General features: G+C 38.9%; 4 protein-coding genes and 7 long non-coding RNA genes across 30 annotated transcripts; 8 read left to right on the forward strand and 3 right to left on the reverse strand.

Annotated features, from left to right (window-relative positions):
• The first annotated feature begins 16,614 nt into the window (after nt 1-16,614).
• Nucleotides 16,615-21,359, forward strand: LOC149917448 (uncharacterized). The gene is made up of 3 exons (XR_016467716.1): nt 16,615-16,657; nt 17,216-17,287; nt 20,134-21,359. It is a non-coding gene; the product is annotated as an uncharacterized LOC149917448 (long non-coding RNA).
• A 13,075-nt stretch (nt 21,360-34,434) lies between these two features.
• EOMES (eomesodermin) lies at nt 34,435-38,952 on the forward strand. 2 transcript variants are annotated; one of them, XM_031590245.2, is made up of 6 exons: nt 34,435-35,251; nt 35,361-35,515; nt 35,690-35,811; nt 36,212-36,370; nt 36,460-36,521; nt 37,173-38,952. In XM_031590245.2, exons 1-6 carry the CDS (start codon nt 34,500-34,502, stop codon nt 37,906-37,908), a joined length of 1,986 nt encoding a protein of 661 aa, XP_031446105.1. In that variant the 5' UTR covers nt 34,435-34,499; the 3' UTR covers nt 37,909-38,952. The 2 variants fall into 2 exon arrangements, with proteins under 2 accessions (XP_031446105.1, XP_031446106.1); XM_031590246.2 differs by having other exon boundaries at nt 37,230-38,952.
• Nucleotides 38,953-40,247: 1,295 nt separating this feature from the next.
• LOC149917449 (uncharacterized) lies at nt 40,248-104,806 on the forward strand. 2 transcript variants are annotated; one of them, XR_016467447.1, is made up of 4 exons: nt 40,248-41,057; nt 93,208-93,400; nt 98,097-98,177; nt 104,615-104,806. It is a non-coding gene; the product is annotated as an uncharacterized LOC149917449 (long non-coding RNA). The 2 variants fall into 2 exon arrangements; XR_016467446.1 differs by lacking the exon at nt 40,248-41,057 and adding an exon at nt 63,493-63,598.
• Nucleotides 104,807-109,949: 5,143 nt separating this feature from the next.
• SLC4A7 (solute carrier family 4 member 7) lies at nt 109,950-192,166 on the forward strand. Of its 5 annotated transcripts, XM_031590242.2 has the most exons (26): nt 129,554-133,989; nt 142,536-142,617; nt 153,473-153,616; nt 154,367-154,502; nt 155,466-155,626; nt 156,985-157,173; nt 159,690-160,031; nt 164,199-164,314; nt 165,656-165,813; nt 167,118-167,205; nt 168,713-168,859; nt 170,105-170,208; nt 171,708-171,882; nt 174,330-174,463; nt 175,016-175,261; nt 177,076-177,181; nt 178,979-179,140; nt 180,141-180,254; nt 180,693-180,854; nt 181,114-181,365; nt 183,522-183,590; nt 184,005-184,178; nt 184,499-184,630; nt 185,291-185,391; nt 187,134-187,241; nt 187,817-192,166. In XM_031590242.2, the coding sequence occupies exons 1-26, from the start codon at nt 133,801-133,803 to the stop codon at nt 187,896-187,898; spliced, it is 3,873 nt and encodes a 1,290-aa protein (XP_031446102.1). In that variant the 5' UTR covers nt 129,554-133,800; the 3' UTR covers nt 187,899-192,166. The 5 variants fall into 5 exon arrangements, with proteins under 5 accessions (XP_031446101.1, XP_089998655.1, XP_031446102.1 ...); XM_031590241.2 differs by lacking the exons at nt 129,554-133,989; nt 159,690-160,031 and adding an exon at nt 109,950-110,148; XM_090142529.1 differs by lacking the exons at nt 129,554-133,989; nt 159,690-160,031 and adding an exon at nt 110,533-118,347.
• Nucleotides 192,167-192,257: 91 nt separating this feature from the next.
• Nucleotides 192,258-281,026, forward strand: NEK10 (NIMA related kinase 10). 12 transcript variants are annotated; one of them, XR_016467717.1, is made up of 38 exons: nt 192,258-192,415; nt 198,669-198,784; nt 199,099-199,159; nt 200,348-200,478; nt 200,972-201,070; nt 203,093-203,177; nt 203,965-204,006; nt 205,675-205,753; nt 206,130-206,197; nt 207,709-207,788; nt 208,934-209,020; nt 210,188-210,412; nt 210,678-210,817; nt 211,661-211,722; nt 212,929-213,006; nt 213,956-214,020; nt 215,381-215,483; nt 215,595-215,723; nt 216,720-216,857; nt 217,581-217,626; nt 218,497-218,618; nt 218,818-218,920; nt 222,481-222,556; nt 237,277-237,406; nt 238,015-238,085; nt 242,307-242,520; nt 250,474-250,657; nt 250,749-250,835; nt 257,586-257,634; nt 259,701-259,738; nt 261,307-261,357; nt 262,770-262,870; nt 265,440-265,550; nt 267,375-267,483; nt 268,901-268,953; nt 269,037-269,092; nt 277,212-277,499; nt 278,724-281,026. XR_016467717.1 is itself a non-coding variant. In XM_090142533.1 (37 exons), exons 2-37 carry the CDS (start codon nt 198,711-198,713, stop codon nt 277,261-277,263), a joined length of 3,399 nt encoding a protein of 1,132 aa, XP_089998659.1. In that variant the 5' UTR covers nt 192,258-192,415; nt 198,669-198,710; the 3' UTR covers nt 277,264-278,046. The 12 variants fall into 12 exon arrangements, 11 of the variants coding, with proteins under 11 accessions (XP_089998659.1, XP_089998656.1, XP_089998660.1 ...); XM_090142533.1 differs by lacking the exon at nt 278,724-281,026 and having other exon boundaries at nt 277,212-278,046; XM_090142530.1 differs by lacking the exons at nt 277,212-277,499; nt 278,724-281,026 and adding an exon at nt 271,310-272,123.
• Nucleotides 281,027-289,955: 8,929 nt separating this feature from the next.
• Nucleotides 289,956-291,833, forward strand: LOC149917450 (uncharacterized). The gene is made up of 4 exons (XR_016467448.1): nt 289,956-290,132; nt 290,304-290,429; nt 290,962-290,988; nt 291,762-291,833. It is a non-coding gene; the product is annotated as an uncharacterized LOC149917450 (long non-coding RNA).
• A 29,131-nt stretch (nt 291,834-320,964) lies between these two features.
• LOC149917451 (uncharacterized) lies at nt 320,965-326,825 on the forward strand. Its single transcript, XR_016467449.1, has 3 exons — nt 320,965-321,204; nt 325,145-325,335; nt 325,868-326,825. It is a non-coding gene; the product is annotated as an uncharacterized LOC149917451 (long non-coding RNA).
• An 8,583-nt stretch (nt 326,826-335,408) lies between these two features.
• Nucleotides 335,409-358,694, forward strand: LOC116226972 (uncharacterized). Of its 2 annotated transcripts, XR_016467450.1 has the most exons (5): nt 335,409-335,491; nt 345,918-346,024; nt 346,671-346,778; nt 356,695-356,854; nt 357,324-358,694. It is a non-coding gene; the product is annotated as an uncharacterized LOC116226972 (long non-coding RNA). The 2 variants fall into 2 exon arrangements; XR_004166449.2 differs by lacking the exons at nt 356,695-356,854; nt 357,324-358,694 and adding an exon at nt 347,612-350,040.
• Nucleotides 358,695-404,352: 45,658 nt separating this feature from the next.
• On the reverse strand, nt 404,353-449,087 carry LRRC3B (leucine rich repeat containing 3B). 2 transcript variants are annotated; one of them, XM_031590023.2, is made up of 2 exons: nt 448,939-449,087; nt 404,353-406,096 (listed from the first exon to the last, which is right to left on the reverse strand). In XM_031590023.2, exon 2 carries the CDS (start codon nt 405,931-405,933, stop codon nt 405,154-405,156), a length of 780 nt encoding a protein of 259 aa, XP_031445883.1. In that variant the 5' UTR covers nt 405,934-406,096; nt 448,939-449,087; the 3' UTR covers nt 404,353-405,153. The 2 variants fall into 2 exon arrangements, with proteins under 2 accessions (XP_031445883.1, XP_089998666.1); XM_090142540.1 differs by lacking the exon at nt 448,939-449,087 and adding an exon at nt 448,403-448,537.
• A 3,624-nt stretch (nt 449,088-452,711) lies between these two features.
• Nucleotides 452,712-467,767, reverse strand: LOC149917452 (uncharacterized). Its single transcript, XR_016467718.1, has 3 exons — nt 467,737-467,767; nt 462,423-462,572; nt 452,712-452,788 (listed from the first exon to the last, which is right to left on the reverse strand). It is a non-coding gene; the product is annotated as an uncharacterized LOC149917452 (long non-coding RNA).
• An 8,884-nt stretch (nt 467,768-476,651) lies between these two features.
• Nucleotides 476,652-561,068, reverse strand: LOC149917453 (uncharacterized). The gene is made up of 5 exons (XR_016467451.1): nt 561,023-561,068; nt 522,992-523,036; nt 480,386-480,495; nt 477,143-477,232; nt 476,652-477,053 (listed from the first exon to the last, which is right to left on the reverse strand). It is a non-coding gene; the product is annotated as an uncharacterized LOC149917453 (long non-coding RNA).
• Between the last annotated feature and the right edge of the window lie 15,648 nt (nt 561,069-576,716).

A 576,716-nucleotide genomic window follows, 5' to 3' on the forward strand; every position in this document is an offset into this window, starting at 1 on the left:
TTTCTCCTTCCTTATGTGATTGAGTGATGATACAATCTGCCACATTCACTTCAGTAAAAATGTTGAAGGAAAGCTATGAACAGTAAAACTAATGAAGCAGAAGGAAACCCAAGAATACCTTACATTGGGCTCTTCTATAATTAGCTCAAACTGAATATTCTTTGCACACAAATGTGCACTTGCCTTTCAAACTCAGTTAAATCTGTGGTCACAACTGTGGCTTTCACAATTTCATCGCAGATTGAGATCATTGGTAGAAAGTGTATACCCTCCTTCATTTGTTAGGAGACACCCATCCATTTCATATTTCCACCCTGGAATTCAAAATGCCGGAGAATTGTATTGTTAATTTGTTCTATATTTCTAAGCAAGAGAAACATCTTGTACCCTGCAGTTAACTCAGCAAACAGAAAAACAGAGAGGTGCCCCCCAAAGGAAGAGAAGCCTTGGCATCAGCATGGCCTAATTCTTTGGATTCCTATTAAGACCTCTGTAAAAAAGAGAAATAGTATTTAGGAAGCTGATTGGATCTGACCTGCCTTTAGGATAAGCCTGGGGCTGCTCTTGACTTGATTAAGCGGCTCCATCACTGCACATCAGTGTAGTCTGGAGAACTGATTTGGCTTTATCCTCCCAGCTCATGCCTAAACTGAATTTTGGATCCTCTCTCAGCATGATGAGAGGGGGGAGCCTGAGAACTTCAGGACATCTTCCAGCCCTCCCTTTCATTCTCCTTTTCTCTGTGCACTTAAAAGAGCCACTTTCTTGATACAAACAATAGCAAGCAGATCAACCTTAAAGCCATGCTTTATTTAATTTTAGGAAAAAATTAGAGAGACAAGAAGATGGGACAACAGAAGAATTAAGCTATCATATATAAATTTATATATATATATGGCAATTAAAATTTTCCAGTTGTGTAAGGATGGGAAAAAATAGGGCAGGAGGAGGCTGAGGAATCCTGTTATCAAATGAATAAGACCTCAGCACTTAGTCTTCACAATGCTAAACATAGAATAAGTTCAATGTTATTCAGTGCTGCATTTGGACTTTTAGGATATGCAAAAATGTTGTCTAACAACTTTCAGAACAGAAGCCTAGCAGCTATTTTGGGTTAGGAACATTCTGCTGCTGTTGGTTTTGTGTGGTGCGAACAGGTAACCGTATCCTGAGACAGGAATCATGATATTCAGAACATATTTATTTTGTACTGTGAGGATCTTTAAACATGCAGTGTTTATTTATCCCTTAAACTGCTAGTGCATCTCTCCTTCCCAGCTAAAAATTGTCCATGTGACATTGTCGTTTAGCACTTCCAACAGAGTTGGTAATACAGTACATCTGTCACGAGCAGGATTACAATTTGCTTTCTCACCTCGGTCTCTTCTTAAATCTTTAACAATAACAAAATGACAAATTGTGGGCAGAATAGAAAAGTATTTCTGTTTTCTAACCATTTAGGATGTTTTGGTGCTTCCTGAAATCTCAGCATGAGAGCAAGTGCCCTGTCAAGAGATAATAAGGCACCCATATTGAATTAATTATGATCTAATCAAATCTGATTTCATCTGATCTAATCTAATCTCATCTCTGTCCAGGCAGTGGGACTTCATTATGCTATCTACAGGCATGATGCTCACACAATGGCTTGGGAAGTTACTCCTAGCTTTAGCCATGTGTCTTTTGATAGCTGTGCTGATTTGTCCTCGGTTTCTGGCTTCAGGGATTATGCCATGAAAGAGGAGGCAGATTGCTCTGATACTTGTATGAAGAAGTTGCATCATGCTTACATCACCTTTAGGTGATCCCTTCCTTGACAGAGAGCTGATGCAAAATTAATTTTAACAGCAACAGCTAGCTAGTCTAAGGCAGATATCAAAAAGAAGGCAATACCTGTTGCTAGCTCCAAATGCCATTCAAAAAAAGAGATATGTTTCTGGGCACATCATTTTTTTTCCTTTTTGTTTTTGAATCTGTTGTTGCCAGTTGTCTTAACTGGTTTCTACCTTCAGAGCTTCTCTTGTTGTAGCAGCTGTGGCATTCTACATTGGCATTTCTCTGAAGGACTGCGAAACTACTGGGCAGTTATGTCAAGTCCCTGGGGGCAATGGTTGAACTGTGAGGCAGTGGTCTTCATGGTCCAAGTGAAGCACATTCTGGTTATGTGCTGAATGGATGCTCTGACATGCACCACACAAATGCTGCAGGGCTGTTGGTGGCGTCTGGGGACTGCCTACCTTTCCAATGGATCTTCCATTTAGCCATGGCAAAGCACAGAGGTAGGGCTTATTTCTCACAGGTTTTTGCTGATCAGTAGTTAAGTGTATGTGTGAATGCCAAGCTGAGCCGATCTTTGTAAAGACTGTTTGCTGAACTGAACCTACAAACTCCTAATACTTATGTGCAATAACCTAAGTGAAGATCTGTGCGTGTTATACTCTAGGCAGGCACCTTGTCCTCATCCATCTGAGTCAATAAAACAGCCGCAGGGAAAATCCCCGGTACAGGAACTCAGTCATCTGTGCCAGTTCCCATTCCAAGCCGGCAGCAGTACTCCCAGCAGGATGTGGGCAGTGCCTGAGAGCCAGCAGAAGCCATTCCCAGGGATCAGGCTGGAGGCAGCCACAAGGTTTTGGAATAGAAAAGCATGTGGTAATGTAGACAGCAGCCATTCTCTGCTGGATGGCCTTAGTGGTGGAGAGCAGTCCCCAGCATATTTAACTTTAAATTGTATAGGTAGGGCTTTAAGGCTGAAATGTCTCTGTGTCACAGTGGGATGGCAAACAGTTCCTTCTGCCAAATATTGGTGGGTATTTAATATGTACCTTAGGGCACATGCTGTGATCAAGGAAGGTCGTGCTGATGTTGCGTGAGGACTCCTGACTCCAGCAGTGCCACGCTGCGGTAGAACGCAGAGGAGAATCATAAGTGCAAAGTGCTTTAAGATCACACTCCAGCAACTTTTACCAGAGAAATACTCTTGATTAGAAGTGTGATCTTTTTCAACAGCATTTCTATATTACCAAAAGCCCTTTGTGGATGCAGTTACGCTAAGGGAAAAGTAAAAGCTTTGGTCAGTATAGTTTATTTTGTTCAGAGAACCTGCATGAACTGCACTACAAATGCATGGTTCTGTATGTGGAAGCAGCTCTTCACAAGGAAGATGCAGGTACACCAACTAATGTCTCCTGCCCTCCTTCTTCCAGCACAGAAGAAGGGCAGGCAGCTTAGAAGTCTCAGACAGTTGCTTAATATCTAGTAGATGTGTAGATGAATCCTCCCTTTCCAAGGAAATTGCTTGTGCAGTGGAAGAATTCTTTCTCAAAGTAGACTGTATGTAGCATAAGAATGGAAAACGACAAACCAAGGAACCCAAGGTCTGACATCATAATCTGTTATGGATTATGTTTCCTTTGCAAGTCCTCTAAGTCTGTGTACACATGTACACTCACTCATGCCTCTGGTATTAACAATAGAAGCTAACAGTCTTTGGTACAAAACACACAGGGCATAAGAGGAAAACTCTCCTGTAAGCAGATTTGCCAGCGTTTGGATCCTGCATTAGCAGTGCTTTAGGACTGCTGTCTACTGCGCATGCAGGAGATAGGGCACAGCAGGGAACCGCAGGGCTGGCACTTAGCAGATTACATGCTAGCCTCTTCTCAGTGGGCTTTGCAAGACCATCAAGTACAGAGATAGAAGAGAAGGGATTTTGCCTCCTACCGAGAGGCTGTCAGAGCAAAATGAAACCACACGAATGTTTTTCTCCTTCGCAGTAGACATGTTACATGTGAAAAAAGAGTCTCATAAGCAAAGGGTAATGGGATCAGTTACCTGCCCTATGTGAAATGCCCCCCCTGTTGAGCAGTGGAACAAAACACTTCAATGAGTATTAGTTGAAAGAATTTGGGCAGAATTATTTTTTTACATCCTGTCAATATAAGTGATAAAAGATGTGTCTGTGTCCTGCTCACAGGTCGGGACTTCACTATAGATAGCAGATAACTGACAGATTCAGAACAGACAGTTTTTCCTCATCTCAGAGAACTTATGATCTGACAGCCAGGCCAGAGGCTCTGAATAGAGACCCAGGTGCTGGTCAGAAACAGTGAGACATTCCTTCTCAGTGTTCTGGTTGCCCAGCTAATGAAGAGTAGTGAATTGAAAACAAAATTGTTCATGTTTGAAGCACTTTTTTGGAAATGCATCCCTTCAAAGTTCAGAGTCAAGAAAGGGATGGTAAGGGTGAGCGAGTACAGGAAAGTTCATCAACCAGGTCACACACATGCAGGTCATAAAGCACAAACTGCAGCAGCAAAAGGTTTGTAGGCCCCAGTGGGGGATGGCCACACCTCTGTTGTGTAGTTATCTCAAATCCCATTTGAACATGTCTTTGGCATTCGATGTAGCTTAAGTGTACCTTCATGCTGGGTATGGGCAGGGAAGAGACTCTTGAATAAGCGCCATTAACTTTGGCATGAAAACTTGGACACAAAACCCATCAGTGCACAATGGAGAAGAGACAGCTGATACTCATGTCTGAAGAAGGCTGCTCATCTGTGAGGCTGCAAGCTGATACTGTCAAGCACAAAATGAGCTGCATGGCACGGCTGCAGCACTACAAATCTTACAAGATGCCCTTGCTCTCCCCTCCCTTGACAATATAAACCTCTGATGTCTCATCTTTTTGGTTTTGCACTTTGTGTAATCATTAACATGAATGCCAAGGGTTTGGTTAGTGAGTGTAAATGCTACCAGTTAGTAAGGCAACATTTTACCACCACTTCACACCACTGTAAAGGAGGAGTGTGGGCTACAGAGCAGTAAAAAGTCAGGCTGGATATTCACTTCATTAGAAAACCATCTGCTGTATGAATGGGAAATAAGAAGGGCAAGTCCTTGTGTGCTGGAATTGACCGGACTTGGAGCTTGAGCTGGAAAGGTTAATGGAAAAGAAGAGAAATAGAACTGAAAAAAATAACTGAATGTGCATTTGAATATTAGGAGAAGATAGCAGATTTTATTTCATATTTTCCTGCTCCTAGGCAAAGCTTCAAGCTTCAGCATGTTTTTTAATGCATTTAAAATAATTTATATAAATGTATAATCTATGCTCATACAAGTGTTTGTAGGTATGTATATATGCATATTTGGAAATAATTTCATTTGCAGTATGTTTTCAAGGATAATTCTCCATGAAAGAAAGTTCCTTTGACCTTTCACAAGGGTCCTCTAGCACTTTGCACACGTTTTGCATGTGGAAGGTATGTACTTATTTTTTTTTCCTTATTTTGTTTGGCTTTGGGTACTCCTTTTGTTGTTTTGGGGTTTTTTTTTAGATCTACTTTGCCGTAGGCCCTGGAAACAATAATAAAAAAATACTCTGGCAGTTGCTTCCATGTGGCTTGCCAAAGGGGTGTTAAGAAATTTTCCTAGTTGTTCTGTATGTGTGAGATGCAAAGAGGTGATAAATTGCTGAAGGAAATTAAAGCCGGGGGTTGAAGCTGAAGTTTTGTGGTATTCTGATTTGGGCAGCCTTAGATTACAAGCTGCCGGTTCTGTTGGAATCAAAAGGTTAGTTGCTCACTCTGATTTACCCAGGAGTGCTGCAAGGGCAGATTAATGGATAAAAACATCACACAGCCTCTGGTGCTCTCTGTGCTTGGTCTACTCAGGTGCTGGAAAAGGAAACCCCGGTATGCTGGAAAGGAGCAGCTGAAGTGGTAACTGTAGTGCTTTGGACAAGCAGTCATCTCTCATTGTGGAGACTGCCGTGGTTTGGCACTGAAAGGAAGGAAGGTCTTGTTGGCTCCAGGTGGGGACATCGAGACATGGGCTGCACTGTGATTAGCCCCATGTTTTTCAACAAAGCAGGAGGATGTCTGGCAGGACACCATGTGCTGCACCAATAGTGAAGGCCTTCCAGTCTTTGCTTTGCCACCATCCTGCAACCCTGCCCAAAGCGTGCTGCAGGCCCAGCTCCAATGCTTTGCCAAGATCTAGGCATTCTCAGAGCTGCCCATGGTCATGTCCCACAGGCTTTCCTGGCCTTGCTGCAATCAACAGGACTGAAGTGGAGAGTGGGATGTGGTTATCTGGATGCAGTGACGTGAAGGGGCAGTGGTTTTCCAGGCTGATATTCAGACTGAAGCTGTAGCATTGATGCTCCAAGACTGTCACTTCTTTGTGAAACTATCACTGCTAAAATAAAAAAATTATTTTCTTCATTTGCAAGGCTGTGAAAACACACTCACCTTCCTGCGGACATATGTGGAGTGGAGGTGTTAACTCACCCCGTGCAGCCTGACGCGGGCTACGTCAGTGTGGTCACTTGGCCCCTGGATGAGGTAGTCCTGGCTCCTTTGGGTCAGGTCACGCAGTACAAAGGCTGCAGAGCTGCAGAGAGGGAGGAGGAAGGCAAAAAGGATTGTGCCTGGCCTTTGTCTCTTGCATGCTTTGGCCCCAGGAAGAACCCCACAGCATTTCTGCCTGCTGAACAACGGGTTGAATGCCTGGTGATTTCCAGTGAGTCAGTAGCAGCCCACACTGATGTTACACACAAACACAGAGCAAGACACCTTCTCCAGCTCTCCAAGAACCAGGAATTGAGTTGGGGGAATCACTTTTTCACCTGTCTGCCAAAATCCCCTTGTTAAAATAAGAATCATCCTACATCAAATATGTCAAATAAAAGCTCACCTACTAAGGCAAGCTTGCAGTTCAAGCTATTCAAAACAGCAGTAGCAAAGCATTAAAACTGAAAGTAACAGCATGCTCCCCTCAAATCAGCATTGTTGGCTGTTTGCTCCTGAGGCATGGGCCCCTGTGCAACACCAGCTGCCTGGATTATCCAGGCAGGAACAGGTGGGAGTGTGAGTGCAACAGGGCCATGTGTGCTATGCTAGCACTTGTTACAGTCATGGGCTGTCTTGAAGGGTTTGGGAAGACATGTCCACCTAGTCACCGAGCATGGAAAAAGAAGAGTGAGAAAACGTGGGGTTCCTTCAGGTGAGGCCAGTCAGCCAGCTTGAGCTGTGAGTACATGCGGTAACTGGTCTGCTGGCAAGCCACAGATCACATTTTGCTTACAGCATGATTATCCAGCAATTGCAAGTAGCAAACCAGCATAGCCAATATTTAGTTGCTCCTTCACAGACAGAAGGAAGGGAAGCTTAAATTTCTTAATAATTTATCATAAATATTGCACTCTGCCTTTGCATAGTGCAGAATAAACTTGCTTGTAATTCATGCTGGTGTCAGTTCTGTGTCTCTGCTTCATTGTAAACATACATTAGAAATCCTTTCCTTGAACCAATTCCAGGTTTGTTATGCATTAGTAACAGACATCTACACTAATACTGAGTGAGCTTATAGTGATTTGTTATACCAGATTCTAGAAACCTGTCATGAGACCACAATTTGCTAGTGTTATCTCAACACCTTGTGCAGAGATGCAAGGAGGGTTTGGTGACATATCATCCTTGACACATGACACATAGAGTGCATGCTTCAATCAACACGCCGTGCCTCTGGGCAGCGTGGTGCTGCAGCCTCTGCAGGGGAATGCCACTGCTTGTGAAACCTCCTCCTTTGCAACTAGTGGTGATGGCAGTGCTGTGGGGACTGCAGGAAGCAAGGAACCTAACCTGATATTCAGAAATTAAATACACCAAAATACAGCAAGTTTTCTGCAAGATTGTAGAAGCTTTATTGTTTGCAGAAATGTCTAAGCAAATCAGAACATGCTGTTGTTTTAATTATTCAGCAAGTGGCTTGAGGAATACTAATCGTAGTAGCTCTACTGGGACAAGGACCAGAATAAGCTCATTATAATTGGCTTCATTTCATCTTATTCTGCAGTAACTCACCCTGTTTACTTGAATTCTGGTTGTCCTGATTAACTTGAGCATGGTATGCCCAAGTCATAATTCAAAATAAGTGGTGGTGATGAGCAAATACCAACACAGTGATGTTGTAATCCATAAAATTATGCAAGATGTGAAAAAAAAAAAATTATTATTATCTGTCTCTAAGTAGTGGGGCCAGAATGTGTTTTCATAAGCAGTAGCTCAATCTGGCTTTGCTGCAAGCAGAATCTGGCATTAGCTGTCCATTTGCAAAGAAGCAGCATTTTTCATCTCTGCCCCACACTGACATCTCTCTTGCAGGAAGAAGGAGAGATTGGCATTCTGGTCATCCGCTGAGCAGAAGATGCTGATAGAGGTGCTTCTTCATGCAACCAAGCTCTTGCTCCCTTCCATTCTGATGTGAAGATAATATATCGCATGATAGCGATAAGAATGTGTTGCTGTCATGAGCTGAGTGCTGACTTTTGGCCATACCAATGGTAACGAAAGGTTACAGAAATGCTGAAACTCAAAAATATAAACACAAATATTAGACCTCCAGCTCTCCCATAGGGCATTTCTAATTGTCAAGTGAAGGGATGGGAATTGCTGTGATAAATGTCATGTATCTTATGGGTTGTTACACAACAGTTGTGGGGGAAAAGGGAAGGTGCAGAAAGGAGAAAGCTGGAACTACTCATATCTAGTTGGTAAAAATAACATGCCTTTTGATTAGAAGTGTGTTTTAAACATATCATTTGAATGTGTAAGGGGTTATGTTGGTCCTGAAAATACCTGATGACTATCATGTTGCTACAAAGGCATTGTGCCCACCACATTTGGCCACTATGACACTGCCATTGGATTCAACAACAAGCAGGGCAAAACCGGGCAGGAAGGATGGGACTAACCATGCTCAGGGAGCTATACCTCCACAGGATGATCATGCAGCATTTTTACATATGATGGATGTGGTAAATGACCGCTGTTATACTAACACTGCACTCTACTGTATACCTGGCACAAGAGTTAACATGGGCTAGCGCCAAGATTTGCAGTGTCACGGGTGGTGGGTATGCACCCTTCAAAGCCTCCTGTACTGTGGGAACTTTCAATGGTTTAGCCTAAAACAAGTTTCATGCTGAGAAAAATGCTGTGCAAGCACTTGGTTTCAGTTTAAATACTATTTATTTTAAAGTCACCTCTGGGGGTGGAAGGGTGCTTTTTGTTGTGTTTTTTTTTTTTTTAACCAAAATGAGTGAAACCAAATGAAAGGTGTCTGCCTACAAGCAATGCACTGGAGTAATTATGGTCCCTGCAGTGAGACTCAAGCAAATATTTTTGAGGCAGTTTCTGAATTTTGCAGAGCATTTGTCTGCCTTTACCCCTGCCAGCACCACAGAGATGGGGAACTTCAGCCTAAGAGCTGTCAGGGCAGCTATGGGTGCTGCTGCACCAAACCCCTGCAATCAGTCATTGGGCCACTTGTGATTGTGGAAACAGCATTTTTTGTCCATCTAGCAATGCGGTCAGAGGTGAGTCCCAGACATACTGTGACATAACAGCACGTTCTTCCTCTAGGGCAAGAGCTGCAGCTGAATTCATCAGTAGGAATGGGATGTGAGGGACTTCCTCAGGTGGACTGGGCTGGGGATTCACTTCCAAGTGGGATACCACATTGGGTGCTAACGATGCCATTGACACCTACTCCCGCTCTAACCTGATCACCTCTTCAAGGATCCAGCTGGCCCTTTGAAGATATCTCCTCACCCAGTGTTAACCCCAGCTTGTTTTTCTCCCTGCTTCTTGGTTCATGGTGGCACAAGCCAGAGCTCCTGGTTGGGTCTGTGCAGGGAACATTGGTCTGAGGAGGGACAGAAGAGAGTTCTGGGGCAGCTGGTACTTAAGGCTGAGGAAGAGCACTCATTTGGATGGTTTGGTGCTATAAAGCAGGTGTAGTGGCTAAGCTTCTTCTGGGAGGTGCCAGGCTGCCAGGAGCTCCCCTGGGCAGGGGTAAGAAAGATGTCCCTCAGCGGGTACTGGGGTATCATGAAAATAGCTGGTTAGGTAGAAAGATATTTCATCTCTCTTCTATTTCTCACTGGAAGCAGAAAGCGCAGAAGCCAAGTCTGTAATGTCCCAGATGGACATGTTTTCTACAGGGCCTCTTTCTTCCATGAAAAGGAGGAGATGCCTCCAGACCTATCCTCTGATGCCTATAACTACTTTGCACCAGACAAAGTAAGCAGCTGGAGTGAACCTGGGCCCTCAGTAAAACAAGTGTGGTTTCAGGAAGTCAAAAGAGTGTGATCTCCTGCCTCTGTCCCATGGCATTACTGTGGGCAGGAGAGTGGAACACAGCCATCCTGCTGCTTTCTGAAGGCATCTGGCAGGTCGTGCAGGCATAGCCAGGTCACCAGACATTCCTGTCTCAGCTTCTAGGTGTCAGTTTCTATCAGACACCTGGAAATCCTGGACACATTTCCAAGAAGACGGGCATAGTCATTAGATCAATCATTGTTTCTTCTGGTTCTTGCTCACAGTTTTAAAACCTGCCTGAATTCGTATCTCCTCTTCACCCTGCAAATAGCAAAGCAGAGATGGTGACTAAAGGAGCCACTAAAGGAGAAAGGGCCACGTACAAAGATGTTCACTTAACTCCGAAGGTCTTTACTCTCTCAGTTAAAGGCCCTGACTGCCTATCTTCAGTTTGGGTATCTTTAAATTTAATCTGTCCATATTGCTTTTGCATAGCTCTTGGACAAAAAGGTTTGGCTCTGTAAAACAATATTGCCAAGCTGCTGCATGAGGAATGAGCCACACATAGAAAGTATGCAAGTACATGCTCGTGAAAAAATCAACAAACTCTTCCCTCATATGTGATGATGACTTTTCCGTGTCTAGTGTTGTCTTAGCTTCATTTTCATTACTTCACACATAAAAACATAAGTTAAAGGATGTGCAAAATGTCACACAGTGAAGTAAAATTATTGGCTGATCTAAGAAGACTTACCTTCTAGACTTTGACTCTGTGTCAGAACCAATTGTTTTAAAGTAGATTTTTTAAAATATATATGGTAGCATCTGAAGGTTTTGTCAATATATTTAAGCTTGTTCTGCAGTATATACAGTAATTGTTTTTCAGTGAGGTCCAAGATACATGAAAGACTCTAAAGATAGAGGACTTTTCATTGATGGCAACTTTTAAAAAATAAAAGCTGGATTATTACATGAAGAAGATAAAAGGCCATGAAATAGATATTAAGGCCGTGAAGTAGATATTTTTACTCTAGCATAAGAGAAGATTTTTAGCTTCTAAATATGCAGAGACACTACATCAACTATCACAAATGTGTGCCGGTGATGCATCCAACAACACTTAATTATCAGTTCTACAGGAAAATTAGGTGAGAAAATTACTTGTCTTTTTATATTTATTTTATTTATAAAAACCCAAAGATGATGACAATTCACTCACTACAGCATGTTAGACATAGATGGCTTGCCTGTCTTATTTTTCTCCCTTGGTGATGCAGATTGATAAATTCCTGCAGTGTGCTCAGTTTAATTTGTTACTCTTTTACAAATTCATATTGTGCAATTTTAAAGACAGCTGTCTTCAAAATTAGTAGACATTAAGCAGTTTCATTTTTTATGGTGTCTTAGATCAGAAATGTTTGGGATGGAAGTAAAGAAACTAATCTGGTCCACTACCTTGACCTTCTTTGCAATGTGAGGTTCATAGTCATGTGTTGATATTTGTATGTCCTTCTTGCTTTCCTCCTCTGTAAATTAATTGTGCATTAAACAAAATCAAAACATTAAAATTTTTGCAGATGGACAGATATCAACTAAAAGATATTGAAAGCTCTTGTGATGCCAAATGTGGCTTGTTCCTAAAGGAATTTCAGAGGAGAAGGCTTGTTCTATTTGTTTTGTGTTTACAAAGGTAACTTCATGGCAATAGAAGAAGTGTCTCAGCCTGGAAAAATACCAAAACAGGCAGGGGTGATTCCACAGGCAGTTTCTTTTTGTACTGAACTTGGTTTCTCTGTGCAGAGGGTCACACATAAACAGGGAGTGGGGATGGCATAGGGAACAACTGAAGTAGCCATTGCTGATGAAAGAAATGTTTGCCAAATACTGTCCTATGCTCAAATAAGGTATCTGAGAGAGCAACAACAGCTACCATGGTGTGTGTCTCATTTCCCTCACCCTGGGGCATCCCCAGGCATAACAATGCTGCATGGAGAAGAAAAGAAAAAAAAAGAAAGAGAGAGAAGGAAGGCTGAAAAGTAAGAAGAGAAATCAGTCTTTGAATGTGAAGATAAAAAAAAAAAAAACTATCAGGAACTAAACTTGTTTTAATTTTGTCAGTGGTACCGTAGGGTTTTGGCATGCATCTGTCAACATGGCTGACATAGCTACACAGGAATATCATGACGGGAAAAGACTTGGGTAGAAAAATCTTACTGCATACATATGATGAAAGAGAAGGGAAAGCCAATGTTGGAAGAGGACAACCTGTTCCCAGCAGTCAGCAAAATTTCCAATCATTTTACAGCAGTGGCAGCTGCCTCTTTCTCAGTGGTAAGGTGGGAGTGCCCCTGGGAGCATGGCATCTCAAGGAGAACAGATCGCAGGTGATGTCTTTTTGAGGGCAGATTTGGCTGTCCCTCATGTAAAATACAAACAGTAATGGATAAGCAGGAGTATGGCATTCACAGGGAGGAAGCTGAAGTAGTTGGTACATCAATTAGAAGGAACACGTTAATTTGTGCTTGATTTCCATCAGGTGCCAACCCATTAAGAGAATATGTGGTGAATTAAGACTGGAAAAGGTGAGAAAGAGGGAGAGGGGAAAATCTGGCTGGGGAGGAAGCAGAAGGAAACCAAGCATAGCCTGCCACAGTTGCCTCCTTCCTATCAGCCTTCCAGGCAGTTGGGCAGGCTCTCATGTGCTAGGCTGCTGTTCCTTGTGGGGACATCTGGTATCCCATCCAACAGTAGGGTCCTTTCCAGCTAGATTCCTTCCTCTGGCTCAGGGACATACCAGGCAACACACTGAGATTTTAATAAGTGCTCTGTGTAGCACTGGTGCAGGTGGGCAAGGCAATGGCATGGGAACACCAGTGCACACATCTGCTTCTGCTATAGCAGTAAGCTGCTGCTTCACATGCCACATTCCAGTATGTGGAGAAGACCATGGATGGAAAGGCGTTGGTGCATAGTGAGCAGCCAAGAAAGGCAGGCGTGAGACAGATAATTCCAGGTGCAGGTAGGTCCATTTTCTTCATTTTTTTTCTTGATAATCTGGTAATAAACATGCAAGCAGGGATGTAGGTAGCTGCTGGATTTGGTAGTGGCACTAGGGCTGGCATGTCCATCTGATTTCTCTATAGTCTAGGAGTGTGCATGCCATTACAGCCAAGGAAATCATGTTTTCCTGGGACTCAGTTTGAACAGCGTCTAATAAAAGGCCTGATGAAGAGAAACTTTTACAAGATTTATTTTCCCCTGGGAAATTAACCATTGTATACCACAGCACACATGGCATATGGCTGCCTGTCCATGGGAGCACTGCATCCAACTTCCGATTCAGCAAAATACTGGAAGTGATATTGTGATAAATTGGTCTTAAACAGAGGTATAAAGTTTGATATGGGCTTAACCAGTCATTTCTGCATAGATAAATGTAAAACACAAAGATTTATATTGCGACTCAGAGCTAGATTTTTCTCATACAAGAAATGGATTAAAAGTGAACAGCTATTGAGTCTGATTGCCAGACTAATTCAGTTTATTTTCTGTGTGTATTACGCTGTCTCTTCACCTTCTGAATATTATATGAAAATAAGAAAAGGTAGGCATAGTATAGAATCATAGAATGGCTTGGGGACCTTGAAGTCCATCTGGTTCCAATCTCCTTGTTATGGACAGGATTGCCTCCCACTACATCATGCTCAAGGCTCCATCCAGCCTGGCCTTGAACTCATCCAGGGATAGAGTGTCCATAGCTTCTTAGAGCAACCTGCTCCAGTACCTCACCACCCTTAAACGATTTCTCTCTAACGTCTAACCCAAATCTCCCTCTTTCATTATAAACCCATTTCCCCTTGTCCTATCATTATCAGATGATGTAAAAATTTAGTCCCCCTCCTGATTATAAGCTCCCCTCGAGTAATAGAAGGCCACAATGAGGTCTCCCCAAAGTCTTCTCTTCTCCAGTTTGAATAAGTCCAACTCCCTCAGCCTGTCTTCACAGGAGAGGCGCTCCAGCTCTCTGATCATCTCAGTGGGCATCTGGACCTGCTCCAACAGCTCCTCGCCTTTCTGTGCTGAGGGCCCCAGGTCTGGATGCAGTGCTGCAGATGGGACATCATAAGGGCAGAACAGAGGGGGACAGTCACCTCCCTCACCCTGCTGGCCACCCTCTGTTGATGCACCCCAGGATACTGTTGGCCTTCTGGGCTAAAAGCACACACTGCTCATCCCCAGCTTTTCATCACCAGGAGACCAAGGTCCTTCTCAGCAGGGTTGCTCTCAAGGAGTTCTTCTCCCAGTCTGCATTCATATCTGAGATTGCCATGATCCAAGTGCAACACCATGCACTTGGCCTTGTAGTGCATCATAAAGTAGCATACAATCCACATAGTGCAGAGTATTCTGTCTATTTTATTATTGCTGTTATTATTATATTCTTCTCTGTCCACTGGAGACAATAGCCATATACTTTGCAATGGACAGTTAAGGGTTGTCAAATAATTGGATGGACTTCTTTTTATGTCTGATCATTTACAGATTTGTTTATGCTCTAATGTTCGAGTCTTCCTGTCCTCATATACCTTCTCTAGGAAAAAAAGCACTCACACCAGCAACCACCACATTAGTATAAGTTCTTTTCTCAAGTTAATGATATGTTGTAACAGAAAACCTACTAAACTTCTACTAAACTTGGTGGTTTTACATGATTTGCAAAAATCATTTAAAACTGGACAAAACAAACCTGAAGTGATTTGTCATTTTTCTAAATAATGGTGCTTCTAGATGTTTTGTTGGGTGTCATTCTCAGACACTGTGTTTCTTTTGGAGGTTCAGAAATTGGTATGCAAATACCCAATCCCTTTTTGTATTAACCTTATTAAGATCAGTAAGCATTTCACTTTAAGCAGTAATGCTCCAAGATGGGAGAGTTGAAAGTCTGGTTTGTTTATTTCTTTCAGAACTTGAGGATCCCTATTACCTTGTGAAAAAAACAGAATGTAAATCCATCTTATCAGTAGCTATTGTACTCTGTGAAGTAGTGCAGTTAGTGTTCATTTATATTCTCTCTTAATTTTTCACCAAATTCAAATGCAGTCTCCTAAATTCACATACTCATGCTAGTTTCCAGTATTTACAATAATTTTCTTTTTCTTTTAAGGACTTCTTTTTTCTTCTGCACAGAAAACTTTGCAGAGCCACCTCAGTGAACATGAGGGACAAAGTGCTGAGGTCTCGCTCACTGTGGGGGGGGCCATCACCAACTTCTTTTTCGGTGCTGAACAAAAAGGAGGAATCACAGGATGAGAATTTTGGCAAGATGGAGCAGATCTCTGGAAGGGTTTGTTCTGGTCTTACTCATAAGTGGACCCTTCCTGTCACCCATTTATAAGTGGTTTGAGTCATTAATGCTATATTTTGTTGCTGTAATGATAGTCTAGGAATTGGTGGAAACCCTTCAAATACCGAGATCATCTTGCTGCAAGAAAGACCAAGGGATTGTAATGCCAGAATTGAAACGGAAAATTGAGGTTTGTGCAAGGTTTGAAAATTGGAAATATATTTCTGCATCCAAGGAAGAAGCGTGGCCAGTTAGGTAGAGCAGAAACAAAGCTGTGGCAGATTTCTGGATTTTATTGCTGGCTTCGTTATTGGCTGCAGTGAGACTTTATTTGTGCTTCCACTTCCTGTTTTTAAGATGAGGGCTATACTTGATAAAAAGGGTGAAAACCAGTGGCTCTGCAAGAGCTTTGTCTGATATGCAGAAAAATACAGGGATGTCTTTTGTCACTCAGCAAACTGTAACTAGCCTTTGAAGTAACTCAGATGAAGTATTAAATGCCCATATTAAAGAAATAAACAGGTTTTAAGCAAATTTTTAACAACAGCCTTTAAATATATCCTACCACTCATTCTTAATCCAGAATTCTTTTTCTTGCTGTTTGAGAAATAATTTAACCATCAAAACTTGGGAGAAAAAGCTTCAATATGTTTGTTAACTTTTCTAAAGTATCAACTTTTTACCTTTACCTGGCATATGATATGTTTTTGCTTCTCCATTGCAAGGAAAGGTGGCTAAGGAGAATTATTTGTGCAGACAGAACTTTTTTCCATATTTGTGACAAAATCTGAACATGAATTATGTGACAGGAAAATTGAGTTTAAATTTTGGGGGCTTCTTCTTAAATTTAGGGGGCATCTACAGAAGGAATAATCTTCCAAAGAACAGGGGAATGTTGTCTAGGACATTAACGAACTAGCAAAAAGAAAAACATGGTTTTGCATATGATGTTTCAGAAAATAATTCGTTGTATGGGACTTTCTCCAATTTGTAATCACTGGGAAAACTTTCTCTGGAGTCAACTGACAATTGACTAGCACCATGGAACGGACTTTTCTGACAGGAAATAAGTGTCAAATGCTGGCATTTTGCAATTGTTCACTTTCCCAGGTGCAAATGACACTGCAAGACTAGAAGATCTAAGTCTTATGAGGCTGAGCAAGTGTAACCACAATGTCTCACTGGGGCTGTTTGGCTCTGGCCTAAGGTAAGGATTGCACAGACATGGTGCAGGGGATTTAAACCTCAGATAAAAATAAGCTGTGCATGCACATTACTGGATCAATTCAAAGGTCCTGGAAGTGGCATACATGCCATACGGCACACAAGGGCCCCCTGCATTACAGGAATATGCTCGACAGCCCCATCAGATGGATTTTACCTGAGATGTTCCAGGCCGTCTTTCATGTCCCCAGCTTTTTCTCACAGTGCATTATCACCATTTCCACAGTTATCACAGTTATTGTCCTTCTGCAAGTGAACAGTGAGGCAGTTGAGTTTGTGAGACAATGTTAAATATAACCATATTTTTTTCTTGCACTGTCTAATCTTGTACCTGCTTCTTTTCCATTTTCTGACACACCCTTACTGATGCAGCTCTAGCACCATGGTGATCACAAATTTCAGGAGAGTCAGAGAGAAATTTTCATGTGCAATTACATACACTCCTTTTATTTCCACATATTCGCAGGAAAAAAAATGTATGTTCCTATTACTAGCAGCTGATTACAGTTTGCTTTTTCTTTTACTGCTAAAATAATTGCAGGGTTGGAAGAGCTGTATCTCTGTCTTGAAGAGAAAAAACAAGCTTTGGAAATGATGCTTTATGCCTCCGCAGGTGAGTTTGCTCTTTTGCAAGGTTTATTTTTCAGATCACAGGAAAGGTATTTGAGTGCTAGAATTGTCTGATTCCATGAGAACATCTTCATTTAAAAGGATATCAAGGGCTGCCTGTTAATCCACAGGCTAAAACTTAAGTAAGCAGAGGCTAATGTCTCTTTACTGGTTTAATTAACAACAATTACTTGTCTAAAGATAAGGTATTTCCAGTTAAAAGCCATTCCCTTCAACTCCAGATCAGCTGAGAATAGTTCAAATTAGTTTTAGGGTAGGGTCAAAGACCAGAATTTTAGGGGTTTGAAGTTTTTTAACTGAGAGGATCAACACATATCTGCTAAGGCAGAATCCACATCTCCTTGCAAAGAGGCAGGCCGGCATTTCCATCTGCATGAGAGGGGATTGTTTGGGGGTTTTAAACAAACGACTTAATGAAGTGCCACTGACACGCACATCTGTCCGCTGAGTATCTGGAGTCTGATCAGCCCGTGTAGTTCATTTCAGTGTCATCGGCAGGGGCATGGAGCTGGAGAAAACCAAATTTAGCACGTTACGGACCTGTATGAGATTTAGAAAACAAGTGGAAATGTGTAGGAAAAAGAACAAAAAACAGAATGAAACCAAGAGCATTTTTGTGCTCTTCTGCTGTGAGCTTTCTGCTAAGCAGTAGCACAGTCCTTCAGCTGAGGCTGGAGCTGGCAGTGCTTATGGGTCTGCCTTGCACAGCTTCTGGATATCACCGATGGGTAGCAGGGGAAGGACTCACTTCATAAAAGTGAACATATTCCATCTGGTTGGAATTTTCTTTGTTGCAACCACGAGACAGATCCCACAGAGAGTAGGCAGTCCCCCTGGCTGATCTGTGGGGTGATCTGGTGATACATGGCCAGAGAGGGATTGAAGAGACCAAGATTATGTAGCTCTGTGCTTCAGCTGCACCAGAGAGCTTCCCTCCTTCCCAAGGTCTGCAGGATCTAAGCCCTGTGGCTGCATCTACAACCATATATGTTAGGGAGATGGGAACATAACCACCTCCCTACCCTGCTCTGCTGGGCCATGTTTCTAAAGGTTTGTGCCTGCTGCAGCAGGTGTTTCTGGAGACATTTCTCCAAGAAATAATGTCAAAACCTGGAGTAAAGCTCCTGCTGTCCAGAATAGCCATGGACCAAGCAGAGCAATGATGAGGGCTATGGCTCTTTCACACTGAGCTTGTGCTAACTCTGGACTACTGGCTCGCCAAGAGCCCAAAGTAAAGGCTCACCCCACTTTTTGCTAGAGACTTGGGCCCAGAGCTTGGAAAGTCCTTAGACATTTAGTTACCATCACCTTAGTGTTTGGATGAAATGGTTTTGAAGTCTGATGTGTGTGCTGCCTAGGAGGTGAGGAAAGAGGTTCTACCATGGCACTTCATGACAACAAGGTCAGGGCTCGCAGGGCTACAAGGCACTTTTCCATATCTTACAGAGGTGAGAGGAATGCATATGTTGATGCTGGTAAGATGGAGTCTTTAATATCATATCCATCATTCAGCTAGCCAGCCACTGCTCTCTGAAGTTCTGTTTGTTCGAAGGAGAAAAAAGGGGTGTTCCTATTGCATTTGTAGTCATGCTTCCATCCTGTGTCTTGGCCACTGAAGTCCATCAGATGAGCACGTGAGGACATGGGTTCTGTTTCATGGATGCTTCACTTTAGTGTCTTTGTCTGGACCAAAATCTGCTCAGAGCACAGCAAACTATGCACTCTGTACTCCCAGTGCCAGGGAAACTCATTCCAGGTTGGCAGCACTGCCTATTCCCAGTGCACATGGTCCCAGGGAAATCTGGGGAGTCAAGGGCCTGAAGGCTTTTGACTTGTGCCCTTGTACACTTTCGTGAACACATTTTTTTTACAGTGTGGAAGCTTAAAAAAAAGGCACAGCAGAAGTTTCTTTGTCGTTTTCTACCTCAGGCTGGAAAAACACTTAAATGTTTGTACCTCTTTTTTCCCAGCTACATTGGGCAAAGCCACCAACACACGCCCACAAGTGAAAAGGGCACAATGCAGTTCTGTGACCACCTTCTCCTATCACCACTGGCCCAGAATTACCTCTGGTTGAATTCAGTCCCTGAGTGCAAATTGCAGGGTTGTGCCAGGGGTGCTGGTAGGGCTGTGACCCAGATTTTTGCACAGACATGAGTTTGCAACATGAGTGGGCAGGGGGAGTCCAACACGTGAGTGGTAGAAGAAGAGCAGCCTCTTTCCCTTCTTATTTGTGTTGAGCTTGACCACGGTCTAATGCTGTTCAGCAAAGGCCAGGCACTGGGCAGGGAAGCAGCGGCTGAATACTCTAACAAGTGGCTTGTTAGTGAGGAATGTCCTGCAGTAAGTATGGAGCAGCCTTGTCACTTCTCAGCCAACTCTCTGAGGACAATAAGGAAGGAGGACAAAATGAGTGCAGCCCTCCTGGGCCTCCCCTTAAGAGTTTAAAAGCAAAATATTGATTTTGAGTTACCCTGCTTCAACTCAGCTTCGCTCTCCTGATATTTTTATTCCCTTGTAGATTTCTGACTCCATTTGTTTTTTCAAGAAATCGCTGGTGAAGTCGTGGTGTGTCCATGTAACATTCCTGCGCCTAAAAATATGGTCAATTGACACCTTGAAGGTTTCCAGGCAACTCTAACCATTTGTGACATCTTTAGCTGCATCTCCAGTATGTTCAAAACAGATGAAGTGAATGAATTGATTTTAGCTGTATAAAACCCTTGACAAAAATCTCTTTGTAGCCATCGAGTAAGTCTCCTGATGATTTGTAGAGTATATGCTTATGCCATGAATTTGATCCTTCCCACCTCTCCACTTGTTTTTCAGCAAGCTTTGCTGTGGGCTCCCTGCTCCTGAAAAACACTGCAGCCTCCTTCCCCTGGGTTAGGGCACGAACCAGAGAGAAATGATGCTGTGCCTACCACTATAACTTCACCAGCTCAGACCTGAAACTGTGCATATAACATAAGGTACCACCCCAACAGCAGAAAGTAAGCAACTTCACTAGGTGTTTTTAATCACTGCAAGACCCAGTTTGCTGCATAAAATCAGAATTGCAGAAGTCGAAGTCAAAATGATTCTTTGATGGGCTTAAGGAGACAGCTAAAACAACAAAACCTTTCCCTCTCTCCCCAGAAAATATTTGGACATTTGCATGTGGTGAGATATGAAATAGGCTAGGAATAAATTAAGTGCAGAATCTCAGCTCCTTTAATGAAATAATCTGCTAAACTGATGTTTGTATGTAGTTCAAAGAAAATCCTTTTGAAGACATACGGCCTTTTCATTGTGTTCCATTTTGGCTCGAGTTTTGTTCTAGTAACAAAATAGATAGACAGTTGATGAACCCAATTACTTTGTTTTTTTTAAGGTTCCTCTGAGTATTTCTAACCTTAGAGATTCAGGCTTGTCCAAGCACAGAACTTGGTGTCTCGCTTTCTTCCCCTTGACAAAAAATGGAGGACTGAAGCAGAGATGGGATTATGCTGGATGCACCACTGGCAGGGCTGAAGTGCTGATCGTATCATATTGCAGAAATGTAAGATGTTCTTGGTTAATCTGGGAAAGACTCACTGAACCCAAGCAAAACAGCAAATGATTTTGCTGGAAGCAAGGGAAGAGTAAGCAAAGTGTCCGGTTTAGCTAAGTCTTTGACATACAGTGAAGAGCTGTGCCCTCACCTGGTACCCTAGGCTGACTAAACTGGTAACAACCACCCAATACCTGTAATCTGGCTTGTCTGCATGCATGTCATGAGATTTTTTCAGACACTACAGTGTCAAGCCCAGTGTTTCTCATTGAACAAGAACATTTTTTGGAAAAAAAAAATCAAATCTGAAGATAAAGTGACAAAAAGACAAGTAAGCTGATCTTCTAATAAGCTGCATGGATGGATTGCTACTTTAGGCAGAAACTGGTCAGCATCACCTTCTTTGGGGACTTTGTTTTTGTGGGAAAAGCAAACAGAACAGCCAAACTCCTCTCCAACTCTAATTTCCTTATTGAAGAGCATGAAGTTGGTTCTTATTTAGCAAATTAAATATGGGTCCCATTTCTTTCAGTGCTGCCTCATTTATTTGCCATGTGCAAGCATACTGGTAATATATATGTAGAAACCTTCTGCTCAATTGCAAATCACTGCAGAAGCTGAGGGAGGTAAATACTCAGCCCCTCCAAGACTTCTGTTGTCTAAAAACAGCAGTACAGAATAGTAAGGTGCATAGGGTACTACTTTTCCCTAGAAGTCCTTCTTCTTTTACATCTTTTGAATGATGTGACTGTAAGGCTAAGAGCATAATCTATAGAAACACTGGAACACACATATTATATAGGTAGTGATGCCAACATAAAAAAGCCACCTTCTTTTCCCTGCATATGTTGTTGACACTGCTGTTTCCAAATGGCACACCAGTAGGCAGGACCTTGCACTTTGCATACCATGGGTGTTAAGCTGCCTCTGAGACCCTGCATGGAGCAAGAGTTGCTGCCAGGAGGATCTTTCTTCTCATGGTAAGATCATACTGTCCTCCTAACTTAACACGAGCCTCCTAACTTAATTTAACTGAAAGGCCAACTGTATCCTGGGCTACATCAAAAGAGAGGTGGCCAGCAGGGCAAGGGAAGTAATGGTCCCCCTCTAGTCTACCATCATGAGGTCCCATCTGGAATACTATGTCCAGACCTGGGGGCCTGAGCAGAAGAAAGATTTGGAGCTGCTCCAGGAGAAGGCCACAAAGATGATCAGAGAGCTGAAGCACCTTTTCTACGGAGAAGGACTGAGTGAGCTGGGCTTGTTCAGACTAGAGAAGAGAAGGCCCTGGGGAGACCTCAATTATGGCTTTCCTGTACTTGAAGGAAGTTTATAGTCAAGAGGGAAATGGACTTTTTACACAGACTGGTAGTGGTAGAACAAAGGCAAATGGTTTTAAACCAAAAGAGGGGAGATTTAGATTAGATATTAGAAATAAGTTTTTTTGCTCAGCGGGTGGTGTGGTTCTGGCACAGGCTGCCCAGAGCTGTGGATACCCCATCCCTACAGTCATTTAAGGCCAGATTGGATGGAGACTGGGAAGCGTGGTACAGTGGGTAACAGCAGCCCTTGACAGTGGGTTGGAACGAGATGGTTTTTATAGATACTCCCAACTCCAAGCCATTGTATGTTTTTATGATCCTGAGTGCGTGGACATGGCTGCATGACCTTGGTGCACAACAGCCCACTGCTGAGGGACAGACAGCTGAAGGAACCTTCTTTGGTGCATTGGGAACAGGAAGACCAGCAGCCTCACGTGGATGCAGCATCTGATTTATCCTGCATTGCAGATGGGAGACCTGATTCCCACAGAGTGGTGGCACTGTGTCAGGACAGGCACTGATTTCAGTCAGAGGGAGAGCAAAACGTGACATGGTGGCAATGGGGTGTAGCTGCAGCTGTGGCACGGAGTACAGCAGCATCCCTGAAGGCCAGTGGGCTCCTCCTGCCCTTTTGCCCACAGGACCAAGAGATGCAGCAGTCTGCCCTACCTTCCTGTCTGTTTCCTGCAGGGCTGCTTCAGCTAGCAGAAAAAATCATCATCTGCATTGCCTCAGCTTATACAGCACAAGCTTGTTTTAAAAAAGCTGTGATCACGTAAGCAAGCACGGCCTGTCACGTTCCCACCAGCCTCCTGCCAAAACCAAAGCACACCCCGTGCTGACTGCCCACAGAGCTGGCCAGAGGAGGTGTAACTGGGGGGTCTGGCCTGCCCAGCTCCATCACAGCCTGAGCGGGCAGGTCTGGGACTGCTATGGGGATGTGGCCAAGGGACTGCCACCTCAGCCTAACACAATGGGCCTGGCAGGGTTTGGGAGCAAATCTGGAGGGCTGCTCGAGAGTTGGGGGGCTGGGAGAGCCCCCCAGAGTTGGGGGGCTGCTTGCAAACTGTGACAACTGACTTTTGAAGCTTTTCTCTCTTTGAGCAAGCTGAAGACAGCCCAGGCAGATTTGCTACTTTCTGCCCCTTGAGCAGAAAGGTACCAGGAAAGGGGGAAGAGGGATGTGATCAGGGAACACATGTCCACGGGAGATTTCCTCCCTGCATTCCTCCATGAGGAGCAACTGAGGCTCCCGTGAGGGTGAGGGGGAGGACAAAGAGCGGCTGCTTCTCCTCCTCATCTGTTGGGGCATTCTCAGCACAGCTTTTTATCCCTGACTCCCTCCCCAGTGAGAGCAAATGATGAGGCCACAAACCCTCCTGCACAGTGCTTCAGTGGTCTGCCAGTGTTTTCCATCCTGTGGGCAGGCTCCTGGGACATCTCTCCCACCAGAGTGGCTTTCCCCCAGCCCTGATCCAGCCATCCCTGCCCTTATGCCCTACTCAGCCTCAGCAGCCCACAGACCTGCCCAAACTAGGACAAAAGCAGGCCGAGGAGGGCACACCCGTGCTAAGAATCAGGTTTAATGAAGTCACAGCAAAACACCTCTCAGCTAACTCGCCCTGCCTATGAAGATACCCATTTCCGCAGGCTGTGAAATGTGTAATGTGAAAAAATGGTTGACAAAGTAATTTCAGCTCTGGCTGTGGTTTTCCTAGTCAGACACGAACATGGTCAGCAGCCCAACCCTTTGTTCCCCAAACATGACAGCTGCTCAAAAGCTTTCTTTATTCTGAAAAGAAAAAAATTATTTCAAGCCTCCAATTTAAAAACATAGAAATCCAGATGGGAGAAGTGTTAATTTGAATTTACACATAAGATATCATAACCTGTAGGGGATAAGGAGAAGACCAGAAAATAAAACCTGTATTTGTTTTTCCTGAGTAAATTATATGATCAAGTTAAAAAAAAAAAAAAGCTCTATTCCAACTTTTTAATCACTTTTACTCTGTCTGAAAACATAGCCCACATAGCCATGAATGAGGTGTTTAGTAAGCTCTGTCCATACTCTAGTGCTAAGAAGGAAAAAATCACTTTGGTAGCTGAGCCAAGTGAGGTAGCCAAACTCAACCTGAGAACAATTTTGCAGATATCCACTGGGATGTAACACACCCAGTTTTCAGTATGATGCATGTTCAACTGCAGAGCACCAGCATCTGCAACAGAAGCCTCTTGGTAGAGCTGGTGAAAGCAGAGCAGAGCTATAACAGGAAATGGCAGACGAGTGGCTGCTTGGGTCCTGCAGCACAGCTCGCGGCCTTCAGCCAGGCTGTTTCTGCTGAGGATGCCAACAAAGATGGGCTGCTCCAGTCCAGAACCATTTCAGTAGACCCCACCTGAATCTGAACTTACAAGTGGAAGACCTGCCACATCTCTGCTGGCTTCACGTGAGCTGTGGCAAGGAGAGCTGCTCCCATGGCTGCTGAGAGATGTGATGGGGGTGGGGAGAAGCCCTGTCATCATTTTTTTTGTGCAGTCACTAGTTTATTTTCTTGTGAATGATAGTAACAGTTCAGCCTACAAAGCTGATGTAGTTGTGAAACTTTTTTTCAGCTGTCACTGTTCAAATGCCCCTGCATGGCTGTTTTAAAGCAGACTGCTTTAACAGCGGTGTGACTATACCTAATGCCCTTACATATTACTTTTCTTTAACTTGTTTTTTTCAATATACAGTGCTATTACTCAGAAGGTTCTTTTAAAGCTTGTTGTTGCAATCATTGTTTCCACTTTTCATTTTGTAACTGTTCTCAAGATTTATAAAGTTAGAATTTCCCAAAGCAAGATGCTTCTGCAAGTCATCTATTCAGTCAGGATGTAACAGATGCATCCTGTCACTAGCTGAATGAATAGACAGGGCAAACTTCAGCTGAATGTCAATGTCCAGATTCCACATATTTTCAGAGGAATAAGAAGCTTCTGGCAGATTCATATCCAGTTGGGATGAGAGGATGGGTAGTAGGGGTGCAATATAAGGACTATTCTGGCACAGCCATCACTCAGTGTTCAGGCACACAAGCCTACTACTGCCATTTGCAAGACTGTGACCTTAGAAAGGCTTTAGCAGACTGTGAGTTCGTGAGTTACCTTGCTCTTGCATGTCTTGGCCTCTGCAGTACAGATAAGGGAACCTGGGATCTGGGCTGAGGGCGTGCATTTTAAGAAGATTCTGACTATTAGAAAGATCTCATCAATAGCTGGGGTGGACCAATTGGAGTTTCACTGGCCACCACTGGGAACAGGAGTGAAGAAAAAGGCATGGCCCGAGGCAAAACCTGCTAACGCGCAAACGAGCCCATCATTCTAGCTCTTAGCCCTATCAAATCCACAAGGAATCACTTCGGTGAGAGAGGCAGAAAAGGCAACTGGGCTCAACCTGCCACTGCCTGTTGGGATTCTGAATTGGAAAATTTCAAACTCTTGTTTTATGCAAGTAAGCATAGAGGAAGGAAGGCAGCACAGAGTTGGTTGAGAGGTGTAACTGCTTCTGCCCTAGGTGTTTGAGGTCAGATCTGCAGAGGGGACCGGCCTGAGCTGCATGAAGTCCCTGCTTGCTGCCCTGCTCAGCACACCACTGCTGCCCCAGCCTCTGCCATGCAGACAGCCACGTGCAGCCAGTGTCAAGGTGCAGAGCTCTGGGGAAAATTGCCACCTGATGAGCTTACAAAGTCCCTTCCAACCTGGGCTGCTCTGCGGTACCCATGAGCTGTAGACTTCACGGCCTGGTTTCATCAATGTCTGGTAGAAATACAGCTGAGACCTTTTGCTGCTTCATGCAGTGGCTTTCTGTACCTGGCACACTGTACTTGGACCTCTCTCCTTTATGTGCTTTGTATTCTTCATCCAAGCTAGGCATATCACTTTGACTCCTTCCTCCCATGGGACAGGATTTTATTGGCTTGCAGATTGCATTTGCTCTTACACAGATTTCTTGCATACAAATCAAGAAGTTGAGAGGAAGACAATGTAATGAATATGCAAAGCATGAAAAAGTGGTATATTGTTACAGTTACACTACAGTGTATTTAAGGCAGAAAAGTGAATATAAATACTCAAAAAAACAGCAGTTCTGCATCAAAACATAGGAAGAAGAATGTGAGGTTGGAGAATTGAAAATTCTACTTTTTGCCTGACTAGGAATTTTGGCCACTGTGTGTGTGTGCATGCTGTGTATTTGTGTGCATGTGAGTGTGTGTGCACGCATTGTAAACATATATATCTACATGTCAATCTGTGAAAATGCGTAATTTCTTGGCTCTCATCCTAACCTTTGTGCAACTGGGTGCCGGGATCTGGATATTCAGTGTGCTTAGCAGCACTTTTTAATGAAGAGGTGTTTTCTCCCTTGGAGCTGTCATTCTCTGCCACATCACAGACTCTTTCAGACAGAAAAATAATTGGCCACTTTCTTAGAGCGTGGAATCGGAGAGCCCCAGGGACTGACCGAGTGCTCAGCGAACCGGGACGGTGCCTCGCTGTGGCGCCCACTAGTGTCTCCCTGCCCGCTGTGGATGCTCCCTGTGGAGGACCTGCACTCTGGGGCTTGCCATCCGCCTAGCACCTGAATCGGGGCTGGTAGATGGTGCCATGAAATGTGACAGGCGAGACTCAAATCCCCGGAAGGAGAAAGATGAAAAGAAACGGACAATTATTTCCAGAACTGATCAGCTACTAAATGGAAATTTAGGACGTCTTATCCTTTTTTTTTTTTTTTTCTCTCTCTCTAAAATGCACATACTTCTTGCCCTAGTGGGATAGTCTTCTGTGTTTGCAGAAGGCTTTTTGTATTATTTTGCAGTAAAGATGGGATTTTAGCAGTGCTTATTCTACTCAGAGGCTCATAACATCCACTCTTCTTCTTCATCAACTACTTCCCAGAGTTGTTAATGTGAGTAAATAGGCAATGCGGTAAAATTTACCTTTAGCACCTCCCACCTACTGCACCACAGGCAGATAAGTGGTGAAATGAATGGGCTGCCTGGCTGCCTGTATGCCTGTATGCCATCCTTGAGCTCCAGGTGGACTTTTAGAGTACTTTCCTGACAAAAGCATGCCCCTGTCTAACAGCAACCAAATGCTTGAATAAAACAAAGCTTACCCTGCCTAGCAAAGTCCAGCTTTGCTACTTGAGCATCAGTTCTTGCTGCACCGAGCATTCTTGGTATGACAGTGGTGTCCCACTCCTGCTCCCAAGGGCTGGCAGATGAAGGAAGGGCATCTGTCTGAGGCATTGAAGGCTCCTTCTCTTGTAACCATATGGATTGAAGGAAAAGCACAACCTTCACTTCAACACCCGGTCCAGGTCACCAGGAGTACGTGTGTAGAAAGTCAGCAGCCACCACCTCCTGGGATGGAGTGATTGCAGCCCTCAGACCTCTAATATCATGCCAGGACACTGTTTTACTTGCCTGGTCCATGCACAGCTTACCAGCCCTGTTTCAGGATGCATGTAAGGGTAACTGGAAGGTGGGATTTTATCTTGAGTAGGCTCGATAAGGTGTAAAGTAGGCAGAAATGTTGCCATGATAGTATTATGTCACTGTGACCCCGCCACCCTGTGACATCAGGGTCTGACTACTCCTATCAGGCCACCAGCTGCTTTCTAATGGGTCTTACTAAAGGAGGCTGTATTTTAATTCAGGCCAACACCTACCACAAAAGATCAGAAGACTTCTTTTTTTTCGACGTCCTTTTCATATTCATTACATCCATTCCTTTTCTGTCCCTTAATCCATAATAGCTCTGGACTGCAAGAGAACCAGTAACTGCCTGAAACGTGACTGGTGGAGAAAGGAAAGCGTACAGACCAAAGAAAAAAAAAAAAGAAAAAAAAAAAAAGGAAGGAAGGAAGGAAGAATATGCATTTGTGCATGGTTCAAAGTTCTGCCATGATGTTGCCCATTTATCTGTCCTCATCTGCATAACTCAGCCTCTTCAAGCTAAAATTTCCCCTCAGTAATGTGCTAGGATCAACACAATCATCCATGCTAAGAGGAAAGAGTGGTGCTCATACTTCCTGGAGTTAATTGGAGAAAAAATGGTGTGCAGATGCTTTCACGGGGCCGGTGGCAAATTAGAGATTGGTTTTGCAGTGAGGGGTGAGTTCGGTATTTTCTTGGTGTGGGGTTGGTGGTGGTGGTGGATGGCATCCCTTTGGATTTCATAGAACTATGGAATCAATCATTAAGTTCGGAAAAGATCATCCATTCCAACCGTGGACCCACCCCTACCATGCCCACCGACCACGTCCCTCAGTGCCACATCCACACGGTTCTTCAACACCTCCAGGGACGGTGACTGCACCACCTCCCTGGGCAGCCTGTGCCACTGCCTCACCGCTCTTCTGGAGAAGAAATATTTCCTAATATCCAATTTGAACAGAAAGTTAGTTACGCTTCCTCTTCGTGATGTAACTTCTTTCTTCTGTGTACGTACTCTGCTGTCCACAGCAGCTCTTTCACGGGTTTCTGACGGGCGCTGACTGCCCAGCCCACGCTGCGCAGGGCTCACGTCTTCCAGAGCGGCTTTCCGAGCCGGAATTCAGCCGGGGAAGAAAGTGCCCATTGACCCCCCTTTATCTCCTAACGACCCCGCTCCGCTCCGCCTTTGGTCTCGCTGCCCGCAGATGGGCCTTTTCGGAGCGCTACCTGCGGGCATCAGCTCGTTGTAAAGGCGCATAGCCTTGCGAGCCCGGTACTTAGAAACGCTTAGGGGCACTTGAGGCCTCAATGCCGAGCGCAGCCCCCCGCCGCGGGGGCTTCAAAGCGCCGGCTGACACCCGGCCGGGCCGGAGCTCCCCCAGGCATGCCCGGGGCGGGTGCAGCCCGCGGAGCCCGCGGCACGCTGCTGCTTCCGACCGGCGTTCTGTCGCCACCCACACGTCGGGGAGGCTGTTTAACGGCGGATCCACGCTAGGCCCGGCTGCGTCGGGGCTTTGGCGTTGTGTAATTGTACCTTTTTAAAGTGCTGGAACAAAAAGCACTGGGATTTTAATGGGATTTGGGGTACTGCTTCCAATTACTGCTGTTTAAGCAGGTTAGTTGAGTCCACGCTCTTTGAGTACCATTCTGATTCTACGTTTCTGATCCAAAACAGACCAGCAAACCAAAGTTAGCTGCTCAGTACTCTCTTTGATAGACGTGTAAATACAAATAAGCTCAGAGCAGATCTACAGCCATTACAGCCACGTCGGGGATCCTGGCGTGTTCTCATACTTCCATCACATGCTGTCAGGCCGACAATTGGCACTGATCTATGAGCCAGTAAGCGACCGTGCTTTAAAATCAGGGGAAGGTGCTAGGCATCCCTCATTAGGCTTATCGGAGGGTGAAATACACGTGTTTAAGGAGAGCTGTTTGGAGATCTCTGTGCGTGAATAATACAAAATATGAAGTGTTGCTCGTGGTTATGTTTGGCTCTGTGATCCTAATTTCAGTCTCTTCTTCTCCCTCGGTTTCCACAGTTCCATTTCGAGAAAGAAATGTCACCTCAAAACTAAATCCAACTGAATACTTTTCCCATCTCCTTTCTGTAGCTTTCTCAAATATTTGTGAAAATGATGAAAGCACCTCCTTTGCAAAGCCTTACACTTTCTGAAACATGTCTTGTTTTGTTTCTGTAGCCAGCAGGGTGCCTTAGGCCCAGCAACAAAGAACAGTTACATGATCTTAAGTAGCAAAATTATCCATTGCCAAGAATGTGATTCAAGCTCAGAGTCTGTTCAACTTTGTCTGTGTTATACTGCCATACTTCACTGCTTAGGATCAGATCTGGATTAACTTTTACTAATGATTGCTGTTCTCTTTATTACAATATTGCTGCTGAAGATACAAGGTTTTTTAGCTATCATTTCTCCTATAAATTAGAGAAAGGACATGACTGCTAAGACTACTTGGAATGCTGCTTTATTTTCAAATAGGGAGTTGTTTCTTTTATCTCCTGATTCAGTAACTCATGCCTGTTCTTCCTTTCCAAAGACCTTGTCTGGAAAAGGGTGCCCTTCTTCTCACTTTCATTAATTAACCCCATGATAAGTATGGGGCTTATACTTTTGTACACCAGTGTACAAATTTTTAATGTCTACGTCTATTTTCTGCCTTTTTGACTTGGTTATGATACATAATAAATTGGCAGCTACATGTAATTGGTTACCAAAGAGTAAAATTGCTAATAATTTGGTACCATCCCCACTTAATATTAAACATAATAGTTCTTTGGTTTTGTACAGCTATTGATTTCCCCTATTTAAGGTATGCACATATATATTTCAACAACAGATCTCTGGGTTTTTACCCTTTGGGGTTTGATTTTTTACACCTCATAGTATATTTGAAGCTGTACTTCTTGTAGCTTCAGTACTGCATACTCCCACATCATAAACTAAAATGGATTGGTGAGCTTTGCAGCTATAGGGCAACACTTCTCAACAGAAAAATAAAGGGGAGGGGTTGGGGGATGAGGAGGCATTTTCAATTAATTTAGTCTCCTAACATTCCCATGAAGGAGATGTCTCTTGTCTGCGTGTGAGAGATTGAAACAGCCTGAGCAGTGGAAGGATGGAGCTGGTTTCTTCATAAAAATACTCACCGAGGTTCAGCATCAGGCTGAAATGCCCTGAGCCTTTCCCGAGCATACTGATATACCTCTAATTATTCTGCATGCTGTAAGCTCTCTGCAGCCTTGAAAAGAAAGGTATGAAGATTAAAAAATGAAAAAGAAAGAAAGAAAGAAAGAAAAGAAAGAAAAGAAAAGGATGAAGAAGCATTCGTGTGTGAGTGACTGCATCTGAAAAGTCTCCGATTTAGTGATTTCAAAAAGGGCTCTGAAGGACCGTGGTGGACGCATGGCAAGCCTCATGATGGCATCTCAAAGTATCCTTCCTTTGCCCAGCCCCTTACTCAGTGTGTAGTTGGATCAATAGAATCAATAGAGGGGGAGGTGGAGTGGAGTAAGGGGGGGCAGGTTGGGTGGCTGGAGAAAAAGAAAATCTGTGAAATCCCATCCCAAAATTGCTGTAAAGGTGAAAGTATTGCAGCCCCTCGGGAGTTGGATGCTAGCAGATTGAGGAGGGCATCCAGAAACAGCAAGCTATTTTTTTTTCCCCACCAAAATGAAAGCAAGGAAAATCAAGTAAGGAAAATAAATACTTCACAGAAACAGTTCAAATGTAGCACTCAGAAAATGACCCCAGGACCTGGATATCCTGCAGAGACAAGAGCACGGGGACAGGAGCACAGCATAGCAGTGCATTCTGCTAACCAGGATTCTTAAGGTGTCTGTGTAGAACTGTTGTGTGTGTACCCATACTTACATAGGTAAGGATAATGGATATATATGGCTAAATGGGGTGATATGTGAAGGTATATATATGTGCACAGTAGCCTAATGGAATAAGTTATATGGATTTTAACTTCTTTTCTCCTCCTAGGCCCTTCCATACAGGGTGCTTCGGTTTAACAGTGTTAGTCCCCATGAATTTAAACGATTTGCTGAAGGTCTTTTCTGATCGCTGACCTCCAAGAAACAGGAAAGGACTCAATCCTATCCCGAAGGCAAAGGGGAAAATATTTCAGCACCGCATCATTCTGCCTTAATTGAGGCTGCATTCTGGAACAGCTCCTTTAGAGTCGGATGTGCTCCTCATTTAAATAAACCCAGGGAGTATATTTGAATAAAGTGCAACAAAACAAGATAATCTGTAACCCTTCAAGGACCTACACTTTCTTTCAACGTTCTTTTTGTGGTTTGGGGGTTATTCTGATAGTTTTACGAACCTAACTCTCCGTCTCACCAGCCTGCTGCTTCTGCAGCTCTAGCTATCAGATAACACCTGCAGGGCTCCGGGACCCATTCGGAAATCTGTCCCACGCACGACCGAAACACCCCGCAGCTCTACACGGCGGCGTTCCTCGGCGCGGCCCCGGAGGGGCAGCGGGAACCGAACCGAATCGTAGTTGGGCGGGGGACGATGCCCGACCCTCCGGGAGGGGAGATTTGAAGCAGGGGCGATGACAGGGACTGCGTCCCGAGAGTTTGGTTGGCGGCTGGGACGGCAGCTTTAATTTGCGGGTGGAATCGCTGATTTTGCGCGCCGTGCGGGCTGCGTGACACAGCGCCCAAATGGTGGTCCGCGCTCTCCAAACCCGGCCAGGCGAAATGCAGTGAAACCCGGCCCCGGGTTCTGCCCCGACAGCCACCGGGCCGGTTAGGAGCTGCGGGACCCCAGGCTGGGGTTGAGGCGAGGCGGGTCCGAGCTGAGCTTGAGGTACTTCGTTCCCTGCAGAGAACCGCAGGGAAACCGTAATTCGTTAGGAAAACTTAATGCCGAGTGCCTTTCGATCCGAACCGTAAAGCTCTCAGTTTTGCAGGACGGCCACGGGTTTCCGATCCCTCCCCCGTCCCGGTTCCCTGCTCGAGGGAAATCCGAGCGGCGTCGGGAGGTGTCTGCCCGGCTCTGCCTAACGCGAGGTCAGGGAAATTCTGGAGGAAAAAAATGCAGCGGCCTCGAACTGAACGGCACCTGCCCTACAAGGCTGCTTCAAATCGTGGCAGTTCTGTTGTAAAATTGATTCCCTCAAACCCTACCCAGCAGCCTTGCAAAACCTCCTCCACCTCTGCCCCAGCCCCGGAGATGGGCAGCCTGACGGAGCGGCCACGGGCAGGAGAGCGGCAGCTGAGCTTCAGCGGAGCTTCGGCGGGTCGCTCCCCATCCCACCTTTCCGTTCAGCCTCGGAGCGGGGCTGCCTGGCGGGCGCTGCCCCCCTGCCGGAGCTGCACGGGGAAGGGGCAGCAGCGCCGAGCGGCCGCGCTGCTCCATGCAGAAGCTCCGATGAGCGCAGGACACTTTTTTGTCGTGTCCCTCGTTCGGACGCAAAAATTGGGAATACCGTTATCCCGGAGAGAATAGGTGGGTAGGTGCCACTCGGTGCCACCAGCCCTCCCCTGGCTCCTCACATACGTATCTGCGTGCCCGCAGCCGGAGGCGGGCACAGCGGGAGCTGCTTCCCCCGGTCCCTCGCTCCGCTCCGGGGCACGCAGCGAGCCCCCCCGACCGCCCAACTGCTCCTCGGCTCCGGGTCCCGCGGCTTGGTTAATTATAGGCTATTAATCGCGGCGGCCCCGGTGAGGCTCCTCGGAGCTCAGCGCGGGGAGAGCCGCGGAGCTCCGTCCCTACCCCGCGCCTTTCCACCCGGCAACGAAATCCCGGCTGCGCCGTGGGTCTCCTTTACGTTGTGCCGCGGTGAGGGGGCAGGGATTCCGCAGAGCTCCCCGCGAAGCGCCGGGCTGCGGGGAGAGGGCGAGGGGCTGCGCTTTGGGAGCTGCGAAGTCGTTCGTGCCGAACCGCACGGGCGCGTCAGTATTCCTAAATATCCGCTCCCCTGCGCTTCGGAGCAAAAGGTTCCCCTTCGAGAAATGCGCTGAACTGATTGGTTCCACGGCTCGGGATCTGGCACCCAACCGAACCCGCCCTGCCTTCCCGGACGGGGATGCTGAATGGGAAAGCGCATTGCGAGAATCCTCCACCGAGTTCCCGAACACTGAACTTGCAGCCCGGCTTCCAAGGAGACTCCCACATTAACGTGCCACTTCCCCGGGACTGATGCCGCCCGGGGAGCGAACAGAGGCCGGCGGCCGCTCGGCGGGGCTGAGGCGCAGCCCCAATTTTTCGAACGGCGGCACGGCCCCAGGGGGTCTGGGGGGTGGCCCGCCCCGTCGCAGCGGTCCGCCGGGTGGCCGTCCTCCATCCCTCCCTCCCTGCTGAGCTCTGGTGTTAGCTTCCATCCCGATTTCCCTCTGGACCCCCAATTCCTGCTGTGCCCGAGCCTCGTGCGCCCGTTGTCACCCAGATCAGAGATGGTGGTTCGTTTTTTTATGTGTTTTTCCTTTTTTTTCGGGGGTGGGAGGGTGGGATGGGAGGGGGGAGCCGGGCTTGCCGCGGGCTCAGCCCTCCCCCGGAGCGGTACGGGCGCTGGGCAGACCCGCCGGCTGCGGACGGGGGGGTCGAGGAGCGGGGGGACACGCGCACCAGAGTCACAGGTGACTTGTTCCAATTAGTAGCTGTCTAATTAAATTAGTGTCACCCGGCCCAGCCAATGGGCCGGCGGGGGTGGAGGGCGGTGAGGAGGCAGCTCGGCACAAGCCCCTCCCCGGCGGCCCGAGCGGCCCGGCGTGCCGGTATAAATGGGCTCGGCGGAGCCTCAGCGCAGCGCTGCGCGGCCGCGGGTCGGGGCCGGCATCGGGTACTGCGGGGGTTGTGCAGAGCTGCCGCCGCCCGCCCGCAGAGGATGCAGCTGGGAGAGCCGCTGCTGGCGGCGGCGGGGGGGGCCCTACCGGGAGCCCCCTTTTATCCGCTGGAAGGCGGCGGGCGCGGCGGAGGGACCGGAGCCGGAGGAGGCGGCGGAGCCGGGTCCCGAGGGCCGCCCCGCCCGGGCTCTCCGGCGCATCTCGACCTGGACAAGGCGGCTAAGAAGTTCGCGGCGGCTCCGGCCATGCTGGGCGAGCCCGACGGGGGGGAGCCGCCCTTCTCCGCTCCGAAGCCGGACGGCCGCAAGACCACCCCTTGCGGGGAGGAAGAGCTGCCCCCGGCCGCCGCCGCCCGCTACTCCATGGACAGCCTGAGCCCCGAGCGCTACTACCTGCAGTCCCCCGGGCCGCCGGTCACCGAGTTGGGGGGGCCCTGCGCTCTCTTCCCGTACCCGCCCGCCGCGCAGCACGGCGCCGTGTACCAGGCGCCCGGCGGGCCGCGCTACCCCTACGGCTCCGTGCTGTCCTCGGGCGGCTTCGCGGGCGCCGTGTGCCCGCCCGGCGGCAGGGCGCAGTTCGGCGGAGGCGGCGGGTACCAGTACGGGCAGGCGGCGGCCGGCGGAGCCCTCTACGGTCCCTACCCGCCGGCCTCGGGTTCCTGCGGAGGGCTCGGGGCGCTGGGTGTGCCGGCGGCCGGGCCCGGGCTGCGGGCACAAGTCTTCCTCTGCAACCGGCCGCTCTGGCTCAAGTTCCACCGGCACCAGACGGAGATGATCATCACCAAGCAGGGCCGGTAAGCGGATGGGGGAGACTGCGGAGGGAAAGGGAGGGAGAAGGGGCCGCTCGGGAAATACTACGGCCCGGGCCGTCCCGAATGCCTTACGTTTTTCTCCTCTCCCCAGGCGGATGTTTCCGTTCCTGAGCTTTAATATTACCGGCCTCAACCCCACCGCCCACTACAACGTCTTCGTGGAGGTGGTGCTGGCGGACCCCAACCACTGGCGCTTCCAGGGGGGAAAATGGGTGACGTGCGGCAAAGCCGACAACAACATGCAGGGTAAGTGTGGGCTTCCCTCCTGTTCTGCTTCCTAAGAAGGCTCCCGATGCGGGAGGAGCTGCGCTCTTAAGGCCGCTTTGAGACTCTCGTACGGGACGGGGACACCTGGGGGTCGCGGTGAAACAAAGCCCCGTGTTGTGCCCGGCTGCTCACCGCCGCGGTGCTCTCCCCCAGGCAACAAGGTGTACGTGCACCCCGAGTCGCCCAACACCGGAGCGCACTGGATGCGGCAGGAGATCTCTTTCGGCAAGCTGAAGCTGACCAACAACAAGGGAGCCAACAACAACAACGCGCAGGTGAGTGACTGTGCTCCCGGGAGCCGTGTCGGTGGTGCCGTGTGGCAAACAGAGCTGCTGCATCACTGCTCTGCCTTGTTCCTTTCTTAGTGGATTGTTAGTCCCTTACGCCTGTAGTTGTCTTTAAAAGGAGAAGCAATGTCAGAAGTAAAAGTGTAAATTTCTATCTTTGGCCAATATTTTCTTCAACTCAGCGTTGCTCAAAATGTAGCAGTGTAGCTGATGGCTCTCGATTTCCTGCATTTACAGGACCTGGCATATTAGCAACCTACACAGGCTGTAGCCCTTTGTTTCATTTGATAGCAGTAAAAAACCTCCATTCCCAAGATGAGGTCAATCTTGCAGCCTGTGAATGGTGATGCGGGGTGTAGTTTCTTAACGTTATCTCCTACTCTTTCAGATGATAGTCCTGCAGTCTCTACACAAGTACCAGCCTCGGCTTCATATAGTGGAAGTGACTGAAGATGGTGTTGAAGATCTGAATGATTCTTCAAAGACTCAAACGTTTATTTTCCCCGAAACGCAGTTCATAGCAGTTACAGCCTATCAAAACACCGATGTAAGAATGGGTTGTACAAAATGACAAGAATATAATGAAGTGTCGAGAGTTCAGCATGTCAACTCACTGTGCTCTGCTTTCATTTTTAGATTACTCAGCTCAAAATTGATCATAATCCTTTTGCAAAGGGCTTCAGAGACAACTATGACTCGTAAGTATGCCTCTCTTTTGTAGCTTTCTGGGTTGGCACGGTTCTGCCCTCAAATGCTTTTATATGAAGAGGAAAGCAGGAACTTGGAGATGCTGCTTAAGTTATTTAGGAGTAGAAATACTATGATTTCGCTAGTTCATGCACATTTAGAAGTTAAATATGTCTAGAGATATAAATGGCCATTTAACTATTTAATATACTGTCTCAATCACGTTTGCTAGCAGGATTCTGTGCTCTGGTTAAATAGCCCAGCAGAACTTTGCTGGCCTTCAGGCTGGCAGTAAAGCATCTGCTGTTGGTATGACAAAATAGCCATCTTCCAACTGTAAGGAAGACTTTTGCCTAGCGAGCAATTTCTGACATCAAATGGCCTTTGAAAAACCATGGTGCATATATGCAAATCTGGCTTCTAAAAGCACTGCCTTTCATTTAAGGTGGCTTGGCTGGCAGAGAACAGTGGGTATGTGTAACAGCAGCATTCTGCATTTTCTACTGCTCTAGGAAAAGCAGCATCAACTCCGAAGGCTGATAGAATGTCCAGATAAACGCGGTTGTGACTCTTGTTAAGAACAGCTGCTTTCTTCCTGTTTGTTTTCTAATACCATATTTGGAATTGTAAAGAACTCTCAGTGTTTCTCTTTTATGTTGTAGCATGTACACAGCTTCAGAAAATGACAGATTAACTCCATCTCCCACGGATTCTCCTAGATCCCACCAGATTGTCCCTGGTGCCCGATACAGCGTGCAGCCTTTCTTCCAAGAACAGTTTGTCAACAACCTGCCCCCCACCAGATTTTACAACGGTGAGAGAACCGTCCCGCAGACCAACGGCTTGCTGTCCCCGCAGCAGAGTGAAGAGGTGGCCAGCCCTCCCCAGCGGTGGTTTGTTACTCCCATGCAGCAGCCCAGTGCCAACAAACTGGACATGAACTCCTATGAGACGGAGTATTCTCCTAGCACCTTGCTCCCCTACGGCATTAAATCCCTTCCTCTTCAGACATCCCATGCCTTGGGGTACTACCCTGACCCAACGTTTCCGTCTATGGCAGGCTGGGGGAGTAGGGGCTCCTACCAGAGAAAAATGACCACAGGATTACCTTGGAGCTCCAGAACAAGTCCTCCGGGCTTCTCTGAAGACCAGCTTTCCAAGGAGAAGGTGAAAGAAGAAATTGGCTCATCCTGGATAGAGACTCCACCCTCCATCAAGTCTCTAGATTCCAATGATTCTGGAGTCTACACAGGTGCTTGTAAGAGAAGGCGGCTCTCCCCCAGCACTTCGAGCAATGAAAATTCCCCATCCATGAAATGTGAGGACATTAATGCTGAGGACTATAGCAAAGACACTTCAAAAGGCATGGGCTACTATGCATTCTATACCAGTTCATAAAGCATCCTTTTGTTCCAATTGGCTATTTTTTTTTTTCAGGGTGGCCTTTGTTTTCTTTCTTTTGCATTACGATTGCCAAAAAGACTCTTGCCTTCCACCTTAAATTGTCATGTGCAATTCTAAAGAAGGTGCCAAAGCTTTTAGACTGTTGCAGGTAATTAAGTAGGAAAAGCAAATCACAGTATGATTTTTCTCTTAGAAAAAACAGCATGTGGAAAAGCTGTAAGCAGGAGCCTAGATTTCTACAAGGTGGTTTATTTATTGAAGACACTGAAGTGTACAGTTTGGCTTGGCTCAGAGGCCTGATCAAATCCATACACTGAGTGAGGAAGTAGCAGTCGGATTCCAAATTTTACTTTCTTCCCTGCCTTGCCCCTCTGATAAAGGGCACTGGGATGGGGGACTGCACATGCTGTTTTAAACAGAACTGTTTTCTTCAACTCTTGTTTGTGGATTAGTTGGCTGAGTTGGGCAATGCTCAGCTAAGGCTTTCTTTAGCAGAAGGTGGTTAAAATAAGGCCTGCTCCAGGCAGGGGTTTAACTTGAAGGTCTTGCTGCTAGCAATGCTTCTACAATGGCCAAATCTGACTTTTAAGGAAAACATGCCTCTATCCCGGAAGCCTAACCTTTACTGAGGTGGCAAAAAAAATCCAAGTGTACAGTTGTGTTTTGTCTAGGTACACTGTAGAATATTGTGGAATAATATATAAATAGTTGACCTATAGCTGTTCAGTCAGAAGGACCTCCGGTGGTGCTTTGAAGTTCAAAATGCATTTTATTTTTTTTGTTAATCAAACTTAGCATATGGAGCATTGCAAAGAGCATTAGCAGATTTCTATTTGTGTATGTAAAGTGACTTTCAGCTGCCCTGTATCAAACTGGAAGTGATGTAACCTGCCCACTCTTCTTGCCTATAGTTTCAGCCATTTTAAACGGATCAACCCCAGAGCACTGGCACACAAAATTCTCTGGTGAAACTTGGTTCTGCTTTTATATGTACATAGTAGTAATTTTTAATAAACGTGGTGGTGCCAGGGACGAGAGTGTGGGTGGCATCTGCTTCTTTGCCTCTACCAGGCTGGGGGGGAAGAGGGAGTACAAAGCTGTGCGTGCTGCATGGCTGAGGACTGGTGGGTTGTGATGGCTCTTAACTCCAACCACATTTTGCAAAGTTTCTCCTTGCTGTTTTGTCTTGCAGCGTGCAGACGAGGACGGTGCTAGTGATATTAGTGTTACTTCTTTCAGTTGGGGATTTTTCTCGTTTCTCTTGTCTTTCTGGATAAAGGAAAGGACTCTGATCCCGTCCTTGTTTGCTGCCAGCCCTGAGGCTCTTTTCCCCTACGGGGGGCCAAGTACGAGCCCAGCCCGTCCCGAGGAGCTGCGTACGGCTCTGGCTCTGCCCCCGCCTCTTCCCGGAACGCGTTAAAGCCTCCCCCGAGCCCTTATCTGGGGAGAAAGCTCCTCCTGGCAAGGTGATTGAAAGCCGGCTCCCGCGGCAGCATCACCTTTCCTGAGGAAATGCAGGCGGTAATGGGATTAAGCTGTTAGCGATGTCTGCCGCAAACAAAACAATGCGAAGACTCGGGCTGGAGGAGTTAGCGCAATCGAGGAGGGTTTTCGCAGCGGGCTCCTCCTCGCTGGGGGAGAGGAGCGTCTTCCCGAAGAGATTTCTGACGGCGAGTTCGGTGCACTTCCAGCGAGCCGTATTACCTATTCGGGACGGGAAGAGTCTTGCCGAATTACTTTCAGCGACGGCGGGAAGAGCTTTTTCTTTTCAATTTATTTTTTTTCACCCCCTCTCCTTTCAGTGGGGATAAACCCGTTCCTCATGCCCTGCTTTCAGCCCCGTGCACAGCGCACCGCAGTCGGGGAGAGTGGTTCCTTCGCTGTGTGGCACTGGCTGAGGGCTGTATGTATAAGTTGCAACTCGCGATTAAAAAAAAAAAAAAAGCAAGAAAAGAAAAAAAAAAAAAGAAAAAAACTTGTGAAAAGTCCTCACACTATTTAATAGAAACATAAGTGCCTGGCTGGCCCCAATTAACACCTTGTGATTATAATGCATTCCTAAAACGGGGTGTCAGACGCCAAATTGTGAATAAAGGCAGCTAATTAATCTTCATAGGATGACACCGATAAACAACTCAATATTTAAATAAAGATCAAGGAGCCGGACGCCTATTTGTTTATATTAGCGGAAGATAAAGTTAACTACCTTTGCGCTTTGCTTCGTAACGCCATTTAATGCGGCAAACAGCAGAGAGCCTCGACCCTGGGCTGCCGGCTCCTTATCGCGGGGGGAGGAGGACGGGGGGGGGCCAGGATTGTCCCCCGATGCGGACGGGCAGCGCTGCGAGGACGCCCGGCCACCGGGAGCAGGGCTGGGGGGGATGAGCGCGGCGCCGGGGGTCCCGGGGTCCCCTCCTCCGCTTTCCCCACCCCTGCAGCACGCTGCTAACGATTTGAGGCCGTTTGTTGCGATTTAACGATTATCTCACGTATTTGTCCGTTATTCGAGGGGAGATGCTTCAGCTCGGTGTTTATATTTATTTTAACAGCGTGAGCGAGCAACGGTAGATCAGAGGGGTTCTTCCCAGGGCTGAGCAGGATGGAGACCTCTCGTCGGTGAAGAATTTGGGGATTTTTCGTTAAAGCAACCCCGCTCCTCCTCTTGGCTCGCTTTCCCAACGAAACTTTGCCTCTCGCTGCTCACCCCACACTTCACCGCCGACATTTCGCACCCTTCGGGGAAAACAAAACGACCCCAAGCCCTATCCCTTCCGACGGCTCTTCCCCTTGTCGGGAGAAGGGCCGCCCTCCCCAGGAAGAAGGAGCAAGATTATCGTTGTTCTTGTTGTTTTCTTTTCGAGTACGTGACAAAGGTTTTACTTTCAGTCTGAATTTCTGCCACCCTGCCTCATCCCCAACGCCGGGTTTTCACAGCCCGCTCGCTGCTTTTCGCCTCCCCTTTGCTGCTTTACGAAGCTCCCTCAGCCGCTGCCGCCCTCTCCTCAGGGCCGTCTCAGGGCGGCCAAGCCGCACTAAGAGGGACATGAGAAGAGGGCGGCGTTGGAGGCCGAGGAGGGGATTCACCCTCTGTGGTATTCCGCGGAAATGCCCCATTCCGGCCCGGGGTGCAGGGAAAGCCGGCGGTGAGTGGTAGGGGCAGCCCCACTCTACGGAGAAAATGGCACTGAAGTGATGGAGCAGGGCTTGGCGGCACCTCCTCTGTGCCATCCATCCCACGGAGCTGGGGTTTGCCACCATCGATGCTGGTTTTCTTTCTTTCTTTCTTTTCTCTTTTTTCGTTCATTTGTTTGTTTCCTCTTCATCTTCCCCTCTTTTTTCTTTTTTTTCTTTTTGGACCTTTTCCCCTCTGCTGAAGTATCCAAAGCTCGTTCCCCACCTTCCAAAACAGCCGCAGCCTTCTTTGTAATAATAATATCTCTAATATAAATGTTGATCTAATCCTTATTGGAAGGATTTTAGTGCTTGCTGGGTATGGCAAATAAGTAATCCGGGGGCGAATGCCATTAGGCTGAAAGTGTGGAGTGCAAAATATGATTTGAATAAAGTGATAGGGTGGTATCTAATATTTCCTTTAGGGAGTACTATACTCCGAGCTGTCACAACCAATTGTGTGAATAGACGAGACTGAGGGATGTGATCCTAATCATATTGATGAAACATTCATCTGAAAGACTGAGCGCAACCAGAAGGGACTCACTTGGAATACAATTAAATCCTAATCTGGGGAGGAGGAATCCTCTGCAGGCTTCCCTCTAACCTGCCACCTTCTCCCTCCTTTTCATTTTGGAGTTAAATAAGAGACAGAGAGAGAGAGGAAATAAAGATGCAGAGTGCTGGACCATTTGCCTGCCCGAATGACTGAACTGATGCAGGGAGTGCTGGTTGGGAAGGAGGTCAGTCTGCAGACCTGACCCTATGGGGAACAGTAAATAAAGGCCTGATTTTGCTCACATGAGTAGCTACCTACCTGCTGAGGGTTCCCACATGTGAGTGGTGTTATTTGGCTGCAGAAGGCATGTGTGCTAGGAGAAGTCCCTCTCTGACCACCAGTTCAGCCACAGGCTTGTAAGTAAAGTTGTTGTATGCTGTTTAGTTTTCATCCACAGCAAGTAGATGATTTATTGCTGATTGACAGTATTTAGTAGCAAAGAGGTAGTTTTTCTGTCTCGACTATTTTGTTTCTGTTGGGGCCTTCTTGTCACGGTCTCAGACTGCCTTCCAGGGTTGTACAGCACACAGGGTGAAATGACAATAGTCTCCCAGTCCTCCTCCTACTTGGTGATATCCCCTTGGATCGTGATAGAGACAGCTGAAGTTAATGCTATAAGAAGAGTGACCTATTTTGATCATTACTTTCTCAGATCTTACTCTGAGAAAGTGGATGGTATCTGTAACAATCCAAAAGCCAGACTGGCTGCTTTTTATCACCTATTGCTCTTGGGGAAGGTGCTGAACAGGTGCACTTTCCTAATGCATACCACCTTTTGGCTTAGGCCATTAAAACTGTGAATGCCTGAATTCACATAGTGATATTTTAAACTGGAAAAGCAGTCCTTGTTCTTCCTCCTGCTACTTCATGAAGTCAGGCTTCCTTTGAGTTTTTAAAATCTGAATCTGTTCTGATGTTTTTAGAGCTTTTTCAAAACCAGATGCTCTTTTATCAGCAAGACTACGGTGAGTTCTTTCAGTGTGGAGTGTTCTCTGTGCAAGGACAATTTATAGCTCTCTTTTAATGGGGTGTGATAACTGCAGACGAGGAAAGGATGCATATGTGGAGTAGGAAGACAGCTAACAAATCTGCAGCAGGAGCTCTGAACTTGCCATGTCAGTCCACGTTCTTTTCCACAGAGGTATGAGCTCTGCAGGCTTATGGTTTATGGAAAGATGTTTACTGTTGAAGTAGGCTTTACTACTTCAGTGTAGTGTTTGTAATGTAAAGAAGTATCATTTTAGCAGGTTTGTGAATGCACTTCATGTTAGAGCTCATTTACACTTTGTCTATATATATTGAGCACAAGGGATCCAGTTCCGTTATGATTTATTCTAGTTTTCTTACTTTGGGGTAAGGATTTTATAGTCCGCATTGGGCATTAATTGTTAAACTTCATGGAACTGTTATGATCACTTTTGTTTATAGAGCAACACAATATGTGAAAATTCCTTGACATAACTGCAAATTTCTTTTGGGGATGAAAACAACCCACTTTTATTTTTAACTTGGACTGTTTGTTTGTATGCTCAAGAATAGCAAGCAGACTGATTTTAGGGGCTTATCTTTGTGTTCACAAAATTGTTTATAATAGTCTCCTATTCTTCTGGGGAGAAAAACTCTTCAGAAATTGACCTACTTGTAATGTGCTAGTACTTCTTTCTTTTGATAAATTCCCAATGGCAGAAATATTATTACTTTAAATACTCTCTCCTATTAAATCTTCTCTTAGCTTCCTATAACGAGTAGGAATATGTGACAATGATATTCTTATTATGACTGAAGTCAAAATTTAGGCAAGCAGAGCTCTTAAACTGTTTCTTCAGAGGATGTGTCAACACACAAGATGAATTCTCAGCAGCTCTTCGCAGTAGCAGGGAATCCTCTCATACTCCAAATAAGACAAAGCCTTACCTATGTAGTCTCGTTTCCACTGATACATAAAAAGTGTCTTATTTTTCAGTAGCTTTGTTTTTTTAAGTCTCAAGATTATTGTGCAGCAAAATATTTTTTACTAATATCTCTTGTTATTTTTTTCTGTGAAGGAAGGATTTTGCCTTGCTGCTTTTATATTGAAGTTCCTTCTTAGGATCATTTGAGGGTAACAATCAGATGATTTTTATTTTTGTCAGATTTGTTGTTGTTTTCTATTTCTTTGGGGGGGGAATATCTTTGATCCAGAAGAAGAATTATGGCTGAGTCTATTTTTTTTTTTTTTTTACTTGCAATGTTCCTAAATTTTGTGCCAGCAGCGATCTGAAAAGCAGACAAATCCACCCTATAAAGGTCAGTTTGAAATCTGCAATTAATTTCTTTATCCAATCTACTTAAATTATATGTTCCTAACACATTTCTTGGAATGCCTGTTGGCATTGGCCACCTTTATGTATTGGCCTGAATGGGCCAATATGTAAGGGTGACGGCTTGGAAACTAAGAATGTGGTTATTTTTCAGACAAACCAATTCCATAATACAGTTCCCAGTGCAGCAGCAGAAGTGTTTGTGTTGGCACTGAGCAGAAAGAAGAAACAGCAGAAAATAGAAACAGCAGAAAGTTAGAATGAAAACCAATTATCCTTATTCCTGCAAAGGGATGCTGGTGGCATCTTTCCTCTGTTTAAACAGCAGCGCTTGTGAGAATTATTTTTTATTTCTTTCCCCTCACAATAACAGTGCATGACAGGTAATGCTGGAATGGTGAAGTCAGTACGCAAAGTCATCAGTGAGCTGTCAGTCCTTGAAAACTTTTGAGGAGCTTTGTACAAGTTCCCTGTCTGAAAGACAGTGTGAGAGGACTTTCTGTCCAATAGAGAATCCACAGAGGTACAATCAGAGTAATTCTGTAGCTGTGAGAGTATCATAGAATCATAGACTAACCTGGGTTGAGAAGGACTTTAAAGATCATCTAGTTTCAACACCCCTGCTGTGGGCAGGGTTGCCAACCATTAGACCAGGCTGCCCAGAGTGCAGTGAAGCACAGATTTACAGCACTTCTCAATACTCCACAGTGCACTTAGTCCTCTTTCATCAGGAGGACAGCTGGCTCCTCAGAAGATGTGCTGTGAGTTCTCTCTTTTCTGTTGCTTTTCTTATGTGTTTACATCTTGAAATACTGTGTGAGGCACAACTGTGCAAGTACTTCAGGTGGATACAGAAATAGTTTTCTACTTCTACCAAGAGGCAGGTAGATCTTGTGGTTTCCTGTTTTCAACTATGGGAAAAGAAAGCCACTCTCATAGGTATGAGAGAGCACACTTTTGTTGTTGTTATTGTTTAGTTGTTATTTTTGTGCTTTGTTTTGTCTGTGCTACAAAATGCATTAATCAACATCTAGATCAACTGTGAGCAATAATCTGAATGTGGTTTTAGTTCATAAGAAATATGATGATGATGTGGGTTCAATTTGTGCTTCTGATATTTCTGTTCAGTCAGAGAGTCATTAGGGAACTATGATCCTCCCTGGAAACGATATGAAATTCTGGGGGTTTCAGGGCAGTCTTTGATCAGCAGCTGCAGGAGGGATGCTCTCTTAAAAAACACTCTTTCACATTTGGAATGAAGAGTTTGTTTGACTCTTAATACATTATAATACACAATAAATGAAAAAACAAAAAACACTGGGGTATTTCACCGGAGAGTTTAAACAAACCCCCACAAAATCATTGATGAGATTGCTCTGATTAGCATGATGACTGATTTCTGCTAGACCAGACTGTGAGGCTTTTGTTTGCTTGGTTGTTTGTTTTGTTTTGTTTTTCGTGGTAGGTAGCTGAGGTAATGGGCCTCGTGTCCTCCTGCATAGAGTTGCACTCAGTCTCTTTAGGGATTCATAGGGAATTTAACATGAGAGGCAATGCCCTTCTGGTTTTTATCAATATTCCCAGGAAATGGAGACTGAAAATATAAGAAAACAACTTGGATCTCTTATCTCGGTGGGGGATTCACCAAAACATGTAGCTCAGGGAGAGCCAAAGCAGGGGCAAACATGGCATCTTACATTCCTCCACTCTATTCACTTTCATTAGATTTGATCTGCGTAATTCTCCAACCTGCTATTAATATTGTTATGCTGAGAAGTGCTAATGGTCACCCATAATACTTAAAGGTCATTGAAATATATAATGAAAACACACTATAGAAGGACTTGAAGACTGGCCATAACCACACCTAAAAATAATCCTGATGGAGACTGAGTGGATTAACTCTCTTTTGTCTAACAGCTAAAGCTTTCAGTCTCGTCTATGATAACAGCTACAGAAGTCAATAGCTAGGCCAAAAAATCTCGAGTCTTACGGTGCCTCTTTTCTGAAGGGGAAGAGTGAAGCATTTGGAAGGCGTTTGAGCTGACTAAAGTTCCACCAGCTACCGAGAAAAGAGAGATTTTTACTGGTCCTCAGTCTTTCGTTTTTAGGCTTGGTTTGTGGCTTCACTCCTTATGATGTACCAAAGTCTGGAGGTCTTGTCAGTAACTTCTATCAAGAAATCAACAGAGGCCAGAAATTTGGGTACCAGAGCCAAAGATCATGAAGCTTGTTTCAGCTTTTGAGTGAAGTCGTCTTCTACTTCCCCCTTTTGATCAGGAAGCCTGCAGCAGGCACCTAGCATGACATGACCCATTTCAGACTTCTCTGATTCTTACCCATAAGATCTTGACTGCTTTGTCACTTTTTCCAAGCAAAGCTGTGTGCTGCAGACAGCTCTTCACATAGGTTGAAGCCCATGTTCTCCTGCTTCCCAGCCTGGCTTTCCTCAAGAGCCTGCATCCATCCATTGCAGCACTCCAGCCACATGACCTGTCCCACTGTGAAGCTGTAAATCCCTTTGAGATGCCATCAAACATTTTCTGTTCAATGGTTGGTTTCAGACCCCAGATACTTGCTTTAGGTTTTGAAGAGTGCAGAGTGAGTGATGCTTGTTGAAGCTGTGCCTTCTCATTCTTTCTTTACCTCTCTGAATGCTCACTCTTTTTTTCAGAGGTCTATTCCTTTTTCTTGTCTCCTTCATCGTGTAAAAGGTAGCACCAAATGCACTTCAGTTTCTCATTACACTAGTTATGTTGTGACATAGGAGTGGGACACTCTAGCAGCTCCTGGGTATCTTACAGCCTCGAGCCTTCCAGAAGACCTGCCTCAGTGGTTCTAAGGCTGGAGTGGTGCTAAGGCACAGCAGCACTTCAAGAGCTTGTGCTGAGATGCTTACTTTGTGAATGCAGTGGTAGATGTTGCTGGCTCTCTCATTGCTTGGCAGCAGGGTCTTGCATGGATGCTCTCTAACCCTGGGGGTTGATATTCCCAAGGATATTTCTGCAGTCATGGCTGAATCTGATAAGCAAGTATAGTGCAGCTTCTCTGAGCATAAGATTGCACAAGGACATGGGCAGAATTGAAAGGTTTTATATCACTGGAATGCTTCAGGAGCAGAAAACTAAGTCCTGACTACTATTGATGTGCAAAGGAAAGAGAAAACTTAGATGCCTGTAACAGCATTGACACATTCTCCTGGGTCATCAGACATTGTGATTATTGAGCAGTGGCAAGAGAAAGGGCATCAGAAAGGTACTGAGTAAAGAATCATTGTAGAATAATAGAATGCCCTGAGTTGAAAAGGACCACAAAGATCATGTAGTTTCAACCCTTCTGCTATGTGCAGAGTCGCCAGCCACTAGGCCAGGCTGCCCACAGCCACATCCAGTCTGGCCTTGAATGCCTTCAGGGATGGGGCATCCACAACCTCCTTGGGCAACCTGTTCCAGTGTGTCACCACCCTCTGAGTATAGACCAATCCACTGAGGAAGGTCAGCTGCAGAGCAGTGTGAAGATGATACCCATCAAACAAAACCTGCTGAAAGAATGTTAATTTTCATGACATACTGAAGAGCTTTGGTCAAGTAAAATAACTTAATGGAAACTTGATGTTTAATGCCAGGTGCTTCCAGCACCATTTTTTAATCCAATGTCCAGTTCTATAAAACCAGGCTTTTCATTTTATGAAACTATGGCTATGAGCACCATATTTCCATTTTAGAGGAGGGGTGTTGGTAATTGCCAGGAAGTCATGTTCAATCCCCAGTCTCAGAATTATCAGTGTCACGATGTGTGTTTGATATACCATGAATTTTGAGTGCTATTATTATTTTGAATACACAAATACACCTTGAATTTATAATTCTCCACTGCACAGATAGTTTATGGAATGCTGTAAAATTTATAAATCATTGTGCTCACACAATCCATGTATTATGCTATATTATATAGAAAACTAATACAAAGAAAACTTTATTCAAACCACTACTTTACATTTCTGTGGGGGAAAAAGTTAAAGCCGGAATGAAAGATGCCAGTCTGGTAAATGAGCATTAGGTTTTATTTGTTTATTTATTTCCTCTAACCTATTACTTTTTCTGAAAAGGCCACTGAAGTTCCTACAGAAATGTAGTAGCCTCCTTTAGGATTTGCTACAAAATTATGAATTGTAGAATGAAACATCCTGATATCATGTCTGAGTAGAATGACTGTGCTGTTGCTATTAAATGGGCTGGGTCCCAGATAATAGGTCTTCACTCTGTGCTTTTTCCAAAAGTACCAAAAATGTTTGAGACCAAATGAATGTTTTGTACAACTTTATTTATTTATTTATTTATTATGGCTAAGATTTGGATTTTATCACCTCAGCCTATAATGTTAAAAGCATATTTAACTTACTGCTGTACGGTTGTGCTCATGAACAAATAGTATCCAGGGTTCTTTGCTAGTGATTGGGAGGGTCTTTAAGTCAAAAGTTCCACTGAAATAGGTCAATAGGAGCAGACTCTGGTTCTCGTGTCAGCTTTCCACCATGCTTTCTGTGTAATATTAAGACACTTCTGTACATTTTTATTCCAAATGAGAAATGTCCTCTTCATTTCTAGCACAGTCCTGGAGGTCTGCTGCCTTTTCCTGCCTTTTCATTGACCTGCTCTACTCTGAAGGCCATTCATGACTTTCTCAACAGTGGTTCTGAGTAGGTCAGGTAGCTTCTCTGCCTGTGTTTCTGATAAAAATATTTGACATCAGTCCCTAAGGCAGAGCCCAGGTCTGCAGAGGGTGCTGGGTACAGGGTGTTGAAAAAAAGAACTGACTGCAGCAAAAATCAAGTGGTCAGCACTTCCTGAAGACAGGCCCTCAAGCTCTAGTATTTAAATACCAAATCAAAGCTTTTCTCTTTTTTTTTTTCCACAAAAAGGGTCCAATTCTGAAGAACAAAGCACAACATAGAGCTACATCAGGAGGAAGCATGAGGGTTTTGCATATGGATCCTCTTTGCTAGAGCAGGGTCTTGGTTCCAGTTAAGTACTATTTGTGTATGTTTGTTCTGAACACATTTCTTTCAATGCTTGAGCTTCCAGATCCATCAGGAGCCACTACATCTGTATACAGCATTTCTTTCTGCTGAGGATGATCTTGCTTGCATCACGATAAATTCTGCTCTGTAACCTGTTGATACCAATTTCTCAATTGTGTAGCATTTTTAAACTTGTGGTAAGATCTACAGTGTCACTTAACATGGGACATCCCTATGAAAAATTCTAGCTGATGTAGAAGGTTTCAGGTCTTTTATAAGCAGATTGCCTCATCTTCCAGCTTCTCTATAGAATCATATCATAGAATCATAGAATGGCCTGGGCTGAAAAGGACCACAATGATCATTTAGTTTCAATCCCCCTGCTGTGTGCAGAGTCGCCAACCAGCAGGCCAGGCTGCCCAGAGCCACATCCAGCCTGGCCTTGAACGCCTCCAAGGTTGGGGGCATCCACAGCCTCCTTGGGAAACCTGTTCCAGTGCGTCACCACCCTCTGTGTGAAAAACTTCTTCCTAATATGTAACCTAAACCTCCCCTGACTCAATTTAAAACCATTTCCTCTTGTCCTATCACTATCCACCCTTCTAAACAGTTGAATTCTCTCCTGTTTATATGCTCCCTTCAAATACTGTAAGGCCACAATGAGGTCTCCCTGGAACCTTCTCTTCTCCAAGCTAAACAAGCCCAGTTCCCTCAGCCTTTCTCATAGCAGAGGTGCTCCAGCCCTCTGATCATCTTAATGGTCCTCCTCTGGACCCGCTCTAAGAGCTCCATGTCCTTCCTGTACTGGGGACCCCAGGCCTGGACACAGCACTGCAGCCTCACAAGAGCTGAGTAGAGGGGGACAATCACTTCCTTCTCCCTGCTGGCCACTCCTTTTTTAATGCAACCCAGAACACAGTTGGCTTCTGGGCTGCAAGCGCACACTGCTGGCTCAGGTCCAGCTTCTTGTCCACCAGGACCCCCAAGTCCTTCTCTGCAGGGCTGCTCTAAGGGGTTCTTCTAGTTTGTACAAATACCTGGGATATATATACTGTATATATATATAGTATATATAGTGTGTATATATATAGTATATATAGTGTACATAGTGTGTATATATATATAGTATGTATATATATATATACTATATATATATATATTATAGCTTCTCTGTTTTCTGGGCTTGCAATTTGAGCACTTCTGATTGCAAATGTAGCACTTCAGGTATACCTCAATCCCTGTAGTAATGGTTAGGGACCACCTATCGCTTTCCCAAGCAAGCAAAAACGCGTGGCCCACAGTCTTTCCTATTCAATCTGGAAAAGGCAAAAAGAGGAGGGTTTGGGTAGAAGAAGGATATAAATACTATGAAGACACAGGTTGGGGAACTTTCCCTGTAGAAGTAGGATACGGGTTAGAACTGGAGATTTTCCAAAGCCAGGGTGCCTTCTGGTTAGGCAAAATAGACACTGTCACAAAGGGCCAGGTGTTGCCATCTGCACACTGAATAGCATTGGGTATTATAAGGAATCTCACTGAATGCCATTTGCTCATATGTCCCTATTGAAATTAGTCACTGAAATTAATGTGAGTAGAATATGTTGGATTAGGCCCTAGGATTAGTCACATAAAATTGTTCCTCTTTAAAATGGATTGAAACAGAGACATATAGACCAATGCAGTGCTGGTCCTGAGACCTCATTGTTTTGAGGGAACTTGGGATTTTTGTGTTTGCTGGCTTTTGTTGTTGTTGGTTTTTTTTTGTTTGTTTGTTTTTTGTTTCAGGAGGTGTGGGTGAATGAGAGAGGAATTATCAGAGGAAAAACAAGATGATTATTTTTCTTTCAGTTCTAATGAGAAAAGAATTGGCATAGAAAAGGAGAAGGTTTTCCTCCCTTAGATGTTATCTAAGATGCTGCCTTATTCCTCTAAGAAACAGAGATTTCATGTGTTATGTTACGTAGTGCCCCCCAAAAAGATGCATATCTTTTGCCTGGGGTGAGCAACTCTTGAGATTTCTGAAGTCAGGTTAGTACATTAACACCTTAGATTTAGGTAGCACACGGCTACAAGCAAATGTCTTTGGATGATAGAAGCAAATCAGACACTGCTTTTGTATGTCACAGGAGATTATTCTATTTTAGTGCTATGCCCTTTGGCTTTTCAAATGCACCTGTAGTGCTCTTGTTGTTTTTGCAAAGAATCTTGGTAGAATTAATTTACTGTAGTTGTTTTGTCTTTATGAATAGCAAATATTAGACCAGATTGTACTCAAAAAGCTCTTCACACCTTACTTGTACTGTTGCAGCAGCAGTTTATGGATAGGAAAGGCTTCTGTTCTTTAATGCCAGCACTGAATTCACCACTGTGCTTTTTCATTCACAACAGACAATTTATGGAACTGATGTCTGTATCTGGCCATATGGAAGATGAATTGTAGAAAGTCTGAAGATTGATCAAATTTCAGCTACGTGAATCTGAAAAACAAACAAACAAAACAAAAACCAAGCAGCTGATCTGATTGCATGTCTCTGATGTATTATTTAGAATGTTAGAATAAACATCTCAGAAAGCTCATGGTGCTTCCATGGCATTGCTATCACACTGTGGCAAGCTATTAACCATTATCTGGTGTTTCAGGAAGAGAGACATTGGTCTATCAAGCACTGTGGCAAATAATTGTCACTTGGAGTCTTTTGAAGGGAAGAGGGAGATGCAAATATTTGCGCTCTTAAAAAAAAGTTTCAATTTTACAAATAACTCATATCTCCTTTTTATTATCTATAGAACAGATTTCTAAGCAATGTTTTCCTCAGTTTTGACAGTTTTTAATTATAATTTTTTTATGTGGCATTAAAGATGGTATCATGCAGCCTCATTATAGCAGTGTGCTGTAACCCTCACTGTGCCTGTTGTAGTCCAATTCTGCTTCACAGGAACAACAGGAAACAAGATAACTTAACTGCAAATTAAGAAAGAATAGAAAATAGGCTGAGACCTATGATTAGAGTAGGTGGCCTTTAATAATCTTACCATTACCAGAAAATTCAAAATCATATGAATTTATTAGATGTTCTGTGATTTGGCAAACTTCAATCTATGTCAGCTGCTTAGGTTGTAGGTTTTTGGCTTTCTTTCTTATTTATTTATTTATTTTTTAATCTTAGTCTTCTTGGAGCACTGCAGAGAATAGCATTATTTAAGCCAGATTTCTTCAATGGTGTAGTTAGTGGAAAGAGTGAGGTAGAGAAATAAAAAGTGGAAATAAAAGAAAGGTGTTCAGAGCAGGAAAATACTAGGAAGTTTTGTGCTGTAATGGTGCTAGTATTTGGATACAGCTGGTAGGGAAGCAGCCTGAAGACCTGGTTTGGTTTGTCCCATCATCTCTCAGGATTGGTAATGTTATTGGTTCTGTTGTGTCAAGGTAGATCATAGGAATGTGGCATTAGGCCAAGAATCCATCTTGTCCAGCACGTTATCTCTCAAGCAGCTAATGGCAGAGTATAGGCTAGTTTATAGATTGATATTTCTCCCAAGAGCTTCCAGCAATCAGCTTTAAGGATTTCTCCAGCTGTTACTGAACTGTTGTGCTTAACGCTTCCTTGATGTGGTTTAATCCCATAAGTGAAACTCATTTCCCATAGGAGCCCCTTTAAGTTCTGCAGCACATTGTTGCACTAGTTTGGTTGCAGATGGTCCACCAGGGATGGGCTGGAACTGTGTTCTTGAGATTTATTGTTTTCAAGCCATTTTTATTAACCATCAGTGACAAATGAAAAGTGCAAGAAGGGATTTGCTTATTGTCTTATTACTTGTTTTTACCAGGAATGGCTTCATACTGATAAATATGATTTTGATATACAGATTTTTTTCCCCCACATTCCATACTCTTTGCTAAATAGTCTTCCTGTGCACCATGTACTTGAGTCATATCAGAACACATTTGCAGGTAACAGGCATCTCTCACTTTGTTCCTTGAGCTGCATACCTCAGGTACTTTGGTGCACTGGGACAGGACATAGCATTTCACATTTTTATATTTTATACCCATTATTATAAATACAATTGAAAATTTTAAGTGGGGAGCCTAAAGTCAGGTAAATGAGGCAGGTATCTGGTATTAGTGATGGCCTGTGGTATATGGCTATACTATGGATACAGTACCATGATTTCTACTCCTGTCTGAATTAATGGAAATTGCAAATGCTGTGATTCTGAAGACAAGGCATTCATGAGGAAAGCATAAACGCTCCTGAAGGCTGACAAGTGGACAGACACATAGATAAGGTTTTAATGCCCTTCAGATTAAAATCAGTAGTCTTATGAATAGCCAGGAGTTTTTGTTTGCCACTATAATCAAAATATTCACATTCCTACAAGCACTGACTATTTTTTTTTTTTTCCTTTAATCAACATGAACTCCAGAGGATTTATCTATTTGTTTATTTATTTAAAAGGTTGTGATAGCCTCCCTGATTTCAGCTCCCTGGGCAAGCACACAGGTAAACCACAACTGTCAAATTTTATCCAAGTTTCTAACAGGAATGAACTCTGCAATGCATATTTTACCTCGGAGCAATTCAGCTGTGCAAGGTGTACCAGCACAACGCCTCAGCACAGTCTGCTGCGCTCGCTGCCAGCCTGGATGAGAAGATGAGGGCTCTCAAAGCCCGGCTCCGCAAGAGAGAAGCGCTGAGACGCTTCCCTGATGCGCGTGGCTGCAGTGCCCTCTTGTGCGAGTGAGAGCTGACGAGCAGAGGCTGATTGGAAAGGTCTCCAAAGCTCCGCACCTGGCTGCCAACGAAGGAGGGAAACCGCAGACAAAATCCTCTTCCTGCTGTGGCTATTTGCGGCTGTGTTTTAGTCACCGATCTGTTGGGTTGCAGAATTGTTTTGTTCGGTTTCTGTGATGTGATATGATATGATATAAGGAGAACCCTCGGGCTTTTACAGCTTAAGATGTGCTTTGCATTCTGCGAGTATTTTGGCATCAGCTGGGAAATGAACACTTACTATTTCTGTTGCGGTGGTGCCCATGAGAACTGCTGTGGACAGGTGCTCCCGGCTGTGGTCAGTGCTGTCTCTGAGGTATGGCCCTTGCTGTGCTGTGAAGTTCTAATTGTGCAGCAAAAGATAAATAGCCAAATCAGTTTGATATTTTGCAGGAATGAGAAGGCAGATTTCCTCCTCTTTCTACCCCCATTTGTCAGCTGCACTTCATCCGTCTCTGAAATTAAATTAGTTAAATTAATATGTCTTGATTGGTCAAAAAGAAGAAAACTTCCAGGGGAAAAAAAAAAGGGCACAGTGATCAGAACTAAGTGAGCAGGACAGACCCAGGAGGGTTTTGACACATTATCATTTGAAAATGGCAAAGCAAAAATCTGCTGTGACTGCAGTGTTTCCAGATTGCTATAAGCCAAGAAAAATACCTGCTTGTGCAAATAAGTTCAACCGTGACACAGAAAATTCAGGGGGATCTGTGCCAGTCCTTTGATCAAATCAATGCTGATTATCTAAAATTATATCCATCCTTTTGTGGATATAATTCATGACAAAACTGTTGGGAGTGTTGGTGGCAGGGAAGCCAATTGTTACTTTATGACCAAGACTTAAAACATGAAAGCAAGAATGTCATAACATTAACAAAAAGAAAAATCCAAACTTAGTTCCTTGATACAGACCATTTAACTGTATAAACCTAAAAAGAGAAAATCAAAATAGATTAGGAGAAGAAAAAGTGTGGTACTCAAAGGACTTGGCATGGGTTTTTTAGCCTTAAGTACTTCAATTTACATTGAAATCCAGACAAAAAATGCAGCATCTCTGCAGTCAATGAAAAGGCAAACTGTTTTTTTTTTTTTTTTTTCCCTACCATGCTTTTCTGTAATCAACATGAAGATTCAGAAGCCTATTTTGCCTCATTTTAAACATTATATTCTAAACATTTTCTTAAGATGTTATAAACTGTGCTGCTCCGCCCTGGCTCTGCTTGCCTGCCAGTCTGCAGAGGGGAGGTTGGAGAGAGAGAGATGCAGAAATGAGGAAAGAGTTGCTAAGTTGAAATGCAAACTAGGCTGAGCTGTGCAGAAAGGAAGAGCTAAACAGGGCAAAGGAGGAAAGGAATAGTATCCTGACTAGAAAATAGATGTGGTGTGCCAGAAGATGTGCGTGAAAGTACCTGGAAGTAGTGCTTGATCATCACTATGCTGTCACCCTGCTCCCATTCTTCAGATCTGTTGGCTTGCCCTAACGCATTCTCCAGTCTGTCCTTCCTGTTTCTTGTTGGTCCTTACATGGCATAAGGCTTCCACCTGCAAAAGCCATCACCAGCCCATAAGTGAGGGCAATTTGAGATCCAGCTGGATTGGTGTCTTCTCAACTTCTTGAGGCAAACGGTGCTCATAAGCTAGGGCCCCATCTGAAAGAACTGTGTGTACCATAAAGGTAGTTTACTTCCTGCTTTATTTGGGCTTAACAAAAATTGGCTTTGCTTATGAGTCAAACTCATGGCATTAACCCAGTCAAAGCAAATTTGTGTTATTTAAGATAATTAACTTAGACTTTTTTTATCTGAGGATCCTATTAATTAATTGTCTGTTTCATTGCTCAAGAATACGAGAATGTAAAAATGCATTTGTTACACTCTGCACTCACTGGATTCTATTTCTTCCACCCTAAGTACACTGATTACATATACACAAGATATTGGCAAAGCCTCTGCCTGCTGGGCAAAGGCTCCCATCAACCTGCAGAACTGGGACCTGAGAGATGGAGGCTGTCCAGCAGAACCCTTCCCTTTGGTTCCCTCCTTGTGCTAGCATTCTGCCAGCAAAGGCAGCCCAGTGGGAGGCAGAAGCCAACACACTCTGACTTCCCCCACCACCTGCCCTTGCTCAGCCAGATGTCAGAAGTGGAGCAGGATATAAAATTAGGGTCATGAGCTGCAAATGGCCAAGCTGTAACACACCAAAGCTGCCTTCCTCTGAGCTTCAAGAAGGCTACTAAGATGGGGAAGGTTCTAGAGGGAAATATACATGAAGAGCAGCTGAGGTCCCTTGGTTTGCTCAGCCCAGAGCAGAGGAGCTGAGGGGAGGCCTCATGGCTGCTGCAACTCCTCAGGAGGGGAGCGGAGGGGCAGCACTGAGCTCTGCTCTGTGTGACAGCGACAGGGCCTGAGGGAATGGCAGGGAGCTGTGACAGGGGAGAGTCAGGCTGGGTGTTAGGGAAAGGTTCTTCACCAGAAGGTGTTGGGCATGGCTCCCCAGGGCAGTGCCCATGGCCCCGAATTGCTGGAATCCAAGAAGCATTTGGATGCTGCTCTCAGATGTATGGTCTGGTTTTTGGGGGTCCTATATAGAGCCAGAGGTTGGACTCGGTGATCCTTATAGATCCCTTCTAACTCAGGACATTCTGTGATTCTATGATTCAGGCCATTCCGTCCTCTGTCTCCACGTGGGGGTGCCCTGGTCCTGGCACTCTCTCTTGTGGTGGAGAGGATGGGGTGGCTGCCTGGGCCCCCCAGAGCATCTCCCTACAGCCAGGAGCATGGGTTGGAGCTGTCTGCCTGCCAACAAACGGAAGAGCAGAAGTATGGCACCTGCAGCACTGCAGGGCTTGCTAAAGATGAACGAGGGCCTGGAGAGGAATGCTACTAGGACAGCTGACCCAAATTGATCAGATGGATATTCCATACCAAGTAACATCTTACTCCACAATATAACCTGCAAGGGAAGTGTGGGTGTAAAATTTTGCCAAGGCTGCTGTTGTTTCATGACTAGCTGGACCATGGCCTGCTTGTGGTAAGCAAGTGCTTGTTCTATCACTAGTTTCTCTTTGTTTTGTTTTAACTTTTCCCACCTCTTTTATGTATTAAGCTGTCTTAATCTCAACATGTCATTTTTCTCACTTTTGCCTTTCCACTCCTCTCCCTAACCCTGCTTGTGGAGAGTTAGCAAGCATCTGTATTGTGCTCAGCTGCTTACTAGAGTCAAACTACAACACCTTTCAAGAAAGAAGGCTAACAGTATCCTGGGGTCATCAGTGCTTACATGAACATTGATTCTCAGCTGCTACTGAAATCAGAGCACAGCTGAGCACAGCAGCTGGAAGGCTTTGATTTTCACAAGGGCGAAATGATCAGCTAGGTTGTTCATTTTGTTCTTCGTGATAGACATCAGCTCCAGTTGGCACAGGAAGGAGATCAGCAGCATCCAGGGCCCCCTGGCTCATGAAGGAGTAAAATATGGCTTGTTACTCCCAGCAAGGTGATGGCTCTGTACTTTATTGAGCTGCCAGGGGTGCTGTGGACTGAACTGTCTTGCAGCTCTATGCAGCCTGTAGAGCTCCAGAGGAGGCCAGCCTCTGTCTATGAGGAAGGCTGGTGCCAGAATGTGTAAAAACATGGCTAAATAATGGCACAGCTGCAAGTGCTTCCTGGAGAAGAGAGCTAGCTGTGCTGAGAGAGTTTGCAGAGGCTAAATATTCTGTGAAATTGTGGAGGTGACTAAAGGTTTGCTTGATCTCCTTAGTCTCACTTACCCTATAGGAATACCATGTTGGGGGAACAAATTTACGAGAAAATATCTCCATACATTGTTGAAGACATATTTGCAGATTCTGAGAAATGCACAGTGATAACCTTACGTTTTGCTGCTAAATTCTTTCAACTCTACCTTTTGAAGGAGCACCTGGAAACAATTATTTACTGGCAAAAAGTCCCAGAAGGATCAGGAGCCACAATGGAAGTTAGCCTAGAGTTCATCTCTTGGCACAAATGTCTTTTTGAGTTCATGCCATTAATAACTTCAGCTAGCAACACGCCCAGGTTGAAATCTTTCATGAGACAAGTTGCAATACCTATACTTATAAATTTTTATTATTATTTTATTATTATTAATTATAAGAAAGAGCTGTATGTTAGCTCTAAGGTGAAGGCAGATGGCTTCTGGAAGAAGAGGGTTGTTTTTTTTTTTCATAGTAAGTAAGAAGTACCTGCAAATATTATATATACAGAATGGTCACCATTTGTAACATTGCTTAATTTCAAAATGTCACAGGGCAAAGACTGGTCACTCTCTTCTATTTGGACTTTTATTTGAAGAAAACTGAGTTTCAGCAAGGTTATTCTATTCACATGACAAGTGAGAGTTTCATGACAGACTTAAGGGCATTTAGTTAATACGTATTGATGTCTGTTTATGTGAATACAGGACACATGCATCCAGCTAGTGGTGACATTCGTGGGGAAAGGAAGGCAGAGATAGTTTTATCAGGTCAGTGCTTCCTGCAGATTCTCGACTGTACCAGCATTTGCATTTTTACATTTTAGGCTTGAGTCTACGCAGGATCAATAATGTTCTTTTGGTAAATATTTGGCATTATTTATTGAGTTATTCAGAATATGAAAAAGGAGCTCATTGATATTAAAGGAAAGAGAACGTATGAAGTCAAGAAGCAGTGCTTGTGTATAGCGAAGCCAAAAAAATATCAAAGACAACTTTTTCAAAACGGGATTCTTGATCTACTATTTTTCTTGTTTTGCCAGCAGAGGGCAGGTTTGTGTCATGAAATCTCTGTGCTCATTTTGTCACGTATGAACATAGTAAAAAAGGCTCTTCTGGTGGTAGATCCCCTTGAAAATTTTGTCATATGTATGCTTATTAGTACAGAATAATAAAAACCAGATGTAATCCTACAGGTAACCTTGAAGCTTGCTAAAAATCTAGCCCCAAAATATGTTCTTGTTTTCTAAAATTATGAAATCATCACTGATTCATTTATCCTAATGCATTTTTTTCCTGCTTCCATCATATTACAATATCTAAGATGTTTTCAGCATCAGATTCTTGTGAAGGCAACCAAGTAATACACTCACTGTTTCTGTGACCTGAAAGATGGTGTTCTATTAATGTTATTGTATCTATTAACATTCTACATATTCTATTAAATTAAGTTTTACCAGTAAAAAGCAAATATAATAAAGACCCTTAGGCTAAAGATGTTTTAAAAATCATATACGTATAATCCTGGCATGCAAAACACTAAGGAAAAAAACAAGTTGTTACATCATGGTAACAAGTCCCAGCAGGGTTAACCGCATGCCAATGTTTGTATAATTCTTCTCAATGCCATTTTGGTTTCAAAGTGACATGTTGTGGCATTACCAGAACGGGACGTTCTGAAGCAAAGCAAGGCAATTGCTTTTCTAACTCATGTGTCATCCCCAGGAGTCATGATCTTTCTGCTGCAACTATTTCATGTTGTGTTGCTTATGCATGCATCAACAGGACAGTTTAAACTCAGCAGAGGATGCAGTAGTTTGTGTGTCTGATTTTTGCATCCCATCTCTTCTGCATTTGTCAAACATGTGGTTTTCAGCCTTGGATTTTATGTTTGTTTCAGTTGTGATTTTGCATCTGGTGCCCTCAAATGACATAGTGCTGAAAACACATTTTTGCAGGCATTTATACCTACTGGCTGCCATTACTGTTCTTTACACTTCACACACTAGCACTCTTGCTGATTTAGATTTGCATTGCTTTCTATGCAGTATGTTTTAGTTTTCCATAATTTTTGACAAGTAAGGACTAACACAGTAGTACAGTGCTTAAATCAGTGTAATCTAACATTTGAACAGGCCCCATGGAATATGACAAGTATAGACCACTGCCAACAGGCCATGCAGCACTGTGTAAGGAGCTTTTACCTAGCAGCATTATCCTGGATAAGATAGTTATCAAACTGGCTCTGTAGTTTCACATCATCTCTTCCTAAGGGAATGACAGAACTTGGCTTTGCATTTGGACATTAGCTCTCACTCCCTCCAAGTCAGTCTTATTATGAAGTTTACTGTCTGGATGATTCAGTAATATCTAAGGAGAGAGCGAACTTCATCAAGTCAGGATGTATAGCCCCCAGTTAGCTGATGACATGTTAACGAAGACTATAAATAGCTTCCAGCATATAACTGGCGTGGCCAATATTGAACCCAGGTCTCCAGAGGTGGAAGACTAAAAAACCAGCCCTGGGGACATATACCTTTTCTAACTCCCATCACATTTCTAATAGTTACTAGGGCAGAATAATGTTTCGTGACCTTTGGGTTGTCCCATTACCACAACGTAATCTAGCTTTGCAAGCTTTGCAAAGGTCACTGTAAAAATAAAAATATTTCCTGCTGTGATCCATACCCTCAAACTCAAAGAAAAGGAAATATCTTAATAAATGTAGTGACATTTGCACTATAGGGCACAGTGCAAAGATCATGAACCATTATTCTGCACTAGTAATAATGTCACAATTTTATTCTTGCCCAGTGGTTACTGTATGACATTTGTGCTCACAGGGAAACTCCTGTGAATATCAGTAACTTAAAATATATTGCCTCAGGGTCCCGTTGATCTGCCATTGAAGTCGATGGAAGCTTTGCCATTTGTTTACAAGTAAGCAGGAAAAGGATTGACCTAGCATATCTCACAATCAAGATTGATATTATTTTTAACAATTCTTTTTCTTTTACTTCACTAAAAAGTGGGTAGTTGTCAATGGTTTTACATCCAGATGGAAGCCAGTCATGAGTGATGTCCCTCAGGACTCTGTCTTGGGACCAGTGCCCTTCAACTTTATGAACAACGCAGACAGTGGCACTGAAAGTACCCTTAGTAAGTTTGCTGATGACACCAAGCTGAGTAGTGCAGTTGACATAATAGAAGGAAGGGATGCAATGCAAAGGGGTCTGGACAGGCTTGAAAAGTGGGTGCATGAGAAACTAATGAGGTTTAACAAGGTCAAGTGCATAGAGTTGCACTTGGGTTGGGACAATCCCAAATATGAGTACAGACTGGGAGAAGAACCCCTAAGAGCAGTCCTGTGGAGATGGATTTGGGGGTTCTGGTAGATGAAGGGCTGAGCATGAGCCAGCAGCATGTGCTTTGCAGCCCAAAAGGCCAACTGTATCTTGGGCCAGCAGGGAGTGGGGGGTGATTGTCCCCCTCTACTCTGCCCTCATGAGGCCCCATCTGAAGTATGGCCTCCAGGCCTGGGGCCTCCAGTACAGGAAGGATGTGGAGCTGTTGGTGTGGGACCAGAAGCTGATCAGAGGGCTGGAGCTCCTCTCCTATGGAGAAAGATTGATCACAAGTGAGAAAGTGGAGTTTGTTTAGCTTAAAAAAGAGAAATCTCAGGGGAGACCTCATTGCAGCCTTCCAGTACTTGAAGGGAGCATATAAGCAGAAAGAAATTATTTAATCAGAGGGTGATGAGGTGTTGGAACATGTTGCCCAGAGAAACAGTGGGTACCCCGTCCCTGTAAGTGTCCTCTGGATGGGATCCTGGTAGCCTGATCTAGTGAGTGGCAGCCCTGCCCATGGCAGTGGGGTTGGAACTCAGTCTTCAAGGTCCCTTCCAACCCATGCCATCCTATGGCTCTGTGACTGATTCTATGAAAAAGCACCTGTTTATTAGATCCTCTATGAAATACGTATTTTAAAAGAACACAACTCGTTCTTATTATGCCCACGAGAGCTGCTGTGGTTATATTTGCTAAGGACAGATTATATGATGAGACTTTCTGAAAAAAAAAAAAAAAAAGTAAGTCATAAAACTTTTTGGTAGTTATGCAATTATTTGTGACTTGGGAGATAGATGTTACCTAATATTTCTTCACTATGTTCTTATGTGATGGGTAAATAACTGTTCCCTCTATTTCTCAAACAACAAAATAGACTAATTCAGAAATTTCTGGTCGAGATGGGGTGATACAACAGAATCTATAGAATTTTTAATGATAGTAGTAACAATACACACTTGAGCTTCAGAAAGTGTGGAAGTTCTTGGCTTTGTTTGACAGACTCTGTTCTTATGCTAGTTATTTGCAAATGTCCTCGAGCAGATATTTTTTAAGCTAAATTATGTCAGCCTTGGTCAATCTCCGTGAGATTATCACTGAATTCTTGGAAGGGTAGGTGGAGGGTTTGTATGCAATTGCAATCCATGTTGGTATTGGCCCCCATCTAGAAACACACCTTAGGCGTAATGTAACTCTGACAATATTTACCAATCTGAGAAGAACCCCACCCCTCCTACTATGTTAAAGAGAAGCCTATCTGAAGTAAAGGAAGTATTTCCAAGCTCAGTTAATAGTAGGATCATTTTATTAATTGTTTTGGATTACACAGTGCCTGCCTCTGCTCTGGCGTCACTGTGTGGGAGATAAATGTTTTTTTCCTTCCATGGCCTCAGAATTTGTCTGCAGCAGAACAAAATGCAATGCCAGTTCTCAGGGAAGTACATGACTGTTATTTCTTAACAGATTCTGGTGGCTAAAATTATCCTCAGCTGCAGGGGATGGTTCATGTTTACAATTTGAGGAAGAAGGCAGCAGTTGTATCGTTCTACATGCCTCCCGCTAATCTCTCCCCTGCTACAGCTGGGTTTGTGGTGTGAGAAGTTTTCTGGTGCAGTGAGATGTGGGTAGGAGTGTCCCATGGAGATCAGCTGCACCTATGAATCGAGCTTCGGTGAACTCAGTAGGTGGGATCTGATGTCAAAATTGCTGCAGCCTCTTTGAGACCCATCGAGCCATCCTCAGCTGTCATGTCAGCCTGGTGTACTCTGTTTGAAAGTGAAGTTCAGCCCCATCTTTGAACAAACAAAAGCTGGGAACCACTCCTATGAGTCAATGCATCCAGTGCATGAGACTGAGCAAGTTCAATAGCTCAAGGAAAGATACGCTCTAGTTCTCAAAAGGGCTAGAGCTAAACAGCACAGCCTGACCCTGTATTTGTTTTTCTTCTCCTTGTCCCAGCCAGGAGCACAGACAGGCTTGCACAGTCTGTAAGCAGCTGAGTACAATTTTTCCTGTGGGTGGTAGTATTTAGAAAGTGTCCCGCCTTGCCTGCTTTTTTCAGATTGCTATCACCCTCCCCTGATGGGATTATGAGCTTGGCTTCTCAGAGGCACTGCCTGCTCCAGCTGGCTCAAACAGGGAGCAGTGGTGAGAAAACAGGATGGGGGGTGACTATAGCTGTGCTCACAGTCTTCATCTGGGGGAGGGGAGTGAGGGTAAAACATGAGCATAGCATAAAAAAGTCAAAAATTCTCACCCCCAGTGAAATTCCTTTAAATACGTGAAGGAAATGACCAGGGAGCAGACAACAGTCATGCTTTTGTGACTCACTGTCTTGTTTTCAGCCAGTACCCTTTCAGTTTCCTCACTACCTGCTGTCCCTATCTATTTCTGCAGAAAACTATCACAAGAATTGGCCTCTTTAAAAGTGTCATTAAGGAATTAGCATTGCAACACGTGAAGTTTGAAAATACACTAAAAACACGCAGAGAATTATCTTTCTTTTTGAGAAATAAAAACATCACTGAAGTTAATTAGGACTTGGATGATTGAGGAGCTTTCATGAGTGCTTTGGTTCTTTAAGATTTTGCCCCCCTCCCTCGAATGGTTCTTATCACAGGATGCCTATAGAGGGGGGTAAAGTACAGTCTGATCCCACAGTGTATGGCTATCTGGCTTGCTTCTCTTCCCAGCTCCTAAAGAAGGAAGACTTACAGAAGAGAAATGTTCTGAATGTCAGTGGGATCCTTAGAAGAGCAAGTACATCTGGAGAAGTGGCCTCTGAGGTACTATGCTGTCTTCATTTTGGTGTGTTTTCTTCAGAACCTCCTAACTAACTTTGTTAGTAGCATGCTGTTAGGGAGTTCTGAGGATACTGGCTTCAAAATTTATTGCAGACAGCAGAGCCTGAGGTGAAAGGCTGTGTAACTTTGTAGCATCCTCATGAAAAATGCTGTTACAACTGATTCTGCCATGGGTACTTTTGAAAGCTTGACTTAGCATGTCTTCAGTTACAGCCATGAATACCTTCAGCTCTGGGGCCAGAGTTTTAGGGATCAGCTTAGTCAGCAAGGGAAAGTCAGTCTTCTAATTTGATAGCCTTTAATTATATACGTATACATATACAAACACGTAGATTATCTGCTACCTCCTACTGCAGAAGTCTCACTGAAATTAATGGGTTATTCAAAGAGTAAACTATGAGTAATAATGAATAAAGTTAATACTCAGCATGACTAATGGTGGTAGGAGGGAGAGTCTTAATGGCTTAGACAGGAGGGTCTGCTGGAAGCCAGCATCTGATTTGCACGAACGATGACTTTTCAGAGTGGTGTTGTTCACTTGTTACTAATCATTAAGTTGCGGCACCCATTTTATCAAAGACTTCTTGATCTCTGCCTTTGTGCCTTTCACAAGGCGTCATTTACATGTGTGGCAGAAAATGAGTCATGTACAGGCAGTTGGTCTCCTGATCCCTTTTCTGTTTAGTTTTAGCATGGTCTGCATCTTTACAGCAACGTTTTATTTAGACGTAATGTTTCAAAAAGTCTGTGGCAAAGCCCCTCACAAGAGGCTTTTTTCATTCGGTGTAGAGGAAAGCATGAGATGAGGAACTGATTAAGCAATAAGAAAAAAGCAGAATGAGATCATGTTTCAAAACTGCTAACGGTTCCTTATACAGTGCTGTACAGTCAATCTGAGTCTAAGCCATGTTGTAACATATTGGTGTGCATAGAGGACTTAAAAAAACTGATGTACAATTATCAACATCCAAGAAGAACAGAAGTTTTAGAAGAAGAATAAGACATGGATTTATTCACCCTGATGTGAGCTGTTGGACAGCCAGCTCTGCATAGATGTGGCTGAGTTTAAGTCACTGAAACAAACTGGTAATGGAGTGGGGAGTGCTACTACTGAGTGATTTACAGTAAAATGAAATCTGCTGACCTTCTGTGTTTCTGTAAGTGCGGTTTTTTTGGAGAGACCTGAAGTGTAAATTCTGTTGGGATGAGGAATGAGGGAATCAATATTCCTTTTACAATACAAAGAGACCTTAACTCTTTTAAAACAAATTCTAAAGAGATGTGTCCCCAAATTCAATTCAGTTCCTTTCTAGACCTTATTTCTAGTTCTTGTCACTACCTCTCCATCTATGGCAGCCTTTAGTTTTCTCCTGATGGATTTTTCAGTAGAGTGTTATGCTGCTAATACAAAAATGTAGGAAACATTAAAAATTTAATACTCTATAGAGGTCCTTTGGTAGATGGACCTTAGGAAAATGAGGTCAGGAGGTCTGGGAAAGAGGCAAGGGTGTATATTTCAAGGATTTGTCCTGATGTACCATTTAGATTCTAACATGCCACCTAGTATTGACAGCAATAATAAGTCAAACCAAACAGGTGTGTTAGATTGTGGATATTGATGAACAGGTCATCTCAGGCTATCTAAATTGCAAGCATTGTCTCAATGATTTATGATGAGACAGAGCGATGTTTAATACTCTAATCTATTAAATGTCCCTGCTGGGTAAGAAAAATTATATGGGTCAAGGTATGAAAAGAACTAACTCCATCAGAGAATCTCTGTTGGATTCTACTACTGTGTAATTAAAGCTCACATCAGAGTAGATTCTCTGTTATGGCCACATCAAAAGCTAAGGTCAACATTTTCTCAGCAGTTTTGCAATGTGAACATACACTTACCAGTCTTTCTTGCAATCACTCAATCCATTCTCATTCTGCTTTTATATTTTATGTGAATTCAAGTTTTCAGATGCTGTAGGCTAATATAAAGTAATACTTGTGCTGTTCATCCAAAAGGAGATGGAAGCTAGAAACTGGATGATAAGTAGCTTCTCAGGGATGTAATTTTCAAATAATTCTTGCTTGTTCTCTTCTTATTGTGGCCTAAAGTGGATCAGGTTAAATTTGGTTGTCAGAGACCTGTCTGTCTGGTGACCACAATATCGTCTGCTGTCTGGAGGGTAGCTAGAGGATAACTGTTAAGGTGGTGTGAATTGCAGTATTGAGTTGGTTACCTTAACATGCTTGTTGCATGAATTTGACAAGCGTGGCTACTCCTTTTCTGTTTGACAGATTGGATGAATAGGCTACCAAGCAAGATACATTCTTCTCAGAAGAAAACGGAGCAGGTTGCCTGTTATGGCAGCAAATGTCAGGCAGAGGGACATTACAAAACTGATGAATAATCTGGATTGATGGAACATTTATTCCTAGGCATGCAAGAATGGAAACCTTTTTTTTTTTTTTTTTTTTTTTCTTTCCTAAGAGCTAGCTAGCAGCAGGCTTGCTAGAACAACAAGAATGTTCTTGTTGACTTAACTGGAAATTGCATTGTGTCTCTGGTATTAATAATGCATGATATAAATATGTAACATCTCAAAAAAGTCAGCAGCTCTCTTGAGCATTTGCATGTGTGAGCAAGGTCAATAGTGCATCGAAACTGCATCCAGATCTCCGGAATCCAAACTCTACATAGGCAGTGTCTTTTCTTGTATGGTAGAGATTCACTATGAACACTCACTGCTATTACCATTGATGCAGTGAATGAATACTAAATACACTGTGATGTTCAAGAACAGTTTAGTTAACTTATGGCAAGTTACAGTTTGGTGTTTATTCTGGAATCTTCTCTGAGCTTTAGAGCAAAGCCTGTGTGTGTGGTTATTTATATACCATCTACTTGTCAGTCAGTGGCAAATTAAATTATCTTCTAAACAAAGTTGAAACATCAATATGTTGAGGGGAGGGAAGATATTCATTTTTTATCTTACATTGTTTACCTTGTTTTATCTCGCTAAACAGTTGAAATGGAATCAGGAATCTCCACTGCAAAAGAAAAATGCACAATTAACTTTCATATATGTAAGCTGTTAACTGTATCCTTCCCCCTTGTGATGGGGATCCCTCTGTGTGATACAGATATGTTGATATTTGCTAGCTTGTCTCTTCATTGTATCCTCTAAATAAAGCAGAGAAGAGCAATACTGCAAGTAAGAAAGACTATTAGTACCTTTGGAATTATACATCCACTGCACTGGGAACTGTGAAGAAATCTTTCTCACAGTGTACCCTTCTTCATCCTTTGGAAGGAACAAGCTGCTTTCAGCCTGCTTGAATCACCACCAAAGTCTTGAATAAGCAGCTGCTAGAAATTTGACTTAGAATTGAGAAAGAGACAAGAAGAGGAAAATATCCCCTCACTGTGAGTGAGGAGAAGAGAGACCTCTCAGGAGGTAAAATTGATTTTTTTTTTTCTCTTTGTAAGTACATTATAAAGAAAAAAAAAAAGCTCTATTTTTTATGAGGAAAATGCAGCTAGTGAAGTGGTTATGAATGAGTCATTCCGCCAAGGTATCTTTTTAGGGCCTGGACATGTGTTTCAGATCTGCTCTCATTCGATGCTGGTACTGATTCCTATGCCAATTAAGTTTTGCTGTTGACTTAATTGTGAACAGGCAGTGTTCTGTCTCCATAATTCTTTGTGCGATAACTAAGATCTTCCAGTTTATCTCTATGGAATTTTGCTCTTCATACAAGGCTTCCATCTGATCCTGTGGTATTCAGTCTAATTTTTGACTTTCTAATGGAGTTAAATGAACATTTTGCAGATCTAGTGTTCTGTAGTTCTGGTAGTCTGGACAGCTGTTTATAGTCTACCGACTGAATAAATACATTTTGGAGAAATTGATGTGTTTACTCAGAACAGTTTTCTAATCATTCCAGTGCTTGCACAACACTAACTATCGTACAGCTTTCTTGCTCTGCCTGTCATCATGCTCTTCATACAACAGAGAAAAACAAATCATTCTAAATAACTTGAGCTGCTGGCTGCAAAAAACCTGGAATGTACAGCATGACTCAAAAGAAGACTATTAACGTGTTTGCTGACTACAGTTGTTCATTGACAATGGACAGATTGGTTCAGGCAAGTACATCTTCTAGGACTATGGCTAGGCAAGAACTGGAATTAAAGCTTTTTTCAGTTTAGGCTTCAAACATGTCTATTATTTGTCCATTTTCTTTTTCATTTTTTGTCCACTTGTCTATTCCTGTTGTCAGTTTTTGAGTCTTGTTCGAGACAGGAGTAGAAGTACCAAAATAATCTGGCAGGATATAGTGTTTCAGACGTGAATCAATCACCCCATCCAGTGAGGAGAATTCCAGTCTGCCTGGTGTGGTTATACTGGGCTGCTTGTGCTTGAGAAAGACAATAAGAGGGTGGGATCTTCTTAATCATTGCTGTGCGTGAGACAAAAGTTTTCAGAATATGGCTTAAGGAAAAGCTCAGGACTGTGGGTTTTCTGGAAGCAGTAGTGGTTGGAGGAGAGGGTATGAAACACAGAGTGAACTGTGGCAGTCAGATATGTTAGATCTTGTTTTTGAGACTTTTGTTTTTAATGACTTTCTTTGTCAGTGGGGTCAATAGCTCCTGTTTCCAGTCTTTCCTCATGAGTCTGTCTGAAAAACAATGAGACTGAAAATAGCTGTGTAGTGTGGCCCAGCGTGGTTTGCTGTGTAGCTGCCACCAAACTTCTGTGCTACTGTGTCCAGAAAGCCATGACCGCAAGGTAGGTGGCTGACAGAAGTATATTGCTTAAGGCTTTGCAGCAGTCAGCCCATGTGAAGTACAGGAGCCTTGTAAAGAGGCAGAGAATTGCGTGTGTTTTTTCAGCACCTACCTGCACAATGGCAGTCTCTGTCTCATCAGTTCTGAATTCACCTGACAAAGAGAAGGGAAGCACCTCCAACTTGTAGCCACTTGGCAGGGACAAAGGTATGTTGCTGTTGTCCTGTTTTTATCTTTGACCATCTGGATCAGGAATGATTCCATTTGACTCCCAAACTGGGCATGTGCTGGTGTAGATACAAGGGCATTAATGGAGCAACAGCTCTCTGTAGCAGAGGCAGTTCATTCTTAAGATAGTTGCTGTAGTCTTTTTAAGGTAAAATTTTTCTGGACATTGTGACTAAGAGAAATGAAAACAGTCATTACCTGTGGCTTGAGAGAAATACTTTTCTGGGTTCCTCGCAATCCCTCAATCCAATTTTCAGTAGAACTTGAAACTTGCAAAACATTTCCTTTGCTAAAAGTAGACTGTTTTCCACCTTTCACTGTTTTTTAATTTTCAGAACTCTAAAAAGGAAAAACAACAAACATATTTTTCTCCTTCCCTACTTCCCCAACTTTTTATTCATTTCTGTTCTTTCAAGAACGAGGATGGTTTGAAAGGGGGGTTTTAAGAACCTGACTTTTTTTTTTTTTTTTTTTTTTTTTTTTTCCCCCCAGGCATGGAAACTTTCTCTGAGATGTCAGAAAAAATATCCAAGGGGATTGTCTATAATAGCATGGGACTGGATTGATGAGTACCATTAGATATATAGTTAAATAATCCCATATATATAGTTACAGAATCCCACTTATAGATATATAGTTACATACAATAATAATATAGTACATATATATTACATCTGAATTTGTTTAGCTTTTTTTTTTTCCTACCAAATTAGATAACCTATGCACTGAGTATGAATAAATAGCAAACTGTTTCCATAGTGATGAACAACAAACTGGAATCTGACTTTCTGGAGTGGAAGGCAATGTGTATTTAATGATTGTCTATACAATTCATTTTGCTTACTGTAAAACTGATATTAAGGACAAAAAATGAAGAAAAAAAAAAGCCTCTGACAATACACAATCTCAACTGATAATGTGAGGAAAGACAAAACAGCAGGCTATGCCCAAGCCTTTTGGCCTTTAGGCAACAGTGTTGATCTTTCTAGAAGGATCACTATTTTAGAAGATAGGCATTCAGTGACAGTCATCTGCCTACTTGCTCATTTTGCCTTTTGCTTGTGGAAACTTGCTGTTCAGAATCATCTGCATTACAATTACACTTGCAGTAATTATGCCTCTGTAGGTCAGATGAGCCACTACCATTTTAGTATTCCATAAAAAATTTTTTTAAAGTCTCTGCACCAATATGATTAGTGAAAGTAAAGTGGATAATCACAGAAGGTGAAATTTTTGTTTCCATCAAAGTAACAGCTGGATTTGCTATAGCAAGTCAGATAACACTTACTTCATTCTGGCTTTGCTGATGCTCTAAATACAGGAACGACTATGAACACTGTGCAACTGACTAATGGCTTCACTAGAGTGATTAATGCCCATTATCTACTTTACTTCAGAGTTTGATATTTACTAAACTGATTTTAATACCTTGAAATATGCTGAAACCACCTCAATTTCTTGTAAAATTACATATTGTGAGCAGGGTGGTGATGAATGCAGGCTGGAGCATGCACTAGGTGATAGTTTGCAATAGGGAGTGGGCCTGCAGATTGAAAAATAACGTCTTTGGAAGCGTGTGTGTAAGACATAAGATAATTTTGGAGCTAGCATCTCCCACATATAGAGCGATGCTGTCTTTTTTTTTCTCCCAGTACTTCACATGCTCTTCTGGACAGAAAAACTACGCAACCAATGGTCTCATCTGTTCCTCAGTAGAGGCTCATGCAAAGAGGTAGAAAGTTGCCAAATCTTAGATGTGTAAATGCTATTAAAGCTGATGGGAATGAAGTGCCTGAATGTACTGGATTTTCAGAAGGTCTACATAGCCTGGTTCTACTCTGCTTCAAGATCTGTGCTGCTGTAGGTGTTTTTTCAGTTCCGAACTTGTGCTGTATTAAAGGTTATTATAGATAGTATGTTTGCCCTTGATGTTGTGCTCCTGTGTTACTGTTCTCCTTGTTTCCTTATCCCATCTGACATGTTTCTTTCTTCAGTTTGAGCTACTTGCACAACCTCTCCTGCTCCAAGAGCTCCACATCCTTCCTGTACAAGGGAGTCCAGGCCTGGACACAGTACTCCAGATGGGGTCTCACAACAGCTGAGTAGAGGGGGACAATCACCTCCCTCTCCCTGCTGACCACCCCTTTTTTAATGCAGCCCAGAACCCAGTTGGCTTTCTGGACTTCAGGCACACACCGCTGGCTCATGTCCAGCCTCTCGTCCACCAGGACCCCCAAGTCCTTCTCCATAGGGCTGCTCTCAAGGAGGTCTTTCTTCAGTATATTTAAATACCTGGGATTGCCCCAACCCGAGTGTAGTACCCTGCACTTGGCCTTTTACAGAGACAGATAGTTATGGAACAAGGAAAAATGGCTTTGAACTAAAAGAGGAGAAATTTAGGCTACATGTTAGGAAGAAATTCTTTATTCAGACGGTGATGAGGCACTGAAACAGGTTGTATGGGACCCTGGGCAGCGTGATTTAATGGTTGGTAACCCTGCCTATGGGAGGGAAGCAGAAACTACATAATCTTTAGGGTTCCTTTCAACCCAAGCCATTCTATGATCTCCACCTGAGATCCTACATGTTAGATCCTGTTTCTAATCAGTCCTCAGTGGCACAGGACAACACTTAATGTGGCTAACTTCCACCCTCTTTATCTCTTTATCAGCCAGTTTATCTCAAAGCTGGTACAGTTATTTTGAAGCCCTTCTAAATTCTGCTGTGTATGTGCCTAGCTTTGCATACCAGTAGGGATGCTTTTGGTAGAAAGATAGTACTATTTCCGTGTCATACATTGGTAGCTGAGGCACAGAATGCACCTTCTTTAGATCACAGAGGAAAATCTGTTGGTGAGCTGTGAATTTGACTGAATCTGAGTCCTGCATCTGCCAAAGTATCCTTACAGACTGTTGTTTTCAACAGGGTGGTTTTCATAGAAGTAATAGGGATTTTGCTGCAGGTGTTCATCAAGCTCATTCTTCAAGCCTCAGCAGTTGGTATGGATGGCTTAGCCAGCTTCATTTAGAAGAAAAGTGACTGTAAGCATTGATTGGTAAAGTCAAACTTTGTGGGCAGCCTGTCCAGACAGTACTATGCAATCTTTTCATGCCCTTGAGGCTACAGGATTGGGTGTTAGCCTTTTTTCCTGTGAAAAAAGAATTCCTTTTCAAAATCCAATAGATTTCTAATGTGTGCTTTGGTAATGTGGAGAACTAGCATGTGCTTTTTTCCCCCTTCACATCAGAGGAAGGCAAGCCTGCAGTGAGGCTGCGCTGCTCCAGAGATTCATAGCCAGTGAAATGTGGGATGTATGCGGCAAAATGCTCTTGATATCAAGCCTTAAGATGTGGCCTGAATTACCTGTATATGTAGCTTATGTGCTTGACAGCTATCTATATGAATGTGGTGACCTTGAGTCCTGTGGTCTTTGCTAGGAATCTGAGAGCCAAGTACAGTTTAAGCAACATGAAGAATGTGTCTCTGCAAATTCTGGCATGTCTAGGCCTTTCTTCTTGTGCCAAACTGAGACTCCAATCATCTGCATGATGCTTCCAGCACAAATTCACCCTTTTAACCTCTTAACACACCTTGTATATGTGCGTGCATATCCTCACGCTCCAGGGTGAAGGGAGCCAAGGATAGCAAGCACTTTTGGAGAGGATGAGTAGATACAAGTCAAGTGGATCTCCAAGACTGCTAGGTCTCTAGTTCTTAAGCAGGCAAATGGAGAAAATGGAGGAGGAACGATACTTTAATACTCAATGAGTACTATAGAAGGGTGAGGAATCTTCCTGTAACCTGCAGAAGTTAAAATCAGCACACTAAACTTTGTCTTTGTCAGGTTTCTAACTAACAAATAACAGTGCTTATATAAGCTTTGGCTTTATTTCTGAGGGAAATGGGAAGAAAAAACTTGGTATGGTCAAGAAACTCTTAATTTTGACTCTGACATTAACCTGCTATGATTATCAGCAAGTTTTTTTTTTCTTCTTCTTTCTTTTTTCTCACCTTTTCTTTCTCTTTACCCTGCTGTTTTTTTCCATTGAAAACTCAAACCTTCTCTGGGTCTCCTGGAAGGATTTAGGTTAGATTAACCTGCACTGACTTGTGTATTTTTACCAGGGATCACCTGTTGGGAATCTCATCCATTTGGATGCAGCAATAATGTGAACTCTGCTACTGCCAGTTTATGCTTGTGGAGTGTGAGGCTGGGCTTATTTTGTGAGAGCAATGCAGAGATACCTTTGGCCACTAGATGACTGAGGCATCTCCTTATATAATATGTAAAAGCAGATTGATGGATTTACTTAGTGCATACCCACTGCAGACCTGATTCAGTGTTAGACCCTAGGTTGCTTTCTCTCACTTCCTGGCTCACAGTTTGTATACTTGTCTCATGTTCAGCCCATTTTACAATCTGACATCTTTCTTGGTTGCCAGGTGCATCAGAAGAGATCCTAGCACAGAGTATAGGAGAGGGGTATTGCACTGGTAGTCATCGCCTCATACTACATGTTAGGTGGATGGCTTATTTAATAATTATAGCAGCTTAGAGGCTGCCTGCATGTTTGGAATTGGCAAGGTGCTGTTCTTTCACGTACTCATGCAGAACTGAAAGCAGTGAAGTTTGGTTGTAGAAGTCAGTCTAGTGGAGGCTGTGATAATTGCTGGCCCTTGAGTGGCAACAGAAATGTAGCGGGGCTGGGAGCAAATAATTTTATAAGGTGCTCTATAAAAAATGAATAATTTCCTTTGAAAATGACACTTATCTTTTGGCTTTAGGAGTTCCATAGAGTGGACTACACAATGGAAACCTCTCTAAGGACTTCCACAAAGAGGGAATTAGCCAAGTCCTGCTCAGAGGACCTTATGTCTGTTCTGAAAATGTAGCAAGCATCTACTGTGCAGTGAGCTCTCCCTCAGCAGCCAGCAGTTACTAAGCCTTTGAAAAGCAATAATGCTTTCAGGCTTTGTGCACCTCCCATCTCCATCAAAAACCCTGTAATTTTCTGGGGTATTTAGAAGAAAATGTTTGAAATAGCTCTTGATCTACCAGAGTGCTAATGGTTTCTTTGACGACTTGACTATATCATTAACTCCTGCATTATTCTATGCCAATTTCACAAAGAGTAGTAGTTTCAGCTAATTCCCTCTTGGGAATGTAAGAGTTGGATATCATGTTTGTTTCCCCGTGGTGAATTCTGCATGAATGGTTCTCCAGGCACACAGAATGCAGGGAAGGGAAACTTAGAAAAAGCTCATCAAACAGAGAAAGGAGGGAAATAAAAGTGGAAGAATTAAAAAGGTTTTCAAATGCAGAATGGTGAAAACTATGTAATTCTCTTACTATGGAATAACTTGAAATTTTCAGTTATTTGCTTTACAAAGGGCATTACAAGTAATTCACCAGTTATTTTACCAGTTACCAGTTTACCAGTTACTGGCATTACCAGTAATTCACAAAAGGTGAATTACAATAGAAAGCCATTTTCAGAGTGAAGAACTGAGATGCAGTGAAACCTCAGTGGCTTACCACGGGGCTCAGATTTTACTGGAGAGGTCACCATTATGTTCTTAGTTTTCAGAATCACATAAGCAACACTGCTAGAGCAGATGTTGTTCTGCAAACAGCTGTCCTCTTTAATCCTGGGTTCTTGAGGGCTGCTCCAATGTCTGCTCTCTTTCCGAAGAATTTCACTGAGGACTTTATCACCAGGGAACAGTTCCAGGTGAATTAATCACAGAATCACAGAATTGCCAGGGTTGGAAGGGACCTCAAGGATCATGAAGCTCCAACCCCCCTGCCACATGCAGGGCCACCAACCTTCCCACCTAATGCTAGACCAGGCTGCCCAGGGCCCCATCTCTTCCTAGTTGCTCCATCAAACAAATCTTCTCTGCTTTCACGTCATGGAGAGAGATTTACAAACGTGTGGAAGAACAAGAGGATGGACCTAAACTCGGGATTCTTACTTCATAGGAAGCTTTTATGCACGGGAATTGAAGTATTCCAACGGTTTTGGGCCAGTAGAGGGAGGTGTTACACATGTGTAAGCCCTCTGCAGCAGGGAGCAGTGCCTCTCTGAAGGGGGATGCCAAGCCCAGTTCAGCGCACATAAACTGAGGGGTTTCTCTTCCTTCCTTCATGCCATGTCCCCGGTTGTTTTAGAGTGCCTTCCGAAGCTGCTTTCTTCTAGAAGCTGAAAATTCAATGCGGAAAATTCTGTAAAAAAAAAATACTGCATGCTAAACATACACTGAAAGAAAAAGCAGTAATTCATTTATTCAACCAAATAAATGGTCAGGCAAAATAGGCATTTGAATGTTTTCAGGCACATGTTATACGACTATTAAGAACTGTTCTGATAGCACTGGAATTAGTTTTATGAGCTAATGATCAATAGCGGCAGCAGTGAACAGCAGGGAGTGTACAGAACAGCTCCTAAGTGTTATAGTATCAGTGCCTTAGAATGACGTCAGAGTTGGGTCTGCAACACTCCAGCAGTCTGGCTCCCTGCACAGGTGTCCAGCTGGGCAAACAGAAAATCAAAGGGTTCATTATGTGATGATTAGCCATTGTAGAAGAGAAAAAGGCTAGTGAGAGGACAGTGGAAGAATACTGTAGGTCTAATAGTTCTTATCTTTATCAAGCTGAGACAGTGTGGAAAGAGAGCTGGCAAGGATGACAGCTGCTTTCCTCAGACATCCGTATGTAGGGACAGGGTGATACTGAACATACACTATTTGTGGAAGAGGGAGCTGCTCTCCCTCTTCCTCAAAATTTTGGGAAATTTTCTTCTATCTGAGCTTGTGTTGGGCAACAGGACTCCAGCTTAGAGGGATGAGTTGGGTATATTTCATCTGATACAAAGATTACACCCTTCTTCTTCCTTTATAATGATATAATGAATAAGATTTCTTGGGAAGTGGGTGGGCAGGGATTGCTTCAATGTGTATTATGTGTTAGTCCACTTTTAGCCACAAAATGAATTTGATAGGTTGGGAAGCCATCAGATCTGAATGGGAATGGCTGTGTTCATTTTAAATATGGCTGATGTAATGTCTGATTGATTAAACTCCCTTTGGCCCATTTAGAGCAAGATTAGATTATATACTATAGATCCAAGGATCTTTTGTCTCTGTTAGTGAAATTCATAGAGCTTCTTTGGGGCTGTATTTTGAAACATAGATGCTATTCAGTTGCAGATGTGTTTGAGTATGGCATGTCCTATAGCTCTGTTCTTGGACAGCATCTTATCTAAAGGAAGAAGAAAAAAAAAAAGGAAAAAAGGTCAGATACTGCCTCAGGCTTACTTTAACAACCCCCTTCTATTGATGTGCCTGAAAAAAAAGCTGCAGGATATGACCTTGATATCTTCTACTTTAAATGCCTGTATTGAAAGTATGAAGTGTTCTTTGTGTATAATTTTTTTTTTTCCTTGCTATTTTAAAGGCTTTCTTTTTGTTCTTTAGATTACATTGGTTGCTAACTTAGTACTGTAACATTCTCGTGGCAGGAAATGTCTGTATAAGGAAAACTTGCAGCCTGACTTTGGTTATTCCCACAGACTGTCAATTCTATGCAGTGGCTATGTATATTCTGGCCTCATGTTGGCAAGAGAATTCAATTGTGTTCCTACAATGGGATAGGATTTAAAGCTTTTAGCTGCTTTTGTTTCTTGTGGAAAAGATGGCTTCTGGCCATTCAAGCAGAGAGTGGCATGGCTTTCTACACAGGACTTGGAACAACTAAGCTTGCTTCTAAACAAAAATTCCAACTTGATATGAAAGGCTCTAGAACATGATCTCTTCCCCTCCTTTTCCTTTCATCAGCTCCAACTCTAATGTATGATTACAGAAATTAAGGGCATTTGTGGACACTGAATACAATTCCAGTACAGCCAGACTGATCAAATCGCTCTCTAACAGTCTCCCTGCCCCTCCCTGGCAGACAGTGACCAAATATCCATGCAAGCCAATCCCCTAATATCCTGATAGCGCACTTCCAATGACAAGTGTTACTTCCAGCAATTTATGAAGTTTCAAGTCAGTACTGGGGGGAAACGAAGTTTAGACTTTCAGGAGTGGAATAGTCATTGCTGTTTCACATTACTCATGATTTGATTTAAAGGAAAGTTATAAAGATAACCAGGAAACTGCATAGCCTGGTACGGCCAAAAGATCATTACCCATTACTGATTTTCCACGTGAAGGGTGACGAAGCAGCTGCACGTAGTTCAAGGGCCACCAAAAGGGACTTCAGAGCCTTAAGACATCTGCTGAAGGAATTGAGGGCACATGTCATCTTTTTCTTCTCTGCTTCCTGTACTGGGTAAAGGCACTAAAGGAATGGACTCTTATCTATTAATACTTGGCTTCACAGTTAGTGCCCCTGCCAAAACTTTTGGTGGCCTATATGGCAGCAGGCCTGCAGTCCAGATGGGTTTTGACTCTCTCAGAGGGTGAAGAGGGTCTTTGGAGAAAAATCTAGCAGAGCTCATTGTCCAGGCTTTAAAGGGGGGGGGGGGGAGGGTGGAAGGGGGAGGGGAGAAGGAGGCAATAGCAAGCTTGCCCATGATAAGCCGTGGGGTGGCATAGCTATGTCAGAGGGAGAAGGTGCTAGTGGGGGGCCTTGAACCTGCTGCCCAACACTGCAGCACGCTTGAAATCTTATGACAATGAGCTAGGGACCACTTAGGCAATAGGAGAAGGCAACTGGTTTAGGGATGTGCTTCAGAGGAATTAAGGAGTTATCCACCAAAAAGGCAACAAATCCAGCTACCCAGCTGAAGTACCTGTAGACCTACACAGGCAGCATGGAAAACAAACAGGAGTTGGAAGCTGCTGTGCTGCTAGAAAGCCATTACATAGTTGCCATCACTGAAACATTGTCTGATGATTCCCAGGACTGGAATTTGGCTGTTGATGGCTACAAGCTGTTTTGAGAGACAGGCAACGAAGGAAGTGGGGAGGCATTGCCCTCTACATCCAGAAAAGAATAATGTATGGAGAGCTATCCTTGAAAAATGGCCAAGAGCCAATTGAAAGTCTATGAGTGAGAGTTAGAGATTGAGACAAGAAAAGGAGCCTTGTGGTTGGTGTCTGCTACAGACCACCTGATGAAGCAGAGCCATTTGATGAAGCCTTTTTTTCTACAGCTACAGGAGGTGTGACAGTCATGGGTTCATGTGTTGCTGGGGGACTCCAACCACCATGACATTTGCTAGAAAAGTAGTATGGTGAGCTGTAGGCTCCTGGAATTCATCAAGAATAATTTCTTGAGCCAAATGATAGACAGCCCCACTAGGGAATGAAGTACTGAACTTGCTGTTTATTAATGCAAGTAAACTGATTGCTGACATCGGGATTGGAGGCTACCTGGGCTGTAGTAATAATGCAATGGTGGAATTCACACTCCTGGGGGATATAGGACAGACAAAGACTGTGATCAGGAAGCTGAATTTTAGAAAAGCCAACTTCAAGCTCTTTGGGGAGTTAGCCATACAAACCTGCTGAGAAACTAGCCTTAAGGACAAAGGAGTGGAGCAGAGCTGTCAGACCTTCTGGAAAACTTTCCTTAGTGCACAGAACATTTCCATTTCCAAGTGTAGGAAGTCAGGAAAGGAAGCTATGGCTGAACTGGAACCTACTGGTCAAAATGGAGAATAAGAAGAAAATGCACAAGCAGTGAAAGCTGGAATGAGTGTGGAGATGCTGCTAGGCTGTGTAATGTTGGGATCTGGAAGGCCAGGGGCACAAAGAACAAGAAAAACTTCTACAGATACTTCAACCAGAAGTCCAAGAAGGCGTACTCACCTGAGGTACCTAGCAACATTTTGCCTCAGTCTTAACTAATAATTACTCTTCAGACACTCCTTGATTGGGCTGGAAGGTGGGAACTGTGGCTTCCGCTTTAAGTAAAGATCAGTTTGGCAACTGAGGAATCTGAATGTCAGTAAGACTGTGGGTCCTGATGAGATGCATCCAAGAGTTCTGAGGGTACTAGCTGATGTAGTTGCCAAGACACTCTTAATGATATTTGAAAAGTCATGGCAGCCAAGTGAAGTCCCTGATGACTGGAAAAAAGGCAAGGTTGCACTCATTTTTAAGAAGAGTGGAAAGGATGACTTAGGGAACTACCAATCTGTCAGCCTCACCTTTGTGCCAAGGAAGATAATTGAGCAGATTGCTCTGGAAGCTATGCTGTCACAGGGAAGAGAAGGAGATTATCTGGGATAAGCAGCAAGGCTTCACCAAGGGCAGGTCCTGTTTGACCAATCTAGTGGCCTTCTATGGTGGTATAACTGCAGTGCACAAGGGAAGAGCCACTGATGTCATATATCTGGACTTCAATAAGACCTTTAACATGGTCCCTCACAACATCCTTCTCTGCAAACTGGAAAGATATGGATTTGATGGGTGGATTGTCTAATAGATGGGGAACTGGTTGTAATATCGTACCTAGAGAGTGCTGGTTCTTGACTCAATATCCTGATGGAGATCAGTGGCAAGTGGCGTCCCCAAGGGATCAGTACTGAGGACTGATGCCCTTTAATATCTTCTTCAGTGACATCAATAGTGGAATTGAGTGTGCTCTCAGCAAGTTTGTGGATGATATCAAGCTATGCAGTGTGGTCAACCTGCCCGAGGGGCAGGATGCCATCCAGACAGACCTAGACAGTCTCGGGCAGTTGGTCTAGGAGAACCTTATGAGGTTCAACAAAGCCTAGTGCAAGGTCTTGCACCTGGGTCACGGCAACCCCTGCTATCAATACAAGCCCAGTTGAAAAGGACCTGGGGGTATGGCAAGCTGAACATGAGCCAGCAATGTACTCTTGCAGCCCAGAAACCCAAACATATCCTGGGCTACATCAAAAGAAGTGTGGTCAATAGGTGAAGGGAGGTGATCTTGCCCCTCTACTCTGCGCTGGTGAGACCTCGCCTGTAGTACTGCATCCAGATGTGAAGTCCTCAGTACAGGAGCAACATAGATCTGTTGGAGTGCATCCAGAGAAGGCCCACAAATGTGATCCAAAGGATGAAACACCTCCCCTACGATGTCAGGCTGAGAGAGCTGGGGATGTTGAGCCTGGAGAAGAGAAGGCTCTAGGAAGACCTGAGAGCAGCCTTCCAGTATCTAAAGGGGGGCTGTAAGGAAGAAGGGGACAGACTCTTTAGCAGAGTCTGATGTGACAGGACAGGGAGGAATGGTTTCAAACTGAAAGAGAGGATCTGAATATAAGGAAAGTTTTTCAATGATAAGGGTAGAGAAGCCCTGGAACAAGTTGCTTAGAGAGGTGGTGGATGCCCCATCCCTGGAGACATTCAAGAAGTCTGGGCTCTGAGCAACCTGATCTAGCTGTACATGTTCCTGCTAATTGCATGGGAGTTGGATTAGATTTTAAAGCTCTCTTCCAACTCTAACGATTCTATGATTCTGGAAAGGATATGATCACCTTTTTGGCTGTGACATATTCAACCCTCCTGCCATCCATTCACTACTGTATTAGTGAAGTTCAAATTTATCCTGCTATCATATTTCCAGGCTAATATCTTCTCACTCTTCATATGCTTCATCCACTGCTTACTCTTTCAGGGCCTTTTTGTTAATGGTTGTGTTTGGTCATGTTTGCCCTGGGGATTCAATGGAAAGACTTACTAACATCAGTGAAAACAGAAGCCAGTTTAGACCCTTTCTATTTTCCTACTCATTTCTTTTTTTTTTTTTTTTCCCCCTTCACACTATGTGTCTGTGAGGAACACTCTGATAATTTTCATGCTGAGGTGAGGCACTTTTGTGTTTCTTCAGATTTCACTTCCCCTTTCTCTTTTTTCTATTTAATCTATAGTGAATAAAATCAATGATTTATTCAGAAAAACTGTCTCTCTGTAAGTATCCCATCAGCTACTGATGCCAGCAATGCTTCAACTTTGTTTCCCTAGCTTTTCATTGTGCTTAATGTTTCAGTGTGTCTGATTACAAGATTATTGAAGCAGTGACCAGTTTGTTCTTATGACCCGTGTAGAACTTATGATAATCTATAATTAATGCATCAAAAATCAGCAGAGCTGATATTTTCTTTGTTTACCTCTTAAGTCCAAAGATAACAGCACAGAGTATGTGGGAGGATATCACTGTGCTAAATTGCTGAGTTGCCTCATTTAAAAAAAACCAGCAAAACAACCTATTGTGTACTTTGACCACCTCACTGCATTTTCGTTTTTAATCTTGCTCTGGTTCAGTGTACTGCTTGCACAGATTCAGTTTTAGATACACTTGACATTGGCCTTAACAATAGTATCTAGATAAGCTATTGTACATAATCTGACAGGGGTAGGAACGCACTGGGGGAATAGTAATTTGGACATTTGGTAACTAATTGAGTCTGGATATGATTTAGTTGCAAAACATAGTATATATTAAAACCAAACAAAACAGCCCTCAGAACCCCAATTCTTTAGATCTCAAACTGCCTGGCACAGAATAACTTCTGGCCCTGTGTGATACCTCATGCTTATAGCCATGGTCCATTTCATTGTCCCCCACTGAAAGTCGATAAAGCCGGGGTAAGTGACCTACTCCATGAATGTTATTAGCAGGACCAGAAGCAGGAGTAGAATCTGTCTTGTGTCACCTTGACACAAATCACAGGACTTGATGTGTTTTTGGATTTGTTTCAGCAAGGCAGTTCCTCTTCCATGGCAGCGGTCGGTACAGGATGCTTCAGGGAGAGGCACGTTTAGTACATGTGAGGTAGTCTCCTCAATGGAGTCTCCTCCTTGTCTATCTATGTACTGTGTCCTGGAACATGTAGTTAGCTATCCTTCCCATCTGAAAAAATGCAGCTATTGTAACTCACCTCCTTCAGCCTGGCCTACATTGTCACCTGGACCTTCTTGATGCATGACCCTCATTGCTCTCCTGCAGTGTAAGCTGTTGCCAGCTGTCTTCTGAGCTGCAGCAACTGACCGTGTCACGCACTTGTCCAAATTTCAAAGAAAACCTGTTGGATTAAACCCGTGAAAACAGATTTTAGCAGCATAATGTCCAGTCCTTGCTTTCTTAAATAAGCATATAATTTTCTAGGGTTAACATTTCTTGGTATTTGATTTAGTTCGTTTAAAAACAATGAATCTGACCCTTCACACACCTTGTGGAGTTGTGAGCACACTGGTAAAGGATGTGGGCGCTGCCAGATAGCTGCAGTACTGGCTGCTACCAAAAGGAGCTGAAGGTTATGGATGAAGATGATTCCTCAGGGAAGAGCTGGGCCTGGTGGTTAAAACTCTCTATTGGTAGTTTCAGGGGTGCTGTTGCACACAAGTGATAATAATGCCTTCCAATGAATTGTGCTGCTACCCCTCTGTTGTACACAAAGTAAACAAGAATCAAATACCACTCCTTCCTATTGTTGCAGCTGGAGCTGTTCTTTGCCTATCTTTAATGCTAATGCATTTTTCCATTCCTTAGATCTCTTTGTTTTCCAGTTTCCTTTTCTATACTCTGTATTTTTCTTTCCTTCTTTCTTTCCTTCTTTCTTTCCTTCTTTCTTTCCTTCTTTCTTTCCTTCTTTCTTTCCTTCTTTCTTTCCTTCTTTCTTTCCTTCTTTCTTTCCTTCTTTCTTTCCTTCTTTCTTTCCTTCTTTCTTTCCTTCTTTCTTTCCTTCTTTCTTTCCTTCTTTCTTTCCTTCTTTCTTTCCTTCTTTCTTTAAATTTCATTTTTTATTTGTGTCCCTGGGCCTGACACTCCAGGACCTCCAGATAAACATGTGAGGGGATTGCTACCTGGGCAGGGCAAAACTTTTGAGGCCAGGAAAAACATTTCTGCTGTATGAAACTGTTGTGGCTGAAACCTTAGAACTAACAGGTGACATGGCAGTGAAGAAACCACATGAATATTCCGCACAAATACTAGACACCAGGAAATACATGTGAATTATTTTTACTGCAAGGTTAGCTTGTGTTCCTGCTTATGTTGCACCTCTGTTCTGCACTGGTGGACTACAGACTTTCTGTACAGCTCCAGGACTTCAGACTGCTGCGTGTGGTCATTTTGGAGTTTCAGTTTCTTATCCTCAGCTTTCTTGGTAATGCAGTCCCTGTCACTTTGAACTGGGAGTCCAGTTCAGAGGTTGTTTCACCAACCAACCCCTGGCAATGCCTTTGCCCAGTGAAGCAACCAGTCCTATTCTGAAGGTAACAAGCCACTGCCATTACAAACTCTGTTGCTTTGGGCAGCCTCTGCTCTCTACTGCTTCCTGTTCTGGGATCTGTTGATCTCAGCAACTGAAACAAGGCTGCTTGAGTAGTGCAAATGTCTTGGCACTGACTGGAAGAAAATCCACAGCTAGAAATACGTGTCATGCCAGACACAGTTTGTTTTGGTGAGCTTGTGGTCTAAGAACACTGCTACCTGTGGCCAGAAAGTTCAGGCAAGTTCTCTGATTATATTTTTCAGATTGATTTAGCTCGGTGTAGAAGTACTAAGAATCAGAAGATAGAACCAACTTTCTTCTTCAATAGCACAGGGATGTGGTGACTTCCATTTGCCTTAAACCAACTGGAAGTGATCTGTGGAATGAAAACAAAGAATCTGTGAGAGTAGATATCCTTATATCTACTCTTACCTCGGTACTATTTCACAGCTTCTATCCATCCACCTGCTTAAATAGCCTCACCAGTATATTCTCTCTGAAATGCTCCCACCCATCAAATATTTAGAAATTCAAATCACTGAAACATGTTCAGTTCAAACGAGACTTGTGATGCAAATAGGACTGTTGTCTAAACTTAGCGAACTGGCAGGATATAACAGGGATACGTACGTGCCTTTTCGTGTAAGATTTCTTACTGTTTGTTTACTAAGGAAGAAGGGAATAAAACTAATCCCTTTTTTTGTTCAGAATAATTCTGATGAAAGATTATTTACCATTGGTCCTGTGAATAGAGCTTGTCATCCCTCTGCAAAAATAAAAAATAATAAGTATTATAATACTTAAATAAGTAAAATACAAATTTTGTGAATATTTCCAAGCATTTTTTTCATCAAAATAAAATCATGGAACATTTTGAAGGCTTTTACTACAGGCAAAACCACCGGTAAAAAAAAGAATTCACTGGTTCTATAATGACTAACACTTCTGAATTTCCTTAGGTGGAAAGAGCAGCAGGAAGTGAGGACCAGGTAGCACAATGATAGCTTGTCTCTTTGTCAGGTTCTGTCTCTGGAGGTGGTATCCATGTCACTGTGTCATTGGGTTTCTTCAGCACATTGTCCACTCTGGCCACTGTTCACGGCAGCAAAGCTGTGCTGTAGCTCATGCAGCTTACTCCAGCCCTTGTCAGCACTGTGAGCTCTAGATGCAAACCTGAACTTCTGCCAGTGACGTCTGAACAGTGTATGGCTATGCCAGGAGGGATTAATGTAAATACATCATACATCATTTCAGGTTGTGCCACTGCCTTTGCAGTCAGCCCTGCACTGGTGCGCTGCTGCTCTCAGAGAAGGGAGTGGCAGCGGCAGAAAGTGCTGCTGCCGTCATCGCAGCCTCACCTGCTGTGTTCTGCTGCCTTGCTGTGCAGAGTGGAGGGCAAACCTGGGTAACAGCCTCTTGGCCCATGCCTCCTGCTCTGCTGTGCCTCTTATTTGGAGGAACCGATGTGGTAGAGAGCATCATGAGAACAGTGTGTACCACTTCCTTCTATGCAGTGCAGAAGTATCAATCTGAAAGTTGTGGTTGATATTATTTTCCCATAACAAAGTCAACGGTGTTCTGCTATGAAGCAGTTTGCTGGTGGGGTTAGTTACATAGTACAAAGCCTTTAGGTTAACCCTGAAGGGGGTGGTATGCAGACTTGGCTTTTGGAGGAAGGAAGCTCCAGAGAGGAAGGTTAAAGGAATAATGCACCATGTCCAGAACACCTTCCTCAATTTTCATGGAAGAATTCAGTCTTAGGACTTGAATTAAAAGTCCAGTTTTCAACTTGAAGCCTACGATTTCTAAAGGTTTACTTTCTTCCACTTCCTTCTGAAAATGTTGGTTACTGAGTAGGCAGTGCACGATGTATTCAGAAAGAAATCTGCTAGATCTCCAGAATGCAGAGCAAGCGTCTGTAAGTGAAGTCTTTTTGGTTAGATATTGGTAATGTGAATCACTGATGAAAATTCAGCCAAAGAATTTGAATAACATGCTGAGAATCATAGAACGGATTCATAGCAGCCTGAAAAAGGCCACATCTCCTAAGTGTCAATCCTGCGATTTGACCGTAGGATCATCCCTTCTCTGTCTCAGTGGTTAAATAATAAAATGTTACAACACACAGAATTAAGGCCTACTTTAAATCCACAGTAGATAATTCTTCTGTTGTTGTTGCTGCTGGCTTTAGTTACCTTATAGTATCCAGTGAATGGCATTATTCCTTAAAAAATCATTAAAAACCATTAAGCAAACCAAAAGTGGATCTGAATGACTTTTAGCAGAGACAGCAAAGAGGAGAGGCTTTGCAGTACAGGGGTTGGTCCTTTCAGGGCTGTGGACGTATGTATTCACTTGGCTGGCAGCTTGGAAAATACCAGTGTGGTGAGGGCGAGGACAGTCTGTAAAAGCCTGTGTGATTTTATTCTTGGCTTGCATGCTTTCACTGTCAATGAAAATGCTGTGTGGGATTCAGTTCCTCTGAACTAAGTGAAAAGGCCACAGGTGCCAAATCTGATTGCTTTCAATGGCCATCTTAGACACAGAAGCACTACAGAGAGACTGTGTAGGAGGTGGGGTAGAAGCAGCAGTGCCTATGATTTGGGGAGCTCCCCTCATCTGCTTGCCAGGAAGACCTACGAGTGGTGTCTGTGGAGAAGAGAGCTGCATGCTTGGGCAACAGGTCTGAGCAGATCTGCTGGACTGAAACTGCTCTGCAGCACAGGAAATGGCTGTCTTCCTCTTTTTGCTTTCACCCAGTGCTAAGCCCCCAAATCTGTGAGTGCTTATGCACGTACTTAACTTTACTACTGTAAATAATTCTGTTCAACTCAATAGGGCTATTCATAGTCAAGCTGAGCATGTGTGTTCAATGTTTGCAGGATCAGACACAGCAGAAGCTGGCTGCTGTGCCATTTAGGGCTGGTAATTCCATCCCGTAGGCCCTGCTCTCCTTGTATGGAATGATTTCATTTTACACAGACTTTGCTTCATTTTCCACGTGTCAGCCCTCAGTACGTGTGCTATTACTGCATACCAGTGCTGAATACTCTTGCCTTAGGTATCTCATGAAAAGGGAGCAACTGAAAAGTGAATGTAAATTTGAACTAAATTCCTGTCCAGTATGCTGCCCTGTTTTAAAATATTCAGAATGCTTTAAAATTGGCAAGAGCAATCTACTGTTTTATGTTGATTTTTTCCTTTCTTTTAATCCACTTGTAACACGTACATTTCTAGAATCCACAGCAAAAGGTTGGGAATCATTGTACAGGATAACACACAAGTAGGATAAAATGCAGCTCTCTGCTACCAAAGAGCTCGCAATCAAGCAACAAGTTGTGAGAGCCTGAGAGGAGGCACAGTTCTCTGGAATTGGCTGAAATGAATTGAATAAAAGCACAATATGGGTAAGGAGAGGCTCTAAAGAATGTCACATTAGTGGATTACAGCTTACGATTTGCATAAGGGTTAAATGTGAAGAAAAATACAGTCATAAGGAATACAGCTGGAAGGAACCCAGAGCAGTTACTCACTGCTGCCCCAATTGCTTTCAACTGTAATTTTCCAGAGCGCTCAGAGCTCCCTTCAGTTTGTCCATGCTTACAGCTATAGTGTCTTCCTGTATCCCACTCACAAATACAAATATTGAATAGTTGGGCCCTAAAGCAGTGCCCTATGTCTCACACGTTGACATACTTTCCAGTTTGACAATTTCTCATTGATAACTCGTCATTCTGGATATGATTTTTGCATGTTGCTTTGCATCTGCTTCCTGATGCTGCCCCAGCTTGCCTGTGGGAATGTTCCGTGTTGCAGTGTGAAAGCCTTAGCAAAGCAGCAGTGGAGAACACCTCCACTGGGCTTTAGGCTTGTTTCTTGCCTTAAAGGAAACAATCTCAGTCTGAAGGGACTTGTTAATGGCAAATCCCCACTGACGTGTCCTTATCGTCAAGGTGCTTACATAAGGGCTGACTGATTTGTTCTGGTGTCTTTCCAAGAACTGAAGTGTTAGGTTCAGTGCCGTGTCATTTCTAGGATCCTCCTTTCTCTCTAGTTTTACAGATTGCTGCATTCACCATTTGCTGTTTATGAAAAGCCTCATCTTTCCTTCACAAGTTGTCACAGATAATTACTAATGACTCTGAAATAGCATCAGCACGGTCCTAGAATGTTCAAGGACAAACTTTGCCAGGCTGTTCTCTTTTTTTCCTCCTGTCCATCTGCTCTGCAGGTTATATTCCGTCTGAGCACAGGTGATTTAAGAGTGTCTGCTAAACAGGTTAGTGGCCTACTGTGTCACTGTGAAGGGCTTATCTTGTTGCATAGTACAGGTAGAAAAACAGCCACGTGTTTCATTGCTAGTAAGGCTGAGGAACTGTGGGAGAGCTTTGAGCCCAGAACAAGAAGAAACAGTGTCATGAGTAAGAAAGAAGAGAGAGTGGAAGAGTTAAAAAGTGGGGGGTGTCACAGAGGAAGCATTTTGTTGAGGAAGTTATTCTGACAGTAGGGCAAAGACCACAGAATGGAAGATGACAGTGTCTGTATCTGTGCATATTAAAATGTTGATGTCTCTAAACACAGCGGTGTCTTAGAGAGTTTATTTGCTTTGAAAACAGAGGTAGTGTCTTCAGTGTAGCCTGGTTATAAGGACCTATGAAAAGGCAGTGCTACTAATGCTTGTTGTGGACCTGGGGTTCTAGGGCCAGTTCACAAGAGAAATTGGCTCCTACCTGTGTTCTGTATGGTGTAAGATAGTAAGATAGCTCTGACCAGCTCAGCGTTTTGAGAGCTGTTAAGCTCTGGCTATGCTGATATTTCAGTTTATTTTTTGTGAAAATGTACTGTCTGTCCCAGCCTGAGTGAGAATGACAATGTATACAACTATGTACAGAATTGTTCTGCTTCCATCTTCTATCCACCATTTTCCTTGGGTGAAGCTCAGTCCTATAACTTTTTTTTTGTGAATATTCAGACCTGAATGGGAACCACTGAGAGACAAGACCTGGATGGATGAGGTCTCTGACTCAAAGGCGCTTATTTTTGTACATTTTTGCTTAGTTACAGAATCTGCTTAGCTATGTGAAGCCTCTTTTATTCTGCTTTTCTCCTTGTCAGATGAACCGCAAAAAGTAACATCTTTATCTTCCTCTAGTTCTTTGTCTTCCTAAAAAGATCTAGCTACACCTTAATTAAAATATCTGTATCTGACAAACTAAAAAGAATATTTATTCTATGTTCTGTAGTCAGTTCTTGTGAAGATAGCTCAGAAAGCCAACACCCTTCAACAAAAATTGTCAGATACAACATGCTGCTTTCAGTTGTCTTGGATTATTTATTTCATCAGCTTTCTAAGAGGTAATTACAGTGCATGATCTTGTTACTGAGGACAATGAAACTGATTTGTCTATCTGCTAAACAAAGAGTTTTGTAGTTTCTTCTTGCTACTTATACAGCATTGCTTTTCATGGTTAGTGTGTGACTTGTTTTGATTTATTCCATTATCTCTTGCTATGCAGGCTGCACTGCAGTGGTCATTTCCAACCAGAGGCACCTGAAAAACTCCACACTGCACCTCTGAGTAACCATAAACATCACGGATACTAAGTAATTTGCGAAGCAGATATACTTTTATTCTTGAAAAATCAGAAATCACTAATGTGAATAAGTAATGACTACAGTAATTTTCTTGTCTGTGGTCACTTCCTGCACAGTTGCAGTTTTCCATTCTAACTGTGGCAGTTTATCAGTTGTTGGTATGGAGAGCTGTTTAATCAAAACATTGTTAAATGCCAGATACTGGAAAAAATGAAAAATGTATTTGTGAAAAGGGAGGGGCAATCATTTCTTTTTTCTTCACTTTGCTACTAGACCAGCTATCTTGACTATAGCTGCTGTCACTGGGTGAAAGGGTACTTGATTAGAGGAATGGCATATTCTTCTCACATGTTATTTAAAAAACAAACAAACAAACAACAAGCCCAAGTACCTCTCACTGCTATGTGGTTTCTGTAGTCAGCTGAGCTGCAGAATTTGGGTTTAATAAAAATTCTGTGCATTTATAAATTTAATAGCACGCTGCTCCTGAATACATTTGCCACTGAGAAAATGCCTGTTAGTAAAAGGTGTAAACATAATTGCTTCTGAAATCACAGAATCTTAGAATCTGTAGAGTTAGAAGGGACCCTTGCAGGTCATCTAGTCCAGCTCCCCTGCAATGAACAGGGACAGCCACAGCTAGATCAGGTTGTTCAGAGCCCTGTACAGCATGATCTTGAATATCTCCGGGGATGGGGCATCCACTTCTTTGGACAATCCATTCCTGTACCTCACCACTCTCACTGTAAAATACTTTTTTCTTATATCCAGCCTAAATCTCTCTTCTTTGAATTTGAAACCATTTCTCCTTGTCCTATCACATCAGACTCTGCTAAAGAGTCTGTCCCTTCTTCCTCACAGTCCCCTTTAGATACTGAAAGGCTGCTCTCAGGTCTCCCCAGAGCCTTCTGGATCATTTTTGTGGCCCTCCTCTGGATGCACTCCAACAGGTCTGTGTCTCTCCTGTACTGAGAACTTCACATTTGGATACATTATTTCAGGTTAGGCTTCACCACCGCAGAGCAAAGTGGTAGGATCGCTTTCCTTGCCCTGCAGCTCAGAAGCAGCTGGCTTTCTGGGCTATGAGAGCACATTGCTGGCTCATGTCCAGCCTGCCATCCACCTCCTGATAATTGAATATATTTTTCAAAAGATTGGTACAGTTCTTCAGACAGACAAAATAAGGAAAAAAATGCCTAATCATTGTGTCAGTCATCAGTTGGGTAGAAATGGTCTTGACTCAAGGCTCAGAGGCTCGCAGACATATGGTTTGAATTTTGAATGGTCCTGTGTGGAGCCTGTAGTTGGATTCCATGATCTTTGTCTCTTTCAACTCAGTGTATTCTGTGATTCAAGATGAGGCTCCTTCTAGAGTTGTGTTCTACAACTGTGCCCAACAAACCGGAGTTCCTTCTGCCAATTAAAACAGCAAGGGCTTGCTGAAATGCAGCTAGACACTGTGTCTCTGAGCAAGGCCTCATCATGTCCAGGAGCTCCAATTAGGTGGTTGTCAGTCTGCTTGTCTTGGGTCTCAGGAACACAGATTACAAGCCAGGATCTTGTCTCAGTGAATGAGGAAATATATGTCCTATGAGGATCTTTATGATCCTAGGAAAAGGAAAAACAAATTAAAATTCCTGATTGCCATTTCTCAGATCAGTGTATATTTAGGATTCCTGCTGAAATCTCAATGCATTTTGAAGCCACAATCATCTAACCTGATACACATGGTTATCACATGGGATACACATGGGTGGTGTGACAGGAGATGCCTATAGTTTTCAATACTCATCATTTTGGTACCTGGTTTCTGCTTCCTTCTCTGCTACTGAGTCTCTTCCAGGCAGGGTAATTGCCAGCTGAACTGCTTGCTGTCTGAACTTGTGTCCTGTGGTCTGGGCTCACAACTTGAATGCAGTAAATTGTGTCCACTCAGAGAAGCCCCAGACATCTCCCATTAGCTTACCAGCTCCCAGAGAGGAGTCACTTGATTATAAATTGCCACCTGCAAGCTGTTTGGAAGTGTTTGAACTGACTAATGCAGTTTTTGGCTACAGGAAATTTTGGGATGTGGATAGCAATCAGGTATTGTGACTTGGTAAAGATGTATTTCTGGTACGTTTCTTCCCATCCTCTATGTATATATGTTTAATGAATCAGGCTGAATCATTTGACATTCAGTGAAGCTTAGGCTCAAATCCTCAGTTCAGGAATTGGGCACCTTAAAAGATATGGAGTAAAGATAACAATACATTTCTGAGCAGTTCTGCCTGGCTGGCAGACATGCAGGTGGAAGCTCACCAGGAGACTGGAATAGGAGTGGATACCACATATACTTGTGTGAGCTATTTCTGGCACTGCTGTAAGTGGATCATGTTTTCACCTGCTCTCACTTATTTTAAAAGTATCGCTGGACTAAGCTATTCTTTATTATTATTTGGCTTTGTTTTTCTGTGGGATCATAAATACGTGACATGGTGAAAGCATCCACTCTGAGTGCAGCTGGATGTAGAGGGATTCTGCTGAACACAACACAAGATAGCTCTGTTTATGCAAACAGTGATACCCTGTACCAGATTTTTGACAAAGAATTGCATCTTTTTTCTTTCCTAAAGAGGAGAATTGGGACAGAAAAGCATTCTGGCAGTACCCGTGTGTGCATGTTGGAGGAAGGAAGAGTTTTTAAATCAAATATGTTTAAAGGGAAGGACCAAACCGTTCTTTCTGCAAGTAGGACTAACTGTGAGAAAACTTTGCTAAGTGCAGTTTCCAGTTTTGATTTCGTTTATTTGTCTTATGTAAATCTGAAATATGTGTACTGAAGTAACTGAAGCTTCACTGACTTAAACAACTGCAGCATTTACATCAAATGGCCTCCCTAACTCTTTGTGCTGCTGCAAGCAAATACAATTCATAATGGTACATGAGCTAATATGTGCATGGGGCATTCTTTTGTGGGTAGCGTGGGATACAGAGACTGTCAATCTAATTCTCACAAATGGAATTTTCTACAGCACATTGAAGTTAGCTAATTTCCCTTTAGTGGTACTGAAGAAAATTAGAGATGTCAGAAACTTATAATGAAAAAAACAAACCTTTTTGTTCCTATGTATTTAGGTGATATTCCTGTGATCTTTTTACAGTTCTCAGTTGAGGCATAAAGCTGACAATTCTTTAAGCCATTTCTATCTGCTCAAAAAGGCCAAATGCTAAGAGGCTCTGTTACTACAAAATTAGCCTTTCTCTTTCTGGTCCAAGGAACAGAAACAATATTTTATTTGGATTGTTGTTTCTCTAGGGAAATAATAACTTGTGCTTCCACCCTTTGAACCAGCTAGGGTTTTGATGTAACTTTCTGTTAAACTAACAGTGTTCAACAAAAAGCATTGGATTTACTATGTCTAACATTAGATGTGTTTACTGCATCTAACAGTAATGTGATGTGTTCGATCAGAGAGCTTTCCTTAGGCAACAGCTAGACGCAAAGCTAAATCAAATCAAAGCAGGAATCGAAGTATTTGATGGAAAGCCCTCAGCCTCTTTTCTCCCTCTCTTTCTGTAATTAATAGATTTTATTATTGTTCTAGTGAGTCTTCACTTGCTGAAAATAGCATTACCACATTGCCAAATGTATACTTCCTAGAAAAAAAAGCTGAAGTCCAAGCCTTCTATTTATTAATCTTTCTCCTTCATTAAAATATGTAATTTGTATCCAATACTGATTCTTTAAGAGTGCTAAGTTCATGTGTAGTAGTTTCTCGCACTTACGAGATTAAAATGTGCAATGCTTAGCATATCCAACAGGCCTGTTGTAGATGTCAGATAAATAATCTGTTGTATAAAAACAGTTACACTTTTTTAAATTGACACTTAATATGATTACATTTAATCATGAGGTAGGAGGAGGTATATTTTCCCAGTTACAAACATATTTACTGATTAAGTTGGCAAATAGTTAAACTTGACTGACTACTTGCAGGAAAAGAAATTCACTGTAAATGCTTTCATGGGTGTAGAAATAAACAGAAAGAAATCTGTGGTTAGTCAGATTCATATTTTGAAAATAATATCCTTTGCAAGAACAGCAGAAAGATAAAACCTGACTTGAAGCTTTGACAAGGGGTGGTTAAATGACTTTTATTTCTACAAAGCTGTTCCAATAAGATAACGTAAGAAGTAAACATACACACAGTAGTCAATAAACAGTAAGTTGGCTTCAGTGTGGCACAAGGGGTTTTTATGACACAGGCTCACGTTGGCAACTCCAAGCCAAGAACTTTGGTGTAACACAGAACAGTGAACGCAAGTCGACCTCTGCTAATGTAACTACAGAGAGATGCTATAGCACTTAGAATAATCCTGAATAGAGAAACTCAGGCCAACTGTTCAATTTCTTTATGCTTGTCACTAGTCTTGGCCAAAGCTAGGCTGAAGCCAGGTCTGACATAGAAGCTAGAAGTGCTAATGACATTTGGCTGCTTGACTATTCTGTTTGTGCTTGGAATTTTAATGACACGTCATAGATATGAGGAACTACATACACAACATACACAAGACACTGTAAAGAGAATCCTAGCAGCATGCTTTATTGGTTTGTAGGACCCTTTTACTGTGCTCATTGTCCGACAGACACTACACTCAAGGTCAAGTTTCTGGTTTTTTTTTCATTCCAATATTTTTATATTCCAGAAATGTATTGGTATATAAAAATAACCCATCACTGCTTCTCAATTTTGTTACCTTGTCGCCTTTCCATTTAAGGTGCTGTTGCATTTTTGTTTTAGGACAGCCTTTATTGGAGGAACAGTTAAGGACAGATGCTTTTGGATCCATGTGAAAGCAGCACACTGCTGGGAAGAAGACCAGGCACATCAAGTGCAGCATCAGAACACAAGACTTGGAAGAGATAGTTCTCTGATACAATAAAAACTACATTGCAGTCAAGCCCTGGAAGCCTGAAATTCTGGAAAGCTCTTGGTTAGTCACTGACATTCTGTGAATATCTGAAGAAGAAAGGGCTTTGCCCAGCTGGAAGGCATACCCTTCCATTGAAAGAGGTGATTCTAGATCTTGTTCCAGAAATAAGAAGGGTTTGAGGGCTTTCAGAACCAATTCTCAGTGGGCTGGCAGAACTCAGTGATGCCTTTCTTTGCAGCATGTGACTTTGCCCCAGAGCGCAAAGAGGGAGAGAACTTCACTGGTGTTGGATGGCTTTCTGAAGCTTTTTTTCTGATCACCGAAGGAGAAAGAAAAGTATATTCACACATTTTTAGAAGTGCATATGTCCTAAGACTGATATGCCTGTACTGCTACCATTACAGTGTCAGTAATAACTGCTAGAGCTTTGTCCTTTCAGCCTTCCTTGGCTCCCAGAACCATGTGTTGAATAGGAGCAAGGACAGATTTAACTGCTATCTGAACAGGCACAGGATGTTAATTTGGCAGCTTGACAGGCCTCCAATAGAACGGGATTTTTTATTCCTGTTGTACGTGATCTTACTATACTTTGCACATATACAGGGAAATGTAGCAATGGGTGGAAGGGACAGAAGGTCAGGATATTAACTGGTAATGCTTAAACAGCTTTTGTAGTTGCAAGAATGCATTCAACACTGTAAAACTGGGTGAGGCTGGGAAAGATAATTTAAACTATGTGGAATGGTATTATAATATGCTGATGTCTGTGAACCAGCTCAAATATTTGTCGAAGTCCATGTAGATATGGTGAAAAGATGCTAATTTGGCCTGTGACATTTTGATTTACTTGAACATATATTGAGTTAATAACAAAGAAGTTTGATAGTAACAAGTAAAAAAGAGACTAATAATAATAAATTTCAAAAGCTATAAATTCTTCCATATTAATTTATCTTAAAAATATGTGTATAAAATTAAAGAATATTTTCAGATATTGACTACATCTGTATCAGTAAGTTTGGTTTATGCACAGTACAGACAGATAAGGAGGGCAGTTACATGGTTCCATGAGTGCTGAGTTATCCATGGGCTGAGCAGCCACTGTTTTTGCAAGATGTCTGAATGCTGTCCAGTGAGTGCCTTGTCAAAACTCACTGATTGAGAAATTTGCTGGGGTGTGGGCACATGCCAAGCTGCATTACCAGAGCCAGTTGGCTGGACTATGGCAACTGGTGGTGTGTGTGGTCTGTGCTTACCCCAGCTGGGAATGGGAGGTGTTAGCTGAAGCTGCTTGCTGCGGGGCACCCTGCAGATGGGCTGACAGGCTGTCGGGTGCTATGGCACAGTGTCAGGTCACTTTCAGTGATCTTCTTGCCTCCTGATGTGCTTCTCACTGCAACTACTTGGCCCATTGCTACAGTCTGCTCTGCTGGGACTACCTTTGGATGAGATTGGTCTTTAAACTTCCTATTATTTCATAGAATCATAGCATGGCTTAGGGTGGAAAGGATCTTGAAGATCATCAAACTCCAACCCCCTGCCATGGGCAAGGTTGCCCCCCACCAGCACAGGCTGCCCAGGGCTCCATCCAACCCGGCCTTAACTTTTCCAGGAATGGGGCATCCACAGCTTCTCTGGACAGCCTATGCTGGGGCCCCACCACCATTTATTCCCTAGCCATCTGTATATACCAGATGCCTTCAAAAGAACAGAAACGTAGATTTCAGACGTAGTGAGAAATACATGTGCCATATAGTCACTTGAAACCTTTTCCTGCGTCCCTATCAGTGTCTGGGTTTAAGGTAAGAACACTGTTTGTTCTGTTGTTCATGAAGTCTATATCCCCTTTGCAGTGTGTGTTTGCAACTCCTTAATCTCCCTCAATGGGCACTGCTGACATGCCTCCTCCTTGGCCCTACGAAGCACGAGTGTCAACAGTGGAGGAGTATTACCACCTTGTTGAGCCCCTCTCTGCTTCAGACAGGAGTGCAGGCAGCATGATAGTCAGGAACTTGCTGTGTACTTGCTTAGCATGTTTCCCAGCAAAGCCTGGCTTTGCTCTCCATGCTGCAGAGACTACGTAGATGTTTCCTGTGGTGGGCTGTAAGAGGCAGTACAGGACAACAGGACTAAGAAATCCAAGAGTCCTTTCCCAGGCAGCAGTACGATGTTGAACTGGAGCTTTTGCATGGCAAGGCAGGCAGGAAATGGGTGCTGTAGGACAGAGTCAAGGCTCTGGTGGCTGGGATTTGCTCTTAGCAGCTTGGGTTCTGTAGTACGTGTGCAATCCGCTGTCAGAGTATCTCCAGAGAGTACTTGGTTTCTGCTGTCTTATTTTACTGTCTTATTTTAGTAACACAGTCTAGACTTTGTTACCAGGAATCATGCTGGGGCCTGTTAACAAAGGTAATTTGGGTTGGCAAAGATTTATAGTATGCATCTTGCTTGAGGACTGGAGCAAGGATAGAAAGAACGGCCTTTGACTTGCCCCAGCCTTACTGCTTGAAAAAACCATGCTGCTAGTGCTGAGTCACCTCCTTTCCATTCTGAGAGCTTGGAGTTCATGAGGAATCTCCTGGGTTAGTTCTAAATTCATGTAGAAACAGAAATGCATGGAAGGCACCAAGGCTCATGCCAGTACCATGTGCAGGGCTGCCATCAAGTCTGGAAAGCATGGACTGATTTTGTTAGGACCAGAGTTAAAGTGAGCTCAAGTTCAGAAGCTGTGTCTGGGATAAGGAGAGTGGAAGAGCAGCTCAGGCAGCGTGACAGACAAAGCACAACACATCTCTTGTATAGCAAGGCCTGCTGGCTTGGGACACGATGCTGCTGCTGAAAGCACTGGCAGCTGCAGTGGCTAGAGTGCCTTTTCATCATGTAGCCCTTTTTCTCTTTGCTGAGCATCATGACAATCCATATGTTTCCCTCCTTCAGGCTAGACAGTGAAAATCCAGACACAGTGAGCATATATAATGGCTAGTTTATGTAGCAGTGTCCAGGCCAGCAGTAACACAACTGTTCTGTACTTCACAATTTTTTATATTTTTTATTATTATTTTTTTTTTTTGCTATGAATCACTACAAGTATTGGCAATAGCAACAGGTATGGTCACTGAGGGTATTGTTATTGATATGCACAGCTCACTGTCTGAGAATGACTGCTTTTGCCCTTTACTGGATCTAGGATATGTCATTTTTATTACATCACGTCTCCAGCTTTGTTCTGTAGTTGTACAATATCTAGCACAGACACAGTTTGTGCTTCAGAGAGAACAGTCACATAAACAAGTCTTGCAAATGGGCAGGATAAGTAAACCCAAGGGATGCTTTTGATCCATGTTTATAGAAAATTGTCATGGCAGGTCAACAGTTTCACCCATGTTAATTGCAGGGAGACTGGAGGAAGAATATGATAGCTAAGGGAATGCTGATGGAAAGCTTCTGCTAAATGTGAGAAGCTGCAAGGGGAGAGCACAAGGTTCTTGTTTGAAGATTTAATAGTGGGTCAGAAGAGTCTGATGTGATGGTTGAACTGGAGATGAGACTAAAGGTTTATTTCTGCAACAGCTGATATACTGGGGGTGTGAGGTCCTCTCTATGAGGGACCAAGCCTGTGAAAACTTGACTTGGACTAATTTTCAACTGCCTTAACTCCCTGAGCTAGCTCACTCTACAACCACAGAAGCAGCTGTGCTAGCACAAGAGAGGAAAATGATAGCATGCAGAGGGGAGCAGGATTGCAGCAGCCAGATTCAGAGAAAACTACCCAACCAGGAGACCACAGAACAGCCTTCAGAGGCTAGGTGAGAAGTAATAGGTGCAAGGCAAGGAGTCTCACTACTTATGAGCATATTGCTATGAGCTCTGCAAACAGTTGACATGATCTTGTTTTCTGGGACTAGTTTTGGACAGAGTACTTCAGTGGTGGAAATAAATTGTTGTGCATACTCCCATATACAGCACAACTCAAAACCTGATAGTAGAAATAAGCTGCAGGACTGCAACTTGTCCCTGGCCTCAACATTTTGAGAGGGCAGTGATATAATAAGATACTTGAGATATCTTGGGTGTAGCTTTTTAGAAGGAAAAATCTTTTCTCTCTAGTTATGTAGCAGCCAGAAGTGTTTGATCACTGTTGTTCCTGCTCTGAGACACTGATGGAATTTATCATCACTGTCACAAAGCTGTCTTTTCACAGAGTACTCTTCATTCACACTATGGGACTTCTCCAGAAATACTATTGGCAAAATAATTTTATTTCAGCTAAAAACCGAAAAGAGAAGAAAGCCAGATATGTTTTCCAAAGCTAATCATTCTGGCTCTGGAAGGAATTGTTTTCTAAATAACATAAGTCCTTGCAGTCGGCTCTGAGCAGTGCCAGAGTTCTTCAGGGAGTTATTCTAAACTCTAGTCCTCAGCAAAGTAAGCTTTCCTACAGCCAAGTATTAGAGTTAACCTCCAAGCTTTATTTTTATCTACAGTTTTCTTGGCAAATCATGAAGATTATGTTTGGCATTTTATTTCTAGCTACAACCTTCTATCTTTGGTTTGTGTTACACTTTGCAGAGCTTAGAATTTATACAGGGTTTTGGGTGTGTGATATAGAATCTAATAAGTTTCTGTATGACCTACTTTAGAAGCTTAAACAAAGAAAGCCATATCCTGTGCTGGAAGATTTGAGCAGAGCTCTGCTGAACTGATGTTAGTATTGAATAAATGATGATTTTTAATATTGTTTTGTTTTTCTTTCAAATAGAACTGTAATAGAGAAGAAGGTGGAGAGCAAATTTATTATTGAAATGCGACACACCAGTAACACTGAAATATCTTGGAGAATGTAAGTACTAGGGGCCCTAACATTGTCATTATTGTATACACTTTGAGAAATCAAATCCTAGAAACTTTGTTTATACAGAGTTTTAGTATGCTAGAGTTCTGGGATGTGTTTCTCTGTAGCTATCATAATAATTTTATATTACAAAAAACAGTAAGTTTGCATAATGATAACAAGACTTTATGTTCTTATTGTACCTTGCAATGAGGGAACATAAAGTATGTTACAACTACTAGATTTCAAAACTAAATGTGCAAACCTGATTTCTGCATCTGCTGATGTAAATGGATATTTTACTCACAACTTTAGCAGCTCTCATTATGAGTGAAATTACCAAAAGCACTCAAATTCACATCATAGAGCTGAAGATAAAAATAGTTGTCTCTGTGTGCTTTTGCTTTGCCAGAACAATATAAATGAAAGGTTAAGACAAAAGCTAGCGGGGAGATAAAGTGGAATGTTAAACCAGTGATGGTGCCTGCTGCCTTCGAAATTCAGCAAGGTAGTGGCAGTTCTAAACTGGGAAGAGTCTCTGAAAGTTTGCTAAATAGTTCTATTTTAACTCCAGAAACTGGGAAGGAATAAAATAAGAACTATTTCTTGGCTGTGAATGGCCATTTCCTTAAAATACAAAGAAGAGAGAGAAAACTGGTAATTGTCTATATGGACAGTTTCTCTGAGAAGAAGCTATCAGAGTGCCACGCTAGCACACCAACATGGTTCTCAGTTCAGAAAGGCCTCACACACAGATCAGCTCAGATTGAAGGCAGAATACACTGTTATCTGTCTGAATTTGTCTATGTGAAGATATCTATTTTGTTTGTTTGGTTGTTTTTCCTACTCTGTTCATGTAGGATTTGCGAGGATATACTACTATTGCTTAGGGTATAACATAGACACACTGATACAGATGTGCTGAAGCCATGGTAGCCAAAATGACTTGTAAAGCTGCAAATCTTTAGTAAGGAAGACTTTTGCTCAGAGTATTTCTTGTCTGGGGAAGAATAAGAGAATGGTACACACGGTATTTGCCTTTTTCTATGCCTTCTACTTCCAGACCAAGGTATTCTTCTCTTAGACATATTAAGTATGTCTTTATTTTCAAGTATCTTTGAGTATTAGAATTATGAATATGAAAATTAAAAAGAAATACTTTCCAAGTTCAAATAAAACAGATGAAAGGCTGTGCAATAGTTAAGTGCTGTAAATAGGACCTTGAAAATGGATATACATTAAGTACAAGTGTAAATATGCATTTGAATAATGGGTAGAAATCATCAAAATCAACACTGTAAAAGTCACCTTAGCTTAGGGTGTTTTAGGTAATACTGCTGACATTTTGTATTTGTGGCAACATTCTTCTTTAAGTACCATAGAAACTTCCATTGTCCTAAAGATGACAATATCATTTGTTTCAAAAACTCTCTTATATCCATTCATGAAATGCTTAAACAAGGATAGTAGCGAACATTTATTACATTCTATTAGAGAAGACAGAATCTGAAAATTTGTATCAAAATCAGAGGGACTGGAAATTCACCTCTACCAGTGAGTCTGCTGACTTGAGACACTGCTTGCAGTTAGTATCACTGATAGGGAAATAGTGACCATGTCACTTTGGGTAATCCTATGAAAAAATGACTCAGTGTTTAGTGGTGGACAGAACAACTGGTGGAACGTTAGAAATTATTGGGAAAAGAATAGCAAGCAAAAAGAAGATACGGCTGTGTAAGTATTAGAAACCCACAGTTTCAACACTGTGCACAGCTGTGCCTCAGAGTACAGCGCAGCTGGAGGTATAGGAATTGGTTCAGTGCTACAGACTGAATTCTGTGCAGAGGAGAGTTTGTAGTGGCCAAGTTCCATCCGTCACCCCTGTCCTCAGGAAAAGCTAGTCACTTCATTGGAGGAATGAAATGACAGAGGTTTACAAGGTGAGGTGTGATATGTGGAAAGTTAACAAGAAATGGATACTGGCTGTTTCTTACAACTTAACTGGGAGCTCGTACTTTTTCAGTTACAAGGCAGTGAATTTAAAAACAAAAGGCAGTTGGCTCAGCAAAAATATAAATCAATTCAAATACAAGTCATGGTCGATTTGTATATTGGCGTTTCTTGAGCAGGGTGGTCTGGAGACAGCCTTCAGGGTAAGAAATCCCTGCACTGGCTACTGAGAACTGGAAGGATGTGTCAGGGAATGATTATACTAGAACTGTTTTATTTCCTACGTACATGTGTCTTCAGCCTCTGCTTTGGGCTGTTATCCGAAGCAGAATATGGAACGTAAAGAACCATGATTTGATCCAGCAGTTGTTACCATGGTAATTTTCTTCTTGGAGGTACCCTGAACAATGAACCCAAACCAGGCATGTGTCCTACATGATATCATGGGTACCTGATGGAGGAGCACTGGTTTAGTACTTCAAGTTGGGAATACTTTAGGGAACACAGCTGTGAACAACGTAAGCGTGAGTTCGGTAAGAAAGCTGACTTGAAATGAGGTCTTGAGGTAGTTTCAAGAGAGGTTCCTATTTTTGTTCAAGTTTGACTGTTTGAAGTCTAAATTCTTACATATGAGCAAAGAACCTAGATTTTCTTAATTTTTTTTGTATGTGCAGTAACTCATTTGGCATACCTGTCAATCTGTTCACTAATGTATGATAGAGTTATAAAGTATTTCAGGACAGGTAGTCCAGTTTAAAAGACGTAAGTAATTACTGATGCCTTGTAAATCTCTTCCTAATAATCCACTTCTCTATTCTTCTTGCTTCCAAGTATTTTTTCTTTCCTTATTTATTTCATAAGTTATCTAATATCTGATTTTAAAAAGTCACATGGAATGAATTCCCGACTTAATATTTTGTATGAAGCCTTCTTCTATGGAACGTGAACAGAACCATCACAAACATTTTTTGTCTTTCAACAAATCTTTTTTTGTATCAGATAGGAATTTGAGATTGTCTAGCTGTACCATACCATATACCAACAGACCATAGTAAAGAAACAGTATCATAAAAGTATAAAAGAGCATTTCAGCAGCACAAAGATAGTTTGGTATCTCCCATGTACTTGTTGAACTGTACAGAACAACTTTTTGCAATAAGAAACAAACAAAAAATGAAACACAAACAGTACAAATAAAGGAATTTTGACAGCATCTGCCTGGAAGCCTACTGTGTCAATACAGCCAGATTTGATTACAGAAGAAGGGGACATCAGATAAAATTTTAGCTTTGCCAATTCAAAGGAAGAAAATTCAAGAAACGTTTTATCTTTTCTGTCTAAGTTTTCATATGGTTAGACTCCAACTTGCCTTGTCACTTCTTCCCCCACTAATATCAATTGATCAATGAAAAAAAAAAAAAAAAAAGCACATCTGAGATAAAATAGCCGCATTTTACCAATGCTGAAAATCCATGTGGTCACACTCAACAGTTTTAATTCTTTGCTAGACAAGGGCATGCAAAATAGCAAACTATTGCTGGACTTCTACGCACTATTTTTTTCCAGATCCGCCTGTAACTTGACAGGCAAATTGTTTTGCAATAGCTGCTGAATTAAGGTGAAGTCCATAATTCAGATTTGAAAGTCTTAAACGCAACTTCTCCATAATTGGAAATTCAGTGCCTAGATGTCTGTCAGGGACACAGCTATTTGTATCTTGCCAAAAACAACTTGGTTCACAATCACAAGGGAAAACTTAGCTTCCCAGCTGGCTGATGTGATGTAATCTGACTCCTGCTCAGTTACCAGAGTGCTGCAGGAACATGTGTTCCATTTGTTGACAGAACAATTGTCCTGGATAGCATTTACTTACAGTTCAGTACTTTCATGAATATTACAAGAACTTAAGTCACATAGCACAGAAAGTGCAGGTAGCACTTTCCATTTTCAGTGTGCTTCTAAGCACACTGCCAGCTCAGTCAGTAAATCTTCTAGATTTACTAGAGATTTACTAATTGCACAGAGTACAGGCAATTTAGGACTTGGACAGATCATGCTGTACCTCGCTTTCCTGAGCTGGCCACTCTCATTTCTTCTCACTCTAGCCCACATAACTTCTTTGTCCAAAGTTGCCTATGGTGGGATTTGTGCCATGGTGATTTCCTTAGTGAAAACAGAAGAAAGCGTGGAAGAGGCCTTAGTGACAAGAAGAACAGTGAGTTGGACGATGGTTCAGGGAATTGCACACTTGTGATCTAACATCCATAGACTTTTTTGCACACATCCCACCTTTTTGAACAATCTGATGAATGTTTTTCTCATTAAGAAAAAGATAAAAGAACAGATCACAAGGATCTGGAAAGTAGTAATTTGTTTGTGTTACCTGTTGGCGATCTGTGAGGAATTGTCTTTGCTCAGACAGTAATCTCTGGATTTGTATTGTAATCCCTTCATTTCCTGAATAACACAGTCAAATTTGCCATCAATTCTTTTTCTTTTTACTTGAAAGTCTTACTGTAAGAAGTTGTTATGATATTTGCTATGTTCTTTAGAAACCTCAGATAAGAGTCTTGAACTTTATAGAAGTAGCATTTACATGAGGAACTTCGACAGCCGTCCCCTCATGAGGAGGTTATAGCATCTGTAAATCCTAATCTGATTTGCACTAGGGAATGCAGCTCATTAGCAACAGTGTCATCTTAAGGTTAATTACAACAAAACGAAATATGAGACATGAATTTGCCTTGTAAATAAATGTTCCCTTATATCCACGCTCCTCTATCAGAGCCGGAAAACCAGAGATAGTGGGGATGATAATAAATGCAGTTAGTCTATTTCTTTAAGTGAAGGAGGAAGCAAAGTAGGCCACCCACTTCCTCCTCCAAAATATCACAGAGCTGTGTCTAGTGGGATGTGTAACACATTTGCATCAGTCACATCCTTCGGCAACAAACACCTTTTTCATGATCCTTCCTATGCTCTGCAAGAAACAACATTCAAATCTGCTCTCTCTTGGGAGGACGGAAGTGAAAGAGTTGCCTCCCTGTCTTACTGAAATCTTCTTGCTAACTCTTTGATCTTCTTGCTTAATTCCTTGTCTATAATAAATGTTTCCCAACTCTTAGGGAGAAAATAGAAACAGATAGTGTTATTCCTGTATGTATCCCTGTATGAGTTGGAAAGGGCAAGCTATAACAGATGCAATAATATTCAGTATAACACTTAATTTTCAAGCTATAATTAGATAATATTTTATAATTTGATTTACTACAATAATTTATTTAAATATTGAAGGATTGTGACTTCAATGTGTAGCTATTATCTGTCCTTATGTATCCAACTTCTCAAAAGCTGAGATACCTCAAATCTAGAAATATCTTCAGTTAGATATGTATTCTGGCCTATTTGCTGGTCTGAAAGCAAAAACCATAACAGTGGTTTGAAAACTCTGTACACAGCCAAGATACTTCAGGATGGTTGTGATTACAGAAATATAGAGTCTATTAATATTCTTTTCTAGCCCAGTTATACAGTATTCTGGAAACAAAAAATAACATATTGATAGTATGCTGAGTAAAGAATAGATCTACTGATAAAATGTTAAAAAAAATCTTCCATATTTACATTTATTATTGAAAGAAAGGAAAATGATGCTAATGGGTTTTTAAAGGTATATTTACCAAATCTCGGATGAAGTCCTCATAATATGATGTTGTAAGGCAGAAGTGACAACTCTGAAGACATTTCGTATTTAAATAATTGGCATGTAGTTAATTGGGCGTTTTGGAACTGAGTCCAGAGGGTGTCCAAACTCATTTAGAATTTGGCTTTTCATAACAACAGCTATGATTAAACTCCCTGGGGTGATGGAAGAGAAATTGTGTGGGAAGAGCAGGATCATCCAAAGAGCCTTATGGGAAACGAGATTTAGTGTCCCATATTGCACAATTTACCTCAACAGCCTGGAACCTAGGATATATAAATATCTTCTTTATTTATTTTTTATCATTCTTCTGTGCATGTGGGAAAAAAAAGATATACATATATGCATATATATAAAAGCTGATTAACCTTTAATTTTCTTCTTGGGCTGATGAAAAGGTTAGAAGTTCAACTTGGAACCGTAGGGTAGCTACTGCTGTAATAAAGGGTGCTAATTTTTTTGATGATTTGAAGGCCTGCATACATGAGGTTAAAATATTACACAGTGAACCTATACAGACAACAGATGTAAAATGTGTTATACCATGGGATTTGAAAGAGCTTCTTGGAAGAGTTCCCTCCTACTGCAGGCATTTAGATGTTAACATTATTAAGGACTACTTTGAGATCTGGCCTAAAAGGAGTAATTTCTTTCTTTCTCAAGATTGCCCCAGAGCTGTCTCAAAAGGGTTCCCTAGTCCTTCATACTACCGGTGTCTACAAACTTCATCTAGCCTAAGCTGTGCAAATGCTGTCTTTTAAGTTAAACATCCATTCTTTTCTGTGTCCCACAGACAGATGAAAGATGATGGCTGCTGCAGAGCAAAACAACGTGAAGGTGGAATGTCATGAAGGCCTCTTCTGCTGGTAAGCTGGACATGGTGATGCTGAGCTGATCACCTAAAACCAAGAACAGCTAAACATATGATTAAGTTAAGGGGGGATGTATTTCACTGCTGTTCTATATAAGAGGCTGAAATGTCTTACATTTAGATATTGTACACAAGAAGGATAAAAGAAGAAATATAATTTTTTTTTTGTTAAAAATCAGTTGCATATTTTTTCCACATGTATTGAAATATAACTGAAAACTTTCTGTAAAGCTTTCTGTTGCTCTTGTTGATGGACAAAATCCTTATTTGTGTTAACATCAGATATTTATGAGAAAAGCCAATACTAAAGAGGAATTAAAAAAAAAAAAGGTGGACACACAGCGAGGATGTTTGGTAGTTTATTGGAGACCTTCCATATACTATGTGGACATGCATTCTAAAATGTTTCACCAAAGCAAGTAAAACTCCCATTGTCAGAACTCTGTAATGATTTCAGTATTGTGACATACCTGAAAATGATTAAGCAGTAGGATTTTTTTTCCTTTTCTCTTCTGTTCTTTTTTTTTTTTTTTTAAGATATACTGAAACTGAAACAAATTTCCCTACACTTAAAGTAGTTATTGAAAGGTATAACTCCTCAAACATAACAGTTTTAAAATGTGTATTCATCTTTATGTGGGAGAACGAAGAAACATAAGGATAATTGATCTTTTAAAGACAAGAAAGAGGAGGAGAGAAGATGAAGGGGAAGTGATTTTATTTCCTAAGAAACCTGTCTTGACATGCTGTAAGCCTTTCAAATCTACTTTACTCATCTAAACCTGTACTGATTGAAGTTAGTGACTGTAATAATGGTGACATCACTGTTTTGTTTACACTGAAATGTCTTTTGAGGGCATCACAACAGAGATGGTTTAAGGACAGGTATTGATTATGCCTCATCTTTGGAATTTGGTAATTATGATGGTGCACCTCAAACATGCTGCACTTGTCCTCTAGTCTGTTTTTTTCCTGAGCTTTAGATTATAATCTCCTCAAGCCTGTGATTATTTCTTCATGAGCATTTAAAAACCACGTAGAACAATAAATCTCCGGCAAAGATACAAGAATAACTCTGCTCCTTGACCATACTAATATACAATAAATATTTAGTCACCATTTTTGCAGGTTGCTATTGGTTTTTATTTGATCCTGTTGTTCATATGTCTTCTAAGATGGTATGGTATTCATTTACACAGTTGCCTAAGTTTTTGTTTGTTTTGTTTAGTTACAACACCACTCTTACTGCATTCAACACATGCACAAGAGAGTTTTAATGAGAGCGTTGAGAGCTTCAATTAATTTTCCATACCATATACAGTTTTAGACACTTTGAACTCATAATTTTTTTGAGTGTTTAGTTCTTTATGACACAGATATTCAAAATGCAACATCCACTAGCTTTATTTGTAAGTGTATTTGCCTTTCCACAGTTCGGATCAGATAAACAGGCACCGGGAATGTAAAGAATGCACAACTTAGTTTGCTATGTAAGAGAAAATTTCATTTTTGAAATTGTGATATAGGAAGTACATTGGCAGGTGTCAATCTCAGTTTAAATGATCTTCCTTTTAACTTTCAGTCCTGAGACTCTTCAGTTTTTCAGCACCTCTCTTCTTATTTCCCATTATCCTCAGTCTAAGACATTGTTCTAGCCATGGAAATGATTTCTCCTTTCTAGATGGAAAGAGTGGCAGGAACTAGGGAATACTGACTCCTACAGCATTTTCTTTTTCATCAACCTTAGGGCTCTTCTTAGGGGCACTACTTCTTCCAAAACAATGTCTTGCAATTATCTGCAACAGGTACTTCCCACCACTGTCAATGTTTTCATTAATGATATTTTGTTAGCCTGTGGAAACAGCCCTGACTAACAGACAAAAGCCCTGAGAAGGAGCCTGTGTTGGCAGTGGTCACGGCTGTTGTAATGGCCTATCAGACATGGTCTTGTCATCCGGTTCATGAAGTCTGTGGTAAATTCCAGACGTCATACTTGCCAGAGCAGCTGGTGATGGCAGTGAATAGGATGCTAATGTCAGAATGGGAGGAAGGTGCTTGTACCAGCATCTAACTTCCTTTCAGCCCTGCAGGTGCATGATGGTTGGCAAGAAATGCAAAAGCAGGAGTATAAGGTGTGAAGCTAATGCTGATTGCTCTGCTCTATGGAGACAGGTGGCTTCCTAATCAGAGATCTGGCTTATCCAACAACTTCTGCCTCTTCCATGCACATCCAAGAATGTTTGTGGGGGTGGTAGGAGAGAAAGGAGGAAGAGGAGTGGAGGAAAAGCATCACTGTGGCACTTCTGGGGGACAGGGTATGTCATATTAAAATACTGAGGATTCTCTTCTAATGGCCTAATAGCCCTGTGCAGCTCCTTTTGGACATCATCCATGTATCAGTAACAGTTGCACATACGTGCACAAAGCTGGTTTCTTTCTATTTCAATAGTGGGTTTTCTTGTTATTGTTTTTTGTTTGTTTGTTTGTTTTTGGAAAATGCAGGTTTGGGGCATTACAAAGTTCTGGTCAACTTCATGTGAACAGAGGCATCACTTTCTTCTCACTCGGGACAGCATGGTGTGGGGATAACAGGTTGGTCTTTTCTGCTATAGTTATACATACTGTGACCTGATGGAATGCAGTGAGCAAACAAGTTTTTCAGCTCAGGAAATGATTGAAGAGGGTGTTCACCTGGAGATGGTGTTCTCAGTACTGAGTGCCAAAGGAAGTATGGTGAACGAACGCTGGGTTTATTTTGTTCTGCAAATTGATCTGTTTACTGGGTACTCTGATGCCACGGAGAAGAGTGTTAGATCAGCTGTTGTTTGCCAGAGGAAAAAACCCTCTTAACAAATCAACAGAAAAGGAACATCCTCTAATGCCTAAACCTAACTAACATCCATGCTAGTAGACTCCTTTTTGATGGACTAAACATTCTTCTGACTCTGGCTGAATTTTTCAGAAACTCTGTTTCTGTGCCCTGAGGAGACTCATCAAATACTGAAGTTTGCTGCACACTATGGAAGTCCTTACTTTATTACTGTCCTCCGGGCTCATCCCTCAGAGAACCAAGTAATTCTGTGCTTGTGAAGATGGCTTGTACCAAAGAAAGACCTGTGTGATCTCTCTTTCAAGACACTGATGATGGGGCTGACTTATGGGGTTACAGTTTATCCTCATTACACCCATGGTTTCTAGTGCAGGATCATTTTCAACAGTCTGAGCTGGAACTCTGCCAGCCCACCTGTAACTGGAAGACAAAAAGACAGAATGGGTCACAGAATAGGTCACATACTGAAGGTGTGTCATGGCACTTCACAGCATGGTCAGTATTTTTGTGGTGGTTGAACAAAGTGCTTTACTTTTCTCTCGTGCTATCTGAACTCTGTGAGTTCAAACTCAGCTGACGCATGAACCAGGCTACAATCTTGAGAAGACTGAAGAGTGTGCTAAGATTGCTGCCTGTTTAATCAGCTCTACACAGCTTGCCTTCTTTTATCTCGTCTGCACAACTGGGCAGGTATAGCTGCCAGTAATTATATGTTTCTCAAACTACAGGTTATGGTGACCTGGTATAGACCTATGCCAAATCATTCATCTGAAAACTTCCTCCAAGTTGTCTGTGTTGGGAGTTCCATCCTCATGCCAGGAGTCCCCCTGTGCCATCCAGTAGCACGGGCCTGCTTCTCCTTCCAGGCCATCCAGAGGAACCGCCAGCTCTTTTAGCTCAGGCTGATCCCTACCGGCACCTTTCTGAGAATCTCTGAGGAGTGCTGCTGGTGTTCACGCTCAGGGCCACGTGCTCAACTGTGGCTGCCCTCCAAAGTGTGTGGCCCGTGAGGTTATGTGGTGCCTTGTGCTAGTGGCCAGCAGGGGCTTGGTGTGCCTCCACAGCCAGGAATACATTTCTATCTGCAGGCCCTGTGGGGCCTCCTTTTATAGTGCTCCCAGCCTGGCATGGTGTTTGCTGATGTGGGCATTCTATCCATTTGCTGTTTCTGAAGCTCCTGCTAAGACTAGCAGCTCTCTCAGCTCAATCTGAGAGGGACTGTCTGAGACACAGGCTGAGTCTTCCTCTTGCTGTGATCTGCCTTGACCATAAGACACCAGTGTCAGCCTGCTGTCTTTCATGCTGCACCCCCCTGATGACAGTGTGATCTCCGTGCCTCTCAGCGATCCACTCAGCCTTCAGTGCTTTCAGAAGACAAGCTGGGACCAGGCCTGCAGTGAAAGTCACTGTTTTGTTCCTGAGATTCCACGTCATACAGAGTTCACGTGCTGTAACAAATTAATGGTAGGCCTACAGCATCCCTTGGGTGCTGCAGTATATGGGCTGCACTGTTCTGTGGCTATGTAACACCTCTGCCCTCTTGGTGCACGCCAGCTTCTTGTGTTTATGGCAGTAGAGATCTATTCACACCTCAGTTCCAAAAGTCCTGTACCAACAGAAGCTGCCTCCTGCTCGGCAGGGCTTCAGGGTGGGAAAAGGGGCTCTATCTTACATCTGCTGTAAAAACTGTGCTAGTTGTAGTTATAGGGAGAAGGCCACGGTGATGTGAACACATTAACAAACACAGCAAGCACAAAAGGATGGTTCTTCTCCCGTGTGTGCTCAGTTCCACCAGCACCAGCTGCTTTAGAACTGAGAGAATTCGAGGAGGATGTAATCTTACTGAGGCAGCAATGTGGAAGTTGTCCCTCTGAGGCAAGTGTAACCAGCCCTTCTTTAAGGAATTATACCAGAGTCAGTCCCTACAGAGACAGCCACAAGAACATCCCTGGCACTAACACCGATATCAAGCCTTCAGAATGAAAGACTGCTGGAATATTTAAACAAGGGCAAGCAGTACTGTTTTTGGAAATGACTAAATGATCTTGGCTACATTAAAAAAAAAAAAAATGAAAAGAAGAAGAAAAGAAATGAAAGATTCAGCCCGAGGCAAACACGTGGGATGGAAAACGTCAGCTCTACCGGCAAAACGCCCCAAGGCGCGCCGGACAACCCCGAGGCGGCACTGCTGCGGCCACGCGGCTGCTGGCAGCGCGCCGCACCGCGCCGCTCCGCTCCGCACCGCCCCCTCGCCCCGCCGCGCCCCGCTCCGCCCGGCCTCGCCCGGGCCGCAGAGCGCAGCCAGCCCCCGGGGGGCCGCGGCGGGCGGGGGCGCCTTCGCGCGAGGCGCTGCTCTCCCTGCCATTGGCTGACGGCGCCGCCGGCCGCGCGGGGGGAGGGGGCGCGGCGAGGCGGCCTGGGCTCGGCCCCCGGCGCGGCGGAGCAGTCGCGGCCGCCCCGTCCCGAGGGCAGCAACGCCGCGTACCTCCGCCCGGCAGGCAGCGGCGCCCGGCTCCCGCCCGGCTCCCGCCCGCCTTCCGCTTCTCGTCCCGCTGCCGGCGAGCTCGGCGGGGCCGCGATGGAAGAGGAGCGGGCCGGCGAGCAGATGAGACCGTTGCTCACCACGGTAACGTGGGGGAAGCGGGGGCGCGCACAAAGGGCCGCCGCGGGGCCGCGCGGGGTCGGGGGCTGCGGGGAGTGGGAGGGGGCGGCGGGGACCCCTCGTCTGCCTCCCGCCTCTCGGCGGGTGAAGGCGGAAGCGGCGCCGCCGGTACCGGGCGTTCGGGACGCCCCCGGCCGCGGGGCGGGGGCCGCAGGTGTGCCGCCCGCCGGCCGCGTGCGCGGCGCCCTCCGCACCGCATCCCCTCCCGGGGCGGCGGGAGCCTTTGTTCCGCCGCGAGCGGCCCGGCCCCGGCCTTTGTGAGGCGCCCGCCGGGCTCGTGTCTCGCTCCTGCCGCCGGTGTTCCTGGCGGCGGGGTGCCCCTCCGCGTGCTCCGGGGCCGGGCCGGGCGCCATCCCGGCGGGGCGCGGGCCTGGGGGGCTCGCGGGGGCGGATGGAGCGCCGGGGCTCGGGCTCCTTCCTTCCAGGACCGGTGGCGAGGCGAAGCAGACGTTTGTTGCCTTACTTCCTGTGCTACTGAAAAATACGTGTGGTTCCCCAGTTGTAATTTCCCCTCCCTTCAGATGACTCAAGGTCTGGATTTTGTTAATGAGCCTCTATGCCCTTGCTTTGATATCCTCCTTCGAGGCCCTTTCCAAAAGGGTGTTGCACAGCAGCGTCTTTTCGGTGCCTGAAGAGCACAGATGTGTGTTCGGTGACACAAAGAAGGCAGTGATGGACAGAGAAATAGTGCACGGAACCGGCTGCTGCCCACTGCTCTTCAGGGAGAGACTTGAGTCACGTTTGACAAAACCGGCACTCAAATGAAGTGCTGCCTTCCTGTGACATCAGTGTGCTCGGTGCCTTTCCTTTGTTGTAACAGGAGCTCTGGGAACTCCATCTCGCTGAGGTCCAGGGTGTGCATCTTATCTGTGTTCTTATCAGCTTTGTGTGATGGCTTCAGAAATCAAAGTAATGTCACAGCTCTTAACACTTCTGTAAATCTATTCCGGACCATTGCTCCGTCATCTCCTTGCTGCTGTCAGAATATCATATTCCGAATTCATGGCCACTTGTTTAGGGTAAATCCTCAGTGAAAGCAAACAGCTGATGCCTTTAACCGTGTTAAAGCTACCTTGCCTCTCTGTAGGAGGTACTTCTCAGCTGGCAGTAGAATATTCACTCTTGTCCAGTAGGAAGATATGAGGCTGTATGGAGCCAATTGCTAAGCCTTAGGGCTTCCAGTGCATGAGATTATTGTGAGCGATGCTAATAGTTACCCTCAGGTGAATCCTAATGAAAAGAGGATTACAGACTTCATGAAAGTCAATGTGCCCCAGCACATCTTTGTCAGGCCCAGCAGGAGTCACTTAGACTCTGTTGTACCAGAAATTAAGGAGGGGCTTTCGGGTCAGCCTCATGAGCTGCTGTACTACTGCAGTTGCTTTTCATGTAGACCTTGGGAACTGAGGTGTTCAGAGGAGTGGTCCAGGATGGTTTCTGTGTATCAGCAGAGGCTAGGCAGGGGCTGGTCTGGGTGCAGAGGGGTATTTGGGAGGCGGCTGCAACTGAGACTGAGTGAAATGGTCAGAAAGGTGGTGAGAGGAGGACAGAAAAATGGTAAAAGATGGGAAAAAAAAGAATTTCTAGGGATGACTGATGAAGTACATGGCTTAAAAAAAAGAACAGGACGTAAGCTGATCTTCTAGTAATTACATAGTATAGCAACAGGATTTGTTATGAGAAGTTTATATAGAATCACTAAAGTTGGAAAAGGCCTCTAAGATCATCTAGTCCAACTGTCAACCCATCATCACCATGCACACTAAACCTAATATGTACCTGGAAGCTTTAGTACAACTCTACTGAATCCCAAGTATGAGTGCTTTTGACAGTACAGCTTAGTTTTTCTAATCCTGTGCCTCTGTCACTGCTGCTAGCAGAGCTTGCTGAAACTGCTTACACGTGCAAGGCTTTGTAAGGAATAAACATCTCTGGAAGGTGACAGAAACTCTGTAGGAAGTGTGAATCAAGTGCTGGGTCTTAGAAATGGAGAAGTGCAATCAAGCAAGTAGCTTCTTTCTTTTCCTCTTCCACTTTTTGATAAGTTAGATGGTTAGATAAAAAGCAACTTTGGTGTTTCTTGGGTGGAGGAACATCTCTGTCAATCAACCCCCACCCCTCCCATAGGACATTTTTCATCAGCAGTGTAAAACACCTTTTAACCTTGCTTATTTTATATTACAGGTCCAGTCCTAAAGATGAGAATCACCATGTCCATAGGATATTTTGAGGAGATAGCATGGTGGTAATGTGTATACAAGAGATGGAGGCTGTAGTTACTATGACAAGAGAGAAACTACGGGTCAGAATATCTGGTAGGAATAGGGAATACAATAGGAAAAAGATAAGCAAATTAATAAATCCATGGTTCTTTCATACCTTACATACTGTAAGCTGCTCTGCTCCCCTCTCCTCGTTGTTACTGGAAAAGATTCACTGAAGGGCACTAAGATATGAAATAGGTCTTAGATGAGAACTGACTGAACAGGCTAGGGCTTGTCAGCCTTGTAGAGATAACTTGGAGATGGAACAATGGTATGTTGAGGCTCTATAAAGTTACTGTGGAGAAAGCAGATGGAGGGGGAAGAGAGGCGTGTGGTGTTAAATGAAGCCAACAGGAGCTAGGTTCAGAGCAAACAAAAGAAGGTGGTTCTTCACTCAGTGTAGGAATTCTACAGGTAAACTTGCTATAGGATTTGTATACAAGAAGATTTTGTGGATTGAAGGGCAGGTTAGACAGTAAACTTTTTTTTGACAGGGAACATTTTTGCTCAAGTGTTTTGATTGTGACCCCTTTATGATATGCGTGGTGCACAGAGTGGTAGACCATGCATTATGGCTGAGTAATAGTAATGGGTGCTGTGGTGTTTTTTTCCTTTTTTTTTCTTTCTTTTTTTTTTCTTTTCGGTGTAGCAAATCTGTTTTGACCACTAGTCTACTGTATATTATGATAACACTGAAAGTGCCTCCTGTTGGAGAAAAAAGCTTTCCTTGCTGGCTTTCCATGACATGATGACATGACAACGTAGTCTGCCAGATAGCACTGAAGATAGCTTTCACGTTTGTCTGCTTTTCCTGAAGTGACTACATGATTGTACTTTTACTTCTCAACAACTCTATATGTGTGTTATTAAGTGGGTTTTAGACTTTACTGTTCAACAGTGATCATGTTTCAGTGGCACCTTCAGGCTTTTATTTTAAGCTTTGCTTGAGCACTTCCGAGATACAGCTCACTTCACCAGCATGCATAAGCACTGCAGTGGAGTCTGTCCATTCCTTTATCCTAGTGCTTTTTTTAATGCAACAGATAGTGCTTGGTACTCCAACTTTTCTCATGTGTGATAAAACCCTTGAAGGCTTACACAATATAGGCTAACAAAAATCAGAGCCTCTGAAAATAAAAAATATACACAAATTGATGAAAATTAGTCCTGTCAGAATCTGATGTTAACTACAATTCTGCAGCTTAATAATAAAAATACAAATTGTTTTTTCTTTCCAAGAAAAACCTTAGATACATTTATATTAATGTATTTTGGGGAGAACCAGGTGTTTGGTAGCAGCTGGATTGGAGAATGTGGCTTTGGAACCATGCTTTGGTGTAGTTACTGCATTTCAGATAGCCCAGTAACTTTGTCTTACTGGGTAGTAATGGAAACAGTTCCTTTAAAAAAGTATTTAAAGTTTTAATTTACCTAGGTGGTTCTATAATAATACGAGTACCATCAGTACAGTAAAACAAACTTTGATGGGATTGACTGCTTCAAATCTTTACACATGTCTTGTACGACTGTTTTACAAATGAGCTGATGCAAAAGTTTCCTCTTGGTGCGATCGTTAGTCTTCCCATTTGACATGTGGCTTTCATGTTGGTGAGTCAAACGACAGGTCTCTGGAGAATATTATGCTGGTAGATTTACATTTTTTTTTTTTTTCATATTAACACAGCTGGATATGGTGTTTTCTCTTTATGGCTAGATGAGGGTGACTGAGGGCATGTCTGTGCTGCATAACTGAGCACAGTGCGGGGAACTCTCCTCCCCTGTGAGTCTGTAGTATCTGGTTGAACACATGCTCTCCACGAGTTAAACCAGTATGGTTATACTGATGTGGTGATGTCCCTGCTAAAAAACCCTGGCCAGAAAGAGTATTGTTGGCCTGATGACCTTTCTGACTTGGGTCTATGACTTTGATAGACAGACTGTTTTTCTGTATTGTGCTGTTTGGATATTCTAGGTTTGGTTAAGGTGTGTGCAGCTTGCACCATGTGGGCCTGTAGGCAATGCTTGTGATTGCTTCTGGATTAGGAGTGCTGTAAGCTGCTATTACCTATATATGCTGTCAGCCTTTTTGAGTTCTTAGAAAGTTACCTATGGCTGCACCAGACTTGAGAGCTTTCATTAGGCTTAATTGCTGTAGATTTAATTTGTTGTCCAAGATGAGCTGCAGAGTAGAGTAAGTGTAATATCCATGTGATTGAGACATTGTCTTGGGTTTGGTATAGCATATTCTGAAATGATTCTGAAGTTTAGGAACATTTACGTTTAACAGTGTTTACTAAAGTTAAGGTGGTTGACTAGCTAATATTTTGAAATAATGATATGAATGAATAAGGAGGTTCAAATAAAGTTTCTATAAATCAACAGGTTGAGAAGTATACCACAAATTGTGCACCACCTTTTATATCAGTAGATGTCTGAATGCAAAGATGAATATTGATTCTTTGACAGATGTTTTGAAATAGTATTTCTCAATTCACAGTTAGCAGGAGGTGAAATGATTAAAATACTAGTTTTAAAGAGTGCAGCATTTGCATTTAAATAAAAAAAAAATTCAATCCTGACGTCTTAAATTTTTTTTTTTTTGTTACTGGCAATAAACGTCAATTATGCAAGCATCCCGAATCTACGTTGTCAGCATATCTCAATGGTTATTAGAAGGGATTATCTGTTCAAGAGTCTGTGTTAGTGCTTGGCACCCTCTGAGTTTGTGTTTCACTGGGAATTAAACTTTGCTGCAGTTTCTGTGGCAAAGGAAATGTGTATTTTTAACCACTAGATGGAGTCATTTTATTTGCATATCAACATGCTTATTTACATAGGGTTAAAAAACTTTTTTTTTTTTTTTAAGTCTCCTCAGTAATTTTGTATTTAGAGTATGGCCTGTGGGTATTTTATTATTTGACTGTAGGTAAGACCAAATATTTTGTTCTTCCAGTAGCAGTGTTAGGATTATACAGCAGGAAGACTACTCCACTTTTATGGGTGTGTAGAGGAGAGTGAATGCTTATGCTCTGGGAGCATTACATTTATCTTTGTGAATTACCCACTTTAACAAGAGTAGAGCTCTTATAGCTTTTGTACACCTTGTGATACCTGAAGTAACATTTCAGAATATTGATGCATATTATTGTATCTCTCAGCCTGGATGCTTTTGTGACTTGAGATTTTGTTTTTCCTACTCCAGTGTTTTAACTAAACTGACTCAATACTATGTAGTGGAATGGTTGTCCTGTTTGGGTATATTGGCACAAGTTGTCTTACTCATTTTGGCAGCGATAGAGTGGTCCTTAACCTTAAAAAAACAAAACAAAACAAAAAAAAAACAAAAACCCAACCACACAACACCTTTGCTTATTAGTTCTAGCAAGTCTCATTTTAGCAGAAACATGTCAAATGTTGTATTTGTTGCCTTGCCTCCTATGTTCTTTCAGCAATCACTTTTCTAAAACAGGTTGTTTTCTTAGGGTTCGATTCTTTGACCCTGTTGGTGAAGTAACCTGTGTCTAACCTGCATTTATACTTAGCAGTGTTACCTGATAGGCCTTCAGTTTCCCCAGCTCTTTCAAGTCTTCTGTTCTGAATGCTCTTCTTGGTGAATGCAATGTTGAAGACTAGGGCCTTTTTAACATCTTCATTTCGAATTCTCTTATTACTTGGTATTTTGCAAGCTATAGGTATGCCTTCTTTTTCCCAGAATTCCTACTGTGAGGGATTTTGAAATTTCTTCTAACTCAAGGTTGGTGATTTTGTGCTTGCTTTTTATTGCATCTCATTGAAAATCTGAATTTTCAACAAATGATGTAGAACAAGTACTAGTGTTTTTCATAAACTGTAGTTATGCTGAAAGGCATCTAGACTTGTCGTATTGGCAGTATGGCTAAGATCAATTCTAAAATGTTTCTAAACTTCAAAACAGGATGAAGGTTTTTATTAGTGAAAGAGAGTCTAAAGTAGAAGTTTCCAGACATCAAACCATTGCCCTGCTTTAACAGAATTCCTGGTGCTTTCCTCCAAACAAACTGGAGCTTACTGTGGGTAAGGCATGCAGACAGATACTAAAGAGAGGATGTGGGATTTACCTATGGGACTGTGTCTCTTATGATTCCACTGTCTGATATCTATTGGAATTCTACTTGCTGTTGCTACTTTCCTCTGGTATAGCTATAATACTGGGGATTTATATCTGTACAGTTCTGCTTTAAGGCAGGAAGAACTGGAGGCTTGCCTGACAACCTGACTGAATGCTTTAATTTTTTTTCCCCATCATCATTTCTCACTGTGAGAACACATGTGCACTAGGAGCACGTGTATGGGCAGTATGTTTTGGAAGGCTATGCTTCTCTAAAGTAAAAGGTACAATTTTTTTTTTTTTTTCCTAGTCATTTATATGCTGGGCAGATTCTTTTGTATTTTCCATGACTAATGTCTATTAAACTTATGCTTGCTGTTTCTTTGTTTGGATCTGTTTTTGGGTAAGGAGTAAGACTGTTAAGTGATTGTAAATACTTGGGTTATGGTAAAGATAATGTTATAAGTTTTGCCCTTCTAGAGAAAGCTGAGGTTTTGTTTCAACAAAAGTACTACTTCTCAATGCTACAACTGTTTCATTAGCAGAGTAGAGTTATCATGTGATGTGAGAATCTGTAATGGGGCTGTCTTGTGGCATATGTCTGTTACCAAAGAACAGAAAGAAGTTAAAGTGAACTTGTATTTGAGAGAAATTTCAGTGGAATTTCATTTGGTGTCCATTTCTGGAGTGGGACAACTTCCCAAACCAGAATTTCTGTTGCCTTGTGAAGACCTTCAGGCTGCTGTGTTCTGGATCTCAAAAGTTACACCAAGCTGAAGCACATGTGATTTTTTTCTTGAAATTCTTTTTTTCTTTCACACAAGGTTATGAGTGAGTGAGTACAGCTAATAAATTGTGCTAACTGATCAGACTCAGTTGACATTTGGAAGCCCCAAGTCTTCAGATATTCTTTTACATTTGTAAGAAAAGAATGTAATGCAGATGCTGATGGCCACAAAACCTTCCCATACAGACCTATTTTCTGCTTCTGTTCTTTAATTTCAGTTTAAAAAAAAAAAAAAGTTTCCTCCCTTACTGCCCTCCACATCTGTCGCTAGTTTCAATTTCTAAATAACAACTACTAGTTTCAGCTCTGCTTTGGCGTGTTTAATTCTACTCCTGCACAGCTGTGTGTCTTTGTATTCCTTCTATCTGTTTCCACGTTTCATACTCTGTTTTCACATTTGAACTCTGTCATAAGCTGCCTTTTCTTGCATGCTGTCCCATTTTCAGGCCTTCACAACTTCCTGCAGGTTGAATTCTGCTCTCCTGTTCATCACTTTCCCAGCCTGGCTTTCCTCAAGAGCCCACATCCATCCGTTATTGCACTCCAGCTATGCTAGCTGTTCTGATGTTACTCTGTAATTCCAATGAGGCTCTGACTTGTAAGTCAGCTTATTACTTCCCATGCTGTGTGTGTTGGTGTGCAAGCACTTGAAATGGGCCCTCATCCATCACAAAGTGAATGAGTGCCTTTTCTGTTCAGGATTCTCCGTGTCTTCACTGAAATCTGACAGCCTTTCTCTACCAAGCTCTATTCACATGATTGATGGCAAAGATGCTCTTGCCCCACTTCAACAAGTGGATCCTTGATCCTGGAAGGAAGCTGGCCATAGAAATAAAAGTCATGCTGGAAATCGGATGTTGACCATGTGGATGCATGCAGTCTACCCTAAGCCTTCTGCTTCTCTCTGGAAGGACTGAGAATGTCACGTGGGCCTTTTCACCCTTGCCTGTGGAGTGCACTATTTACACTAGATTCATTCAACAATAATGATTTGTTTTTTGGAAGTATTGCTGGTGACTACATGGGTAAGTAGCAAAGGGTGGTATTTTAAGAGCTGGATAAGCCTTGACAATCTTTCCAAAACATCCTAGATCTCAACATCCAGCAAGCAGCAGACCTGCAAGGACTTGCTGTTGATCTTTAACTTTGTGCAGTGTGTCATCCCATCCTGCAGTTACTTCATCTTCCACAGATGAGGCTGCTGCTATACCAGCCCCTGGGGAGGAGCACCTGCTGTTCCTTGCAGTGCAGCATCTGGACAGTGACGTTCTCCTGATGGAGTTAGGATTTCTAAGGGGAATGTTTTCTGTGAGGAATGATTGCTCCAGCTTATGGTAGGGATTTTGCCATGCAGTGAGTTTTAGGCCACTTGGTATCTATGCCACATGGACTGCTGTGACATCTGATAGCTACCTCTATTAACTCAACCATGGGAGTTGATATGTGCCTGTGCTAATGTTTTTAAACTAATAAACTTCACCATCTATTTCTGTTCCTGAATATATATATATATATATATATATATATTCTTTTTTGATTGGCTCATTGAGGGACAACCCAATAAAACTTCATTTTTTTTTCAGGTCATGTATTTATATTGATACACATTTCTTTGCCTTATCTTGAAATACTCAATAAGGTATTAAATGCTGTCACATAGAGGAAAGAGAATTTTGCTCTTTTCTTCTCCTCTGTAGTGTCTGCAGCTCTAATTTGTCATAGGTGGAAACTTTGGTACTGCTTCTGTCTCTAGAAAGAATGCTTAAAACAAGGAAGTCTTTTTTAGATGTATTACCTTCTTGCTGTGCTGGTTGCAAGTATAACTTGTTTCACTTAACACCTCAAGCTCATCAGATAACTGTATGTACAATCTGTTAGATTACTGTGTTGTTCCTATTTGTAGATTCTAGAGGATGTAATGGAATAAAATTAGGTCACAATCACTTCAGTCCTCAAATAAGAAATATTTTGGTTTTTATGTTGTGTCAGACTAGGAAATTTTGGACCTGGGGCATGCTGGTTCAGTTGTTTGTATAGGAGTGTAGCAATAAACATCTGTTTATGCTCATACAATGTTTGGAAGTTTTATTTTTGCACATCTTCTTATAGGTGTAATAATACTTGCTCAGAATTACCTACTTGCAAACTTACTGTCATCCAGGAGAGCTGTGCTGTACTTGTAAACTTTTGTATTCTGACTTATCGCTACTATCAAGTTATACTGCATAAAGTGCTCTGATAAGTGCATTGACTCCACTGTACATGGAATCACGGAGTCAGTTGGAAGGGACCTCTGGAGATCATCTACCCCATGCTAAAGCAGGTTCCCTGTAGCGTATTGCACAGGAAAGCTCACAGGCAGGTTTGAGCATCTCCAAAGAAGGAGACTCCACAGCCTCTTTGGGCAGGCTGTTCCACTTTGTCACCTTCACAGTGAAGAAGTTTTACTCAGTTTTCACAGAACTTCCCGAGTTCCAATTTGTGTCCATTGTTCTGTCACTGGGCACTGATGCAAAAAGCCTGGCCCCGTCTGCTTGACCCCCATCCATTGGGTATTTATAAGCACTGATGAGATCCCTCCTCAGTCTCCTCTTCTCCTGGCTGAGCAGTGCCATGTCTCACAGCGGTTCCTCATAAGGGAGCTTCTTCAGGCCTCTCATCATCTTCGTGGCCCTGTACGTATGGGTCGAGCACATGTATGGATTGAGAACTGGGCGTTCTTTGGTTGTTATCTGAGAGCTCATTTAATTCTGTTAACAAGCTTCGTATTTATTTATAGGTAAAATGAAGTTGATGTTCTGTTTTCCAGAAGATCTGGGAGCTGCTGTGGTTGCTGATGTCTGTTGCAGGTGTTGTTGGGGCAAGTCACTTCCATGCTTCAGCCTTCCTAGTTGAAAAGCTAGGAAGCTTAAAGTCTATAGAGTTTACAAACCTTGAAAAGAAAGTAATGGAAGTATAATTAAGAATGCAGTAGGAAGTACAGTGATTTTGTGAAATACAAAATGGTGTTGTAAAATCAAGTGAAAGCTGTTCTGTATACCTGACTTGTTAAGCAATTGTGACGTTAGCCCTGTGAAGTTAAGGGCAGTTTGACAGGTTGAGACATTTCAGGAGTTTGAGTTTCTCCATTGTGAGCCTGAATGGAAAAAAAAACCTCCTGGTTTCCTGCAGTAGCCTGGTCTACTATGAACATTAATTTTCTGTCTTGCTTATCTCTTCCATATAGATTCTGTAGCAGTCAATCTTGCTTCCATTACAGTTGAAAAGATACTGCTACTTTTAATTTTGATGTGTATTTTGCTACTTATTGTGTGGCTACATTGAAACTATCATCTCTATGATTCTTAGTATTTGCTTCACTTGGATACAACTGTAGCTTCTGAGAGATATCCTCTCCCTAATAATCTGTCATGCTCTGGTTTTCAGGTGTATTCTCTCAAAGGTTTCTTTTTTGTCTTTTCAGAGAGGTAGTATGCATTTGCTTTGAGACTCAGATGGGATGTCTTTATGTAATTTCCAAAGGCTGTTAAAATAAGCTTAAGAAGAGCAGGAGTGTATCTTGTTAATATGAAGATGATTAATTTTCCTGATGAAAGAAAGCTTTTGGACCACAGGGTTACAAATTACCTTCTCAGTGCTGCTCTGGAACAAACCAAGAGTGTATTATACATCTGTGGGTTCTTTGACTAATTCGTGAAGTCAAAGGACTGATTGCACATTCTTTAATTAGCTTGTTAAACAATAAGGTGGGATTATTATTTAGACTATTGCTAGATTTATTGCTTCTTTGTTTCTCTTAAAAAAAAAAAAAATTGAAAGATCATACTTAAACTGTTTGTTTTAGGGATAGTGTGTTTTGTATGCTTTTTTCCTCTTTGGCTTGTACCTTGCTATTGTGAGGATATAGTACTGTGTAAGTGTGTGTTTATTTTGAGTGTAAGCATAGACGTTTCTTTAACGTGTCAAACATATTTTGAGACAGACCTAGTGTACGAAAAAGGAAGTGAGAAACTTTGTAGTGAATAGCTGCAGTTGGTGTTGCTGTTGATGGTAAATTTCTTCGTTTTCTGTTTGTCAAATAACTACACTCCACCAGCCATGCATTTTAAAACTGTTTATATAAAAACAAACAGATAGCATCAGATGATTGTTATGACTCACTTAAGGAAGTGATAAAACACAAGAGCAGCAGCAGTCCTTTCCTTTTTCAACTTGATTTTATTAACATTGCTGGGCTTGCCTGCCATTGTCAGATACCAGAAAGGAATTTAAGCAGACATATATTTTTGTTATTAATATTTGGTTGATTTGCAAATAGTTACATAATGATAGGGTGGAGAGATGTTTTTCAGCTTAAATTAAGTGTTCAGAAGAGTTACTGGAAAGCTACATTGTAAACACAGGGAAAATTATTAGAACTTCTCTAAATGGTTTTTTTTGTGTGTGCAAATCCTTGAGCTTGCAAAACTGCTGTTGTACACATGTCAAAAAAAAAAGGAAGAATATCAGCCAGCTTTTTTTCCTTGGAGTCAGTCTTGCCATCTAACTGCTGATGCTATGTAAAGAGATTGCAATTTAAATTCTTTAAATATATAACCAGTTTCAATTTGATGTACTTATTTTGTAATGTACTCTGCTATATTAACTTTGCTTTTACTATAACATACATACACACACATAAGTGTGTATATATGTGTGTGTGTACATGTATATGTGCATATGGGAAGGATAAATGCTCTTGAGTCTTGCTTTATACTCAGATATGTCCAGGTAGTGCTTCAGCTGAAGATCAGTTTATTCAAAAATTGAGAGTGCTTTTCATTAAAGTTACTAGGATGAGCATTAATTTAAACTATGTGAAACTACGGATTCAAGCTTCAGAACAGTGGACCCAAAAAAGTTTGAATAAACATCTGATCTCCAAGAAAGAACAAATTAAATATTGGTAGAGTGCTAGCTTAAACTATTTTTTTTAATGGGATAACACTATGCACATGTGATTCTCAACCATTTGTTTGGCATGCTTAATGTACTTAAATCGTGGATCCGTTTATAGACAATCATATTTCACAGTTTTGTAACTCAGCTTTTGTATAATGCATTCTTGCTTGGTAGGTAGCCAGTTTGTTTGCAGAAATTGAGAAATAAAATGGCAGTATTCTATTTGGTGTCAACAAATGGTGCTAGTCTGAGATTTTTAATTCTTGAGCATGAGTAAGTTACTTCTGCTGTGAAGGAGACCCAAGTGAAAGCCAAAATACAAATAAGGAGTTGAAGAAACTTCATGTGCCTCAAACCAAAGAAAATATATGCTATTTGTATGCTGAGTTTTGATGCATACAATAGACTAAAAATTAGATGTCTCAAATTGACTACTACTAATTCCACTTTTCCCTGTAGTTCTCTGACTTAAAGCAAGCTAAAACAAAATTTTCCCATCTACTCAATGAGAATAATGTGCCAATTTTCAGGATATCTTAAGGAAGTGAATCCCGTTTCCCAGTTATAAAGGCATAGTGAAGATGAAGAGCTTCAATCCGTAACAGAAAAAAATCATCTGTAAATTATAGTCAATTTGTGCTATTTATAAATGTATTAATGTATAGTTAGTGATATCGGTGCTATAATGTGGTTGTTTATGGTTCTATTAGTGAGTAGTAGCAAAATGGTTGAGCCGCTTCTTTCTTTGCGTTGAGGTACGACTCAGTGCTGAACCCTCAGTCCAGTATTGGCAGATTTGTGCCGTTTTGCTAAATAGGGTGACTAATTTGTCTCTGTTACAGTCAGTGGTTCGTTATATGACAAGATGTTTACTTTGTTTGCACTATGGCACCAGTGGCCCAGGTATCTGAGTATGATGTACCAGTCCTGGAGACTACGTAAGGTGAGCATCTGTACGCTAACAGTAGCTGTCAGACCAGGTGGACTTCTTCCAGATTATATTATTCTTCAGTGTGTACAAAGCATGAAGATTTATCTGCTTGTCCATATCAAGCAGCTCTGTAGTTGAGTTTCTTGTGGGGGAGAGGGAGGAGAATAGGTCAAGACTTCAAAATCATATAGTGATGATTAATGCATTCACAGGTAATTAACTTCCTGACAAGAATCTTAACTTTTTTTTGCCAGTTACCCTTGGAAAAGGTCTGTAAGAACTTGATAACCACTGGTTAGGTGGTTCAGGTCAAGCAATTGGGACTGCAGTCTGATCTGTTGCCATAAGAGGCTACTGCAATTAGGGAAAAGTCACAAGTGCCACTTCCAGATGCTGGGGGACCAGAACCAGAGTGAACTTGGTGGCAGCAGAGGCACCAGGGAACCAGGCAAATGTGTACCTGTTTTCAGAAATGGCTGCTAGAGAAAGATGTCACTGTCTCTAGACGTAAGTTTGTTTTAGATGCTGTAGAGGTGGCAAGAGATCTAAACAATAGCAATACAGGCGTCAGAGCTGGGAAAGGTACTGTGGATGCTGCTGGAAGCCCAAGCTGGGTTCTGGCTTGGGAAGGCAGTGGAACAGTATGCACGGGGAAGTGACAGGAGGGATGTCTGTATTTGTATTTGTGCTTGTTTCAAGAAGTGTGATGTATGTGTACAGCATGCATGAGTTTTCACTTAAGAATAAATAACACATACTTCCAAGATGAGATATTGAGTCTTGTGACTTTTGCATTGCTACTATTTGTTTTGAAGCCTTGAGGATCAAGATGATATGTGGTGATATGGCACAAGAATGTGAACATTAAGGCAAAGTTATGATATGGAGAACCTGTTTCTTGCTTCAGTCATTTGGCAGTATAAAACAGGCTTGGGGCAAAGACAGGATAAACTTTTTTGTCTCAAGTGTCACTACAAAAATACAAATATCAAATTTTTTTTACTGTGCAAGTCTACTGTTTTGATTACAGATCATTGATTGTTGTGGGCTCCCCAGTGCAAAAAGGACAGGGAAAAGAGTCCAGCAGAGGGCCACGAAGATGATAAAGGGCCTGGAGTACCTCTCTTATGGGTGTGTTCAGCCTTGAGAAAAGAAGACTCAGAGGGGATCTGATCAATGTCTATATATATTTCAGGCGTGGGAGGCAAATGGACGAGCTCAGACTCTTCAGCAGTGTGTAATGATAGGACAAGGGGAGAAGGCCACAACCTGGAGCATAGGAAGTTCTGCATATTTGTGTGTAAGAAGTTCTTCACAGTAAGGGTGATGGAGCACTAGAACAGGTTACCCAGAGAGGTTGTGGAGTCTCCTTACCTGGAGATATTCAAGACTCTCCTGGTGCAACCTGGTCTAGGCAGCCTGCTTTGGCAGTGGAGTTGGACTCAATGATCTCTAGAGGTCCCTTCCAGTCCCTACAATTCTTTGATTCTGTGATAAACATCTTCTGAATCTGGTAGTATTGCTGAAGTGAACTACAGGAGGGAATAGGAGGGAACGAACTGAGGAACTGTTTTCAATCTCCTGTTGCTTATATGGGAACCATTAAAATAAGATAATGATTCAGGAAGAGACTTGTGAAAAGTGATATCAGGTGATGGGGAGCTTGTGTGTGTGTGTCCTTCTGTGGTCCTTCATGAGAGTTTCATGAGAGGCCCTTCATGGCCTTTCTCAAGAGTTCCATGGGAAATTCACGTATAACAGCTAGAAACAGAGGTAAGTTTTGGAGTATGCCTTGACAAGGGATATTTTCTTACTTTCCCATTTGTTTTGGTTTCCAACTTTGGCGTAAAATATCTAATGCTTTTCTTTGTTAGGAAAAAACTTTGGCTTTTATCCATAACCTGACCTGTTGACAGATGGCCTCAAAGGAATTAGATTGTCACTAAGTGTACTGTTATGTGTGAGCGTGAGTCTGTATGCAGCGATGTGGAAAGAGTCCTATGGAATGTCTCCCCTAGAAAATGGTTTGGGACTCCAGAGAAGTTGGTGTTTTCTCCACGTACCTGCAAGGATCAGCAGTGACTGGTATTGCAGCAGTGGAGTTTCCGTTGGCGGCTGCAGACAAATGCCCCTCTGTTTAAGTTGGAAAGAGGGTGCTTGCAGCTCTACTTAGGTGTTGCAAACTGCTTTGTATATATCTAAACACTGGGTTCTTTCAAGCTACGTAGTATTACCATGTTACTCTTCTGGTTCAGTTTCACAGGGGTTGCTAAGGTACTAGTGAAGTGCCTGCTTCATTTCTTTAGTAACTGGACAGAGACCCACAGCAGCTTTCCAGTGGTCTGATGTTAAACAGATAGAAATGAAAACTGAACTGTAAAATGATCTCCTGGATGTAAACTTTTCTTCTTCAAAGTTTTGATTTCCCCTGGTTTGTGCTGTCTGTATTACTGAAGAAAGTGTTTCTAAACCCCTTAGATCCCAATAAATCAGTTTTGTTAGGAGAAATATCAGAAAATTGTGAAAACAATCCTGTTTTCCCTTTGTCTTTAGTATGCATAGCAGTCACGCACTGTGGCAGTTGTCAGCAGTGAAGTTCTAAACTTGCATCACCATTACCAGTGTGGGCACATATTCTGAAACAGGCTCTGTGCTTTATATCATACCTGATAGTTTAAATCAGTCCAAGACGTGGGAAATTTAAACCTGAAAATGGGCAGTTAGTTGGATTCAAACAAAAAGGTACTCTCTAGAAGAGCTCACATCATGCTAAAGCAGCAAAGCTTTTGGTAGTGTTAGTTATGGGACTCTACGAAATAGGAAAGCTGTTCTTTGTTAGTGTCCTCCACTGATTATGTAAGCAAACATATTAAACTTATTAGTAGCGTGTAGTTTGACAGAAGTCTTATTAATGGAGATAATGTTTCTTCAGAGTTGTTCATAGACTAGATATAATGAAGCAGTGCCAGATTTACTTGCTTTAAACTGAATAATTGGATGTATTCCTGTAACCAAGACCCTACAAGAGGGATAGAGCAATGAGCTAGTATTCTTTTCAACTCAGAAGGGGCCACCCAGCATATAGCTACTGCAGAACTGAGAGGTCTGGAGAGTAGCAGAATTTGTCTTCCCTTCCAGCTGAGGATTGGTTTTAAATGCTAATTACTTAATTAATACTTTTTTTTTTTTGAGTTTGTTTGTTACCATAGTAGAGGGAGCCTGTACTTGAAGGCCTGCTCACAATGCGTTTGTAAATAGGTCTTTAATTGACAAGTATAGGATGGGAGAGTTATGTTCTTTTTAGATTATCTGTTAGTGTCATGCAGATACAAATTACAACTCCTTTGATTGCTGCCCTCCTTCAGTGGCTTTTTCATCACCTTAATGTTCAGCCTTCATGCTCCTTGATACAGAGATTCTGAATGCTTACGTGTCACAGTTTTATTTGTGAGTAACAGAACTATATATAAGTGGAGGCTTCTGGATTTGATCTCGTTAGAAAATTCTGAGAATCAGCTGTGGATTTTGTTTTCTTTAAAAGTATTGATATAACATTTTCTGTAGTTTCCTAAAGTTCCAATAAAAACTACTTGAGGGGAGGATATTTTTATGTTGCATCTTTGTTGCATTTGGTCCATAAAATCTTGGTGATGAAGATAAGAATTGAGAAAGTGTATTTGTGTCAGTGCTTTAGAATGGATATGAAAGGTTAAGAATACTTCATTTTTCGCAGTGTAAGCGTAGATGCATTTCCTGTATTTGTGTTTTCTATTAAATGCATAGTTTGATAAGTGTCTTGATAACCTTCTGGACTAGTGAGGTTAATTTGCAACATCTAGAAAATATTTGAGTAGTTAACTGGATTTTTTTTGTTTCTTTGCTTGAGTAAGCTTTGCTGTGGAATGTAATACTGCTTTAAAATGCCAATAAGGATGTAGGGCTATAAAAGTAGGCAAATAATTATTTAAAGAAAAAGGAAAGGGGTGAGTTCCAGGAAACTTCTGAACTCTCTTCCACCCTCTTCCTCCACCCTCTTTGTTATAAACAATCTGTGAGTGCTGCTAATGGCATCTTCTAAACCCGTGTATCTATCTTTGTCCCCTAATGCTACTTAATTCTTTCAGAGCTTTTAGCCATGCAGGCTTACCTTCTAAATTCAAACTAAGACCCAGACTAGAGATGAAGCATGCTGACGTGGTGGTTCTCAGAGTCTGGCATTGTGGTACAGATAGCTCCATTGTCAAATGCATTAGTGATGATGCTGATTAGGAGAGTGTGCATGTATGAATGTGTATGAGCTGCTAATAACATTACATGCTATTAAAAAAAAAGTATTTATCATATGGGGTCAGCCAAAAATTGTAACAAGCTTCGAATACACATTACTATTCTTTATATTCCTTTTTTAGTAATACATCTGCTAGTATTGATTTTTTTTTTTTTTTTTTTGATGCTCAAGGAAGGAAACACTGAAATTTCTAAGATCCTTTAGAAGCCTGTTCTTGAGGAAATGTTGTAAATGGTTCCTAAAGTCAGAGTATGAAATCTACTGCTTTTATTTAAATGAATTGCATCCCAGACAAGAGCTCTGAAAAGAACATTAAGATCACCAAAAGTTCTGATGTTGTCTTTCCCAAAATATCTTATTTTCTTCAATGGTGATTAAAATTTCAGGAAGAAGGTACTGTTTTCTACTAAAGATGAATGCCATGTTGTTGGTACAATCTCATTTTATTAGGGCTACTTAACAGCAACTTAGGCAACATAACATTGTATTAAAAAAAAAATAGAGTAGGAAGTTGCTTATAATATGGTTATAATCTAGGCAAATGAAAACATAATCATTATAGACATGGGGATTTGCCCAGAGGGCAGGAATATTCAATTTTTTTTTTCTGTTTAAGTATTTCTCTACGTGTTGATTTTGGGTTTGGGTGGGGAGGTTTCAGTATTTCTACTCTTAACTATTGTTTCTCAAATTTCATTTCATATAACTCACTTAATAGAAGTGAAGATGTCTCTGTAAGTACCCTTAATACCTCTCCTGCTTCCCCCAATAAAAAAAAACAAAAAACAAACAAACAAAAAAAACCTACCACTATCGTTAAACATTTACATTGATATTTGTGCATGTGTAATTAAGTGTTATCTGATGGCAGAAATTTGCTTGTTGCAGTGACATCCCCGTGGCTGTAAGCTGTAGTTAACCTTTTTCTTTTTATGTCGCAGTAAAAGCAGGTGTTTGTTTCTGTGCAGATAGATGATTTCTTTGCAGACTTAATAGTTCTGGAAATACATTCTTGTTTTGGAGACTTGGTATCTAAGTTGTTAGAAAATGCCTTGCAGCTTTTTTTTGTTTTGTTTTATCTGCTCTTCCTTGTCTAATGTCTGTAGAAATTTGACTTGGCTATGACATGCAGTTGCCATTGTGGGGTTAAACACTTGCATTTTTCCTGATAATATTTAAAAATTCTATACTGGCTCTAAACTACTGAATTACAAATGTCTGGGCTAAAGTGCCTGAAGCCATTGGATGCAGCATGTTTGAGTCATATTGATGGAAGATCTTTTGTTTAGGTCTCCAATCTGAATTATGTATTTGATTTATTTCTCTAATGTTTGATTTACTATGTATTTAAGTTAGCATTTTAGTTTTCTGACTTTTGATGGGATTGTTCATGTTTGTAAGGACATCCTAAAGCTTTTGAAACTTGTTTCCAGTTTGGGGAGAGAACGCAGGAGGAGAGTGTGTACCAAAGGGTGTATATTGATATATTGAAGCTTTAGGGTTCATAGGGCTGGATCAGAATTGCCATGGTTGCATCTCGGAAAGCATAGGCCTGGCACAGGCTTGTTCTCAAAGTTCAAATTTGCCATATGAGAAAATTATGGTGGTAAATCACCAGTAGACCTTATGCAAAACTAGATAATAGCCTGTCTTCCAGAAGTCAGAATAAAAGCTTGTGTAAATTCTCTTCCATTTTCTAACTTGACTTGAAATCTGTCTTTTTGAAGCTCGTATTTTTGCCACTGGGTGGTGGCAGAGTGATTAAGCTGCATGGTACTGTGATCTTACTGCTGTATTAACAAGACATATAACTCGTATTGTTTATCCAAAATGATGGAAAACGTTTCTTCATGGTTTGGGTAACTTTTTCAGAAAGTGCCTTTTTTTTTTTGGTACTAGGCTGGTTAGAACTCAGTTTAAATGGTAATGTTGTTTGAAGTTGAGAATTCCAAGTGTTTGTTAAACAAATCAGATAACAAATAATTTGCCTGTTGGACGCATTAGACGGTTTTTATTAAATAGCACTCAAGTCGTGAGTTTTCAGTAACAGTCCTACAGTGTTAATTTTTGCTCTTCAAAAGAGTGATGTGTGCATCTGTCTTGGAAGCACTACTGTGTAGATTCGTCTACGTGATTACTCAAGAAAGAAAAAATAATACTGTAGTTAAGTATTAAAAAGTCTAGCTTTAATGATTGTTCTTTACAAAAAGGGTGGTGTGGATTCAGAAGAGGCATGGGTTTTCTTTCCTAACTAATTTTTTAGATTTGTCAGATTTTTTTTTCTCTTAAACATTGTCCAATGAACTGTTGATTTTACCCACACTGATCAAGAGCTGAGTTGACTTTACCCAACTTTAGGATAGAGCTCCTCTGCAGGGCATGTCTGTCTCAGCTGGAAATGCCCTCATGATCCTGCTCTTTGCCACCTGCGCCAGACACCCTTCTGATGCCATCAGTGCCAACTTGGCAGCAGTGGCTTCACAGTTGAAGTGGCAAAATATTATTAGGGCTGGCTTTCTGCTGGATACCCTGGCCTGGTATGTTGTTGGCTCCCATGTTTACCAGCACAAGAAAGGGAATTGGAGCGTTGTGTTACTGTCCTCTTTGCTAATAAGATGCGCATGGATTGCTGGAACTGTTACCTCTCTCTTTATCAGAATCTCTAATCATTGCCTTACCTTCATGCTACAGCTTGCTGTACATTGATTTGTAGGTAATAATTGTTCATCAGTGTAAGAGTAAATGTGTTATCAGTGAATTATCACATAGATATTTGTTTGGGATGCAATTATATGAATAAAGGAGAATTCAAGAGACAGGGAAAGCTGAAGGTGAAGAGTTAGGAGCTGGTGAGACTCATGATCTACTTCTATGTCAAGAGAAATATGTAGGTGAATAATTAGTCAAATTCTACAATATTCCTACAGTAATATTTTATGTGTTATCTGCTGATGTTTGATCTTGTATAGGAGCTGTTCCATGTGGGTGCACTTTGATTTGATGGAATTTGGAGAGTGTCATAACTGAATGCATGGATCCCTCTCTTGTTTTGTTGTTTTCTTTTCTTGCCTGAGAATTTACTGTCAGGATAAGAATTTGATTTGCATGTACTTCAAATAACGTCAGTACAAACCAGTTAATTTTATCTGTCCCATATTAAGTTGCTTCATATCTGGACTCATCTAGTGTTCTTTCTGTGCCATCTATTACTCTAGGGGATGAATGTTTCATGTTTGTACAAGTGACTATGGAACATGTAAATATATGAGCTTGGTTAGATTGTCTTAATGGTGTTGAAACAGCTCTGGTTTGTACTTCTTGTAGATTTAGGTGGCAATATAAGACTACTTTAAGATAAGGAAAACTAGAACATCTGTCAAAAGTGTTGCCAAAAGGCCTAGAGACAAACGTATGTAAAAGTGGCTGTTGAGAGACATATTGTCGTTGTACAGGGAGTAGTTTTGAATTTGGAAAGCATCCTCCTGCCTGGAAAATAAAGAAATAACAAAAAAGCACTAGCTAGCTCAAAGCTATTTGCATGGTGACCACTTGCTCATACACGTGAAAGCAAAATTCTTGACAGAGTTATGTTTGAACAGGAATTTCTTCCATCACTCTCTACAGGAGGATTCCATGTGATGTATCCAAATCAGAACTTCAGGATGAGTAACAAAGTAATCTATATGGTGGAATACATAGTAATGTCACCGTTGTGTTTATTCGGCCTGCAGCCTTCAGTATTGTCTTCTAGGTACTAGAATTGCAACTCTCCCAATGATGTGTTATTGTGCAACGTTACAAGAGTTCAGCTCACAGCCTGCCTGATGCTCTCAGTCCCAGTGACTTACAGCAGCCTGAGGAATCCCAAAATTCACCAGTAGGGCAGCACACCAGAGTATCAGCTCAGAACAGTTTACAGAACCACTGCTGTGGTTTTGTAAACACGCAGATAGTGAGTACGTGCCTATACGAAGTAAAGCAAGCTGACATGTGCTGTGTAGATGCACCTCTTGTGAACTAGCTGTTCTGTGGAAGTTGTGTTCTAAAAATTTCTTGTATGCAGCCATGTCCTTTTTCTTATGGGTGATTTCATTTTGTTAAATGATGAGCCACTGCCTACCATGCATTTTGTTTTTCCTTGCTAAGAGAATTATGTTTACTAAGAGGAATAACGTATTTAATTGGTGTTACAGAAAACTCTGCTTAGTATGGGTTAGTAGGTTTCCATATAATAAAGAAGCTGAACAAAACTAACTTTAGTGGTACTTGGTACAACTGAAAAGGGAGAAGTGATGCTCTTTCATGGATGGGCTGCATTCAAGAAGATTATAGAGTTGGCCTTGTATGACTTATCTCTACGGGGAAGGGCTGAGTTGGATGCAACTCAAAAATCCTATTTCTGAGGGAGGAATTTAAAGTATCAATACAAACCTTATCCTAGATCTACCAGTTCCTCAGTTTAGATGTGTGTATGTCACTGTGGCCTCCAACAAGCTCTCAATTTCCTTGTGCCTGTATCCATCTGCTAAGTGTGACAGCCATGTGTGAGACTGTGCTAAGAGCACAGCCCTGGAGATGCTGCAGAAGCCCAGGAAAGCAGGTTGCTGGCACTGCATGACACACTGGGCTGGTAACTGCACTGTCATCTCAAGAGCAAAATTTGGGGGTTGGAAAAGAAGAGTTTATGGCTGTAATAATAGATGTGACCTGCTGGTTGATGTATTAATGATAATATGCAATAAGGGATATTTTGATAATTGATCCAGAGGCTGATTGTAACAAGTGACATGAAATGCACCTTGAACAGGTCTGAAAATGAAAATTAGGTGGAAAGACTGATGTACAAAATGTTTATGATAGCTACCAAGCCCTCGTACACTTCCACAAGAATCATGTGGAACATCAAATATGTGGTTGAAAGGTTGCTGTAGCACAAATAGTTTAGCTCTGAGTTCTCATGATCTTGTCACTGAACATGTTCAAGGACAGGATAGTTTTAAGTGTAGTCGGCTTCAGTTTGTTTCGGAACAGTTCTTTCTGTAGTTAAGCATGTTGAGGCAGTTGCAGTTTGAGTTACTGCATAACTTCCCATCTTAAGTAAAACTTTGGTATTTACTTCTAGGTGAGAGCAGACTTTTATCCACAGAGTATTTTGTTATGAAGCTTAAAAGATGAAAACTTGAGTCTGTTTTTCAAAAGGTTCATTTAATCTTTGCAGCAGTTGGGTTTTGAGCATGGCTGTACATGTATGTTGTTTTCTATTTCTTTTTAAAGGAAGAAATATTCAGAGTGTTTTTTACTTTGTTCCAAGACTGAGTGACTATTAACTGGGAACCATTTGACTACAGACAAAAAAAAAAAAAAAAATCAAATCAGTACAGTGCTGCAACAGTTGTTTTTGTTTTTGTTTTTTTTTTTTTAAAATTCCCAAACCAAATAAGTATTCTTTCTGCTTTACAAAATTCCAGCACTAAAGGTGTGGCCAACACCTCTACTGGCCCAACCATTCTGCCTCAAAAAAAAAAAAAAAAAAAAAGTATTCTGCCCCAAAGGAGTAGATGGCTTTTCACTTCACCCAGAGGAAACCTACTTTGCACTCTTTGTGGAAATTAAAATAATTTTATTACAGGTTTTTGCTAAGGAAGGCTGCTTTAAAATACAGGAGAGCCACCCCAAAATACAGTTCAGCATCGCCATGTCACTAGCAGAGCAGCTGAAGGACTGTGTATGTCTGCACTGTGTATCCAGGACAGCATAGGTGTGGCTGGGGATGCTCAGCTGGGAAGACCTAACTAGGAGTGAGAATGTCTGCTCCCTTCATTCCCTTTGTTCTTCCTGTTAAATGGTTCAGTCATTTGTGTAGCAGTAAAGAGGGCCTTCAGCAGCTTGGAGGAGAAAAGGCTTGCACACAAACGTACTTGTTAGTGAACATCTTTTTGGAATGGGAATGGGAACAAACTGCGCGAGGATTTTTTAGTAATCCCTAGTTCATTCTGAAGATTGGGAATATATGGTTTATGTCAGAAAAAAAAACTGCTTTGGAATGAGTGCTCGGTGGAGGGTCGATGACATGGCTATAAACATGCTTAGCAGATGTTTTGACTTCTGGGAACCAAGGTATGTTTCATTTCACAGTGCTAATGAAGGCTTGGATCGACGCGAAAGTATAACCTTGTAGCTGTCCTCAGCTGTGGCTGCTGCAGAAAATGCAAAGTCCCGAGCTCCATTTCAGCTCCTTTTTTGGTATTCTGTGAGCAGGAATCAGAGACGCACCGCTGTGCTCCTTCTGCTGCCCTGTGACCCTCGGTGTCCTGGGAGATGGGAGGCCTGCGAGGTGTGATTGGCTGCGGGATGGGAGCCGTTTCCCTGGGCCCTCCCGTGAGTCCCAGACGTGCAGCAGTCCTGTATGTGCAGCTGTCTGTGTGCGGCCACCGAGCTCCGGGAGCGCTGTGCGAGGGCACTGCGGGTAGCATGGAAGGAGCTCCGCCGGGGAAGAGAATGCAACATGTATGTACATAGCAGTGCGTGGCTCCCGAAGGGTGTGAGTGGGTTTGGGTGCAGAGCTTTGCTTTCTCAGAGTGCTGTGTGCTATCCCGATAGAGAAGGAAAGCTCTGATGGGGTAAGATGGACTGGAAGCAGCGGTACTTCTGTGCTGTTGGAGAGATTTCTGTGTAATTAGAATTGCTGAAATGTAGCAATGGGCTTAATACTGAAAGAATATTTACGTGTACAAACACAAGTGCGTACTACCAGATTTTGAGAGTGGATTGTTTTGTGTGTGTTGTTTTGAGTCAACTTTCCTTAATCTGAAGGTTACCAACTGTGGCTCTGAGTAATTCTGTGCAAAGGTAGCAGGGGAGTTTCTATTCCTGAAATAGTGAATTAATTTTTCCTCTTCACGCCACCACTCCCACCCGTCTTCCCCCCCAAAAATGCCATGGCAGCGAATGCAATGAGTTCTGTTACAAGTCAAATGTTCCTGGGTGTTTTCTTCTGACTTGAGCAGCATGGCTATAAAAACGCATTTGTGGGGATTTCTGCAGTGAAGCAGTGAACGTTAATGCCAGCGTTATGAACTTTGCTTTGTTCTCATATAGGCAGTCTTTATTGCTAATATTTACCTGCAGTGCAGCAGGTAATGGGGATTGCTACTTTATAGTTCCCTGGAAACTAACAACTATGGGGTGGAATTTTCCAAAGCTGTAAGCCTTTAAGAATCCTTCAATTATTTAATGCAAGTTTTATGAGAATTCTAAGACTGCTAAATTTTCCATTCTATGAACATAACAAGCATTTCATTTACACGTGTTGGCATACATCTAATTGTGGTGCTTTCATGCAGCAATTCCTTTCTGATTTTCATTGTGGTGCTGCTTTGAACTCAGCACAGGGCTGTCTCAGGCGTCCGTGTGTTGGTAGGGGCAGGCACTGGTTAAAGCTGATGGAAAGCTTGAATGGTATGCATGCACCAGAATGACTGCACTTTTGCATATTATAGGTATTTACGGATCCTTTCATTATTTGACTGTTGAGCTTTTTAAACTGTAATTTTAGAAATAGTTGAACTGAAAGGAGCCACGTATTTTTGAATGAAACCCACTGCTGTGAGACAGCGATAGAATGCACTTTGTAAAATGACGACTGGGCTGTTAAATATGCAACTTGACACCTTCTGTTGGAGTGGTGACATTATTTGCTAACTTCATACGCAGTAGTAAATTTCCGAGCTCACAGAGCACGCGGGTTGAATTCACTTTGTTTTGCAGTCTGATTAGTAAAAGGCCTTGCAGTTATGGTATAAAGACTACTGTGTGATTGGTCAGAGCCAAAGCTTCTCCTGCAGGTTGTGGTGCTCAGCCAGACAGAGACCTGATTAATGTTTGCTAGAACCACTGAAATGATACTCCTTCTAATGTTTATAAACAACTAGTTTATATGTTCAATTGTGCAGGAAGGAAAAGATATTAAAATATTACTGTTTTCTAGAGCTGCTTTTTAATTTTTCTTCCAAAAATGGTAGCTGTTTTTAGATTAGTATGTGTACATTTCTTTCCTTACTCTCTTCCATGTACAGTTTTGAAAAAGTGAAATGCAGCATCCAGAGAGTCAGCTGAATTCTGTTGATGTCTTTTGGTCTTATTTATCCAAACTGAAGACTTGTGTAGCTCCTGTGCTTGTTGTGAGAATTCTAGAAGCGGATTGGTCAGAGTTCAGTATTTAGTAGGATAAGCTAAGCAGTTAATTAGAGGATTAGTAGGCTAGAAAAACTTCTTTAAATATTGCTAACCTCTTCTGCTGTAGCTGTGGTCTTACTGAAATCTAAGTGTGCAGCTTCCCTTTACGGCTCTGAATATTGCTTTGGGAGGGATTCCCATGGACTTGTGAGGATAGTTGTGTAACAGCTGTGGGATAACCACAGATAAAATCCACGGGAAGGAGGAAGGTGGGGGGACCCAAAGCCCTGGAGCTGTATTGTGTCTTTCCTGTAGTGCTTGGGAAGTAGCTACTGCTGTGATAACGGGCAAGAAAATATCAGGAAAACAGCTGTTTCTCCAGCAAATGAGAACGTAACAAATAGGACCAAGGGAACCCATCAGTACAGTATGATCTCTGTTTTAAAACTGGCAAGTATTCTGTTTGTGAATTTCTACTAGTTTTGTTCTTACCTATGTCTTCACTTATTACTGTTTAGAAAGAACTTTTGATTTTCACATCCTGCATGTCCTTCAAGGTGCCAACAACTGGAGATGCCTGCCTCCTCCCCACTGTCGTCTCATCTTACCTCTGATTTAAAGGGGAATCATTCTGACAGAAGTAAAACAATCTATTTAGAACTTCTCAAGTGCTGCCGTTACTGGTTCCTGCAGGGGAATCAGGTCAAAAGTCCTTTGCATAAGGCTGGTCAGCGCACCGTAAGGTGGTAGAAGAGAGCTGGGGCACAGTCCTGGTGCTGGTGGCTGCTAGTGATTGGTATCGATCTCTTATGAGAAGTCACAGGCAGCTTTATTTCTAAAGTTCCTAATCTTATGTACTTCCAGACTTGCTGTTGCTACTTGATTTGTTCTACAAAGTTACGAAGTACTGGTTGTATCTGATTTTTATTTTTATTTTTTATTTAATTGTTTTTCCCCTGAAGCATTACTGCTTATTAGTTTACAGTTCTGGGAAACAGAATGATTGGCTAAGAGACTGTACATGCATTCTCTGAATTGGAGATGTATTTTAATGTCTGATTCTGTGGAGTATTGTGTGTGCTTAGAACAGAAACATAGGCTTCTGAAATAAGCTGTTAGGAAATGCATTGTGAATTACCCTACCAGTTCTTAATTATTCTGAACATTTTCAGTAGTAGTATGACAAAACAATGCATGTGTGTCTATCTATTAAAAGTCTTTTTTCTGTATTTTTACATGTATACACATTTGTATACACATCTGGAAAATAGGTGCAGAATCGGTTTCCATAGTCTCTTTTTAGTTATTTTTTTGTGAGGAGTGCTCAAAACAGAGTTTTCCATTTCTTTATTTGGCTTAAAGCAGATCACCATTGGCAACTATTCTGTATTTCATTTTATTTTTCTGATGCTGGAAGCTTGATAGGTAGAATCTATTTTCTGAGTACAAGTCCAGCAAAAGGAGGCCCGGCAGTACAGTGTACTTGTGGGGTTTCAGAGAGAGGTTGCCATCAGTGCAGCATGTGGGTCCAATGTGATGATGTTGGCAGCTGTAATAGGACAGCACCAAAATGAGGAGCTTTGTACTTGGGGCCAGAGACAGAGGGAAATAACATAACCATGCCCTCATCCCCCTTTAGCAAATGCATCTAGTTGAAATTCTGCAGTGGGGGTTTTTGGTAGCATGGAATTGTATGCCTGAGTTGACAAAAAGGCAAACAATCTCCAGAACTGCTGGGAATAATTTTTGTTGTCTTTGTGTGTGTGTGTGTGTGTACACATCTGTGTTCTGCCTCCTATGCCCTTCTTCCCATGAATACCAGTGTGCTCTTCTGGTGCTGCAATTAATTAGTTGCGCTGTCTTGGAGGGCTTCAGTTGAAAGGATGTAAGTAGAGCAGATGAGCATTGTCTGGTTCAACCATAACTTTGCTAAGACTATTCTGAGAGGCATGGTCAGTGGGTATGGTGGTGATGGGTTGGTGATTGGACTAGGTGATCTCAGTGGTCTTTTCCAACCTTAATGATTCTCAACACAATTGGTTTATTACATTATTAGATTATTTACTTGCATTTCAAAAGTTAACTGATCAGTCATCTGCATGATCATTGTTCATCACCAGAATATGAGTGAACTACATTGTAAGTGCCTTAAAACTGATGCTAGGAAGTTGCATCTCTTGGATGCAGCTAGTCAGCAGTGCTGTGTGCCCTCTGAAGCCTGTCCTATCTGTGTGAGTGCAGGAGGGCAGACGAGCTGTGTGGTGAAAAGAGCATGTGCAGATGGCAGTGGAAAGTTTCCTTTACATTTCATAGCTAGTACGTCATATTTTTGCTAGATAGTAACTGACACATGCTGCTGGAGGCTGACAGCTTAATCCTTGCAAACTGGAGTGTTTTCCTTCATGCTTTACGCAATGTAGGACTAACTTTGATATTGTAATGTTGATATTTAGATATGGAAGCATACTGTACAAAATGAAGATGCGTGTTTGAGAAGGCAGGTGAGGAAGGCATGGGCAATTTTTGGGTACTTGGTTGTCTGCAATAAAAGGGAGTTTAAGGTCTTGTACTGAACACCTGAAAACCAGAGGTGGCAAGAGGAATTCTAGTAGGGATCCCCTAGAATCGTCCACAGAAAAGAGAGCTTGAACGCTGTGTTTGGTCTGCAGCATTAAAGGGGACTGATATTCATGCTGGGAAAAGCTGGGAGGCTGACTGGGATCTGCTTGTGCTACCCCTTCTCATCTCAGTTGTTCTGTCTCTTCAGTGAGAAGAGTTACACGTGTTAGAAGTGAGTCTTCAGTTTTGCTTTGGCTTATCTTCATCAGCTGTCTCTGAGCAGCTGTGGGATCACTGTGCTTTAAGTTTTGTGTGGAATCAGTGATGAACTGCAGAAGAATGCTTACTAAGATAATGCTGTTCTCTTTAGGTCCCTTAGAAGGGGAAGCTGAGAAATTGTAAATGGTCCTACCTTTCTTTGTACTTTTTTACATCCTGAACCGTTTATAAAGTAAAAGATCAACTGAAATGGGAGTGCATTTTGATTCACCAGCTGAAAGTTTTCTCTCGCTCGTGCCTTAAACTGACGTGGTGGATCTTCTATAATTACTGGAAACCTATGCCCTACAGACTTTATTTTTAGCAAGGAAAAGGCTGAAGATTGGAATCAGTTTAAATTTTTCTTTTTTTATTTGACCTAAGGCAAAAGTATCCTAGGACTTGCTACTGGCAACATAGTTCAATTAAAATGATTCTTTGTGCCTTTCTAAACAAAGGCTATAAATAATATACTTTTTCATGTATGATATTTGTGGTTGCTAATGGTTTATTCTTGGAAGAGTCTTTGCATATGTTGAGTACTTTGAGATAGTGATAGAATGGTTTGCAAGGGCATGCATGCCTTTCTGTAATCTAATCTCAAAACACGTAACTTTCACATGGTGTGGTTTTGAAGGCTGCATCTGTATGTATCTGTATCTGTATGTATCTGTATGGCATCTTATTAAAAGAAAAGGATAAATATTAATATCAGAGTATAAGAGATTCAACAAGTACAGTTTGAAAACATTGCTAGAAGATTAATCTTTTATTGCATGTGAATTTTCCAGTTTGTGTAGTTTTCTTTCAGTATGCATTGGTCTGTGTAATGAGATTGAGAAGAATCTTGTCTTCTTGTGCTGCTAGAAAACTGCTTGGCAAGCTTCTGAGTATCCTAAAAGAGAAATGGAGGAAGAAAAAAAAAGTTACATATATGATATTTTAGTGGGTTCTATGGCTGCAAGCATCTCAAATTTTAACAGACTGAAGTATTACAGATCGCCTAAATCATTTCCATCTCTGGCTTCAGAGTTTTCTGGTAATATACTGGCTTTGCTTGTATATCAGGTCCGATGAAGAGATGTGTACTACAGACGTACAATTTTCTATTTTGTGTTACTGAGATAAACTGGAAAGTGGTTACACTTGACGCTTCCTGTGTAGTGTTACGAACGTACCAACATACCAGTGCAGTTAGATGTTTTTCTGTATGTATTTGGTGCTCCAACAGATCGTTAACTTACACGTTTTAATGTTGCTGCTTCCTTCTAGAGCTCTTCTTGTTACTGGCTTTTTGTATGTTAATTTTTTCCCCCCAGATTTGTACTGGAAAATACATCTTTAATAAAATCAAGAGCTAAGACCTCCTACTGGTATTGTTTCTCTCCTACCTCCAGAACTGTTACCAGAGATGGCAGAGATTGATTTATTGCGTTATGGAGGCATCTCCTGGAGGGCTCTTTAATCCTGTTTTGATATGTAGGAGGCAGGAATGCCTTTCACCCCTCTGATCTTAATACTGTGACTCCTTCTAAACTTCTACCACTTCTTTTTTATTAATGAACTATTCCTGTCTTTGTAATAGTTCCAGATTTGCACACCAGACAAAACTTTGGTTTAATCACCTGGAATTTATTGTCTCTAGTGGTCCAGATTGTGAAGGAGTTTAATTTTTCTAACATACTTGCATATCTCTGTCATTTCAATACAGCTGAAGTGACAAAAAGAAATTACTAACACCCTTCTTGACATCCTTAATCTCAGGGGAACAGAATCCTCCTTTATTTAGCTTTCATGAGATTATTCTGTCTTATGCTACTCCTTATTCTACATCTTCCTTATTTACATGGTGCCAGCTGCTTTCCTTTTTCATGTGGTCTAACTGCTTCTGTTACAGCCTTCCCAGAAATGGAAGGACACTTGTTATGGGGTTCATTAGAAATCTCATCTGAAAATTATTTTTTCCTTTGTGTGCTGGGTCATTAGTTGTCTTTATATTCTTTATTCATTCTATTTCTTAATGATTTGAATTTGTTTTTGTGTGGGTGACATGCTGTGATAGTACCTGTTCTGGAGGAACTGAGGAATTGTGTGTTTGGTTGTTTCTAGGGGTGGTGAGTGGGGTGTTACAGCTTGTTTTGGCTCACAGCTCCTATACAGTGTGGTAATGTTCATTCTAAATGCTTCCCTGTGAGAAAGCAGACTTTTTCTACACCTACAGCACTGTGCTGTTGAGTAATTCAAAAGTCAAAATTTAGGTGAACATCAACACTATTTGGGTACCCGGTCCCTGTAAGACTCACGATTTAGCTTGCATTATTACAGCACAAAACCAGAATCGCAGATCTTGTTGAGCTATGTAAATGTGCCACTGGGCTGCTTTCAGGGATGAGGAGCAGCCCTGTGCCTTGTGGTGGATCAAGGTGTTTCATGTCCCTGACAACAGTCAGTTTAGTGAGTTGAAAAACAGAGTCAGTTATTTAAAATAAATAAGTAAATGGTTCAACTCTTTACATTCAGTTTCATGACTGATAAATCTGGTTCTGGAGGAGGAAAGAAGTGATTGCCCAGGGGAGTGGTAAGAGCAAGGGACAGCGTTCTCCATTAGGTGGCCTTGTATTGCAGGTAGTGAGGTGTATGGCCAAACCTGGACCTTAGGGCAGGCAGCTGGTTCTGCCAGCAGGCTGTGGATGGTGAGCTGGTATGAGCGAGTTGCTTTCTGCAAAATACAAACTGCTGGGAAAAAGGTAAATTTCAAGTTGTTTAGACATCAGTTCTGAGATGATGTTGAGATACCTATTGCTGTAACAGTTAAGGTTTCTTTGTCAAATTGAGCCAAAAGCAGTGTGCAAAGGGCTGCATTAGGCATGTTCTCTCCAGAGCTGTGTGGGATTAGAGGAAGCATTCAGAGTATAATTTATTCTGGAGCCTGTGTGTATTTTAAATATCACGCTTTTGTGTTATGGGTGGTAACATTTCAGAAGTAGAGGAACCTGAACAGAAGGTACAACTGCTGTTGTCTAACTTTGTACGTAAGCAGCATGAATTGGGTAGGGCTGTAGCATATGAACGACCTGCTGAAAGCTGGGGAAAGGATTCGTTATTTGAATCCTTGGTTAGAAGAGACACTTGAGTTGTTTTACCCCCTTATATTACCTTTGGTTCATAAAAGCTCCTTGTCTGTGCCAAGAAATCTCACATAGGATTAGTTCCCTAAAAAAACTTTGAATGTGAACTTCTGTAACTTTTAAAAATTTGCCAGGTGTTTTGGTGAAGATGATTTGCTACTGTTGAATATAAAACTAAAAAAATATTCCACTCTTGGAATGCATGTCCTGATCCTTGATAAGAGGAAATCAATAGCCTTACAAAGGAAATGCCATGATGTTTAGTATATCTGTGGATTTATTCTCCTGTTTCCCAGCTTTTAATTCTGTTCTCTGGGTGTTGATTAAAATGGTTTTACACTTCTGTAGACAGCATTTGCTCTGAGGGTTTCTTTCTTTTTCCTTTTTTTCTTGAGTCTGTTTAGCTTTGTGTTGTGTCCCTCACCTTTTCTTTATCTTTACTGTGATACTGGCTGGACTTTCATGTAAATTTTGTCCCATCTTTTTGCCTTTTGCCAAGGCACTTGAGTCTCTTAAACTTGAAGGAACATCAAAGTACAGTAGCAATTATTTTTGTAAAAGTAAATAATAGTCAAGAAGCTTTGAATTGTCCTCCCTTTTGTCTCTACGCAAACAGTTGGCATGTTTTGCTTCGTTATTTATGACACATGGTTTTGTAGCTTTAATCATACTGTTATTTTGATATTTTTTACCAGCAGTAAGAAGTTTTCCTTCAGTACAGAATAATATTTTCTAGAGGAATTGTGTGAGTGGTTTTTCAGTTTCATTTTCTTTCTCAGTGTCTAAGGGTCACTTAGACCCTTAAAAAGTGAACTTTTATTATTTTAGATCACTCTGGCCATCAGGTTCAGAATTGAAGAGTATATTTAGGAATTTAGAAGTAGTATTATTTGTATATTCTTAACTTAAGGTCATGTTCTTTTTCTTCTTCAGGGCCATGATGAAGAAGCTGTTGTGGATATGGGCAAAATCAGCTCTACTATCAATACAAACTTTGAGAAAGAAGAATTAGAGAGTAAGTTTATGGGGGTTTTCTGCTTAATACATATTTTTTTGCCTCAAGATAAAATACCTATTTTCCTTTAAGTGCAACCAGTATTGCTAAAAGGAACATGAATTTTATGGCTGGCACGCAGTTCTAGGAATAAAACCTGGAAACTGCAGATGACCTATGGTTTTTTTTGATCTCTGTGCATGCTAGTAAATCCTCAGTGTTCTTTGAATCTGTCACAGGAAAAAAATATTTTAAAAACATTCATGAAGATTTCCAAGGAAAATGTTTGCTTATGAGAGTATCAACTAGAATGTTGCCTTGGATAAATGATTATTCTTGGCAGGTGGATCCCAGCATGAATGATGTCAAAACTTAGAGGAATCTTGAGGAAGATGTTTGTTTTCTTATTTGGAAGTTTACTGTCTTCGTGACTGTGGTCATATGCTTTTAAGCACTGTATCTGTTTAGATGGTCAGTTTTTTAGTTCCATACTGAATTGCACATTTGTCAGTCTGCAGTCAGTTAAAATATTATGGAATCTTCTTTAATTTCTTTTTTTTTTAATGCCAAATCTTGCATTTAGGGCCAAAAAGAAGAAAATACATTGAGTCCACTTTATACTGAAAAGTGCAAAATTAAATACTTTTTCTAACAATTTCTTGATGACTTGAAAAGGAAGTAAATTGACTTGAAAATTCATGCATGCCAGTTAGTGATTCAAACAGAAAAAGCTAGAGGACATGTAGTGTTTTAAATCTTATTTAGTTACCTGTGCTCTGAAGCTTAATTAACATTTGTGAAATGCCAGAATGCTATCAGTAGTAAAATTAAGTAGTATTTTGTGAGTGACTTGCTGCTTCAGAATACTGGACAGACGTTGTAGCAGCAGTTTCTAGTGGAGAAAAGTTGATTTTAGGTTGCTTTTCTTTTATTATGATCAAATGAGACAGTTTATAGTGATTGTGTGTTGCTACAGACATATTGCTGTGTTTCCTTTTCTCTTTCTGCTTTCTGTCTTGAACTGATACTTTCTGTTCAACTGTATAGTAATCTTTGTTAAATATCTTAAGCCAGCGGAAAGAGAAACACACATTACAAAGGAAAATAATGAGATCTTATCAGTTGAGCACCTTGAACCAATTTGCCCAGTCTGCCAATGCTCAGGGGAGGAAGGAAGTGTGTTTTGAGTATAAGGTTGAGAGGTGCAGAGGTGGAGATGGTAACAATGCCACTTCACATAGAGTCAAGCTAGTGCAAAACTGTTGTCATGTCTGTTTTTGCAGTTAAATCTTCAGTGCAGATTTAAGCTTTCTCCTTCATTTCCTTCTCTCGTTTTTATCTGGGACAAGACCCAAAAGAAGTATGTGTGTGTTTTGCAGAGAGGCAGGGGTTAAGAGGAGGCAGACATTCAGCTGGAGCAGTTTGTCAGTGCACCCAACAGCTGGAATGCCTCAGCAGAGAAATGGCATGGGAACAAACGAGCAACCAGATCACTTCCCCAGTCTCCTTGATAGCGCAGGCACAGGAATGTTGAAGCCAGCACAGCGCTGCGAGGGGTACAGGGCAGGGGTGGGGAGATGGGTTAAGGCTGCTCGAGGCAATTTCAGCAGTTGCATTGCTGACTGTGAAAATATCCTTTGTTTCCTGTGGCCAAAGAATAAATTAAGGTGAAACCAATGCTTGTGTTTAATGAGCACTTCAGTCTATAGCAATTGGAAGGAGAGATGAGGGGTTGCTCATTGCCATGCAGTCTTGCCCTCTTTTTTTTTGGCTTTCTCACCCTCTCTTTGGAGTGGCCCAGTATAATTTTCTGCACTGGTAGTGCCGAGATGAAAAAAGTAACAAGTAATAAGGAGTGTCTGACAAGAAAAATGTGTTCCGACAGAATTATCACAAATCTGAAGCTTCAGGTAGGTGCAGTATTCCTACTTCTGTATTAAAATATTTATGGCAATTATATATGTTTTGTAAGAAAATCAGACCTTTTTTTTTTAATGGTAGAATAGGGAAAGGCAGAGACTGTACTTTTTGACTTCTGTCAATGGTAACCGTTCCAAAGAAAGAACAGTAAGTTTTTCTTTTTATGTAAATACAGTCATTTGAGTAGTGTACTTCTCTGAGATTTACTAAAAGAAGTTGTTTAGATTTAGGATGTTTTAGATAATAAATTATGTGAACTTAGAGCTGTTTATTATGGGATCACTAATTGTAAGCTACGATGATGAAACTAGACATGAAGGTTCGGGGCTGCTTTGTTTTTAATTCTGGAATTAAAATCTGCCAAGGAGAGAAATAGAATTATTGTCTGCAAGCAGTGGAAAACTTCAGATAGCGTTATTTTTCATTACAAAGTTGTGAAAATTTTCTTGTAGTCTTGGAAAGATCTATGGTAACATTAAGTAATGTGTTTCAAGACCTGAAGCTGTTTCAAGTGACTTGAAAATGAGTTCTAGGAATTTGAAACCTCTCCAGAAATGTGTGTTGATTTATTTTAAAGGAGGGACAGCAGGCACTTATTTGTGTTCAGCTATGGTGTGAAGCATCGAATCTTGAGAGTCAGCAATGACAGGGAATATTCAACAGCTTTAAAGCCATTGCAAAGTGATGCTGATTGGTTTGATGCCACAGAAGGTATAACTTAGTACTAAATTTCGGTCCTGTCATTATGGGATAATTATTTTCTGGTAATTTTGACATGAAATTTTAATGGGAAGAAGTCTAGTTGCTGAAAACAAAAATAAATCTTGGAGACTGGGTTCTGTACTCTATTTATGGTTGCTGGGAAAGTTTGGTACATATCCAGAGTGAAAGTATTTAGGTTAGAAAGGTTAAACATGGCTACTTGTTTCATAACTCTTCCTGTAAAAGATAAATGGGTCTAAATGATAAACTGCAATTATGTTTGGATTAAATCAATACTAGACTAATGTTAACACTTTCTACTGAAGCTGTATTTGTTGCTTTAGAAGAGCTAGAAAGGACAGTAGCATTTTAAAAAAGCATCTTTAAGAACCCTTAAAGTTCTTAGCTTGACATTAAACTCTTTGAGCTGCAAAGAATGGGCTTAAGAAGAATAACACCAAAGTAAGGGTAGAAGGCAAGAATAGTAGTGGCACAGGTACTTCATCCTGTCTTTAAAAAAAAAAAATTACAAAAAACCCCACCAAAAACGCACAACCAAAGCTACTCTATTAAGAGCCATATCTAAGGAAAGCTCTCTTAAACCTGAGTTGCTATGTTTGGCTTGGTATTATTAGGTCTCATCTTTTCAAATGTGGAGATGGTTTTTCAAGTAGATTTTTGGATATGTAGACTAGATCTAGCTTAATGGAAAAGAGGTATCTGCTAAGAATAACAGAAGACAGGTTACAGGCGTAGCAAAGATAAGGAGTTTACACAGAACAGAGGTTTTGTTCCAGTAGAAAATCTGAGGTTGAGTATCCGTCTCAGCAGAATAGTATTCTGTGGCGTAAATCCAAGAAGCAGCTTTCAAGAGTTAAGATGATTTACTAGCTACTCTAACACTATCCCGTGGCAGGTGTAAGTAGTGTTTACATTTGAAGTGACCCTGTTAGCTCTGATACCTTGATGGCTTAAAGCCGTATTTTTCCTCTAAGAAAACAGCTGTGCTTTTCTGTTAATCTTAGTTGTTAAGTAGATAAATAATCCTGCAGTTTTTCCTCCTTTAGAAGTGAACATTGTGTATCTAAGTGGAAAACTTTCTCTGCAAATGTTTTGCAGTTTAGTGTGTTGGGAACGGTTGGAAATTGTTTCAGTACTATAAAAAGGCTTAGGGGAACTAAGAGAACTTACTCTGTAACTTTTAGTGGAATGCACTGCTATGTTGATGTGGTTTTTTAGTTTTTAATTTAGGTGGTAGGTTTAATATCCTAACTTCTAGGTGCATCTTAATTGCAAGTATTCAAAAAGCCACAAATGTTTTCTGTAAAATGTTTCAGGAGAGCAGCTACAGGAGCAGTTGAATATAAGATGTAACAGGAATGTTGTCCTGTTCTGTAATAGCAAGCTGAACTAATTTAGACAGGTAACACAGAACACATTTCAACATGGTCCTCAAACTACAGAGTAAACATTTCAGCCTTTAGAAGACTTAAAAATGATCTTGAAAAGAGCCCTATTTGATGGGGGGGGGGGGGGGGAGGTGTAGAGGGGCAAAGAGTTTTGAAATGCTGTTTTTTGTGAAGTTGTACTTTTTCATGTGATCAAAAGTACAGTGCAGTGGTGTGAAACTACTTCTGAAAGCAAAAATTTAGGATGATCATTAATGGTTCTTGCAGACCACCTTTCATCCATCTTCTTCTGTGATATACTTGAATTTTAATGTTTAACAGAAAGCAAGCAAAAAAAAAAAAAAATCTATTCATGTACAGTACCAGTCAGGAATGTTAGCCATGCTCTGATTCATATGCAGCATCAACCAGAAGTTGATTTGCACAGTAATGTTCATTTTGTTCATAAATAAATGATACCTGTCTTTAGCTCTGCTCTGTAAGTCAGAAAAGTTGATGGTATTTTCCTATTATGACTTCTAATGCAGTCTTGATTAAATAAACGTTGGAGTTAGGTTGCATCACTACACCTTTGTCACACATGTGTTGAAATTTACACTTACATTTTTTTCTGTGGGAGTTGTGCATTTTACAGTCCACAGTCAAGTTCCACATGACTTGTTTTACTGTTCATTTCTACAATATTCAGATTTCTATGCAGAGAATAATTTTCCTCAACTTTCTTAAAGCATGCTGTTACTTACAGTACTAATTACAAAGGTAAGTCCTTAACAAATGTTGTCAAAACTATTTTCAGACTGCCTGTTAAGAAGGAAATGTGGCAACCTTATTGTATAGATATAAAACTCAATAGAGCACCCAAACTGACTAGACACAACTTTCAACATTCATGTTGTTGATATAAAGGCAGAAAACTATTCCTAAATTTTAGAACAGTCTTTTAGGGTATCTGCTTCTGATTCTGCCAGACTGAAAATTTTGGAATTTACTTGTGTGTTACTAGAGCTCTTGAAGTTGCCTGAGGCAATAAGGTTTATTTATTTATTAAAAAAAAAAAAAAACAATAAAAAACATTATAAGAACTACTGATAGGAGCTTAACAGGAAGTGAATGGAACAAGCATGAACTGCCTTGCTCTGAAATTCGTATTCCTGGCTAAATAACTGCTGCATAATCTCAGAATTCCCATGCAGATTTTAGTGTTTCTTCTTGAAACAAAATTATTTTTAAGAAAGATGCCATTGAAAGCAAGCCAATGCCTTTTACATAGCATAAAGATTTAAGATAAATATATAATGTAAAATGCACCAAGATGAAAACAATGCTATTTAAAAGTTTATGGCATAAGGTGTGTATTTATGTTTTTATTTGCAAACTTACTTTATCTGAGGGAGTATTTTGATACATCCAGTCAGAACACAAGCGTCCCAAGTTTTGTGAAAAGGTGGCAGCTTCGTAATCTGAAACATTTAAAAATGTTACTCAAGCATTAGAGCTGTGAAAGGGAAGTTTTATCTAATGGTACAATTGAAACTTAAAACTTTAAAATAAACTTGATGAGTCAGAATTGCTCAAACAGAGATTTTTGAAATGAGGCAGAAGATGCAGGAAATTATGCTATTCTGCAGCCCATTGTTTCTTGATGGCTTTTCATAATGTTTATTACTTTTAGTCCATTTGAAATTCATTTACAGTTAATGTTTCTAACTAGTTGAAACATAAAAACATCACACTTTACTAAATTTGATTTCTGAATACTTATCTTGTAAAGCAAGTGTGAAGGCTTTTCCTAAGAATGTGTAACCCTTATATGGGACAGGATTCCCTCTAATGTTTTTCTTACCTTACAAAGATCAGGAAATAGATGCACCTGGGGGGCAAGTTAATTTATTTAAAGACATTCTGCAGCATTTGTACAAGAGAGAAGAGATCTGTAACAAGAATGTATTTGTGACCATTAATGACATACAAAAACCTTTTTTGGCAAATGTTTCTTTTGAAGCCATTTATCAGAGCAGTGTGACGATTGCGTAAGCCAACATCCTTATAGAGCTTGGTATTCTTGGGAACTTCAGCCATTGTTCTTAATGAAACTTTTGCCTCAATTGACTAGTTTCTGAGTTTTCTACCCTATATACTTTTTTCTGAGTGTCACTACAGAGCTGGCCTGGAGGAGGTCCTTGAACTCAGAGCGTCATGCTCAGTTATGACCTGGTTTGGATGTGTGGTACGAGGGCAGGCATTTCCCTTGGATACCCAGTGCTGGCTTCTTCCCCAGGCTGCAGAGATGGCTGCTGGCTAAAGGCCACAAAGCCTTGGGACAGACCTGTGGGCATACGGTGCCAGAATCTCTTTGCAGCTCTGTCAGCTGGCACTAGGCTTTCCCCATTACTGTTACTACCTGCATGGCTGATGTAGTTACTGACAGTGCCTTCAACATTCAGAGCATTTTCCTCTTCTGACTGCTGCACCAACTCATATTTGATTTTAAATCTACAGAAGAAACCCACTTCTGTGTGTAATGAGAGTTGTGGAATTTATTGCTTCTGCTGGTCAGCATAATGTGATGCAGGCTTTCATTGTGTAGTGAGAAAACATTCTTTCTTACTAAGCTGCTTTACCATATGCTGTGCATATGAAAATTTTCAGTTATGCTTTTCAGTCTTATCTGCTCAGATATTTCAGTACAAAGATCATATTCTCAGATATGCTTAATTACTAGGAGCAACAGGAAATCTCAGAATAGGGCCCAGAAGGCTAAAATATCTTGAACTGTGGCCTCTAGCTAAGGCACATAAACCTTTGTGGAATAATTTATTTTATTCCTTTATATAAATCTGTTGAGAAAAAAATTGATTTCAGATATTTTATTCTCAAGGGAAGTGATAATCTCTGTCAAATAATTTTAACAAAACACAAAAAAAGACCCTTTGGTTATAATAAGACACTTTTTGTAGAAAATTGATGCTTGGAAAACCGAGGTGATCACATACAAACAGGCTTCTATGTGAAATAAATGACCTTTCCAGTTTCTTAAGATGTTGAAAAATAGCAGTTTCTGTTATGAAGTCTCTGTCATCAAGTGACTATGGGGAGCTTATAGAGAATGTGGAGTCAGTCTCTTGCCAGATATGCACAGTGAAAGGACAAGGGGGAATCGATGCAAAGATGGGGCAGATGCGTCATGAAATTGTTTTCATAGGGGGTTTGGTTGTATGTTGGAAGGGGTGGCCCAGAGGGACTGTGGAGTGTATCATTTCAAATACTCAAAACTTGACTGGTTGTCATCCTGAGCAACCTGATCATAAAGAAGCTTCAGCTTTGAAGTTGGTCCTCCTGCTTTGAGAGTTGGTAACAGCTAGTGAATCTTCACATGGCCCATACAACATTAATTAACATCTCTGCAGTTCAGATTTCGAAGGATCAAGATTTGAGAATGTATCACATTCCTTTTCACGTAGACAGAAACTTGGTTTTTATTGGTAACATGGGGAAGAATGTTCTCCTTTGTATGAAGCTTGAAAGGCATATAGTTATGAGCGATAGTTAGAAAAAAGGAATTCCTGTACGGAATCGTGTGTACACAGTTGCCACATCAAAGCATCCTTGATGTATGTTTTTGACTTTAGAAGTCTTCTATCACCATTTACATAGAACTCTGTGAAGAAATCAGGAAATTAAACACAGTGGTTTTTGTTGTCAGTTTTATAGGACTTTATATAAACTGACTTGCAGAGTAAGAACATCTAATTGAAATGTACAGCAAACTCCTAATATTTAAATTTGTTTCACAGGGATAAAGGCCTTAATAGTAAATACCCTTGGTGGATTTGAACAGCTAAGCTTGGATGAAGTCATGTTAGATTAAAATGAACAATTATCTCTTGAGTTCTGTATCGTTAAATTTAGTATCAGGCAGTGTAATAATTCTGTTGATGGTAGGTTTAATGTAATTCTTTAACAAGATTTGCTTAGGAGTGGTACTGTGGTACAGATATGTTTGTGTGAGTTAAGCTTTGAAGGTCAAGCAGTTGTACCTTTTAAGCTTTTAAAAATAATATTCAGGTAAAAGGCTGTGTTCCTTTTAAAGTAACATGGTCCCAATAATATGGATTCTGGCCTTTTAGACTTAACTGTCTTTATCTAATTTTTTTTTTTTCTAAGGCCTGGATGACGGGAACTGTTAGTCACATTACCCAGTTCATTGGGAATGAGGGAAGAAAATCTTGTTAATTATTGGAAATTGTGCTAGTAACTGTATATGTTCATTTTCCAGCATTAATTACTGCTATCTAAATAATGAAACCAAGGAAACACAGGCCTACTCAATACAACAGTCTTTATTTTCAGGGACTTTTTAGTGCTTTTCTTTGTGAAGTTAGAATTAAGGTTAATCTTGTCTAATTCGTGAGTGCTTTTGCCCTGCCTTTTTGTGTTAATGTACTTGGCAGCACTTTTGATTTCCTAGGTAGTAATAGAGCTTTCTTTGTTCATGCATGTCCATGATTTAAAAACAAACAAACAAAAAAATAAACACTTGGCTTCAATGGCCAAACTTGATTAGTGTATTGGACTTCCCATCTTCCTATAAATAAATAAATTGAGAGGCTTTTTTCACTGTTTCTTCTCTTTAAGTAACTCTGATAGGATCACATTGGATTATGATGTGTTTTACTTAATTGCTGAAAGTCATCTGGCTTGTCTGTATCTTTTGTTTGTCCTGAAATCCAGTGCAGATCTAGCTATTAGCTCACTCTGCAGGTATAAAGCAGGTACAAAGGTAATTGGAGAAAGTATTCGTGTTTCACACTTGCATGCCAAACAGTGTCTACAGGAGCAAATAGCCATTCACACAAGTTGCTTATGGGCAGTGAGGGCTGAGGGGTAGTATAAACCATTGGAAGGTTCATTCAGTGTCATTCAGCTGTGATACCCTGAAGGTAGAGTAGCGAACATCAATGAACTGTTGACTGTTTAACAGTATGTTTAATTAGAGCTTAATACATGCTACTTGACTCAGTAAAATATAACGTGCCCTCACGGTGTATGGTGGTGGGGATGGTTTGTGCACTTGCTGCTAATGGTGGTTGCAGTGGGCAGATCTGAGTAGGACCTGGTAAGTCTGTTGTCTCAAGCCTTGTCGGGTGTCCGTGTACTTAGTTATTGCATCTCTGTGGTATTGGTAACCTGGCTGCTGTTAATGGTGCCATCTAGCCATATTACATGTGAAGTTGATTGATTAACATTCAGGACTCATGTTGGTGATAATTGCTCTGAAATTACCTCTCACGCAGTAGTTATGGAGGGTAAGGTTCAGCTTCTTTTTGTAAGAAACTCATGAAGGATTCTCTGCCTATAAATAGGAGTAATAAATGCGTCAACAATTTAATCAATTTTCTACTCTTAATGGAAACAAATTATTTTTAATATGCTTCATTTCACATTTGGTCACAGTCCCAGTCAGTCAGGTCTAATTAAAGCTCAGTGTTCAATTTGCATCAAGAATCAAGTCTCGTAATTTGGAAAACAATCTTCAACAGATGAAACAAACATTGAGTTTGTTCATGGTTTTATTTTTTTGTTAGTCTTCTCTCTTGTGCAGTACCATGAAAGTACTGTTTTAAAATGTATTATGAAAAAAGATTTATATTTTGGGGAGGGCTTAGAGATTCTACTGGAAGGCAAATTTGGCATACTAGCACATTATTTTTCAAAGCACTGTAATGGACTGTTTCTTCAATGTCCTCGTAATCTCTCTGTCTCTCTCTCTGTCTCTGTGTGTGTGTGTGTGTGTAGTCACAACTCCTGGGGACTTGCTTGACTTCTGTAAATTTGCTGAATTTACATTTCTCTAAGAGGTGGAAAGCCACTTCCTTTTCCTTTTGCTAATGTCAGCCTTCTGTATTCAGTGTAATCAAGTATTCACTGTTAACCTCTAGGCTTATTGTTAATGTGATTCTTCCTGAAATTGTTGAAGAAGAAATTGAAAAGATTACTGTATATGCCAACTGTATTAGAATAAACATGGCAGTAGCTTGTTCAGAACAATTGGATTCATTTCTTCTGCCAGGCTGTTGATGCTAGTATTGCCTTAATGTAAAGGCCAAAGAGAAATAAGATGTTTAAAGTAAATGTTGTAAAGAGCTGTTTGCGCTGTTAAAAGATTCAAGAATCAAAAAAGGAGAGGAGAGAAAAATCCACAAAAAACTTTTTGTCAGATGTGTGATATGTTAGGCATAAATTTGCTTGTGTAAGTTTCTGTTACCTTCCTCATACTAAATTAATGGTTTATTTGAACATCAGGTTTACATAGGTGTGTCACATGATATTTAAAAATATTGACGGTTTGTTCAACTGTAGAAAACTACTTCTGACTTATAAGCTATGGGTAATTTCTTAATGAAGTTTGTATGATGATTTTCAGTAAACAAAAGGCATATCTTGTAATTTTTTCTACTGTGCTTCTGGTTCCCTGGTGTTTATCAGGCAACTGACAAACATTCCATGTTTCACAGAGGAGTTCTTGAATTGGGCCGCAATTTATTCTTACCCAGTTTACTTGGGAAATGGGTATAACACTAGTTCCTTGACACTGGGTAAGGGTAGAAGGCAAATGGTAACAGTAATTCAGTAAACATCATTTTCCCAAGTACTTTAGGATTTCTTTTTGTTAAATTCCATGTCTTATAGAATCCTGGAGTAACTCAGGTTGAAAAGACCTTAAAGATCATCAAGTTCAACTGCAGCCTAACCATGCTGTCTTTTTGACAGTGATGCTAAATTTTGGGCAGGAGGTCCTTTTGTGCATGTGTGTGTAATTGTTTTCTTTTCAACTTTCTTGACAGGCCACAGAGCTGTGTATATTGGCGTTCATGTCCCATTTGGAAAGCAAGGTCGTCGACGGCATAGACATCGTGGGCATAGACATCACAGAAGAAAAAAAGAAAAAGAAACTGATAGAGAGGATGGCAGAGAATCTCCATCATATGGTAAGACATTTGTCTGGAGTTCTTTGTGTCTCTTGAAAATAAGCTTATAATAGTTACTTTGCGCTCAAGCGCTTATGCTGTTTCTTTTATTCTTACTGTAATTGTGTTTCTATCTTCAATCAGGCAAACATTTTGTTGTGTTCTATATAGTCATGAAGTGTTGGGCTTCAGGTGTGTAAATGAATGTTCAGCAGCCTGCACTGAATTGGACTGGGCTTATAATACTCTTTTATCATAAAAATATTGGTTATTTGCATTAAACTCAATTTCTCAGATTTTGTGATCTTGTATTTTCTGTCACTCAATACTTTAAAAAATATGGATAGAGCTACAAAGCAGCATTTCCATGGTAACTTGATCCATGATCTTAAAATACTTACTTGAGTCTTCCAGTTGTCTGATAGTAAGGAATTGTACTGCCTGCTGAGATTTAGTTTTTATGGATTTCTTTGAATATGTTGGATTTGGGACAGGAATGATCTACTGTAGATCTTCATAGATAATAAATATTGTTTTCAAGAGCTTTTTTCAGAAATAGTTTATTGGATGATGACAACACTGCAAAAGCAGAATTTAATTCTGAGTTTATTAGTAATTCAGATCTTTCATCTGAATCTAAAAAATACTCTGGAAGATAATTTTCTGCTGCATGCTTCTTGCTGGGACTGGAAAATGTAACTGTTACGTTTTATTTCTTCTATAATAAAAGTGTGAGTTACTTTAGTTGTTGAGTTTCTCCTTTTCTTCAAGACACGCCATCCCAACGAGTGCAGTTTATCCTGGGTACTGAAGATGATGATGAACACATTCCTCATGATCTCTTCACTGAAATGGATGAACTTTGCTTCAGGGATGGAGAAGAGTATGAGTGGAAAGAAACTGCAAGGTAAGCTTAAGGTAGATTGTTTCAAGGTGTATCTTCTAGTGATTTTATTTGGAAGAACTGCAAGCTAGATCTGAGTTGGAATTTTCTTGAACTGTAGAAATTTTTCAATTCAGGCTCAGAAGACTGAAACTTCTACTTGTCAAATTCTGGAGAAATTAATATGGCTTCTCAAAAGACACTGAATTTCACTGTAGCTTTGTGAAAGCTACAGTGTTTGTTTATTAATACACGTGCTTAACCATGTAATGCAGAATTTACTGTCTCAGAAAATGTTGCTCTATTATTGTTGATAATAGTATCTTTTTTTACTCAAACCTAAATAATATTGGGTATTTACATATGTTGTTCTTAGGAAGGTCTTTCAATTTTTTGTTTGTTTTCAAAGATTGTGTGTGTGTTCTTTGTAGGAGGCCACAGTTGATTTTTTTCCTTTTACATGTGTTGTAATATGCACTCTTCCAGATGCAGTGCTTCCGATTACCTTATTGCATTCTGACTGTTGCAGAAATTCAGCTTCTATTATACCTGTGAATTAGAATAAAAGCCAATTAATAGTTAAACATTAATGTTACTTAACTCTTGAGTGTCTGACTTGGCACCCTAGAATCAACATTATATACAGTGCATTTCAGACAGTTTTTTAATCCTAAAATACAGATGAAACTAAGACATGCAGATCAAGTAACGTAGCACAATTCTACGCTGTTCTTATGAATTTATGAATAGATAGGTATTGTTTAAACCTGATGAAACAAAATGGACTAGAACTAAAAGACTTCAGTCTGGACGAAGAGCTAGATAAGTGTTCTAACTGTCAATCTGCTCAGCTTTCTGAGAAAGGAAAGTCAGCATGTACTGATATATCTCCCTCTTCAGCGTTGCTTAGAGCCACAGAGGGCAGGGCTTGCCAAGTTGTCTGTTTTCCGGGAGAAATATAAATATTTGTATGTGTATTCATTTCAGGTGGCTAAAATTTGAAGAGGATGTTGAAGATGGTGGTGATCGGTGGAGCAAGCCTTATGTAGCAACTCTGTCTCTACATAGTCTCTTTGAACTGCGAAGCTGTATTCTTAATGGGACGGTCATGTTGGACATGAGAGCAAACACACTAGATGAGATAGCAGGTTGCAGCAAAACTTTTTTTGGAATACTTTACTTCTAAATTTTAATCTCTACTTGAAATGCTTTTTTAAAATATTCTTGAAAATGAAGCATTGAAGAAATAGTTATGTACATCTGCAGTTTTCTTCATCTGGTTATAAAAAGCTGGTTTGTAAAAGCAATTGATCGTTAATTGAGTTTTATTAAATTAAATATAGAAGTAATCTTAGTTTATAAGAAAGATAGCTATTGCTTAATTCTGTGTAAACAGTGCTTTTTTTTTTTTTTTGATAGCAAATACTTTAGGTGGGTCTGTAACACATGAAGTGATTGCATAAATTGGTTTTAAGTTAATTTTTGGTGCCATTATGAAAGTATACTCTGCCAAGGATTATTATCCTACACAAGGCTATAAATGTATTATCTCGGTTCCCTGGATAGGTGTTCATAGTGTTCATAGTTTTCCCTTAAACAGGCAAGGAGTTTCTTTTGAGAAGGTAGCATAAGACCAGTGATTCCCAAAGGAGGTTGTACTGTACTGGCAAAGACTCTATGGCATATAATTTTGCTTGTAAAGCATTTTGAGCCATAACTTTTTTTCATTGTGAAAAGTTCTATGTGATTATGGCTTATCATTGCAGTTCATTGATGCACTAATTAAGAATAGAAAAATATGTTGAAAAGTTCTGTGTCATAGGGTAATGTTGGTTTGTGCAGGTGTGTGTGTTTCTAAATAAAAATAACTACATAATCACAGCGGACTTTCATCTGTGTGAGCATACTGATGAGATGCACCTTTGAAACTTGATACTGTTCGCCAGTTGATTCATCAGTTTTAGCTGATAAAACTAGCTTTCATTTTACATTTCCTTTTTTAAAGTGTGTGCGTCACAAGCCTCAGGAGCTCGAGTCATCTGAAAGTAACAGAAGTTACAGAATTCATCCTGTTATCTTACAACTTTCCTTCTAGTGTAGTTGTATACTTTCAAAACAGGGAACACCAGATTAAGGCTTTAAGGTGTCTGTTCTGCATTTTTTCTTTCTTTGTGTATTCACTTTTAGTTGAAAACACAGGTGTTTCTTTTTTGAAAGGAAGTTGTAATTGAAAGTAAACCATAAAATATTAAGTAGCTTATTTCTTAAAATTATATTATTAGTATTTTTGGATCTGCATTCTCTGTTCTGCTTATTTACTTGTTTAATGACATCTTTGAAAATTTCCTGTGGTTTCTTGAAGATGGCATTGGTGTTGAAAACGCACTTCTGTTTATCATATAGTTCATTTTTTTTCATATGATTTGTTGCAACTACAGTGTTTGGGTGTGTGGAAGGATAGCTACATATATAAACATTTCATTTTTCTGTTTTCACTGTTCTGTAGATATGGTCTTGGACAACATGATAGCTTCTGGCCAACTGGATGAATCCATAAGGGAGAATGTGAGAGCGGCACTTCTAAAAAGGCACCATCATCAGAATGAGAAGAAATTCAGCAATCGGATTCCTTTGGTTCGGTCTTTCGCAGATATAGGCAAGAAACATTCTGACCCTCACTTGCTTGAACGAAATGGTGAGATAAGTTGTAGTGTCCAGTTTGTTCTAACCTGTTACATAATGTTTTCACTGGGAGATGAAGGAAAATTCAGCTGATAGTTGCAGATAAGTGTTTTCATCTTGATAAACAATGAACTAATAGTAACAGAGTATGCCATGCGTAGCTGTGGATGATGTTTCTATATTTTTGAATTCACTCAAATGCTTCACTCCTGCCTGTGTATATAGCATGCATTATTATTTTGAAGTGTAGAAGTAGATGCACGTTAGCCCTAATGCTTTTTAGGGTACGCTTGAATAAAATATGTAACGTTTGAGGAATGTCATCGTTGTGGCATAGTTTCATATGCTTGTCAGGTAGCTACTGCTTGCTTTTTTAGTTTATGCAAGAGAATTTGCTTTGTGATCATGTTGCGAGTTCAGTGATGCTGCTGATTACTGACTTTTAATTTGGTGTTATTTTTACATGGTGAGAGAGCTCACTATTCTAATGGTGAAGAAATTACTTTTCTGTAGGACACAATTCTTGCCGTGTTTTCTGTAAAACAATCTGTCTGGGGGAGGAAAAAAAATGCACGAGAAAGGTATATGCAGTATTTTTAGAGACTTTAAACTGCAGAGCAGTTTACTTCTGTTTTTATGGCTTGTTTCCATTCTCTGTTTTTTTTCGTTTTGTTTGTTTTTATGCTTTGCATTAACTAAGCCATGTGAAATTTCAAGCTAAAGTTATTAGTACAGTGAAAACTTAATACTGATTTCATGAGTCATTCTGTGCAGCAACGTTCCTTTCCAGTCTTTGGAAATGTCTCATTTCTTAGAACATACGCTCTGCTTAGTCAAGTGCTTTTTGGGTTGAGTCCAGGTTCAGTATGTCTGTGGAGTGTTCTCTAGCCCGAACTTTCTGATGCGTGTTCTTAGCTAGTGAGTAAACAATGCATACTTTTCACTGATAGTTTCAGAATCAGTTTTTCCTAGAAAGGAAATGTGACTGATTAAAAGTACAATTTCTTCCATATAACTTCTGACTCATTCTTTTTTTGTTTAGCGAATGTGAAAGTTTCAAATACAGACTTGGTTTTACCCATCTTTTAACAGCTGTGTCCCCAGGGTTGATTTTTTCATACGCTTGTTAACTTTTCCTTTATCGTCATATAGCCACTCTCTACTAAACTGGTAAAACAAACACACATGTATAATAATTTTTAGGCACCTTGTACACGTGTGTGTTTAGTTTTAGGACATCTGATGTTCGTAACTCAGACATCCTTGCAAGTCCAGTGTAGTTGTTATTTGTAATGATTAATACAGATAAAATCAACCAATTTGCTTTGGCCCTCCTGACTTCGCTGTACTGCCATTATAATTGCTCAACTCTAAGACATCAGTTCTTACTTTAAATCGTTTGTATCTGTAGGACCCACTTTTCCATGCTGCAGGGGAATGTGTGTGACGTTTACCTAGGTATACTTTCTGTGCCTCTGTCTTGCAAGTTGTTCTGAAGTTGTCAAGTGTATTGGTCTCTGTAATCTTGCCTAGTACAAATCTGAGACTAAATATGTCTAGTTTGGTATTTTGGTTTTGCTTGATGGCATATTATGTGAAAATAGCATGGCTTTGATTTGGATTGTAGGAGAAGTAATTGTTTCTTTTCTCAAGGTGACTTACATCCCAGGTATTTTTCTCTCCTTTTTTGTTGTTGTGAATTGAACTAAACATTCTAACGGAAATATAAAGATGCAGTCCCTGTTCCTGCTTTAGAAAGAACTAGAATCCATGACAAACTGAAACCTTGAAGGACCTATGACAAGAATATTCTCTTTAACATGAAGGTAGTGGGGATGAATCCAGTGGAGACTGGATGGGGGAAGAAAAGTCACAATGAATTTTGGAGAGATGTGTTTGATTTTAGGCAATTTGGGGGTATTTGGTAAGTTGCAGTAAAGAAGATGGAGAAGGAATCATTTAAATTTCTCTTTTTGGCCTAAGACTATGTATTGAGACTACACTTGGCTAGAAAACTTACAATTAAACAAGACCTCTATAGGAAGACAGTAGCATGTAACATAATTTGATAATTCAATCGTGTTGTTTTTAAAAATATTTTCATAAAAATATTAATTATATATAATGAATGGAATTAATTGTGAACTCTTGTAATGTATTAACTACTAAAGATTTTTATGGTAGTTTTTCTTGATGGCATTAGAGGTAGCTGCTGTGTGATTTGGAATAAGGATTTTGAAGAGATACCATTTTTTAGTTTTGTTCTTATATTAAAAAAATTCTCGCCGATTTTAAAACAATATCTTCTCCCACATATCTTTGGTGTACTGATTAGTACTTTCGAGTAACTTCTGACTTCTCTAATGTCTAAAATCAGGTCTGCTCTTACCTTGTCTCACTTGCATGAGTATGACACTTTTGGCCCATAAAGCTTGCAATTTACTATGTAAATTGTTAATCCGTATTTGTTTCTCTGATTTAGTATGTCCCTGTTGTAAACCTCATGGTGTTTCATTTGTTTTATCTCAGGGGAAGGCCTTTCAGCCTCCCGCCACTCTTTGCGAAGAGGTCTCTCTGCCTCAAATATTTCCCTGAGAGGAGAAAACCGTTTGTCAGTTCTTCTCAATTACCTTCTTCCCTCTTCAAGAGCTGGAACCCCGGCAACCTCAAGGTGTACAACCCCTGTAACTACCCCTCAAAACACACCACCCTCCAGTCCTACCTGCAGCCACCCACCAACCACAAGTGCCCATCCAAATCCTCTTCAGGGCAAGGATATTCCTTCAGTAATTATCCACCCACCTGAGGAGGACTTAGAAGTGCAGGAAAGCCAGGAAGAGAAGACAGAGGAGAATGTTGGCAAAACACCAGGCAACTATCAAAATTTAAACTATCCACGTGTGATGCTTTGTGCATCAGGATCACTGCATTGTGATGTTTTTGGCACATAACTTGGGCACAAGGGATTGTGATAACAGTTTCTTCTGCCTGCATGTTTTATTTCTTCTCACTTGTGACTGTTTTCTTGTTCAGCACTTCTAACTTCTTAGCTTTTTAACAAAAGCTCGCAAAAAAATTACTTATTTAACCTTCGTTGGCGTAGTTGAAAGGAATAAGGTTTTAAAACATAATATGTAAGCAAAATGCCAAAGATGTTGGCCTTTTTCTACCACTCACTTACAGTCCATGCCAGGTTTTGTTTTTATTGTATTTTTGTCAGTGGATGAAGTAATATTTAACACAAGTGATTGATATCCAGAGCTAGCTACAGCAGTTAAGTATTAGAGAGGACTATCAAAAGAATTGGGAAGGATGCAGTAGTCAATAGTATCTATAGATTAGTTTTATTATGAAATTGTTGAGCAGATTTATTTTTGCTTTTGTGCTTTTAAAAAACAGGACCATTATAAAATGTAGCAGTTTGATGGAACTGGCAGATTCAGTGCATCTATACCTGCTTCCAGGTAGCTTTCCATTAGTGAAGTGTTTCAATATCAGACATTATTTTGTTGTTTGATATGCAACAGTAAGGTAAGGTAGTTCAGAACATTCCTAGGTCAGAGCTCAGTAATTTATTAGCTGGCTTACTTACTGGATAAATCTTGTTCTTTAAAGGGATAATCTTGCTTTTTAGCCTTCAAGCTCCTGCTGATTTATTTTTTTCTTTCAGAACTTCATTCCTGCCATAATCTAGCTTTTAGGTTTTTCTGCTTTGTATCTATGTGTATTTAAAACAAAAAACAAGAGAAGCTGATTTCACCCAAGTCTTTCATTGGGGAAGTTTTGCTTGCTTTCCTTCCTTTCTTATTTAGTAATTAGATTGAAAGATTACTGGAACTTAGTTCCCTCTGAACTGCTGCTGTGCACAGACTGTATTTGAAAAATACAATCTGTTTTGTTGTTTGTATGTATTTAGTGTAAATATCCTTTATTTATTTATTTTTTTACCCTTCCAACTCTATCTGTTCATCTCTTTACTAGGATTAGCTTCAAGGTAAAACAGAGCACACTGCTACATAGAGCATTAAAAATAAGCTAACAGAAAAGGCTGTGGTTATCTGTCTTTTCACATTTCACAGCCAAGCTGCTTGAATGGAAAGAGTAAATTATTTTACAGACTATCTTGAGTTGATTAGAGACCTCCAACCTTACTTCAATTCAGAAAAGTGAACTAAAACCCCTCTCTGCCTCCATCAAGGAAAATAAAAAGAGAATTCACGTGAAGACCAATCTCTCTTATGAATGATCTTTCTAAGATACTTCTGTTTTTTAATTAACAGCTGTAATTAGTTTTCAGTTCTCTTATTTTCTACTCGTCTGACAGGAATGCCAGACCCAAGATCTCAAGAACCCAACAGGAGGCAAACAAATGATTGATAGTAATAGTATCAGGTATTCACTATTAAAGTTTTCCACCAGAATCTCCCAAGTCACATTCAGATTACTTTTGTCCCTCAAGGGGTTGATTCTTGTAACTGAAAAATCTGAAAGGGATGATTTCCCAGTTAGTCCATAAGTAAATGTCTTTCCAAGGAAAGATGAACACCAATAATGATGGAATACATTTTTGTTTTCTGTTTGTTTTCTCCCCACCCCCAGTTTTTGAGACATTGTCCGACCACAGAGAGACGTCTTCCTTCCAGATGCTTTGGAGGACATTCTCAGACTGTAATTTCTGGCCTGTAACTGAACTAATCTCTGTCTTGTGAGACAGACTCAGAAGGGACTTCTGAAGCAAAAGTCATCTTTATTGTCAAAAAACCCCACTTGTCTGAGTTCATTCCATTTAGGGATCATGGTCTGTAATTTTGAAGCTTGCATACTTTTTCCACATCTTGATGATTGAGGTTGCCTTCTCTCAGTGAAGTGTTTTAATTTGCTAATAGATGGCTTTCTTCTTTTCAGCATTCTTCTGTCCTTGTGCTATTCAGTTTGTTTTCTTACTCTTTTGTAAATAGCTGGAAGGATACTGAAACTGTGATTTACTGTAAAAGGCAGGAGGTGGGCACACTCTCAAACTGCCACTTGATTTTTATCAACCAGTCATCAGTTGATATAAAGTAAAGCAGGCGAAAGATACCCTTTAAAATTCTTTTCTTTTGTCATCTCTCAAGAACAGCTTTATTTTTTTCAAACTTTGAAATGGTTGCATTATGAATTTCATAGGATGAGCTAGGAGGGCAAATGTCTCACAGCTGAAGATGAACACTTAAAAGTTTAGCGATGTTAGTGAATTGTAATCCCTGTGAGTAACAGCTAAGGAGCTTGTTACACGATATCCCTTAATTCACTACTAATTGTGTTATAAAGCTATATAAAATAATGCTCTGAACAACTTTTGTAAAAGTCTACTAACTGAAAATAAGTCAGAAGGCTTTTCCATATTTGATTTCTAGAAGTATGTCTTTTTTTTTTCACCCACTGCATTTTAATTTAAAAAGAAAAAAACCTAAATATTTCTTCAAGGAGAAATGTGATGTAACTTTGTCTTTAAAACTTTTCTATTCAATAACTTGTCTGTATGGACATAATTATGTTGGAATAGTCATGCTTAGGTGTTGAGTTCAGAGTGGAAGGGTAGAAAGTGATTATTATTGGTTGAACTAACTGAGTATAGTATTTATAATGTTAACTCATTACTTGTGCATGGTTAGATTTCACAAAGGAAATTACAACTTATTAATGTCATTTGCTTTTTTGCTTCAGGAAAAACTGACCACACCACTTAAACTCGTATAAGCTATAGAATTGAAAATTAGTGCTTAAGGCTTTGACCTGCATGTTTTTGATTGATGATGGCACTTTGAAAGAGTTTTTTGGAAATAAATTTGGGGAACTAATAAAATGAGTTCAGTTGTAATTTGAAATGTTAAATAATATCAAGTTGCTAAATAATAAGCATGGAGGGAAGCAACCTTGCATTTCCAGCAGTAGTTAGAGTAGAACAGTAGCCAGAAGGCAGCCAGTGAGGACTTTGGTTTTATTTTGACTGGAATGATGATTGATCTAAATACAAACTTTCTTCATAAAATAAAGGCCTTAAGCTTTAGGCTTTGTTTAGTTGTTGCTTTGGAAGCATGTTAAAGCAAGCTTAACACCACATCCAAAAGGTCTAGTTTAGACAGTTAATGCAAAATGCTCTTCTGATGCACATTAAACTGAACAAAGGAACACTCTGTATTAAAAATTAAAAAAAAAAAAAAAAAAAAAAAGATTTAGGTTTAGTTACACATCCTTAGACCAGTTTAAGTGCTACTTACGTAGGGCTGACTGTGGCAGCCTGAAAGTCAGTATATTGGAACACTTGGGTCACTTTATTTTTTGCACCCTTCACTGAACATGGAATTCAGTGTTAGCTTAGCAAGCCATGCAAAATTATTGTGTCTTGGTGTAGATATCAGAGGGATGTTGTACATTTAACTTGAGTATCTTCACTGTACATGACTCTTCAGCTAATATGCTGAAGAGATGATTTAGTACAGTAATCATCTGGTTGGATTAATACTAAGAGCTTTGTTGTGTTGATTGAAGTCACGGTTTGTATGTACAAGCTATTTGCTTGTATGGGTTTAGTTTACAACCAGGGTATTGCTTCTTATAGTCGTAGCCTGAAGTTTGCCAGTCTTTTTACAATTGAAATACCTGCTACACAGCAAGGTTATAGTTAACAGGTGTTTGGTATTTAAGGTCTTCTAAATATAGTGAAGATGCTGTCTAACAACTACTGGGGTGGTTACAGTTAAAATGTCAGCATTTGTTAGATTTTTCTACCATCAGAATCTTTCTTACTTTCTCATGACGGCTCTACAAATGGCCATCATATTGCCTGAGGCAATATTTACTTTTTATTTATTTTAATCATATTGTTACTTTGAGAGCACAGTGAATTGTTAATGTTGCATTTTTGATACTAATGTGGAGCACTCTGAATAACTTGCACATTTGCTTTAAGTGAGCTGCCACATCTAGTTTTAATATGTTGCATCCTTGGTTTGCTTTCAATGCCATTTTGAACTTATCTCCTTTATTTGAACTTAGGGCTGTTAGCATCTCCTCAGTCAGCACCTGGAAATTTGGACAATGGGAAGAGTGGAGATGTTAAAGGTACTGGGACAGGTGGAAGCAGAGAAAACAGCACTGTTGATTTTAGTAAGGTAAGTCACATTAAATGCCTTTGTTTTTAGCACAAGAGCTATGTAGCAAAAATTGCATTAGCTCTTACTGCAGTCTTAGTTGCATACAAGTTGTGTGTAGTATCAGAATGTGGCGTATGCTGTATATGTCAAATATTCTTAACTCTATGGGACTGAACTTTTAGTTTGATGGTTGGTGAACTTTTTGATATTTTGGTAACTTAATAAATGTAGCCTCTGTACTTTCTTTTGTAGAAGGTGGTGTTTTCAGGTCTGCTATAAAGATGTATAAAAGCAATTTGGAAGTGTGTTCTCCCAGGTGCTTTTATTTGGGGGCATGCACGTGGCTTTTAGAGGGAATTCATTCTTTGTTTAAGTTTGCTATATAAAAGTTACTGTTCATCTTAATCACTAGGAGTGCATAGTATCACATTCTGAATCAAATCTTTTGTACTGCTTTAAATTAATTCCATGCCTCTTTGATAATTAAAATTAGCTGGGTAAGTTGCGTTGTGGCCATTACTGTAAAAGTCAGTCTGTAGTGTCATCTGCATTGTGTAACACTAAGAACATTGGTTTTCCACATTAAATAATTATGCTTAACAAAGGGAACTTGCACCGCAGTTCTCATCTGATGATAGCAGGTGCCATTTATTCCTGCTTCTCTGTCACAGTTTTTGTGTTTTTGCTTGGCCTGTCCTTCTGTACACCTGCCTTGTCTCCTGTTGGGCAGGAGTCAGTCTCCTGGCACTGTAGTTGTGGCACACTTGGTGTGGGACTCAAGAGGCCATCTGTAAGTTCTCTAGATAGCAATGTAATTGGTGCTTGTGCATGTATGTGTGTGGACAAAGAGTTCATGTGCTTTTCTGAAATTATGTGCAGAAGTGAAAGCTTAGATCTCTCAACTGTCATTCTTCATGGATGAGATGTAAATATACAAATTCTTTTTCAAAATTACAACTTCCTTATATATTTGAAATACACAACTGTGAAATAACTAACTGCATTCCAGAAACAATGAGTAATTACATGAACTCTCAGTAGCTAATTATGCTTAATTTAAGTATGTCCTATCGCAGTATGTCTGTCTTGATAAGTAATCTTAGAAAGATGATTATGCAGTCTGGAGTCTTTTAGAATATAGTAGGAAGTAGTAATCGTACCTTACACAAAATAATTTATTGTTAGTGACTGGCAGGCTGATATTTTATGCATATGTCTGTCCTTTCCGTATTTTGGAATATTTATTTTGCTTTTGTATTTTTCTTTGTAGCTTTTATGTCTAGTAAATAACTGATAAGCAAAAATTTTGTTATAGAGTTTATGTTAACAAATGCACTTGTTTCATTTTCACATGACTAGGTTGATATGAACTTCATGAGGAAAATTCCTTCAGGAGCAGAAGCATCAAATGTGTTAGTGGGAGAAGTAGATTTTTTAGAAAGACCTATTATTGCTTTTGTGAGGCTCTCCCCTGCTGTGCTTCTTTCAGGCCTCACAGAGGTTCCGGTACCTACACGGTAAATAAATGCCTGGAAAGTCTGGCTTTACTTTTCATATAAGTAAACTTGTAGTATAAGTTTAATAATATTTCAAATCTCAAGTAGAATACATACAAAATCACAGACTATCAGCTTTGAAAATCTAGACGTATGTTTAACAGTGTAACAGGTTATTTGGTCATACCTCGGCCCTAGAGGAGATAACTTCATTTTCTGTAAGCATTGATGCATTGTTGCATGAAACAGTATGGTGTTTGACAGAAGTCTGTAAATATGTGGGTTTTATTTACTTATTTAAAAAATTGCCAAAGTGCGTGTTTGTCTTCGTTGTTTTCAGCATATCCACTATAGCAGCAGGTAAAAATAATCTTGGCAGTGTTTTCTTCAACATCTCAGAATTTTTAGATGGTAGTTACCAGAAGAGCTCACAGTGTTTCTTGGGAAATTCAAATGGAGCTAAAATTTTGCTGTCTTAAATTTTTCAGAATGCTTCAGACTGGCTTATATGGAATAGCATATTTTATTCTGAAGATACAATCTCAATTTTGGTTATTGTAGTTAAGAAAAATAACATGGAGCTTTTTGTGCCTTGAAATGAGTGTGCTACTTTTTTGACGTGGGAACATTGTTTTCATGGAATATAGTAAAAACATTTACTGAAGTTTACTGATCATTTTATATCTTTTTGAACTTCTAAATATTAGCCTTGTTTAAAAAAAAAATTCCCTTTCACCTTTTTAGGTAAAAGTAGTCCAAAATGTAGAATCCCTTCCCTTCTGCTGACGCAGGATATAAGTATGTCTGATGTGTTGCTTGAAATACATCTATGTATTGTCAGAAATTGAGAGAGGTTTGACTCCCATTTAGGGGCGATCATCACAAAACTGAGAACAGGTCCTAAAGCTCTGAGGCCCTGACTGTGGGCTCTTTGCCAGTGAGAAGGCCAGAAGAAATACTCATTGCATTGCAGCCTGTGGATTTTTACTCTGTTTTTTTTTTTTTTTTAAATATGTATGTATATATTTATTCAGCTTCTTACAATAAATATGTATATTCAACCTTTTACAACGAATATATACTTATTTATTATATATTTATTTGTTATAAGAAGTTGAAAAATTATATCTAATTAATATTTCAAAGTAATTTTTGTTCTAGATTTGAGTTCCAGTATTGACTTCAAAGTCTTAGTTTTGTGGTAGTGTGTAAGATCTGAAATGGTAAAGAAGACCAGTAGAGTTTCTTGAAACATTAGTTTGAAAGAAGCCTCTAAATATATTCACATCAGTAATCCCAAATCTTATTGGTTGATTTCTCCACAGGTTTTTGTTTTTATTGCTGGGACCAGCAGGAAAAGCTCCACAGTATCATGAAATTGGAAGATCAATAGCAACACTTATGACAGATGATGTGGGTGATGTATTTTAAACACCTGTAGATAAAGACTCAAATACTGTATTTACTGACTTGTTAATAAATGTTTTAGGGAGTGGCATGCTAAAGAAAGGGAATTAGACTGGCTAAATGAAGAATAGTAAAAAGTTTTCTTGTGTTAGTGAATTAAATGGTAGTAAAATGTTTTTTTTTTTTCCTCCTGCTTTTCTTGTGGAATTGCCTAATGTATTTCAGAAAAGCTATCTTACGTCTGATAAATGTATTCTATTTTCATATTAGGAAATAAAGCTATTAACTAGAGCTGCATCTGATATGAGTGGCCTTATCAAAAATGACAGCAAACTACATGAGTGTTTAAGATGAAATTTAAGAGTGCATTCATTTGAGTCATAGCAGGTATTTTCTGTCAAAGCAGGATTGAATAATTAATATGTGTATTTTACTAAGAATTTGTAGCCATATTCTTAGAGCCCTGCTGGACAGTTTTAAAGTGCATGGTGACTCAACTATGGTCATTTTACTGAGCAAAATTAGGGTGTTTTAATACTCATCTTGTATCGAGCGCCATCTACTGAATTGAGAAATACTAAAGCTAAATATCCTAATAATTCTTCACTCTTGTAAGTTTGGAAATGTAAACCAGACTGCTCATTTTACAATGGGCAACTGATCCGTGATATAGTGTTTGTTCAGCACGCTTTAGTTGCTCATTCTAGTTTTTAGGTGGCCTGATTTTCAGGAATATTGTAGAACACTGAAAAAATATTCAGTGGCTAAAAAAGACATATAAAATACAAACAGGCTTTAATTTATCTAATTTACTGTTGGAAATCTTAAATGTTAGGTCTTTGGAGATTAATAGTTCAGGCTTCAGTATGTGCAGATACAATTTAGGATCATCTTCTGCAAGTGGTTTTTAATAGCAAAACTAGCAGGTTTTTTTTCCTCCATGTAAAATGTAGAGTTTGTGTTGTAGTAACCTGTGAAACAGTATAGCTTAGGTGGGGTTTGGTTATTTATTTATTCATTTATTTATTTATTAACAGTAAGAAGATTGACTACTTGTGCCTCTTTAGAGGTTTTTAAGGTTGGATTGAGCAGGAGAAGGGACAAACAAAATTTCTCAAGAAAAAATGTTTCTGTTTAAAGCTTGTTTACAGTTTTGCTATTGTTAGTTTTTCTTGTTTGCTTTGTCCTCATTTAGCACAGTATAGCATTGCAGTGACAGCAGAGCAAAATTTTAGGGCAGTACAGCACTAATTTGATTTACCGGATATTGAAGATTATAATTTTAATAAATTTTAGAAGTTTTTGTTTTTGAAGATGAAACAGCCTTATTTTATGATCTATAAAGGTTTGCATATGCATTGTCTTTAATGTAAAAGTGTGCAAGACTTACTACCGAGGACCTTTTAGAAATTTCCCGTGCTTTTTTAAAAACAATCAAGTGTTCCTTATAATCATTTCTCATTCAAAAATTTAAAGAAATAATAATTGATTGTTGGGTGCTTTCTCTTTGTAGGTTTTCCATGATGTTGCCTATAAAGCTAAAGACAGAAATGATTTATTATCAGGAATTGATGAATTTTTAGACCAAGTGACAGTACTACCTCCAGGAGAATGGGATCCATCTATACGAATTGAACCACCAAAAAGTGTTCCTTCCCAGGTAAATAAATAAATAAAATGGAAAATAATCTAGCAGGGAGCCCCAATGCATTTCCAAATGCAAGTTAATTGTTCACTGAGTATTAACTTCAGTAAAGTATCAAGAAGGCTGTCAACAATTTGTAAGAAAAAGTAGATCATTTGTTCATTTATGAAAAAATATTGGATCAGTTTCCAGCTTTGTTTTTAAGAAAATTGTATTTATTTCCTTTGTGAAATGAGATTCTGAGGTGAAGGAAGAGTTGTAACATTGTACCTGTGTTCATACTATAAATTTTATTATTAATCTAACAATGATCAGTAAGAATATTGTAATTCTTATAAAAACTTTATTTGCGTACACCATTGATTGAAAACAAATTTTAATGTATATCAGCTAACAAATAATGTTTACTGAATGTTTATGGTATAGATAAATGTAGGTCAGGAGCGATCCCTTGTGCCACAAGACTTAGAATTGAGAGCAATGGAGAAGTGTTACATTAGGGAGCTGTGGCTACTTCCCTTTCTTATTGTCTACAACTACTGCAGGGATCAAAAGTAGAGCAGGAGACTGATGCTCTTAATCCAGAAGGCTGATGCTGGTGTTAAACTGCAATCTAAGGAGTCAGTGAAATGGAGAGGGAGCAGCAGTGCAGTTTATTTCATGAGTAGTGCGAGCCTACCTCTTGATGTGTTTCCAAAAAAAGCCCCCCAAAAAACAAAACAAAAAAAAATACAAAGGGTGATGTTTTTTTTTTTTTTAAATTGTTTTTTGGGAATGCAAGATTGGCTAAGAAACATATGAGGCGCCTGCTGAACAGAGGAATGATTTCTCATTTATACTTCACTAAATACTGTATTTGTTATAAACTGAGGTCAGTTTCTGATACTAGCTGGAGGCTACTGCTCTGGAAATGACTGAGGGAAAAACAACAGCTTTGATTTCAAGGCCACATCGCTGAGTCTTTACTGTGTTTTGAAAAGGCGGACTTTGTTTCATCATATCTCAGGGGAGGTAATTGTTGTAGAAAGGGAAGTTTTACACCATTGTGTAAGCCACTAATAAGATCTTTTTGGGAGTGTTGTACATCTCTTTTCATCTGCATTTAATAAATAATGGGCTTGGCAAATTAAAAACTGGTGATCAGTAGGGGATATGGAAATGGTTTGGAAGACGTAGAGTTTCTCAACACTCTATTTAAATCATTCCTAGTTCAAAAGCAATCTTTTCAAAATGTGTTTGTGTTGGGTTTTGTTGTTGTAGGAGAAAAGGAAGATACCTAAGTTTCCAAATGGATCTACTCCTACAGGAGAGACTCTCAAAGAAGAAGGTCATCATGCTGGACCTGAACTTGAGAGAACTGGAAGGTGTGTTCTCTTTCCTAAATACTAGCTACCACAAACAAATAGAAGTGATAAACCTTCTCAGCCTTTAATGATGAGATTTGAACAGAAAAAAATACAGTACGCATCCATTTTCCTTTTCAAGTGTTGGGTTCTTGCCTGTAAATGGAAATCTGCTTGAAGTATTTTCAAGCCCGTGGCAATATTACTCAACACATTTGTGAAGGATTTTGGATAAGATGCTACCTAATTTAACTGAATTTTAAGTATTTTTAATTTAAAATTATCAAGAGCATGCGATTATTGTAATTATAGTAGGAATGTACAGTTTTCAATATTGGGCTAGCTACTAAAAATTTCCATTAATGCAAACCTATTTTATTGAACACGTATAAAGCCAAACGGCAAAGAATACAAAGTGGTGGGAAAAAAAATCCTGTTTCGCTTAGGTTTCTTTTATCTGAAATAAAACGTAAGGAATTTTTGAGTTGAGTTGTATTATTGTTCTCTATTAGTTCTGCAGTACTTCCCAAAAAACTTTCAAACACTGGAAATGCATCTGGATAAGACTTCGTCTCATGTCATATGAGTAGTTATACTAACTGAAAAGATCTGGAAAAGATGTAAAAAGTTTTTATCCTCAAAATGATAAATGTTTCAAGTGATTTGCATCTTTCTCATACCTTTGTAAGAAGAACCATTTGGGCTTTATTATAGTCATTTCTTTCCTTTTTAATACAGTATATGCAGCTAAATGATTTCTACTCACAGAGTTATATCTAGTTAAAACTATTGTGTATTACAAAAGCTTTTTAAAAAAATAAAGTTCCTACAAAGAACAATAAATACAGTTTTTTGCAGATACAATTTTTACTTAATATTTTATTCTTGAAATTAAAAAAAAAAAAAGCAAAATGCATTTTTGATTTCTTGTTAATAACTTTCTCAGTTCAACTGATGGATATATATTTGTTTTCGTATTTGTACCATTTAGAAATATCTCCATACCCCAAATTTTTCGCTGTTAAATATATTCAGATTTATTATCTTTATGGACTTAACCATACTCATGTACAGAATTTGGATCAAAAACAGAGCTACAGCTACCAATTGGAGTATTGATATTGAAACGTAATTATCAGCGTGGTGGTCTTGGTTGAGGTTTAGCGTATAACTCCTGTTTTTTGTTTTGAGTATCATAAACCAGGTTTACCTTTAAACATTACTTAGGTAAATGTATTTGTAAAGGTATCTTTTCAGTATCTAGCCCATTATATGCATACCTAGCCAGCTTTTATAAATGTGGATGATCTGTTTGATTATATTTTGGAAAAATACTGAAAATACTGAATCAGAATAGATAAGATTATTGTGTATATTTAAACGTTGTATGATTTAATCTGGATAATGAAATAGCTAATTTGTGCTGGCAGTAGGCACTGGCAGTTTTGTGTAGCCCATAGTTTTGAACTAGCTAGAATCCTTTAGTGTACAGTTTGACGAGTTTCATCTCACCTATTTAGGCTTTTTGGTGGTTTGATACTTGACATCCAAAGGAAAGCACCTTTTTTCTTGAGTGACTTCAAGGATGCATTAAGCCTGCAGTGCCTGGCCTCGATTCTTTTCCTATACTGTGCCTGTATGTCTCCTGTAATCACTTTTGGAGGGCTCCTGGGAGAAGCTACACAAGGCAGAATAGTGAGTACAAAAAAAAATGGTAGTGGCCAGGCTTTTAGACCTTCAGAGGCAAGTCACTGTGTGCATTTGTCTCGTTTATTTATACTTGTATTTGAAGAATTTACCCACAGCACTTGATTAGCCTGCCCCAAAGCAGATCTTCCCCAAAAGGTAGTTGCTGTGGAAAATGTGGGGAACCCATGTGAACAGGAGAAGATGCACAGTGGAGGTAAAAATAAAATAAAATTATAAAATAAAATTTAAAAATGTTTATCCTGCCTTATTGGAGAGTATCTTCATGAATTGAGAAAGGGCATTGCCTTCTTTTTGGCTACTTGAATAAAATGAATGAATAGCAGTAAAGGTACACTATCCCACTAGGCCTACTTTAGGCAAAGTCAGAGGCTCAAGGTGGATGGCCAAGAATATGTACTGGCCTTGAGTAGTAGGCCTATGAGGATGATAATGCCTACAGTGTTTATGGGTAGCAGTCAATTCTGTATTTAAACAATGGACAGGATATGTATTTACTTTCACCAGTGGTATGTTATCAATAAAAATAAAAAAGAGATAAGTCTCAAGAGCCAAAAATACTCTTCACTGAAAGTAACTTGGATATTAACGATAAACTTCTGGTACTGCTACATTGGCAGTGTGTAACACCCAACACCTTTTTAACCAAAATGTTCGGTTGCACTTCAGGTTTTGGAATGAGGAAAGAGTACTTATATCAGCAACGTTAATGACTTATAGTTTGTGTTAAACGGCGTGTGAGTAAACTAGTCTGAAGTGTATTTTCTGTTTCTAAATCTATTGCAAAGAAATAAGGCTCTGTCCTTTTGGGGAAAGGAAAGGGTAAATTCAGAAATGTCCCTTTACAAACTTAAAATTCTGGTGAAGTTTACAATGCTATAAAATTCTTTGTGGTACTTAGACCAGATTTTAAACATGTACTCAATTAAAATTTAGTTAACCTTTATCAATTTCAAGTAATGTAGCTGACTCGAATATTTGTTTATTGATGTATTTCTTCAAGCTGATAGTGCACAGAAAAAATGTGATTTACTTCTGCATTTGTTATTTCTGCCACTGTAAATGTAGGGATGGTTTTTCTTGTGATTATCTAAATGTTGATGTAATTTATGAATGTACCCCATATAATTATGAAAATATTCTCCTTTTAAAGCTTGATTCTTAAATACCTTCTTTCTTTTAGCTATCTGGAATTGTTTGCGGGTTTGTTCCTGCCTTCAGATTCTTGGTGTGCATCATTGAATATAAAACTTAGTTACTGCACACACATGTTCAAGCACTGTAGCTGACACTGTAAGGTACACAGTTTGTGTTTGAAACTTTTCCTCACATTCCCAGAGGTCATCACCTCCACAGTATTCCTGTCCCTGCCACCTTGATTGACAGCCCCCAGGTTAATGCATTGACTATGCCAAAAGCAGAGTTGAAAGGCAATAGCTAAAAAAGAGATTGTATTTTTATATATGTATGTATATATATATATTTCTAACATAATGAAAAAAGGATGCATGCTTTTTCATTTTTAATAGCCCCAGTTCAGCAAACACCTATTTTAGATGTTTTTCTGAACTGGGCTCAAGTTTGCATAATTTTTATTTTCTTAAGCTCATGTTGTTACAAAGTAGCAAATGAATGAAAATTCCAGAGCAAACCCCACAATTTGTGATGTATTAATTTTCATAGTTCTAAGAGGTATATTTAGATATTTTACAGCAACATCATTTTAGGTTCTAGAAAGCCCTGTCTTTCTCTTGAGGTACATTATAACATTTCCTGCTAAAAATAATATTTATAGTAAAACGTTCAAATCAAGAACTAAAATACGTATCTTTCTTCGACTAAAAGAAATGCATTACCAGGTGGGACATTGGTTTACAGCTCATCTATTTATGGTGTCATGTATACAAAAGCCAGTATTGTTCAGTAATTTCCCCTGCACCACCTTGTCGATTTTTTGTTTTGTTTTGTTGTTTCGTTTTGTAATGCTTGGCTGACTGATGCAAGCTTGATGCAGCACACTGTGCCATGTTTTAGTACAGGTGTGTTGTAATATGTATATATATTTAGATATATTTATTTTTTTACAGGGAGAGAGAACTTTTTCCATATACTACGTATTGACTAATTTTGTTTTTCAATTGGTAGTAGTTGTTGGTATGTTTTTCCTCTTTAGTTAGCAGGACTAGTAACTTGTTCTCATGGTTTTGGATGGCTTTATATTTCTCAAGAGCAAAGCTTTCCAAGCCTTTTGTCCTTGGTATTGTTACCACAAAACAGTGTTAACAGTGTCTCAAACATTAATATTAATTGTAATATTTTTACATCTTGTCTTGTTTCTATGTAAATGCATCTTAAAAATGTATTTATGCAGATGTGATGCTACGTGCTAACCTGAAAGGCAGCATAGTCAAAGTGGTTTCTTTTCCCCTGAACAGAGTGCAATAGAATCCCTCTTTGGAGCCTCGTTAACTGGGATTGCCTATTCTCTCTTTGCTGGGCAACCTCTTACTATTTTGGGGAGTACCGGACCAGTTCTAGTATTTGAAAAAATATTATTTAAATTTTGCAGGTAAGTAGTGACATTGGCATTACCCTGATGAACCGTGGAACTTAAGAGACTGTTAGATAACCATAACTAAAAACATATGTTTTGAAAATAGATGACCATGAAGATACCAAGCAGCAGCAAGAAGCTGAGCTGTGCATGTGGTTTGGCAAAGCTCTGAAGCACTTACCTAGTGGGAACGCCAGTGGTGAAGTGGGTGGGACTTAGTCAGAACTTAGTTTTCTTCTTTTATGTGGGAATGCTGGCTTTGATTCTACAGGGCTGGACAGGGATTGATCTGCCCTTGAGGAAGAACTATCCAAATTGTTCTGGACAGAACAACCTCATGATGCTTCCTGGGAAAGGCAGCAGCACCCTCAGTCCTAGATATACTTTGCAGTGTTGTTCAGCACCAGAGGAAGATAAAAGTTTCCACTTTCTTCAAAACTAGAATCAGGGATGAGTAAAGTTGTGAACACCTGCTGAGCTTGGCCTCAGTATCCATTTTCAAATAGAATATGATAACAAATGATTTTAGACTCGGTTAATTACTTTATTTTAATTTCTTTTATACAGGGATTATGGGCTTTCCTACCTCTCCCTACGAACCAGCATTGGTCTGTGGACTGCATTTTTATGCATAGTGCTTGTAGCAACAGATGCCAGCAGCCTTGTCTGTTACATCACTCGGTTTACTGAGGAAGCTTTTGCAGCGCTTATATGCATCATATTTATTTATGAGGCATTAGAAAAGCTTTTTCATTTGGGAGAAGTGTATGCCTTCAATATGCACAATAATTTGGATAGACTGACTTTGTATTCGTAAGTATCAAGATCATATCTGTGAGCACAATACATAAGGGAAATGTGTATTGTATAGTGGCATATCATTTATGAAACTGCAGTGTGTGCCTCTTAGTGGTAGGGCAGGAGGAATGCTGGGGGTGGCAGGAGCATGAGAAATCTCTGAAAAATTCTATTGAGGGTGCTGTGGAATTGAAATTTGTGTTAGCTATGTGTGGTTTAAAGGGATGAGGGGTCGTGACAATGCCTGATTTATCTGCAGCTTGATTAAAGGTCAGCTTACGTTCCATTAGCTATGCAGCAGTTTTGCCTTGCCACTTCAGGAAATCATGACGGCTTCCCTCGCCTGGGTGGGGATTATTTCCAGGCAGCAGAGGCATGGAGCTGTGCTAAAACAAGGAGTTAACATATTTAAACACTGTTGCTTTCTGTTGCAATTATGAAGGATATTTGACTTTTTTAGAATTTCTTTTTCTATTTTTCTCCACTCTATTATTAAAAAACAAACAAACAAACAAAAAAAAACCATCCACTTTTAAAAAATTTCCCGCCTTAGTAGAGTTACTGTTTCTTTTCATCTTAATAATTAGCAGTAAAACTATCAATTCATTTAAGGAATGCGGTAAGCAAGCTATTTAGATGCACCTTTTTTCATATTTGATTGATGTGGAAGTTGTGCATCTTATCTACTTTTTAATGTGTAGCTGTTCTGTTTCTGAATTAAAGTAGTTTGCTTACACCATTAAATCAGCATTAAGTAACTGTCATACCATGTTCAGTGTTTTTTTATTTTTTGATGATCTGCTGCTTTCTTTTGCATCTCAGTGTACATTTTTCAAGCTTAGGATATCCTTTTATGAAATTCATTAAATTGAATCGAGAGCTTACACTTGACAGAAGGAGAGTCTGCTAACCATTAATGGAGAAAAATCTGCACAGTTCACATAGTTAAAACCAAATCAGTCAAAGCTGTTCCTTGATTCATCGTCAATGCGTAGTTAACTGTCAGATAATGGTGTATTTTGGTTCCTAGTTGTTATAAGGTGATATTTGAATTTTTGTCTTATTTCACATACTGCTTCACATGCAATGAATAAAATAAAAAATCCAAATGATAACAGTTTCACAGTACGTGAATAAAGTATGCTCACTTTGTTTTCAGGTGTTAGTCTGTTTTAACAACTCATCTGCTAGTCAATATCTTATTTCTTCTAATTCTTTAAAAGATTTATGTCAAGTTTTTTGTCCCATCTGTAAAATCTCTTGTGTGGTCACTTCTTTGTGACTCTCAGCACCTCTTCACCACCTCCCCACTTGTAATCATAGTTCATTTTATGCTAGGAGGAGACTTGTACTTTGCTTCTTTCATACAATACTGAGATTAAACCCTGGCTATGAATGTATTTCTAGTTTATGTGCAGCGCCAAATCCTCACCCTGCATTGGGGCATGGGAAGTGTGGTGTACAGAAACCTCCATCCTCAGTGCCGCTCCCAAGGGGCCCAAGGTCCTTCTGATTGAGGCCCATTTTTTTTTTCTTTTTTTTTCCCTCCCCTGCCTTGAAAACTTTCCACATGATGCCATGTGATATGGGATATCCTTTCGGCCATTCCCTCCTGGGCTCCTTGGGTCCTCTGCTGTGAATGGCCATGGCTCTGTACAACACTGCTATATAAGCGTTAGTGTGTCGTCAACGTTGTTTTTCTCCTAGAACCAAAACACAGCATCATACCAGACACTCTGAATAAAAGGACTCTGTCCCAGCTGAAAATGAGACTGCACTTAAAAGCATACCATTTGGTTTGTTTTTTTTCTTTCCTTCCATGTCCTCAGATGTGTATGTTCTGAGCCTCAGAACCCCAGCAATGAAACCTTGAAGGCTTGGGGGAAGATGAATAAATCTGTGGAAACTATTGCATGGAGTAATCTTACAGTAACTGTGAGTATCTAAAAGACAGATATCTGTATCTGTCTCTCTGTTTTTATAAATACATACAAAACAAAAACTAAGTCTCACAACACATAATACTTGTGTGGATTAATATTTCTTATCTGGTTACTTTTTCATAGCATGGATTGTTTTATTTAAAACTGTATTTGCAGTTCTTTTATTGCACCCATAATGCTAAGCAGTCATTGTACTGTTTGGGATAATTGATTTTGTGACAGTAAATACTAGTATCATAAATGGTTGCTTAAGATAGCCACGTGAATACTGGTGGCGGAGCAGTCTTCTTCCTGAAGTGCAGATGAATATGATGAGCAGAATAAACAGGAGATAATTTCCTTTTATTTCCTGGAAAGGATGGATAAATATTTTTAAGAAAATGCAAAGGTAGAAATTGAAGTTAAAATGTGCTAGCAGGTACACGTCTTTAGATCACGTTAGACATGGGTATAAAAGTGTGTGAGAAAATACTTAAAACTTGATTGGATATAAATAATATTTTGGAAAATTGAAGGTTAAAAGAAAATGTGTTTGCAAGAATAAGCGTGGAAGCAGTACTTTCTGAGCTGGATATTTTGCAGCCACATCTGGTTAATCCCTTGGGTGTGATCAGTCACCTAAGCATAGATGTCTACAGCCACTTTGTATATCCTAGCATCTGGTCTACACCTTTGTTTAGTGTAATTTGCATTGACTATAGATTTAGTGTTGAATTTGCTACCTGTATGTGCCTCTTTAAGCCTTCTCCAGATATTTAAAATGGCAGTAAATATCCATGTATGGGCTCTGCTGGTGTCTGAATCTGGGGGCTTACACTGAAATTAGGATGTGTTTTGCACAGCAAAAATACTATTAAAAGCCTCAGTGTTATACTAGAATTTTACCTGTTGTGTTTTCTGCATGTCACCTGTCCGTCCCTCGTCTACTGTAATTACCCAGAAAGGCAATGAATGTAGTATTTAAAACTTATTTTATATTCTGTTATTTATTTTATGTAACTTTACTTTCTCTTGAACAATTTTATTTTTCTCAGGCAGAACTGATCTAAAATTTTGTGGTGCTTATCATCAAATTCAATTCTTAGTCGGGAGAATTTTTTACATAGATATAATTTACTTATTTTCATAAACAAGCCTGTTTAAAAACTAGGCTGTCGAAATATTGCTTCCAGCTTTGTTGGCTCCATCTTTCCTCGTGCTCTGTGTCTGCTTCCCTTTGCCTTTCAGTGAGCCTTTTAGATAAGGATGATTTGAGTTACTCTTTTTTACTCAGTTCTGTTACTTAAAATATTTTCCCGCTACATTAGAATTTTTTTTGTCATTTGGGATTAATCTAATTTTCTAAGAATCCATTTTTCCTTTAATCATATCAGTATAAAACTTGAGAATAGGGGGAAACTGAGGACATCTCGTTTTTATGTTCAGCAAGTTGAAAGTTGATGGTGAATAGTCTGCTTTTCCTGAACATAGTTCTCAGCCTTAATTTATGTGTTCAGTCTTTTGATGCCTTGAGAATAGAATAGAAATGAGCTGAATGCAATTTAAAAAAAAAAAAAAAAAGTTATTTGGGGCTTTTTGAGATCCTAAAAAAGATGGATAATTGCTACTGTGACTGTTCTGGAACAGACAGGTTTTTTTTGGCGTTTCAGGATGAGGTACTGATGGAGTAAAGAATTGCCACCATCTCCAAAAGAAGGTTTTTATATGTATTTGCTATTGATAGGTTATAAGTTTGAGTATATTAAATGACTAAAAATTTAGAAATTGAAGGATTTTTCTCTCTTTGCAGGAATGTTTAGAATTTCATGGTGTGTTTCATGGATCTGCTTGTGGCCATCATGGACCATATATTCCAGATGTTCTCTTTTGGTCTGTCATATTATTCTTTACAACGTTTTTCCTCTCCTCTTTCCTTAAGCAGTTCAAGACCAAACGCTATTTCCCAACTAAGGTAATTATAATTAGAGGTGACTGCTACTTTGTGGTAAATGTATTAGTACAGAATACATTAATATGGCTTAGTAGGGTTGAATTTGTTTATTTTGCTTCAGAACTTTGTTTTGAGAGTATAACTTTAACTGTATTTCCTCTAAGATAGAAAAGGAAATGGTAAGCAACACTTTCTTTAAATTCAAAAATTTAAGATATTAAAGAAATCAACTGCTGAAAATTCAGTACTTAGTATTCTTTCTTGTCATTGTAACAAAATCTTCTGAATATAAGAATATCTGAGCATGCCTGTGTTTCATACTAATAGCTAGTGGCATCTGGAAGGATTGTTTTCCCTGTTCCTTTGCCTAGTCGTGTAGAATAATTGGTTGCTTTTCTCCAACGTGATGATGTCTGAACTGTGTTGAGTTGTTCCTGAGGAGGATTGCTGTTTCTAATAGAAGGCAGTATGATGATAGTCCTTGGGCTGATCTATACGATATATTTTTACTAGGCAAAATAAAGTGGGCAGATCTTCTCTGGACCTTACCTTGTACCTACAGAGTGTTCCTAATTCTTAACAAAGTCACCTTCGATAACCTGAATTTGTTAGAAAATATCCTTCCCCTATAAATTGGACATCAGATGTATTATTATTGATTTTTGAACAATTCAGTGGTTTTACTAAATTAAGCTGCAGGAGATTAGTTGTGATGACCCCTCCTCTCAGATGAGCTGAAAGGACAGAAAAATGAGGAAGAAGTTAATGTGAAGCAATCTGCTTTTTGTACTAGATAACTTTAAATGGGATTATCAGATGAACTGTTGTACAGAATATTCAACTTCATGCTATGCTGGCAGGCAGCTTAAATTTAAAAATAAAAATAAAATGCATGTAATGTTCAGTGATGTAGTATAATATAAATAGACTTCACTATTCATAGAGAAGTAGATTCTCTTTCTGCTGATGTGAATTATAATGATGGAACAACAAGAGTTAACACAGGTTTTTTTCTTTATAGGTGCGTTCTACTATCAGTGACTTTGCAGTATTTCTGACGATTGTAATCATGGTTTTGATCGACTATCTAGTGGGAGTGCCATCTCCTAAGCTTCATGTTCCGGAGAAATTTGAAGTAAGAAATAAAGTCTTTTTCTTTTTTTTTTTAAAAAAAAAGCCTTTTAAATGCTCGCAGCTTCATAGACAATACAACAGTAGTATTAAATAAAAACAGGAATTTAACTTTTTGACTTGCATTGTAGTTAAAGTAATCTCCCCTTTTTGTTCTGAAAAGTGTCTCTCCTGACAAAACATTGCTTCGTGCAGTAGTATTACAGAAAAGTCTGTAGTCTTTAACTGCAAACATGCAGAAATAATGAAATGGAATGGATATTGTATTTTTTTCCATATCATATTCATATTTAACAGTGAGTCAGTCTTTAGGTCAGAGCCACTGGAGGAAAAAAAAATCAAAGCTCGTATTTATGAGACTGTTTACATGTTCACTGCAGGTAATGTTTGTAGCAACAAAATCTGTACTTTGTTTTAGTGAGTATTTGTTTGTTTCTTCCAGCCCACACATAAGGACCGAGGATGGTTCATAGACCCTCTTGGAGGCAATCCTTGGTGGACGCTCCTGGTAGCTGCTGTTCCTGCTTTACTCTGTACCATTCTCATTTTCATGGATCAGCAAATAACAGCCGTTATTATAAACAGAAAAGAGCATAAGCTGAAGGTGAAAGTCTATCCATTTTCATAAAACTCTAGTTTTGTATAAGTCATGTTTATTTTAAATCAGATCCAGTCTAAGTCTGCAAAACAAGCAGCTACTAAATAGATGGGTGTATTGACTAATATGGAGTGACTATAATTTTGCAGGCAATTTAAAAACCTATAACTTCCACATAAATGTTATTTACCAAATAAGTTATAAATCTCACATTATATAAGTAGAAAGTTTATTGAATGATTCGTTTCTTTGCTTGCTTTCACAGAAAGGCTGTGGTTATCATCTTGATCTGTTCATGGTTGGCATTATGTTGGGAGTATGTTCCATAATGGGCTTACCGTGGTTTGTCGCAGCAACTGTCCTGTCTATAAGTCATGTTAACAGCCTGAAAGTTGAATCTGAGTGTTCTGCACCAGGAGAGCAACCAAAGTTTTTGGGAATCCGGGAGCAGCGAGTGACAGGATTGATGATTTTTGTCCTGATGGGGCTGTCAGTGTTCATGACTTCTGTATTAAAGGTAGGAGTTTTACCAAAACACTTGGATTTTCTTCGTGCTTTTGATTTTCTTATTGGGATATAATATTTTGTATTGTTAGTGCATCTTATTAAATTAAGTAACGCATGTTTAGAACTATTATCAAACTATGTTTTTGGTGTTGGTTGAATAGAAACAACCAGTGGAGGGAGGTGTGGGAAAACTGGACAAGCTAAAAGTATAGTGAGTAGAAAAGAAAGCAACCTTTGTCTGTGTTGTATGATTTTCTTGCTAGTGTTTTTTTTTTTTTAATTTCCCAAATGTATTACCAAGAATAGTTCTATAATTCTTATGCGAATATATAAACAGAGAGAGGAAAGGAGTGTGTTAAAGTTACTTGTGCATTAGTAATATAATGTGGCCAGTGAAGCAGAAATCAAGTTCAAGATGTGATAATCAGAAATGACATTGCCTACTTTTCTTTCTTTTTTTTACCTTTTTAAGCTGCTTTTGAGGTCTAAAGTGTAAAGATTATTGTTCAGAGTGTTGTGAAATGAAGGTGAAATAGAGATCTTGCGAGTCAAATTAGGGCCTCTAAATTTCACTTTCTCTAAATTTCTGTCAGTTCAGTGAGCTTCCATTGCATGAACTCCAGCAATTAGGAGAGAGAAATAAATAAATAAAAAAACCCCACAACTGACTTTTGAATGACAAAATAGCAGTTATGCCATAAACTGCATAATTGCTAATATCTTTAAAGAACTTCGTAAACGTCTCTTCAAAGATGGATCACATCTCAGTTCTCAGATAGCTTCTAAGCTATGCAAGAATAGGTGGTGGTAGGAAATAAATCCATGAACATACAGCCATAGTTTAGTAATTCTAATTACAAATTATTATTTGTAAATATATAAGTATTTTATATATATATATATATATATATATATATATATATATATATATAATATATAAAATAGCTGGCCATTTGTACAGGTTAAAGACCTTAGTGATTTGAAAACAATAAGGTGATATTTATAAACAAATATTTAGATCAAACAATCTCTGGTAGAAAAGCCACCAGGAGCTTAGCTGTATAACAGAGACTATCAGAATCAAAATCAGGAATATTAAAATGAATTTATTATTGCTCAAAAGCTGAAGGTGCTGATTGCTGGACCCTGGTGTTTATCCCTTTTTTTAGCAGCTGATTCTTGGAAAGCAAAACCTGCATTTGTTATGGGATCAAGGGTAATACGAATGGGATTACTGCAATTCATTCTGTGAAATACTTTCGTTTTTCACTGTGAGTGACTGTTATTGTTCAAAAGAAGAAAGGAGGAGAATACCTTGAACTGCAGACTCTGTGCTTTTGTTTCATGTGTGAATGTACGCTGACTTCATTAGCATTAAGTTCTACTGAATTAAGTACTAGCATGTCAAATTACATAGCACATGGTAAAGACGCCATCTAATACATGTACATGCATTAATGAATCCCTAAGGCATAGTTTTATTCCATGCTATTTTAAGTTTTAGTGAAGGCTTGATGGCAGCAGTTTGTATTAAGATTTCTTTACTCAGAATTTCAATCAATTTGGTAGCAAAGTAGGCTTCATTTGCTTTGTGTAAGCTGCACATGTTTGATGGAGGTGCCACCGAAATCAGTGGTCAACTTCATTATCTTAATAAGTTTTAAATTGATTTTACTGCAAACTTAGCCCTGAAAAAAAAAAAAATAAATTAGTGGTTACGGTTTCATTTTGTTTCATGCTCTGGAAATACTCTATTAGCGAGGAAAAAAATTAAACTTCATATGACAGTTTCCCTGAAGTTCGTTGTCAGTATAGTTCCTGTCAAATAGCAACTTAAAACAATATTGTTAGCATTAACAGAAACAGTGGTTGTAACCTAGAAAATGTAATCCACGGGTAGTTAAGACTGAATTGCTTTTTTAATCCTGATGACAGCCGTATTTAGCTCTAGGGAAATGACACAGGTCCTTCTGCAGCTCCCAGCTATTTTTGCTCTTCAATGCTGCATTTATTCCTTCTATAAATAGAGCATTAACCTTTGTAGATTTTCACATAAGTAAAATAGGAATTAAAGTAATTTGGTTAACATCTTTCACTAATATGAACTGCTAAGTTGTATCATGTTGATTCTACAAGTAACTCCGTTGGTGTTGTTTTCCTCCGCAGTTTATTCCAATGCCAGTTTTGTATGGTGTCTTTCTTTACATGGGAGTGTCTTCACTAAAAGGCATTCAGGTAAAATCTGACTTTGTGGAACAACTTGCTTTTGTTTAAATGAAAAGGGAAATGTAAGATGTTATTTTACATCAGAGTCAATAAAGTTAACCAGTGTTGTCCGAGTAGGATGTAGACTAATTTCTGCAGTATCACATTCAGTGTTTGTTCTTACCTCTGTTTTCAGTTATTTTGCTTTTATTCCTTCAGTAGTGTAGCTGAATAGTAAATTTTCTGAAATATTCTAAGAAGTCATAGTAGTAATGTTTGAAAGGAACACAAACAATAGAGACCCCATGCCCTTGAATTTTCATGGATTAATTAGGATTAATTTGTTTCTAAAGTTTCATAAAAAAAATGTTCTTTTATTTAAATATTTCCTTCTGGAGAGGAAGAAAATAATTAACTGAAGGATGATTTTATATTTCATTGCAGTTTTTTGACCGTATAAAATTGTTTGGAATGCCTGCCAAGCATCAACCTGACCTGATATATCTGCGTTATGTACCACTCTGGAAGGTCCATATCTTTACAGTTATTCAGCTCACTTGTCTCGTTCTTTTGTGGGTGATTAAAGCCTCTGCAGCTGCTGTTGTTTTCCCTATGATGGTAAGTGATCTATTCTACAAGTTAATCATTTGCCAAGAGTGTGTGCATCATCCAACATCTCTTCAGAATGTGTCTGCTACCTTATGAGGGAAGGGACTGAAAAAGACACAAACTTCAGTAGCTGTTCACTTGTGAAACATGAGAACTCCAGAAAGAAAGCAATTCAGCTGTGAAAAGCTACAAAAGGGGAAGTGATCTAACTTGGCAGTAAGATGAAACTGGTACTAGGAGAAAAGGCAGTACACTGAATGTACTGAAAGTGTGTGATAATATTTATTTCAATGGTTTAATATCAGTGATTCTTTTATGGTTCTCTTAAGGTTTTAGCATTAGTGTTCATTCGCAAGCTCATGGATTTATGTTTTACCAAAAGAGAGCTTAGCTGGCTCGACGATCTTATGCCAGAAAGTAAAAAGAAGAAAGAAGATGACAAAAAGAAAAAAGAGAAAGCAGTAAGTATAAAAATACTCAAACTGAACATGTTGTAAATTAATAGAAGAACACTTAGTGACATTTTAAAATTCTTTTACCCAAACATACATTTTGAAATCCTTTACTAATGAAACTTACTGATTGAGCAACGGTTACTGGCTGTTAAGGACGAGTCACTATTTCAGTGATGTTGTTATGAATTATGACTTCTCTCTGAAGTTAGCAAGCAAAGCAGAATGACGTGGTTCTTAGCACAGCGTATTGTTATCTCTGTCATTCGTCAGGTTTGAAGGTATGTATGGATGGATGGATGGGAAAGAAATACTGAAGTAGGAATCTTGACTCTGCTTAAAGTAGTAGAAAAACTTTACCATATGAAGGACTTTCTCCTTGTGTGTGTATGCAGAATGATGGTTAAAACAACTGCTAGTTGGTATAATGTATAACTGAGTAATAGTCGCATAACTTCTCAGTAAAAGTATCAACTGGCTGTACACCAACTAGCTGAATTTCTTAAGCTTAAAAATGTTATGATCTTAGCTAGATGTCGTGCTTTCAGCTGCAGTACCTACAGAGAAGCATTTTGCCCCATAACCCTATTGAAATACTTTGTCAGTGTGCAAACTTCTTGGTTTCGTCTGTATAAAAAATTTTATAAAATATTTGCTTAAAATTTACAGGAGGCAGAGAGAATGCTTCAGACAGAGGACAATGAGAGCGTACACCTTCAGTATGGAGAAGGAAATGTTTTGAATTTTCCTGTAAAAACTCTAAAATACAGGTATAATAGTATGTTGGTATTTTCTATCAAATGTCATAATTTACTTCATATTCAGTTGGTCATGTGTGAGCTTAATTTTTTTCCTCAAGCTAGTAATAGCCTTGATTAGCTAGTATTAAGGTATATGCCCTGGTGCTATGGCAGTGTGGGGTTTTTTTTGTTTGGTTGGTTTTTTTTTTTTTGGTGGAAACGTCTTTAATTATAAATTTACATGACCATCTTGAACAGATCTGATGACTCAATTTCGACCAGCTGTTCTCAAGGTGAAGAAGCCTCCTTGGTCAGTTTTTGTGGAATATTTGTGTGCTACTGTGCATGAAAAACTGAGTATTAAGCAACTAATAGCATCAGTTGAGCCATGTGTTTACCAGCCAGTTGGATTTTTCAGTGGTACTCCAAATGTGGTGCAATTCTTTGATGGTTTATTTAACTGAATGCTAATTTTTGTGACCTAAAAAAAAAAAAATTGTTTTGCAGGCAGTCTTTTTGCTTAAGGAGGTTAATTTCTGAATTTACATTAGAGGGCAGCAGGGTTATCAGCTTTCTTCCAGAAAAGGAAGCATTGCAGTTTTGCAGCACTGGAAGGTGTTTTGCCTTTGCAGCACTGTTTGGTGTTTTTTGTACTAGAGATATATTCTGGTTAGCTGTCAGGTATTTTACAGCTGTTCAACACACCTGGAAGTTGTGACAAATGAATAGCATGCCAACTTTTTTGTCCAATACTAAAAATTCCTACATTAAAATTCAGGTGTTGGGTCTACCCTGATTCAATTGCAGAATCACCAAGGTTGGAAAAGACCTCCAAAATCATCCAGTACAGCTGTCCAGCTACCAATACTTTTCCACTAAACCATGTCCTTTAGTGTAATGTCTAAATTGGCTTGGGAACAGGCAGCTTTTCAGTTTAGACACACATTCCTGCTCAGTCCTATTGTCTACTCTAAGAGCAGGTTCAATTCAACTTTGAATGAAGTGAAGACTATGCAAAAACATTTAAAATTTTTTTTTAAATTGAGCAACTGCTAATTGCTCTCATGATAGAACTATGAATTCATCAATTGTCTGCATATGTATTTACTATGTATTTCACTGTATTGCAACTTGTGGGGATTCCCAGTGAAAAATAGGCTTTGAAGTGTTTCTGTGGTACTTTGATGTATACATCTGCAGTAGATTCTGAAGCGTAGGCATTGTCTGTAGGGATGTTTAAGTCTGCCTTACCTTTGAAAGGCAAAGGTCAAAAACAGATTTTGAAAGCTTACTGCCTGTGGGACTGAACTTTATTAGGGGAAAAAAAAAGTCAAGACATTCAAATTTCTGCTATTTCTTAATCTGAACTGAGTTACCACTTCCAGAATTTTATTAACATTTGGTTGTTTACTGGAAACAGCTTAAAATAATTTTGCTATATGAATGCCCTAACAGAACTGTATGATTCATTTTATTATTTATAAATATAGAAAATAATTTTCTGAAGTTAGAGATAATTTAGAAATGAGATACCGCTAACAGATTGTGACTATCTGTGACAAACTGTTGACGATATCATGAAGTTAAGGTAGCACTTTAGTGAATTATTACACTTTGAAGTTTTCATTGAAGTACCGTGCTAAGTGATGAATTCAACTTGTGGCTGCGTAAATGTTGAGAGAAGGCACAACTGATGTGATTTATGAGTGACAACAAGTGTAATGTCTTTGAAGGGCATTGAATACTAACCAGAAAGTATGTTTGTTCTTTAGCGTTGATCCCTCAGTTGTAAACATATCAGATGAAATGGCCAAAACTGCACAGTGGAAGGCTCTGTCCATGAGTACTGAAAATGCCAAAGTAACCAGAGCTAACCTGAGGTAGTTATAATTACTCACGTTTTCTAACTTTTGCCATGTCTTTGGTAGCTAATTACTGTACTCATATTTATTGAATATATATCGGATGATAAGCATACATGGTTTATATACGGATTTTTAATTTGGGAGGAACTTGATTTTGAGCTTAATTTTTGCTCTCGGCTCTGAAATCAAACAATGTTGAAGGGTGTTGTTAAGTGCATTATTACTATTTTAATGCTACTTTTAATTTGCTTAATGCAGTTGTATGCTACTCTGATGGGTTTAGGGAATCTAAAAGCTTTATTAGAGTGTATATAAGCGTGGTTGGTCCTGAATATTACAAATGCCAGAGAGAATAAAAGGTAAGTACAGCATTTTCACTGCTGCTTGGATCTTCCACTGGGTTGGTGGGTTTGGATATTTGCCCAACCTAGTTAAGATTTCTAAAAATTAAATTGGCTCAGATAGTATTTTCATTGGATATGAAATATACTTGAATGAAGTACTATTTTGACTCTTGAGTATAAAATGTTTGATGACTAGCTTTGAGAAAAAAGAACAATATCTTAAATGATTATCTTTGCTTTCAACAGCCCTGAGAAACCAGAAAGTGTGAAAATAAATGTGGAAGATTCACCTGTTGTGAAATACGTGGATGCTGAAACATCTTTATAGAACTGAACCAGGGGGAATTGTGTGTATTTGTGTGTGTGTGTATATATATCATTGTAGGATATTATACCACTGAAGTGTGATTTCCAATTTAAGGAGTAACTTGTATTTAATTCTGCCATTGTTTAGGGAACTGTAGATATGCTGACATGAGAAGATTTGCTTACAGATCAGTTGAGTGGTAATCACACTTCAGCTATTTATTTTATTGGGAATTTTATTTTCATTTTAAATAGGAATATTGTAATGGATGCGTATTATTTTCAATAATCAATATGTGCATAAAAGTTCAATCAGCTTTTGCTGATGATTACTGGTCCACATCGCTTAGAATTTCCCATTACCTCTGTTTATAACGTGCGCTACAGAAGTTGGTTTTCCATGCAGGAAATTACTGCTTGTTTTTGCAGGGTATACTTTTTTGTGATTTCATAGATCAGATATTAATGTACTGTTAACATGAACTACTGTGTTTTCTGTCTCCACTACATGCTAATGTGTTTTGGATTCTGTCACTCAGAGTCACACAGAGGAGTCCTAGAGCCCTAAGTCAGATGGCTTGAAATACATGTAAATATTCTGTTCTGTTACTTTTAAATATACCCCTGATTTTTCATTTTCATCCAGTAGCCATATGATTTTAGTAACTGTACTTACAGTCCCAAGTCAGTATTTGCCATTCTGAAATCTGTGTTTACTCAATATAAATTCAACTTATAGGCAGCAAGTTGATCTGTAGGAAGTTATACTTGCTACACTAGTACTCTTGATTTCTTTACCTGTTTTTATTTACACTTTCCATTGACTTTGAAAAACTGATTTACTCATCTCTTAGACTGACACTTCAGAGTGTTTCACATCCTTGTCAAAATATCTTTCTTGCTCAATTTGTTTTTTAAATTTATTATATATTTGATTAAATTAGCCACAGTTTAATTCTGTAATAGGTTTATGATCAGTATTATTTTATGGATTACAAATTGCTTGTGGTATTTCTGTGTACAGTTCTGATTCTCTTCATTGTAAAGGGCATATATGATAGCACACCAACTTATTTTAAGCATTTTATTTATTTTAATTAGTATAAAATTTTATCGTGTTAGAATAATTGAAAAAGTAAATATTCATTTATTGAAGTAAATGGGATTTTGGAGGTTCATTGATTAAAAATGCATTGATTAAAAGTGCATTTATTGTACTTATGTTTTTGAGGTTTAGTGTTTAGCAGTGTAAAATCTGAGATGATGACAATTTTATGTGTAAATGAAAAGCTTGATCAATTACCTGCTGCAGTTTCCATTACTAATATTTTTTTTGCCTTATGCCTTTGTTTTTTGGCTTAAATTTCTGAAATGGTCTTTTTAGATTCTACCAGCCCTTTCTGGATGTGTTATAAAGGCTTTAATTAGAATCTGTGCACATTTCAAACTAGAACGTACTGTTAGCTTAATTCTGTTTTGGTAGATTTGTCAGTTTCACTGTGGACTTTGTGGTAAAATTCTCAGTGACTGCAAAGGAGCAGCTTTGGAGGAAGGCAGAGTTCATCTGGAAGTACCACCTGAATTGGAATTCTGGTATTCTTCAGACAAGTAAAAATGAGATGAAAGATAATTGTATATTATGAAAATAAACCCATCAGTTGGAATAAGAAGAAATATTTGAAAATAATGCTTAAGTAATATGGGCTGTTAACTGTTCCCATTAGACACAATTTAATAGTTTATTTTTTTTCTCCATTTGACTGAATTGATAAGACAGTTTACTGAAAATACATAATAGTGTACAGCAGTATGAAAGGTCCTACCCAAATTCTCACGACAAAGGCTCAGTGGAAAAGAAAGTGAGGTCTGCATTACTAATTTGACTAGTATTGTGTATGACCTCTATAGGGTGATGCCCATTTATCCTTAGATAACGGCGTAGCTCGTGCCTTAGCTTAAGTATTTGCTCTTTCAGGAAATAGCTATTTTCCCTCTAATGAAACTGAGATGCAGTGAAAATATAGCAGATGGTTGCATTATTCAAAAGAAAAAACCACAACAAACCAACTCATCTGCTCATCAGTTACTGGCTATTAGCTGGCTGCTGGTGTATTTAAGAAGGAAAATACTATTTTGAGCAGTTTACATAGTGTTATCCACAATAAGCTACTTTTCTACCACTCTTCTTAGTAGTATTTTATACATCATATTCAGAACCCCATGATTGTTTCCAAGAGTCAGAAGATGATTATAAGCTTCTTAGATTTTTTAACTCTTCAGTGCCAGAAATCAGGGTTCCCTGGTGCTATACAACTTTTATCTGGCTTCTGCTTTTGAAGGGTTAAAGAATGGCCAATAGTGCAGGAAGCAGGTGTTTTTTTTTCTAAGTTTAAAAACAGCAAACGAACCACCAAAGCCCACAAGTCTAATTGCAGTATTTCTTTAATTCTAATTCTGTAGATACTTCCATCAGTGCCAGAAATACCTTGACTTGCAAAGCAGTTTACAGTGACCTTTAGTTGCAGTGTTCTTTGTTAGTAGCGTGTCCTGCTTGCACTTTTTTCCCCATGTGAATAGAAGACAACCTGGTATTGAGAGCATAAAAACCCATGAATAACTTATGGTTAAGTAACTTACTGCTCATTGTATGCCACTTTTGCTTTAAATTTGTGCATAGCTGAAGTAAAGCTAAGATTATCGTGGGCTGTATATAGATAAGTTTTGCCTTAATGGGTGCAAAAGAGCAGTGATAATAACTGTGCACTGATTCTTTCATAGGGGTTAAGCCCTATAAAAATTAAGCCAATATATTTCCATTCCAGCAGTTAGAGGTAAATGAACAGTCCTGCACTTTTTTTTTAGATGCCTTGGTTTCCCGGAATGGAGCTTAGTGCTACTGTGTATCTGGCTGCAGAGCCACCTCAGGAAGTCCCCAGTCTTTTTTTTTTTTTTTTGGTTTACTTTGTTTTCCCTTTTTCTAATTTATTTATAAATATGAATGTTTACATAAAGTGTGGGTCTTAATTTTGACCACTCCATTTAAATTATCATCTAAAATATTTCACTTAAAATACAGTCTTTTGTTTAAACGAGACTCTACAAAACTCCTGCTCAGTACTTGTCACGTATTACAATGACATGCTTTCATTCTGTTTACATACGCCCAAGTTAATTATACCTTCCTAGATGAATTTTGCAGCTACAACAGAATATGTTGTTGTTTAGAGAAACGTTCCAAATTGCCAAGTTAGTCGTGGTAAGGTTGCTAGGATAGAATTCAGTGCCCTGTTGAGGTTTTTCAACCAAATGTATAATTTTTTTTTTCTTCTGTATGTAATGAAAGCTTTCCCATAACTTTTCATTTGCTTCTTTGCATCTTTGTCCTTATGTGGTAGTTTCCTGCCTCATGTAAGGCAGGTTCAGCTTCTGTAAAATACACCTGTGACAAACCTGTGGTGTCCTGTCACAGAGCCTGCACAGTTTTAAAGGATTGTCTTGTACATACGTTCTGTAAATCTAAGATAAATGACTCATGATTTTCAGTTCACAGTGTAGCCTCTTAGATGAGCATCACAATGATTTTAGTTTTCCTTTTGCTTTCTGTGATTAGTAATGTTTTAATTACTCATTTAGGTAAAATTTATTATAAAGTACAGTACGAACGTGTGAAATACTTTGTTTATACCAACTAATTTATTTTACAGCAAATTTTAAGACTAGAAGCACACAGCTTTGAGTCAATGTAAGACTAGTGCTATGAATACAAAGCAAATTGCTTAGAATTTTAAGTCCCGTTTTATTTTGTAACTTTTTTTTTAGGGGGAACTTATAGGAACTTCTTAGTTGGCATTGAAGTTAATCTAAAAGACATTTTTCATACTGAATTTAGTATAATGAGTTTGAAAACCAGTCCTTTTCTACGCTGGGGCAAGGCACACCCTTTGCAATACAGCCCCTCTGCTGCGGCTGCTCCGCGCAGCGCTGTCTTCCGAGGTTCAGCACCCGCAGCTGAGCCGCGCTCTGACCTCAGTGCCGCTGGTCGGAGGCGCCGTCACACGCCGTACGGTTCCACTTTGTATGACCGCTTTTCTAACGGCAGCGATGCTTTCGTACTTTGTAACGGAATCCCAAATGTCGAATCGATCTTCAGTTTGTATAGAAAACGCCGATCTCAGACTTGTCTTCAATGTGAAAGATCCAGCCTTCGTTGTTTTTAATTACTGGTAGAATAAAATTATCTTTTGTAACGTTTCAGAAAGTTGGCAAAAGCAATAAAAATCTACTGGACGATGTCTCGCCTTCTTGTATTTGTGCCGGAGAGCCGGGCTGCCTCTCCGGCCGGGCGTCCTCGTTTCCATAGCAACGGCAACTGGCGTCGGCGGTCGCTAGGGTATCCACGCGCTTCCCAGCACGGCGCCTTGCGATTGGTCGCCGTGCCGTCCGATCCCGAAGAAGAGGACGTGCGATTGGCCGCCGGCTGGGGCCGCGCTCCCGACGACGGGTGAAGCGGTGGCGGAGGCTGCGTGCGGGGACTGCCGCGTGAGTGGGGCAGGGCAGGGGCGCCCCAATGACAACCGCGGGGGGAGAGGCTGTTCGGCCGAGCCGTGAGGGCCGCCTGCGGGCCCCTGTTGGGGAGGGAGCCGGCCCGCGGGGAGGGCGGGGGAGATCGGGAGTCAGATGGTGCGGCTGTTGTGTGATTAAAGTCACAGAGAGGTACGATGTGAAGATGTCAAGGGTGTTTAAAAAAAAACACAAAACAATCTGAAACGTGATGTTAGCATTGGGGAATGCATGCAGATGTGCTACGTGGTATAAAACGCAGTAAAGATATCAAGTGCTGGGGCGGGCCTGCCTAGTCATAAGTAACGCATGGGAAGTGTGGGGAACCGGTTTGTGCTGTGTGCCATCCACCAGCCTGAGGTCACATCCAGCCCTGGATCTCCCCGGTAAGTTAGAAGTAATGCCTCTGGGGCTGTTTTGTCCCTGCCCTAGAGTCGAAGAATCATTGGAGTTGGAAGGGAACTTCAAAGGTCATCTAGTCCAACTCTGTGCAATGAACAGTTCAGCTTGCTCAGAGCCCTGTTCAGCCTGACCTTGAATTTCTTCAGGAATGGGACATCTACCACCTCTCTGGGCAACCTGTGCCAGTGCCTCATCACCTCTACTGTAAAGGACTCCTTCCTTATGTCCAATCTAAACCTCCCCTCTTTTAGTTTGAAATAATTTCCCCTTGTCCTATCACAACAAATTCTGTTAAAGAATCTGTCCCCTTCTTTCTTACAACCCCATTTAGATACTTGAAGGCTGCTCTCAGGACTGCCTGGAGCCTTCTCTTCTTGAGGCTGAACACCCCCAGCTCTCAGCCTGTTCTTGTAGAGGTATTCCATGCCTGGGATCATTTTAGTGGCCCTGCTCTGGACACGCTCCAACATCCGTATCTCTCCCCTGCTGAGGACTCCACATCTGGATGTAGTACTCCAGGTGAGTCTTCACCAGTGCAGAGTAGAGGGGCAGGATCACCTCCCTCTACTTGCTGGCCATGCTTCTTTTGATGTAGCCCAGGGTACGGTTGGCTTTCTGGGCTGTGAGGACACATGCTGGCTCATGTCCAGCTTGCCATCCAACAATACCCCCAAATGCTTTTTGACAGGGTGCTGTGCTCTATCCTTTAATCTTTCAGCTTGTATTTGTAGTAAGGGTTGCCTCGACCCAGGTGCTAGGTCTTGCACTAGGTTTCTCAAGCCCGTCCAGGTCTGTCTGGATGGTCTCTTTCCCATCCCTCAGGTGTGTTAACCACACCGCACAGCTTGCTGTCATCTGCAAACTTACAGAGGATGTTGATGTTACTGATGAAGATATTAAAGGGCAGTGGTCCCAGTTCTGACCCCTGAGAGGCACCACTTGTCACTAATCTCCATCCAGACATTGAGCCATTGGCCATTGGATACAATCTTGCAGCCAGTTCCTTGACCGTCAAACAGTCTACTTATCAGATCTCTATCTTTCAATTTGTAGAGAAGGGTGTTAGTAGGGACTCTCCCACTTTCCTTCTAACACTGGTCCCCAGCCTTGAACCTTCACTGATCTGTGTGTTCAGAAGGCACTAAACCCTCCCTCATAGTTCCCAGTATCTCTAGTCCCCCAAAGGCTGCCTGATAAGCAGGGCAAACAGCATGAATTTAATGCAGCTACATATGGTTCTTGCCTTGGTATAAGGCTGCTATCTACCCCTCAGAAATCTACTTTTCCTTCATCTATGAGCTGCAGATTGGCATTGTGGACTTAGTCAGAATATGCAGATACAAGATACGATCTGGAAAAAAGCCCAGAGTCTCACACTGTTTGTGCCCAAGAACGTGAAACAGGCCTGGCCTTTTATGGCTTCCGTTGAACTGGTTTGGTGCAGAGGGAAAAGCAGGGGACTGTGTTTCCATTTGTTGGGAAAATGGGAGCTTCATTTGGAATCCTAGTTAATCTTCAGAGAATCTTCTAAGAAGTGCTTGAATGAAATTCAAGAAGAAATTATACGCATATGAAAGTTTTCATATAAACATGCAGATTTCTATGTTGATTCATCTTGTGAGAAGAACTCTTCAAATGTTGTCAGTACGTTTTCATGGGTTGGGAATTTCCTAGGCTTGTACTGCCCCGTGGTATCTTTTCTGACTGCCATGCTGTCCAAGAATGAGAGGGATCCAGTCCAGCCCTTTGCTTTCATGTGTATGGAGAAGTAAAAGTACATTTTGGGAACTTTATAGTCTTCTTTGGTGTATCCTTAGCCAACATTTAACCACATTTGAAATGCATTTCTAGTGTGCTGATAGTTGCTCTTTTAAGGAGTGATTTTTCATCTGACTTCACACCCAGCTTATGGCATTAGATAAATTCCTATCTAACAACGACATCAAAAGTCTTCTACTCCTCCTTTATCCAGCTCAAGCCAGCTGTATAGTTATGTAGTGGAACTCAGCCACTAGAGTGATTAAGGAAGGAATTCGTGATCAATCAAGCAGCTAGTTAGATTACAAAGCTGTTTGTATCTGTTATACATATCCAGTAGTTATTGCTAATAATATTATGTAGAACATAAGATATCTTTTTGTTCAAGGGTGTTTTTAAACATTACACTGTAGTATGGAAATAATTTATTCTCCAATATGTCTTTGTGGTTTTGTTTATTTGGGGCTTTCTTTTCACCTTCTGAAGCTTTATGACCTTGTGTCATCTGAGACAGACTGGGCCACAGATCAAATCTGTTGTGGTGATTCCTTTGTCTCCTGTTTCTCATCATGTGGGTTTTTTCTGACAGGGTTCTTGGAACGTTCCTTGTCCTATCCTGCACACCAACACTGTTAGAATGCATCTTTCTTCCTATGTAAATGAGTTATAGCTAATTAAATGTAATTATTACTAGTTATAATAAATTAGTTAATATTTTTCTCATTTCTCATTGTTTTAAATGAAGTTGAATAAGGTTCTGTCTGTGCTGTGAGGACATTTTCCTTAATACATTTCTATTTTTGAAAGTTGTCCAGTCTCAGTCTTCTCTGGTGCTCCCTGAGTGAGATGCAAGTGTTGTTTGTTTTGTTTTGCATGCATTACTCATGAAGTACTAGCTAGTAAGATAGTTAATAGTCTGGCTCCATGGAAATTTCTTCTGGCACAAGTAAAGACGAAACACAGGGGTGGGAATGTACTCGATGGTTTCAAGAAAGGCAGGTAACTGCGTGAATCAATAAGGACATTTTCCAGGTCTGTTTTCTCTCAGGATTATGGCTGCTACATGGAAAACAAGGGGTTGTTTCCTGTGGTACCTATCACTCAGGGTGTGGTGCTTGTGCACCCACATGGTTTAATGACTAGCTTCTGATGAAAGGGTTTTCTGTGCTTCTCTTTTCATAGCTGTGCACTCCTGTCCCCCTTCCATCCTTCCCAGCAGCTCATTGGGCTGCTGTAACAGTGACCTAAATTTGTAGAAAACTGACTGTACAAACAGAAGCACGTGGCTCTTTGCCTGTTTAGTTCTCTAAACTCTCGGATTTAGACCAGATAAACTGAACAAGTGAAGGGGAGTGGCAGATTTGGGAGGGGTCAGCAGCTGCCATTTTCACCAGCAGATGGCTGTTCCATCGGTTTAGCCCTGGAGGCAAATTGAAGGGCTCAAACACTTTAAACCACAATGATAAATTCTCTGTTCTGCATATTGTCCCTGCCCTTGTACACCAGCGGTACTTGGGGACAAGATATAAGGTGATCAGTGTTAACACAGAGAAGATTAGTTGTAACCTGATTCAGCTTTCCTGGTCGAGCAGACGGTGCAGCCTTGTGATGCCGTGCTGGCAGATGGAGGTTGTGCAGGGTCATTCAGCAGCTGTGGGGCTGCCCACTTTTCATTCTAGTATTTACTGACTTGTGCACACTCAGTGTCCTCCATGAAACAGAGGGACAACCTCAGGATGAACCCTGTGTGCTGGGTGAGGGCTGTGTCCCTGGGTGTGCTGCATTCCTTCTTTCTCAGACAGCAGTGAATGAAATTTGGCTTCATGTTGAACATTTGCACCTATAACAGCAGTGAGCCTCTAAAATATAACTCAGGTGCTATTCTGTTTCTTCTTGACTAAGGCACCACCAACAGCAAGATCAGTGGACTGGCAGCCCTAAGACAAGGTTGAGTGCGATCTGTGGTTGTAAGGTTTCACATTTGTGAGGTAGATAATCACGAAGACCTCACAATTTTGAATGTAACCTTGGCTGTACTGGAATCCTGCTGTTTTACATGTTAAATTTTCTAGGATTTATCTGTATTTACTCATGGTTGGTTTGTGTTGTTTGATTATTTGGTAGGTGATTGAAATCTGTTCTTTGTATGTGTGTATTCTTGAGCAAGTTGATAGTTTGGGAGTGTCACTATACTGGTGTGTAACTCTGAGGTGATGGTTGCATCATGCCATGCCTCAGCAATGTGCCAGATGGATTGGGATGCTGGGGAGAGGATAAGAAACAAAAATATTAATAAATCAAGTTGTGGAAATCTATACTCACAAGGTTTCTTATACATGCCTAACAATGTACTTGACTTCTCGTAACTTTCACTGCTTTTGAAGCAAATTCAATGAATTAATTGAGCTGCCTTCATTTAATCTGAGATGAAGGGCTTTGTCTACTTACTGGTGGAATGGATTCTATTTATATTCGTTCCCTAGTGATAGCTGGTGCCACAGGACTGTTCTGAAGTGTTTTTAATAATGCTTTTAAGGGGATGCATGGAGGAGAATAGTGGAATTTCTTGGGGATCAAGATACATTGATCTCTGGGATTCTTTCTGGGATTGCCATTGGTAGGATAAAGACTTTTTTCATAGAACAGAAACAGGTGAACTGATCTTACAGGACACTTCCCAGAGTGAGTTAATACAATGCACAGGTTCATGCTGTCAGTAGTTGCAATTTAGTTAGTTTTGTGTCTAATGTGAGAATGTATATTTGAGAAAACAACTCTGATTTTTCAGTAGGAAGCAGCATCTTCTGGTTTGTTTGTATTCCTTTTGTTTCCATCCTGGTTGTCTTCATTTCTTTGCCTTTATTAGGAGGAGGAATAAAAATCAATAGTAGAACTCTACACTGCAAAAAGAGGAAAAAAAACAAAAAACAAAAAACAAAAAACCAACAAAAAGCTGTCAGATTTCGGAGGGAAAGCCCTGGTAAAAGACACACCACAGGGAACGCCCAATCTATGCATATTTAGTGAGTAGTGGAATGGACAGGAAGCGTCTGACAGTGGTGCTATATTTTTATTTTTTAAATCATGTGTGCTCTATCAATATGATTTGGCTGTATGTAGCTCTCTGAGTAATTTTTCAGCTCTAGCCTGCTTCTGATCATCTCCTTTTTTCCACTTGGACTAAATGAATCATAAACCAATATGCTGCACCAGCATAACTACCCTCATAGCAGAAGGAGATTCCACTTGATTATTTTCTCTTTCTCCGTCTTTCTGAACAAATATGTGCAAGCAACAAACCGTGGGTGTTAGTGGGAAGTCAGACCTATTGAATGTGACACAAATAGTCTGAATGTTTGTCTGCAGTGGATCTAATGTATGGTATTGACTCTCCTGAGGCCAAACCATTACAGCTATGTTCACCTATTGAAATAAGCTTTATGTCCTACTTTGCAAGAGAAGCTAACTGCTATGGATATAAGGCATTCAATGGAAATTCAGAAGACTCAGATTCCAACCTCTACAGAAAATTTATGTGATTGTTTTCTAGACATGTAATACATCAGCATGAGGAATTACATCACATATGATTGTCAGATACCTCCTTTTTCTATCCTTGATCCATCTTTTGTGGTAAAGGTGTTATGTCCTATATTGTCTGAACAATACCTTGTATGACACAAACTTAATGCCAGTCCCTAAGCACTACTTTAATATAAACAAACCGTTGTGAGAAATAGTGGTAAAAATAAGCAAGAAGAGGAAAAATCCTAATAGAAGGGAAGAACAGTAGCAAGACAGATAGTATTATTTACCCTCACCAAAAATTTGTTGGGAAAGTAAGTTTTCTGTATTTTACATTTATAAATTTCTCATTAAGATCTGGAATTCTAAAAGGTATTCTCATTTAATGCCTAAGGTTTCATGTTGAGAAAATGCTAGGGCTGGGTTTTTTTTTCGTCTATTTGTTTTGTTTCTGGTTGTATTTTTTTTTTCTTTTCATTTAGTTCTGTAGGTAGACATTTGGTGCTTAATGCTGCAATGATATAACTCTATCTTTTTTATTTTTAAGGAAATGAATGCTTTAGCCGTATGATGATGAGACTGATGCACAATGCCTGATCAGGATAAGAAACTGAAGGGCACGGAAAAAGCAACAGACAAAAAACCTCATGGGATTTCTATGAGGTATAGTATCTGATGTCTTACTTTGTTTGAACTTCAGCAGAACCCGTGTGGAATTTGTACTAGCTGCCAAAGCAGAATGCTTTAATTTGAAATGCGGTATAAACATGACAACTGTTACTCTGGTCGCAAAGTTTATTTACACCTCTGTTGATTTAAGGCATTCTGGAGAGTTTCTAAATTCTTTTCCATGCAAAATGAGGACAGTAGACAATTTTAGTTTCTGTCAGTAGCATTGTTTATTATTTTCTTTACTCTTAAGAAGTACTTTTATGTAACTATTAATATATATACTATGCTGTTGTGTTTTATTCTAGGGACTATTCTGACCTTAAAAGACTTCAGTCTCTCTTAAATGCTCCATCAAGCAAACAACAGGTATTATATATATATATATGCATATAATAATAAATTATATAAAAATAATTATATAATTATATAAATAATATTTATATAATAACTATTATTAAACATGCTGTATAACTGTATAATCACAAATACAGTTGACTATGGTTTGTAGCACATGCTTGTGATATTACTGTGTTCCATTATGACTGTATTAGTAAAATCTTGTGTAGTGTATATGGTGTCCTTTTTTTTTCTTCCCCCTTGGCAATATTATAGGTTCTCTGTGAGATAAATCCTACTCAGAAAGGTTGGAAGAATGAAGCTGAGCCAATTCCTGTCCTACTCTGCCATAATCTTTATTTAAACAGGAAAGAAATTTATTTGTTATAATCTTGAACAGGTTGTATTCAGGTATTAACAGACATAGTCAAGTAGCCTTGTGGATTTATTTTCTTCAGTGCCCTTCCAAAATTTCTGTAGAAGGTAGGATTAGAGATTTATTAGTTACAATATGTAATAAAGTAACATGTAATAAAGTAAGAGTACGAAGGAACAGAAAATTAAAAATCAGCATTTTAACCATAAGCAATTCGTCTTCAGAGAATAATAATTCAGCTAAAACTCTTCTGGGCATAAATATAAGTGCTTGAAACTTCTAGGATATTGTAAAATTTTCACCTCAAATCATTTGATGGAGCTTGTGCTTACCATTTGAAGCAATGAAAGCCAACATGTGAAGATGGGTGTGAGTCCTGGGAATACCAAAGCAATTTATCTCTTTCTATTCTGTAACAAGAATATGACAGAAGTTAGGGGACTGTCCATGAAATACAGGAGTTGTTCATTTCCTTTCCTGGGTAGAGGCATGAATTGTTTCTGAGCCGAAAGCTGAAACATCAATTTCTGTGACCTAAAAGAAGTATGGAGGCTGTGCACATAGATAATGTGTGTGTTGGAGATTCTCTTGAGCTTTGCTGTTATAAATTTAAAAAGGCTTTCATATATCTCCATGTATTTGTTTTCCAGCCTTGCTTTGCATCAGTTTTCTACCACTTCAGTATCACATGATGTATGTGTTTGTATTTTACAATGGCAGTTACAGATCAAAGATTTAACAACATCTATAGTTCAAGTGAAAAACTGAGAAAAGGTGGTTTTGCTTGTTAGCGTTTTTGTAAAACTTTTTTGCCTCATCAGTGCCTCCTCTTTCCTCCTTAGCTTTCAGCTATACATTTTGAAAATGGTCAAATCAGCATAACAAGATCTCTGCAAAATGTAGGAAGTGATGGACAAAAACTCCATCATCAATGGCAAGAGTCAACTGAAGCTGTTGAGCTTGAAAACTTTAGGTAAAAGAAAGAGCCAGTATGATGACACTGTGTCATATTTCTGAACGCCTTTTTGTGTCTTAGTCTTGTTGAGTTTTGGAAATCATTTGTATTTTGTGTCTCTTGTACTTTCATGTCAACCTGCTGAGATGTTAATGATGCAATTTTATTTTTTCTAAACCTAACTGTGAATATTTTTGCTTTCTAAGTTTGACATGTGCTCCTACTCAGTAGAGTGAACTGTTGAAAGTTAATATATTCAATTTAAATAATGTAATGGTTTGTTTGGGAAGCTTTTATTATACCATTATAATAGACTCACATTATGCAAGTCAGACTGTTCTTCAAAATTATTACTGTCTGGAAACCTGAAATTATGCTATTCTATTGTAAGTGCTTGTTTCACAGACACTTCTTTATTTTTCTTATTAGTGTTAAGTTTTGACTTGTTAAAACATAATTACCAGCTCAGCATTTTCCTTCTTTTTTTTTTTCTTTTTTTTTCTGTCATTAGTGTGACCTACAAGAATGAGAGAAATTTTAGCAAACATCCCAAACATAAGCTGTTTGAAGATATTTTTACTGCTTTAGTTAAGAATAGATTTAACTGCAGGTCAGTATATTAAACACATTCATTTCCAATGAGGAGAGATCACTCTTTCTTGCCTTAATCAATGAACGAGCGTGCGTAGATAAGGCCTGGTATATATGTTTCATGAATAGATATCTGTGTGGAAACTAGTAGCTTTGTATTTTTACATAATCTGAATTATAATTTTAAAATGATGATTTTGGTATTAGCTTTGAAGTCAAAATGCTTGGGTGACTGGGAGTGAAGAAGGAAGGATAAAGTATTTTGTTGAAATTTGAATGACCAAAGTTCTAACTGCTGTGTTCCCCTTGATAGTTTGTAATCTATAGTTTGTTTTTCTAAATCATTTCATTCTTATTTGGATTTTTTAATTTACATTTTATAGAAAAAGCTCTTTCTTAGACTGCTCTCATTTGGATGAGCGGGAAAATTTTGCAAGATCTTCAAAAACAGAGGGGTAAAGAACATTTGCTGAAAAGAATGTCAGAATTTCAGGATTTGTATTAATTTTTACCACTATATACACATATATACCAGATATACCACAGCTATATGCGGTATTTTTCCTTTTTGAATACCAAATACATCTTACGAAGAATTCTCAGCACAAAAACTTGAAGGAGGAATCCTAGAGCATTTAAATCTGCTAATATATAACAAATAGATTTTACAGATGTACTTGAAAAATACCACAAAATTTGCATAGTTTGCTTGGACCCCTTGGCAGAATTAACTGAGGAACCATCTTATCTTTGATAATTTAAGTATGATTCCAAAGGTGATTTAGTTGCCCTCTGTGAATATTTTATAGTGGATGTGCTGGTTTCTTGTGTTTGGAACTACTGCCACTGCAGTGAGTCAGAATTGTAGAAGCTGTCACCCTTGCCCGCATTACACACTTTTGCAGGTGTATCTATGTTGATTGGGATGCCAAAAAAAAATCCAGCACACTTACTTACCAACATTGCTGTGTTGGCAGAAGTTGGAGATGGTTCTGTTGGCAAGAAAACTGTGAAAGTGCAATCAGCTTAGCTGAAGTTGTTTGGATATGAAATTTAACAAAGGAGGCAGAAAAAAATCCTGCTGGCATATGTTGAGTATTACTAAGTTCTCTAGTAACATGGAATGTAAATGTAGCAGTAGTAGAAGAGGCCTCCAAATGTCAACCAGACTCAGAGAATTACTGTCTCTGCACAAAAATGTGACAAATTATTTGCTCCACTGAAGATATTAACTGTCAAGAGTCAAAATGTTTTGAAAGAATAACTTTGAAAAACCACCATTTAAAGTGAGCTGAAAATAGTTTTCCAATTTGACATACTAACTTTTGCCTGCCAGTATATTGTTGCTGCCCATGAAATTTATGCACTTTTCTGAATGGCCAAGTATGGAAGTATAATGAAAAATACTATTATTTTGGGCAGAATGTTGGCATAGAAGGGGTGAGATTTTGCTAATATCTGTTTGCAAAACATTTATTTTTATCAAAATATTTTTAGCCATTGGCATCTTTCCCAACTGCAAATGATAAATTGAGAACTGCCATATCACGTAGACTTCTGTTCCTTGGAAACTTGCCCAGATACGGATTCTGTCCTCTGAGTTAAAACAACAAAAAAATCCCTGAAGATATCTGAATTTAGGTTTATTTTGGATGGGAAAATGGTGATATATACCTTCAACAGACAATGGAAATAGTTATTCTGTTACTGGTATTTATACAGGGCTGCTGTCCCTGGGTGCTTTGTGCTTTCTTCCAAGTCTTGTTCTTGAACTGTATGCCGAAACAAAAAAGAGGAAATTCTATTAAGAAGTATAATCCTGTATTGAGAATATTTAAGTATATCATTTTGTCACTATGTTGGAATATAAATGGTAAAGAATTGCACAGAATGGAACAGTATTCTATGGTATTGTATATTCTAAAGTTGTTACAGGCCAATAATCTTATAGTCATTTGCTTTCTGTATCAAAATCTTTTGTATAAGTGTGTTTGTACTTGTTTATTGTATTTGCTTTATGCTTAGGATATTTATTTTACAGGGAATGGGTTAATCAAGCTCCATCCATCCATTTTCTTAGAGTATTAATCTGCCTGAGATTATTAATAAGAGATCCACACTATCAGGTCTGTATGTCCAAGTATTTTTTTTCTTGCATAAGAGGATGTATTTACGCATCATACTTATGGTTGTGTTGTTAAATGTATATATAAAAGTGTACATTATTGTGAATGCCTACTTATTACATAGATGTATGTATATACCTGTATTTCTATGTCTGAAGGTGCAAGTGAGTTTCAAACAGGTTGCACATATGAACTCTAGCTGCTATTGGATAATTTGCTCGACTTCTGATATATCTTTTGTAGCTTTTGTGTTGCTAACCCTAATAAATAAGCTTTAAATTTCCATAACAGATGATTTGGCCATTGCCCAGAGCCCTAGACTACATATTTATTTTACCTCTCTGTATAGATATGTAAACCTTATGTAGCAACTGAAGAAAACTGAAAGCTGCCTATTTTTTCTAGCAGCCCAGTTTTCTGAGTTACAAACATTAAAGCTTTAAAATGTTTTTCTGAAAATTATAGCTGTTATTGTTAAGACTAAACCCCAGACATCTGTTAGGATATTTGTTTTCGTGTATTTCGTTTTAACATGTACCAAAGATTATACTTACTGTTCTGATTTTAGAACCTTTCAAATTTCATTTCTATAATTTATTTATTTACTTATGGTAAGTAATTCTAAACTCTGAAATTGCTAAGCATATCCAAAATCCATTGACTTTGATTGCTAGAATTAAGGTTTCTCAGCACTCATGACAATCAGGGTACTTATGTTCAAGTATCTCTTAATGCAGTGTTTTCTGTAGTTTGATCCTTTTTCATTCATTTGTTTGTTTCCTTTTAGGAAATCCTCTATAGCTTGGGTGGGATTGAAAATCTAGCTCAGGTAAAATTCCTCATGGAAATGTTGTCTATAATGTTGTATGCTGGTTTATTATGAGTGGAATGAAATAACTGTAAAAAACAGTGTACGTATGCTCTTGTTTTTTGGGAAGAAGTAAGTGTATTCCTCTGTTTGCATATAAGCAGTTGGTGTGCTTTTTCACTAGTTCATAAAGGATCTGTCCTTATAACTTAGCAGTATTTAACCCAAGACTTTTCAATAGAAGGCTTAACAAATGCCTCCTGACCTGAGCTAAGAATTACAGAAGTCAGCACAGTTGATTCATTCAAAAGAAACTGTAGACTTTTGAAGGAAGATGTTTAAAAGCCCCCTGAAATTAAGCAAACGACTTCTCAAAAGTAAAAGCATAGCAATAGAATGGTTGAACAGGTTGAAATTTGTGAACATTATCACTAATTAAATGCTGCATTGTTATTGCCTTATGTTAACATTGCTTTACTTCTGAATTTTAATACTTGTTTTTCAATGAGTGGGAGCTGCCCAGGTATCAGTGAAATATGGCATATCTTAAATATGCTTGAAATTGAGACTGATTGTTGGGAGTTTGCATTCATGAAAAATCAGAATTTGTACATTTTGTTTAAACAAATGTATCTTTCTGGAATGCAACATTCATTCATATTTATTCAATATCATATTCATTCAATTTATTCAAATATCATTCATTCATATTTACTGTGCCACCCATATTTCAAATAAGTAGTGGTGTGCTATAGCTCCTATAGCACCTACCTGAAATGTTCTTAATGTTATGGGAGTCAAAGATTGTTTCTAATATAGTTTTCATTCAAGTAGTTTGCTGATTTTTGGTGATATGGTTTCATGTAACTGTTTTCATTTTCAAGTGTTCTGAGGTATATTGATAGAAAGCACTAATTAAATTATTATTACTGATGATACTTTATATAGTGTACTGCTACTGTAATTCTAGCCTCTCTGTACTACATGCTTGAAACCAATTTAGATTACCTATACAGTGCATTGGAGACTGCAAAATGCCACCACATTAAGGATTTGTCCAATATTGAGGGATTATAAATATATAAAAAGACCAATATGTAAAAGCCAACATGTAAGTGATGCTGAGAATCTCATCATGATTTTGTGTGCTAACGGAAATACATCCTTGTCATAATTTTCATTTCTTGGATGATTATGTTTCACTAGGTAGCTATTAGGGAAATATAAAAAGCTGGACCATCATTTCCCAGCTGTTGGATATGTTCAACCAACCCCACAGCTCCTGCTGGTCACCATTGTGTATGTTGTGCTGAGTCTGAACCTGTGGACTAGCTTTTCCAAACAGCGGCCAATAAGATGCTTATGGAAAAATACAAGAACAGGAACATTCAGTTCTACAGAAAACTCTTTTCAAACTCATGTAGCTTGTAAAAAAGGAATTTTGGCTCTGGAAGTAATGTTTTTGTATTTGTTGCTCTTTAACAGATATTCCACTGGTGGAAATTTTTCATTTGATTTTGAATTCTTGTATTTCTAATACCTCTTCTGTACTTTGACAAGTTTTACAGCTAAATATGAGTCACATTGCGAATACGTTTTTATGAAACAGATGCACCATCTACCGGCTGTTACCACACATAACGCCCTGGATCTATGAATTAATTAATTAATTTGTTTCCCTTCTTGTAGTATATGGAAACGGTAGCAAATGGCTATCTAGATTGTGGAGAAGAGAAACATAATGTAGACAAGTTGGTCAACATGACATGTAAGTGATTTCGCTAACGTAGATAGTTAATAAAGTTTTAGTAACATAATAGTTAATAAAAGTATAATAAAGCACTCTAATGATACTTTTCTATGAGGTTAAAAAATGTTGAAAATACTTGACATATATTACTAGATTCATCGTAGGCATCATCATAAATGTATGGAGAGAACTGAAATTTTTGTGGAACATCGTGTCATGTTTTGATGCTTGTGTAATATGTCTTAAGAAATTAATAGCTGTATGAAATAAAATAACAGAGGAAAATGAGCTAGTCATGGTTCAAATAGCTTACTCTTCTTTTATTATGAAATTAATAAAATGAGAAATACTAAGTCATAAAACTCCAAAAGATGTGACTCCCTTTGTTCCATAGACATTCTTCAGAAGATTGCTGCTGTTAAAAATCAAAGAGAATGGGTTATAGCAAGTGGAGCACATAAAGTAAGTGCTTTATAAAATTACAGAATCACAGAATCACAGAATCACAGAATCACAGAATTGCCAGGGTTGGAAGGGACCTCAAGGATCATGAAACTCCAACCCCCCTGCCACATGCAGGGCCACCACCATTCCACCTAATGCTAGACCAGACTGCCCAGGGCCCCATCCAATCTGGCTTTGAACACCTCCAGGGACAGGGCATCCACAACCTCCCTGGGCAGCCTGTTCCAGTACCTCACCACTCTCTCCGTAAAGAATTTCCCCCTGACATCCAACCTATATCTCCCTTCCCTCAGCTTAAAACCATTTCCCCTTGTCCTGCTGTCACTCACCCTTTCAAAGAGTTGATTCCCCTCCTCTTTGTAGGCTCCCTTTATGTACTGAAAGGCTGCAATGAGGTCACCCCGCAGCCTTCTTTTCTCCAGGCTGAACAAGCCCAGCTCCCTCAGCCTGTCCTCATAGGGGAGGTGCTCCAGTCCCCTGATCATCTTTGTGGCCCTCCTCTGGACCCTCTCCAACAGCTCCCTGTCTTTCTTGTACTGGGGGCTCCAGACCTGGACGCAGGTCATTACTTACCAAAACCAATTAGCTACTTAACTAAATGACTTATCCACTTCAGATTTAGTTAACACTGAACTCCTAATAATACTAAGTTGGTAGAGTAAGATAATCTAAATTCTATTTTCTTAGTATGACTTAGCATAATATATATATATTTTTTCTTGTATATGACTTAATTGATCTAATGCATGGTTATTAGTTGTTTGAGGTAATTGAATCCTAAATGTTTCAAATAAACCAATTCCAATAGTCGAGTTTACACTGTCCTGAACTACATATTATTATGACATAACTTGTTTTTAAATTTCTGCTATGATTATTCACTTAGACAACACTGTGTGCCAGCCTTGCTAGAGATTACAGTTAACAGAAGGTCTACACTTAATGTATTTTATTGATGATTTCTGGCCAAACTCAGTAATGTTAGAGATAAAAATCAGTATAACTAGTGATTTGTGATTCTATTATGTTGCAGTTGGAGATTATGAATAGGTAGTATTTTTAGAAGATCTAGACAAATATGATTTTTTTCTTTGATATACATCATTAACAAAATGTATGTGAGGTCTTAAATTATGTACTGCATAATTTAAATACAGGCTTAAAAATAGCTTTTTACACCAGAAGGTTTTAATCTACAGTTTTGAAGTGTTTTGCAGGGGAACATTTATTACAAAGTTACATTAAATTGGACAGGCACTTGAACAGTCATGAGAGATACATCCTTAAATGTGAAACATCTTTCTTTGTCCTAAGTCTCTTTGTATTTATACGTACCTGGAGCATATTTTAAAAGTCCCTGAAATTTTTATTTCATTTTTTAAGACACTTGTATCTTAATTTTCAAAATTTATGACTTTTCAGTACATCTTTTTTGTTTGTTTGTTTAAGTCATGAAGAAAAATGTGAAATTTATATTCATTTATCTTGTTTCATATTTCATTTTCTAGACCTTAGTAAATTTGTTATCTGCCAGAGACAGCAATGTGCTTCTGGGTGCTCTCCTTGCCCTGATTAGCTTAGCAGAAAGGTAGGCTCAACTTCACATGCTGTTCACAATAAGCATTTTATTGTTTTTTCTTGATATCATATTAAAACTGCTGCTTGTGTGGAACACTTCTTTAAAAAAAAAAAAGAAAGAAATCTTGTTCTGGAGAAGTCTAGGAAGTGTGTTTCATTTTACAGTAAAATAGTAGGAAGGAGAAGTTGAAAAGACTTTACTAGCTTCTAAGTAGAAACCTCAGTCCTTGCATTAATTTACACTTCTCACTTGTGTGGAGAAGTTTGCAAGACTGGAGTCATGGGAATCCCTCTGTTATCCCTGTGCAGGATTCTGTAATTCTTACTGATTTACACCTGTATAAAAATATTTTATATTAAACTCAATAGAACAGTATTCCACAATAACCAAAACTAATACTGTTCAGTGTAGTAAATTATCATATAATTGTTTGAGTTGGATGGGACCCATAAAGTTCATATAGTCTACTCACCCTGCAATGAAGAGGGACACCTTCAGCTACATCAGGGTGCTTAGAACCTATGCATAATGAATACATACATCTATGTACATGTATCTTCTCTTTTCTAGTGACCATTTTAAATAAAGATGTTTGTTTTTTCTCTTTTTCATTCCTAATAACTTAATTCTTAATGTATTCCAGACTTGTGTAACAATTTTGTGATTTAAATGAAAAAAGAAAGAGGAAAATTGTAAAACTGAAAAGAGTAATGCAATTCCTTGAGATCAGTAAAAAGTTAACTACTAACTTTTCTATTTTTTTTCCACAAATGTATTTCATTCTATTTCTATTTCAATTTATGGATTTTTAAAATATACATACATTTTAATAGTTGAAATAATATTCCAGTCTTGATGTACCCCATTTGCTTGATTTCTAGCATGAAACAAATTAAATACATTTGCATCTTTACTTTTATGCATTCAGATGTTCATTTATGTTATGTTTTTTTTTTTTCTAAGAAAATCAGAAACTATTGTAGTGACAGACTTGACATAATGTATCTTTGTGGCTCTAAGTATTTGTGATATTATTAGATAAGATTGGAGGAAGAGATACTGGTCAATACAATGTATAAGGAACGAGATGAAAGAGCAATGTGTTTTCAATATACTTTAATTTGATATAAATGCCAGGAATAATCAATTTGCAGTCCAGAATGTAGGGAGAAGATATGTGAGCTCAACATTGTTGAGAACTTGCTGGTGATATTACGTGAATACGATTTGCTTTCTAAAAGGTGAGAGTTCACTTATGGGTTAATTATGTTGAAGTATTTTTGACTTTCTCATTTAGAGATATATTTATTTAGAGGAATTAGATAACGTGCCATTTTAATATTCTGACACCTATGTATTTTCTATCAGTTACAGTAATGATAAATAGTTGATACTGTGACATGTTTTCTAGTAATTCTGTTATAGACTCACTTTCTGATGATGTTCTACAGTGCAAATAAATCGTAATGTTACTATAGAGTGATAGAAAAATGATTTTTTTTTTTATATATCTCCGCTTAACTGCTGAAACCTGAATGGTTAGATGGAAAGCATATTGAGCTCAGTTCAGATATTGAATATAAATTAGTAAAAAAAACTGCAATACGTGTAGCTCTGTAGTTTATGTCAGAGGCTGTGTCAGAATCCACATCACACTAATAAAAAAAATTGTTATGATCCTTAAACACCCTTTAAGCTCAGCTGAGCTTCTTAGCTGAGCATAACATATCTTTAGTAAGAAATAGACTTTTGAAGCTGACATTTCACATATGCTATCCACATTTAAAAGTCAGAAGTTTTTTTAAAAACTTCACATATGTAAATTTAATTGCTTCACGTATGTAAATTATTTTGCATATGATTAGAAATAATGAAAATGCCAACATCTTTTTACTTCATTTCTGCATTTGAAATTACATAGATCATATATAATCCAAAAGGGTTTTTAGAAAAATTGGAATTTGGCTGTTAGCAGGATACTGATGAACTTCATTGCTCATTACCAATAATTTTAAATTCAGGTAGGGATTCTCACGTTTCATCAAACATGAATGCAACTTTTTACTCTCAAGTGGAGATGGAAATCCCTAACCATAGTCGCTCTAGAAAATCCATCTTAATTACATTGAAATGAATGGAAATCCAATAGGATTTTGTAAACATTTTATTCAAACCATACAGGTGAAGAATCCGGATTCAGGTTATTCAGTTTCCACTGAGGGACTTCACACTTGTATGCATACTTTACACATGCAGTACTATTTGTTTTACTTGTAATGCCATTGACAAGAAGTTTTCTTTAAACTCTTCCTTTTTTTCAGTATGTGGTCTAGTTTGTTTTTTAAACATTTGCTGAATTTTCTCCTCTTTGCTGACAATACAAATTAATCTCTTACTGAATTTTTTAGGCTTACAGCAGAGTTGTTACGTCTTCTCTGTGCAGAGTCACAAGTCAAAGAACAAGTTAAAATTTATGAAGGAGTTCCAGTTTTGCTCAGTTTACTCCATTCCGATCATATCAAGCTTTTGTGGAGTGTAGTTTGGATTCTGGTACAGGTTTGTGAAGACCCTGAGACTAGCGTGGAAATCCGGATTTGGGGTGGAATCAAGCAGCTACTTCATGTATTACAGGGGTAGGTTTTCTTTCCTGACATTTTGCCAATATGTGAGAATGTGCCATCTTTTAAGATACATTTGACCATTCTCATTTTATTTAATAAAATACTGCATCTAATAGTCTTGCTCAGTTGTGTCTGATATCTATAGAAATTAAAAAGCAATTTTAAATGTAATGAAAAATCTGGATTTTTTTTTTTCAACTATGCATATTTCATTGGTCTCTTACAGTGTTTTTCATATTTTTAATTTTAATTTTATTTTTTAAAATTATTTTTTCAGGGATAGAAATCTCGTTTCTGATCGCTCTTCAGTTGGAAGTTTATCTAGTGCAAATGCAGCAGGGAGAATTCAACATCTTCATTTGTCAGACGATTTGAGTCTTGATGAGATACAAGAAAATACTTTCTCCCTTCAAGCAGGTTGATTTACAAGGCATAGTTCTCTCTCATGTGCTCACTTACACCTTGTGCAAAGGGATTCAAACCATTTCAAAATTGAAATTATAAACATTTATACCAGCTAGTATTTGTACTCCCACCTTGCACAGCAGCACCAATTCAGCTCTGCTTTTTTCTAAATGTGCAATATCAACACATATTTTTAAACACCACTTTTTTTTTATAAGAAAGAAACAAAGGATTTAATTTCAAGTACACAGAAGTCATATGTGTTTCCCCTCCCTGTATAAACACCTCTTAATTTGTTATTTATTTGTTTTTAGCCTGAGATTCATTTTATTTCATTCCTCTATTGAAACTTACTGCAGTACGTCAGTAATGAATTGATTATAGTGGAACATTTTCAGAGTGATATTTGAAAGAGAAAAGTGAGGAACTGTTTACTGACTAAAACCCTCATGTATCATGCACCCTGTGCTGCTTGAGGGGTGCAGTGTTAGAAGAACTGGGTGTGAAGATGATTCTGGCAAAAAAAAGGAGGAACTAGAGTGAAAGTGGTTTTTTTTTTTTTTTTTTTTTTTTCCAATCTCTGTTTCTCCCTATCTAAATGTATTCTAACTGGTGATTCATTAAATTAATTTTCTCCAAATTAATTCTGTTTTGCTTGTGATGATGTGATAATAATTGGTAAGCAATTTCCCAGTATCTACACCCATGAGCTTTTCTATCCTATTTTCTCCCTCTCTTCTGTTGTGAAGGAGGAGTGAATGAATGGTGCGGTGAGCATTTGGCCCTTACCTGCTATGCCATCTGAATATCTTTATGGATCTGGCCCTAAATATTACATCTGAATTTTTGTTCTAGCTTGTTGTGCTGCAATTACTGAACTGGTGCTCAATGACACTAACGCTTACCAAGTAGTACAGGTAGGAAGACTTCATTCAGTTAAGTAAGGCACTGTAGTTTAGGATTTGACTTATTTGTTCTTATTGGTCACCATAATTTAATTAATAAGCAGAATATGTTTTAATGTGATTGGACAGTATTGCTTTCTATAACTTTCATGTACATTTTCTATAATAGTATATTTTTTTCATACATTTATGAACACACAAATATACTCAAAGATAGTATCTAGGTATTTAGAATAATAATAGATAGCTTTTTTTATGGGTTATTTTGGTAGGCATCTCCTGACATGATTTTGCTGCAATTTTGCTGCAGACTAGTAAGTGTCATCCTGGAATTATCTGAGAAATACAAACTCTTAGTTCCCAGCTGTGCAGCTGAGCATTGTGTTCTTTCACAGAAAAATTTCCATTTTCCTCAGAGTCTGGTATTTCTAAGAAAAATTCCTGGCACTCCATCCCCAGGGGTGTGCTTCTGGACAGCATTTTAAAATGTAACACTTCAATCAGTTCAGGCTATGGTTCTGAAAACCGTTCTTTAAAATCTCTGGTTTGTATTGCATTCATTGCTGAAGACAAAAATATTTAGAACAGTAATTCCAGCTGTAATCCATCATCTACATATTAGCTTAAAATCCAGCCAGAGGTATTCCTAAAACAAACTGAGAGAACAGAGAGTCTTGAATATGTTAGGTAGAGAAGTTCATGTATATGACAAAAACATTGTTCAGGCAGAATGGAATGGAAGTAAGTCTAGAAAAAATATTATCTATATATCTAAAACATTAAAATTGTTATTAAATCATAAAATTCCATTAACTTTAAAGCTTCACATGTTTTAAGCTAGTCTGATTTCATAAAAATAAAATGTCTCTTATTTAAAGTTGTTATATTTTGAAAACATAGCAACTCTTGGGAATCCTACTGAAGAATCACTAAAGCTATCTTGTCTGGTGTCTCTCCAGCTTATGATACTGCTTCACTGTATGTCTGTAAGCTGTTTTGTAGCATCCGTTTAAGAGTTAGGATGGTTTCATTCTTACGTAAGTAAGAAATGAAGTAAACTTCATTTACCTTATTTCAGCATATAAATCCAGTATGGAATAGGAAGCTGAGATTTTGCAAGTCAGTATTAGATTCTGACTTATCTGAAGTAACAATGTTTTTTATTCATGGTTTCTGTGTGAAGGAATGCTATTAATGTTGACCTTTCTCTGTTTCCAGGCAAATGGAGTATATATAATAGCAAAACTGGTTTTACCAGACAAAGAAAAGAATGCTGAAAAAGCTTATTTATTACAGGTAACTCCTTTTAGTATAACTACATGTGGAAATTCCAAAACAGTCCCTGAGATTTTTTTGTTGTTTTGTTGTTTAAAAGTTTAGTCTAAAGTACAGTAGACATCTTGCTTGAAGAGAAAATAGAACAAAATCAGTAATAACAAATAGTCCAAGAAGTAAAAACTCAATTGTAATTCACTTTATGGTACTTTATTCTGATCTACTTTGTTTCTCGCACTTTATACAGTGTGAAGGGAAATGAGTATTTTTCCTTCGATAGTCTCTCCTCTACTTCTTCAGGCTTCTCAGAATTAGATTCTTTTCTTGTGTGCTTTGGTCTTCATTGACATTCAGTGAAGTCTGGATGTTGTACTAATATCTGCTTCTTTCTGGAGCATCATACTGCGGCTGTTAAATACAGGAAAACTTCACATGAAATAGAGCAAATCTAAATGTAGAATAAATAAATAGCAAGTAAGTGTAGAATGATTTTTGTTTTTGAAAGAGATAAATTCTCAGTTAGAGGCATTTCCTTACTTCCACTGTTTCAGATATCAATACCTTATTTCCATTTGATTTATTTCACAATCATCTTTTTTTAGTCAGCCATATTGTATAGCAAGTAAAGTCAATGATTCTTGATGCAGAGAATTCAAAATGCATTGTATAAAAGTGTATGTATTAACAACCTGTCAGTGGATGTTTTACAAACAAACTTTTTTCAGTAGAGATGATTTAGAAACTTTTCTCCATTCTTTTTTTTGTTCCCCCTAAATAATCTTGCCTACTTTTAAAGAATAGAATGTACTTAAAAAACTGTTGTTACTCTTTTCATTATCATGCTAATGATGTAATCTACCTAGACATTTAAGGAAAGAGGTTATTAAACTGTTGGCAATCCCTGATGTTTATCATTGTCTTTTTTATTTATGTATAGATTTGTTATTAATTTTAGCTTTTCCTACTGTAGTGCTATGCTTTCAGAGCCCTGAGATTTCTCTTCAGTATGGAAAGAAATAGACATATCTTCAGAAGGTATACTAAAAAAATGTTTTGTGAAACTCCTTTATAATAGCTTTCAGAAGGTATCGTTGCAATCAGAAAGATAATGTTTTTAAATGCCAGTCATTTTCAGCAAAAATAAGTAACAGGCAACTTCTGTCCAGTCTGTAGACACAGATAGATTTTGCTGCTTTGTATTAGTGCCAGCCTACAAGATATACATGTTCAATGTGGGGACTTCTATTGCTATGCATGCCAGAGAACCTAGCTCTGTAGGGCCTCTTTCTTCCCCTGTGAAGCAAGGTTTAAAATATGTAGAGGACGTTTAAAACTGTTGGAGATAAACCATACTTTCATCTGAAGATTATCAGATACAATCGGCAGCCCTGGATAGTGGCAACTAACGGGCAAAATTACATTTTTTTGCTGCTCAACCCTCCAGTCTTTCACATGGGAAGGATTTTACATCAAGACAGTTTACTTAAGAGTGCTAAAAAAAAGACTTGGATCAATAAGTGGAAAATGTCTTTCATCAATTAGCCGTTTGTTTCTAATTACCAGGTAGATTACAAAGGCTGCATAAAATCTAACACTTTTGGGATTAGGGTAGCATTTACACTGCTTATGACAACTACCTGGCAGCAGTGTTTTTGAATGATTTTATTCTATATTATATATTCCTAGAATTCTAAATAAAACATATATCTCATTTTTACTTTTTTAAAAAAATGATTTTGTACTAAAAAAGGACTTCAGTTTGTAATCAATATTGATAGTTGGTGTCAAGTTTTTAAAGTGATAAATCTGTCTGTTTTTTTCCCAACCCTAAAATTACTTACTTTTCCATATTTTCACTTCTGTCAGAACATTAAAAAGAAACTGACCTCCAGTTAAGCATACCAGTAATCAAAATACTGTATTGTATCTACTAGCTTACACACCTTTCTTTTCATATTTTAGACTGGATTTCCTGGGACAAAAATTCTAAGATGCATAATGTGATTCTTTAAATGCAGAAAAATTTTAAAGCTATCAAAGGTAGAAGGAGCTCAGAGAAGTTAACTATGAGCATAGTGTAAAATACTACAAGAAAAAATACAAAGGTAACTGGAAGTTTGGAAAGTGCATTGACTGTAAAGAGGCTTATAGTGTTTGGAGAACTGGCATTTATAGCAATATCCAATCCATGGAGGCTGAAGCCTAACTTATGAAAGATTCTTCAGTTTCTATATGTGTGTGTTGAGTTAAAAGAGTTAATATCTGAATACATCATTTAAGAATAAGTGTGTTATTTAGAAGATTTTGGAGTAGGAAGTAATAATAATCACTTGCTGTAGATTAATAGCTATTGTGAACATTTTCTGAGATACATAAAAATGTTAAATTTTTGTAGACTTTTTCCTACTGACTTGTTTGAAATCTTCATTGATATTGGACATTATGTGCGTGATATTAGTGCTTATGAAGAGCTGGTATCAAAGCTGAATTTATTAAAGGTAAGTAAAGAGCTTTGTAGCTTTAAGAAGATGTATTCTTTGCGTATTCTTAGCACAAGAAAGACTTGAAATATTTTATATTTACTTACTTGTCATTTAATGTATAACCAGGAGGATGAATTGAAGCAAATTGCTGAAAGTATTGAGAGCGTCAACCAGAATAAAGCACCTACAAAACATATAGACAATTATGCAATTTTAGAACATCTTGGCAGTGGAGCTTTTGGAAATGTATATAAGGTAAGCTTCCCTTTTGGCTCTAGTGTAGAGGTTGGAGAGAAACCTTCATGAAGAGGGTCTAATACCTGTTTTAAGCACAAATTTCCTTTGAATTTCAGTAGGGGAGCGTAGTTACCAGGAGGCTGTTATCCCTCTGAGCTTGTTGTTAACAGATGTCCATTTCTTTTAGTGTTTGCTGTGATTATGTTTGTCACCTCTTGTATTTATAGGATTGATCAGTATATTTCTTAGATTTACTAGTTTTACTTTGTATTGATTTCTCACTACAAAGCATGTATCTGTCTATTGCTGTGTCTGAAACTGAGTTCAAGCATGTTTTATTTCAGAAAAAAAAACATTTGGTACTGGTAGCATTTCTTTAGACATGATGAGTTTAACAGTTTACTCCTAACTGAGTGGAGGCTGAGGGAGCTGGGGCTGTTTGGTCTGGGGAAGAGGCGGCTGAGGGGAGACTATTACTGTCTTCCAGTACCTGAAAGGTGCTTACAATGAGAGCGGGGTAGGTCTCTTCTCACTGGTGACGGGTGACAAGATGAGGGGAAATGGCTGCAAGTTGCACCAAAGTAAGTTTAGGTTGGACGTTAGGAAACACTTCTTTACAGAAGGGGTGGTTAAACATTGGAATAGGCTCCCCAGGGAGGTGGTTGAGTCACCGTCCCTGGATGTGTTTAAGAGCTGTTTGGATGTAGTGCTCGGAGATATGATTTAGCAGAGGGTTGTTAGAGTTAGGATACTATGGTTAGGCTGAGGTTGGACTTGATGATCCTTGAGGTCCCTTCCAACCTGAATAATTCTATGATTCTATGATTCTAACCTGCATTGCAAAGCTCTTTTGAGTGCTCCAGTTCTTTTGGCTAATTGCATTATATACAGAAAAGACTATGACTAGTATTTGTGAGATGGTTTTGCACTCAGATAACTGATATGATAGCTATAATAATATCCTATCTATTCCCATCCTGTACCAACTTTAGAAAGGTTTTATCTTTTTGGTAGGTTAGAAAACATAATGGGCAAAATCTTCTGGCAATGAAAGAAGTCAATTTACACAATCCAGCATTTGGAAAGGACAAAAAAGACAGAGATAGCAGAGTCCAGAACATTGTCTCTGAGTTAACCATCATCAAAGAGCAGGTAGGTCTCATGGACTCTAGATTCAGGTACTGGCGTTCTGTTAACATTATTCTTCTCTTGCAGAAGGGCCTCCACCTGCTGTTACTGTTTTCATCTGTTCAGTACAATGTTGCTACTTTTTACCTAAACGTTGTCAATGTTACAAAAATTCTTGCTGCACTATTACCAGGAGTGCAAGATGGTTGATACAAATGATTCTTTTGTTGTTGGAAGCACATGAAATTTTCTCAGGAATACTGTAAGCAAACTTTTGGATTTAAAAGATAGCTGTTTTCTGTAATTGTAAATAAATATTAAAAGAAACCCATAACAATATAGACAAATCATTAATGTTTTTTAGCTATGAAAGAAAATACTTTGGTTCAGGTGTAATTGTCTTCAAACTTCCTTTACTCTATTTCAGTTGCTAACAGGAGTGTAATTATACATACATATATATATATATATAATTTTATTTTATATATTTATTTTATATATTATTATATATTTCTTATATATACTTATATAATATATATATATATATAATTATATATATATAATACACATATATATATATTTACAAAAATTGTTTGGGGGTGGCAGCAAAGTCTACTGCACTGCAGTTCATAAGCAAGTTTTTGAAATGCTTGTGGGATTCTTTCTTCCATGATGTAGCTAAGCATTATAAATACCATTCCATGAGTCTAACTATTCTAAACAACGGAATTTCTTTCCTCATTGTAGCTTTATCATCCAAATGTTGTACGTTATTATAGAACCTTCTTGGAAAGTAAGTATAAATGTAAATAATTACTATATTGTGCATGATGAAGAAGTAGAAATATACAATAGGAGTACTTACCTTTTGGAAAGAGTGTGTCATATTTGAGCAGTAAGGTCCCTTCCAGCCCTTACATCTGTGATTCTGTGATTCTACACTTTGGACAGGCTTATATTTCTTTAAAATTGAAAAAGGATGAGAAATAATAATTGTGTTTATCTATTAGTAAAATGAAAGTGTAAACATGTAGAAAATGTCATTCTCATCCTATAGAGCTAAAGATCCCTAATTTACAGTTGGAATATTAAGTAGGGTGAAAAGCTTTGGTGACTAGTGGAATGAATGGTAGTATGGCTTAGCCATATTGTCTCCTTTTTCTTTTTAAAGAGTTGTCTACCTACACCTGCCCACTGAGTGATTATTACTGAGTGATTAACAAGCATGAAATTCCTTATATTTACTGTGATATAAATGCTTCAGTTCTTACAGTGCAGTGCAGGAGGGAGGGACTGCACTCAGAGCTCTACTAGTGTTGGAGCTAGAAAAATGACTTCTCAGAAGGGATGGTGAGGCATTGGAACAGGCTGTCCAGTGAGGTGATGGAGCCACCATCCCTGGAGGTTTTTGGGAAATGTGTAGATGTGGCACATGGTTGGTGGGGATGGGTTGATGGTCAGACTATGATTTCAGAGGCATTTTCCAACCTTAATGATTCTGTGATTTTATGAAAAATTGGAAAAACATGGAACTATGGAGCTATAATGTCCAAAAAAATTAAAAATCAAAAAAGAACAGCTTTAAAAATATATTTTAACCTCAAATACTCCATTATCTTCTTCTGTATAAATGTATTTTTTAATTGAAGTTTCTTTTGTGTAGATGACAGACTGTACATAGTCATGGAACTCATAGATGGGGTGCCATTGGGAGAACACTTTCACTCTTTGAAGGAAAAGCAACAAAAATTTACAGAAGAAAGAATATGGAATATATTTATTCAAGTAAGTGAGAGGCACACATTTTTTTTTCACCAAGACCTGTCTACCTGTAGTTAGTAACTCCATTTATGTTTGTTAGGCTAATAATAAGCAAAATAATACTTATATCAGACACTAATACCTGATATGAATGTAATTTGATGTGATTTCACTTAGCTTGTCGTTAAGAATCTTTCTAAGGCTCTTTCTGTTTGTTTGAAAGCTTTGCCTAGCTCTTCGTTATCTACATAAAGAGAAGAGGATTGTTCATCGAGATCTCACTCCAAACAACGTCATGCTGGGGGATAAAGACAAAGTTAAAATTAGTAAGTAGAACTCCTTTATTTGAAGAGAACTTCCCATGATGAAAGTGAATAGAATTTCTTTACTGAAACTCACAAAAGGTTTCGGATTCTGAGGCATTGGCCACCATAGTTGGAAGCTAATAAATTATTGTGTTATAATACTGTTTTGTAAAATATTTTCTATTGCAGCTTTTGTGATCAGGTGATCATTGCCTCTAGATGTTATCAGCCATGTTTTTTTTGCAGCTGTGTATATCAAATATGACCAAGGAGATGATTTAATCCTAAAAGAACCCCCAACCTTATAGTTATATAGGTCAAGATAACTAGATTATATAGCCAGTGCTAATGAGCATGCAGAGTAAAATGACCATCTGTTCTATTCCACTCTCACCATACAACTGTTAGTATCCATCAATTGTTCTATGATCAGCTGCAGTGAGATTCTATTTCTGATGCTATAGTAATGAATATTCTTGTGTATTTCTATAATCTCTGTGCTGTGGAAGAAAGTGACTCAGAGACGTGTCAGGGTAGGATTTGAAAGCTGTAGGTGTGTGAGCAGTGCTCTGCTGTATGTCAAAAATTTACTCTTTGAATGAATTAATAGAACTAGGAATTTACATCAAGAATTACAAATGATTGAGATGCCGTAGATTTTAATGTTCTCAAAGAACTCCTGCATGATTTCTTAATGCTTATGACACAGAACCAAGTAAACAATTTGAATATTGCAGAGTTGTTATGAGAATTCTTGATGCAAAAATTAATTTATCTCCTCTAAAATAATGGGGAAAAGTAGATCTATGCACACACCAACCACAAAACTATGATTAATGATCTATAATAAGCAAATCTATTTAGCAGCTGTCATTTTATAGTATTTATACCTGATGAGTTACACATTTAAATTCATTCATGATTAATTTGTATTGCTTCAAAGCTCTAAATCTTATAGCTTTGAAATAAGGTAATTTAATGCAACATTTCTCCCCGAATGATAAAAATAAATTATCAAAATATTAAATTAAAGTAAAATACTATGTGGTTGTATCTTATACCAAGACACTGCCGCTGAGGGGCACTCTTGTCTCAGTTTAACACCTTTGCCATAGGTCTAGCCTGAGCAGAATATATAAAAGCGTAAATATATTTTTAAATTTAAGCCCAAAATTAACTTTGAAAAACTTTATATAGCTATGAAAGATTTATAGATATTGAAGAAATGGGAAAAACTGAAACTTACTTTCTACAGTGATTGGTTCAAAACTATTATGCAATATTTAAATAACCATTTAACAGTGAAAGTTTGTAATACAAATACAATACTTAAAAATAATACTTAAAAATAATCTCAATTTTCAATGAAGAATGCCAAACTTTCAGGCGTAAGAGAAATTAGTGGTAAAGGAATCAAATTATTTCATGTTGCCTACTAAACAGAGCACTAAAGACTATTACTGAAACAAAATTATTCTATGAAACTTAGTGGCTAGATTGATGTATCTACCAATCTCCATAGCTTACGAACTGTCATATTGTATTAGGATGGCAAAATAAGTTGCAATGAATGTACTTCACATGAACCTGAGATATTTCAGGTATAGCTTAAAATCAGAAATAGTGGCATTTTTCTAAAATATCATATGCCAATGAAAAGACATTATTTTGCAGAAATAGCTCCTCTTCTTGGGGCAGGTAGGTGGATCTTTCTACTGGTGGCATTAAAACTCCAAGGTCATGAAAATAAGTCATCCAGTAGCATTTTGGTTTTCTTGTGACTGTTCTGTAAGCCACTGTTTGGTTTATCTTTGGTCCAAGAGGGGTAATTTTTCCTTTTCAGGAAGTTGGGACAATCTAATGGTCAAAATGAAGACTGAAAGAGGCCTTTCTAATTCCAAAGATACAGGGGGCAACAAGAATCCTCTGTATTGACAAATTCAGTGATTTAATGTTTATTTTTATCATAAAGCAGATTGTTCTGTGCATTCCATTCTGTAGTTGTAGCAGCACCAGTTGTATTTTGGAGCATCTTAATGGTGTTAAAACAGTTTAGTAATGTTTGGAAAAGATTATTACCTGTGAAAGAGGTATCTTTCCTTCATTTCTGACAACTTAAGCTCCTGCCTTTTTTTTTTCCAGATAAATAACCACTGATGCTGTATTAAGGTGCACTAAATCTTGCAGAACTGGGATGTCCAACTCTCCCATTTTTTTTCCTAAATATTTCAAGCACCAGGACCTGAACTTACTAAATGCTCTGATGTCTTAATACTGTTTTGATGGAAAATTATGTGAAGGGTTCCAAAGATGGGGGTTTAGAACAATTTACTCAAAGTAACTGAGAGAAGTTTCAACATTGCAAACATATCTGGTTCTATTGGGATTAATATCCCATGGAATGAAATATCCAAAATGTATCTAACTTGAGGGAAAAGGGAGATCTATTGCTGATACTGTTAATTTAGCATTCTTTCTGTTTATGCTTTCTCAGCACCACAGAGCTAGGCCTTTGAGCTTTTTATTCAAATGAGAATCATCTGTGGCCTGGGTACCTAGATATGGTTTTCCTACTGAGTAGGAATATTCTGATTTAAAATCATTATTACCTATCTCGCTGTAAAAACAACTGGAATGGGAATACAATGGGTTCTGTCATAATTGTCTTAACAGTACTCTGTATCTATGTGAAAAAGGAGCCTTAAAATATTTTAAATGATATTATTTACCATGCAAATCTTACTCATTCTGAAGTAGAATTGAAATGAAGGATTTATTATAAACTGTTGACAAGTACAATGATTTTCCTTTGCTGTTTGTGCTTGGATTTAGTAAAGTACATTGTATCTTACCTGCATCATTGCACAGAGACAATGGTATAGTACCAAACTGAAAAAAAACCTGCATCATTGCACAGAGACAATGGTATAGTACCAAATTGAAAAAAATAAACTCAGTCTACTTGCATGAAACTTAAAAGTATGATCTCTAAAGGTAGTGTGGCAATTTTGTGAAAGAATAACTGATAATAGCCAGAAGACACTTATGTTAACATAACTGCATGATCATTTTACCTACAGCTTTTGGCATAAAGTAATGTTAAGATCCACCATTATTTCTTAACAAAAGCAGTCTTTTATTGAGAACTTTTAGATCTTCTATACTCCTTGGAAGCTGAATTTCTGAGAAAGTCTTTCCCAGCTATTTATTATAACTTGAAGGAAGGCCAAATCTTTTCCATTGTCTTCAGTTTATTTTTCCATTAATTTGGGCATTAGATCACTACGTTTTAGATACAACTTCCACTGTCATACCGTTGATTGGAACATGGTGTTGGCCATGTAGGTTGGATTGAAAAGGTCAGAGATGTGTTTATAACATTTTTAAAGGTGGTAGGCCTGAGCCAAGTAAATGTTATGTGGAAACAGGAAAACAGTGCAATACTGTGAAATGTGGGAAAAAAAAAAAATCAACTAATAATCAGCCCTCCACTGATAATCCAGCCCTCCACTGATAATCATTGATGTGTGAATATATTCTTTGGTTTCCTTTTTTTTTTTTTTTTTTTTTTTTTTTTGTAGCTGACTTTGGTCTTGCAAAGCAAAAGCAAGAAAACAGCAAACTTGCATCAGTAGTGGGAACCATTCTATACTCTTGGTAAGTACTACTGCATACAACATTGTGGAATGAATTTCATCTTCAGGGTGTTTTGTTTTGGGGTTTTTTTGGTTTTTTTTTTTTCAGAGTAAACAGACAAGTTAGTGATAGAGTAAGGTAAAGGTGCAAGTTGCCCACCTACAGATATTCTGCAGCAGTTGCTTGCCAGCCATTTTTTCTCTTGCCCCTTCTTGTGCATTGGCAGTAATGAGTTAAGTTGGAGGAAAAACTAAATGTCTCCTGTTCTGAGGTAACTTATTCATCTACCTATAGCCTTAAGAATAAAGAAATGAATTTTCAAGAAAAAAGAAAGGTAGGTAAAAATAAGGTTTAATTTTAATACTCTTAGCGTAATTGAGGCTTCAATATTCAGTTACATTATTCAGTTACATTGTACATGTGGACAACTTTCTGAAAAATATTTAAAGTTTTTTGTAGTGAATTTGTTTTGTATCAATAGGCATTTGGTTTTAATAATGAAATTAAAATATTTTTGCTTTTTCAAAATTTCAGAGTTGGAAAAGCAAAACACAGACATTGTTTGCAATTTACATTTAGTAAATGCATAAATGACTGCTCTCATGCTTTGCTTCAGGCAGTGCGTTATTCAGTCTGCAGAATGAGCTGCAGTTCCCTTTGGCATCCCATCTGTGGGCAAGCCAATATGAGGAACCATATCATGTTAAAATGCATTATTGATATAGCTACCTATGTTCCTACATGACTATTGCCTTGTGTTTTGTTCTCATGGAATAAATAGTATTTCCTGTCCAAAGAATTCACCTCAGTATGTCTATAGTGTATGTAACTGAGAGCATTAGATGCATATTAGATTCTCTCAAACACAGTTAATTGTGAGCAGCACAGAGTAGACTTCTGTGTAATTTATGTATGGATATATGCCATTTAATTGGGGATGCTGTATTGCCAACAGAAGTGGAATCAAGGTAAAAATCTAACTAGTGGAAAGCACTAATCCCAGTATTCATCTAATGACAGTTGGTCTGTTCTGGGCATGTCATGTATGTTCAGAATTTCTGATGACTGAAATTCTAACATCTGAAATTAATCAGGGAATTGCTAATTGGCATCATGGTTCCAGATCTCTCTTGTGTAAGATTACTGGTTAATCTTTGCCTCTCCTTACTAGTGTTTTATTTCAGAAATATGTCTATAGTATATTCAGCCGGAGCAGATAAAAATATTTCTCATTCCTACACAAGCTTGTTCCAGCTTCTTTGCAACACCTTTTTACATAAGCTGCTGTTTCTTCAGTGACTTCCTGTTTCTTCTGCTCAGCAGTTAGCTTTCTCAAGTCAGAAGCTGGCTTTCTTCTTCTTCTTCTAGGAACTTCCTATTGCCCTTATTCCGTTTACTGTATTTTGCCACTTCCAGCTCCCATAAAGTGGAATTTATTTGACATAGGAATTTGAAAAAGTAAACCACAATCAATGACAGATAAACAAACCAAGAATACTGCACAGCATTCTATCTATAATCTATCTATCTAATATATCTATAATATGTTTACTCTTTTTACCAGAACTTTTCATTCACAAAGTATCTGCCAGTTAGGAGAAAAACCTGATGCAACATAATATCCTAAGTAAAACTGGAAGCAGCTTCATCCTAAATCATTTCTGAGACGAACACTGTGTCTGTGGCACTGACAGAAGTTAACAAGCCTTTTCTAACATTGATCTTCAATCTTCTTTTCTGATGACCACATGTGATGGTTGTACACCTACCCAAATTCTTGGCTCATGTCCTTGTAATAAGTTATTAAAAGTTCTGAGCTATTAGAGGGGCTACTAGTGGTTCTTCTGAATTAGGAGGAAAGGTCAAGAACTCAGACTTTTGCCATCTGAAAATAATTAATGTTGCCACCTTTGAGACTTTTTACTTGAGATTTCCTAGAAGTCACTAACTCTTATGTTAAGGGCTCCAGAAATGAGCCCTTGTAATGTGTTAAATATTTAAGTCTATACCTTAAAGACTAATGCATAACCTGAAACTGGGTAAGGCAATTGCAATGATGCATTAATTTGTTCCTCCTGAATTCTCTTGTAGTATAGCAGAAATCATGAGTGATGGTTTGGGTAGTTAAGAGTAGTAAGATTTTGGTGTAATTATCTCCTTATCATCTTTTTGTAGCTTCTTAATAAAATTGGTTTTTGTCCACTTTTCCCTGGGCAGCTGTTGATGGGTACCTAATGTGTTTTTTCAAACAAGTTATTTGCAAAGTGTTTGCAAGCTACAGTAATCTTTGGAAGTTTCAGGTTACAAACCCTGCCCCAGTGATCCTCTGGGTCATAAGATGTAATTTTCTTGTCCTGTCTACATTCACTTCTTTTCTCTCCTATTCACTTATGTGCGAAATGTAACTGATGTCTTTGGGTCTTTCCATGTTTTGTAGGAAATTACTCTTTGAGAGTAGCTCTGCAAATATCCTACAGATTTAAATATACACACACACAAATATCATGGAGGCAGTGATCTCTGCCTGCACACAGTCAGAAGACAGAACAAGGAGAGGCTATGTATGTCTTTGTATTTAAAATGTATACTGGTGTGAAGTGATGGGTAAAGCACTAAAGTTTTTCCAATACTATGGCCATTTAAAAATACTAAAAAGGTTTTGCGAACAACTGAATGCATGGATTGCCACCTTTGATGTATTTGGCTGGTCCTGTGCATGATAGAGGGTGGTTTTTTTATTATTATTTATTTGTTGTTGTTGTTGTTGTTGTTTTGAGATAGAAACCTGTTCACAAGTAACTGTCAGTTTTTTTTTAACAGAAGCGATGAGGCTGAAGGGCAGAAGTCAGAATATAGACTTAATCAGTGCTTGAATTATTATTTTTTTTCTTTTCATTTGGATGATTTAAATTGAGGTGAATGGCTTTAACGTAATCAAAATATTGGGATTACTTTGCAAGAGCAGCAATATTAGTTCCTGCAGATAAAAAGGGAAGGATGGAGAGAAAGAGCTATGTGACAAGACAGCATTGTCATTTTAGAGTGGCAGAAATTGGTTTCTTCTGAATTGACAGGAAAATGGTTCTGGGGAGTTTGAATTGCAACTTACCCTTCTTGGAGAAGTACAGAAACAAAATAATAAATGTCAAAAATAAATAGTGGCTGATACTTATTTTTTGGACTTCACTATACGTCATTATGCAGGCCTAGATAAAAACATATCTCTCTGTGTACCAAACATGACCTGTGAAAGAAAATACTGAATCCATTTGTTAATCTATTTTATTGTGAACTATGTCATCACAAATAACAGCAGACATAGTTTTATATTTAGAGAGGAGCTTACAAATTATTTTTTGCAATTGTAATATTTTCAAATTCTACTTCATACTATTCTTATTCTAATATCACACTACTTAAATTCCTTTTAATTGATTGTGTCCTTGAATTAAAAAATCCAATGTGTCCATTTAGAATACAAAATATATCAGATGGATTTGTTTACACTTAATACATAAAAAAGAGAGGAGATGACTGCTTTAGGGAATTGGTAATGAACACTGAAGTGATTTTCCGGCTCATAAATCATCGGAAACAATCTGTTCCAAGTTGATGGTGACAGAGTCTTTATTATCCAGCTGTCTTGAAGACCTACCCAAAAGAGGTGGCAAATTATGCATTGTAAAAACAAAAAGAAAAAAGAAAAGAAAAGAGAGAGAGAGAGAACAGTGGAACAATGTTTATTTTCATGTATCCCCACCACCCACCACTTATTTGTTTCATGAAATGGATTGTAACTTATGAAGAAGGTGTATCAAAAACAAGAGGTTATCTAACCTTATCAACTCTTTGAAAGGGTAGATAACTGCAGGACGAGGGGAAATGGTTTTAAGTTGAGGGAGGGAAGATTTAGGTTGGGTGTCAGGGGGAAGTTCTTTACAGAGAGAGTGGTGAGGTGCTGGAACAGGCTGCCCAGAGAGGTTTTGGATGCCCCATGCCTAGAGGTATACAAGGCCAGATTGGATGGGGCCCTGGGCAGCCTGGTCTAGTATTAAATGGGGAGGTTGGTGGCCTTGTCAGTGGCAGGGGCATTGGAGATTCTTGATCCTTGAGGTCCCTTCCAACCTGTGATTCCATGAAGAGGTGAAGAGATGTAAGTAAAAATTTGTTGAGTCATGTTTACGGTAACTGCTTTTATAATTATATAAGCATACAGAATTTTTTTAGAAAAAAATCTGGGAAACATTGTAAATTTTGAGTTTGGTTGGCATGCAATTCCTTAAGAACTTAAATGATCATGAAAAGCTGTTGAAAAACTTTAAAGAAGAACAGACCTCTTAGGTGTCATTAAGAAGCAGGTAACAACATTCTCCACTAGTTGTGGTTTTAACACGATCTTTCTGAAACATCATTATTCTAAAATGTCAGAGAGCAGGTACTCAAAATAATACAAAATGTTTTCTCCTGGGGTTTTGAGGAAAATTATATTTCCTTTTAATTAGAGGTAATACTGTATTTTTGTATTTTCCATTATTGTTGTGGCTGTGAAAGAGGATTCCTGGATCTTAATTTCTTTTTGTGGAGTACGCATTCAGTCTGTATACTGTGTTATATTACCTAAGCTTCACTGAAAAGCTGGCTCCTGAAGAGGGCATTTGGTTTGATTAAAAGAGTGACAGAAGTTGAATAATCCTTTCAGTATATGAATACTTCATTTTTATAAGAGGATCTTCTGAAAGGCAGTTAATAGAAGTATTTACTGATAATGAAACATAGCAGTGAAACGTAATTGTGATAGAGCAGCTTTAGTTTAGGTATTGGTTTATAATAAGATATGTCAGCAAAAAGCTCTGTGCAATTTGAAGTGGGACATGCCATTCCAAAAAAGGTAAACTAGATGAACTTCAGGGAAGACCATTAGAAGTAATTGACAGTGATTGACTTATAAAAAGAAACCTAAAATGTCTGAAGTTTATACAATTTTTATAAAGTAACTAAGTTTGACTAAATAACAACAGGAAGTTCATATTTGAAATATAGACAACACCACATCTAGTCTTAAACAAACTTATACATGGGAGATGATGTGAAATATAGTAATAAAGCTTGCAAACCTCTGTATTGACATCTGGAAAAATGTTTCAGTAGAAATGATAGAAGTCCCTACCTAAAACATAATGCAACATGAGAGAATGCTACATTCTTGGACTGAAAGAAAGCCACTTTGGAATTGACATGAACTAGTTCATACAGATTTTTTTTTTTCTTCTTTCTGTCTATGGATCCTAAGAAGGGAAGGGTTTTGCTCAGAAATGCTTAGAAGTATCTTATAAAGTCAAAGCATAGGTTTTCTTGATGAAAGTTCATGTGAAAACATGCAGGTTAGTTCATACTTGTTTTCTGACAAGTGAGTGCTGCTGATATGGCTTCTAAAGACTTACTTTAAAAAAATATAAAAGAGTAGAGTATGTAATGATCTTATAAACTCAGTGATAGATTTAAACTGCAATCTGAAAGAATAAGTACTATTCTACCAAGACAATGTATTGTAAACTAGCAATATGTATTTCTTGGAAATAATTTGTTCTATGGGACTTGTATCACAATTCTTTTAATATGTATATATTTGCCTCTTTTGACTAAATGACTTAAGATTCTAGGTTTATAATCACTCTGGAACAGATAACTATGATTAACTCTTTATTATAATAAGTTATAATAATTTTATAATTATAAACTTAGTTACTTTATTATTTATTATAATAATATTGGACTTTTCATCAAACTCATTTATGAGCTTGTAAACATCTTGTAGTCCAATGCTACTGGTATTTGTTTGCAAGAGTTATTTCTCTTTCATTTGTCTTTCAAATAAGCTACATTGAGATGAGCAGTATTATTCTGACATCTGAACTGCAGGACTTGAATAGCTTTGGTAGGTTTAATCATCTTAGATTAAGCTGCCTTTAATTATATTTTTCATGGAGGCAGTTCAAATTTTCCACACCTAGAGTCCTCAAACACCTTGTCTGTGGATAGCCATTCTTTACAGGAGAATCATAAAGAGGATGACTATTATTAATACCCCATGATTTTAGACAGATGTATGTTTGTGTTTGAAAAATATATCTGTTCTTAAGAAAGTTTCTTTTGCCTGGACTATAGATCAAGTCTAGGTTCTCCACTATTTCAGCTCCATGAACAGAACTCAATGATTTTATAACTAAAGAGGTAATACAGTGTTCTCTAGAGATGTAACAGTGAGGTTGCCATACGCCCTCGCTTGCAAGCAAGCAATTGGTATAATTTTATAGAGGTCAAGATGCTCAGTTATTAAACTGAGAGATATTACTTGAAAATGAGTTGCTAAAGGCTTTAGTTTATTCCTGGAAGGAATTCTAGTGGGAATGTAGAGAAGAAAAATGTGGACTTAAATATTTTTATCATCGTAGAATCATGTGACAGTTCAGATTACATCAGTTGTCCTGTTCTGTTTCTGGACAATTTCTCATGTATGTGAGGTTCCAGGAAATCCAAATACTTAAAGTTATCTAATTGATATGTTGCTGTCAGAAAGTAATCTCTATGTGACTGGATTTCATTTTGCTTCAATTTTGCCATCCAAAAACTAGACATCTAATTCAAGTCAAGCAGTTAGATGACTACTGAAAGTAACAGAAAAAAAATAGTCATTTCCATAATGAATTTCATCCCATCTATCTTGAGCAGCTATTTTAGGGTGAGATGAATCAAACTCTCGATGTGCTTGTCTCTCTTCATTTGCGACAGAGGGAGCTGGAACAATAACTTATCATAAATCTAATTTTCAGGAGTTTAATTTTAGGTGAAATTAGCACCTTACATGAAATTGGTTATTTGAGATTTAAGTTTTATTTTTGAGTTGTTATAAAATTGGATTTGCTACTGCTTGTAGTCATATTCTTGCAGATAATTATTTTTTTATATCTCCCTTTCAGTTTTAAATATTCATGTGATTTCTTGTTAGGTTTGGCTGTCTTGTACAAAGTACACTGAATAAAATTTATTCTAGAAGGCATATAGCTCAGTAAGCAAAATCATTTACCATTTTTAAGTGTTCAGATTTCTGTTAAATTGAGAGAAGACAAAAGGCTTTTCCTTTTGTTGATCTGTTTGTAAAGTTACAGATTTGAGACCATTCCCTAAAGCATTTTGTAGGAAATTGCTGTTGTAATTCACTGGAAAATTTGTATCTGGTCAGAAAGAATCAGTTCTGAAAACTATCTGTCATAGAATCATAGGATTGTAGAATCTCTTGAGCTGGAAAACACCTTTAAATGTCATCTAGTCCAACTCCCCTGCAGTGAACAGGGACACCTACAGCTGGAGCAATGTGCTCAGAGCCCCATCCAGCCTGATCTTGAATGTCTCCGGGGCTGGGGCATTCACCACATCTCTGGGCAGGCTGTTCCAGTGCTTCACAACCCTTACCGTAAAAACCTTTTTCTTATATCCTCTTCTTACCCTTTATAACCTCTCTTTTAGTTTGAAACAATTTCCCCTTGTCCTGTTACAGCAGACCGATGATGCACATCACATTACCAACACCTTTTAGAATATGAATGTTTCAGTTTCTGTGCACATGGGTAGCACGTTCCCACAACTTACAAATATAATTTATCTACAGCATTTCTGTTAAAACTGACAGCCTGACATTCTGCTAGTTATTTTTATATGCTTTAGAATACTAGATGTGTTGTCCATGAAACGATGCTTGCCTTCAGTAATATAAATAAAAAAGTACATTGAAAAGAGATTTTTATTTTTCAGGTTTCAGAATCTGACTTTTACCTCCTCTTGCTGTTTTAGATTTTGTACCATGATGCATCTGAAGGAAAAGTCAGTATAAATTAGCACTTCAATGTGTTTTTCTGTTTTATGTCTCCCAGAAGCTCTGTATGTAATACAGGAACACTAAACTACATATGGGTGGTACTTTGATTTTTCCTTGTATTTAACCAGATGTACATATGATGATCTTGAAAATTCAGAAGCATAAAACCAGTTGAAACAATTATAGAATTTTGAGCTTAATTAGATATATTTTTTTTTACTGTTAATGTGAAATGTGCTTCTTTATAATGTATGTTAGTAATAGAAACATCACCTTTTCTGATAGAGCATTTAAGGCTTTTAAAATTGTCCTGAAATAAGTTAAAAAAAAAAAAAAAAAAAAAAGCCTAGAAACATGTAGTAGTTTTACAAACTGGCAGCAAACTTTTTTTCCAGATCAACAGATACAGTATGTAAACAAGAAGGTCAAATTCAGACTTAATTGGATCATTAAAAAATATTTTGCCAATATATCCACACATTGTATTTGTGTCTGTATCGTGATGAGAGGAAAAAAGATTGCAAATACATTTTAACTTTTAAAAAGCTAATAGAAACCCTTCAGCTGGATACAATTTCATCGGCTTTTATATGCAGCTCCAATATTTCTGGTCAGTTTGTAAAGGGTTCTTAAGTATTGATAACCTGGCCTTTGCACTGTGTTGAGAGTTTTTCTTTTTTTTTCCCAAGGTAGGTAAATCATACTGCAATCGTTTTCCTACTAGATTTCTGAAATACAGTATGCACAGAATACTGTTCTGGCTGGAAAATTCTAGAAGCCCAGAATTTGTTTTTATGTAGAAGTGTACTATGTACATAAGTGTACTGGACTGTACATAAGTGTTCATATGTACATAGATGAAAATACACATAGATCGCTCGGAAAGTAATGCCTCCTATTTCTTTCCATGGAAACTATAACGGATACAAAAACAATAGCACCACTTGATAGAGCAAATTCTCAGCTACAGAACACTATTTTTCAACATAGTCACCACTATTAACCAATTTGCACAGATGAGTAGACTGAGATGCTCTTTGTTTCATGGGGTGACAGCTGTGCATGGCCATCCAGGACGTCTTGTCTTTCATATCACTGTTGCAACTGCTGAAATGCATCACCCATTACCTCATTGTGCTCACATCCACTGTTTGGTTTCCAGAAACATTCAACAAGTGTCAAAAAATGTCAGCGGGTGCAATTTTTTCAATGTGGAGGAATTCAGTGACACCTCTTTGCTTTGTCCACATTTCCATGTCAGACACCATTCTGTCAGACTGCCCCCTTGTTGCCATTTGGCAACAATATGTAACAGAATACTGGTGGGAAGGCTCAACCTCTACTGCTCTACCATCACCACCTGCCTCTGATGTTGTGGCCAATATAATAAAATGGGAGGCATTACTTTCAGAGCTCTCTTTGTATAGATATGTGCAAATATATACACACACACATCTCTATATATAAAACAAGAAGTGTTTGTGCATGTAGAGATCTAATTCAGTTTAGACAGCAAGAGGCAACAGAAACGGTGAACATCAGTGAGATTTATCCTTCCATTTTAAAGATACTTTAAAAATAAGTGCTTAAGCAATGAAGTGTTTATTTGCTACTGCTCTGTGAGATTCAGAAAGAACTCCCTTTTACTGGCAATGAAGGTTTATATGTGTAAAAGCAGTGAAAATATAAAGTTGTTAGAATAAGATAAAAGATTATATCAGATAAATACATAAATCTTTCACTGTCAGATATGTATACTCTTGTAGGACAAGTACAAAGATGGTAGAACACATGGATGTACCTCCCTAGTCTACTTTTGAAGAAGAACACAGAAGCCCTCAATGTAAAAGTCTTCTGCTCTGTTCAGCAGATTTTTATATAGATTTTGTGCTCAGAAGAAATATTCTGAAGGTTTATACATATTTTATTAGTTTAGTTATATTTTGATTAACTATTCTTTTCTTACTTAGAAAAGGATTTAAAAAAAAAAAAGTTTCAACTGAACATTATGAACTAAGGCTAAACCTGACAGTTGTTTCAGTAGAAGCTATTTTTATTCCTATCATGGTAATGTCTTGGCAGTTGTGTTTATTATGTCCCCTCCCTACCAAAAACAAAACAAAACAAAAAAAACGGGGCCTGTCAGCTTCAGTTGTTTTTAAGACTGTGATACAAATTGCTGCAATGAAATTATTCAAGTTAAAAAATAACTGGAAAAATAAAATCAGCTATGCCACTCCTAGGTCAACACAAACGTGTAAATATGCATTGATGGACCAAATTAGAGAGCTTACTTGACTGGAAATAATTAAAATTTAATAATCTGGCTTTCTTAATAAAGAAAGGTAGTGCTTACTCTAGAAAATTAAACTATCGAGATTATACTGAGGGGAGCAATAATACATGTGAAAGTTCTCTCTCCTAGCTGACTTCACCCATTTTGAAATTACATTCACCGTCTGATGGCAGGAGGATTTATTACACTGTAAAATGGCAAACCAAAGATAGCAAATTTCATCCCTGCCTCTATACATTATAAAAATTGGTGGAAATGATTAATTTGCTATAGTCAAAGAGGCTTAGAATGTTTGAAGGAGTGTGTTTTATGAGGAAAAAACATATATGTAATAGCTGTGTGTAATAGTTTACAAATATAATTACTTAAGAATTACTAATGAGAAAAATAAATACAAGGTGGTAGATAATGTAAGAAATTACTATAGAATTTTTTGGCATTAAATTTCAAAATAGAGAACTGTGAAGGCAAAAAAAACTAGAGACTGAAAATGCTGTTCCAGCTTTGTCACTCCAGGGACAGACAGAATAGACTACCTCCAAAAGGCTGCTTCTTGTAGGTGAGAAAAAGAAATAGCTTTTAACGGTTTTCACAGAACCTCTTTTTTGAATTGTCAGTTGTATGGCTCCTGTTCCTTCTTTTGTTGCTATTCTTGTAATTATGAGTCCACCATATGTACTAAGTGTGACCTATAGCTTACAGAAAAATATCCAGAGAAAAGATTATTACGAGCAACTTTTTCATTTTTCACCCTTGGGAAGCTAGGATGAGTAGCTTTTCTCCCTCACCACCTACTCTTCTGTGATTCAGAGGATTGATTATAGAGAAGCTATGTTCTTTTCATACTACTCTCCAAATACACACAAAGCATTCTGCAGTAGTTTAGTAAAAAGCAGGATCTTTCACGTGAACTTACATTTAAGTTCCTTCTTCTATTTTGCTGTAATGAGTTCTACCAGCAACTAAGAACAATTAAAAAGGCAATCCACTACAAGCAAGTATTATTTTATAGATCCTATCTTAATAAAGAGATCTGAATTTTTGAAGCTAATAGAAGCTATAAATATTTTTTCATTATATGGGACAAAAAAAAAAAAAAAGTAAAGCAAACTTGTCTGTCATCTCTCCTCTCGTCCCATCTCCATTAGTGCCAGTTTGTATATCTCCATAGGGAAGGAAGAATGGGGTAACCATATTTTGTACTCTTCTAGCCTCCTGGCTTGGGTAGCTTCCTGAACCACATATGGTGCCTATGAGTATTTGTAGTACCACCAATAACTGCAGAAATGTCTATCAAATTGTACAGAATGAATTGAAAGAATTATTACGATAAAAGCAATAATTATCATTCATTGTTAAAATATTCTGCAGTTGTATTAGCTTTTATTTCTTTGAACTTTTTTATGATATCATAATCACCTTTCTGGGAGGTTAGTCTTGAGGATTCACTCTTTAATTAATCCATAACTGTCTAGCAGAAATCATGTCTTATTTGAAGTATGCCTTGTATTATAAAGTCAAATACACCGACCTGTATTTACATCTGTCAGAAACACTGTTAGACTGAGCAGTGAACACTGTACCAAAACAATTCAAAATTGGCTTACTGAAGTTTTCTGCAGCATGGGAAATCTTCACCAGTTGTGTCTCTTGTAAAGTCAGCCTGATAGTATCGAAAAATTTCTTACAAGCTTTAGAAGCTCTAGAAAATTAATGCTGTTTTGAACAAGTCATTCTTTCAGTTTCTTCCTCCCTTCCTCTCTAAATTCAGGACTTCTTTCTTCATACTGGAATATCTATCCAGTAAAAACTAATGTGACCATGAGCTTATCCTATGAGAACAGTCATATTTCATGTAGGTATGCGATAGTATTAGCGTAGCAGAATCCAGAATCAGTTTGTGACATTCAAAGTATTCTATAGTAAATACCATGACAAAATAGCATCGGTGGCTAAAGTTATAAATGAAAGTTTGATTATAAAAATGTCTCTGAGACTATATAGAGATGATTTGCTGAAATGGTACTGTTTTATAAATAGAACCAATTTTGATAAGATTTAATTTTTATTTGCTTTTTACCCTAATCAAAAAAATATGGGACAATATTAAATTAGCTTCTGAATTAGGTCTTTAATTCTGCAAAAATAATTCAGAAGATAAAACAGATAACTCTTTGGATCAATTGATGATATAATCAAGTTCAAGACTCATTTTAAGGCTGTTTGTGCAGACTATTTGTCATTAAATGTGGATATGATGAGCGAGAGTGAGCTTTCTGAGAAACAATTATAAATCAGTCTATTCAAGGAAACTGAGAATTTAGATAATTATTCTGTGGATATATTTCTGTGTCTCTGATTTAGAAAAATTTAGCCTTGCTTTTGCTGTGGACATTCATTCAGTGAAAGACACTCCTTGATACAATGCAGCAGAAGTAAGCTTCTTGGCATGAATGTATAATTTGGAAATGAGCAGTGGTATGTAAACTTAGAAGAAAACTGCAGTGATTATTATGAATAAGTTAATTGCAAGTCACAAAGTGACTAATTTTTAAAGTATTTGCTGCCTCTCTTAATATCTGAGACTGCGGGTATCATAGAGCATAGCATTTGCACTGCTGCTCTGCAGCAGTATGATCAGCCCTTGAAGCAATGGTAATTCTGTATCAGCTCTCAGAGCTTCTCCCTTTAAGTATTTTATTTTTACACTGAATGCATTTTATGATGTGGACATCTGTTTGCTAGAAATTTAATTAGTACCACTGTTCTATTTCATCCAATCCAGATCTCTTAATCTAAGAATTAAAGGCCCGCTTTTACAAGTAAACCAGAGACCATACCAACGTCACTCCCTTAAATCATTTTTCTGTACTTTTTACTAAGACAGATTTTTTTAAGGATTTTTATGGAATAAATATCAGTCTGGTTCCACTCATTCTTTCTGGTCTTGACCGGACGTAAGAGTTTATACACAGTTGACAACTGAATTAGATAAATCGTATGTATTCCTACCATCCTCTTGTTTGTGGGCAGCAGAGCACAGGAACAGAACTGGGATCTTTCTGTTTGACATCCCTCAATAGTGCAGATCTGAATGGTGCAGCTTGACTGCAAAACTATTTTACTAGTCAACAAGAACTGTACCCCACCCACATTTCTCACTAGCAGATGGTGAGGTTTGCCTTTAGAACATGGTGAGGAATTTCACTACTTTATCTCATAAAAGTAAATAAATAATATTCAAAATTTCTGTTTAAAATTCTAAAGTATTGAATTCATTAACTATGAAAGCATAGAATCATATACATTTAGGATTTTAGATCCTCTGTATAACTTTTGTGGTCACTTTATGTAAGTTTTACTTCAGTCATTTGCATTATTTCTTAGGCATGAGACAGCATATACATTAAGTTGCTGGCCATCTTCATGTGCTAAATATTAGTCTTTTGTTCTAGAAGAAATGACCAGGTAGTATTCCTCTGGATGTCCTCCTTTTGTTTAAAAATAAAATAAAATAAAATAAAAAAGATAGGTATTTTGAATGGGAAATCTTTCAGCATGAACAAACAGACCAAATGTTTTCAATAATTTCAATCAATTATGTGTTCTTGTGGAACCATGTTAAAACTACAACCATCATAAACCTATCGGCACTGTATTTTTTTCTGTAATTTCCAAATCATGGAGGCAACAAATATGCTTTTGCTAGCCACCACCCCAATGGTGGTGTATACTCTGACAGTCAAACTAGGTTCTGCCTCGTACATGAATACAAGATTCTGCTGGGCAGATCATGGTTGCTTTGTATGTCTCTATTGCCTTTTGTCTTCAACATATTCTTTTGGTGACTGCTATGCAAAACTATACTATCACCATCTGTATGTTAAATTGCCACATTGATCCTTATTCTAATAGACATTTAATGTATAAAAATGAAAGTTCTTCAAGGCCCTCTGAAGAAATGGTATCACAGTGAGGAGTAATGACAGTCCAACTCTAGAGAATGTGTTATGTTTTAACATTATGTTCAATACCCTTTATTCATCTCCATGGTTTTACAATAGCAGCAGCAAAATTAAAGGGAAGTACCTAATGACTTTCACATAGGAATCTTTATCTTGCTTGATGAATTTCATCAAAAATGTCTGATCTGTCAGACTACCTGTCAGTTCCCCGCAGTGACCTCCATTCTGAATTTATGTTCTATTAAGATCATTTAATATCATTTCCACATAATAATTTATCTAAGGAATGTCATTCTAATTTGTTTTAAAATTTATTTTTTGCATTTGTTTTGTATAAACTGGCAGCACACCTTCTAGCACCATATCCAGACTGCATCAGTAACTGAATTTGCACAGTGCCTCTTAACTCCAATTATAATTTTGTGCTTCCACTTAAAGAATTCAACTAGTAAAGGAAATGCAACCTTTTGAAACTAGCTGCATATGCTCTGGAAATATATTGCAGTGACTAGTGATTTTTTATTTTTATTTTTATGTTTTAATTGAGGCTAATGCTAGGTGAAAACTATTAATTAAATACTTGTGGTTTGCACTGCTTTTCACATAGCCCTGAAGTTGTAAAGAGTGAGCCATATGGAGAGAAAGCTGATGTCTGGGCTGCAGGATGTATCCTTTATCAGATGGCAACTCTGAACCCACCGTTTTACAGCACCAATATGCTCTCCTTGGCAACTAAGGTATTCAGATTTGCCAGATCAACCCACCCATTATTTCTACATGTGATCACAAGGTCCATGAAAATTCATGTTTAAGGCTGTAGAAACACAAGATGCTCTCTGCTCTGATGTGTGAATGAGCAGGAGCATTCTTCACAGTATGAGTTACTGTTTTTCCATTCTACTTGCAAAAATTGCTTGTAAATATAAGTATATTGTTACTTCTCAGACTGATGTATTTTTATTGTTGCATTATGTGATAGGATCTTTAGATATAAACATTCTTATTACTATAATACTGCATTTTCTATAGGGTTGTGTATTACCCTATAGAATTGTGTGGACGTTTGGATATGATTAAAAATAAAAATAAATCATTATTTTTTGTAACTGTTTCCCTTATTCAGATATTGCAGCCCCCTGAACTATAGTGGTTATGTACATTAATGTGGAAACCTGATTAGAAGTGATATTTTGCATTACAAGATGTGTTCTAAGTTATTTTGCAAGTTAAAGCTGATGATGTAATGCCTGCCCATCAGATTGTTTCAAGAAGTATTTATTGTATGAGATTTCTAAATAAAACATTGAACTTCTTTTTGATTAACTATAGATATTTTATTTTACAGATAGTAGGGGCTGTGTATGAACCTGTGCCGGACGGACTGTACTCTGAAAAAGTGTCATTTACCATTAAGAGGTAAATCTTCTTTTGCTCTTGCTGGAAATGTTTTATATATTTCCAATGGTGACTATGTGACACTGACTTTTGCTGACTTCAGCAACTGCTAGTATTTGTCTCTGAATATGAAATGTCTGCTGATTTAAAGGTATATGCTAGTAACATATTCAGCATAGGTGAATCTAACAACTGCATGACAGTGTAAGTCAGTGCATTTCAGAGAATCACAGAGTGGCTTGGGTTGGAACAGACCTTAAAATCATTCATTTCCAACCCCCCTGCCATGGACAGGGCTGACACCTACTGAAACAGGCTGCCCAGGACCCCATGCATCCTGGCCTTGAACACCTTCAGGTATGGGACATCCACAGCCTCTTGGACAGCCTGTGCTAGGGCCTCACCAACCTGTGAGTGAAGACTTTCTTCCTACCATCTAACCTAAATCTCCCCTATTTTATTTTAAAGTTTAGTCCCCGTTGTCCTATCATGGTCTGCCTGTGTGAAAAGTAGGTCTCCCTCCTGTTTATAAACTCCCTTCAAGTACTGTCTGATCACCTTCATGGCCTTCCTCTGGACTAGCTCCAGCAGCTCCACATCTTTCTTGTCTTGGGTCCCCAGACCTGGACACAGTACTCCAGATGGGGCTTTACAAGGACAGAGTAGAGGGGGACAATCAGCTCCCTTGCCTTGCTGGCCACCCTTCTATTGAGGGATCTCAGGATACTGCTGGCCTTCTGAGCTGCAGGTGCACACTGTTTGACTTGTTTAATTTCATTCAGTTCACATGGGCTCACTTTTCAAGCCTATTAGGGTCCCTCTGGATGGCATCCTTTCCTTTTTTTTTTTTTTTTTTTTTAATATTAAGAGCACCATTCACCTTAGCGTTGCCAGCAAACTTGCTGAGACTGCGCTCAATCCCACCATCCAGTCATTGACAAAGATGCTGAAGAGCACTGGTCTCAGTATGGGCCCCTGGGGGACCACATTTAGCAGACTGGACTCAGTGCTGAAGTTTAATACTGCCAGTGCTCTAGTTAATCCACTGTACATCAGATTATTTTTATTCCATAGAATTACAGTATTTTAAGTAATGTTCAAGTACAGTTGTAGATCACTGTATGATCACATTCATAGTTTTGTGACTGATACATTTCCTGCTACCTTCTAATCCTGTTAATGAAGAGAGAACACAGTGGAGGAAAAGAAGAACCTGTATTTGTTCCACTCACTCATCATGTATTTCGTTTAGCTACGATTACATGTTCCTGGTGTTAATGTAATGTGTGAGGCACATTGTGTGAGTACAGAAAGTGAGCTGGTGAACTAAGAGATTTAGCTCCCTTCATTGCCCATTGTAGAAAAACTCCAAAAATAGTTTTAATAGCTTTCTTTTTCAGTCAGATGTTGAATTCCACTTCTCAAAAGCACTTTATAGTGCAAGGAATGTAACGTTTTTGTATTATATTTTCTACACAAAAAGGTTTCTATTATTTAAGGACTCTGAGGATGAAGAACAACAAAGAGGACTGGAACTAGTAGAATGGAACTAAGATTTAAGAGGTCATGAAATGTTTTGAATATTTACAAGTATTTGTAGTTGGAATAACTGGATTTACTAATTAATTGCTCACCATTTAAGAATAAAGTAGTATTCCCAAATGTTTCCAGAAAATACCTTCAAGTCAAGATACATACCAGTTTTGATACGTCTTACACTGTCATAAATTTTTATCACATCTTTATGAATGACTTAGATGTATGTGAGAATCTGGTCCCTCTATCTCCTCTTTTTCATTCTTGGAAATGAAAAGAAACTCTATAGTGGAAATTTTTAAAGTTTTTTTTGAAGGTCAGCTATTGATTTACTCTTTATAATTATAGATACGGTACCTGTATTAAATAGGTCTACTCTAAGTCCCATATAATTATGAGATTGGCTGATATATTAATTATTTACTAAGATTAGCTGGTTTAAATAGATGATTAAATAGGTATCTGCATGTAAAATTAACATTATTTTTCTCCTGTAATGTAAACATTTTCCAGCTTTTTTTAAAAGCAGTGGGAAGCATGAAAAGTTTTTTTAAAAAAATTGTTTATTCTCTTACCATGGATTAATCCTTAAATGAGATACTATGCTTAACTTTTAGTTTATTTGTGTGAGATATTTAGATAGAATAGAGAACACGAGAGAAATTCAGTAATGGGGAATTCTTACTGATAATACAGATGAGAAAACGTTGTCAGAAATGAAGAAGTTAATTTCTGAGTAACTCTAACATAATCCCTGTGAAAGATAAAAGGAATACATTTTTTAAAAAAGGTTATTTATAAGGATTTGAAAACACTGAAAACTTCATTTTATAACTGAAAAATTGCATTCAGTATTGTCATTATTCAATATTATGGTCATTATTAAGATCCAATTTTATTGGATTAAGCTACTTTAAAAGAGTTCTTTTTTTAGAAATAATATTTTAGAAATAATAAAATCATTCTGTGATACTTTCTTTAAGAAGGAGTGTTGGGTCAATGTATGCTAACTGGTAAATATTAATCTGCATGCAAATAATAGAAAATCATCAGATCACCGGATTTATTAGATTTAAAACAGTTTATAGTACATGAAGAAGTGTGTCTATCAGCTTTCATGCCTTCTAAGTACAAAATATTCTGGGAATTTAAAAACTGACCTATTATGGTTACTAAAGAGCTATCTGGAGTTCCTGAAACATAAAGCATAGAACTGTAAATTAATTTAGGTTGAAAGGGACCCCAAGAAGTCATTTATTCAATTGTCTTAAAGTGGAGACTTTAGATATAGTAAGTCAATGTTTTGCATGTCTTGAAAGATGGAGATCCTACAACTTTCCTAGATCCTCTTCCAGTTCTTTTTCACCTTTTAGATTAGAAGTAGTAATACATCCTTATATCTAGTTGGACTTTCCTGTTTTGCAGATTGTGTATATTACCTCTTTCCCTATCACCTTTCAGAATTCATTTATTTAGTTTCCATAGTATCCCATTAAATAAATAGCAGTCAGCTCTGTGTATCTTGCTCAGGTCCCACTGATCAAGGTTTATTATCTCTCTCTGTATTAACTGCTCCCAGCAATTTAGTTTTCATAAGCTTTTTGAGAATTCATTCAGTTGTCTAGGTTATTAATAAAGATGTTAAATAGTACCCAGTCCCTGAAGAATGCTACTTTCAGCCATCATCTGGACTTTGCACTTCTGATAACACCTCTTTGAACCGATAATTTCAGGCAGTTATTTACCTAACCTATAATCCTGTGGATACTGTGGAATATCATGTCAAAGGCCCTGCTGCAGTAAAGGTATTCACAGCATATACTGCTCTCCCATTGTCTACAGAGCAGCTATCTCATCATAGAGAGCAGTCACACTAGTCAGATATGACTGGAATGCAATAAATCCATTCCAGCTGTTCCCAGTCACATACTTGTCTTTTGTGTTGTAGATATAGCAAGTATTTAAAATAATATTTGTCTGTTCCTCTAATTCTTACCCGTAAGCTCTTGACTATATCAAGCCAGCTGTTGGCTGGCAGGCTGCTTCCTCCCTGACTCGACATTTTCTCCCCTATTGAAAGAATTGAGGAGATCACCACTTCAGCTCCCTGTCCTTCTCTCTTCCATCCCAGTGCTCTGAAGTCACATTTGGTATTTTCAGAATTAGCCCTAGGGATAAATTGGTGTGTGTATGGATGAGCAGAAAGGGGGGTAATGACCCAAGGGTCAGATCAGTCTTGGTAGTCTTTCCACTGTGGCCTTTGGTGCGTCAACACCAAAGCTGCTCAGTGTCAGACTGTCCCCCATAGCGTTGTGCAGAGCTTCTGGGCCCCTATGTGCACCTGCTGTGCTATCTGTTGTGACAACTTCTGCATCTCTGTTATCTTGCTGTATTTGTTGCAATCTCAAATGGGAAAATACTGCTTGATAAATTTCTCACTATGAAGACTTTTGAAATAACATTTTTATAACCTAGCAGATGTTCTCTCTTCAGTCTTTTTGTGTAAAATTATTTATGCCTTTCTGAAGTGCATCCATTTTTAATTTTTGAGAGTGTAAGAAATGAAAATTGTTCCCTTGCTAAATTTCTGTTTTGTCCCAAGTGCAGGCTGCCATGGTTTGATAATTACCAATGGAGGAGAGCAGTGGTAGCAAAGTTTTTAGAAGGAAGTAATTAGCTTTCATGAGAGAATGTTTCTTTTTATAGGTGCTTGACCCCTGATGCAGAGACACGTCCAGACATAGTGGAGGTCAGCTCGCTGCTGTCTGATGTGATGATGAAATATTTGGATGTTTTATCTACCTCCCATCTCATGTTGGAGAAGAAACTGGATCGGGAGAGAAGACGAACCCAGAGGTACTTCACAGAAGCTAGCCGAAATGCAGCAGCCTGTCAACATCAGCTTTCTATTTTACCACAAGTAAGTATGTGCATTAAGCTTTATTTTTGCTTATCACTGTTTGTCATTTCTGAGAAAATAAGGTAAAAAAAAAAAAAAAAAAAAAAAAAAAAGGAGGCAGAAAAAATCAAACTGAAAAGACCAATTCTCTTAAAACATTTTCCATGCAGGATTTTTAATTTATTTTCAACTAGATATTCATTCACTGTTTTTTTTTTTGTGGGCATCCTCAGACAGTAAAAATAACAGTACCTTAGAAAGCACTTTCATTTCAATTGGAAAATAAAAATTGAATTGGAAATTATTATGGAGGTGCTTCCAGTTTTGATAGAATCTGACAATATTTAATTACTAATAAATAGTTACTAATATTTAATTACTAATAAATAATTGCACTTGTGAATAAGATTCCACTACAATGGAACACTGATAATTTTGGGTATGATTCTCAAACAATGGAATCTAGAAAATGGAAAATACACACATAATTTTAAATTACAGATTTAAAGAGCATTGATGCTGGTATTTGTTAATAATTTCTTACTGTCTGATACGCTTCCGTGAATATACCTCTTAAAGTTCTTTTATTTGAAAGAACAGGCTGTTCATGAAGGAAATCAGTATTTTACACGATGAACCAAACTTCTATGTAATCCTCGAGAATTTACTTAAAAAATACAAGCACAATTTATTTGTGTAGTAAAACCTCACTGTGATAATTATTGTTAAGAGCAGTTATAAAGTAAAATTAGAATTTACACCACTGCTCTTGTCTGTCCAACTACTGTATCACTGTTAGAAATACTGACTTCTTTGATCATGGGTCAGTACTTTGCATTGAAGAACCTCTGTGTAGTAAAAAGTTTTTCAGGAACACCTTTGTCCCAAACTCATGGATTTTTTTGAATATGTTTTCTTCATGTGTCTGATTGAGATTGTAGAAATAGTAATTAAAAGTACAAAATTTTTATTTTTATTATACCTTGTTTTCAATAAAATGTTGCCAATGGCTTTTAGAGAAGAGTGCTTATCCAGATACTTGTATGATATGATATGACTAATAACTTTACATATATAAAATATATGCTTTTTATAAATACACAACAAAATAAATGAAAAAAAGATACACCTATGTACAAAAAGAGAAGTCCCTCTGTATTCTAGGGTAAAATGGCTAGTCTTCTTAAGGCAGGAATGCATTAATTTTATTTCCACTCCAGTGGATACTTTATTTTGTATAATAAATGAAACAGATACAACAGGAGAATCTGAGAAAGATCCAGAACTCCATGGAAACTGGGAGAATATGGCTCACTAATGATAAGTAGAAGACCTGGCTGTAAGTTCTTGTTTTAAATAAGATGGAATATACCAGGATGGGATTTTTCCAAATATCTTAGGGCTGTTACAGGGCTTAGAATTAGAAGGAACCAAGTTGTTTCCTTGCTTTCAGCACTGAAGGGATACTTTATGAAGTTGGAGGATTTCTAATAAAAAGAATAATTATTTCTGAAAATTTTTACTTATGAAAAAGGACAATATCCTGACTTCATATATTAGGAAGAATTTCAAGCAGCTGATCCTTAAATAAAAACTGTGAGGTATGGACAGCCTAATTAATCTTAGTCAAGGCTCCAGCAAGTCTATAGCTGGGTAATTTGTCATTTTTCCAGGGTGTCAGAGAATTCGGTGTTTCTGCCATGTAGTTCAATGCTTTGTTGAAGCCAGCTGCCTTATACTTTGTTTTCTCTCTACTAAAATGTACTTTTTGCCTCCTTTTTCATCCCAGTTGTATTATGAGGTGAATGTTTCTGAAATAAAGAGCATGCTCTGTGTCCTTGCTTATGGAATATACACCATATATATTTTAAAGCCAGTGCAGAATCTCTTTCATACATAGCTTAAGTCCAGTATAGAAACTGATCAATAGGCAGTGTGACAGACTGATCAGCAGATGATGCTGAAGAAACATAGATACCTCACCTGACAAGTATGGCATAAAATCCATCCTTGAAAATAATCCTAAAAATAAACAATAATTATCAGCTTTCACTTATATATTTTTATTTTTCATTGTCTTCCATAGGCATTGTTGTTTATGTGAATGGGTGCAGTTGTAAGGATAAAGAGTGTTTAATATAATTAGTGTTTTCTGTTCTGAAAGGTGGAAATTTGCTGACATAACACAGGGTACGGAGGACCTAATACAGTAGTTGTAATAGTAGTAATTGTCTCTTGGATAGTACCTTTCATTTCAAGGTCGTCAATATTATATTTTTGTACCCTGGGTAGGAAAATGTGGAGAGGAAAAAGGTAGTTTGTGCAAGGTGGTCAAATAGACTAGTGGTAAAGTTGAGCTTTCTGACATCCAAGCCAAATCTAAACCCCAATAACTAATAATAAAAGTATATTTTTTATATTTTCTTTTGAAGACAAAGAAGAGTAACAAAATATGATTTTGATAGCATTTTTTGAGAATAAAAACCCAGTAAATTTTGTGATAGGAACTTGTAAGCTATAATATATATAAGAAAATAAATACCACTTATTCCTTCTGCTACTCTCAGCAGCCAGGTAGTCTATCAAGTCTGCCCATTTTTAACATATTTTTAGGGAGTAGCTTCCTTTTCTCCATTTCTGTAGTTCTGGTTTGTGCATCTGGCATACAAGGTCTGTCACATTTTTTCTCTATAGCAGGATTTTGTAATATTTCTTTGTTTGGGAAGTAAAGCTGACTTCTACTTGTATTAGTAATGTCACTTGAATAGAGTTTTTATTTTACAATCCATAGATACAAATTCATATAATGCAGATAAGTTCTGCATTATGCACCAATGGGATACTAACAGTGAATAAGTATGTACAATTTTGGGGTTTTGAACATAGTGCAATCTATGTACATCCATATCCAGTGCAGGGAATCACTCATTAACTGTGTTTGATCTAAGCTGGTCCATTTGGATTACCATTAGTTGTGTGCTTTGTCCTAAGGTTCAAATGCATAAGAATGCTCATTAGCAACATAAAAGTTTGCTATATTAATTTTCCTGGTTTCACACTTTAACTGATAGGTCTTCCCTAATCCAGTGTGCTAGACAGCATGGCATAGAGACCTAAGATGAGTAATCTTACCTCTAGATAGAATTTTTGTCTTCAGGTAAGCACCAGTCCTTTCAGACCTAGATTTGCAGATATCATGGTTTTATATTTCTGGTAGACTAAGATGTCACTGCCTGGAAACATACTTTGATTATTCTACTTGCAGCAGCTTGATTCCAGGCTATACTAAGAAACCTGACCTATTCTCTTGCAAGAAACTGTTTGTCTGTTTATTGTCTGGAAATAATGGAAGAAGCAATACAGCAAGACAACATTTAAATCAAAGAGCTGATAATGGCTGAGGCAGTTTTCTGTCATTCATGGCATGAGTAATCTACCTTCATAATCCAAATGTGGATAATTAGAATATTGTATTATGTCTTTTCAAGACTGGTTTAGAAACACAAAGAACATATCTAAAGTCTACAAATAAGTTGAGACTTCTTTGTATTTCACTTATATCAGAAAGACCACAATGAAAATAACTGTGATGTATTTTGTATGAATACCTCTAAATGCAGAACATGTTACTGCTCCCATTTTTCTATATCCATAGGAATCAATTCTCTTTATCCCAATCTGTTTCTTCACTCACAGTGATGTGTGGCCAAAGAGGAAGAGTTAAGACTCATAGTTTACAAATACATACATTTGTAACCACTCTGCAGCTACTAGCAACTCTCGTGATAAGAAAAACAGTAATCAATCTATCCAACTTTAAAAACAAGAGGACAGGCTCACAGCTATTTGAAAGGCAAAGAAGATCAAAATGATTCAGCCGTTTTCGTCTAGTCATTTTCCTCCACAGCCAAGTTCAGTTCTACACTGCTGGCAGTTTGACCCTGCTAATAATAATGTTGGTAGTTTCTAAGCATCACCACCTGCATTACAAAGTAGTACTTAATTAGCAGTTCAGTTTGAATTAATCTATTTTTCTTGTCAGTGTAGATACAGAAAGAAAAAAATGGACCTATGTTCATTTTAGTCTCCTTTTTCTCTGGATGTATATTTTATTTGTTCAGTCAATCAATGCGTCCTGAAACGAGGTTGTAGCGAGGTGGAGATTGGCCTCTTATCCTGCAAAACTGGAGATAGGATGAGAGGGAATGGCCTCAAGATGCACCGAAGGAGATTCAGGTTGGATTTTAGGAAAATTTTTTACTCCAAAAGACTGATCAGGTGCTGGAACAGACTGCCCAGGGAGGTGATTGAGTCACTGTCCCTGGGGGTGTTCAAGAAACTTTTAGATGTTATACTAAGGGACATCATTTAGTGGAGAAGCTTTGGTGGTGGGTGGATGGTTGGACTGGATGATCTTGGAGGTCTTTTCCAACTTTGGTGTTCCTATGAAAACGCATACTTTTTATTTTAATTTTTCTTAAAACAACTGTGCATGAACATAGCGACTGTTTTTGTATTGGTTGAAGCAAAGAGAGGGATTGACTTTAAATCACCTAGAATGTTACATGTTATTGATGTTGCAGCAATATGGCCCAATCATGGGTGAAGTCACAGGGATGTCATGGAAGCTTAGCAATCTACAAGTCTTTTTTTCATCCACCTTTCACTCCATTGGTTTTGTTCTGACAGCTTTCTGTTTTGGAATTTATGTAGTAGGTATTGGAAGTAGGAATAGTTATTGCTTTTCAGGACAATCCCGTTAAGGATGAACATATTATATGTTTAATTCAGCTTCAATGTATATGCCAAAGTACTTCAATAGAATCATGGAATTTGAGACAAGTCTGCAAGCCTTAGAGCTACCTGTCACTCTTGACAGGTGTTTCACCCTTCAGTAATAAACATGTTTAGTGATAGAAAATCTCTGTCATGCCAAGGAGACTATCCTGGGTTAGGGAACAGTTTGGAAACAGAATGAATGAATAGTAACTGCCTTTACTGTCAGTGATTGTATATCCCTCTCAATCTTTTATGCCATCCAAAGATAATGTGTGGAAAACTATGAACTGTCCTGAAGTAATTGGAAATCCTGGGCATGTCCATAGCACATCTACATTGTGCTATATGTTGTATCTGCAGTTTGTCTCTCTTTTTTTTTTTTTCTTCAAGAAAGTGTTAGTCTCACATAGTATGCTTGACACTTGCTATCTTTGTCTTGTTTCCGGGAGATATTAGATGGACATGTGCATATATGGGATGTATGATCCTGAAATTTCCAGATCCACTCTTAACTGTCATACAGTTGTTCTGAGAGCAGTAAGTTCAGCAAGTCCACAGAAAATTAGATTTACAGAGCACTTTCAAATCTATTACATAGTGTGTGCTCACTTCTCTTTGCAGGATTTCAGATGGTTAAGTCCTTCCTTTGTGTTGGGTGATCTTAAAATCTAACTTAAATTGCACTTGTTACAGCTTAAACTGCATACTTTCTCTCAACAGTGGAAATATGTCTCCTCTGTCATTTCTTTTCTTTGGGCTAAATAATCAAATTCCATCAGTCTGACTTTCTAATTTGTGTCTTCTAAGACCTTTGATTATCCTCATGTCTCTCCTTTGATATCTCTCAATGTTTTTTTTTTTTTTTTAAGTTTAGTCAAAACTGAACTCAGTTACTCCTACTGAGAACCTTATTGATACTGAGTAGAAAGATTATATGGTTCTTAGAGATTATTCTCCTCTTCACGTATCACAGTGGGATCGTTTTTCATAACAGCATGGTATGGCTGATTTATGCTTTATATCTTATCCATCAAAATCCCCATATCTTTTCATGTAGAGATGCTGTCTGGATGGTACTTTTCCAAGCCTGTGCACAGCTGTTTCTCGCTGTATAGATCTTTGCATTTTTCATCTTTAAAATTAGTTTTTTTTTCCCCCAATTTCTCCCTTATGTCAAATTTGTCTTCAAAATCTGTTCACTTGCTCTGATGCAACTTTGTATATGGTATGTATGCTGTAATATGACATTATATGCTTGTATGCACATTTAATCACCATTCCATCTAGATTGTCATTGGAATTCAGTGTCTGTGCTCAACAGTTTTGGACCTAGGTCAAAAGAGATCCTGAAAATTTTTGCTGACTACACATTTTCAGTTTAATAAACACTTGAAGTACTTAACAAGTTCAGTACAACTTTTCTGTTATATATATGTTTATGAGCTCTGGCTTGGATGCAGATAAGAAACAATGGTTTTTAGGATGTGCCTTCTGCAGTGTTCCAGTAAGGTAGAAATTCTTCATTGGACTGACTGGGGAAGAAAATTGCCTGACAGTCCAAATTGCTATTGACACACCTAGTAAGAACAGACTTATTTAGAAATGTATTATATGCTTCTTTTAGTATTGCCTGCACAAAGTGTGATAAACTGATAAATTATGCAAATCTATCAGGTTAAACAAATGACTATCTTTAATATTAAGGTAATTTCAGGATATAGAATAATAGAATCACAGAATGGCCTGGTTTGAAAAAAACCTCAAAGATCATCTAGTTTCAACTCCCCTGCCATGGATTCATGCCTGATAGATTTGCATAATTTATCTCTTGTTCTTTATCACACATTGTGCTGGTAATACTAAAAGAAATATGATTTACTGATACACAGCAGCAATAATATGAGAAGACTTGAAATGATATAAAGAGAGATCATAAAAGCAATCTGCTTTCAAAATTTGTTGCATTTAAATAGGAGAAATAACAAGGATCAACTATCTCTATTCTTTTCAGAAAAGCTGTAAACAAAGAAGCAGCAGAAATAGAATTTTATATTCATTAAAGAACCCTTTGCTACAGATGAGACTTAATACTTAAATGTGACAGGCAGAGCAGCTCTGAAAGTAATGCCTCCTGTTTTATTATGTTGGCCCATGATATCAGAGGCACGTGTTGGTGTACAGCAGTAGAGGTTGAGGCTTCCCACCAATATTCTGTAACATTTGTTGCCGTGTGACAGATGGCAGCAGGGGGGCAGTTTGACAAACTGGTGTCTGACATGGAAGTGCAGATGAAACAGAAGGGTAGAATTGAATTTCTCCATGCAGAAACAATTGCTCCCACTGACATCCACTGATGCTTGCTGAATGTTTCTGGAGACCAAACAGTGGATGTGAGAGCAGTGAGATGATGGGTGATGCATTTCAATAATGACAGTGACATTGACATTCACCTCCACTGGTGCAGGTTTTCATGAGCACAGCATGCAGGATCTTGCTCAGTGCTGGTCAAAATGCACAGCTAATGGTAGTGACTGTGTTAAAAATAGTATTTTGTAGCTGAGAATTTGCTCTATCAAATAATGTTGTACATCTTCTTGTGGTTTCCATGGAAATCAATAGTAGACATTATTTTGGAGTGACCTACACGTATTCCATATTTTGATCTTCTTAGCTGTGCTTTGGTAATGCCAATCAGCCTTTGGTCATTTCAGCCTTGTGGAATCTCTCTGTCGTGACATCATATCCCATCACATCAAGTTCACTTCATATTTTATTACCAGCTTGACTGTTGCGCAGGTTTTGTGTTGTCCAGAACTCAGCTGCTTCTTATTATTTAAGATAAGATAAAGCTAATTTCCCATAGGTTGTATATGAGATCTTACTATCTTTATCTTATATGTTTTGCAATGTTCAGAATTTCTGTGTGTCCTGGCATTTGTTTCAATTTTTAATTTTTCGTCATTAGGAACAGAGCTGCCTTTTATGTGAAGGCTCAAAATAATTTGTTTAGATTAAGAGTTTGAAAGGTTTGCTCCAAATTTAAGCTTAGTGACTGAACATGACACCATCTAAGTAGGAACTAAAAGTGAATTCCTATGTGTGTAGATACACTCATGACTCTTCCATTTGCAGGTTTTCTGGTGGGTGCTATATAAGAACAGTGTCTAACATTTCCTTTTTGCTCTTTGCTGTCAGAACCATTATGACAAGTTGAGACTTCAAGGAAGCACCACTGGAACAGCGAGTTGCAAAAGTGATTTTTCAGAAAACCTTGGCATCCTGGCAGGGAATTGTCATTCTACATGTAGAAAAGATGAAAAGAGAACATATGAAGAAATCCTGACAGAGGACAACAGCTGTTTAGAGAACTCTGAGAAAGGTAGCTGTTAGCAAAAAAAAAAAGCATCAGAAATATCATTATGCTGCTCAGAAGTGGATTAAAAACACTTTGCTTTGATTTTTATTTGCAGATTTGTTCTCAGAATTAGATGATGAGCTCGATGTATTGGACAACTCAAGTAGTTCCAGTTCAAGTCATTTGAAAGAGTCTGCTTTTGGTAAGGAACTTTAAGAATGAGAGGGTCCAATGCTTTCTAATAGCAAAATAGTCACTTATTCTAAAATGTTAGGTTATTTTATGATTCATTGCAAGGTCACCATCTGTTATGGGTCCTAAGTAAAAGAAAACTAAAACAATTATACCTATACAGCATGCATTTCCAATATAATTCATTTTACATCAGATTTTCTTTATGTAGCTCATACCTGTATTTTCAAATAATGGCTATGAAACCTGGAATATTATTGAACAACTTGACAATGAATTTGTTTTTAGGTTTGAAGCATAAAATAATTGGAGTGGATAAGAAACAAGATGGACAGTGTGAAAACTTTTGTCTCAGTAACAATAATTCTATGCATATGAAGAAATGGGGTGCCCAGTAATGTAAAAAAAAAAAAAAAAAAAAAAAAAAAAGTTGATAGAGGCAAGATTTAGCTGTTCATTGAATACTATTGCAGGAATGCTTAATGTTTAGATTTGAATTAAGAAGGAGTTATGTGACAAAACACGGCATTCATTCTGCCTTTAATTTATTTAGGATAAAAAGTTAGGAGTCAGCTATGTCAAGTGTTAAGTAATAGATTTTGGACTATACTCAAAATATGAAAAAAAAAAAAAAGTGACATCAGTAGTTACTGTTGGCTGTCTGCTAAAATATGATCTAATTATTAAATCCATGATCTGATTTTTAAATGAGGTAGGATTCTGATTATGTTAGTGGAAATTAAAGAACATTTTATACTAGAAAAACAATGATATTAGAACTAAATATAATCAAAGAATTCCATTAATGCCATGAAGTCCTGACAGGAAATCTGTGGATCCTTTAAAATGTCCTCTTATGTGTGAAGGGATTAACAAATTTAACTGGTACACTATTCCAGGCTTCAAAACCATAAAATAACTTAATCTGATTGTAGTGCCATTTACTAGCTGGATCTCTTTCAGATTTTGACCCAGGTACTGAAGAAATACGACTGCTATGAATCCAACTGTGTAGCTATTACTGCAGGGCATATGAGTGAATTCTACTTAAAATCCATTAGCATCATTTTATAATTTTAACCAGATAGCCTAACATTCTACAAACTGCATGGCTACTCAGCCCAGAGTTAATTACCAAATTTTTCTTGGTGAATTTTTTTGTTGCTCTACTGTGCTAAGACTGTAACAGCATAAGATTATCAGATAGCGAGAGGCATAGTGTGACACTGAGAGAAGGTTGCACAGATGGAATCTGCAGGAACAGCAGCCTACAGCTGAATTGTTCTGGTTTTGCATTTATTTGGAAGAATAACACATTGCGTGATGCCTACTGAATTCTTTGTGGGCTAGCTCATAATTGTACAGAGATACTGGAAATCTCTATGTAGTTTATAACTTGCCACACCCTAAGTTTTAGCAATAATGATTTCCTTGTTGTTCATTTTTCTCTGTTAAGATCTGGACACTAAAAGATTGTCAGATGTTTGTCGTGTTTTCTTGCCAGATTTCCTCTGATCTAATGAAAGATTTTGAATGAAAAGATGTAAGCAGCTCCTCTTATTCCTATTAACTGAAGTCAGCATTTCTAGTTGTTGCATGTTTTCTTCCAAGCATATACAATTTAACTGGTGTATAGATAGTTCAGGATTGCTTTTTCAAAAAAAGAATTGTAATGCAGTCATACTATCTTAGATCACCTGTAGTTCTGTTTAATATAATGAATTTAGCAGTATGGATCAATTGTAATAAATGCTGGCAAATTTTTCTTCTTTTCATGGAAAAAGAAAAGATAACATTAACAAAATTATTATAGATTCCAGTACAGCTTGGGTTATGCTCCATTGATTGCTAGTAGTTGGCTAACAATGTATTAATTATCAGACATAGTTTTGTCAGTTATATCAACATTATAGGGGAGAATGTGACCAACTTTATCTAACTAACTCAGAAAGTGCTAACAGGAAAATATGAGTTTAAATTACAGGTGTATTGATTGTGATCATAATCAGTAAATGTTGAAAAATATCCCTCTAGTTCAGAACGAGGTGCTATTTTAAAAAAGATGTGCTATGCTGTTTTGTTCAGTGGTACAGAAGCGAATATGGAGATCGTTTACTTTTTTTATAGTCCAAAAATTGTAACTGTTTTTTAATAACTTAATACCCTCTGCTTTTTAATTTTGCTTTTGGAAAAAAGACTTTTTTTCTTAGTTTAGAAAACATAGTTCCACAAGATCGTTTTCTTTAGCAATTCCTAAAATTGTCAGATGCAGTCTGTATAGAATCTGAATAACATATTAATGCTCTTGACATGATTAATTCTACAGAAGCAGATTATGTACACTTCAGCTGCATAGAGGCAGTAGTGGAAGAGGTATTTCTTCCCCCTCCCTGAAATCCCTATAATTTGAAAAGATAAAGGAACAGAGGATAAAGACATTAAGTCAAAAAGCAATAGTGATGGTAGCAGCTCATTCTTTGTGTAAATTTTTCTTATTTTAAAATTAAGAAGTTTCCCAACTGCATCTTAACTTAGCCATAATTCTTTTTCTTTATTTGCTTTTATTTACAGTGTAATTGTACTTCGATTCTACTGGTAAAAGCAACCAGCAAGAAAATATGTGATATATTTTAATGAAAAGTAGTTCACTAAAGCTAGAATGTCAGTTGAGTTAGAGAGAATTTAAGTGTTTATTTCTGGGAAGACCCTTTGGAAAAAAAAATTTTCTTTCCTTGAATCATGTTCACTTGCACTGCAGTGAGGACAGTGTAAATAATTCTTCTGAAAGGCACAGGAAGACTAGTTGTCTGCAAAATATGCTATTAAAAAATCCTACTTCCCAAGTTTGTGTATATGCCAGTCCTCAGACCTTCCTCAGAATAAAAAGATAAGCATACAACAGATCAACTTGAGAATTGCTCAGTTCCTAGCTTTTCATGAGGCTCAGAAAACACACAGTCCTGTCATTGTTCAGTATCTTGCTCAAGAGTGTTTCTGTTACCTCGTATTGTTTGTGTGTCTAGTATTTGGAGGAATGCTTCATCTTAACTGGCTTGTGACCAGTAATCAAAGAAGTTGAGATTCACGACTCCTTTTTCCTGACAAAATTTCTGTACTCAAATAGTATTCAGAATTCTTATGCAAGAGACCACAGATCTGCCACAATATTCTAGTGGAGTAGCTTTCTAAGACTCTCCTTTGGATTTCTTTGAGTATTCTGAAAAACAATTTATTTATACAGTACTAGAACTTGAGACTTGTGCAGATAATGCTCAAAGCAATCAAAAGAATGCAGTTCAGTGATTGGAGACTTCCAAGACTAGGATACTGTCAGTATTAGAATTCTACATGTTGTACATAGCAAATGATGGGGCGCTGAAGTAGCCATCCTTTAGCTCTGACTTTGTTTTTGAGTGCAACAACAAACTTCTTGGGAAATAAATACCTACTCAGTGATGTCAACTGCTGTCTGGAGCTCTAGTTTCATTTATAATCTGCATTTAAGAGGCAGCTACCTTGTAAGTTCTCTGATCACAGACCTTTTTTTATTTTTCAGAACAGTTATAGTTTGTGGTGGATTTCATGATTTCAGAAGTTACTGCTTCTTTAATTAAGACTGGTCATTTAGGAAGATGAAATCTTGATTTAATTTTCCTATCAATGATTACACTTAAAAGTATTTTCAGAGGGTTTTTTTTTTTTTTTTTTCCACAGCGAAAGCTTCTATCTAGAAACTTTCTTTCTAAAGATAGAAAGTTTCTATCTTTCCAAGTTTTTTCAACTCATATCATGTTGTAAGGTCTTTTCTCGAAATTATATGATAAGATGCCTGCAAGAGAAAACACTGAACTATCGTGGAACATGTCTTGATTATTTGCTCTGATGTCAATGAATGCTATGAGGTTACTTTTATTATATAATTGACTAAACGCTGAAGTACCACTCAGAAAAATTCTTGGTGACTCATCTGATTTTTTTAAAATGTCCTTAAGGGATCTTCATAGAGCTATTCAGAAAAAAAAGCTTATGTTAATCAAAATCTTTGGTTCTTGTGTGTCTTCTGCATCCTAGCAACGATGAGCACAAAACAGGAAAGACGCAGAAGGTTTATGTTTCATTTTACAGGAGATAATCAACTGAGAAATCTCCTCTTGTTAAGCATTTGAAAAAAACATAAGTTGCCTTACTCTTCCCACCCATAATAAAGGAGTAACCATGGTAAAAAGAAATATGATCTGGTTAATACACTGAGCTGAACATCAGAATTTAGCATGTGCTCTGTGACTTATGCTAGTTAAGTTTCCTACACATCTGTTTTTTCTTTCTGTCTGGCTTAGTCTAATTAGTATAACTCACACAAAAGACTAAGGATTGTAACCAAAGTCTATAGTTTTGATGGGTGCACATATACACATGTGAATATGTGTTGTAATGGCTTTTAGATGTCTCAATCTCCTTATCCTTTGTTAATGAAGGACAAGATGAACACATGAATGTGTTTTCATAGTATCTAATATGAAGAGACTTATCTCCCTGATGTAGCTGCTCAGTGGGGTTCTAGCATAATAAGTGATAGTAAGGGAGCTGAGGGGTGTTGACTGGTGTTTAGTGTTGTTCTGCAACATGATTTCTAGTTTTCTTTGGTAAATTTTAATATGTATTTTCTCAACTTTCAGAATCAGAAAATACTACATCTCTGCCATGTACAGTGAGTGGTGAGACAGACTCTTTGGTGTGAAATACCACGTGCTTGTAAATATAAGCTGGCAGATTTGCAAGTCAAATGTTATGAGTCAAGTAACTGATCAAGAGAATTTAGATATGAGTTTTTTACTGGTAGAGACCATTTATTTGAAACAAGCAGTATAGTATTTCAGATCCAATTTAGTATATGAATACTGGAAAAAAGGGAGTTGTTTTAAAAATTTCAGGAAAAAGATGTGTTCAAACAGCATTCTAGCCATGTGCCTTCCATTACGGTTTTTCTCCTACATATATTTCCCAAATATATTATATTCTTACATTACATTACATTACATTACATTACATTACATTACATTACATTACATTACATTACATTATATTATATTATATTATATTATATTAAAGGCAAAATGCCTTTTGAGTGTAATTCAAAATGCTTATCTCAAGCAATGTTATTCAGGTTCAGTAGGAGATTTTAGTTTTGTATTTGTATTATGGTTTCTGCATCGAACACAGGTAAATTATGTATTCCATCAATAGGAACTGTCAGCTTTTTCTTCTGAAAGTCCTTGTTTGCTTTCTAGATGGTAGATGCTGCATTTTCCTATCTATTGTGTCAAAGTTAGTTGAAATATTTTTACATCTAGAAGGAACTACATTGTTTGCTATTGTGTATAACAAGTACTCTCACAAAATCTACTTTTGGTCTAACTGCTACAGAGTTTCAATGGCTGTTTTGCAAACATGAGCAAGGAATAAAATAACGTTTCTTTTCTTTCTTTCTTTCAATCTGTGTGTCTTGTTAAGTCAAGTTTGACTTAAATAAAAGGTAAATAATTCAGGGATGGTTTTAAGTGAATTCCGTGTGACAGAAGCCAGTCTTCTGCAAGATTTTTTTTTGCATTCAAGGCAGAGCATCTTAGATAAATAGGAAAAATAGAGGAACTATATTTCAGTTCACAGCTGAAAATGTGGTTGAACACAAGAAGATTTAAGATTCTCAGAAATATTTGCTCTCTGAAAGCTACTATTGTTCTAGAACTAATGACTGTAGTAGTAATACCAACAGTAAGTAAAATAGTGTAAGAAGTTTGTTATCTTTTTTCTTCTAAGCTACTATTTGATTGACTAGGTGGCACTATTCTTGTTTTATAGGAATGCTTGTGATATTACTAGTGTGGGAGAACATCTTTTGTAGTCAAGAAGGTGGGGATTTGTATTGAAAATTATTGATTGTATGGGAAAAATAAATTTCCTCATTTTCTAGTTAGACCTTTGGCCAGATGAAATATCTTTTGATTTAAGCATATATTTATTCCTCCTCTTTCAAAGTGAGATACCATGTAGGATAGAGTGACCTCATGTCAGAATTAGTGTCAAATAAATGGTTTTGTAGCAATGTTTAAAGTCTCAAGCTTAAGATGGTAGCTTAAGATAAATGCTTGCTTTAAGACAATACTTTCCAGGTGCATAAATAATCAATTTCACCAAGTATTACTCACCTTTTTCATGTTTTTAGGCAGTATGCAATGCATGACATATATGTTCAGGTTCAGTTTTATTGCTGATTGGATGTTTGACCAATACTTCATCATACTCTTGTCTTAAAATCAGTATAATTACTAAAGCAGTAAGTTTAAGTAGTTAACTAATAGACTGGTGGCAATAAAACTCTGGTAAAACAAGCTTTAGACAACCCATCCAAGGTCCTCCTAGAAAGTGGGTAAATATTTTATCTCCTTACACAGACTAGAGATGCTGTTGCAACTATAGTGATAGCAGTAACTGAGTTAAGTACTTAATGCTAACCCAGACACATCTGTGGTCCTGCAGCCTACATGTGTTCTTTGTTTTGGTGAATATCTGTGAATTCTGCAGGGTTGGAAGTAAAACGCAAGCACATTTTTGGCATGTCAAACAGCAAATGTGAATTTAGTTTGTCTACCACTGATTTTTAAAAGTTATTTTCAAACCATATCTGAGAAATAGAAAGAATGATCATGGATATCTATAATTATTTTTTAATGCAGAGACAATATTTATGCATTTGTTTCAGGTATCATACAACAAAGCCTTGGTACTTCTGAAAGACAACCTCAGATTAGGTACGTACTATTTATAATTTTAATGTAGATTATAAAATGGTCATTGTTATGATCAGTTACAGTCAGTCAATTCACAACAGAAAAGCTGCACAATTACTTCCATTAAACAATTCCTTATTCACTGTTACAACTTCATTTTGTATCAGCCTACAATAATTAGAGTGCTTTGAGGCCCTGAAGATGTTTGCACAAGAAACTTTACGTGAATAATTTAAGGACTGGCATTAAACTGATGAAGTTTTATAAGTGGACATTACTACATCATTATTAAAATGATATAAGTTGATTAGAAAATTCTGGTTTTGAATTTTTTCACAGCTGTTTTTTCATGCAAAATTTATTTTCTTGTTTGATATTGTCAAATAATATCACAACACTTTGAGTTCATGTAGGCCTTCTATACAAACTTAATTTTTTTCAAATTCTGTAGTCCTGCTCATTGCTTCCCAAACATAAATGAAAACAAAATATTGTATGGCCACTCCCATTCTCCCTGCAAAGATCTTTCTTTTCCTGATGTAATGAATTCAGAAATGCCTCAAATGCATTCTTTACCAATCATTATTTTTTCTGATGTCTCTGTCCTCATCCAGAGATTCTGTTCTTTATAGCTTAATTACTGTTTTTCTTTCACATGCGAAAAAACCTCCTGATTGTTTTCTTTTTAACTTTAACTTCCTTATGATAACTTCATTGATCCCTTTTACCTGTTTCCATAGGCTCAGTTATACTTAAAAAATATTACTAAAACATCTCTTATTAAGCTACTTAATAACCTCTTCCAAATCAGGGTCTGTTTTCTTGTTCTGCTATTTACCACTGGCACTAACTTAATCTTCTTAAAACAGTGTTTTTCTGACTCCATTCTCCCATCCTGTTAAGCTATTCTTAAGGACCTTTCCAAGGATTGCACATGGCTTTATCACCTAATCTGCTGTCTTTTTAATTTTGCATCTTTTCATTGCATGTAGTTATTCATACCTGCAAAATCATGCTACAAATAATGAAATTAGCTTTATATTATAGCTCATCTCTGTAAGCTCATCTCTGTAAGATCTTTATTTGGCTGTGAAGCTTACAGTTGAGTTCTGTATAACTACATGAAAATTTGTCTGTGCTTCTACTTCTACCCATCCTGACCAGTAATACCTTGACATCTGAGCCTCTGCTTTAACCTGTATGTCTCTCAGACTTGCCTTCAGGAATATGTTTATATAAGAATATGTAAGAATATATATTAATATATTTATCTAGCTGTTCTGCCTTTACATCTCTAAGATATACTCTTTCCCACTGAGTTGTCTGCTTAAATTGATGCTTGAGTTCATAGGACTGTCATGCAATCAATATCACTGTTACAATGCATACATTCTAGTCACTCAATTGCCCATTAAGTACCCATTCACAAGGAACATTTCTATAGCTTTACCTTCAACCCTATCATCATCACCCTTTTTCTAGCTGTGCTTTTCCTATCACTTCAAAAATGGTCCTTTATTTTTGTTTTCAAAGATGTTCTTGCTAAGAACATAACCATGCAGTTTGTCACTTGTCACTCACTAGCTCTCCAGCTTTTGTCCTGTTACAATCAATAATGGCAACCTTCTACTGGCTGAGTGCTGGAGCAACAACTTCTTTTATTTTTTCTCCATCTCTGCCCCTTTTTAAACATTAGCAACACTATCTTCTTATCTTTCTTCATAGCTTCTTGAAACTTTATTATTGTGTATTCTATATGAAAATAAATGTCTAATATAATAGGAAAATAATATGTGTATATTCTATACTTTATATACTTTATAAGTCAAGCTACTTTGGACAAGTAGAGTAAACTTTATATGAGTTCTGAATGAACAGTCAAAAACTAGTGAAATGGGATAGACTTTGTTTAGAGGAAACATGAGAAAGATCCAGCGAATACTAACATTTCCTCTGCAGCCTCTAATGCTCAGCATAACTATAACAGTTTTGTTCTGAGTTCTTCTTTGTTTTGTGTTGGTTTTTTTTTTTGTTTGTTTGTTTTTTGTTTTTGTTTTTGTCCCTCTGTTATTCTATTTTAATAATAGAGACTGTACTGAAGGCCTGGGATCAAGACTGCGACCAGGTAATTTTAAACTTAGAACAAAATAAAATTGTAACTGAAATTAAGCTTAATAATTCCCAAGTTTTTAAAATTTGTTTTTCTGTTGCCTAGATAATATCTACTCTTTTATTTCTTCAAACTCACTTCCACTTGATCTCATTCTGAAAGTGCCTCTACTTCTGAAACTGTCTCTAGTCATGTGCAAGGCGTGCACTAAGATTAGAGACAAGGTGGCTGTCCTATAGTCTTCCATTCTTCTTTGCAATAAGAAAAATTATAATATTATCTAATATGAGGGTTTTAAAAGGATAGAAAAGCAGACATTCCAGATGAAAATATGTTGTCTGAAAAATTGTTACGGAATTTTAAAAAGTAAATTTCAATACTACATTGGTGTGACTTCATTTTAATGTTTGTTAACCTAGTTCTGCTTCTTCTAAATGCAATTGGAATTTTTTCTATGAAAGGAATATTTATTAGAACCCTTGTAAATTATCATGTATTTATCCATCAACATTGATGAAACAAATTTTGCAATTATGATACTTTTCTTTCATACTGAGAAGCTTCAGATACTGTAAGTTGGTAAGCTCTGACTTTGTAGTACTCGGTATTCTCTGAATTAAATAATAGTTGAAATAAAATTATTTTGAGTAGCTGGAATGTTGATCTTTATGAAAACAGTACTGCATGCACATGCTAACTTCTATTTCACAGCTTTTTGACGTAGAAGTTGCATTAGGAATTTTCATTGCAGAGTACAAATCAAAATTTGTCCTCTATTTTTAGCACTTTTCAGTACTGTTTACTGATGAGTGCTGTTATAATAACAACACGCATTTCAAACCAACTATCCGACCATAATCCATCAGAGCTGTAATGATCTAGAGACAAACACATTAGCCTTTGCTAATGATGTAAGTCCTGTGGGTAATTTAAGCAGTTTTGATATCTTTTGTCAGTAATGTTTTCTTCTTCAGTAAAACAACACAATTTACATAAGGTCTAACCTGTTGTCTTTGCTTCTGGATCTAGATATATCCCAAATAAAATCTACTTTCTTGTTAAATGAAATTTCAAATAAATATATTGATTTCTTGGAATTCTCCAATGTACTTTAAGTTTTGTTATTGTTACGCTCTTGAAAGTGTTGATTAAGTTGTGATCAGCCTATTCACAGGCACATTTTTTCATTGCCCAAATAATGCTGTTCTTTATTTAAAAACAACTACTGTAGAGTGGCCCAATATAAATGACTTTATGGAAACTCCTGAATTTCCTAGCTAAACTGAGGACTCTAGTCCTCAGAGCTCACTTTGAAACACATAGACATTATAAGTGTTTTAAGTATAGAAATTGGTCTACTTAGACCACTAAGTCCAATTGTTGCTGGAATACTAGAAAAGGAACGTTCTCTCCACTGAAGATCAGAGAAATACATGTTATGTTCTGCTCAGTCATTTCTATTCTCATATTAAGCAGATTTTTCTTAGAACAACAACAACAACAAAAAGCATTTTTGAGACGTAAAAAGAAGGGGGACTGATTTATTTGCTTTTTTTTTTTTTTTTTTTTTTTTTTAACACAAGCCAATAGCAACAAAGAAGTCAAATACCACAAAATAGGAACCAGTGAAAAAGGTAACTTGTTGAGGAAATAAGTTTTTATCGGTGTCCTAACAAGAACAGGAGATTTCAAGACTGTAATGGCAAGACCATGCTATTGCTGTGAGAACTTAATCTATTATTGGTAAAACAGCTGGCAGATAGCTGAAAATGAGATGAACAGAGCTAAAGAAAAAATCGTTCTATTTGTGGCATGTCATGTATTAGATTGTTACAACATAGCTCTCACCATTACCTAGCTGAAAAATGAAGCTAAATTCTTCTTTAAGTAGCTTAAGGGAAATGCTCTCTTTCTCTCTTTTGTGGTTAAGAGGAGACCAGAAAAAATGCAAAACTGTAATGCCTCTCTCAACCTATCTGCCAAAAGGCATTGCAACAAAAAATCTGACAACAGAAATGATGTCCTTGTCTTCTTGATCATACCAGAAGTGTCTCTGTTCATGGAGAATTACATTGTCTGTATTTCCTTAGTTTCTGGCAGGCTTCAACTCAGATCTGGTTAGTCCCTAAAAACTTCAACCTGTGAATGTCTCCTTTCTGACTCTTTTTAGAGGAGTCAATGGAGAAAGAAATTCAACAGGAAGAAATGGTAGTAGTTCAGTGGTGGACCAATTAATTTTAGTATTTCTCCCTCTCAGTGGAATTTTCATTCTTGTTACCATTCACTTTAAAAAAGCCAGCAATCTCCATCAGTATATTCTTATTCCCCTTTTAGGTAGGGTTATCTTTCATGGGGAGGAATTTCTGACAAAGAAAAGAAAGTGCTGATTTTCTGATGCAATACAGAGAAGAGACAGAAAATTCATAGCTTCTTGCAAATTTTCCTCATCTTTCTGTCAAAATAAGCTACTGCTAGGTATTGGAAACAAGAAGTAGCTGTGATAAAACAAAACACAACACTATAAGGCAATTTGAAAATAAATATTAATATTCTCCAAATTGTTTGTATAAGATATAATCTTGGAATTCTTAGTAGTAAAAGGAGAATTAATTTCATGACATCAAAGTACTTTAAAAAAAAAGTGTTTTATTTTGTGGAAAAAGATCATTCTGTTAAAATATATTCTGTTTATAGTATCTTTAGATTTCCTTATGAATAAATATAGAAAAACTTTTATCATTAGTGAGGTACGCTAATATATATATATTTTTTCTCTTAGATAAAGTAAATTTTAGTATAATGAATCATAAAATTTAGTATAATGAATCGGAGGAAGGGATTTCCTTTTGAAACCCATTATTAAGTCCATTATCTAATCTTTTAAGTTTTCAGATTACTCTTTTTTGTTCTTGTTCCTAATGCTACTAGGAAAGCAAGTCATGCATAAAAACTCAGTATTTAAATCTACAGGTTTTAAAAAGTGCTCACTATTAATATGTAAAGGCAGTAAAATGAGCTGTCCTGATTTTAGTGTTGTCATCTACAGCATCGGCAGGAATTGCTGTATCGCAAAGGAAAGTGCGTCAGATCAGTGACCCTGTTCAGCAGATTCTTATTCAGCTGCACAAAATTATCTTCATCACTCAAGTATGCATTACTGTTGCTTCTGACATTCTATCCATTTCAGTTATTTGCTGTTGTCAAAGTGCTGCTAATTTAGTTGCTGTTCGTTAAAAACAACAGAACTTGACATTTTTGCAGATGGCAGGATGTTTTAAAAATACATCATTTAAATAAAGACTAACCTCAAATATTAGCGTGTGGAGGATGGCAATAATTGAGTCATGAAAAAATTCTTTGGTTCCCCTCAGAAAAATGGATTGTACAGTGATTTATTTTTATAACATTCTGTCATGTCAGCAATATGAACATTTCAGGTGACAATACTGCACACTGATATGAAGAGTACATAAAATTCTTTCCTCTATAGTAATATTTTCTAAGTAATAATTTCTATTATCAATATGTGGTAATAATTTCTTAAGAAATATTACACTAGAAATACTATCCTAAATATTGAATTTTAAATATTTTAATATGTCAATATATATTTTTTCAAGTTTCAGACTTATTTTAAAATTGTTTGAATGTTTAATAATGAAAGAATGTTAAAGTTATTTCATGCTGACTCCAAAACAAAAATGGAGTTGGTATAAATCTGAGTTGAACTCTCAGCTAAAAATGTGATAGACTTTTGTTCACCAGAAAGATTGACTGCAATTCAGTTATTTGCAAAATATGCTGTTCATAAATAAACATCTTCTTACTTTGTAAAATGAATGGTTTGTATTTGGAAGTGATGTTTATCACCTCAGGGCATTTCAGATTGCTGAGCCAAACTTGTTTAAAACATAATAGCATAACTGAAATTAGATGCATTGGACATGTCTTGAGTGTTTTCTTCAAACTGTCAGATCTATTGAAAGAGATAACAGGAAATACATTATCATAACAAAGAAAAAATGGTAATTTAAAATAACTGGATTTGGCATAATTTATTGCAATAGTAAGCCCATTTCCTGCTAACTGAAATGAGGCAGTTCAGACTTTATGTGGTATATTATTGTATTCGTATATTACTCGTTTGTGCCAGATGCATATTAATGAACTTACCCTCTGTAGTGAAGAAGATTTTCTCTAGTGTCCGACTAGTAAATGCCAGTTCTCATAACTGAGATCTAACAGTAACTCAAAGGCTCTCTATCTAGATTGGCCACTGAAGCAGTAGTAACACCTTTCAGTGTCAGTTGGTCTCAGAATTAGAAGGTAGGGGTACCAGGATCCAAATCTGTCCTTGTTCCTGTGTGCAATAGGCTTTTTGAGTGCTTAGATTCTTGCAGATATAAGGTGGAATATTTTTAATAATACATAGTTGTATCTACAACTCCCAATTACATATTTCAGCTGACAATTTGAAACTGAACTTTACAATGCAGAGTTCTTTGCTGTTAGTTCTTGGCAATCAAAGCAGCCTTCCCAATCCAGTTTCCATGGGAACAAGAGCCAGACTGATCTGTTGGAAAATAATTTAAGAGAAAGCTTTTAAAAAAGCACAATGTAAATCGTCAGCCTTTTAAATTTTTTTTTAACTGATCTGACATCTGATTTCCTTAAAACAAAAGCTAAAATTGAACAGTACTGCCTAGAGCATTGCTGATTTTCTCATGCAGTGAACTAGTCCTTTATCATTGTTGCCTCAGAATGTCCCAGCATTGCCATGGTACATTAACTGCACATGGTTTATTGCAGTGGTATGTAGTCTATAGAGTATCTTGCAGCCATTTCTTTTGCATCATGTTCTTCCCCTCATGTATAGGCCTGAAAAGACTAATATTTATCTGCAGCAGAAAACTGTATGCAGCCAGCTGTCTGATGAAGTTTTAGAACTTAAACTCAGTCCGTGGTTTGCCAGAGGAAATTAGCAGTGGCTTCTGTGAGGCCAATGTATCAGTTCCAAATTTATAACTATCTAAGAACAGTAGTTTGTTTCAGAAGGAAAGCAGTCTGTAATTTATACTGTGACAGCGCTTTGAATGTGAATCATCAAGGGCCAAAGCCTTCTTATGTAATAAAATAACTTGCTGAATTCAATGGAGTGGCACTATGTGAATTTACATCAGTGATAGTGATTATAAAGTGTATACTAAATAACAGAAAATCATTGTTTTACAAACACTGTCTGAAGATAAACTACAGAGAAACAGTATAGGAGATTTTCTCCAAAGAGCAGCGCATAGGAATGGTGATCAGATGGACCGGTGACAGATGTGCCTATCAGTATGACTGCAGTGACCAACAGCTGAAGCTACTGAAGCTCCAGCATTATGGTTGGAGCGTAAAAATGATTCTCAAATCTCAAAGATCAAGGAAGCAAATCTAGCATTAATTATACTACACTTAATATAATGGCTCTTACCTTTGAGTCCAGAAGGACTAAGTTATATAATCTGCCAAGCCTAACAGAATCAACGAACTAAGGAGAATTATTTTAATATATATTAAAATCAGGTTTCGTACTGTTGCCTATCACTAGGCTATTAAGCATTAATGTTTCTTCTTGCACTGTAGCTACTTTCTCAGTAATGGTACTGCTGATTAGCAGTTTATGGGAAGTGTAATTGGGTGGTGAAAACATCTGTTTCTCTGTGTTGTCTAGCTTCCTCCAGCTTTGCAGTGCAACTTGAAAAGGAGAGTCATTGAGAGATTTAAGAAGTCCCTCTTCAGTCAGCAGAGCAATCCTTGTAATCTGAAATCAGAAATGAAAAAGGTGCAGTACACGAATTACTATCTGTCGTCTCTTCTTCTATTTGAATTAAGCTATCAATATTAATATCATAAGAATATGAGTGTAATATTGCATTTTTTCAAAGGAAATTTATCATATCCTTTATTGGGAAAACATGGAGGTCTCTTAAGTAAGCAGTCGCTGCATATTGATTTCAAGTTTGTCTCTGATCAGTAGAACACATATTGTAAATAAGAGGTCCTGCAAAACAAAATTCATCTCATCAGAATTCAGAAAGGGAAAGGAAGAAAGAATGGCAAAAACTGAAACATATTTTGTAAGCTTTTAATTTTTGTAAGCTCTTATTCATTTATAATTAGATTGCTACTATTATTGATATTTTGGCATGACATGAATTTTGAGAAAGCACATAAATCATCCATTGTGTCCAAAATATAGAATGTCCTACTGTGGTATAGTGTGGTATATTCAGCATGAGTGTAGTATCATTAGTTTAAAATGCTACAGATTTGCAGGAATTGTGTGACTGAAGAACCATGCCTTCATGTTTTCCAGTAGAATAGTGAATACTTTCCAAGTGGGAAAGAGCTAATGATTAACATCAGAATTTCTAAATGTTCTTTTAATATCTCTGGAGAAGACAGTAGTCAGTAGAGGTTTCAGAAGCCACATTCTCAGCTTCTGTGTTCTGGGGGAGATGGAAACTAAGATATTTCATTTTTGAATTGATGACAAATCAGTTGCTAGTGAATACACAATTTGGTGACAAGGACAATTGCTTAACATACTTCTCAGATATGAGACATAATACAACCCATCTAACCTAATCTGGTTGTCTCCTATCCACAATGGATTGTGCAATCTTCTGTGTCATTGTTTGCTATGGATGGACTGACTCTCACCCCAATTACTAAGTCTGCTCACTACTTTTAAAATAGTTAATCTGAAATGCTTAACTTCCAAGGAAAGTGGCTATGCAATGTTTACACTGGTTTACATTGTGCATCTGAAAGATAATTAAAGATGCTTCTTTGAGCTATCAGTTTCACGGATATCTGCTGTTCTATAAATCAACCTGCATTTACGTTAACCGATTCTTGTATTTTAACCTTAACATTGAATCTAACAAAATGTTTTCTATTAATGTGTTACTGAGTGAGTGTTGCCAGGAAAAGGTGCCCAAAAAGATGATATGTAAAGGAAATGTTTATTATAAAATTTAATCTAATTTTCAATTTTACAAATTATCTCAACTGTAAAGCTTTTAACTTCAAAACTGTATTTATGATTGAGGAAAATGGAAGAAATGCAGTATTTATAAAGTGAATGGTAGTAAATTGAAGGTGTTAGAAATACTGAATGTAATTCTGGGCATTCTACCTCAAACAAAATAGAAAACAGCAAAAAAAAGAATGATAGGGAATTGATAAGCATGAGTGAAGTAGCACGTATTTTGAGTCAGTAAGAGCAAATAAGTATTTACATATAAGCACATTTTGAGAATTTTACCATAATCACCACTACAGTTTTGTTGGATAACAGTAATATAGTTTGGAGGCGACTCAATGCTTTATGCAATGTGCAGCTTGGGAGTCTGCAGTGTTCATTGGATGATTTTGGAGAGAAGAAGGTAGAACATTTGTACTTGTGTTCACTACTGTTTCATTAAGCTAAAATGTGTTGAAATCTCCTTTGACTTCTGATTGTGTAGGAAACAGAAAAAGGCAGACTCCCAACCAGAGATTTATGTAGGGAAGGCTGGACTGTTTTAAAGAAGTCTCAGGAAGAATGGAGATTTTAGGTGTCCTTTGCTTTTATCTTTTCTTTCTTTTTCCCTTCCTCCAGCTGCTCCAAGGTTCTCCTGAATTGATTGATACCAACTTTTTTACAGCAGATTGGCATATGGTACTTCTCTCATCTTCTGGCAATATGTTAGTTCCAGAAGATAGAAAAGGTAAAGAAACAAAATTTCTGTAGTGGCATGTATTTTTCTAATAAAAGATATGGTACAGAAGTCTAAGGGGTGGAATGCCTCCCCTGAGGGGACAGGCTGAGAACTGGGGCTGTTCAGTCTGGAGAAGAGAAGGCTTCAGGGGGACCTGATAATGGCCTCTCAGTATCTAAAGAGGGGCTCTGAGAAAGAAGGGACAGACTCTTTAGCTGGATCTGTTGTGACAGGACAAGAGGAAATGGTTTCAAACTTAAAGAGGGAGATTTAGATTGGACATAAGGAAGAAGTTTTTTACAGCAAGGATAATAAGACACTGGAACAGGCTGCCCGGAGAGGTGGTGGATGCCCCATTGCTTGGAGACATTCAAAGTCAGGCTGGATGGGGCTCTGAGCAGCCTGATGTAGCTGTAGTTGTCCCTGTTCATTGCAGGGGAGTTGTATTAGATGACATTTAAGGGTCCCTTCCATCTCAAAGAATTCTATGATTCTATATTATACTACACCGATAAGTGTAAAGTGTATACATGTATTTTAGAAAATAGAGTCAAATATAATTTGGACTAGAAATACTCAGTGATGAATTATGAACTCCATTTTTAGTCAAAACTACTATAACTGGCAGCAACTATGTTGAGGAACCACAATCTCTAGTTCAGAGACATGTTCTGTCATACACCTCAACAGAGCAAAGAACGTATTGAAGGAACCTAAGAGAAATGCGCAGCCGCATTTCATCATTTGTGCCATTTCCATTCTTCTAAATGCAGAAAAATATATAGCTATGAATGGACTAGAGGTCACAGTAAAGTTAAAAACTATAATTCCAGAACGAATGGTGAGAAACCTTGGTTTTGCTGGCCTTTGTCTTGAAACTGGTAATTTCTAGGCTTAATGCAAAAACTAAGAATAATACTAGGTGTCGAGGGTGACATTTGGATAAGAAATGAACCCCTAACTTAACTTAAAATGTAAGGTTTGGGTTTTTTCCCAGAGACAACAATAAAAATTGATGAGACATTCAATACTGGTAATTTTTTAATCCCCTAATCTGTAAATAATACTTTTGTCAGAATTTGCTGCTGGCTATGTGCCCTTCTCACTTTAAACTGTAAATGGAAAAGAATAAGAATGTTATATTGCTGTGTTCTTTTCTATTAAATACTTAAAAGAAATCACTATTTTCCATAATTTGAGTCTCTTTCATAATGTGGAAACATCTTGTGACTCAAATGTCCACATCATGCCATAAGATCCCTCCTGCTTTTGCAAGAAGTCATTACAGTCAGTGAAATAAACTGCTGACAACCAAAATTAACAAACATCCTGTGTCATTCTAAATTATCAAGAATTGCTAAGAAATTGATAAAATAACATAAACCCCAGTTTCAGGACTATAACATTACTTGCCTCTTACTTTAAGGTACTGTTGGCACTTCTGACATAGCAGAAGGGATGACATATGAGCAGTTACAGGTAAGCTTTGTATGTATGTACTAATGTATTTCATGGCTTGTAATTAAGGTAATTTATTGAAATGAATTTCTTTTAACTTGTAGACCTTAATTGAGGAGGTTCTAGAGGAAAGTGGTTATTACAATTTCTCTTCGAACAGGTGAGTTTGAATATTCAAATTAAAAAACATTTAATTATGATGTGTTATACATAAATGTATCATCTGTCTGTTTAAATGATCGACATTTCAATTGAAGCTTAGTCTGATACATCACTATAATAATACTTGGATGCACAGACAGGAAGAATTGGTATGGGTATAATTAATCTAAGCTGTTTTAGCTGCATCAGTTTTCTTCACTCAGGCAATAGACTGCTACAAGCTTGACAGCAATCTCATCAAATTTTTCCTATATAAAGCCATAGATGAAGGAAAGTTTCATTTTAGTAGATATTTAGTAGGGGTATACTCTAACATTACGGGGTTGAAATGATGAAGTTGGTCTGCTTAGTAAAAATGGAAAGCAGAAGAAGTAATTGCTAGCACAGAAGTGTAGAGGATGGAAAAAAACTGAGGTCTTTGAAACAAGGCATATTAAGTCTTTGCTGCAAGAACCCTTTGAGGAACACAAGAATAGAGAGTATTTGAAAAATGTCCATACTGTCCATAAGCTAAGCATTTCTTATTCTCTTACCCGCTAGCCTGTATTCTTTAGTAGAAAAGAAGTTCACTGCTTCCACCACGTCTGTTCCTTGTGTTTGCAGTAATGAACATTTTAATGCCCACAATACCCTAGTTAATCTTTTTGTTAGTTTGTTTTGAATAATAATAATTTAAAAATTACCCCAAATCCAAAGATGTTTGAAGAATCTGTAGGTCCTGATGCTTCAGTGATATTTTTCAGTTTGTTACCTCTGCTAATTTTTTTCAATGTGAAACTATTTATAGACTCCAGCTCAAGAAGTTTCAGATGTTACTCTGAGTATTTCTATAGCCTACTCACTATATTGGAGCTCCAGCTTACAAATGTCTTGCAGCTGCCAGCTGTAAGTACTGAAAAATCGTGATTCAGAACTCCCTAAATAAAATAATAATTTGGTCTTTAAACTCTCAGAGTACAATTGCATCATGTTTACATATCACTTTTGCAGCCATGAGGTGTAATGAATTTGTTTCCAAGTGTTCTGAGATATTGAACATTTTTGTGCCAATCAGATGCTTCCAATATTTGGGGCAGTAGAAAAAATATTGAATATTATATGATTAATGAAAAAAATATGGAAAAGCAGGTCACTTTTAACACTGAGATCCAGCAGGACTTACTGTAAATGTAGAAATGTGTTGAATAGGCATTTAAGTTACAGGCTGGCAGAAAGCATATTATTGCAATTTACTGTAACAGAAGCAGGTGTGTACTGAATATAGGCATCAGTATTCACACAAACTTCTGTAAAAATAAGATACCTATTAATGGAAATGTAAAGGACAATTAACACAAAAGCATTCTAGTACTTTCCATGTGTAATACAGGAGTGCCACATGAGACTAACAGCAATGCAGTAATTAACATTGTTTTTTTTTTTTTCTGGTGACAGCATTTATTCAGGACTGCTTAGTTTTTTTGCATTGTTGCAATTCCCCCACAGAGTAGCTGTTCTTTAGAATCTTGAGACATATTTGTGCATTTTTTGAAGTTTTGTTTTAGAGGAAACATATGAGAACATTCTTCATTGCCACCCAGGTTAACAGTGTAGTGTAGATTCTTTTCCTTACATCATGTTTATCCTACAAGGGAAGAAGAGCAGGAAATATATTTCCACACATATGCACAGGCTGGGGAAGAAGTCTGGTGTATGCTTAGCATCCTTCTTCACAGTGTCTTTCCCCAAGTCATGCAACTTCTTCTGCAGTACTGATAATGTGCTATCCACAGACAGTGCTGATATGTACTTTGTTCACAAAACCTGTAGCAAAGCCCAAACTGATTTTGGATTAACAGAAATCAATGAAGAGAAACTTATTTAGAAATTTAGGAGTATGTTGTATAATTTGATCGTTTTGTTTTGTTTTGTTTCTTGCTTACAGTTGTTAATATCTGTGAGTAAATGGAGTTGCATAGACTTTGACCTCCTCCACTGCACGTGGGTTATTCTAGTGTGTTCTGGCTTTGGCTGGCAGATACACAATAGCTACACTGCAACTCAATTGTTGATCTGTCACCAGCAACAATAGACTCTAGATTTTTCACTATACTGTCAAATTCTATTATCTGTTGTGATGCATAATAACATTTAGTTCCCCTGTCACTGTTATTTCAATCTTCTTTCATTTAATGTCCTGCTCCCAAATAAATTAGTATTTTTCCCTCTCTTTCAGAAATTTGACACACCATGCTTTGACTTTGGCTGTCAAGAACATCTATCTCTTTTTCCAGAAGATTTATCATGTTTTCTAAAATATGGTTCACTCCATGCCATTAAGAGCTTTCAGCACTTTTTTTTTCATCTTATACTCTGGCCAAGTAACCAAGCAATCCAGTCTCAATAGCTGTTGAGTGCTGAAAGATTTATTTGGCAAGCTCTTGTGTGTCATTAGGATTTGCCTCAAATTCTCCAAAGAATTTAAACCATCCAGGAGGACAAAATTTATCCTAAAACGTCTCTGGGGAGATGTTGTGGCTTTTCAGTACTTAAAGGGAACCTACAAGAAAGCTGGAGACTGACTTTTTACAAAGGCATGTAGTAATAGGACAAGTGGTAATGGTGGTAATCATTTTAAACTGAAAGAGAGTAGACATAGATTAGAAATAATGAAGAAATTTTTCACTTTGAAAGTGGAAGGCACTGGAACAGGTTGCCCAGAGACACCATAGGTGCTCCATCCCTGCTTCAAGGCCAGGTTGGATGGGGCTCTTGGCCTGTTGGTCTGGTGGCAAGAAGATTGGACTAGATGATCTGCAAGGCCTTTGCAACCCCAAATCATTCTGTGATTCTATGATAAGGCTCAAGATTCCTCAGAAGACACTTCAGGACACCACAGACTTCATTTGTAAATTTTTTAAGGCTTGTTTCTTCTTTTTAGGGCCAAGTTCTGCCATGATTTCTGAGCAACTTAATTTGACAGTGTTAGTGTTTCAAACCTACAAGAATTCTGCTTTGGAACAAAAACTTCTACTACTGCTGTGTATCAACATGCTTTTATATTTCACAATAAAATTTAGAATAAACAGCTTTATGACATATTCTTACTAATGAATTCTTCTAGGGGGAGATGTATAATATTTCTTTCCCATCATTGTTGCCCCTTGCTCTGATCCCAGAATTCACAGAATATGTGATTGAACACAAAATTTCAGCTGGGGTCAGTGACATGAAGACTGTAGCAAGATTAATAAACTGTATAAAGAGTTAAAAATGATTCAGGCAACTTGATTGAGTGATGAAAAAAACATGAATTCTTTAGAAAATGAGGCAGGTTCATAAGAAAAATGTCATGCTTTTTTTTTTCTCTCCAGTTTCATTATAATAGTAATTACTATCTCAATACCAGTCATTTCATGGGAATTAATGACCAGCTGAGGATAATGACCATCAGCTTTATCCTGAATAATCAACTTGTGCCCATTTATCAGTAATGTCCTGAAATTACTCAGCACTCCAATGATGTTACTTACTTGTACAGAAATTCCATAAACATGCATAAAAAAGGTAGCGTTTCAAAATTATTCTATTCACACCCTTTGTGCCATTCTTTCTTATTTTCTATCTTGATTTAATATTATACTGCACCTGAAGTAGGCTACTCATTGTTTGCAAGTTCTTTTGTGACTATGGAATACTACATAAAAGGAATACTAGTGTCAAACTTTCAGCATGTTTCTTTATGTTAGAGTAGACACGTAGTACCCAAATTGATGGGGAAATCTATTTTTAATCAATTGCAATAAGAAACTTAATCCAAGCAGTAACTCAATTATATGAAAAAAGATTTGATATAAATAAATAAAAATAGCAATGGTCTGAGACAGTGGTTGGGTTCAACTGAGTGATATAGCCCATATGATATAAGAGGTCTACTTACAAGAAAAATGTTTCAGCGTTAATTTTGTAAGACAAAAAACAGCTGCAAAACAAGAATAGAAGAAAAATGTTTCCATAATTAAGTGCATGCATTAATATGTTGTCAGTTATAATTTCATGCCTTTGTTCAGTGCAATCTTTGGCATTGTTATTGAGGTTTTACAATTAGAAAAATAGCCATTCATGTACTTAGAGCTATTTCATGAAGAAGAACACTGTCAAATCTGCTTCTAATGATTGCTATACATTTTTAACTACTCAAAGAATAGCTCAAGGTATTACTCACAGAAGGATAATATAACTCAGGAATTCTGAATTTTGCCTGTTTGAAGCATCTTCATTTGTACTGCAGCTATGGTTCATAGGTGTGTCATCTGAAAATAAAAATGCATTACTGGCTCTTTTACTAGCTGCAAATTCTCACTGTCTTCTATTTATTCTTCAACATTAATATATCTGCTTAATTGTGGCTCAACATTACTAGAGAATTCAAATTTGTATTTAGCTTAGTTAATATTTTTTACTGTTCTAGAACAGATCAAATTAGCCAGTAGATGAAAGTACATAGCTCCAGCACTCCTGAAATCTGAAATATTACGTGATGTCTGGGAGATGTAACACCTTCTACTACTTTTTATTCCACTTTCAGTTAATGTTGCCTTAAATTTTCTGTTGCTTTCTTCTTATGAATGATTGTCCATGTTGATTATTACTTATTATGTCTCATAAACCAAATGTAAGATTGTTTTCACCAGTAATGTTTCTTAGAGTTGTACCAGCAATCTGTTGGCTTGCACTTTTCCCCAGTGTGGTAAAAAAGCAAAAGCTCAATGGTCACTTTTACTTTATTATTTTATTTTATTTTATTTTATTTTAAACATCTGTATCTGTAAAAGTCCTTGATGTAACCCCCTGTAGAGTCTGCCTGGCAGTGTAAGTATGCAGCCGTTCCCAAAGACTACATCTTTTAAGCGAGCTATCCTTCCACTAAGAGGCAGTATTGGCCTACCTTTACCAAATCACAGATTCTACAAAAATGAGGAAAAGAAGCAGCATGAAAACATGGAATCATAATTTCATCCAACTCTTAGGATAAGGCGGTAATTAATTCTTGTCACACTGGTGAATAGAGAGTGTTCCAATGACAACAAAATATGTGGACAAGAGATGAATTAAAGACACTTACTGGACAGAGTTCATCATTGCACATGGCAGTAAGCACGCTGCACTTGCTAGACATAAACTTCTTACTTGCTAGAGAAATAAATTTTATTGACTAATTACAGCTGAATCAGTATTGACTATACTCAAAAGAGAAGATACAAGAGAAATGCCAATGATAATGGTACAGTGAAGCTTTAAAGACATACTGACTCATAAAGTGAAAAAAATGTATACCTTAAATGCTAGGATATTAGCAGTTGCACGTGTCAAAATCAGATGGCCAAATCTGAAAAAGTTACTGCTAACTGGATCTTTGAAGAATTTTGCAAATGTTTCTATCACTTCAAGAATGGGCAATTCCTAATGACACGGGAAGATTTTCATTCTTCTTATAATATCAAAATAAGACATTTACCCATCTGGATAGTAAGTCAGTCTAAGATCTTTATTTCAGGCCATTTTTTGGTGAACCATCTCTATAGGAGCTGTAACAGAAACTGTTCATGGTTCTAGTAGTCAGCATCAAGAGTACTGGAGTTGGATAGTGCCAGGTCTTCTGTGTATAAATAACTTGCAGTTAGAACCTGGTTGTGATTGTGCTGGGTGGAACAGAGAAGTGAGCCAGGTATCCATCTGCTGTAACTACCAAAACAGTAGATCCTATGGTACCAAAATAGATCCTACGGTAGGGCTGTCATTGATACAGAACATCTCACTTCACTCAATATGTTGAAGATTTTCTTTAGTAATAAGGCAGGTAAGAAGGGGCATTTTAGTCCTTTCATTGAAAAAGCAAAGGAGTTGAGTCTCAACTACTATAGAATTTTGGATTGCTGTTATGTATTGGCTCATTGATACAGTTCAGTGATGAATTCACAAATCAAATGGTCTCCTAACAGTGAAAATGTCTGAAGTCCATGCTGTATAGGAAAAGTTTATGAAGCTATCTGTCAGCCTTTGGACTGTGGGAACGACTGTTTTCAACACTAGGCAGATGGCTCTGATCTCTTCCAGAGATCATATGCTCTGAGCTCTCAGACATACATGTATGAGCGTATTGTTAGAAGCATCTGTCATCACAGACTTGTTCGTCTGACTTAATAAGGGTTTGCTCTTGCTTCTGCAGTGGGTCTTTCTATAGCTTAAGAAAAAAGATTTACATTGGGACTGATTTATTTTTGTCTGTGAGATATCTGCTTGGCAGAATTCTTGTATAGAGAATAGATAGATAAAGCCTGCTCAATAACATCAAATAAGAAGGCAGTTACCCACTCACAGAGACTCAGAAAACTCATTGTAGTCTGGAGTCATTCTTGTGCTAGAACTCTTATAAACTACACACTTTGAGTAGAAGTGAAGAGGAATTATCCTTTATTTTGTTTGAGTCTTTGATGGTTTGCTCCAGCTGGGGCAGTTTAGCTGAGAAAAATGGAATACTTTTCCATGCTGCAGCAAGATGCAAATGAAAGGAGTTTTAGCGACTGGCTTGTATTCTTCTTAAGTTAAGTGTGGGATGATCCGAAAGCTTTCTGACAAACAGAAGGCTTGATTGGTCTCAGTGTTTAAAAATCACATTCATACAAAGATAAAACCTTTTTAATAGCATCAAGGAATCTTTGGTAGGGGAAGACTGTAACACAAATTGTTGTTTTGGTTGTTTTGCAGTGTAGTATACAACCAAAGCTGTTCTGGAATGTCAGTAGGGTTAGTAACTGTTACAGTGTTCCACTAAACACTGTAGTTGTGTCACTTGCCCTTAAAGACTGCCTTTTTGCTAGTAGAATTTCCACTTACAGATAAGTGGGAGTCAGATCTTCATGATAATCCTTAAGATAATTCTTAGATCTCAGCAAAATGTCAGCTCCAGTTTTTAAATTCATTTTCAAACCTTTTACTTAAGGTTAATTATCTGAAAATTATGGAAAAAGCTGTTTGTATTTCTGGAATTTTCTACCTGTAAAAACACTGTGATCTCCTGAGTTTTCCATGTTTCCATGGAGTTTTATAGCTATAGATATCTGTGCTACTGAAGGAACTGAAAGATTTTAGCTTTAAAGCACTGGATGAAGGCATTAAAAATATGAAGCTTTGCCCCACACTTCTTGCTTATGATAAAAATAATCCAGTGTCATTTTCTTTATTAAACTGTGAATTAGAACAAAGATTTCAAGTTTGGCCACGAAAGTACCTCTTTTGTCAGAATTTCACCATTCTCTTAGACATTTGTGCCAGTGTAACCAAGTGTAATTTTGAGAAAAAAAATCACGGTATGTACATGCTGAACAGTAGTTTTGACTGATCACAGAAATGCTATAAGATTGAGCCTAGACATCAGAACAGAAAGTCAATGTGATCGTTAGATAATATCTGAGCAAAGAAATGAGAAGTAGAAACTGATAAGGTAAAGACTGGAAAATGAGCAGCAGATAAAACCAGTACCGAGTCAAGAAAAGCAGGAGACAAAATGTAGAAATCCTGGAAGAGATACTGCTGTGTGGAAGGAAAAATCTGTGACTGGTACTGACCAGGTGAAGGGAATGATTTGCAGCAAGGAATGGTGGTAGAAATCATAGGCTTAGAAAAGAAACATGTAGGAAATGGAGGCAAGCTCAAATGGAGACGTTACATCAGCAGCATAAGTTAAAGTTGGCCCACAGATGCAGTATGTTGTACTCAGGCCTCACTGATTAGCTGTGGGAGACCTTTGCACCATGCTACTTTAATTCTGTTTGTGTGCTGTACAGACAAATACATAAATTTTGAGTCAGAAGATCATTAGGCAAACCAATTCCCTGTGTATAGTATAAGTGATATAATTTTGTCCAGAGATTTCTGAAACAAACTCTGTTCTAAACTAAACCCTGTTCTGAACTAAAACATTGATTTGGAAGACTTCTGAGGTTTCTTGGCTTGTGCATTATAGTCACAGCATGATAGCTTTCTGCTGACAAGGCAAAGGTTGATTCCAGACCAGGTGACTGAATAGCAGGGAATTTTTCCCACACATACTAACTACCAATATTTTTTTCCCCCAGGTATTTTTACTATCCAACAAAGAACTATCCAGCTAAAGAAGAGAACTCATAATTCTGATCAAAAGGTTCAGAACTGCCTGTATTTCAGCTGATGCTTCTGATTACTGAAGAGGAAAATCAAACATCAACCTGAAGAGATTTCAGTGTTGAAAGTCTTCAAGAAACCTCATGATTTTTGAGAATTATACTTGTAACTTTAGCTTTGTTTACAGCATAAGCACTTTATAAGGAACACTGGGAAAAATGCTTCCAGGTTTATACATTAGAAGAAAAGCACAACTCCCAGAAGTACATATCTCCTGTTTTTATATACTTTTTAAAAATAGTTGTTGCATAGTTTCTGGAATACTAATTCAAAGCCTGTAGCCTTATTCATGTCCATTTATGTCTTCTATGGAAAGAAAAAAAGCTTTCTAATATCACTAGACAGAAAATATATGCATGAGAATTAAGAACAGATTACACATCATCAGTGTGATTTTAATATTTAGAATTCTTTTCTGCTTACAATTGGATAGAGGCAAATTCTAATGCCAGTATGACATGTTAATAGTCATTTGCAGCTGGCATAGCAACTGAATGGACTGTTATTTTTAAAAATGTTGTTTTTAATGCTGTTTGAAACTGTGTTTATTATATGTCAGTCTTTAGGCATATTTTGTATGGATACATTTTATATATACATTCAATTATTAACAGACTAAATTAAATACATGCTTTGCTGCTAATCAAAACAGTAGTATTTAAAAGCACTTTGAGAATTTCAACATTTATTCACTATACATTAAATGGGATAAAAATATCTCACTGCAGTAGTGGAAAAAACTTTGTTGTTGTTGTTGTTGCTGTCTACAGTTAAGTAAAGAATGCTATAAAGTAGAAATGCTTTTCTCTGCAGTGGCAATCGTAACTGTTGAAAATAACCAGAAGACACTTGGTGACTTAGTTCTGCTAGCTCTGTTGAAAATGGTTAACATTATATTCATCATATAACAATCAGTGAGTAGTTAAATACAGAGGGATGTTCTGCACTCTAACAGGGTGCAATGTCGTCCCCTGTCCATCCTGTTCCAGTGTTTGTTTATAACTATAAATTGCTAACTAGCATTAATTTCCTATCAATTCAAGAGCATTATTTCACCTATAATGAATGACTTCGACATTCCAAATCGTGAAGCTTAGAAAAATGAATCTCTTTTCATATACATGATGTGTAGAAAGTCATCAGGTGCTGTCTTTCCGCTTACCTAATAGTATAGTTGTGATAGCAAAGGTATATTAATGGCTGCTTTAGAAGTAAAATTAAAAAGGCAAAGTTGGTCATGACATATTCTATGATGAAGATATAGATAAAAGTGTTCTGAAGAAGGAAAACAGCATATGCAGGTCCTTGTGGAATGGTTAATGTAAAGGAGAAAAAACTGTTTTGTCTTCAGTCAAATATTCTCATTTTAGTACTTAACCACCATTGCATGTCCTTTAATTATCTCCTACTTTCTTTTCTCCCTGTAGCTACTGCCACAGCTTATTCTAATCTTTTTTTATGAGTGTATCTCCTTATGCCTGTCTGAAGGAGAGTGCCACCTAACAGTGATTGATGGTGACAGTGTGACATGCCTACTACTTTATCACCACGTCTTACTGAATACAGACCTCAACATTAAATTATATTCTTTTAAGTGTACTTTTAGCCACTAACTTTTATATGTCATCTGTTTTAATGACAAAAATTAAACATTGTATATGCTGTATCTAGGCCAAAATGAAAATGAATGTTTTTAGTCTGGGTATCTTCAAAAACAGTCATTTTCTCCCTGGCAAACCTGAAGATAGCCATGGTATAATTTCCCCTGTTTTTCTTTATGTATCTTGAGAAAGCTAAGGCAAACTCTTTCATATTTTGATGTAAGAAAGTACTTGGATGTTTTGCCTGACCAAGACGTACAAGATACCGCCAGTTAGAGTTTTCAAAATAATTTTATTTGCTGTAGATGGTGCACTTCAAGCAACGTTACCATTAAAACGTATGAAAATTTTAAACTGTCAGAATGCAATGAATGCACTAGAAATTCTCTGGATCTTATTCCAAGAATGCTTTGAATTAGAATTGTTAAATTTTTGTCAGCATATGTGTGGTATTATAGCATTCATTCATACTTTATGAAATAATTTGTCTTTAGAAACAGAATGACTCCCATTTATTTTTTTAAATATATTTGGAGTGCTGTTAACTTTGAAGCACATTTGTGTTCATTTTTAACTGTTAAAGATGAAGTACTAGATAGTGGTCAGAAGAACAGAAGCTTCTTCCAAGTAACTACAAGATTGGATGTGGATGTGTGGTGTAGACGCTGGGCCTGCTGTGACAAATGAAAGCAGAGAAACATTGGTCTTCTCTATTCCTTCTGTGGAGTTCACTGGGATATATTTTTTTCCCCTGGTTGCAACTGAATTGATGTTCTGGCTACCATAGAAAAGAGCTGATTTTTTTACTTCAACATTTCTGTGCTCTTTGAATTATCTAACTTTGTCTCATTCCAATTATTGGAGATGGTTCGGGATATACATCTAACCAGAGTGAGATTAAGACAAAAGCAGGGTCAAATGTTGTCCAATTGGTTTATTACAAATTTTAAGCAGTTAAGGAATGATGGGAAGGTGGGGAGATTAGAAATGGTAAAGAGAGAAATTCTAGCAAGTGGGTCACCAACATGGGTCCAGTGGTGCCATGTTGGTCTGCAGTGAGCTGCATGTCAGTCAGCAACATTTTGTTGACCTGTATGTCTGCAAGTTTCTTGGAGGGGGTACCCATTCTACTTCTGAACTCTTCAGGTTTTTATCCTCTTTGTTCTGCTCTTGTGCACCTCTGGTTGCTCGGGGCAGCAGCTCATGATCCCCACACTGGGTCTGCAGTGATCATGCAGCAATCATGTGTCTGCCACCTGGCAGGCTGTTGGGCACACGTACAGACTGCATGGTAGTAATTTTCTCCAAAACAACCCTAGAAGTCAGCCTGACCTGCAAACATCAGCCGAGAATCAATTCTTTCTGGTCACTCAACCACACGATTTCCTCTTTCCGGCTTGATCATGGTCTCAGGTGGGTGTCACTGAACAGTCTTTGAGACAAGAATGCTTTCTCCCAGCTTCTCACAAACCTACAGCTATTAACCACTCTTTGACCTTGTGCTGTTATTGATTTTAAAACAAACAGTTTGGACAAATTGGTGTGATGATAAGGAAAATGGCTGCATTAAAATGGTAGTCTGTTAGTATAATGCACCTCAGTTGACCCTGTGTATCACTGTGCATACCACCAATACAATCAAGGGTCAGTGTTGCTAAATGAACACATATGGATATTATATTGCTCTGAATAGTGCTGAAATGAGTCATTTGATTGCTTCCAAACTGGAAATGTAGTTTTATTAAAAATGAGTATTCATGAAGAACTATAGAAGTAATTTAGTGATGGTAAATACAAAGAACACTGCCTATTTTGGCTAGTTGGTGAATTCTTATCCTCTTATGACAGTTTCTTATAAATAAGAATTTACAGATATTGTTTGGGCATAATTTTGTGAAAATGAAATCATTAGATTTAAACCATATATACATTGCAAATGAGATTTTCTTAGTACATTGTATTTGTGATGTAATGCTACCTGCAGTTCAGAGAATTTTTATTCATCTTGATCTCTCTTTAAGGCCCTTAAAATAATACACATGGGATGCGTGTCACTAAATTCTAACCCATCTATCTCTAATACTGGAACTTTTGTTTTAGCTTGAAAACAACAACAAAAAAAAGGACAATTAACTGCCAAAGAAATTTATTTGTGTTAACTATTAATTATTTAATGGCTTTAATAAATAGATGTTTTCTGCTGATAATCAGGGCACGTTGTATTTTATGTCATTTGTGAATCAGCAAGAGCAGTTCTGCCATGAATAATTTCTGTATGGCTAAATTCTGTATAGAAAATACATATACAGCATATTTAGGGAAAGACAAAAACAAATGCACATTGCCCAGTATCAGAAAAAATTGAGAATGTGACTTACAGCTCCCAAGTTCCAAACCAATGCATAACTTGTATCCTTCAAGGTGTGTATCTTTTATTTTCTTGTATGCTTGTAATCTTTAATGTGACCTGTGCAAAAATGAGAAAAAACAGGTGTAGCTGTAATTATTTAACTACTTGAAAAATTCTCCATGAGTCTTGCTGCTAACAGTGTTGAAGGCACTGTACTAACTGTACACAGCTAACTTTTGATTATTTGTGAGTTAATCTAAACTGTGGCTCTCACAGGCATTTCCTTCCATTTTCTTGGCTGCAGTGAAGTACCTGAGATTATGTAGTGTTCTGCTTTCTATTGTTCATGCTTTTGCTTACTTTTTATAGTCATCTAATTGCAAATTCATTCTCAGGAGAATGCACTCTCAGAATGTCATGCAGCCTGATTCACGTATCTTTTGCTCTATCTGACTCATTTCTCAGTCCTCTGTCATATTCCTGAATAATCAAATGTTGACAGTAGATAAAATAATGAGTTTTATTCCATATGGGAATTCCTGGTAACAGTCACAAATAACATATGTAAAAGATTGTATTTCTTATAGTCACTGTAACTTACAGAACTGCTGCCTCATTATTGGTATTTCATATCAAGAACTTTGGCAACTAGCTCATGGACTAGAATTATGCTAATTAAAGAAGAAAGGCCAACCACACGTATTGTTAAAACCAAGAAAGCTCTTTGTGTTTACTTTCTGAAACTCAATAATATGCACACTTCTAGCATGTCTGTAATTTGTGGGAAATTCTAACCTGCTTTTGGGAAGAACTGGCAATTAGGAATCTCAGGAGAGGTGAAAGGAGAAAAGCACTTGAGAATTTTTGTTTTGACTGTATGAAGTAGCCATGAATTTGCATTTAAATTCTTCAGATCTGAAAGTTACGTTGTTCAATTTGACTACAAAGACAACAGCAATTGGAAAAGAAAAGTCTTCTGAGTCATTTCATTTCTTAACTTTGAAGGAAGCTTAATTACACAAATCCTCTTTATTCAGCTGTTCTCAACAGTAGATGGTGAGGTTCACAAGAAACGACACATTTAAAAATATTTGACATCTGAGTCCTCAAATTCCCTATGAAACTGAAAACTTGCATCTATTAGAATTTTGATTCCTTGATTAAACAAAACTGCCATGTTTTGCCCTAATCTTTTCCTACTTTCAAAACAGCTCCAGTGTGTTTTTAATTTCATCAACTACAACACATTCCTTGACTTATTCCGTAACTGGACTTACTCAGTTTTGCTCAGAACTTTGATGTATCATAGCTACAGTGTTATCTTTTGTCTGCCTCCATCTCCGTTTGTACACTACACAAATATAGATGATGGGAGTTTGTCTCAGCAATGAAATTGGTAGTGTGTACGCTCAAGATCTTGCTTATGGAAAGAGACAGTAGAACATTTTTATATGTTTGTGTAGAGATATGTATATATGTAGGGAGAGAGCACCATTATTTTTTTTATTTGTATAGCTTAAATCTTAGCAATCTAACTCTAGAATCATTGTTAATCTAAAGCTGGTACAGAAAAAAAATAATGAAAGAATAAGAATTCAGTTAAAACTGCTTTGCAAATATTTCCTGTCTTCTCATTTTGAGGGGGTTCTGCCACCCTTTCACTGCTCCTGTGTTTCCTAGGGTCAGTGGTTTAATTCTGTTGGGGATGTTACTACGAGTTGTCAACATCTGAGCCCCATGCCAGGAGGAACGTGATATTCATATTGATGGCTCCTTCCTCCTCATTCTAGGACTCACCACTAACAGGCTTTTATACCTTTGCCGTTTCTTCATTATAAATGAATTATTGATCAAATGAGTGAAACACACCTGGTCAGTTAAAGAAGTCATGGGTACACTAAGTAAAATAAAGCTGTAAGCAGACCAAGATGTGTTCAGACCAAGCAAGCCTGATAAGCCCTGCAAATTCAATGTCAAACTTGTGGCCTGTAATTAGAAATGGTACTACTGTATTTTGGAATGATAGGATTACAGCTTTTTGAAATTCACTGATGTTTGCCTATGTAGCCTATATGCTGCTCTTAATGCACCCAGAAGGTTTTTAACATGCTAGCAATATTCCTGTGCATCTGAAAGGAAGGCCATGTTACAAAAGTGTGGTCAGTAGGGTCTGGCTGATGCATGATCAGCAATATTCGTTTGAAAAGAGGCAGTGTTTTAGAACTTGCCAAAATGTGCATTGCTGTTTCTGACCGTGACTATGTGGCTGAACAAGTGGGGAGCTAGTTTTCTTTCAGAGCAGCAAACTGCTATGGTAGAATAAAAAAGAAAAAGCTAAAAACAGATCTATTGTGCAGGCCAGAAAATGATCCTCTTTGCCAAATAAGTGATCTGAATACTGAGGATTTGATGCCTGTGTATCTGGTGCAGCCTGCACTGCAATGTTAACAGATGGGAAGAGAGCACTGTCTTTGTGAACTGAACAGAACACAACCTTCCACTGCTGTCTTGCAGCCATCCACTGGGCATCTGGGCTCTTTCACAGTGGGACTCTCTAATAAACAATTCAACTTCTAGCCGCTGAAAAGTGCATGGTGATTATGAAGAAATATTATCGGAGGGCAGTAAGCCAGACAAACTACTCTTCAAGCCTACTTACACTTCTTATCTTTTCTACCTGTCCTCAGGCAACATAGGGATGAGATGGCCTACAGGATACCTTTCTAACTGAATTTCTTCAACAGTGTAACACATATTTGTTCTACAAATTCAGCTCTATAAATTCACTAAAATGATGCATACAATTTACCTCATTTAGAAAGATTTTTTAAAATAATATTTTAATAAACAGTATCTGGAATCGGAGATTTTCATTTCTTTAAATTGATCATAATGATTCATTCTTTACTTCTCAGACAGGTCACGATACAACGGAATTGCACAGGATGACGAATGTTGGCACGCCATGTCAGCTTGATGTAGTGGGTCTAAGTGCTCTGGCCCAGAGCGGATGACACAGCATCTGCCTGCAGGGTTATGTATCTAGTATCTGTTGTGATTCATTTGTGGTCCAAATCCAGCAAGTAAAAATAAACTAGAGGGAGGGATGTGCCAAGCAGAATAAGGAATGACCAACTTTTCACTTCTCAGCAGTGTTGGTGGTATGAGCGGTCCTCTTGTGACGTCCTCTAGGAGCCAGCAGCACAATAAACCACAGAGATTTTTGTAAAGCTCTACAATGCAATGTTTTAGTCTTAAATTATGCTGTGCTGAAAGAATAATTTCTTCAATTACGTTTGTATTGCAGACAGTAGGCATAAAATAAATGAGGGAGGTGAAGCACTCTGTAACTAGAGACAGCTATTTTTAAAGATATTTTCAGTCAGTCTGAAATTAATGTCGACCTTTCTGTCGTCTTTCTTTGTCTGGGACAGACATTCCCCACGCTCCTTTACATACAGTTTGAATATCCTTTCAGTTTGAATGAGAACCCTGGCAGTCAGTTAGAACTTTACCTTCAGAGACCTGCCCATTTTCTGCAGAAAGAGCTTTTCCTGAGAGTTCATTGTTAATTGATGATACACTGAGTGTAATTTTGTATTGAATAATAACTATACAATGGATGGAAATAGATGTTATGATATGAAATAGTAATGGACAATGGTACTGTGTTCCTGTACAGGAAAATCAACAATGAACATATTTTCCTTGTCTTGCTCTTAGTTAAAATTGACTGATGAGAGATTTGCTGGTGGAAATCAGTGGGTATAGAATCTTTCTTTCTGTTAGGAAATTAATATTGTATCAGATTCACTAGGTGAAACTGAGGCTACTGGACAGAGCACAGTTGTTGGACAACTATTGAAAAGGTCCAGTAAATGCAAACAGCAATAACATATTGGCTGAAATCACTATACATAATGAAACATTCTTATTTCTAAATTGAGGAGATATGGATTTGAAAGCTGGAGTATCCAGTGGATATTCCAACGGAATCGGTTGAATGGTCATAGCCAGAGAGTTGTTGCCAACAGCTCTATGTGCAGGTGGAGGCCAGTCACAAGTGGTGTCCCCCATTGGTCTGTCATGGGACAGCTACTCCTCCACATCTTTATCAATTATACAGACAATGGGATTGAGTGTACTCTCAGCAAGTTTGTGAACAACACCAAGCTAAGTGGTGCAGTTGACACAACAGAAGGAAGGGATACCATCAAAAGGGAGCTGGACAGGCTTAAGAAGTAGGTCCATGTGAACTGAATGAGATTAAACAAGACAAGTGTAAGGTGTTGCACTTGAGTTGGGACAAGCTCAGATAGAAGTACAGACCAGGAGAAGAACTCATTGAGAGCAGCCTTGAGAAGGACCTGGAGATCCAGGTGATGAAAGGCTGGATACAAGCCAGCAATGTAATCTTGCAGCCTCTGAAGGTCAACTGCAGGGCTGCATCTGAAGAGTGGTGGGAGCAGTGGCAGCAGTGTGAAGGAGGGGATTACTGTCCTCTACTGTGTCCTCATGAAGCCTCATCTGGAGTACTGTGTCCAAGCCTGGGGCCACATGCACAGGAAGGGTGCCAAGCTGCAAGATCAGATTCAGAGGAGGGGCCATGAAGATGATCAGATGGTTGGAGCACCTCTCTTAAGAAGAAAGATTGAGGGGGCTGGGCTTGTTCAGCTTGGAGAAGAGAAAGCTTGGGGGACACCTCATTGCATCCTTCCAGTACTTGAAGGGAACTTATAAACAGGAGAGAGACACATTTTTACATGGGGAGATAGAGAGAGGTCAAGGGGGAACGGTTTTAAACTTAAAAGAAGATTTAGGTTAGCTGTTAGGCAGAAATTATTTACTTAAAGGGTGATGAGGTGCTGGCACAGGCTGCCCAGGGACACTGTGGTTACCCCACCCCTGGAGGTGTTCAAGGCCATATTGGATGGGGACCCTAAGCATCAACATCATCTAGTGGATGGCACCCCTGCCCATGACAGGGGGGTTGGAACTAAGTGATCTTTGAGCTCCCTTTCAACCCAAGCCATTCTATGATTTTGTAATTTTGAATGTCCGATCAGGCTATCTTTGTACAATTTCTTTTGTAGGGCAGGAGAGCTCCCCTACTCAGTAAGTACCAAAAAGAAAAGCCTTATTCTTACCAAGAATAGGAATGTATTATTCTCCTTTGTGCATTTTCTGGACCCTGTGGCCTTTGCCTTGGATCAAGCACTGAGGTCACACACAGTGAATGGGGATACGTTGCTCTAAAATCTAGGCATCGAGGGATTCTTACAGGAGAAGGATACTAGCAGTTTCTTCTTACAAACATAATTTAGAAAAATATGAAATACTTCTGCAGTGGTGAGCAAACACCCAGCATGCTGACACTACCCTAGCAGGTACTCAGGAGAGCTTGCTTTGTTGAAACTGCTGCTATAAAGGGATTTTGGAAGGCTTTTTTTTTTCTTTTCTTCTTAGAATTATTAATAATTGATAATGTCAATATAAATCCAAACTCTGCTCAGCTGTTGCGGTATCCGAGCTTTAATTCTCATTTTAAATCAATTTTTAATCTTTTATTTTTGTGATTATTCAACTTTTGTTTCTATTGTTTCATGTATTCCTGTGTTGCTTTTATCTGCTCACGAATAGAACAGAGAGCATACTTATATGTAGAGGAGAGATGCATTTCCTCAGGCCACTTTCCAAGGTTTGCTCTTTGAATTTGTGTATTTCTCTGTAGCTACACTGTTCTTTTATACATTACAGAAAGATCTAGTGGGTATTCTTAGTTCTTCAGACAAACATCCCTGACAACATGCTGAATCTTCTCTTTAATGAAGAGGGATTACCCATCATTTTAGAAGGTGTTCACCCTGTCTGCTCTCATTCCTATTTATTAAGAATGCATACTACAAATGCTCACTGCATTTGTGCATCGCATTCACATAAATGTGAAAAAATATGTAAATTGAAGGGTATCCTAAAGCATGTTTCACCATTATTTAAACCATAATCTGGTTTAAATATCCTTATCAATAGTGTCTAACACCCTGGAGCTTTGATTCATTTGAACGTTTATTTAAAAAAAAAAATTGGATTTGTTGGGTGCTTTACTATTCTTTTATATTTTAGGAAGTTTTTTACTATTTTTTTTCCATTCTGTTTTAGAAGAAGGTGAAGATTATTAATATCTTCACTGGAATGAATTGGAGGAGGAGGGAAGAAGACTAGGAATCATTATAAATGATTTGAAATTTCTTTGTGCAGCTGAGAACCCAGCAGTATCAATTCTGTTCAAATGGGACAAGACAACTGTATTTTTGTGGTATTTGGGAGAACCTGCTAGTAGCTTGCATTCCTGTACAACTTTTCATCTAAGGCTCTAAAGTGCTTTAAGCAATAATGAAGTAAATCTCAGCACCCAACAAAGTAAAGATTACGATCTGTGTTTTACAGATACAAAACTTATACGAGGTAGAGGAGCTAGAAATAACTTGGATTTTTTACCCATTCACCTGAACTGTGGTGGCAGTTTTTGTAGAGTGAAACACCTCGTATCATAGATTCTTGCAAATTGGATGTGAACCTATTTCACTCCAAGCCATAGGATTGGCTCTTGGTTCTTTGATTTGTATTGTAGCCATTGAATTATCTTTTTTTTTTTTTTTTTTTCCCTCTCAAAACACTTATAAGAATAAGTGAATTCTTATAACTACTCACTTGCTTGAAAATTTTTTTTAGCTTATTATATCCTAAGAAACTTTTTGATAGAGAAATTAGTATTGTGAGGAAAACATTAATAATCAAGATTTTTTTTTATTGGTGGTGATTTATTTTTATGAAACTGAAAACAATCAGCAAATGGACATAGAATTGTTACCATTTCAGAGTAAAAGAGAGAGAAATATTTCCCATGATCTGCTAAAGAATTGACTAAAGTAAGAATGTTATTTTTTTCCAAGTCAGTGTTTTTTAAGACAGAAGTAGAACAGCAAGGTAGTCACATCTGTATTGAAGACAACAAATTTAGTGTAATAACAAGACCTTTTGTATTTCTTTCTTGACTTCATCATTTAATTTTTTTTGTTATTGTGGCATTTTTTTGGTCGATTTCCCTTTTTTTCTCTCTCTTTTTTTTGGTGTATGTATGTGTGTGAAACTGTTAGAATTTTAGAGATATTACTGGAGGCACCTGAAAGCATTCAGCTCTGGTGATACTGTAGAAAAGCAAAGCACTCTGTGTGGTGCTGGAATGTACACAGGGTGCAGGTCTGCTGTCTTCTACCTGAGCTACTTGGAAAACCATTGGTACACTGCACTCATTTGCTCTTTCTGTTGACGAACTGTAAACTATTCATACTTGGAATCAGAAATTAGAAAATTCATGTCAGATTTTCTTTCACCCTTATTCTTCAGTGCATGACATGTGAAACAGGCAAGCAAAACTATCTCCAATTTCAGCCTCTCTTTTTGGCAATTCACAGTTACTGCATTATATTGTGTTTCTTGCACACATACTTCTGCTTTCTCATCTGACTGTACTTTTCCCTTTCAAGCTTCCTACCATTACTTTCAGATTGGTTATTTCTCAGCTTTTCAGTAAAAATCTTTGCATAATTCTTCCTAAATGTTTGGAATATTGTTTGTTTGGTTGAATTAGATGTATCGTACTTATGTTACAGACTCAAAGATCTGTTCTCTGTTAGCCAGAAAGACATTGGTGTTCCAAAACACTGTCAGATGGACTCAAAACCCTGCTAACATTTACACATATTAAAATTCAGGGTCATTACACACAGAATTTAAGGATGTAACTAAGTTTTATCGGTGCTTGGTGTAGATGAGCTTTTATTTATGCTTTCTAGAAATGTAAGTAGGGATATAAATGCTAACCTCCCAGTTGCTTTGGATTTTGTTTACTTGCTAATACTACTTGCTTGTACTAGTAGCAATGTCCTTTTAAGTGTTGACTTTCTACAAATATTTTCTAGCTTGTTAGTATGTTCCTCAGGTGCAAATGTAATTATGCCTTTTAAACACACATTTAGATTTTTGTTTTTTCCTTTTTTTTTTTTTTATTCCAGACAGTATAATTTGCTTCCTGCTTATTAGCTCCTTTATTTAATATTCTTTAGCCTGAAACATTCCATGACAAATGCGTTGAAAGTGAGTTTTAATATATTTCAGAGACTTAATAGGTATTAATAGAGCAACAATACTCCCACTAACAAGCAAAAACTGGATCTGTAGCTTTACATCTTAGAAATTAGTCAGTGTAGTGAGAGCAAACAGCACTGAGAGATCATTTGAACATTAAAGAAATTGTGATTGCAATCAGGACATCTGCCAAAACCATATTCGAAGACATAAAAGGTCTTCTAACACGCTCTTTTTGCTGCATGCATTTATACAACCCCTGATATCTTCATCTGTCAACACTTAATTGAATTAAGTATTTTAAAGTGTAGCCAGAAGGATAATTACAACAGGAATACCAGATAAAAATACAACAGAATACACTCACTCACTACAAGAAAGACATTGAGGCCCTGCATTGTTTTCAATGCAGACAAGCCAACAAAGCTGTGAGGGGTCTGAACCACAAGTCTTATGGGGAGTGGCTGTGAGAGCTGGGATTGTTTAGTCTGGAGAAGAGGAGGCTCAGGGGAAACCTCATTGGTCTCTACAACTGCCTGAAAGGTGACTGTGCTGGGGGTCAATCTCTTTTCCTGTATAACTGGTGATAGGATGAGAGGGAGTGGCCTCAAGTTACACTAGGGGAGATTTGGGTTGGCTACTGGAAGAAATGTTTTCCCAGAAAGAGTAGTGGTGTGTGGAATAGGCTGCTCATGGAGCTGGTGGAGTCACTGCACCTGGAGGTGTTTGAGAAACCTGTAGGTGTGGCAATAAGGACATGGTTAGTGGGCATGGTGGGGTGGATTGACTTGATGATCTTAGTGGTCTTTTCCAATCTTAATAATTCCGTGATTCTGTTATTTTTTGAATTCTCACAGATGATTGTGTTTAACCTTTTTTTTTTTTTTAATTTATTATTTTCCTGCCAGTTTCATGGATGAGCTTTCAATGAGCACGTCTAATGAGCTAAACACAGGTTTTGCCATGTGATAGATGGCAGCAGAGGGGCAGTCTGGCAGAATGATGTCTGACATGAAAGTGCATAAGAAGCAAAGGTAAGAATACCTCCACACCTGGTAAATAATATATAAAGAAAAAATAACACCTGTTGACCTTCATCAACTCTTGCTGAATATTTATGGAGATCAAACAGTGGATGTGAGCACAGTGAAGTAGTGGGTGGTGAAACACTATGAAACAATGGGTCACCTTTGCTGGTGCAGGCATTTGTTTACCAATGAAAAAAATGCACAACTTATGGTAGTGACTGTGTTGAAAATCAGTGCTGAGAATTTGCTCTATCAAGTAGTGTTACTGTGCTCTTTGTATCTGTTGTATTTTCCATGGAAATAAATAGGAGGTGTTACTTTCAGAGGAACTTATGTAGCAGTAACAGCAACAATATTTAGCTTTGCAGCTGTTCTGGCACAGTAGGATTGCTCATAAAACATAAGTGACTCTGGGAACTCGTAAACAATTTGTAATCTTTCATTAAATCAAAAATTGCTTAACAGTTTTGTACATAAACTCTAACAGAGTGGTTAATGTAAGAATATTTTTAATGCATTTTCTCTATTTCTTTTGTAGGAAATTGTCACACAGTTCTCAGTTCATGTAAGCATAGAGCCTATTTTACTGGTTGGGAGTTAGCTACAGATCATTGTAAGATTTATTAGGTCGTGGTCATTTCAAAGAAAACGAGCTTAAAATATGATCAGTGCTCTTAGGAACCCAGGAATTTGTATGAATACTGAAGCTCAGGAAGCTAAAGGCATATGAAAAGCAACGTCATATTAAACGCTTCAGAGTTCTTATGCCAAATGATTATTGATAAAATACTAAGATTGGAGCTCCAATTCATCAGATAAAATCACATTTGAGCAGTTATGGAGAAATAACCTGCTGTGGCAAGTTGAATCTAGAACTATGGTCATTAAGGGGCTGTTTGGGTCTAAACACCAATGATACAAGAAGTTGTGCAATGGAGATGAAAGGTGTATCAAGAGGTGTATGAAAGTACTTGTATTTAGTTGAGGAAACTAGCTGGGCAGCAGGGGTGGGAAAACAGTTAGATATTAAAGAGAATGGCATTGACCAGAGAACAGGTTGTCAGCACAGTATCTTGAGATAAACGATATGTGAGAAATGGAGAAATCAATCAGAAGAAGGAAAAGAACAAGCTAAGGCAGAGTAAATGGAAATGTAGCAAAAAGTGATGACATGAAACACGGCATAGAATTACAAGCTGCGGAAAGTGATCATAAGTAAACTCTGAAGTAGAGACACTACCCAACCAAGCAAGCATATCACCGTATTTGATATTCTGGATTTACAATATAACATAAAGTAAGAGATTGAACCATTTTTCTCTACTCTGAATTCTGCAGTTTTTAAGATGCGTAAGCAGAAGCCCTAAGAAAGTTAAGAAGCCCTGTCCAGAGGAATGCAATCCATCAAATGCTATTTTTGTACTTTTAAAATTTGTACATGTGTTCTGGAACAGTAAATAAATATTTTCTGGTTAGAAAATGCTAAAAATGATATGGGTAGATATTTTCAGAGTCAAGTTTTTGTAGTTTCATGACAAGAAGTGGAAAGAAAGGAGAAGTAAGACATTAAAAGCCTTCAAACCAAATAAGTTGATAGCAGCTGTGAAGAAAAACTGCACAGAAGATAAAATAGCATCACATACTAACATAAGGGCAGAGAAACTAAATATCTTTTTGGAGAGCTGTAAAGAAATCAGAAGCATCAGATATGAGTCCTCCAGCATTATTCTTACTAATGGTAATTATTACTCCTATTGCTGTTTAATATTTTTGAAGTTGTATGTTCATGCTACTGAGATGAGTTCAGCAAAATTACTGCAATTCAGAAATATTTTAACATACAAATTTGTATCACACTGTGAAGTATTCACAATCCCTTTAATTCCTCTGTCATGTACCAAGAGGGAGGAAACACCCTTCTCTATCATCCCCTTAAGATTTATGCAACTCAGTCCCTTCTTACTCTCTAGTTCAATAGTCTCCTAATCTTATTCCTTTACAGTTTGCTTCTAGAATTCCACCACTGTTCCATTCTCCCTTTACTTCATTTCAGTCTTCAATTTTTTTTCACCAGCAGTGGACATTACTCCTCAATCAAGAGGATCAGGATGTGGTCTTGCAGACATTGAGCTGGTGGCTCTCTTTTTTGGTTATTTTAGTTTTGTTTCTCAATAAAGTAAAAGTAATACATGTAACCTATTGTCAGCTCCTAAATATATGTTTCTTGGCACTTCATAATCAATTTAAGTGCACAGGTAGTCATTTATACATTATAGGTTTATACAACTTGCTGCAATTGGTCTATCAAGTCTTCAAGAACATTCTTTTTTCAGTTTTATGTGTGATATAGATCATACCGAGTAAGCAACTAAATTTTAATGTTATTTTGATTCATAAATTTTTTCACTTATGTTAGAATATACTGTATGTTTTCTGGTTCCCCATAGATCCTCAAAAGTTTCTTGTCCTGACTCAGAGGAGTGAATTACATGGGATTTGAAGGGAATTCTATTTTCTATTATAGTTTTTTGCTGATTCACTGGAAGGAAGTTAAATTTATTGGTCTTTATTCCTGGAAATCTTTCAAGAAATTGTCATCAGATTTCCTGTCCTTCCTTCCTTGAATAAGAAGACTGACTTAAGTGAGTAGTTAACAACTCAGCGACTAGATATTGGAATTCCTTTCGTATTGTTTAGGGATACCTGCTTTCTGAATATTTTTTACAGTTTATTTTGATCTGTTCCAAGACCTCTGCTACTGGCTTATCAGTTTTAGACAACTTCTACAAATTATTCCCCCAAAGCAGTATGGGTGAAGAAACCTAGATTTCTCCATAGTAAACACCAGTACAAAATGTTCATTCAGTTATACCTCTGTGAGTGTGCACTTTCATGCCCTCATCATCCATCAGACCAACAGTGTCCATGAGCCAGAAGATCCTGCCTAATGCATTTGATGACAGAGTTGTCATTTGTATTAGCAGGTTGCTGCTATTCTATCACGTTCTGTACTTCTGATGTGTCAAGATTAAATGCTGTTTTTGACACGAATGTGACTTGCTCTTTTTTTGAGATTGTTCTTCCTGCTTCTAACCTTTGTAAATTACTGTTTAATGGTGCCAGTTTTTCTTTGATATTCTAAAAAAATTGATGATTTTTATTTCCTTTGAACTTCTATTTCTGCTCTGTTTCTATTCTCTGAAAATTTGGTCATATCAGGATTAGTTCTAGTTTTCTAATGAGATTCCTTATTATTACATTGCTGTTCCTTTTTAGATTGTGTTCCTTCAGTGACTGTTTCTGACTTGTCTCCTAAGAACATACTGAATTTAAATGAGGAAGGTCACTATGTCAGTATTATTTTGATCCAAATCTAATAGTGTACTCAGGAAACAATCAAATATTGTCTCTCCTCTTCTGGGTACTATTTGTTGCAAGCAAGTGTAGTTAAATATGTGTAAAATTGTTTATTATACTCCATTGTGACATTTACCAAACATGTATGGAGATAAATCTCCATTATTAATCTTCTGCATTCTCTCATTTTGTTTAGCATATCACAACAACAGCCACTCCTCTGGATGATTAAGAATGTAAGAATAATCTCTCTTTTCAATTCAGGCATGGAAATTTTAGTCTGTGTAGATTCAGTACGTATGATTGACAATTTTAATATTTTTGTCCTATTTGACTCAGCTTTCTCATACTCATTTAACAATGTGACTACTGTGTTTTTTCTATATAACTAGATCATGTTCAGTGCTGTTATGCACCCCATTTTTGAGATATTATCACACAAAGCCAAATATTCCAGTTTAACACCTGACCTTTTGCTTATTGCAAAGTATTTGAACGTGACTTCAAGCTGGCTACCTATTTTAACAGAACCACAGTAAGAGAAATTGTATATTTTGAGACTGTAATTCATTAATTCCTTTTGGAATTTTATCAGATTGAATGTTAAAGTTTATTTGAAAATATAGTCTTTAATTTAATCCTTCTAAGACCTGTTACATCAGGTTGTTTGCTTTCACACCTTTTGGCTTTTCAAAACTCTTATCTTTAAATAAATGTTCTGTGTTCCTTTGATGTCAAATGTGAATAGATGATTCCTCTTATTTTGGACAGAGACATTTCCTTCTCTACAGATTTCCTCTGTCCCAGACTTTCTCAAGTCACAATAAATCCAGTCTGTTTGTTTGAACTGCCTTAAGCTAAATCAGCAAGATCTCTCCTCTTTGTCTGGCCCATGTTAAGGGATAGGAAGCACTTCAAAAAAAAAAAAAAAAAATGCTATCACAGATATCTGAGTCTTGGCCTGCCTCTCATGTCATCCCTGGATCTTTCCAAGAAAAGAGTAGATGTCACACTGAGGGACATGATTTTGTGGGGGCATGGTTGTGATGGGTTGATGGTTGGACTAGGTGATCTCTTCCAACCTTAATGATTCTATGATTCTTGATTCTGTGATTCATGGACTCTGCTTTCACCCTGAGTAATTCTTTCTAATCCTCTTCTTCTTACGGCACTATGATGCCTTCCCAATACTCCAGGAGGTAGAATTGTATTGTTCTCTCCCCTGACCTGAAGCTATATGACAACCAAATTTCCCACATTGCCTTACTTACTTTAAGCCTGTACCTCTATATGCTCAGCATAATACATAAGGTGTGTTCCATCTAAGAGTTTCACATAGCACATATGTTGCTGGCTGCCCAACTGCAGATGGGATCTCCAAAAACTAATTCCTTGTATGCATGTTTATTCTCTTTTAGGGTAGTTGTGACTAGGTGAGTGTATATCACCATTTCCACTACTGCTGGAAACAAATACAAACTGAATACATCACAAGTTCAGATAAATCTCTGGAGTGTGGGAAAACTTGAAGACAGGAAAAACTGAGGTCTGATACTCAAGAGTCAGCCAGCAGTGTAGAGAGTCAAGCCAGCTAGGAAAGTGGGGGGTTCAGCTTTCAGTCGGTGTTCAGAGTGCAGCCTACTACAAATCCGATGGCTTTTTCTGGTGGCTACTTTAGTTAGGCTTCAGTCCAAAGTAAGTCTGTGTTGATGACATTTAAGCCCCAGTGCTACAGATAATCATTATGCAACAGCTGATTCAGTGCTTGAGTGAGAAGTTCATGCTTATGACATGTGTGTACAAGGAGAAAGAGGAAAGTCTTCTGCACACTCAGCAGAAAAAAATCAGCATACCAGTAACTTTTTGCCTATATTGAATTTCATCTCTAGTGCTGCCTCAGGAGGTCTCTATTCAGTAAAAATACTCCTCATCAGTTTAGGATTGTTTCCATGAAAACAGAACCTCTGAACCTGCAAGTTCTGTTTGCCAGGAGGCAATCAATGCATAGTCTGTTTCAAACTCTCTGACACAGGATTTGTTTTTTTTCCAGTGTGCTTCCTACAAGAGTTTTCTTGCACTGTAAAGCCTGTGCAATACAGATAAGGCCAGACCCAAGCTGCTGAACAAATCAGAAAAGGCATTTTTTTCAGCAGGAAGAAAGGTATAGTTGTGAATTGTAATCCAGATCTGCATCTCAGTCTGGAAGCTTGAATCTATCTCTACTTTACATGCATTGATAGTCACAATACCTGAAAGATTAATGTTTCTTCAGGACAAATGAGTGTTAGTAGTTTCTTTGCTTGGCTTTCTTCTGGAGAACCCCTGACTGTAGCAGACTTTTGTAGCTTGCTCACAAGAAAGCTTTTTTTGGGTGTGTGACCCTGTCGACAACTGTCAAGAGCATTGCTGCCATTTGTCAATGCCTCTGACGCTTCATTTCTGAGTGTTTTGTTGTGGACTGGTTATTGAACTTCTGCTGCTGCCCAGAGATCAGTGCTCTTGAAACTGGTGACACAGACAGATGCCTGTCACCTGTGCACTGGGGAGCGTAGAGCCTAGCAGGCCATGAATGATCTGAATGCTTAAATGAGCGGTGACAGTCATAAAGAGCTGGCTGTGGCAGGCAGGACTGGGAGCTCTTGAGCATATAAGGGCCTTTTCCTCTGGCAAAAACAAAGCTCTGAAAGTGAGAAGCACTCTTTGTGCTGCAGTGGTACCCAAGAGACTGCTTCTTCCTCTGCACTTTTATTATTACAATTAACTTAAAATCATGTCAGTAACAAGATTACCATTTTATGTGTGCGTGTGGCATCAATTTGCCAATACCCACAAGTAAGCATTTATATTAAAAAGTAATTGTTTTCATTTGAGAAGTCTGAAGAACTCCTAGCAAAATTAATCATTTGAAATTTGATATAAGTCGATAGTAATTAGATTTAATAATCAAGAGGATGGGTTGAAGCATTGTTAACAGGACACCCAATCTTTGAACCCCCATCTGAGTGTTGCTTGCAGGCTAGGTGGTTTCTGTGAATATGGCAATACTTGGTGTAGATACACCTTGTAGTACAGTCTGTATGTCTTCATTATTCAGATTCAAAGATTGGCATGAAAACCTTGCTTGGAAATCAGGACATAAGAGGGATGATGCACCTGATGGTCCCATGGAACAACAGGGATAATGAACCACAGAGCATGGAAGCATTTGCATGATCTGTAGGTTAACCTGGGATTTTAGCCATGCTGCCTCCAAATTAGCTGCCTTAAGAGTGGCCTCAGTAGGACTAGAACATTTGGGATGAAGTCAACTTTAATCCTGGAGGAGGCCCACCTAGATCAGAGTTAGAACCCTGGGGGAACTTCTGAGTAATTTTTGCACTTGTTCTATGGATAAAAGGAGGTTCCTTTTGCATCTACTTAACACATTCTATAAGCTTTCCATCAGTTTGAGAAATAACTAAGAATAGCATGTGCAAAGATAGCAACAGAGTGAAAACTCAGGTTCTTTCAGTGATTTTATTAATTTTACTACAAGTATTGTTACTTCAGCTGTCACCATGGTATTTAAATAATTTCCAGCAATATGTTAACATGTGTGAGTAATCTGGCATGAAAGATTGTTTCCTTCTTTTCATCCGGAGAAAGAATGGAAAGAATAAATGGAAATGCAGTTTTTGTAAAAAAAAAAAAAAAAAAGTATACATAAAATATCATGTAACAATATAGAAATACAGATTATGTATTAGAATGTATCTATATATTTATATACACATGTATAGATTTTCATCATTGCCTTTCTGAGGATTTCTCAGGCTTTGAGAAGGAGTTGTTGTTTAAGGAAATCATCAAACACAATGAGAAATTTATATATGAAACAAAGATGGCTTGACAGCAAATATCTAGTCATCTATGTGACCAATATCCAGACTGAGGCTATAGGCTAGATATTTTTTAAAGTAGAAAAAAATGGACTCTGCTTCTGCAATGCAAATGAATTTAAGACTTTTGAACAGTATGGAATGAATACAGCTTTGCATTAATCTTGTGCCTATGTTAGTGAAGAAGAGGTGTTTATTAAGTATGGCAGTAAAACTTCCGAGAGAAGAGAACACTAGGCAGCACCAGTGTTCTAACACTTAAAGCTAAATGTTTTTATCAGATGATTTTCTTTTTAATGATAACTCAATTTTACTTCCCAAGAGTATGGAAAATGTTAAGTACGTAGATACAAAACTTCATGATTGTCTGTTTAGGATATGAATGGAAAAACAAAGAATAACTAGTTGTATGAGTTTTCAGTGTGTGTATGTTTGTGACTCTGTGCACAACAGAGGCAAAACTAGAAGAAAAAAAAGAATCTGCATATGTTGGAAAATGACCAAGATGAACAGGAGAGCATGCCAGCTGCTTGTCTTGTTGCTGTGGGAATATCTGATATCCTGCTGTTCCCTAGAAAATTACCTGGCTTTGATTTTTTTCTTTTATCAAATTTCATACAGCAAAGCAGAAACTGAAGGACTACTGAGTGTAACAGGTATTCAAACCCAGTCATCTCCAACTCTCCTGCTACCAAATCCAGTTTTAGAAGACTCCCAGACATCAGAAAGACACAAACTATTTTCTATTTTTATTTTTTCTTTCCTAGAATATCCCTGCAAAGAAAACAGAGTTTTATGAGTTTTATTTAAGGCACAAAATATTTCTTCCCTTTCCTAATGCCCTCCTCTGCCAGCAAAAAAATATTGCAGGTGCAGATGTGTGAGTGAGTTTTCACATTTCAAGAGACGTTGGGTAGTTTCCCAGTGTCCATTCTCTTCTACACTAAAACTTAAATTTTATGAAATAGGTCTTTATCTACAATCTCTCTTGGGCTCTTTATAAAATATGAGAGAATGGATTTTCATATGATCTGATTCCCAGCAATCTGATAGGCTCAGCTACCAAGGACGGAACTTAGTCACTGCCTTGAATAAGTCACCCACTGACAGATGATGAATAGAATTGCCCAGTTTCAGAGTTTGATTCAGGACTTATTGTTGTGGAACAAAGCCTGAAAATGTGAAGCAAACATACCAGGAAATAGAAGGTTAAATTAGAAAATCTAATATTTGTTTTTAATTAAAAATAGATTTAACCAAAAAATTACATTTCTGATAGGCCTAAATCATTAGCATTACATACTTCAAGCACACAAAATTGAGTGTAGGTTCAGATGTATGACATGAAAAGCATTTGTAAAAGAATTAACTGTAGTACAACGATGGCTGAATTTGTGCTTTACCTGCACATGTTCTCTAGTGACAGACTTATGTCATGCAAATAGAAAAGCGCTAGGCTGGCCTGGAGTCCTTGGAACAAACTTGGGTTTGTGGAAACAGTAGTAGGCAGCAGAGCAGATAATATTTCCAAGATGGCTGGGAAATACCCACGTCTTGTGGCTTTTTAAGGAAAATAGGTATCAACCCATCAGAAAATTTGTTTTTCCATGTTGCTTAATTTCCCATTTAGATAATGCATATTCTTAATGCTTTAGTTTGCATTTTACTAATTCTTCTCTTCCTGTGCTTATCCACTTTTCAGGATAAGCTGGAAGCTGCTTCTGTCAGTAGTCTGCAAGATTTGTGTTTTATTTTGGAAGAGACCTAAAGTAATAATGCTAAATATCATAAGAGCAAGTTTCCAGGTAGTTGAGAAACTTCACAAGCCATTAATTATCAGCTCAATCCATTGTTCAGCTTTTTGCTCCTCTTGTCCACCTCCCACAGAAGAGTTACACTAACTCTTGTCTCTCTCTTTTCAGCTCCTATATTTCTAGCTGTGAGGCACTGACAGAGAGACAACCAAAAGCATGGTGGTGCTGAACACAGAAACTGCTTTCTCCTTCTTTTTGTCCAGAAGCCAAGAGAGACATATGTCAACATTTGCACTGGTCCCACATGTTCCAACCTCTGTCGGACAAAAAAAGGTAAGAAGTCAAAGCTATTATATGGCTGCTGAACAGCTTTCCTGAAAAATGGGACTGAACAGGCTAGTGCTTGCTAGCTTGAAAAAGTGGTGGTGGGAAGGGGAATGAAAAGTTTGATTAAACAATTTCTGATGTGGAGATGATGGACTGGCTGCAATTACTTTATGGCTGGCCATAAAGGAAAGCACTGAGGATGTATGATGAATTTCCTCCTCCCCACATTCCCCTCCCTATCTCCTTCTCCCCTGGAAGAGAGAAAGGAAGAGATAAAGCGAGCAAGAAAGAGGGAAGTATTTATGCTTTCAAGAAGTTGTGGCTGCCATTGCTTGAGGAATGTAGCAGTGATGGAAAGTAAAGCAAGGTCTAGAAGAGCTGGCATGGAGCACAATTAACAGATAGCTCTCTCTGTCTTGATGGGCTGGATGCTACCTCTGGTAGAGAAAAACACTAGCACAGATGTTAAAGATGTGCTCCATGAAAAGTTCTGGCACCCAGTCCAGTCTATTTTTTGAGGGAGGAGACTAGGCTGGCAATTTTTTGGCTTACCCTAGTTAGATCATCCTTGTATCTTTAGACAAGATGGTGTGGTTGACCACAGGACTTGTCCTATTATGAAAAGCATTTCCCAGAAGATAGTTAAATCTTATCTTTAGTTATTAGTTTTGACACAGTGAGCACATTTTCTATTGAATTCAACTCAGAACAGCATTTGTTTGTGAGAGGATATTTTCAAATCTCATAATGCAATTAGAATTGTATTAAGGTTGTGTAATTCATTGCCAGAACACGGAATCAGTAGAAAGTGCCAGCAGAAGGAAAAGGTTGTGATAGTGGTGACATCTCATCCTTTCCCCTGCTGTCATTCCTTCTGTCTTTAAGTACTGGCATCTCAGTTATTTAGCATCACAAGACAAATATTAATTATTATTATAATTGTAGTGAGAAACTGTGAATGTAACGTCTGGAGTCTGCCATATAATCAATATTGCCCAGCATGTTCTCTGTATTTTTGCTTGCAGCATTTTTTTTTTGAATAGAGTCTCTCATCTTTACTTGTGGTGATGATGTCATTGAATGGTTAAGCATCAAAACCCACTCATTATAGGAAATAATGTGGAAAAACTCCCAGATAAATGTCAGTCTCCATTTCACTATAAATAATGAGTAACCAGAAGCTCAAAATATGTTTGATTCATTGTTTTTTTCCTGCCTCTTTTAGAGTCTGTTTAATTGATTCCTGATAAATGCTTCAAACTTGGGAGACATGAATCAGTCAAATAGAAAGATCATGACTGGAGGGATGCCAGTTTGTCTGAAGATAGTTGTCTAGTCTGCAAAGAAAATATTCTTATGGGGTCGTGAGTAACAGTGGCACTTTAGTGATCTTTTCCACTTCAATGGACAAGTTAGAGAATTCATGCAAATTAGGGGTTTAAGAAAACACACAATTAGTGTTTTCTGAAGCACTGAAGCACAGCACAGAATAACTGTGCTCTGATGCTGTCTCCAAGTTAGAGAATCATGAACCTGATCAGAGCCATTCTACCTATCAAGTGTCTCTCTTAAACTTTAGTAGTAGACAGCTCAATGTACTTAAAAGCCTCTACCTGATTTGATTCACCAGAGAAGTGATTTTGCCTCCCTACAGGCACCAAAGATCACAGAATCTTATAATCATAGCATTGTTCAAATTGGAAGGGACCATAAAGGTCATCTGGTCCAACTCCCCTGCAATGAAGAGGGATACCTAGAGCTATATCAGGGTGGTCAGAGCCCCTCCGGACTGACCTTGAATGTCTGTAACGATGTGGTGTCTTCCACGTCTGGGCTACCTGTTCCACTTCCTCACCACCTTTACTGTAGAAAACTTCTTCCTTATTTCCAATCTAAACCTCCCCTATTCCAGTTTGAATATATGTCAACATCTGTACTGGTCTATTGGTACTAAAATAGGGGAGATTTCCCCTTGTCCTATCACAACAGACACTGTTAAAGAGTCTGTTCCCTCTTTTCCTGTAGCCTCTCTTTAGATACTGAAATGTTGCTACCAGGTCTCCCTGGCGACTTCTCTTTTCCAAACTGAGCAGCCCTAGATCTTTCAGCCTGTCAATCAAGATCTCTTAACCCTCTCCCAACCTTTAAATCTTCCACTAGACCTCGAGTTCTTTCTCTCCTAATACATAGTTCTTAAGGTGCAAACTCTGACTCCTCAACATACTAACCCCAAAGGCTTTTGTGCTTTCTTTTCTGACTCCTCGCTCTTTAACCAACTAACTACGCTAAAATTGCATACACTTCATCATTCATAGCTCCTTAACTTGCAGCACGTGTATTCAGCAGCAGATGGAAGCAGGAAGAAAAATCATCTGAACTGCTGGGTTTCATTTCCCAAAGCAGACAGAGGCTATAGATCAGGAAGGATAAAGAAACAGACTCAGTGGGAAGATGCACACAAACTTTGTTGTACTGTAGAGATTGTTTGAACAGCTGTAAATAAGCAAAGATCAGGAGGGTTATCACATTATCAGAGAGGACAGAAGACTTGTAGTGAAACTGGGAAAGAGTCTGCAGGCAATGAAAGGCAGAGATTAAAAGGAGTTTCTATGAGTAAGCTGAGTTTTCAGTGATCACACAGACTAAGGTTTATCTCTAAATAATTTCACCTTAGTTTCTGCTGTTCTTCATCATTCAAATCCTGTTGAAGGATTTTCCCTACTGGAAATTAAGCAAAGTGGCAGTTTTACTTCTTTTGTCTGTAGAATAGCTACATTTTTAATATTATTTTCCCAAAACTTCCTGGGATATTAGAGTATTGGCCTGTTGTCCATCTCAGAGACAGCTTCCTTTGCTGTTCTGTGTCAGCCAGTCAGTGTTAAGTTCATGCAGGACTAGGGACACCCATTAACAGAGCACAACTCTGATATAGACACGAAGACCATCTCTGCCTTCCTGCAATGGAGGGGCTTGCCCTCAGTTTACCTCTCATGATTAAAAAAAAAACACAAAACTTTCCTAAAGACTGAAGACAGAAGTATTCTATACCACAAATGCTCTAATTACTGGAGACTGTAACAGAGAAGTGTGTTACCTCTCAGACAGTTAAGAAGTTGCTAGTCACGTACAGTAAATAGTGACTAGACCCTTAAAGTAACATTTCCTTTTCCTCTGTAGTTTTAATCCTTTTGTTATCTGCTGAGTAAAGCAAACATGACACTCCATGGACAGGCACCTGGTAGCAGCTAGGGCAGGTCAGCACAGTACCTGTGGCAATGGAAAGTTCAGATCTGGCAGTGTTGTCCAAGGAGGGCACATAAGCAGGAGAGCTCCCTAGCATTCAACAGGAAACATCCAAGTCCCTCAGATCCAGATCCCTTCCATAAGAATTGTAAAGCTCTGTGCTGCATCATCACACAACAGGCACCCTTGCTGCTGCTCCAGAAGTGGTGTGACAGTGCAGGGCAACATCAGGAGACCTCTTTTCTCTACTTAATGTGGGTGAAAGTGCTGTATAACAGAGCAGAGTCAGCTGAGATGAATCAGGGCAGTGTCAATTTTAGTCTTCCAGGACAGGCAAAAGCGCTTAGTTCTACCTTCCCTAATGCCTTTTCTTACTGACTTAATGTCTTCAGTGGCTGACAAAGTATGAAGAGAATTAGATTATTCCTCACTCTTGTGCAATGGGCCATTTTAAAAGGAAGCCATTATTGCTGGCAAGTAATAGCAGTTTGCAGTTTTGCTGTCCCCAATGTCTTGGAGGTGGGAGTAGATGTGTTCTTCACCTACCTGTAACATCCTTACCAATCAAGCAATAAGAAAGAGTACTCGCTGAGAGGAAGCTGAGATAAAATAACAAAACAGGAAAAATAACCAAGGATGTCTTTAAGTGGTCAAAGACAACTTCACAAAGTACTACACGCTATCCTGGTCCATGGCTTTTGGATGCCTCTGTTGTAGCTTGAAGAATCCTTCTGTAGCTAAGTTCCAGAAAGTTGCCTCAGGATTTGACCTAAAAATAGAAAATGCTCCCATATAATGGTCATTGAAGAAACCTGATTTCCAGCTGCCCTGTCACATCTATAAATTAGGCCATTAGCCTGCTACTCACAATTTCCTTCTGCCATTTATAAGCAGCAGAGAACGGCGGGGTCTAATGTAATACAGTATGGAAAGTTTTGAAGTAGATTTAAATTTAAAATGGAAAATGAAATGATGGTCCTGTGTATTAGGGCTGATGTAATAGAAAAAAATGTGTTCCCCTTGCCTAATGAGTTTACTGGGAAATATATTGCAAATTATGCTCAGCTCTCTGCTAAAAGTCACCAAATAACAGCTGTGGTTATTTAAAGAGCTGGCAATGTAGGGCAGATGGGAAGAATGGAGTGGAAATGCAAAGGAACCTGTGAGGCAGGCAGATGCAATATAAAGAGGAGATAAAGAGAAAAGGCCATGTTACTGACAAAGACAGACTGACTGCTGGAGAAACCATGTTACAAATATCATCTTTACATAGGTAGCTCTCGAGAGACTTCTGGCAGGTGCTTCACGCCCTCAGCATTTCACTGACAAGGAGAAGGTTAAAAGCTATTTAATCGGTACTGCTGTTCTGTTGTCAGGATCCTCCGTGTGAAAATCTTGGAAAATAAGTTTGATTTTGCTTTGTTTCTTGTCTGACAATATTTCTGAATAATGTGTACATATAATGATACCGTCTCTGGAAGACAAGATGAACCACACTTTTTTCCCGAGAAAAAAAAATCTGCGGTTCCACAACAGAAGTGAATGAGGCTCTCATATAGCGTGAATGAAATGGAGAATAACCTACAGTAAAGGGCTTTCTGTGACAAACTGAACAGAGCTTAAATGAGGTATATAAGCAGAAGAAGAGCTGTGCACATCCTGCTCTACGTTGTCCCACTGTTGCACAAGGACTCCGTTATAACTCATTAATCTCACAAGAGTCCTGCTGATAAAGGGCAAGTTTCTGAAACAAGTCAATGCAGATTGAGTCCTGAGCCCACAGCACGTGTTCATTCTCCATATTTTACATCACTCAGGTTTTTTGGCACAAGAGCTAAATTTGCTGTTTTAGGTGGGTTTGATGACTCCTGGCTAAGGCATTAATTAACATGGAATGAGAGCCCAAGAAAAACAACCTCAAGGATGGAAATGAACTTATGTAATCTACTTTTACTAGCTGAGTGGCACAAGAGAAAGAACATTATGTTTAAAAGGTTTGATTATGAATTTGCTGTAGTTTGAAAATGAAGCAGCCTTTAATGTGACTGTAGGCACTATGGCATACAGTATTCAGAAATCTTCTGTCTTTAATCTCACACCTGAAATCAGCATCCTTTGATTACTTTATGGATACATATTTTGTATATAAGCAAAAAAGAGATTTGACCCAGCTTTCTGAAAGTTACAAGGTTATTATTTCTCTAGAGAAATCTGTGATTGTTTGATGACTGTATTACTTCTCTAAAAATGATAGCCTGAGCTTTTTCTAAAGTTCTCCTGCATGTTTTTCCTAAATAGATTCCCTGCATTTGAGAAGCTTGTTCCCCTCATTCCATTTCAATTGTTGGGACTCAAATGTCTTTAACAACTGTCTGCCACTGTAGCAGGTAGGCCTTTACCTTGATGGGTTTGGAATTCTTTTATGCAATGCTTAGGAAATAAAAAGTTCATTCTATTACAGTCTGCTGGCATGCAAAGAAAATAGTTCATCGGCTTCAGTTTTCAAACAGGTCTCAGGTCTCTAATTCACCTCAAAAACAGCACTCTCATTTGTTTTCAAAAGCCCATAATATTTCATGACTATGTGAGCTATTTATTTCTGCGTTGAGCTCTGAGTGGCAGCCTGGTCTGGGTGAAACACACCAGTGTTTGACCATGAGTGGGAGTTAGTTTCTAACTCAGGAATATCTTGCCAGCATTACCAATTTAGCTTTTATCTCCCGTCTCTATGTGTCTGAAGAACTGCTTTCCAGGGGAAGTGTCTGACAAAACAAACACATGCTGACATATGTGCTTGTGAGATCCTAGAAATACCACATCCACAAAGAGAAGCACTTTGCAGAAAATCCAGGAAATTTATTATAGTCATGTCAGTACTGCACAGAACTTGGACTCTGAACAGGTCGCTGTGGTATAGGAACAGCACAACTTTGATCTTTCTTTCCCTTTCCTAATCCTGGACATGGATCTGTCTCAAGAACCTCCAGCCAGCACTTTTTTCAGATGGGTGGAACTGCCCCCTGTATCACACATGAGGCTGCTCTTCTAGAGATGCGGTCTAAGTGGGAATGTACACGCAGCTATAAGCCCTTATATCACAGTATGCACTGTTGATATCTCCAAGCTGATTCTGCTTCTAAGGTTTTGCTCTCAGAAAGAAAGATTTGCAGAATGATTTTCAGAACTACTAAGAAAAAAATTGTTCCCATTAACCTCAATAGGAACAGTCCTGAAAAGAAACTGATATTGACCAGCACCTTCAAGATGAAAGCAGTCCCTATACTTTCCTTACTACAGAGAGAAGCTGAATTTTATTAACTGTAGGATAGTCTAGATTAGGATAGACTAGGATGCAGTAAAAGTAGCATGTGTACATAACAAATTGCTAATGACACCCCTGCCTACACTTCACATTGAAACAGTTCCAAGATGTGTCAAAAAGAGGAGGTATATAGTAACTGACAGTGAAGGAAGCAATGTGAAATTTAATTGATTGTCATTATATCTTGCATCTACAAAGTAAAATGTGGTTATTGTGAGGCTAACTAATGAGTCTAAATTCATGAATTTGAACTAATATCTAACTTGAATGGTTCCTCACAGTGTCCTATCAATCTGGAAATGAAAGAAGTCAATATGACAGTGCAAACATATACAACACTGATTAGAGACTCTTCTTTTAAGCAAACAAAACAACAACAAAAAAGGAAATCTGATGCAATGCATACAACATCTGCATGTTGTCTCAATACAGCAGAGGTTTTGCAAGATTTAGTACTTTAAGTATCATATTTGCCTATTCTAGTTCTTTTAATCTTGGTGTTTTGAGTTTTCTTATTTGATTTCAATTCAGAAATTATTTTTGAAAATCACTTGGTCAGTTGTTCAAGGTAAAATTACACTAATCCACACGATTAATCTGTTTCTATGAAATGATCTTTAAAGATTTGCAACATCAATAAAAATATATTCCACAGAGTTCCACTGCAACTAAGGCCATTCCAATGTCAGGAATATGTAACTTCAGTCAGCCCAGTGATTCTCTGCCTTGAAGGACTAAAAACTCCTCAACTCATAGAAAGCACAATCTAAGCAGAAATGCCAGGCAATAGGCAATAGAAAAGTGATTGAAGTGCCTTATATATGCATATTCCAATCTCTGTGGGGAAGCATTTGCTGTCCTTTAGTGACGGTTTGATCACCTCCATATGGACTGCTGAAAATGTCACAGCCTGCAATTTAGCTCACTGAGAAATACAAGATGTTTTCTTCCTTCTCTCCTGTAGAACTTTCTATCACCTGCCATCTTCCTCAGCCACTTCTAGAAACTGCAAAATTAGGAATGACAAAACATGCAAAAATGAATCATAGGTAGAAGTGACAGCTCAGAAATATCAGAATGTGCTGTAGGTGGGACTTGATTTAAAATGGAACATGAAAAAGAGCAGGAATTCTTTCAAAAAGATAAGTGATATTCAGAAAGTAGAAATTGGAAGGCTCAAAAAAATCCTTGTGGAAAAAGAAATAGCAAAAAAATCAGCATAGCCAAAGGAACACTGCAGAGACCTCTGTAATTAAACCAGCAGATGTCATAGGATTTGCCAATTCATGTTGCATCCAACCATTGCCTTCTGAGTCAGGCTTGTCTGGGTGTCCATTGTTTCTATCTCAAATCTAGGAAAAATTACATTGGCTCACATTTATTTTCACTTCACAAGTTTCTGAGCTTTTGTTGATTTAGTATTCAGTAACTGACAGTGTGATGCTTTGTTGATATTGGTACCATAGTTAAACCTGAGTCAGCTGCTTTAAAAATAATTTTAGGTTAACTTCTTGTTCTTTATGACTAAGATTTTTTTTTCCCCTTAACCATGCCCACAAACATTTACAGTGAAATCTTTAAGACGAAGTGATCTGAGTAACTATGAAAAATTAATCTACTATAACTATGGAATCTGTCATAGTTCCAAGGGCCAAATGCTTCTTTAAATGTCAACGTGGAAGTACAGCAAGTGTATGTCCTCAGTGCAGCTGGCAGTCAAACTAGTGTTTTGTGGCATGCTGTACAAAAATTGCATTTATTTCTTTTTTATAGGACACTCAGACCTCATTCTGCAGAAACAACAACTTTGAATTCTTTCCCATACGAGAGCAAGGCCTCATTTGTGTCCTGGTTTCATAGAGATTCAACTCAAAGCTACAAAGCTTGAGAGTCAGTTGTAGAATCACTTGCCTGATTTCTGCATCTGGGAGGAAAAAAGAGAGAGAGAGGAAAGCAGAAAGGTACCATGATTCTGATGCTTCCTTATGAGCTCAGCTTAGGAAACCTCTTGAATGGAGAAGCGGAAGAGTTATCCTTTAAGGGAGAGGATGAAATGTTGAAAAGAACAAAGAGCAGTTCTCCATATGATGAAAAAACTTGCCTGAGTTTCCAGGCACCAATCCAAAGAGTGCTGATAAACCTGTGGCAATCTGGGAAGTCACTGACAGTTGCTGGACCAAGAGCAAGAGTGGAAGAAAAGCTCTATTTTGCAAGAACGCAGTCAGTGCCAGGAGGGGGGGGGGGGGGGGGGGGGGGGGGTATTTATTTTCCATTCATTTTATTTTCATCTATCTCTTCCAATATTCCTGCCTGAATTTTTTGTTGGAAGAGTAACTTTGTTCCACCAGAACAGAGTTGAAAATGAAACCTATTTTTGTTCTTGACGTATATTTGCTTTGGGGAAAGTACTGGCAGATCCATGCCAAAGTCCTGCCCAGCTTAGGTCATGACTCAAAAGCAAAGACTACATGCAACTTCAAGAAACATTTCCGTATGTTAGATATTGTAACTTGGCTTCTGAAGGAACAGAGGCTCAGGGTATGAGAGAAGATAGGAAACATATAATGTAAAGCATCTGAAATCAAAACAAGTGATACCAGATTAAAATATAGACCTGAGACTTGGAAGAGTCTGCTTAAGTTTCTGCTTTTCAGCTTCAGCGATCTCATGGTCTGTTTGTGCCCCTGCAAAACAGAAATGAATGTATGTCTCTCCTTGGTGGAAAAATTCTGAGATGCTAAAGTGCCACCTGAAAGAGTGATCAGAGTCCTGTGGCACATGGCTCTTTGGTGCTCAGGCCTACTAAGAACTGGGGAAACCACAGACTTTATGTGTAGGAAGGTGTGAAGAGAACAGCATTAGTGACTAGCTGTATACTGCACACAGAGATGCATAAGTTAGGATATTCTCCTAAGTGAAATCCTTGAGATCCTTCCTATCTCTCTCTAAAATACCATAACACACATATTTTCTGAGAACTGTTTGCAAAGAAGACATTTAGTATTAGTTCTGTTGGAACATCAAGCTTTTTTACTCAAGGAAAACTTCCTTCTCCTTCCAGCTTGCCTGCAGTCTGAAGAGAGGGACTTTAATGGTGAAACGTGACAGAATCAGTCCCTATGTTGAGGGTAATTAGGGTATCTGTAAACAGGATATACTGAGCACTTCATGCACCCTGCTAATGTAAAACAGAAATACTAGTGATTAACATACTGAGAAGACTATTGTATAAAGAACACTAGGCACTGAAAATTAGAGGTTAATAAAGAGAACTGCATCAAATTCACCTGAGATTCATGGATACAATATAGTTTATGAAATTGCTATTAAGTTCTGCCCTTCCTTTCCTGGATATTCAACTGTCCCATATTCACAAAGCCTTCCCTCAGCCTTCTTATCAGCAAGTTGACTCATGATTATCTTGATGTCTCCTTTTCTGCCAGGATGCTTTTCATATTGAGGCTCCCACCTTGTACTGGTGCATGGTGATGTTCCTCCCCCTGGATCAGGACTTAGCATTTTTCTGCGTTGATCTTTATGAGACTCCTATCAGCTATTATCTCCAGCATGTCGAGATCCCTCTCAATGGCAGCACAACTCTCTGAAGTATCAGCCAATTCTTCAGGAGGTAGCCTGTTTCAGCAGAAACCTGTGCTTTGTCTCACATTCTGTTTAGGTCACATCATGGATTAGCACCACTTCTGAAAACTGAGAAGAGCAAACATTAAAGCCAAAGGCAAACAGCAGTAGCCATATTGAAGCCTCTCACTATGAGGTAAGGATAAACCCAGAGATCAGGGAGAAGTATTGTGTCCTTTGGCATTTTCTGCACTCATGCCTCACTCGTACACCTAAACTCACCTTCAAAAGCTACAGCTAACTGTCAGTCTTAATGCTGCATTTCCACCTACAAGTATTTCTCTGACAGAATTCAAGATGGTGTAATATTAGAGCTTGAAAGTTCTGTATTCAGAAGTCAGATTTCCTGCAGTGCAGAACGGTTGTAAACTTGCTAGAAGTGTTTAACAGAGAATCTCTTCAGTGCCAAAGAAACAAAGGGTTGAGGAAAAGAAGAAAGACTGACAAACAAGGGAAGATAGAATACAAAATTAGTTCAATTTTATCGTAGCTGAGATGAAAGCTGTAGTGGTTCAGGAGTTGTCTCATGACCAAGGCTTCTACTATCCAGGTGACTCCTTTAGGGAGACACAGGACAGAAAACTGAAAACAGGAACTATTTTAGACAGTGAATTTTAATTCACTGCTGCATATCTATCAGAGGCCTTAGAAATGCATTGCACTATCCAGAACATAGGAGAAAAGGATCAAAGTTCAAGAGTTTAGAGCTCTATGCTCAGGAATGTCAGGACACCACTGCTATAATGGTAGAAACACTGGTGTGTAGGGTGGAGATGACTGCAGACTTACACCAAGATTCCTTCAACAAAATTTATCTTGTCATTCAAGCCTCAGAAGTTCTGTAGGTTTTGTCAGCTTCCTTTTTTTTAATCCCTGATCACCTTTAATTCAAATTACTCTTTAGGAAAATAAAGATCTTTATTCTGAATTTGGTAAACTGTAAATTCCTTGAAGAAATAAAACTTGGTGCTTAAACAAAAAAAATAAAATGCTTGAAGTGCCAATTTTATTTCACGAGAATTTCAGTTCTGTTAGAGTCTGGCTTCAGCACAGAGATAATTTCTGGCCTGTGTTAATTTGTTGAGAGCCATATCTCTTATTCATGCTAATAGCATCTCAGCTCAGGTGCCTTGGTGATTTCTAGGAGACGCGTTCCAAACTGCATCCTGACAGAACAGATGCTATTAAATGTGAGTAAGAGTGTTGGAATCTATGTCTTTATCAAGGTAAGAGTCTTGACTGAAAGCTCTCAAGAATAGATTAAGCTTTCACAGTTCTTTCCTGTGTTATCACTGATTGTTTCTGATAGCTACCATACTGTTTATCTGTTCTCTGTTTCTCCTGCCACACTGTTCTGCAGATTTAGTTTCTGTCTTCTTGCCCCTACTCCTTTTCATCTCCAAGGTAATGCTGACATGTTGATACTCTCTTTATCTAGTCTTAATATAGTCAGTGAATGTTGAATCATTCTGGAATATCTCAAAAAATTTCCTCTCACCCTGAGCCATTTACTATAATTCTGTATTTGAGGTTTCCAAATCTGTATTGTGGCTACCAGAAATAAATTTTATAGAAGCAGAAGTGAATAAGACACCTTTAGCCTGAAACCACTTGCAAAAGATTGTAGTTGATTTTCACGAGAAAACCTCGTTCTCCAACACTGAAAACTCATCTTCAAAGAAATTTAGAATCTCTCTCAACTGTACTCAGAGTAAAGGAAGGCTATTGGTGTGATGGATAGCTTATTCACTGGAGTGCTAGACTGAACAGAAAGTGCCTGTTTAGAATTGTGCATTTAAAAGCGGCTTCATTCATTTAAATCTTCTGCTAATTCTGTAGCTCAAAAGGGAGTATGTAATGCCAGTTGAACTGTGCTGGATCAGAACAACTATTCATCTAACCCAATTATCCTGATACCAAAGTATCTGTGAAAGGATGACTAAAGCAAAATAAGAAATGGCATTTGACACTTCCCCCTAAATCTCTCAGGCTCCTCCTTACTTGGATATGTGTTTTTAGTATATATAGTATATATTTTAGCTATTCCTATTATATTTTTCTTCCATGCACATGTGTAATTTTCCTTTGAACATATGTAAATTTTAGCACTCCCAAATAATTTAGCAGTAAGTTGCACAGCCTACTGTGAATAATCAATACTTGAATCAATAATTGAATTATTTTGTTTGTATTGGACCTGGCTCATGTTATCTTTATTTGCTGCTCCCTGCTTCTGAATAATCAATCCCTACCCATCTACAGCACACTTATTTTTTAAATATATGCCACATCTCTCTCGATTTTCCAAATGACAGTGTCTCAGGCTGTTAGTTTTTCCTTAATATGATGAGCCTTTCCTACCCATGATCATCCTTCTTGCCTTTTTCTATGCCTTCTCAAATTCTCTAGTTTTTTTTTTTTTTCTGAAATGGGGCCAGAAATAGATAATGCATTCAAATTGTGGAAAAACATGGATTTGGGTAGTCACAGAACAATGTTCCATTTTGCTCCCCATTCCTCTTCCTATAATGCCAAACGTTTGAGTTGCTGTGTTGATCACTACTGGGTATTGAACTGTTGTTTCTGTGGAGCCACCTGAAAGAGCCCCAGGATCTCCTGAGTGGTAAAAATCAGTTTAGAGTCCATCACTTTGTTTGTGAAGTTATTACTTTTTCCCATGCACTTTTCATCTAACTTCATCAAACACAATCTATGATTTTATTACACATTTTATTTTGTTTTTAAGTCTTACTCCAAGACTTCATATTGTCAGCCAGCACTTTTGCTAGGCTGATAAATGTGGTGCCACCACAGACACAATGTGCTGTGTGGTGCTGGTTACAACCTAACTAAAGCCTCCATGGAGCTCAAAGCTAAGAGCAGAGAAGACAGAAATAGGGCTCATGGGGCTGCATGACATTCCATGCAGTTTTTCATAAAAGAAATTCTAAGATTTCTCTTACACTTAGAAGTGCCTAAACATCAAGTATTTCTTGAGGCAGGGGTGACTTCACCAACATGGCTCTGCCTCTCAGCAATAAGAACAAACAGGCCTAGTGATGCTTACCAGGATAAATTTGATCACAAAGGGTATATTGGTTGAGGCCCAACATGAGGTTCCTTGCAGCTTTTTTTCTAACTTTGCCATCCTGGCAGAAGAGTAGGAGAAAGAGGTTGCAGAGCCCATTGATGCACTCAGGACCTTGGAGTGTCTGTGGTACTGTAGACCTCACATTTGCAAGGTTTTCAAAACTCCTCCCCTGAAAATCTTAGCATGTATCTGGAAGCTGGCACAGCCTGAGACAATATCTGTAAAGCATTCCACCTGGCAGCTGATTTATTCCTGCATCAGCAGAGATCATCTTCATGACCTCCAGGCCTTATGAAGAATTTTCTTCCTTGTTGCTTTCTAGTCAGTGAGAACACTTCTTTATTTCTCCACTCTGCAGTGAAAAGATTATAGATCTTTTCCTGTCAGCTTACAGCTCTGTGCAGCTTCTGGCTCTGTAAGTTAAATGTGTGGAAAGCACTAAAAGGAGCAAAACAAATCCCTGAAATGTACATGTGGATATTTCTTAGGCTTTTGCATGAAACTAATTCTATGATTTATGAAGTTGAGCCTTGAGAGAGCACCTTGTCTCTCTGACTAAGTACAGAGTTGTATCAGATAAGACTTTCATAGCCTAGTGATAATAGTGGCCACAGGTAAAGAACTTGCTTGAGTATTCATCATTAAACTGAAAAATAAACATGTAAGACAGGGCTAAGGACAGGTGTTTTTTTCCTTATAGGACATTACACTGAATTGATCTCATTTCATTGACCCTTGAATCCCATCAACCCACAGCTAGTTCAATGTTTTAACAAGACACCTAAATATGGGCTATGCTCTGGAATGTATTGAAGTGCATTTAGCCTCTGGTAACTGCTTATAATTCAAAATAAAAATCTGTTCTGAATGTAGTATTATTTCCTGAAAAATAAATCACTGCTAATATAAATATTCGATAGTGAAAGGAGAAGAGAAAAATAGAAAAAAAAAAAAAAAAAGTAGGAAGATTTTTACTAGATCTTGGTTTTGGCAGGGAGATATAGATGAAGATATTTTAGAGAACTGTGAGTATCATGATGAGAAATTACACTGTCTAAGGTTTGGACCCCTCTTGCTATTTTCAGCCACCTGAGATTTAGATAAGCAGTCTAAATTGCTCTGGTACACTGGTCCATGAAAAAACTGTGCTCTTTTGAAGATGTTTGTGTTTCTAGTGGATCAAGACATTGTCTTGAGCGGTTAAAGTCAGCAGAGATGAATTCCAAGTCCTGTACAATCTTGGGCAAGGCTTTCAGGATTCAGTTTACAAAGAAGTTTCCATCCTGTTCCATGTGTCAATATGTGTATGACATGTCACTGATGTGACAGTACATTTTTTCTCTTGCTATTAATGAAAGTCCTCAAGTAATCTTTCATGAGAGTTTTGCAAAGCTCTGCTACTGATTTTGAATCCTTCCCCTATTTCAGCTTTGATGTCTTAGGGTATCTGTGGGATGTTTGCTAAGAAGTCAAAAATTGTGCATGCAGATTCTTGAACTCTACCTGGTGAGATGGATGCTTTTGTGACTCCATAAATGATCTCTTCTGCTTTAATTTCAAAATCTCACTTATTACTATTTTGTAAAGCACAATGACATCTGAGCAGCATCTGTGTAGTAAAGATTAATGAGTTTTTGTATTTTTGGTAAATGCTGTCAGTATGAAATGTTCCCGGAAATACTTTAGAAATATTCTTTCATTTTTTATATTGTTTTCATGTTTAAAGTTCTGATTATCATATTAATTAAACTAAGTAATTAAAGAAATTTTGTAGTGTAGTTTGCAATCCCCCAATAGATTTCCTTTGATTTGGTTTTTAAATATGTCTTTATTTTGCACTTTTCTTTGTCTTGATCTGTTGCCAAACTATAATACAACAACAGTTTAGAACCATCCTTTCCTCCTGAGACTCTGTGCTGGGAGCTGACTTAATGGTCAAGACCCAGTATGGTACTCTGCGTGCTCTGAGTTCAGCCCTATTATTTCAAACAACTAAACCTCCCTGATACTCAAGGGCTAAACTGGAGAGTCTGTAGTGGGCCTGCAGTGAAAAGCGGTGGAAATACGTCTCCTATCCTTTTCTTATCCTTTCCCCATCTTCAGCACCTAAAAGGTCTGAGATCCCTTCCTACAGTCTCTTAGCTAAAATATCTCCTAAGGTTTTACAGAAGAAAAAAACTGAACAGGGCTAAAGAAAGTGGTGTATGAAGAGAATGGTGTAGGAAAACTGCAAGTTAAAAATTCCTTTTTCTTTGTTTTGGAGATTTGATAGCAAGAGGTATTTTTATTTTTGTAGTTTACAAATATATTTTTACTCCATTTACTCATATTTCCTATTAATTTTCACAAAAACAATTTTGGGGCAAGAAAGTTTCATTAACAGTGATCTTCCAGCAGTTATTTTAGTACAGGGGAATTCTGGTTGAATTCACATACAGATATGGCTCAGAATTCAATGGTTTTCAGATTTTGTAGTTCCCATCCCACCTTCTCGTATAACTAAGTAGAGGTGACTTGATGAATAGCATACAATTTAGAAGATGATCTGTGAATGTTTCATCCAAATCTGATTTCATCTTAAGAGTCTTTGTCATATTTCAACACTGGTTGCTAAAAGCTGTCTTATACAGTTTTCATATTGGATCATGCTTAGGATTGCCATTGAGAGCACTTCTGATTCTTAAGAGATGTCTTATTTCAACTCAGTGCTCTAAACTCTTTACTACTGAGCATTAATCTAAATTTCTGAAGTGACTCAGTATTGAAAAAAATGCTCACTAAGCAGGTCAGAGAATGGTTGTTACTATTCAGGCTAGAGATATATGCAAGCAGTCACCTAAAATTGCATAGCTAATATTGTATATATTAGTGTCTGGAAATTCCTATTTGTATTCCAGATCTACTCATCTGTTGTACTAAGTCAGTCTATAACAACATAGAGTTGTTTATAAATTTTAGAAAAATAATCCTTCACTTCTGCTTGAAAAACAGGAAGGTAAATCTGAGTTTTCAGTGTTGTAGTCTATTGAATTGCCTGATGTTTACCCTGATTGTCTTTGTTGTGAACAGCAGTGTTTAAGAGAAGGTGTACTAAACAGGCCACAGTTTGAACATGACTATAATAGAAAAATAGTTGGCCAGTTTTGAAAGAATGTGCTTTTTTTACCCCTAGTATTTTACATTTTTATAAAAACTTTTATTCTCCGTGTCAAAACACAAATTCTTCTCAAAAGTGTCAAAAACTTGTGATTTATTCCAGGGTTAGGATTATGGGGGAGAAGTAATTTACAAGCATACAGGCAGTGTTTTATAAGGATGGGTGTTAGGTTGTGAGACCTGCCAGCACAGTTCTCCTGTGGTTTTCAGACTATTTCCATTTCCAAGAGGCCACTGGGAGCCCAGCCCTCTGTGTAACACTGAGTGTAGTAGTACTGAGTGTCTTCCCACTGACTTGGCCACTATCCTGGCAGTATGTGCCACACAAGATAATGTTAATGGTAATGGCTTCCTTATACCTTCTCCCATATCACTTCCAAAGGGGAGTGTTTTTCCTTCCTGAATCAAGAAATAATTGGTTGTGTCAGTGTCTATAAAGTGATCCACAGAAACAGACTGAACAGCACAAACTAGCCTATAGGAAATAAGTAGCCAGAGTGTAAGCTTCTCTTTGGTAATGAAAGAAACTAAAATGGTCTTCTGGAAAGTCGTGCTTTTTCTACTTGATAAATAAAATACACTGTTTTCTTTACTTGCTGCTTTCCAATATGCAGTTATGAATTATAAAAAGACCTTTGTGGCTCTCTGCACATTCCCAAGAATGTAACAGTCATTTTTTTCCTTTTGTCTCTTAGGAAGAAGTACAGCATCATCAGATACATTCATACAAGGATTACTGATTAATGCCCCTTGTTGTAACAAATAGAAATGACTATATGTCTCCTAATGCACTTCCAAATATTCCCAAAGAGTGGCTATTGAGACAGTCTCAAAATTTGCATTTGAAAGGTAATGGCATGATGGTAAAGGAAAGATAAATTGGACTGATGGAAGTATATTGCCACTGTGTTGTAAATCTAAATCATCTGTTATGTTTCTTTGTTGCTTCTGATGCTTGCTAGGATATGAAGGATTGACTTCTAACATTCATTATAACATGGCATTATAGTTATGGCTGAGAAAATTCTCTCAGGATAAAACCATCCATTCATCTGGCAATATTACTGTTTGTGCTCAAATTACTTATGCTTGTCCTTCTCCCAAAAGTAACTTTGTTTGTTTTCTTGAAAGCAGTGCAATGCTCTTCAGTGGTAGTAACATAAACACAGCTAAAGAGGAGAAAAACAAAAAAAAGGAGAAAAGAAATTTGTTACAAAATGTAAAATGTGATTCTTCCATCATTAAGAAATGACTAACCCTAACAATTTCAGACTTGCTGGCAGTCATACCTAAGGAGGATAACCTCTTGTTCTGCACTTGGAAAAGTTTCACTGAGTAGGACTATTAGAGTAATGTTGCCAATGCCACTTACCTTTTTGAGGCAAACTTGAGTCATTTTGCCAAGATATTTTCAGGGCATTTGATTATGATTGTGTTTGTGCAGGTCAGGGGACATTCCATGTTCACAGAGGGGTGTGCAGCTAACAATCTATTTTGTTCATGTAAATACATGCCTACTGTCAGGTAACATACACACTACACATGTGATATGTCATGTTTGGATATTTATTGGAGAAAATGGATCTTGATATTTATTCTTTTGCTTCCCCGTTTCTTCTAATAGCTTATCATGAGAAGGAAAACCAGCACTGAACAGCAAGAATCTAAAGCTCATTGTGACAGATGTCACTTTCTAATACAAATTGTCTTGCCTGTACAAATCTTCAGAAGAGAAAGCAACATGCCAGTGAATTTTCATGCGCACAGTTAAACGTGTGAGCAGATCAGTGGAACTGGATAAGAAAATCTGTTTAGAAATGAGGGTTTTTTTTCATTATTTTCAAACTGTGGCAAGAATTGAAAGAATGTTCACATTTACCATATGAGAAGAAGCTTATATTCAGTTATTCATCTCAATGGAGGCATGATGAAATTTGTTGGTTGTACCATGTTGGTTTAGAAAGCCACAGGAATCAATGTAGGAACAGTGCCCAGGAATAGCAGTAATGTCAGTGAAGTAATTCCTGTTACCACAAGAACATATTTACATTGTCAGGTGAGAGAGCACTCAGTGTGTACTGAGGTCGACTTTCTGACAGAAACATTTTATTTCAAATCACCCAGAATATCATTTATAATAAGGAAATATTACGAAATTAAAAATATATATAATTAAATAATAATATATGAGTAGATCCTGCAAGGCATATCTATCCATTCTACTGCAGTTCGCATTAGTGCAGCATAAAGGCAATCCCTCAGAAACTTGTTATTTATTTTCATAACTTTATATCAAGATGGAGTGGTCCCCTCTATTTGACGTACGCAGCCAAATCTGCCACACAGACTGGGCCATATCAGGACTAATGGGAACAGTGTCACCTGCAATTTTGTTCTCTGACTTTTAGTTAGGCTCGGCCCATAAATTATAAATATATTTCTTTTCCATATTTTTGACTCGTTGCTTTTAAATCTGGTATAATATGTGGGAGTTTTAGAGTTACCAACAAAGTTCTGTTTGACTGTGTAAATAAAATTGGGAAGATTTCTTTATTTCTTTTCATTGGCATGTTTTAAACTATGATGGTGATGCAGTTGAAAATCAGAAGAAATTGCTGTAATGGTAAAAATGATTGATTGGTTGGTCAAAGTAACAGGGAAAGTTGATTTTAAAGAAATTCTGTGTTTTTCTGGAGCAAAACATAATGAAGGATGATCTAAGGACAAACCAGTCCTCACCAGTGAGAGCTGTCACCCAGGAAAAAAGTAATAAAGTCATAGGAAAGAAGAAAGGATGTAGCTAGAAGAGACAGAAGAGAATCAGAATTAGCAGCAGGGTGTAAGGTGCACACAGCAAAACCCTCCTAAGAGAGAGCAAAACACAATTCTGTGAAGTTTCCTTTGTCTGTGTCTCCTGGTGGAGAATGGGGCTGATGCCCAATCTTTTTGATCTTCATTTAATTACTTGTAAGATGTTTTTGCAAGGCTTGCACCTCAGCAGGACAGAGCCCTGAGAGGCACAATGGCAAATAAAGGGACAGTCACACAAATATATTAAAGTATTTCGTTGCACCACTGATCTTTAGTACTCCAAGAGATCTGCCTTTGTATGTCCTGAATGCTTTGAGGTTTACAGTTTTACAACAGAACTGTAAATCAGAGCCAAATGTGAGCATCCAGGACCCTGTATTATAGGACTGTTTTTCCTCCAAAGACTGATCCTTTCAGAGGCCCAATACTTTGAGGACTTGACTGTAATCCATCAAAGCTTGATTTATCTCAGAAATGGCATTGTTCTAGGGTCTCCCAATCACGAGAAATAACTTCTGGTACCTCAAAAAAGAGAGCATTAGGGTGGGGCAGAGCACTCTTCTATATTTCCTTTGAGATTGAAATTTAACAGGAAAATAAGCCTTTGTCATTTTAATTATCAATGTTTGAAATACAGAGAAGCATACAAAAAAGTGCACCTCAGCACCCTCACCCCCCAGCGCAATGCAGTTCCTTGTTATCAGCAACACAGCTTAAGGAAGCAGTGAAATTTAACAAAAGCTACAAAATCTCCTTTTAAAGTTATCACTCTGTCCAGAGCTTACATTTTTTGTGTCCTACTTTAATGAGAGCTCTGCTCAACAACGGGTGATCTTAAAGGAGACCTACAAAAAAATACTAGCTGCTTACTATATCCTGCAAAACTGGCATTTTGCTCCTCTCTGCTTCCAACAGTACAGAGTGCTCTGTTGGCCTTTTCTTTTTCTAGCGCTGGCATACCTGGGCTCACTGAGAGTCACTGGTTTCCACTGAATCCTGAAACTTTGAGACGAGTTTCCCTTTTTCAGCCAGAGCACCAGTAAAGCTATTGGTAGTGGTCCAGTCTGAAAATGCAGGCATAGACTAGCAAATTACCTGTGACTGACTTTGCAAAGATAAGCTTATCCTATTTTCTCCCCACATGCCTAGCTTTGCTCATTTCTCCATGTTACAGGATAAAGGAAAATACTCCAATGTGTATTCATCATCTTCTCAAATGGTTTTGGAACTCAGCATCACAAACAACAGCAACAAGATGTGTCTAAGTGGTTCTTCTTTCCAGGCCCAACCTCTAATTTAAGCACTGAAGCAAGGTTTATGCTAGTAAGAGTGGAGAAGGATACAACTCTCATTTTGGAGTGTGCTAAGAAGGACTTAATAGCCTGGGAATACTCATCTGGGGACAGGGTCAAGGAATACAGGAATGCACTGAGGAATGATATGGGTGTAGCCTCTGTCAGGTTTTCCAGACAGACTCAGAATCTAACAGAAATGTCACTTCTAGGCAGGAGGAGTTTTATTTTGTTAGGCTTCTCCTTCTGAAGATCTTCTATTGGAATAATTATCCATCTCATCCAGGAACTGTGTGTTCCACAAAAATTATTCTTATGTGACTATAGAATCATAGAATCATACAATCACCAAGGTTGGGAAGAACCTCCAAGATCATCTAGTCCAACCATCCACCTATCACTAATATTTCTCACTAAACCATGTCCCTCAGAACAACACCTAAACATTTCTTGAACGCCTCCAGGGATGATAACTCCACCACCTGTCTGGACAGCCCATTCCAGCACCCAACTACTCTTTTGGAGAAGGAAATTTTCCTACTATCCAATCTGAATCTCTTTATCTTTCCACCAGGTGATTTTTAAACCAGGTGTGTGATATCACCCAAATTTAACAGAAAAAGGAGGGTTGGGTTGGGAGAAGGGGTCTGGCAGACAATAAGGGAGGAAACCCGTGAAGCTCATTTCTAAGACTCTGATGGTGGTTGCAGTGGGAACTCCACTTGTCAGAGATAGACTTACACCAGTCTCAACCCCAGGAAGAATGTCAGCCAAAATTTCCATCTTTTTGTAAAGCAAAGTCAGGAAACCTCAAGATGACAACCCATAGAAATCTGAGCTCTTTCAGTCCCAGGACTCAGTGACCTCCATCTTTTCTGCAGAACTTCAAGCACAGACTAAATGAGGAGAAGGTAAAAGCTTTCTCTTTCCTTTTCCCTTCTGTGCAGTGGCATCTTCCAGTAATGTGTATTGCACCTGTTCTTACATGAGGATGGGAGTGAGGTAGTACATGCTGCAGGCCTCATGATGACTCCTTATGATTTATCCTCCCCAGCTCAGATTTTAGGGGCAGAGATGTATGGGGGTATATCTCTCCCTGGGACCAGAGCTTCACTGAAGGCACTTTCTCTAGAACTCTCACGCTATGTAGGAATGATGCCCACAAGCATTTCCTCACAGCGTCCATCGCAAGATAGCACCAGTCAGCTAGACACTCAAGGGGAATGAGGAATACAAGGAGTTACTTTTTTCCTTCTTGTCTCCCTCAGGTGAAATGCTGCTTGACATAATCCAGGCTACACTGAAAGCACTGCTATGAAATGTGTAGTAGGTTATTTTTGCCTTGGCAGTGCACTCTGGACTTAGTATTTGAAGACAAAGGACACGAAGCAGTAAAATATGCCAGATTAGAGTATTTGACAAAGATACTAATAAAGCTGGAAAAGATACGTGCCAGTGAACTCACATAGCAAATATATGCAGATGCCTTCTTTTTCATATTGAAATTACTTCTTTTTAACTTCCCTGAAACAGGAGGAGAAGCTTTCGGCCTTTTCAAACCCCTCACATTTGGATTTATGAGCATGCCACCCATATTTCTGGGTGGAGAGGACTGCCATCAGTAGCCTTGCCGTTGCTAAAATTAACTGACATCTTAGGCTACGTAAGCTGCTTATTCCCAAATGTCAAGTCACTGGGGGCACTTACAGCAAAGAGAATGTTAATGGGATGTTTCTGAGAATAGGCACTAAGTATGGAAAGCACTGCAGCAAAGAAATGTATGTTTGAAAGTCATCTAAATATCTTAGGCACCAAGCAGCATTCTGTAACATGGAAAGCTGGTGAGATGCACATTGCAGATGGAGTTGTGAAACTCAGTCATATACTCATCCTGAAAACTTAGCATTAGCTAAGCACAAGGAATATTTATTCTATTTATTCCTTAGCTTAATCGACAAAAATGTTTTTGACCCATCAGTCCACCTGTACATCAAGACAACCTTAGGACTGTGGCTGTCTCATTCAGATCCCAGGCTTTCTTCTGCCCTGGTACCTTAAAGGTTAATATGAAAAAGGAAATACTACACAATGAGAACTGGTTTGTGTTTCATAAGTGAAGCTGAGGACTAAAAAGCCACTACCTTAATTTACTAAGATCGGAGTCAGAGCAGAAAGAAGGGAGATGCTAGCTGTGTTTAGGATTAAACCAATATTTTCTTAGAGCCATAGAATCATAAAATATCCTGAGTTGGAAAGGACCCGTAAGAATCATCAAGTCCAACTCCACACATGACCAAATTACTATAAAAATAAATCAGCTAGGACACACACCTGCCTGTGAAAGTATGTAATTTGCCTAGGAAGCCTCTGCCCAGAGAAGCTGTGGATACCTCATACCTGGAGGTGTTTAAGGCCAGATTGGATGAAGTCCTGTGCAGCCTGATCTCGGGTGGCAATCAGCCTACAGCAGGGAGTTGAAACTAGATGATCTTTGAGGTCCCTTCCAACCCAAGCCATTCTATGATGATACGATTTTATGAGACTCTCTGCTATCTATGAGCCATTTCAAAAGGTAGTATGAAATGAATTATGGAAATCTGGGACCAGTGCCTTATGTGCACACAAACAGACCACTGATGTAGATTTGCATGACAGCTCCTGTACTATGAAAAAGGCATATTGGATTTCAGATCTGTCTCTACCTTGTGTTTTCTGAACTTTGAAATTCACTTGGGAGAGTTCAGCCTCTTGCATCTTGCCACACTCACCCTTCCTTGAAAGGGAAAACAACCTTTACTGATCTGCTAAGACCTTTGCATATCTGGCCTTGTGAAGCCACATTTTATAGCTGAGAAGGACTGCAGCATCGCCCATTCAGCCATAAACTCCATAATGAACAATATTACACCTGTGATTTCATAATGTTTCTAACTAAACCGTGAACAACAGTATGTTGCTAAAAGATAGCAATGGAAGGCAGGAGCTGTAGGCATTGATCCAGCAGTAAACAAACTGTGAAACATCTCCAACTCTCTGTCAGAAAATCTCCCTTTTGCTGCATTCCCCAAAACGGTTGGCAAAATCAGGCATCTTCCCCTCTGCTGGGTAAGCAGAAAGCTCTGAAATGTTTGGTCTGTTGCCTAAGTTAAATAGCATGGGCTGAGAAGCGTAAGTGTAAAAGTACATCAGTTCATTGTTGATGGATCAACAAGTTCATGAGCTTGTTTGACCCATGAAATCCAAAGCATGGTCCCAGAAACCTATTTCTGGGAGGGATGCTGTGGTTTGTAGAAGTCGGTGTTTTCAGGTGGCAGTGATTACAGTGAGAAAGATGATATCTATTTGGCTTCTCTTATCCTGACTTTTCCTGCAGAATAAAGGTTGAATGTAATCAGTTGGGTGCCAAAAATGTCATATATTGGCAGTTATTTACCGTTTTATTTGTGCCATCTGATGGGGACTGAGTTTTTCCATCTGATTCTAATATAGCTTTGTGTTATTATTCATCTAGATTTCCTTAGCCCTCATTTTATTTGATTTTTTTCCATTCTGCCTCTTCTTTCTGATATATATTTACTGTCTAGATATCTTAACTAAGATCCAGCCTCCTCATTACTGATCTCAGCATTGTATATGACATTATGACAATTTTATGCATACATAATTTCACATGGCTTGCTTCTCCTTTTTGTCAGCAATTATGAAATGTCATGGAAGGCGTAAGAAATGATTACCATGCTGTTACAATTTTACGTTGACAGGTAATCTAAAAGGAATAAGGAGAAGAGGAAAGAATATAAAGACATAGAAAACGAATGCAGTAGAGGAGAACTGGGGAAAGGATGATTTTATGAAATAATATAAAGAAGAGGAAAACAGTTCTAAGGCTCATAACTACAGGGTATTCTCTGGTACAGTGAGTCTTTGACACTTTTCTAGTCACAGACTAAGCAGGAAGAGGAAGGATGAAGGATGTGTCCCTTTGAGGCATGCAGAGCTATCTCTGTGTTATCATCTATATTACAGCATAGGCAAAAATCAGCTATAGATAGACATTTATGCATATTTGTGCAATCTCAGCCATTTATATTGGTTTTAAATTGCTTGATTCTGGTTGCATCCAGAATTGATTAATTGGTCATAGAAAGCAAATCATACATCATCAGAGGCAAAGACAGATAAAAAGGGACTCCACTTTAGAAAGCTAGGGATAATATGATTAAGAACAAAAATGTATCTCAACTCTGTCACATTGCTATGCCTCCTGAAGCCTTTTCTTCTGCAAATGAGTTTGTTATTCTTTGCATGGAACCTTGTTTATTAAGACCATTCTCTGTTCCATGATGTATTCTCACAGGATTTCATGGGAAATAGCAGGAATCACACAGTTCTGTGTTTGTGGAGTATAACAAAATGTAATGAAAATGTCTGATGTGAGTTCAGACTAGATTCTAACACAGTGGTGAATTTTACTTGTAGTGACCAGAGCAACTCCATGCTGTCAGTTAGGGTATTTATAATAATCTCAAAAAAATAGATTTTAAGATCCCATCACTTAAATGTTTTTCCTTAAATACGTATTGGTCTTTACATGTTAACTGAGTCTAGGTATGATTTTGTTTCATTTGCGGAATATATACTGAACATCCTGACATCCAGTGCTACTAGGAGAACATTCAACACCAGCTCTTTAAAGAGATGTGCAAAAATATGAGGTTAATTATACGGAGAATAAAAATGAAATAAGGAAAGAAAATGCACTGATGTATCCTGAGAATATCCAAGAGAGTTGGAAGCATTTGCATCTCAAGCCAATTCTTACGCTTTTTTTTTTTTTTTCTTTTTCCCAAGGAATGAATTGTAAAAGCAGACATTCTTCTTGAAGGTTAAGCCTACTATCTCTAGAAGGAAAGGTTGAAAAAGCTGCAGTAGTGGAAAATACGTAATATAGTTAGCCAAAACACTATCCTACAACAGGAGGAAAATAAGGTGTTATCTGATCCCAAGATGCTTACCTTCACATAGGCAGATTGCTATCAGAGGTAAGTTGTAAATACTCTTGCTAAGGAAGTGTGAAATGGAATCACACGATGTTCCTAATCTATGACATTCTTGGATAAAAATATGGGGAAATCAAACAGAAAAATGAGAAGGATGCCAAAGAAAGTCTTATTCTGTCTCATGCAGGTAGAATCAAACTATTTTGTAATTCTGATCAGAAGGAAAATCTGTAAGCTAACGGCTCGCTTCATCTTTCATAAGTGATCAAACAAGGCACTGCCTATAGCAAGGAGGCTGGAAGAAATTTTAATAACATCAGGCTATCGAACCAGTGAAATAAAAGAACATGCCAGACCTCTGCTTGCAGGATGTTCAATTGCTTTTACTTTATTGCTGATTCAAGAGAAGAGGTTCCTGGTCTTATCTGTCAAATGCTTTTATAAGCAAAAACACAGAACTAGATCCTGACAGACACTGAGCATCCATGGTATGTCACCAGGGGGGGTCCTTCTTTTAATCTTTATTTTGTGTACAGTTTCTTAGACCTCTTACTCAGATTTTTACTTTTTCTAGAGAACTCTGAATTGTAGCCTCCTAGCCTCTGTTTCGATTTGCCAGTTTTCCATCGCAAGCTTGAAGAAGTAATAACTGGACCAGGAGATCAGAAGAGAAATCTCACTCAATAGATGAAGATGGATCTCAAGTGCCAATGTTTAGTACAGGCTTGGGAGTGTTTTCTTTAATAAAAATGAGTAAGGATGGAGAAAGTTCTTGTCTCTGCCAGTGCCCTGCAGAGGAAGTAGATGAAACTATTCAGGTCCTACATCTGGATTCATGCTAAATGAGCAAAAACTGAGGTACAAAATAATTATTTACAATGAAATGATGGGGATCCATGTAGTCTCTGATTATGGTGTATCAAGAAGTAATCAATTTTTCATGATAGCTATTTTTTGAATCAAAACAGTCTGGACTGTGTAAACAAATGTTTTCCTTTAAACATATGCTGCTCATGTGCTTTGAACAGAATACATTTTTAATTTTCTAGCTAAGGAATAAACATGACAGTAAGAGACATTTTGAAACTTCTGGCCTTTACTGCCAGATGTACTGGTTCTTACTAATTAGTTCAGTGTTCTTTAGTGTATAATCAAATTTGCAAATCCACTCTGCATCCCTAAGTGAATGAATAGACATCACCATGTCAATGAGAAGAACAGTTTGTATTTTGGCTTTCAAAGAAGTGTTTTGTAAATCACTGAAGTGTAATACAGCCAAGATATTGGCTAGAAGGTGTGAAAAAATCAACTGCTGGTTTCATTTCTCAACACTGACCAAGTCTGCTGGTGAACTGAAGTTATGTAGTGTTTTATAGCAAGATTTGGAACTGAGAAAGTTATGGTTTCTGCCATGACAGTGCTCTGTTTGATGACTGCCATGTTTTGTCCATACTTTCACCAACATTTTGTGAGCTTAATATATTAATTTCCAAGCTTAAGCAGTACTTTTTTTCTGTCTGCTTTTCTCTGTGGCCTTTCATATCTCTGCCTATGTCATAGTTAAGCCAGTACTTATGAACAAGAAGCAAAGAATGAGTGTCTTCAGAAGTGAGGTAAATGCAAAAAAAAATTGGGCCAAGTGCTGCTTGTCTTCACCCCCAACTCTTCCACTCTAGCTCCAGATTCCTTTTCACAATGAAAAGAAAAAATGAAATTGTCTGTCTGAACGATATGTGCCCCAAGAACTTTCTACTAGGGAGAAATGGAGAAATATGTTGTAATCAAGAGCCAACTGAAGGCTATGTGAAAATTTATGTCTGTTAGAATAAAGGAAGGCTCAGATCTGTGCTAAATATGACAAACACCTGACATAGGAAAAACTAAAACCTTTAAGATAAATTTTCAAACAATGATTACTTAGGAGCTCAAAATTGGATCACTATGAAGAGCCAAGTCACACACAAAGCCCATATTTTAAATGGCTTCCTGTATGCCTGCTCACAGTGTCAGAAGTTTAATTAAGTTTGGCTTTAAATTCTTTCAGAGGAAAAAAATAAGTGATGCAATTGAACTGGCATGCCAGTGATTTACAATTATCTTGTATGCAGTGAAAGGCAAGCTCCTAATTAAATTCAGATGTTTTAAATTGTTTCAGAGACCAAGGAAGAGAATAGAGGTACCCCAGTGTTTTTGAAACTATTCTTCAAATCTGTAGAACTATCTTCTCATATGACCTCAGAATACATCAGAATTTGTTCAGTGAGTACCAGTCACTTGCAAAAGCTGCCTTAGAATTGCTATACAAAACATTTCTGCTGCCTCTCAGTAAAGACAGTGGACTCCTATAGAGAGAATAAAATTTACTCCTCATGACACCTTAGGTTAAATAGTGCCTCCAATGAAGTCAACAGGAAAATATCTGATTAGTTCAGAGGAGCTAAGTATTTGTCCATATGTATCTGCTGATATTAATGAAACCCTCCAGGGAATAATGGAAAATTATATTTCTACATTATTTATTTTGATGTTAGAGAACTCTCTTGTACAGATTAAACCCAAGGCTACTTCTGACTTTTGATCAGAAGCACAGATTGGGGTGTGGTCAGATGTGTAGGATGAACTTGCTTTGATCTTTTGTCTTCAAAATACTGAGAAACAGAGTGATATTTATCATTTTTTCAGTATGGTGTATCTCCAAATGCCATTTAGCCACTTCCTAGATGTAGCTGCTATGGTTTATCTGAAAGACAATCATTGTCATGACATTGCTCTTTTTACCTTTCTAATTTCTACCCATTAAGAACAAAATATAAGAAGAAAGAGTACATGGCAAGCTAGAATCTGCAGGTGCTGGTTAATGATATTAGACTTTTGAGTATAAATTTACCCTCAACTCATCAGTGGTGCTTATCATAACAAGTGCCAAGTTCTCCAGTGCTTAAAATGAAAAAAAAAAATCCAATTATTTTCTTCACCTAAGTATGCTTTAAAATCCTAATTGAGTACCGAAGGCAAGATTCTGAAAGAGGATACACAGGAACATCTGAAAAACATACTTGAAGATGGAGTATGGAGTTTATAATTTGGTTTCAAAATATAGTTACCATCAAAATTCAGTGAGTCTCCATTTGTACAGAAGGCAGCATGACAAAATGTACTTTGCACAAGTAATAGTGAGCACATATCTATTCCCCAGAGTCTGACAGAACATTCTGTGGGTGCTCTCTGTTTTGGTAAAGCTGCAAATTTTTTTTTTTTTAAGAGATGCATTCAGTTCTCTCTAAGTTCAGATGCATAATAGAGATATCTTTTACCAAGTGCTTCTTCCTCCAAGCTCTAAATTCCCAGAGGCAGTCTGATCATACATTGATTTATGCTTCCCTTTTATCTTAAATGCAAGCTATTTTTTTGCAACTTCCTTATTGAGCCTGAATGTATGTAAGCTTCTGTTTTTAATGTAGCTGTGTAAAGCTCTTTTTGTTGATCATTAATTAACCTGGCTGATTAGCTGCCTAATCTAAATGTTAAATTTTCAGGTTTACTGCTAGCAGAACATATGTTCAATCTTTGTACTTTCATTGTGTTTCTTTAGTTAGTTCTACAGATGAAGATTCTCCTAGATTTGAGCTTTCAGTTTAAACTCATGGAGGCTTGACTAAATCTTTTCATTTTGATTTTCGTTTTTCATTTTTATGTTTTTAATTTTGATCTTCTCCTAAGTCAATTAACAATATTTTCTTTGCTGCATTCAGTAAAACTGATGAGCGTGCCTATACTCTAACACAACTGAAAATATGAAGAAGACTCTTCGTGTCTAATCATAATGAGTAAGAAAGAGCACTGAAGTCAGAACTGATTTATAGACACGAGCAACATGTACTCCATCTACTATAAGTCAATGATATTCTAGATGGTAGCCTATGGAGATTAAAAAACTACAGTACTTTTCAATATTTTCTTTCCATTCCAACAAAACACTCAGCGGGAAGGTTATTTTGCATTAATAAGCCTTTTCTCATTTTAGAGAAAAAGAGAACATTGTGAGAGCTGTATAAAGATAATCCTCATTAAAACATTATTAGCAAGTCACACTATTAGAACTGTTAAAGCCACTGACCTTGATTATAAATGAGTAAATTGGTTAATGAGAATTGTAGTTAATTGGGGGTATTATTGCCAAACAGGGAAATTATATGAAAGTTAAATACATCACAGTGGTTATTCTACACAATTAAAGATCTAGGAGGAAAGAGATTAAGGAGGAGAGCATGAGAAAGTAACAGTCATCAAATAGAAGTACGTTTTTAAAAGCGTATTGCAGGAGTCTATTAAGTAAAGCTAAATAAAAGCCAATGGTGCATATTTATTTTGTTGAAACTCATCTGAAGCTATTTCTTGTAAGACTATAGAAAATCTTATACTTAAGCACCCTGCTGAAGTGTTATTCTGTAATCATAGAGTACCTGGCTGGGATAAAACTGGTACCTCTGCACTCATCTAAAAATGCCATTCTCACATCTGTCCTTCCTCAAGCTTCTCCTTGCACATGTTGGGGAGTTCTATCCGCTGTGCTGATTTTTTTTTTTTTTGAGTATTCTTTGCTTTTAGGGTAAGATTTTGCTCAGAGTTTTCAGGCTTTGTGGTACTTCCTTTCCCATTTAGCTATGCTGGAAATTATATGCCTTTCTGCCAAGAATATCTTGAGAGAGATAACAGTGCAGACACATAAATGCTTGCATCTAAATCCGGTCACTGAGATTGGATAAAACCTAGGAAGACATCGCTGAATTTGGTTTACATTTGACATGGTATTTCTCCTATTAGAACTTATTTCCAAAGCATCTCACTTTATTTAAGGAAATTTTATCCAAGTTAAAGTCCAATGTGTGTGAAACATATATTTATGTTTCTAAAACATGCTTCCAGGAGAATCAGCAAAGCTTCTGATCATGCTGTACACTTCAGCATGGTTCTATGTAGTCCATACTGCCTCTTGTTTCTGATTTTGACAACCCAAAGATTGGATCACCTGTACATTCCAGGTACTGGAATTGAATCTAGTAAAGGATGTCGAAGACAACAGGAAGAGCATCTATAAATACACAGCTGGCAAAAAGAAGACTAGGGAAAATGTGGCTTTGATGTTGAATGTGTTAGGAGACCCTGAGACAAAGAACATGGAAAAGGAGAAGAGATGGTTCAGTGGGGAATCTTATCCATGTGCATAAATACGTGGTGGAGGTATGGGGTAGTAAAGAAGTGGTGACAGGCTCTTTCCACTGGCTCCCAGTGACAGGACAAGAGGGAAAGGGCATAAACCAAACAGGAATCTCTGAATATCAGGAAACACATTTTTACACCGACGTTGGCCAAACACTGTCACAGCTTGCCCAGAGATCTTGTGGAGTCATCTGCCCTAGAGTTATTCCAAAGCCATCTGGACAGCCCTGGGCAACCAGCTCTGAACAGGCGGTTGGACTCCAGAGGTTCTTTTTAGATTCAGCCATTTTGTGATTCTGTGATTTCTTTTGGGCAGATGAACTTTAGTCTGAGTTACTTGTGTTTGGTAACCTAACAATCATGCATGCCCCTGCAGCAGAAAAAGGTCTCATGGAAATGAAGTTGCATTATCAACTCTGTCTTGAAATTGCAGACAGGGAGGTAGATATTCACAGTACCACAGAGCTCAGAGCAGAAGAGAAGGCCAAATTCTCTCCTGAGAAATATCACCAAAACTCCTTCAAATAGGAGCCCTTTGGCAAGTAAATGATGTGGAAAGATTGCTTGTTTGACTTGGATTATGTCTAGAACCACTCTCTGAGGTTGTACATATACAGTCCTGCAAATGTTACAAGATAGCATATACTATCAGTATCAGTGCTTAAATCTGTGGTCATGCTGAATATTTGTATGCTTGAACCATGGGGAAATCAGTCCAGCCTCAGGTCTTTAAGAGTGGCATGAGACCCTTAGCTCTGTGGGACTCCTTGCAGCTCCTAGGTACAAAGGCACTACATGCTCAGTGTCCTTGATTTTAGTGGGATCCAGGCTATGTCCTGGATCAGATGGTCATCCAGATGCCTCCAGGTTGCATGCTGACAAGGTTAATCCTGGAGATGAAAGGACAGGAGGATACAACACTGGAAAAACACTAGTCAACTTCTAATAGTTAAAACAATAAAGGTGCGCAATTCAAGGCTTTTCACAACCAGTTTTGCTAATTTGTTGTTAGTAGCATGTGGAATGTTTCAGTGTATTATAGTGCATGACTAGAGTTGTGCTGAAAGCATTAGTTATGACAAAGTTGGTCAGTTGAGAACACTATTAACTGCAATTCCCCATTTTCTATGGGGTGAACTGCTTGGGGCATAGACTCATTTAGAGCACTGTGTGTAATGAACTACTTAGTTTTTATATAAAATTGTAATGAAAACAGAGATGGAGTGATCACATCCCACTCATCCTTATTCTTCTTGAAATTCCTTAAGAAGTACTTTCTCGTTCATCTTTTCCCTCTATTAAAAAAAAAAAAAAACATTCAGTGGTGTGTTATCAGGAAGGCAACTGAAGGTTGTGTGGCTCCCAGGTGACACCTTAGAGAAGGCTAGTTTTTATAGTATGCTGACAAACTACACTGAACTTATAAAGGTCTGAGACTTTCTTCAGCTTGAGAGCTGAAGGTATGGCAGGAGTGGGTGGAGAAGTAAGAAAGGGCAGGAGGTCTGTATGGAACAGTATTTTCCATTCAGTTTCAGAAAGCAAATCCACAACCTGCTGCCAATTTTCTGTCATTTGTTTGGTGGTGATGGCATGCTGTAGAGTGCCAAGCTGAGCATCCCATAGATCTTATGCATAAAAAAATGTGTAGGAAGCTGAAGATATATGTCTTGTAACAAAACAACACATAAGGGCTGTACATCACTGAAATCTCCTTTTTTCTCTCAATTTTTCATTATCACCCTGCAGCAGTTTGAGTTTGTCATCCTAAAGCTACAAAACAATTTTGTTCTTATCTAGATAATTTAAAAAGCATACTAAATACACAATATGTTGGAAAAATTAAGTAGATCATAGCTCTGTGAAAAAAGAGTAATATGGATTATCCACAGAGAGTTAACTCCTATGAATACTGCATAACTGGGATACCTCTTCTTTCCTCTGATCTCATCTGCAGGAGATTGCTGTGGTGATATGTGTTTCATCATACATCTTACTTTAAATAAAATAATTAATATCTGTTCTTCCTTTTGTCCCACATTTTCATGAATTAATTTTATGTTCTTTATCTTGCTGGATGTAAGATTGAAAATCCTAGAGCTGTCACTGTCCTCTGGAACTCTCTATTTCAGGGTCAGCACAAGGGTTGGTCATGGTTTGCTCTGCTAAACTGAAGGTATAGGAGGGCTACAGTGTTTTCCTGTAATCTTTCATAACCTTTTAGCTTAAGCTGTGCTCAGTTTCTATGCAGTCTTGAGCCTTTTGTTCCTCACTTGCTTCAACTACATCTTGAGTATTCTGAGGGGAGAGAAGGAATTTGTTTGAAAAGAAAGTATGCCCTTTAGGTCTCTACTCTGCTGGAGGAAGGTTAATATATTGGCATAAAGCGAAGAACTGACAGTTCTGGCCAGTTATTTCTACGGCTTCTTTCACTGCGTTGTTTAAATGCCTCACAAAAATCTGTGTGTTTATTCTTATTGTACCACCCTCCAAATGAAAACAGAGAAAAAACAGATCTGTGCAGCTCAGGCTGACAAAGTTGACAGTAAAACAGAAGAGGATTTGAGTCTAAGTAACAAGCCTGTACTTCAACTTGAAACCTTTCTCCCAGCTTTGCAGTGTTTGCCTGGTGTAGGTCCTGCTTTTTCCTGAACTGAATGGCTGCGGTTGGACCATTCTATGCTGTGTGTCTTGTAACACTGTGAGACCTTGTCAGGAAATTTTTGACACCTGCAAGCAAGTAGCACTCATCTGTGCACACAAGAGAACTGTCAAGTATTTCCTGAGATGTGAAGGAGGTCTTGACTCCAAGCCTGTTAAAAGTAGGCAATGTATCAAACAGATAAGGAATATTCTATGTGAAACTCACTCTGAATCAAGCTACATCAGCCAGAAGACAGACAAGATCACACTTCTTTTTCCTGAGATAGATTACAGAGAAACTACCTAGAGGTCAGCTACAGGCTCATGTAATTGATGCTAATATGCTAACTGTAGCAAAGCCTGGACTCTAGCCAGAATAAAGCTGTGTTACATCATTGGCAGATGATCTCCTGGCATTAATGGGTACAGAATGATCTCTTTCCCTTCAGTACCCATTTATATTTTATCTTTGTCACCGTAAGATGCTGCTGTCTCATCCAAGGGTGCTAGAATGCGCTTAAGTCATGACAGATGTTATGGGTGGGAGTTACCTAATGATTTGGAACAGAAAAACGCCCTTCCATCCTTACACCTCATTTAACGGATCCAGATATTTGTTATATTCTCTTCAAAGTTATTCTGTCAAAAAGTACTATCACAGAACAAAAAAGAACAATCACAGGCTCTGATGAGAGGCATCTGTACTACTCTGGCCAGCATGGCAATCAGGCCAAGTATACTTGTGCTCCTTGTTGGTGTTAAGAGTACTTGTGGCCTCATTCATGAATAACGTTTTCTAAAATCTCCATTTGCCCCAAAGTCTACATCCTATCCTGATCAATGAAGACCTATCTGTATTTAATTACTTCTCCAATGATATACAAAATCCTTGAGCACTGGCCATTTGGCAAGTAAATGTTAACAGTATAGACTCGCTGGTTGGCATATACCTTTGGCGCCCAGGCTCCCACAGTCCATCCAACTAGTGATCCATTCTCAATGGTGAACTCCAAATAAAATGTTGGATATGGGTTCATGGCTACCTAAAACTCAAATATATTCAACCTGTCATCTTGTAACTTTGATTAATTGGGTACTTTTCTTCTACCAGATCTCGGCTGCTGATTTTACTCCTTTCAACTGAACTGGAAGTGCTGAAGAGATGTACAGCATATCCAGGATCCACAAGCTGTCATATGTTATTTTGTGCACATACCAAAAATAGTTCCAGGCACCTCCACAAGCAGGTTAGGTTTGGCAGCACTGCACATGACATAGGCAGTTCTGGACAATATAATTTCTGTTGCTGTAGACACTGGTGAAGAATAAATGGCAAGATCTATAAGGAGCAGATGGGAGATTTGGGTCATGTATTGTCTTTCGGTGAGAAAAGTCGATCCATTTTCTGTATACCCTTATCCCCTGGGATCATGGCATATTAGTCTAAATTATTAGTGGTGCTTTTCCACAAGAATTGCTTTGGCAAGGATTTAGTTAGAATAGACATCAGGACTTAGAGATGGTTTAAAAAGTCCTTTTGAATGTTTCTCCATTTACTAACCAAAATTGAAATGTTCCCTGGAAGCATGACTGCAGCAGTAAAATAGTGATGAAATTCTGGAAGGGCTGAAAACAGTAAGAGGAGCTTATGCAGAAAGACTATTGGAATCTGTCATGTTCAGATTTCTTCTCATGGGGCTTTCCTGCCTAAGCAACTGGGGAAATCCTTCCCTCTGTCAAGGGAAGTGCTGGAATTTCTATAGCAGATGAAACTGTAACTTCAGAGGCCTAGTTTTAATCTTGTTAGCACCTTTGGCTATTCTTATTGCAATTCTAGACTGTCCATGAGACAGGACAACTCTGACCTGAGCCAAGGTCAAATCTGACTGCATCTCTTACACTAGAATGGCAAATCTTTTCCATAAAAAAGAATAAGTGAACACTGTTCTGCAGAAAAAGGCCAATTATAAGATTGCGGCAGGCAGTATTTCTCAATAAAATATCACTGGCAATAATGAAACTATATTCTTTTGAAAAGTCACCACGTTAAAGCAAGCAATAAACAAAAGAAAAATCTATAAAATTGTCCCTGATCTGAAGCATTGTATGGGAACTGTTGAATCACAGCCTGAACCACTGATTGATCACCTGAGGCAAGCACTGAGTCAGCAATGGGAGCACAGGTGAAGGCAATTCAGCTGTGTGACCAGAAGGGGTGGAGCCTGGCTGCACCTCTCCTAGACCCCATTTAAGGGCTGACTGCCCCTGTGGAAGGGTCTCTTTCTAGAGATCCCTTCTCTGTGGAGTCTTTCATCTAAACTTAGATCTTTGGATGCACGTGAGTATTCCTTTCCTATTTGTTTCTTTTTCCCATTTTCACCGTGATAATTTTTCCAGCTGTAAAACCAACTGTAAGGAGCACGTAGGAGGAATGCCTAACCTCAGTATTCTGCTCAATAAGAAAAAGCTAGTGGAAACAATGAAGGATTTTTTGAGGTTACAACAATTACCCTATTAATATGTAAGGTTTATATGTGTAAATTAAACAGAGGATGCTTGTTTTCTAGATTACTTCATATAATTTAGTAGTCTTGTATTTCATTTGTCTTATTAATATAGTAGATGCTATATGTCTTGGGGGTTAACTAAAAGGTGATACTGGTGCCTTGTCAGAATTGTTAGATTAGGTCAAACTCCCAGGCTAAGACTATGATTTAGCTGTTTGTATGAGATGCACATCAATTCCTAAAGCTTGTTCTAAAACAAGTAGTTAGAGCGCATGTTGCAAAGTAATTCCATAGTGGCATCATCTTGTGCTAAAAACACATGCTTCTGTAGGGGCAGTTTTTTAGACATGGGGAACTTTTCTGGATTTACTCCTACAGTAAGTAGCAATAGTGCTTAGCATGAGATTTGGCCATTTCTATTCACAAGAGCTCTGTAACATTTCCCACTTGCAGCAGTCTGCTCACACCAACAGAGCAGCTATTTGATGCTGAGGCTGCTATGACAGGTACTTGCACATATAAATAGAATTATGCTTCATAAGTGTGACAGCATCACATGGCTGAATGCATGGAAGTGCTGAAGTGAGAAAAATTCTTCATACCCCATAATGATCAGTGTGCTGATATTACATTCAGTGCAGCAATGACCTCTGGAAGTGATAGGCCTGGTTAAACCTATGAATGAAGCACTAGTGGCGAGCTTTAGTTTAAACTATGACTGTGATAAAAATGATGAAATTAGTATTTGTGATGTAGCTGTAAAAATTTACAGTGTGGTGTATGCAAGTACTCATGATATTTTGTCTTCAGCTTTCTGGGTCCAGTGACACTCCCAGAAGTTCCTTTGGGAGGTAGGGGAAACAAACGTATTGTACATAAATAATTTCAAATAGTGAGTAGAAACAGTTTCTGCAGATGCAGAAATGTCTTTGGATGCAATAAAGATTCAACTAGGCAACCTGAACCATTTAGCAGGTCAGATTTGAAGACCTTCCTACAAGTTAATCTCTAGTTCTACTCTTATCTGGGTTATTGGAAACTTTGTTGACCACTGGAATTTATGTGGGCTTTTCACTGCCTCCTGCATTGTGCTTCTGGTTCTATTTTGCATAGGAACATAGGATTGGAAGAGATCTTGTGAGTGCTGTATGTTGTCCTTCTAATAACAAGAAATCCATCTGAGTTTCTCACTATGTGATAAGGAGTGAAGGACTTGGGCAAGAGCTGATCAATTACAAATGGTTTTCTTGTAGGTTGTCATCTTTTCCCCACCAGAATGGTTTTTTACTGTAATCTTTGGGAAGAAGAATATTGGTAATATTCTTTAACAGATACAGGGGAAAAAAATCTGTGAATTTAAAAAAAAAAAAAAACAACCTTGAACACCAACAAAAGAGCCAAAATTGAGTTTGTTGTCTGACATTTGAAGAAAATCTATGACATAACTACAACTTTTATTGTATATTTTTAGTCACAACTTGTGAGAACTGAAAAACGTAACAGAGCTGTAGCATGATGGTGAGCCTACCTGTGATTGGCTGGAGATGTACATCGCCGTGTGTGAGGCTGTGGATCACTTTTACTCCCCTGCAGCGTAACATAAAACCTTTTCTGCTCTGGTGCTGATTTCTTTCTGACAGCGTGTCTGTTAGTGCTGCCCTGATGAACTTTGACTCTCCACTCCTTCCATACAGCCCCACCATTTTTCAGGCCCTGTGCCCCCATCAGCTCTCCCTCATGCTCCAAAATATCATGAGCTCCTGCCCCACTCTCTGCACCCTCACTTGCTGATGTTCTCTCACCTCTCCCTGAATCAAGCTAACCTCAGTTTCTCAGTTTATGCCTCTTCAAATGGAGGATGCTTTACCTGTTATGGTAACAGTTGTGTCATTTCTCACAGATGGATTGGGTCAAGAGGAATATTTTGCCAGAAGCTAAGAATAACTTGGCATAATTTATTGGCAAGTACTGTGAGTTTATGAGGCTTGCTCTGTGGCAATGGAAGAAATGTGAATGGAAATTTGTCAAAAGGTTATAGTTTCTTCTGTTAAAGAAATTACTCATGTCAGAAATACTTAGATAATTTCTTTTTTTTTTTTTGCTTTCTATTTTACTTTTCCTTGTCTTCCTCACTGACCTCAGTAGAGTATGACTATGCTATGATGAAGACTGCAGTTAGTAATTCTATATGCAAAAAGAAACATCTCAAAAGAACAATGGGATAACTTATTTTCTGTCATATACATGGGCATGTATATGACAATGACATACTTCAAGATGAACAGATATTTCCTGGTAAAAATGACCAATTCCACCTTCCTGCAAGTCAGTATCATAATCTGTACATGTTTCAAACAGATTATGCCAATGAAACTCTGGAGGCAAGAATATTTTTGTCTGTCTTGCACAGCCTATTTCATTTCAGAGATATAAGAACAAGAATACTTTCTCTTGAAATCCTAATAAATGCACTATTTTTAGATATAGTCTGATTTCATGCTGTCTTGAAAGAGTGATTGACTTCGATTTCTGAAACCCTGCACACAGCATCAATAGTGCAAAGCTACCTTTTCCATTTGTACAGTATTATTATTGGAAACTTGGAAAGTTTTATTTCTATTTAATCTTCTGCTTCATGCCTCCACTGATACTGAAATCATTATCAAGTGTCATTTTGATGTGTTACCTCATGCACTGAATTACTGAAGTCAACTGAAGAGCAACAAACAGAATGAAGACCAGTCTGCTTGCGGACTTGTATAGCTTCACTGATGTCAATACTATTAGTCTTATCTATGTTCAACTTCAGTTCAACGTAGAATAGACCTTTACTTAGTTTGTTAGCAGACTACGGATTTAAATTCTCAAGCCTGTTCCAGCGTCAACTATAGTCAGTGAAAGTCTGCACTAACTTCAAGAGGTTTTAGATCAGGTCCCAGTTCTCAAATATGGAATAGAAATGGATTTATTATCTCTTCTATGGATAATGGATACAAGATGAATACAAGATGGTAAGATGGGTAGCTATCCAGATGACAACTGCATCACTGGATTGGAACATTCTGGCTGAAGCTAGAGCAGGCATATGTAGTTGTCAGGAGAGACAGAAGGATAACTATCTGTTTTATCCTTATTTTGTGATTGTTTTTCCTTTTCGAGTTTGATTTCTTTTAATTTGATTTTGAAACTTCAAATATCTAACATAAATTGATTTGAATTTATATTCACTAAGAAGTAAAATAGTTTATTCCCTGATTCACAGTGTGAAGTGTGGTCATGAGTTGTACCAATTCCCTGTGACTGCAGGCTTCTTTACCACTTACAAACACCTGGAACATTACATCAGTTGCTTCCTGGTTTCCAGCCAGTGAATTTTCCCCTTTGGTGATCATCTTGGCACCTGTGAAAGCTGAGTGTGACTCTTGCCTATTCAGAAAATGGTGTTAAGTGAAAAGAAAATAATGACTGTAAAGGATTTATCTGCAGTATTATTTTCTATTATACATTTTGCTATTGCTTTGAATTTTCTTCTTCCAGGTCTTAACTAACCTTCCGAGTCCGTAATCAATGAAAAGTAGGACTGGACATGCAGATTCATACAACTGTCCTGACCAAAAATCACATAATCACTCGTGCTTGCTGAATGAGAGATCATACAAATCTCTATAATCTCATAGTACCCCTTCACAAATTGTTCAGCAAGTTGATTATTGATGTAAGTATTGGGAGGGTAATTTCCTTTGCTGTTTTGTTACATATCTGGCTCTCACAAGCTTTATTTGAAGACCCACAGTTCTTGTAGCAGGAAACACAGCTCACAGTTACTTCCTCTTCACCATCTCAGTGCCAATCATGATTTTTTTAATGATATCACACCAAAAATATTTTTTTCAAGATGAGAAATCACAGCTTGCTCAATTGCACTTTGTACAGATGTTTTCCATTTCAGTTTATCCTCTGTGCTTTTCTTGGAATATTTTCTATTTCTAATTTATCTCAGATACAGGATTAAAACTGCATAGCTTTTGAGATGTGGGCAAACTGTGGATTCACATAGTGGTATAATTATCTTGTTTATTCTGCTGTACATTTTCCTTCTAATTCCTAATATTTTGTTTTTTGTTCTTTTTGACTGCTACTGAAGAATAAGTTGATGAGCTCATTGAATGATTTCACTTCTAATATTAATGATGAGCTTAGAGCCAGTCATTAAGGATGTGGCATTAGGACTACTTTAGTGCTTATCGCTTCACATTTATCTGTACTGAAAGCTATCTGCTGCTGTGATCTACCTAGGCATTCAGTTTTGTAAACTGTGCAGTTCTTCACAGTCAGCTCATTTACAAATATGCTAACAAGAACCACTTCCCACGTACATGGTTGTGGATGTCCACTGGTTACTGACATCCATTGTATGAACTGGCTGCTCGTTGCCAAGAATTATGAAAAGATGGTGGAATTTATATGTCATTCTCATTTATATGAGAAACAGAGGGTAACAGAAAAAAATCTGTGGGGTGTTGCCCAATCTTTCTTTCCTGAAGCTGGGGCTACTCATGACTGAAGACTACCAGTGCTTACCGTCTTCTACTCATTTTGTGACTTTTAGTTCCTCTTGTTCAACTGCATATTAATGAAATATTTTGTACGTAGTTGTTTTCCTGGTGAACATTGCATGACTGTCCATGACTATATTCCTTATCAAATATGCGTTGTTTGTAGAGTATAGAGATGCATTATCTGTTCCTACAGAGGAGCAAGTCCTCAACATAGATCCAGAACAGCCTGAAGAATTTAAATATTTTGGCATATGTTGCTAAGACTAAAGTCACGCTAGAGTGCATCCATGGGACAGCCTAGACAGGCATTGTGATACAAGTGCTCTTCTAAATATTATGGAAATTTTTACTGTTTTCTTCTGGGATATTCGTAGGACGATTTCTGTAGTAGTCAAATGTTCCTTCAGCAATTCAGAATAACTTAATGTTCCTTTAAAAGTACATGAAATGTTAGAAAACTTCTGGAAGAAGCTCAGCCTGTTCCTGTTTCACTAAGGTTCTTTCAGTTTAAGTGGATTACCATAAAGCAGTATTGACAATTGCTGAGGCAATTGCACAGGGTACAACTCTCTCCATCAGCTGAGCAGAGATAATTAGATTGAAAACCTGGCTGCATTAGTTTAATCCAATACAGTACCAAAGATGTACAATCAGTGATACATCATATCATCTCAGCACTATGTCAAATCAATACATGTTTTCGGCAAAAAAAAAAAGTGCAAGTTATGCTGGAGATATGACTAATGGGAATGCTTTTTGGAGCGTGTGTTTGCACTGCAAGGAGTGATGACAGTTGGTTTTATCTGGAGTAATTACAGCTCAGTGACCACTAGTTGGGTAATTACTCAGAGGAAATTCTCTGAGGGTAGGGAAGCAGATCTCAGTTTTGTGCTGAAAATGTATCCAATATAATTTCCTTACATATGGAAAGAAAAATATCCTCTCCCAAAAGGAAGGCAATGAAAACAGAGTAACAGAAAGATGTATTTATTCGGGACCCAAAGAAAGTTGTGTTTCCTAGGTGATATATATTTTTTTCTGAATGTTAGTGTCAGTTTTGGTCAACAAAATGCCATGAACATCTTGAACAGATTAAAGAGAGCAAGAAGGTGGTTTTGACAAAGCACTCTGTCATAAGCATTACTAATGCACCATGTCTCAGAAGGAGCAAAGTATTATGTACTTCAGAAACTATGCATACAGTGAATGCAATTTATGATACATACTTCATGAAATATTGTGAAAATGTTGTATCTTGAAATCATCTTAGAATGGTTCTGACCTCCGGGAAGGCCTTTCTAAGCAGAATGAATGTGTTAATTCAAAAATGTGCCTAGACTATGAATTCAGGACATTCTCTGGAAGGGCAAGGAGATATTTTACATTTGATACTTATGAGTACAGTTCCAGAAAGCAATTGAGAAGGGACAGGATGTTATGTACTGGAGCTGTATTTGATAAAGTGTTCCCTGTTCTCAAAGCATTCCTCCTATTGGAGTAAGGAGCCAAGGAAAGGAAAATCTTGACAGGAGAAGAGAAAGTGAGAGTCGAGATGTTGCCAAGGCTCTTCTATTAGATTAGAAGACTATCTTCTGTTTCATTCTTCTGTTTATAGGGATAACCTGAAGCCTTGAAGTCAGTCTGTCAAACCTTTGCAGAACTACTTGTCAATAAAGCCTTGTTGGGACTACAGAATTCTACCTGTAAAAAATCTGGTCTTTAAATTAATGCTGTCCACAAATCTTATAAAACATATTTCTTTTTTTTCTGTATTCCCAAGCCTGCCTTTAAATAAATTCATAACTGTGCCACAGCATGAGAACTTTTGCTGTTTTGTCTCCTTACAACCTAGATGAGACCAGTTTGCAAGGAAAAAAAAAAAAAGCCATCTTTAAGTGAGATCCATCAGTAACTATTTAAAAATGGAGTACTTGACAGAAAGAGACGTTTGTGTGTTTTATTGTGAAATTTTAGTACCTCCTGTGTGCATAGTGGGACTGTGAAGCACCAGCTTTTCAGACAGAACTTGGAAGTTTCCAGGAGGGAATCATAGCATGGGCTCACTGCAAATTCTGCTTCAGGCTTGGTGGGGGACTCAAGGCCTTCTGAATTAAACTTGCTTTTGATGAAACTTTATTTCATAGCATTTTACATCTTTGTATTGCCATTTTCTGAACAGTTAAGTCTATCTTGAGGAATTACTGTTTGAATTAGTCTATGTATTCAAGCTTACAGTAAATAAAGAACATTTTATCATAGATCTTTATTATAACTAAATAATATCTGTGTAGAATACAGTATCTAATGTCTAGATCAGCACAGAGTGAGCGTTTTAGGTCTGAGCCTAAATACCATAGCATATTGCATTGGTTGAGCTACCTCTTTACAGTGACTGTAATTTTAGCAGTGATGACAATAGTAATTCCTTTAGTAAATCACAATATATTCCCTAAACAGATAGAGCTTTGCAATTTCCTGAGTGAATGGAAAAATAATTTTGTAGGATCAGTAAAGATAGTGATAATTGTTATAGGATTTATTGTAATTTATGTGAAGAAATTCTGTTGCTCACAGTGGACTGTAAGAAGTACAATACCATGCAAGCGGAGGCCAGAATAAGTGTAAGTGTAGCATAGTTTAAAAGGCTAACTTTTTGTTGCTAAGAAAAACGAGCTCATAAAGAGGTGAAGTGACTTCTTCAGAAGCAACGAAGATCCCAATACTGCAATACCATGTCACTTCAAGACAACAATGTGAACGTTTTCCAAGAGTCACTCAGAACTAAGTCGTTAGTGGAGAAAGCTTCCTTCTGCCCCCCAGATTAAAAAGGCCACTGATATCCCTACAGTGAGAGGCAGTAAAATACTTCAGTTGGTGTTTCCAGCTCTACAGATAAATAGGTGGTTCTTTAGTCCATTTCCTACTTGCTTTGAAGACAGCATGAAATTTTATTGGGAGTGTTGGAAGCAGCCAGCCTTCCTGGAACCCTTACCCTTTAGAGTACCCTTTAGGATTGAATCCCAAGGGGCTCTCTGTACCAGTGACCTGAACAGTTCAAAGTCTGCCTTCCAGAAGTCCAGGCAGTTTTGCTGCCTCACCTCCCCACCCTCCCTTCCTGACTTCACCAAGAAACAAGAACTCTACCATTTTGTGGTCACTCTGTTCAAGACAGCTCCCAACCTCTGCATCTCCCACTAGTCCATATCCACATATTTTAATATGAGAAATCCAATTAATCTTCTTGTCCACACACTGCATAATACAGAAAGGGCTGAAAATTTTGATTCATGATAGAGTGTTGAATGTGTGCAAAGAAAATTTGAATTTCAATTCTTTTTCTACTTTTTCTGAATGCTTTTTTGAATTACAATGTAGTTTTCATTTTGTCAACCTTAAAAGCATGAAAATGTTGAGGAACATCTTGGCAAGGTGGTTATCTCTAAACCCTGCAAATGAATGAGTCTGAAAATGTTCATCTTATATTTGAAGCTTTTCAGTAGTTTATGCTGCAGTTACTTATTTGCTTAAGATAGGGATAATGAAAAGACATCTTCAATAAATGAATACTTTATTCTCTTACTTTCCTTTTACGATAACTTGTACAATGTATTAAAATTAGAATAATGAAAGCTTGCAATGCTTACATTGATGAAATTCAGCAACTTTTTCCTGAAAATAGTGTTTAGAACGTACAAAGAATTTCTGAAGGACAAGAGCTTAATAAAAATCTGGATTCATACTGCATACAGAACAATATGTGAGTAACTCCATTCTTTGTATGCATACCTGTATTTTGGAGTAGACTAAGATCTTGTGTTCCGGTCATAGTTCTCTCATATTAGTTAATTTTATTTATCTATTTATTTATTTTTGCAATCAAAGCATTAAATATAGCACTTCAGGGAAAAAAAACCCCACACTTTCCTTCTGTGAACAAATGGGTACTTTAGAGATAAGTACTGAATGTTGATTCTCTTAAGGCGATGCTTCAAATGAAAGATACTATCAGTTGCATATGTAAAGATTTCAATGAACTCATTTAAAAAGAAGAAGGTCAAAATTGGAAGTATTTACAACAATGACATTGTTGAGGTTAGGATTGACAGAAGTATGCAGTTGAAGAAAACTACATGACATGCAATAAAAAACCCACTTTTTTGTAAAATTTCTTTTTTGCCCTTTATTTTTCAGACAATCATCTTTAAGACTAGAGCTAACTTTATATGTCTCTAAACTAGCATTTAAATCTAAGAATTCGCAATTCAGGAAGTCAGTGTAATATCACTGACACCGCCCAAGTAGCAGGTAAGAAGGGCTCCAATGCTAAATGCTACACAGGATGACTTTGTGCTGCCTTTGTTTATACCCTTTTGCTTTCAACGTTATAATCAGGAATGAAACCTTTTGTCTTTTTAGAAAAACACTTGTATTGTTTTCGCATTTAAGTGAAACATTCTTTTCTGATGTTAAAAAGGAATCATGGTAGAGCTGATAAATTCAAGCACTTTGTGTAGACAATTGCGTATGTTTTAAAATCACAGATTTATGATTTTCTTTAAAGGCACTTCCTCTGATTCCTACATTCTTGCTCTCAGTTTTCTCCTCTCTCCATCTTCCAGATGCCCCTGTGGGTAGTGATATGCTCCACAAAAAGGATTGATGAAATGAAGGTGGCTAAAATAAATCTCCGAAATCCTTCCCTGGAGGAAGGTCAGTCTTTGGAGCCAGACCTGACTGCAGCTCAGGCTGAGGGCTGATTTTAGAGAGAAGTTTCAGTAGACATAGACTGGTGTCCCTAGATCTCTAGTGATGGAGTATGCAACCAGCATTTCCAGGATTGGCCTGGCCTTGCAGAATGCTTCCCCACTGAGCTTTGACAAGTAGAAGAGTATTGCTCAGAAGCTGTATCTATCTGATGGCCTTAAAGGGAAATCTAAAAGGATCGTGGATGTGGTTCCAGGGAGAGCGTGATTATTCTCATTGGCCACTGTCAAAATACTTTATATAGCTAATGTGAAATGTTACAATTTATAGAACATCATTTTTTGAGTAAACCATCACAGTGAACGTGTCACTCAGCGTAAATACTGTAGGATGTAACTGTCTATTTAAGATTCTATAAAAAAGGGTCATGCACCAGCATGGTTAGCAGTGGTTTGGACGTGTTTGATAGTGTCTGGAATTAAGAATACATTTACATTATCAAGTATAGACATGTTTCAATTTAAACTCATAGAGAAATTCAGTACCAACACATTGTTCCAGATAGCAGCACACAGTGAGAGGTCAGTGAAGCTCTAATAAACAGAGGAATGGTTAGCTAGGGAATAACCGACTGATTTTGTTTGCTACAAAGATGCTCAACTGTACACATGAAAATGGTTAGAGATGGTCTAACTTGTTTCACTCCAAAAAGCAGCTTCCTTGGTAGCACTGTATAAAGTTTGAGCATACACTTGTTACTAGATAAGGAATCCTTGACAAAGAAGCTCCTTAGTTATAGTGTACTCACACCCAGGGCAGAAAATACTGGGAGTGAGTCATCTATCTAATCAAGCAAGCAAGGGCAGGGAAAGAACCATGAAGCTTAAGAGCAGGAAATTCAAACTAAAATGAAGGCACACATTGTTCTGGTATGAGTGATTGAAACAAGCTATCAGGAGAAGTGATGGATTCTCCATCTTTCAATGTCTTCCAGAATGGGCATGTTCTCTGAAGATTTTGTTTTGCCAGTTGCAAGTTACTCAAAGGACAGTTTGAAGGGCAGGAACTGATGAACTGAAGATCCTGCTGCACTTCTTAAGGGTAAGACACAAAATAGAGATATGCAATAGCTTTATTGTGCAAAATAAGAGGGAAGAGGAACAATAAGGGCAACAGCATAAACTGAAGCCTGAGAGGACTAAAGATCCTGTACAGCTATACATGAAACAAATTGGCTATGGAATGTAAATAAATACGTCATGGACCAATAGACCATAATTAGAGGGTGCTAGAAGGATGTATGAGTTTCTCTATGATGCTTTACACACAAAATCCTCTACTAGCCTGTGTAATTATTCTGATGCAACATGCATAAAACAGAATAAATCCACAGAGCTGCTGCATGAAGGCAGCTGGAGTACTATCTAATGACAAGGAACCCCTTCTAAATGGGAGGCTGGGGATATGAGACAAAGATTATAAGCTGTGATGTAAAATGCCTCAGTGTCATTTGTACAACTAGAGCACAGAAGGCGTATGTAACAGGTGCCTAGTTGTGAATTGTCTGGGAAAGCAGGTGTACACAAGGTTTTTAGGTGTAATTCTCTGACAGGCTTGCTATATTTTCACCTGCTGTATAGGAAAGAGCTTGTTAATGTACCACAGGGAAAGACATGTACCTCAGCATAGGGGTTCAACTCATGAAATAACCATACCCTGCAGAGCTGGTAATAACATTTTCATTTAGGGGGAAATTCCTGATGTGCAGCCCTGCCCACATCCACAGCTCCCCTGTCTGGTTTGGAAAGGGATTTTGGCAGAGATTCTGACATGGGGAGGTTTTCAGCCCTCACAGGTAGGCAGCAAGAGTGGAATGCAATGTCTGGTTGTCTCCTTGAAAATGAAAAACACGACCACCACATAGATGCAGCTCTATGATTTTATTTTATTTTTTGCCAAGGAAATATAGAATCATAGAATTGTTTGAATTGGAAAGGACGCTTTAAGATTATCTAGCAGTGAACAGGGACACCTAAAGCTAGACCAGATTGCTCAGAGCCCCATCCAGATTCACTTTGAATGTCTCCAGGTACGGGGCATCCACCACACCTCTGAGCAACAAATGCCAGTGCCTCATGTTGTAAAGAACTCCTTCCTTATGTCCAATCTAAGCCTTCCCTCTTTTAGTTTGACTCCATTTCCTTTTGACCCACCACAACAGATCCTGCTAAAGAGTCTGTCTCCTTACTTATACCCTCCTTTGGATACTGAAAGGCAACTCTCAGGTCTTCTCCGAGCCTTCTCTTCTCCAGGCTGAACAGCTCCAGCTCTCTCAGCCTGTCCTCATAGTGGAAGCATTCTATCCCTCGGATCATTTTTGTGGCCCTCCACTAGATGCCCTCCAACAGGTCCATGTCTTTCTTGTATCAAGGTTTCCACATCTGGACCTAGTACTCCAGAATGGCACTACAAGATAAATAGAAGAGAGGGAGCAAGACTTCAGTAACTGAATCACAAAGCTCCAAAATCTGTGCAAGAGCATTAATCCAAAAGTAATATTTGTTTCTAATTTTAGTCTTTTTAATAGAATCTTTCTAATTTGTCATTTTGCTTATACTGATAAAATCTTGTGGTCTTAATCCTTCTCTCTCTCTCTTTTTTTTTTTTTTTTTTTTTTTTGTTAAACAGGAGTCATCATCATTATTATCTTGCAAGGGCTCAGATCTTTCTCATTTCCTTGGCATTACCATTACTGTGAAGCAATCAGTGGAAGAGCACAGGCTACTCCAAGCTGTACAGATTTGTAGTAATATAAAATCCTATTGATTCTCTGTGCCTTTTTTTTCCAACATCTGAGCTGTATAGTCAGTATAGTCAGCGTAGAATATAATTGTTTAGCACTGAGTTTAAACTGAAAGTACTGTAACTTGTTTTCAATACAGTTTGCCCCAAAGAAAAGTGATTAACAGGAAATATTCACTCAAATATCTCAGAATTTGAATTCTGTGTCTGAAAATTCACCGTGTTTCAGTCTTGAAAATTTATTTTGTGTCCCTTAGTAGATGGGCACTTTTTGTGAGATACTTTTAAAATAGAAGTTAGAGATTTTTTTCCCCCTTCTAGATATTCAGTAAGCAGGACTTCCTTCTAAAGCATTTTATCCTATTCTTTCTCCAAGCATGCCCTGTGAGCTATCTGTGCAGGCTATCATACAAAGGGAAGATAGGGTGACAGTTTTGTGAAACATTAAAAAAAAAAAAAAAAAAGCAAAAGCCCCTAATTCCCTAAGATTGGAGTTGGGAACTCTTTGCCTCTGTGAAATGTTAAAGGCTCAAATCTTTGACCAGCTCATTTTCTTGAAACTTATTCTCTTTCTGGTAAGCCTAGGCAGGCAGAGGCCTCAAAATCCTATCTTATCAGTTTGAGTTGTGTTCAAAATATGACCGAGTTCTGAATAAACTCCCAAAGAAAGCCTCACAGTCAATCCCCTTAAGACTTGGTTAGCTGGGGCCATCTCAGGAAGAAGAAATTAGCATTTGTCAGGCATTTTCTCCCAGTTTACAGCTCTCTAGCTTTAAGGTGGTTATTGAAGGCCTACTCAGAAATGAGTCTGCCTCTCCGTTTTTAGCATTGTTATTCATGGGATGTGGTTCAGTGGCGATGTTATGTTCTATTGCATCTTGAATTAGGCAAGTTCTTAGTGGACTGCTCTTTGAATGTTGTCTGTGGATTCATATGAGTACATCCTTCCCTGGGGATGTACATAATCTTCTCCATCCCAACAAGGAGAATGTGATTGCAGCAGAGTGCAGTGTGACAGATGTGGGTATTACAGACTGTCAGTGCTTTTTGAATGACTCAGGCATTAGTTTTCCCTCCTACCAAATACCAACAGAATATTCTGTGCGACTCTGTGTTGTAAATTATCATCTTGTACCAGTTCCCATTCATCCCTACACCGTATTTTATCCAACCAATAATTGTGTGTTACGATGTGTTCAATTCTTCCTTCATTTCTTTGTCTGCTCATTTACCCCAGTCTTCCTTTCCCTGCTATCGTTGCAACTGTGTGCTTCTATTGGTTTTCAAATGGAAGTCTAAATGTGCATTTATCAAGTATGCCATCCAATCTTTCACTTACTGCCCTTTAATGCATTTCTGCATTCTGCATTTTTTTCCTATTTAACTGCGTTGAACCTCTGTGCCTTTTTATTGTATGTTAATGTTACAGTTCAAATCACACAGCTCATGGCTCACTTCTCCTTGGAGTCCATTCTTTTATTATTACAAATATGTAGCAAAATTGGAGAAGCACTCTGGCTTGCAGTACATTTTACACTTACATGAACATACAGTCTGAAGGCTTTTTATTCCTAGAGGTTCTACTTTCTTGTAATTCATTTTGTGCTAAGTAAAATGAAAGGCTATCCATTTTACCTCTGACTTGGAAACCAACAAACAGAAGAGAGCTGAAAAATGAAAGCAAATCTCCGTAGAAGTTTAAATGGCTTTTTAATGGAAGAGAAGAACAGTAAAAACAAATAGCTTTTTACATCCAAATGCAAATGGAACTAGAGGAAACTAACGTGCATGTATCTTTTATATATTTAAAGTTATCCTGTTAAGTATAAGTCCTGCTTTTTCTCATCTTGTTGAGCAAGGTTGTGCCAATATAGCAGAGAAATGATTTATGAATATTCTTGTGTATAAAGACAACTCTCCTATTGCTCTCAAAATCCCGTTTTGTGGGCTTACTCAGAGATGTAGGCAGAGGAGCAAGTTGCGCAGTCTGGGAAGTGACACCTTCAACTTCTGCAGCTCACTTGCCTGAGCCCCATTCAGCATGTAACACAGCCTTGTGAATACCAAGCACAGCCCAACCTGTAACTTCTTAAATATTGCAGCATCCAGCTTTTAATTTCAGTCAATCAAATCTGACAGCAGTAGCTGAACACTGAATTCTGTCTTCCTTATGCTGCAGAAGGGCTGTGGAACTACTTTGCAAGTCCTGCTCAGTCCAAAGTATGGACTGATCTCAGTGGGTTTGTATCCAAGTTTCTTGCAATGTGTGTGCATGCTGGCAGCAAATGCAAATCTATCAAGTGAATTCTCTGGTCCAGTTTAGTCCCACTCCTTACAAGGTAATGATTCATTCTGGTTACTCCTTAGGAATAGCATTATCACAAGGAGAAACAGGCCACTTTCCACAGCTCCTGGCGTCCCAACCATAGCATGGTTCATCCCTCAGGACATTCTGTATCCATCCAGCCATGGCCCTAAAGGAAATGTGGGGAAAGCCTCTTTCTAATCTCTAGTTTTTATTGTGGATATGTTCATAGGCAAGGTAAAATGTATGGACGTCGTTTCAAATTAAGACACACTCCAAACTCTCAGTATTGATCTTAGTTTAATACCATGCAGTTCCCCATATCTGAAGATTACCTGAAACAAGCAAAAGGGCTCTTCTTTCACTTGGGACAGAGGACAGGGAACATGCTGTTTCTTCAGGAAGACAAAAAAAGGGGATGTGGCTCCTGGCGCCAGTCAGATACTACAAGAACTGAGCTTAAGGGTTACTCCTACATGCTTTGAGAACAAAGCAGGGGGTAAGATTTGTTTGGAGATACAAGGGCTGCTCTGAAAGTAATGCCTCCTATTTTATTATGTTGGCCTGCAATGTCAGAGGCAGATGTTGGAGGTATGGCAGTAGAGGTTGAAACTTTCCACCAACATTCTTCCGTTACATTTCATTGCTGTGCAACAGATGGCAGCAATGGTGTAGTCAGACAAAATGACATCTTACATGAAGTGTGGATGAAGCAAAGGTGTGTCGCTGAATGCAGAAGAAATGACATCCATTAACATTCATTGATGTTTCCTGAATGTTTATGGAGACCAAACAGTAGATGTGAGCACAGTGAGGCTTTGAGTGGTGCAACAGTAGTGACACTGACATGAAAGACAACCCACATTCTGGATGGCAGTGCAGACTTTTATGAGTGTGGCATGCAGGCTCTTGCTCATTACTGGCAAAAATGCATAGCTATTAGCAGCAACTATATTTAAAAACAGCATTTTGTAGCGGAGAATTTTCTCTATCAAATAGTGTTGTTGCGCTCTTTGTATCTGCTGTATTTTCCATGGAAATAAATAGGAGGCATTACTTTCGGATCAACCTATGTATATTGAAAAATTGTGAACAGTCTGGAGTGGAAAAGAAAGTAAGCTATTTGTGACAAATCACACTGTGGAGGAAAACTCAATGCAACTGCCTATGTGAGGTGCCAACCAAACCAAGAAATAGACAGGAAGGACAACCTGAAAAGAATGAGATGAACAATTTTATTTCCCAGTGGTTGCTGTTTCTGTTTCTGCTGCATAAGTGACTGTTTAACTCAGCAGTCTGATAGAATGAAATTCATTTCAGATGACAGCATTTTTCCACATTTTGAGTTTGTATTTACATTTGTTAAGATTAATAGACCTGACAACTTCTTTGTGTTCTCATCATGGAGCAGTCACTGACAAACTGGAGGAAAGTCAGGAAAGTAAGCCAGGCCAAGCAGAAGAGTGACAATTGCTCCTTAGCAGCCTCCCATGACAAGCAGAAGAGTAGCCACCCCAAGGATGTGTATAGCTATGCAGGATCCTCTTGCATCCCTCCATGGAAACCTACATCTTCTGCTCCCTTTTCTCCGTTGAATTACCACATGAATTACTTGTATACCAGCACACACAGAAAGGGAATAAATAGGAACCAGTAGAGATCTGTGTGTGGTCGTAGGGCCATGATCTCATTGCAATGACAGAGGCATAGTGGGACAGCTCATGTGACTGAAATGAATGGCTATGTACTTTTCAGGAAAGACAAGTTAGCAAGGCAAGGTGGTGGAGTTGCTCTTTATGTGAGAGAACTGTAACATATTAACCTCTGCCTAGGGATGAATAATGAATGATTGGATTCAATGAATGAGTGGATGAATGAGGCATTTAATACTGTCTCTCATAATATCTTTGTAGGTAAGTATGGTCTAGATGAAGTGGACAATGAGGTGGATTGAGAATTAGCTGACTGACAGAATACAGAGTGTTGTGATCAGTGACGCAGTGCCTAGTTGGAAGCCTGTAGCTAGCAGTGTTCCCCAGGGAACAGTACTGAATCTAGTTTTGTTCAACATCTTCATCAGTGATTTGGATGAGGGGATAGAATGCATTGTCAGCAAATTTGTTGATGGTACAAAGCTGGGAGGAGTGGTTGACACACCAGAAGGCTGTGCTGCCATTCAGTGAGACATGGACAGGCTGGAGAGTTGGGCAAAAAGCAATCTGATGAGGTTCAACAAGAGCAAGTGTAGATTCATACACCTAGGGAGAAATAACTGCATGCCTCAGTATAGGTTACGGCTTGATCTGCTGGAAAAGAACTCTATCAAGAATGACCTGGGTGTCCTGGCAGACAACAGGTTGGCCATGAGGCAGAAGTGTGCCCATGTGACCAAGAAGGACAGTGGCATCCTGAGATGCATTAAAAAGAATGGCCAGCAGGTTGAGGGAGGTTCTCTTCCCCTTCTACTCTGCCTCAACGCCACATCTGGCACAGCATATCCAGTTCTGGGCTCCTCAGTTCAAGGAAGACAGGGAACTTCTAGAGAGAGAGTCCAGTGGAGGCCACACGGATGGTGAGGGCCTGGAGCATCTCCTTTAATGAGGAAAGGCTGAGCAACTTTGGGCTGTTCAGCCTGGAGAAGAGAAGGATGAGAGGGGATCATACCAATAATCATAAATATCTAAAGGGCACAAGTCAAGTGGATGGGGCCAAACTCTTTTCAGCAGTGCCCAGTGACAGAACAAGGGGTAGTGGGAACAAACTGGAATATATAAAGTTCCATACATACCTGAAAAAAAAAACCTTACTTGTGAGGGTGGTAGACCACTGGAACAGGCTGCACAGAGATGTTGTGAAGTCTCTTCGGAGACTGAAATCCCTACTAAGCATTTTCCGTGCAACCGACTGTAGGGAACCTTCTTTAGCATGGGGTTGGACCTGCTGATATCCAGAGGTTCTTTGCAATCTCTATGATTTTGTAATGGAGACATCATTCTACAGAGAAAGGAAAATCACAGAGCTGTTACACATTCCTTCCTAGTTGCAGTCCTTAGTTCCTGTTGGTGTAAATCAGCACAGTGCTCCTGAACTCACCACAGCAAAGCTAATTTGTACCATCTACAGTTCTCACTGTTTATTCTTGTTGTCTATCGTTCCCATGTTATACAGTAGTGCTGTATAGAGCCTCAATCACCCTTGAATCTACTTTGTTATTTTGGAGTCTCTGTCAGCACTTTTCTTTCAAAGTGTTGCTGGTTTTATATCTTCTATGCTTGTGCTGCAGATTCCCATCTTTAAGTACTCTACCTTCAAAACTCCATCTGCAAAAATCTATTTCGTTAGAGTGCTGCTGAGGAGAGGTCAAACAAGAGGTATCTTTGGCTACTTGTAAGGTTGCCTTTAGAAAATAAAAGAATACATTAACCCAATGAGTGTATCCGGGAGAGGATTAAGTTGAATTTTAAGGGTAAGATAGAGTCTGGGGTAGTATGACTGTGTTCTTCTCATTGGCATCAGGGCTCTTAAGATATCTGAGTCTGATGGACCACAGAAACAGTCTTTAAAGACAGAAGCAGGCAAATATGTCCTAGGAAGTGAGCTCCCCTGAGCTGAACTGCAGTAACGGGCCAAATGGCTGCTCCTTAACAAAAACAGTTGTAAACAAAAATGCAGTAGCTAAATTGAGGAATTTAGGGTAAAATATTTCATTTCTATTTTGAATAATATAAACAATAAAGGTGGGCAGGTAGTGTGACCAAGCTGCCCCTGCATGAGCAAAATCTAATGATAGTTATTTCTCCCATACTTCAGTACAAGCAGGCAGGAACAGGCAGGAGGCTGGTGAAACTTTAGTCTGTAGTGCAGACTAAATTTTCAGAGATTCATCTCCTAAGTTTGCAAGCTGTTTTATTAGATAATTTCATTCTTTAGTGCTCCTGCCTTCAGTGATGTCTGTTTCTGTCACTGCAGCAATCATCTGTGGCAAGATCTTTCATCACAGTGCTGTGGCAGAGGCCTCCATAAGGAATGCCTCCCAAAAGTAGATGGTAGTTAAAGCATTGTGAAACAGTAAAGAGGGTAAGTCAGCCTTCATTAACACATTGCATTGGCTTGTGTGACAGATGATTCTACTCTTTCCATGGCAGTCCCAGCAACAAAAGCTCCATGTGACCAAGTGTTAATCGCAGTCGTTTATTTGCAGACCAGCCTTCCACTCATCGTGCCTACATAATTTCTCCACCTCCAATTGCACCCGATATATCTATCCCCTATATTCCCTGATGCTTTGGAAGCCTAAGAGCAGAAATATCATAGCTTACAGTCATACACCTTTGCAATCTATCGTTATAATCTTGTTTGCCATGTAATTTTTGTTCATCAGGAAGTTCTAGTGCACATCCTTTGCTTGAAGTTTTAATTTAGTTCTTAGTGAGACAAATCTCATATGGTGACTAATGTAGGAAGTGAGATTGGATAAAAGTCAAATAAGGTCTCAAAGATTTGGCCCTGAGTGATGATGCTAAATATAAGTGCAGATAGGAAAGGTAGACATGGGGGGAAGAGTTCTGGCTTGCAGACAGATTTTCTTCAGGGATAAATAAATTCAGAACATTTTTAGATATAGCTGAATAGAGTATAATGCTGTATTTGTCCTCAGTTTTTATCACAGCTGAGAAGTGAAAAATTGCCTCATCTGTAAGGGCTCTGAATATAATGAGCAAGAATGAGCTTCTCTTTGTCAGTCCTAATAGCTTTGCCTCTGAATGGATAGCAGGGGGGAAATGTCACTTGTTCCAGCAGTTACAGAGTAAGCACTAGTTAACCACAAGTTTATCCCCACAACTCAGCTAGTTAGTCAGAAATAGACAACGTGGTATAGACAATGGTATGCTGTGGAGCATCAGTAACAGAAATATGTGTAGCTATAGATGTACATAAAGAGCTGCAATGTACATAAATCCAAGAAGGTAAAAAAACAGGTAGCCTACAAATATAGCTGTTTGTTTGGCTGTTGTATTCCATCATTTTAAATATATAAATTAAGGCTTCAATTGAACTAAATTTTGCATAAAGTAACACTAAATTTTCTTGACATATCTGTACTAATATATTAATACATACATATAAAATGAAGAAAATATTATTATATATTCTAATATTATATAACATATTCACTGAGAGGCAAGATTTAAGTTTACAAGTTCATCCTGAGCAGAACTGAAGACACTGAGTCCCCAAGCCCACAGGTTTATTTAACCTCTAAACTTGCATAGCAGCAGTACATGTTCTTACATACCACTAGATGGTGACTTCTGTAATGAGTTGTTGACTTTTATCCTACAGTATATTTCTCTTGTTATCAGAATGGAGCAGAAACATGATTTTACTACCTGTATTTTTTATTATTTCTCTCTAAATATATTGCTATAATCATTCTGACACTTGGAAGAGTCTAGTGGATAGCTATGGAAAAAAGGAGGTGAATCATCCCTGTCGGATTGTCTCTATCATCTCTGTGCAATTCAAAAATATATATTTTTGTTAACACAGGCTGTATGATGCCACATACAAATGAGCAGGCCACAATTCATTTGCCTGAGACAAAAAAAAAAAAAAATAAATCCAATATCTTCATTCAATTTTGAATGCCACATGCATAATCTTTAATTAGAAAAGGGTAAGCCTTCCTGCATCAAGCAAAATGTCTTCCTCAGTGTGTGCTGTTTCCACTAAGAGCAACCTCTCATGTTAGCTATCTGCTATTAAAAGGCTACTTCAAAATCCTGTTTGGCATCTTTCCCTACATGGCTGCAGTAGCAATATCAAACAAAAGCAATTTGTTTGTCAGCTGAGGCTCACTCTTCAGTTGGACAGGATTCACTCTTATCAACAGGCTGTACCAAAGACCCGTTTGCCACTTCCCTCCAGTGACACTTGTTGCTATTAATACCCTTCACCTGACATAAAGGGTTAGAAAGCCTTTACTCCCAGATACGTGGTGAAAATTCATTGATGACTATACTCTGAATAACAAAAATAATATTTCTTTCTATCCTCTTAGTGCATTATTCAGATTGGAAGACATTTATACTTGAGTTTGACTCTTTTGTACATCACGCTTTGCATTTCTGCAAAACTTTCTAGAACTCTGGGGATCTCTCTGGTTGTTTAACACAGGCTGCCAATCTTTATCTTAACAACACCACAACTAATAATAATGAATTTATTTAAGTTGCTCCTTATTTAGCAGACTGTAGCATATGATATGATTTTCAAAAGCATCTGAAGAATGAGATGCTCTTAACCTCTAAGAATATATAAGAATAAGAATACTCTTAAATTCCTGATAATCAGACCGATTTAAGGAGGTTTAGAGCTTGTAATCACAAATCACTTTTGGTCTATACAACTGATTCCCTTTCTGTAAGCATTCAGTGAATAGTTTGCAATGGATGCCTCTATAATAGCTTGAGAATTTGTAGCCCGGGATTGTGAAGAGGTACCCATTGCTTTACTTGTACTGTCCTACTGGATGATGGCACCATTACAGAATGCCTGCTCTCTCCCCCAAATCAAATTTTCTTTTCTCATTAAATAAACTTCAGCCTATAAACTGGGATTTGTTTTCCAGGAGCATTAACACAAGCTAATTTGTCTTGCACAGGTGTTTATGGAAAACCAAATCAGGGCTTTACTGGATCAAAATGTGTCTGAAGAGCCACCAAGGCATCTGAGAATTTGTCTCCTGGTCTTTACCTACCTCCGTGGTTGATCCATCTATTAAAAAACAGATTTGTACATGGCTGGACTCCAGGCATTTTCTGGTACAGTGTTTATTAATGTCTTGCCAAGATGAAACATTTCTGAAACAAGATTAGCATCAGTATTTACAAGCAAAGGGTTAGCTCTAGAAATAGCTCAATCAAAAGATGTCAGAGAAGGCAACTATTCATGGGAAATTATTTGCAGAGGATACATTCTTCCTTCCCTAGTTATGCTTAGAGTTTTCTTCCCAGCATCAGGTTGATTCTCTAGTTATAAGCTTAAATGAGGAAAATACATATTTACCCTGTAGAACACAGCTCTTTATCTTCTGCTTCCTTTCTGCCTGCAAAGCTGCCTATTGATTTCTTAACCTGTGTATTTCTCATCTATTGACTAATGACAAAGCCTTAGCTATGTCAGTGCTGTCAAAGCAGTGTGTGTTTATGCCACACTGAAGTAGAGATAAGAGGAATTATACTTTTTTTTTTTTTTTTTTAATTGAAATAATCTCTGTCTATGTCTTGCTAGGAAAAGGTTACTCTTGAAATCAGCTATCTGGAGACAAGGGGGATGGGAAGAGTTGTCCTGGAAGATCAGGATGCTTGGAGATGCACAGGAGCTATGCTAAGACCATATATACTACATTAGCCAAGGAGTAGTGATGATATGAGCAGAATTTTTATTCTAGCCCTCCATCCTTGCAAAGTGTGTTTTTGGGGAGATTGAGCTGTCCTTTATTTTCCGTTCTGAGGATACAATTAACATATTGGGCTTTTGGATGAGTTTTGTAAATGCAATACAGTTGATTTGCAGTGCCCTGCTGTGAGACCAGTGACATCGTAACCTGAGCCCATTATGTGACCAAAACAGGCTTCAGGCAGAGTGTGTGTCCTCTGAAGCAAACTAACAAGAAAAACAAACCAAACAAGCAAATAACTAAAACAAAACAAAAACAACAAATCCCAAGCACAAGCTGAAAACAAGAAAACAACTGCATAGAGAAAAAGTGAAAAGAAAATGGTGGTTATTCATTGTGTGGTTTTTAACAAGAGGTTTGACTAGACTCTAATCAATATTCTAACTCATTTCATTAAAACTTATCAAACAAATGTTGAAACCTATGACCAAAAAAAAAAAATTGCAATATTTTAGAGGGCTATAATCTAATCAAGAAAATGTTCTAAATCTGACTTGCTTTTACCAGCTGGTAGTTTTTAAAGAAAGATATGCTATGGTAAACTATACATGTGAATGCCTTGTAAATAAGTTTCAGCTGAATAGTTAATTCTTGTAGAAATTCTTGTGCACAGCCTAACTAGACGTCATGTGATTTTCTATTTTTCTGTTGTAGAAAATTTCTGGAAAAAATAATGTGATACGTTGCTCCTACTAATGCTGTACCCTGTCCCTTTGTTTAATTACTGCAATTAATCTTAATCTGTCTCTGTTTGGCAACAGCTAGGATAGGAATGCTTATCTGAATGCTTGTAATAGAGATGGCTGTTTTGATCGCTAAGCTCACCATCTTTTCTTTGTCAGATAAAAATATCCAGCATTTTATTGCAATCTAAATGGGTGCTTTATGGTTCTGCAGAACACAATTGTGTATTACTAAGGGAGAGGCAAAAATATTTGCTACAAAGGAATATTTTTGTAAACAGTGTAAAAATGAAATTCGGTGTCCGGAACATTTAGCACTGTTTTGTTTGTAAAAATGTCACAGCTGTGTTTCACACTGTATGAAGCACTCACATAAGCGTTTAATTCACTTATGTATCAAGCTACAAAAAAGATGATGCAATAATTAGGTATGAAACAGATAGAAGGCCTACTTCAGATAATACGCTGTCACTAAAAGAGCATATGCTGGCTTCCTTCAATTCTGTATGTTTTAGTCTGTAAAGCTGTACTTTTGATAAGATCACAGTTACTGAAAATAATAGAATAGACAAGATTTACACAAATTTTTCTGAAACAGAAGCTCTTTAGTTTTGCCTTACTGCAGTTTTATAGGCATTGCAGCATATCCATGGAGCTCCACATAGAATTTATTGATTGTAATTCTAGGAAAACACAATGAAGGAGTAACATTTTTTCATCGACAGTCAGTGAGTAGAACTGTACCTCCCATAGGCTGATGGACCCTCCACTTTTCTAGTCTCTTCTAGACAAAGATGAGTCAAGTGGGTAATCCAGCCAGTGTGCCCCTACTGTTGATCATGTGAAGAGCAAGACTGTGCATGCATGCAGAGGACTGGGTGCTCTGTCTGGATGATCACACCTCCAAAGATAAGACTTTTTGAGTAGGCATTCAGCATCTTTGTAAGCAAAGAAGGTTCTTTGGCTTCCACTCCAATGCTTTTTGTTCTTAGAGCCCAATTAAGCCAAGTTCTCTGATGTTTCTGTTAGGTAAATTCACAATTGAAAGAACAACTGGCCTCACAACTGGTATAGCAGGCCAAAACCAGGTCTATGCTTCACCTGGAAGAAAACTGGAACATAATAAAGCACTCTGCAGCACAGGTATTGCCTGATATTTCATGGCCATATCTCTCACATGAACAGATAAAACACAGCTTCTGCAGGTTTCATTGATAACCTTGTTAAGAAAATACCAGGTGGTGGTGACAAAGGCACCAGTTATTGCAAGTGCTGCAGAGTAAAGTGGGTCATGTTACATTTACCATTTCTATGTGTTAAACTTATTCTAGGTTTATTGGAGTGCAGGGAGTTCTCAGACCCTGGGTATGGACAGTTTTCCTTGCAGAGTAACTGCATGCCTGACCTCTATTCCAAAATTAAATTAATTAGTAAATAACCTTCTGGATCTTTTGACCTTCTACATGTCTCGTGTACTGATGACCAGTAATGCCTCACATAGTTTTATGTGCTGTTAGATGACTTTTTAATATTCACCAGTTGGCTAATTATGCCCATACAAAGCAATTAAAATCACGACTAGTATTGGAGAAAACTGAAGTGGATGCAGGGATTTGTTTGGAAAACACATTAATGCCTGTGAAATCTATGTGCTGAGGTCTTCTAGTGAGGGATTTTGCCTTGAATAGGTCAGACAGATAGGGGTGAAGAAATCCCTCTTCATACTTATTATCCTAGCCCTTTTAGCAGCAATCTATCTGCTTCAGGGGAGTGCAGTCACCTAGCTCAGACCATTGCTCAGTCTCAGTATGAATGAGAGCAGATTAGAAAAGTAGCTGTAGCTGTAATGCCCCTCAGTTTCATCAGCACAGAGTCACCCAGCTGTGACTGGGCAGCCATCGCTTGCTCTCTGAAGGCCTAGTTCAGCGCTAGGAGTACGTATTTATGTTTCATCAAATAAACCTCAGTCTGTGCTTGCAAGATATCCTCCATGGGGAAGCAAGCTGAAATCATTCATATGTGCATAAAATGACTCTGTGAGTGATTAGTTCAAATCAAAGCATTTTGAAAGTGAGGCATGGTGGTTTTGTTCACTTGAGGAAACATTCAGCATCTACTTATTATTACGAACAAACCTCAGCAGATTGTAATTACTATTTTCTTCTCTTATTGCTGTGGCAATCAGGAACACTGCAGACAGAAAAACTGTCTGTGGCCCAGAGAGCTTACAAGCCCAGCATAAGACAAGAAATGAATGTGCTGGACGTGTCAAAGTTGTCTCAGCACCAAAACTAATGACTAAATGCTTCTTTGTTTGTCTTTGTTTGTTTGTTTTAATAACACAAAAGAAACTGAGTATGGGTTGAACATGATACTGTATCTGGCCTCAAACTTGCCTTGTTATGGATACTTAGAAAAGATGCAAAGGAAATGAAGAGCGGAGTTTTTCACAAAGCTTCAACAGATCCCCGTGTTGACATCTCTAACCATTGGCTCACAAATAAGCATCTCCCTGGCTGGTATCTGATTCCTTCTTTTCCACAACTTCTAAGTTGGAGGCTCTCAGTTTCTTGGTGTGATATTGAAGTAGGAACCAGCTGCAGAATCCAATGATCCAACAAGGACTTTTGCTGAAGCTATTGCTTCCTGGGAGCAGAACAGCAAAAACAGGTTGTGAAACTATGCAAGGCATAGGGATTTGTGCTGTTGTAGGTTAGGGCCAATAGTGTTGTTTATAAGAATTATGAAATGCGTAGAAATCAGACATCCATCTATGAATCATCTGAGTTGAAAGAGACCCTTAGAGGTTACCAGTACTGCTCCTCTGCAATGAACAGGGGTCATCTACAGGTAGATCAGGTTGCTCAGAGACCCGTGCAGCCTGACCTCGAGCGTCTCTGGGGATGAGGTCTTCCACCAGCAACACTGCCCTTATCATAAAAAGCTTCTTCCTTATGTCCCATCTAAATTTCACCTCTTTTAATCTGAAACCATTTCCCTCTTGTCCTATCACAATAGACCTTGCTAAAGAGTCTGTCCCCTTCTTTCTTACAGCACCCCTCTCGATACTAGAAGGTTGCTAATCTTCTCTATTACTGCTCTTTTTCTTTATCTCTCAATTGTGCTGCTAACTACAGACAGTATGTTCATTTAGCACGCCATGGAGATGTGTCCCTTTGTTCAGTTTACAAATTCTTCACCAAGAATGTGTTTGTTTTTGGGTTTATTAAACAGCTGATTTTTTCAGGAGCACATTTGAGTTCTGGATTGTTTGCCAGCAGTTTGTAATAAGCCAAGGAAGAGCAACAACATATAATCAAATCCATTATGACTACATTAAGATTACAGTAGAGAAGGGAAATTAAACAAAATATTGCACAAGTACAGCTAAGCACAATGAAGATATCTGAACAATGTCATAAACACTTATTACTACTTACATAAGGACTACTTGTCTGCTTACTCTCAAGCCTGAGACTGATTTCCATTTTAAGGCTGCCCTCAGATAAGGTCATCCTCTGTTAATATGAAATCATATCAAATATAAACTTGTTTGTTTCTCGGCAGTTCTCAGCAGAACTGAAACCATTTCTAATGTGGCCAAACTCTTCCTTCAGTCCTGACAATGGACAAACATCAGAAAGAAAAATGCAAGTGAGACAATAAAACTGTAGAAGAATCTATCAACCTTGGGAAAAGCAGTATTTCTTCTTAAAATAAAGAGTTAATATGGATAAATTTATAATTTAAAGTCATTGTTGTAAACATACGTAATGGAGAAATAGCATTTAAAAAACACAAAGAGACACTCTAGAAAGAGAAAACAGCTTTCTTCTTGGTGTAGGGAGGGAACAGGACAGAAAAAGCAAATGTATTGCATGTGAATAGTCCTGTGCAGGGAATGCTTTAAAATTTTGTCTTTCTCTGCCAGCATCTTTTGATGAAATTTTTCTTAGTGCACTTCAATTATTGGGCCTTAAAGCTAATTGGACTTTGTTCAACTAGCTACTGTGCCATTAGGACCAGCCACTTTCCCTGGGTTTAATTTATCAATTTATCCAGAAAAGAATGATTCACGGTGTTCTTAGAAGAAAGGATTATATTTCAGTACTTCTCTAGAGAAGACAGCTGAGGCAGAAAGAGGAGAGAGACAAGAGAATATATGGCATGCTGTGCAAATGATATGGTTGTCCTTTCTTCCCTGTGTAATTCAGTCCTTGCCAGATTTCAGCAGGCAGGCAGGCAGGCTGCACACTGTTTGCCTTTCAGAGCTGATGGTTTAGAAATGCCATCTATCACTCTGCCACAGCTCCAAACATGGCAAATGACTTCCCCAGAGCATGCAGCTCTGAATAGCTGGAAATCATTACTTTTCACCCAGAATCTCCCTCTGCTCATTTGGCCTTTTTAGGTTAAAGAAAACTTGCTGGCACCGTAGCACTAAAACAGTACCTACCTGCTGGAGATATGGGTAAATTAAGCTTATTGAAGCTTATTGGAGCAAAGCTGATGCAAGTATTTCTGAATCTCTCCCACAGTCATACCAGGGGCATTTCTGCCCAAGATTGTCTGCTCTCACACATCCATTCGGTAAAAATTAATTGGAGGGTAATTCTTACTCTTCCTAAGCACAGCCCTCTTGATCACAGCCAGCATTGCCACTGCCTTCTGGTAATAATCTCAGCGCCTTTGAAAATTAAATCACATGGAGGGCTGTTGGGTTTGAAACAGTTTCCAAGATTTGAATTGTGCTTCAGTCTTCATAGAAACAAGTCATGGAGCCTTTCTTCATACACAGAGAACTGTGTGATCATGTCCTCTTTTTTCTGGGCAAAACCTCCCATTGCCTGGGAGGGGGATTGGGTGGCAAGCTCTGCAAGAGTGGGGGAAGGCACCCAGGGGTCCCAGTGGTCAGCAGTTGGCCCCTAGCAGAGGTGTAGAGCTTCTGCTCTGCTATTCAGAGTTCTGCCTGGCCACATGGAACTTGCAGTCTGCACAAACTCGGTGTGCTGAGGACATGGACAGCAGCCAGAGCTGTCATCATATATTCCACACTTGTGGGAGCACTGGGTGGCTGGTGCCTGGAAGAGTGCCTGGTGGGGTGCCTGTGGAGAGACCCAACACTGCAGGCTGTAGAAGAACATAGATGAGGTAAAAAGATCTTATGACTAAGATAAGGGCTTCTACTCATGCACCAACACATACTGCTGTGCTCTTTGACTCCTTCACATTCAGATATATTTTGTGTTCCTGAGAATGTGTAAATTTGATTAAAAGTATTGAGATAAAGCCTGCCATGTGGAATCAGGCTGCTGAGGCATCTGTACCAGTATCCAGCTGGCCTGGAAAAAAGGCTTACAAAACCCAGTGAGAGGCATGGAAGGTAAAAATAATCCTTCCTGGCTGCTCTCTCATAGACATTTTGCTATAGTTGAAGCTTGGCTGCTATTAGAGACTAATCACAATTTTTTCTTTTGCAGGGGGTGGAGTTATTTGTAGCATTAAAAAAGTAACTAGTTAATGAATAATATTTATGAAGAAAATTAATTTGTGTATGTGTATGTTTGTACATTTTTATGGATATGATCATAAGCATCCTCCTCCACAAATTTAGCTCAACATAGGCATACACATACTATAAATAGTGCAATACGCTCAGATTCTCCTATAATTTACTCTGGAGATCTCTATCTGCCTCTGTCTTGATACATCCTCTTTCTTCCCTTCTCTCATAAGGCTTCAATAAAAGCTCCAAATCCAGAGAAAGGTGGTAATGCTGTACAAACATTTGAAATGTGAAAAGAAGTGAAAGAAAAATAGTTTCTCTTACCCAGAGCTGTGAGGGATAAAATGAAGGCTGATCAGTTCTGTGTAAAGAAGCAGAGATTCAGGTCAGGTATAAACTTTTCTCAGTGCTAAAGCAGATCAGGCTGTGGAATAAACCACCTGAAAAGATCACTGAGCCACATCAAAGGAGGGATTGTGAAACTGGAGGCTTTGGAAATTAGGACTGCATTAGGATGCAGGTGAAGAACTCCAGTGAGGCTGGGTCAGCTGCCTGACCCTGACACCTGCACCTTGGGTCAGTTTTTATTTCATACGTCATTTAATGTGACTTGTGGCTGATCTGCATGTAATCAAAGCTTGCTGTGCATATCCTATAGCAAAGTCTCATATTTTGTCTAAGCTTATGCAACAGCAAGAGCCATGCTCCTAACTCCTTCCCTGGGCTGCACAGACCCAGTCCCTTCCTGCTACATCACTGTCAAGCTGGAAACAGGCGCTCCATCACCACTGCTCTAATGACAGACTCATTTCCCAAGTCCCATCCAAATGCTTGCCCTGGAAAGCCTTTGAAAGCATGTACAACAAAGGAAGGGGTGTCTGCAGCACCCCAACATCAGAGCTTACTTCTGTCCATGAAAAATTGAAGAAGTCTTTACTGCTATCAGCTGGTCACCTGCCAGATGTTGCTGAATATGTGGTGAATGGTACAGCAGTAATAAATAACAACAAAGGTACCTAAGAAAGAACTGCTTAAAACTTGTGAAAGGTGGAATTGATTGTGTTAGGACAGGTGGACATGAAGTTTTCCCAAAGTATTGTCCCAAGTACTGTAAACATTTCAGGCAGGAAGTCTTAGAAGCCTTTCTGATTTCAGATCAATTAACCATTTTACTGCAGGCAAACAGATAAACATGTCTTGCAAACACTGTATCTGGCATAGAGGTTTGTAATGAAGACAGTGGGTTCCTAATCTTTATGCCAGGTTGCTTCAGGCACTTTTGGGAGAGATAACACCGATGTATAAATAGTTGGTACAGAGGGCACACAGGGTGGTAGTCTGCAGCTTGTGGTTATCACGCTATGTGCATTGCTGGCTGCTGCACTTTTCAGGGCTGTGCTGGTATTAATGCAGTTGGTCTCCTCGGCTGGGCATTCAGCACTCTAAAGTTGGAGAGATTTCCCTTTTTGGCTTGTATTGTGTTTGTACTGAAATTCATCATTATATCAAAAGAAAAGGAATTACTGGCAAGAAAATAACTTGAAAGGTTCCAAATGGTTTTCTGAGAAAGAGGCTGTGCTAAAAACAAATAGCTATTTACGTACATACATAGTGTGAGGATTATCACCCCAGGAACATATTATATAAAGCAGTCAAATGTGGAGCACACAGCTCCACACCTCTATGTGCCACGGTGGGAATTAGATTCCTTTCCCCTCTAAACTCCTCACTGTGCCGGAGAGAGAGGATCTGGAAGGCAGCTCCAGGCACTAAATGAGTTGCACAACAGCCATCACCTCATTCTGCTGGGCTGCAGAGACTTTCTATTTTCAGCTTTTCACTCCTGTAAAGAAACACATTTAAGCCCGAAGAAGATTGACTTGCCATAGACGATCAGTGCCTCACTTGGGCATAGCTGTGGGCTTTTCCTATTCATTCTACTTTGTCCTAGGGAGAATAACTCTTGCTAGAGAAGAGCAGGGCTGAGTCCATCACATCATTAATTTTGCTTACTAAAATAATGTTCTGTTCTTCTACAATAGAAAACCCAAAGTCACACAGTCATCTAGAAAGCAAAAAGAAAATGTAATTTATGTATCTCTTGTCAAGTTGTACTAACTACAGACTGTTGTGTTCCGCTTAGGATCAGAAAAAATAGTGTGAATAAATATTCAAGAGAAACAGCCATGCAGCACTTTGCAGTTAAAAGGTTGCTTTTAAAAACTGAAGGAAGAATACATTCTGTGTGTATGAATATGGAGCAGAGCAATATAGCATAATTCTAGCTGAATCTAACCAAGAAGTCCCAGTCAAGACATTATCTGAATGAAACACCTCGTGCAATATGCCTGAGAACACTTTCAGCACCTGTAGCTACAGATCTGTGCATATCAAGTTTGCCTTTATTTGAAGAATAATTAAATTGCTCACATCTTCCTGGAGACAGATTTCAGGGGCAATAAATTAGAGGGGCCAGCAGGTAATTAGAAAGCTAAATCCTGTCCTTTCCAATTGCATTTATTTAACTAACAATCTTTTGCTTACAGGGGCATTGGAAAGAGGGAAAGTGAAATCACAGCCTGTTTAAAAACATTGGGCCCATGGTGCCTGACTAGATCTGAATAGATGTAACTGTGTCCAGGCCTGGAGCCCCCAGTACAAAAAAGATGCAGAGCTCTTGGAACGAGTCCAGAGGAGGACCACTAAGATGATCAGAGTGCTGGAGCACCTCTCCTGTGAGGAAAGGCTGAGGGAACTGGGCTTGTTTAGCTTGAAGATGAGAAGACTCTGGGGTGACCTCATTGTGGTCTTCCAGTATTTGAAGGGAGAGTATAAACAGGAGGGGTAATGGCTGTTTACGAGGGTGGATGGTGATAGTACAAAGGAGAATGGTTTTAAACTGAGACAGCGGAGGTTTAGGTTAGATATTAAGAGGAAATTTTTCACGCAGAGGATGGTGACACACTGGAACAGATTGCCCAAGGAGGTAGAAGGCTGCAGCCTTTCAGTACCCAAAGGGAGCCTATGAACAGGAGGGGAATCAATTCTTTGAAAGGGTAGATAACAGCAGGAAAAGGGGAAATGGTTTTAAGTTCAGGAGGGAAGATTTAGGTTGGATGTCAGGGAGAAGTTCTTTACAGAGAGAGTGGTGAGGTGCTGGAACAGGCTGCCCAGAGAGGTTGTGGATGCTGCGTTCATCCCTGGAGGTGTTCAAGGCCAGATTGGATGCAGCCCTGGGCAGCCTGGTCTAGTATTAAATGGGGAGGTTGGTGGCCCTGCATGTGGCAGGGTGGTTGGAGCTTGACGATCCTTGAGGTCCCTTCCAGCCCTGGCCATTCTGTGATTCTGTTGTGGATGCCCCATCCCAGAAGGATGTCAGGGTCAGGCTGGATATGGCTCTGGGCAGCCTGGTCTGGTGGTTGGCAACCCTGTTGAAACAGGCAACAGGAGGTTGAAACTAGATGATCCTTATGGTCCATTTCAACCCAGGCCTTTCTATGACTGTGTGAACACATTTTCCTTTGTATTTTTCCCATCATGCTTTGTAGCAGACACCATTCTCAACTGGCTGTGTCTGAATCACTCCCCCTGACCACCACTATTACTACATGGCTGGTCTGTCTCTCCCATTCTTCAGCCAAAACACGCACTTTTTCTCTCTATGATTTGTAAAATGTCTCAGCTCATAATATTCTACCCTAGAAGGTGAGCTTAGTTAGGAAGCCACAGGCACTGAAGCTTGGATACTTCATGTACAAATACATTTGCACTAAAAGTTAGATGCTTGCATCATCCACTTTTCTAGCCTGGGGTGCTGGGTAGCTAATACGTGCAGTAGCTAAATAGCAGCCTTATTTTTTAAAGGTTACATTGCTTTTAGCTTATCCATACTATGCTGGGCATAATGTTACTGGCATTTCATGACATCAGGGTTACCTTTATTCTGACAACAGCATAGAAATACCCATGAGCTACAGCATGATTTAAGCTCTTTGTGATGGATGTACTTAAGGCAGACCAGCAGAAAACGAAGATTAAATTTCAGTCAAAGGAGAAAACTTTTTGCAGGTTGATGGCCTAATATTCCATTCTACTTATTCTCAGTCACTTTGCTCATCCTGATAAACTGCTTTACATATGAAATACTCATAAGCATTTAATGTCCTATTTTATGAAGCCATTTCTGATGAACAGAAAGAAAGCAACATAGTAGGTAGAGCATCCCTTTAGTTAAGAACTAGAGGATGAAAAAATAAGCTTTTCCCTGTGTGAAACTTGGTGTTACTTAGAGACGCCCTAAATGATAAAGAAGTAAAAAAAGAATCATAGAATCATAGAATTGCTCAGGGAGGTGAGTTTCTTTCTTTTATCTGTGTCTCTGGGAAAAATATAAATTTAAAATACATATATACTTTTACTTAAAATAATATTTGAACAAAATTGTGACATTGGGTTGGTTATTAACATACTTTGGTTCAAACCAGCTCTTTGAACAATATCCAGAAAACAGCAGAAGGCCTGCTAAATTTGATAAGTGAACATTTCTGTACTCTAACTTCTAAATTGAACTTCTTTTATCTGTATCTATATCTTTTATCTATACACCAGTGACAGCTTCAGATTAATCAAGCAAAAAAAAAAACCAAAAACCACCAAAAAAACCTGCAAAAGAAAAGTTACATGACTTTCAGCCTCTGTCTTCCTGCTTCAGAGATTACAGATCATCTGAGAGCCAAGGAGATCTGTGGAGATGAATCAGAGAAATCTGGCAATAGTGTGTCACCACAGATGAAAGAACTGCTATTTGTTTTGGTGCCATACGAAATCTCAACACAGACTACAAAAGCATTTCTTTCTCTGGAATTCATCAAAGCTTTTGGAAGAAACAAATAAGTCAGAGGACACTGCTGAACAAGGTGAAATATGTAGTAGTCAAACCAACCACAGCTCAAACTGAGATGGAAGCAGTGAGATGCTGACATGCTTTTACTTAGTAGGGAATGGATTTAAAATAAGCATTTACCTACTATCAAGCTTGAAAGTGAAGCCAAAGAAGAAATTAGCTGAAGATGAGACTACAAGGAGATTTTCACTCTATTGAAGTCAATTCTGATGGTTGAAATTGAAATGAAATTTGAGGAAATACTGACTGAAGCAGCAATAGATACTCAAGGATGTGCAAGCTTTTATTCATGCTAAGTATCTTAGGAGGCTTTATCCAAAGGGAACACAAAGAGAATTGGAAAACACAATCTGGATTTCCAGAATGATGTGATGGATAGAGAGTAGTTGTAGAGAGAAAAGGTTGCACCATATTAGACAACATAAATAAACAGCAACAAAACTTATAAATAAAAGGAAATGCATGTGCCTCTTGCTCTGGCTGAGGGCATGTCACTCCGAGTGCTATACCCTAAAATGTAAGTAAGTACTCCAAATTTAATGATGTTAGATTACTTCAAATGCTCAGTCATCCCTTTTTAAAAAGAGACCATTTAGAACAGGGACACTTAACGCTGTGTAAGGGCAGTTAATGTTAAGGAGACCATTTCACTGTGTAAGAAAGGCTCTTTTTTTTTTTTTTTTTTTTTTTTTTTTTGGTTCTTTGGTTGGTTTTGTATTTTTTTTTTTTTGTTAAGTGGGCAGGCAGTGTTAACAGGTAGCTGATTTGACATTACATGTATTGGTGACCTGCAAAGCTTGATGTAGAGAAAAAAGTGGACAGAGGAGAGAAAGCGTGAAAGTTGGTTTAGCAGTTGAATATAGACCTAAAAGCAAAGAAATTCTTAGTTCTAATTGTACTGCTCCTACCTGCTTATTGGGTGCTGTTAAAGCTTTAAAGCTTAGCAAGTCTTGGGAGGTGGAGAACTATGTGTTACCATTAAGCTGATGCAATGAGGCTTTAATGAGACTGAAATTGGCTACTTCTCTGCAGAGATGGTTTAACTGTTTTAAAAGCAAATACATATAAATACACTACCGAATTTGAAAAGGAAGCTTTTAATGCCTTTCGCATGAAATCTTAAGAATGAGTCATGAAACAACTTCAGTAATTATTACACTAGAGACTCTTATATTTTCGTATGTGCTAATGTTGCTATCAAAGGTAAATCTACTTCTAATTCATAATTCCTTCTGACTGAAAAGATTATTTTCATCTCTGTGCAGCTGATACAAACCTGGGAACTTAGCAATATTTTCTTTCCTGCTTGAGTGTTAAGCCAACTCTGACATTTTATACAGTTTTAATTAAATCACTGTGATCTTTGCAGGTCACTGTTTGGTCTGACAGTGTTTTAAAGCTTAACATTCAGAAGTAAATTATTTTAACAAATGCACACAAAGATTCTGAAATGAATCCCTTCAGTGTTGAGACTGCACTGTCTGTTATCTCTGTTTTGAAGTAAAACAGATGGTTCATATTGCAAATGATGCATGAATAGGACTTCCCCAATGTGGTGCAAATGGATTGTTGAAACTGGAATTGTGCAGACGAAAAGAGGCTGTTGTTGGTAGAAGCTTCCCAGACAAACATCAGTATTAAATATGTTCTTTAGTTATGTTTCGCCACCTTTTAAAAAATAAAGCACATTCAGAAAAACGTAACACAGAAAAATGTGTGACTATTTCAAGGAGAATAAAACAGCTCAGTAAGTCAGCTCTTGATCCATCCTACTGGTGATCCCTGTTGTTACCTTTGGCAAGCATGCTCACATAGCCTCTCTGGGCTGCAAGGTATAACTTTGGGGTCACAACCTCCTGCTGTTTATTGTCTGTCTCTCACATTCAATCCATGCATTTTTGGAGCAGACATTTATTTGCATCAGCTGGCACAACCGCTGTATTCTGCTGTAATCCAGAAATGAACAACATCTGTGGAACAATAACGTGATGGGAGCAATATCTTTCTGTGCTAGAATGACTTTCCGTGTGCACAGAACTGTATGGAATGGATCTGTGATCCCTTATAACAAAAAACAGCCATTTCATTTTAGCAGCTCTCACTTTATTCACTGCAATGTAATTACTTGAAATAGCTTATTACTAATATGAATGAGTGAGAAGCAGATCTAAATTCCCTTTCATGTCCCTCATTTAGAAAAAGTCTTGAGTTTTCAGTCTATTCCTACAATAGTTGATATTTGTATCCCAGTGATTAAAATGAAATATATTCTTAGGCTGAGAGTACTCTGACCAGATTTGTATACACTTTTCAGTATCTGAGTCTTCCCAATGCTTCCTCTTTCAGATTTATCTCAAGAAAACAATATTTGAACTAATAAGCTTTTGTCCTACTAATTTTGGCATTAAAAGTGCTCAATAGCCATCTTTCAAAATGCAGTATCCGACTCAAGGTGTTGCCAGCTTTTTTTTGTTTTTTTAAGTTTCATTGAGTGTGATATTAGTTTTACCAAATAATTTAATAAATTATTTATTTTGGTGCTTGGGCCTGGTTGCCTACAGATTTTGCTGATTTATGAAACATCTGGACGAGCCAGCTGTAAGAGGTTCATCTGCTTTCCTTTTTTTCTGTTAAAAATCATGTTGCCTAAGAATTACCCTCTTCCAACATGCTTTTGCCCAATTTACCATAGATTTGCTGAATTTCAACCTCTTCGGAGCATCCAGCTCTGAAGGAGGCCCAGCACGTGTCTTGCCAGCAAGAAGCTAAGAGGACTGGGAGAAGCAAGTGTTCACTGCCTGGGAAGAGAAGGCTTGTGCAAGGCTGAGAAAGAAGCATTTACAGAGCATGTGAAAGAAAGAAGCTATACAAATTAGAAATGATAGGGAGAACCAAATTTTTCAATTGCTGTTAGAATTTTGTCTGTTTCTGGCCTTTGGACTTTATACGTATGTACAACTCTCTCCACAAGCTTGCTGGGGTACCCAATGCTTTTTTCAGTGTTTTTCTGACACCATTGGTACACCTACCTGCTTGTCTTTACATGCTAGGGAGTTCACCAAACTCGTGGACCCACTGAGGGTTTGCTCCTTGTCTAATAAGTCTGATCACGAAGAGGGCAATTTGGCTGTCATAGCAAGTGATGCAGGCAAACCCTATAAAATGAAATGATCAACTGTCTGTGCATGGAATCATACCCATTCTCACAACATCTAGAATTATTCCCCTGACTTTTCAGGGCTCTTTATCTTAAACACTCCATGAAATCATTCAGCAACTAACAGCCACTGCTTTTACTGGAGTGGGAAGAAAATGTACATTTTTGCATCCATTTGCTTGGCTCTTGGGACTTTTGCTGCTTTTAACATTCCCTGGCAGTGTGTTATGCTGAATCTGTGCCTTTGGCGGCAGCCACTGCACACAGGGACCATGCAGGCAGAATAAATAACAAGAGTGCTGAGAGACTTTTCTTGATACAGATGGCTGTAGGTTGAGAAGAGAGGGCATATTTCCTTAGTACAGAAAAGGCCCCTACGGCTGATGCTGTAGGGAACTAATTCATTGTTGTCACTCTCTGTTCTGGGAAGAGACAGAGGAGCTTTTTCGTATTCCTTTGGTTCTGCTGTGTAGTCTGCCACAGCAGTCAGCATTAGTAAAACCAGCCCTGTTCTCATCTGTTCAAAATATCACTGTTATTTCAGAATGCTGATTACTCAGACAAACTACAAGGCAGAGCTGTGTGAGTTTCAAAAGCCAGGCAACAAACTGTTGTGCTGAAGTGGCAGTGGAATGGAAAATGGAGGCAGGGTACAAGCAACTCACTTAAGGGACCTGGTGAAGCTGTGGGGAAAATGAGTTGTGTCTGAAAGAGAGCATTTAGGTAAACAGAACATTCAGTCAGCACTTCAGCTGCTAGACTCCGTCTAGAGCACTGCGTCCAGCTTTGTCCCCTCCTCAGCACAGGAAAGGCACCTACAACCAAGGGCAGAGGGCCCTACAGTCAGGTTAGGAGCACTTGCCCTCTAAAAAGAGGCTGAGGGAGAGGGGCATCTTCAGGCAGGAGATGTGATGGGCTGCAAGGAGATCAGTGAAAAGTTGGAGCCAGGCTGTTGGTAGTGGGACACGTCAGGCAAACAAGAGACAGTGGATTTCCAAGTTTTCACTGCATGGGAAGTCAGGCAGCAGAGTAAGCTGCCAAGGGAATTTGTGCAGTCATTCTCCATTCTGGGAGGTTTCTCAAGGTCTAGCTGCATAAATCCCTGAGCAACCTGGTCTGAGATCAGAGCCAGCCTTGCTTTGAACTAGAGACCTCCTGACATTCCATCCCACCTGAGTTACACTGTGATTCTGATTATCAGCCTCTCTGGTCATGCTAGATGTCATGGCAGCCCTGCATATCTGATGGCCAACAAACACCTCAGTCATCACCTAAAACAAGCAGCCACCAGACTAACTCCAAATCATAACAGGCTAATGCTCAGGCCTCCAGGCTCTGTATTCCTTTATATATATACACACACATACAAACTTAAGGAAACCTTGAGAAGTGAGTTCTGTCACTTGATCTTTGTGTATTCAATGCAGTGACAGCAGTCTGGGGCTGCAAAGAGCCTACGAAATGGTTTCGACCCAGAAATGTTTCCTCCTTGTAGGAAATTAGGACCCAAACCTCCTGCCTGGAGGGTTGCTGTCCTCTTAGGGGTAGGCTGCTGTCAGGCACTCAGCAGTTTGCAAACAGGAAATCTGACTACCTTGTATCAAGAGAAATAGCCAATTATTTCAATCATCTGGTGATGGTATGCTAAGAAGGAAAAATGGGTTAATATAGGCAGTCGCCTTTCTAGCCTGACATATGTCCCTTACAAAATAATGACAAAACTGAGACAGCATTTAATTAATAAAAACATAAGTGAAGGTAAACTCTGTGAATATTATTTCATGACAGTCAATATGATGTTGTTAAAAAAATAATCTTGTCAGGAAAGTCCAATTTTATTGGGAATTAGATGTCTGTTTGATAAACACTGTTGTGCAGACATAAAAAATTTCCATGGTTTAATGTGTTCTGTTCACTGCCATTGAACAGTCCGAGCTAAAAAAAAAAAAAGAGCAACTGCATGGCAAGGCTGCAAAATGAGCAATTAGTGTCAATAAAGCTCACATATGATAAATTTAAACTTACTAAATGGCAGATTGCAAAGCTGCTGCTAATGTGAATTTTCCTCTGAATGAGTCTGTTTCTAGTGGCATCCCATGGTGGCATATACCAGAAACAGTGCTGACCAACAAATTTTATCAGTGTTCTGGAAAAAAATGTAACGTTATTGTTGATGTAAAATAAGTCTGAATATCATATGCTGGTAGAATAGAAATAAAGATAAGAACAAGTAAACTGTGTGGAGTAGTAATTGGGTGCATGGAGTCTGATCAAATAAAGCTTTGGCCAGGGTACATGAGCATAGTTTGCAGGCGGTATCTGTTGAGATAAATAGCAGAAGCAGGCAAGTGATTTCACTGGAACCAAAATACTGAAGGAAGTTCTGATGCTTGCACCTTGAAAAATATAATATAAAATGAAAAAGGTGCATAGATGATATAAGACCTAATGGCTAGATGAAAATGCTATATTCTGAGAGGTCTTGATCTATGTGTTGTAAGTGGTTCAATAATAGCAAGTAATCTGGAAAAAGGGAAGATAGGACACCTAAAGTGCTTAATCTGGTTAACAGGTTCAAATGTGGTAGCCAGACATGACTGTACTAAAGAAGATATACTTTTTTAACCATGGGATTTGAACATTTGAAAGAAATTACAAAAAAGGAATTGTGAATCTGTCTCTGAATCTTCATCTTTGGCAAGAAGAAAACAGTTTGAAAAATAGGTTTTATTTAGCCAGATGTCTCCTGGTGCAGTATAGAGAAAAAATCTTTAAGTGGCTGAACTTGTCTGGAAGAGAAACTTTTGCTATGTATACATACCTGTATGGGAAATGCTGAGTCAGGGCCTGACCCACTGATTGATCACCTGAGGCAAGCACTGAGTCAGCCATGGGAGCACAGGTGAAGGCAATTCAGCTGTGTGACCAGAAGGGGTGGAGCCTGGCTGCACCTCTCCTAGACCCCATTTAAGGGCTGACTGCCACTGAGAAAGGGTCTCTTTCTGGAGATTGCTCCCTTTGGGGTTTTTTCTGTGAGCTGAGGATATGGGTGAGCATTTTATTTTTGATTGTCTCTTTCCACCATGATAATCTTTCTAACTATAAACCTGTAAAATACTACACTAACTGTGCTGCACTTCAAACTGTGCATTTGTTAATTGTACAATACCTATCCCAGAAGTTAGGAGCAGCAAAGCTAGTATCAGAATTGAAAAGAAGAGACACTATGATGCCATCTCTTAAATCTCTTGGAAATGATCAGCGGATTGGCTTGTGAAGGCAGTCTTATGTTTTTGGCTTACCTGCCTATAGCACTTACCCAGCCAATGTGGGGCTGGCTGTGCTTTAGCGACACTGGTTATAAGTTTTGTCACATACTGTATGGTTGTTGTAGTCACAATTCTTTTTTGTGAAGGAAGAATATCTTGCAAACAGAAATCAATCCTCTGAAATTTGGAGGTAGGAAACAATTTGTGAAAAAGATATGAGGCATTGTGCTTTCTCTTTGGAAGGATCCCTCTCTATATAACTGAGACTGGCCTTATTACAGCAGCTATCTCCAGCTGGTAGGAAAGTTATATATGTACTCAATAACAGCAAACATCAATGAAATGAGCCTTTAGAGGTATCCTTATACTGCTTGACTCACCTTTATTGATGTTGTGAGATGCAAACTGCATTTCTAATAGCAGCAGCTGATGGGCCTCTGTGACAGCCAGGGAGACTGAAACAGTACAGGGAAGGCAAATTTAAATTGTTTTTAGGTACTCCAAAATAACCTTTCAAGGGACCAATTACAAGTAGGCAGGCAGAGCCGGTATCACTTATGATGCTACTCAGTTTTGGTTTGGGACTTCTTAACTGCAACTCCTTGAGTAAAATGGGGATGGGAGTCACTTGCCTAATGGGGGTCACCTGGGCTGCCAGGTGATCAAGGAAGGTTCCTGCTCATCACTGGAGCCCAAACTGTGATTCAGCTCAGCCTTAAAAAGGTATCCAAAATAACACGGAAGTATACACATCTAACTGTGCCTTCTTCTCTCTCTGTTGTTGTTGTAAGGAGCTTGTTAGTAGCTCAGTAACAGACAGTTGTGCTGCAGATGTCTGCCTGTAATCAGCTAAACCAGCTCCTGGAGTTTTGTTGGGCTCTTATGCCCAAGTAAATTTCTCCCATATATAAGTGCTGGGAAAAGGCTATGATGTGCTACAGTCATGCTTGTTGTATACAGTGAAAAAGCACAGATGTGGTTTTGTTGTCTTCCACACGCACAGAAGACATTTATGCAGGCTGATGAGCACTTACTGTAAGATGCATGTGGAATCAGTCCAGGCTCTGGCTTTTGTTAGCTATCTTTGGACATCACTTATAAGAGAGTGGAGGTAATTCTTGATTTTTTTTTTTCTTGGTCCTATGAACAAGGATTTATCTGGTGCTGTTGTCAAAAGATGACAGACTCATTCCTTGGGGAGACCTCACTGCAGCCTTCCAATACTTCAGGGAGCTTATAAGCAGAAAGGAGATCAACTTTTTACATGGACAGATAGTGTGATGACAAGTAGGAGTGGCTTTAAACTAGAAGGGGGAAACTTAGGTTAGATGTTAGGAAGAAACTCTTTACTTGGAGAGTAATGAGATTCTAAGATTCTATTATTCTTTGATTCCTCTTAATAAATGGAGACAAACAGAGAAAGCTGGTTTGAACTTTGCACCAGAGACACACAGATGATGTGATGGTATGGTTTTGCTGTGCTTTCTGTTATAATCTGCATCACAAGTTAAGGTAGGACTGCCATATTAACAAATGAAAAATGTAATCAGTGGCATTATCTGATGGCTGAAAGAGGAGCAATGAGTTATTTCCTGTAGCTGTTCAGTGGCAGTAAACAGCGTCACTGGAAAGCTTGCACAGGGCTCTGTGAGTATCTGTGCTCTGTGAGATGCAGTGCTATTTTTGAAAGCCATAAAACTAGTCAAGTGTCTTGAAAGTATTTCTTTATTTCTTTTATTGGGAAAAATATCCTCTCCTTCAGGGATGGACTGCAAAGCAGTATGACAGAAGCCAAGATTAATTCAAGATTCCTGGTGTTTGCAGTTGTCAGATAAAACTGTATTTGTAGGAGGCTATTCCCTTTTAAATTGAAGACTGCAGTTACAATGTGATAGAAAAGAAGAAGGGAATTTGCACGTGACTAACAGAGCATAATCTGATACCAAACCAAGGTCCGGGACTTTCATATTTACACATTTAAAATAAATGATTAACTACCTGGTAAGCCTTTCAGAATAACAGCAGCAATAAAATATTCACAGAGTACCTTAAGAGTGCATTTTTTTTTTATCATGTTACCTGCAGACTTCAGTGGTCAGTTACACTGTTCAGGGCTTGAAGTGGCCTACGAAATGTACTGTAGGAAATCAGAAGCAGGTTTTTGAGAAATTTCAAATAAAACTGGAACACCAGTAATTTTTCCTACATAAAATAGGACCTTGACTTCATAATACAGAAATAATGGAGGGCTGAAGGTAAATATTTTTCTCTTTCCAAACTCATTTTCTGCCTTACACTGAAATTCTTGCTTTCTCTAAGAATTGGCTTTATTGGCTGACGCCAAATGAAGTCCTAGTTGCAAATATCCTTTTTCTATTATGTGCCACACAGACAAGGAGATGCTGAGTGCCTAAAACTTTCTTCATTTTCTGAGACTAGGCACAGTAGGTGAGTGGCAGAAGGAAGCTAAGTAAATGTATTATTCCTTAGGGAGATAAGGGAATAACCTGCAATGGTCACCCTAATGGAAAGCATCTCTCTGGCACCAAACAGAAGAGAACAACTGTATCTGGCAAGTACAGTGCATCTAACAGAAATGTGAATGACCCTATATTCTCTAAAGTGAGACCCAGCCAGCAGGCAATGGAGGCTACGTACATGCAGATCAGCACTGACATAAGGGACCTGTTTCTATGAGACTAGATGTTGGACTTGGCCATCTGACACATAAGCACAAGTGATTCATCAAAACTTTACCTTTGTGAACTGTGGAAGATGCTAATGCAGCGCATGTGTTTTTTAGTGTTTGAGTTGATTCCCAAGTACATTTGCTGGAGTCAATATGTCACTGCACATCCTCCACAGGTAAAAAGGTGAAGCCTCTCTTCATGGAACTACTTTACTTGAGATCTTGTTCCCAAAGCATTACTCAGTATGACTTCCACTCCTGCCATTTCCCCTCAGCAGATTCTTCTCTCCCCCAGTATTTTCAATATCATTGCAGTGAGTTCACCAGTATGATGATATCTGATATTACCCTGCTTTTTCATTATCTTCCTGACTGCTAGTCAGAGGAAGTTCTCACATGAAGGAGGATTTGTGAAAAGACCATCATCTCTGCGTGCTGTCTCTGACTTGTTTCTTTTCTCACCACTAATCTTTGCTGCTCGATCTCAGTTATCTGATGAACCTAATCTGCATCTTCCCCCTGATTCTTGACTGAAGAAAGATACCTTCAAAACTGTAGCTCAGCACATAGCAAGTAAGACAGTTCCATATTACTAACCTCTTTTGAAAGCAGTACCTCTGCATGCAATATTTTCTTTGAAATCACTCCTTCCTTTTCAATTTCAGTGATTTCTTTTTTTTTTTTGGTCAGCCCAGAGTTCGGAATCTGAGGCCTGCAAAGCACTGATATGTCACCTTCCCCCCTGCCACCAAAGTCATATGTAATTTGACCTGGAAGGCATAGGTTCATTACTTTGGTGAAATCTAAGTGCCTCTGGCTTGAATGCAAGCATGTGTCCATCCCCAGTGAAGTAAGAGCGTGGAGGCAGAGGCCAGTGGATTTACCTCTCAGGCCCCATCTCTCTCTTTTCATTGTGAGACTCCAGAAGATCCCATGCTTGATTGAAGATGCACTCCTATGCTATGGTTCCTCTCAGGCCAGCTGTGCTGGGTGTCCAGCTGTCTGTTGTATTCAAGCATTCATTAGCATAAGTCAAATATAAGTGCCCAGTGCATTTTTTAGATTATTTTTTCCCTTCTGTAAAGGAGCTGCCACTGATATCCTTTCACTTCCTAAAAGTGCAGTCATTGTTTGCAGTTGCTTACTCAGATCCATTGGTATTTCATCCTGGGGATGGCCATGCTTTTTTGGGTCATGTGGCTTGCAGCCAAGGTGAGCAAACTTGCTTTCCAGCTCCACTGGCATGCTGAATCATCTGTCATGCTTCCATGGAGCTGGAAGTTGAGTAACAAAGAACCTCCTTAGTGGGGTGCTCTGGGAACAAATTTTTCCCTGCAAAAAAAGGAGGGAAGATGCTGAAATGTGAAATGATCCTTACCATTCCTAGTAGGGTTCACAGTGTAGTTCGACTTTATTTTTAGATCTTTACATCGCTTTTGATCATTTATTATTTATCTCACAGCTTGGGAGAGGTCCCTTTTGCTCATTGCTCTCTGAACTCTCAGATAGTCAAAGACTTCAGCTCATGCGTTTTCCTGCTTTGGTTAGGTATGGTCCAATAATCCTGACAAATGCTGGCAGACTCCCAAAGCTTGACTTGCTATAAAATAAGCTTAATGCCCATTATTTTATTCCCAAGGTACTTCAAGTTTCCAGACAGCTCTCAATTTCAACTTTAGGAGGCATGAATAAGCCAACTGATTAATTACAAAAGATACTTTGTACATCAGATTCCATTTTTCCTCTTCAGGAAGAGGGAAAACCCCCTCACCTGCCAGAACTGTGCCTGTTTGTTCATGTGACTACTTAGCATGGGAGCAGTCTGCTCTCTCTTTAAAAACCCAGCAACAAAAATGAAAACTTTTCCAGCATTTTTAAAATTTCTTTCCATGTGTAAGAGAGAGTTCTACCTTAAAATCTCAAGCATCTCATTTCCTCACGTGCATTTCTGGGAGCGAATACATTCCATTTTCCTTAGCAGGAGCCAAGGTATTTTCCTCCAGCCTAGAAAAAATAGCTTTGAATTTGGCTGTCAGATAGTGTGTGCCACATCTGCCAAAGCATGGAGGCCACAACCCAGGGTGGATTCAGAAGGTGTTATATTTTCTGATTCATATGACCTGTATGAAGGAAGGATGGTTTGTAGTTTGTGCTGAGCCATTAGAAAGCCCTCTAAAGGAGATTTACTTCACTTTTTCTCTTTGGTCTTCTACTAGACAGTACAAATTTAGTTTACTATCTGCATATCTCCAAGAGTAGCACTTTGGAGCCACACACAGAAAGCCAGGAGAATTCAAACACTAGTTTCTTTCTTTTTCTTACTCACAGCAGACTCTTTTCTGATTACGAGCACTGAGAGTCTACTGAGTTGAGTGGATGAAAAGAGCTCAGACATACAGTCTGATTTTTTAGGTGGTCTTATGTGAAGCTGGGAGTTGGACTAGATCCTTATGGGTCCCTTCCAACTTGTGATATTCTGTGATTCCATGAAAACCAGAAGAAATATCTAATTTTAGGAAACAGTGAAGAAGGAGCAACATCAGGCTAAGGAGCATCCCCACTCCCTTTATCCTTGCTAGTAGTTCTTCATCTTCATAGCCTGGATGAGCACCCAATGAAGCAATGTGCTTTTTACATGTTGCTTTCATTTACTTCTCTTTAATTGGTTGGAGTCTAAAGAAAAAAAAAAAACAACACCTGTGTCAAATGAGCATAGAGTTCATCTTCATGAGAGGGAGAATGGGAAAGCCTGTTTCCTGCTTTCTGTGAAGAGATGCTACCCTGTAGCTCTTGCAGTCATTCCCAGACTGTGCTGCCCCTCTCCCCACCTCTATAGTGATATCTTTCTTCAGACCCCTCAGCCTGTCTGTGCTGGTGGCCACCATAGCCCATCCATGGCATTAACAATGGCAGGATGGCCATTCAGCTCCTGCTAGCTCTCTTTCAGAGCTGCTGATGTTCAAAGCTCTCTGTCCCAATGCAGGTCTTCCTGCTTGTACTAAACTCTGGGGCATCCCTCTTCTTGCAGGGATGCTTTCCCTGCAGGTGCACCACCTGCTTTTCCTCCACTTCACCCAGAATGCCCCCCCTCTCACAGCAAGCCCCAGTCCCAGGCTGAGGAATGTAGGACAAAAAGAGAAGATTGTAACCTGTTACAAAGGGTTTATCTGTAGCACTTCCCTAACAGTATCCTAATCCTTTGGGCAACTTCTTGACGTGGACAGAAGTTTTCAGTTGGGTTGAAAGAGCATCATTTTTTCATTAAGTGAATTGGTTTTACTACCAAAGCTAAAGAGGTGACAAATGAATGACATCTGTTAGTTTCCTCCCCTGCATAATTTCCAAATGTTTAGATGCTCTGAGTGCAGAAGCCAGTAGGAAGGGAGGCAGGGAAACTGAGCATTGCTATGGAAAATGAAAATGCTCTAGATATAGAACATTGGAGCATAATGGAAAGCAGCAGCACTTTAATTTAATGTCTATCCCAGATACAAAATGAAAACAGTAGCTTTTGTAATATAGTAAAGCTTTAAAAACCCTCTGAACTAAGAGTGAGAAGTTAGATACAGCTCAAATCTGATAACGGCCTCTGAAGGATGGTAGTAGAGTCACCCAACAAATGCCAAGTGATGCTATATCCTAACATTTCTTGGAAAATCCAGTATTAAAAAGCTAAACACTGAAAAAGTTAAATATGTGTCCAAGATGATCTGAACAAATAAATATTAAAATTCTGAGATGTCAGGAGAGTAGATTAACTGTGCATAAAACTGAAATGTATGTTTAGACAAATAAAACACCTTAAAAATGAAATTAAATAAACTTAAAAAAAAAACACAGAAAAGATGACAGTAAAACTCACCTATCTACTGTCCGTGGCCAGTGGTGGACATAAATGTCCAAAGCACGTACCCTGGAAATGCAACAATCTGTCCTGTAAAACAAAGTAATGAACTAGACATGGAAGATAGTACCAACAAAGACACTTTATCTATATTTCAAGTGATTTTATGACTGATCATGATAGATCCTTTTCTGGCTATGAGGACTGGTATAAAAAAGGACTAATTTTATTTCATTTTCCCTGAGTATGCAGACAACAAGTCAATCAAGCATAGATAATATTGTTGGAAAGTGTCTTCTCTGAATATTCAATAGGCTGTATCTTTAGCCTGTGTGTATCAGCATGGCATCACTGTTTTTAAATTAATTGAGCATCTGGCTCAACATATTAATGGTTCTGTTTTTCAGTTATTAATATTTCCTTTTGTCTTTTAATAGGCGTTCGTATGTATTCCAGCAAACAAATCCCCCAAAGAGCTGTTATAAACCTGTGGGCAAAAACAATATGCCCTCTTGTAGAAAAATATCAGAATGGTGTTAGAGAGTTCCAGAAGTAATGCAGCCTATTTTTGATGTTTCTTTTTTTCTTTTTTATTTTTTGAAAAAAATGAAGGTTTAGGGCATGTTTATTTTATCATCTCAGCCAGGTTGTTTGTGACTCATTTTAAAACCCAAATTCTATGCATGTGTGCCTCTGCATACTAAACAAAATCCAGTAATACTATTTAAAATCTTTTCCAAATACAAGAGGAAAATGGGAGTGCTAACTTATATTAGTTATCTCAGAGTAAGTTTCTGTCTAATCCTCTACTTGGTTTCTTCCATTAATCATAACTATTTCTTTTATTTGTCTGTTTCTCCGAACATAGTCTAAATATAAAGTGCTGTGCTCAGTTGAATCAGGTGAGGAATCAGGGGTGGAACTTAGGTGTTGCCATACTTCTTAAACAGAAACCAATCACTTGGTATGTTCTTATCCATCTCATTACATCTTCTGGGACCTGAGGCCATGCTTCCCAGCGTGCCCAGAAACCTGCATGTTTGGAGGCCTTAGCACTTATACCTATGAAGAAATTCTTTTTGTTATTTCATTGAGTGTTGAAGCTTGCCTCAAAGATCCACAAATTCATCTTTCTTTCCAATTTATTACCTACTTAACTACTGGCTGTACCCTGATTCTCTTGTCCTTCAGTCCACTGGAAATTCTTCTGCTTTTAATGATGTGTCAAAAATGATTGATAGTGCCTCTGTGATTATCTCTGCCTGCTCTTTAAGAACATTCAGGTAAGACTATCTGTCCTTGCTCATATATGAGCATTTAGTTTGTGATCATTGTTTCTTTCATTCCTTTTCACAGGCCCAAACAACTGCTTCCTTAATTATCTCACTTTCTCACCAACTGTTTTGAAAGTATAGCTCCAAATGCAAAGCAATAAATTTATGCTTGCACATATCTTGCTTGTGAAGCCTCAGTAAGGTCAGTGGCAAGTGCATGATATAAATCAGAGCACACATTAGCCTTAGAGAAATGTATTCTTGTATGCTTCAATCTATTACTCTCGTTTAACGTGTCTGGGTCCCAAATTAGCTTTGAATCCTGTACTTTCATCTGATGTGCCAGTCTGCAGGCCAGGTTTCTGTATTAGCAGCCAGAGTCCATCCTTTGATGGATGCAGTTTTTCTCCTGAAGGGTTTTATTTGAAGTCCATGCACAAACCAGATGGTAAAGACAGATTTACAAACTAGGACTTTAATTTTGTGCGGATGGGATGCTTTAGAGAACTGAATTTGCAATGAAGAGATAACATTATTTGCTTTTGAGGTAGGTAGAGAAATTCTATCCATTTATTCAGATTACAGCACCTAGGAAAACATGATTACAAATTAAATTGGTGGCAGGAGTGGGGCTGATAACACTCATTTTCAGTGAAAAGGAAATTTAAAGAAATGTTGTTATATAGGATATCAGAAAATTTGTTGTGGGTTTCATCTTCATAAGAGAGTGGTCGAAATTCAAACAGACACAAATCCATTTACTTCAATTTCCCTTGGCTGTAGGTAAGAAACTTAGGACTGCATTACTTTTTTTCACTAAATATTTGAAAGCGTTAATTGCCACTTATCTCAAAATACTGAAAAATTAAGGTGTTAAGCTGAGCAGGGAAAATAACATGAAGTAATTTTACTAAGCATAAGGTTTATTTCTTAGGAACACACTAGGATTCTTTGAATAGATTTTAGTGCACAGAACTGTCCATACAAACTCTGTCCATGCATAAACATACCAACATCTACAGAGAATTTCTCATTCTGCCATTAGAGAGAAGGCTTCACTGACCATGTCTATCCCAAGATGCCTATTCCCACGTGTTTGCAAGTAGGCTCATCACATCCAGTTTTAAACTTTTACAACATAGATGTCTATAATAAATAACTGTCACTCAGGTGTCATTTCCAGAAGAGAAGGAATCATGCCCTAAAGCAACTCTTTCTCTCCTACTTGGGTGATAACTCCTTTTGGTCAAAGAATCCCTTCAGAGCTTTCCTTCTCTGCTGGATCTAAAATTCAGGCAGATACAAAGACAGGATTTTCTTGGGTTGTTTCAGAAACCTAGTCAGGGTCACAGGAAACATTTGGATGGAAGGTCTTTTTTTATTGTCTTACCTGGAGGGAGAAAGGACTGGTAATACAGCTGTTGGCATCTTGCTGCTACTCTAAAATACTACTATAGTACATCCTGTTATTTCTTATGGTTCAAGCATAATGAAATGTGCAAAAGAGTTTATTATACTGCATCCCTTTTAAGACCTGTTTTTTGCAGTTCAGATGCAGAGTACCAAGGCTACAGTTTCACTGCCATCATTATTTTTTTCATAAGTTCAACCCATCATCCAGCAATTATGTTTCCTGATTTGGATTCCTGAGGGTTTTCAAGGTTCTTTCAGTCTATCAGCTCATGTCCAAACCTAAATATGTTCTTCTAGCCACTGGAACAGATCATTATGTGCCCCATATTTCTCCTCCAGGCATACCCAAAAACCTCCCTTTCAATCAGATGAACTCTGCAGCTATTTTAACTACTTAGTCAGTAAGAAGAGAAGGCTTTAACATTGGCACCAATGTGGATTTTGTACATACCAGGTCTTTTTGCCCCAGGAACTGGAAAAAGCGCGTTAAACTACTGTTGTTGATGGGATGTATGCCACCCTCAAGAAAATCTTGCAGTTATGCATTAGCAGGGTGACATGGCCAAAATGATCAGCTTCCAGTTTGGCAGTTTTTTTGTTATGATGTCGATGAGCTTTATAGTAGTTGTCATTGCCTAAAACACAAATGCACATACTAGACACAGAATGGGAGTGGTTAGATGATATTGAGCACATCCAGTCTATATAATTAGTCTATATAGATATATTTTGAGGTGAAAACACTGAGCTTCCTCTCTGTTAATTGCAGAATCTTTAGCTTTTGGCAGACTGTTTTTGCAAAACAGGCTTTGTGGAAGCATTAGCATTAGAGTAGATAGCACCAAAAAGGCAAGAATGCTACCCTGAAAAAACAGCATGTTATTCAGCTGTCCGTGTGACTGAAGTGTTTGACTTCAATGCTTTCTTGTTTTAATTAAACATGCCCCATTCTTTCTTTCCAAAAAAGAATGTCAGTTAAGAAGCATAATGATAAAGAAAAATTAATTATTCAGATTTGCTGAGGACAAAGAAAGATTTCTTTCTCAGTCAATTTACAGTGAGTCAGTCTGTCAGGGCCTCTTGGAAAAGGAAAAGAAACCTCAGTGGGTAATTAAAAGGAATCACAGCAACACCAGTGATGAGAGCTCAAAATGCCAGAAGCATAAATGTTCTTCAGGTGCTTTCATTGTCCAGAACACTAGAAAATGAGAGTGGTGCCCTTTTTTCTCCAGGAACTCAAAGTGAAACATTTAGCTTTACAACATAACTCATGCCAACCTTACTCTCAAGTCCTAATCTTAGGTACATTAAAATGAATAAGGTCTTTTTGTTCGTATCAGTGAGTGCTTTATCAGACTCTCTGCTCTGAGGAATGGATTTTTAGGAGAGAGCTGCTCTTGCTAGTTGAGATACCTGGCTTTACTTTTGGACCTAGAGATTTCTAGTGGCTAGTGGGAGGTGACTACTTGAACTACATATCTTTCTTCAAGACCACATTTCCAGTGTGTTTCCTCATTAAGTATGGAGATGACGTCTCTTTTTAACAGGCCAGTGGTTTTTAGTGTAATTAGGTATCTGCTGTGTTGGAAGTTGCACGTAGAAAGGATATAAAATTATAAAAATAGTAATAAAAAAATCACAATCAAAATCATAATCCTGTGACAATGTTGAGAAACAGGTATTTCAATCCAACATTCCTAACGTGCCAAAATCAGTGCCATGTCATGGAAGAAGGCTTTATACCCATTACTACTTCTATTCTTATTTGCCTTGAAGTCCGTTACCATGGTATTAGATGCTCATTTCATTGTGGTATCTTAAGGATTCACACGCAAAATTCATGGGAACAATACTTTATTGTTAAAGTGAGGTAGAATCAAAGACAAAGGAAACTGATATCCTTATTTTGATCACAGTAAATATAGACTAAATTCTCATGTGGAGAACTCTGAATCTTGAATAGCCTGCTATTATGCAAATTATACAAACTAGTACAATAGAAGATTTTTGGGAGAGTTTCTGTTTCTTGAACTGTAAATGTCTTTGTGCAATGGAATTACCACTACTAAATCTGATTATTGGAAATATATTTAAAAACCAAATCACTTGCGAGTGATTCTGTTTTTATTCTTGTATAGATGCATCAGCAGATGTTTATTTTTAAGATGAACTACAGTAATTTAAGAAAGGAAAAAAAAAAAAAGAGACTGCACAAGTAAAGCCATATGACAGACAGTGAATTATATTAGAAAATATCAAATTATAAATTCTGCATATGTGCCCGAGACTCCAAATACCTATTCAGATATTAATCAACAACTGCATACAGAAGACTTTTGGCTCTTGGCTGTTACACTTGGTTATATAAACCTGTAACTCAAAGAGACTGTTTTCGAGGGTCAGATGCTGAATGCTTTCACAGTCCTGTCACAAGCGGACAGCCTTAATGAAGACAGAGACCAGAGTCACCTCTAGGGCAGTTCCTCACTCCGCTGGCATCTGATCATGTGTAGTTGGCAGCCACCTTGTGAATCAAGTGGCTTCTGTCATCCCTTTCAAGAAATGCTTAAGCCAAAGATTAGAATGGAAAGTCAGCCCTTTGTATCCACTCCTGGGCGCTACGGATACCTCTTGGAGTCGGACAACACTTGGCTTTCCAGTAAACACTCTTTTAAACATCATCATTTTTCTCCCAGCAAGGTTACTGAAGTAATATGTTGGTGCACGGCATTCAGAGGAAGATAGGATCTTACCACTAATCGCCTCATTTAAAATGAAAAGTCTCCTCCTTACGCACAAGAGGATTTTAGCCTTGTCAGGGTCAATCCATAGGTCTCCCATTAGCATTTTTTTGCTCAATTAATTCTTTCAAGGAATTACTGAGCCTACATAGATATTGTGTAATCTAGGTTAAATCAAGAAATAGTGATTACACAGAGAAGGAAAGACAAAAAAAAAAAAAAGCAGCGACAGGAACTCAGTAAATATGAGGATATAAATAAAAGGACAGGTGCTATCTTCAATCATATAATGTGACAGGGACTCAGTAATTGACCTAAAAATAGAGGTGACTAGAAGAAAACACTCTGAAAAGCTCAGTAGAGGCTGTAACCTCAGCTGGTGTAATTCAACATACTTCCACAGAAATCAGCACAGAAGTGAATCACTACAGCATAATAATAAGGACTTATACACTTATGGAAGTGGCAAAAATAGCACTTGTCAGAAAAAATTACTCAAAGCTACAGAAAAATGCTTATTGATGTAGACCACGTTCTGTGAACAGAGCTGTGATTACTATGTTATGCTTACAGTAAAGGCAAGCAATGCATAGACCAGGTTAATTTTAAATACACGTTAAGCAAGAAACATTTGGTAACTATGATACAGATGGTAACAATCCTAAAAAAGAAGGGATCATGTTTATATTTTCCTCCATGACATTATTTTTAGAATGACAATGGCTAAATCAGAACAAATACTTAAGTGGATCATGCTCAGCTGGATATATATCTGATCAGATTTCAAACCTTGTCGATTTTTGCCTTGGATATAATTATCCCAGGCTGTGGAGAATTGCTGAAGTAAAATTGCTTATCAGAGGCAACTGCTGATTTTAAAGGAGAGAGATTCCACATCAATCTATTGACAAAAGGACACTGAAAGTCCATTTCAGATCTAAATTTGAATTTCATTTCTTTTGCTTTGAAATGAGATATTAGATCTCAGTTTTATTCAGTTTCAAAACTGAACTGCTCAGCTGCTTCTGGATCCCATCCTGGACAATTTCACTGTTGTGAAACCTCGAGAGAGAATAGATGAAGCAATACTAGTTTTCTCTTTTGGTAGATTTTATTTTTCACTTGAATAAAAATGTTTCATAAAGTATGAGAAATTCAATTCCAAAAGGAGTAAACAGGAGGAGAAGCATGCTTTCTGCCTCTCATGCCAGCCAAGAATACTGTTAAATCTGTGGTTTAATTGCTGACATTTTATGCAACGGTCTATAATTAAAAGCAGAGTTTTCACCCTAAATGCATCTTATGCAAGCAACATATGTTTTGTGCAATTCAACTTAACTGTTCCGAGTGACTGAAGGAGTAACTTCATTCCTGGAGACCTGAGACTGGGATGTTTCCTTATGATGCTGCTATGTTTCAGGAAGCCAACCTCAACATTACCCTTGCCACCATTATAGAGGGGAAATTATAGAGAGGAAAGTGCCCTTGTTGTTGCAAATCACTGTAGTGCTGTGAACTTTCACAGTGCTGCACAGATTTCACCCCTCTGTGACTGTGAGTCCCACTTAAGCAGTCTCATTTGACTGCTGAGACTCCATGCCTCAGGAGGATAAATGCATCCAGAAGTGGTTTTCTCCCAGAGTAGCTAAATGCAAAATGCTGTAGCAGACTCTGTTCCTCAGGTGCCTTTCTGGGTCATTGCATCCATTTTGCACATTCAAAGGTGAGCATCCTTCTGTGAACCATTTCAGAATGGCATACTTTAACACAATGAAGGAATGATAAATGGTAGAAAATGCTCTATTTTCTGTTACAATAATTCTGCTCATGCTAACTTGATAGCACAAAAACCACACAGTTTAATCCAAACTTTTAATAGTTTTGAAAACGTGTACTCACAAAATAGGATTTCAGCTTTCCCAAAGACAAATGAAAGCTGTATGGGTGCATTATTTTTAAAGGATTAGCTTAGCCAGAAAGCGTTATGGAAGCATTATGGTTACTGGCTTTAAATGGAAACCAACAAATTTTTAAACCAATTAAACCTACAGCTTTGATTCATTATTTGCAATTGAATAGGCTAAAGTGAAATAAAACTAACATGCATGCCTTTAGGTTACATGATAATTTTTCAAAAGAGCAGTGGAGTAACGTACATACAGTTTTCTTCAAGCAGCAGAACCAAAAAAAAAAAAAAAAAAAAAGCAAGCAAATTTCAGAAACAGTTAGAACAATCTGGAACATCAGCTTCTTCAGAAAAAGAAAATGTGGATATATATTTTTTCCACGTCATTTTGAATGAGCTCTCCCTAAGTGCCTGGAAATCTCTTTTAAGAGCCAAGCAGAAACTTGACACCATATTGATTTTTTTGCTGCATCATCATGAAACACCACATAATAGGATAATACAATAATAACATTTCTTGTAATATTTCTTCTTTGGTTGGTCTTGTACAGAAATGTCCTAAGGATTTTTAAAATGTTTTCTATTTTACCTGAAATACTCCACTGAGCCTATCTGTGACCCAACTAACTTGTCATCCACCAAATGTGTCATCAGCTGTCACTGCAAAGCTCACAGGATGGTGCCAAGTCAAGTGAAAAGTCTGATGTGCAGCAAAAATATATTGATGCTGTGATTATTTGTATTTAAGCATTTTATGCATTTCTGAAACGACACAACTAGACACACATCACCACAGTTTCTTGTACTAGATCCTATTAATACAGCACTTTGTTCAAGTCTTGTCTAAAGTGAGCAAGTACATAAATGCATGAGTATGGTCTGACTTCTTTTCACAAGAGTCTTCTTGCTACTTGATGGAAATCATAGCATAATAAAGTTTGGAAAAGACCTCTAAGATCATCTCGTTCATCATCACCATATCCCTAAATTATGTCCCTCAGTTCCACACCTAGACATTTCTTGAAGACCTCCGGAGCAGTGACTCTATCACCTCCCTGGGCAGCAGAAAAGTGCCTCACCACTTCTCTGAGAAGAAATGTTTCATAACAACCAATCTGAACCTCCCGTGGTGCAACTTGAGGCTATTCTCTCCCATCCTATCACTATTCCCTGGAAGAAGTGGCCGATACACCTTGCCACAACCTCCTATCGGGCAGCTGTAGAATGATCAGGTCTCCCTCAGTCTCCTCCAGACTGAACAATCCCAGTTCACTTAGTTGTTCCCTTTAAGGCTTGTGCTGCAGGTACTTCACAGCTTTGTTGTAGTTAGGGGCCCAAAACACAGCACTTGAGATGTGGCCTCACCAGTGTACAGACTATGAATACAAACACTGCTTTTAGCTTTGTAAGCATGTGGGGGATGGGCTGAGGATCAAATAGAGACAGAGAAATGCTAGGGAAACCTCAAAGTAGCGTGTTTGTTTCTCTCCTGGTAGAGGCAGGTACATCCAAGACTCTGCAGTACGAAGATTGCAGTACAAGTCTGCAGCAGTGCACCATCTATCAGCAAATCTGTGCAAACATGCTTGGTTAATAAAGGGAAAATTCTTTCTGACCATTTTGTGAAAAAAGCATTCACAAGTCAGATTGTTTGAAGTCCCACTTATTTCATATTTATCATTCTGTGTGTTCTCCATTTTGACAGAAAATACTGTCTTCAATATTGACACTGGACTAGAACAAGGTTACCTTGCAAAGTGGCCAGTAGAGTTGGTGTTGTTTTGCGACATGTTTTTAAAACAAGAACTTGATTAGTTAACAGTGCTCCACACTGCCGATATCAGTGCTGAGATCATGATGAATACTATTTGCTCTCAAAAGCTGAAAACACTGCATTTTTTTAAACAACTACAGCATTGTTTCAGATGTGATGATATAAGGCCTCTGGCAAGGTACGTGGGAGGAGCTGACATGTTTTTGTAGGGCAGTTGACATAATTGGGAGACAAACAAACAACAATTTCTGCTGTTTTTGCAGTTTGCAAAAGCTTGTCTGTCTGTTGGTTTTTTTCCCCTATTTTTTTTTTCTTCTCAGTTACATCCCTAAGTTTAAGAAATGACAGTACCTTCCCACTTCTAGAACAGGCACACTAACAAGGGAGAGAAAGTGTGAACATGCTTGAAGACTTAGAAAAGTGAAAGATTTTGACAATTCAATTTTTTGAATTGTTAATTCAAAACCAATGAACTAAATGGAAATCTTTACATTAATTTAAGTGCATGGGAGATGATCAAGGACATATTGCATTCTCTTTTATGTAAAGTTTTGCACTTGCTTTACTGATGAACACCTGTTGCCAGCAGTCACATACCTTCATAGATGTTCCAATATTCATAGGTTTTAGCTGAGGGAAAAGAGTTTAGATAGGTGATTACATTAGGGGACTATGTAAACATAGTTTGTCTTAAACCTAAGATTCTGTTGTGGAGTATAGGCTTTCTTCTGTTTTCCCAACCTTTTTTTCCCATGATAACTGCAAAGACAAGAGGAAGGTGGAATAGGAGAATCATACACTGTACACCAGCAAGCCTCAGAAGTTTGTCTTGGAACAAGCAAGCCATTCTGTCATAAGCTGCTTTTGAAGAGCTTGCGGATAGGCAAATTTATCTTCATGATGAATGTGATATGCAAAATGGAAACATTTCAGTATGTGACATATTTCTAAAGCTAAATATTCCTGGCCAGCTGGTTAATTCAGACTCCATTAAGTTACGATCTGACACCAAGACCTGTGGCTGCAATGAGTGGCCAAGTATCCAAATACTCTGAACCCTTAACCGTTGTTGAGACATTCAAGTAAATGTAGAGACAGTCTGGAGACAGTCCTTGAAAATACAATCAAAAAGCAGTGTCCTCTTCTTAAAAGTGGACATTAACAAGCTGTCTACCTTTTAGAGGGTAGGTCTTGTTCTCACAATGCTTCTCTTAATCACGAGCATAGAAGATATATTTACTACATCTCATTTAGAAAACAGCATCCTCATTGTGGATTTGAATGGATAGATGAAGAAGACCATTCTGCAGAGCTTGGATTTGAACATATCTTCAGAGCACTCCCAAGACCTCAGCCCCTGCTAGATCTTGTCGTTGCTCTGTACTCTATCTACAAGATCCAATCATGCTTTGAGCAACACAGGAAAAAACAAACTGAAGTGAAAAGAGAAGTAAATGTTTGACACAAACACCCTGGCACTGGTGATCCAGGAGAATAAATACATGAGCACTGTACCAGCCCCATGCATAATGGTGGTCCAGACAGTGAGGCAGAAGCAACACGAGCTCTTGCTGATGATCAAGTTGATGACCCACCACACTGGCTGGTGGACTGCCTTTGTGTGGCCCTGAACGTTGCCTCTGCTCTCTTGTAGCTAGAAAGAGAAGCTCTTAGCTGCTCAATTCCTGTCCACTGTCAGGAATATCTCCATAAAGTTCACTCAGTAACTGTGACTGCTGGGTGCAGCACACATAGAAAGTACCCTGAGGTTGGCTTCACTCTTCCAGGCTACTCTGCACTTTTGAAATGAAGACTTGCTTTTATTATTTAAAAGAATGCTGCTTTGGTTTCTGTCTTTTACTTTCTTCATTAAAAGACATTTCTAAACTTAGGATCATTATTACGAAGATCCCAAAGGAACGTTTCTCAAGACAAGTTGTTAATCCTACTGACTTCCAGAACAATCTGAATAATCCAGCTCTGAGTCTCCTCATTAAGGCCAGATTTATAAAATCTTAATCAAATTCTTGCTTGAGACTTTGTAAATCTGGTCTTAATTCAGATACTTAGAGCTGGAACACAGATCCACTTGGAACTTTGGGAAATTAAAAAAAAAATTAAAGCAGCAGATGAAGCCTGTGCACCAAATATTTCTTTCACTGTAGCTGACATGAGAGAACATACGTATTATGTATGGATGTAACTTGTCTCCCTCATCTATTTGGTGGATAAATTACGGCTGTTGTATAGAGAATGGATGAATTGTATAAAGCTAAAATCTTCCTTCTTTTATCTTACTTTTGCCTTAGACCTACATGAAATATCTTGACTGTAGTCTTTCAGTCTTTCCCATCCCTCATAAAGGATATTTATTTTGAGTTCTTCCATCCCCTTGAAGAAGCACGATTGTTATTAAAAACTTTAAGATCTCTTTTATCTGATGTTAATTAGTCACTGAGAAGAATTATGTGCTATCACGGTTTGAATTAAAAACCTTTTCAGTCTCTTATTTAACCTCATCTCAGTTGGCTGTGGCAATTTACCACTTCACTATTTCTCCAGACACTGTAAACTTTTCCAGTTCTTCAATTTCAAAATTGAAAAACAAGCAAGGGAGAAGGAAAATAAAACTGAGCCATCTGTTTCCTGAACTCCTCTTCAGGCATCCTTCATACATCTTTTCCTTTACGGGTGACCTTTACCAAGGTACATTTGTCTAAAAGTTGAGCAACAGTCCTGTATTTCATCTGGATGTTCACAGTCCTTGTTAATATCACACACCCCAGCAGACAGCTATCACATCCACAACATTCACATTTAAGAATGATATGGTCCAGGGAGAGGCAGGCAGCAGGTGACAATGGCCTATATTTACAGTCCTTGATTATATTTCAAGGAATTATAGTGATAACAGCCCTGGAGAAATTCTCATTTCCTTGACAGTGATAAAGATCACAGGTAGAGTTGGTAACTGTATCTTAAAGAAGTTATGTATGCCTGCAAAACAAGGTCAGTTTTAAATGCAGAATGATTGCTTGTAAACTATTCCTCTGTAAATTCCTCATAGGGGCAAAAGACATAATATTGGAATTATAATCACTGGTGATAATTCACCTCTGGTTCAAAAGTACAGTTTTTAAGTTAAGCCAAAGACTGATACTTATATTTTAAAGTTGTGTAACTCTTTTAAATTATGTTAGATTAGTAAGGTACTTTCAGAAAGCTAGGGAGGTATGTCCTCAGTCAACTGCAAAACATTTGCCTTTTAGCAATGAAAGGCACAGCACATCAGTTTTAGAAACTTGCTAATAGGACACTGTTTACTAACAATTAACACGAATAGTAAAACATTTTCAGGGAAGATTTAGCTGTAACAACATGCTAGGAAGGGGTGCGAGAGTAAGAAACTGGAAGAAAAATATCAGCAAATACAGTTCAGTACAAGTCATTAACAAGATACCACTCACCCTGCCAAATACAAAACTATTCACACACATACTAACATATATGTATGTATATTCAGGTAGATTAATTATTCCACTGCCAGATTTCCAAAGGAGAAATAAATGGCAAAACTAGTATGGTCATAATAGACCTACTAATAGGCATAATACTATATACATAATATAATATAATAATACATAATACTAATAGACTTCTCACTGTGCCTCTGTCTTTGCAGTATGCTGTCATGCTTTTACAAGAAGGAGCAGAGACTTGGGACTTTTATTTGTCCCTAGTACTTTCTAGTTAGATTATAACTACCTGTACTAGCCTTGCTTAATTGGCCTTGCAGTGCAGCAAATGACATTTTTAATACTGTAATGATTCCTCTAGGGAAAAAAAGAAAACAACCTACAAAATTCCTGTTGGCCTCCACAGCCTTTGGGCAACAAGCCAGGAGCACTGCTGCCTTTAAGGTGGGAAAAGAGTTCACATAGGTGCTCCTTATCCTTCTAATGACTGATGAAATTCTAAGACTTTTCAGTATTCACTGGAGATCATAATTATAATGAGATTCTCTTTATTATCTACCCAACCTTGAAGCTTTCATCATTTGAGGGGAAGCACAAGTCTCCATTCTTTTTCTATTTAGCTAATTGTTAAAGTTTATGCTGAAAGAAGCTTGTGCCAACTCAAGCTCTTGTATCAGTATCTTTTCCCCTAACAAGAATTCATAAGCACAACTGAAGTAGGAACAACAGCTTCAAACCAGCTGAGCCAAATATTCCCTCCAGATTACCTCAGCTTTCTTTCCTTCATGCTTGGTGAAGATGCTAGCAGTTAGAAATGTGTCCTTTATGAGGACTTTCCCCATGATAAATGAAAATAGCACCTTTGATTTTAATGGAACTACATTAAAATTTTGTACATAAGAATCTGACCCTCTACTCTTTTTCCTTACATCCAGGAAAGCAGAACAGTAAGGGCAAGTAGTCTCCCTTTTTAAAAGAACAGCTAAAGAAGGGAGAAGCATGAAAGGGATGATTTGATTTGTATAGCCTGTTCCCTTCTTCACTACATCTTTGCATTTCCAAAGACAGGTATAGCTGGTTTAAATGCCCTTATGTGAGAGAGCAGAGCAGGGACATTATTTACAATTCACTGCCTGGAAAGAGAAATATCTCTCTTCTTCAGAGTAGATGGGGGTCAGGCAGGAAAGAGCCAAGCTTCAGCCAAGAGGCTGCAGTGGCAATGTGGCTGGGTCTGACTGACTCAGCAGCCACCACAGAGGCTAGCACATCATCCCCACCAGTCTTCTTATTGGGATCCAGCCTTGCAGTGGCTGTAAGCAGGTCTGGCAGAAGGATATATCCTTCTGACCCAGGTTCCCATTCCAAGGAGGTCTTAGAGCCTGCTGCCGGAGAGAAACTGCTTAGCTGGGACAGGTGAGACTGGGCAACTAATCTCTTTCTTGAGGAGCATGAGCATCCTGGTATCCCTCCCTACCAGCACAGCCTTGCTCCCAAACAGAAACAATGGCAGTGGTGTTATGGAAGGTAGAAAACAAGTCACAGCATCAGCAAAGCTCCCTGAATGAAAAATCCTCACACAGAGCATCCTTACCAGGTATTCCCTCCCTCTCTGCAGACAGCTGGACTTTTCCCATTTGCACACTACCGGGTTACAGAGCTGTCCTGGCTTTTCCAGTAATTCTCCTAACCTCTTCTATCTATTCAGATCCTCCTTCATCCATACCGGCTGCTCCTCTCTCCCTGCAAGCACAGGGATCACATTCCCACCACTCCTGACCCTGCCCACTGCTTGACCACTCCATTCTCATAGAAGATGAAGTCTATGCATGGAAACACAACATCTGACAAACAAGCAGATAGGTTGCCATGCCCACTTTGCCACTGAAGTGCAACTGTCAGACATACTAAGTAGCTCAGAGGCAGGTGCCCCACGGTTGGGTATGCAGGATATGGCTGACTCCTTGCCCTGGGGAAGTGGCCCCAAGCAAAAGCAGCTTGGCAGGCTCAGACATGACATAGAACAAGCAGCAATTAAGTGTGTCTTTGGTATGGAAGTGATAAGTAATCATTTAATTACTGTGCTTTTATTTTTACAGAAAAAGTTCCAGTGTTAGGCCACTAAGAAGACTTTTAAAATAATCAGGAACCTTTTGTATCAATACTGGAGTAGCACAGTCATGGTGAATACACTGTCCCTCTCCCCATCCACACCTACACACTTGTGGGTAGCTTCCTTGGGACGCTGCTACCACCCAGGCTTGTTGTCTGCATACGACTAATTCAAATGCAAGGCATTTTGATTCCCACTCTCCTACCAGCAGCACCCAGCTGAGTCAGATGAGGCTGTGCCTATGCAAGTACACACACGTGTCAGACAGGAGGCTGGAAGAGCTGAAGAACGTGGTCTTGATCCAAAGCAGTTCTGCACAAGGGCTAAGAGCTGGTGTTTCAAACCAACTCCATCACAAACAGCTTCATCAGGCGTGCAGTGACAGGTGCCACTGGCCCACTCTCCAATTCGTCAGCCAGATCATGCCACACCTTTCATGGGCACATTTTCAGTTCATACTTATAAGCTGCTTCTTTATTATGCCCCATTCAACATCTGCAGCAGAAAATGCTAGACACCTAGTGCTCACAGAACATGTGCTCAGTCACCACCCATACACCTCTATCAGATACAGCTGACTGCCACACAATGCTATGTTATAACAAATCTACTGGCATCAGAAAGGAAAGCACTACAGCACTGTTTAAAGACTTGCCTGCAGGATTTTCCAAATGTAAAGTGTATTTAATCATTGCATCTCTGTGGGTTTTCAGCAATAACAGCTCAGCTATGAAAGACTATGAAAGCCCAAATGATCTGTTCTCTCTTAAGCATGGCCTCTATTTACTGAGGCTGTCAGGGGTCAGAAATGAAATGCGTGTCAGGTCTCCTCAGGTCCACAATTATGTACTATCGTGTTTCTAATTGAGGTAATTTCCATGAAAGACCTTTCTTCCATGCCCTCAGGAGAGCCAGAAAATTCAGAGCTTGTTTCTTCCTAGATAACTTTTTGCTCACCTCCATAATGCTGTTCATGGAGGACACAATGGTGCAGAACAGCAGTAATTGAGGAAAAATACTGGAATACAAGCATTTAACCAATAGTGGTAGTTATTTTCCAGAAGCCTGCTGACTCTAGCGATTTTGCTAAAAAGTAACTTTGTGACTGATGCTGACTGAATGCATTACTGGGAGCCAATAACCTGCAGCCAACCTGCTTTAATACCATCATTTTTTTTACAGGCTGAAAAAGACCACTACCGTATCCATTCTCTTCCAGAGTCCAGACAGACCTACGTACAGTCATATACAAAATGGTACAGTCTGTATTTTATCACACAAGCAATACAAAGTAAAGACAACTGACATTGCTATTGACCACCAGCTTAAGGTGGTCTCTCATTGTCACTGCAAAGTCTGAAGATGCATCACTGCAAAATGGTGTAATACCATTATTTAGAGGTAAATCCACATTAACACCTGAAGTGTAATCACTCCTTGTGCTCTTTATCAATAAAACATTTATTGGAGAAAAAATCCTGATCCCACTGAAGGCAATGTCAAAACTGCTAACTTACCTGCAGCCCAGAATGTGTTCCTGGATTTGGGAAAGAAGTCTGCTGATAAAGAAAACTCCATATCAAGTTAGGCTGGGAATTTTGGTACATCACAATGTTAGAACACAAGATATAAATTTCTTTTATTATATAAAAATAATTTTCAGCATTACAATTTGCATCTGGTATGATGCTTCCAAATATACTTACAGAGCTGTCACAGTTTTTGAAGAGAAGTAAATGTTTCGTGGTACCGCAGAGCTTGTCTTTTCAAAGAGTACCTTTATACTCCACCCAGCCCTTCTAAAAACTTGATCTTCTTTTTACTGCAGAACTTCAGAAATAATGAATTATACTTTGTTCATTTATTGATCAGCCATTTGATATCACAAAAATCATAGTGTAGACACATATTTCATTTTCTTTGCAAAAATTCTACTATATTCATCAGTTCAAGAATCTTGTAGAAATCATGAGAAAAGAGCAGAACTATGCCCAGTGAAGTCACCTCTCATAGCAATAGGAAAAAAGTTTTTGATAAGTGAAAAAAACAAAAAACTTGTTGAAGTTTAAATGTAAAGATTTATGAAAGGGACTTTAAAACATTATACAGTAACAATGGTTGTACTAAACAACAGTGACTGCACCCAGATAAGGGTAGGAGGTTTTGTATTCTCTAACAGCAACCAAGTCTGCCTGTAGCTCCTGAAATAAGGTAGCAAAAAGATGTGTGGATTGCCCCTCACACAGCCACATTAAGAATACAAACATTAGTATCTACCTGACAATCTGAAATCTCTCCAGCAGGATCTTAATTCAGCAGTTCTTTTCTTTGGCCACTACATTTAATTAACAGGGCACAGAAGTATTGTCTAGACCTTGTTACACTCACAGTTCTTCCTTCAGCCAGTGCGATATGCTTCCATCTTCTCTGTTGCTGACAGCTCCATTTATAAGAGTCTTTGCAGAAAGTGAATGTTAATCTGGCTTAGGTAGAGAAATGAAAAGTTGGTAAATCATGAAATGCAGTGTTGAGCACAAAGCTAATCCCCAAAGGAAGAAACAAGAATGGGTGTTTGTTAGTTTATTTGTTTTTAACTTTGTTGAGCTTTGATTTATGAAGAGGGTTTGAAAATTCTAGAGGTTTTTTTTTTTTTTTCATTCCTAGATTTCTCTTTGCTTCTTTATATTAAAAACTTTCAGAGTCATCTGAAAAAGAGCAAAGTTTCATGGTCATACCTATGTAAGGAAAATTATAATTTTAGACATTATAATATTTCACAAATTTCTATGAACACAAACATACAAATAGACCATAGTGAAGACAAAATTTAACTAATATGTTAAAATTCATTTGCCTTTTTAATACTGATAGATTAGGTTTGCCTTTGAAGATCGATTTTTTTTGCAAATGAAGAGGGAGCCTTAAAAAGGCTAGTGATTATGATTATGAGACAAAGACTAATAATTACAAGGGATATAGATATCTAAACAGATTGTTCAACATATGGATTTTTTTTTCCACCTCAATGGCCAGTTTAATCTGTCACTAACAGGCTTTGGAAATTGCTCTCTCTTTATGAATTCTGTATGCAAACTGCCCCACAGAACCAGCAAGATGATCAAAACGAGTGTTTGAAACCTCAAAACAGCAGTAAGAATGATACAGATGTTCGAATTCCCAAATAATTGCCAGTTTCCCTCCAGTAGTGAAAGCTTAAAACAATCCATTTTTCATTCCCGAGCTTATGCTGGCTTTAGCAGCTGTATTCAGATTCACAACCATCTAAAGAAAACTCCTCCAAGGGGCATAGATATCTCCTAGGAGAAAAACATGGCCAAACACACTGCAGTGCCAAAAACCAACTCATTAATAAGTGCAGAAGGGAGAACAGATCCAGGAATATTAGTCACGTTTCCACTCTTCAGCCTTTACAAACAGGACTGAGCTAAAAGTCATTACATCATTCACCTATTTTTATTTCTAGAAAATTGTATCACTTTCTGTGAGCCAGAAAGAAAACAAGATTGTTCACAAAGGTTGGTAATAGCTCTATATGGTAACCGATGGATTCAACGAAGGATTTAAAAGAGAGGAGGATGAGCTATGCCACTTATCCCATTTTCTTTCTTGTTCTGTGCAGCTGATGTTGGGACTACACGAGGCTCAGAAGCAGCACCAATCGCATCTCCAATCAACAAAGCAACCTGCTTCATGGAAATAGGGCAATGAAAACATCCAAAAGACTTCATATTTTATCCACATGTGTAAATGAGGAAACATGAAAGAATTTGAGAGGCATATGGATGAACTGCATGCATACTCACGTTATATTTCACATGCACAGAACACATACTTCATATGTTGACATGGAATGGCATCTGCAATCTGAATTTGATGCTTATTGATCGTTTTCACTCTTCAAATTAACTGACTTGTGCGTTAATCAATACTAAAGATGCCCAGGTATTTCCCCATCACTTTGAAGAAATCACACTTTCCACAATCCCATCTTTAAATATTTGTTTCTTTTCCCTGCAGTGTCCTGTGTTTTATCACTTAAATGCATGTACTGTAACAAAATATGTATTTTTTAAAAAACACCTTCATCCTTAATCAGAACAGCTATAATTTCCGTTGCAAGAAACAGATGAATCCTTCTGAAGTTATTTTTTGTGTTCTGTTCCAGATTGATGGTTGGACTAGATAGTCTTATTGGTCTTTCCAACCTTAATGATTCTATGATTCTACCATCCTGTCCTCTCTCATCTGACTCCATGCTGAAGAGACTCTGACTGTTTGATCTCTTCTCCTGTGGAAACCACCTCATATTCTTGATGATCTTACTGCCTTTCTCTTCTGTAGTTCTAGATGACAGATTTATGGAAATGAGAAGAATTTGAATGGAAAGCAGTGCTCCAAATGTGGATTTCTCACAGATTTTATGCAGTGGTTTGTAGCACTGTTGGGTGGTCTGTTTCTCTTGTAGTGATTTCTGGTGTTTATCATTGAAAATCTTCTTCCAAGTTACTCTTCAGTAACCAGATCAGTTCTTGGCCCTTACTAAGACATGATTCCCATTTCTGGTGTGCTTGGAAAAAAAAGTACTTTATTGTTTTGTTTGTTACTTTGCCTTTATATCTAACTGTACCACAATTTACACTTCACTTCTACCTTCCTCCTACAGATTTCACTCCTACAATTTAATACTATGTTTTTAATTCCCAAAGGTCTCATTTACTCCTGTTCTGCAGTGCTAGCTTCTTTTTCCAAGTGTAGAAGTAGAATGACACTCTTTTTAATTGATTTAGATTTATGCTGTTACTAAGCATCACACAGAAGTGTGCTGCAAGACTCCATGATACCATTAAGCATTTTAGTCTACAACTAATCCTTTTACTTAACCTTCAAATTGAAAAACACTGTGGTGGATATTCTGCATGGCATCTCTTTATTAGAACAGAACTCTTGCATATCCTCACTCGTCTTCCCATCACTGTATGCTGTGTGTGTACTTGCAGTGTCTCAATAGCACTGTAATATTACGTAATTAGTTTGTCACAAGAACAAAGACTGAATGTATGAATAAAACTGTATAAGTATCAGAGCTGCATACTCACAACAGTGTACGTAGAAAAGAGATGCTGCAACTGAAAATCACTCCCTCCTCAGTAATGCATATTAAAAGATCTTCTGCCTGTCAGGAATCTGCTTCTCCTCAAAAGGACTGGTCAACATGTCCACCCACTACTAATGCTGTCTCTTTCCTCCTTCCTGCTTTAGACTCATCCAGACTTACTTGGAATAAAATCTGTCCCTTGATGAGAATTCCATGGCAGCACTGAACTCAGTGGAAACTGCCGCAGGGATGGCAGCCCCTGAAAGTTATGGGAACGCTGATGCAAAATGTTGCTACTGAAGAATCATAAAGGTTGGAAAAGACCTCTAAGATCATCTAGTCCAACCATCAACATGGTATTGAACATAAAAAATAACTTCAGAAGTTATAACCACCATGCCACTAAACCATGTCCCTCAATGCCACATTACACATTTCTTGAACACTTCCAGGAACTCTGCCATTTCCCTGGGCAGACTGTTCCAACACTCCATCACTCTTTCTGAGAATAAATTTTTCCTAATATCCAACCTTAACCTCCCCTAGTGTTACTAAAGACCATCTCTTGTCCTTTCACTGTTACCTCACAGAAGCCACTTGAAACATAATATATTTTAATGGTGAAGGTATTTTTATCTAATTCCACATAAAACTGAGAACAGAATAAAAGTAAAGATTGAGTAAATATATACAACGTATAGAATAAAATATGAGTCTAAATAATGCAGCCGAAATGCACCATTGCTCCTCACCCACAGAACATAGTAACAGTACAAAATTAGCAGAGAAAAATCAGAATTCATTTTAAGGAGAAGAATCAAGCTGAGAGAGATATCTTTAACCATTTAGAAACCAAAAAACAGGACTTTTTTTTTTTATTTTAAGTCAAGTGAAATCAGTCACATTTAAGCTGTTGAGCTCTAGCCATGCTTTTTCTATCAGTCACTGTGTTATGCATTTCCCTCTTTATTTTCTGTCATACACAATCTCCTGTGACTATGGAAACATCCAGTTTCTATCATCTGTATTTATATGGTAAGATATCACAGATAGAAACATACTGACTTACTCAATTTTGAGTGAAGCTATTTTGGAAAATAACCCCTTAAAATGTCACACCAAAAAAGCTTAAAAAGTTTTTTGCCATTGACTTCAAAGGGCACACAGAAATTATGGGCAGAAACGTGTGCTGTAAGCATAATAAAAATAAATACCTTTTTAGTCTAAAAATTTCTACTTTTTTTCTGCTTCTTTTCATTGAAATAAACAAATGTAATTCAAATACTTGAGTTATCATGAATACTAGCACTACCAAGTCCACATACCTGAGGCACAGTGATTTAATTCCTTTCCCTCATCAGCTAATTCAGCTTGAGGAGTTTGCATCTACTGGCTGTCAAAGCACTACGTCGATTCTTAGATTTTTAACAGAGATTTCACTACTGGCTTTAAAAGAAAAGAGAAAAATATGTGAAGAGATGTTTGATGGGGAGTCTACTACAGAAAATCAATACACCCAGAGAACTGATATGAAACCAGCCTTTGTGAGCCATTCTACAGAGTGCAGCTGAACTGGGTTTAAATTGGTTTTGGTCAGGATTTATAACTCCTGGAGTCATTAGCTCAGCTGGTGTAAAACAGTACTGTCCAGAACTGTCATTATGGAACATGTAAAAGGGTGGAAAAAATTGGAAAAACTAAAATATTTTGCTGTCTCAGGCAGTTTGGGGGAAGAGAGCTGTATGTTTACATTTTAAATAAACCCTGCTTGAAAACAAATTTCAAAACCGACAAGTGGCAGACTCTCAAGAATTTTGTCAATATTGCTATTTAAGTCACCTTGTCCAAATTTTCTGGAGGAATTCCTGTACTTAGTTGTTAACAAAGAACACTGAATTTCAGAGTAAGTTAGCACCTCCTGTGTACTCTCTTCCTTTAGCTAGTTCCCCTGCTTTTTCCAGAATTATACACCCAAAATACCACTCGAGCTGCACAAACATAGAAACAATACAAATTTTACCCTGAAGGCGATTTTACAGAAAATAAGAGAATTATATCAAGGAATGAACTCGGCTCCACCTATACAGAGGCCCCACAGATGTGAGTGTGTGTCCTCACACAGAGATGTCCTGTTGGGCAAGGCTTGGTATGCTGCCTGTACAGTACAAGCATCTTTTCTTACCCTTTCAGATTCACATTTGTATTTACCCCAACTGCTTTTGGCTCCTGCAAGAGGTTACGCAGAGCTGGATGCACTTCTGCAGCAGTGGAAAATTTGCTAAGATAGAGCCTGAAAAATGGATCATATAAAATACAAACTTAACAAGATGCATAAGCACCAGCCTGCTTTCCTCAGAAAAATTAAAAAAGAAGGAAAAAAAAGTCCTTATTGTCTCAATGCTTTGTAACAAATTTTAAGAGCTATTTTTTTTAATAGTGCTCCTGAAAGAAAAAAGATAAACAAGAATGTGCCCTCTAAAATGTAAAAGATTGTGCTTTTAACAGAAACAATCTATATATAAATAATCTAATGGGAGATACTATGTTGGATTTTTTTTTTTTTAAATTAAGTCTTTCTTTTAAAATTTGTTTTTGCAAAGCAATATTTTTTATATTTTTTTAATCCACACTACTGCAATCCATATCTCAATGTAACTTAGACTGGATCTGAAGGGACTGAGAAATAAACATCATTTCATTATGTTGATAAAGAACAAGAGAAACATTGTGAATTTGTTCCCTTCATCTCTGAAAAAAAGAAAACTATCATATTCCTAAAGACAGCAGGGCTACAAAATAACCATTTTATACTCAAGGCTGAGTTAACATTAGTTTAATACTTTGCTAAGCATTAATCCATAAGATAATATAAAAATATTTTGTCTAACACACAACAGAACGTGCTCAGCCTACATCTTCATTTCCTTTGTTCAGCCTCTTAAAAAGATGATGCCACTTAGAGGTACGAGGCCATATACAGATTTTAAAAACTAATTTATTTTTTTCCCATCATTGTTGGTCCTTCAGTTTGAACAGTATGACTAAGTTTGCTTTTGCCATCTTGCTGTCTTCTCCAGTCCTCAGGACACCCACTTGAAGCTTGTGGGTGTATGATGAAAACTGTCCCCGTTTCCCCGCTTACCTCTCATTGGTATCCTCAAATGTTGCTCCTTCATCTTGGTTTCTCCTCAGCACCGCTAAAACACCCTCCAGGTTCCTACACAATTTTCCATGCCTTTCTCCTGAACTCAGAGCACTCTGCTATCCCCATATTGTGTCCCTCTCCCATCGTGAGGAGCAATCCCAAAAATCAGTTGCCATACACCAGCTCTTCATGTTGTGCCCTGGGGAGAGAAGTGCCTTTTGGGAACTCTCTGCTCTGTACCTCTCATAGCCCATTTCATCATGGCTCTCATTCTCCACCTCACAAGTACTGATCATTTCCCAAAGTGCCCTGGCACCAGACAGGTTTCTGATCAATAAATAACTCTGTTTTACATGGTTCAAATTTACGCTTTTATTTGTTTTTTTAAATTAAAAAAATAAATTTCATTATTAAATAGTGGAATGGGTCTAAACTAAGGTTTACATATTAATTCACTTGCTTTAGAATACCAGAGAAACAATTAGAGTATACCGCCCAGACAAAACTCTCCGTTAGAAAGCTCAACAGTGGCGTAATTCAGTTAAACGGGAAAAAAAAGTCTTAATGTTTACAATGAATGTTAGAAGTAAACCTCTGGTGTTGGTGTCATCCGAATCTAGTTTCCATCGCAAAGGCAGTCATTGCATTCGGAATACTATACCACAGTGCTAATGTCATCGGCTTCATCTGGTTTCTTTTGCCTGCTTGGCAGGGATTTCAAGTATTCAAGGTGCCTCCTTGCATCCTCCTGATTTTGCCGGACGTAATAAACCACGTATGAGATCACCATGGTGAACCAGCCAAACATAGTGACCAGCATGGCGTAATCGGTAGTCTTTTTGGGAAGGTTACAGAGGTCAGCATCATTGGCAGCATTGAGGAAGGGTCTCCCAGCGTGTTCATCCAGCACAGAGGTCTTGCAGATGACATTGTTGGCCGTCTCATGGTTGACGGCCATACTCCTCAATACCTGCTGCAGTGTGCAGTCGCAGTGCCACGGGTTGTTTGCAATCCTGGCTCTGGCTTTTAAGTTGTTGAAAGCGTTTTTGTGCACACTTTGAATCCTGTTGTCGGACAAATCCAGAGTCTGCAAAGTTTCTGCCACCCCTTTAAAGGCATGTTCATCTATAAATTCAATCCCGTTTTTTGATAAATTGAGGACTCTCAGTTGGTGCAAATCCTTAAAAATTTCATTGGGGATAGATGTTATCTGATTGGAGTCCAAATAAAGTAAGACTGTTTCTGGTGGAAGATCTCTGGGTATCTCCTTGAGGTTTGCATTGCTACAGCTGACATTTAAACCTCCGGAGTGAGAACAGAGGCAGCCTTTTGGGCACATACTGGCAGAATGAAAGCACAGTATCATGAGGACAAAACTTTGTAAGAGTAGACACATGGAGAGGGAACGAGTTAACCACAGGTCTACCAAATGCATGCTGGGGTGTCAGCATAATCACACGACCATTTCTCATTCAGCCAACGGTGGTGGGAAAAGGATCGGCAAAGCTGAAGTGCGGCTTCATTTTCTTCGGTGGGATTAGTAAAAATTGACTAACATGTGGACTTCCTCATGGTCAATACTCTTCTTAAAAACACACCTGCAAAGAGGAAGAAAAGTTCCTTATACCATAAACTCCAATCCCAACTTTTTTTAAAAAAAGAAATAAAATGAAGTGAAAGTGAAAGGCAACACCACAACACTAGCTAAATGATCTATTGTCCTATCAGTGCAACACAGTATTTATTCAAGTACCTCCTACTAGCATTAAAATGAGTTTAGTACATAAATCCCAGGGACGTTTTTAGGAGGATAGACTACACTTAGTCCAAATTGCACTGGTTTAGGCTTTAATACGTTTTAGAGGAGGCACTGTTTTTGTTTTTTTGTTGTTTTTTTTAAACTAGACCTTTCTAAAATATCCATAAAAATAAATCACATTTTCCCTTGCTAATGTAGGAGATGCATTAGCAGGAGTTAGGATTTGGATCTCCAGAAACAGTGACAGGTAAGTGAGGCAACAGTGGTGGTTAATGTGAATTTATCTCAAAACAATTTATGTTATTTTTGGTCCAAATCAAAGTATCACAGCAGGGAAATATTTTAACTATATCCGTAACAATATCATCAACAAATCAGTAAACCAAATAATATTGGAAGACACCACATTCATCATGTCCCTGCTGTCTGCCCATTTCTTTCTTGCTTTATTCTCATTTCCTGTACCTCTCAGTATTTTGTGAGCTAGTGTTGAGACCCACAGAAATCACTTACACCACTAGTTTCTTGAGAATTTTCTTTACATTTAAGATAGAAAGAAAGAAAGAAATGCAGCACTTGCCAAAAACTCTCAGCCTCCCCACATTAAATAAACCTCACACACAACTATGTGCAAGCCAAACAAAAAAAGTTATTCATGGCATGTAATTTGCTAATAGAACACATGAAAAATATTGTTTCTTCTCCCCTTGCAAGCTGGCTTAAAAATAGTAAATATCCAGAAGCTTTTCTATTTTCTTCTTTAATTGGAACACAAATACAGAAGTCTGAAATGCTGACCTATAAGGTTTCAAAGACAACCTCATTTATTTTTTCCCCTATTATGGCAAACTACAAATTTCTAACCACAACAGGTCCATTTGTTTTCATGCACATGCCCCCTCTGTCTTTGTAGCAGCTTGGATATTTGCAGCATTCAGGTTGTATTTACATATAAATGAATTTTTTTTTCCAGCACACAGTGTAGTCCACTGAACAACAAAATCCCTGCAGGGAGGATGTGTGCAATTCTATGGGAAAAAGAAGAAATTGTACTGCAATCATATTTGCTTGCAGAATTCACATACTAACTGCAGTTCTGGCACATCACAGTAATACGGATTAAATGTGTCACAGAGTACTTCAAACCTACAGTTCAATTTTTATTTATCCCTTCTTGATGACTGTCAGAATGTCAGTAACCCTACAGGAAAAAACATCTTATGAGTATGTATATTATGTGTGGCTACTTCATTTCTACGGCTTGGGAATGGAAAAATCCCACCTTTCATTGCAACTTCCTGTATCACTACTTGTCAGTTTATTTACTGATCAAGAGAGAGATTGCCCAAGAAGATAAACAGAAAGCTTATGCTTGGGCTCTGTAGCATGAAGGTCCCCTACCCTGAAATTTCTTTCTTTTCTTAAGCAGAAAGGAAGTTAGCAATTTCTCTTGCAGAGTTAACCCTATCAATGTAAAAACATTACAAAAGGAAGTAAGCTGAACATGAAGCAGAAAGGGAGGTGATACAGCATCTCCACAGTCAGCAGAGAGCCCTGCACAGCCCTTACGAAACAGGCGTCACAAGAAAGAAGACCACTGCACTGGGTGCCATTTCTCCCTTTGGTCACAAATTCAGATCAGACGGAAATCTGTTACTGAAGGAGACAAGCTACAGAAGTTGTTTCTTCCCAGCCTGCCCAAAAGTGCTAAGTACTTGCTAAAATGTGCAGCCCATTTGGAGGCCAAGCCGGAGGCGGCGGCAGTTCGCTCTGGCAACACAGTGCTGGCAATCTGCTTCACCCTCCCACAGCCAGGGCTGCCGCAGCAAGAAGGGCTGTCCCCAAGGAAAACAGCCATCTATTTTCTTTTCCTTTCGTGTTTACGGGTCTCACTACCGTGCTGCACCAAGAGAGTAGAAGAGTGGTCCAACTCACCATCACAGAAGTAGTAGGCATCACCTCATCACCTACTGCTTGTACACAGTGGCTTTCCACCAGTGATGCTGGAGTCCTACTGCCAGCATAGAATGAGGTAAAAGAGCAAAGAGATGCAGTTATCTTAGATGTTTAATTCTGCAGATGCATAAAAGTCCTGCTGTTTTCACCAAACTGTGAGGATTACTACTTTTCTGAAAGAGTGGTCAGGCACTGGAACGGGCTGCCCAGGGAGGTGGTGGAGTCACCGACCCTGGAGGAGTTCAAGGAATGTTTGGATTTTGTGTTGAGGGATATGGGTTAGTCAGAACTATTGGTGATAGGTGGATGGTTGGACTGGATGATCTTGTAAGTCTTTTCCAACCTTGGTGATTCTGTGATTCTGTGATTATGCATCATATCAAAAGACTACCAGAACCCCGATGAAAAAAAAAATCAATCAAAAGATAGTGTTTTAACACTCTATATCTCTCTGTATCTATACCAGCACCTCTGTTAGCATAAGATAGAATCAGTGACATAGTTATAAATCTATCAGTATTAGCTTTATGAACTTTGAAGACTTTGATTACTATTAGTCCCTGGATAGCCACACATGAGAAATGTGACGCTAACATCTCTGCTAATGCTACCAGATTTCAGCTTTTCTCCATAACAGTGTTCATTAATATTATACAAGTGTGGGAAAACATTCATGCACCAACCTAAATTACACCACAGATCCTGCTAAGACCTCCACAGCAAGTGTAAGTGTCAAAGATCCCTTATGCACCAAAGAAAATGTGTGATGCCTTCAGCCCAATGAAGACAAGTTAAGCTCTTTTTCTTTAACATATTAATGTGTTTAGAGTGGAAGGAGTAGGATCATTACAGACTGAGAAGGAAAATGTTTAATGAAGCAATGCCTCTTCATAAGAGAATACTGACTAAATGGGTAAAGAGGGAGAAAAACTCCCACTGTTTTAAGTTGTTAAAAAGAACAAATACAAGTTTAAACCCGTAATTAACAATCCAGTCAACAAAAACTTCACTGAGCAAGAATAAAGCTCAGCAAATTCTCAGTAAATTAACTGGAAACAATCCAATGAGACTGAGCATCAGTCAAGGAAAGCAGAGCTTTCAAAACTTCCATAATCAGAATATCTTATTCCATATCTGTGGTTTGAAATCCACTAACAAATCCATACCAAACACATCCTTTACTTTCAGGCATCCTACCAACTGCAACAAGAGAAAAGAGAACTAGGATCTGACCTTTAGCAACGCCGAAAGGAAGATTTTTGACTTCTGGAGCATCTACCAGATTTTCTCAGCCTAGAATGCATTAAATAAAGAAGAAGGTAATGGAGATTGGAATAAAGACAGGAGACACGCAGCAGACAGGAAAATTAAAGTCTACAGGAAAATTAAAGTCTACAGAAAAATAGATGGAAAACATAGAATTACAACAAACATATGAGTTAGTTGGAAATCTGTAAATAATTATCAAGTAAACAAAGGCATAGGAAAAATGACAGCAATGCTCAAGGACAGATAACAGCATGGCATAGAAAGATATTTTGTGTACACTTCTAAAATACAAGTAGACACATAGAAAACCTACCGTATAAGTCAAATACTGCAGGGCAATAAAACTTCAGAGTGCAAATGACACAAAAGAACTTTTTACAGCCTTGACATTTTAACTGGTTTTTTTTATGCTCCCCCATGACCATTCTGTACAACCACCCAGCAACGTGCGAAAATGCTTTCCTTGAGGATTTCAAGATGTATACATTTGATTTTAATACACAGTGAGTGTTCAACCAAAACTCCAGGTGTCAGGTTCTTGCAGATGTCTGCCTTTCAGACAAGCAAAGTGTATAAACATATCTTGGCATCTGAGTGCTTAGCATCTACAATATTACTAATTCAAGTATTTAATTAATAACTTCTCTCTACATAAAATTCAGCGAGGTAAAGAAACATTAGTGCTGCTAGCTACCCATCTGGAAATAAGGGCCTGAAAACTTAGCCAAGTCATACAGAAAGACCATGACAAGATTACTTTAAATATAATTTATGCCACTGTGTCTTCAGAGCAAGATTTAGGAAATCCTATAAACATCACAGAGAACAGCATAAAAGTGACACTGAAACAGACTAAGAGTTTTTGTTTATGACAGTACTAAGACAACAAAAGGCACAATAAGACATCATTTATATTGCTTTAAGATGGCTCATCACATCTATTTGACTGATAACTGATTGGGACAGTTAGCTGCACCTGCCCCTTGGAGTCATAACCCAAGAACAAGAGAGTGCAGCCCTGCCAATGGGCAAATACCATCCCAGTTATACAATAAGTTTTTATCCTCTGGGTGCAGTCTCTCCAGAGACTGCACATGACCACAAAGGTATGACAGGACAAGGGTATGACACAAAATGAGTTACAAAAGAAGAACAAAAGGCAGAAGCATGCAAAGTGCCTCATGTGAGAAAAGGGACTGCAAACAAAAACACGAGTGATGCTAAGGTCAGCTACCACAGTACTGGGTTCTGTGGGAAGACAGGGAGGGCAAAGGAGCAAGGCAAACTTGTGGAGTCAACTCTGGGAGCATAGTATGAAAGGTAGAGCATAGTTTTTTATGCTCACAGTTTTTTATGTGGCTTCTGGGGTCAAAAAGTCTGGCTACAAACGGTTTTCACTGCTGATCTCTTACGCCAAGAGAGAGTTCTATCTCAGGCATGATTATCTGCGTGTATTCCATAAGCTAAATTATGCCTTCTTTGGCATTTGAGCAATTTGCACCATCTTAGTTCTGTGCCAAGAAGGTTAAATGGCACACACATCTGACTGTGAAGGAAATTCACAGTAAGTAATATGCTAGACTGATCTCTCCTCTTGTCTTCAAAACTGGATTCCCTGATGAAAAATGTTGCATCTCTCATCTCAGCAATGTCACCCAGGTCAGTGCTAACGAGATATGCTCAGTATCTGGGGCTAGCTTGTAGTTGTTACTACTGAAGGTGACAAGATTATAGAGGAATTTCTTGCTGTTGGTGTTTATATGCTTAAACCAGCAAGTAAGAATGGGAAGAGGAAAAAGACAGAAGCCAGCAGACCAACCCCAGGGGGTGGCCCATCGGCTGCGTAATGATTGCATTCAATCTGTTTGATCTGTCACTTCTGAGCTCCAGAAAGAACAGCGTGGAAGAATTATGAACTAGACAAGCCTTTTCTACAGACCTCTTTTCTTAGTTATCCGTCAAAGTAAACTAGAACTTTGAATAAATATTAAAATTTTACAACTAAAAATCCATTAAAAGGGAACACTGTAACAAGATCACTGTTTTATCTGACTTCCAGTCCATTACTGAGATATTTTATAGGTTTGAAATATCTGACACTATTATTACAATTTTCTTGAAGACACTGTCTTGATGTTCAGAAAAGACATGCTCATTGATAAGTCTAGTCTCTTACTTCTCTATTAAAATGGGACTTCACTTTGCCATATCAAATACCTTTGCTTTAAATCAGGTTTATCAAACTACCCTCTGACAAAACAAATTCTCTTTTTAATGAATTGTTTTCTTTCAACTCATCTTCCTGTGACACCAGTGTGTTTGTTACAGCACAGGCACAAACCAGCCTTACTGTCCACAGCTAAAGATAGCTGTACTTTACGTCTTTTTATTGTGTTTTCACCAATTAATACAGACATATGCTAGCTTATATCTAAAAATATTATCTTGCAATTAGTATTAACAAGACAGCCATAAGCTGGAGGCTGCAGGTTAAGACTCAGAGGTAATTCCCCCATCCAAGCAGTCTAGTTTGCAGAAGAACTTAGGACCCAATTTACCCAATTTTACTGAAACCAAAGATATTTACCACCAGGATTTGTGCACATTGATGGACATCCTGCCTGGCTACTCTAAGTGCAGAGCTGGAAAGCAAGGATAACTGTGAGCTGGAGCTGAGCAGAAGCCACAGAACAGCAGCAAACCAGAGAGATGCCAAGAGCTGCCTGCAAGGTGCCAGGTGATCTAGATTTCCCAAAGAATGTCTCTGGCAGGGGAAGACTTTCAGGATCTCAGAGCATGCCACAGTGAAATCCTAAAGCAGTAATAGAAAAATGAATAGAAGCCAACAGCAAATGAGGTGGGGAAAGGGGGTGCAAAAGATCACTGATTCAGTGAATAATTGAAATGTCATGATTAATCAGTGTGAGCCTGAACTTCAATTACATAATGGATTCATTATCTAATGAAACACCAAATGTACTCAAACTATAATATTCTCTATCAAGACAGTGCTTGGAATGCACATCAATATTTTGTTCCCAAAATCTTCCATAATAGACATCTTTCTAACAGCTGCTCGTGGCAAGATGTTTCTAGTGGCAGGAGCAAATAGCATAAGTGCAAGTTTATAGATCTTACAGCTCTGAATACACTCCCTTAACAATTACAGAATGATAAAATGGTTAAGGTAAGCCAAAAGAACATTTTAAGCTATAATTACTTTCAGATTGTGAGATCACCAAATCTATTACTCTTTATTATAGATTAACAGCTTACTTAATTATACTGTGTGGGCAAATGAATCAGCATTTTAAGATTGATGGGTTGTGTTCATGGTAAAAATGTATTTGACTTTTCTCCCTTTTCATCTCAAGTCAAAAATTATTTTATAACTCTCTGACGATAAATAATGATGTGAAGCTTAGCAGATATAAGAACAGATCAGTGACAGAAGAAAAATATTAGCAATTATCTCCTATCTTCCTTATGATGCTTTTCTTCTGAAAGTTTTCTGTGGCAACATATTCCTGGAATTGAATTTGATACGCTTGATGGAAATTAAAGGAACAGCTGTCAGGGATGTTCTTATCCCTAACAAAGACTGAATAGAGTTTTACTCTTCCACTGTCACCACCCCTTGCTTTAACGCTTAATGCTGCCCACTTTTCTCAGTTTTCACCTGTGTCGTCTTCAGATGATTTAGACTACAAAAACTCTCATCCCCTCCCTAACAAAAAAATGCTGGGAAGTATGAACAACATTCTGACTGCATATCTATGCCATTTGAAAAAGGAACGAAAACATTACATACGCTCCCAGTGGCAACATGAAGTGAGTGAAAAATAAAAAGTATAAAACATAAACTGAATATCGTCAACGCTGAACATCATTCATCTTTGTATTTGCAAGAAATCAGCTTGATAATCTACAGAAGAATGAAAAAGGCTCAATACAGGCTACTTACTCTTCAGCAAACACTTCTGCAGAATGGATTTGTTTTACCACTGCATCAGTACATGAAGAACAGTATTACAGATGATTAACAGAAATGCTCCAGCACAGACAAATGATTATCTGATGTGTTCTCCAAAGCCATATAAGTTGCTTCTAGATTAATTATTCTTGTGCATTATATTCAAAACCATTGTTTAGCATTTGAGATCATATTCTATCCACTCTTAGTCACATTTTCTGTGACATCATTAAAAATATTCTGTTCCAGCAAAAAAAGATGTTCCAGAAGTAGGTAAGCCAAAACTCCAGATGATTTAAAGTAGGAAAAAATATTTGGAAGGGTTAAAATAACATGAAATATAAACATTTCATCTTCTGCAGGTAAGAAGACTCAGAATCAAGGCTGTTCTAAAGCATGGGTATGAACTAAATGGACAGGTGCTTTTCATGGACAGGCAGCGAAGGAGGCTTTCAACAAAACTGTTAGAATCCAATGGCAAATGTTTTCAAAACAGACGGTCAATTTCACAGTATTTGCTGATCTATTTTATTCGATCTTATAAAAGAACATGATACAAGAGGAAAAAAAAAGTGCCATGTTCTGACCTTACCCAGTAGCTCATGATGGATGCTCCTTCAACTCAATTCCACAGTACCATATCAGAGAAAATGTCTTGATCTCATGATAATTACACTGATCACCTCAATGATTACCAGCATAATCAGTGACAACTCTTGCAATTTAATCTTGATAACTGCATCTGGTGACTGCAGATGGTGTCCTTGTCCAAATGAAAATCTCATTCTTATTTTGCACAGTGTAACAAAGAAGTGTTATCAGAAACTTACAGGCCTTCAAGGTACCATCTTGCAAAGATAAGCAAGATTCAGACTGTCTAGACACTCTTCTTTTACTTTTAGGGGTACTTATTTGTTTTCTGTAAACTGTTATCTTCAGGTTCATTTAGAGGTTCATCCAAACATTCATGCAGTTTACCAGACAGTGGGAAGAGAGAAGCTGTAATTAGGCTGGGGAAACTGGGCTGATAATAAAGTCAGCAAGGCAGAAATAAGCCTGCAAACCTGAAGGGACCATTCAGCAAAGAACACGCTAGCAGCTCTGTAAAGTTGACAACAGTTGCACGAAGCAGCCAGCAAGACAGCTGCTGGCTGCTGATACCCAAGCACTGGGGAGCTCTAGAAGAAATAAGATGTGTTACAGACTTCAAAATAAGACGGTGAAGGGAGGACGAGAATGAAGCAGAGCATGACTAAAAGTTGCTTCTCTTTGCCAAAGAACAGGTCCCTGGGAACTGCTAAGGGTCACTGCACATGAAACCACATCTAGGGTAAGGCACCTCAAAAAGAAATAGAGATGTGAGCAGCGACAGTGCCACAAAGATAGTTTAGGATCCACTTTCACGTATTTTTGTTGCTAACTGAGATTCTATGTTAGCTTAATGTGTTAAACCACAGGAAACGAAGGCTGTTTCTTTCCATGCACAACTGCCCTTGTGTCAAGAATACAGAGCAATAATCCATGGCACTAGGAATTTGAAAGGAAAGAAACCAGTAGAAGCTACTACTAAAATGAAGCAATAAGATTAACATCCCCAAGATGAGGCTACAAATAAAAGAAATGTACTTCCAGAGCAATTATTCTGAACGAAAATAATCTGGAAGCAGGGGTAAGAAACCACAAGCTAAAATTACTGTAGGGAACAGTTCTTTAGGAGAGCACCACAGTAACTATTTATTCAGCTCCTTGTGCTTTGAAATACACTGGGTGTATAATAACAGGACCTCTATGAGGCATTCAAAAGTAGATAATCTCATTAAAAAAAAAAAGTGTAGCATTTTTATATTGAGAAATCCTATAGTGTTTGAAATTCCCAATTACAAATTCTTCAAGTGAAGCTTAAATACTGCAATACCACAACGTCTTACCATCAAAAGTAAAGAAGTTAAGTTCAATGAATTTCAGAGAATTGTGAAAGAGAGTGTAAGTATGGAATAATTACTATCAATAAACAATTAGGCAGCTTTGAGATGGCATTGAAATGACCTTCTGGAATCAAGTGACATACTGAGTTGATTACAAGCCATTTGGGCTTGCTGAAGAAACAGTTTGATCAGTGATGCTGGTTTTGCTGGGTCAGTGGTTATTCAGCTGGCACACTACTGACTTGCAAAGCTGGGAGAGCAAAGAGCACATCTGCAGCAATGCACAAATATATACTTCATGTTTCTGCACTAAAGATATCAAGCAAAGTATCATAAACCTCTGCCATATCAAACCACCCACCACCAAAACCACATCCTCACTTTTAATAGTTTAATCCACTAACAGCTTCAAATAACTATCATTTCTTTTTCATCAGCTTGTCAGAGGAGCATATCTATTTTCTTTCGACGTATGCAATAGTACCAGACTAATAATAGATTCCTATATTTAACTATCATTACAGTTGTACAAGCTGAACATGCAACAGTCTGAAAGGGTTAGAAATGGAGCTTTTGCATTTCTGTGAAAGCAAAGCTAGCAGCTTCTCATCAGGACCCAGAGCTTTTAGCTCTGCTGTCAGCATTAGAGCCAAGGAAAAGGCCAGTTCACGCACAACCTCCACAGCTGCATTTCAGCTAAGGATCTCCCAGGCAAGTAAAATCTAGCAGTGGAAAGCTTCAATGCCATTTGTGCTGGCAGCATTTCCCTAATTAAGAGTTTAAGGCCAGATGGAACCATTAGATCATCTAATCTGACCCCCTGCCTATCTTATGACGTGCTGTTTTACCAGTAAACTCCATATTGAGCCCAGTAATTTAGGTCAGACCTGAGCATGATCAAACTGAGGAGACGGCCATGTGCACAAGGCAGTACCTCTTGCACCAGGTGTACTTGTACCATCCCACACTAGGTGGTAACAGCATGCCTTCAACAGAGACCTCACCCAGAAAACTCACTTCCACCCGCACTCACTGTAATAGCTGAACACACTTTTCCATCAAGAAATTCATCTAGCTGATATGTCTGCTCCACTAAGACCTAGGCAATAAGCAAGAATTAGAAAGATTAAAAAAAAAAAAAAAGCTATGATTCTGTTATGCTGCTCATCAGAAACATGTGATTGCTAACGCCTGTCTCCAGATGAGAATAAGAACATTGGTTATTTTTGTAATGTGCTGGTGAGTTACCTTAGAGACTCAGCTGCCACTAAAGGACTGTACAGATTACATGTGTTCCACCTAAGCAACAGTCAGAATGTCTTCCATCCAAAATGACTGACCCAAGGCTTCCCAAGAAGTCAGGTAGAATTCTTTTATTTTTTAAAACCATGTAGTACTTTTGTAAAGTCATAAAAAATTTGCAGTCTACGATTCTCTTCTGAGGATGTATGATCATAGGAAGTTGATATTACAGCTTGACACGGCAGGCTGAAATCCTCTAAGGGTTCTCTGACCCTTACTCAGCAAAGTATTGAGCCTGGCTGCAACCCAGTGGCTTGGTGAGAGGTGAGCCTTCAGTGTTTAGGGGGCTGAAATAAAAGTTGTTTATCAACAATTGCTAAATAATAGGAAGAGCTCTAAAGAGAAAATGGATTGGCATTTCTCAGTGGAAATAAACACCAGATTTTATCGGACTTGAAAACTAACTGTGCTAAGAAACAAAACCAAGACACGGCTGCTCAATACTGAGTGAGCAGAGATTTGCCACTCAGTCAGTCATTCTTCCCAGGAACAAAGACAAGAAAGAAAGAGTCAGAAGAAAGCACTGCAATGGCTGCCTCCAAGATGAGAACAAAGCACAGAAGTCACTTATTTTCTAGGGAGGAGAGGTCTTTATTAGCAGTTACTAGAGCACGACAGGAAGAGAGTCAAACTCAGTTCAATAAAACTCTTATGTTAAAGACAAGAATATATCAGCTTTCTGTGTGTCCCCACAGAGTTTATACAGCCAAGTTGACTTTGGCAAAGCTAGCTGATACAAAAAGCAAGGGTTGTGAAGAAAAAAAATCCTGATTAGCTGGGCAATGATCCAATGAGCAAGACACTGGGGGCTGCAAGTTCACAGGTGAAGAAACTCAGGGAGAAATAATTTATAGTAAATTAAGTTAGGTCGTGATAATGAAATTTAAAGACATGCAGGGCACGATTTATTTTCCTAAGGCTTTTTAAAAAGTGAGAACCAAGCAGAGGCAATGATAGGGAAAATTTAACTCTAGTTACAGTTGGTACTGGCACTGAGATAAACTTAACTTGACATATTTAGAGTAGAAAAAAGAATTCAGGAATTGGGTGTCTTAAAAACAAACACGGCCCTATTCCAGCAAGCTTGAAGCCCTACCACAACACAAATGAGAAAGAACTACTTCAGCACAGGTACTGGATATCTACATCCACACTGCCAAGCCCTTCCCTACCAGCACAGACCAAGGATGGAAAACCCAAATGGGAGAAGCCTATGTAACAGCAGCAGTCCTCTCACAGGTCAAAAGAAGGCACTAGTGATGGAGTGGCTCAGTGCCTCATCTCTGAGGGCTTTGCATGGTTCTCCAGCAGGTGATAGCTGGCAGCAGCATGGGATTCCAGGTGGGAAGGGCTACAATGCTGTTATGTCTTCAACTGTACCTCTTGCCACCCACTTGCCTTTCCCTCTTCACGCTGTGAAAAATGGCAGGAGAGGAGAAAAAAGTGTGAGCCACTTTATAATGGATGAATGCAGCAGTTTCCAGGAGGGAGAAAGAGAGAGTAATGAAAAAGTGTTAATATTAAAGTAATAAAGCTTATGGCCATTTTTCAGCCTGAAATGTGTAACACCATAAAACAATGCTTAAAGGCACTCACTTCTGTTCCAAACCACCTGCACAGTAAGGCACCCTGCTATTAGCACAGAAGTTGTTTATTACCATTCTCATTTCAGTCTGATTCCAGGAGAGTCATAAAACTGCATTTTTTCACTCACTACAAGAATCCAGGTGGCCCCGGGTTTTCTTTGCTATGCCAAGTCTTGCCGTGTCACCTGCAATCCCTGCCCAGTTGCTAATCCATTCATTTCTAACAAGACATATAAAAATCACATTGGATGAAATGAATCTGTCCCCAGTGCTTGGCACATGTATTCCATTCTTCTCTCGTTCCTGAAACAGCAGCAACTCTTGGTGAGGTGTGTTTAGCACAATTAGAAGAGCGGCTTTGTCTGCCAGTACACGTCCCATGCATCCACACACTCCCTCAAAACATTCTGGCTGGTGATAAGTAAAACAAAATCACTAGTTCCTCTCCCAGAACAACTTCTAAAAATATATATATATATTGGAGAAACAATGAAATGCAATGGCAGAGCAGATAAATAATGGATATTGTTTTGAAATTAAGACTTATTTTTACCTTTGCTTCCCCAGATGAAATAATACAAATTCAAAGCCACTCTCCAGCTTTTCTGCCAGAAACACGTATCAGGACTTAGGGGCTCTTTATAGGCACGACTGAGCAACAAAGATGACTTTGTTTTGCTGATAGGGCTACAAAGACAAAAAGATGGGGGACAGAAGAAAAGGGATATGCAGAGGAATGTTCAAGGCTGACAGAAACACCTGTGCAATTGCAGGAACAGCAAGAAAGGAAGAAACTGCTGTCATAGCTGTGCTCACACTGTGGAATGAAGAAGTCCCACACTTCGCAGGCAATGTCCAAGAGGCCACCACAGCTCATGAGACTGCAGGAGACCCTCTTACAACCTGAAGTCCAGGGAAATTTGCGACCACCAACGTGTACTACAAAAAACACCAATTTTCTGGGAGCGACCAAACAAGACATGAATCAATTCACCATTAGCAGCAGCATCTTCCCATTGACTAATTCGGCAGAGATTGTCTGTATACCCTTATTTAAAATTTCCTTATTTTCAGCAAGAGAGGGGTATTGCTAACTGATCTACTTTCCTTTTGTTTAATAATCAATGAACTGCAAAGGCACCTTTACTTCTTTTATGCATTCAACCAGACATTTGAACACAAGTCAACAGCTCAGGACCCTCAAACAAGTACAAATTGGCAATGCAACCACATTATAAAATCCACATCTACATACTATGAAGAGTGGTAAAAAAACCTAAAGAATAGCACATCTAAATCTATTTTTCTTTATGCTTTCCATCACAGGAAACTATACTGCTCATTCCCCACCTTTGAGTTGTCATAGATGTAGTACCACAATGTTCCACCAATGTTGGTCCTTTCTCCAGAGTCTCCAGAGTCTGGTTCCTATCTGAGCACCTCCTGCACTTCTGACTCCTTCCCTTCTTGCTTTCAGTCAGCCAAAGGCACCTTCCAGTTCCACCTTGCCCCTCCTTACTGATGGGGAGGATAATGGACCAGTTTATATACAATAAAACAATTTCACAATGCAGCACTTCCACTGCTAGTCAGAATGTGGTTCAGGAAGAGTTTGTCTGTGTTCCACAAGAACGCTTACAGAAGATGTTAGATTTTACATCTCTCGCAGCTGCACAGAGAAGCCTGTCCTTGCAAACCATAATTTCAAACCTTGCAACCTTTGCTAGCCTGAGGAACAGTCCACTATTAAGCTTCAGCTAACATAGCGTTGACAACCAATTTTCAAGCTGATTCATGATAGATGAGCTGAATTTGAAGGCAGCCAGTGTCTAGCAGACAACAGCTACGTTACAGCACCCCGGGGGCTCTCGTGGTGCTCTGCACTCCAAAGTACCTTCCTGGAGCACAGAAGGAAGAAACGCATGTAGCCACTGTACAGGTAATTCACTGCACAGTGTAAATGTTTGGATGCACACCCTCATCAACAGCACTCCTTCAGACCTCAGTTCATTCGTATGCTGTACTCTTCAATCTTTGGCTTCTTGGAATCAAACACCCTCTCCCAATTGTATTGTCTCTAGATAAAGGAAAAATAAACGACGTTTGCAAAAAATAAAACAGCAGCTGTAGTTCTTGAAAAGACAAGCAAAAGGATATGTCTCTTCAGCATGAAAGCTGCAGAGACCAGCTCAGGTGGGAGTATTCCTCAGTAAGGAAATCTCTGGAGTTAAAACAATTTATCCCCATCAACAACACAGCACTTGAAAAAAAGAAAGCTAGGGTGAGTGACACCTGGTACACTGAATAGGAAAAAACAAATTGAGGTGGTTTCCTGATGTTCACAGCCATCAGGAGATGAAGGATGATGAGGCCATGCTAGCAGCCATGACACGACTGTCAGGAAACTGCATGCTGGCAAGCAAGTGGTTCCTAAAGGCATGAGCCTTGACAAGTCCTACAAGAAATTATGTTGCTTCCCTTCTCATTGAGACAAATTCCTTCTCCACCACAAAAAAAAAAAAATGTCCTCATGCAAACAACCCTTTTAAAATTCTTCAAAGTTGCAACACTGAAATGGTCTTTTGTAGATGTAAACACCTCACATGAAACTGCGAAAAGCAGGTAAGTCAACAATCAGCTCCAAAGGTGTTTTGCACCTTCAACTAAAACATTAACCCGCAAGAGCACTACTTCATACTGCCGGGTTATTGTTATGGTAGCACAAACGACTTAATGACTGATTAGTTCTCCATCAATTATTTTAATAGCTGTCTTAATAGCGCAATCATTTATTTATATATATAAAAAGAAATACTAGCATTCTCTTAGAACCAATGTTAGTAGTAAAATGAGAGAAAAAATATTCTATTTAAAACCTGCTGGTAATTATTTTATTTAAGGTTAGTAAAATACTCCCCAGGCAAAATTATACATTCCACATTTACTCATTAACATGTGCAACTGGCTGAAAATTTGAGCTGGATGAAGAGAGAAAAAGAATTTCACAGCCTTCCCTTTACAGTGACACATTTTCACTTAAGTCATTTCTTAGTTCTGCTGCATTTTTCATAAGGTTTGTATCAAAGGTGTTACTGATATCGCAATGGATTTTTCAGTGTTATTGGAATATATTTTCTCATAAAACTGAATTATATGTAAGTCACATTCTTATTGAGACAACTTTTAAAAAAAAGCTTTAAAAAAGTTCAGAACATCTGAGAGATAAACCAATTTCTCTAAAATGCCATAAAAATGCAAAATTTCAACCAAAATGCAAAATTTCAATATCTCATCCATATTTTTCTCACTCACTAAAAAGACTACTTTTTCAAAAGTCTTTCCATTTGCAGCTTTCAGTCAGCCCTCTCCAAAACAAAAGGAAATTGCTTCTTCGGTGCGCTGGAGGTCACAAACCCTCATATAGGAGGGGAACAAAGTGGCCATGTTGACTGCTGCTTGCCTGGACTTGGGCTCAGGATCTTAGTAGTGATCAGAAACTGAACTTTGGATGGATGTGGTGAGGAGGAGACAGGATATGTCTGTAAGATGAGATGCTCAATACAGGTTATATTCTGAATATCCTAACATGAAACAAACACACATTGCAACCTTGACTCAACAAGTCGCCTTAACAACAAGATATGCTGAGGAAAGTTGATGAACTTCTCACATAACACTGCCAGAAGAAAGCAGCCCAGAAGTTAGCACAGCTTCTCTTGGTTCTGATTACCACAACATCCATGATCTCCAGCTAGTTTTGAGGCAGAGCCATGGCTCCTACTCAGCACCATCCCTCTGCATGCAGGAACAGGAGCAAAACTGGTAGGCCATGCCAGGCTGAGTTCTCATTCTTGTTCAACCCACTGAGAGCTGTCGGCTTTTTAAGAAACCCTGAGAAACCGAAAGGATTTTAAAAGTTATTATTAATCCAAAGCTGATGGAGCCATGCTGGAAGAGTAGAGGAAATCTGTCAAAGATGGGCAGCCTCTCAGCTCTGACTCCACTCGGTGGGGATGTTCAGTTCCTCCTGGAGGACAGGGCTGACTAACCAAACCTAACCTAATGCTTCCCGCTGGCAGCACACACTCAGCAGGAGAGGGATGATCTGTGCCATCCGCCCCCATAAACAGCAGGACTGACAAGTTGCTGCTGGGCCTGGAACTTGTCAGAAGTGGGGAGACCAAAATCTGTGTCTGTACCCTGCGAGGCAACAGCTCAGGTCCTGCTGAGCTCAGGAGCTGTCAGTGTCCTGCTGAGCTGGAAACAGCATCTTCACATGTTTGATTTTTTTGTTTTGTTTTGTTTTTTGCTTTTTTTGCTTTTTTTTCCTCTGTTTGACAGAGAAATACATGTAGACTGGGACTCCAATAGCCGTGCTAGCTTAAATAACCCTGCTCAGGTACAGATGACAGCTCTCGACTGCAACAGGAACATGACTACAGACTAATCCACCTTGCTGTTCTGACACATTCAAACTAGCTCTGAAATCCCTGTGCTGCCTGTACTTGCTCCATGACATGCCTGTATGCAGCCTAGCTTGCACACAGCCAGGCCAAGTGCAGGAGGGGGGAGAAGTACACACAAAAAATTCAAGCAGTCAAGACTCCCTGTCATTAGAGGAAGATAAAGCTCAGGAATATTTAATCAAACTGGACACGCACAAACCCATGTGCCCTGACAGGATGCCTGGCTCATCTCATGGAGTCAAGAGAGAAGTGAATATTATTTATCTTGACTAGATGGAACTGAGGACTTGCAAAGGCTGCAGTCAGCAGCACAAAGTCCAGCTGGAGTCCAGCCACAAGTGGAGTACACCAGGGGTCAGTAATAGGGATAGCACCATTTAGTGTTCTTGTGAATGATCTAGACAATGGGACAGAGTTCTTTTGCAAGTTTGCTGGTGATACAGAATTGGAAGAAGCAGTTGATAGACCAGGTGGATCCTAAAAGGCAACAAGCACGAACTGAAATACAGGGAATACTACTTGTCTATAAGAAAATAATGTTTTTCTTTTATTGTGAATAATTAAACTTGGAACAGGTTTTACAGAGATGATGTAGAATCTCCATCTCTTGACTTATTTAAAACCATGCTTCTCCTGAGCAACCTGCTGCAGATGCCCCTTCTTTGATCAGGTAGGTTGAGCAAAGCAATAACTAGAGGTGCCTTCCAATCTGAGACACACTCTCATTACTTTCCCTTATATCTGTAAGAACAAAATTTCAAGGAAAAATATCTGAAAGCAGTATAACTTAACACAGAGATAATTCTAGGTTATGCAGCACAACATTTAAATCCTAATGAAATGTTTTATTTCCTGTTTATGTTATACATAGTTGTACAGTCTGTGTCTTTACAGAAGAGATGCACTTCACAGGGTGCCTTTGCTTGAAAGAGGGAATTATAAGTGCAAACCCTAAAAGCAGAAATTGGATGTATGTGTTTTGTATTACTTAGCTGGGTTTACAAAATATCTAACCACTGAGCACAGTTTTCACTTTGACTTGTGTGGGTAAAAAAGACCAATTAAAGCTGTTCTGTTTTTAAAATATTAATTGTAAGGCACATGGTGGAAAACATTAATTAAAATTGTGCCGGTTTCCACAACAGTGCTCCTTAAGAAATGGATATATTACCAAACAAATGTTGAAGGTACAGAATTATTGCTTGGTGACATTATACTCTAGAGCAAATTAGCAGTCCTCTTTTTAGCTTATACCAACATCTAAAAGCTAAGGACCAAATCTGTAAATATTTATTCATTTATGTCACAAAAATTGTAATCAGCAAATTGAGTAAAAGTTAATGAGTTGACAATATGGTAATAGCCCCTAATAATCTGTGTGTGAGAATACACACACAAAAAAGAAAAAACTGATCTGCAAAGTCTTGAAAGGAGATTTTAGAAATGACAACAAGTCACACATGGCCAAACTTCTGGTAAACAAATTCTTAAGAACCTAATGAACCAATTAACTTACTTCCATGCATTAAAAACACTAATTTGAGTGCCTACTTTCATACAATCTGTTTGAAGAACGTTGCCAAAAGAAGGAAAAGAGAAGGAGAGAGAAAGAAGAGAGAAAGAAGAAAGAAGAAAGAAAGAAGAAAGAAAGAAGAGAGAAGAAAGAGAGAAAGAAAAAGAGAGGGGAAGAGAGAGAGAAAGAGAGGAGGAAGGAAGGAAAGGAATGGAAGGAAAATAAAGTATAAGCCTTTTTTACAAAGCTTTTTGGCAACAAACTGACACTTAAACTGACCAGAAAACAAGCAGATTTTAGTTCCATTTTCTGCACCCAATTCACAGAACAAAATTCCATCCAGTTTAATTAATTGTTATTAGTCTTAAAAAGTCAGCCAAATGAATTATAACAGAAAATACATTTTTCCATCCTTCATCTATAATCCTGTCTTGGAAAATTTAAGGCCAAATTGTATCCTTCTCCAGAAATAGATGCAATATGTGTCAAGGGAAAAGAAGAACTCCACAGGAACAAACCATTGAAGTTTTTCCTGAAGTTACCCCAGTAGTTTCTCCTGTTGGGTTTTGTAGCCTTAAAAGGACAAAAAAAAGCTTTTTATTCTGCTAGTCTCCAGCTTGCCAAACTGAAAATCACTGGGTCTGACTTGTTACCTTGTGACTGTGTTCACTGAAGGATTCTCTGTGTTTTTCTCTTGCTATCTTCCAGTGAAGCCAATGTATGTATATCTCATCTCCTGGTATCAGTTACATTTTCTACCAGGACATTTGCTTAAACAAGCAATCCCAGTTGCTCCCAGAACACCAGACTCTGAAGGTGTTCAGGTGCTCCAAGCCACTGGAGAAGCAAGAGTGCTCCATACCTCTGCTCCATACTTCTGCAGCTCTAGATGATCTGCAGTTGGGAAGGGGAGTGCCTCTACTGAACAAACCAGATAGAGACTTATGCAAAGGAATAACCTCTGCATGAGAGCAGAGGAGCTACATGACGGTACCATGTAGTTAATGCCTTGGAAAAAAAAGCATCATCTTAATTTTCAAGTTTGCAGTAACAAATATATGTTTAAAATTAACCAAAGACTGACAGCAGAGAAATTCCTTTTAAATACTTTAAACAATTTTGGTTTACATTCCAAGGCAACAGGTTTAATTTCTACTTTTTGTGGATGCTGAGTAGGCGTTCCCTTAGGCACAAAGCCTAAAAAAGGCATCATTGCCTACAGTCATTACCTTGGATTGCTAGCAACCACTGCCTGCTGCTGCTCACGGTGGGAAAGAGGTGATGACAAGGGAGCAATGGAATACACAATTCAGGCAGTCATCATGTGGCAAGATGAGGCTGTCCCTTACCTATCACACAGTGGTTTGAAAGCAGTTCAACAGAGCTGACACAGATTGGTACGAGAGCACCAGTGAGGTTTTATTTCTGTTTCATTTGAGAGAGTTCTTTCTAACTGTAAGGCTAGAATGTTTAAAAGTGGTTATTTGTAAATTTTCCCCTAGGGCTTCGTATTTTTTTCTTAATATTTTTTTCACCACAAAAATGTTCATTCTCTTCTGTTTAGCCTCATTACTTTGACCAACTGGATTAAGCCCACTTGAAAGCCTATTTACTGGACAAATGTTCTACTTTTCTGTATGCTAACCTGTTCATCTATTTATTTCACTGTATGGTATCTTCATTTCATTTGATAGATGAAAAAAAAATAATTGCACATCGGATAAATAATGCAGAAAATAACCCCGTAGGAAATAATTCTAAAAAGGTACAAAAGCAGAGGGAGCATATGTATTTATGTAAAGGAAAATATTCAATTGAATTATCTATGAGAAGAAGCAAATAATGAGTTGCTCTGATCTTTTAATTTAATTTCATCTGAATTTATTTTTTCAAGCGGTCTTCTTTAATTCATAGGTCAGTTCATAAGAAATTCAGATAACTCATAAAAATACTACTTAGTATAGCATATTCATGCATGACTACAAAAAGTAAGCAAGATTCAATACTATAGTACAGAGAGAAAATGAAGTGTAAAAATATTTTCCTTTACAACATCAAATGGGTTACCTTCATTTAAGTAAATATTTTGCCGTCTTCAAAGAAGTGCAATTCACGCTTTTTCAAAGGCATGCTTTAGGTTCTACTTGCAAGCTACCCTGCTTTTTTTAGTATTTGTCTTTATAAAAAATTACACAAAAAGTTTGTGTTCATAGAACACAACCAGTGAAATGTCGTTTGCTTTTTATGGGTTGTTTGCAACTGACATTTTTTCTCTCTCAAAAAGGTGAAAAAATACAATCAGCCAATGTCTTTGTCCATGCCCTGTTGGGATACTTGTAGAGAAACAAATTTCACTAATTGTAGTAAGCAAGCTGTAGCGCCAAGCTATGATACACACCAAAATCTTACAAACCTCTTCTAGTGACCTTACAGTCACTATTAAGATACAACAGAATTTGCTCCCTGAAAACTACAGATTTCCCAAGAAGCATGTGGATGGCTTCTCTTTTTGAACTTGATGCTTCACATTCAATCCATGCACACCATTTTCTCTAATTTCTCCTAAATTCTAAACATTTTTCCTACAGTCACTTCTTCTGCAGTTCAGTAGTGACAGTTTCTTCCTTACACTCCTACATAAATTTTGCACAAGCTGTTAAACAGAATTAGTCCATGCTCTTCTTTCACGCCAGTCTCACTTGGCCAAAAATTTGTCAGCAGAATATCACCCAACTGACTTCACTGCTGGAAAAACTCAGTGTCAGTCAGACTATTAAATAAAACGGAGAAGGAAAGTGATTTTAAGTGATACTCCAGCAGACAGTTGGAGGGAAGGCTGTCTTCCCCATGCCCTGAAGGGAACTAGTAACTATACTTCGAGAAACTCCAGCTCTGAATCTTATCACTCAACTGCTAACTTCCGCAAATACAGCTCGGCAGCCAGGATGAAGAAAGATTTTGCAAACCGTGGTGATGCATGCCTTCCAAATGGCCACAAGAAGTGTTTACGAGGTGAAGACTGATCGCATGTGGTTATCAGAGAAGTGGTATGAATGCACCATTTGGAAAACAGGCTGAGAGCCCTCAGTGTTAACTGTATGTTACTTTTAAAGGCACCATAAAGGCACCACTTATAAGCAGACAAGAACAAAAATATTGCCTCGTATAGCTTGCTTGCAGTCTGCACAATACAGTGATCTGGGTCAGTTCACAATGATCCTGTCAGCTAGATCACTGGCTGAGACCTTTACATAAATTTTAAAAAGATTCCTTATTTACCCTGAGCATAAAGGCACTCTTCAAATTCCACGATAGCTCCTCTCTGCAAATTCCTCCTTACCATTTGAAGCTAGTAGATAAATATCTGAAAAATGAACAAGCTAGAATTGCTTAGATAAATTAAAGCTTGTGGTCTACACAGACCTAGCAAAGTAAAAAAAACATTAATATAGGCAAATAATCCCATTTAAAAAAAAAAAAAAAAAAAAAAAAACTACAAAAAGGCAAAATTATCATAGAATCATAGAATGGCCTGGGTTGAAAAGGACCACAATGATCATCTAGTTTCAATCCCCCTGCTATGTGCAGGGTCACCAACCACCAGACCAGGCTGCTCAGAGCCACATCCAGCCTGGCCCTGAAGCCCTCCAGGGATGGGGCATCCACAGCCTCCTTGGGCAACCTGTTCCAGTGCATCACCACCCTCTGTGTGAAAAACTTCCTCCTAATATCTAACCTCAACCTCCTTTGTCTCAGTTTAAAACCATTCCCCCTTGTCCTATCCTAACAGTCTCTTCATCTGTAGTCCTCTATTATATTTTTAATAGTGAACAGTATCAGTCAGTTTTAAGACGACAATCTGAACCTAAATGCTGCTTTTAAAAATTAAATAAAAATACTAGACGCAATACCAAGAAGAAAAAAGTGACATTAGAAAACTGACAGATTCTGGGAGATAAAATAATTCAGGTCTGAATGTCCTTCCTCCACCATGTGTTAGGACCACATGGCAAGTGAAGAAAATCAACATGTGCAGGCTCTGAAAACCAAATCAAAGAACAGAAAAAAACTGCTGGATAATAAAGAAATAGCCCATTACGTGAGTGATGATTTATGTCTAATTCTGGAGGCACAATATTCCTTACTATAGAGTTCTCTACAGTAGATTCATGCAAAGAATATCTTAATTTCCAGTAAAGATGGAGTGAGAGGAACCTATCTGGGACACACTTAATGCTGTCCTCCACACTGAGGGTGAAATTCCAGGAACAAAGAGTTGGTCACCACGTCTCCCTCCACCACTGATTTATTTATTCATCTCTCTAGTCCCTTTATCTTACTTTTTGGAGACATGTGTTCACACCAGCAGGATTCTGCTAAGTCATCTGGGGACATTCCATGTAGAAAACTGTTCTTCCACAAGAAACTCTGCAAATACAGCAGACATTCCACTAGGATTATTTTCTTTACATGGATTTCCATAGACTATGAGATGAATGTCTCTTGTGGTTTCACTACAGCCTGCTCTTGAATATAGCCACTTTTTTCTGTACAGCTGACTTTTCTCATGCATACTAGATATAAACAGAGAACATCTTCTTACCTCCACTGTATGAAGCCCAAAAGAGGCATAATTAAATAATCTATAAATAACTTTTTATTTACACCCATCCTTTTTGTCTTTTTCAGTAAAAAACAATATATATCATTTGAATTAGAATCCACCATGAATGCTGTAAGCACTTCTTGCTAGCTTTCCACAAAAACTAATCTAAGAATGGGATAAGATCAAGTATAACTACTCAGTGAAGGAAGGGAATGAGTCATCATTCTGCAACCTGAACAACAGACCAAATTGTAGATTCAGACCAAGGCAAGCATAACAATGAATGAAGTACCAGCTTCTAAATTACACCTCTGGAGAAAGCAGTCTAGGACTGCAACTCATAAACACACCTACCTGGCCTCGCATTAAAAAACACAGAGGGAAGCCAGTGGACCACTGAGAGCAAAACTCCATGGCATTCAAAGGAGAAAACATCTCCCTGAAAAACACCCAAATCAGCTGACGAAATCCTATTACAGCAATATACACCTCTGTAACTAACTTGGCAAAGTACTGTGTCCTATGTTTTTACAGGTGTCATAAGTATTAAAGATTGGGAAAATGGCATTCTCTAATAAACAAAATATTTTAATGAATGTATAGAGAACTCTATTAGTTTTGCTTTTACAAGGATTAGCACATTAGTTCTTTCTCCATGGAAGAAAAAAAGACAACAGTGCAAATTGTCTCATTTTATATTCAAGTAGTATCTTCTTTGATTAAACAAAGACAGCAGGCTCTCACAAAATGAGAGTACTTCTCTCCACACTGATAAAATTGTTCACATTCTCTTTGCAGTATTGCTGGTCTATATGCAAATAATCTAGTTAATAATTGTAGATTTCCAACAACACAACTGAAAGCAAAACACATCCCAAGAGATCTATATTCTGATTACCAATGATAAACTTGAGGTAGCACAGCCCCAGCTGCTCAAAATCGCACAAAGAAGGAGGTGGGCAGGTTCACAGAAAGCTGTACTTGTTGGTTTCTCTTCAATTCACAATTCACCCCTGCTGTTTCACTCAGCAACTCTCTCTTCACCAAAGTACGAAATGCCAGTTGTTTAGATTTAAGCTGTTCAATATTCAGCTACAGCCATCACAAATTACTAAGTAAATTAACAAAATGTCGCCATTCCACACAATAACTTCCAAACATCACACAAGCCAAAAGTACATTCAGATGCATCACTGTTCCCTCCAACTCCTCTGCCCTGCTGCCACTGAACCAGCTGCAGCACCTGCACCAAGCAGCAACCACAGCTCTTGCTCCTTCCCCAAGGCAGCAATGCTCCTCCCTGAGGATCCTGTGCTTGTACTTCGAGCACTGCATCAAAATTCACTGCATGAATTACCCCTTCAGTTACTGCATGCTACGTAGGCCATGCTTATCACTCACCGTGAACCCTATTTGTAGCCAGCAGAAGGTTGCCTGATTAGCTTAGCCCTCAGAGACACATGGAAAGAGAATGGGAAGAAGGAAAGCTTGTGAATAGGGTCCTTAGCTCTGTTTTTTGGGAAACTTCCCCATGCAGTAAGTGCTGCCCCAGGTACAAGATTGATAAGTTTAATTTTGGTGGCTCTCTCCCTGCTAACACTCTTTGAGCCCAAACATTCTGCAACACATTGAGCACTGACTACACAAGCTTGAGTAGGGTGAACAAACTCAAAGCACACAGCTGAAAAAGGTGAAGACCTCACTAAGTAAAAAGTATATAGATGGTGATCAAAATGGAGCAGTAGAGGACAATATGCCATTTAGGGACTTCCAACATACACCAGCAGGTCCCAAAAAGGATATAGTACTACGCTGAACTAGTTAACCTTTAAAAATTTCTTCCAACTCAAACAATTTTGTGATTTCTGTATCAATTACTCCAAAACTATACTTCAATAACTGAATAGGAAGATAATTTTGGAGGACATAAAGATTATTTCTATCCAATCTGAATCTGCTTCTTCACATACTGTTTTCTAAGGTAGCTCAGCTTCCATCCCTGTTTCACGGCTTATAGTTAACTTGCTCCTCATTCTATGTATTTGCAGCCTGGAAGTGGAAAAAAAAATAAACAACAAAGGGATGGTGATGAACTGAAGGAACAAAAAGTGTCTGTGCAGGAGGCCCGCTCCAGGACCACCTCGCCACAGGGCAGGATGGAAAACAGCTGAGTAACTTTTCCCTCCTGTTCACAAAAAGAAAAGGGGCTGCGAAAGGTTGTTTTCCCACCAGATTGCAGCTTCATCACACCCACACGCAGTGAGCCAGAGCACCCCTGCCACACACACAATTAAATTCTGTCAAGCCACTACTGACCACCCCTTGTGCACAGCACATGGCACACTTTAATTTAGCATTTGCAAAATACCATTGGTCCCTGGAGTGACTTGGATTTAATTCCATTCCAAAAAATATGTTCACTACACTAGAAACAAAGCAGCAGCAGTGAATGATAATTCTTAATTGTCAACTCTTTGAACATTTTCATAACTATACTGACTGCCTTGGAACAGATAGCTCCTCCTCCCCAGTAGGATTACAGAAACAATGTTCTGAAAAGCAAGACCATTTCAGAATGCCAATGGTAGCTCTATGTTTCCTTTATAATCTATTCAGATTCTGGAAGCAGAAGAAATAAAATGTTGGTATGTAAAAATGCAGCTCAAATATTTTCCATAGTGCAGCAAAATCCCCTTGCACACATTCTTGTGAGTTAAAAAACAGATCTGCTGTGAGGCACAGCGTGTACCTCATGGCAACAGAGCTGATTTATGCTTATGTTCTCTGGGAAGTCACTGCTATGTAAAAGGATATGACTGTCTGCACAGGTCAAGGTAAAATCTATTGTTGAAAATGGAAAACAGATCTAGCAGTCTGAACACAGAGATACCGGAAGGGTCTGAGAGATAGGGTACATCACCGTTGATTTATACAGTTTAAATGGCACAGTCAATTCCTTTCTCTGCATGCTTCTCCAACTGACAACTTCTCTTTTAGCTTTGTATTTTCCTTGCTTTTCATCCTTTTGGAAACTCACACACAATGGGAAAAGATGTCACATTTTCCCTGGAACAAAATCAGCTTCTGACATGCTGTATAATTCCAAAAATACATAATTTATTAATTTGACACACTCCTGTCATCAAGACTAATTTCTAATATATTCTTTTCCAGATACAATTAATCTAATTCTCTACCTTAACCATTTAATTTGTATCACTTGCAGAGCAAGAATTTCTTCCCTCTTGCCCCCAAATCCTTCACATGTGAGGTCCTCCACCCACAGGGGAAAGTTACCTAAAATTTTACAAAGGATGACAGCAGTGATTCTGTGCAGCGTTCTCTTCCAGGAGTCCTGTCTGGCAACGGCTCAGGATGCTTAAAACCTAAATGGGGTACTTTCTGTAAAACAGATGCTCTTCTGCTACATAAACTTTATGCCCTCGTACCTTCTCTAGATTTAAAGCAGTTACTCTGTTGATGTAAAAAGACAAGGAAAGAGAGAGATAGGCTATCTGGATATACTGAAATGCTGTATAAAGTCTTCTGAGGAAAAACAAACTGTAGCCTGTGAGTCAGTGAGCTGTAAGAGATCCACCTGCTAACAGGTTCATGAGTTATACGCTATCTCAGACAAGCTGCCATTTCATCCTTACAACAGACCTCAGTTGGTTAAGTATTACATGTATTTAGCAGAAAGCAGAATTACTGCCAGAAGCATCATTAAAATGCAACAGACCTTTTTTTTTTTTTTTTTTTTTTTTTGCTTCCCATGACACTGAGCTACCCCTGCAGTGACCCAAGATGAGGTGACAGCTGAGTAGGAGGGGACAGCCTCTGCACTCTCAACTGTACCACAGGCAGCACTGTCACAATGTGACAGCCCCTCTGTCTTTGCTTTGATGAGATTCCCTCATCTCACATCTTTTGCTCACTCTGCATGCCCTAATTATATGTACAGACACAAATCAAATAACCTGTTGCTTTTTATTTTTTGCTTCGATAGAACAGCCAAAAGTAAAATTTTTCAGTTTCAGGGCATGTTGATGCAAAGAATAATGCAAGATCCTTTAAAAAAAAACAGAAACCCACCCCAAAATATAGCCTGACGTTGCTAGCACCAATCTCACCTCTCTAAACCAGCTCTAATTTAAAATTTCAAAAGGGAAGGATGCTTCCCAGAGATATAAATACTAGTCATTATTTTTCATAGCCTTCTACACAGCCATTTGCCCTTGTGAAAGATGATTATAAAACATTATTCTGTCTGTATGCATCATCAAATCAAAATACTGAATATGATGTCCAAGCTTACTCCCTTTGCACTCCTTCCTGTAATTATTTGGAGATACTGGGAAAAACACAAATCAATATTAATAATTTTAAAAATTCTCTTTCCATGTCCTCTTCCATTGGTTTTTGTTTAATCCCATCACAATCTGAAAATCAAAGCACCGTTCACTGTCATGAAGCTGCATACTGTACATAGAAAGGAAAGCGTTTTGGGACCAAATCGTTTGGATGGAGAATATCCCCTTGGTGAAAGTGATATGGTTGCACCATGTAAGAAAATCATAGGATCACAGAATGGCTTGGGTTGGAATGGATCTTAAAACCAGTGAGTTCCTACCCCTCCTTCCCCCCTTTGAGCAGCGCTGCCAACCATTAGATTAGGCTGCCCAGTATCCCATGCAATCTGGCTGTGAACATCTCCAGGGATGAGGCATCCACAGCTTCTCTGGGCACCAGTGTCAGTGCCTCACCACTCTGAGTAAAAGCTTTTTTTCCTAACAAGTAGCCTAAATTTACCCTCTTCTAGTTTAAAGCCATTGCCCCTCATCCTATCACTATCATACTATCAAAAAGTCGGTTCCCCACCTGCTTATAATCTCTTCTCAAGTACTGAAAGGCTGCAGTTACATTTTCCCTGAGTCTTCTCCAGCTAAATAAGCCCAGCTCACTCAGTCTTTCTTCATAGGAGAGGTGCTCCAGCCCTCTGCTCATGTTTTGGCCCTGCTCCAGCAGCTCCGCATCATTCTTGTGCGGGGGGCTCCAGGCCTAGCCACAGTACTCCAGTCTGGGACTTACAAGGGCAAAGTAGAGGAGGAGGATGGGAGGCAGAGCATCACAGAATCATAGAATGAATCACAGAATGGCCTGGGTCAAAAAGGACTATAATCATCATTTAGTTTCGACCCCCCTACTATGTGCAGGGTTGCCAACCACCAGACCAGGCTGCCCAGAGCCACAAGGCCTTGAATGCCTTCAGGGATGGGGCATCCACAACCTCCTTGGGCAACCTGTTCCAGTGCATCACCACCCTCTGTGTGAAAAAATCATATAGCAATCTTATGATTTTGGGGTATAAGGAGAAGATGAAAGCAAAGGCAGCAGCTGGTAGCTGTGGAGTTAGTATGGCACTGCACATATGAGCTGAGGTTGATCCTATATTTCCTTCCCACATGCCTGAGCAAGCGGCCAAGATAAATGCACACAGCACTGGCATAGAGCCTTGGTGCTCAATGAGCTGCCCAGGGAGGTGGTGGAGTCACCATCCTTGGAGGTGCTCAAGAAACGTTTAGATGCTCTTCTAAGAGACATGGTTTAGTGGGGAAATATTAGTGGTAGGTGGACAGCTGGACTGGATGATCTTGGAGGTCTTTTCCAGCCTTGGTGATTCTATGATTCATTCCAAACATCTCAAACAGTTCTACCAAAAACACTCTTTGCTCTGCCCAGTGCTGAAAGAATACATGAAGGACAGCTGCTTGGGCAAGCAGGTCTGAAAGAAATAGGAAAGGCTGGAAGATGTGTTTTGATAGAGTCAAATCTTGGTTATGTTTTTGCTAACATTTTTCTGCTACCGTAATCCATTGAAAAGCAAATTATGTTTGACATATGATTTTTTTTAAAAAAAAGATTAAAAAAAAACAAAACAAAACATTTTGTGGCTTCAACTAGTAAAGATGTAAAGGCTAAAAGCTTCAGATTATAGATTATACTTTGGCCTACTTCGTTACATACCTCATCAGTGGAAATTCATTATGGTAAAATGTTACCTAATTTAATTTATTATGCTTTGATTTTTTTTTAAACTTATTTAATTAAAAATTTCCCAAATTATGTAATTTATTATGGCATGACCATTGTTAATGAAGCTCACAAAAGGTTCTGTTGGATAAATTCATGCAAAGGAGATGAAGCAGAGCAGAATGAGAATGATTATGTTTTCAGAATTCTGAGGCAAAAAAAGCCTGAAATAAATGCAAGTTTTGAGCGTTTGGAGCAGAGGGTGTTTTCATTGTAATTATTTCAGACTGCACGCTGATTGCAGAAGATTAACATAAATAGGAATTTTTATTGCAGAGGTTTCTATTCTTGTTAGGAAATCCCTTGAACACAGGAAACCCATGAACATGCTGTACTATACCATCATAAATTTTTGTTCTCTTATTTTTTCTACTGTAGATATACAAAAAAGCACCCACCATAAATAAAACAACTTTATGTCTTGAAGGAAAAACACCACTGGTTCTCCAGTAACATGACAAAACAAAGATGCAACCTCGCTGCTCAAGAGCGAGCGCTTTGGCAGATACTTGCTCCTTCCTCCCAGAATTGCCCTTATAGTACGAGACATGAGGTTATCCTCCAGAGCCTATGGTTCTAGCCGCAGACCATGTAGTCAGTGCAATAAAAATCACTGCAACTGACAGCTTCTAACACCCTTCCCCCTCCATTCACAACAGCTAACTGGATACATAAACAATTCACATCTAATTTCAATTCCATCTTACTCCACTTCCACATTAAGCAACAGTGAAGATTTATGTACTACAATCCATTCAGTCTAGGAGACAAAAACATCTTCTTTCCGAAAATTTTTCAAAAAAAAAAGTAGATAAAAACATCTGGTGATGGTACTGGGTGTGCATAATATATCTCATTATACCTTCTGCTTCACTCCTTCACTTTTGTAATTTGTTTTGTTGTGTCAGTAGATCACAACATACAAACAAGAAGAAACGTAAATGACTCAAGGCAGGGTTTTCTGAATGTATCTTTAATTTGATTAAGCCTATTGCTGTAATAACTTTCTTGTTGTTTTGTTCAGTTTTAAGGAGAATGAGAGACAGCTTTTCAAATTATTTGTCTATTTGTGCACCAGCTGTGTGAACAACAGTATCACAGAATCACAGAATTGTAGGGGTTGGAAGGCACCTCTGGAGATAATCCAGTCCAACTCCACTAAATCAGGTTCCTTACAGTAGGTTTCACAGGAAAGCATCCAGATGGGTCTGTTTTTACTATCTCAGAGGAAGAGGCTCCACACAGAAGGAGATGCATGCATTCTATGAGTGTAAGAGGCAAAGATGCTATCTGTTCAAAGGAGTGTGACTACAGTGGTCAGTTTCATATCCCTCTATAGGATGAACATTGTTTCCTATTGTTCTGCATTGACCATGATACAAAAAGGTCACACGGACCTCTCCATACATCTCCAGGTATGCCACACACCATAGTGGCAAATAACACAGTAGTCATCCACACCACCACTGGCCAGACCCCAGCCCTTCACCCAGCTGCCTGGAGACCCAAAGGGGCTATGAGTATTTTTCCTTTACATTCTTCAGCCCTGTGTTTGCCTTGTACTGGATGGTGCCAGGAGCATAGGTCATAGAATCACAGATTCATTAAGACCACTAAGAGCATCTAATCCAACTATCAACCCGTCCCCACCATGCCCACTAACCTATGTCCCTCAGGCCACATTTATAAGGTTCTCAAACACCTCCAGGGACGGTGACTCCACCACCTCCCTGGGCAGCCTGTGCCACTGCCTCACCAGGGTGAGACCTAAGCCCTATGTTCTTGGCCCAGGGAGGACCTGTGCTGCCTCAGACCTGCTATGCCACAGGGTCACCACAGATTGGAAGATGGGGTGGGAACCCTGGGTACCGCCACTGCTGTCCGTAGCCAGTAGAAGGATCTGGCCCCTTCCCACAGGCAATAGAGGAGGGATCTCACATTGTGACCAGTGGTTTGAATGTGGCTGGGAGCCAGAAGCCCATGGAACACATCCATCTCATAACACAGACGCACACTGCTGTTGTGCTTCGCTAAGGCAGTTTTAGTAGCAAGATCCACTGTCAGCATAACACATCTCATACTCCAAATTTGTCTATTTCAATGTTGTGAAACAGTACCTTTGACTGCAGTTCAGGTACGGCTTTAAAATAAAATGTACTAGTGAAAAAAACAGCAGCCTTGTCTAACATTTACATAACAACTCTCCATGAGATTTTTAAGTCTTTCCAAGCCAATTGTATAATGCCACAGGTTTTCACAAGCGTAGCTAAGGGCAGAGTTCAGGTCCCTCTACATACATTTCTTCTATTCACTGTCATCTGCAAGGGGTCAAATGCTGACAGCACAGAAGCAATTCCACATAAAAACATTACAGAAAAGGAGAAGATCTGCTGAAGTGGCAGAGGGATTCACCACAAGCAGGATGAAATCACTGGGGTTTCAAAAAGTGGCAATAAGCAAAAAATGAGAGAATTGTTTCTTCCCCAGTTCAGAACAGAAGGGCCGCAACAGAAATTGTACCATACTTTCAGGGGGGAAGGGAGAATTTATGGGCACAATTACAAATTCTGCAAATCCTTTCCAAAGGACTGTCCTTGAACGAGTGAAGCAAGATCCCAATCTCCCCAAACTAACTACATAACAGGGCTCGGCAGGAATAAAACACATTGTACAACTGTCACTTTTATCATTTTGAGCAGAATCTTGTTTTAGCAGGCTGTCAGATGACAAGGGTAGATATGAATTCAGTAGATTATACTGAAGTACCAAAAATAGCTGTTTCAAGTATTTTTGTATTGCAAATTAGAAACAGTGCTTCACTTTCCATTTGGGTAGATAGTATGTCCAAATCAGTAAGATTAATATTCATTCTTAAGGTGTATTCATTATGATTTTTCATACAAGTAATACAAACTGAGACTGCATGCACATTACGGTCTTAAATCTGCTATGGTTTACACCCACTGTAATCAAAGTAACCTCAGTGAGCTCAGATTTATGCAGGAATACTTCAAATCTCTAAATGCAATTGATTCCCAAGCAAGAAAAGCAATACTGAGGTTTCCAAAACAAATAGCTATCAAATCACAAATGTGAACACCTCTGAACAACTCCTAGTCTTGTACTTGAACCTACAGACTTTCCCATGGCTCCTCTCCCCATAAGAAGTTTCAGAAGCAGACACCTTTAACATGGCTTTTGAAAAGCAGCAGCAATAAAAAGGAAAAAGAGAGAGTAAGATAAAAATAAAATAGTAAAAAGGTTATGGACTGTAAACATTCTCATTAGTATCCAAATATTTGCCAGGAAAATTACACAAAGTTTACTTTTGATTAACCAAGTACATTGATATGCTGTAAGAGAACATTTCTGCAGCACTGATTGGGAAATGCAGAGGTGCTGCACTTGCTTAAGCCTTCTGAAGACTATTCTAAACTATCACTTTAAAATTTATTTTCTTGTTCAGAATGACCGTTTTCACTTGAGAAATGGAAGACATACATTTTAAATCTCCTGAGGTGACTTGCATCTTCTAGAACTATTTCTCTTGGTTGTGTCAATATCTCTAATGGACTTTGTTCTTTAAACACGACTTAGGTTCAGAGACAAATTAGAGCAAAGATTCACAAGTTGGGGGCAGGGGGAGAACTACAAAAAAAAAAAAAAAAAGAAAAGAAATACCAGGAAAGCTACAGATTATAGACCCACACTGCACAACAGTCACATGGGACACCCCCGCACCCAGAAACACTGAAAGCTCACCAACCCACCCTCCCACAGCCACACTACTAAGAGAAAAGAATTGAGCACTTCTTTTCAGTGAGGTTTTGGAAGAGCACTGAATCACAACCTTGAAGGCCTTGTGTAAACCACACAATTTAAAACGTCTTTGACTCACACTGCTGATTCTCATTAATAACTCAAATGCAGTACACATAGCTAAGCTCCGCACCAGCAGGTACTGAAAACTGGTCATAGTTCCTTTTACACTCAGGACCGGTAACACATCCCATAAAGAAACTCCTTGTTTATAGAAAAGACCAGGCTTGAACTTGAACAGACTTTTAAGATGCCAGCTTCTCAGGGAAGCCCACTGCTGCTCATTGCCCTCAGCCCTTCACGCAGATACAGAGCTCTCCATCGAGAAGCTTTCCTGGGATTACAGACTCCACAAGTTGTTTCTTGTAGCAGTGTCCCTGTCTCAGCCCTGACAAATACCCACACCCCATGCACATCCATAATGCCAGTTTTTCCTGGGCAAGGAATACACCTCCAACAAGCCCACCAAGAAAGCATCTGTGAGCTTAGCAAGGAAATGCATTAGCAGGATGTTTTATCATTTATGTCTTGCCAAAGAATTGCAAACTTAATAGAAAATGCTTCACCATGCCTTGATATTTCTGCCCTCCTTTTCTTTAGCTAGGTCTTCTTAGGCAGATGTTTGGCCTGATACATCCCTCTCAGCTCTTCGTAGACAGCACTGTCCTCTCATGTCACACCAAGCCTGAAAAATTCAGGACCAAACTGAAGAAAAACAACCCCTTCATATGTGGTCAGTTATAACTGTCAGAGGCTGGCTTTTATGTTTTGTTGGCTGGGGGCTTGCTGGTGATTGTGTTGTAGTTTTTATTCTGGAAAGGCAAAGAAATCAAGTTCCCTACTCAAATGAACCCATGTTTCCTTAGAGGTCAAACACTCAACTAACAGCAAAAGCTTTCACCACCAAGAGGAACTACAGCACAGCCTAAAGACCCGAGGGGAGCTTTCCAACATCAAGAAGAGACCCTTAAGCAAAGAGGTGCACCTCCAAGCGGTGCTCTGGCAGATTCATAGGCACATCATCACTCTTGTGACAACAGGGCTCATTCATTCCCCTTTGCAACACTGAAATCAAGGCTCCAGAACCACTCCTGCCGCAGAGCAGCAGGTTACTTGACTTTCAGTCCCATGTTTCACTGGTTATCACAGCTGTTGAATAGTAATTTTCTCCTGATCACATTTGAGGAATACGTGTTCCTCTCTAATCAGAAAAAGCAAAGGCTATGGCACAAGGAAACAGATTTCAAAAGGCTTGCACATAGGAGTTCTTCTTTTCTATCCATTCAGGTGTGAAAATGATTAAAAAAGAATATAATTAGCACATTTTCCCATTAATTTTATTTTGGAAGTAAAGACAAAGAGCACTTACTTTTAATTTCCTTTTTTTTTTTTTTTCAGATTCATTCTTTATTTATGAAGAAGTATAAAAATCCTTTGAGAAAGTAAAACATTCAAGTCTAATAAAATCTAAGCAAAATATTTTCAAAGGCAGCTTAGGTACAATTATTAAGCTGTCAAATAAAAGCAGCTAGCCTAAGTTATATTGGAGAAGGGATAAAGTTTAGAGCCTATTTCTCAGAATGAAACAGAACTATTTCCAAGAGCAAGCCTTCTATCCAAAAGTGCCAGAAGGGAAGTCCGTGAACAGCAAAGGGTGTGGGTGACAACACTACAGATGACTGCTGGAAGCAAGAAGTCCCCTCTTCCCCAGTCTCTGATTTCCACAACCACAAACCTTTCACCTCAGCAGTCAGCCAACATTGACTCATACCAACGACCACATCATGCTCATTATCTGCAATTAAAAACAAACATGCTTTTTTTTTTTTTTCTTTCCCCCTAGGCTGAAATATTGAATTGTGCTTCTCTAATAGCTGATCCTTAGCTATTAAATCTCTGTCAGCTGTGGTACTTAAGTCACTGAGAAGTTATGCTGTCAGTATCCCTTACCTGCAACTGAGTGCTCCAAAATGAAGAAAGGTACTACTAATACATTCACGTAAGTGAGGAAACAGCAGATACACAGGAAATTGAGAGGGCCCTGGTACAGGAGCCAAGTGAATGGAAGGGCAAATGGTCACAGAATCAGCCTCTTGTTCTCCCCACACTAGTACTGAAGTGAGTAACTTCAGTACTTCAGATGCTGCATGGAGCTAGTGGAAAGCACTGTTCTACAAGCCTGAGTATTTGTATTCATTTGCGTGAGCCCAAGTGATCAGGTAGCATTCAAAGCTGCAATGCACAGCTTTTAGAAGCAGAATTAAAAACTCGTAACTTTAGTAAACATGATTAAAACTGCTCTATTAAAACATCAAACATCCAAGACACAATAACTGCAGTCAGCAAGACTGTTTTTGGGAACCTATGCAAACCACTGATTACCTGCTCTGCATCTCTATGGCAGGAGGAAAATAAAGGAGCTGAGCGACCTGCAGCCTCCTCATTCACCTGATGGTTTTCTAATGATTGCTCAAGCTAACTCAAACAGCCATAAACTTTTTAAAGCAATTTACTTATCACCAAAGCATTGCTTGGCAAGTCATGCATGTCACAGTAAAAATGCGGAGAAGAAAATGCACAGAGATGACACTGCATAGAGAGAATTTCTCTACATTGTTTAGAGAAAGTGCAGAGCCTGTAGAAGTACGTTTGTGTGCAGTGACAAAGCTACACAAACATTCTAAATGCGAACTGTGTTTTCACACAAACTCACACTGAAATTTATGCAAAAAAAAAACACTTTAATTGTATCCAGTGTGCAGTCTGATTCCATAACGAGAAAGGTACCAAGCACAGCAGCTTTTTGTCTGGAAAAAAATAAATACGCATCCGTGAACTGAAGTCAGCAACCAAGGTGTAACAGCAAATATCCCTATTACTTACAAGAACGAACCATTCTTGGGCAGCACAGGCAGAAGGCAAAGGAGTATATCAGTTACTGCTATGCAAACCAGACCAAAAGAGCAGTGCACAGCTGATACATCCACAGCTCTTCATGCAGCATGACAATGAGAGGGGCTGAGATGATAGTAAATGATGCAACAGCATGGATTCAATCTTTAACAGATTCGTGTGAGTGGTTTTTTTTTTTTTTTTGCTCACCACCAAGGGAAGCTGCAATGATACTGACACTGCACAGTTGACGGCTGTTGTTCAATGTGTTAAAAAAAAAAACACCAAACAACAAAACCACACAACTGCTATAATTAAGGGAATTGCTTGGCCTCTGTCCATTTTGTTCCACACTGCTGCCTCACACTTGTTTAAAGAACTGAGAAAATTTGTTGAGAATGTGGCAGATAGTGGGAAAAAAAAATGTTAAGCTTGACTGGTTCAAATTAGGCAGTATTTGTACAGATGGAGCACCTGCCGTGACTGGCAAGAAGAACAGTCGTGTCGCTTTACAAGAAAAGTTTCTGGATCGAAAGTTATTGAAATACCATTTGTATCCATCACAATTTTTTTTTTCTGAGCCGAAGACTGAGGTTTCTTACACACTTAAATCCTGTCGTCTCCTACTCTAGCAAAATAAGTATTTATGCATGAAAGCTGCCAATAAACATATCATGTAATTGATGAAAATGATGAGCATAATACATACAGTGACTTCTGTCAAAGGGCAAAAACTGCAAAAGATTCTGGAAACAGTGAGTGATTGATAGAATCTCTTAACAGAAATCATTAACTCTTCAATGACAACGCTTAAAACAAAAATGGGAGAAGGAATCTGGTCTGCACGGACAAAGCATCTCTGCTCAGCTGCCTTAATCTGCACCAACAGGGGAAAGAATGCCCACTGAGTGCATGCTTTCATCCCTGCACTGCTTTTAAATCAAAGGTGAGATGTTCTTACTCAATTTGAACTGGTGTGCTTTAGTCATCTGTGGTGTTTGAGAGGTGACAAGTGAAGTTCTAAGGTACGCTGTGATCTGCTGTTTGGGGAGTTGTTCCATTCTTAATTTGAAGATTCTAGAAAAGAACAATTGTCCTCTCATATCCCTCTTTGCAAAGTCACGTAGACCATTTTCTTTGAAACAGATTGGAATTTCTCAGCTTTAACAAGGAGGAGATATTCTTGCAGAACAGACTGAAGATCTATATACCATTATCTTCAGAACAACACCAGACATATCCAGGGTACAGCAAAATCCGAAAATGAGTACTTGAAAGCAGATATCCTCTGATACACGCCTTCCCTTTTAGTGCTTCTGCAGCTTGGCAATGACGAGTATTCAAGAACAGTAATATTCTATTACAAACTTTGTTAAAAAGAGACTGTTTAAACGCAACCCATTTTCATCACAAGGACTCGGTATCAACAACACTGGAAACAAGGGCAAAACGGATGGTTAGAAACTCTGTCAGACTACATGAAGGCTGCAGTGGCAACTGCACTCTGTTCACTTCAGGAAAAAGGAACTAAGGGTCATCCTCTCTTCTGACACTAATAAGGATAAATTATGTTTAATAATCACAATAAATTTTAAAGACCATCTGCAGCATCTCTAGGAAAAAAAAAAAAAACAAAAACAAAAACCAAACCCTGGCCACTCATGCTGATAAGACAGAGAGAACCCTGGATTTATTGAACCCTGGCCTTCTGAGTATCCTTTGCTTGTGAGTTTTTTCTTTCTGGACCTCTTAAATTTGCACAGATTTATTCAATTTTTTTCTTCTTGGCAAATACCATTTTTGCCTGGACAGAGGGAAATAGAAGATATTTATTTCGAAAAAAAAAAACAAACCAAAACAAACAAACAACAAAAAAAAAAAACCACAAAAAACACAAAAAAAAACAACCTGCAACCCACAGCTTCAGATTAGAAAAACAGAACAACTTCAGACTCTGTTTTCAGGAGCACATGAAAAGTCTGGGGTTTTGTAAAGCTAACACAGTATTTAAATACTGCTGTATGAAGAATTTTAAAAAACAATGCAAATGGAAGTCAAAATGGATCCATTGTCATTATCCAACATGAACTACAAATGGGCTACAAGTTCAGTAATTTGAACATCTGTAGCTTAAACTTTTGTGTGTTCTTTTTAATATCCATAAACTGGAGTATCATCAACCAGATACACAACCACCACTGCCCACTAAATAGCAAGCAATGTAGTGAGAACATTCATGGAAGATTTTGTTGCGTTTATTTTTCTCAGTACTGTTACAAATTCTGTTCTTTATGAAGGAAGAACACTGGCATGAACCAAAGGTTGCACATCCAGCACTTTTTGTTTATTTTTAATTAAGATGTCTTCTGCAACAGTAAACAACATTGATTCATTCGAATGTCCAAACGCTTCACTCTTTTGCTGCCTGTTTTTCACATGCACGCAGAAGTTTATACTTCTTAACTATTACAAAAGTATTTCTCACAAGGTATATATGAAAGCAAATCCTACCCAAGGAATACATATTTTCAATCTAGATGAAAGAATTTAAGAAACGCTTGCTTTCCATGTGTCCTATTAACTCCAGTACAAACCCTAGAAGTAGTCCTTAAAGTACCCTAACGAAACAGTGAATACCCCCAGTATTTACATACAAAACAACTTTAGCAAGTATAGTTGCAGAAGTATGCAACCTAATTTTGGTAAGCTGCAAAAAAAAAAAAAAGAAAAAAAGAAAGAAATGAACAAAAACTTGTCTTTAAAATCAACGTTGTTATTTGCTGGAGAAAGGAAGGAGAGGTAACTTCCAGAGCAACACTGACAGAAGAGAAAATGATAACACCATTAGGAGAGCATCTACATAGTATACCTCTTACGATAGTCTGTCACCAAGACGTGCATCTTAAAACGTGTATCCTATTAGTTGCAGCTGAGCATCCAAAGGAAAAACAGTAACATGAGGAGACCCCCAAGAGAAGAACATGCTGCGTCAGACTCCCACCATTTGAGGAGAAATCAAGCTGCTATGGAAGCACTGCAATACACTGATCGATACAGATTACATTTTCCCAATGAAAGCCCACCCCTCCCCCATTGATTCCTGCTCATCCACCTTCTACTTTTTTTATGCCTTATTTCCTTCTCTCAAATATCTATTTATTGTTTGTCTCCCCTTTTACTGCATAACCAGACTTTTTGTTTATTGTTCCTTAAATAATTAAATAGTCTCCATTTGCTTTCCTACTTCCAAGGTAGAGCAGCAACCCATCTTTGTGCTATCACTCACTCGTGCCACCTCTCCCTTTCCCTTGTTACTGTACTTTTACAGCACTATTCAGCAGGCAGAGTACAACTTTCTGCTTCTTTTCAAAGGACAAGTTAGCAGCTTAACAAAATTGCTGTTAATGCAGGATGAAATTTATTTTAAACACACACAAAGTAGTTGGAGTGATCCGGAAAAGCAAAGGTAAACTACAGTCAAGCGCATGAAGATCTGTAGTGCTAATTTTCATCTCCATTTAAGTAAAAATTCCAATTACTCAGTTGAATGTCTCTCTGAAAAGGCCCTTTTCCAGCACCATTTACTCAAGAGGCACTTTTATCTCCTCTCAGTCTGTGGAGCTGAAGCGCAGAAAGCTCAGCTCATTCCCTCAGCAAGGCTCCTACTCAATGAAAACAAGTAAATCTGCCCAACCACAGTGTCTTCCCCAAAGTCCCTGGGCGAGCCCCAGCACAGCAGCGAGCCAAACCAAAGGGCTGTGCTACAGCCACACCAAATGCTTCATCCTTCAAAAAGGCTCAACTCCGCCATTCACCAGGAGCTTTTTTCCTTGCTTTTGCTTTTCTCCTATTTCTAAGGCATCTGGCCTACTTTGTCTGTTCCCATTTCTTTCTCTTTCTTTTCATCCTTAAGAAGTTCACCAGAGAGAAAAAACAAACAAAGAAAACAAACATCCTCAAACACATTAATTCAGCTACCATCGCCATTTCCTTGCTGATGAGAAGCAGGACTCGGGGGCTGTGGCAATCCACACAGCAAAAGGCTTTCCCCACACACAGTGCTGAAGTCAGCACAGAAAGAAACTAACTTAAAAACAAACTTGCTTGCTGAAGGAACTTGATAGAGCATTTAAATATTTAGGGGACAGGAATAAAAGTTATTTCTCGGTTGGCAGCAGTAAGCATTGTGTTGTTCCAAGTTCAGCCTAGGTTCCTGCGTAACACATGGCAGCACAGGCTACAAACACAGCCTCATCAATAGGGTTCATACCAGCGCTGAAGTATCCAACCCAGTCTGCACTTTCAGGAGATGACTTTTAGTAAATAAGCTAATATTTAAAAAGAGTTGGTCAAACAGGCCAAGGTAAATGCTATACATTCCATGAACTCCGATAATTTATTCTTGGCTCAAATGCTATTTTTTTTAAATAAGCTTCTCTTTGCATTATAAGTTTCTGGATTTCAGTGTTTCGTAAGAGTTTTCCTCATATGCACTAAAAAAATTCACTGGATGGAGCAAAACCACAAAGATGATTTTGCTGGGCACAGAACACTGATTTAATTCACATTCTTGAGTCAGGACTGATCCAAAGAACTTGCACGCAAATGACAAGGATGGTAGCTACATGTAAATCCTGCAAGTGTTCAAAAATGCAATATTCTACACTGAGAAAAGCTTCTTCCTTCATCCATCTCATCAACTGAAACAGTAACAACAAATATTTCTATACATTTTCCCACTTCTTAAATTTTTCATTTCATTAAAAGTTTTGAATCCTTCCTGACAGAATAATCCCTTGTATGAGGCATATAAATATTCAGAATGACATAACATGAAACCCCTTAAAAGCGAGATTTAGAAGTGCCTTATTATTGAAAGTGAGCATCTACAGGTGAGTTTGTAGTAAAGTAACGCATTTTCTCTGGGGTTTGACACCCAAGTCTGCACTGTAAGGAAGACCAGGTCCATAAAGTCCAGTTCTACTGCTCGGAGCTTATTTCCCAAGCTGTCCTATGATGTGGTTGCCCTGAAGGTAGCCAGGTTCCAAGGTAGCTTCAGCATGAAAAGGAAAAGATTCCTCTCTTCCAAAAGACTTTACATAAAACCCTGCGAAGCACATGGCAGAGACAAACCACAACACCTTGCTATTCTTTTCACGTTGTAGCAAAGCTCCCATGGACTTTACCAGGACAGGAATGGATCCAGAGCACAAACATCTATAGCTATTAAAAAGATATTTCTTTTTGACTAATTAATTTGATTAATTTGAACCAAAACACACTGATTCTTGACAGCTGCAGATCTGATCGTCCTCCTCCATCACTCTGGTCCTGTTCTCTGAGATGCTGAGCAGCTTCAGCTCGCCCCAAGTCAATGGAAAGCCACAATGAGCTACATAGGAGCTCATCCTACTCACACCAAAGGCAGTGCTCTTTTACAGCTGACCTCAAGGTGGTAACCTCAGCAGCAACAGCCGAATAAATGCAAGAGACTCAGACTCAAACCCAAGCTGTTTCCCCACCACAGCCACAGACCTCTCATCAGGGCCAAGGGGCGCATTCCCTCAGCACACTCTGTGCAGGACTGTTTGACAATGGGGCCAATTCTGCTGCCTTGAGTCATCCGAGCATTACCTGTAGGAGTGATCCCATAGAAACCCATAGCAACTCACACAAGCGAGGGCTGCAGAATCAGCTCAGCAATCACACCACTAGCTTTAATTCCAAGCAAGATACAGAAACTCAACTAGAAAACTAGACTCTGAACACAACAAAGGTTTTGCAAATTAGTTTACTTTACAGCTTAATCACTTTCTTCTTTCCCTCTAAATCAAACGGGAAGCCCATTGTGTGTCTGTCTTTTCTAATTAAATTGCTAAGAAAAATACCAACACGTACGCCAATGGAACACAGTAGTTCCCTGTATCAAAGCCTTCCAGTTACTGCTTTGTATGACACACACACCTTGCCATTTAAATGCACAAATTGTTAATAGATTACCATGAGAAGAAATTATTCCCCGCTACTGTTCAGCACTCAGAAGAGGCCGTCCTAGGAAGAGTTTGAGGCTCTAAAAACACTCATTTTTCTTACCTTGCCGAATGTATAACATTTTGTCAGGATTATTTTTCAACAATTACAATCTTCTCAAGTTGCTTATTTTGTCATTTCCATATGTATGGAAATGCCTCTAGGCTTATTTCTTTAAGACAAACACTATACATTGGTTGCTCGATTTTCATTCCGACTCTGTGAGGAGTTGGCTCCTCTGTGCTTCTCAAGTTATCCGACTGTTCTCGCTCCATAATCACACCATTTCTGCTCTCTAGGGACGCTCAGCAAGACCGGGTGATAACCATCAGCCTGAAGGGCTCCGCGATTTTCTGACCAAATCTCTAAAATATTCTCATTTTTAAGGGAAAGAACCAAGAAGGAAAAGAAAAATTCCCACTAGCACATCCGAGACTATGTGCTAAATTTTTAGGGAGGGGAAATTCTGGACGCACAGATTCCCAGAAAGGCGAGGGCACAGCTTGCTGCTACCCGCACAGCACCAGACACACACGCTCTGCCGGCCGCCTGACATTTCCGTGCCGCCCTAAGGTCGCGGCCGTGCCCTGCCGGGGGTTCCCCACCGCCCGCAGCCCCACGCCGCGCACACGGAGCACCCGGGGGGCTGCAGCTGAGCCCGGGGACCGCAGCGCCCCCCGCGCCGCCGCCCTACGGGGCTACGGGCGGTGCAGCTCACCTGGCCGCGGCCAGCTCCGCCGCCGCCCCCGCTGCCATTTGTTGCTCGCGTTCGGAGGGAGCAGCTCTCCTCCCCATCGCCGCCGCCTGCTCCGTAGCAACTGGTCCGGGTAGGTCTCAAAGTGGAAAAATCCCACGGCGACACCAACGGCGTCTTCCCCCCGCTCCGCGCCCCGGCCGCCGCCCGCATGCGGATCGGCGCGACCTCGGCGGTGAGCGGGCGCCTTGGAAACCCGGGCACGGCGGCGGGCGCTTTTTCCTTTGCTTTTCGGGATCGGGGATGGGAGCCTCCCCTCCTCGTTTCCCCCGGGCTGCGGGTGGCAGACCCCCTCCCCGCAGCCTCCGCCCCTTAATTCCCCCTTCCTCCGCCGCCTCGGCTGATCCCCAGCCCCGGCACTGTACGGCAGCCCCCAGGCAGCGGCAGCGGCAGCAGCAGCAACAGCAGCTCCGTTCGCCTCCCTCCCTTCCTCCCTCCCCGTCGACTTTTCTCGTGGTGCCGCCTCCCCCAAACCGTGCCCGCGGGACCCCGCAACTCACATCGCAGAGCGGCGGCGCCTCCCGCAAAACTTCGCGGCGCGACTCAGCTCGGCGCGGTTCAGCTCGGCTCGGCGCAACAGGCAGCGCAGCCTCACCTGGCGCGGAGCCGCCGCGCCATGGGAGCGCCGGGCGGAGCCTGCCGGCGGCGCGGCCGGGCCGGGGCTGGGGCGGCGGGGCCGGGGAGCAGCCACCGCCCGCCCGCCCTCCTGCCTCCGCCGGGCCGGGCGGCTCTGCCTGCCGCCGCCGCCGCTCCCTCCTGCCCTGCGCTGCGGCTGCAGGCAGCGGGAGGGAGGAGAGAGCAGAGGGGGAGGCAGGCAGGGAAGGAGGAGACTCCCCTCGCGCTCCCGCAGGCACGGCGGGAGATGCTCCCCGGAGCGGTGATGCCGGCGGGATGCCGCTCCCCTCCAGGCCGGGATGCTGGGGCTCTCCTCGCAGGTTCCGGGGCAGGTGTGCGGGGGGTTCCGGGGGTGCCCAGCTCTCGCCCCGGTGCCCTCCCGGCTCCTCCGCAGATCCTGAATAAGGGTTGTTGTATAGCCAATGAATGAAAGAATAAAAAATTAAACTCTTACTACCAGCTGATAATACTCGATTTGGCCAACTTGCTGCCGCACTGTTTTGGCTGCAACAGACGAGCCTGCTCTGCACCCAACCCAACCAACCCTTTGCTATGCTCATGTGTAGAATCCCCTCTTTGATTTTACCAGGGTGGGCTTCTCTAACCCACAGGGGTGCTTCTGTGAAATGGACCTTCAGATTAGGCTTGAAGAAACATCGCCAGTGGTTTTCTCTCACTCAAACAGACTTCATTTGGCACCTCTCTACGCAAGCTATGCAAAGTGAACTTCCTATTTACCTTGGGAAGGAAGAGTCCCTGTGGTCTGTCTCCCACTGACCTGCAGAAAGAGGATTTGGGAAAGATTCACCTTCTATTTGTATCTTGTTTTTTTCTTTAGGTGAAAGTCTTCTTCAATGCTATACAGAACAGAAAAGAAATCGGCTTGAATTTCCTCAGTAGTGTTTTTTGCCTCTAACTAAACAAACCAGTGCTATCTTTGCGTAGGCCATTTTAAAGAGAAACTGCTGGGTCTGAAGGACAATAGTTATGGCCATGGATAGATGGCCTATTTCAGGAGTAAGAAAGAAAAATACGCTATAAATAAGCTGCTAAATGCCATTCTCTATCATTAAGACTCAATCCTGAGAACCTCTAACCAAGTAAACACCCCCCTGAATAATTTGTCTGAATCATATTGACAAGATAATGCAGGACCAGATCTTTGCATTGTACCAAACTCTGCCTTCTTTGCTCTTAGGAATATTTGCAAATAGGCTCATAAACATTTTCATACATGGCCGTCATTTTACATTCTTACTGGTATAAGAGAAAAAGCAAATATGACAGAAGTTGATAAAAATCACTTCTGTCAGTTTCTTATGTGTTCCTCTCATTCTCTGACTCACTCAACTCAGCTTTGAGGACATAATCACACAAAAAAACAAAAACTCAGTACATGAGCCCACATTCCTGCTGACAGTGGGTTGGGTGGTGCCCCAAAGGCAGCACCGGGAGGAGCCATGACCAAGCTGCCAGCCCTCTATTATTTACAGAGGGACACACAATAAGATTCTCAGTGGGACACAATGAGATTCTCAGGCTCTGAGATTTTTATTCCTTTAAGACATTCATTTGGATAGTTGCTGAGAACCCCAAATCTATAATGTGGGAGCCTTTTTTTTTTTTTTTTCCAAATTCAACTTGTGTTTATATTATTACTGTTCAGATTATAGGTGTCAGACAATAGGGTACAGCACCCACGGTGGATGCGCTTGATAGTCCGTACCCACAGCACAGTATTCATATCAGAGGCACTGAAAATCTCCTTGGAGTGACTTGCTGCAAAAGTATTTTTTAAGTGAAAAAGATTGGCTAATCTTTTCATTTGGGTAAACAGCAAAAAGTAATTCTTTGATTAGATAAAAATCCCATCTCTCTGTTGTGGTAAATTCCCTTTAAAATTGAATCTCAAGAAGCATTTTGTGGACTGAATCATTTATATAATTATTGTAACAGTATAAGGGAAGACGGATCCCAGCTTGCATGACTTTACTTGCCACGTTACCCATGGTGTTATTCATCCTGTTGACTTGTGCGTGATTCCTTGTACTAAGAAAAAAGAACATCCCGAAGGACAGAAATATTTATTCTTGTTGATGAAATCTCAGTTCTGCAGTTCTTAAAACAAGTTTTCTGACCTTCTGCATGTGAATAGCTGGTTTGCAGGTTTGTATTCAAAGACTCGCTTCTCAGAACAGCTAAGCATCTGTAACTTCAGCTGGAATTAATGGGTGTTTAGTATATCTTTGTAAAGGAAGTCATTTTTTTCTGGGAAAGATTACTGTTAAGTGATGCTCTGGCTGTTAAAAATGTCAGAGATTTGTAAGAACTGAAATACAGCTGATGTCATGCTACCCCACAGTTGGCTGTGTGTGTAGTAGGAAGAATGTGCTATTATTCTTGGTGGAAGAAACTTCACTCTTGAGAACATACCCCATGAGCAGCCCCACTAGTGGATTTCTCACAGACTTATTGTCTCACACATTCATTTCATATGATAAATAAAAGTCAAAGGAGTAATCCTCTCTTAGGAAGGAATATAAGTCTAATGGAGAAGGTCATTTGGCTGCCCTCAGATAAGAAAGAAATTGCTAATACTTGCTGACTTCTACGCATAGCTATTGAAATTAAGCAGCATGAAATGATAGGTAATACCAGATGGTTCTTAAGTTTACCTCATAAAATAATTTTGATCAGTTTATAAATATTAGAGGACCCAGTACTACCATCCTGATAATTTTTTTCTGATGCAAATGAACCAACGTAATTCACTGACACTGTTTGTGAATAAGGCTTATCCATGCAAATATGACTTCACAGGATCAGATCCTTAAAAAATTATGAACAAAGTATTTAAATGGCTAAATCAAAGGATGATCTGGTATTACCAGTCCTTAAAGCTTTCCAGATATTCACAACCTTGTGCAAAACCAACTCTTCTTCCAGTGCTTAAATAAACTGAGTGACCTTTTTCTTATCCATTAACTAATATTCCTTTTATTAGAGGGTTCAACAGCATATGAAATCCATATGCTAAAAGTAGAAACATCCAAGAACTAAATCATTTAATTGCCTTATCTTAAACAGTATGTGCATAAAAGTTTAGAGGGAATATTTTTTCTGTTCATGAGCCATTGTAAATTTTTGTAGAGGACAGTGCAAATACATATGTCAATGGGACGTTCTCCTTGACATGACTCTGTGCTCAATAGGAAGACACAGAGGGGACCCAGAGCAATAATCTGCACCGAGCCATAACGGCAGCAAAAAGCGTGAAATGATGCATCGTGGGAATTCTAAAAGCAACACAAACTCCAGTGTTCACACTATAGTCATGTTCCTAAATTGGGTATCTGCTTCTGCTGTCTCTGTAGGTCAGTGATGTCAACAAACTTCATGCTCCTCTCAGCGCATGGGCACCACCGCTGCGTTTATAGATGCTGAGGTTTTGTCCCAAGAAGAATAATGGAGAGAAGTGATCTTTGCAGAGAACCACAAATCCTTTTTATCTTGTAATTTCCATTGGTACCTCTGGTAGCAACACGCATTGTTCCGGAGCCCATCTTGCTTCCTGATGCTGCACTTACAAGGATTGGAGGACTGGACCTGAAATAATCTCTTCAAGATGTACATGTACCAGTAGTTCCTGATTTCTTGTATTTGAGAAGTTCTGTCATACTGAATGGTCTTGCCAGCTTTGCACATACTCCCCTTTCTACATAGTGAGGAGCTGTTCTGTATTAAAGAATAGAGCTTCTGGTTTATATAACAGAAAATCCTTAGATTGTCAATAATTCATTAGCTCTGAAAGAGAAACAGCAGCTGTAAATAAGCTCAACTTGTACAGCTCATACTCCACCTAGCTCTGATTTAGAGAAAAATAAAAAGTGGTGAAGAACAGCGCTCTGCCATGCACCATCCACTGCCTGAAATTGGTGCTTGAGTTGCTCACAAGATAGTGTGCATTTCTGGGATGCTTAAATATTAAAGAAAGAGCTGGAAAATAGATATGTTTCATGCTAATCAAACTGAGTTAGTAGGGGGTTAGATCTTGTCAGACATTCCAGCGGAGTTTTTCGTTATTTAGGAGATTTATATAAAATAAAAGTAGTTGTATGACTAGGACAGACTTGGATTTCTGCAAGGCACTTGGCTTAATACCACATGACATTTTGATTTCCAGTCTTGCATTACACAGAATTAACAACTCACACATTATGGGGATTAAGAAGTGTCTTACTGACAAATCTAAAAATGTAGCCTTTTAATGGGGAGGTTTCATTCAATGTGGGGAGCTTTCCCAGCAGAGCCAGAAACAGTCTTTATCTAATACAATTTTATATTGTTTTCAGCAGCACAGACCAAGATAAAATCTGTGCTTTTAAGACTTGTATATGACACAGTGTATTTTAGCACAGTAAATAAGGAAGATATATTACTTCTGCAGTGATTTGATTTGGCTAAATGATCACTGTCCAGCAGGCTGGACACACAATTCATTTTAATGCATTCAAATGCAAATTAATACCTCTGGGGACCAAAAGCTTGTAGGAATGGGTACTGTCTCAAAAAGCAGAGACTTGAGGAATGACAAAAAAGTGATTACCCTGGATAATTACTCCTAACACAAGATCTCAGTGCAAAGCAGTGGCAAGGACCCAGCACAGTCCTTGCATGTTCCTAAAATAACGAGCACAGTTCTGGTGCTTGCACTTTAAAAAAGATGAGAAAATATTGGAGAAAATCCAAATAGTTTGCACGTCAAGCACATGTCTTGTGATGGGAGGCTTAAAAAGCTGGGCATATTCCACTTACCCAAGGAAAGGTTGAGAGGATACATGGAAAAGACAACAGGCAGTGGTGAGCTTTTTCACTCTTGCTGACAAAAGCATAACTAAATCCACTGACTGGAAGTTTAAGGTTAGATGTAATCAACCTTGAAATCAAATACAATTTCCTAGCAGTAAAGGTAATTAAACTCTGCAAGAGCTTATAAAGGGAGGTGGTGCACTCACCATTGCTTGACACTGTCCTAAAAACTGTCTTTCTTTCTTAAATATTGGCTTTACTTCAGCTTCTGGGAGAACTAATGGCCAAGGAGCCTCAAACAAGAAGGAAAGGAGGGTCATGTCAGGCAAGATTCCCTGGTGATCCCTTGAGCCCTACATCCATTAGAATGTTGCATCTGTGCAGTTTCTTCTATTATGGCTGAAACAAGATGGCTTGAATTACACCCTTACCACTCAGACATTTGCAGGTTGGCATTAAGGTAATGAGTATAATCAAATTCTGTACTCAAGGGCTCCAGTTGGCTGTCTACAGAGGTGAGGAAGAATCCCTTTCCATTCCTCCCAGAGGATATTTGGCCTGATACATTCTGCAGTATAAGTTTTTCCGTTCCCTTGAAGCATGGATTATTCATTTTGCTGTAGCCAGGAAGAGAGTAAACTAATGCAGAAAATGATCTTAGACATCTGATGTCTGGGTCTGAATTCAGTCAAGTCCAAGAGGAGTAGAGAATTTTCTAGCTCAAATTTGCAAGGATGGTGATTTTTTGCAGAGACTGTCTCTGTGATTATCTGGGCATATAAGGACTAATTGGTTCTCAGGAATTCAGGAGTCTCAGATACTGCTTCAGGCATGCAGCAGTTTGGCTTCTCAAGGAATAAAACACCATGGGCTAATGAAAGTAACTGTTTCAGCCTTGAGGTACATCTACAACATCTAATAGCCACTGGCACACAGGGCATCAGACTAGGCAATATAATAATCTCTCTTGGCCCTAAATTGTGGGGGAATATAGAGCTTGTACATAACAGCTCCAATTTTCCCAGTGCCCCTGGGAATGTGAGGAAGCAGGTGTTCACACTGTGAGTCACAAATGCCAAGCAGTCTCCAGAACCACTGGTCAGGAACAAACAGACCCACAGAGAATTCAAAAACAAAGCAATACCTGCCAAAATTTAAATTTAAGAAAAAAAGAAAAAAAAGAAAAAAAAGAAAGAAACATAAAATATGGCTTTTTGCTTGAAGGCCTTTGCCTTGGCGAGCTTGGAAAGAATGCTTCAGATGAGTCTGCCTTTAGCAGCAGAGAGCTGGCCTACGACTTCCACCATCTGTATTACCTCCCTGCCTACACCAACAGGACAGCTAGACAACATGGTTGTGAAGAAGCCCTGTTCAAAGCAGTTTTTTTTTTTTTAAGATTTCCAGCCGTAAGCTAAGAATTGGTTCATTTTTATAGCATGTGAGTGTGCTCAGCATCCCTGAGTGAGAAATCAGATATCTAACACCTTGTCTGGCAAAGCATTCATAGAGGCACTGTGATGTTCTACTATAGCTTCATATGGAAAACTGAATACACAGACAGTAGCTGTTCCTGTATGTAGACTAACATAGCTGGCAGTAACTTGTTTCAAAACTCTTACCCAGGTAGTCACAGAAAGGACTGAAAGAAAGCCAACTCATATTGGTGAAACAGGACAGAAAGCACGTAAGTATTTATTGTGCCAGTAGAGATGCGCATCTCCTCAAATTATTGCCTCTCAATTGCATACTTATAAAATGAGAATGTTGTATTAATCACTAGTGTAATTAATAGTGTGACACTGCAAATTATCCATTATCAGAATGAGTGACAGTTTGTAATGTTCCAAAATGTTTACACCTGAAAACATGCAGCACACAGTAATTATAGCTTCATGTAATGCTCACTGTCACAAGACTGTGGATACCTTTTTATGCTGGAGCATGAGAGGCAAGGATGCTTTATTAGCCTCAGCTCATCAAAATATTCTTCTTGGTTTAGATTTATCACAGGTTCCTCCAAAACTACAGATGTATTTAAGAAATTGGCTCGTCTCCTTGAGTATATGTGCAGACTATAAATGAGGTTTCCCAAACAAATCCTCTGTTGCATAATTCTGCTTGTCATTTTTAATAGGTAGATGGAAAAAAAATAGCATTAAGAATCATTGGTTAAGATGGGAGATGGGATATGCAAGGAGCAACAGTATCTCATAATCTATTTGTATGACATCTGGGCAGCAAATGGGAAACTTTGGTGGATTTATCATGTTACTGAAACAGAAGAAAAAGAGATGTAAGGAAAAGGTAATCCAGAAACAACTAACAGCAGCATGTAAGGTTTTCCTTCTAGGCTTGGACATCTGAGACATTGTTCAGAGGATAGTGAAGATATTTCTAAATTTATGTGCAAGAACATGATTTAGAAAAATGTCACTGCTCTGGAAAACAGTCATGGTACCCAGGATACATTATCCTGAGTCTTAAAATAATCAACTTGATGTTCTGGGCTGAGTGTTTAAATTATGTCTATTATTTTTAATTATGTTTATTATTTTTATGTAGAAAACTGTTAGCTGAACTCCTTGAGATACTGTATGCATTTTCAGAACGTGCATATTTCATCTGACACTTATAAAATATTTTACATTACTAAAATAAGGAGTATGGTGCTCCCCAGAGAAACTGCCAACATAACATCCTGATCTTGCAGATATTTCTACATCTGCTCTATATTATGCACTAAGAGTAATGCTATTGACTTCAAGTAAGCTTTTTAAAGGACTTAAGTTAACAGTGTGTCTTTCATTGACCAACATTTTTAACAACATAAATGCACACACAGGTTGAACATAATATGTAAATTAAACAATCCCTCATGCTTAATCACTCCATCATCTAGATAAAATGGGAAGGTATTTGCAATTTCAAAATAATTCTTGCTCACAAGATGAAAACTGCTATAGAAAAGTTGCTATTAGCATCAGATCACTTTTTTTTTTTTCCAACCAGTTTGCTAGAAATGCTTTCATCTTCCATTAAATTATTTTACATTTATTCAAAATTAAATAATAATAGAAAGGGGGTATATATTATGGTGCAGTAACAGGCATGACAGAGGACATGACTTGGTAGTACCATGTACATATCCTATATGTGAAGATTTCCTTCATTTCATATATGTCAGATATCAGCTGTCAGCTATTCCTTAGAACTACTGTTCTTCAGTGCTGGATATCAGGAAAGATGACTGAAACACTAAGAAGACATGCATTTTTTCCCCACTTGTAAACTAAACTCTGAGGAAAAACTGTCAGAGATTTAACATAGTATTGTAAATATTCTTCAACATCCTCCAACTTAGGAGCATACCACCAAAGAAAGTCTAATGGGAACCTCCCATTGAATTAAGCTTTGCCGTGCAACCTGGGTGGAGCAGCACTATGAACACATCGCGGTCCTGGGAAAATGAGAAGCATGATCACTGTCACTATGCCTTTAGAAAGGGAGAAAAGCATGACTTTATCCCTAAGGATGCTCAGAAAGTGATTTTTTGTTACCAGACACTGACCTCAGGCTAATTGCTAATGCTGATGTTACTGTTCTCAATATATACATAGTGATCCACAAGACAACTGTAAAAGAAAACAAAAGAAGAAAGAGAATCAAATAAGCAGAAACATTTTAAATGTAATTGCCTCCTTTTTTTCTGTCAATAAAATCAGACTTTTTGCTCTTGTTTAACTAGTTGAGTGCACAAATTATGGCTAGATGTCTCATTAACTGTTGTGCTGAATGGCACTAACAGCTGTCATCCAAAGAACCAACGTTTCAGTTGGTTCAGTCAGTTTAATCTGAACCAAGGTTAGACCCACTTAAAATCGGTGGTCTGCCAAGTCTTTCAGGCTCAGTGGAGTATCCAAACCTGTTAGTTAGAACTGGCCACTGATCACAGGAGAGTAATTGCCTCAGATGCCCAACAGGCCGGAGCAAATACATCACGGATGCATGATTTTTCTGGTTGAAGAGTTTGTTACTAGAGGTACCAATGATCTGTCATCTCCCTCCCTGAAAAAACAGTTGGAGCTTAGAACTTCTCTGTTTTAACATATATTACAAAAATCAATTATCCTGTGATATATTCATTTAAATTAATTTAAATTATAAATAAGTAAACAGGATTTGGCCTGACTATTGTTAGCTTGGAGGAAGCAATGAGACAAGGTCTCAAAATAATACTGCCTCCAGTACTGGTTCACCAAGAGGATAGTCTTGTAATGATAGTCATATCAGAAATGCCTAAAATCATCTGAATTAATTTTAAAATGGTCTCTGGGAAGCAGCTGAGTGGGGACTTAGAGGAAGAGAATGAGAGAGAGAAAAGTGAGGACATTAAAATGGACTGATTAATAAAATACTAATACAGACAAAGCTGTGCAGCTGGGGTTTTACACCAGCACTTAAAAATAGCAACACATTATTCTGCTTCTGGACCTATATCACTTTAAATCTTTTAGAAACATATTAAAATTACTCAAAGAGAATTTTATTGAAAAGCTCCCTAGAGTTACACATGATAATTAAAAAGAGACTCATTGTAAATCCTTCTGTCTAGTTCAACAGTATTATCTGCTCACAGACAGCCCTCAGAGGGCAAAGTCGCAGCCTTGGTCTGGCAAAATTATTGCCCAGTGATGATGCATTCTTTGTGCTTACAGTAACTTAGCCTGAGCACAGTAACAACAGATCTTATATATGGCTGCTGCAGTGTCAGGAGAAAAAACATCAACAACGTCATTGTTTATATTAATGAGACATTTCTGAAATAGCATTATTTGTCTAAAACAGGGAACAGATCAGTTTCAGAAGTCAAGGAGAGCCCACAAGGGAGCCTGGAGAATCAGTTACAGTTCAATCTTCCATCTGAGGAAAAATACTACCATTCTCTAGATCACATAGAGGCATTATGAAATTAATCTTAAAACTGAATTTGAGGGAGCTGAGTGATTGAAATCCAGTTATCTGAATGGTAAGATCATAGTATACATGTGTTGAGCAGATCATCGTTTTAGGAATGATATGATTCAGTAAAAAACAGCAGAAAGAAATATTGTAATTAATCTGCAACTTTGTACTGAAGGAAAAGGAGAATTGAATTTTAAGCTCTTGTTAGTCATCACTGAAGCAAGACATATATCTAAATCTGACCTACAAAGAAGCAGATTTTTGAAGCACTGTACCACTGTTCCCCACTGGGCATGCAAAATTGCACTGCATTTTGGAATAGCATCCACTCTAAAGCAGAAGACTGGCACAGACCTGTGCAACTGTCTTTCATTAAAGTCTTCAAGACAGAACTGAGTGATGTCTTGACCTCTTCTTCACCCTAATGTCAAGGAGTGATTTTCATTCTATTCCTGTTTTCCTGGTCCTTTATATTCACAAGAAAGAAGGGCTCAAGCAGCACTTCTTAAATGTGCTGAGAATTCTCATAGTGGGTCATTGCATGCAAATTTTGTGCATGCTTTCAAGGGTGAGTAAAGATGTGGCCTCTTACAATGGAACTATAATGAAACAACATATTTACTTCCATGAGAGCTACACAGGCACTTCCTTGTTTCTTACAGTTTAGTTTGAATTGTTGCTTTCATTATGAACCTATTAGTTCAGGGCTTTAACAGAGCCAAGCAGCTCTGCTTCAGGCTACTATTTGGCTCACACCACCACCAGTACAAGAGTAATGGTTTGTTTGGACAATTTAATAAAATTCAGTATCTCAACAGTTTCCAGGCTCAAAGACAAGCAAAAATGCATGTGCATGATTTCAGATTTTGTGAACTGTACTCAGATTTCACAAGACAGCTTTGCCTTTGAAGGAAAAAAAAAAAATAACGAGAGTTCCTTAATTGGAGGTAATTGCCTTGTCAAATTAAGCAAAAACTGCTAAAATATTGGCTGGCATCCTAATCGGTAAAAATAATGTTCGAAGATAGCACAGCAACCGATAGAAATTCCATGGAATTTATCTTTAAAAATCTAGCGATGATTAAATTACCACAATGTGAGTCATCTGACGTGGTGAGGTGTGACAATGAACTGCATGCTTCCGTCCTTTGTAAAGTTCTGAGGTGCGTTAAAGAGCACTTCACACCTGAGTGTTTGTGCAATTGTCATTGATTGAGAAAGATGCAGTTCGGTAACAAACTGAGCAATCTTTGTCATTAGGGATCAACAAAGAACTCATCTACTGAAGCGTTTATTAAAGCTAAAATCATTACAGAAGATAGGAGTTTGAAAGCTGCTGCAGTATATGCACAAGAAACATCATCCATGGTATACATTTTATTAAAAATATTTTTTTTCCTGTGCCAGTTATTCCCTACATGTTCACATTTTCAAAACTGAGAATGAAGCATAGTGGGAGTCATAGTGGTAAAAGCCTTCAAGTGACAATTTTAATTTAGAGCCTTTGAGTCAAATGAGTGGATGACTCAGGAAACTGGTCTAGACTATACAATCCTAAACAGGGCCACTTGTTAAGAGCCAGTCTGAAGCGTGGGTGATCACCCAACTCCTGCAAAGGGCTGATGAGCAGCCCTAAGGAACAAGTGTTCTGGGCTATGTGGCCCCTTTTCCACATCACAAATGAGCAGGCAGGCTGTTGGACAGAAGATGCTAAGTAAGACAGGGAGGTATTTCTGTTCTCTTTTGCTGGAAAAATGGTATTGAATTGTCTACAACAACACAGTGTTGGAACAAAAGGTGGCACATCTTTGTGATTTTTTTTTTTCCCTCTTCTTTGTAATAAAGAATGAACTTAATCTTTAGAGGATAAAAGTTGTCTTAGTTCCACTGACTTCAGTCAAGCTGTGAGAGTCTATGCCAGCATCTGCAACTGGTAGCTTTGGAATCATACAATCACCAAGGTTGGAAAAAATCTCCAAGAACTGGTCCAACTGACCACCCACCACCACTGCTTCTCCCCTAACCATGTCCCTTAGCATCACATCTACATGTTTCTTGAACACCTGCAGGATTGGTGACTTAACCACCTCCCTTGTGCAACCCGTTCCAGTGCCAAATCACTCAGAGAAGTTTTCCCCAATAACCTGAATCTCCCCTGGAGCAACTTAAGGCCATTCCCTCTAGTCCTATCACTAGTTAAACAGGAGAAGAGACTGATCCCCACCTCATCAAAACTTCATTTCAGGCAGTTGTAGAGAGCTATAAGGTCTCCCCTGAACCTCCTCTTCTCCAGACTAAGTAATCCCAGTTTCCTCAGCTACTTCTCATAGGACTTGTTCTCCAGACCCCACACAGCTTCACTGTCCTCCAGAGACGCTCCAGGCCTTCAATGTTTTTCTTCTAGTGAGGGGCCTAATACTGAGTACTTTCATAATCATTGAAATACTTGCATACAAACACAGCATTTGTGTTTCAGAGGTACGTTCTGTATTGAAAAAGGCTGCAAACATTTCATAAACAGCACCATTTTTGTTGACTGTGTACTCTGCAGTCATCTTTGCTGCAGATTGCTGGCATGGCTGTATTGCAGCACACGTGGGCAAATGCTCTGCCCTCACATCCCCCTAGACTACACGTGGGATGAAGGAAAAGAAATTCCTCCAGCTCAACTTTCTCAAAATATTGAGCTTCATATCTCTTTGGTATACAGGTTCCTTTACAAATGCCTGGCAGTTACAGTCATACCTATTTTTGGAGTTACCTAACACACTTCAAGAAGCTGCAAGGAATGCACAAAAAAAGCCTGCAGGAATAACATGTGTAACTCTTCAAAATACAACACTGTAGTTACCGTATCTTCCTGCTTTAGTGCTTGTAAGATGGATGATGGTATTCATGATTTTTTTTCCCAGGCATCAATTCTAGTGATGTTTTGTCCCTCAAATGATATTCATTTCAGTTTCTTGGAATGAGAAACATGTTCAAAAATTTCTAATCAGGCAAAGACCTCTGTGAAGAGCAATTTATTCATTATTGCAATAATGAGAACACACCTCCTACTGACAAGGGAGAAGTTGTGCAACTAGTCAGTGAAATCCATTCCATTATACACCCTGGGTATGATGCAGGTAATGCCTCTCCTGATACTCACTGGTTGAGCGTTTCTAGCTCACAGTCTTCCCAATGCTGTTGCTACAATATATTCCATACAATGTCTGTTACCAACCCATTGTTTTTAGGTATGTTCTGTACTTGTTATGGCAATAAGAGGGCAATATTTTCAAGAATTTCAACTGTTTCTCCTAAAAGGATGGAGACTCCTCATCTCTCCTATCTGTATACGTTTTGTTGATTAAAACATGGTTTCACAGATATCTCCAGAAGTGCTTGTAGTCTCATCATTAATTTTTTTTTTTTTTTGTATATATACCATGTTTTCAAAACCTACATTTCAGTATAATCAACACAAGTGAATTAACACTTATAATTACCTGTTGAAGCCTCTGTCTTTTTTGACCCCATTAGAATGTGTGTTGGAATAATCCAGATAGAGTCATTCCGCGTAAGCAAGTATAGCATGGGGAATAGGTGCCCTTACCTGTGGAGATTTGTGGAGTTTCAGTCACATGAAGGAAAAGGACTAAGTAGAAGCTGAAGGTCTATAATGCAGAGGAAGTACTTGGAAGAGATCCTTAATTTTCATGCTATCCAGGATAATAACTGAGCTCAGCCATCATTTGCAGCTGTTCTGGGATATATCACAATGAACAGAGATTAGCCATTATTATTCAGCATCTGCTTCGGTGTCCTCAATATCCTATAAAATTCTGTGCTTTACCTGATTGGGCTAGAAGGAGAAACAAACCAATAAATCTAGTTTTATTATGATTATGTTACCAGTCTGGGACTAAACGAACTTCAAATATAATGCCTGGGAATACTAGATAATCATTTTCCAATCATAAGAGTAGCCATTAAGAAGTGGACTGGGGTACAGAAATACTGTTCAAAAAAATTTTTTTTTTTTTAAATCTTCTAGCAATTAGAATAGCTATTTATTATTAATCATTAATGCCATCCATCACTATCAGGGCCAGTGGATGTCAGTGCAGTTGGAGGAATGCTTATCCTCTCTTGCACAAGGAACAGCAACTGGAAAGGCATTATGCCAATTCTTCAAGTCAGCTCTAACCTAGCATACCCTAAATGGTTTGGGATCTTAGAAATGCCCCTCACCTCCATGTCCCAGTGCCCCTATGGAGACCAGCAGAGTGTCAGCAAACTAAGTTTGCATTTCTAACAACAACCAAAAAAGCGGGGAGTATACAATCAATAGGTGTACAAAAGTTAGGTTTAGTAAGAGTATTGTGATGGAAAGATTATCAAAATGAATGGAAATGCTCACCAGTGTTGTAGGCTTGCAATAAACTCCACAAGGAGCAATCTCCAGACAGATTCTTCCTCAGTGGCAGTCAGCCCTTAGATGGGATCTAGGAGAGGTGCAGCCAGGCTCCACCCCTTCTGGTAGCACAGATGAATTGCCTTCACCTGTGCTCCTGTGGCTGACTCACTGCTTGCTTCAAGTGGTCAGTCAGAGCTTCAGGCTGTGATCAACAGCTCCCATACAGGGGGAAAATGCAGAGCTTCTAACATTGAGCTTTCATGATCAACATTTTTTAATGGTGAGATTATTGTGAAATAAACACTGGAGAGGCTTGGTAGTATTCCAGGCTAAGTAGCACGAAACGAAGTATATCCATCACTAATAGTTCAGTAACTTCTTGCACGAAATGTTTCATTTTAAAAGACGCAGGTGGAGGACAATTAATTATTTGAGCAATGTATTTTATAATATTTTATAATATTTAATATTTATAATACATACTCAAACCTCATAATTAAAATTAAATGTTCTGTCTTAACAGTGTATGACTGACTTGCGAGGATTACTTTCAGGACCACCTTAACTGTCACGTGTTCTATTTTTTCCACACAGCTATGACAGAAATCATGACTGATGAGTAAAAGCCCCTAACACCGACCCTTTGAGGACTGTCAGATTTTATGAGCTAATGCTAAGTCTGTACTCATTTTGTAAAACACTGAGTAAATTTTCAGACACTGTAAAAAAACCCCACAGAGATGAAGTAAAATATGTTAATAACCTGAAACAGTGAGTATATCAAATGGACTTTATATAACATAATATATGTAAAATGTAAAAATTTGGTAGCAGATCAAGCATTAAACCTTTTTTTTTCTCTTTTTTGTCAGCTGCAAGGATAAAGAGATAAAATAGTTTGAACCCCCCTCAAAAACCTCTCCTTTGTAATATAAATGAGTTCTCTAAGTGAGAATCTTTGCAGAGAATGAACATTAGAAACGATCAGTCATCAAAATGGGGTCATGAAACACAAACCTTCGCAGAAGGAATCAGTATGCTTCACTCTTACAACAGCCTCCCAGGCAACCAGGCTGCTCCAAGTATTTATATCTGAAATGATCTCTGTTTGCAGGCTTCAGATCAGCGAGAAGGAACTACAGTGCCTTCTCTCTTTTTAGCCCTATCTGGCTGCCACCGTGCCGGAACTGTCAAGGAACAAATGCTGTGATTTCAGGCGGTGTGCTCACTTCAGTTTCTGACAATGCCTCTCAGGTTCGTAGGCTTGTCAACTCGATTGTAATGATTGTCACTAAAACTGATGCACTGAAGAACTAAAGGTTGGAATGTATGTTAAAATTGCCTTCCCTATTCATGAGAGGTGCCAGGCCTCGGAAAGAAATTTCAAAGGAATGAGAGCATCTGTAAGGGGGTATTTTTGGCAACTACAGATAATATTTTGTATAAAGCAAGCACTTTCCATTCTGATTTTCTTATCAGAGGAGAGCAGGAAACAACCTGAACTTGAAAACTGGCAGAATCTTATCATTAAGACTGTCACAATCAGAAATCTAATAGCTTTGCAAAGGAGCAGTGAGATTGCATAAAACAGGATCACTCCATTTTTAGTTCAGCATCCTATCCAAATATATTCTGCATTCTTAAATTATTTTCAAGGTGTTTCACCAACTACATTAATAAAGATGATGATGCAATAGTCAGAACGCAAAAAAAAACACCAATGCCTTCAGGAGGAATGGTTTCTTCTGAATGGAAAATGTTTTATACATAAACATCCCAGGGGTCCATCACCTTCTCTCAGGAAGAGCTCGTAATTGGTTTCATTTAGGAAAGCCTTTGGGATCTCTATTAAATGAGTTTTAGTAGGTAGCTTCTATCTATTTGAATTTCACTGAAGTACTGTTTTCAACACCTCTGATGCTTTCAAAGAGTTTCTGTTATTAAAAAAAAAAATAAAACAGGAGGAAGGTGAGAGAGGGAAGGAATAGAAATTAATGCAAATTGAACAAATGTCAGCTCCAGTTGACTTGATCTACATCAAGGGGTGATTCTTTTCAGAAGGATATTTTTGCTATATGCAAATTTTAGAGCCTAATTTTGTGAGATCAAATTTGGAAATATCTTCCTAAAACTCTGTAATCGATATCTCCCCATCCATACTTCGCCCATAGTCACATCCCTCCTTAGTGGCTCCTGACTAAATGTCCATTTGATCTCTAGCTCATCCAGCAGTTTAAATACTGCTATGAAATGTCATGGCATAGGACTGAGCTCTTGAGTCATTACTTCTTTTGGAGAACAGCTTATCTGAGCTATGTTCTAAGCTCAGGACTTTGTTTTTCCTACAGTTCAGTAGTTGTCTGTCACGGTCTCCAAAGCCTGGCTCTGGTCCACAGCAGTCTGTGTCAGAGCTGAAGGCTGCCCTCGTGCAGTATCCACAGCTTAAATTCCTTCTGAGATAGCTCAGCCCGGCCCCCAGTACTCTAGAAAAGAGCCTCTGTGTGTCACACTGCCTGGCCAACACTGACCTAAGCTGGCAAGAGCATGCTGCAGCCCAGTCTGCCAGCAAATAGCCTGAGTTCATCCCTGAAGCGGAGCACAGCTGCTCTGAGCCAAGGCTGAACTACAGCCAGCAGCACGGAAGGGAAGAGAGGGGCTAACAGGGCTCAGTGGGTTTATGCCTACTCTCAGATCCTGACCACCATGGGGATTATGTAGCTATCTTTGTTGGAACGAGAATTTTCTGTTAACACTGAAAAAGTTCAAGTGGTTTTTACACAGTAACAGCACTGCAGTGAGTCTTGGTTCACTGCCATACTTAGGAGTCTCCCATCAACTGGAGTCCAAAACAACACTGATCTCTATTGAACCCAGCCACAGCAGAAAACTTCAGGTAAATCTACTGAAGTTTGAAGATACATGCAGTACTTCACATTCTTGCATTTAGTTCAACCACCTGAAGTTAATGGAAGTTAAATTAATTCCTGTAATTGAAAACATTCATCACTCATGCTCTTACTTCATTAAGTGTGTCTTCTGCTAATCTGTTCCGTGAAGGCCCACAGCAACAAGGGTAGAACTCAGAAAAGAGGGTAGATGTCCAAATTTTCCTTTTATCACCACAAGTTAGGATCTGTCCCATACAAGTTACTGCAATGCCACTGATTTCAGCTTATCTATGTTTAGTTACCCAAGGCTAAGATATATGGGACATCAGGATAAATGAGCAATTGTCTACGTGCAATTTTTAACTGAAATGTTAATGTAATCTCCTGTGCAGCAGACAACATTTAAATCAGATTTTCTTCAAATTTGCTGTTGCTGGAAACATTTCAAAAAAAAACTCCAAACCAACCAACAAAAAACAACAACAACAAAAAAAGCCAAAAAAGATTTTGAATTTTAACTCGGATGGGAAAATTCACAGATAGATCTCTTTAATTAATTTAAACATCAGTAATCTAAGCCTCTAAGCTCTCCTGAGTAATTCTGGTAACAACACTTAAAAATAATGCTCCTGTGAAGAGCTCTACTAATTAGGAAAATGATCAGAATTAATGATATTCAATTCATAAAGAAAATGAAGATTGTCTCCATTGTGGCACATGCAGGAAGTTCCAGTCAACTAGCAAAAGAAAGATAAAATATGAAGTCATTAATACTGGCCAAAACAAACAAGATTTTTATATTTAAATATGGAATAATGGAAGGGAAAGCCTGAAGGGAAAGAAAAAAAAAAACTCACAATGAATACACAATTGAAAGCACATCTTTCAAGAGAAGTCCCTACTCTTTTGCTTTTACAGGAGTTCAGCATATGCAGTGCAACCGAGGTAATGATGCTTTGGATTCTCTTATCAAAGGTTTGTTGTTCTTCCCAGAATTTAATTCAGTTTCACTGGTGCATCAGGGAGAACCATTCATGCAAGGAGCCAGCCTGTAGGCATGTGTGATTAAGTGTTCTTGGCTGACTGTCAAGGCTATTTGTTTGTGAAATTAAATATATAGATTTACATCTGTAAGACAGACCATCTTTGAGTGGACTTAATAAATGCAACCAGCTACTTACATGACATTTCAGTCGCACGCACTCAAAAAACAAAGTATTTAAATATTCATAGTAAAAAAGAGGTAAGTCAATTGTTTCACAGGTTAGTTTGATAGGAAACAAGACGTATAAATATAACTTGTGCAGCACTGTAACTGTTTCCTACTACAACCATGCAAACTCAGCCAACGCACATCCTGCCTTCTTGGATGATGCTCATTTTTTGTCTCTGGTTGATTAGGGATGGTAACATGGGTATATTTATTGGTTTTACTTACAAGTCATCACTACCATGGCCATAATCAGACCTGTTCATTCCTTTTCTATTTCTGTCCCCTAGGTTGCACAGTGAAGAAAGTATCACAGAGGAAGAAAGTAGGTGGGGTTCTGAAGTCAAGAGCAAGATGGCTAATTTCAGGTATTTCTGTCATTAAGTGTGTAAATGTTGCATATGAGCAGTACCTGTCTGACAGAATTCTGACCTTCATTTCTATTGTAGAAATCAGTATGAGGTCATAAAGGTGTATATGTGGGCGAGCATGCATGTGTGTAGTGCTTTCTTTTTTTTTTTTTTAGCCTATTTGCATTCACATGTGCTACTGAAAATACAATACCTGGAAAAACAAGGTTTGTTAATACTGTATGATATTGCAGTATTCTTTTCATTTTTTTCAAATACTCTTGGAGTTGACATTAGTTTTTCTTTTCCTTCTGTTATCAACTAGAAAAGAGGATACTATGGGGAAAGAAAGATGAACAGGAAGACCTCTGATCTTCTTCCTCATTTAGATGATGGAGATTACATTTCTATCAGTTAGCATTTGAAATGTTCTGACTTTCAAGTGCTTCTTAGAGCAAAGAAATAGGCAAACAAAAAAGTGAATAGCTTTCCAAAGTACTTGCAAATTGGATGACAGCATATTCCTACAGTCAACTTAGATTCAAAATCTCAGAAAGAGATTTCTCTTTTAATTATATTTATATTTAGATCTTGCCAAGAGCTTGGGCCCAACTAAACGAATTCTGACATTAAATTCTCAGCTGACTTAGACATGGATTTACTGTCCTTTTTTTAAAGCAAAACCAGCTGAGATTGTGGAAAGGAGAATAATACATGTTGGTCTTGTTGTATTTTGAGAGCATATGAGACTAAGCATTCACAGAGCGTATTTAGATATTCATTTTTGAAAGGACTGTATAGAACCAATCTTTTGCTGATTTGAGCCTCCTTAATTCCAAGGCTAACATCGCAATACTTTCTTAGGCAAAATGCTCATAAATTTTTCCAGTAAATTCTGAGACAGAATTTCATATCTTGAATCCATATTTGCAAAGGCATGCATGTAGGTAGCTCTGAAAGAGATGCCTTCTGTTTATTTCCACGGAAACCACAACAGATACAAAGACCACAAAAGCACTATTTGATAGAGTATTCTCAACTACAAAATAATAGTCACAGTCACCACTGTGTTGTCACCACTACAACACTATTCATTTTTGCCAATGATGAACAGGAGCCTGCATGCCACACTCATTAAAATTTACACCAGCAGCAGAGGTGAACCACTCCTTCTGTCACCACTACTAAAACACACTGCCCAGCACCTCACTGTGCTTCCATCCGCTGTTTGGTCTCCATAAACATTTACAAGTGTCAGTGACTGTCAGGAAGTGCTATTTTTTCCACATGGAGGAATTTGATTCCACACCTTTGCTTCAATGCCACTTCCATGTCAGACACTTTTCTGTCAGACTGCACCTCTGCTGCCATCTGTCCAATGGCAACAAAATGTAACCAAATATTAGTGGGAAGGTTCAACCCCTACTGCCCTGCCACCAGTACCTCCCTCTGACATCACGGGCCAACATAAGGAAATGGAAGGCATTACTTTCAGAGCAGCCCCCATAAGTTATTAAAAATGCAAGTAAGCATCAAGTATGATTTCCAGAAATGTGTATATGGGGTGTGGGGCTAATTCCCATTGCAAAGGAATGGAATTTTAGCATCAAACAGACCTAGTGTTTTGAGAATCCCATTGGGAACTTCCATGCAACATTAGATGCCTAACAGCTTTCAGATTTTTTTCTGTGGTCCTTCCATTTGGAATTACTTTAAAATCTGGCTCTTGAGAAGAAAGAAAGAAAGAGCGAGTTGCAATTTTATATTAACAGAATAAAAAACTGAAAATATTAAATAAATAAATAGATTAGATGTGCCAAGCTTTAAATATTTGCTATGTCACTTCTGGGTATTCACATTTTAAACTGTTATCCTAAGCTTAACTTCATGAGTTGTGAGGCCAGGAGTGTGTAATATACAACTAACAGAATAGATTACCTACCTTTACAAGATTGTTTATAAGAACACATCTACTTTGTCTTGGCATTTGAAATATATTTATAGCACAAGAGCTCCTTTTTCATGGCAAGTTGAGTACAACTATGTGAACTACATTTTTCTTCTACTGAAATTCAGAGAAGATGAAATTGCTGCCTTGAGCCATGCTTTGAACTACAAACCACTGTCACTTGTATCAAACAAAGCTTTAAGACTCACACCTCAAGACTTTGTCAAGTCACAGTATTCACCTCCAAACCCCTACCAAGGCTCTGAGTCATGTGCTGATGGGAACAGACTTCTTCAGACTGCCTCACAAGGTATTTGCCTTTCAAGTCAGAACATCACTGAGTTCATAGTGCCTTGACCTTACATAAAGTAAATACCCATTAAGTACTTACAATAAGCACTAACGTGCCTAAAGTGCTCGTGTACCACAACTATATGTATATGTGAAACATCTTTGAGTGTAAAGATCTCCTGTGTTCCTATGCAGTGTGATAAACAAGTCTTATCCTTTCACGTTTTTTAATCAAAGAAGTAAAACCAAGAGAGATATCTTTTGTTCTGTAATTGTATGTGTGTCAGTGCCATGCCTTCCCCAGTTCATTTGTTATGATTTATGTTTTCAGAAAGCGTATGGTTTTACTGCATGGGAAATGTCTCTGTTGAATTGAGTTCCCTGAATGCAGTAATTCTGTATGAGCTCAGCCTTAATCTGCCAATGATTTCTTGTTTCTGTAAAACCGGTTTACAGTCACTGCATTATTTATAGTAATTAATTTTGGTCTCATCCTGCAAGTTCTTCACTGTGTGAGATTTGCCAGTAAACACTTTTTTGTGCATGTAATAAGACAAAACAATATACCAAAGTCAAGTTTCTATTTAAAGATACTGCCACTGTTCAAACTCTGCTTTAGTTGTGTAAGTTCAGATAAAATATCAAGAAGTCCAGAGGGAACAGAAAGAATTTCTAAAACTTCAGCAAGTCTTCTGTAACCGTTGTCATTAATATACCAAAAAGACCGAATATTCAAGGTGACTAGAAGTTCACTGTTTTTATCTCTGATATCTCTGGCGCAGGTGAGGGAAGGACATCAAAGGAGGAGGTAAGAAAAGCAGAGTACAAGGACTGCAGGAGCAGAGGTGGCCTGAGTTAATTGGATGGGAAACTATCAAAGCTGGTCTCTGGGAAATTATACTATAACTGCAGTGTTAATACTGTATGCTGGCAGCAAATGGCCCGCAGCCAGTACTTGGGTAGCAGACCGGTGAAAAACAACTGAACTCATGTGTGGCCAGATTGTAGCTGGAAACGTGTCAGCAGCACAGTACATATTGTACTAGGGCACCCATCACCACTTCAAATCAATAGCTTTCTCCAAACTAACTAAACTGGGATTAAGGCCATCAGGATTACGGCAAGTACAGGCAATGTTTTAGAAGAAAAATCTATCCTAAAACCACAGCATATGTTTTATATGAATTTTCCTTGTGGACTTCAAGAATTAGAAGATGCAGGACAGTAAGGAGATCAGACAGTGTGTTTCCATCTGAAGTGCTGCTCCTCACCCCTCCTTCCCAGTGTTAGGTACTGAGCAGTCGGCCTTATTTTAAGCACATCAAGCAACGACAGGTAGCCTTTCCATCACAGGACTCCATTCTTTGCTTTACAGCCCTGAGCAAAAGGAAACTTTTTAATATACACACCAACCTAATGCTGCATGTGATTTTGGGAGTGTGCCACTTTCTTCTCAAATTGTAAGAATTATTTTTGAGTTTAAAAAAAAAAAAGAGGAAAACCCTTGCGTAAAATACAGTTTGAAGGCAAGACATTTACTTATGGGAAAAATCAGCTTACAAGTCAGTATGGCAAAGATATCTGCCAGCACCAAGTGTTGGGCTGGAACTGGAATCACTGTCTTCCCCTGCATTTGAATTTTCAAAGGTGACGGCAGCAAAATGACCTTGTTTATATGTTCAGTTTTGGCATTCTCATGTTGCTAAAAGTAAAGAAATGACAACTTTGCAAGCAGGAGGCATAACCCACTCTGTTAGGTAAACGGTGTCAGTACATTTTTGTTTGATCTGTTGAGAACCTACGTTCATCTTAATGGTCTTCTTCAGAATGTGTAGGTAGTGGTTCAGGACTTCCTGATTGTGAGGAAGAGGAAACAGGACACAACAGGTGCCCCAGGGAGACCATTGTCCTGAAATACTGAAAGAGAGGAAGAGTTTGCATGTTTATGATGAAAGGGAGTGACTGATCCTGACACAGGGAAGGCAGGGATAGCTGCGGGCTTGACATCGTGAGGAACTGCTGTTGTAAAATGTCCTGAGAATGGGTTTAGAGAAGCATGTTATTATCAGCCTGAGGGGCTAGGAAGGAGTCTGATGGCTGCAGGGGGAACAAGATTCTCTGAGATCTGTTTGTGTAAGGTGCTTGCTTGTTTCCTAGCAGTTCAGCTCTCTCTGAACAATTCTGCACAGTCACCACTGGCCACATTAGCCAGGGACCACGTGTTGTATACACAAGCACAGGCACGCAGCAGTGCAAGCCAGGCAGTCTTGCCATTTTTCCATACAGCTACTGTTACAGGCTCCCAAAACACATTAGTTATTTGCTCATTATTGGCTGCCCAGTCCCAGGCATGGTGCTTTCCAAATAACAAATCCAAACACAAATCCCTCCCTGTGGAACATGCAATCCAAAACAGGAAAGATCTAGTTGGAACAGTGCTAAAGGATACCAAATATAAGCAAAGGCATCAAGGCAGTTAGCAATGATCACTCCCTTAAAACATTTTTGCTACTCTTGTCATGACACACCAAGTTTCCATTCTCCCATTGCTTTCATATCACATAACCATTTAGTTCACCTATTCCAACCTCCATCTACTGGAAATCCTAACTACAGTTTTCCAAACAGCTCAGAGAGTGCTTTTATTTCTTATTCATTTAAGCAGAAAAATCCTGCTCTAATGACAAGGTTGTTAGGGTTTTTTTTTTTTTCTTTTTCTTTTCTTTTTTTTTTTTCTTTTTTTTTTTTTCTCCAGCTCACGTGTAATACCAGCTGGATGAGAATTCAGGACTTCTGTACAAGGCAGTCATCTTAATTGTTTATGTGGCAAGGGACTATCTAAAAAAACAGAAAATATTTCTTGTTTGGTTGAACCTCTTTTTTATGAATTAGCCTCTTCTTTCTACCCATCAGGAATTGCTACTAGCTGTAGCACTAGCAGGTGACACCTCACACTGGGCAATGAGTGAGCTGACTGGCCATGGTTAATGTGTCCGGCAGAGAATTGCCTCTGTTTGAAAAACGTTAATTGGCCTCCCTGTCTGAAATACGACCACTTTCTCAGCTCTGGTGGAAAAATGTGCTGAAAAAAATATCTCAGTAAGCAGAATGACCTATTCTCCTGGGCAAGATGCTGAGAAAGTGGGTTAAACTGAGGCTTGTCAGATGTGTTAATAGATGAGCTGTACTCTCAGTGCTGATCCTAAGAAGACTATGCAGAGCAGATGTCACTTTTACAGCCACTAATTGAACATGACTATAGCTGATAGCATTTTCCTACCTCCTCTGCCTACCCTCAATGGCTCTGTCCTGATTGTTTATTGGAAATAATTGTGCTTCCCCAAAGATTCAGAGGGACTGCATCTCTCTTTCAACAGGACCTTTTATATGGAGCTACTACTCTGCATTTGTCTCTCGTACTTGCCTAATCCAGCCAAAGTGAATCATCGTGTCCATGCAGAATCTCTCTGAGCAGAGGATGGAGTGCAAATCATGCCTAACTCTGCATTTGGTTATGCAACTCCCTGGGGTATCAAAGCAGCAAGAGGGAGGTCTACATTTAACTCAGAATATCTGACCCTATGTATCTTTTACTGTGTATACGGGTCATTCCAAAAGTAATGCCTCCTATTTATTTCCATGGAAATTACGACGTATACAAAGAGCACAACAACCCTATTTGATAGAGAAAATTATCACCTACAAAACATTATTTTTCAACATAGTCACCATCATTAGCTATACATTTTTGCAAGCAATGAACAAGAGCCTGCATGCTGTGCTCATCAAAATTTACACCAGTGCAGGTGACCCACTGTTTCACAGGGTTTCACCACCCACCTCTTCACTGTGCTTACATCCACTCTGTGATGTCCATAAACATACCCCAGCATCCACCTCTGATGTCACAGGCCTACATAATAAAATAGGAGGCATTACTTTCAGTGCAACCCTTACATACGCTTTCAGAGTAACAAACAACCCTGGAAAAACTGCTGAGCAATTAGCGTTCATAAGAAGATGGACAGTGAGAAAAAGACATCAAGAAAAGTAGCATGCGTTGAAGTGAGATATACTGGGAAAACATCCCTGCACAAGGCATCATGCCCTGCCCTGCCCTGCCCTGAGATGATAACCTGTGACAACCACATGGGTTTATAACTTCTCCATATTTTATACATGGACCTGGCTAGACCCAATTCATGTTCCAAAACACCACTTGGCTCCCACCCATCAGTGACAGCCACCAGCACAACAGAAGTCCATCCTAACAGAAGTCTTGCTGAAATTTAACAATCCAGTTTGTCTGTAACTCCAGAAGCAAAAGATAAAGTTTGCTTCTAACTGTAGACTGCACTTTTCTACCCTACTGGAAAATGGCTGACAATTCTTCCCATGAGATTTCCACGCTGCGGGTAGTCCCAGAAATACCACATTTCAGCAAGATGGCTGCCACCAGCAATATGTCTGTAATGCGAACAGCAATTAAAACCTTGAAAAATAGCATTCAGTATCTCGCCTTTTATGAATAATGATGAGTGCCTTGTTTCTCATAGACTCCTGAGTTGAACACAAACCTCAGGTAATTTTTCATCACCTTCCTATCCTCCGCATCCTCAAATCAATCACATTTCTGTTATGGACTTCTAAAAAGGCAAAGCAAGATATCTCAGGACACTGAAAGGCTCTCATGCTCTGCATACACAACAAGGAAAGCAGAGCTCACACTGGAGCTGTAGCATAAAGCAACATAACCTATTTCAGCCCAGCTAAAATGCACCCATTGTGGCATGATTTATAACAAAGTATTCTCAGCGGTACTGTCGAAAGACATTAATTCTGGAAAGTTAGACAAATTAAAGAAGCAGTTTTCCTGTTAAAAAAATAACTAAAAACTATACTTTTTTTCCCCTTTCTTTAAAAAATAAAAGAAGATGAAGTCAAGTGGGAAGGACTGCTTTCCTTGCAATCAGACTTTCCTTTACACACAATCAAAGTCAGCCACGGCCTTGCACAAAATCGGGAGCTATGAAGCTGCCAGGGAGAAATGGACATTGCACATTATCATGGTTTTGGCTGGGATGAAGTTCATTTTCATCAAAGAGGCTCACTTGATGCTGTGTTTTGGATTTTTGATGAAAACAGTAGGATGTTTTAGTTGTTGCAGAGCAGTGCTCACACAGACAAGGACTTTCAGCTCCTCCTGCTGTGCTGCCAGCAAAGGGCTGGGGGCGCACAAGCAGCTGGGAGGGGACACAGCCAGGACTAAAAAAACAGGAAGAAGGATGTTCAGAGTGGTGGTGTCTGTCTTCTCAAGTAACCATTATGTGTGAGGAGCCCTGCTTTCCTGGAAGCAGCTGAACTCGTGTCTGCCAATGGGCTGCAGCAAATTTACTTCCTTGTTTTGTTTTGCTTGTGTGTATGGCCTTTTCTTTACCTAGTAAACTGCCCTTATCTCAACCCAAGACCTCTGGTACTTTCCAATTGTCTTCCACTTACCACCTGGGGAGAGTGAGCAAGTGGTTGCATGGTGCTGAGCTGCTGCTGGGGCTAAACCACAGCACACATGTCCAGATCCTTTTCCCAGCTGGTAACTGAGACACCTGTGGCTTCTAAACGGAACAATACAAGGCTTCAAGTCCACTGTTCCTGGCATCTGACTTGGATCCATACAAATGAACAATTAACCACTTCTCAAGAACAAAGAAATGTGAACTGTACAAAATGTTTTAGCTCTATTTCTTGTTTTTTTTGTTTTTTTGTTTTTTTTTTTTTTTTTTTTTAAAAAAAAAAAAAAGAGTGGGAGGGAGAAAGAAGGTTTTAATACTTGCATCCATATCACCAACATCTGCCTCCAACGTTGTGGACCAACAACATAATATAGGAGATATTTCTTTTGGAGCAGACCTCGTATACATCAGGTAGAACAAGCGGGTCTCCAAGTTTCCTCTTTCTGAGACCACCACTGGGCCCAGTAACAGTTACAGCGAGTAGAACTGAAATGCAGAATATATTTGTGTACTAAAAAGCCATTAGATTAATGGCTTTTGAGGTACAGTTTAACAGAAATCCCAATTTAAGGGACAGTTTTGAGGTTTATAAATGGAACAAAAGTCTGGGATCAGTTCTTTAAAGAAATGACATCCCTCAGGGCATCTCCTGCTTCAGAAACCCATCGAGACCACAGGTATAACTTCTGCGTTGGGTCTCTGGCTAGAGGAAGAAGATATACCTGCATATTCAATGGAAAAGGCCAAAGAAAAATGGAAGAGCAGACAGGAGTCAGTGCAGCTGAATTACCAGGGTTTTGAGATATTGTCAAATAATGAGGGTAGCCTTTAAGGATGAGGAAGGTGACTGTGCCCTCAACATCACTCTAGTCTATTACAGGATGAACTGAAGCCACTAATTCATTTCACATGGCCAATACAACACAGACATCAGTTTGGTTACACCAATAACATGATGGCCAACAGGAACTTAGAGATAAAATATTTAGTGACATTTTATTTTCTCTTGGAGTTCCTGGAAAAATAAAATGGAACTAGAAAGCAAACATATGAATGAAAGAAATCCAAGTGGCATTTATGGATTATATATTTTTTTGCTAGACAAGTGCCACTAGTACAAGATACTCTCAAATACGTGATATATTTTACTCCCCCAAGAATACTGATGTATTCCTGTGTGTGCTTACCTTGTTAAAACCACCCCAGCAGTGTGTCACGTTATGGAAGATTTATGTCTATGGGAAGCATTCAGCACTGACTCATTATCTGTACCTAAGTGTAGGATCGTGAGCTCAGAAGCAAAGAACAACTCTCACATCAGCTCAAGGCATATGGCATTCTTTCCCTTACTTATTTTATCATGGGGCATATTATTTTATTTAATTTTTCATCACAAACATGGTTACTGTAAATATCCTAAAGTAACACAGTTGTTCTTCTACACACTTCTGTACAGAATTCATGAATGACTGAGAGTGCATGGATGACAGAGGAAGGCTTTCTGGCTACAGCCCAGTTAAACAGCTGCCAAGTTGCTTTGCTTAGGGTGAGGAACAGCAGCATATAACCACCTAATGCTGTCTCCACCACGATGCATCAGGAGGCATCTGCAGCACTGTTGCTAGGAGCCCTGCTTGCAAAGTGCAAAATGGATGAATAAAGTAGGTCAAGAAAATTACCATTACAAGCCTTGTTGCTTTTTCCTAGCTTACCCCTCACCTGGCCCTGTGCTGCCATGGGACCTTCCTCACAGCTTGGTCTTACTTTGACTCCCAGGCACCTTGTGTACCTTCCTGTACATTGGCCGACCTGCACAGAATAAGGAAAAATTTCTGTTTCAACACAACAAGGGAGTTTGGTCTTTTTTTCTAAAAAAAAAAAAAAAAAAAAAAGATAGAGCTGCTGGCCTACAGGATAAGGAGCACTCAGACTTCCCAAGTGACCCCTGCAGTCACTGCTGTCCCTTCCCCTTCTATCAGATGTATGCTCTGGTAAAGATTCAAAAGTTAAAGGTTGGATTTATTTCACGTGAAACCCTGATGTAGGAGCCTGTTCAGACATACATTTGTTGTACTGTTTTTCTTTGGCTGACCAAAAATCTTCACTTCTTGGGAGCATTCAATATTTTCTGTGAAAGTGTCAGATCTTGTTACACGAGGAAGGCAGACCATGTTTCTGTGAGAAAATATACTTTTAATGAGTTAACACCCAGTATCTAACCTAGGAGACCCCAGGTGCCCCCTTCTGCCCTAAACATCCCTTCGCTGCAAAATTTATAACATCAGTCAATTCACTTAGGGATAGCCTCATGAATCAGGCAGGGTTCAGGACCGTGACAACATATCCAAATAACATAGAAAAGCCTCTGGAAGGCCCTGTTAAGAAGGAATATGGCAGTTTCTTCTCCACTCACTCCTAAGAGTAGAATTACATAAATCATCACTGTGCTGTTGCTTCATTAATCTAGAGCAAAACAGGTACTTGGAGAACAAAGGATAGAAAGTGGCACTAAGGTTTAACTCATTTCTGCTCTTCCCACTTTGAGAACAAAGATATGGTTTTTTTTCTGTTCCTGTATCACTATTTAAGAAGATTGAGATGGAGTTGTTCTGCCCATTTCATAACCTAGCCCTTGACCATCCAAACCTGAACTTTGCCGAGCAGCTCAACCAGTCCATGACCGTAAGATAGAAATTGTTCCCGTCTCCATTCAGTCACTAAAATGAAAACACTAATTGCTATTTACTTAATAATTATGATTTAGATTTTATCTGTACAGCTCCTACTTAATAAGAAGAGCTAAAGGTTTGAAAGATGTTAAATTGGAAAATAGTATGTAAATTAACTCCTGTGAAAACAATAAGCCTTTTATGATTGTACAAGGATGTTTTATTCTTTAGCAGTGTTGCTGTTGCTGAGCTTTTCCATTCCTGTCATAAATGCCAAGAATCTGATGAGAAGGCTATTTAATATGGGTGTTTGTGGTACACAGCCTCTGTCTTCATCTCTGAAAGGTCTTGGCAGGAGGGAAAAGTAGTTATATGCTCTCTGGTAACAGCAAAGCACAAAGTAAAGAATATAATTACACATATATTTTGCCATCATTTGCCCTACCAAGGCATAGACAGTATTTTGGATGTAGCTCTCCTATTTTTATGACAAAGAGAAACAGATGATGCTTGTCAACTATTTTCTTTGGTGCCCTCCTCGCTGTTTACAAAGTCTGCACAGGGAGTCTTACTGCCACAAAAGCAGCAGAAGCAAAGTAGCATCAGTCTCTGGCTCGGAGATCCCTATGTTTGCCTTCCCAAAGGGGTTTGTGCCAAATATTGTTACTTCCATTTCCTCTGACAGATTCTTGCTGTTTTGTTTTCTACATCTTTTCTGTCTTTCTCCCCATACAACCATTTTGGAGAACAATTCCCAAAGAGCCCCCTTCACCACCTGTCTCAGGGAACTCCCCTCAGATCTACAGCTCAGTAGCTGTCAGGAGGGCAGAGGAGCAGTCATTTTCTGACATCTCCTAACATGGCATATAAGTCTACTTAATTGCTCCATCTGATTAGCTCAAAACCCCAGGATGTGTACAGCTGTTCCTTATAAGCAGGTATGTAAGTGTAACCAAAGCCTTGGAGACTGCATTATGAGATTTTCACTGTAAAACTCCAGGAAAGAAGAAAAAGGCTAAGAGTTTCAAAGTACAAAGTTTATACCTAGAACAAGGCTCAGCCTAGGTCTGTTGTGCTCTGTGACTTTGTCATCTTGTTTTATTTTATCTCACAGTGGTAGTTATGGTGCTTTGATTCTGACAGGCCATTGCGCTTTTTTTTCCTCAGGAATTCTATTTGAATTCACTGGACCAGATTTATTTATGTAAAAGTGTTCCTTTGGTCCTGCTGTTATGTGTTTCTTGCCTAGATTTTTAAGTACCTGGCAAGAGAACTCCAGGTGCTGCTAACAGCCCTTTACATTTCTCTTTGACAGAAATGCCAGTTCCAATCAGACCAAACAACCCAACAGAAATCAATCTCATACACAGTCCTCATTTCAACCCTGTCCTGTGCTTCACTCCTTGTGAAGCACAGCCATCTCCCGAGGATGATTCTATTTTCTTTAAGACCTGCAGGAAAGCAGCACCGGACTCCCACTTTTCTGTTTCAAAACACTCCACCACAGACAGTGCTGCTGTTGTGATGGTAGGACAGCAGGAGAATATAAAGAGTGCAGCTGTAATGTATAATTTATGTTGGCACCCCACGCTTCCCTGCTATTCTTCCCAAAGCTGGGACATTTAACAGAACTTTGTGCAATGCTGGTAAGAAATGTCTGTTTTCAGCAATCATTTCTAGTCATCATTCTGATCCACCTGCTGGCAGAAGCTTTTGGGAGCAGAAGAGTGAGGTCCTGTTTTAATAAGGGATTTCAGGAAAGAAATCAAACTACAAAAAGTACACTGTACTAATGATAGGAAGTAGCACTTCCCACTGCTCCATCACAACTTCCACTGCAAATAATCTGTAGAAATGTTAGAAGATGTGGGGATTTAAGGAGACACAATACAGTACTTAAATACATGGGTGACAAATCCAGACAAAAAGGACATGGGATAGCCCTTTGCTGATGTATTTCCAGAGAAACAGGATGAAAATAATGAATGAAGATCAAACCAGCCTTGAATGGCATTTACATAAACACCTCCTTAGCATCAGCTAGGGCATGAATAAGACCAATATTCATAAAAGAGTAGAACCTCTGCTGGGTCCAAACCCTACTGCTTGCTTCTAGTGTTTCTTCTGAGAAACACATCTAACCTACTAACTCTAAACTCAAAACATTTAAGGGTTGCCATAGGGACATACTGAGATTGTACCATTCTAGTGTTTTTCTTCCAGATTCCTCAATAAAGTGACAACGTAGGCTTCTAGGCAATAAATATGCATGTAAAAATATTAACTTACATACCAACCCATCAAGCAACTTCAAAGCTGTGATATACTCCATCCTGGCAAACTTGAATATTGGGTGTTATTTGTACAGTAGTTGTGGAAGCATTCACTGTCCCCAAATCCTCTCTGTATAAATGCAAAAAGAAAAAAATATATTTTGGTAAGTAGCTTAGAAACTTAGGTCCCTTTCACAATGGGTTAGGACAAGGAAGGAGGGAGCTGTGAAATGTTTAGGAAAAGGTTCTGAATATCTGTAAATCTCTACCTATTCCTTACTTGTAATTTTGTTTGTAATAAGATGACAGAATTCAGCCCTTTTTTCTCACCAAGACTTAACTGGAAGTGAACCTACTGGGAAAAATAACAACAAACCAACAGAAGAGCAATGCGTAGAAAGAGAAAGGGAAGGAGAGAAAGGTGGCAAGGAGGCAGAGAAAAGGGAGAAGCATGCTGCAGCTAACAGTAGCTGATGCAGCCTGGGATCCATGTCCTGTGACAGAGATGTGACTGTGTGGCAGCCTTCCCCAGGCACCCATTCTGCTGCTAAATCTGACTGCCAGAACTTAAGCTGTAAAGAATGGAGGAATCTTTTGGGAAAAGCTAATAGCATCGCTGAGTTAGTGAATTTCTCTAGGGATACTCTAAGGGAAAATTGTGCCTAACGAGGATGTTACAGCTTGGCGAAAAAGGGCCTGTGTTGATCCTTGAGCCCAGAAATTGAGGGTATGTCTGCACAGCATGACATAGAGTTACTATAAGCTCAAATCCTCACTGTTGCTTTCAGTGTCCTGCAAGTGCCCTTCAGCACAAAATCTTGCACTCTCTGTGCTATCTTTGCCATGAAGTATGGATGGCAGCACCTTGAGAACATCTCTGAATTGAAGCCTCCTCCCACTGTTGTCCAGTGCCCCCTCACCTGCAGAGACTCTGGAGATGCACACTGGGGCACTTCTACGGGTAGCAGAAGTGGTGGTTGGATGGTATTAGAATACAAAGTGTTCTTGTTAAATGGAAGGAGGTTCCTGGGAAAAATATGATGGTTCTCCACAGGGATGTATTCTCTGAATTCAGATATTCCAGTATTCAGATACACACAGTCAGTTAGGGAAAAAATTATACACCAAGATGGACAGCAAGCTCTGAGTCAGTGCTATTGGGAAAACATCACCCTGTGCTACCAAAAAAGAAAAAGGGAGTAAATACTGAAAGGCATTCTACTGGTAAAACCTCTCAGCTGGAGCAGTATGTCCACTTTAGGACAGAAGACTTCAAGAATGACCTACAACAGCTGGAGAGTATGGAAATGCACACCGGAATATCAGAAACTAGGAAAGATCAACAGTGGACAGCGACTGAGCTACTCTGTAGTTAGTCCAAAGGAAGCCTTAAAATATATACAAGGCAATTGCAAAAGGGAAAGCAGCAGCTTGTTATTGTCTGCATAGATAAGACATATAAGCATTAAATTGTAACAGAGATTCAGAGGCAAAATTAGGAAATATTTTATGTCACTAAGGATAATGAGGCACAGCAGTAGATATGACAGATCTCCATCACTGGAGTCTTTCATTGGGAATAATGTAGTCTTTCAGAAGGTGAGAAGGGAGAACACGTAAATAGATCTGATATGCTTCTTAAGCCTAGATAACACTCACCAGTGTATTTTATTGAGCTACAACTCTCTCTGAAAGGTTGTTCATTTTGTTTTTATGTAGGAACATGACAAATAAAAATGAAGAAACCAGGAAATGAAGAAGTTTTCAGATCAAGTGAAGGTCTGTGCCTATAGGTGTTATATGCTGACAAAAAAGGAGCAATTACTGCAAGCTGAGACTTGGCACTCTCTAGGGAAACAATGTAAGAGTGCAATTACAGCAAGGAGTGAAATACCAGCATAATCTGAACAGGCTCATTATCAATGAAATCTCAAAATGGCAACATTCATTAATAAAATGCACTGTGCATTCTGAAATTCTAGCATGAATCTGCACTAGGTAGGGGGCGAAAGAGTAAGTGACTAGGCTTCTTTGTTTCAATTTCTCCAAGAAGCCAGCATAATCTTTTGACATGATAAAGGCAGAGCATTATTTTTTTATGTCTTCCATGTGTGGTGTGTTTCTTAAGAGACTGGGTGGTTCAGGTAATAAGTAATTAAACAGGTGAAGTTATTTTAAAGCAAATCCCATATCAATCTGAATTAAACACCTCTATCTGACATCCATGATTAAGTTGCATGAGAAGGCAGCATGGTAAGAGCCTGAGAACATACAATGGCATTGGCTGGATCTGAAACTACCATAACCCACCCCTGAAAGCCGGCTCTGAGATAAACCAAGCTGCTGTAAATCATGGAATCATAGAATTACTCAGGTTGGAAGGGACCTCAAGGATCATCAAGTCCAACCTCAGCCTAACCATAGTATCCTAACTCTAACAACCCTCTGCTAAGTCATATCTCTGAGCTCTTAAACACATCCAGGGACGGTGACTCAACCACCTCCCTGGGGAGCCTATTCCAATGTTTAACCACCCCTTCTGTAAAGAAGTGTTTCCTAACGTCCAACCTAAACTTACCTTGGCGCAACTTGAGGCCATTTCCCCTCATCTTGTCACCCGTCACCAGTGAGAAGAGACCTACCCCGCTCTCATTGTAAGCACCTTTCAGGTACTGGAAGACAGTAATAAGGTCTCCTCTCAGCCGCCTCTTCCCCAGACCAAACAGCCCCAGCTCCTTCAGCCTCCCTCATAGGGCTGATTTTCCAAGCCCTTCACTAGCCTTGTTGCCCTTCTCTGGACCTGCTCCAGTACCTCCACGTCCCTTCTGTACTGAGGTGCCCAAAACTGAACACAGTACTCAAGGTGAGGCCCCACCAATGCTGAGTACAGGGGCAGGATGCCTTCCCTAGTCCTGCTCACCACACCATTCCTGATACAAGCCAGGATGCCTTCTTTTTGACACAATATGCTATTTAATACTCAGAGGAAGAGATTTATTTAAAAAAAATAAATCCAAAATCAACTCCGGTCACAGAAAGCAAAATTTCAATTTGCAGTTCTAAGCCATTTATTAATGAGTGGTGCTCAGAGGAGGAAAAGTACGTAGCTTTCTGCAATGACTCCAGAATTCAAACTTCAGGTAAGCTAGCCAAATTTATCCTAATTACTCTTGGGTGAGCAGATCAAAGCCAGTAATTTGGGAACAGCATCCTACAGATATTATGTGTGCAATCAGATAAACACTTTAGGCAGAGAACAAGAAATTTGCTTTTCAGTTTGTGCCATATAGAAACATAAATAAATAAAGCAGAACATTGTTGCATAAATAAAGCTTTTTTTTTTAAATAGAAAAAATATATTTTTTTCCATCAGAGAGATGATTTCACTGAAATTGCCATGCAGAAGCTCTGTAATCCACAGTAGCAATACTGCCTAATATGAGTCCTTTAAGAAAAAATTCTTGTGTGTCCTACATGTATACAATAGACTTTCTGAAGCCACTTATACCTTTGGGAATTGGCTGCCTAAAAGCCTGTAAGGATTTGGGGTTTAAGACCAAAGCTGCAGAGCTTAAATCACATTTTTAAAGGAAAAACTCCAACACTGTTCATTGAAATAATGTTTAAATTCTGCACTTGATTTTCTAAATCATTCTTTCCCCCTTCTGAACAGTACTGGTGCTCACGTTATGAGTAGGGACATTACTTCCAGGGAATCATTAAAGGAGTAGTTTTGCCCTGCAGGCAGTGTGCCCTCACCACAGGAGCTGGCACCATGGACAGTTGGCCATTGCCTCTTGTCCCAGTAGCTAGCAGGGAGAACAGAGGGCCCCAGAGCCATGCCAGAGCCCTGGGAAGCTGTGCTGTGGTTCTCCTGAGTTGTAATTCAGCTCCACCCACTGACCATGAGTGCACTTTTTTCAGCTCTGCAGGCACATTGTTAATGCACAAAGCCCCTTTGCTTCTCTCCTAAACCAGTTATTAGGGCTGTGCAGACAAGAAATCTCAAGGACTGGTGAGAAGACACAGCTGCAGCATGCAGGAGCATCTCCCCAAGGACACTTACTGAACCACGCTGACTGCAATGGACTAGAGTAGCCATGGCCAACCTGTGGCCTGCAGGCCACACGTGGCCTCATCCAGCCTGCCCTGCAGCCACCTCTGCCCCATGCCATCATGGCGGCGCTCTGCCCTTCCAAGAGGCCCAGCCCTGGGTGTGCACCAGTCGCTCACAACAACCAAACATCAGTGTGCAAGCGGTACTGCCTGGGCTGAAACCAGGACACAGGGAGGAAGCAGGACTGTGCTGACTCAGTTATGGCAAATTCTTTTAGGAGACACTGGTGAAACACAGCTCTGTGAACAGCAAAACAGCAAATACTTTCCACTGTGAGAAAGGAATTTGAAAATAGGTGTAAAGTGCTGAAAAAATCATCTTTTTTTTGTATGTTTGTGACTCCATTTTCAGTTGACAGAAGTGCATTACCTGCCATTTTTCAAGTGGGATATAAAGAGTTGCAATCAGATATTTAACTCAAAAACTTGATCATGTCTCTCTACTAGTCTTTGGTAAGCCCTGTCTAACCAGAGAGAAATATCCTTTGCTTCACAATCATGTCTTAATCACATCATCACTTTCTGGCAGTACGTACACTTGTGAACAAGTGTTTTCAAGGATGAAGCAAAGGAAGAGTAACATTTCTTCAAAAATGTTCAAAAAAAAAAACCTTGAGAGCTCACTGAGAATTGCAGCCACTGTCATCGAATCAGACTGATGTATTAGTTTCACAGAAACAAGGTCAAATATTCCAATAGTTTTATGTTTTTGTTCTCTCTTTTTTATGTTTTAATTAAAAAATGTATCAGGCAACAAAATAGGTTTTGTTGCTTATATACGTGAGCTATATTTTATATTTTACATGTGGCCCAAGACAATTCTTATTCATTCAATGCAGTCCAGGCAAACCAAAAGTGGACACCTATGGAACTAGAGGAAGGAAGTGTTAGATGACAGAACCAAAAGCCCATCCTTACAGCAAGCCCCTTTGGCACAAAGAACAATCTTGAGATGTGTCATTTTGTGCTTAGTGAAAAAAACAACAACAACAAACAAATCAAATCTACAGTCACTGTTGAAAATCAAATTACACCTGAAAAAGTAATAAAAATAAATACCGTGTTGGACATGGAGTATTTGCTTTATCCGGATTGTCCATTTTTGCAAGGAAGGACTGTTTTGTCATTTAGTTTCATAGAATTTGTCCTTTTCAATTTTGTTATGAATATTAAGAGAACCAGCACCCAAAGTTCTGAGGACGAGGCAGGTAGAGATTCATTTGTTCATCAGCTTTTAATAGACACTGAGCAGCCCTGTTTTCATACTGCAGTGATAGCACTACAGCCAGCACTCTCACCAAGAGAGCAGATTGGCAGGCATTTGAAATGAAGGATTATCTTGTGGTTGAGCAGAGGAGTAGGGCTCCAGAGACCTGATTTCTGTTCTTTGATCAATCACACAAACCCTGCAGGACACCGGGCAAGCCAATTAATAGCCGTGTCACAGTTCTTCAGCAAAAATTGTAGGGAGGGCTGTTTCCTTCCTTTTACTTCACCTTTCTTTTCTTCTCACAGATAGCCAGCTCTGCAAATTGTTTCTTATTGATTGGAACTGTAAGGACCTGGTTTGCACTGTGCCTCACAATGTTGTCACACTTTCAGGATCTGTTTTTACATGAATACTGAACAGTGACCAAGTACCATTTTATTTAAATTTCACTGAGGGATTTCATCATTTTGTTTTTGCTATTATAATTTGCTTATGCATACCTAACAATGACTGTAAGCCCTAGGGGAAAAAAAAAGAGAGAGGGAAAAATGATTATACAAACATGATCTGTACAAACTACATATATGGATGAGAGAGGTTTTTTTTTTTTTTTGCAGATTAAAAAATAGCATTATCTTTACTGAACCCAGAGGGGTTCAAGCCTATACACAAAGTGTTCTAGAGAGGCATATCATTCCTAGACCATCCATGTGAACTAGACAGCACAGGTAGGGTACCAAATACACAAACCCTCATTCAAGTATCTTCAGGCAGACACAGTTCTCAGGATGGGAATTTGGAAGTATCTATTGAAAATTGAAAGGTCAAGCCATCTGCCCTCCTGCTCTCATCTCCCACCACAAAAAATACCAGTACCTGTGCTGAAGTACCAGCAAGCGGGCAGATATCAACCTCTTTCAAACACTGCATCTGTGCACATGACATTAATATATGAGTAGCTATTACAGCAGCAGGGGGGAAGAGTTCATTCTCATTTTCTCATCCCCACACCGCAGCTGACAGCTCCTCACTTGAGCTGCAGTGATGTACAGTGATGGTGCCATGCTTTCCTTTCAACTTTGCTTACACAAGATGCTGATTATTTGGACAGTTCAGCATCAGAGAGGAATAATGCACTGCTCTGCTCCTCAATCCTACTGTATCAACCCTCATTTCACTGCAGCTTACACTACTGAACAGAAAACATATTCTTATTCAATTTTCTACATGCTTACAGGAGAGAATCATTGTTGCAGTTATGATTTAATAAACACTGCCTTGGGCCTGGGCCAGGATAATAGATGGGTGCCAGGCTTAGCCACGGGAGAAGCATAAGAACTTCTATTTTTCAGGTTTAGAAAAAGCTTAATGCAGCAGGACATCAAACAACGCGTTCCCTCGTTCCTCATTTGCTTCTAATGAGATAACCTTAGAACAGATTTTCATCTGGAATCATACAAGTGCTCAGCTTATCCTACCTGCCATTGTGCTCCTGGCCCCTGTCAGAAGGAGACATCACAGTCTGTTTGCTGTTGTTTCCAACAGTATTTCAGAAGACAAAGCCATCTGCAGAGAGCTGTACTAATGGAAAAGAAAACAAGGCATTTCTAATTGGTGGGGAGATGTAGCCTCTGCTCATGGCTAGATTTGAGGCTAACTTGGCAATGACCTTTTGTTTAATGTTGTTAATTTTGCTTCTGGTAGTTTTTCATTAAAGGAGGATAATGAAGATACAAGCCCATAGATGTAAATCATTAAGGGCTCTAACTAGCAGTGCAATCGCAAAAGATAGATCCTTCCCCTCCTATTTTTTTCTTGTTCATATTTAAATATATGCACAGTTTTGATAGTGGGAGATTCTGTGCCTTAAGAAAATAAACACATCACAGACACCACACAGTAGTTTGTAAAAAGTCACTGTTCTGTTGCCACTGGTGAAAGTCACATTAGTCTGCAGCTGAAGTACTTTCGAATGAAGACTTCATGCACAAGCAGAACGGCACTGTCTGGAAAGACAATTCAGGACTGAACCACATCAGCAGTGTTGGACATATACAAGAGCTTTCATCACTAGAAGGCTCTAAGATGATCGTTACTATCAGCTTCCTGACATACTGCTGCTGAAGCAGAGTATATACGAGGTATTGCTTGCTAAAGAATCGTTTGTGTGCACCCTTTAATGCACTGCAGCCCAACCTGCTGTCAAGAAAATGCACTTCACAGGTGCTTTATAAGCAATCTGTATACACATTAGATGGGGAAATTGCAATGGTTTTGAAACAGGAGCAGCTTCATGCTGCACTATCACCATCAGATATACTTTGAAGACCACATATTCCTTCACCAATGTTAGAAAATGTTTTCTCACTCACAGTCTTCACTCTGAAGGAATGAGTTAATGGAGTCTCTTTCTCTTTTGAGCAAGATCAGCTTTTGCCATTTTCTAGACCAGGGAGTACTTTTTCTGAGCTTTTCCAAGAGATATATTTCTCAACTATAACAACTGTGTTGGAGGTAAACTGAAATGTTTCAACTGTCCAACTAGTTTCCATGTTCTAGCTTAACTCCTTGTGAACATAAAAACCTGGCAACAACAAGAACAACAAACCATCAAAATTAAGAAAAATGGCAGACCTGATTAACATAATCACCAGTTTATTAAACAAAGAATCTTAGAATCACAGAATCACAGAATCAGAAATCACCAAGGTTGGAAAGGATCTCCAGGATCATCCTGTCCAACCATCTGCCTGTCACCAATATTTCCTACTAAACTGTAGCCCTCAGAACATCTAAACTTTTCTTGAACACCTCCAGGGGTGGCGACTACCACCCCTCTGTGCAGCCCGTTCCAGTGCCTGACCACTCTCTTGGAGAAGTATTTCCTAACACCCACCCTGAATCTCCCCTCGTGCAACTTGAAGCCGTTCCCTCTAGTCTAATTCCTGGTTATGCAGGAGAAGAGGCCAACCCCCACTTCATCACAATCTCCCTTCAGGTAGATGAAGAAAATGATAAGCTCTCCCCTGAGCCTCTTCTTCTCCAGACTAAACAATCCCAGCTCCCTCAGCCACTCCTAGTAAGGCCTGTGATCCAGACTTCTCACCAGCTTTGTTGCACATCTCTGAACACACTCCACAACCTCAATGTCTTTCTTGTAGTGGGAGGCCCAAAACTGAACACAGTACCAGAGGGACGATCACTTCCTTGCTCCTGCTGGCAACACTATTTCTGATACAAGCCAGGATGCTGTTGGCCTTCTTGGCCACCTGTACATATTGCTGGCTCATGTTCAGCTGAGCATTGACCAATACATCCATGTTTGTTTCTTCCACACAGTCTTCTAGCTGCTCTGCCCCAAGCCTGTAGCATTACCTGGAGTTGCTGTGGCCAAAGTGCGGGACCCAGCACTTGAACTTGTTGAACTTCATCCCACTGGCTTCATCCCCTCTATCCAGCCTGTCCAGATTGCTTTGTAGGGCCTTCCTACTCCCAGGCAGATCAACACTTCCTGCCAACTTGGTCTATTCTGCAGACTTACTGAGGGTGCACTCAATGCCCTCATCCAGATAACCCAGAAAGACACTGAACAGGACAGGCCCAGTACTGACCCCTAAGGAGCACCACTTGTTACCAGTAGCCAACTGTATTTAACTCCATTCACCACCAAGGTCTGAGCCTGGCCACACAGCCAGTTTTTCATTCAGCAAAGAGCGTATCTGTCCAAACCACAGGCTGCAAGCTTCTCCAGGAAAACATCAAACTTTGTTTCACTATTTTGTTATTTCAGGATTCTCCTTGCCTGTAGCAATGGAGCTGCTACCTCAGATACTCTTCTGTGGGTGAAGTAGGCTAACCTAACCTGTGAGTACCTGTGAGAAACAAATAAATAGAACATGAACTGTAACCTTAAGCTGTCCTCTTGTGACATACTAAAGTTTCCATTGGGAAGCAATTTGTCAATCTCTAATATCTGTAAGCCAATTCTATATATAATAAATAATTACAAAATACTAAAATGTTTTCAGGAAAAAAACAGAACTACAGAAAATTGACACTTCCAGTTTGTTCAATAACCTGGATAATGCCCTGAAATTTATTAAAAATACAGTAGGTTAGAAGTGGCTGAAGATGTGCAAATTGGGCCCAAAGGACAGCTTTGTCCTTCAAGAATCATTTTAAATGACAAAGGTGAGTTAGCATTCAAACACGCAGCATAAAACCATTCAGGGTGCAGAGTGCAGAAGCATTTTGCATGATCTAACTATTCCCATTGCAATAGCAATAAAACTGGCAAACTTAGAGCAAAGTTTCAGCAGTTGCTACTCTTGACCTTACCTACAATCTTCCTATGGCCTACTACTGATTTTGTGTTTTGTTGGTTGCTTTTTTTTCCCTGTATGAAGGCCTTCAGATTTTGGTATGATGTTGTAGAGTGGTTTGTAGCTTCTGTGGTCTACAACGTCACCTTAGGGTATGTCTGTTCCATGGTTTTCAGTAAAGGTAGAGAGAAGACCCTATGACACAGCACATATTTCCAGCTCAGTGTTCCTAGATACCCAGGGCAATGACAATAAAATTCTCTCCCCGGATGTTATGAACAGAAAGTGATAAGCAACACTGTTGGATGTCTGTGAATTTTTAAATATCATATATGGGCAAAAGGCTGGACTAACCTTCCTGATGTTCACACCCTACTTAGACAATACTTTTGCTGAAACCCATGGCAGCTTTGACTGAATAAGAGCAGCAGGATTTGGTCCCATGACAATAAAAATCTAAATTTAAAATGAGGTGTATGCTAACAAAGCTCACAAAAATCACTTGTAGGAGAAGTTTGTCATCTTTTTTATAAAGAAAGAACAACATGGCAGAGAAACAGACTGTCAGACACTTTCAGAGCCAGTATTTCTAGTACAACAAATATTTGTTTTATACAGTCAAGTACAAAGCTATGAATCATCTTGCATATGAAGTGCAAAATCAAGAAAAAGTTATGAATATAGATAGTTACATGCTTTAATCTCAAGTCATTCCAGTCTTATTGGTAATAACTCCTGGGTTAGTTTCATATTCAATGGGATAATAATTTTTAAAGGGATTTTTAGGTGAATAATATTGTTGGTTTATTAGCTATGATTTCATTATTTCTATCTGACTTTAGGTATTACAGAAGTTACTAGCCACACAAAGCAAGAATGAAGATATTCCTATAACTGATCAATGTGCAGTGCTTTATGTGCATCTTATTAACAGCAAATAGCAGTTTCTGTAATGGAGGAAGGCACATGAAACCTTGATTATGAAACAACTATAAAAAGATCATTTTACTTGGACAAAGCAACAAAGCTATTCTGTAGGCTGCTCTGTCTATAAGATGGAAGAAGGTGGCAAAGGCCACAATCAAGACAGTTCAAGATGAGGAACTAAAAAGTCACAAAGATATCAGTCCAAAGAGTAAAATTGTTAGGAACTTGGTCTAGGATCACAGGCATAAAAATAGGCATCAGAACAACAGGGCTGACTCCAGGAAAGGAGTGGGCAGAGCAAATGTGGGATTGTTAAAGTAAATTAGGAGCAGATGCCATTAGCACACTAGTGAGGCAGAAGAAATCTTCAGGAATAAGTACTGGCAGCTAAGGAATTGGGTTTGATAAAACAACACCAGCAACAATGGATAGTAACCAACACAAAGCTTCCAGCTCTTCTGCAAACTGCCAGAAAGACCTTGCATACACTGCCAGTATTTAAGTTCAAGGTCCAGACCCGTGCAGAATAACACCAAGTAGCTGCCTCTGGGCAGCTACTACATGTCTTAGAGTTTTCCCTGGTATTTCCTATAGCACCATACTGAGAGGCTCTTTTTAAAATAAATTATCTTGCAGACATCCCCTCAACTTTAAAGTGAGCCATCAGACCAAAATGAGGATCCCACAGTGGGAGAACCCCATGGTGCTGCCCCTAAGACAGCCACATCAAAACCAGTAATGCTCGTAAGGGCAGCATGTGCACATCCAGAGATGTAAGAAGACAGACTCGGAGGGTTCCTAGACACCTAATACACATCAAGATCTCTGGCCTGTGACTGAGGCAGCTGTTTTTAAAATTAAGATTATAATCCAAATGTAATTTTTAGGATGATCTTGTTTTTCTGTTGATTGCAGTTTTTAACAATCAGCTGAGCATTAGATGTGCCCAGTATGTGTTCCTGAGACTGGTAAAATCTGTACAGGAGATGGGCTGGATAGACAGGTGCCAAATCAGGATCAGAATTTTAATCTTGAATTAGTAGGGAAATACAAATAAAATAACAATTTTCTCTTCTCTCAGAACGGGTGTGCACACATATGCGTTCCCCTTCTGGTGAGTAAATATCACACCCTGACTTTGGGCCATCATTTGCCATATGATGTGTGAGAACATTTTGTTGCTCTCTTTTAGGATTTATTCCTATTTGGAAGAAAATGGAGGTGCAGCGCTGCTGACAAATCTGCTAAGCCAAGTGTTTTGTTCCTCATGAGTAAGTAAGATGAAGTAAAATGTGCAGAGTGGGAGCGGCAGGCTGAGGCCCTGCATAGATGGCTATTAGGAAAACTATTCGAGTTTTTGGAGGCATTTTGAATGGGCACTGCCCTGTGATTCATTACTTCTCTTTTAACCTCTCTCACGTGTAAGTCACCAATCTGTCTGGCTGACAGCAAACTGAACTGTAAATCTCATAAGTAGCACAGCTCTTGCATTCCCTGTGTTACCTTGAAGTTGCTTTAAAGCATACATTTAACGTTTTTTTGAAAGCATTAAAGACAACATACTAAATCATGAGTGGAACAATTAAAAAGAAAAAAGTGGGGGGGGAGGGGAGGTTCTTGTTTGTGATAAAATCTGTTCAGTCACAGCTAATGCTGAGCATCAGCCAAAGCAAAGTGAACTGGGAAGAGTAGTTACAGAGCGTCCCAACTCAAGAAAGACAGTGTGAAGAAATAAGGCCTATAACTATTAATAAAACAAACCAGAAAATGCCTCATAAACATACACTTTTAGTTTTTGGTATGCTGATTTCCCCTCCAATAAAATGTTTCAAGAAGACCACTCAATTTTGATAAATTTGACAGTTATAGGCAGGTTTTCTTACTCTCTGATATATCATACTGGTGGTTGCTCAAAGCTCAGTGAAGGAACCACTGGGGTGATGGATTTCAAGGGTTTCTCCAGGCTCTATGAGGACTCTGCATTGCCCTGGAAGCCTGAGTGGAAGCAATGTTTTTGCTTTAGGAGAGCTTCATAGTTCTCTTGTGCTTCTGCTGAGAGTGAGCACTACATACTTCCTGCTGATACTCATCTCATTCCACTCAGATACCTCCAGGGGAAAATATCTAATTGGGTAGTTAATGTTTGAGCATTTCCACAGCTTTTGCATATCTGCATTTCCCAAAGCCAGGTCAAACAGTGTACTCTGCCTTCTCTGCTGTTTGGGTAAATCTATCACATCTAATAGGGAGCCTGTTACTGGTCATTCAGAAACAAAAGTTAACAAAGCATCTTTTTTATTCCTACAGCCAGCATATGCTATTTCACTACAGATCAGAGCCAGCAACTGAAGAGAACAAATATTTCTGGTGAAGAATAGCATCATTTCAGTTTGTGAAATGTTATGCAACAAAGTAATAATCACGGCCTTCCTTGAAGGACAGTTAGGTAACACATTCATTAGAGCTTAGTTGAAGAAGCCTCTCAAAGATCAAAGACTTCATCTACAGCATTCAGTAATTCCTGCAAAAGTGACATTCAGAACTTCTAGATATTTTTATATATTGTACTTAGTAATTTTCTTTGCAGAAAAAGAAGACATACACAGCAAAACCCAGTCAAGTTTCACTACATTTCATCTTCAAATGATCTCAAATTAAACATGCAAATATATGTCTATAAAAATACATAAAGCTACATACACAAACTGAACAAGTAAAAAAAAATGGTAAACAGCAATATTAAAGCATAGGTCTGACACCTGACAGCATGGCAAGTATTTCCTGTACAATTCAAAGACCTGCGAGACTGTACACCTAAGCTCTTTTCAAAGGAACCTGATGTCATTAGATGCCAGAATTCACTGATCCTCTTTTTAAGGCTTTCATCTATTCCTGCCTGAATAAGAAGCAAAAAAAATCAATTTTTTTCTTCCAGAACAGCCATTTCTGTTATAACTTAAAAGACAAAATGGTATTGGGTTGATTCATTCAGTAGTGTATATGTCTTCCACTCCTGACAATGGTATGGGAATACTTCAGATATAGGACAAATGTGATTTATAACTACGTACTCCACTTGTCACAGGACAAGGGTATGAGTACACACATGATGGAGACCTCTGTCATATCAGCTCTTCCACTGTCTCACTATGCTCTTTGTTTCACACAGCCAGGGTAACAGGAAGGAATGTGCAAAGAAAGGCTCCTACCCCACTGCTCCTTCACACCATCACCAGGCAGGTGATGAGATCTTAAAGCTCTCATTAACATACAATCATTAAGGTTGGAAGAGACAACTAAGACTGTCTAGTCCAACTATCAACCCATCACCCTCATGTTCACAAACCCATGTCACTCAGTGCCACATCTGCAAGTTTCTTGTAAACAACATCTTCTCACATTCTCATGTCCAGGGTGACAAAGGGGATCAAAAGTTGTAAAGATGGCCTTTTTCCAGCTTGCCAAAGATCATGGATGCATGAACTACCCCAGATTATCACTCGTCTGCTTTTTCTGCTTGCTAAGAGTAGGATTTATGAATGAAACCCCTGGAGGAGGAACTCCTAAGAACTGTGCCTGTTATTCAACTATATTTTTCTGCGAGAAAAAAAAAAAAAAAAAAAAAAAATTAAGCTAAACCAATCTGTATATGCCACAGCACCAAACACAGTTGGCACAAGGGGACTTCTGACAGATAGCCACTTCATGAGCTCCCTGATGGATATCATGCTAGTTAGGTTATCAGGGACTGGAGTACCTTGGTAGTTCTGTCAGCATCACTCACGCAGGGAAAGGAACAAAAAGGGGGGGAAAGCTGAATGGGAGTAAGAGAACGAGAACATAGCCAGATGCTTAGAATTGAACATGGTCATTGTATTAGATGTTACTTCAGGAAGCACTTCAACAAAAGGAAAGGGAAAGGGAAAAGGAAAAAGGAGAAGGAGAAGAAGAAGGAAAGGGAAAGGGAAAGGGAAAGGGAAAAGGAAAAGGAAAAGGAAAAGGAAAAGGAAAAGGAAAAGGAAAAGGAAAAGGAAAAGGAAAAGGAAAAGGAAAAGGAAAAGGAAAAGGAAAAGGAAAAGGAAAAGGAAAAGGAAAAGGAAAAGGAAAAGGAAAAGGAGGGGAGAGAAGAAGAGAAGTAATTGAAAAGAACAACAGAGCCTTTGAACAACTAAAATCTTTCTTTTTCCATTACTTATGAGCAAAATAATGTCTATCTGGCAGCTTTACTGCTATCTGGCAATACATCCTTTTCTTGCAACGCACAATACAGTACTATTGTGGTTCAGTTTTTCCCAGAAACTATAAGACAGATCAGTATTTCATTATTCTAGTGCAGTAAAAACACAAAGCAAAGAAATATAGTTGCAACACAGTGTTAATGGTCTGAGGAAGATAAAGGGTGAAAGAAAAGAATTATCACTTATGAGAGAAATGAGGGAGGGATATACTGTAATCATGATTGCAAGTGGTAAGTGTACATACTGTTCTGTCTGCTACTTGGGGAGAAAAAGAGCACTAAACACATACCTTTGATTAGCCAAGCCTAATGGAGAGACAAAAATGCTGAAAGAAAATAAAATCTTCCTGAAATCACTCACACAATTCTGAAGTTTATCTTTCAAAGAAATACTAAAGGTAAAATGAAATGCCTCAGAGCACACTGCGTCAGTATGGCAAAAAGAAACAAAATATCACACACACAGATAAAATCTGAGAGTTAATCTAGAAATGATTTTTCAGTGCAGAATTGTTTTTCAGTGGAAGACACATCAGCGGTTTTTAAAAATCTGCTATACCTGCACAGAGAACATTCAAAAGACCAGAAGAGAAGTATTTAATCTCCTGACCTGGGGGCACTTACCTCAAAAACCAACACTTGCAACCAGTTTATCTTCACAGCTGCTTGAAAACATAACGTGCCTCAGCACTTTAGTACCTGCTGGGCATACCAGGGACGAATGCTATATCCCTGAGGATGATGGTTGCGGCACTGTTAGTTAATTTTCTCTAAGGTAATGCTAGCAGTTCCTCTCTGGTACAATCATTCACAGAATAGCTTGAGAAGCCTACACTGCAGGAAACGGATCTATTACCTTCTGACAGTATGAGAAAGCTATAACCACTTTGTTTCTCTTGTCATATTTCAAAATGTTACACAGTCGTAATCAGCCCGAAGTGTCATAGGAACTGCCATCATTGTACTGTAATACTGAGGAGTTGTCTCTCTAAAGCCATCCCTTCAGGACATTTCAGTACCAGTGCTGTTTTAAAGTGGCTGAATGAAAAACATCTGGCATATGTTTTTCAGGGGCTTCAGGTTTTTTGATTTTTTTTTAGCATAAAATAAACTGCTGGAAGGATCCCTGCCATAGAATAGAATCATAAAATTTTTTGAGTTGGAAGGGACCCTTAAAGGTCATCTAGTCCAACTCCCCTGAAATGATCAGGGACATTTACAGCTACATCAGGTTGCTCAGAGCCCCATTCAGCCTGACCTTGAATATCTTCCGGAATGAGGCATCCATCACCTGTGTGGGCAACCTCTTCCACTGCCTCACCATCCTCACTGTAAAAAACTTTTTTTTTTTTTTAATATCCAGTCTAAATCTCCCTTGTTTTAGTTTGAAATCATTTCCCTTATCCTATCAACACAGATCCTGCTAAAGAGTCTGTCTCCTTTCTTGTAGTTCCCCTTTCAGTACTGAAAGATCACTCTCAGGTCTCCCTGGAGCCTTCTCTTCTCCAGCTCTCTCAGCCTGTCCTTGTAGAGGAGGTGTTCCACCCCTGGGATCTTTTTGTGGCCTTCCTCTGGATGTGCTCCAACAGGTTCATGTCTCTCCTGTACTGAGCACTCCACATCTGGACGCAGTACTCCAGGTGAGGCCTCACCAGCACAGAGTAGAGGGGCAGGATCACCTCCCTCAACCTGCTGGACATGATTCTTTTGATGCAGCCCAGGATACAGTTGGCTTTCTGGGCTGAGGACACATTGCTGTCTTGTGTCCAGCTTGCCATCCACCAGCATCCCCAAGTCCTTTTCAGCAGGGCTGTACTCAATCCTTTAATCCTCCAGCTTGCATTGATAGCAGGGGTAGCTACAACTCAGTTGGAAAACCTTGCACTTGTCTTTGTTTAACCTCATGAGGTTCTCCTGGGCTTATTGTATGCAAATACTCTTATTAGGGTAAACCAGTATTTCCCAGTGCAGCACACACAGAACATGCATATATGCTTGTATATCTGGTGAAAAAATGTAGGAATAGTCTAAAATTAAATAATAGTACAGAGCAATAAAAACTGTTGATGAAGGTGGGAAAGGAAATCCTCACTGAGAAGATACAGAATGTATCAATAAACTAAAGAAACATTGTTCTGTTTGTTGTCATATATACAGTAAAAACAGGACCAAGAAATATCCCAGCATATCTGAGATGTCTCTGAGTGCATCTTTCTTATGATAAGCACTCATTCAATGTTAGTGGAATTCAGTCGCAGGCTGCACATTAGGAATTAAGCTCTAGGAGAGGTATGGTGTGAATCATTCTCCATGTACATATTCTCTTTCAAAAGACAGAGCTTTTCTAAAGTTGTTTTTTTTCTTTCCCACCTAACATTACACGTTTGCTTGAACAGTTTACTTCAGTAATATATATAGTTCATGCTTCTTTAATAGTCCAGAGAAAGGCATAGGTTTCCCAAGCATGTATCTAAATTCTGCAGACACCTAGGAGGATTAACAACAAAACCTATTGCAAGTATGGTTGCATCTCAAAGGCAAACACTGAGCATGGCACAGCATGCCTGGTCATCCTGACTACCCAGATGAAAAGACCTGTTTGGTAGCTTAGACTGGTTTCCCACCTAGGTATTGCTGTACCATAGCATAGAAGAGGGTGGTGCATGTGCAGGTGTTACCTCAGTAAAAAGGGATGCAGTCTGACTTCTTCAGACTTGCTATGCAGAGACATCCTATGCACCTTACCTGAATCTAGGGTAAAAACCAAAATTTAGCCAGCCAAAAATGAGCCTTTATGTATAATCTGCATCTAGAACAGCTCTAGCACAGCACTGCTCCCACCAACAACCATTTTGCCTGCCTTACGTAAAGATGTCTACCTACATGTGCATACAGAGACAGAAACTGAAGTGATTAGATGCATACACAGTGGAAAAGCAAAAGCAAAATACATAAATAAAGTACAGTGCCTTTCAAAACCTATTTTAAAATCCTTGTGGGTTTCCTCTGATCTTCTCTCTGTCTCACCTTTTTCCCCCGTTAGTAGAATTGAATGAAGAATGAAAAACAACACCAAATTTCAAATGTGTCATTTTAACTGCCTGAAGCACTTTTAACTTTGTGTGTAGATGGTACAGCTAAAACAGAATCTGATAATGCCAAGCAGTCTATCATCATAGGTTGCAACAAAGGATTAACTGAAGATTTATGCTGCAGTGCTATGCTATTCTTATAAACAAAACCTGTTACCTCAGTTACTGAGGCTGTAAGTTTTGAGTTCAGAGATTTGCATTTTTCATACAGTCTTAATGAGTAAGGATGGTAGAACAAGCTTTAGGGCACTGTTGTGCTGGAAACACTTACTTTACATTTCATTACAGATTGTTTTTCCTTCTTAAAAAAAAATACAGGTAAGACTGAAGACAAAAACCCAAATCAGTATCACTGCCGTGTTCATTTTGTTCTCTGTTTCTTCTTCCCACAGACCTCTTGGCAACCATTCTTACCTTGATTCACAAAATATATTCCCTCTAATCACTTCTAAATTTTTCTTGAAGTCTTGTTTCACTTTTCTTCATGCAGATTTTTCTCCTCCTGTCAAGAAGCCTGAAGACTCTCAGAGACAGGATTCTCTTAGTTTCAGGCTAGTATGCTCCCAAAATATCACCATCAGTGAACACAGACTGATTATGCAGGTTAATACTGAGTATAATGCAGAAAATTGCTGAAATCATGTCGAAATGTAATTCTATGTTTACACTTATCTGGCAACAACTTTGGAGAAGTCTGAACCATTTTGTTGTTTTTGCTGAGGTTGCTTGCTTCCTTTTTTGATTGCAGACATGACTCAAAGAAGAGAAAACATGGCTCGAAGAGAAAAGCCCTATAGAATATTTGTTCTTTTGTCTAATCAGACCCAGACTACAGAAAGGCAAATAAAAATGACTTTGTATGAGGAGCTACAAATCACTGCTGTTGCATGCACTTGAAAGTATAGAGTTCTGTATCAAAACTTCTGATCTAGGAAAAGTTTGTTAATATTTGAGTGAGCGATCTTAAAATGGTTTGAGTTGGAAGGGAACAAACCTTCCTGAAACAAACAGGGACTTAATGTACACATGATGCACACTTCAGGAGAGGGAGGGAAAAACACACAAAGCTGTCTGGATTTTGTGGTGTTTTGGCTTCAGGCGTTGCGCCATTCTGTACTTGTGCCTGGTGGAGGACTGTGACAGTGCAATTTACATCTTGGGCTTCAGTGTATGGCATTGAGATTGCTTGAAATAAGGACTTAGACAATATTTATCTTCATAAAACTAAATGGGGGAGAGCAAGCTCTTCACTTTGTGGTTTGGCAAAGTGCTAGTGAGTATCAGAGAAGGCACTGAACGTCATCACATCTCTGACCTCTCTCCACACCACTCTGGCAGTCTAATCAAAACTTGTCTCTTCTTTGTCAAATGTCTCAGTGGGTACAAATCCTGTGACAACACTGACATAATCTTTTTTAAACACATTAGATCATAGGATAGGAGAGCACAATCTGCTGCGAGTCATGCTGTATATGAGCCAGCTCAGGCCAAGCTCAACCAAAAGCAAGCTTCTTCCTTCCTCCAGGGCCAAGTTTTCTTGCAAAGAGGCTCAGTTAACTCTAAAGAGTTCAGCAGCAGATCACCAGATTAACTCTGGAGGACTCAGCAAGAGAGGTGCAGAACCACTGCAACAATGCTTGGCTCAGGGGAAGATGCAGTTGTGAAGTATTTGTTTATGCCTAAACAATTCCATGCTTTGCCTCTACTCCTGCCACGCAGCAGAAGAAAGTGGTGTGACCAATCTTTGATGACAAAAATTAGCATCCTTCCACATCAGAATATTAAGCTACAGAATATAGCCCTGTTCCTGCCAGTCTGTCACCAGCAATCATTGTGCGAAGGAAAACATAATTTTGTATTGTTCAGAGCATTCTAAACAAAACATATGCCATTCTTCTACAAGAAATTTCATCAATGATGAAATAAACCCTGAGAAGCTTAGTTTCAATTATGTCACTGTTGTATAGAAGAATGCGGTTCAAGTGCCTGCCCATAGATTATTGTATAACTGAGGTTCAGTGCGAATTTCCCAACCATTTAGCACTGCACCATAGCATACCTTGCTACGTAACAATAGGTCAAACAAAAGGCCTGTCTTGGAACAATGCCAACTTGCAGATATATAATTGAGGATTTTCTTATAAAGCCTGTGTTTAGGAGTATCACTCACACAGTAAGTTGTGTTAGTGATGATGTATCTGCCAACAGGGATAACCATTCTGTGTGGAGGTTCTCCTACAGAACCAGTACTCAGTGGTAGCTGAAGAAGAACAAAAGGTTTGGGGGCTTTGAGAAGCGCTTCCAGATCATCACCACAAAACTAATGAAAGCCACTTCCTTTAACATCCAATGGCTACTCTGCCATTGGCTTGCTTCATTTCAAGGGAGATCATCAGCCTAATATAGTTGTTGCCTTGTAGGACAAAAACTAGTTACAAATTCTTCCTGTGTGGATTTTTTTTTTTTTAATCAGTGAAGGGTTGTGAGCACACCTTGATTACCACATCCTTAAGGAAACTGCTCCTATACAGGGGATGAAAATTAATTCTAGCCACTGTCCATTTTTCTAGTTCCTTATATTATAAAAATAAACTGTTAAAGGAATGGAAAATTGAGGGGTTTAAAATTATCAGTTACTTAAAGAACAGTCATACTTAGGAGAACAGCAGTGGATGCATGAGATACATGGCAAATGCATGCAGTGCTGTTCTCGTACTTCCAAAAATCTTTTTAAAGTAATATGATCAACAATGTTAACACAAGATATTCCTGATACTGTGTAGTCAAGGGAAAAGATGACATTAAACACATGGGTTCTGGGGAGGAGAAGGAAAAGGAAAGAGGGTAAGTTGTAAGGAGGTAAGACAGTTATGCCGGAGCCAAAAGCCTTTTGATATTTATGTAGCTAAAAAAGCAGTTGGGACTCCTCAGAAAATCATTACAAAGAGAACAAGTTGCAGCACTCTGCATGAGGACAAAATTGGATGGGTTAACTCAAAGGGGGAACAACCCATTTTAACACCATTCCTAGGAGAAGAGAAAGGGCAAACCTAGGCCAATGTCATCATAATGCCTTCTGCCGGCTACTTCACTCTAAAATATAATGAAAAAGCTTTTCAATTTTTTATTTTATTATGCTACTCAGACTGATGGCAACAGAAAGAAGTATGAGTTGATATGAAATTCGGTTGCTCTTGTTAATTTAGCATTTGATGCAGTTTTTCTCAGTTTCAGATAATAACACAAGCAAAGGAGATAATAAATAATTAAAATACCAAATATCCATGAAAATAATATTTTCAACTTTATGATCACCTAGTACAAAAATATTCTTTAATGTATTCTGCAATTGTATTTGAAAGGTTGAAGACTAATGAGGTGAACTGAGCAATTCTTTGATGTTTAAAGTTCAAGACTCCTTCTAGAATCCCATTATTATTGTCAGGGCAAAATGAAATGTCAATCAATGTATTCAAAAGAAGACTGAAGTCATCTGGCAAGCTAACTAATTCAAGTATAATGCCATAGCTTACATTCAGAGCATTATTATGGAATATACAATAGCTACTGTAAAGTTATCTGAGCTTTACTGAGCCAATTCACAAAATCCTTGCTGAACCACAGGATCATACAATGGCTTGGGTTGGAAGGGACATCTAGTCAAGTCACCTAGTTCCAAACCCCCTGCATGAATGCATATAGAAAACTTTTTTTCATAAATCTCCTGTAAGATTAAATCACAGTGACATTTTCCCAAGTACAGATTCAAAAACAAACAACAAAAATCACTGTTTTAGGACGTAAGAGAGAAAATAAAGCTATAAACATGAAAAACAGTCAGTGTTTCAAAAATTTGAAAGTGTTGGCTCATGCTACAGAGTCAGATCGAGAATTGGTAGGATGGAAGAAACCAAATATCACTGTGTCTGGGAAGACCCATGAACTGATATACCAGCTACCCAGATCTGTTTATTTGATGGACTTGTATGGTGTCAGATGAAAAAACATCTCTATCCTTGAATGCCATGTCTTCGCCATTCAGGTACCTTTAGTTCTCACAGTGCTTTAAACATCCAGGGTGTTATTTTGCAAAAGTATAGAAGCAGGTCAGTAGTTATCTTTAACTTTCATTCAAACTTAAAATGAATTGTATGTATGTATGCATGTAACACAAGTTCTATGCTCTATTTATGATTTCTCCCATACTAAATATTACTCCAAGAGGGATATCATTTCCTTTATTTTGTTCTTTCTTACTCTTACAAAAACTCAAAAAGGCACCAACTTTTTCATATTTAGAACTCTAAATACGTTTATAATTTTATCAATTTCTTTTTTAAAAAAGACTATCTCGTCACTTGTTGTGATTTGAAAGGCTATGAAAAATTATTATTCAAAAAATATTGAAGGTGTAAGACCTGCCATAAGATAGCTCATTACCATGCATGATCTGTGTTTAAATCCCTGTCTGCTGTTCTCAAAATGATATGTAATTCTCAGCAGTAGAGTCATTTCCTTCTATCTGCAGTTAGCCAAGCCTAACTCGCTCCCAAAGAGCTTAGTGTGCCATGGTAGCCTGATGCAATAGTAAGAATTCTGTGGAGAATATAAGTAAATTTTGTCATAATTTTTTGTATTGGCATATTTTGGAAGAACCACTGGTAATCATAACTAAGGCAGTATAGAATCAATTCTTCTTGCAAAATAAAAAGGAACGCATAAAAAAATCAGCTTTTCATCTTTTGAGAATACTTTTTTTCCTTCTTGTAATAGACTGCATGTGCACTACTGGATATTAGTAGGGCCCTGTCACACTGAAAAATAGGAATTTCACTCATATGATTTAGGTAGAACAGTATTCATGTGTCTACTGCTATTTTTCCCTATATATTCATCAGATTGAGCATACTACATCAATAGAATATTACAGCAGGTAGAAACAGTGCAAAGCAGTTTTGTATAGACCTGTTAATATTTGCAAAGTTGGTCCTTTTCCCCTATTAAATAAGAGTCCTGATGATTGTGCTTCACAAGATTATTTTTCTTTTACACTTTAAACTCATTAAATTTAATGAATGTTTTAAAGGTCAGATACACAAAGAAAGCACTACAGAACAATGTGACAAACCTGAAAAATACCAGCAGTAATGAATGCAGGCAAGAGACTTCTAATGACATTATGTTATTTAAGGCCATTTTTCCTCAATTTGAACCATGTATTTTGCTGGAAATAAGACTAAGTCTAAAATGAGGCAACATAGCATAGACTGCAAATAAACCATAATTAGGGGAAATCTAGAAGGAATAATTCAGAAGTCTAAAATAAAATGTACCATCAGCCAACACTAAGAGAAACAAGTGATTATCAGTATATATTACCACACAATTATTTTTCCTTTTTTAAAATTATTGCTTCCTTGCTTCCTATTCAGGACATATCTCAGTATGAAAAGATAAAATAAAGTTCAGAGCACAATAATGATGTCATTTTCCAAAGAAAATTTCTGAGACTTTGGAGATTTTCTTGAGCTTCTGAACTTGATCTAATGTGGTCTTTCACATATGGATGTTCAGTTAAAATTGCATTCTGCACTTTGAATGTGGGGCTGGTTACATTCTCCACAGCGTTTTTCCTTCCTATAGAACTTGAGCCACTGAAGAGCATGACAAATATTTTTGCATAGTACAAAACTACTTAGAACATAGAACACTTGTAATCTCCTCTTGGTTGTACAGAAATGTTACCTGATGGCTAATCATCCTCTCAATAGGAACATCAAGTTCAGTAATTACTAGACGAGAATTTAATAAGAGACTCAAAAGATATGTGGGGAAGACAGAGGAATTAGGATATCATTTTTAAAGCTCTGGTGTAGAAGTTGTGTGCAAGAAGGAAACGTGGGGTACACCTTCAACTATTGTGTGAATCTTGTATTGACACCTTATTGATAGCACAGCATTCTCCCTGACCCTATGTTGTGAATATGCTACAGAATACAATTAGAGAGGATGGAGTATGCCAGGACACACCAAGAGCAGCGATGGCAGAAAACTTTTTTTAGTCCATGAAGATAGAATAGACCTTGTCTGTCTTAAGTCAGGTAGATGTCAGTTGGCTAATCTAAACCATAAATCACACAGCAGTCTTTAGTATATTACATAGAATGAAATATGTAATAAAAAATAACATTAGAGATACTTTAAATCAATATAAACATATGTAATATGATATATTCCAGGTATAACTTACACCCCAATATGGCTTCAGACATGTGATAGGCAATAAGGTGTTTGGAAAATTTTGGAGATATTTTGGCTTTTAAAAAGCCATAATCCAGAATGCAAGGCTGACTGGAAGATCTTAGCAGATACGTTTTTGTCATTACAAAGATTAGGATAACTGTCAGTAACAGTCATTAGTAGTATTTGGATTAAACATCTCAACATTAGAAATAAGAATAAAAGAAAGGAGTGCTCTGCAATGCAATTTAATTTGCTTGGATATCATGTCTGAACAAATCCTCCAATCTACAAATGCTCCATGGTTTTCCCTGAAGAGTCAGTCTCTCAGTTAAGGTAACAGAATTATGAAGAGATTAGTTAGGTGAGATAACTTGAGCCATAAATTAACAAGGTACATAATTTTTAGTTAATATTCCTTCTGGCAGATGACTAAATTACTGCTGAATTTTGATGCTGAACAGCAAGCTTCAATGAGTCATTTTTGTAAAATTAGACCCATCCTGATAATAGCAAATAAAACAGATCTAATCCTCAGAGTGCAATCTCCCAGGCCAAATACATTTTAATCTTCTTGATTCTAATTAGAACCAAACTTTTCCTCCTCTCTAAATAGTCAATGGTTCGCTTATCAACAAAAATACCTCTTTCCATCATAAAGCAAGTTCTGAATATTTGTAAAGCCTAACTTCAAGAACATAAACAATTGCAAAGAGCATAATACGGCAGGAAGTGATGAACGTAAGCCCATCGTTTCTGAAGCTCTCAGTACTTAGAAATTGAACTCTTCCTTTGTTCTGTAATAATATTTTCTGTTTGAAACCACTGAAATAAAAAAAAGTGTCCACCTGAGATTCTTCAAAATTTTATCTATTCCCAAAGAAGCATATACCTATTGACATAATTTCTTCAACCATGCTTGGTTCCAAATTGAAAAACTAAATACTAAAGCAGCAAATTAGAAGATACAAAAGAAAAGGACTATTTCACAGAACATCCTGAACTCTGAAAGTGACTTCATACAGTCTGAGGCATTCCAGAAACCCTCCTCACTCACACTTCTTCTGAACTATTTTTAATTGCTAGACATAAATTGATCCGTTACATGAAGCATCTCTGCCTGACAATGGAGGCAAGGAAATCCCTAACATATTTCTTTCCTTCCAGCTCAGACACAAGACTCTGAGGTCCTAGAAATTCAGCTGACTCAAAATAAAGTTTCTAGTACTGGTGAGAAACCACTCTGCTGAACATTTGTTTCTTAAAAAGACTTGTTCTCCTATATTTCACGAGTCACCTATGCCATGATTAAGTGAAGCTAAAAACAGCGTAGAAAGAGTACGCATCTGTAGATAAACCAAAGCATTTCTGACAAAACTGAAAACCAGGAAGGTATATTGGAGATTGTATTAGTACCTACAGAGTTCTGGTAGATATCCAAGGTGATAAACTGCCCCTTACATTCCCTTCATTGTGGTTTTGAGCAATCAATTACATATGCAGTCAAAGCCATTCTCAAAATTTCATTATGAAAGATGTAAATGTGATTGCTTATTATTAATGGATTTAATATTCAACAGATTATTATAGACAGTAGTACGGAGAAAACAAGAAATAAGTCAACTTCTTTCCTGAAGACTTCAAAAGCCTTCAGTGAAAAGCTTATCTGTAAGAATGATGTAACCTTTTAAACTGATAAAAACTCAGAATGCCAAGAATTTAAATAAATTTGAATGCTCTAATTAAAATTCTGTCACAGCTCTGTCCTTTACAACTTCTCAAAAGCTGTAAAAACTCTTGTATATTAGAGCATATGCAGAACGTCAGCCCTGTGTGACAGTAAGGGCAGCATGGCTTCTTCACACATTGATGATGATGAACCTGCTACAAAATCTTACTTTCTGTGCAGAGTTTTCTGAGCTGGCAGGATGCTCTGCATCAGAAGCTGCCATTTTTGTGTTCCATGTCAGATGTTCTGCAGGGAAGAAGCTGAGCTCAGTCTTTCTTGAAAGAGACTGCTATGTAACAAGAAGCATTTAGGAATCCACGTGGGTTCTTTTTCTAGTTGGAAAGCAGGGTTATCACTTTAGCTACTGGATCCAAGTGGTTTATGTCTCTTCTGTCTCCATCTACCTCCTGACCTGCTGTCACGGGTTGTAGGTGTTTTGTCCCTGCAGCTGGAGATAAGGCCTCCTCACACCCCTCCAGATGGATGCCACTGATGTCATTTATCTGGACTTCAGCACGGCCTTTGACCAAGTCTCCAATAACATCCTTGTATTTAAAATGGAAAGATACAGTTTTGATGGACAAAGAACTGGACTGCAGTGCTCTCTGTAAATACCTGAAGGGAGGTTGTAGTGAGCTGGGGGGTTGGCCTCTTCTCTCATGTAACTAGTGATAGAACTAGAGGGAATGGCCTCAAGTTGTGCCAGGGGAGATTCCAACTGGACATCAGGAAATACTACTTTACTGAAAGAGCGGTCAGGCACTGGACTGGGCTGCCCAGGGAGGTGGTGGAGTCATCAACCCTGAAGTGTTCAAAGAACATTTAGACATTGTGTTGAGGGACGTGGTTTAGTGAGAACTATTGATGATAGGTGAATAGGTGGATGGTGGAACCTGTATGGATGATCTTGTAGGTCTTTTCCAACCTTGGTGATTATATGATACTATAATTCTGTGAGCTGGTACAGGATTAAACTCAAAGAGTAGTGGTCAATGGCTCCATGTCTAAGTGGAGATCAGTGATGAGTGCTGTCCCCCAGGGGTCAGTGCTGTGATCGATACTCTAATATCTTCACTGGTGACATTGACAGTGGGATCAAGTGCACCCTCTGCAAGTTTGTGGATGGCACCAAGCTGTGGGGTACAATCAACATGCCCAAGGGACAGGATGCCATCCAGAGGGACCTAGACAGGCTTGAGCAATGGGCCCAGGAAAACCTCAACAACGACAAGTGCAAGGTCTTGTACCTTGGTCACAGCAATCACTACTATCAGTAGAAGCTGGGGGATGTAAGAATTGAGTGCAGCCCTGCTGAAAAGAACTTGGGGATACTGGTGGATGGAAAGCTGGACAAGAGCCAGCAATGTGTCCTCAGCTCAGAAAGCAACTATATCCTGGGCTGCATCAAAAGAAGCGTGGCCAGCAGGGCAAGAGAGGTGATCCTACCCCTCTACTTTGTGCTGGTGAGGCCTCAGCTGGAGTCCTCAGTACATAAGAGACATGGACCTGATGGAGCACATCCAGAGGAGGACCACAGAAATGATCCCAGGGATGGAGCACCTCCTCTACAAGGACAGGCTGAGAGACCTGGAGCTGTTCAGAGTGGAGAAGAGAAGGCTCCAGAGAGACCTGAGAGCAACTTTGCACTATCTAAAGGGGAGCTATAAGAAAAAAAGGGGTCAGATTCTTTAGCAGAGTCTGATATGATAGGACAAGGGGAAAAGGTTTCAGACCTATAGAAGGTAAATTTAGGTTGGATATAAGGAAAAAGCCTGGAGACATTCAAGGTCAGGCTGAATGGGGCACTGAGCAACCTGATGTAGCTGTAGGTGACCCTGTTCATTGCAGGGGAGTTGAACTAGACGACTTTTAAGGGTTGCTTCCAATTCTTTGATTGTATTACATGGAATACCTATGGAAAAACATGACACCTGTTCAGCCTTCAGTGTTTTAAATGAAAAGAGCTAAATCTTTCTTGGAAGCACGTCTAGGGATACAAACTTTTATTTTTCTTGAGGATGATCTCTTTTTATTTACAGTGACTTGGTGAATATCCGCAAAGTATCCAGCTTTTGAAAATGTTACCATCTTTTCATGCATCTACTGATAGGACTGTGGTTGCTGGATCTGGCTCTGTTTGTCTTAAAGCTTGAATCTTCCTACACTTCCTTCTTATCCACACTTCAAGGGTTTTCAGTGCTGAGCTAGTCCTCTATGACTAATACATGGACTGATTCACTTATCCACTCAGACACTCACCTCTTTTTTGGCAAGATTTGATATTAAAGAAGGTCCTTAGGCTATCCCAGTGGCAAACATCTGGATTTTCAAAGTACAGAAGATGATTCTAAATGTCCAAAGCATGAAACTGTGTCACTGTCGATCAAAAGGTATTATCTGAGGAAGGAAGAGAATGAGAAAGGAGATGAATCTTTTTTTCTCTTTTGTCCCTTCAGTGCATGACTGCAGTGCAGCTGCAGAACTGCACTTCACTGACTGTGTAGTATGGAACTCTGACTCTCAGATGTGTCATAAGTTTGACAGACTCTCACTTAAGATTTGACCATGTAGTGCTTCAAGTATGTTCTGAAGTATGGTGAAATCCTGACTGGAAAAGAAATCTTACAAGGAAGGAAGGAATAGCTTCTATTTTAGAGTATCCTTTTCCACTACTCTTCAAATTCTCTTAAGATCTGTTTTTTTTTACTTGTGTTTCTTTCCTCTGACCTTCCCCCCTTTGGAAATCCTTTTTTTTTTTCTGAAGGTCTAGACATGTATTGAAATGCCCCTTTCACAGACAGTCTGAAAATTCATATTTAACAAGGAATAAGAGGAAGTTTTAGCACGTCTGGTATCAAGCACTAACAAGCTCCTAATTAGGTGTAAAGAATGGTCTGAGGGCATGGGTTTAGATGGGAAGACATCAACACAGTGAAACTGTTTTTACAGCTACATATGTGCCTCTTTTGGGACTCCACCGGGAATTCTGTGTCTGTTCCAACCATGCAAGATATAACCTTTTCTCTTTACTAAGTTAAAGGCAAACACTGCGTAGCAATGACCAACATTAATCTGAGGACATATATGTCTGCTATGAGGGTGTGCTTCTGGTCATCACACTTCTGATCAGGTGTTAAGATGTAACATGAGATAGATGTTGGTCATCTATTACTAGTCAGTCTGAAAAAATACTCTTCCCAGCATCCTTACATTTTCCATATTATCAGTCTTGTAGAGCAAAATTGTTATTGTTAATAAAACTTTTACATGTCTATGCACTTAAGAAAGAATGTGTCCTCTTTCCCTCCATACCTCTACAGCACATCAAGAGGAGTGACTGTGTACCCAGGGGACAAATCCAGGTCTCACTTTTGTGCATTAATATTTAATGCACAGAAATGCAAAGGGCCAGGCAGGATCCAATCTTCTAATAAAAAAAAAAAAAAAGCAACACAATGAATTGTTCCTTCAGTACAGAGGAGGAAAACAAACAAAAATCACCCACAAACTCAAAAAACCATCATCCCACAGTCTCTTTGCTAGGAAATCTCTTCCCTAAACTCCCTCTTGTTTCATCCTTGCTGTCCTGCAGGTGTGGATTACACAGGAAAATAGTCCATCCGTGAATTAGGAAGTTGGTACCTGACCTAACTGCACATTGAATCCACCTTTCTCCTACCTAATTAATGTAACTCCTTCAACCACACAGAACTATTACTGAATTTCTGTCCTTGGCGGAGCTCTACAGACTGGAGTACTGCATCCAGGCCTAGGGCCCCCAGCACAGAAAGGATGTGGAGCTCTTGGAGCAGGTCCATAGAAGGATCACTAAGATGATCAGAGCGCTGAAGCAGCTCTCCTATGAAGAAAGGTTGAGAGAACTGGGCTTGCTTAGCTTGGAAAAGAGAAGGCTCCAGGGAGACCTCATTGTGGCCTTCCAATACTTGAAGAGAGTATATAAACAGGAGGGGGAATGACTGTTCACAAGGATGGATAGTGATAGGACAAGGGGGAATGGTTTTAAACTAAGACAGGGGAGGTTTAGGTTAGATATTAAGAGGAAATTCTTCACACAGAGGGCGGTGACACGCAGCAACACAATTATAATGAAGCCATGTGGATGTGGAATACTGAAAACAAAAAAACAAAACCATGACAAGCCAGAATGTGCCAAAAAGACATCAACTCCACACCAACCATTGCATTTCAGCCAGACTCTCAGTCAGCAACAGACTTGCTGAGGAACTATATGTTTGGAGAAGCAGTCACTGAAAACAGGGAGGATTGTTGGAATGGTCTGTAGGACAGAATGAACACAGTATCACTGAACCCTTTCTCCATGGACTAGAAGTGCAAAATACTACAGAAACTCAAATATATATTTTATTCTAGAGCACAGTAGGTTGGATGCAGAGATTTCCTCTGCCATACTACTGCATACTGTTTCTGTGAACAGGAAGAAAAACTTAGCACCAGATATTTTTTCTGAATAAAAAGCCATCTGAGGGGACATAGAAAAACTAAAGAACTCAATAAAGCCTGTTAATTCATTCTAATCTATATAAACAAAGAAAAGAACAAAAGTTCTATGAATGAGTTAAATCCTCAGTATTTCTAATGCTCAATGCAATGCTCAGGAGCAGAGATTTATCTCAGGAAATTTAAAACATTATTTCCAAGCCCATTTTTCACTGATTGTGGATCCATTTGTTTCTACCAGGGATGACAAACAGCTACTATTCAAGGTCTGGAAAATTTTCAAGAGAGAAGATGAGCCAAAGGATGTATGCAATCTCAGTTACTCCTACTAACGGCTTTCATATCCAATACACAGTATTGGATTGTGGTTAGGTACTTAGTTTCTTAATGTAACATATTTTAGATATTTTTTCAGTACTAAAGAACACTCAGACCCCTGAGAAGTTAGAGTAACTAAGCATAGTCTTTAACCACAAAATGACAGGCTGTGATTTTTCCCCATTAAAAATGTCATCTTCAAAATTGCATCACCTTGCATTTAATGATTTCTTTTTTTAATATGTGGGATGGAAAAACACTTACCTTAAAAAAGCCTAAAAACATGACCTTCAAAAGGCAAGTAACACATGAAAGAGTACAAACATAAATGTTGAAAAAAAATATATAAAAAATGAGAGAAAAGATTACAAGAAGAGTACATCTTAAATAAGGATGGATGCACAGACACGTGCTGAAATATTTATAAGATTTTACGGCCTCAGACTTTTACTCACTAAGCCTTGAAAAGTATGAAGCTATGAAAAGTGGAGCCTTATGATATATGTTTGAAGAGGATGAAAACATTTATTTTCACCACATGTTAAGGAAAATACTGGTGACATCATTCCACAGGGCTCTGAGGTCATTTTACGTTTTTGTCACTTACTCCTGAAATGCTTTTGTCCTCTGTTTCTATGAAAACATTTACCTTGCAGTCATTTCAGTTTAATAATAGATAATGGGAAATCTGAACAAATAATTTCAGTGAAATCCTAAATCAACAGTCTCTGTACCCTTTATTTGCAGAGTGGGTTATGTTGCGGTTTTTGTTGTTGTTGTTTTGGATTGGTTTTTATTGTTTGCTTTTGTTGTTCCTCCCCACTTTCAAAAAACAGTTGAATCACAGTCTAGTATTCTCAGGAAATCACATTTTTCCAGTCTCAAAGTTAATATATGGAGAAGAATAGAGGTGATGCTCTCATGTAGACCAGCTTACTGCTGGTGTGAAAGCAGCATCAAAAGGCAGAAATCTTGCAGCATGGATGTCATCAGTACCGTATGAAACAAGAAAATCAATTCTGCACAGTGGGCTTGTCCAGCCAGTCCCAGCCAGCAAGTGCTTCCTCAGATGAGAAAGTTAGAGAATGATGTTTAAAGCAGATATTGAGAAAGAGATTCCCAGGAAGAAATCTCTAGGACTACAGAGGGTATACCAACAGCCTAGACACGTATTTTACCAAAAAGAAACATTGCTTCATGCTGTGGAAACTGTGTATGTAGAAAGACAGGGACCTTTAATTAAGGCTGAAATGCTGTCAATGCAAGGATAAAAAAGTAAAGTGGCAGCAGAAATGAGCAAATTAAACTGTACCTCTCTTTTTCATGTACAGCTATCGGTACCTAAATGAATCCAATATATACTTTACATAATGGGGCATGGTTAACTCAACAGGCTTTCTCACATGGATTCAAGACCAGGAGACCTTCTTTTCCTTGTTTACTGACAGAAGTCTAAGGCATTGCAGGATTTTGGAGTAGGGCCTTCTCATCACGTGCTGCCTGCAATCAAGCATTCCTCCTCACCTAGATCCTAAAATTACATCACTATATGCACTGCCACTATGCTATTCCATATCTACATGTTCTGTGTGAATTCCCAGCTGGGAATTCATGAAAGATAACAGAATTCCATTTCCTTTATAAACAACTGCTTCTTGAGTCCTACTAAAACATCATATGTACTTAAGTCATGTATCTCTATTAGTTTAGATTTATACCATTTACATTTTAGGAACCATCCTATATTTGTACTGTTAGAGTAGTGACAAGAAAATTAAAAAAAAAAAAAGTCAACATATTTTCTTTAAATGTATTTATCACTGAGAAAAAAATGAACATACATCACTGTGGAATTCCCAACCCAGAAATACCGATTATTCAATCTCAAAAAAAAGCTTCCAGGGAAAACTTCCTCTCATTTAAAACAGAAATCAATCACACAGAATGGCTCAGGTGTGTGGGACAGTCTCTTCTGAGTAGATTATTTGAAATGTTGAAATGAATTATTTGAAATGTTAAAACCAATGCCCTGAGCGCTAGCTGGAAAACAAGGAGCAGCCTAGTCTAATCATATTCTAAGGGTGTTATACCATCTCAGGAAATCAGACTATATTTTATCACTATCAGCTGCAAACATTATCAAAGTGAACACACCCACTGCAAGGACAACACTAATGTACCTCTCTTCAAAGCTGCAAATCTTGAATAAAACGTCTGTGGTATTCTTTTCAGATGCATGTTAAAAAATGTGGTTTTAGCTGGAGTAACTTACTGTCAACCTAACAGCAGCCCTGACTGTCCATGCACAAGAGGAAAGCTGGCCTGGATATGTCTGCAGAAGCTATAGCCACATCTCACCATTTAGACTCTCACTCTTTAGACAGAAAAGGGAGTAGCACGCAACTCCCTTTTCTGTCCCCAGTATTTTTCTATTTGCAACTGTTACTACAGCCACAGTTTTGTTTTCTTACATTTAAAGAGAAAATGGGTGCAAATAAAACTCAAAATAAGACATTTCTGGCACTTGATATCAGTCATTCCCCTTCTGATAGTAAACAAGGCAGCAGAAAAACAGCCGAGCCTGTTGTCCCAACAAAAAATAATCTGTTACTCTCCTTTGTTAATAGCTCATCACAAACTGTATCTTAGAGGCCAAATAACAAGCAAGTCACCTACTACCCACTCAATTAATGCACACATTTGCACTTGAAAATGGCAATTTATCTGTTGGTCATATGTAGAACTATCTCACTGTTTCCTGTGCACATCTGACTTTGCACTTGAAAATAGGGGCAAGAGCAATTTTGATTATATAAAATTAGAAATTACTCTCAAGAATGGTAGCTAGTAATTCAAATTGTTTCTTCCAGAACTGCAGCCTCACGTTGCCTCGAATCTTTGGCACAGACACTGGCAGGGAAGAAAATGCACATCTCCATTTTCTCAAGGCCAATCTTCACAATAGACCTATGCAGGTACTTGATAACCCTTTTAGTGAGGAAGCCGTTTTTTTTACAGTAAAAGAGCTTTATAAAACCCTAATTTCTCAATAATAAAGCCATCACAATGCACGAGGTTCTCTTGGAAGAATAGAATACAGTGAATTTTAGAAATCTCAGTTCTCCTATTTGGGGTACTTAAAATAAGAAAGCAGTGTAGAATAATAAGAAATAAGTTAGTGCAAACTTGATACTCTAGAAAGTAATTCACTGTCCAAACTCTGTAAAGAAAAAGTGAACCGTGAGGTGAAAAAATATTAATATGCATCTTTCTCTTTTAGACCTTGAAAATCTTAGGAATAAAACATCATGACTAGAAAAAGCTCTGGACATTATTGATAGGACTCAGATATCTAGTACCATCATAGACACACATAGGAATATCAGCAGCCATCCAGATGTCTGTACAGCACCATGCAGTTGCCCAAAAGTATCTAGTGCCAGATACCTGTGATCAGACAGCTGAATTCCCTGCTTAGGAATGGAAGTTTAAATACCAGGATACAGTGTGGTCTGATTGATTTTAAATTCTTCTCAAAAGAGGAAAAGATAGTGGTTGCTATAGGACAAATGACTTAGAAAAGGCACTCCCAGGACCTCTAGAGTCACATCAGACTTCTTCAAGCAACCTTTCAAGCACTGCACGCAGATATCATCAACAGGTCCTCATTTCTATTTTCATGTTGCAAGCACTGCGCTTGAAGGAACTGGGACAAGGATAAGCTGGAAAATTTGATACTAAGATTGAGCCATGTAACAAGAAATCTACAAATGAGGAAAGTATTGAGGCAAGGAAGTTTGGGAATTTTGCCTCTAAAATATGGAATATATCAACTAGCAGACAACAAAACATTGGTACCTGTGACTCAAGATGGTATTTCCACTAAAGTCAACAAAGGCTGCAGCCCAGTGTGACTCACTACAGACTTGAGCAGAATTAAAATCAATCAATTACGCATCAATTTATGCTCTAAGGTAATAATGATAATAAACTTTTCTTCCAGTGGCATTACCAGTACTTAAGCTCAAGCAAAAATTGTTGCAGTAATCAAACACCTACATTTTTAATACCAAAAATATAAAGAAGGAATGTTTTCATTAATATAATTTCATTCTCTTCAGAAGGAATTTCACATAGTATTGGGGAAGGATATTCTCCTTCTTCCAACAAGAAGAACTTGGTACTATTTATAGTACCTCAGTTTTACATTTCAGTTTGATCACAAACACTTTTTCCAGTTTTTTAGCTGGAGGCTAAGAAATGACTCAAAGGAAATTTTTGATGCCGATCCTTCACAAGCTGTCAGTACATACTGCTGTGTTTTGAAAAACGCATGTGTGAGCACAAATGGACATGTGGTTGTGGGTGTGAATATCATTCCCTGCAGTGCCTCTCTTCCAAAACTATCTGACAAAGGACAGGCATTCTTAATAATAACTCTCATTGCCAACATCATTTTACACCTCTGCTATTTCAGGGTATGTACAACATGTTACTATTACACTGCCTGTTGCATTTCAGAGTACTTGTACTTTGGAAAAGAAGTAAAAGAAACAAAATCATTTTACTACCTTTCATTTGGCTGCCAGGGGATATTTTGAGGCATTTTGTAACTGGATAGTCTGAGGGATTTCAATGAAGGAGAAAAAGAAAATAGATTTTCAATGAAATGTAATGACTGAAATACCATTCGGGGTACTTTTGTGCATATATACTCATATGTACTGGTCACTGAAAAAAATCCATAAAGAGAGCGGCTTGAACTGCTTCATAAAATCTTTTTTTATACATATCTGAAAATAGTAACAGGATTTTCACTGTGGCTTCAATTCTCTTCAGCTGGGTAATTTGTATAACACTCTTTCAAAGCACCCACCAGCTAAATAGCTGTAACTTCTGGTTTTAATGTGTCTCAAAACACAATTGCACTCATCACAGTTCATGTGCTAGAAGGCAAGAAAAAAATGTTTTAATTTGACAAATTAGGCACTGCCTCCTCAAAACAATCTAATATTTATAGACATTCTGACAGGCTAATGAATAGATAGGTACATTTACAAAGAAGGGGCAGTACTAGACTCTAGATGAAAGAACAGAGCAATATGATAAAACACCAGAAGAAAGAAAAATATGTATGCAAATTCTGATTATATGACTTGACTATATGGAGAAAAGGAAGTAATTTATTAGCCACATCTTAAGGAGACAATTCAATGATCAAAATGTTGTGAAAGTGTCACCAGAGCTTGAATGATTTGGATTTTGGGACTCTACTGGGTCTAGTTATATTTTTTTTGTTACCAATGGAAAGGTACCTTTAAAGTGAAAAAAAGTTGTCTTCAAAAAACCAGTATCCCCCTGGGTGAGGTGCTTTAATTTTAAATAGCAGCTAAAGACATCCAATATTTAATTTGTGATTATACTCTTATGAAGGAAAAATCTGACCTTATTGTTTTGCACTCTTCAGCAGACTCATTATTCTACCCTCCTTTCATGCAAACTTATACTGTCATCATCAATGGGAAAACTGGTAAAATGGAGACTGTAAGGAGAGACTTAAATATTAAAAAAATAAATAAAAATCTGTCATCTAATCAGAAGTAAATAAATAATGGAATGTTCAAAATCTGGCAGGGTAATTAAAGCATTGGTGTGCTTATGTGAGAAGTGAGCTGAACAACTTCTTTACTGGTAGGTATTTTATGAGCTTTAACAAAACACAACAAAGTGAAAAGTACTTCATAAAGAACATGTTTATAAGATGCCTTGGAGACTCTGGCTGTGAATAAACAGACTTGCTAGGAAGGCCATAGAGATAATAGCCTAAATATTTGGTCTGCAGGGATCCTGATGGGTTTTGATTAGCGCCATAAATAGGAGTTTCTGTCACAGAAGTTATTAAAGTGTTTAAAGACTTTTAAGGAACTTTGTTTATCAAAGACAGAAATTACAACTTTATAAGGATGACCAGCCATTATCAGGACAGAAATAAAAATATAACAGGAAAGGGTCTTCAAGGAGTGTTTTGCAATCCTTACTCCCTCTAAGTTGCAATCATTCTTTCAAGGAGGCCACAATGGGACAAACTTAATAAGAAAACTGTTATAGAAGAGTGCTCAATAGCACAATAAATTCAATAGGTGTCTCCCTCTTGGTTTAGGGCAACCAGCTTCAGTTTCCTACAAAATTGAGAGAACGAACTGGGAGAGTTACTCCCCAGATGAGGCAGAACTATTTACTTCTTGTTCTTGATTTACGCATAGGGGCTGAGTAACGTACTAAAACCCTTAGTTTTCAGCATGTAGGGAATCACGAAGGAGAAAACAGGACTATTCTCTCAGAAGCACAGCACTTATTAAACACTTTGCTGCATGTGGGGGCTATGGAGATACAGCTAATGAGGGTGGCAGGTTGACTGGACATGCTAATGTGATTTGGTTTCACTAGTGGAGTAGTAGAGAGATGTATGTGATGCAGGAATGCCTCAGAGAAGAGCAGCGCTTTAGCACAGTCCTGATAGAAGCCTTCTGTTTGGAGGATAGTAAGTACTTTTATCTTACCAAGACAGGAGATTGCTCGCATAACACACACAAGCACAAGAAAATAATATAGCAACTTTTTTATATCAATTAGCAAGACTAGTACTGCAGGAAGCAGTGTTTTCCCCATGAGTATCTTGGACCAGAAGAACATGAGGTGACATAGCAGCAAAAGGAGCTAATGATATACCATCCCTTCCTCAAACTTATGTGCTGTGCTTAGGGTTGATCTGTGCTTTCTACATTTTTTTTTTTTTTCCCAAAAAATAATAATAAAATCATCCTAGAGATTTGTACTCAAACTATTTCAGAAAGTCAGTGTCTGTGGAGTCCCCTTTAAGGAAGTTTTCACTCCGCTGGACTGTCAGCTGGGGAGTTTTTCTGATTCTTATCAAGGACTCACTATATGAACAGCCTCACCACAACTTCTGAGTCACCAGAGTACTAAGCTCCTTTGTTTCTACTCTTTTTACTCTCTTTTTTTTCTTTGTAGAGTTTCCTGAAAATCATACAAACATTTCTTAAAGGATTATTATATTAGTACGCCATCTGACATTGCCCATTTAGTCATTTTCCCATAATTTATTCTCTGTTCCTGGTTAATCTACCTCATCTTCACTGAGATATTCTCTTTCATAAGCACAGGCTCTACCACTACAGCTTCTTAAATTAGACCTTATCAGTTAACTGAGACATACCTGACTGACCTAAACATCTCTGTAGATGACAAAGATGCATTACTGACTTACACTTCCATTAGGTCTACAACAGAGTTATCTCATGAAATTAAATTTCTAGGGTAAATGGAGCTTGGAATGAGCACCTCTGAGATTTTATCAACTTAAAACTCAAGTGAAAAAGAAAAGGCATTTCTAAAAAGGAGCGATCTTTCCTAGGAACAGCACCCCCACCTGGCAGTACAATTTTCCAGGAACACAAGCTGATATCAGCATCTTCCTCACTCACTTGGTTTTTGTGTATGGTATCCAAGAATAAGAATAGACCCTACATATTCATACTACTCTCAACATAGCTCTGTAGCACAACAGACTTCACGCATACATAAATATTACAGCGAATAAGTCACGAATGCTACTGAGAATTTCAAGATTAGCAAATGCTGGAGACATGAGGAAGAGATAGGGCATTGTACTGGACATAGCTGGATTCTGCTGCCATTTTACAGAAACACCACAGGCATATAAAAGCAAAACATGGCACTATGTTAAGGGTGATGGAGGTGTGGGCTTCAGCAGGAAGGATTGCTTCCAGATGCAAAAGCTGAAAACTTCCTCCAAAGTTAGCCTTACAGCTTGTATTTAATTACTCCTCCACATCTTGAAAATCCAAATCTGAACTCTTATTGTCCAAATAATTTAATTTTTTTTCAGCTTGATAAATAATTTTACTACATCCTTTCAAAGTCTGTAAAATTGTTTAGAAGTCCAACTCAGAAAAAAGAAATGGTGACAGTAAGTCTTCTTGTTCCGTGGACAAAGGAGTTGGCCTTACTCCAGAGGAAGGAGGAAAAACAAAAAAGGATTTAGTCTACCTAGGCTACATAAGTGAAAAATAAGGGTAGTGTCTATGGTAATATGTACTGCTGGTAGGGAAAGATGGGGGAAAATCAGTCATCCTGCCACCCAAAACCTCATTAGTTCCCAGAACATCAAGTTGCAGAACTGTTTCCATCAGTCCAAAATATTGCCTGTCTGAAACTATTCTTCCAACCTCATCAGCTACTCTCAATCGTCATTTCACATGAAAGTGGATGAATAGAGCTAGAGATTAACTGAATCTTTTCCTTCCCTGTATTTGAGGATTTTCATGTTTTCTTTTTACCCTTCCTCTTGAAACCCAGAAAATAATTAGTGTAATAACAAATATAGTGGAAATTCAAATCATTTCACTTGAAATTTGACACATAGTAACACCCTCATAGAAGACTTACACAACAGTAGATGAGTTTATCCTCAGGATAAACATCAGTTAAAAAAACTGTCATTTTCCCTTAGGCCTAAAGGTAATGTCATCTGGACCAGAGTCCTTGTGATCACGGGTCTGTTCTGGAGGAAAAGAATACTTTCCATACCTGTTTACACCCAGAAGTTATTCCATTTCACTGAAATTTCTAAATTCAAGACAACTGGGGCAACCAGTGGCACCATGTGAATTTGCCTGTCTGGTACAAAGCAAAAGTGTGTTTGTTACTCTCTTTAGATGAACATTTCACATCCCACCTGAAACACGATGGGTTTGAGACTACAGGAATAAGGTCAAAAGTCATGTTCTGATTACAGAAATACAGGCAATGACTAATTAGTTTTTTTTCACTTTTAATGAATCATCTAGCACGTAAGGTTAAGTTTATGAACATTATGTTTTTATTCAGTACTTCGGTACAGATTTCTAAGAGGAGCCTCAAGTGCTAAAGTTAAGCTTTATGTCATCAGCTGCTTTTCCAGTTCTGCTGCTGACCTTGAGTAATTCATTTCCTTTAATAATACAAAATATATACAAGCAGTGAGCACCAAGAAAGAATATGTATGCTTATTTCTATAAAAATTTCCAGCAAATGGATTTTTAAAAATACTTCAAAAGTTCAAACATACATCTTGGCAAAATACATTAGCAAAAAAAGAAGACAGTCTCTTCCTCAACTTTTATCTTCAAAACTTACATGTTTCTGAAAGCAGCCTTTTCTGTTTCTGCATATATCTCATCTACAGATATAAGAAAGACAGGTTAACTCATTCAGAAACCAGTTTAATGGCCTACCATGATTATACACATAAAGTGCTCCAAAGTTAACTGAACTATAATTCTGGATCAAACACTCCTATTGCTTACATGCACATGGTATCCTGTTTTATCATCAAAGGGAGCTGCCAGTCAGCAGCAATATTATATATAATTTTATAAAGTTTGGAAGGAAATGAGTGCCAAGTGTTCTTTCCCTGCATGAAATAACAATTTCAAGCAAAGATGAGACAGACATTCTAATCTTCTTTTGTTGTTTTAAGCTAATTTTACTATATTTATACAAATTTATTGTTGGTTAAGAATTGTGATCACTGCCTTCCATGCAGCAGCTTCAGCTGCTGGCAGGTTTATTCCTAGATCTAGACATATTTGGAGAATCGACCTGGTTATTGTAAACTTCACCTTGACCTTGCATATTTTGCATGAATTCTTATCATTTAGGATTTCTGTTAATCTCTGCATCTGAAACAAGACACAGTGGAAAACTCATAAGGCTATGTATGTTCCTCTTCAATTTCAAGCAACCAAGAACAAAAAGATTCCATTATGAGCAGCATACTATACAGTTTCATATACATTACTCCATCTGAATAAAAATAGCACGTACATATTTGTAGAGAGATGCTGGTGATGGTTATTAGTGATATAACCAATTGACACCTAATCTGACCGCCTCCCCTGGTTTCATCAGCATCCAGAAGCAATAAGATAAATAAACAAGCTCTTTGGATACTGTAAGTATTTAATATCATTGTTTAAACAAAGAATTAAGAATTGTTGACTGGATAGATAGATAGATAGAACACATGGAAAGCCTTGGTTCATTTTCCAGGTTGTACCTTACTGACAACTCCTACAGAAGTCAAAGTAATATTACAGATGGAAATGGTGATGAAAAAAAGTAAAGATTCACAGGCAATGTATCAGAAATTAGACAATTAAATAGAATGTCAGCCTGTTGTGGAAGAAAGCAGGGGAAAAATAAATTAAGAAATAAGGAGATGAGGTTCATGACAAAGCTGTAAGCAGAAAATATGGTGGAGAATAAGAGGAAATTATAATGGTTCCTACAATAGGAGCATAAGAGAATAACTTGAACATTTATCTTTGGAGTCTATCATTAAATATATTGGAGGCTAGCTGTACAGATAATTAGCAAGAATCCAACTCAGAATGTCATCAGATCAGCCAAGCTGCCCGCATACAGACTCTGTTGGTTTCCTTAGAGCTCCTTGTGGAAAAGGAATCAAAGATATATAAATATGGTTCTATCTTTGCATAAAGTTTACTAAAATAGAAAATATAAAACTCAGCAACTTGATAGATATCTGTTTCTTTAAATCAATAAACAAACAAACAACAAGAAGAAAAACAACCATTACATGTCCTAATGATAAAAGTAATAAAGTGACTTTCAAATGTACAAAAGCCCTAGCAAAGACAGTAGAAAAATGATGCCCATTGCTAACACCAACTGATGCATGCCACACATCAGAAAGAGGATGACAAACATTAGATGACAGTAACTTCCAATTCTTACATATTTTTCATTCCTCAAAATGACATACCACTGTCTGCTCGTATTCCACAGTGGCCTCATACCAACACACTACTCATTTTCCAACTGCTTTCAAATCCCGTGGAATTCTAGCCAGCAGCACTGATACCCCAACAGACTTCTTCAACAGTACTAAATTTTCAAACCGTACTTTTCATTTTTTTCCTTTGCACTGTCCTTTTTCCCTCTCAGAAATCACATACAAAAGCCTGCACCTTATAGTCTGAATGAAGGACTCTATTACCATGCAAACACTTTTTCAGGCTGAAGTTCTTAATCACTTCAGTAACTGCACTAAGTGTATAAAACAGAAGATCAAAGTGAGAGGGCCAGCAGAGCAAGCAAGAGTAGTACATCTGAGTTCAGTTCAAAGGGATGGTACTACAAGCTTTCGACCAACCCGCTCAGAAAAGCAGCGCTCCTGCCCTGCAACCATAATGCTACAGTGAAATATTTTAACAAGCACCTGAGGCAATTTCAGAAGGTGCTCAGCTACATCAAAATAGACTGGTGAGAGCCAGAACACATGCTAAAAAACTCCTACATTGAACAGGATTCATAGGGATTTGCTTTGCAAAGGTGCAAGACTATGCTTCTCTCAAAGGAATAAAAGAAGAAAAAGAAAAAAGGAAGAAACAATAGCAAATAAATGTGGAACAATGCTATTTTTGCTTTCTCTTGTTCCAAGGCGAAATGAACTGCATCTGTGTCAGCCTGACCGGTAGGATGCAGATAGTGATGCTAGTCAACTTTTATAAATAAGTCTATAGGAAGCTGTGCTCATGCACAGCTACTTTCTTATTCCAACAAATAAAAAATCACCTCACTTGTAATTGAATGTGTTCAGTTATAGCTTTTAAAACGTATGCTTTCTCCTGATGAATAATGCAACAATCTGTATTTTGTTATCAACTACTTATATCTTTATTTGGATAAACCAAAAAGTTGGGAGTCTAATTTCCTGCTACGTAACTTGTCAGGAGGACAAGCATTCTTGTAGCTCTTTGTATGCTTTCTCCTTCTCCAAAATCCTTTGTGAAGCGAGGCTGCATCTTTCCAATATTGCTTTACAGTCCCACAAACCAAGGGCACTTACCCACTCTTATTCAAGCCAGCGACCTCCCTGCCATTCTTGGCATATCTGAAGAAAACAAAAGATAGATATATTCTAGCCACAACTTAGTAACAGGAATAGATGTTTTGTTATTACCTTTTCACACAACATCACCTGTAAATCAAAGTCTTTCTATATGTGTTATGGCTACAGCAGAATTAAGAAATGAACTTGATGCACAAATTAATTGAGAGGTGCATTAGTTGGTATTTTTCAGGTCAGCCTGACCTTTTGCAAAGAAACATGATGCTCAACTTGATGTCAGTACTTGAGAAAGCAGTGCAGTACTGTCACCTGTAGCATACTGGTTCAGAGAAATCTTCCCTTTGAAAGTCCATGACTCAGACACTTAACCTTGCTTCCTCTCAAGAGAAAACCACTCATTACTGCCACTTGTACAGCTTAAATCTGACGCACAGAGCAGCACAGTTCCCCCTGTATCTGTGGTGAGCAGTGCTCCAAGTGACTCAGTGACACAGAGGCACAGCAAACTGCTGTGAGCAGAATGAGCAGAACTCACCTGGGAAAGCACGAAAGAAAGGCTCAGAGGCTAACAGCATCACTCCCTGCGACACCACTTAGTGAAACAGTGAAGCCTCCAGTCCCTCAGCCTAAGCAATACTCTTGGAACAAGCGGCATCACTCCCTTTCAAGTTTTGTGCTCATCACAGTTGCTATTAGACAAAATGTCTCTCTGGGTCATCCTTTGCCTCCCTCAGTCAAGTGTTAGAGTGGTTCCCTGATGGCATCTGAGGCCACATTGAATGACTCCTGCCATTAAAGAGAGGGGAAGTAGAAAATGAAGTCTGCCCTTTCTCTCTCCTTCCTCTCTCTCCAGTTTCTTTTATCCTCCTGTACTTTCTTGAGCTCACTGTGGCTTCCTGGCTGGAAATTTCCCTTCCCCATTGCCTGACACGAACTGAGTCCACTCGCCTCTGAAATAGAAACAAAATTAACTTCTCAAAATTTTAAGAACTGTTTGGAGCTCTTGAGACCATAGAAAATAATCTTTTCTGAAACAGGGCTTCCGAGTCCACGAGCTCTCCTCTGGGAACAGTAAATGCCTTAAAGTCTGGATACCATTGCCAGAGCTAACTAAATCTGACTGTCAGCTAAATGCTCTCCACTGATCTGGAGATGCATGAGTATAACATAAAAATGAAGGATTTTTTGTGCTTCCCTTATTTGCCTCCTCTGGGAAGAAGCAGAATGAGCTTGGCCAGTTCAGTTTCACAGGACACATATGATTACATCATCAACTTTTGCTGAAAGGCACATACCACAGGGGGCTTTCAGGTCTCTGTAATGCTGAAGTTACTGATAAATTGTTTTATGTGAGATGAATCCTAAAATGAAAGTGGAATGACTTGTGACTTCATATGGAAGGCACTATCCAGCCCTTTCCAGTCAGCCTGCCACTGAACATTTTCCTCAGACTGACCCTACATCACAACCTGTTGTTTCCTCGAGGCACTTCTGTCAGAAGATTTTTCCCAAGGGCTTTGTAGGTACAATTTAACCGCATATCTACATATGAACAATACCTGCTTGTCAGACTCCAGCTGCAAACACAGCTTGTTGGTGCAAAAGGCAGGCAAAATATTAAACAGAGGGCACTACACCCACATGCAAATTACAAACATAATCCTCAGCACCCAACCCAAATTAACCCACAGCATCAGCTGGCTACTCTCCATTGTGCTGCTGTTGCTATATCAGTAGCAGCTGAGTGAAGAAGAGGTCTGAATAAATCATTTTCTTGCTTCAGAAAAGCTAATTAAGCTCATACTGCAGAATACTTTTATTTGCTAGGAATTATTTCTTGTGGGAGGAGCCAAGCATACTGTATGTTTGCTGTCCTTCATAGCTGCAATGCCGATGTGCAAAAAGTAGCAATGTAAATTTTGAACTACAACATGAAGGTGTGGAAATAACTCAGACTTCCTTTCTCACACAGCACAGTTTCAAAATGCAAGGTTTCAGTTTCCCAGAGAAACTTGAAGAATGAAAATGATACCTACAGTATTAAAATAAAGTACTAAAAAAGAATCCATTCCAATGATGCTTGAATCAAATAGGGACAGTAAATAAACATTTGAATATATAACTGAAATTTTGGCATCTTTGTTTTTTTCAGTCCATGTCTCTCTACACAGATATGACTGTGCTGATTGCATCTTGTTTCAGCAGCACAAGCAGTATTCAGGGAAAACTACCTCCTTTTAGACATGCAAAATATGTATCACATGCTCAGACTGTGTTTTGTTTTATTTTAAAACAGATTTTTGGGGGATGAATGTCTTCTGGATAAAGCTTATCTCTAGGCAGATTCCAGCAGAAGCCATAAATAGAAGTTTAATGATGTTTTAATATTTAGTTGGCCCAGTAATATGTTCATGTGGCAACCAGCTTTATTACTATTCATAGTAAGTAATGAATCAACACACTCTGGTATAGAGTTCTATACTGAATTGTTATTATCCTAGCAATTCAGACCATGCTTTTAGCTGTACTAGTCACCCGAGAACATATGTTGCATATGTGATCTGTGTGGCTCACCTCACCTTGCCCAAACTACAAAAGAATAACTACAGTGAGCAACGGAGCATGATGCCGAGATCCCCATGCATGCTCCTTCAAGCTGGAAGGAGATAGCTGCAGAATAGGTAATGTGAATACATGGCTTCAGGGACCTGCACTAGCTTTGTTTCATGACGCTGTACTTTGCCATATTGACACAGCCGACTGCTTGAAGGCAGCTTGGGGATTTCTTACACGATGCTTCACTGTGCCATGGAATCATGATTGTACTGTGTGCTATGACTCAAAAAGAGCAAGGAGAGAATATTTGTACTGACATTTTACTTTCAATGGTTATGTTAGTTTATAAATGCACACCCACACACATATAAAATACCTTAAACCTGGCCATTTAAATGTCAAAATCTAAAGCAAGCAATTAAGATACATCAATGTCACCAATTCCTGACATGAAAACATACATATATTTCTCATATAGAAGTATATACACCCGTAAATTGTTACTTATTTCACCTCTGAGAAAATTCACAGGTTATCATCAGCTTTAAGTGGGCTTTCCAGAGATGTTTTCCATTCATGGCTTAACAACAGCAGCTCTGATTTTTGTAGGTACAGTGGAACAGACTCATTGGTTTTGCCAGACATCACTTAATTACGAATTACAGAGCTTCATATTGACTATTTACAGTCGCAGACTGAAGACTGTTACCTTTCCCATTCCCAAGAAATGCACTGTTCCTCTGAGAAAATCATGAAGAGTGGCTGGATTTTTAAAGGAAAGCAGCAAGTACATAGGAGAGAATCATTACTAGAAGACAACTTATTGCCTTGTGCGATTTTCTCAACTCAGAAGCCTTCCAGGACTCAGTAAAGACATGCAACAAATAAGTAATTCTTTCAAACATTAGATGTACTTAATCTGTGCTTTTAATTAAAACTAGATGAAGTTCAAAGCTGAAGGTTCACTTCTTATTCAGTATTACCTGTACATGGATTTGAAGCTGAAATGACCTGTGTTTTCCACATACAGAGATAACTTTTATCCTAGAGGGGCTCTAATATTTTAGTTTCAGCTGGAATGGCATTGTTTTCTTCAGCATGTCTGCTATGATGCCATGTTTTGGATCTAAGAGAAAAACAATGTTCATAAAACACCGATGTTTATAGTTGCTGCTTAGCAGTATTGTACAGAGCCAAAGTCCTTCTCGGTGAAGGGCCCAAGGAGCTGGGAGGGAACAGAATTAAGACAGCTGACTTAAACTGGTCAAAGGGATATTCCATACCACATGGTAGCATGCGGGAGGAGTTTTGAAGGAGTTGGGAGTTCATCTGGCTCTCTTCCACAGCTCATGGGCTAGCGGGCATCAGTAGGGGGGTGGTGGTGAGCAATTTTACATCACTTACAATGTACATTCATATACATATACACATAGTCATAACTATTATCCTTTTCCTTTTATCTTAATCCATGAGTTCTACTTTGTTTTTTGTATTCTCTCCCCTATCCTGCTAGAAAGAGGGGGAGCAAATGAATGACTGTGTGGTGATCAGTGACCTGCTGAGTTAAACCACAACATTCTAGTACTGGAATACAGACTTGTAGTAATCTCAAACATTGCATGAAATCCAAGTTACTCACTTCCAAAGTACCCTCCTGCTCAGCAATACTCATTTCAAGCCACACAGGAGTGGTAGATAGGATACAATTACGTTAATTCACCAGAAAGTGTGCTCTACTGCTTTTCATAATATTAAGGGCATACTTAACTATTCAAAGAGTAAAAAAGTTAAATTTTATTTCTTACACTGCCAACTTTGAAGATGTTTTCATGAGTATTAGTGCATCATCTTTGCACGGTTCATTTTTGTATTAAATGTGTAGCATGGCTGTTGCAGGTCGTGTGTTCGTCTGGTTGAAGTGGCATTCTTGAGGACTTTGTAGGAAGGATCAGTTTTTTCTAGTTCTGAAATTCCTACTTAATGATGATAGGAAACATGCTTTGAGGATCAGGACTTTGGAGAACTTTTGTTTTCCTTCCTTGCTTTTAAATATAACAGTAAGATTTTACATGCATTTGTCTGGCTTTTTTTTTTCCAGCCTAATCTATTCTTGTTTTATATAGTATAGTTCATCTAAGTGCATCCATTAAATAAAACAATTCATACTTAAAAACAACAACAACAAACCTGCCAGTTGAAACCACAACAGGGGTACAATTCCTGTCTCATAACCTGACATGCCTAAATGAAGACTGCTGGTCTAGCCTTGTATAACCAAGTTACTTTGCTCCCCCTGTAGTAAATGCCAGTGACAGAGCCTTTCAGAAGGAAAATCATTCACTCTGAGGTGCCCACCTTGAGACAGAATGACTTGCTTTCCAGAGGAAAAAAAAATGATTGGTTAAAATCTATTGTTTAAAACTGGGAAAGATAAATCCTACCCCAACTGTTCACAGACAGCCAGGAATCATTTATGTCTTAAGCTATAATCAACAGTCAACCATGACCAACAATGTGACTGCAAGATAGAATGAAGCAAGGCAAAATGTGACCATGAGGTAAGAATGGAGTGACATATGAGCAAATTATAAACAAAGATTTCTGCATCTAATTTTTTTAAAGGAAATATTGATTTCTGATGACTAATGTAAGTAGTGGGGTGGGGGAAGGGGGGAGGAAGGGAAAACATTAGCTGGGATTTTCTGGACTAATCTCTGCTGCAGATTTAGGTTGTCCAGGGTTCACCTTTTTGGCACTCAGAAGTTAAGTTACTTAAGAAAGAAGAATCATGGGTAAAATGAAAACGTACTGAAGTAACATCCTTGAAGGCAGTAATAGCAATCACACCAACATGAGACCCCCTTTGCCACCTGCTCTGATGGAGAACATGCTTATCCTGCTGACAGAGAAAATCCAAATTATGACAGTGTGACAAGGCCTTTGACCACATCAATAGGTTGGGCTGCAATTGCTGTTCATTTTCCTTTCAATAAGATAGCTTTCTCAAGATAGCTTCCTGGCAGACAATCAAAACACTGTGTAAATGATGCTTCAAGGGACAGATCCGAGGCACCCAGGAGCTTATGGGAAGAAAAAAAAAAACAACCAACTCATTTGTTCATCAGCGGGGAAGGGAGAAACACTCCTCTGCTGATCCATATAGATATCACACTTCTTTATATAGAGAAATTCTATTCCTATCTTTCATAATTCTTGTCCTTCATAAGACAAGTGCTTACAGGATAAGATTTCTACCAATTAGTTTCAGCCCTCAAGCTACTTGTTGTTGGGTTGTTGTTTTCAAGTTTGAGCCAAACAGCGCAAAATATTTTGTTGCCTAGATATTTTTTCACCCCTCTGAGAAGGAGCCAGATATAGCAGTTGGGGCACTGCTCTGAAGGTCACTCAACATGAACCCTCCTCAGTAGTAAAATCTGATGGCTAACAGTAACAGTTTGGACTTCACCAACCAACAGTTACACAGCACTTGCTCTGAGCTGAAAGCAATTTAGAATCCAGAAATACATGTAAGTTGTTTCAGTTTTCTTTTCAGAAAAATCATTTTCACAGACTTCCTTTTACTTGTTGCAACCTATCTTTTCACATAACTGTTGAGATTTGCTTTGCAAAACAGGAAAAAACAAGCAAACAAAAACAAAATGAGCGAGGAAAAGGAAACATTCTTGAGAAGGAAGTTTATCATTTTATAATTTATAGTTTTCAACAAAACTTGGACAAACAAAATTTAAAACACAGGAAAGTATTAGCTATTTCCATGTTGAACTACATCATTTCTCTATAGTTCTTTGTGGCTAAGTGTCATGGTTTAACCTGGCTTGTGGCTCAGCACCCCAGTTGTTTATTCACTTCCCCCTCCTTACTAGTGGGATGGGGGATAGAATACAAAAATTAAAAAAAAGTAGGACTCATGGACTGAGATAAAACTATTTACTTGATAGAGAAAAGGAAAAGGAATATAGTCATGCACACAGACACACACAGATGTATATTACAAGTCACAAGCAAGCAATTGCTCATCACCCCCTGACCAATGCCCAGCCAGCCTCCTGAGCTGTGGAAGAAAGCCAGAGGAACTTCCACCCCCTTCAAAACTCCTTCTGCATGCTGCCATATGGTATGGAATATCTGTTTGGCCAGATTAAGTCAGCTGTCCTAGTTCTGTTCCCTCCCAGCTCCTTGAGCCCTCCACTGAGTCCAGCCCTCCACTGAGAACAGCCGTGGCTCTGTACAATACCGCTTAGCAGCAACTATAAACAGTATGTTATCAACATTGCTCTTCTCCTAGATCCAAAACATGGCATCATACCAGACACACTAAAGTAAACAATTCCATCCCAGCTGAAACCAAGATACTATGTCTTAGCTTATGCTATGTTTTAGCCTCCCTTTTAGGCCAATTTTCCAGATCATTAATGACACTTCAGAATTAGCCCTCATCCAAATTTTCTCCCTTTTTTCAGCACTTCAATTTGATCTAAAAGTACTGTTAGTTGAAAGTGCTCTAAAAAAGGCTAAATCACAGAGCAATTGGCATTATATACTTTACGTGTAAGATTAAGTTCTTTCAGATTTCATCCCTGAAAGGGAACAGTATCTTCATCTGTAGGAAAATACACCTTCCAACACGTCTTGGAGCTGTAATATCTAAAGTCTGGACTGATGCTGTTCTGGATAGCCAAAATCCAACAAAATGTTTTAATGAAATTTAGTTTTATCAAATTATATCTAATTAACATTTTTAATTATTGCTTGCTGACACCCCACAGCTCTAATAATTATTTTGAGGCTTTCAATAGCAGCTGTAACTTTCATCCAGGTTGAAAAACGGCCATTTATTCAAATAGCTTTGCACATCAGAATTTATCTAGTGCCTCATACAAATTTTGTTCTCACTGTATCACTGCTTAATTTCCTTAATAGCCTCTTCTGATGGATTTGCCAATGAAATTAAAGTCAAGAACTTAAGAGCAGGTTTTGTTGCTAATTTTGTAAAAGACCCAGGAACATTTGGACATTCTGCAGTGTACAGGTGGTCTACGATTGAAATCAACGATAAAAGAAACACAAATCTGATTCCCTGATAGTCTGATTTTTGTTATTATTTTCTAATCTAGATATCTGATTTAAATCCTAGTCCTCAATACTCTGAATGTTGACAAGGTGGTAGGTGTTAAGATCTCTATAGCTGAGTTCAGGATCCAAAGAGGCAGTAAACTGCGTTCCCTAAGCGTAACACCTACACATAGAATTAGAGTCTTTAAGGTTGGAAAAGACCTCTCAGATCATCTAGCTGTCCACCTACCACCAACACTGTCCACTAAGTCACGTTTCTAAGTTACCACATCTGCACATTTCTTCAACACCTTTCTAGGGATGGTGACTTCACCACATCCTGGGCAGCCTGCTCTAGTACCCAACCATTCTCTCTTTGAACGAGAATTTCTTTTAAATACTTCTGGGAATACTGACTCAACTACTTCACTGAAGGTTTGTGAAGTATGGAAACAGGCTGCCCAGAGAAGAAATCTTTCTTTATATCCAACCTAAACTTTTCCTGGTACATCTTGAGGCCATCTTTTCTTTCTGTATTTCTTGGGGTTTTTTTTTTTTGACAGAAGAGACTGATCCCCACTTTGCTACAATGTCCTTTGTGGTAGTGGTAGAGCTCACCAAATTAAGAGGATCTGCTTACATTCTGGCCATCCATTTACGCCATCCCTTCAACATATTTAAGCTTCAGACATTTTTCATGCCAGACAGTGGCTGATTCATCTACTGAAGTCAGTATAGACTCCTCACAGTTGCTATACACATACTCCTCTGGTTGTAGGAGCAGCTTGGGAGAGATTGGCTTAACAGACTATGATTCTCTAACATGTCACTGCTATTTTTCTTCAACAAGCAAAAGAAAAGGACAACAGAGAGTCAGAAGTTCTTCAGAATTCAGAGACAAAAGTTCTCTCTGTACAGAAAGTACTTTCAACTTCTATTTCTTCTACAGAAAACCTTCTATTTGTGTTAAATGCACTCAAATATATTGGTGAATTGTTTTATCAGAGATGAACCTCTTGACCTTTGAAGTTACAAATAACTGAATCTTGCAATTAGTGAAGACAGTGCCAGCTCACCTACAACTGTTTTATAGCACACATCAGATAGAAGTATTTTTAGATCAAACTGAAATTGCAGTGTAAGACTGAAGCTGACCAGAATCATAATGCAAAGGAAAACCTCACATGGACACCTGTTTTGAAATTATTCCTGGCTCAAGTGGCAGATCAAAGTGTGTCGGCTACTTTCTGATAAGCTCTGATAAGCCCTTGGATATTTTGCAGATCCCAAACTCCTTAACATAAGAGTCACACTAATCAAAGTTTCTCTAGGGTCTCCTGAAAGTAACTGATGAAATTTCACAGCACGTAAAAGGGGATAGATCGGGAATGAGCTTTGCATTCCTTTCTTCAGGTCTGCAAGCTCCTTCTCACAGGCTCATCTCACAATTACTCAGTGAAATAAATTTAAGAGCATCTTGAATTGTTTCTCTTCGTTTGAGTTTGTCTCATTTTTTTATTACCTTATCCAATAATTATTTAGAATACATGTAGACATGGACAGCTAGAATGAGTAAAATTTATCTGTCAAGTAATTATTTTCTCTCTCTTCCAGTCACTTATAAATATATTATTTCCTTCCTGATGACAGGGCTGAATAGTGTTGTGATCAGCCAATGTCAATATTGACAATGAAAATTCCCTTTCATAGCTCAGAAGAACCTGAAATTCTCACAAGAAACTGGCAGACTCTCCTTCTTGCCTGTCACTCATCATAAAGGCTGAAAGGCTGATTTAAAATTAAACAAGGGCATTCTGAAATGGAAAAATTCTCACTTAATGCGGAATAAGTCAAGACTATGGACCACATATTCCCTTTCTTCCTTCGGTTTTAATAAGGATTAAAAAGCCTATGGCAGATATTTCAGGATTATTTTCATTTCCATACATAATATGAGAGTTTAGCTGTTTCACATTGGCCTAAGTAATAATGGAGAATTAACTACTGGAAATAAAATTGTTGAAAGGTAAAAAGTCTCAGCAGGAAAAAAAAGCAATCATAGCCCTAAATTTTCCAATCCCCATAAACAGATGCATATCAAAAGTTTTGAGGGGAACTTAGAAATCAAAAACAAAACAGAAACACCACCACAACAAAAACAACATTAAAGAGTAACCACTTTCCTTCCTCCCACATCCCCAGACTAGTATCCACATTCACAAGCATATTTTCATTTGATTTTCATTTGATTGTGAGAGAGCCTTCTGGTGCAAAGGGCAAGCAGAAGAGGTGTCAAGAAGCAGCAGCTCTCATCTTCCCAGGGTAAGTTTTCGTTGATCAGAGCCTGAGAAGGGTTTGTGGACTGCACTTCATATTTCTCAGAACTAAGAGCACACTGCCTTTCAATAACATCTGGTGCTTTCTAAAGAAGGAAGAAATCATGAAATAGAACCAAGTTCAATCTCAACTCAAATTCAGCTTTTACTTGCAAAGACATTCAGATAAAGGTGACAGGAAGATAGGAGTTTTGTTTTCTACTCCTGTTACAACAGATTCTGCTTGGCCTTTGGTGTTTTTCACAGTACAGGTGTCCAGAGAACCATTTAAGCATCGCAAGTCTGGGCCACAGCCTTGGAGTAGCAAGAAGCAATGCTGAATTCCAGTAGCTGTGATGTGAACCATGAGCAGCCACAAGTCCATCTCTGCTCAGCTAAAATGAAAGTGCTGAGCAGTGAAAAAAAGAAAGGGAAAAAGAAAAACTAGGAAACAGTCTGTAGTTGCATAAGGAATTACTATAAACTTGCGGGAGTAATATTTCATTTTAGACAATACTTCATGTCTGAGTAAAGCTGTCGTATGCTAACAGTACCTTAATTAACTCTAGGAGAGGACAATCCCGTCAGTGACATTAATATTTACCTCCAATTGCTTTTAATCTGCCACAGTTATCCAAAAGACCCACAGTAAGAACTGTTCTCTCAATGGTCTCTCTAACAAGTTTAAAGCCGTCCCCTAGATCAGCCTTGTGTGTGATCTCAGAGATTAGGTGCCAGAAAAGGTCCATGTTTCTGAAGCGTCCATTCTAAAACACAGGCAACACCATATATAGCAGATGTGTCCCTGTCAGACATGATACGTATACATTTTGTGGGTAAGACTCATTCAAAGGGTAGGAGTTACATTAAAACATGGAGATAACTCACAGGAACATCACTGGTGAATTTCAGTGGAACGAACGTCCAAAAGCATCTAGAAGCAGAACTCTTTGGTCCTTTCAAAGACAGAGAGAGTTCCAAACATGTCTGGGACACCTTCACAGAAGGCAATCAGTAAACCTGTTTGTCATGGTGAGGCCAGGCACAGCAGATTTGTAGTACCCAATGATGTGCTTTGATGCAGGATACTGAATCAAATGCAGAAGTGAGTCTACCCTACTATGACAAGTTCCATATTCCTCTACATTTATCATTTTAATAAGTGAGATTAACTTCTCAAAGCATGCTGTCTAGAATTTATCATGATGACTGATGATGCTTCTGTTGATTTCAGAATAAATTTTGCATTTAAAAAGCATTTTATAGTCTGATGTGGAAACTCTGGAGTTATATATTTACCTACGCAGCCACAGCCACTCTTTAAGCAGCCCAAGAACTGAGGATAGTTTATTGAAGAAACGCAATAGAGTTATTTTGAAAATATGTCCCTGCATTTGTGGACAAACCAAATCTACTACCTACACCATCTTCATGGAGCAAGTCATTCTTGTGAAGTTCAAGTTGGTTCAAGCCTTTCTTAGAATACGAGGAAGGAAGGAGGGAAGGTTCAACATTAACCTTTCCAGAAAAAAAAAAAAAAAGGAGAAAGATTTTTGATAAAACTTCCATTACAAGAACACAATATATGCTAATGCTCTCAAATATTAAAATCCAACTTACTCCTATGCATTAAGGTTTCACTCCTTAATGATCACACTACCTATGTTTTATATAATTTTTATTTTTAGTAAGGTGGTATTAAAAAAGTTTACAGTCACAGAAATCAATTTTAAGAATATTGTGCAGAACTCAAAAGGTGAAGACAGAAACAAAGAGGAGGTTATGAGACTGTGAAGGAAGATATCTGAAGTAGGAGAGAGAAGAATCTAGCCAGTGTAAAAACACGAGTGATAACTAATATTTACACAGCAGAGGTGGATTCGCTTGTACATTCTCTTAATTGTAAATTAATCTGTAAAGCAAGAATTTAGATGATACTGATGATCTCAGTTGGCCTAAAAAAATCCCAATACAGCTAGGTAACAACTCTTAGATTGCTCATTATATATGATGCTGGCAAAAGCTTAAGCTCTGAAAAACTCAGACAAGACACGCTGATCTCCCAGCACACTTGCACAAGTGTTTATCTATCATATGCTCCCTATCTATCATATGATTTTAAAATATCATTAACCTAAATGCTAGCAGGAGATGTTTGGAAGCTTCCAGCACATTGGCTGTTTTTTTTCAGGATGGGCAATTTCCAGTTGAAAAATGTGAGGCCAGTCCTACTTAAAAATATTAACATGATTATATCATCAGCATGAAATGTCTATTTCCCATGTCAAGATCTGATATCCCTAGATCCTTCTACTAACCAACGAAGGCAGTATGAAAAAAAACCTGCTGTGAAAATCAAAAACAGATCTGGAAAAAACAACTTGCTGTCAGACCGATGAATAGAGGAGCTATTGAATGAACAGAGACTCTCAAGCAATAATCTGCCATCAAGGCATGGCTCCCTAGCAGCACCTCTCTGCTACAAGCCATGGCTCCCCAATGGTACCTCTCTACTGCAGCTATTTATACCCCATGTTTCTGTAAGGCCAGATGTAGGAAAGCTAAATCAATTTGACTTAAAGCTCTTCTTCAGTCTAAGATCACACTTCTTACTTTAAAATGAAAAAAAAAAAAAAAGCTAGTAAATCATCTGCTAGAATGTTCTTAATTCATTATTCCTTAGAATGTTTTAACAAAAATGTGAAGCTGAAATAAGCCACATTCTATACACAAAACACACCCTAAGTCAGAGAGGTAAAAGACATACAAGTTTAATAGCTCCAAGGTTTTTAGTGCCTAATGAAAGATGCTCCTGACCTCACCTTCAGAGTTTTGGACAGCTGGTACTGAAGGGCATATTCACAGGACCAGAGCCAACCTTCCTAACCCCAGAGCACCATTCTAGTCACTCAGGCACACTGCCTCCAAAAATTAGGTGTTATTTTTCTCTGCCAGCAGTCCTGACTTCTGCCTCGCCAACACATTATTCATGCCAATTTCCATTGCAAATTCATGACAGTATTGACTTTTTCCTATTATTAGTACAGAAACATTAAGGTAAAGCACAGACTACCCGAAATCCTTAATAGATTATTAAAGTCAGCAGCCGTGCCGTAGAATTTCTCAGATTATTTAGCCTCTTTTGTAAAGAAACAGCTAATATATGACCCAAACAATTACTGAATGTGAACTTTTGCAGATAGCCTGAGGGCAACTGTAGAAGATAGGACAGAGCAACAATTTCCAAAGAGCAGCAGGCAGTCAAGCACTGTCTGCCAGGATAAAGCTTCTCTTAGTTCATTAGCATCAAGAGGGAATCAGTTAATAGGAATGCACTTTCACACACGTTCAGCTTTTTAAAATGCCTTTGAGCTAGGGGATTTTCTCTGGGCATGGTGTTGTGCTGCTAAAACAAATCTTTTCTTAGTAAGAGGGAAAGGTAAATTTTCCCTGTTAAACATCAATCCATCTGCACTGAGAACAGCCCTAAGAATCACCAATGTAAGTGTCAGAGTTTCATTTAACTCTGCTCAACACTTCCAAAATAATTAACATAAATAAATAATGAATAAATTGAAAAGAATAGCAGTGAGGGAAGGGCAAGTGAGCAAATGGAAACTGGAACATGGGAGAGGGTGGGAAGAATCACTTCAGACTTTGGTGTTTCTGATGTAGTATAATGGCTTATTTAAAACAAAGTCCTTGACGGGTTTTATGGAAAACCCACCATGCCATTTCCTCAGAGGAACTAAGTAAATAAAAAACAAGCAAAGAAACAAGCAAAAAAAAGTCAGCTGTCTTTATAATCATATGAAGCCAGACCTGAATAAGCAAGTCCAACAATACAGTGAACCCTTCAAAAGAAAATTGAATGTCTTTTCATCCTCCTTGTGCTGCTTATCAGAGGTTTAGGAAAAACAGAAAGTTGAAAGCTAATCTGTTAGCCTGATTTCAATGAAAATCTGCAGGACAAAGAAGGGATTTCTGATGTTGTCCTAGAAGAGCAGGCAGGCAGTGCAGGCTGGAGAATACTAGCAAGAGAAACGTTAATCTAGGCAAAACAAACGTAAGAAGCTTCATGAAGTGCTAGCTAATCCATTTCAGAAATCTAGCGCTGGCAAATATAGCATGTGCTGATCTATACCAAACAGATGAAGTAAACTGAGGAAGACAATGTGGAGAAAGAAAAAAAAAGAAATAAAACAAGAGAAAAGCACTGTTTCCCTTTGGGGCTATTTACTTCCTCTGCTACATGCTTGTACTCTTCAGAAGCAGGATTCAAGATGGAGGTGTCCCAATGAAAGCCTACCACAGCTGTATTTGCATCTAGACATGCAGGTAGCGATCCAGAAGAGAGATGATAAAACTCGCTGAATCAGTTTGAAATCTGAGATTAAAATCCTTCTTCACTGTAACTGTTTCTACTCAATTTAGCTAAACTTCTGAAAGGCCAAGGAAAATTTTATTTATGTATACACACACTGTAAACACACACGGATATATACAGAGCATATGATTTCATCTCACTATGACCTGTTTCTAATGTGATATTTTATGATAACCACTGCACACTTCTTCAGAATATATCAGTGGCACACTATGATGGACCCTGTCACAACCAGAACACAGAATATTCACTGAAATTTCTTCTCTTCTACTTATTTTCCTCACAAAATAGCACAATAGCTGTAGGCAATAAATAAGTGATTCCCACTTCTTCAATACTAATGAGCTGAAATATTATTTATTTACCTACATGATCTCTAACAAAAAAGCACTTAGATCTTAAAAGACAAAAAAGTCTGAAGAGATTTTTCAAACAGCTTTAACTAACTAAAATAATGATGAATTCTTCAAACCTTGATAATATAAGCTTTACCATTCTCTGCCAGGTATTTCGGGATAAATAAATCTGTATGTTTTCTGTCTGGAAAAGTCAAGTCAGTACGGGATCATTGCATACAAATGCCTAATTATTGCACATAAAGCTGCAACTCTACATGATTAGCTTAGAATATTATTACAAAAGGGAGCCATGGGATACATCCTGCTATTAGCTACAGTGCTTTTAACCTGCAGTGGATCTGAATGGAGCTCCTCTAGTTTTACACGGGATTAACACAGGCAGGGTATGACTCATTTTCTTGATCTCATTTCTCTGTAGCAAAACTGTTATAGAGGGAAAGTTTAGGTGAGTGCCATGTATAACAAATTGAGAAGCCCCAAGGAGAAGGACTTCAGGGTGTTGGCAAGTGGAAAAATTCAACCTGAGCTGGCAATGTATGCTTACAACCAGGAAACCAACTCTAACTTGGACTGCATCAAAAGCAGCGTGGCCAGCAGATTGAGAGAGGTGACTCCCCCCCCCCCCAAGTTCATGCTCATGAGACCCCACCAGCAATACTGCATTCAGCTCCGGGGCCCCAGCATAAGAAACCTGTTGGAGTGGTTCCAGAGGAGGAACATCAGAGACCTGGAGCACCTCTCCTATGAAGACAGGATGCAAGAGTTGGGCTTATTTAGCCTAAGGAAGGGAAGGCTCTGGGAAGACCTCATAGCAACCTTCTAGTGCTTGAAAAGAACACTAGAGAGACTCTTTATCAGAGAGCACAGCAGCAGCACAAGTCATAAGGCCTTTAAATTGCTTGTGGCCAAGAAGGCTGATAGTACCGTGGGGTGCATTACAAAGAACATGACCAGCAGGTCAAGGGAAGTGATACTTATGTTCACCTCTGGAAAAGATGGATGTTCAGGAGGAGTCTAACCATCGGGAAATCTATACTGCTTCTTTCTCATGTACAGGTAGCAAGAAGAGAGTTGTGAGGAAGATTTGTTCAAGTCAAAACATAGAAAGAGGGCTATCTGGCACGTAAACTTTTTCAAGTCCTTGTTGCTGATTACAATAACCTAATATCTTTAATTTGCACACACAAATAACATGTGTTTTGCAACAGCTGGGGGTAAGACCTGTTTTCCATCAAGAAAATGATAGAGTAATCTTGCTTTTTAGGTTTTGTCTTCTCTAAGGTTGGTTGTAGAATTACCCAAACCCACCCCTTTTATTTACCTCCTTCCTGACTGCTTTTCTTTCACAAGAATGTACATCAGAACTGCCTCAATGTCTTTATACTAGACCCTGGTTAAAATACAACATTTTTTTACTACTTCAACTAGATGTAAATAGTTGAAAGTCGTCTTGTACGGTTGCTAAATGTAGCTTCACAACAGTAGCTACTAGGGATTTTTCCCTTTCAGTTTCAGAAATTCAGCCTCAGCACCTCAGAAACCTTTGTTGTTAGGAGGAATAAAAAAACTGCATGTCTAGTTTTTATTTCTGGAAAAGGCCTATGCTCAAGTACATTTTTACAATACCTACGATTACAGAGATTACATGCCCAGTTCAGAACTTATTCAAGAGTAGCAATGGTAGTTATACACCAACAGCAGTCCGAAGCAATTCAGTCCTAAAATCTGCTACACTTGTTGGAGAATACAATCAGCAGACAATTTCTAGCATCTCATAAAAGCTTCAGTGCTCTCAGAGTGGCACATGCAACAGATGCCTGAAACCGGGAAGGATGAGTATCAAGTGGAAGAGTAGATTTGTTTTTTTCCCACTATTTGGACACTTTTGATAGGGAATTAATAAAAAAAGGCTGTTATGCAGGCTTCGTTTGAAATTATTCTACTATGGAAACCTGCCTACCAAAAGCTTTTTTAAGAATACTATGGAGTTTTCTTTATAACACAGGCCTTTGTCAAGATGAAGGGAGAAAGACATTCTCTTACTCGGTTGCATATTCATTCACATTTTGATAGTTAAAACCAGGCAGTAATTCTGAATTCTTTTGCACACTTTCAAGGAAGAAAGCAGCAATACATTTATTATTTAAGCTCAAGGCAGTAAAGCAGTGCAGATGTATTTAGAAGTTTCATAAACTATTATGTTGTCAAGAGGGATCCAGAAAAGGCATCGTAGGAAAAAATCCCTTGGAAAGTGCAGAACTGAGCAATCTTCCCATGATTTAGATTTTTCAGGCTTCTATACAATGAAAAAGATATTCAACAAGAAAAGTATAAATAAAGTTACTTTTATTTCTGCACCCAGCTTTCCTGAAATATCATGATTATTTTTCTCTTGTGCTGAACCTCTGCACAGTACCTTACTGTAAATTATTCTCTCATGAGGTCTCTATAACTGCTTTTGTTCTGCAGGGAACATCACAATTCTTCTATCATTTGCCTTTGTTCTATTACTCCCAGCAAAATTTAAAATAAACATTTTTCCTTCTTCAGTAAAAGAAGAAATACTATGAATAAGTCTTTGAAATATTTATATGATTAGCTGATATTTCATTTTCATTATATTGTATTACATATCATTCATATATTTAAAACATGATATTGAAGTTTTCTTACTTAAACATAATTTGTACAAAAAGAAGGATACAGACATTTTTAGTTCCAGTGTAAAACAGAATAAGACTTCTTTGTATATAAGGAACGTAGACAACAGTAAGAAAACTTCCACATTGGCAAGTAGATTCAGCTAATGGTATTAGGAGTCCAGATTTGTAATACTGGATTAAAACCAACCATTATAATTTAGAAGAACAATGGCTTTCTTTTTGAAGCATATCAGGCTGAATTTAGTCAATGCGTGTCGTTTTCACTGTGTCCTGAACCAGAATGCCCAGGAAGATCTAGTTTGCCCAAAAATCTATCAGGTTGGAAAAGACCTTAAAGATCATCAAGTCCAACTGCAACCTAACCCTAACTCTAACAACTCTCCACTAAATCATGTCCCTGAGCACAACATCCAAACAGTTTTTAGACGCATCCAGGGATGGTGACTCAACCACCTCCCTGGATAGCCTATTCCAGTGCTTAACAACCCTTTCTGTAAAGAAGTTTTTCCTGATATCCAACCTAAACTTACCCTGGCACAACCTGAGGCCAATCACCTGTCACCAGTGAGAAGAGATCAACCCTGGTCTCACTGCAAGCACCATTCAGATACTGGAAGACAGCAATAAGGTCTCCCCTCAGCCTCCTTTCCCCCAGACTAAACAGCCCCAGTTCCTTCAGTCTCTCCTTGTTCTCCAAGCCCTCCACAAGCCTTGTTGCCCTTCTTTGGACCTGCTACTGTACCTCAATGTCCTTTTTGTACTGAGGTGCCCAAAACCGAATACTGTACTCGAGGTGGGACCTCACCAGTGCCAAGTACAGGGGCAGGATTACTCCCCTAGTCCTGCTCACCACACCATTCCTGATACAAGCCAGGATGCCATTGGCCTTCTTGACAACCTGGACACACTGCTGGCTCATATTCAGCAGACTGTTTATCAGTAGTACACCAAGGTCCCTTTTCATCAGGCAGCTTTTCAGCCACTCCTCCCCAAGTCTGTAAGGTTGCCTGTGGCTGTTGTGAAGAGAAACAATTTGACCCTAGTGAAATTCATACAGTTTGCCATGGCCCACTGATCCAGGTCCCTCTGTATTGACTTTCTCCACTCAGGCAGATCAACACTCCCTCCAACTTGGTATCATCTGCAAATTTAGTGAGGGTGCACTCAATGTCCTCATCAAGACCATTAATAAAGATGTTAAATAGAAGTGGCTCCAGTACTGAGCCCTGGGGGACACTGCTTGTGACTGGCTGCCAACTGGATTTAACTCTGCACTTGTCATTCTGAGGACAGTCCCTCACCAAGGAGTGTGGATCTGTTTGAAAAATGACACAAACATTTCCCAGAACAACCCTAAACTGCAGGAGCAGCACCACCAGATCTGGTGCAGAGCAGCCTGTCACCGATGCTTCACTAGCATTCTAAGATTGATAGAGCAGAGTGAAAATCAACATAGATGAGTTTTAGTATCCAAGTAAAACTACAATTTGCTTAAAAAAAAATAAGATCAGTAGAGTTTGCATGTTTTGTAAGCAGTCTCCTTTAACCTCTGAAAAGAGCTGTATTCATTACACACATTTATCACTATCTTTACTATTAATGCTCCAGGACAAACACCATATAAACATGTTTATCATCCATTTGTTAATAAAGGTCATTACAATGAAATGATGCACTTGTGCTCCATTAAGCCATTAGTTAATGTTTCATCAACATTCTCTTACATGCACTTTTAAATCAAGTTATTGAAAGCAGCTGCAATAAATTCCTAAACCACAAGTAGTCATAAAAACGTTTACACACACCAAGCCTATTCTGCTATTCCTGGTCTTTTAAATCATTCAGCTCATATCTCCCAATCCCTAGGAGGAAAACAAACAAACAAACACGACTGCTAGCACTAAAGTATGCCCAATGGATACATGTCATTTAAGCTTTAAAATATTCTAATCCATTATATGGGCAACTTATATTTTATTTCTAATGGGCTCCAAGTGAATCTTAAAGAGATTGAATTCACTAGAGGCATTTGAATTAAAACATCAGAAGCATAGTAAGACTGAAAGTCACTGTGGTTCACATAAATCCTGGATAACAACATGGAAAAAGTCCTTTATTTGGGACATGAATAGATAATGAGAACATTAGGAAAGCTTCCCTTGCCTGTTTTCAAACTGTCATTGAAAATGTTTCCCAAATAGGATAAAAAGCCAAAAAAAATTAAAATTGAAATTGTCTAAATGTTCTGTTTACAAAAGTTTTGCACTATAAAGACATATATTCAACCATAACCAAAAACCAACAGCTTTACAATTTATAAATGTTAGGTGAGAATAGGCAGATATAGTCCAAACATTGTGTTACAGATTATGGCTATATATGCTATAAACAAATTATATGGTCTTCAAGCCACCCAAGGGGTAGTTTGCAATTCAGTGCACTGTGTCTTCAGCAATAAATAATCATGGACACAGAAGGACATGGTTCTCATGTGAACAGCCACTGCTGGATTCCAGGGAGCAGCTTTCCTTCATGGACACCAAACACCATAAAACATGGAAACATGGAGAATCACAGTGGGAATGTTTTACCCTGATGCTTTGAGAGGAGGCTTTAATTGGCAGAAAAAGAAATGTAATCTATATAGTTTCTTGATAAGTTTTAATTTTCAGTTTGAAATGGATTTAAACTATTGGAGAAGAAAAATAAAAATAAATTCTCTTTATTTTCCCTTACTACATTGTGCCACTCTAAGCAGTGTCCCATACACAGGCTATATTCAAACTAGGGAACAGCTCAAGAAATAATTTACTTTTGTTGAGTGGTAAAGTACTGGTATTTGACCACTGCATGTGTTTTGTGCCTCACCAGTCTTTGTCTTCAAACACTTCAATGCCAAGAAGGGGTTAGCCTTGCCTCTGTTAAATAGAAATAAAGCAATCCCAGAAATGGAGAAATCACCTGTGCATCCAGGCACAGCCTTGAATATAACATTCTCTTAAATGGGAAAACAACTCCCAGAGCAAAACTCTCCCCAGGGGATTCTTACTGCAACCTCCCAGAAAGTTATTCTGCTTTTTTCATTCAACCCCGATCATTTGAAATAGATAGTTCTGCCTTCTTAGCAGGGTTGCCATGGCAGCCCTGAGCTCCCTGCAGTCCCAAAACCTACCCAGGAAGATGGGAAGTGCTTAAGGAGGTAACAGGGAGCACAACACAGGCTACAGCAGCACATTTCCTCTCACTTTGCCAAGGCATCCACCATAACGATACCCAAGCTTGCTTTGCTAAGGCACTGTGGAAACCCTGCTCCAAGCCACAACTGGATTCAGCCATCAACCTCTTCTCTGCAAATGCTGGAGGCACAGAGACAGCCTGGGAACAGCAGGATCAAATGCAAGCACAGCAGCAGGCTGAAGGTACTGCACAGCACAGAAGTCCTCACCACACTGACAGAATCACAGAATGGCCAGGGTTGGAAGGGACCTCAAGGATCATGAAACTCCAACCCCCCTGCCACATGCAGGGCCACCAACCTCCCCATTTAATACTAGACCAGGCTGCCCAGGGCCCCATCCAATCTGGCCTTGAACACCTCCAGGGACGGGGCATCCACAACCTCTCTGGGCAGCTCTTCCAGCACCTCACCACTCCCTCTGTAGAGAATTTCCCCCTGACATCAAGGCTTTGCTAGAGCTGTATTTCATCCAAAGGCCCACTGGCACTCATACATGAGTGGTGGTAAGACTAGAGAGGACTGGGGGCAGATGAATAAGTTACCAACAGTTTCTCTCCGGGCCTCCCACGCAAAGAAGAAGCAAAGCTGCTGGAAGGAGACTCCATCTGCTCTTGGTAGGGAGCACAAACATAAACAACGCCGTATGGCCCATGTTATCCAAGGCAGCTGCTAGATCTAAAAGAATCCTGATATTACAGAATGCTGCAATCTGCATTTGAGCAGAAGATGATCCTAAAGAGATTCTAAAATTAGTTTTCAAGCTAATGTAAACCTGAATATTTTATCAGTAAATATAAGGGAGGAAGATACTGCAGTGCTAGAGGGAAAAAGAGAAAGAAAAGCTGTTTGATATCACCATGTAGTAGATTTTCGCAGAAAGGATCCACATAAGAATAAGTGGCAGAGGGCATTTCCCTCATGCACTTCAGATTCAGTATCATCACTCAATAATCTATTTGCGCAGGTTGTTTTGAATAGAGTTGCAGAGGGCTCTGTGTGATGTTGTGAATATACAATCAGCTTTGTTAAGCTCTGAGCCTCCAAATAAGAGGGAAAAAACCCCACACAACACTGTGGTATGCAAATACTGTATCCTCTGAATCACATTTACTTTGCTGATGGCGAGCAAGGAGAGAAAGGGCCAATTCTTCCTGTGTTTCCTCATGAGGTAGCAAAAATCCTGCACTGCAGTTCTCCCATAACTTGCAGACAACTGTGCCAAATGCTGGGGTGACTGCTGACTCCAAAGAAGAATGCAAGAGTAAAAAAAGCCTTCAGATTAAAGTTTTATATACATACACACAAAAGATTCTTAAAACAAAGATTGCTTCTAGAAGCTATTTATGCTTTACAAAAGGCTGATAGATACTGCTTTGTGTTCTCCCATCCAGATAAACACAGCGTGTCAGTCTACAAACATCGCTTTGAAAGACCTCATAACACACGCTTTGATTTAGCAGAGCAGTTAAGCATGCAAGAGCCCATAGGTACATACATAAGCAGTGGGTTTGTTATTGAAGATGAAAAGGATATACAAGTGCTTTGCTGAACTACAGCTATAGTGAATTCTTTTCAGAAACTGGTGCCTAATAAGAACAGCAAGTGATCTTTTTCTCTCCATTCCACCCCCCACCTTAGTCAGGATTTATCACTTAAATTACAGCTTAGTAACTGGTACGTCTCTGACAGATTTAAACTTTTACTTCATATGACTAATTTGTACATAGCTTCTACTATTGTCCTTTTCTAAATGACATCAGGGTTTTTTTTTTTTTAATTTTTTTAGTGTTCTTTTTTTTTTTATCACTACACGTGGGAGGGAAGGAAATAAATGGTCACAATTTTCTGGCTTTACTGACTTCTTCCTTAACTGTAGTTATCAGAAAGGTTTGCAAAAATAACTATCCAGGCCACCGGTGGTTCAGAACTTCTTTGCTCTAGCTGTGCTTTGACATATGCTATGGGTGTTCTTCAGCTAAAGGTGTTTTCTTCCTCCAGACTGTATGATTGAAGCCCATGAGCAAGCAAAGAACCACCACAGTTACTGAACAGTAACCATTAAGGAAGCATCATGGTTTCTGTTCTCACATCAGAAGATGACAGTAAAATAAGGTGTTCCATACAGTACATCCAAAAGTTCTGAAATGCATGACTTGCTCTTAGAGGTCTAAGCAATGCACAGAATCTGCAAGGGCTGCTGACTTACCAGGAAGGGGGTTTGGAGTATATCACTGTATGTCATGCTCAGAGTTCTATGTGAACATTTGTTCCCATTATGGATAACTCTTTTTTTTTTTTTTAATTTATTTAATTAAAACACAGATTTAAGGTAAGTAGGAGCTTTCACCACCATCCTGTTAGACATTTCTGATGAAATTTTACCCCAGAACTGCTGCATCCAAGTATAAATCTATTTAGAAGGGCTTCACTTGCACACAAGTAGTTCGTTTTGAGGAATTTTTTGTTGGAGATATGCTGTATCAGTAGTGATTTCTCACCTTCTTCCTTTCCCAGGTTTGTGATTTTCCTTCTTCACTGTAAAGACTAAGGATAGCAATGTGGTTTCTTATGTTCTTTTTCAATTTCTCCCTGGAAATTACCAGGTGAGTTTCAGTAATTCACCTTGTGAAATCCTCACAGGTTTTTATTTTTGGTGCCAACCACTCTAGTACAAGAACATTTGCTCAGACACAATCAAGAAAAAGCAGGTGATGATGCATCTGCAATGGAAATATCTGCTTATGCACTGACACAATGTAACTGAAAGATGCATTGAAAGTGATGTGACTCAAAGTCTCTCACACTACAATAGTGCAGCTGGTGAAATGGAAGGGCTAAAGCTACACTATGAGACCACAAAGGAAATTGTTCCCAATAAAAAACAGAAAGAAAGACTGACAGACAAGTCATTGTGTTGTCTGATTTGGATCCCTAGGAGCATTATAAATGGAATCAGCACTAACAGAAGTAGCAGACATTTCATTATCTACAGACACCAGAATCAGAAAAGGAAGGTGTATTTGGAAGGAAACCAACAATTAATCAGTTCTCCCAATTTAGACAGAGCCTTGGAATAAGTATCTAATGAGAAGAAGAATGAACTTTTGGAAGAGACAGCAAAAAGTTGACATTAATATCAACTGCCAAAACTGCTTTCTGAAGTTCTCTGACCCAATGAAGCAGCTCAGTTATGCCTCAATGTAAAATAACCCAGTCTTCCCCCAGACCACCTGTCATTCTGTTTCTAAGTTCATTAGCACAAGCAAGGGAAATCTGTGCTTCATTTCAGCAACACAAGTCTCTGCATGACTGAGACAGAACGACCAGCAGGTGCAATAGGACAGGCTCATGGCTCCTAAAAGCTGTGCTAACTATTCATCACTGAAATGTTTACTCAGCCATGGCACAAAAAGTCTTACTGAACTACTTATAACCACTTGAATATCTTTATAAGTTAAATAATCAGATGTCATCAAAATGCAAACAAAAAAAATGGACGCTCTCACTAGAGTTTGCATCTTACTTTTTCCTTCCTCTCAAACCTCTCGAAAAACACTTGACAAGTTCTGATGCGATACAAATCTTCCTCCTCCCAGAAATGTCATCAAAAAGATTAAAACCCAAAAATAACTGTCCAGTTTTATCTCTTTTAGATTATTAAAGCTGGGACCAATTTTGGCTTCAGTTGGTTGTGTGAAAAGATACTTTCAGGAAGCCTTGAGTGAGGGATGCTCTATCTGAAATATTCAGTAAGAGACTGATATTTTTGTTTTTCTCAATATCTTTCTTCACCTACAGTGATGACTTCGTTGAACCTAAATGAATTCCTCAGGTATCATTCCATTCTCAATAAGGCTTTATCTGGCAAGGCTACTGCATACCCTTTGCCTCTTAGACAAATTTTTTTTTTTTTTTTTTTTTTTTTGCATCCTTTTATCCCAGGTCTGTTTTCCCAGTGAAATATGGGTGGGCAAAAGATTGGTAAGCGTAGCCTAGTAGATCTCAAATTCCTGTCTGGGATGGGATATTGAAAAAAAAAATGAAAATAAAAGATCGTAGAAGTTTCATTCCCAGCATCGCATTTTGATGCTTTTTCTCATATTCACCCAGGACTGGAGGAAGGTTGCGGTGAGTCACTTTGGTAGGGCTGGAGCCTGGTTCCCCAAACAAAGACCTCTGAAAGACTTTCTCAGCTCCAAGATGCTGCATCCCACTGTCATTGTGCTAGCTCCCACTTCACCTCTACTGCAGGCAACTGCAGGATGATGAATGCACAGTGCCTGAATTTTCCCCTTTCACATTCACCAAAACTGCAAAGAAAAATCACACATTCCCTTTGACTAGCTTGATGGTAGTTGCAGAAATCTACAGTAAAGGCACAGTAAGACACAGACCATGGCTGACAACTTTTCAAACCACCACACCATGAACACAGACCTGTGTAGATCTGAACCTACACAGTTTGCTCATCAGCTGACAGCTTTCTGTGGCAGTTTTCAACCCATTTTGGTAAAGTGCAGTTTTTCATTCAGGGGAATGCATACAGAATACCATGTTGACTTGCATATATCCACCTTCTAAAATACACACATCTTTGATTTATTCAAGAGGATTTCCCAGAACTATCACGGTTCCTCTGCTTCTGTTCTGTGCCAGAGTGCAGATGGCAAAATGAGAATAGCATAGAGAAAGAAGGTCAAGCCTTGCATCAAGTTCAAGAATACACTTTTGCAATTGGTTGAAGTAGTTTCTCTTTTCCACTTGAATTTGTCCATCCATGCTAAAGCTTACTAAACAACTATACTTGAAATTAACTTTATGAAGTCTTTCATACTTTAAGTATTAGAACATCAATTCAATTAAATAATGACAGTCAATATAACATAATCGTAGAGTATTCCTAGTTGGAAGAGATGTACAAAGGTCTACCTCCTGGCTTTTCTCTACATCTTCTTAAGGGAAGAAGAAAAAAATCTTCTGTTTAAAGATGTAAACCTAAGATATATTTATATACATTCAGCAAGTTGATTTTTACCTAAAGACAATCTTCACCCAGTTGTCTCCTCAGCGAGTCTTATTGTTTTTTTCCCTACTATAAAATAGATAGGTTATAGAGGAAAAAAAGTGAAAAGTATAATTTTCAGTGACAGAGCCAAAGCCTTAGTGACAGATCTCTAGGAACCCTGAGCCTGAAATTCTGTGAAGTGCTGATAAAGAATAGAAAGGATCATATCCAGAAGAGATTTAAGACATTATCAGACACTACAAAAGTGTAATAATCAGAAGGAAAATATCTTGGCATTTTTTTCAACATTTTTTTTTCCTTAAAGTAAATAAAATGCTGATTTCAGAAGATAAAAGCAGAGAATTATTTAAAAGCAACTAAAATTAATATTTTTGATACTTTTAAACCATGCATGTTGATATGCTTTTTTCTACCTAAATGAAAAAGTGGTGAAGAAATGAAAAAGAATAAGTGCTTATTCATAGCAAACATTTTTTCCTTGCCCCTGGTACCTATACACAATCACTTTACATTAGGCTTGTATAATTAAAGTCCTAGCCTCTCATTAACGTGCAAGTGGTAACTCCAGTGTTCAGATCCCCTGCAGAGATATTCAAATGAGGAAAACCAGGCACTTCTTAATTTCCTTCCTCAGAAGCACCTCATTTAAATAGTAAGTAGGGCATGCCCAAAGATGATGTCCTCAATTACAAAGTATTTAACATATATCAACAAATTCACACTCAAAATGATTTGAGTCTACCAGTATAGAAGCTCTTTCTAACGTAATTTATAGTAGCAGCTGCAAAGACATACATTTAGGGGAGATGGTAGCATAGGTCCTTCAAGCTGAATGCACTTATTTCATCATTCACTGCAAAAACAAACATTTAATTCACTGAAGGATGGGGTTTTGCTTTACTCTTGCCAGCCATCATTGAAACAGCTGGCACCTTGAATTATTTGCTCATACACAAATAAACGAAACTGCCAAGCCATCAATTTGAAGACGTTTCTCCTGAGCCAGCCAAACTGTTCAAACATTTACTACTGGTGGATATTTATGAGCCATTTACACCCACTTCAGATTTAAGTTTGCTCATTATGGCGGTTGTCCTTAACATGTGTCTTCTAAGTACAGAAAATTAAATGAAAAGAAACTATTACAAAAATTGCCATTATTAAATTGTGAATGAAAAACAAGGTGATACAGGGAAGGGACCAAGTTGGTCTGCAATCAATACTGTACCTTTTTAAAGTGTTTGTTAATCTTTGTTAATCTTTCAGGATGGTATTTTCAAATCCTGGATGCAGAATTGAGTAAATATCACCAACAAACTCTACAGTGATGACATAACTTAGTCTTATAACCACAAGCCTCCTCTAGTGGCAGAGAACTAGTTTATGAGCCAAACCAGTGGTGTTTTAGATCTGTAAAACACTCCAAATTTACAGCCTAACCACAGTAATCATAGGTCCTTTTTGTGTTATACAGATGTAGTGCAAAATTTTCACTATCGGGCCTCAGCTAATGCATTCAGAGTGCAGCTGAGTCCAGGCTCAAACCATTAGATCTAAATTCTTGCTCCTGCACCAGATCAAACAATCTGTTACTTAACCTTCATGCCTTAGCTATGTCGTACACCAAAAGAATCCAACTCCTAGAGAATCATAAAGAATTCTGCTCTCCTGTCCCTCTTCCCATGCACCACTGCATTATCAAGTCTTAGCCTTGCAGAGGAGGGACTACTGTTATGGATGCACTGCTACACACCAATTACACTCTAGACTCATAGAGCAAAAACCCTGGAAAAACTGTCTATTCCACTCATCATGCACTAACATTTGAAAACAGCAGAAGCCTCCATAGGCTTTTTAGGGATCAGCGGAAATGAATCTGAATATCATATCTCTTAAGTTCTTTCGAGTAATCAGAGATGAAAATGTTGCATTCATTCTGCAGCATTGCAATGTGCATTTTGATGCAGGGTAAATTAATTGTCTTAGCTAACTTTCTCCATTTACTTCACAATCTTGTTAATTAGGCAGATCTGTGCCTTAGTATGATCCTGTTTCCTTCAGAATAAGTTTCCTTTGTTTTTAAAAGAACTCATTGAGCATACAAATATGTACAAGATGCTGAGAAGTAAATCTAGACATCCGAAAGGGAAAAAAAACACCACCACAATAAGAGGCAATATTTTCACCCTGTCACTGGCACAGCCCCATTGACAGCATGGAAAGTGCTGCCTGCACCAGTGCTGCATAGTGCCTCCTGCCTTCATGTACATCTCTCCACTTCATCTTCCAGCCTGTAGGTGGATTCAGAAGCCCAGCACAGCCATTGCTCCTCCTGCCTTCCCCAGCTGGGGAGAAAGAAGGAAATCTAAATCTAAGCCTGTACCTCAGACAGGAGGGAAGGTGATGAGCCAAGTGTAAGCCCAGAGCCAGCAAGTGAGAGGTTTCCTGAAGGAGCCCATTGTGACAGTGGATTTCTGTGAGCAGCCTCCAGAACAACCTCCTGTAACCAAAGCCAGTTCCAGAAGCCTCACAGGTTTGTGCCTCAGCTTATGCCTGTGGTTCAGCTCCCACTCCTCAGCCTCCATTCAGAACAAAGACAAATAAAGACATAGACGAGTCAGCCCAGCTTTAAGAACTGACTAGTCTTGCCAACCAGTCTTTAAGCAGGAGGAGACAAGGGGGGAACAAAAAGAAAACCCCAAAGCTCTGATGAACCTGTTAGTTTCTCTCTATGCTTGGCAAGCTTTACCTCACCTGCAAAAGGCAATACAAGAAAAAGAAAACATAACAAAATATAGCAGCTTCCCTACCCAGCTCATCAGCACCCAGAGAGCAAGACAGTATTTCACAGTATAGAGACAGCTCTCTACAAACTGACTTCTTCCATCAGCTAAGCTGAACGAGGGCACACAGGCCCTAGTTAAGGTGATGTAAGGGGTCTGCCACAGGCAAAGCCAGCAAATCATAGTTTCCTTACAGAGAGCAGCTGAAGTGAGAAACACTTGGGGTAATTTTACTTAGAGTACATTCAGAAGTATAACTCAAATGCTTGGAGCCTACCACCAAAAAGACCATAGTAAAGAGAAGCTTTCTAACATTGTAAAGAGATGCAAAAGAGGTTGCTGGGAAGTATTTTGTGCTTGAGGTATGTTACACCTTCCTTTTGTGTGCAGACATAAGAACACATGAGAACACTGTAATGCATTGAAGCATTAGTTTTATGTATCTGGGCATACTGTTTTATGATTTTTTTTTGCAGTTTCTTTTTAGTTATAACTATTCTATAAGATCTGCATTTCATCACATATTTATCTGAACATTACTTTATACTGCAGTTGTAGCAAATCTGTGTTTAGGAGGGAAAAAAATTTGCATTGTACAGCTGTTTAATTAGAGGTGGCATTGCCCATTACAAAATTACAATTAAATAATTAAAATATTATATGTTAAAACAGAATGGATTGTCCTATTTCTCAGGTCAGAAGTTAGTTAGGATTTGTTGGCTTGCTCTTAAAACCTGTATGTTCTGTCCCAGGAGGAGGGAGTAGCTGTGCTGCAAGTCCCATGCAGAGGATAAGCAGACTGTTCTGAAAGTAATCCAGGGGCAGATAGTGAGCTGCAGCAACACAGAATGCATGCTGATATGGACTGGCTTAGTGATAGGGATCAATATATTAGCTTAAAGATGAATATATTAATTTAGTAAAAGGAATCAACATGTGCTGATTCTAAAACTTTCCATTTCAGCTTTTCTTGATGAGTGAACAGCCTTGTTTATCTCAGTGATGCTGTTTGACAAAACCACTGAAGTCATCATAATGCTACTTTTATCTTTGCATCCAACAGGTACAAGGGCTTTTTCTTGAGTTCCACAAACTTTTTTTTGAGCTACAGTGCACCAAGACAGAAATTTGTTCATTTTAGCATAACAAGCAATAGAAATTTGGCCAATTTGTAGCTGGTTTTCTGTGGTTTGGCAAAAGTCACTGTCATGAAGCTGAAAGAAAAATAAAGGGGAAGAAGCAGGTGGTCATACGACCACCTCAGATGCAACCATGCGTGCCCAGGGAAACATCAGCATATTTATTGGGTTCTTGGAAAACAATGAACATGTATGTCAATGTACTGCATATGTATTTGTATGTATTAACTTTTTAAATGCAGAACTTGAACTCTGAGACCATGCACTTGATTTATTGAGTCACCCAGTACTTATCATGAGGAACAAAGGAATACTGGCTTTCTAACACCACACTGGGCTTGAGATGATTTTAGATAATACAAGAGGACAACGTACATATGTATCTGAAAGAGTGGAGGAAATGCAGCCTAGACTGATCATCTATCTGATCGTGGGTATTTCAGAAGCAGAAGACAGCAAGGCCATGATCTCTCCAGCCTTCTTCCATAGGAGCATAATAGTGACATCACATTAGCCTGGGAGAGTTTCCCAGCCCCACATTGCTCCCAGCTCCATGGAGACTAAGAACAGTATAACTGTGCAGAAAGAAGCAGACCTTCATTCAGCATCCTTTCACCTTAAAAATACAATTCTGAATCAAGTGAGATAATTCACTACCTCCTGCTTTTATTTCTAAGGGATGAGCTGGAAACAGGTGACAATAGCCATGAAGATTGAAATAATCTGAAGATTTAAGGTCTGAATAACAGCAGATAGTTTTATTCATATTAGTATTTCTCACCCAAAAGCCAGAAAATATCTTTGTGATGGTCTTCTGCAGCTTGTGCACACATTTCTTAAAACCAGTTTGGTTTCTCAGTTATTTCTAAAGGTAGAATATCTGAACATACTTCTTACTTCATACATGAACATAGCTTCTTATTGTTTTGCCTTTCTAGTGCCTTTGTATGTATACAAAGGTTTTTGCTCTTCTCCAAAAGGATTCTAAGTATTTCTAGCAGTTGGGTTGCATCAACTGAAGTCTCAGCATGAAAAGATCATAATTTCCTCTTTGTTTGCCTAACGAAGACCTTGGTAAATCCAAGTCTTACTTCAAAGTTACAGAGCCATAAGTTCATAATACATAGATGCCAAACAAAACTGAATGGTCCATTGCATAAAATATAGTCCCACTTAAAAAGATGTTAACAAATACCCAAATAATAAAAGTAGAGTTAGACTTCACTGCGTTCATCCTGAACATGCCTAAATGCTTTAATCAATACCGGTTAAAAAAAAAAGAGAAAAACTCCGTAGCCACCTGATCCTTTCCTCTTCATGGAGAGACAGGTCATTTATCCAGACACAGAATTAGCAATTCCCTTTCCCATATTCAAACTCCCCTGTAGACAGCAGTGCTGACCATTCCTGCCATCTTTGTTTATGAAGAGCTACATGAGTGAGACTTGGGTTTAAACATTGATTCTGGTGCAACTACGCCTCCTGAAGACAGACAAAAAAGTGAAGTCTCCAGTCAAACCAGGGGGCAGGGTCAACATTAGTGCAGAATGTGTTGTCTCAATATTCTTATCATGGTGCCATCCCATAGCCTTGGCCAGATGACTTTCCAGTTACACTAGGTGTCCATGTTGGTGGCTTTATCAATGAGTTATTCACAGCCCAGAGAGATACCATTCATCTGTACATTCTCAAAGACATTAAAATGTAGAGAAGAATCAGAGACAAACTAGGGGAAGCAAAAGAAATGAAAATTTAGGAACAGTGAAGCAAAACAACTGCAAAATAAAGAATTACACCCTTTGCAAATGTATTTAGCCTAACACAAGTGCCTTGGGAAATAGTCCTGTTCAAGATGACAGCGATGCTTACACTGTTGATGCTGAATGTGTCCCTTCCCAGCCCCATTTGTGAGGAAGCAGGTTCAGCCACTGTTCAGAGCTCAAGATACACATTCTCTACAAGCTCGTTTCAGGGACTAAAACCTACTAGAATGTCAGTATTTATGGCGGTTCCACATATTTATGATCTCTAGCTCTATGACAACCTGAGTAAAGTCACTGCATTGATGTGTGAATAAGTCATTTCATAATCATTCTAAAGTTTCTCATTATGCACTAATCTGACTTCTAATCCCTCAGCCCTTCCTTTTCTCCCCTTCTTAGGGAAGCCGTACAGAATTATCAAGTATACCACCTTTTTTTAAAATGTGCTCAAAGTCAGATAAGAAGCACTCTGGCATCAGAAAAATTAAGCTATTTACAGTGAATATCCACAAATGAAGATAGTACTACTTTGATTATAATCTACATTAAAAGATCTATTTTTGAATAAAAAAAGCTGCCTTCTTAATTATTTTAAAAATCAAGGCATTATGCATTCAGTGTAGAAGCCACATTTGCATTGTTTCCTCGGCATGTAACTAAGAAAGCAAGTTTCCTGCTTCCTGATGAATATAAAGTCCATGATAGGTTTAAATCAGAAGTCTTTCCTCTTTGACTCTGAAGAGACTGGTTGGTTCTAGATGTATTACTTCCACTTATGATGATCAGTATCTCAGGAGTTTTGTAAGATGGGTGATTTGCCAAGGCTCATCAGCTACTGATTTTGCAGTACTCAGTAAATAATGTAGCGGTGGTTCTTATCCCTCACCATCTTCCATTAAAAGTGTGGCTATTTGTTTAATTAATTTGAAAAACAGAAGTATAGGTCATAACATCCACATAAGTCCAAGCATCTTAATCAGTCAGCCATGGAAAGAAGAGTAAACTTGGCTCTGGCAGAAAACAGTGGCTCATGGATAACATTTCAGCTTTTCTGGTTAATTATAGAAAGTACCAGGCAACGTTATATTAGGGAAGAAAGCATAATTACCATGAAATTCACTGCCCAAAAGTGTCAGACAAAGTAATAACTAGGATTATTTGCATGAGGAGAATGGGTAAATGGGTGACATGAGCAAATACCTTTATGAGACTTCTAAGCTAAGGTCCAAGTAGTGTGTTAGTCAAATATATGACTTTAGCATTTCAATATAGTGAGGTTGTTATGAGTGCTGGGTTTTACTGCACCACTCTCAGCCAAGAGGCACAGTCAAACTTAGAGCAGGGCAAATTGGAAGTTCAAACCTGCACACACACGGGCACCACAAAAGAAAGCAGAATTTGACAAGACTGTCTAGGTTACATTACATATATAAACCAAAGATGAAAAATAACTTCTAGCTTTAAAGGCTAACTTATATAAATTAGCCAGTCTGGAGTAAGTACCAAAGTACAAAATCATTCAGCCTCTCTTCACCTCTCAGCAGCATTAGCAAATGGGCTGTAACAACATAGAACATATGGCAGCATTAAAGATCTAACCTTCCTGCTCTGAACTGACCAAAATCTTTCATGAAGACCTTGAAAAACATGGTGACATCCATTTTGACATACCTGAGACTCAAATACTGTTTTGTATGTCCCTTCAAAATACACCTCAGATGAACAAGAGCTGCTGATTCCCTGCACAATAGAGGTTATCTAGTCCCTGGGAAACCCTCTACAGATATCCACAGAGACAGTAAGCAAGATAAAGAAGAGGTAAACTAGTTCATCATAGCAGGGGACAAGAGAACTTTAAGAAATGAAACTACTGATACTGTGGCCCTCATTTAAAAAAAAAAAAAATCACAAGAAAGATGCTTGATTTCTTGGGATTGGAGAGGGACTCGATGTTTGAAACTAGAAACCTCAGAACTTTTCCTCTGTCTGCTCTAGCTGTCTCCAAAAAGCCAGTGGCTCAGATAACGAACACAATGACTTTTAAGATTTTTTAAAAAGACTACATGCTTCAAGAGAACACAACAACCTTCAAGATTAAGAAGATGACATGCTTTAACAGGTATCAGATTTCCCTTTCACATGACAATGTTGTTTTCACTTCAGATAGCATTTCTGACAAAGTCTCACAGTCAAGGTCAGTGACAAAAATCTGAAGTGTGGGAATTACAAAATGAATAGAAAGATGGTCTAGAAAGTTTAAAACAGTTGCATGAAAAATATGTAAAGGGCTGAAAAGTCAGCTGCATCTTGCAAGGATGAAGGAAATGAAAGCATGGGTATCAAAAGAAAACATGCAGCAGAAATTTCAACGGTTTTGATCATTCAGAAGCTTAGAACTGACAGTGTTTAATGCTGATGGGCAGGTATGAAATCAGATTGGTAAGAAGAAGAGGATGCTAAGTAATAACACAGCTTCATGAAGAATGAGAAGTGAGAAGGGACAAGAGTCAAAATAGTGAAGACAAAACAATCAAGCAAAATTTTCTCTGGTGCAAACGTGTGGTACAAGCCCATGGAAATGAACATTGAAAATGAAAAGACAGGATTGAAAAAGGTAGGAAACAGACTAAACAGAAAAATTGCATCTTATTTTACTGGGATATTGCAGACTATGTCTGCATCCAGATCATGATAACGCAAAAGAATTTGATTCCCAGCTGTTCCCTGCCTGACACATACTAAGACTCCTGTCGCTCTTCCCAACAACACACCAAAGGAGCAGCCCTGGAAACCAGCCTTGGAGATGTAATATTATTGCTGCAATGCATTTCTTTCCACATTATTCCTATATCTGCATGAAATTTGTCACAGTGATTATAATTCTCAGATTTTGGTAGATTTATAACGCAAGGGTTTGTTGTAAATAGAAGTTTTTGATAGACAGGCATGCCACTTTTTTCCCCAATTCAACATTGGAGAAAGCACCAGATTATTTTCCTGAAGGATGATTGTGTGCTAAGAGTCACCCCTTCTGTGAGCACAAATAGAGGTAACTCCCATGGTCAGGTTCAAAAAAATCACTGCAATATCTTCTAATAGAAGTTCACAATTTGCTGTTTCTATGTACATTTCTGCCAGTAGATTCATTGTTTGAATATTCATAGACAAGAAAAAATGAAAGAGTGCAAACAAATGCAAAAAACATAATTTTTAAAGTGCAGCCACAGTCTCAGAATCTGGAACACGTACACGAGCAATGCTTGGCAAGAAATGTTAACGTGCTGCTGAGGGGACATATATTAACAGTATGGAACTCTTACCATGTGTCATCCACATGGAACGTGGATGGTGATATCAGCTCTCACAACCTGCTGAAAACTCGGCTTGCCTGAACTGTGTAAGAGCTAGCAACTAAAGAAGTCTGTTTTACATCTCATAATGCACAGTTTTCCATGTAATTACAGTGTAAGACTTTCCCTGAATTTGATCATTAAACTAATTCAGAATCAGATAAATCTTCATTTCATCAGCCTAAAGCTCGTTGCCAAGACTCAGTTCTGCCAAACCATCAAAATGCATCTTCTTGGAGCAGAAATCACTAGTCCCTCTCTGGCCTGACAGGTTAAGCTTATTATAATGAAGTTCAAAATAATTAGCCTGCCTTTAATTTTGAGCATGAACATAAACACAGACAACTGGAGCTTAATTATTGACCTGCTTACTCAGCAGCTGAGCCAAGTGCTCTCAAGGCTACTCTCAATACAGAGCTCAGGTAATTTGCTCAGGTAATCCCCACTCTGAAATTCAGCATCCTGTGCTTAAAATTAGGCTGGGGCTCAGTTCACCAAATTAGTACAGAGAGCAGCTGCACTCAAGAAGCTTGCCTCAGTGACTCCACAAAAAAAAATAAAAATCACATGATTTAAAGGAGCCAGACTTCATTTTATCTGTTCTTAAAAGAATCTACACCCTGCAGCATAAATTGTGGATTGGAACATAGAGGTTACATGCTGCAACTGACCCAGGCATTCTCTTTCAGGTGTGAAACTGAAGCCTTTTTACTGCGTAAGGCTAATTAATTGGAGCTAGAATTATTTTCCTAAGCTTTTTATTGCTGTTGCTCTCATCATAACCTTTCAATTTCACTAAAATTAATCTGAACAAAAAAATTGCTGCTGTTTGGCAGTGTAGAGGATTACTCATTTCTGTAGTTAGGAAAACAGCAGAAAGCTGTCATCCAATGAAAGAACCATGCTCTATCCATGATAGCAGAAATAATATTGTAATATAAGCCATCCTTAGCTTCAGTTAAATTCTCCTGAGAATGGGGATAGGCAGATGAAATACCTGTATCATTTAAAATCCCAGGACAAAAGGACAAAGTATGCATGGGAGAATGTTACTTACACAGAGTTCCATCACAATCAAAGTATTCATTTCTTCACATAAGGTTTAGGGAAGACATGCGAAGTGCTCCAATTAACAGCCCTTTAAGAAAACTGATGGTGAAGTTAGTTTACCCACAGACTCTGTTGCAAGCTCACAACAAACAAACCTATGGAAAAAATACTGGGCTGCTTCAAATTTACTCTCCAGCAAAAATGAAAAATAGAACTCAAGCCATTTTTGCATGTTGACTTATTTCATACTAGTTACCTTCCCAAGGGCTCAGTTTCTTTTCAGTTTAATAGCCATAATGTACCACAAGTGCTGAGAGTAAAGAAATCCTTTCAGTAACTCAGCAATAGAACAACATGTTTATAGCAAGAGTAAGTGAGACTGAGAGACTTGTTTAATATATTAAAAGAATTTTTGGTCAGAGCACCCCACAACTAAGTTGTGATAGCTCTACCAACCCTCAAAAACATCAGATATTCCTGGCCCTGCATTTAGAACTCCCTTGGAGATCACAGCTGTGCCCTAGCATTGCCTGCACGCCTGCTAATACTGGCCTCCAGAATATACTTTTTCCTCCCCAGACTTTGTGTAAACAGCTCTTGGGCCAGCTTGCACAACTAAGCAAAAATTCTCCTTACTCTATGGACACCAGGAGAAAGTGGATTATAGTACAGAACAAAGACAAAGCATTTCAACAGTCTGAATTAAGGATTGCTGCTCCCATAAATAAGGAAGGTTTTCTTAGATTGGGTTGAAAAGACCTGGCTTTACAACTAGGCAAAAAAAATTAAGGATAAACTAGTACTTAAATCTCCTGTGATGAAATACATACTCAAAAGAAAGAATAACAAATGCATTAAAAAGATTCTGAGAAGAAAAAAATTTCCTTATGTGCTTCAGCCTCTCAGCTACTTTCTGAGGTCAGTTCAATGCCCAATAGAATGAGTGGGCTGGGTAGCTTCTCTGCTTTAAGGATCCCTCCTTTTTCATTTTACCTGCCTGTTCTTACAACTTCACACTGAGAAGTCAGGACCTTCAGAGGTTCACAGACTGTTTCTTTCTCCCCGCCCCATGTTATTTTTCTACTGTATGCCTTTGTTGCTACAGAATTCAAGCTGCCTTTGCTGGCTTCTGGCCACCCCAAAACACAGTGGTGCAGTGTAGGAATAGCATCTTTTGAGAAGTAAGCAGTGATATGTCTGGGTTTGATTATGCTTGTTAAGTTTTTCACTTATAGCCTGTCTTCAAGTGTAAACTTAAGAAAATATTGACATGAAGATGAGGTACAGGCCCTACCTTACATCTCAATAAATTTTTAGTTTAAAAAAAAAAATCACAACCAGGTTTTTATGTTCTGATAACCCTTTCCATGGAAGTAGTAAAAAAATCTCGTGTTACATTATCTTACCAGGCATTTCATGCTTAGTTTTAAAAGATGGACAATGTTTCCATGGAGAATATCTGCACTGCCCCAAGGTCATGACAGCAATTCCTTCAGTGCCACCAACTGCAGACTGAAATACGCACAGATGCACTGTAACATAAGAATTACAAAAAAGAGCTGGTGTCTACCTTGCTACTGAACATCAGCATTGTCTGCCACTTTTCCTCATTTGAGCAGCTCTTTCTCCTTTCCTTCTCTCCATGATTTGCAAATACGCATCACTGACAGAAGAATGCCAGACTCCTTTATTTGAGAAACATGCACATACAGACCACACACACCTATGCCCACCTAAGTATTCAAGCTCAAAAACTCGAGTGAAAAATATATATAATAAAGTCCTAACTATATGTGTATTTCTCAAAATTATTTATTTTAAGAAGATCAGGGAATTTTAGGTGAGTTTTGAAAATTTGAAGTGCTTATTTATCTCATAGTTATAGACTTGAAACTGCAATCGCAGTTCCACTGCCATCAAAAACCTTTGTCCATGAAGTGGGTCATATGTCCTCTCTGTACAATTAACAAAAGTACAGTAAGAATAGTGGCATGATTAGGATGGTATTTTACAGGTTTATAGTTAGAAAGATTCATAGAATCATAGAGTGGCCTGGATTGAAAAGGACCACAATGATCATCTAGTTTCAACCCCCTGCTACATGCAGGATCACAACCACCAGACCAGGCTGCCCAGAGCCACATCCAGCCTGGCTGGAAAAAAACAACACAACACCCACAGCAGAAATGCAAGCTTTTTCAAGCACTCCCAAATTGAAATAAAGGAAAGCCAGGAGCAAAAGGACAATTTTGTCCCATTAAATCTGTACTGCAGAAGCCCTTAGATTATCACGGTGGAAAGAGACAATCAAAAATGAAATGCTCACCCATGTCCCAGGCTCACAGTACAAAACACCAAAAGGAGGGAGCTTCAGAAAGAGATCCTTCCCCAGTGGCAGTCAGCCCTTAAATAAGGTCTAGGAGAGGTGCAGCCAGGCTCCACCCCTTCTGGTAGCACAGATGAATTGCCTTCACCTGTGCTCTCATGGCTGACTCAGTGCTTGCCTCAGGTGATCAATCAGTGGTTCCGCCATGATTGAACAGTTCCCATACACCTGTCCCACCTTGTGTTCTGACACAAGCAATCTGGAGTACAATCCAGCATCCACTTTTGACTGAAGAAATGCTATTATTTCAGAAGCAGATACGTTTGGGTAACTTCAAAATGTGATCCCATTTGTATGTGAATCACATGAACACAGTGTCCTCAAGGTTAGCCAAGAAAATTACACCAAAATTACAAGAAAAAAAAACTACAAGAAAATTACTAAAAGTGATTGAAGGAGTGAAAGGATGTAAGGTCATACTAGTAATAAGTCACTGTTTAACAACGCTATGTTCATTATCAAGGACTACAGTTACTTCAACTTAAGTCATGTTTTAGATGCATTTCCTACAAGACGTGCCATTGCAACCAAAGCAGCCAGAGGCTTGAAATTATCACAGAAGTTTCTCTTAGCTCCAAGTCCAACTTGAAGATGATAGGCTTTTTCTACTGTTACACAGGCAAAAATAGAATTACTCTGTGCGATGATCCAAGGAACTTGGAAAGGGTAGTGGGATCTCTGAGGAAGCCTGAAAACAAAATCCAAACAAGTCAGTCAGAGTTCCTCCAATACCTCCTGCAGCCACCCAGTTGTGAGTACTGAAACTTAAAGAGCTCTCCACTATGCTTCTTCTGCTGTATGGGGGCATGGCATGGCAGCTAAATACTTGTACATATTTCTCTTTTTTAATGATACTAGCTGGCTATCAATTGGTGTTACTTTGATTATTATTGCAGTGCAGAAGCAAAATACACATAAAATACATTTACTGTGATTCCTGCAATTCGTATTTGGCTTGTAGTTTGATTTCAGTGAAACATATTTTCCAGTTATGCAGAATTCCACCAAACAATGCAATTAATGTCTGTCACACAGCTCAGGAACCATGACCTAATGATATCATCAGATAACCTCTCACTGACATCAGTAAGATCATAATTTCCTCTTCCAGAAGTGATGTAACGTTAAAAAGCACAGATGCTTTCAGTAACATTAACAAGCAAGGAAGTTTCTCCACATCCATATGCTACTCATCTCCATCATCCTCAAGGCCACCAGGGTGGAAACTTTGCATATTTGCTTTCATTGTAACCTGTGCACATATAAATAAATAAGCCCAAACTCATTTGTTGCCTAGTCTAGAAAAAGATGTGATTCTGTTTGCAAGGTTGTTCATTACATGTGACATCACATCTCAGTGTGTGAGACTTTTTTCTACATCAAGTTGACTAGTTGTAGTTTATTAGGGAAAAAATATATATATACATATATATATATAAATGCAAGTTTTAATAATCTACTGCAAAACTCACGAGTGGACCGTTGTAAGGGGATATCTCCAAATTTTTACACTGAGTTGTTAAAAATAGCACTTATACATAACTATATCCCTGGGAAAAGATAACACAAATATAAAGGAAAATTGGCAAAGCAGTGAGTGCATTGCCCTTGTCTGTCCTTCCCTAGGAGAATTAGGCTAAGACATTCTGATACATAAAGGAAGTTATAGGAGCATTTAATGGTTCAGTTAAAGTTCTATGCCTCATAGATATGCATTGGAATACCACATCAAATCACTGGCACAATGTAAATACTGATAAAGACTATCATTGAAACAAGCTATACACCGCTGTGCCATTAGTGCACTAGCCAAAGTGCAGCTGCTTTCTCAAGGAGTCACTGAAATAAATGCATACATTTATGACATTCCTAGTCAACCAACCAAGAAGGGGAGCTCTGAAGAAACATCATTTTATTTTTCAGTTATAATTTCGCTGACATTTTGAAAATTGTATGTTAAAAATCTCATGTTAAAAGTTCATGAGATGTCCAGACACAAAATGTTGTGTTAAATACACAATAGCAATTGAACATGATACTTCAAAGACACAAAATTGTAAGACTCATTATCTTTTGAAGGAGGATCCTATTAAACATATTAACTGTACAATTGATGTTACTGAAATTGATAGAAACTGCAGCATGGAAGGGATATGCATGGCAGACATGAATTTAGGGCCCTACGAAGAACTTAGAAAGAAACAAGACAATTCCCTGAAAAAGAGCAAGATTTTTTTTGTCATTGCCAGCAAGTCATGAGTGACATAAAACAGCAAGATTTTTATAGTAGAATTAGATATGTTTTAATCAGCAGATGTGCAACTCAAAGCTGTTCTTAGCCAATAAAACTTCATTTTTAAAAAGACTGCATTTTTCTAAAACACTTCGAAAAACTAAACCAAGGGTTCTTTGTATCATCCACAGTATACCTGTAACATAATTCTTCCCTGTAGAAATACTCTAAATGTATTTCCAATGACAAATATATCTCTGACTTAGAATATTAAGTCTATATTTTCAAAATGTACTAGCATTACTAGCAGCTCCTAATATTTCAAGGCAATATGAGTTTCAGAGATGTTGATACATATACTTTTGTAAAACTGTTTCCTTCAAGATATCCTACATGGACATCTCAAAAATGGCACATTTTAAAAGTTTAGATATAAATTTAGGAAGTTCATGAGATGTCCAGACACAAGAACACTTAACAATACGGGTAGCCACTGAGCAAGTTTTTCCAACACGCATTTCTAACAAGCAAGAACGCTGAACTGGTGGCATCAACTCTAAGAATCAGGAGATCGTTTCACCTTCAAAAAGTTCTGAATCATGGCTTCTGCCTACAGTCGCAGGAAGAAGAAGTTATGAAGCTGGAGTTGGTAAATACGTGTAGTTATTATTCTCATTGACTTTTAAAAAGTCATGGTGGTCATGTGAAGTCCCTGTTAATTGGAAAAAAAGGCAATGTTGTACCCATTTTTACGAAGGGTATAAAGGATGACCCAGTGAAATACCAACCTGTCAGTCTCATCTATGTGCCAGAAAGATCATGGCCCAGATTCTCCTGGAAGCTATGCTATGGCACATATAAGACAGGGAAGTGAAAACAGAACAACCAGTATTGCTTCACCAAGGGCAAGTCCGCTTGACCAACCTACTGGCCTTCTATGATGGTTTAATGGTATCAATGGAGAAGGAAAGAGCCACTGATGTCATCTATCTGGACTTCAGTAAGGCCTTTGGCATCTCCTATAACATCCTTGTATTTAAATTGGAAAGATACGAATTTGTTGGGTGAACTTTTTGATGAACAAAGAACTGGCTGCAGGATCAAACTCAGAGTGGTCAATGACCCTACGTCTGGATGGGAGATCAGTGATGAGTGTGGTCTCCCAGGTTTCAGTGCTGCGACCGACACTCTTTTATATCTTCATCAACGACATGCACAGTGGGATCAAGTGCATCCTCTGCAAGTTTGCGGATGACACCAAGCTGTGGGGTACAACCAACATGCCCAAGGGACAGAATGCCATCCAGAGGGATCCAGACAGGCTTGAGCAATGGGCCCAGGAAAACCAAGGTCTTGCACCTGAGTCATAGCAACTCCTGCTATCAGTAGAAGCTGGGGGATGTAAGAATTCAGCGCAGCCCTGCTGAAAAGGACTTGAGAGTTCTGGTGGACAGCAAGCTGGACATGAGCCAGCAATGTGACCTCAGCCCAGAAAGCCAACCATATCTTGAGCTGCATCAAAAGAAGTGTGGCCAGCAGGGCAAGGGGGAGTGCTCCTATGCCTCTACTCTGCACTCATGAGGCCTCACCTATAGTACTGCATCCAGATGTGGAGTGCTCAGTACAGAAGAGACAAAGACCTGTTGGAGGTCAGAAGGGGATAGACTCTTTAGCAGGGTCTGTTGCAATAGGAAAAGTGGAAATTGTTTCAAACTAAAAGAGGGGAGATTTGGGTTGGATATGAGAAAAAAGTGTTTTGTGATAATGGTAGTGAAACCCTGGGACAGGTTGCCCCAGAAAGCTGATGGATGCCCTGTCCTTGGAAACATTCAAGGTCAGGCTGGATGGGGCTCTGAGTAACCTGATCTAGCTGTAAGTGTCCCTGTTCATTGCAGAGGGGTTGTACTAATGCCCTTTATAGGTCCCTTCAAGCTTCAATGATTCTATGTCGTTGCTAAGGTCTCTGTTCCCATTGTGGTTTAATGATCATATCCTGTCAGAAAGTTCCTTCCATAAGAAGTAATTAAGAACATTTACCTGAGAGACAGAATTGTATTTTCCTTAACTGAATCATATTGTGTTTAAATTAAAAATATTGCAAGAGAATCAGAGCATTTATGCAAAATGGCATTCTTCTGGAAATACTTACAGGTAGTTACTCACAATTTAAACAAGATATTTCAATTCTTTCTTCATTATTATCTTGGTCTCCAAGTTTTCCTTCTGAAAGCACAGTTAGTCCTTCAGCAGAATGGAGATGAACTCTAATTTATGAGTAGGCAGAAAAAAATGCAGCTTTCTAAACATTATTTTAGGCTTCACATTTATGTGAAATAATAGCCTTCTGCTTTTGGAATGTTCACTTCAGACAGCAATTTTATTATAACTGATAGATTTTTCTCTAGAAATAGCCTATGTAATTCAATGATTTTTTTCTCCCAACTTCTGAATACTTTTTATTAATTGCAATATTTTTGAGTATGAGAACATCCACGAAATCCACATCTTTTCAACCTCTCCATCACTTTGTGTTTCAGTAGCTTAAGCTGAAAGGATCTGCAGTACCAAACTAACAGCCTGTTATTTTTAAATCGATGATAACAATTCTCTCATCCTGATTCAATAGGCTCAGTAGGCTGAAAGTATACACTTTATTATTTCAGATCTCTTAAAACTTCAAAGCTGAAAGTCTGTTTAGAACTTATTTCACTTTAGATGTAATATTTGACTTTCCTTGAATAGGATGTAAGATATTTAAGTGAGGATTGCTAAGGTGAAAATCTGACTTCAGCACTCATTCCCAGTTTAAAGTAGGAAAGGACTCACCATATTCCATAACTGCAATATTTTCTTTAAGAGTGAAGTCTTACAGAAAAAAAATACTGATGACATTCTCTCTTACAAGCATCTTATTCATCTGTTTCAAGTGCATGCATATAAGTTGCAGAATAACTGATTTTGCTAGGGAAATAGTGGATGTATTTCATCTCTTAAAGCATTTTATTTGGTCCTGCATTTTTCTCATGGAAAATTAATCCTACGTTTATCCTCAGAAATATTTCTCTAGCAATGCCTTGAAAATGATCATTTTAAACAATGAAGCATGCTACCATTGTGCTTACAACTGGGAAAGTGCAGTAAAAGATCTTCACATCAAGGCTCATCTGCCTTTCATTAATTATGCTGCTTTTAGTGACAGCCACCTTCCACACTGTCAGAGGAGCGATGACTACAAGTCTCTCAAGGACAACATATTCTGGGGACATGAAACCAAAGCATCATTCACAGAAAACACTTATGGGCAGCCTGTAGCGCATGCTGTACCACAATAATATTGTAGAAGCAGAAAAAGGTGCTATTACAGTGAGCAGGCTTATGATTTACTGACAGTTTTATGGAAAGGTTTACCTTCCAGATTGCACCAATAATTTAACATGCTAAACTATTGTCTCCAGCACAGGGAAAATTTGTTATTTTTAAGAGAAAGCCACAACAATAAACATGCAGATTGATATATTTCCTGTCAGCTTCACATGTCTGGAGAGAGGGGTCTCTTTCCTCCCCATTGATTTTCCACAAATAAAACATTCTGAGCAACTGATGTTTGAGATCACTGTGCCAGACCCACATACATACGTCAAATATTTTTCAGCTTTTGCTATGAAAAGCAGTATCTGCGGTTTCAGAAAACTGCCAGTTTTTTAAATACCTACTCCCTCCTTTTGTGCTTGAATATACGTGATTTGGTGGAAAATATGTCCTGAATAAAATTATTCTTGCAGGGCATACACTACATAAGAGTAAGGTGTTTAATAAACATTTTATTCTAAAGTTAGGCCAAGAGATCAGTCAGGTAAGCCTTACTTTCCCCCTCAACTCAGAATAATATTTTTTGTCAGCCAGGGAACATTTGCTATGTTGCAATGATCAGTGCTTACCCCACTTCACCTTCTTCAGGGCCATAAACCTGAAGCCCCTAGTGCTGACTAGCAAAATATGTGGGTAAAAGAGGGAAACAGTTCTGAACCAGGGACAATAAAGAGCACTTACTCATTGCTTACTGCATAGCCAATATTTCCCATCTGAGAAGCAGAAAGAGTGCTTGGATGAGGCAGAAGTCTCAGGATGCCTGCAGGTGCTGTGGGGAAGGACACTACAGATATCTGGCCATGGGGCTGAATGCCCTGTAGCTCTGGTGAAGAGAAAGCAAGAGATGGGTAGGGTCAGCCCATAGCCCTGGAAGGGCAGTGAATACACTGAGTTCATCACCAGACCCATTAATCTTCAAAATGTCACATCCTCGAGCAGATTTCCAAAGAGTTCAGGGGAAGAAACAGGTAGATACTATTGCTGAGTCTCCTAAGAAGTTATCTCAGTTTCCAGTGTTTTGTATATGACAAGTTTATACGCTCAATTAATTCCACCAACTAAGAATCCTATCCACAATTGTCCTGAATTTATCTCAAAAGAAAAACTTATATGAAGAAGAGGAAACATGACCTTCATCAAGTCACAAGGTTAGGATGATCTTTTTATCACATTTTGCATAACATCTCATAAGTCTGAGATTTGCTTTCATTTATCTGAGACTGAGTTTGGTACCAGTACAAAAAAAGATACAGGAAAATTTGGAAAAAGACAAATCAGTCACCCTCATACATCTCCTAATCATTATAAAGCTATTTTTTCTTTTCTTTTCACTTATTTCTATGTTCTCTCATTCCAAAAAGGGAAATATTGAGATTGATATCTTAAAATTATCATCTTAGAATTCACATGAAGCAAGATGGAAAAATAAGCACTTTCAACAAGGTGAATGAAACACTTCTTCAGAATAATTTTGGCAGAACTTCCTAGATTTAGTTCTCCATATACCAACACACAATACACAAAATCTCTTTATCACGTCTGTTTTCAGTTGCTTATTTGCAAAAGAGCAGTGAATGAGATAGGCCTGGAAAGCCCTTTTGATAGCTATATGGACATTTCCTAACTGTCAGTGTGTTCTCGTACAGTAAGTTTGCCCAGATTTCCTCATCTCCTCAACAGCTTTAGCAAAGCTCCTTTAGCTAACATATGAATCCTCCCAAATAACTAAAACCCATAACAGGAAAAAAGAATTACTCCAAATGGCCAAAATCTAACTACAAAGAAAAGGCAATTCTGTCTTTTCCCTCTCATTTCTGCTCTGGGAGCACATATGGGTTTAATAGTTCCTGAGGGCAATATTGAGTTCTCAGTATGCACAGGAAAAACACTCGTTCTCACAACATCTATTGGGGAAAATAAGTATTCTCAATTCCCCAGGATCTCTGGATGAACATCCCTATGACTGTCTCCTCCCATTCCCTGGAGGATGGAAATACCGCCTCCTTTTCTCAAGAGAATTTCCTCTAAACCATTCTGTAGCACAGATTCAGTCTGCCCTGAAGTTAATCCCTGGAATGGAAACAGAACCAGCACTGAAAGTGTGACAGGAATCCTGGGGAAAAAAAAGGATTTGTGCCAAAGAGTTCCTTCCAACAACAGGCTGCTACATCAGCAGTTCTGAATGCAGTTTCAAAATACTGAGACAGGTCTCCTTTTCCTGACAGCAAGACCTTGGGAAGGCTGAGTTTGCCTTCTCCATGGAGCATGGAGATGGGATGAAGTCTTGGTAAGGACCGTGGACTGAAGCAAGAAGGAGCAGATGGGAAGCTAAGGGAGAAGCAATTGCTTCTCTTCAATCCAGACTTGTCATGGGTGGGCCACATGCTAACAGGCAGCTGTGCCTCAGGCTGCATTTGAATACTGATTTTCATCCAGATTGCAAACTCTACCTCCCATCATCTGTGACCAGCCACCTGCACAAACCACCAGGCAAGTCCTGGTTCAAACTAATGTTTCCTTCTGTCACAGCTGTCATGAAAGAAGGTACATAAGAACAGAGAGGGCAGTAAAGGGCTTCCCCTGGTGCTAGGAAGTCAGGCAGAATCAAAGCAAAAGAGACTGTGCTTTTGTACAAATGCAGATACCACACTGTAGTGTATAAACCAAAATACATTCTAAGCTGCTCTCTACACCAACAACATCACAAGTGATGCATGTTCAGTTGTGGGCAGTGCACACCAGGAAGCTCATGGACTATAGTACAGAGAATTCAGAGGGAATAGGTTCAGACTTTGGAGGATGGACATAGTCTATTCCCTGTGATGGGCAGGACAGGGTAGGGCAAGGCAGGGCAAAAGCAGGACATTTAAATTTCTGCAAAAAAAAATTGGATGTGAGGAAAAAACAAGCAAATAATAGGGGTAAGAATATACTGGAATAATTTGCCTAGGAGTTTGTGGGATCTCTTTCACCTGGAATCATCAAAAAAGATCAGTGTGGCTGTTTTCATCTAGGTGCAGAATGGGCTACGTGGCCTCAATCCTCTTCCAGCATGCACCGTTCCAGAGGTTGCAAAAAACTGAAAGCAGGCAAAGCATGTTTTCCTTTTGAAATACAGTTTCCAAAGACAGAAAAGGTAAAACAAAATCCACTGCAATCTCACAATAACTGCTCCCCTTTACTTTTGGAAATACCAGGATAAATGTCAAAAGTTTTTCTACAGGGAACAGAAGTATGGGGAAGGATTCCCTCAGAAGGTTTAATTTGAAGTGCCTATTTCAGATACCTCCAAATCAATGGACAGAAGAGAGGTTCATCCAGAAGGCAGCAGAGAGCAGCCCGGTCAGCAGCCTTCCTCTTGCCACTGTCCATATAGGCAGCCTGAAGAGAGGTGAGGTTAGCACTTCTCTCCATGCAGCAGCATCCTGTGCTAAGCTGGACACAAGAGAGCAAGCACACAGACAAGGGCAAATGTTGAGGAGTCACACTGCCAAATGTTTTATCAGGATGTAGGCACAGCACAATGCTGTCCTCTAAGCACTCTCTGCAGACCTTAAGCCTGGATAAATTAGAAGTGGAAAACTGATGTTGAATGAAAAATTAGAAAAATTAAAATAGAAATGAAACCTACTGTTTATGGTTGCAAGACACAAGGGTTTCCCAGCTTTCCTACATCAGTGGGATATCCATGTGAACATTTCAGGATTTAGTTCATCACATCTATTTCCTCAGGAGGTTCAGAATAAGGTAGGCATCATACTTAGCCCAATAGTACTCATACTAAGCTGAAAGATCAAAATGTTTTGATACTTTTTTCACCCAGAAACATCATTACAGCAAATGTCAACAAGGAAAATCAAAACTATTTTCTACAACTATCACAACTGAAACTTTGGGTTTCTTAGTGGCATAAGACATAAAATCTTACACTGGGGTTTTTGATGGTGAAAATTCAAAGGCCCCTTCAAATAAATTTTGAAGTGAAGACTGTTACTGAATTCAATTAAAAAAACCAATCACTAGAGTATCCCTTGTGTTATTTAATTCAATATTTCTTTCATTTATTTTATATTTCTCCTACATTTTTAATGTTTCTAGAGTACTCCAAAATTTTACATCATATTACAGAATTTGTCAGAGAAAGAGAGAAGTGATTTTGGTATGAGACTGAGAACTGCAAATTTTAGGAGTATAGGAAGCAGCTCTGATCTGTGGAATTACACATATTACATCAGCTCTTAAGCCATCAGTACTGGAATTATTCAGCACAGAAATTAACATTATTAAATTTTAGAAGCAACCTCTCCTTTGGTGACAAATGGAGCAATTCAGCCCTTCCCCAGTGCTCTTGGCTTAGGTTTCATTGCTTGAAACAATTACACCCTTCTTTAACTCAGTCCTTGATTTAAGTGAGTAGCTCACCTGTTCAATTAAATGTCTGTGGAAGCATTATGGGGGTTTGCACAGCTGACAGTGTTGTTCTGCACACTGTTTGCTTTCATTAGAAACTCTTAGGTCTAGAAACCACATGGAAGTAGAAGCTGAGCCTCAGGAGAAAAATGCTGCAGCAAGAAGTGGCCTTAAAGCCAACTCCTCACCACCAGCAGAGCAAATTCTGTTTCTGTGACAGAAACAAAAAAGCATTAGGGTTAGTGTTTAAAAGTCTTTAGACCTCAGCATATAAAAGCAAAATCCAGAATGCTCAGAAAGTCTTCCTACCAGCAGAGTAACAATTATCTCACTTGTAATTTCAACAAAAAAAATATTACTGTGTCAGGAGAGCAGTAATTTCTACCACGCATGAAACAGTCTTTAAATGAGTTTGAGTCCATTAACTCTAATAATATTTGCTTTACATAATAATAAACACAGGGAAAATATTTTCATTTTGTTGATGGGCCAATTGTGTAACTGTTTCTGTCCAACACTCACTAGATGACACAAGACAGCAATTAGAATTTAGTCAGGTAAAAGGAAATTTGCCATTTGAAACCATCTCAACTTTAGTTTTCAGTGACAGCTATCCTGTCACCCTTGTCTGGCTCTGAAGAGGAATTATTTTCCTATCTGTCTGGAGGTTTGCAAGCTGAGCATGGCTATTTTCCTGTCTGGCACATCAAAGCTCCAGGCTACCAGATAGTACTTATAAATGTACAGTGCACCAGGGATCGCCAGAGCAAATATTGTAAGTCTCTCTTCTTCTCTCTTTGTGCTCTTTCATTGACTTTCAGGGCTCAGGAGTGCTGCAGAAGGAGCTTATCTGTGCCTTCATTTGGCCTTTCCTTTTACAACATTTACTGGGCTACAAAGGGGCAACTTGTCCGTAGTCACCATTGTACTGGGAAATAAAGGGGTCAGACCTGGTGTTTTTTTGCAAAGTTCAAACTATGCCTTTCTCCATTAAGTGGAACACGTGGGGGGGGGGGGGGGGGGAAGAGGGGGAGCTCTTAAGAGCTTGTTTTTAATGGATACACATGAGTGAAAATAACTGCCTGTAATAGGAATAGAATCAAAAATACCAGAAAAAAAAATGTTCTTTCTACACTTACCTGAAATTTCCTTCCCATTCTCTTTCATTTCATCTGTTTCCTAAAATACATACATGTAAATGCCAAATATAATAGATATCTCAATACTCCATACAGGAGTTATCCTCTACAAAGACAGCAGTAACGTGGTTTTGCCACAAAAGTTTGCTAGGCACCTGTATTTCCATGCCTGATGCATATGAAATCATGTAACAACAATTAACTCCATGCTAGTAGAGCTAACTTGCAATGTCTGTTCTGTACAGTATATGCAATACCTTCCTGTTGAGGCTGGAGGGGTAGGAGGGGAAATCTCTAATCTTTAAAGAAGAAAGTATAGCATAATACAGGGTTTATGGATGATCCAATTTACCCTGCCAATATCTCTGGCTTGCATGGCATACTGGAGGTTATAATGCTGCTTGAACCATAGGAATTGTCATGAGCCAGCAAACTGTTCAACTTCTGACCCTGGTCAGCAATTTCTGTTTCAGTAAAAGGAAAATCTTTCTCCAAAGAAAGATTGGTCACAAATAAATGAACGTGAGGGAAAAATTCTATTCACGCAGAGACCTGCCCATAACTTAGAGTGGGAGTTTTTGTAGAATTGGCCTTTTTTCCTAAACCAAAACAAATGAAATGTTGCATTTATCTTTTTTTCTGACTTCATCAATTAACAGCTTACTCTGCTTGAATACATATAAATGCAAAATTCTACTAAGTTGAATTCCACTTTGTGTAGAGAGAAGAGTGGAAATTGAAGAGGTAACATGGCAAACATGCTATTACATTTCTCCTTTTGATCAGCTTGCATGATTTATGACAGATAATTGGTCTCATAGAAATAGATTAAATAATTCTCAGGAAGAGTAGGAAAATCAATTCAAAGAGAGATAGTAAGGATAGTCAGCAGGATTAGTCTCTGGATTGCTTTCAGTGTTGGAATTTCAATTTTGCATTGTGTAACTTCTTCCATTTGGTTTTCTTAGCCTTGATAATATGTTGCTTAGATTTTATATACATAATAACAGTTAACTCTTCTACTCCCATGGTATTTTAATGATGTTGAAATTTTGGACTGTCATTATACATTTAAGACCCACTGGAGGCTAAGGTTGATTCATAGAATCAGCATAGGAAATGGCTCATTTTCTCAGTGGCACTAATGGTTTAATCATTCCTGCTATTCCCTGAGCAATTTTATATTCTTTGAACTTTCTTTGAAGACAAGGTTTTATACTGTTCTCTGATCTGGGTTATTTATATCCCCCTCATCCTTTATTTCTAAGCAGATCTTCTACTGTACTTGAACACCAGGGAATATTTACTGAATAGCATTACAGTCCCAATACTGGAAATACAGTGATGCTAATGATATAATATAGGATTATAATAGGCATTTAAAAAATGGATCTCTAATCACACTTGTGAGAATTCCCATATGGAGCAGTAGATGAATTGAAAAGCGTCAAGTCCTACAAATAAAGTTTGACAGTGATACATAGCCTCAGGAACAAGGAATTTCACCATAATACGTTATTTCACCTACCCACCTACAAGAAACATGATTGATAGGGGATATCTACAACACAGATTCTCTCTCAGGAGACTATTTGTCCTTTCAAGAAGGCTAGAAAAGGAAAAACTTGCAGGAAAACACTAGGAATGGAATCATCTCAAATTTAGCCAAACAAAAGTTAGGCATCTAACCTAAGCAAATTGTCTAGACTTTGCTTCAATAGCATGCATTAGAAGCTTCTAAAGAGTAATTAATCTCATGCTAAGTAGGAGTCTAAGACATGTAAAAACAGTTATCCTCTGAAAGTGTTTGAGATATGTTTGACTATACACAGAACCTCAAAGGTTAGCTTAGGCTACACAGCTACTGGGTAATGAATGTTAGACAAGATGTATCCACTCAGAGTCAAGCAGTACCTTCCATACTCTGTCCTACTAAGTAGCAATGTCAGTAGAGAATCAGTTGGACTCATTTTTTTTTGTTGCTGGCTATAGTTATCTTTTCTAGCTCAAGGTTAGAGCTTTGTGCCTCTCAATATAGAAGTTCAGATGTGTACATTTTAATAATAATTCCAACAAGGGGTGGGGGGAAGACAGTTTTCTGTTGTACAAGATTCCAGAGTATGAAATTATTTGAACAATAGGTGTTGTAGATCACCAGTGTTTGGAAACTTTTCATCTCTAAACAGAGATTGAAAGAAAAGGAAAGAACAATATGTTCAATGTCAGTTTCCATTGCTGTAAGCATTTCTGATCAAAACACTCAGACTCCACTGTAATTTGTTGTGAAGTTTTGATCAAGGACAACACTCTATCCTAGAGAAACAGTCTGCAATAATGATACAAAAACATTACTGATGATTATAGCTTCAGAATTCCTGCATTTGTGTTTAAATTAGCATATTCTGCCCTCTCCACTTTCCCATCAACTGACAGGTATTTTTGGTTTTGTTTTGTTTTCTAAGTCTTTGTGATTTATGTCCACATCACTTGAATCTTCCTTACTTGAGTTATGAGTCATATTTGAATGATAAGCCAGTCAGATTCCACTTCCTTTAGGCAACCTATGAATACAGAAAAGGAGAACAGTGAAAAGACACAAATTTGCATAGTTCTTAATCAAAAAGTACACACCTCACTGCTGACCTATTTGACAGTGTAAACTTGGCCAGGAACTGAAATGGTGCAGGGCTTTGTCCAAACTTACATCCTCCTTGGTAAACTGAGCAGTGCCAATGAATTATTCTGTACTCCTTACTCCAATGATCTACACATGGAGAATGATTTGGGGCAAGATTTTGGCCACTGCCAAGCAGTTACTGGGCATGGAGCAGAAATCACCACCAACCAAAGTGGGGAGACAGTTTCCAGAGAGGAGACTGCAGGCATCTTAACTGAGAGACAAAGAGAGCTATTCTGTGCTAGCTGGTCTGAGAATAAGAGTGTCATCAAGATGTCTTAAAAAGTTAGAGCCTGAGGTTCCCCTTCATACAGCAGCTGGGTGGGTGCAAAACACCAGCAAGGAAAGAGCTTCCCAGGAAGCCATTCCCAGCACTTCAATCTGCTTGACATGGAAAGAACTGAGTAACTCAGTGATCCCAGAAAGGCTCACGGGGTGCTTATATCCCACACACATAGCTAGTGAGGCAGAACTGTCAATGAGTGAGGTGGGGGTAGGACAGATGGGATGAGATAGTGGGAAATGCACCGGTGGTAGCAGCCTGTCCGTTCTCCATACAATGCTGCTAACCTGGTACACCCAGGCTATTCGGGGTCACCCTAAACATCTTCCAGGGGTCTGTTCAAGCTCTCTAGTTAGGGGTGAATTCTAACCTGCTCAATATGAATGAATCTGAGTATTGCTGAAATCTCTTTCCTTCTTAGAAGAGTCAGTACTTTTGGCTAATTTATATCTTTCTACTTTTCACAACAAAACTTTTATTTCCCAGTAGGAAATAATGGCAGAAGTGGCCTTAAATGTACACTTGTAATGCCTGCATCTGACAAAGCCAATTTACTTTCCAGTGAGCCCAAATACAAAGAGAACTAATTCATGGTCATATAATAATCTTTTGAGTGCATCAATAACATCCATAAGCACTGAAAAAACTTGAGACTCCAGTTAATGTGTAACCTTTCAAGCAGAAATATATTTTCAAAAGATGTGAAAGGGATGATGTCTGACAGGGTGATAAAAGTTTACAGGAGTCATCAACTTAAATGTATTTAACATGCATATAGATGACACCAGTGATTCAAGAGCACTGATTCTCCAACATTATCACCATTTAATACTTTAAAGATAACTCCAGTCATTCCTTAGGAAGAATCTGAAGGCCAAAACTGAACATAAATACTGATGCTACATCTTCCTTGTGGTTAAATGATTCCCTGTTCACATGGTTGAAAATTTCCCACATTATAAAATGAATGAAGCCATCAACATGGTTGGCTTTCAGAAAACTCTTGGACACTTCTAAGCTTTAAAAAATCCATTATATATATTTATATTTATAATACACACACAAAAACCAACACAATAATAAACAAAAAAAACCCTAATCATCACAATGTAGAAGTATTGGAGAAACAACGAAATCTGCTTATTAGTACTACTCTTTTTCTCATCTTATTTTATCCATGGGCAGTTCTTCTCATGTAACCTGCAACAGAAATTTTCTATAGGCAGTTTCTTGCACATATGACTTTTTCACCTAAAGATTTCTCAAGAACAATCTAGTGCCTTGCTTTACAGGATAATATTTATGTAGTTGCTCTGAGAGAGCACTTGAGACAGTATATGCTAATATGTACAGAACCAATTTCAAAACACTTCTTAATTTTACGCAAACTGGAAAACAAAGAATCACAGAACCACAGAATTGCAGAGGTTGAAAGAGACTTCTAGAAATCATCCAGTTCAACGCCCTGGTAAAGCAGGTTCCCTACAGCAGGTCGCACAGTTAGGTGTCCAGAGACATCATGA

The sequence above is a fragment of the Phasianus colchicus genome, chromosome 6 (assembly GCF_987193195.1).
Source record: "Phasianus colchicus chromosome 6, bPhaCol1.hap1.1, whole genome shotgun sequence".
NCBI lineage: Eukaryota > Metazoa > Chordata > Aves > Galliformes > Phasianidae > Phasianus > Phasianus colchicus.

Coding starts and splice junctions, on each gene's coding strand:
- EOMES (XM_031590245.2), top strand. CDS start 34,500: ATGCAGCTGGGAGAGCCGCTGCTGGCGGCGGCGGGGGGGGCCCTACCG. Junction 35,516..35,689: donor AGCCGACAACAACATGCAGG/GTAAGTGTGGGC, acceptor GCTCTCCCCCAG/GCAACAAGGTGTACGTGCAC. Junction 36,371..36,459: donor CAGCCTATCAAAACACCGAT/GTAAGAATGGGT, acceptor TTTCATTTTTAG/ATTACTCAGCTCAAAATTGA.
- SLC4A7 (XM_031590242.2), top strand. CDS start 133,801: ATGGGAGGCCTGCGAGGTGTGATTGGCTGCGGGATGGGAGCCGTTTCC. Junction 142,618..153,472: donor TGAGAAAGAAGAATTAGAGA/GTAAGTTTATGG, acceptor CTTTCTTGACAG/GCCACAGAGCTGTGTATATT. Junction 157,174..159,689: donor TCACTTGCTTGAACGAAATG/GTGAGATAAGTT, acceptor GTTTTATCTCAG/GGGAAGGCCTTTCAGCCTCC.
- NEK10 (XM_090142530.1), top strand. CDS start 198,711: ATGCCTGATCAGGATAAGAAACTGAAGGGCACGGAAAAAGCAACAGAC. Junction 205,754..206,129: donor CAAGTTGGTCAACATGACAT/GTAAGTGATTTC, acceptor TTTGTTCCATAG/ACATTCTTCAGAAGATTGCT. Junction 211,723..212,928: donor ACGCTTACCAAGTAGTACAG/GTAGGAAGACTT, acceptor CTCTGTTTCCAG/GCAAATGGAGTATATATAAT.
- LRRC3B (XM_031590023.2), bottom strand. CDS start 405,933: ATGCATTTGGTAGACCTGTGGTTAACTCGTTCCCTCTCCATGTGTCTA.